The sequence below is a fragment of the Ornithodoros turicata genome, chromosome 9 (genome assembly GCF_037126465.1).
Source record: "Ornithodoros turicata isolate Travis chromosome 9, ASM3712646v1, whole genome shotgun sequence".
NCBI lineage: Eukaryota > Metazoa > Arthropoda > Arachnida > Ixodida > Argasidae > Ornithodoros > Ornithodoros turicata.
This window is the reverse complement of record NC_088209.1, coordinates 29591065-30167780: the sequence shown is the minus strand read 5'-3', so window position 1 is coordinate 30167780 and position 576716 is coordinate 29591065. Positions and strand designations below refer to the sequence as shown.

At 45.3% G+C, this 576716-nt stretch overlaps 26 protein-coding genes, 2 long non-coding RNA genes and 1 other non-coding gene across 45 annotated transcripts; 17 read left to right on the top strand and 12 right to left on the bottom strand.

The window, feature by feature from the left end:
• The first annotated feature begins 6592 nt into the window (after window positions 1-6592).
• On the top strand, window positions 6593-9184 carry LOC135367862 (uncharacterized). The gene is made up of 4 exons (XM_064600966.1): window positions 6593-7603; window positions 7669-7790; window positions 8340-8385; window positions 8627-9184. Exons 1-4 carry the CDS (start codon window positions 6824-6826, stop codon window positions 8708-8710), a joined length of 1032 nt encoding a protein of 343 aa, XP_064457036.1. The 5' UTR covers window positions 6593-6823; the 3' UTR covers window positions 8711-9184.
• Window positions 9185-9532: 348 nt separating this feature from the next.
• Window positions 9533-16048, bottom strand: LOC135368586 (26S proteasome non-ATPase regulatory subunit 5-like). The gene is made up of 7 exons (XM_064601972.1): window positions 15662-16048; window positions 15443-15587; window positions 13033-13275; window positions 12272-12524; window positions 11984-12172; window positions 11807-11916; window positions 9533-10167 (listed from the first exon to the last, which is right to left on the bottom strand). The coding sequence occupies exons 1-7, from the start codon at window positions 15841-15843 to the stop codon at window positions 9775-9777; spliced, it is 1515 nt and encodes a 504-aa protein (XP_064458042.1). The 5' UTR covers window positions 15844-16048; the 3' UTR covers window positions 9533-9774.
• Window positions 16049-16148: 100 nt separating this feature from the next.
• Window positions 16149-20135, top strand: LOC135368582 (protein inturned-like). The gene has a single exon (XM_064601965.1). It carries the CDS (start codon window positions 16256-16258, stop codon window positions 18887-18889), a length of 2634 nt encoding a protein of 877 aa, XP_064458035.1. The 5' UTR covers window positions 16149-16255; the 3' UTR covers window positions 18890-20135.
• A 491-nt stretch (window positions 20136-20626) lies between these two features.
• On the bottom strand, window positions 20627-27332 carry LOC135368584 (multivesicular body subunit 12B-like). Of its 3 annotated transcripts, none has more exons than XM_064601970.1 (10): window positions 27156-27332; window positions 26237-26358; window positions 25451-25549; window positions 25231-25321; window positions 23970-24099; window positions 23838-23900; window positions 23167-23303; window positions 22729-22790; window positions 22033-22083; window positions 20627-21105 (listed from the first exon to the last, which is right to left on the bottom strand). In XM_064601970.1, the coding sequence occupies exons 2-10, from the start codon at window positions 26333-26335 to the stop codon at window positions 21061-21063; spliced, it is 777 nt and encodes a 258-aa protein (XP_064458040.1). In that variant the 5' UTR covers window positions 26336-26358; window positions 27156-27332; the 3' UTR covers window positions 20627-21060. The 3 variants fall into 3 exon arrangements, with proteins under 3 accessions (XP_064458040.1, XP_064458039.1, XP_064458041.1); XM_064601969.1 differs by lacking the exon at window positions 27156-27332 and adding an exon at window positions 26660-26920; XM_064601971.1 differs by lacking the exon at window positions 27156-27332 and adding an exon at window positions 26459-26556.
• On the top strand, window positions 26812-27684 carry LOC135368585 (uncharacterized). The gene is made up of 2 exons (XR_010414825.1): window positions 26812-26857; window positions 27138-27684. It is a non-coding gene; the product is annotated as an uncharacterized LOC135368585 (long non-coding RNA).
• Window positions 27685-30028: 2344 nt separating this feature from the next.
• On the bottom strand, window positions 30029-136890 carry LOC135368583 (calcium/calmodulin-dependent protein kinase type II alpha chain-like). 3 transcript variants are annotated; one of them, XM_064601968.1, is made up of 18 exons: window positions 136730-136890; window positions 123128-123222; window positions 85765-85824; window positions 60187-60241; window positions 59685-59750; window positions 59463-59535; window positions 57808-57910; window positions 56408-56491; window positions 54775-54869; window positions 54587-54709; window positions 54424-54507; window positions 52999-53041; window positions 47622-47711; window positions 37033-37065; window positions 36561-36636; window positions 36105-36151; window positions 31744-31858; window positions 30029-31674 (listed from the first exon to the last, which is right to left on the bottom strand). In XM_064601968.1, exons 1-18 carry the CDS (start codon window positions 136840-136842, stop codon window positions 31542-31544), a joined length of 1488 nt encoding a protein of 495 aa, XP_064458038.1. In that variant the 5' UTR covers window positions 136843-136890; the 3' UTR covers window positions 30029-31541. The 3 variants fall into 3 exon arrangements, with proteins under 3 accessions (XP_064458038.1, XP_064458036.1, XP_064458037.1); XM_064601966.1 differs by having other exon boundaries at window positions 36057-36151; window positions 136730-136887; XM_064601967.1 differs by lacking the exon at window positions 37033-37065 and having other exon boundaries at window positions 36057-36151; window positions 136730-136886.
• Window positions 136891-143404: 6514 nt separating this feature from the next.
• On the bottom strand, window positions 143405-154176 carry LOC135368580 (COP9 signalosome complex subunit 4-like). 4 transcript variants are annotated; one of them, XM_064601963.1, is made up of 12 exons: window positions 154084-154176; window positions 153070-153192; window positions 152813-152892; window positions 152166-152317; window positions 151859-151962; window positions 151625-151778; window positions 150031-150181; window positions 147491-147575; window positions 147341-147426; window positions 145454-145569; window positions 144968-145052; window positions 143405-143579 (listed from the first exon to the last, which is right to left on the bottom strand). In XM_064601963.1, exons 2-12 carry the CDS (start codon window positions 153147-153149, stop codon window positions 143446-143448), a joined length of 1227 nt encoding a protein of 408 aa, XP_064458033.1. In that variant the 5' UTR covers window positions 153150-153192; window positions 154084-154176; the 3' UTR covers window positions 143405-143445. The 4 variants fall into 4 exon arrangements, with proteins under 4 accessions (XP_064458033.1, XP_064458032.1, XP_064458031.1 ...); XM_064601962.1 differs by lacking the exon at window positions 154084-154176 and adding an exon at window positions 153590-153853; XM_064601961.1 differs by lacking the exon at window positions 154084-154176 and adding an exon at window positions 153326-153573.
• LOC135368578 (protein lin-54 homolog) lies at window positions 153599-174585 on the top strand. The gene is given in 15 exon segments (XM_064601960.1): window positions 153599-153684; window positions 156336-156548; window positions 156551-156667; window positions 158668-159071; window positions 160000-160254; window positions 160803-160965; window positions 162310-162473; window positions 164528-164722; window positions 167309-167574; window positions 168481-168549; window positions 168645-168790; window positions 169398-169492; window positions 169589-169782; window positions 170894-171069; window positions 173280-174585. Coding segments are annotated over 15 exon segments (2496 nt in total). The 5' UTR covers window positions 153599-153665; the 3' UTR covers window positions 173300-174585.
• A 1361-nt stretch (window positions 174586-175946) lies between these two features.
• On the top strand, window positions 175947-179118 carry LOC135368574 (RNA-binding protein squid-like). Of its 4 annotated transcripts, none has more exons than XM_064601957.1 (7): window positions 175947-176182; window positions 177249-177289; window positions 177368-177495; window positions 177565-177717; window positions 177791-178052; window positions 178135-178215; window positions 178725-179118. In XM_064601957.1, exons 1-7 carry the CDS (start codon window positions 176001-176003, stop codon window positions 178811-178813), a joined length of 936 nt encoding a protein of 311 aa, XP_064458027.1. In that variant the 5' UTR covers window positions 175947-176000; the 3' UTR covers window positions 178814-179118. The 4 variants fall into 4 exon arrangements, with proteins under 4 accessions (XP_064458027.1, XP_064458025.1, XP_064458026.1 ...); XM_064601955.1 differs by having other exon boundaries at window positions 178135-178323; XM_064601956.1 differs by having other exon boundaries at window positions 177791-178067.
• On the bottom strand, window positions 179065-182672 carry LOC135368576 (E3 ubiquitin-protein ligase RNF181-like). The gene is made up of 6 exons (XM_064601958.1): window positions 182396-182672; window positions 182278-182328; window positions 182125-182207; window positions 180941-181050; window positions 180011-180085; window positions 179065-179169 (listed from the first exon to the last, which is right to left on the bottom strand). Exons 1-6 carry the CDS (start codon window positions 182473-182475, stop codon window positions 179110-179112), a joined length of 459 nt encoding a protein of 152 aa, XP_064458028.1. The 5' UTR covers window positions 182476-182672; the 3' UTR covers window positions 179065-179109.
• A 19-nt stretch (window positions 182673-182691) lies between these two features.
• LOC135368577 (biogenesis of lysosome-related organelles complex 1 subunit 2-like) lies at window positions 182692-184309 on the top strand. The gene is made up of 4 exons (XM_064601959.1): window positions 182692-182976; window positions 183037-183156; window positions 183787-183891; window positions 184077-184309. The coding sequence occupies exons 1-4, from the start codon at window positions 182880-182882 to the stop codon at window positions 184106-184108; spliced, it is 354 nt and encodes a 117-aa protein (XP_064458029.1). The 5' UTR covers window positions 182692-182879; the 3' UTR covers window positions 184109-184309.
• A 978-nt stretch (window positions 184310-185287) lies between these two features.
• Window positions 185288-279226, top strand: LOC135368573 (calcium-activated potassium channel slowpoke-like). The gene is made up of 28 exons (XM_064601953.1): window positions 185288-185837; window positions 219178-219239; window positions 219584-219601; window positions 227713-227733; window positions 232481-232577; window positions 237857-237968; window positions 239332-239483; window positions 239544-239711; window positions 244834-244925; window positions 249705-249815; window positions 251743-251848; window positions 251927-252079; window positions 252588-252743; window positions 252856-252968; window positions 253879-254037; window positions 254094-254170; window positions 261031-261102; window positions 263050-263076; window positions 264011-264161; window positions 266900-266983; window positions 269451-269619; window positions 269678-269902; window positions 270248-270431; window positions 270535-270636; window positions 271946-272076; window positions 272158-272352; window positions 273803-273970; window positions 274775-279226. Exons 1-28 carry the CDS (start codon window positions 185457-185459, stop codon window positions 274853-274855), a joined length of 3567 nt encoding a protein of 1188 aa, XP_064458023.1. The 5' UTR covers window positions 185288-185456; the 3' UTR covers window positions 274856-279226.
• A 1415-nt stretch (window positions 279227-280641) lies between these two features.
• On the top strand, window positions 280642-375112 carry LOC135368570 (probable phosphorylase b kinase regulatory subunit alpha). Of its 2 annotated transcripts, XM_064601947.1 has the most exons (35): window positions 280642-280828; window positions 290476-290536; window positions 315058-315111; window positions 358611-358796; window positions 359106-359264; window positions 359351-359567; window positions 360645-360727; window positions 360817-360897; window positions 360981-361079; window positions 361147-361188; window positions 361296-361400; window positions 361461-361514; window positions 361610-361732; window positions 361853-361948; window positions 362297-362404; window positions 362469-362547; window positions 363926-364060; window positions 364147-364256; window positions 364985-365129; window positions 365242-365314; window positions 365478-365569; window positions 365725-365916; window positions 366566-366821; window positions 367237-367318; window positions 367394-367471; window positions 367547-367623; window positions 367875-367998; window positions 369191-369320; window positions 370236-370334; window positions 370476-370519; window positions 371883-372035; window positions 372112-372165; window positions 372249-372452; window positions 372675-372812; window positions 374943-375112. In XM_064601947.1, the coding sequence occupies exons 4-35, from the start codon at window positions 358719-358721 to the stop codon at window positions 375060-375062; spliced, it is 3630 nt and encodes a 1209-aa protein (XP_064458017.1). In that variant the 5' UTR covers window positions 280642-280828; window positions 290476-290536; window positions 315058-315111; window positions 358611-358718; the 3' UTR covers window positions 375063-375112. The 2 variants fall into 2 exon arrangements, with proteins under 2 accessions (XP_064458017.1, XP_064458019.1); XM_064601949.1 differs by lacking the exon at window positions 374943-375112 and having other exon boundaries at window positions 367875-367953; window positions 372675-372876.
• Window positions 281999-329181, bottom strand: LOC135368569 (uncharacterized). The gene is made up of 17 exons (XM_064601946.1): window positions 328748-329181; window positions 300596-300829; window positions 290141-290233; window positions 289918-290052; window positions 289720-289833; window positions 289558-289640; window positions 289368-289467; window positions 289206-289263; window positions 288637-288731; window positions 288406-288558; window positions 288140-288287; window positions 287395-288031; window positions 286616-286878; window positions 286413-286532; window positions 284812-286305; window positions 284642-284709; window positions 281999-284554 (listed from the first exon to the last, which is right to left on the bottom strand). The coding sequence occupies exons 2-17, from the start codon at window positions 300740-300742 to the stop codon at window positions 283124-283126; spliced, it is 5139 nt and encodes a 1712-aa protein (XP_064458016.1). The 5' UTR covers window positions 300743-300829; window positions 328748-329181; the 3' UTR covers window positions 281999-283123.
• Window positions 374943-388423, top strand: LOC135368571 (tetraspanin-5-like). 2 transcript variants are annotated; one of them, XM_064601951.1, is made up of 10 exons: window positions 374943-375024; window positions 377162-377305; window positions 378132-378326; window positions 378405-378479; window positions 378980-379078; window positions 379792-379920; window positions 379989-380039; window positions 382185-382301; window positions 383474-383593; window positions 384997-388423. In XM_064601951.1, the coding sequence occupies exons 2-10, from the start codon at window positions 377177-377179 to the stop codon at window positions 385063-385065; spliced, it is 984 nt and encodes a 327-aa protein (XP_064458021.1). In that variant the 5' UTR covers window positions 374943-375024; window positions 377162-377176; the 3' UTR covers window positions 385066-388423. The 2 variants fall into 2 exon arrangements, with proteins under 2 accessions (XP_064458021.1, XP_064458020.1); XM_064601950.1 differs by lacking the exon at window positions 383474-383593.
• LOC135368572 (nudC domain-containing protein 2-like) lies at window positions 375868-377012 on the bottom strand. Its single transcript, XM_064601952.1, has 2 exons — window positions 376883-377012; window positions 375868-376509 (listed from the first exon to the last, which is right to left on the bottom strand). Exons 1-2 carry the CDS (start codon window positions 376995-376997, stop codon window positions 375926-375928), a joined length of 699 nt encoding a protein of 232 aa, XP_064458022.1. The 5' UTR covers window positions 376998-377012; the 3' UTR covers window positions 375868-375925.
• Window positions 388424-390872: 2449 nt separating the features above from the next.
• On the top strand, window positions 390873-392916 carry LOC135368562 (uncharacterized). The gene is made up of 8 exons (XM_064601941.1): window positions 390873-390980; window positions 391155-391315; window positions 391377-391432; window positions 391524-391630; window positions 391684-392033; window positions 392087-392463; window positions 392523-392702; window positions 392768-392916. Exons 2-8 carry the CDS (start codon window positions 391166-391168, stop codon window positions 392823-392825), a joined length of 1278 nt encoding a protein of 425 aa, XP_064458011.1. The 5' UTR covers window positions 390873-390980; window positions 391155-391165; the 3' UTR covers window positions 392826-392916.
• A 70-nt stretch (window positions 392917-392986) lies between these two features.
• LOC135368561 (carboxypeptidase E-like) lies at window positions 392987-405798 on the top strand. Of its 2 annotated transcripts, none has more exons than XM_064601939.1 (9): window positions 392987-393308; window positions 394471-394664; window positions 400919-401074; window positions 402287-402450; window positions 403459-403583; window positions 403670-403809; window positions 403882-404008; window positions 404159-404325; window positions 404821-405798. In XM_064601939.1, the coding sequence occupies exons 1-9, from the start codon at window positions 393074-393076 to the stop codon at window positions 404893-404895; spliced, it is 1383 nt and encodes a 460-aa protein (XP_064458009.1). In that variant the 5' UTR covers window positions 392987-393073; the 3' UTR covers window positions 404896-405798. The 2 variants fall into 2 exon arrangements, with proteins under 2 accessions (XP_064458009.1, XP_064458010.1); XM_064601940.1 differs by lacking the exon at window positions 392987-393308 and adding an exon at window positions 393783-393848.
• LOC135368564 (cyclin-dependent kinase 1-like) lies at window positions 404440-407938 on the bottom strand. Its single transcript, XM_064601943.1, has 7 exons — window positions 407807-407938; window positions 407493-407539; window positions 407265-407421; window positions 407074-407197; window positions 406655-406989; window positions 406423-406564; window positions 404440-406288 (listed from the first exon to the last, which is right to left on the bottom strand). Exons 2-7 carry the CDS (start codon window positions 407527-407529, stop codon window positions 406214-406216), a joined length of 870 nt encoding a protein of 289 aa, XP_064458013.1. The 5' UTR covers window positions 407530-407539; window positions 407807-407938; the 3' UTR covers window positions 404440-406213.
• Window positions 407939-408174: 236 nt separating this feature from the next.
• LOC135368565 (sentrin-specific protease 8-like) lies at window positions 408175-408871 on the bottom strand. The gene has a single exon (XM_064601944.1). The coding sequence runs from the start codon at window positions 408833-408835 to the stop codon at window positions 408188-408190; it is 648 nt and encodes a 215-aa protein (XP_064458014.1). The 5' UTR covers window positions 408836-408871; the 3' UTR covers window positions 408175-408187.
• On the top strand, window positions 408729-413620 carry LOC135368563 (palmitoyltransferase ZDHHC6-like). The gene is made up of 8 exons (XM_064601942.1): window positions 408729-409483; window positions 410025-410116; window positions 410962-411118; window positions 411187-411318; window positions 411789-411992; window positions 412372-412559; window positions 412677-412720; window positions 413383-413620. Exons 1-8 carry the CDS (start codon window positions 409172-409174, stop codon window positions 413490-413492), a joined length of 1239 nt encoding a protein of 412 aa, XP_064458012.1. The 5' UTR covers window positions 408729-409171; the 3' UTR covers window positions 413493-413620.
• A 133-nt stretch (window positions 413621-413753) lies between these two features.
• Window positions 413754-414969, bottom strand: LOC135368566 (uncharacterized). Its single transcript, XM_064601945.1, has 2 exons — window positions 414694-414969; window positions 413754-414297 (listed from the first exon to the last, which is right to left on the bottom strand). The coding sequence occupies exons 1-2, from the start codon at window positions 414834-414836 to the stop codon at window positions 413964-413966; spliced, it is 477 nt and encodes a 158-aa protein (XP_064458015.1). The 5' UTR covers window positions 414837-414969; the 3' UTR covers window positions 413754-413963.
• A 24-nt stretch (window positions 414970-414993) lies between these two features.
• Window positions 414994-524399, top strand: LOC135368568 (uncharacterized). 2 transcript variants are annotated; one of them, XR_010414822.1, is made up of 5 exons: window positions 414994-415055; window positions 488416-488553; window positions 519826-519919; window positions 522071-522230; window positions 523965-524399. It is a non-coding gene; the product is annotated as an uncharacterized LOC135368568 (long non-coding RNA). The 2 variants fall into 2 exon arrangements; XR_010414821.1 differs by lacking the exon at window positions 523965-524399 and having other exon boundaries at window positions 522071-522571.
• Trnat-ggu (transfer RNA threonine (anticodon GGU)) lies at window positions 416089-416161 on the top strand. The gene has a single exon. It is a non-coding gene; the product is annotated as a tRNA-Thr (tRNA).
• On the bottom strand, window positions 416808-530767 carry LOC135368559 (uncharacterized). Its single transcript, XM_064601938.1, has 5 exons — window positions 530283-530767; window positions 439639-439883; window positions 435344-435680; window positions 434493-434707; window positions 416808-420789 (listed from the first exon to the last, which is right to left on the bottom strand). The coding sequence occupies exons 1-5, from the start codon at window positions 530614-530616 to the stop codon at window positions 419377-419379; spliced, it is 2544 nt and encodes an 847-aa protein (XP_064458008.1). The 5' UTR covers window positions 530617-530767; the 3' UTR covers window positions 416808-419376.
• A 1168-nt stretch (window positions 530768-531935) lies between these two features.
• Window positions 531936-536710, bottom strand: LOC135368556 (nucleolin-like). Of its 2 annotated transcripts, none has more exons than XM_064601933.1 (9): window positions 536503-536710; window positions 535905-535953; window positions 535726-535809; window positions 534798-535022; window positions 534700-534732; window positions 534298-534409; window positions 533424-533657; window positions 533103-533203; window positions 531936-532197 (listed from the first exon to the last, which is right to left on the bottom strand). In XM_064601933.1, the coding sequence occupies exons 1-9, from the start codon at window positions 536560-536562 to the stop codon at window positions 532115-532117; spliced, it is 981 nt and encodes a 326-aa protein (XP_064458003.1). In that variant the 5' UTR covers window positions 536563-536710; the 3' UTR covers window positions 531936-532114. The 2 variants fall into 2 exon arrangements, with proteins under 2 accessions (XP_064458003.1, XP_064458004.1); XM_064601934.1 differs by having other exon boundaries at window positions 534298-534406.
• Window positions 536711-536727: 17 nt separating this feature from the next.
• Window positions 536728-539806, top strand: LOC135368557 (hydroxyacyl-coenzyme A dehydrogenase, mitochondrial-like). The gene is made up of 8 exons (XM_064601935.1): window positions 536728-536957; window positions 537057-537185; window positions 537337-537494; window positions 538013-538139; window positions 538656-538745; window positions 538898-538970; window positions 539052-539168; window positions 539562-539806. The coding sequence occupies exons 1-8, from the start codon at window positions 536844-536846 to the stop codon at window positions 539681-539683; spliced, it is 930 nt and encodes a 309-aa protein (XP_064458005.1). The 5' UTR covers window positions 536728-536843; the 3' UTR covers window positions 539684-539806.
• Window positions 539807-540228: 422 nt separating this feature from the next.
• LOC135368558 (casein kinase II subunit beta) lies at window positions 540229-545800 on the top strand. 2 transcript variants are annotated; one of them, XM_064601936.1, is made up of 7 exons: window positions 540229-540328; window positions 540780-540868; window positions 540943-541045; window positions 541803-541918; window positions 541995-542070; window positions 543040-543229; window positions 544537-545800. In XM_064601936.1, exons 1-7 carry the CDS (start codon window positions 540268-540270, stop codon window positions 544643-544645), a joined length of 744 nt encoding a protein of 247 aa, XP_064458006.1. In that variant the 5' UTR covers window positions 540229-540267; the 3' UTR covers window positions 544646-545800. The 2 variants fall into 2 exon arrangements, with proteins under 2 accessions (XP_064458006.1, XP_064458007.1); XM_064601937.1 differs by lacking the exon at window positions 540229-540328 and adding an exon at window positions 540335-540422.
• Window positions 545801-549815: 4015 nt separating this feature from the next.
• On the top strand, window positions 549816-574068 carry LOC135368555 (uncharacterized). Its single transcript, XM_064601932.1, has 2 exons — window positions 549816-550097; window positions 571075-574068. Exons 1-2 carry the CDS (start codon window positions 550038-550040, stop codon window positions 571939-571941), a joined length of 927 nt encoding a protein of 308 aa, XP_064458002.1. The 5' UTR covers window positions 549816-550037; the 3' UTR covers window positions 571942-574068.
• The last annotated feature ends 2648 nt before the right edge of the window (window positions 574069-576716 follow it).

Below are 576716 nucleotides of genomic sequence, written 5' to 3'. Positions count from 1 at the left end.
TTGTGATGAAAGTACAAATGTACAATAATGCATTACATTTTTAGACAATGTACAACGTAAGCAGACGATCAAAGACTCTTTCTCTTTCTCTCTCTCTTTCGTGCGGGCATTTTTACTCTGAACTTCTGTTTTTGTATAGAATATGTCGTCGAACGTGAGCAGCACTGCTGCTACAGTGATGGAACTACAGTAATGCATTGCGCTGTACATCGTCTCACTGCACGTTTTAGAAGCCTCGATTATTACAAAGGCTGATTTGAACTCTTGCATGGAAGGCTCTGACGTTTTGCTCCTCTGCGTTCCTTGTGTATTGGCATCGTAGCGGAAGACTTGTCACACGACTGGTTCCTTTCACCTTTAGTGCATAAAGTTAGTGGTTATGTTGCATACCGCGTTGCGTTACTGGTTTTACGTAAAGAAGTTGAATAACAAAATTTACAGTTTGTTGCTTTAGAGAAAGACAAATGTGGGATGTACGAGGGGTGTCAAACCGGGACTTTTCATTTTTCGCAAAAGTAAAATGAACTTACAGGCGAGAAATTAGTTTTATTTTTCAACGTAATCTCCAGCTGCACTAATGCACTTGTCCCAGCGTTTCACGAGGGCTTGGATGCCAGCAGCGTAGAAATCCTTACCGGCGCGTAGCAGCCATGATCGGACCACATTCTTGACCTCGTCGTCGCAGCTGAAGTGGCGGCCCCCAAGGAACGCCTTCAGTGGCCCGAAGAGATGGAAATCGCTGGGGGCAAGGTCTGAACTGTAAGGGGGATGTGGCAGCAACTCCCAGCCAAGTTCCTGTAAGGTGCGTGTCGTGAGATGCGCGGTATGCGGGCGTGCATTGTCCTGTAGTAAGAGGACTCCTTTGGTGATGAGGCCCGGCCGCTTTTGCTTCAGCGCCTTATGCACATCCCAGAGAACCTGGCAGTAATATGCACTATTGATGATGGTACCACTGGGCAGAAAATCAACATGAACAACGCCAGCCTTGTCCCAGAAAACCGTGGCCATGACCTTACCCGCAGACGGGGTGTTTCGGAACTTCTTGGGAGCTGGCGAGCCCGGATGCTTCCACTGTTTTGATGCGCGTTTAGACTCAGGAGTGAAATGGTGCACCCACGTTTCATCGACGTGATGATCCGATCAAGGAACGGCTGTCCTTCAGTGTCGAAACGGTACCTTAGGTCTTGGGAGATTTCCAGTCTTCTCTGCCGGTCAAACACGGAGAGCTGCCTCGGGATCCAACGGGCACTAACTTTCCGAAACTGGAGGTGCTCATGAATGTTCGTGTTCAACGTTCCCACAGAAAGGTCCGTCTTTCGAGCCAGTTCGAGACATGTTATCCGTCGGTCCTTGAAGATCAGGCGCTCCACAAGTTGGATGTTCTCAGGAACTCTGACACTGGGCTCTGAGCCGCCCCGGCCGGGATCGTCCTGCACTGATGTACGGCCGTCTCGGAACCGTTTGCACCACTCAAACGCTTTGCTGCGGCTAAGTGTATCGTGGCCATACTGAGCCTGAAGTCTTCTGTGAATTTCAGATGACTTTACGCCTTCATTCACGAGAAACTTCATGACAATTCGCTGTTAGATGTGCGCGCTCACCTCGTTGTCGGCCATCTTGTCCAGCACGTGTCTTGTTTTACACAAACTTTGGACCACCAAACGAACGCGGAGGCCTGTCGAGTGTGAAAATGACGAAAAAGAAGTAGCGCGAACCATTTGTACACTCAGGAGACAAAGTCTCGGTTTGACATGAACACCCCTCGTATTTATATTTTTTCTGTAATGGTAAAGTATCTAAATTACATATGTATGTGTTTCCTGCAAAGTAATGGGAAGTGTATTGCCATTACGAAACGCATGAAGCTTACTTTTTCTGTTTCTTCCTTGTTACGGCAGCGCAGGTTGCGTTCAAAGATTCGTGCTAAAATTAAGGGACGACACAGAAACGTGCTCCTTAGAGCATGCCATGGATTAAATGTCACGTGCCCACAAAATCGTTACCATGTTGCCGTCCTTAATTTGTATCCTTCAGTAGCCTTCTATGAGAATTGCTAAGAAGCTTACGGCGTCGAAGGAATTGGAATTTCGACAACGACGCACGAGGATTAGTGATAGATAAAGAGGAGCCCCCATTCCCACTAGTGCAATTTGTGACATTTAAGCAAATGCAAACAGCTACAAGGCTTGTGGAGATCATACATGCATTTGCCTTTACATAAGCCGTTCCATCCTGTAAACAAATCGATAAAATCAAAGGGCCTCATATCGTCGCAACTAAGCTAAGAAGTCCCCTCGCCCACTCGATAATACAAGATCTCTCCAGCGTAACTGAAGGCAGGGGCGGATCCATACCCTCACTTTGGGGGGGGGGGGGGGGGGGTTCTTTGTCGAAGCGCATAACTGTGGGAGGGGAGAAGGGGAAAACCAATCAATGTATAACCTATTGTTTTAAGGAGGGCGAGAGACACATTCGGGATAAAATGCACGAATATGCGATGCTTAGGGACGCTTTGCAGTGCTGACGAGTAAAATCTAGGGGACAGAAGCTGTAACTGCTCCGTATATTTACTGTGATATACTGTGATGGTATGCCTCTCCGTGTCTTTGACCCGCCACAGACCAATAGGCCCGCTGTATTGTGGCGGTACCATTCAAGGATAGGCATGGGCGTTCTCAGGATTTCTTCCAGGGGCAAGGGGCGAAGTGTGCAACCCCCTCACCTCTTTTCTTGGAGACGGACGCTGTGGACTGTGATGGTGTTCAGAGCCTCTTATTATTTGGCATCTGAAAAACGTCATGACGACCTATGAATAAAGAGTGCACAATTTTCACATGCGACCTTGAAGATCCAGGAGGGGCACGCCTCCCCTGCCCCTGGCCTCCCTCTCGGTACACCCGTGAGGCCATGTATGCTTTTCACGGTAGCATTCGGTTCTGACATCTTTTACATGGACTAGTATGGACCACAGCGCACGTCCACACACCGAATATCTGTCTTTCGGACTGACCCGCACGTTCACCGGACTTCAATCCGATCGAGCATGCCTGGGAAGCTCTCAGAAGATGTGTCAGTCACATGCAAGGAGCTATCAGGAGCTGCGCAGAGCTCTAATGCAGGAGCGAGATCGATTACCCCAAAGGCTGCTAAGCAATCAAGCTTCCTGCATGCAAGCACGTTGGGACGCATCCGTGTAGGTTCAATATGCCTCTGGCTTTTTTTTCCCCTTTATTTCTGTTTTTTTTTTTGGGGGGGGGGGAGGGGGGGTCGATGCTTCCACTCTTATGTTTTGTCTTGTCAGTGGAAACCACGGAACGTATTTACAGAGCTTGGTGAGGCCAGATCAGGGTTGGCAGACCAAAATCCTGAAGAGTCGCCAACGAACCCTCAGAAGGTAGCCAAAAATAGTCAATTTCCCTGGTATGTAGTCAATTCTGTAACCAGTGGTGTGCAGACATCATATAATATGGAATGAGCTGAGATTCTCTAAGGTCCTACCACCACGAACGCAAAGCTGCCATTGGGACCAGAGCATGTGCGCTACACTTTGACGAATTAGTAGTAAAGTCTTTGGGTCGAGTTGTTGAGGTACACGACCCGGAAAGAATGACATGACCGGGCTTCTGGACATGTCGATAAGTCGCAAGCGAAACGTGACAGAGTGAAAGGTCATGATAACCAAAGAAAACCAAAGTGAAAGGTTATGACAATTCGCATGAGCGCCGGCACCACAAGGATGGATGCAGCCACCAGAGAACTCTTCACCAGCGGCATGACCGAGTGGGTTACGGTGTCCTGCTCGTTGGTGGTAGCCAAGGACGTGCTGAAGACTGGGAGGTGGTAGGTTCGAATCCTATCACCGGCTGTGCTGTCTGAGGTTTTCCCGGGGTTTTCCGAAGGCTTTCCAGACGAATGTCGGCACAGTTCCCCCTGAAGTCGGCCCAGGACGCATACTGACCCCCTGTCCCCCACTCCTTCCAGGTGTGCTCTCTCCATCTGTCCACGTCTGTACGCCGCTCAAAGCCACAGTTGCTTCGCGGCGCTAGCACGGAATAAAAAAAAGAGAGAGAGAACTATTACTATTTAACGAGTACTGAAACCCTAGTACACAAACAAAACAGCGAGAAGTACATCGTACCGACTGAAAGAAGGCCTGTTATAGTGGAAAAGCGGTATGGACGCAGTGTACGTATACCTCGGCAGTATGTTCTGCCGCGGCATAAACTATCCCGATTTAGGTGCACAAGAGTGTAAAATGTAACGCGAAGAAATGTCCACAAAAGTAGCCAGAAAATAGCCAAGTCGCCATTGCCCAAATTTTGGGCGTCACGACAGTCAGAAAGTAGCGAAATCTGGCATCCCTGGGCCAGATGTTTGGAACATGCTGGAAGCGCGCAAGCCACCTAGTTGCCACTTGCGCAAACCACAAGTTTCCAAGTAAGGCAGCGCCGAATCCAGATGGGAGGGAGTTTCGGGGGGTCACCCGCCCCCCTCGAAGTCTTACCTTTGGTAGTGCATTTGAGAGAGGGAAAACGAGAGGGAAATCCTCCTCTTTCTCACAACTGGTATGAGTCCTCTTCCTCCATATAAAGTTCGCCCGGGAGCTTTTCGCAAATTCATCTCACTTCTTTTTCTTTTTTCATGTCTTGCTCTCTATGTCTTTTCCCGTATACCGTACACAGAAACAGCAATATGATCCTTTCGGCCGCTGTTCATCAGTTATCGAATTTGTTTGTTTTTGTTCGTTAACGAGGCCTAGTCATAAATTTATGACTCGACATATTAACCTTGATAAGATGTTGAACAAAAGGTGGGGACTAATGCATTCCAATGTAACTTTTACAGTTTGCAATGCATTAAAGGATTACAGTGGGCCATCCAAAAAGTTTTCAGATTAAGACGTCTGATGAAAGTGTGTGTGTTATTTTACTTAATAGCGCGAAAGGTTTTGATGTGTGCAATTTGTTTCTCAGAAAAAAAAAAAAAACTCACAGAAGCATGGCTCCGCGCGTTCACCTTTAACTCGCCACTCCGGGAGGAGAACCCGCCACGAGGAGGAGAAGTATGATGCCACGTCACCGATGACGTTACAGGGGCAACTCGTTCTGGTTCGCTGGTCCGTGGGGGTCAGCGCCCTGCTCCTTTGTTGCCAAACCAGTTTTGCCAGTTCCCCCGGAGAATTGGGGATAGAAAGAGCGGCCGAATCATGACCGAGCCAGGAGCACTGCTTTTTCAGAACCCCGAACAGCCGAGCAGCAGACGACAGCGGAGTAGCAGACAACACATCTCTGGACCAATCAGCAAGCGTGTCCTCTGTAGTGTCAGCACGAGGTCCCAGGCAGATCACAAGCTGGTACTGCACTCCACCGCCGTTGCGCACGGTCGCTTTTTGCGGCGTACTTTAAATACAATTTCTGCAATAATTATGACTCTATGGGGTGAATTGATTCTTTTGGGGCATCTTACTGGCCTGCTTAGCAGTTTTATACAAAGAAAACGGGGTGTTAAAAATGACTTCTGTTGGGTAACAATTAAGAATTTGGGATGGGAATAGGTAATGACTGATGGTAATGCATTACATTTGGCTGAGTAATGCGTTATGGCATTACACATTACTTGGATTGAATGTTCTGGCACAGTCTACAGTTAAAAATTGTGCGGTGTCGAGTCGAGGCATGGAAAACCCCTGAACAGGAGCAGGAGGAGAATTACAAGCGCGGGGAGTTCTCCGGTAGGCCAACACGTGACCAGATGGTGTCATCACCCTTTTCCTCCTGCAGTCCTCTAACGCTTTTCGGTCAAAAAATTATGAAAGAAAAGAAGAAAAAAAGCCTCCAGTGGTGGTGGTGGTGATGGTGAAAGGGCTTGCCGTTGTCGGCCTCACGTATGTGGGCAACGTCACGACTGACGCCCTGGGGAAATGTGCGTCCTGGGCCGACTTCTAGGGGAACTGTGCCGACATATGTCTGAAAGCGTTCTGGTTCGCTGGTCCGTGGGGGTCAGCGCCCTGCTCCTTTGTTGCCAAACCAGTTTTGCCAGTTCCCCCGGAGAATTGGGGATAGAAAGAGCGGCCGAATCATGACCGAGCCAGGAGCACTGCTTTTTCAGAACCCCGAACAGCCGAGCAGCAGACGACAGCGATGGACAGGAAGCGAAGCCTCCAAGTGGCCAGTAACAAGTGTGTACCGAGCACCAACTACATGTCATCTCTGCGCTGCAATAAACTTTACATACTAGTATCTGCACAAATTCACTTGCACCGGTTTGATGAATATTCGGGAATACATATAATCCAGGGCTTTATTAGAGGCTTCTGGGAGAACGTAATGCAAGAGCAACGACATACTTGATGTAAGTATAGTATGACATTATAGTAATGCCTGTAATGCACTACTAACAAAAAAAAAGTGTTAAGTAACGCAATGCATTACTTCTGAAAAAGTAATGAGTGTTGATAATGCATTGCAACATAAAAGTAATTTCCCAACCTCTCTGCTGAACAGGCTCGATTGCGCATTCCAAAATCCGAAAATAGTCACTTCGCGGGAGATACGAGCAACAAAGGGCTCCAGTGGTTGCCAGGCTTGCCAGGTTGCCAGAATGTCGGGTTGCCATAACAACAGCACCCACGATCGTTTGTTTGGATTTCGTCCTCGGAGCAGCTAGCATCCTCCACGAAATGCGACAAAACACCAACATCTTGTGGTAAGGTACGATTCTGAGCGTGTCAGTGAAGGGTTTAGGACCGTAGCAAGGCAATTACTGCAGTAGATTGTGCAGTACTCGGAACCTTGCTGATGGAAACCTAAATAATGCATACCACATGGCCGCCAGTGCATCTGACGACGAAATATCATCGAGTGAAAGTGATCTGCTGCCTGCAGAGATTCCCGTAATTCGTGTGGATACGGCTGACATCGATATTGGAGAAATCAACAGCACACTCACAGAAGTTCACCAACAATATCACAAGTTGCTCCAGAAGTACTCCCGAGCTCTAAACATAATAGATGACCTCAAGTGTCAACTCGCAATTGATGGTTGCGCCAAGGTAGAACAACGAGATACAGATCCGTTTCACAAACTGTACGAGGAAAATCGAAGTCAAATTGCCGACTCCCATTCGTGGCAATGGAGTGCGTCACAGATCAGCGCAGCTTCCATTGCAGAACCAAGTCCGCTGCACGTTTGTTCACATGATTCCGTCAAACATTCCACGTCGATTACGCCGTTATCGGAGGATATTGAACATTCCAGAAAATATATACCCCACGATGAAAATGATGCAGGGTTGCAGTTATTTACGGAGTTATTCTCGTCACGTGAATCGAATATATGTGCCAGCTCATCAACATCAAATAGCAGCTTGTACGACGTAACGTCGTCTGCTCATACACTGTCTTGTTGCCAAACGCAAGTGGAAAGACCTCTGAAAGGTCACAACATGTCATATTATCAAAGCGTCGATGAGCCGAGTCAAGGCAACTTCACAAAGTCGAAACTTGTCGAACAACCAGAAAAGGGGTTCCTACAAGGACAGCAAGGTTGTCACCAAATTGCTGTCGTATACCCTGCACAGCGAAATATTAAGCTCTGCACCATGGTTAGTGAAATGAATTTTTCTGCTTGGCTTGTGAAAAATTAACCACAATTTTTTATTCATCATAGGAATTCTGCGGACGTCACTCCTGCTGTTGCTGCCCTCATACTTCACATTCCCAAATAGATGCTATCAATCGAAACAAATCACCAGTTGCTGCAGAAATTGGTGTCGATGAAGTTGCTAGAAGGTACCTGTTATGAATTATTGTCAAGTGTATGAACATTTTGCGTTGTACTACAAGGAATTCTTGCTTAGCTGACAGACAGTGAGAGTTTCGGAACAGAAATGTGGTCACAGAAAAAGTGTTGCACTGTCTCACTTGGCATGGCATACTAAGGTACATGCTGTGATGTTGGAAACTAACGGCTCTCCATTTCCTGCAAACATTCCGGAGATTATGTACGATATCAGCATCAAATTTCTGATAAGGTAAAAAGAAAAAACAAGGACCAAAAAAGCTTTCCTTTCCAACTTTGATATGCCCCATACAGTGGTTTATCCAGCCCCCCAAAGTTTGGCAACACCCCCAAATTTTTTTCCTGTGTACTATTGTTACAATGTAACTGCACCCCCAAAGTTTTTGCACCACCCCATGAGCTTGCGGTTCTAGATAAGCTACTGACCCCGTGCCCTACTGCTTGTGCGTCACCGTTGCCTGGTCAGGGATGTTTTATGTGGTAGCGATTGTTGCTGGAGTAATTTAGTCGAAGATTCTTACATAGTACCTCTTTTGTAGCCCGCAGGTGACAAAGAAGTCAAGTAGCCATGTGACTGCTTCGAAGGTGAGCACTCTATAATGCACGATTCTTACTGCATTTCCTTGTAAATCTCCTTGCAAATCACTTTTATGTTCCATCATCTCCAGAAGAACCTGGGGATGCTTCAAAGAGAAATCTGATAATTACCTTACGAGAGCAACAATCGCACATATCTAGGAGCTCAAATATTGTTGAAGCACACAAATACTGTGTGTGCATCTTGCACGTTTTGTGGGAATTATAGTACGTCTGCTATCTTTTACAGTTACTCCAAGCCCTACAGGAAGCGGTGAAGCGAGGAGCAGAACTTCGGAAGAGCTCGAATGATCTCTTGCACTGCTTCGAGTGATATCTGTAATTATGTTTTAATTTTTAAAGTTCAAATATCAACAATATTTTGGTAACTCAGCTCACTGGAAGACGACGAACAAGTTTTACAAGGCAGATACTTCTACTGTTGGATGTTAACTATTTATAATAGTTGTGTTTGCATTCTGTTACATGCTGGGCCAGCAGTTACCTTTTTTTTCACCAGCAGGCAGGGCGTGCGGCGAGAGCAGACTTTGCTGCCCACTTGAGCAATTTTTGCCCACCCCCTCTGGTGCTCCCTAGTGGAGACAAACTGCCTCCACGACAAGCTGTTCTTTTTCACATGCAGTACACTGTGCCAAAGATAAACGTAGCTGTGATGGCTATGAGGTGTATTTACTCAAGCGTGCACATATTTTAGATTTATATTTTTGTTATCTTATAAGCATATGTAAGTTCACCATCTTCTGTTGAACACCATGTCTAAATAAAACGCCTGAAACTTTGCTTCTCATTCCGGGACGTGCAGTTTTATCACGACCCCAGACGCAATTTTCACATACATAAGGCCAATGTTTAGCACAGCCTTCCTTTACTTGCTTCCTTAATTGCTAAAATGAAAATGACCTCCTAGGGGCCTTGCTATAAGGCAAGGTGTGAAAACTAAGGGTAGGCAATACAAATATACTGTCCCTTGTCTTACAGATGGAGCAGTGGCTAAAACTTAATGATATTCGAAGTATACAAGAACTCGTATGTCCACTCCTGTCCTAGTAAAACATTCACATACTTCACAAAAACGTATCTAACAGATTTAGTGACACACGCAGTGCCATGCAAGAAGTAATGCTCAAGCTCAAGACACAGAAGAGTCGATATCTTTACTTATACATTCATTTACATCCGTTACATTTACATAGAGAAACTTCAAGGCATTAACATGCAGTATGTAAAAACCCTGGTGTCCAGTTACGTAGCGTAATGTGCCGCTCGCAATGTGTGCCCGACTGAACATTGAAATCGTGCCATTGTTAAAATCAGAAGTGAAGCACACACACAGTTGTTCACGACCAACGTAGCTTCAGAATGCGAGTTACACCGCTTTCATGTTGCTCCTTCAAACGCGACAGCTGTTACTGCTTCAGAATGAAACGGCCCCTCCCTGTAGTACGACATGAGACGCTCCAAATCTTCCGCAGCAATTCTGCGCGAAGGCATGCGGGACTGCACAAAGGCAGCAACAACCGTGAACTTTGCTTCTTTGCCTTCTTTGTCTGGCTCAGTGGAACGGTCCAGCAGGTACTCAAGGAAGCCCGGCTGGGCCAAGAGTACATCCTGTCCCCATGCCTGGAGTGCCAATTCGCGCAGTACAGCGAGGGCCCCGCATCGCAAATCTGGAAACGGCTGCTTGCAGATCTGAAGCAGAAGTTTCGTAGATCCATCTCCCAATGCTCCGTACCATGCCTCAGTGAGGGCTAGCATGTCTTCTGATGGCTCCTAAGATTCAGAAGATTATGCTTGAAAACACCGATTTTCCAATTACAAAGTACAAATGCTTGGTACGATACAAATACAGTAAAACCCCAGATATAACGAAAACACTGTACAGCTAAATTCGTGGTACAGCTAAATAATTTGCATTCCCTTCCACCAGTAGCGTAGCCAGAAACGGGGGGTTTGGGGGATTCAAACGCCCTCCGAAACCGTGCCTTTGGTAGTGCTTTTGGGAAAGGGAAACCAGGGTGAAATCGTCCTCCCCCATGTAAGGTTTCCATAAAACATCTCCCGAAATATTTTTCTGGCTATGCTGCCGCCCGCTGCAACTGCCTGCCGTATTTTCGTCGGGCTCCATACAGCAAAATATTTGGTACAACGAAAGAAATCGTGTTCCTCATCAGTTTCGTTATAATGAGGATCGACTGTACTTCAATCTTTTCTCCCAAATAAAGCCTCCACATCGCACTAACTTTTGCCAGCCAAGTGCATACTGAAGTTAAATGAAGCATATTGTTTGTATTCATGCACACATGCAAAATAACAACTTTATTTTGTGATTATAATTGGGGGAGTTTCATCACATGAGGACAATACTCTTCCTCATTGGTGGCTAAGGTCTGGCTATCATTAGGGCTTTTAGGCACCACAGGTAAGTGACAGCATGGCTGCAACATGCAAACACAAAGTGCCTAAGACTGAAAGTTGCACTCTCTCATTAATCATTATTTCATTAATTAGTTATTAACTCATTAATTAATTATTAATTCATTAATAACTTATTGCATTAATTAATTAATTATTCATTAACTGCAAACACAAACAAAGTGCCAAAAAACATGAAAGACTGAAAGATAATGATAATTCGTGGCTTTACTTGCACTTTACTTTTACTTTTGGCTTGCTTTGGCTTTTTGTACTTTGGCTTTTAGCTTACTTTTGCTTTACTTTTGGCCTGACTTTACTTTGAAACAACTCTTATTATGAGTGACGCCACTGTGGTCGGTCTGTAGACTAATTTTGCCAAAATCTCTGCACACAACATGAACAGGCATGAAATGAACACGAACGGACACGAAAATGAGCGAAAACACACACGGGAAAATGAAGGAACTCTGCAAACGGCAGTCCACTCATTCACAGTTCCTGTGAGTACCACGGGGTGGCAGCACTAGTGGCGGCACCCATTCCTTGAATCGAGTTTTTGTGTAGAGTGTCTTGTGTTGTAGGGATAAGCCAGGTAGAACCCGTTTTTACCCCTAGATCTGCATCACTGTCATCAGGTAGGATAAGACTCGAAAATCCCCAAAAATGAACTTGTCAAAGTGCAGAGTCAGCCAGCAATAGATACAGTGGAGAACACACCCAACACATACCCATATATAACATAACCATAACATGCATGATTTTTGCCTCCCCCATTTTGAAAAACATAAAGCCCGAAAACACGAGGGATTAATAATATAGCTTCATTACTTCAATGCAGCATTGGCTGTTACACTATAATTCTTTTGGAATTGACACGATGCGCGTCTTGCTTCAACATTGGTGGGAACTAGTTTATCTAGCACAAAGTTGGGACACAGCCAGATAATAATTTGTAGAGCTCTGCACAGATATGACTTGCCTGCTGTATGCTTACCTCCACATGGAGAACATTGGCAAGGGCACCAAGAGAGCGTACTCTGATCTCATTTTTGGTTCCATTGATGTTTTCCCTAAGCTTTTTCATGTACATCTTCATCTTGTTATCTGAAAAACACGGACGTATTGAGTTATAAAATATAAAGGAGGCTACGCCTGCTGTTAAATCACTCACCAAATTGCTTCAAGGAGCACTTTCCCTGTGTAGAAGCACTGATGACACCAACTGTTTCAATACTAACCAGCTGGCAGGACAGGTCACTTTCTTGAACACAGTCTAATATAAAATCCAGTACTTGGGGGTAACGTGACACGAGCCTCTGCGGGCTGCTCAGGCCAATGTTACCAAAGAATTTGAGCAATCCTGCAAGAGCGCATATTTGTTGAGTTTTTCACATCCTACAACATCCTTATTCACACACCTAAGGGAAGGATAAGCCGAAAGGAACCAAGTTTCACAAACCTGGGGCAAGGAAACTGGCCAGGGGGTCTGCACTGAGAGCCATGATGTTGTCCCTTAGTTTGTTTACCATTCCCACCTTCTCAAGGTAGTCCAGACCATGTGGTGTAGCTGCAAGGTCAGTGAGCAACTCCAATGCATTCAGTTTCACAAGGATGTCGTTGCCGTTCATTTCGTCGAGAAGGCACTTGAGACATCCGCTTTCAACGACGCGTTCCATGTTTTCCCGAGAAGCTTTAGCCACGTCCACCAGAACCTGCAACCAAAAAAATTTCGAGGAAATATTTGTTGTACTACTAAATCTCATGTTTCCGGACCCTACCAAATTTTTGTCATTACAACGCGTCTCACACTGTATTCTCCCAGAATATTGTTTCCATACATTGATTGATTGATAATGCTGACCATCTGTTGATGGTCTAACTAAGCCATATGTGATGCAGAAGTATCAAAATTAATTTCTAGTGTTGAGAAGTATGACATCGTAGGTTGCCCAATCAACCAACGCGTCTGGCAACATTGCTCCTCTAAGTTCGGCATTCATCTCATCACTGCACCTGTTGGCAGAGTTCCACTGTGGCGCAGAAAGCAGAGACACATGCACTGTTCTTGTAAGCGTTATCATGTTCACTGATGGCATTTATAGCTTGTTTACTGAGTCTTTGAGCAAGGTTGATTTATAATACGAAATAATATGAATATTATATTTTTCTGTCTCTAGTGGCACTTTGAGGAACTACACAACATTGTAACTAGGTACTTACATCGTGAACACGGAACCTGTATATGTCTCCTCGATCCATCACCTCACCCATGACTTTCGTCAGTGGTGGATGTAACAATGCGCTTAGAGCTTCCTTTTCACGAGTAACTTCTTTAAGGATGGCTGCACTTTGCTTGGAAGTCCACGTGTCCTCATCACCGAGAAGCTGCACCACGGACTCCAACAAGTGGCGGTCCGTTGCAACATCGCACAAAGTTGAATTGTCTTTGCAGCACCGGATCAGCTGTAGGAGAGTGTAGCTGCAGCACGTGCCCAACATGACTAGGGGAGCTGTTTCATCAGGATGTAAACACTATTTGCTCGTACCAGCCGTTCTCAACTTTTGTTATATATTATAGTTCGCTATATATTTTATTATATATTATGTTTATTATTTATATATAATATGTGTTATATATTATATTTCATAGAACAGTGATGTGATTGGCCCAAGCCATTTTGAAGCACCTTCTGGAGCAAGAAAAAATCGGCTTTGGAGCAACAAAATGGTGCTTTGGAGCAGATATGCTACTTTATCATGTGCAGTCATATATGCCTTATTTTTAATATACTTTCGAAAGAGTGACATAGGTGTGGTCACCGAAGTCGAAGACGGACTCCTTGTAACGATTGTCATGAGCTGCAATCTGCTGAAGTAGCTTACGTCTAATGACTAAGTTTAGATCAGGATTTTCAGCAACAGTCACAAACAGCGACAGAGCAGTGTGAAAATTCGAACATTTCAAGTGGGGGGCGAGAGGGGCAGCCGCCCAGGGGACCAAATGCCAGGCCCTGGCAGGTTGTTTGTACAGTATAAAGCAGGAATTAAGAAAATTTTAATTTACGATCACGGCAGTGCGAATTAGCGTTTTCTTTTCTTTGTTTACAGAGCTTCTGACGGCAGTGAGAGAGAGAGAGAGGAGGGGCACTTCAGATTTACCCTGCCTCGGGTGCAAACTCGCCTTGCGACAGCTCTGATTATGTATGATCTTAACACTATGACATCTTTTTAGTTACTTCCATGCTCAATTTGTCCACTATGCTTTCACATAGTGCTAGAATCGCATAGGCTGAACATGTGTAATATTTATTTCAGGTTTCCAGTACCCCAACACCAACTACGTTATCACGTTAGTGACGTCGTGTGACACCTGCGACAAGTTACGGCAACACAGCATGGATACATGGCAAGGTTTAAAAACGGAAAGAAAGAGTGATAGTGATTGCACCTCCGTCTTCCATCCTGTCATATTTCGGCGAAACGTAATCGACGACCTAGGGGCTCAGGTAGTCTATATCTATCGCTTTATGTTGCCTGGCAGCAACAGGCAGGCGACAAGCTCATAAGCACTTTCACCCTTCAAACAATGCATGTCAGGAAAGGGTTTCCTAACAGCAGGATGCAAGCTTAGCGCATGCAAAGCAGAAGCAAAACCCTACGAATAGGAGATGCGGCTACTGTCCCGTGATGACTTGCACGCCCGCTGACTATATAGACACACGCTGAACGACCACAGGGGCTCAGCTGGAGGCTTGACTTCGCTTTTAACGGCACAAGCGGATGTTTGGTGCAGGCTTGGCACAGATTCCTGATATTTTGCGACAATGTAGCAGGATGTAACAGGGTTGGCCCCTTGGCACAGCAATCACATCACTGATAGAATGGCATGTAGAAATGCCTAAGATGGTCCTTTGCCACTGACGCCAGTTGAGAGCCACTGGCCACATGTAACAGTGACAAAGGCAATGCGAATGCCCCCGGGTGCTATGGGTGAAACTTCAAGTGTTGGAGGGGATCCCCCTAAATTGAGGCTTGCACGCTACGTTTTTCAAGGAATTAATACAACTGAAAGAGGAACTGGCTTGTTCATTACTGACCACATGTTGCACACCATAAAAACATACACAAAATGTCCGTTCAATACAAAATTTTTAGTTAGTTGGGTTTGATGTATGACCATGAGCAGCACCACAGCATACCTCAGCAAAACTCACTCACGCTCACTCATGCTGAATGTGGCGAATGAGGTGAGCATGAGTGTGCAAACGGAGAGCTGAGCAGCTAATGAGTGAACATGAGTGAGTAAATGAGGAACTGAGCAGGCGATGAATGAGCATGAGTGAGTAAATGAGGAACCGAGCAGCAGATGAATGAGCTTGAGTGAGCAAGTGAGGAGTCGAGCAGATGATGAGTAAGTAAAGTGAGCAAACGGGGAGATGAGTGAGCAAACGGGGAGATGAGTGAGCGTCACTCAGAAGTATCGTCTTCTGCACCACAGTGATCGGTTCGTGGACTGAAAAACGCAAATGTGATGTACAAGCAATTTGTATGACGACATAGTAGTGCCACTCTGGTGGACGTTATGCTGAGTCATAAATCCATTTTTCTTTTATAGAAGTTCCACACTTACTTGACGGAGCAGCACACCCTTCAAAGCTGTAGAGTTACACTTTAAAGTCCTGGTAATTTGTATCTTCATAGCTGACATCAACACTTTAGAAGGAAACGAATCCAAGAGCTTGCCAAAGATTTCAATTAGGTCTTCATGTTCCACCCTTTGATAAAAGGCATGGTTCACTTAGATTTTTCACAACAGAGCACTCACGATGATATCAGCAGATTAACTCACCCGTGATGCGTTTGCAGAAAGTTGAACAGCGGGGCAAGGTCAGTATTTCTAACATTAACGTATATTGCTTCTGGCCTTGCCGTAGCTAATATCGTTTTTAGTTCTGTGATATTTGAAGGCGACGAGTTCTCAGAAAGCGCAGCAAGCAAATTCGTGAGAAGCGTCTTCATATCCACCGCCATGTTACTCGCCGATCAACTCAACAAAACCTGACACGAACGCAACGCAAGTGAAGGGTGTTTACAAATATGAAAACCATTCCGTGCTGCATGGAATCACTTGGAATGGAATACTAAACCATATGTATCCTTATGTTCAGACTGCAATTGTCTCTGCGCGTGACTAGTCGGGGACATGACCAATAACGTGACATGACCCCCCCATGACCCCACACGGCTAGCGGCTAGCGCCTCTAGAAATGGATGCAAACACATTGTCTGAGTTGGCAACTCTGTGCGCTAATTGTCATCATCATCATCAAAAGAAAACAAGTTTTGTTGTTGTACTTCCGATGTAAATGGCCTTGAAGAAAGTTACACAAAACTGTGGTAAAACTCCACAAGACGTCGACCGCTGTCCATTCCGCTGTTCGTGATGCAGACATCTCATGCCAATGGCGCTTTCACCAGAGACTTATGCGATTGCGGATCCAATAGTGGGACGTCCGACGACAGCAGCGAAAAGTTATACGAACCGGACTGGGTCGAAAAAATCTCTCCAAAAGGAGATTTGTTCTACGTCGAACCAAGTTATCAGCACCCCATAAATGTCCACTCTACAGCCACAGGCTTTGAGTGCAATGCGTCGCAGGCAAGCAGCACAACAACGAAGAGCTCCAAGTCCGACGCAAAGCAAACACTTAAAAGTCTCATGGGGAAGAAGAAGCATCGAAATAGTTTGGAACCGACGATAACTGATATGCCAAAGTCTGACAAGAAAAATGGCACGTCGCTTCACGACCTTTTGAGGAGAGCCGAATGCCAAGAAGTCTACCTCAACGTTGACCCGAAGCGTCATAATTACGGTAGGCGAGCTACACTATGCGAAGCACTCTTCGGTATCATACCAGGACGTCTACCATCACAACTTGCAGCGGCCGAGATGCTCAACGAAGGAGCTCCCATCATGGTTCAAGGCCTTTTGCCCGACGGAGAAGCGATGAAGTCGGGGATGGTCAAAATAGGGGACGTTATGAAAAGCATCGACGATTTTGACATCAACGAGGACAACATAACGTTTGTCCTGCGGAATATCACAAAGCCTCAAAGAGTTAAAGTGTCACTCTTACGGCTCGCAGAAAATGCACTTTCTGACTCTGTTAAGTTTCCCGTTCAGCTAAGCACACAGCAGCAGAGCTCCCTCATGAAACAACTAATGGGTGACAGAACCACGCTGGAGGAGACGAAACAGTGTCTTCGGAAGTATCCCCACATCTTCTTGTACCAAGAATTGCATAGTGACTCTTTCAAGCAGCAGGAGCCGAATTCTGAAGACGAGCGAGTTTACCAGTATCCAGAGTATGACAGCACTCTTGCTAAGCTTAGAGGGATGTTCGTCACACTGAGTAGCGTTATTGGAGATACGACTGCAACAAAGCCACGTTCCAGTGCACTGGCCATAGAAGACACCCTCGTTCACGTTTCATATTTTCACGACGCAAACAGCATTGCTATACTCGCCCTGCCAGCTACCTGTGCCTCCGCTGAGCAGATGCAAGAACACATCGACGAAATTGTCACTGTGATTAGACTTCAGTATGGCTCACTGTCTCGCGCATTTCGAGACCAGGAAACGTGCGAAAACGTAGACCGCCTCTTCGACCTTTTCTTTAGCGCAACACTGACGGACTGTGAAGCGCCACGGAAAGAGGTGTTTGCACATTCCCTACCGTGCGCAGCGTGGCTCCCTCTCCCAACAAACATACAAGCACGGACAGATTCCGTACTCAGTGAGCTTGAGTCCGCAAACTTTGGTGACATGAGTGAAGCTTTTTACGAGTCCCAAAGACTATTCACATTCGTTGGATCCTGCTTGTTCTACAGGGGCCACCTCCTTGCGAGCCACCTTCCAAAGCAGCACTTTCTGAACGTCTTCCTCTTTTGCCGCCATTACCAGCTTCTTCGGCTGACGAGTACGGAGTGTGTTGGCCAACTGGTCGTGTGGAGAGAGGTGTTCCTTCCCGAGCCAGAAAACTCGGAAATGCGACACTTCTTACTCGTGACGGGTCTGAAGCACGGCCTCCTCTGTGCACTCCTCGAAGTGGGAGGTTGTTCCGCCGTTCCAGAAGCACACCCGGGCCCCGACTTGTTCTACGTGGACCAGGCTCAAAACACGTTACTTCAGCTGGAACTGAACGGAGTTCTGTCCGCGGCGGACACATGCATCGAAAAGCACGCACTGACCCTCGGACCACCTGCAGGGAAGGCTTCCGTTGGTAAAAGGGAAAAGACGGAGAAGTCTTTTAGCTCGACTAATCTTTCTACGATGGGTGCACCCTCGCCGAAGAGACGTACCAAAAATGTCGACAGGGAGACGTGTCAATTGCTGCGCTACTCAAGCGCGCACCTCGATACGTTGGACAACGATTTCTCCTTTGCAAGGAGCCACAGTAGTTGTGACAATTTTGGCAACGGATCGTGTAACCAACATTGTTCCGCCTCTACGGGCTCTGATTGCGAGTCGCGCACTAGCGGGAGCGACCTGAGGTTTGGGCGAGTAGCCTCCTGCAGCTACGACCTCAGCAGCCTTCGTCAGAGCCTCGAAGACTATCAGAACCCGTCGACCTCACCTACACTGCCCATTGTGCCAACGAGAGAGAACTTGATCTTTCATTACCTCCACGTCGACTTGGCGGAAGGAATTTTTGTAGCTCCTGCAGAAAGCACGTCGTCTTTAGACGCTGAAATACTTAACAATTTCAACCGAAGCTGCCTATCAATTCGCAAGGTGTTAAGGGGGCCGTCAAAGACAGGAACCAATGAAGAAACTCAGGGAAATTTTGTAGCGGACAAAAATTTCTCTTCCGTGAAAGAATATGGAGTTCTGTTCACATGTGGTCAGGAATTGGGTGCTAGAGGGAAAGGGAAGCAGCCGACATCTTATTGGGTTATTGGACGGCTCTTCCCAGACAAACATCAGCCAAGAGAAGTGTACGTGTGCATTCACGAAAACGCATCACCCAGTGCCCTCGAGACAGCCTTCAAGCTTTCATTCGGTCGCCAGCTTTGAAGTTGGTTAGTGAGCCTGTAACCGTAAAGTGCTTTAAGAAAGGCAGCTAGTACTCCATATTACTATTTTCCTCCAAACACGCACATACAAATCTTTACTAGTGCCCCCAAATTGTCTTAGACCTTACGTGCAAGTCTTAGATTTATGGACGGACGGACAGATCAAAGTTGTAGCAAACATACGCCATGTTTCTGTATTGTGAGAGAACACTTAAAACTAGAGCTGTGCGAATAGCAAAATTTCCATTGTGAATCGAATCCAAATAATTTCTTCAGGAGGCAAATCAAATTCGAATAATCAGAAAAGACCCAATTTGAATAATTTGGAATACCTCATGGCGAAATATTTTGTGGTGTTGTGCTCATTCGATGATCTGCTGCTCCAATATATGGTGAGAGAAGGGTCCCTCCATGTTGTGTATGGTAGACTGCATTAGTGGGATGAACTGCGTTGAGAGTTAGTCAGCATGATCCATGCAGCCTGCTTTGTGTGCATCTCCTCATTTCTATGTTTACATCGTGAATTTCCTGTACTCTTTTTTTTTAGGAACTGCACATATTTCCATCTGTTACTGAACATAACTCTGAAAGGTGGGACTACATTTACTGCAACATGCAGTGCCCAGAGTACAGTGTTGACCATGAGGTCACAGAAGCTGTAGACGTTAGTGACAGAATACTGTAAGCAGTGTAAAGCAGGCTTCACCTAACAATCGAGTGTAACGATGTGAAGCCGGCTTGCAGAATGCAGCCAAAAACAATGGCGGTAATGTGAAGTGGGCTTCACCTAACTCTTCTCTTCAGTACTATTCGAAAAATATTCGAAAATTTTGAATACTGAAAATGGGTTGCAAAGAGCATTCGAATAGCATCAGATATTCGAAATTTTGAATATTTGCACAGCTCTACTTAAAACTGGATCTTGAAACTATTTTGCAGTACATGTGAGCACCGTCGGAGATATAAGCACGTCTGAAGCACCCGTGATAGTCTCAAGCACAGAGGGAAGTATGCCTGCTAACTTTCTGGCTCTACACAAACATGCTGAGCATGTCCGCAGCCAATAGCACCATGTACATGATATTTTTAGGTGTCTCCTTCTCAGGTAGCTTGCTCATTTTTAAATACACTTGATTCCCATTTTGTGTTTGTGCACAATTTTCTACTTTCAGCTCATTTATTTATAGCACATCTTCATCCTCTTTCAGAGCAATCCGAATCAGAACAATAAATTATCAAGTACTTCAGATTCCAAGCTTGCATTCATGCTTTAGTTGAGTCTGTCAGGGCCACAATATAGCAAGCTGCATGTTGCCAACACTCTGTCACCAGTATACAACTGGCATGCCTAAAACAGTGATCAGCTCAACAGAGAACCGGACAGGCTCTTGCTTTCCATTGTACTGGTCATAGCCAGAAAAATATTTCACGAGGGTTTCTATGGGAACATTACATGGGAAGAGGAGGATTTCATCCTCGTTTCCCTTTCCCAAATGCACTACCCCCCCCCCCCCAAACCCCCCTCTGGCCACGCCACTGTACTGGTCACTGTTTCAAGTATGCCTAAACTTGGACTGTTGTCAACAAGCATGGATTGCTTGAGGGGAGCTGTTTTTTGCAGCTTGTTATTTTGTGGTCCCAAAGATCAGTCCACAAATGCACAACCAGCTGAACGTGTACCATGTAAAGACACATTGCAATATTTCTGTCATCATTTACAAGTGAATGCACAATGATGTGATAGTATAGTACAAGATGTGACTTTATTGTTTTGTTAATTTATTGGATATGCTGAAGAACTAAATCTTAATATACAGAATGTGGCACAAATTGTTGTAAAAGCAACAGTCCCATAAAAACTGTAATATATGCAATAAATAATGTTCCTAAATATGAGCATAAAATAAAGAGACGTCGAGGCTAGCCTCATCCCAGTCGTGTCACTGGTACATCTAATACTCTGGACAGACACGGAGAGCAAAAAATTGACGTGGCACCTCCTTCTGTTTCTCCTATGTGGAAAAAATCGTTAAGGGCACTAAAGATGAGATAGCACTAGCATGCTCTATCTTGTGCGGGACACCTTTGGGAGTTCCAGGAGTTTCTAGTATGTACACACTGTAAGATGGCAGTCTTTAAAAAGAGCGAGGAGAAAATAACTGCTCCCTCCATTCAGTTCTGTTGAGCTTGGCGTTCCACTTGGAAGTTGTAGTTGTACTGAAATGCAGTAGAAGTGAGAAAAAATTATTCGTATTAAAAAATCTCTCATCGTGAGAAGAAGAAAAATTTGTCACAAAAATTATATTACTGTGCACAAAGCTACAAAAATCATGGCTCTCGTGATTGGGTGCCGTTTCTCTGTGTTTGCTGATGTAAAAACTGCAGTGATTAGCTTTGGGCATCGTTCTTGGAATACACCTTGTGTATAATGTAAAACCCTGAGACTAGGGAACACAAAGGGACAGACACATCATGAGGTCTGTCCCTTCGTGTTCCCTAGTATCAGGGTTTTACATTATGCATCAACTTCACCAGCTTGTTTGCTTCTTAGCCATCTTTTCATTGACACCTTGTGTGTTTGCAAATGTGCTGCTGGCCATCGCTAACAAAGTGGTTCTTGCGACTGATTAAAGGACGTCAGTTCATGAAACGGCACCAATAGTGGGGATTGAACCTGCACCATTCTGACTCCCAGTCAGAGTGTGTTCTTTGCACGAAATGTGCAACTAGGCACTGCAAATCTTAAGTGCTGCGCTTGTCGTCTGTTTCATTTTCCTCAACTTCTACTACGATAGAGAAACTGGTGCCAAGACTGACTCGTCCAACAAGGTGCTCAGAGGCTCCAGACAAAGAAGATACCACACTGAGGAAAAAGCACCATCTCATTTACGCCAGAAAAATATGCTTATTAGATTGCTTTACGAAGTTGGGGAACAGGCAGTCTGCTGCAAAATACAGTGTAAGCAAAGTCACACCGACCCTAGGATGCTGTTCATTGTGATGTGCGACCATGATAAGATTGTGACCTTGCCGCGAAAAGTGGCAAGCTTAGACCACTTTGTGTCACAACCATCGCTCGTATGGTCAGAAAACTGTGCATCCCGAAAGTGACGTACAGAAAACAAGGGAGGCATGTTCTCATACCTCATCGTAAAGCTCGCTGGATGTTTTCACCTTGATATTTGGCAATGTAAACTGGAAGAAAAAGAAACGTTGTAGAGCCCTTGTGTCGATCAGAACACTTACACGTGAGAATGCTCTCCTAACCATGGAAAAACTGAAACTGACTCAAAGTTGATATCTCGATATGGCATAGCAAAAAGTATGAAGACTCAAGCTATAAATCACCAGGTTCTTGCTAGTGACAAAGAACAAAGATAATAAGAATAAATAAAAATATGTAAAGCAAAAAGAATATCTAATGTTCATCGTTGTAACAGATCAAACGGTAATCAAATGTTATCAGCATTCCCATTGTTTCCTTTACATTCCGTATTCCCATTCTTTGCGTAAAATGCCTTATGACAAGCAGAACCATCATCAATCTGCTTGTCTGACAGATATCCCTAACGGCGTACCTCTGCACCTCTGAAAGAGTAGTGCGGTGGCTAGCTGGACTAGGTAAATGTCACCCTCACCTCATCAGTGTCAGGTAAGGGTGTATTACGGCTGAGAGACTCTTTATGAATGGGTTTGCCCAGCTATGAAATACGGTAACTAACTTGGTATCCTTACCATCACACCGCTGACAAGCTACAGCAAAAATTGCATGCATCAAGGTTTTACCCATAGCAACACCAAATCTTTGTGAAACTTGCACAGAGACCATGCTGTTCTCACCTCTGAGAGTCTGAACATCGTTCGGTACCTTGGGTTGATTTCGAAAGGAACGTCATCAATAGCTGCAAAATAAACAATACACTGCATTCACGTCAGGTACTTGGGAGATGTTTGTATAGATTAATCACTTGCTTCCAACTGTTCGTGTTGCATTCCTTCTTGTTCACCTCTTGTTCGTGCTCCTTGCATTTTTGTTCTTTTGTATTCTAAATTTTTTATTCCAAGTCCTTAATGAGTAATGTGTCAAGGTCCTATTTCAACCACGAAAGCATGACTATAATTTGACAAATGTGGGGGACCTATATATTTAGTACACAAGTATCACGTTCTTTTTTTTCTAACGGTCTTTGTAACTGGAACGGTCGAACCCCTCAGCGTTTTTTTCATAGAGAAAACTTCATACGTGTGTCGGCCCTAACTGGTGTTGAAGGTTCATACCTGAACTGTGCGTGTGTCTGCTGTTCTCTGTAGGTGCAATTCCCTTAACACCGCCCCCTGTCTTCTGGACATTATTGTCCACACGGGAAGGAAGAGGGTAAGGCAAAGGGGGGAGTGGTGGCTGATGATGGCTGTTGCTATAAAGAAAAGGCATAGTCAAAGTCAGTCATTATTAGTGTCTCAGTAGCTCGGCATGGACTTATCTTTGCTCATGCACATACCCAAGATAGTTGTTGGCACAGATTACACAATATGTTCAAGTCACTGCTTGAACTCATGCTATACAATCGGACACAACCATACAAGATAGGATGGCATAGATGCCGGCAAGCTGTTCGATGAGGTCCATGAAGACGACAGCCTGAGCTTAGGCAACAAACACAGAAAGCAGACAACAAGAGCGACAGCTAAAACCAGCAAAACGAATCATTTGGCTGGTTTGAGCTCTCATCCGTGTCGTTTTTCCTTTCTTTTTTTCTGTGTTTGCTACCCAAGGTTCCGATCATTTTCATTAGTAAAATGTTCCCTAGTAGTGCACTATCCTCACTTTTGTCGGTCCTGAGTGCTCTCAGTGCACAAGTGCAGCCCATCTTTACAATGTGACGTTGCTCGTAATGAGTTAACGAGCGTTTTATGTTTAGTGTTATAAGTAACCAGAAATTGTGCCTTACCGCCTTCCGTTCAGAGGAGCTACTGGGGTGAGCTTATAACCTATGTGCAAGCTGTTGACTTCCCTGCAAACACACACGTATAGAAGAAGTCAGCCAGGTGTAACGGCCAATGAGATGTCCTCAAAGGCTCACCCTGCAAGCACAAAGCCATCTGGAGGCTTTCGTGATTTACTCAATACTATGATGTCGGACACTGCTTCACTTGCATGGTCTCTTGGGATAGTCTTAAAGCACAGGAACTTTTTCTTCATTGCTCGTTGGTCTAAAACAGAGGTTGGTCAAAGGTCGGTCTAAAACAATATTAGGCACTGCTCGTGTAATCTATTTCCTGCACGAGGAATTTTGTCACCGACTGTCAAAACTTTCCTGGGCCACCACCTTCTTCTCTTAACATAAAGTGGTGCCCGCAATGAATAAACATTTTTCACTTCACGCTGCAGCTCCTGGCGATGTTTCCAGGAGACAAAGTAATAGTTAGGGCCATATGTTTTCGGGTTTTATGTTTTTGGAAATCGGAGGGTAAAAATCGGCTTTATTTCAGGAGCCGTAAAAAAAGGGTAAAATTGGGCGATATCGGCTGAAAAAGTACATTTTCAGGTGGAAAATACAAAAAGAGCATCTTTCGCATTTTTGATGAACACAAGATGTGGAATATGCGTGTTGAATGTGCAATGCATAGCATTCTGCTACAGTGCTTGTATCGCTTGCTGAATTGGCACTTTGCCAAGTGAGCTTTTGGAGTTTTTGTTTTGTTTTACCGTAAGTGGCAATGATGCAAATCGGGGGTAAAAACGGGTTTTACTTTAAAACACAGGGCTTTAAGTATAGTTATCTGACTGTAGGAGATGCATGACATGGTGATATACTATTTGTCAGCTTGTCTTCCCGGCAGAGTGTACAACCTTACATTAGGGGAATAATTTCAAGCGAAGCACGACTTGTGTCAGCACACTTCTCACACAGGTTTGTTTCAAGGCAACCTTGAAATGACAACAGCACTGAACAACATGTGCAGAATCGGTTCAACTGTGTGATCTGCAAGTCTCATCAGAACCATGAATGCTAAGATAATGACTAAAACAAATGCTAACGATAAACATTAGAGTACGGAAGATGTTGCGGCAACGAAAGCTCAAAATTTAGGAATCATCAATATTTGTTGAGCATGTGAAGCTGATACATTTATGAGGGTATTTAGATGGAAAACGTTGTACTGAGAGACAATTTTTTCAGTCAACACAACAGAGTAGCAGCATGCAAAGCTGCAGTTAGTTACGATGCACTGAGTTGCGCACACTGTCAAAGAAACCCACTTGGTGCAACTTCAACTGCACACAACCATTATAAAAAAGTTGCAGAACAGAAAGGAGACAAGAACCTGCAGTGTACCTACCACTATCCCTTGTAACATTCATAACAACATAACCTTCAGGTGGAGCTTCCTTGTCTGCAATAATGACAAGTGACTGCACAAGTTCTGAATTCTGAAAGGCAAAAACAAGCCACTCTGTGATCTTCTACCATTGCATTGATACACACTAGACTGGACACTGTACCGGTGCATAACAGAAACAAAAATGAAGAAGACTGCAAGGTCAAATCTGGTTACATACCGCACTCTTTGAATAGCAAATGTATCTTGTGATTCGTCGTCCAAAGAAACCATCTTTCCACAAGTCTGCATCAGTGTCTTGATCAAAAGTTTTGTCAACCTGCATAGAGTACAGAGATCATTATACAAACACTGCTGACTGGACAGGCACGAGAAAGTGATCATATGTGGATGTATGCCTATAGTCGAGTTCAACTTAAGGAGGAAAAGAAATCTAGTCCGTCAACTACGTGTGCCGTTGGAGACAAGGAGAAGTAATAGCGCACCAAAAGAAATACTGCAGTGCCACCATGCGCCATCAGTAGGGGAGCACACTTTCTGCCTTCTTACATTATCTGGCGCAAGGAGGGAGCGTGACATCACTGTGTCCAGCCATCCTATCCGCGCGTAATATATTGAGAGCTGACGGACTAGATTTCTTTTCCTTACTAAGCTCAACATGACTACAGGTGCAGATGTGTAATCCAGTGGTCAGAACCGCACATTCATATTTGGACTATGTGCTTCAATTCTCCACGTGCTGGTGCAGAAGTGTGAAGCACAAAGAAACAACCATACATTTTTCTGGACTAGTCATATCCGCAGCCCTTAGACAGTATACTTATGTTTTTCGCGTGCCTGCCAATTCCGGCACATAGAAGTCAGTGCCACAACAACAATTGCAACATTTGTGCAAGACTCTTGTTGGGGTCGTCACTTCAGCACAAAGACACAACATTTGGAGACTTGGTCACTTAACAGCATTAAGGACTGAGTGACAAGAGTTTAGAAAGCAGAAATGCGGTACCACATGATATCCTTGTGGTCGGCTTTGCGGGTCTTCGACAATGCACACATCTGTGATGGGCGAATCGTCAGGTAATGCCTTCAACAGGTCCTGCATCATTTTATGACCCTGGTGGCATCCGGCTAGAAGAGGTAAATTGTGCAATGAGTACGACAACGGGAGGGCCAATTGCCATCTCTATGTGCGTCACACTACACAGATGCACACAAATAAATGCTACACCTGACTATGTGCAGTAAGGTTGAATTGCACAGACAAGGGAGGACGTTTGCTTGTCACTGTGCTACAGTCATTCCTCCCGCAAACACAGACAGCTAAGGACGTTTCTTGAAGTCTACATAAACATTGCACTAAAACAAAGTTCCCTAAGTAGCACGCTGCGATGTTGTTGCGTCGATAATGGTAAAGACGACTTCAACATACCTTTAGTTAGTTACTCAAACTCGAGAAGACGTACAGACACATAATTTCTCACATTTCAAACAAAAACGCACAAATAATGTCGGGTTCAAGCAATTCAACTGTTCAACAAGCTCTTGCCTTAATGTTAACTTCCACTACCGCTTTCATAGAGGGCAGCAGCGACATGCGAAAAATAACAGCTGGTGAGGGGTGAGAGAGGTGAGAGACGATTCAAGTTGTTTTGCTCAAAGAAAATTAAATGGTAAACACTGGCGGACTTCTGATATCACTTCCCTGGCACAGCCACTCCTCACATTAGTTTGACGTTCGGCTCAAGTGTCTTATCTTAGATCTCGGTGGTATTTTACGTGTATGCACGTAAAAAAAAGAAGAAAAAAAACACGTATTTGGATCTATATCTCCAAACTTGACACTATCACGACTCTTGTCAGATTTTTACTCTAATTTACAGTTTTTACACGTGCCACATTCACTTCAGGTTCAATGTCAAGTTCACCGTCAAGTTGGTCAACTCAAGTGGTCAAGTCATCACCAAGTGGGCCTCGCGTGAACGCGTATACGTTCGTTCAACCAACCTTCTGTAGCTACGGACGTTTATCGTGTGTAAATGAGCCAGGCAGGACATCAACCGGGCTCTGGTACCGGAAAGGGAGGTGGCAGTGGAGGATCCATCCGAGAAGCCGGCGGAGGCCTCGGGAGAATGGGAGCCGCAAAAGAGGAACAACATTTCAGGAACGTTCAACAGCAACAGCTCGACGCCATCAGGAAAGGCCAAGAGGAAGCAAAGACGAAAGATACACAAAAATCTGGGACATAGTGCGAATAGCTCCAAAGGAAGTTTATTCGTTAGCCGGTTGCACAGCATGAACATGTGGAACGTTCCGCAGAGATTCACGGCGAGAATGTAACCTTATGTGGTCACCTCGAAATATCGCGCATCATTGAGATGTTTAACAAGTGATTGAGACTTAGTGACTGAAGTAGTTTAATAAACGTGGTGCGTGATATACGTACCCCAAAGAGTTCTTCACAGAGGTCATGAACAGCACATTACGTCCAGGGTCGTCCATGGCCAAACGCAGATCCATCTCAAGCCCATTAATGCACTAGAGCTGAACAGTGCACCTGTAACAGCTTCTCTTCTCACACATGCACTTCTTAATGGCATGACAGGCACACAATGGCAGGGGGGGGGGGGGGGGGTTAGTATGCATCCTGGGCTGACTTCAGGGGGAACTGTGCTAACATTTGTCTGGGAAGTCTTCAGAAAACCCAGGAAAAACCTCAGTCAGCACAGCCAGAGGTAGGATTCAAACCCACCACCTCCTAGTCTTCAGCACGACCTTGGCTACCACCAACGCGTGGACGCCTTAATCCGCTCGGCTGTGCCGTTGGTAAGAAACATTTAATTATAAAAGATGGAAGGTCGGTGCAAGGACAACATCTGTTCCTTTTGGTATGCCAATGAACAAAGAGTGCTGCTTTTTCTCACTTGCACTAAAGGGGCAATGGGAAAAATTTCTGGCACAGTGACAAAAATGACCTTTAAGTTTGCCATGTTTTTTGGGTCTATATCTTTCCGCTATGGCCAAATCCATTTTTTTAAAAGACTGCAATGGCATCAGCACACCAAACGGAACTGAAAAAAAAATCAGAATCCATTGTTTATGGAATTCTATTATAGAGTTAGCATGGACGCCATGTATACAGACATGCAAGTAAGAATTATCTATAATCCAATCCAACAGGGTAAAATCAAATCAAACAAACAAGTCATGCCAGGTTTATAAATGTGTATGTAAACTTCCTCGTGTGTCTCTTAATTACTTGACAAATGAAAGTGCTGAAAGTTGTCTGAACATTTGAAGAACCAAGTTTATTCGTAAAAGGATGCAGATTGACGAGAAAAAGGTGAGACATGTATTGTGGTAAATACCTAAGAAGAAATTGCGCAGCAGGAGCCAGGAAGTAATGCTCATTATCGTGTAGCTGATACACAGCAAAATTCGTAATTTATATGAAAATACAAACTGATAAATGCACATAGTTTGCTGGTGGCATTCATGGCAGCAACACAAAGGTTACCCCTTTTTGTCTAGCTAGAAAAACCTCCCGAACATTTAGCTTAACAGAAATGAGAACATATCCACTATCATTCGTACGCCCAAACTCGATGTAATTGTGAAACATGCCTGTGCATCAGTGACATCCAGACGTGAGTCATGCGAGTCATCAGTGAGTCACGGACATCCAGAAATATGCTGCACATCATTACGGTACGGCTTCAGTATCCAGTTGCACAGTTTTACCATGCACTACTTTTTTTTCAATGAGGCAGAAAGTCACAACCAATTTCCTTGCATGAAAAAGGGGGCTCGTTTAGTGTAGACTACTAATTGCTAAAGGGTCAACAGTGCTCATGCCTTGTATGTAACAGGCTTGCCAGCATTGCTAACTGGTTTCCTCTAATCTAGCAATACCAGTCAAAATGTTTTGAAGTAATTGGCATACCATAGATTATGAAAGCTACATGTTTTCAACAAACGATGTGCCTGGCAAAGCGAGCTATCTGCAAGTGGTATAAAATTGATGTAACACAATGCGATTATCTTGTAATTCATCTTTTTGTTGGCTGCGATCTGTATCAACCAGTTTGGGAAACAAGAGCAAAGGGCTGTATATCCAGTAGTAAAATTCTCACACCATGTGGAACGATATTAGGAAATCACTTGCACTTCAACACATTTCATTGCTTAGTGGTATAGGAAGAGGTACTGACCTAGAAACTTGCAGTGCAGCATGAAAATTTTGCATACATAGTACCACGGACCACCTCAGACTTTTTTTTTTTTTTTCTATGGGAACTGCGAGGTCGCAACAAGCATTTATTTGTAACAGAATGGCAGCTAAATGTTGGAGTCATTTAATATGCATGGCCTTTTGTTTAGGTGCACATAACTGCACCTGCATCTGTAAAAGAGCTACGAAGCAGAGGAAAATGCCAGCCCTCAAACTGTGGTACAAAAATCCTCTGGTAAGAAATGGATGCCGCCATATCGAGACAGACAAGAATGCGCAGATTGCATTACACACTAACAGTTTCAACAAGTTTTAGAAGATTCAGTGTTGAAGTGAGCAGATGTACTATACAGCAGTACAAATGGTTGCTCCATTTTGGTGCATCATTGAAACAAATAAAGAAGAAAAAAAAGAGAAATAAGTAAACAAACTGCGACACTGTCTGCAGCGTAGCCACAAGCTCTCAGTCTTCTAAGCCTCAGTCATTCATAAAGCTGGGGGTGTGAGTGTCCCGAGAACAAACGCAAAAGACTGGACAAAGAAACATACCAAATGACACCGTTGCAAAAGTAAAGTAGTAATAAACTGTACTTTAATTTATAAATAATCAAACATATATTGTCTCAGCTGCATGATCGTTGCATTCTGTCATTCAAAGTACACTTTTAACAAATGTTAAAACTCTCACATCACTATCAACAAATGTGAAACAAAAAACAAAAAAAAAGGAAAGAACAAGCCAATACAAAGAAAAGTTGAAATGTACAGAGGGTGTAAGAACAGGGATTGTGTGGGCATGACATCATGATATCCCATTGGGCATGCCAGCGAAGCTTTTTGCAAAAAGGTGGGCAGCAGCACCAGAGCAAAAGGTCTTCAAACTGAAGCAAAACAAATATCACAGTACAAAACACACACAGATTCGTTAACATTTACAAGTCACTACACTGCACTTTGTGGAACACATATGCCATGTAGCTTTTTTTCTCTCCTCGAAAGTAAATGGCACTCTGACCGGTGGTCGTCCCCGCACACTCGCGCTGCTAACATCCAGACGTAGTTACAGGTCGCGACCTTCCGTTCCTGGGACGTACCAGCAGCCTGTTGCTGTTTCAGCAGTGTTTACTCCAAGAATTTGAACACTTCCCTCGTTAGCGCCCGTCGGTCGCACTGAACCTCAGCGACACTGAGGGCCCGCAACGGCTGGGCTGCGTTCCTTAGCGGGTTGCCTCTCATTACAGCACCAGCACCCCCACCTGGTGTCTCAAAAAGCATCTATGTCTATAACGACAACAGTTGACGAGGCTTCATCCTTTCAACATGCAACACGGTGTGACTATGTGGAGATGAAGGCTAAAAAGTCCTCCCTCAGAAGAAGAGTACAACAACCCTTTCCCGTATCCTTTTCGCGCTAGACCCCTGCACGTGTGGAACGACGCGCTATGTTGAAAAAGTTTGTGACATATTTCTTAGAATAGGCATGGTACACAACGAGACTGAGTGTGAAAGCCACCAAAGAAGAGATAGCAATTGCACGTGATGCAATAATAGTGCACACAGAGGTCAGGGGGGGCATAACGTGTGTAGTGCTCAGGAAAAAGGCCTTTGGGGTTAGCGATCAACTGTACATTTCTCTTTAAAAGTAGCATCACAAGTATCCTATACACTAGCTCAGTTTATGGCTCAATTTAGGTTCACAAAGCAAAGGCCACAAAGTCCCTTTTTCTGGTAATAATGTGAAAAGTAGAATGTACACATTACTTAGAAGTACTGCAGGATGGAGGACACAAGTAATACACGTTAAAAGTCATTTCGTACAGATCCAGTTGGCCAACAGATGTAAAAACATTGTTTGGGCAAGCTGTAGCGCCCTACCCTAAGAGTGAACGCGTGCCGGAGCGTTTCTTTCCTCCATCCATAGGAGGGCTGCTTGTGCAGAAGAAAAAAAAAAAAAAAAAAACAAGGAAAAATAACACGGAGCATTCGTGGCAGGTGTGAAGAACATAAAACTGGTGGTGAGTATGCAGATCACATAAAGCATAGATATATAGAGAGAAGAGTGGATGCTAGAGCAAGGGCAACATTATTTGATGGCGGGGTCGGGATGCCCTCCGGAGCTGTTTGCCGAGCGGTGGAAGTGAACGTTTTGCCACTTTGTGTCCTTGCGGTACCACACACGTGTCTCTTCTGTTTGGCGAGTACGAGGAGTGCCGGACCTGTAACCAGACCGCGACCGTAAGGCACAGGGTGGCAGGGCCACAGGCTACGGTCAGGGGGGGGCTCACCTATCAATGTACTGCATGAGACGAATGTACGCAATGCAGGCTGCGTCGTCTCCTAATAGGTGCACAGTCGGATTCATTATCGTTGTGTTTTGTGATTTGTAGCTCTTGCCAGCTCCTGTTGGGACGAGAATAACGAAAAAGTTTTACACACGCATTTGTACCAGTGCAAAAGGGGGATTTGCGTCACTTGAACCACTCTTCGGAGACTGGTCGTATCGGTCATCAGTCATAACTGGGGTCCCAACGTTCCAGAGTTTTTTTTTTTTTGTTTGGCAAAGTTTGTGAACGTTTTCGTTGTAGTTTACGTGTTCACCCATTCGAGTCCTTCCAGAGATGTTAACGTGCTCGAAGCGCTTAACTATACCTAGAGCTCGAAGTTTCAGGGTTTAACGCGTTTCTTTCCAGAATTTGCACCCCGAATGGAAGGTTGCCTCTTTAGGGTGAAACCAGATTTTTAACGGCAAATTGCACTCACTGAAACGCGTGTAGGATTGCACACTAGCTTGTTTGGCAGCAAACACAATTACGTCAACGTTTGTACCAAACCAGTACAGTTCTTTTGAGTAGTAGAGCCAGATTTCTCCCCGAATTTAGCATACTGAAAGTTTTTCTACCCGAATTCGCAATGAACTTAGAACGCATGTTGATTTCCCCAATTTTTACCCCCCGAATTGGGAAAAAAATATTTCCCGAAACTTCGGGCTTTAACAATACCTTATTGGATATTTAAGAAATGCACATAGCAAAAAAAAAAAAAAAGTATAATGGACCCTCCATACAGTGTTTCCTATCAAGGCAGCGTAAGGAGTAAAAGGCACAAGCTACCACCCGAATTCGTGCAAGTATGCAGCATTCAAGTACACATTTACGCAAAGTGGATTTGTGCATGGTAACCCTGCATTATATGACCACTAGGGACAGCCAGAACGCTCAGCATCAATATCGGCCTAGTCCAATGCCAGCATTCTTTGGGATGGCATTGAGTGTTTCTAGCAAATTATCAGAATTGTCCGAAATGTAGGAACCCACTTATAACGAACACCAGGTATGGAATGGTAACACCTCTAGTAGTGCAAAAGCTAAAACAATAAATATGGGGGTTCAACGAGGGGGGGGGGGGGGGGGGGGGACTGTTCTTGAGCACATTTGTTACTAGAGGCTGGCTGAAAAAAGTATGGGGTGCTGCATTACTTTGGCATACAGCTGATTTTCTTAATTACCTGCTGATAAAAAAAATCTAGATCTGCTTAATGCATCACATCAGTTGCATTTCTGTGATAGCATGTACCATATTCTTCTCCATTTCTTGGCACACTATACCAACTCAAGGTCTTCGGTTTTTCCTGTGCTGGAAGTTTGTTTCAGATGGCAGCACCATAAAATTCAATTAACTAGTCATTGAGAAAACACGTAGGTACTGATAGGTGCAATTTCTACTTAGTATTTCCAATTACTAGTCACTTGGTTCAGCTTCCTCCACAGAATGTTTGAGAAACCTCAGTATGTTGTACTATATTGCCAGTGATGACTATCAGAAACCGAGGCTTGTTATACTAAGGCCCAGTTTCACCAACCCCAATTAACATGTGGACAGAAATCAGCGGTTCGTCAACTTCAATTTAACCCTTAACCCTGCTTAACCAAGGGTAGTTACTGTCACTGAAACATTCATCATGTCACTAACTAACGTCGCTAAAAAAAACTGATCTCTGTTCAAATTGACCTTGGTTCAAAGTTAACCAGTGTTGGTGAAACCAGGCCTAAGGGTACTAATCTTTACCGGAACAGTGTGCTGGGGGTAAAAGGTACTCAGAAGAGTGGGAGGCGCATTAGCTTTAGTGTCGGACTGCACCTTAGTTTATGTAATTAGATATGGTTTCACTGACAAGAATAGCAACCCTTGCAAGCTCTAGGACCATGCAGTGCTGTGCTGTGCACCGAAAGGCTTTGACATATTAGCCCCATCTTAGTTCATTTTTGCCCAAATCTCGTCTTTGCATTTTCATCTTTCAGTCATGACAGTACCTAAGTACCCCTCTCTCGCACCACATTTCAAATTATGCATCGCTCACAGCACACTCTCAAAACTTCTAGGGTAAGAGGAATAACATTTTTCGGCTCTCTTGTCTCGCATATTTCTATGGCATGCCAAGTAATGCAGGAGAATATGATATAGGATATGCAACACATCAGCAGAAAAACAGTACCCCACAAGCTTTACCATACAATGCACACATGTATATAACATGCTGTAAATCACCAATAGACATTTATGTAATATTCTCAATGTTATGCTTTTGCAGCTGTAGCATAAGCTCTTGCTTACTTTCAAAGAGAGGCAGTTAACAAGTAATATATGCAGCTCCAACAAAGAAATTTACGCACAACCACTCCAGCTCATGGTACCGACACAATCACCAAAGCTTAATATAAAATGATGTTCATTGTTCCGCATAGCAGGTTCACGTAAGGTGTTAGTGATGCTGCATGATTTTGCAAACATTCTTGCACAAACATGCAAGAAGTGATAATGTGTTGCAACAAAAGACTGACTCACAACACAAAGAGCATTTGTGATGTTGATGGTCCTTGAGGTTTGCACACACGTGTATGAAGACATAATGTTAGACCTATACACTACAGTTGAACAAATCCTACGAAAGTTGTTGCCTGGAAAGTGTGCGGGCAAAGCTATGTCATACAAGAATCCGTAATAAATCTTTTTTTCTTGTTTAAGTCATGAACCCATGCTAGTCAGACACAGATGCCCCTGTCCAAATAATTATATGTAGGAGGAAATTACAACTATTCTTGCGTTTGCTGACCAAGAGCGAGGGAGGCTCCGCCTCCTGGATGCCAGCCAATAGGAGGACGCGGAGTGCAGGCACTTCCCAAGCCTCTGCTCTCCCCTAAGAGATGGTGCAGCGTTACCGTTGTTTCCAGAGCCATTTATAGGGAGAGTTTGGCCATTCTCTGATCTTTTGCCGCCTCGTGGCTGGAGCCTATTTTGACATCAGAGTCGTCGTTGCGCCGCCCAAAAGACTGAATCCAAGCAGAATCCGCTTATCAGCCATCTGATGCGCGCCATATTGATGCTGTCGGTCAGCTTTGTTGTCGCAATGAATGCAATCTACAGGAATAACCGGCTTATGACCCACCGCCGCCTCTGATAAGGAGGGTTTTGTTGCCAAACTGAAAGAGTTCAAGGAAGAAGGGCTTTCGAAGGACAATGTACGCACATGTCTTCCCTCCTTGCATCGTAAACAACGATCAGCATCAATATGGCGTCGGCGACCGGCTGACAACGGGACAACAATAGAGCACGGCGAGGGAGGTGGCTTAGCCGTGATGTCGCATGACGCGCTTCAAGTTAGGCTCCTCCTAATGGCCAAACTCTCCCTATAAACGGCTCTGGTTGTTTCGAGTGTCGCAAGGCTTCTGCCATGGCGCACCGATCTAACCAACTGCTTCGCCACCCGTTAACTAGCAGCTGCCGCTGTTTTGCCTGCCGCAAGGCTCCGCGCGACTCCCGCTTGGCCTCGTTCCCATGTTGACGGATGGCGAAGATGTTGGTTAGATTGGTGCGCCATGGCAGAAGCCTTGCGACACTCGAAACAACGGTAACGCTGCGCCATCTCTTAGGCGAGAGCAGAGGCTTGGGAAGTGCCTGCCCTTCGCGTCCTCCTATTGGCCGGCATGCAGGAGGCGGAGCCTCCCTCGCTCTTGGTCAGCAAACGCAAGGATAGTCGAAATGACTAATCGAAAATGCACCTTGAAAGAATGGCATTTTTTGCAGCCAAGTTTGATCATAGTATCAAATTAACCATGAAGGGTAAAGGTAACTGTAGCACTGCATTTTCTTGTTTCACATAGTTAGCATGTTATCCATGGATGTGCAGCTCGTTTACGCACTTTCTCAAAATATCCACAATCCATTGCACACTGACCTTGCTGATTACAATTAAATGCTCTAGAACAACACAGATGCTGCAGCAAAAAGAATCAAGGATAATTGATGGAGGTAAATCACTGTCAACCAAAGAACACTCCACATTAAATACCAGTATGGCTCACGTTCCTTTTGTTTTCCCGCGAATCTCTGCACCTAGGGAAAGAGCCCTTTACATTATTTTGTATTTGATGCCTTCATAATTATCTAATCAATTGACTGTATAATGTTACAACCCTGGCCCATAAACACAAATGGTGCAAACTGGCTTTAATCCTGTGGAGGTGTCTGAGTGAGGAGGGAGTAGTGGCATGCAGGGTACTCCCAGCAAGCTAAATGCAAGATCAACAGAAGCATGCGGTACCATTGTCGAAATAAAACTTGTGGAACTCCATCCCTTCCACTAAGTTACCTAGAGCTTCAGGCTCAAATGCAGTCAGATGGGGATCACACAGCTTTCTGGAAAACAGAACGTGCACACAACTTGAGTTGCAAAGTATAGCCCTAATGATATACTAGCTTACAAAACCACTGGCAGCTGTTTTGTTAATTGCACAAATTCGTGATAAAACCCATTCAGGATAACCTGTTTCGAGCATCACATTGTCTATGAATCAATACTTTTAAAAGCTTGATGTTTATAAAGCCCGCACACTAATATGACACAATGATAATTTGATACACTCGATAAAAACAGCGCAAATTATGCAATTATTCTGACAATGGGGAACTTTCCTCACGTCGGTAGCACTCTACAAAATTGATGCGATTGTAATGTTCCCTGGCCTGTAATTCAGAAGGCATCTCCGAAAGACGCAAAAGCGAAGTTTACTTTCGTGTTTGGAAAACAATGATCCCTGAAACTCACGTGTAGGTATCGTAGTCTCCTCCATTGATGGACTCTATAAGTTGCTCAGTCAGCTTCACAATTTCTTGTTTACGAGCTGAAATAAGAGTCAAAAGAACATGCTCGAGTGCCAAATGTATCAGTCATAGGGAGTGCTACGTGGCTCTAAAACTATGCAGAAAGTTGCAGAATTCATATCCACATAGGGATTTTATTTACAGCTCTGACAGCCAAGTAATATTCTTCACCATGTTAGGGCAGGGGAGAATTAGTACAAGTTGGCTGAAGTGGAAACTGAAGCATTTCATGCATGGGGCACTTATCCTATCTAGTTTATTGCTACTTGCATTACTTAAAGGTTAATACTACTTGCTGTACTATAAAGCATTTGTATTAATTAGTAGGAAGAATGTGTGAAAGCATTTCTGTTTGCTCTTTGCAAGGGGGAGGGGGGGGGGGGCATGTGAGCAAGAAGAACATGAACAGTACTCACGATCGTGGATAGACCCATTATTGTTCCTTACAGCTGATAACACAGAGGAAAAAAGGTGCCTTTAAGAATATACAAGAAACCAAGTGTTCCGCTTGTATTGTTTGAGCAGTATTTTATGTATCATGGGTATCATGTGTTTGCCCCACCTGTGTCACTTGTGAGATTATTCCTGCAGTTCACACACACAATTAATTATTGAACATGCATTGACCTCTTTTGAAATATGTGTTGTAGTTTATAAGACTCGGATAATATTTTCGGTTGACACGGGGGTGAATGTGACATGTCCCCATGCAAAGTTTGGCCTGTTTTGCTGCCTGCCTCACTACTGCAATGCGAGTTACGGATGTCAAAAATTATAAGTTGTAGACTGTCATTAATTCAAACTCCAGGTGCCCGCAGGGTTTTGTTTAAATTATCAGACATCCGAATTAGCGGAAATTCATCTAAAGACGTGCTGCAAGACAAAATTATGGTTTGTTATGCGAGCAGCTGCACATGCAAAGCACATTTTTTAACCTTTCTTCACCAAAGATTGGTTATGAGTAGGGACACACACAAAACATCAGTAAAAAGGCCTGTTACAAAGTTTATTGAAATGTAGAGCTATTTATGAAAAGCTTATTATTATTATTATTAATTGATCCATCAAGGGGCCTTTAGGCTTATCAAGGCTTATCTGTGGATGACCGCTCAGTCAAAACATAAATCCACAGAGCAAACTTTTCAATGCTAGCCAAAGCAAGCACACTTATAAGGCTCCTTTAGCAGGCGAATACGTCTGAAAGTGAGCAACGAGTTGAAAGGCGGGTGCCTCGAGAGATGGAGTCTGTTTTCTGCCAGTAGGACTGTTTACGAGGGAACAAAATGTATGGCTTAGGCGAAAGCGCCGTTTGAAATTGGCCGCCTTTTCAATACTCTGAAAGCCCAAGATAGAGCTTGAATTAACGAGAGTCTACTGTAGGCGTTTTCCTTCTCTTGGTGAGACTTTGAAGGTGAAAACAAAGCCCTGTGCACCGCACTGTGCAGTAAGGTCCACCCCTAGCAGCACATGCAGAAAAATGCTGTCGAAGCCCGAAATGACCCCGGTTTCTGTACAAGCTATTGGGAATAACAATGCACATGGATACAAATTCGCATGGAAAAGACACAAAGTGGAGGCTAGCTGGAGAACCACGACAGAAACACCAAATACCCCTGAGACAGTGGAACGTACAGGGATGATGCAGCAACTTCTCGAACACACCGAAGATTCATTCCACACCTTGACTTCTTTTAAACCAAGAATTTGGTAGTGCATTTGGGAGGGGGGAAACGATGGTGGAATCTTCCTCCCCCACGCAAAGTCCCCGTAGAACCCCTCTCGAAATATTTTTCTGTCGACGGCACTACTTTTTCTGTTATGGATTGCGTGCTAGTTAGCAAATAGCTTTTACGTGACCATGATAGTAAGGTTTAAAGGTCTTACTAAAGCTTATATACATGTAAATAAATGCTGAATTTCAAAACATATAACGTGCATTTGCGATCTGTTCGATAACCTTCCAAGTTCTTAAATGGGCACGAATTTTAGTTGACTAGTGAGCAGGCGGCACCAATATCATGGGGTTTAATGTCATTACAAAACTGACTTGCGGCACGACATCAGTGGATAATGCCATTCAAGACCCGAATGGCATTAGACGATAATGTCATTTGTTCTACCCGTGTGGCACAGGTACAAAACCTTGAGTCTTCAGAATCTTACGGAACGCATGCCATTGCAATCCATGTGTCTCGCACCGTATTCTCCCGAAACTGTCTCCCATTCTGTCTCTATGTAAAGTGGAAGTATCATAAAACAAATTTCTAGCTTTGAGAAGTACGTCATAGGGAGGCACAATCTGCAATGTGTCTGGCAACATAACTCCCAGGAGGGCAATAACAGTTAGCAGTCTCTCAGTCTGGCTAGGGCACGTAGTGCACTACAAAGTCCACCCGATACGAAGGGGATAGCCTCCAGGATCATTATCGTCATCATCATCCGTTTCCTCACCACAGCTGCTAGCAGACCTTGAATGCTGAATGGAAAGTAGGGATGCTTCCGCTGACGGTAGGGGAGAGACATCAACTCCTCGTGACATCACCTACTCTAAATCTACCAAGTTCTGCGGTTTCTATCAAAAATTCGGGGAAGCGCGTAATGTTCACCGGAGGCATTTATATTTTGCCTACTGAATCTTTGAGCTAGGCTGTTCATCAATTTGTTTTTTTGTCCATACTGGCTGTGTACGAAGAAACTCACCGAAGGTCAGCATAACAGTTGTTGCAATCCCCAAGGCGTTTGTGAAGCAATGAGTTTGTAACGGGAGGATCCTGTGCTGCGGTATTGCTCCGTTAACCTGGAGGCATTGTGTAAGCATTCCCTCGGTATCCACTCCTCCCTCGCTGTTAGAATTTCTTGCATTGTCCCTGTGTGTTCCTCTTGTCTCAGGGTGGGGTGATGGGGTGGGGTGGGGTGTTCTCAGACATTGGTTTCTCCCTGGCTGCCTTGTTACACACACGTTCCGTCCTAACATTTTGAGGCTCAGTTCAGTGCAATATGGCATGCTGTGGCAGTATCTCTCCAGTAGAACGTGCGTAAGCCACTGGCATTATGCAAAGGAAGATGTAATGCTACATCTTGCAGTAAGTATACATTTATTTGTGAAAGGGTGCCTGTGACCAGAGCAGAGTGGAGATAGGGATGACAGCATGCGCACACGCGAGATCTGGGACTGCATCCGCGACCCCGCTAGTTGAATAGATAGAGAGTGTATCCACACATTTACAGTCGTACTTCTAGGAAACAATCTGCGAAACTAAAATGTTATTCACATTACTTCCCTATTCCCTAGTCTTGGGGTTTCAGTAATATGAATTCTGATCAACAAACTTTTTTTACTTTTCAGTATACAAACTTTCATCTACAACTGGCAACTTCAACGCCATTGTGGATTCACCGTGTGCTGCCATTTACATCTCCCCCTAGGGAAAGTTTGCAGAGGCAATAGTATTTATTATTTACTCGCAGATGAAATGTAGAAATTCGTGCAGACCGCAGACGCACGCAGTTTTATCCTCACTTGATCTGCGTGGGGTTCGAAACATTCCTATCCGCAAACCAGGATGCCATGCGGACATCTGCGCGGATCCACGATTAAACCGCACCCGTACACGGCTCTACCTAAGACCCCCCTCTCATCCAAGGAGGAGTTTTTCCTGATGCCGAGCAGTAAAGGAAGAGCACCAAGTTCTTCGAATGTGTTAGTAACAACATCAGCAATGTTTGCGAGCCTCAGACTCTCCACCGGACAAAAGCTGCGAAAGCATAATAAAGTGCAGATGTCATGCAGTTAGTAAGAAGCACTTCAGCATTGTACCAAGCTGCTGCCCACTGCAACCGGCGATCTCACCTGTAATATTTGGAAAGGTGGTGGTTGTCATAGTGCACGTTGGAGATGCTACGGCAATTTCTAAGTTTGCAAGGTCTTGTGTGTTTTTTGGAATCCCTTGCTATTGACCACAGTTGTCTTAACTTTCCGAGAAAGAGCAAAGAAAACAAACCTTACGCTAAAGTGCAAGGAACATTGAGCAAGGTGGCCCGATGTCTTTGACAATGACTGACTATAATGCTCAAGAACCTTTTGTCAGAATCTTTGTACGGTTCCTTTATGGGTAAATCATAGAATGCAGCTGGATCATTTATGCCAGGTGATCAAGAAGTCATGCTCCCCACAGGTCAGCAACATCGACCTTGAACTATTAAAATTTTTGTTACAATTACACAAAATTGCAATGACAGATGTTATCGTTTCTTAAAGTATCTCTTTTTGCTCAATCAATTTCATAAATATGGTCTGTATTCAGGTGGGGTAAATTAGAAACATTGTCCTGTTCCAGCTAGAGATGCAAAATTTTGAACTGTTAAAAAGCAACTTTTCATGTTTCTTCCAGAAAGATTGGGGGAAAAAACACACAGCGTTCACTCTTGTACGACTTGAAGATTTATGAGAGTACAAGCGTTTACCATATAAATAGAGAGTAATAGCTTTTATTTGGTCCAAATCGAAAAGGCAAATGTTTGTTTATACCTAGCTCTCATTTGTGTAATTGCCATAACTTTATTTTTTATACCTTAAATTGGATATTTTGCAGCAATATTTCCAGGAAAAACATCGAGGAAAAAATCAAATCAGTTTTCTCGACGATTTTTCAATTTTCTTTTTTTCAAAACCTCATATTCCCAGCTCCATGACATGTAATTAGTTCATAAAGGCTCAGACTTGAAAGGTACAGTTGACTTCATTACTGCTCATGCAAATGGAACACGTCTGCACATACTGAATGTTTGGGAAATAATTTGACATTAGTGTGTTGCGTCCTTCTGCCAGTCACAAAATTCAGTTATTTCGCATTAACACCAATGCTGAGCAAATGTTGAGCAGCACAGTAGGACATTTGGTGAGCTATAGCTTCTTTTTCCCTACTTCTCAACCTTAGTGAACCATGTACCTTGAGTAACGCTGCTGCAGAGGTTTGGGAGAGCTCTAACAATTTTTACACACTAACCCTTGAGGGCAGAGCAGCATCTCTGGACCACATGGCATTGTATGGCCCTGCCAATTTAATTCAGCAGATGTTACATTCTGAGCTAAAGATTTATCAATAGCTAGAAATTTACTGTGTCGTTTGATAAAATAATGACCCAGTAAGAGACACTGGCCACCTTGGCTAAAACATATTCACCAGACAAATGGCTTCAATGACAGTGCAACACAAAAAGCAGCATTATGAATACTAGGATTGCCAACTGTCAGTCTAAAAACTTAGCGCCCAAAGCCATGAAACGTTTTCACATCTCCATTATATAGGTAAGATTTACAAAAATGCTGTACTTGTGTACTTAACTGCAGATTTCGTGAAAATGCTTGTGGCCACTTGATACCAGCGATTTATTAATTTATTTTATTTTATTACAATTATTATAAATAAATATATTTTATAAATTATTAAATTATGTTTTATTTTGTACCTCGGTCACACAGGGAGTCTTAAAGGGACGGTCACATTCGGAAGCCCATCTACGAAATCAATACCACAATGGTCAGCGTCTGTCGACAATCTACTTCGCCAACTTTTCGTTTGAAAAGTGCTTAGATATGAAATGAACTTTAAAGCCCAAATGCCCCATAACTCTGAGATCCCCATAGGGCCGCAGCACTCCTTTTCTCAAGGTCGTGCCCTCATTGGTTCTCCGGGAGTGACGTTTTCTCATTTTTCCAGAGAGGGACTTCCGGCATACTCCCAACATCCGGCGTCAAATGACAGTAAAACGATGCCACTACTTTGCGTGGGATTTTTTGATACCGTGGTCAGTGGGCCACGAAGAATAAAATGGCACCACAGTTTTGAAATCAATTGGAACAGATGAGACGGCCCCTCTTAACGATCGTCAACACCAATGGCAACTGAACATTCGTGTAGAGCTTCTCAGCGTGTTTTGCTGGGTGGCGCGAGGCACGTGTTCAACGGTTCAATCTCTATCGGTTTCAGTTATCATTCAGACTCCTCACATGACAGGGGGTAAATTATCCTGCTATGATACCCCTGTCACAACCCTAGCTCCATTAATTTTTATGGTCAACTGCTGTTTGTTCATTGTAACTAGAGCTGACAGGAACTGTTCTATTAGTCAATGCCCCTAACGTCTTCAAACAATGCTCTTGGCCTAGCTGTAGCAGCCCTAGTTTTGTAGTTTTCCATCCAGAGACACTAATAGACATAAATAGGACTGCTTTAGCGCAATAACGCTTCATTGATGACACGCGTTAGTCAGAATGGCATTATGTAAGCAGGTGCTGACTACTGACGTGCTCAAGAGAAGCAACAAAAGTGTACCATACACATGGCACAGATCCAGCAAGTAGACAACACACCTCAGTACAATTAGGTCCAAGTGGGTCTTTGCTCTCCCACAACATTTGCTTTTGCACAAAGGCTTAAAATACATACATTGTGCCCACACTACAGGTTAAAGAATTGCCGAGCATCAGACTGAATGCTTTCTTGATCTGTGGAGTGCGAACTAATTACTTTGTGTGCACGCTTCTCTGACAGGTGGCAATCCTATTATATCCTAGATGTGTTTAGCACACTGAAGGCACAGAGCATGCCACACAACACTACTTTACTTAGCAGAACTGAAGTAGTCACCAAAATCGTTTTCATGCAACAATTATCCATGCCTATCCAGCATATCCAATCATATCCAATCTTATCCAATCATATCCATGCCTACAAGAAGCAGCAGAATCATGACGCATGATTCCGGCAACCTTTTTAGAAAACTCAGCCAGAGGATAAAAAGCAGGCACACCTGCTTCTTTTGCTGTTACTTAAGGTTTGGAAACATTGTGTGTGGAGACATTATGTGTCGTGTTTGCCCAACTGGTATAGATACGTATCAGGCTCATTTTCTAGTTAATGCCGTCTACACGTATTATTGTTATCTTTGGCATGCACCGAGGCTCTTTTGTCTAAGCCATCTTGTATGGAATAACTGTTTCATGGATACTCGTGAAATACCTATTAGTATTACTAACAGTATGCTGAAGGTAGAAAAGAGACTGAAAAAGAATTTGCAACTGACATATATGCAGCAAGTCATCTGCAGAAACAGAAACATCCCTCGTATTTTAACAGATATTAAACTTCGGTGCTGGTCCTTTCTGCAGTGGCTAAATGTTGTGAACAATGTGCTTAGCATTCCATAGCATTTGCGTGTGTGTATATGTGTGTGTGCTCTAATTATTCCCATTGCAACAGCACAGACATCAATGCAAAATCGCAGTTCCTCGCAAACAGACGTCCACACTATCAAAATGCATTTGACTGCAAAGAGGCAGCGTGTATTGCTGCTGCGGTCCTACCTTGGTCCACCCTGAATAACTGTTTTACTTCGTTCAGGTGCCGCATGGACGTTGTCTACAGAGGAGGAGGGGGGCAAAAAAAGAAAGGACAGTAGGAGAGAGAAAGTGAGAAGAAAACAGAGCAAGAAAAAGTATTGTTTTCAAGAAGCAGTACCACCATGTAGAGAGTAAATAGCATTGCTTCAGTGCGAAAAATGAATCAAAACTGCGGTGCAGGCATAACAGTGTTGCAAAGAAGTTTTTCCGTGTCTTTCCTCGTAACAAAGTGATCAGTTGCACAATAATTGAAGTGTGGCTGTAAAGTAATTGTGCTGAAAAAGTGTTTAGGTTCCTCAAAGGGTGTACCTCACTGGATTCTGTTTGTTCTGATGCATAATCCTATCGCTACATGCAATAAGCATACCTTCGGGTCTGAAAGTAACTATTCCCTAGGCAGGAGGTGAAAACTTAGTAGTCACCCGATTAGCACGTGTACAATGTCTTCTTATTTATCTGTTCACGCATTCACTACTCTTATCGCTGCCAATGTTTGTTGCCAAAAGCTAGTTCAAAATGCCCACCAACCACCAGCCCTCCCATAGTGTAGCATTTTCCACAGGACACACCATGGAAAAAATGCATTGCTAATCAAAATCAATGCTATTCTGATTGAGTTATGTACGTTTTAACCTGTATTACAACAAAAGTGTCCCTAAAATGCTACTTATTTCCTAATGTAAGCAATGTACAGTTTTCAAGTGTTCAGAACAAACTTGCAACAGTGCAACACCATGTAGATTCCATGTCATTTCATGCACGAGAAGGCCTGTAATCATTAAAAAAAAAAACATTGCAGATTGCAGTTTTTCCATCCCCCAAGCGTGCACAAAATCTGTGACATCTTAACCACTTCATTTCTTGCACTGAGCAGCAACCTTTACACAAGTTTCACTTACAGCAGCAGTCAATACCCATGCAAAACAGAAGTGAAGAGCAAGAAAGACAAGTATCACAAACAGTTCACTGCAATGCACTGCACAAACCACCTCACAACAAAAAATAGAGAAGCATATGGCACGATGTACACAGCACGACAGAACAGTATAATGACCTCATAACTCCTGTGTGTGCCAGAGGTAGAATGACAGATGACATTGTTAGCAGTGACAATTAACTCATCTTGATGACTGAGTGAGAGTGCAAGCTTCTCGATGCCGAGTGATGTTCGAGTGAGCTTTTCTTTTCGTTTACTTTTTAATCGATCTTTGAGAATACAGGGTGCCCCACCGAAAAAGGACCAGGGGCTAAAGAAAAAATTGAGTGCTGGACACAAATGGAACCAACTGTACGTGTTTGGCAGTTGTGTGGTCTATCCAAAAATATTTCTTTCATCGCCCCTCGTTAATTAATTAGCGATAATTAATTTTCTAACTTTTTAATTATAAAAGCTACGAAGTTGTTCCAATGAGAACATCTGATCTCTTCCGTTGCCTGATACCAAAGCCGTTTTCAGAACAAAAATCCATTCGATAGATCGTTAGCAAAAAATTCGTGACGGAACACCATTTTTTTCTTATTTTGTTCATTGCACATCTCTAGAGACGCGGATTTCCTTCACCCCCAAAACGAGACGATGAAAGAGCACACTATTGCCTCTTGCGTCCTCGAAAAAGATTAAAAGAAAACAGAAGATGCAACCCAAGATAAGGGCAGTTGCGGTAGAGTCACCCAATACATTTGTGTTTGTTTTGTTTCCGCAAGTTTAAAACTCATCTCCGACGCATGAGGCGGCACTGTGCTCTTTCACTCTCTCACACTGGGGGGTGAAAGACGCGTCTTCGAAGATGCACAATGAGCAATAAAGAAAAAAATGGTGTTCCTTCACGATTTTTTTTGCGGACGATCTATCGAACGGACTTTTGTTCTGAAAACCGCTTTGGTATCAGGCGACTGAAGAGATCAGATGTTATCATAGGAACAACTTTGCAGCTTTTATAATTAAAAAGTCAGAAAATTAATTACCGCTAATTAATTAACAAGGGGCAATGAAAAAAATAGTTTTGGATAGACCACACAACTGCCAAACACGTACAGTTGGTTCCATTTGTGTCCAGCACTCCGTTTTTCCTTTAGACCCTGGTCCTTTTTCGGTGAGGCACCCTGTATAACGCCCACACTGAGGCATTCCGTGAGACAACCTTCTTCTGGAAGATTCACGTATTGATGAAGAATATGCAGGTATTTTGTTGGGATATGAATTCTGCATCTTATGCACAAGAAAAATTGAAAAAAATAAAAATTGCTGACAGTCTGCAGCTGATAAAAGTGAGCCCAACCTTGGCCTTACACCTGGAAATCCTCTAGGAGTAAAATTATCCGTAGTAAAAGGGGTGGTCTCAAAGAACTGTAGATAATTAATTGGAGAAAGAAAAAAAAATGACTTAGGCAGGTGGTGTTCACCTTCAAACTGTTTGCAAAGAGTTACTGGCCCTCATTTTACTCAGAAGATGAACTGAAAAATGTGTGCACAGTCCAATAGAAATTGTTTGCATTGCAGGACACTGTGCAAAATGCAAAAGAGAAATATTTTGACTAATGTTTTCTGAATGATAAACTGCAAAGCAAAGGTGATGGCACTGATATATGAAGCATCAGTACAACCAATGTTAACACCAGTAATAACACCAATGTTATCAACAATGGAAGCAATTTGGAAGTGCTTCATTTGCTTACTATGTACCACGTATATGTGGCACACCGTATGAGGTACGTAAGGTAATAGAAATGAAATGAAATGGAGGTGAACAGATCTCCCATGACAGCCAGTGATCACGAAATGAACGTGTAGTCACATACTATAGAGCCATTATGATAATCGGTTTCAAGACTTCTTGCCCTGATCTCCACTAAGCATAACTGAGCATTCTGCTTCTCTGTCTTTCTACTATGAAGTGTGCCTCAAGCTCCCCATGGAAGGCACTACAGAGGGCAAGCATTTTTCAACCTTTTAAATTAAACATTCAAACATTTTTCAACCAAATTTAAAAAAAAGAAACTTGCCTACTGTGCATACCAAAGTATGACCTCAATAGTCATGAAAGAGATATAACCTATGCAAGTTTCAGAAATGAAAATGTGCATTCCCCAATAGTTCCCCATGTACGTGTAACACTATAGCATGTAATGTATATGTGCAATAGCTATGTTCAGCCTTAGACAACTCACTTGACAACATTACTTTGCAAAACCTGTAGGAATTCTTAAAGTCAAGGTAATCTAGCTATTTCTCTGAAATATTTTGTGTAAGGAAGACGAGTTTTAATAGTAAATGCACGAAATGTTATGTTTGGGATTCCAGAAAGGCTCATATGAAGCCATGACTCAGATACAGTGAAATAAGGTTAAAATCCAGGCGGGTTCGTGATCCCTTCTAAAAAGGATAAAACACTCAGCGCAGGGGGAAAACGAACACAACACAAAAACAAGACAAAACAAGCACTGTTTAAGTGCTCGTTTAGTTGAATTTTTGTCTTGTGTTCGTTTTTCCCCCGGCACTGAGCATTTTATCGTTTTTAGAGCTCACATACGTTCTGTGAAACTGAGTACTACTTCGAATTTTTAACGAGACCATGAAGCATGCAGAATTCTGTCAACATGTACCTTTGACATCATCGTCTTCTATGGTAGTGCTGCTGTCAGTGGACTCCTTGACTTGGGAACCATCTCCTTTCTTTGTCATAATGCTCCGACCTGGAGTGTAGAAACACCACATGGCATAGGCATGTTGTGTACTGGATTCTCTACTCACATGATCAAAATTAAGAACTTATTTGTTTCAGCAGTAACATTATTACATGGCAGCCAATTCACCCTTAAATGTAGAGCTTGCATTCACAACACTAAGAACTGAACCCAGATCCAAAACATGGTAGACTCCTTTGGTATTCCATCACCATTCAAATGTGAGTTAGTTAGCCATGCAAGTGGTCCAGATGTCCTGCCCTGGATTTATCTTAATCAGTGTGCATTATGCCCCCTCATTCAGATGAACCCTGGACCTTCCCCTGGAGACAAAAAAGTACGAAGCCCCTTCACTTTCCCTCTCCCTCCAGAAAAAATATCCCGATGTCGTCCAATGGCTCGCTAACATATTTCAGAAAGGTATGCCTTTTCTCCTTAACATAGTGTATAGTCATGTCAAAAAATGTACAACTGAAATGCCTCACACGGCACCCTAAGTGATATCACGACTAGAGCAAAGAGGTTTTATATTCTGGAATACGTTGGTCAGGGTAAACAGAAAACATTGATGGGCTGCTCAAATACAGCACATGGGAAAGAGAGCACAGCACAATAAAGCAGGACACGGAACCACTTTCCACATGGCAAGCACCACCAGCCACTAACATACTATGAAGAAGGAATTTGTACACTAATACACCTCCTTGCCAACTGGGTCCTATAAAGCAGACAAAACAAACACGGGTGTGAATGTGCACGAGGACATGTCACTAGGCATTGTGTGTAACAAGTGTGTCACCAACTTCAACACAACTAGAGGCAAACATGCTCAAAGCTTGAGCTGTTCCAGGGCTTGGCATGGTACACGTCACAAACACATTTTACCACAGACTCAGCACCAACACGTGGTATGTCATGGAGGGTAGACAGCGACAAACTATGTGGTTGTTCACCTTAATTATCCAAAACAAACTTCTCCACCCTTGATGTGTAGAGACGATGCTATTTCAGCATGTAGGCATAGAGACATTGCACAGATGTTAGAGTATATTGTGGCTCATTAATCTAGAAGTATAGCGAATACAGAAGTAATAATGATGCTAACTTACGAGTATGCTGAAGAAATAAGATTATTGAAGTTATAAGCCACATATTACATCTTGGGTGAATGCTACTCTTATTTTGATAGACGAAGCGTTAAACAGCAGCTGACACCACTGCTAGAACAACCACCACATCCTGTGAGCTCATGCACAGCGTGACCATCAAGAACAAACATGCACCTGAACACCGCCATGCACGTGCACAGAAAAGGATATGATAGAGCTAGGGCGATGAGGAATCCTAAAAGTTCAGCTTGTGTGGTGCTCTGCACAGTTTTTTATCTAACGCCACAGAAGAGAATCTACTTTGCTCAAAGGTAAGCTCTGTCAACATTAGTATCAGTACCAGATCCATTACTAGTACACAATCATGTCAATGAGTGCCAAGAATTCCAGCTAGTATTGCTATTACTCTACAGGAGCACCACTCCAGCCAATCTTTATAGTGATTTTTCAAGAAAGGAATGTTAGAGCTTCATGTTGGTTGATTTTATACCTTGTGCAACATGCTACATTACATAGGTCACATGTATGTATCACATTGGGGAAACAGGACATGCTTGCGTAGCACTTGTAGTTAATGGCACATTTATTAAGTATTAAGTGTTTTTTTTTGTTTTTTTAAATATTTTATTATGTATTAAGTGTATTAAGTGTTTTTTCTTCACGTTCTACGATATTAAGTGTAGCCATAGCAACTGTTACATAAAGGCTTTATCCGAAGCAAAACACAAGTTGCATGAACTTGAAGTACTCCTGCTTTCCAAATGGCTGTATGCATACATGCAAGGGATCTGACATTACGGATTTCAATAATAAAGATGTTCAGCATGCTTTGCATTAATGGAATCTGAAGCTAGACCCACGTGGTACATATTCGATCGCATTAAATGGTGCATGTTATGCACTGTAAAAATTTCACGCATGGGATCAGTGTTCTGTATATGGGAATGCATGTCAAGATAGCCCTGAATTCTACACAAGGTGTAAAAGCCGTGTTTTAGTTTCCTGCAAGGCTCAACACCGCCTTGCCGACACCGGCATCCAGCTGTTACATAGGGCCACAGATTCATGTGACCTTGGAGATAGGTCCGCAGTCTACAAGCTCCATATATTATGCACGCTGCTTCAACACAGGGTTTTATGCACCGCGATATGCAACATGTGGGCCAGCTTAAACTCGTGCATTCAATATGAGGGAAGGTAAGAATGATTCTGGCTGCTAAAGAAGCTCCTGGGAAGACGTTAAAGTTTGTATGGACAATTGTTGACAAGAAGAAAAAACTCTTTCAAAATGCACTACCTCTGCAGACACAGGAAACTTGGAAGCAAAACAATTCCCCTTTTATTCAACCATCCACAACATCCCTTGCGTGGTTGTTTTTAGTGAAATAAACAAATTTCCGGTGCCTGATCTAAGAGGGTGATAAAAAAGCTACGCCATCCCCATCTTTATGGAGACAAAATGAAACTTTTACCTGTGTTGGTAGGAGTAACATGGCCTGCAGGTAAAGCATGAAAAGCATAAACAAGGATACAGAAAAAGTGGTAATGACATGCGTTATGTCTCGCTGAGAGTAAGAATGTATGAAATATGGCATGCAACATCGCACGAGACATGTGAGAGAGGTGAAAACTGAACACCCTCCATGAGGTTGTGCTTCTACCCACAAGCCTAGTACCGTATTCATTTGAGATCAAGCACATAGTCAAAAATCTTGCGAATTTACAATACTACCAGAGCAGGTGCCCTTTTCCTTCTATACACAGGGACACCCTAAGAAGGGACACCCTAAAAATTTTATTTATATCATCATGGTTCACAACCACACTTCACCGTTAACTACCCAACACAGCGCCAATGTGACACACCTATGTGCACGGTAGTGACAACACGCGCATCAAGTTCGCTAAGTGAGTCAAAGTAAAATGCTGCTGCGAATAGACCTAACAGTGCTTTCTCATGCTATCGGCTGCAGAGCAGGCATGGTTGTCACAACAGATTCCTGCGTTTTTTGCCAAATAGCTACATTATTTTTTTTTATATCAGGCAGACTTCTGGTACTTCACATGACAACTGCAGTAGAGCAGCATGAAACTCTTCTAGACTCTTCACTAGATCTCTTTATTGTCCCTTTAATCGTAAGTATAATTAATTTGGGAAGCACAATGCTAACATATGGCTGCAAGCAACAGCACAGTAAAGTTCCTGCCAACGAGTAAACAAAAAGGAGAGAAAGAAACACATCGAATTTTCCACATACTGTAGCTTTCAAATATGTACACAATAGGCCTGTACAAATAGTTGTTTTAAAATCATGGTAAATATGTACATATATATAGCCAAAGGAAACATTAGGGGAGTAGTAGTGTAAACAAACCAAATACTTATGGAACGTATGCACGGACGTCAACGTACATAGAGCATGTTACATGCATACAGATCTTCATGTGAAGCAGCACTCACTTTGTTGTACTGCCTTCTCATGTGTCATTTTCAGCCTTCTGCATATAGCTTTGAAACTATTCAAATATGCTATTTCATATTCCATTTGGAATCTGAATCAAATACACAATTATTCGCTTCGGTATTCCAAAAATCTGAATGTTTGCACAGCCGTCATAATAGATATTCAAAGGCTTTTATGAGCAATACTTCTGTATTTTTTATTTTATGATTTAGAACTACAAGACTGTACTGCTGACCATGAACTATTACTTTTGGCGGTAACCCCCCCATAGGTACCATATATTTCAAAACCTTGGACAAGGAAAAGAAACCACGATTAGTGTAGCAATTAAAAATTCGCGAGACCAAGTAATATCTTTTGAGCTCACTAGCTAGGAGTTGCACATATACTAACAAATGAACAGATTTTCGTACCAAAGACTGGGGAAAACAATGACCAATAGAACATTTTGTAACTTAAGCACTGTAATTAGCGACCAAAGGTTATCTTTACTGACGCTGTCGTCCGGGGGCGGCCCTAGAGGGGGGGGTCAGGATGTCCTGATCTCCTCCTCAATTTCTGTCTTCACATTGTGTTTAATTGACCTAGATTGTGTATCTACCATACTGGCCGAGGCTGGACACCCCCCCCTCTCAGAAAAATCCTGGATCCTCCCCTGCTGTCATTGAAACACAGGCCCTTGGCCTTAGCACAACACGCAGCTTTTGTGAATGTACAAATTGCACAAGCCCACCTTTTGGAAGTATACATCATGCCACCGGTGTTACGCAACCCATTAGAAATGGAAGATTCATGCACACGCCGTACTGGGCTCCTCAGCATGTGTGGGAGTGTGTTCAAATAAATACGGTAGTTAAACGCTGCACAAACAATGGCCTCACACAGTGAATGAAGATGAAAAGCAATGAGCTCACACTCTGCAGAAAGCAGGCAAACTAGATTAAGGGAGTGTATTTACATACATAGTTTACACTTCGGGTGTACCTGTACGTGGTGTTAGCTGTGCAGAACGTTGAGACACCAATACAACGACAAATACTACATTGGTAATTTTACTCATTCACACCACAAACAGCATGCAAGGATGCAGACGTCTAAATGAAATACTTTGTGTTACATGGATATGCAGTGCATTTCCAAATTGCATTTGAAATTACATCTTGTTTTAACGCTTGAAAGAACATTGTGATCCCACATAACATGGCGAGACATTTGCTTAGAGTCAAGATGTGTTTATGGCGAAGACTAGAATATACTGATTTTCTAGCTCTACAGCAAGCAGTCTTAACTGGAATCCCAACCTTTGGTATTGACCCTTAATGGCAAAATATCTTGCGAGGTAAGCATTTCTTTTGCACGCCTATTTCCAACTTATTTTAAACCAGAGCTTGTCAGGCTGAAGCTACCTGCAGTCACACAGTGTGGGTACTCTGTAGCACTGAAAATCAAGCTTTAGAATAATATGTAGAGCAAACAGACTATGACTTACAGTGAAGGTATTGCTCCATTTATAAATAGTGATTTGCAGTATGATGCACATTTAGTTGGAGGCAAAAGCAACTGATTTCTCTGCCCTTCTAGAAGGACGTCTAGATACAGATGTGCAGACTTCAGACAGAGATAAAGAGAATGGGCAAAGGTTCAAGATAAGCCTCTGCCCTCCTCGCGTTTACGCGTTACATGTGTGTACCCTGGGCTGATGTGTGTGATAAAGTAACTTACTTGAGAAGTTACGGGTGGCCAGCATTGTTGTTAAAATGGCTCCCTTTGGAACAAAAAGGAAACAGCCAATTACTTCTGGTGTTTAAGCAGTGAGACCACACAGTCAACATTTTGCCATCTCCTTGTGAGACAGACAACATATACCCATGCTGTTCTGAGTTCAGTAACATATGCCAAACGAGAGTACAAATACAAGGTACAATGAGGACAGGGTTGGAACAAGCAGGGTGGCCACACAGCACCACAAGGCTGTAGGAATACCCCACAGCAAAACACCGCGAACATACAAATGCACACTGTAGCACATGGCCAGGGCCCTGCACCTGCCCCATGCTGCAGTGCAGAGGGCCAGCATTTTAGATCTTGCGTGATTTACTGGTTAAACACCATGCGGCTACTACAGTCAAACCTCGATATAACGAAACTTACAAAGAACACAACTACCTATGCAGAATATTTCGTTGTATCAAGCCTGATTTTATATACAGGGTGTTTTCTCTAACCTGTCCAGAAATTTTATTTAAAGTGACTGATAAAAGAGAAACTAGCGCTACTTTTCAGCGACATGACTAAGAAACAGGTGCTACTAGTGAAGCAGTACCTGTTTCTTACTCAAGCAGCTGAAAAGTACCACTTGCTTTTCTTTTATCGCTCGCTTTAAATGTAATTTTTTACCGTCCTTGGTGGCTCAGTCAGTAGCGTGTTCGCCTTCTGATCCCAAGATCGCGGGTACGAACCTGGCCGAGGACGCCAGCAACTTGGTGGCAGGGTACAAGTTGCTTAGACACACCGTCTTCCGCGAGGGACGTTAAATACGGGGTGCCGTGTGGTGAGCTTTCATCGCACGTTAAAGAACCCTCAGGTGGGCAAAAGCAATCCACAGACCAACCACTGTGGCATCGCTCATGATCTCAGTTGTCTAGCGACATAAACACACAATTATTATTAAATATAATTTCTGGACAAGTTAGAGCAAACACCCTGTATACATCTGTATATATTTTCGTTATATTGAAGTTTAACTGTATATTCAAAAGTAATTTGATTTATCATCTGGAGTTCTAAGAAGTCAGTTAAGAAGTCAGTGCTAATTTGAGTGAGTCCATTAATTTGATGTGGCAAAAAAGCGGAAATATAAGAGCTCAAAATTCTCAAAACTAGTACTATCTGTTTCTATCTGCTAGTATGTATGTATGTAGCCTTTACTACTGAACACACACTGCCAGCTAAGTTTTATACGGAATGCCGAAGCAAAAAAATGCTGTACGCTGACTGTGTCGAAAAGACCTAGAAAAATTCGCAACATTTTCTCGCTGTACTGTTTGTTCACAAACACGGATGGCAGTGAGAAAGTTTTACTCTCATGCTCAATTCTAATGAAACTATATCAGTACCTCAAGTAGGAATGAAAACTGGCCGGCTTACCTTAAGCTTACGTCTAGCATTGAACTTCTTCAAGCAGTCGACCGTCTCTTGGCGGTGGAGGGTAGAAGCCACACGTTCGCGTTGCTGAAAGAGAGCAGAACGTAACATTGCAGACGTAGTGCACGAAAGTCTGACAACATGGGCAACTGGCAATGAAACATACGCAAATCCAGGGGTGCTTGAGTGCCTCAGCAGCAGTTATCCGTTTGGCAGGGTTCACGGTTAACATGCTGTTGATGAGATTCTTCGCCTCTGGTGTGACAGTGTCCCATTCGGGAGATGGATACTACGGGGCACAGAAAAGGGGTGCGCATGACAGAAGGTAATGCCACAGTGGAAGGCAAAGCTTACGTCATAGGCTCCTGCCTTGATCTGCGCGTATAACCTATGCTGATCTTCGTCCCAAAAAGGTGGGTACCCGACGAGTAGGATATAGAGTATGACACCTGAAGAAACAAACGACAGGAAATTCAAGTGCCTCCATGGCACAAGAAAACTTGAGGCACCCAAGTTTACGCTGAATGGCGAACAGTCCTGTAAAGTAATTAATCACAAGCAACCCAATTACCATAACTAATTATACACCCAGTACTTAATTACTCCTGGATTACTTGTGATTATTACGTAGTCGTAACTGTAACTTAATTATTTTTGCAAGTAATTTGTAATGCACTTTGAGTTTCTTTTGGGATGGCTTTGCATGAGATTTGAGGTTTCCATTAATCATCTCAAAATATAGTTGTTTGGGATTCAGCTTCATTTCAGATTTTGAATCATTTTCATTGTTTTTTACTGATTCAGGAGAGACAAGATTATTGTGATTGAAACAATGTGTGTGTGTGATCAGGAGCCCATCTGAATAGTAGGCGATCCACTTTCGCATAACGCAAGTGGTTAATTAATAATTGGGTGTTTACGTCGCGAGACAACTGAGATAACGCAAGTGGTAAAGGTCTCATGGCAAACAGTAGGAGGCAAGCAATAGGCATACTTGTGTTACTTCTACAAAAAGGTTCCAAGTAAACTGGAGTACACCCAGTTGTGACCTATTGTCAACAAACAAGCAAAAGCATTTTTGCTTTTTTTCAATTTTCTCTGATTTGTAGGCTTTTCTTCACATGTTGCCAATAGACGACTTCAGAAAATCACAGAGTACTTAGCGCCACTTTGAACTGTGGGAGCTTACTAATACGAAAGAAACGGGTGGCCTCCAAGCTGTTTCAATCCCTCTCCCCTACCAGTCCGTTGTCCACGACGTGTCAAGATCAGCGAAAGCGAAACGTGAAGGATTATATCCTGCGTTCCCCCACTCAGTAAGCACCCAGGATGCAATGCGTGCGCAAGGAGCACTGGGATTTTCTGAAGTCGTCTATTGTAGTCAGCCTGTTTCTGCTTCTGTCTTTACAGCTTGTAGCATGCCTGCTACGGCCCCAAGTTACATTCACACCTCCTGAACCAGGCATGATGCACAACATGCTTGTAGGGCTCGCTTGCGCTAATGTTCACAAAATTCCTCAACGGTGTCCTCGATGACTTCAGTAGTGCTTCCGGCACACGCTATGGTCCTCAACGCTGCTCGTGCGTGAAGCACCGTCAAAGCTACTGAGGGCCCAGGTCTATTTTTGCTAAACATATGCAAAGATAGCATAGCTGCTCGTAATTAAACTTGATGTATAAAAGTTCAACATAGTTTTAATCCAAATTAAGGGCTATGGACTGCAGTATGTACTAATAACAAATCCAAAATTCTAATTCTTTGACCATCACCTCATTACATGTTTCCCCAGATAAAAGCTTGCATTGACACTCCCATCCAAAGCGAAGCACAGTTACTGTAAAAGATAACCTGTTCTAATATTTACAATAAAAAATATGTTAAATAATCTTGTTCAAAAAATATTGAGTGTAGCATCCTCAAAAAATAAAAGGAAATTCCCCTCAAGGTATACACGCAGGGTAAACCTACACTGGTGCATGCACTTACCACAAGCCCAGATATCTACAGGTTTGCCATATGGATCCTTCTTCAACACCTCCGGCGAGAGGTAACCTGGTGTGCCGGCAAATCCTAGAAAGGAAAATGAACGTAAGCACCAGACGTGCATCTTGTGAACAATGGTCAGTCACATCGCCTGTCACATTAGATAAAAAAAAAACATCTGCTGTGTGTTGTGACTCACTGTGCACATGTGCATATGCATGGCTCGCGGTCATAAATGGACAGCAGAACAATGTTAAGGAAAGCGTAACTTATCATCAGCAATCCGATACAAGTCCATGTTAAGTGCATGACTATGGTGTGATTCTTATCAGTAACTCTCAATCTACAAGAAGCTGTTGCTGCCTAAAAGTTTTGAAACGTGTGGTAAAACATTTGTCGATAAATACTGCATGCATGAGAGCATTACAACTGGAATGCTTCATTGGAAAAGAAATGACGAGAAATATTCTGTCACAAAAGGCCTTTGTCAAAAAATGTGAAAAAGTAGCTTAAAGTGCTTTTAGCCACATATTTTTTGCATGTGAGAAAAAATGTTTTGTTTAAACTCTGGTAATATATTGAATTTCTGTGTATTTTCATGTAAGCTCTGTTGTCTGGATGTAACAAGTGAGGGTCACCCGTTTGATCACTGTATTTGCAAGTGTGCTTTTACAATGCGAACAAGGCATTCACGACACAACCAACAACATAACAAAGGCCGCTGTGTGTGCTGTGCATCAGTTTGTAACATTGCGTAATCATGCAGAATTCAGAAATGGCATTCTTCTACCCCTATGCAAATGGTTTACCAATTTACAGCAACTGTGAAGTTTTCTGTTTGTGCTTTAGTGTTCTACAGCCAACTGTATGCAAAAAGGTTCTTCTACAATTATGTACAGTGAACCCTCGTTATTATGACCATAGTCGTTCCCGAAAACTTTGGTCATAATGCGGTGCTGTCATATTAACGGGGGGATTTGGAGAGGTTTCGCTGCATTGTTCCCAAGAAATATGGTCGTAAAGCGCGTATGTCAGATTATCGGGGGTCATATTAACGAGGGTTCACTGTATTGCACTATTGCACTGTGTGCACAATTTACAGCTGAAAATAGCTCTAAGGAGCTGTGCAATACATGTAAAAGCACCCACACTCCCTGCCAGCTGCAGAGGGAGATGCAGCAGCTGCATTAGTTTTTCTACGAAATATTTCATGTTGTGATCAGACTGGCTCCAATTCTTTTAGGGGGGAAATGTTAGTGTTTTGGAATGGCATTGTTTGGAAAGCTTCACAAGATCAGTCCACAGTTGTTAAGTAGCCACCCTCCAGCATGATATCGTTGTCATTTCAGTTGCTCAAAAGGTATGTTTTTGTTACCTGCTTAGCCATACTAAAACCTACTCACCATACCAGGCCTGCTGTTCTCCTTGAACTTCAATAGCCAATCCGAAATCTGCCAACTTGACAGCAGCACCTTTGGCTTTACTGGCCAACAACAGGTTTTCAGGCTATAGAAACAGTGTTGCAGTTGACACCATAGAGCACACCATAGTGGCCAAATAGTGCATAGATAAGTTTCAAGACAAAAAAAGGCAATAAACTGCAAAATACTCTGCCTCACAAATCTAAGCAGTGAAATACAAAACACATAAAAAATAATAGAGGGAAAAGGAATGTACATCAACCGTGACGGCAATCACCGCAGCGTGTGGTATCTTTCAGTATGTTCCAATATAACTACTACATGTGTACCTCCTGAAGTGCAAATATCTCAGAAGCAGGACTGTGCAAGGCAGTGATACATCGCAGGTTCTTCATCCTTCCCCTTAAAAGTTTGAGCTTGTCGGACCTAACAAAACTGGGGAGGGGAATTATCTTCTAAAATTTTGTCTGAATATGTGGTTACATTAAAATTTGCATACAAAATGCAAATAATGAGCAAGAAAATCTGCATATAGAATTTGAATATTCATCACATTTAAATCATGCCAATCACAACAGGCCAGATCACGTGATAGAACCAATTCACGCGTGATGTGATATCACAATGACAATAAAAATTGTTTTGGCTGCTCTGTAGGAACCTGTTTCTCGTTGGGGATGGCCAAGCACAGTCTTGGGAACTAACTTTGTTAGAAGCAACTAGTTACAGTAATTGTTTTACAAAACAGCGGATCTTTGGAAAGTTACAAAATGTTTACATTTTCTTGCTTGGCTCGAAGCCAAAAGGTATTTATTGTGTGCGGGACATATTCTTCAAAGGGGAGATACGTGAAAAGCGATGTGGTGTTTAGCACGGAAGAGGAGAATGCATGTGTATGGTATGCGTTGAAGTTGAGTAGGTAACTGCTCTGAGCATTTTACTAGGTGACAACAAGATGCTCCTGTGTGTGTTGCTGCAAATACTAAGCGCTGTTGGTAGCCGCCTAGAAGCTTTGTCCCCAGTGATGCAGCCTAACCACCCTAAAGATGCCAATGCTGCATGCCCCACATTGGCAGGAACTTGTTCAGGATCAGATGAGCTTAAATTTAGGGACAACATTGAGCTACAGAAACCATAGTTTCTGCAAAAAAATTACCAAATCATCAGTATATATAGGTACAGTACCACAACAAGCATGAAACATTGATTAAACCTGGCCTGACAGGTAACTGCAAAGTAGTTACTTGTAAGTTGTAACTAACTTAACTTGTCAACAAGGCAGCAACAGTCTGAGTACTTATGAGTGGTGCTCAGACCACCTCTCAAATAGCACGAAACATTAACTGAACAAAAAATGAGCATGAGTAGAGGCAGGAAATGCCAATTATGCTCACATAATTGCAGTTTATGCTCAATGCAATAAAAGAAAGACAAGACACCAAGTCTTCGACTGACATGAGAAGTCAAAGGTAATAGAATGTGGCCTCAGATGAGGTGACAAATTTCATCCTGACTTTTGCTTTATTCATTTCAAGCATTGGATGGACTTTAGTTTGGTTGGTTGTTCTTTTGTTGCACTGAGTGCAGACCTTTTTCAATCTGGGGGTCAAAGAAGGAAGGATCATGTCACAACGCACCTTAAGATCTCTGTGGACCACATTATTCTGATGGCAGTGGTTCACACTCTCCAAAATTTGCTGAATGCAGTGGCTGGCAAAAGAAAGTGAACAATGCTATCAATGAGCAATTCCCTTCCTTTCCAATGTCCCTTTAAAATGTTTCAAGTGTTTCAGCATTTTCTGTTGAGTCCCACGGGAACAGGAAAATGAGAAAAACCACAAGGAAGGAAGGAAGCGTACCTAGCATCTGCTTCACTGTAGTATTCCCTGGCTACTATGTCTTCAAATAGTTCACCTCCTGTAACCCTGCAAAGCACAATCAGAATGGCTTCATGTTGTCAACCAAAGACAAAAGTCCCAGTGTGCAGAAAATGGGTTTCTTTTGAAAGAATTAAGTGCACAGCATTTCAATTTAACAGTATGGAGAACTATTGACGACGATGAGGATGAACACCATTATCAGTGGCATACCAGAAAAATATTTTGGGAGGGGTGTTTATGGGGACCTCAGAGGATTTCATCCAAATTTCCCTCTCCCAAATGCACTACCAAGAAAGGGGGGAGGGGGGTTGAATCCCCAAAACCTGACTATGCTGTGCTATGCCACTGATCATCACCATCAATTTTCCACTCCTGTATGGTGAGCTGAAGTGAATATTTGCTGAGCGATGGTGTCAGGTGCCCATAATGCTCTTCATAAGCAATACACACTGGAGCAGGAACAGAGTTGCTGCATACTCACAAATCAAATATTAAGTAGTGGTATCCTTCCTCTTGAATGCTATCGTGAAGCCGCACTGCAAACAAGAAAAAAAAAGGTTGATTTTAATGCGTTGTTCAAATGATGAAATCTCTGCTGTGCATGTGCTACGTTTTGTCAGTCAGTTACCACACCTCCGTACACATAAATAGGCATATACGGAACACTGAATCGCGCAACCAAACTCTCCTCGCACGTGTAAAGTTACACAGTAAAGTGCTTTGCAAACCCAGCTCAAAACCACAGATAGAGCAGACATGTCGTCTGTTTCCGCCGATTGCCCGAGACGACTTCAAACAGACTTTTTGTGGCTACCACTGGCTGCGGCTTGTCTCCATAACTACGGCCGCCTTAAGTACGTCGCGATTGGCGGATTTTTAATGACTACGTCACAGCGATCACATGCAACTGCATGCAACGCCATTCAAAACAATGGTGGTGGTGGTGGTGGTGGTGGTGGTGGTGGTGGTGGAAGGGCTCGCCGTTGTCGGCCTCACATATGTGGGTCATTCAAAACAAAGTGCCAGTCCAGAGCCGTTCACAAGAGCCAGTCACGACGCACGACCGTGCTTCCGACGGCCGTAGCTATGGAAACGAACTGCCATCAGCCGCATGGGGAGCCACTATATTTCACTGTACCGAAACCGAAACCCTGTGTTTGAAATGGTCTGCGGCGACTGGCTGAAGCAGACGACATTCATGACGTGATGTATGAGTGGGGAAGGAGTGGTTGGTCGCGCGCAACGGTGACTTTGGCATTACAGGCGCATTCCCACTTGCCAGAAGGTGAAAAGGAAGAACTCCGGCTCTCGAAAACTCTTTCTTGCGGGGCTCCGATCGCTTCCGTGCCGCTAGACCCCGCACCAATCGACCGTATGCACCGCGCCCGTTCCCGAAAGCATATCCGCGGAAACAATTTCGCGATTTTTTGGGAGCACGTGGAAAAAAAAAATACTTTCACACACACAAGAAAAAGGGCTTCTACGGTCAGTTTCGACTAGAAGACCGCGTTATCGAACTGTGCAAGGACACTCAACGAGCCTCCGATACAATATTGTCACATCATCCAACATCACCATCCCGCTTGTTCCCACACCACGGGTGCAATATCGCAAAGAGAGAAGCATCTAAATACGTTGCAAGCTAAGGTCAATTTAGCAAGAGTCTCAGAGCATGCTCTAACAAATGAAACAAACTTCAGCCGGAACAATGAAACTTCCTGTCTTCCGACGTTAGAGCCCCCTGGCAGAGAGAGAGAGAGAGAGAGAGAGAGAGACAGTTCCTGGGAATCCTCGCATGCAGGAAGGAGAACGGAAATCAAGCGACAGATCCTCCCGGTCTAGATTCGATTAGCAGGCGAACCATTAATAAGAACCCTCACTCCGTGGAGCGCATAATTTTATTCAAATAACGAGAAGCAACCAAGAGGGTTCGGCTTTCAGAGTGCGTCATTTACTGCTAATTGAATACGCTGTTGCTCATTAAACGAAGATGGAATAACGCAGGCGTTCCGGCTAGCAAAAAAAAAAGGGGGGGGGGGAGAGAAGTTGAGGTAAAGAACGTTAACTGTTACGGTTAAGCTCCAGAGGTTTCCGCAAAATTCGTCGTAATTGGCGGTTCGCAATTTCTTTCTTTACGTGTGCGCCAATAGCCTATATATACTTCGTGTTAAATGGAAGCTACGTCATCCTCTTTCACTGCAATGGGTTCATCCCTTATTTCGACGGTGATACCGTAAGTTGTGGGAAGGCCGTTGAAGGAGGAGCGTTCCAGCCTCGAAACAGTTACATTCTATCGAATACTGTGAGATCAGAAGGCACAGACGTTTGCTATAGCCCAGTGTGCCTGCTGCCACGTATTGCCCTCTTCTCTTCTCAATGTTGCTCAACGTACAGCAAGCAACTTCACTTAGTAGCGAAATTCGTTCTTTTGCTGAAAAAAAAGAAAAAAGGCTGCTAACCGGACCCCCAACAGGGCTCGTTTGTCAAAGCCCCAGAGCATCCACTTTCAACGCGATTATAGCAAGCGAACTGATCTACTCAGTACACGAGCACTAATATAGCTGAGCATGCATGGTCTTCAGAGATATATCGCGATACCGATATCACCGTCCGATTATATTGAAGAATTCCCCCCGAAATATTCAACCGATAACTATGTCGTCCGTTTCTGCAAGACAAGAAGCTTATCTTTTGCGCTCACGCACAGATTCTCACTTACGTCGCATCGAGGACTGGCACGTAAGTAGGTTTCCGAGTTTTCGGTTTTAATCGAAAAACGCCGAATACAGAGGGACATTCCAGGACATGACAGAGATAAATTGCTGCACAGGGCCAGCAAGTTGTTGATGCAGAACAGAAAACCATACAGAAATACGACGGTTGTGAAAACTGTCAGTTTACTTTTTGGTTAGCCGTAAAACGCCGCCGCAGCGAACAACGCCATGTTGAACGAGCATCGTGCAGAAATCACATTGTGATTTCTATTCGCCGATAACTGTGGGGAAAACCATGCACACGCCAGGAAAAAAATCGAAAAACGCAGATTTCGTGAAAATCAATAAACATCGAAAACCATACGCCGATTCCTCCAAAAATAAAACCCGTAAACGCCGAACCCTACATAGAAGGGAGTTTTTAGTGCGTTCTACTCAAATGACGCGAGAAAGAACGCTGTCAAATTACAGTTCAATCAGTCCAGCAGTTACGCCAGCCACTTCAAATGAATAGCGGTTATATAACTTTATTTTCGATTATGCCGATGATTGAGGTTACTCATCGCCGCAGAATCTTCCGATCCACTAGAGCTCCCTGTAGCTATTGCAAAAGTATCGACATTTCTTTGTTTAGCGGGTCAATCAGCTACACAGTGCACGAAGGTGGAGCAGACTTTACAGGAGTCAACATCCAAAGGAAGACTCAGTGCTTCTGCGCACGCGCGAAATGGATGGGGAACATTGTAAAACTTTCATCAGGTTCCGACGGAGTAAATGCAGAGAAAACTGCGAGCAGGAGCCCCGCAAACACGTTTCGCCCCCATGTGACTTTTCCTTGATTGATGAGAGCATGACCAGCTTCGAGCTGATTGGATCTACGCCAAAGGGACAAGTGCTTCAGCCAATAAGCGTCCCTTGGAGATGTGCTGTTTGCGCGAGCACCAGCGGTCACCATGGCGACCGAGGTTGCTAAGACAACCAAGAAAGCCGCGCTGTCAGTAATTCGTCGTGTCCGGTGTACGGTCAGAGTACAGGTATACTCCTTTGCTGCTTTCCAGGTACAGTTTCCAAAATTTAAATGATTCCGTCTCGCTCTTATTTCGTGTACGCTGTCATCTTTTGTGCTACAGAAAGTCAATATGCAGGGTGTTGTTTTCTCTTTATCCGCAACAGATGTCTTTATATATAAAAGAGTTGATAAAAAAGATAACACATTGAAACTGCTGTGTTTATAAGACCAGCATAAATACTGTTTTCTTTCTTTTTTCAGGTGGGGTATAGGGCACGGCGGACACTCTCTAAAGAGAGTACGTACCCAACTACTGCATAACTAAGTACCTAAAATTCGTTAACGCTTTAACTACGGGCTTTCGGGCAAAAGTGAGATAGCAGAATGGAAGACAACTCGTTGAAAGTTATCCTTTTTTTTTTTTTTAAATCCTGAAAGGACGTTGAAATATCCAAATGTCCATCGCTGAATGTTGCTATGCAACTGAGCAGACAGGGATGACCGCGCTCATTCTACGTCAGAGTGCCACGTGTCTTGGAGCGGCAGAGATGATTTGAGTGTAGAGGTGCTGATCTGCTGGCCAGATCAACCGCTTTACGGCGTCCGCAATTATCCGCAGTCCCATACCCTGTGGCACGTGCAGTGTGTCGCCACACAAATAGGCTGACGCACCTTAGGTGTAAATCTGCTCCGATTACATTTTTTTTTTTTTACATTACCGCGTTACAGCCCAGGCGGGAATACGGCGACGTAGTGATGCAAAAATATCGGAATTTTCGACATCGATAAATATCAAAATCGTAAAAAATAATCGATAGAATGGATTGAGATATCGATAAATCACCTATATCTATAGCGATATTTTATCGATATATCGATGTTTGAAAAGCCGTCACCGCCATGACGTGCACAATTTAAAAAAGTTGCCCTTGTTTTATTAATGAGTTTTAGTGCATCGTACACTATGGCCTTTGCGTACGTAAGAAATAGCGTTGGTGATTCTGCGCACGCGCATTACATAGAGAGCTTCGCGCATTGCGCAGAACCACCACGTCATTCCTTACGTACGCAAAGACGATAGCGTACGTATAACAGATAGCGTTGGTGGTTATGCGCACTGCGCGAAGCTATCTGTTTGTTATGGGCGTGCGCAGAACCATCAACGCTATCCCATACGTACGCAAACGCGATAGCGTACGTTCTACTAAAACTATTATCTTCCATGCGTATTACCGCTGAAGCACGTGGTGGAACAACACCTCCTAGATAGCACCAGGCCTGCGCCACACGTGACACAGCGTCACACACGAAGGCCCGCTGTGGATGCTGCTATGACGTCAATGAAAGCGCGAACAAGAGAAAAGCTCGAAGCAGCTCACAAAGCTCACGCAAGCCGCCGTGATTTGGGCAGTGCGCAGGCCTTCTATCTAGGAGGTGTTGGGTGAAGACGGCGACGAACAACGTGCATTACGGGGACCAATGAGGATACGTCCTCAATTATCGTGTCAGAAAGCTAGGGGAACAATTAGTGCAAGAATTTATGCGAGTGCATAGGATGTCGCCTTCTACGAATCCGCACCATGCAGCTCGCCTACATCCTTCTTCGTTCCTGGAGGAGTGGATATTTGCGAATAGATCTCTACACGAGAAACGTCATCATGACTTTGGTGCACAGACGGTGGTGGACGGCAAGAAATGCAGCCCCGGACGATCCACGAACGTTTAGAAACTAACAACGTTTTTCCCTAATGTGCATCGCATCTTTACAGGAAATATCGGCATCATGCTGCAAAACCAAATTAAGAGGGAGAGAGGGAAAAAGCCGTCAAAAGTTTGGTAAACTCGTTGACACGCTCCTTTTTTCATAACCCTGTCCGCGCGCAGAAGCCGCCGAACTACTGGTATTTCTCTCAGCAAGCATATCGACATCTATATCGATGTAATATCGATATTCATATCGATCGTTTGGAGAGAGTTTTCAATCGATATTTTTATCGATACATATCGATATTTTAAAAGTATCGATAACATCGCAGGCATAAAATATCGATAAGAATATCGATATCGTTCCATCCCTATACTACAACGGCGAAAGTCATGCGCTCCTGAGACGTGCGGTGTCGAAGTCCGCTCCAGTAGCGTAGCCAGGAAAATATTTATGGGGGGAGAGGATTTACTTTTTTCCCTCTCCAAAATACATTACCAAAGGTACAATTTCGGGGGGGGGGGGTCGGCTTTTGAACCCCCGAAACCCCCCACCGCTCTGTCTACGCCACTGGTCCGTTCATTTGCATAGCGAAATTCGGCGATGGATATTTGAACGTACGTATTCGGTTCAGGACTTTAATGGCTTTCAACGAGAATTGTTCACCCAATTCTGCTATCTCACTTTTGCCTCAAAGCCCCTAATTAAAAAGTTCATGAATAAATTTCAGGTAATTAGTCGTCACATGCTCCATTCGAGAGGTTGTCCACCTCGCCGTATAACTGAACCGCAAAAATAGCATGTATGCTGCTCTCGTAACTTTTTTATAAAAGGTCTGTAAAGAACAAAAATTAAAAAAATACCACCCTGTACAACAATGCAGAGACTTTTCGACCGCTGCTGCTGTAGCGGGTTTGTCGCAGACAATTTACGTCGTTGAGGAGGGGTGCTCGGGGTGGCTAGACGGCTTTGGAAATCGAGGCGAGATTGACTTTTACGATGCTACAAGCAGGAAACAAGTTGCGCAGCTGCTCTCATCAGGCCATGCTGCGTCAGGAAGGCGAAGAAGGAAGGACAGTTTTACGACAAAATGGGAAGGGGAAAAGACGTATTGTGCAGATATATTTTGATGCGTTTAGGTGCATTTAAATCGATGCCTTTCACCTCGCGGTTACGTAAAGTATGCGACCGCCCATGAAATCGTACTTGCGAGAACGAAGACCGTTTGTAATTTCTGACGAACAGAAATAAGAGCAACAATATATTTAGAAATTGCTTTCTTTGAATTTCGACAGACAGCTATATCTGGCTATTTCGTGAACAGAAAAAAAAAAAAAAAAATTTGAGCGAATTCCTTTAAGCCAAATAAGCGCGATTAGGATAAATGACCAAAGGACAACGCACTTAAAGTCGTGTTCAACTTAAGAAGGAAAAGAAATGTAGTCCGTCAGCTCTCAAAATATTACTGCGCCACAGATAGGATGAGCACTAAAACCAGCACCTAAAGTGATAAAAAATTCTAACTGGCGACGTACCCGCCGGAGGATTGTGGGACTTTGGGCAGTTACCTTCTGGAAACTTTTGCCTCCATTTAAGAAGGCTTTGGACAACTTTTAATTGAGGAAAAATTATTTTTTTCAATTGAACTTTGAAAATTGCCAAGCGAACCTCACTATTTTTTTTAAAGAAATATTAAGTCCTCCACGGATAACCACATACTCAATAAAAACTATGCATAGTATCGCAACAGAAGTAGTCTTACGAAATTAGTAAAAATTCCGCTTCAGCCCCGTCTGCTTGATTGTCGCAAAGAAGAGCGCACGGAAGGTGCGGGGAGAGGAGGAAGGAACTGCTTCATTGAAAAGGCTCCTGCCCCGTGCACCTGAAGTTCGAACAGACTGCACTGCTTGGGTTCGATCGTCCGAGGGGTACGACACACCCGCGGAGCGGCCACTAAACAGTGAAAAGCAACTTTGGAGTGCTACACTGCTCGCTCGCTGATGCTGCTTCTTGTTGTCTGCTCATGCAGTGCACAGGCGAAGGACACGTTGGCTTAGTTTGAACCTATAGTAACGTTGGAAGAGACGACTACGGTTGTGAAGACTTCTTGTAACAGCGAATGAAATGGATAAGATGGGAATTTGTAACCGACGTCATAAAAAGTGTTTAATGTGAAGACGGCTGCATGGCGCGAAGATGTCTGCATCCAAGCACCGCATTTCCCGCGAATAACCGCCGATATCCGCGTGGAGGTTGTTCACTAATACAAAAGTATGATAACAGTTATAATAATATTACAGTTTACTGAAATCGGAGCATTGGGTAACATAGAAAGCCCGCATTTTGCTTCCGAACCCACACTTCGAAGGTCGTCCGGCCACCGCTGAACAGGAAGTACGTCACGGAAAATCTCGAGCACCCGGGCGCTTGTCGTCTGCTTCGAAAAGCGTCATGGAGTCTCTCACTCTCGGGTGCGCGAGGAGCGCTTGTGTCGCGTTAAGTGAGTGGAGTCTGAAACACTCGCGCTCAGGGGCGCCTACTGAACGCACCCATTAAAAACACGCACTGACATATATGGCTTATCCGTGTCCCGCAGCAGTTTGCGTACAAGTCGTCGTCCGCACTTTTCGCTATCGACGATAAACGACGGCGCCATCGACAAGAGTACGGCCCACCAACTTAACATCTCAAATGTGCACGTTTACAGCGCAGAAACTTGGGGAGGGAGGAACGAGGTCAATGGTGCGCTAAAAATGTCTCGCAGAACGGCGTGCCTGTATGAACAATCGATTATCCACTTTTGGAAAGGTTTTGAGTCATCGCTCGATTCCGCCCAGACGACAAACTTCCGGACGAAATTTACATAGCGAGACTAGAGTGGAGTGATTTCGCCTGGATGTCTACAGAACGACGTCCAGCAGTCACCGCCAGGGAAAGGTAATAGAAACGGTAACAGAAACGGCAACGGTATTATACCGGAAATATAGCAGGTACCAGTACCAGAAACGTATATCGCACACTTAGAATACGTGAAACAGAAACGACAATAATTTACCGTAATAATTCGCGTACTGCAGGACCCGAATTATTGCAATTCGTTGCCCTATCGTGTATGTAGGTACACACGTGGTCCATAACATGAAAAAAAAAAACTGGATATACCACCCGCATGTAGCGACGACAGCACATTCCACCCGCATACAACGATGATAGCTACACGGCTACAGCGATGACAGCACGTACCACCCCCGTATAGCGATTCAGCTGTTCTATAAAACTTGCTCATCACAGAAAATTGTAGTGGAGCTTTCTATCGAGGTACTTGCAGGGAGCGGCGCCCTTTCGAACGCTAGGAAAGCAATTTCGTCCGGTTATCAGGAACCATTCGACAAAGTCCTAGGAATTAATTAGGGGAAATCCTCTTTCACAGGAAGCCAATATGTGGGAGTTCGGGGGCTGTGAGTTTGAACGAAGCTTGCTGGAAGACTCAATCATTTGGCTGCTTTGTGAAGCTCAACTGTGATCGATACATACGAAGCCTTGCCCTTTAGCAGAATAACAGTGCGGAGATGTGTTTCCTTATGTGACAGGGAAGGCACTGGAAACATTAAAAAGTGAATAAGTTGAAATCAGGAAGCACAGAGAGAGGAAGATTTATGAGACGTATTATATGTTCTTGCTAGATATTATATAAACATCAGAAAGAATTTCCTTATCGCCGGCTCGAACATCGCTGCGTTTTCCCGCAAGAAATGTCAGGCTTTCGTCGGCACAGTGCAGCAATAGATTCGGTTCTCGATTTAATCACTTCTGTAGAAGAGGCAATGGTGCACAAGAAGACTGTGCTGGCAGCCTTCCTCGATGTCAAGTGGGCGTCAGCCACGCTTCTGCCCTCCATGGCCTTGTTGATGCCGCCCTACCTTCCAGAGCACTCTCATGGCTTACTGATTTTCTCCGTGGGCGGGAACTGTTCGTCCGCACAAGCCAGGGAGATACAGACCTTGTCACGTTGGCCCATGGGGTGCCCCATGGGAGCATTCTGAACACCATCTTATTTAACATTGTTATGGCTGGTCTTCGAGGTTGCGTCGGCAGGAAAGTGGCTATATCCATCTATGCTGATGACATCTGTCTCTGGACCAGCGCAAATCCCGTCCTGACATCCAGCGACGCCTCCAACTCGCTCTCGACGCTATCCAGCAGTACCTGTCACTGGTGGGTTGGGACATCGACGGAAAAGACAGTAATTTTCCCTTTTACGAGGCGGAAAATGCGGCCCTTTCAGCTTTCGGTTGCTGGCATACATTGAAGCACGTGTCTCACCATAGGTTCCTCGGTTTTACTGTTGATGCTGGGCTCTCTTGGCGGAAGCACATTGCAAGCTTGGAGATCAAGATCCACCGTTGGATAGCGGTGATCCGTCGCTTGACAGGCGTGAGATGGGGCAGTGACACGAGCTCTGTTGGCCTTCCACGGTGCTTTGGCTCGAGGGTCCCTCGAGTATAGTTTGCCGGTGCTAAATGGCCTCCCGACATCTTTAGACCATAGGTTGCAGTGCCTCCTGGCGCGAAGCCTTCGTGTGTGCCTTGGCGCCCCCCGAACAGCAGAGACACGAGCAGTTACTGCTGAAGCGAAGGAGACACCGTTGGACGTTCTTCGCTACGGTGGGACCTGCCGACTTTTCCTCCGCCTTCCTTTTATCCCATCATCGGCGGCACCCGCTCGTATCGCAGATCTGGAGACGCAAGCACTGCAAGGTCCGCCCGGTGATTGCTCAGCTAAAGCCTAGCGTTCCGCGTTTCGTGGTGACGACAGTGCATGGCTCCCAGTGCCCCTCCATGGTCTTGCCTTTACACTTGCCTTTTAACACCGTCTCGTCTCCACCTCGTCTTCCCTCTGCCCCAGTGCACGGCGACCTCTGCCACGTCATCCTGGCTTGTGGGCAATATCACCACGAGCGTGCACTGATGGAAGGTGCTATGCAACGTATTCACAAGCGGCCGTTCTACCACGCGAAGATCATCGGACCGTGGTCGAACGCTGCCCACCAGATGCAAGGCCTTCGGCTTCTTGCGGAGTACTTGTGACGGCTCTCTGAAAGTGCTCTCCCCATCATCATCCCCTCATCCGTTCCCAATGCGCAATAGGGCAGGGTACCGCCTCCGCGGCGGTGAACCACCCACCTCATCATCACCCAATGTATGTGTGTGTGCGTTTCTGTTATCGCCGGATTGGGCTCATAACGGTAAGCTATAGTCCGAGAGAAAAAAATGAGGGATTTCAGTCCTTTAGGGCAGTGCTTCCCAAACTAAAAGACGCGGGAGGCTGGGGAACATCAAAAAGGGAAGCAACAGTTTCCGCTGAAGTCAATTGTGGGCAGCATTGCCAGGCAAGTACAAGCCCTTGAGTATTCTCCTTCCCACGACAAGCTTATGTGGTTGAAATAACTCAGGAAAACGGTGCTGACGCCAAGACTCGAACCTGGAACCTCCCGATTTCCGGTAAAGGATGCTCCGCCCGTTACACCATGCCAGCGTGGTCCTAGGTTAGAGTCCGGACGACAGCACCCTTTTCCCTCAGTTATTTGAATTCCATTGGTTCTTGCGCGTTGGAGGCTTGTGTCGTCCATGCTTGCGTTGTTTAGATACTTATGCAAGCTCGGCTTACTGCGATGGCGTCGATTTAAACAAAGTACAGGTCGCAGCTCAACATCGAGCCGGATGAGATGTTGCTGTACAAACTCCGCCCTCGATTTTGACGAACTGTGCAAGCTCACTTTAGCCATTAGGAACAGTCACTCCCGCTGACATGCGTTTCTTATTGCTTTTTTGCGATTGTTGCTTGCCTAGCTGATTCACTTTGACTATTTTTATTAACATATAACTGTCATAAAAGTTCAGCGCCAATTTTCTTTTTATTATTTACTTATTACTTATAGTATATTATACTTTACTTATTATTTATTTTTATTGCGGTTCATGCTCTGAACTCGAAAAGCTTATAGCTTTCCGACAGGGGGGGGGAGTGTGTGCGTGTGTGTGTGTGGTGGCGGTGGTTCCACGTCTAGATGTCCTCCTCCACCTCACCCTCCACCTCATATCCTTCCTATTCGAACTAATACAGACGCATCCTCAAAGGCTTTTGAGACGAAGTACAAGCGTGCTCTAACGCCTACAGATCAAACACTTCGACCCCTCCTAGCTACGCAAGCAGAGAGTAGAGAGAAAAACAGACAAAGAAACCGTGACAGATCGAACGATGTGTCTGTGACGCAGTCTGGAACTCTTCAAGCTCGCCAGCAATGTTTTCTCTCTCTCTCTCATAGAGAGAAGAAGAGTTGCATTTTGGCTGACGGGTGACAACAGGCAGAAAGACGGAGAGCTTCTAGAGTCTACCTTCTTTCAAGATTGGAGATTTCACTCACAAGGGCAACAAAGGAGCCATGCGACGAATTTTAACTGCAATATCGACACAAGTCGATCTAGCGAGAGTCACTGAGGGTGAGAGAGAACAAACAAAAGAGAAAGGGGCTGGAAAACATATTTGCCCTGCGCCTTTTTGATTACGTCGCAAACACGTCGAAGGCAAATGTTTCCGCTTGCTGTGTATGATTCTGCACCGGGAGGCAACCGTAGTGTACATAGTATAGCGTTTTGAATGCTTCGACAAAGTATCGATGTATATGTCGGGCCAAGTTCACTTATACAGGAGCAACAACCAAAAGCGTTATACTACACAAAGGAATTAAAGGAACAAACGGCATGAAAGCCGTCAAAACGTTTCGACAAGACACACCGTGTTGCTATAGGTTTAAAGCTTCAGTGTGACAGAACAAATTCTTGTTCTTGCGCGAACTAGATTCCAAGTGTCTCAAGCAACACAGCTCAACGCACGAGTATTTAACAGTGTAAAGGTAACTAATGCATTGTTTACATCACTCACAGGAGTACGTGGTTACAGACATTACATAGGGGCTGCGAATATACAAGAGCAACTGAGAGAGCAGTATGGGGTGCGCTTGTCCCCCCTTCTCGTCGTTCCTGTTACGCGTGTACTGTTTGGCGCGCCATCATGTTGTTTTGCAACTGAGACGTCATGAGAATACGACAAAAAGCAGAGCGTGGATACTAGGGATGTGCCAACCGAATCCGCGAATCCTAGGCAGGGATTCGAGTGCTCAAAACGGCGAATCGAGTCCTTCGAATCCTCCAACCACGTTTGTTGGTTTCTTTTTCAAATTGACTCCTCCGGAGTCCGCTGAAAGAGTTCAGGCAGGAACTGCTACAATACAAGTTTAAAAGTAACATTGTTTTGATTTTGATTGTTGCTTAGTTTTATGGAAATAATTCAGACTCGAAAGTTTATGTATTTCTTGTAGTCGATGAACAACATGTTAAATAAATTAAGCTTATGAAGAACTCTATGGGTATATTTTCTCCTGAAACATTGATCTATTATTTAATTTGTTTTTCATTAAACAAAGGTATCATATTCTGCTTCACACCTTTCAGTACAAGTTTTTTTTTTCTAGACTTTTTAAACTCTTTCTAAAGAACGGATTCGAAAGGTTCGAGATTCGTAAGATTCGTGGATTGGCAGAACCTTCATTGGATTCGGATTCAGAAAATTCTGAATTCGTCCCATCCCTAGTGGATACATAATAAAGCGACAAACAATAATGAAACAAACGTAACAAGAACGCAATGCAAATAGCGCAGATACGTACATAGGGATGGATATTATAGAGGTCTACAAAAAATTTTGAGCATTGAGGCATTTTTCCTTTAGAAGAGACCACATTACAGGAGACCCGCATTCTTCGAACGGTGTTACATTATCCGGATCCGTCTGCACCGAAATCCGCTGAGCAGACGAGCCGCAGCAGAATTCGTCAAGACGTTGCAATGATTGCGGTACGAGCCCCCACACGGATGAGTTTTTCTATTCATATTTACTAGTTCTCGTGCTTTGGCCGATATACGTTCGATACAAACTAGATTTGGCGACATCCTGCAGTACCAGGAAAGTTCAACATCTTGTTAACGGAGCAGAGAGAGAGGGGGGGGGGGGGGGAGGGGAAAGAAAGGAATGTGATGCCAAGAAACCTTCGCGAAAGTTCTGCAACACTTCTTCAGCTTTCACGCATCGTTAAACGGCACACTACAAGTGGATGCGAGAGTTCGTTAAAATTGTGCACATTATAGCTCGTTCTAGAGTTTCAGCGATATGAAAGCTTACGCTGCGATGATTCTTAATTTAATCTTGCCGTTGTTAAGCGAATCGATTTTGTTGACGCCCGAAGAGCGCAAGAAGCATCGCTGTTTCAGTATATGTTTAGCTGTGATCCCGACGAGGGTTTGGTTGACCTTTCCCGTTTTTTTTTTTTTTTTCCTTTCGTCTAATAAATATATCCCCCCCCCCCCCCCCTACGAGGAGGAATGTAGCAGCTTTTATATAATGTGGACGTGCCGACTGAAGTCATCCAGTTTCATGTTGAGCTTGAGAGTGCCAGGAACGGCCTCGTGCAGGAGAGAACCCCATCGCCCTTCGTTATGGCCTGGTGAGTGACGGTACAGCAGGAACGCAGAATCGTGGATGTCCTAAGAATACGCGTGCAAACACAACTCGTGGTCCACGGATGACGCAAAGGTTGACAATTTAAGAACCTTCCTCACCGGTGCTGCCAGCAAAAGAAAAAAAAAGTGGCATGACTTGCGCCTACTTCACCACAGCCAAGCGTCGTGGGAGTCATGGAAACAAAGCCATAGGATGTCAACTTCCTCGGTAGCGCTAAAATACTCGAACGAACACATACACAGGCGCTACTTTGCTACTTTCAACAAGTATTTTACTGCATGCCGTTTCTACTATGCCGTCGCTAGCCTGGACGAAGAAGGAACAGTTTTTTTTTTTTTCTACATTTAAGTACCGGAGTTCGCGTCAGTAAATGTTGAAAATATAGCGCCTGTGTATGTGTTCGTCCGCGTATTTTAGCGCTACAAATGAAGTTGATATGTACCAACATGCATGGTATGTCACCTATCCTCCGTTGCGGACCGGTGCCTGCGACACTGCTGAACACATCAGCTTGAAGCAGCAACGCAAGACCACTGCTGAAATACTTAAGTACAGGATGGCCATGAGGAAACAGTTGACCGCTGCCACAGATCTCGCTATATGAGATCTCATTCTCGTACGAAAGCATCTGCCTGGTACACGGGTCTTACCCCAATGTCCCCATACACCGTCGTATCCAAACGCCATCAAAGCAAGGCATATACTAAAGACTGTCGGATATCTGGCACCGAACAATAGCATGCACATCGCCTCTACAAGAAATATCTCAAAATATTGTGGAGCTCACACAGGAGGGATGAACTTAGGAACCCGGACGGTTTTTTTTTAAATTCACGCACCGCGAAGCAGCTGTGGCTATGAGGGGCGTACAGATGTGGACAGAGGGAGAGAGGACAGCAGGAAGGAGTGGGAGACGGGGGTGCGTTAGTATGCGTCCTGGGCCGACTTCAGGGGGAACTGTGCCGACATTCGTCTGGAAAGTCGAAGTAAAACCCGAGACAGCACAGCCGGTGGTAGGATTCGAACCCGCCCCCCCCCCTCCCAGTCTTCAGCACGACCTTGGACACCCCCAGACAATGCGGGGACGAGCCTCATTCTGTTCCTAACGAGGCAATTGTACACTCCTGTGTTCTTACATATCTTTACGAAGTGCGGTTCGTTGTTTGCATTGTTTCGATGACGGGACTTCCAGGACGTATACCAATGGAACAATAAAACTAGATAAACAAACAAGGTTCCGACAAGGCGCATTTAAGACGATACGCGAGCAAAGGTGTGTCTCCAATTAAGGGTAACTTACATAAAGATGGCGCAGTCTGTCGTACGCGTACTTTTACACACACACAACCACGCTTTCCTTGAAAGAGCCACGTCTCAGCAGCATTCCAGGAGAGCGCGGCAGTTTTCACGTGGAAGTCTTCTGTTTACGTCCTCAGTACTTTTAGCACTTTCAATACGCAAGCAGTTGGTGCCCTTATAGTTCACAAGTGGTTCACACGGTATACGTGATACTCGCAGTATAGGAAATGCCCAGAAGGAAACAATGCGCAACAATGCGTGTCTGTGACAACGTTGGCTTCAGACAGCGGCCTCGGGGCACTTTTGGGGCTTCTGTCGCAAGAAGCCGAAGAAAGGCTCGCTTTGTCAAAGGTGCATAGAGGAGTTAGCTACAGGCAACCCTACACGGTCCCCTTTCAATTCAACCAGCAGAGTAAGTGCAGAACGACGCTTGTGCGACGTCCTCACGTGGACATTCAACATAATGAGATGCTCAAACGACACCGTGGGGACGACTTCCACACGCGGTTAGTATTACACCGACAAGGCCCGGAGACGAGGCTAGACTAGAAGCGCTGTTGGGACTTGCTCTAAAATGCGGGAGGCCGCAAGAGTGTCACGTAGCCGGGATGGAGGAACACTGGTGCAGCAGGGCTTCCTCCTTCCATTGAGATAAAAATGAAACCTGGGGGGCGCGTTCTAGCGGATCTATCCAACGAGCGGGGTGTACTATGTCGCTGGTACTCCGGTGCCTCTATGGCACCTTCTCCGGCGCTCAGAGTTTCGTGCCCCTGGAGCAGCTATTAAACCGCACTTGGACGCTTGGACACGCTCGCCTGTGCTGCCGTTACTCTGTTTTTCTACTCTCTGCTCTGCTGCCGCCCCGCGTCCTGCTTTTCTCTTTCTTCGCTTTCGTGATGAGGAGGTAAGAGGTCACGTGACGGAGCACGATACCCCTTTTTCGTGCACCCTCCAAAAGCTGGGGCGTGAAGAACGCGCTCGCGTACGAAACTCTGAGTACACTCGCGCTCCGGAGCAGACGCGCCCTATACTAAACGGCCTTTCACAGCCACGAGTGCGATACGCGCCCCGGCGAAGTTTCCAATGCTCCTCATTGGATTTCCGGCCTCCTCTATCTCCATATGTCACGGAGCCAGAGTAGCACTTACGCGGGCCGACGTGGAGCGTGAGAGTTCATCAAGAGCATCGCGCTCCGGAATAAGGGGTGGCACCGTTTAGTCAAAAAAGGAGCGCGCCCCTTCGCTCTCTAGCCGCTACTTAACGCGTCCAAGGGTTGTAACTTGTAACATGGGTTGTAACTCCTCTGGCATATAGCGACAAGGAACAAAGGACGGAGACAGGACAAGTCGCACGTTCAACCTTTACTGTGCAATTGCAGAGAAGTAAATACACAAATAGAATAGACACACACACCTAAGGTGAACCCTCGCGGCGAACACGAAACATTTTCCGTAACAACGAAAAGGTTTCCAGAAAAAATGGTGTTCCTTCACGATTTTTTTGCGGACGATCTATCGAACGGATTTTTGTTCTGAAATCGGCAGCGGTGTCAGGTGACCGAAAGGACCAGATGTTCTCATTGGGACAACCTCCTAGCTTTTATAATTAAAAAGTTAATTGTTGCAAGTTAATTAGGACATTGCCTCAGGAGTTTGCTGGTGCCCCCCTCCAAAGTAGTGCCCTTCAGCATCATAAGATATATTGCAATTGATTTCATATCTGAAAGGTGATATACAGGGTGTCCCAGAAAACGTGTCTATGAATTATAATAACTACACCACCTAAAGTCATGCGGTCGACAGCGTTTGTTCTTACTGGGTTTTTACCACCTCCTCATGTGAATGTCGTGTAACGCAAGTTTAATTATGTAGATTTTTGCGAGCTTAAGTCGGAAATTTGCCAGGTAAAGGTCACTTTTTTACCCCACCAATGTGAAGAGCGTGCCTAATTTACACAAATTAATGATAATTGACAGGGATATTCAGGAGCTATCCCATCGCAAAAAAATAGCCGAATATCACGCTCTACGGAGCTCCCACAGGATAGCGACGATGAATTTTTCGGCGCAATCTTTGTCAGTCCGACGAAAGGAGGTTGGAAACCCAGCCCACCCCGGCATCGCAGAAAGAGGTAACACAGGCATGGCTTATCGCGTCCGACTTTCGCTGAGATAATGCTTTCCCTCTCCCAATTTTAGGAACTGCTACTTTTTCTACCATCACTCTGCGGGCTGGTTTTGGAACCTTCTTTCGTCGGACTGAGCGATTGCGCTCAAAAAGTCATCGCGCGCTATGGTCCGGTGCTCCGAAAAGCATGATGTTCGGTTATTTTTTTCGATGGGATAGCTCATGAATATCACTGTCAATTATCATGAATTTGAGTGAATTCGGCACGCTCTTCATATTGGTGGAGTAAAAAAGTGACCTTCACTTGGCAAATTTCCGAGTTCAGTTCGCAAATATTTACATAATTAACCTTAAGATACATGACATTCACATCAGGAGGTGGCAAAATCCTAATATGAACAAATGCCGTTAACCGCATGATTCTAGGTGGCGCAGTTTTTTTTTTATAATTATTCAATGACACGGTTTCTGGGACACGCTGTATATACATATACGTTCGAAGTGTCTTCCATGTTCCTTTAACGCATGCTTTCTTAGATTACCTAGCAAAGGTCGACGGAGGGTATTGCCTTCAGTGTCGTAATCTCGTTTGCGAGCTCATCGTCGGCAAGGGACTGCTAATCTGTCCGCTTTCCATACATGTGTCATGATACTGCCCACCACCGGACTCACGGTTGCTCTCTATCGGCTCCGGATAACGACATCATGCGAATTGCGGTGAGCATCCACATCCACGTTTCCTTTTTCCTTTCGCCCAGAGCAAGCAATATAATACTTTGTATGCGATGACAAACTATTTAATAATAAAAAAATGCCTTTAGTCTTGTTTTTTTATGGCTATTTCTAGCACCTTGCGCGCACTTTTACTAAAAAAACCTGTCATACGCTCAGCATAATTCAGTTCGCAGATGGTCCTACACACCGGATTGATGCCTATAGGTTACCATATTTATGCATAGCAGTCGCCTTCGAACTGATACTGTCGATTAATGTTTTATCTAGCCCTCAACATTCGACTGGACATTCGAACGATATTCATTCACTACACATATCCGGTTGGTATCCGAACACTTTTACAATTACTTTTACAGTTCAAAGCTAGCGTACACTGCAATGTAAGCATGGTCCACTCGTCTGCGACCACATCCCAGCGTCACTTTACACATCTCGCCCACAAGCGACATTACCTATTCCGTGTATTCCCACTTGCTACTTCCCCACGGAGTATTCTGGTGGAAGAAAAAAAAGCAAGAAACTGTTCGCCGTCTTATTATGAGCCTTCGCACTGCTCCGGAATATCGGAAGCCGCGCACAGCACACACAGCAGACGACAACATCGCCCCTGTCGTCTGCTACGGAATCTATGGGGAGTCTTGCACAGCGCCATTTCGGGCCCATGCGGCCACGGATCCAAACGGTAAGGATTTTCATCAGCGGGTTCTGCGTGGTGTTTCAAGCGGTATTCGTCAAGGAGAGCTATACAAAACCTGTAGGAAATCCACAGAAAAAGCGGTGCGTCTTGCCAAGTGCGAACAACTCGGGACCGTGTATTCGAAAGTGCCACGTCGTCTGCTGAACTACCGCGCGTTGCATATTCTGGGGCGCTGACGGTGCTGCTCACTCGCGCCACCTGACCCACAGAAAGAGGTCTATGGTTAAAAGAGCACGAACCGCAGAAAGCAATGACGTTGAGCGCGTCTTCCGCTCGAGTGTACTTGACAATGTCGCCCGTGTTAATGCACGGATTCAGTCGACAAATCTCTAGAGTCAGTCCTCATTCCACCATTAACCGCGTACTCACACCGACCCGGACGGCTCATTAGTTATCGCCCTCCCATCCGCCCATCAAAGAAAGCAGTAATGAAACCGCACTTTCTTCATATATCACATCACAATGCAGACAGGGAGGAAGCGGCCGACCCGAGAGGGGGGGAAATAGCCATTCCAGGGCCATCATCAGGGCTATCATTAGTGGCCCACTGCATGTGTCTTCTCTCTGAGAACATGTCGTGCTCATCGCTATGCGTCACGGGTTCCGAATGTTCATCTGCCGTTAGGGAACAGTTGGCGTGTTCACGAAGTTTGAACACACGCGAACGAGATCGTTCTACTCCGACGTTATAAGGAAGGCTATAAGGAAGGCTATAAGAAACGAGGAACACCTAAAAAAAAAGTAATTCTCCTTACGTAACCGGCAATCAACGAAGGATGTCGTTTCCTAAACCTCTCGTATCCAGGCCTTTCTCGCAAGCAGCGTAGTATCTCTAATAGCAGAGCTACGCTATGCACGGCAACGTTTTAGACAGATGCTTTCAATTCGACAGACCAAAAAAAACTTATATCATAAAGATACTCTCTATACTACGGGTTCGTGACTGGTCGAGGACACCAGCAATTTGGTCGCACGGCACAAGTTGCACATACACGCGGCCTTTGGGAGGGACGTTTGTTACGAGATGGTTGTGTGTACGCTGAAAGAACAGTGAAATCCCCCTTCAAATTTTCCGTTCTTTTCTCTCTTTTTTTCTTTTTTTTTTCTCTCGGCTGCGGCGTGTTGTGCAGTAAAGGACCGACGAGGTAAGCTGACTTGTAGAGCGCGAGAGAGGCATCTGGTCTGCACACACTCTAGGACTCTCCACTCCTTTAAAGTGGGACTTCCGCAACAAAATAACCACAAACGTTGCGATATATCCGTAACCTTTGAGATGTCAGGAACATGTGTAGAAAATATCTCGTTCCGAACCTGCGCAGATTTTATTCAAACGAATTTATTACGAAGTGAGCGCTTCGCCTCTGTGAAGCGAGAGGGCACTGAAAGCAACACACTGCTGACATCATCCGGCAAGGGAGAACGCAGTTTTCAAAGCAGACGGCAATGCTGGGTGACGTCACGGTATCCTCCACTGGACGAAGCGCCGTAGTATGGAGCTCTGTATTCTGCTCTACGCATTTCGGTTTCCTACCGTCATCATTTACGAATTAATTACTCGCGCAATACGAATGCGAATGTTGTATTCGGTATCGAGGTGGTGGTTCGTGTTCGATATGATGCACAGCTGTTTTTTTTGTTTTTGTTTTTTTTAATCCTTACGAAGTCTCCCTTTAAAGCGCACGTAAGAGAATGAGGGAAGTCAGCGTCACTTCTGGGCAACCCGCCTTATCGGTCTTCACACTCGGACACCACCGAATTAACCACCGAAAACGCCGTCGTCCCTCCCGCTGTTCGGTTAGCGGTCACCGACACACACCAAGTTTGAGTTTGATTTGGCCTTTTCTGGCGCAAAGATATCACCGACACACGCCAAAGGTTCACATATCGCCACGCGGATGCGCGCTTCGGAACATGTGTTTACGTCTCTGGGGGCCTTGGAAAGTGCGGACTGGAATCTGCGAACTCGATTAGTGTGATTATGGCGCTTACGGCTGTCACGGCGGCTAAGTACCGAACTACTCATCTTCATCGACCCGGGCCAAGCCAGGCCTCCGTCGGGGCTGCAGAGATATTTCTGCAACGCCACACTGAGTTAAGACAGAAGATGGCTCGGATCAGCGGTCAGTGATCCGGTGATCTTCGTGCGAACAGCTACCGCGGGCCTGGCCAAGACGTTCATTACGTATAACAAGATATGCCGACAGTGTAGTAGTACCGTGTGGCTATTCTCGTGCAACAGAGAAAGTAGTAACGACCACGGCCATCTCTATCTCTAGAGATGATCGTGGTAACGACTGAGACAGTAACAACTTGTTCTTAGCACGCTCTTTTCTTTTCTTTTTTTTATAGTGCCTCCCCACTCTTATACATCTAGCACATATAGTGTAGGGTTTAAAGCTGTCATCACATTTCGAAGTGTAGAAAATGCTAAACACTTGGTATGACTGAGCTCCGCACAACGACAGGCGAATATAAGCAGAACTAACGACAATTATAATCTTATATTTGAAATATAGTGAAAGAAAATGAATATACAAATGTACTACGAAAAATATTTTAGTACGCGCGTGTGAAAGGACAGAAATCGCGAAACATCCTTCTCTACGTCCAGTCGCCAACGCAGTGAAGTTAGAATGGTGCAGCTTCACGGCGTGGCACAGTTGTCATGCAGGCAAAGCACGATTTACAGGGCAGCCCGCATAAGAAACCTTAAGCGCCTTCTCTTCCAATTCCATTCTTACGGTCACGGCGTCTGAATACCGCGAGATAACTTTGCCGCACTTTACTGCTTGTTTTAAGCCCTGCGTAAATCGGCACAGGCAGATAGATGCACAACAAAACTCCCGGAATATTCCGCTGTATATACAATGTAAAAAACCTTTCAGGTGATACCTTCTGTACTACAGCGATCGAGTTCTAAGCGTTTGGCAGGGGGTGAAAGAGGACGCGCCTTGATAAATCCGTTACCGTCTACACGGGGTAAAGTGAATTAAGGAAGCGTCGCTAGAAAATTTCTTCCGGCGAATCGCTAAGCCTGCAAAGTAGTCGGTAGCAAATCAATCAGGTCCACGCAGACCCTGCCTAGCAATCTCCGGTTGCGCAGCAAATAAGTATGTGTGTAAAAAATAAGACGACCACGATGAAATTAAACTTGGCGACGTCGTGGCGTCAAGTTTCGTTGCGAAAATGTCTTTTACTTCGGTCTGCGCTTCTCGCAGTAAGTTATTCAGATTACGGACCGCGGTTATTGGGGGGGAGGGAGCAACGAAATGGCGCGGGGTCAGCGGGGATGACAAGTGAATATTAACAATTGATGTACACTCTAGCTATACCTTTAATAAAGGTTTTCCCAACATGGCTTCAATCTTCATTATTTTCCCAATAGGGATTTGTTGGCTTTTGGTTTAACTTTAGGCTGCGATGTTGAATCGGTTCGAAATTTTCCACGATTAAACTTATTAATTAGAGTTCCACGCGGACACAGGAATTTTCCACCTGCACCGAGTAATTGGGGAGTACGGCGCGCCAGCATAGGTAAACTTTTATAGGTTGCTACCCTGCAGTTCTCTTTCTTCACGAAAGTGAGAAAAGAACGACAGGAAAGTGAGATACGGCGCTTTGCCTGTACTGTATGAATGTCTACATTAGGTGAATCTTTTTTCTTTTTTTTCTTTTTTTTTTTTTTTTGCACATACGTTACGTATTCAAGTGAATCAATTCTTTCGCCGGGAACACTCTAGAGTGTGTCGAAGAACAAATTAAAAACAGAAATGCATAACGGCAAATACGCAATGGCAAGACAGTGTTTCACCAATACAGCTTAGGGAGCCTTTAAATAAAATTAAAAAAAAAAACAGAAAAGAAAGAAAAAGGAAAAACATGACGTTCACACAATGACAACTCACGGCCATAGAAATACGGAAGTCGATTATAGCTTCGGAAACAAATTCCGTTGTCCTTGTTCTTTTCCATCTAGTCTAGCCCATCCGAGAACGTTCTCGACAGGCTGACTAAACCGTGACTTCAGGTAGTTTCTGAAAATGCATGGACTAGACCGACTAAATACAGCCTGGCCGCGTTACGGTGCAATACCAACTGCACGCGCACATCACAATACACGAAAAACGGTACAAGACTACCCATCTACAGACCACAATGCCGGCTAAATCAATTTTTAGACTCCTAACAAGTGTCGTCCGTTCTAAACGAGCACGACAGACGACGGCGCCTCGCCCCTTGTTACTATGTAGGCAATAATGGCCGCCAGCTTCCCATAAGCGGATTCTCTGGAGACCAGAGCCGGTCACGTCGTTCCATGCACGGCTGCTGTCTACGGCGGTTGAAACACACTCACCCCACTGAATAAGTAATAGAGCTCGCAATCGACGGCTTTGGTGGGGAAATAGAACGATGGGAGAACCACGATAGGGCAAAGAAACGACGCCGAAAGGACAAGACCTCAGATGCATCTCTCTCTCTGAGAGAGACCGCACGATAACCGCTACGATAATGTGGTAACATCTTTCGTCAAAAATAGGAGATACAGGCAGAATTCTGTGATGCTGTAATCTTTACATTGCCTCGCGTAGACCGACCGTTTTCTACGTTCTATTTTTGACGAAGGATGGCACCACATGTATCGTAGCGGTTTCTTTCTCCGGTTCCCAAAGGTAGCCTGGCTCCGACCGGTTCCCTGCCGCTCCACCACGTAGCGACCGACCGACCGACCGTATGCAGGGCGCCGGTTCCTGAGCAAGCAGCACGACCAATATTGGGCTGGGTATTTGCGATACCGGTCCAACATCGGTTCAGCATTGAACTTGCATTGCCAATATTCAGCCCATATTGGGCCAAAGTACTGATCCGCTTGGGTGGAAACTCCCTATTTATGAGCGAAAGAAACCGCAATATACTGCTTTCCCACCCACTCCTCAAGAAACCCGGCAATGAGAAGATTGGTATCCTCAGACGATCTCCCGCGATGACTGGACAAGTCGTTTAACTGAGAGGACCAATAAGAGTGAGCGACGCAACGGGCGACTCGTTCCTTTTGTGTTGGTATCAAGGTAACATTTGAAAGTTTCACTCCGCGATTAGATATTTTTCCACCTGTGCCCCCTTTAAGAAATTACAAGCGACAGTTTCGGCTTACGGATCATAGCGTATGCAGAGCACAGAGCCAAAACTGCCATTTTGGTTCAATCTCCTCCGAACAATGCCGAAAAAGAAAATCTGTCCTATTAACATTTCCAATGGCCCATGTCACCTGTTTGTGTTAGCCCACGCCTGTGTGCTTCGTAATCACGCGTGTGTGGAACAGAACTGTTTTTCTTTTTTTCACATACGCGTCGTATCTTAGGGGCCCTCCAGCGCACCACACTCCGTGCGCACCAAAACAAATCCACGTGGGTAGCACGAAGAACGAAAACCGCTTCGGGGTGGGACCGACGAGCTCGCGCCGTTGGTTGCGGTCTCCCCACTTCTGTTGTCCCCATACTGTGCCATCTAGTGAAGAATGAGATAACCCTCTGACGCCTCAAGGTCATGCGCATAGGCCGTCAGGGTGTCGGAGCGAACCGAAAACCGGAACCGAAAACCGAAAAAAAAACGCTATTTTGGTGCGAACCGGAACGGAATCGAAACCGTATACGTTTTTTTCGCTCTGGAGGGAAACCGAAAAATATATTTAACGGTTTTCGGTCCAAAATAAAACTTCGCCGGTTTGGACTACGGATAGGCGAATGAAACAGACGTCGTGTGCTCTGAAGTCATGTCATGGGTACCATACGAGGGTTACGGTTACGGTGGAATGTATGTCGGTATACTATGACCCTTAGGCTCCCTTTGTAATGGTTTATCGTTCGCGCACGCACACAGGCTTAGAGGTACATGTGACTCTCTAGCAATGTGCCGTACTGTTCGTTCTAATTTGATCCCCGCAAACTCTCCTCAACTAAACAGCGACCCAAGGGGGCTGCATAACGGCTTCTTTATATGTAATGTCGTGCAACGCGTCCCTTGTTTGAGAGCAGCTAAGTTGAATACATTTACGTATACGCGAGGGCAAGCCCGTGCGAAGTGGCAACTCTTTTGTGGACAGGACACAAAGAAAATAAAACGGAGCCGTCGAGCGCGTTTGTGAGTGAAGGTGTTCCTCGATTTGCGTCGTACTCGTGCGGTGGTGCTTGCTGGCTAGAGAGTAGCAACAGACATTCGGATGGGACGCGATCGCTCCAACCCAGCAAGAAAGTACTTTACGTATGACATCACGACAAGTCCGTTTGTAGCATGTGCTTCAAGAAAGGAGAAAGCCTATTTGAACAGACAGTAACCTACAGGAACCATGAGCTACCAATTTCACAGCTGTCTATTAATATGAAATACCATGTATACGGGATAAACGGGTTTACATTTTGTAACATTGATTTTTTTGTGGGGATAAATATTCCCAGCAGAAGCGGAACCGGTTAAAAACCGGTATGAACCGTTATTTTTTTGCTCCGGAGCAGAACCGGTACCAGATCCTTTATGATGTAACCGGAACGAAAAACGTTTCGGTTCGACACCCTGTAGGCCGTTGTGAAAAAGGTCCGTTGGTTAAGTCAGTGGACCCGCATGCCGCGAAAACGGCTGCGTTCCGCAAATATCCAGAGACGATGTCGGACACGTTAGGAAAGTTGAGCGATTGTTCAGAGATTGGAACCGGCGACAAATCCAGTTCACCCGCCGTTAGTGAACCGATCCGGCTCACTGGTGAGATCTGCATTCGTGCATTCTTTCAATGGGACAGCAGCCAGACACGAGCATAACCGTAAGGAGTTAATGGTCCTAAATGCCGGAATTCTCAGTTTCATTTTCTTTAACAACCTCATCCTTTTCATTTATTCATCCTCTCATATTAACCTCTGAAGTGGGGTAGCGACCTGTGGCTACCACGCGGGGAAACATCCCATGTCATCATCACTTCATCATTTATTGTTGTTGTTCTTTATCCAGAAAAAATAATGAATCAGAAAAGTACATCTACCTCTTGTAGCTAGCGGAAACGACGTTATACAGAGACCGGCAAGAGAAATTTCCGTCACTCTTTCCTGCCCTACAGTCTACAAACACGTTTTGCCAACATGTGTATAAAGAGTAGTCTTACATCTAAGCCCATTCAATGTCAGTCTTCAACGAGAAAGAACCCTCACTCACCGATATTCGGATGGTTCAACTTCCGGCAGATCCGGGCTTCACGTTCTAGCTTTTGGAAATCTGAAACAGAAAACAATTAGGTCAGTGAAATGTGTCGTAATCGCCATACGAATGTGCAAGACACGCAGAATTTATATCTACACATGCTATCCATCAACAAACCCTTCAGTGGAGTTTTTAAGACTCTGAAATGTCCACCACAAATTTGTGACGCAACACCGCAAGCACATTGTTTCCTCAGACACACGCTACCATAATAATAGGGTAGGACACGTAGAATCCCTACACTATCTCCCGCGATGACCCTACACTAAGGATAATCAAGTACGAGACTAACACCCGACAGGTATTTAAACCTTACGTTCCGACACAAAATCTTCACACAAAAATGAAAAACGACGTGTGCCCCAATACAACTAGTAACTACAAATATAACGAATAAAGTACGAGCTTGTCGCCCTGTGAAACAGTACAGGCTTCGGTGGTACAACGGGAAAACTCGAAACTATTACTTCGAATGCACCATCATCAGCTCAGAATTTTTTTTTTTTTTTTTCAACATCTAGGGGTCAACAAGGGGTGAAAAGAACCAGTAGTGACACTGAAGAAAGCCGGACAATCCCAGAAGTCGAGGTAACGCGCGGGGTCAGAGTGCAACCGAGAAATTATGTTTGACGAGGTGGACAGGAGACCAAAGGACGAACCGAAAACCACTGAGCGTGCCGACTCGCGATTCAGAAAATAAATTATCTTCTGTACCGAGTGCCCAACACTGACATAAATGAGAAAACGTCCCAATTAAACGAATGATTCACAACCCCGTAACCCCTGAATATAATGATGATGACCAATGTGCATTTATTTCCGCGATGAACAAGCATCCACAAGAGAAAAAAAAAGCCACACACATACAACTTGTTACTTCCCCCCCCCCCCCAACGCCTTCGATTAACGCCTCGCGTGCTGCTTCAACATATTGAAGGCACGAAAGCCCTAGGGAAACACTATACATCATTCCCATTACAACACCCCGGTATGCTCCCGCAGACATAGCGATTTCTCTGGCTTGCAATTCACTTAGAGTTGGAAAGCTCGCACGGAACTTCCCAATGAATTATCCATTGACAAAATATTTTAATATTCCATCCAGCGCAGCACGGCGCGAAGGTGCAATTCGAGAAAGCTTCGGCTACATGGCATACGATATGGATGAACATTAACTACAGCAGGCCTCTTTTCACTGCCGCAGTTACAGCGACCATAAAGAATAGTATATCCGATGGCGTCCTCTGGTCACCATGGAGGATAACATTTTTTCCGCGCTATTGAAGCAGAACACGTTTGGGTCGTGCACTACCCAAGCGAGACAGTATCAACTGTGTGGCTTGTGAATAATGCCGAGTCCTTGGGTGGCTTTTAAAATATTTCATAAAGGCTTCGGAATAGAAGGCGCATGTTTTACGTATTGCGCGTCAGACGTTGTGGCATCGAATACTGATGGCGTGATATCTGTGTTGGACTGAAGAACGATGACAGAAGAGGAACCCGGCACTCTCAAACACGGTAGCGACAGAAGACGTGCACTTCTTGAAGCCAGCTTTACAGGAGCTACGTGAAGTGAAGCCACGTTCTTTGGGCCTTTGATCTTAATTTTTTTTTTTTTTTTTGTTTAGCGATAGCTATGTGGGACCATCCACCGTGTTCGTCTGTCCGTAGCTTTATTGAACCACGTGACAGTGACCACCAACGATGCAACAACAAGCCACCGCATTTAAATATGATGTGACTAGCCTTACCAGCAGCCAAGCACAATGATTTTTTTATCTTTCTTACGTTTCGCTTTCACCACGTGCCCATTACGAGCTTCAAGAAAAACGCTACGCAGGCATTGCCTAATTCATCTATATTTACAGAGGTCTCGAACGGGTTTATAATTTGAAGCTGACCTTCTCCGTGTTCATTTCCGTCTGGAATTGGGTCTGGTAACGCTTTCGCAAGAAAACGCCCGCGGCAACTGAACAAAGGACATGGGATAAATTGAATTTTGTACAGTACTATATTGAAGCTTCAGTTACACATGACATGGAATAAGATATTAAATTGTAACTTTCATTTCTGCAAACAATTGGTGCGTTAACAAGTACAGCATTCACAGACGCGTTACCTTAACAATGGGGGCTCCGGATTATCCCGTTCCCGAACAGCAATCTCACGCTTCCGAAGTTATATTTTTTGACGGGAGAGGTATCCGTTATTCCGTTCTGCACTTCAATTATACCGGAATACGAGCATGTAGTTTTCGTATGCATCGAGCTCTGTTAGCGGTGTTGTGGTTTTGTACCAGTGTTACCGTGTCTACGCAATCTCTTCACAAATCGGTTTATCGTCGCATCGAGAACCGGTTGCTGGCGTTCAGCCCATCTTGCATTCTCTGTATACGACTTTGTACATGTCGAGGGGACATCCTACTTCGCACCGGATTATGTCGGTAAAATGTAACATGCGGTTATGTGCATCAATGTGAAGTTTTACAAGAGGCGGTACAATTGACGCTTATTGATTTATTTATTTATTTATTATTATTAAATTTATTTAGTTAGTTGAGACCAGCTCCCGTGGCACAGTGGTTAGGATGATCGCTTTCCACGTCGAGACTCTGAGATGACACGGGTTCGAATCCTGTCACCGGCTGTGCTGTGTGAGGTTTTTCCTGGGTTTTCCGAAGACTTTCCAGACAAATGTCGGCACAGTTCCCGCTGAAGACGGCCCAAAACGCATACTAACCCACTCCTTCCTGCTGTCCCCTCTCCATCTGTCCATGTCTGTACGCCGCTCATAGCCACAGTTGCTTCGCGGCGCTAACACGAAAATAAAAATTGTAGGAGCCTTCATCTCCATATTTTTCTGTCCTAACTCCAACGCCAAAACTGGAACCACGAATACTGAGACTGATCCGGCTCTCATAACGGCAGGCCCCTCCGCAGAGTGAAGAGGTCCCGGGAGAAATCACGTGCTTTCGAGAACCAATAATAATGTCCGATGATCTGGCTACCCTGACATCTGAGATTGACCCGGAAGTTTGTTCGAGGGTTCGTATACGCTCGCCAAGTACGACGCGCAGGAAAAGAACATGCAGTATAATATAATAAGAATAAGATAATAATAAGAATAATAATAATAAGAAGAAGAAGAAGTGCAGTATAATACTCGTATTTCGTAATAACTGACAGTAACTTACTTGCAAGCAATCACCAACTGACCAATTAAACGGTTAATTAAACTAATTAATAACCCCTCAGAGAGCAGCTTTCATGTTGAATACAAGTCGGCGAAGATGCGACTGCATAGTTTACGAGACAGACACGAATTTCTAAAGTAACTAGCTACACAGCAAGTATAGTACTTGGTTACTTTAGAATTTCCTGTTAATTACAGTTGCCGGTTAATTGGTCAGCGAGCGAGTACTAGTTACTAAGTTACTTCCCAAGACTGCAATAAACGACATTCATCAAAGTCCCAACCCAACAGGGTGTCCCAACACCTTTAAACCAATGGCTTAGGGACGGAGGTCGTTGGAAGATGGAAAGGTCGTTATAGTATGCAAGCCGCCAAAAGGTGTGTGTATATCATGCGGACTAGATTAGGAAGCACATCCTTGCAGCTTCGGACGCGTCGAGCGGAAAAAAAAAAAACGGTACCACTGCGTTTTCTCCTCTTACTCGAGACAATGCAAAAGACTCCCAGTCCACGCGTCTAACTGCACCGACCTAGCGATTAAAAGGGCACTAAATTGCAAAAACAACTTGCTCTCAAATGAAAGCCCGTGCACAAATAGTATAATGAAGGAGAAATAGTTCTCACAGCGCTACCGTTTAGAAGAAAAACGCAGAGCCGTCTTTGGCGGCAGCGAATGGGATCCCCAGGAGGCAAAGATTGGTGGCATCCAATGAGACAGCAGGAGAAGCGCGCGCGTACATATCGTGGCCGTGTGTGTTCGGAACGGGTCCGATTGTAGTGTTCCGTATCTGGGTTGCATGATGCGCACTGCTGCATTTTTCAATCCCGATTCACTGAATTGTAGCCCACAACAGTTCTCGCGAATGTTCCACTGACAACATTTATCTTCACATCCTTCGGACAGCAGCAGCGCCAGTCCGCTTCGCAGCGTGTACTATGTATTTCACCGGGACTGCTCCATGGCGTGGCACGCGCGTGCACGCGCAGCGTGGACTAAAATCACCGATGCACGAGCTGAAACGACGTTCACTGCGAAGCAAGAAAGAGCCCGGTATAATTGCATTTTAGCGCCCCATTAACGAGTAACTTTCTTTTCTGTAAGAGTCAAGACACCTTAATCTCGTGGAGACAAGTACGCAATTTAATCCCAGCGTTACCCACGTGTTGGGAAACGCGGAAACGACAGTTATTTCCCTGGGGATGGCAAGACAAACAGGAGCGGAAGGAAATTCCAATCGACGTGCACGTTCACGTGCTCAGTCAGTAAAAAAAAAAAAAAAGAAGAGGTAGGAAGGTTCGTAATAGACCTTTCGTCGTACACAGACCCCCAGACTTTTTGCCCCATCGCCAGGTGGTAATGATATTTCGCTTAGAGCCGCTTCCCGCGACATAAGATAAGTTTAACTGGGTTATGATATATTGGAGCTAGGTGGCTACCCCATAAGAGCGCCTGCAGCTCCAGTTCTTGCGCGTTAGAATATGATAATTGGGAGGCATGGAATTTAGAAGCGGTTGAAAAGTTTATGATACATGTAGTTAGAGCGTACTTTTAGTACTTTTCGTCGATAGGAAGAGCGCTCAGGCGGAAGGCCTGTAGCTTTAAAAAGGAGCGGACGTCTCGGGGATGGAAGAGGCGGGGTTGTCTGCCGGAATGTTCGCCCACTTCTCAGGCAGGTCGAAATGAAAAGGAAATGAACGGGTTATGTGGGGGCATCTTGGGAGTTTGTTATTTCTTCGGGTGGCGGTGGACATAATCAACGGGAGGAAGCTTTTCACAATGTCCAGGTGCGTTGAAGTTAAACTGCAGACAATAACGCGGTTTTAAGCATTAATACAGGTTAGCGGTATCCTCCCCAGGCATGTACGCTGTATACACTGCATGGTTAATGCATGAGCCGCCCACAAAACTGAAAAGAGAAAATGCAAAACATTCTCCTGAAATGCGGCGTGTGCGAATGTTACAGTCCTGCCTGCAAAAACGTTCCTGCAATATTGAACTGCAGGGAAATTAAACGAATACGAAGAAACGGTTCCACGCTTACACAGGAAATCGGGGGCTGACACCAAGCACCACACGGGACATGGAAGCCCTTCCTCGAAAAAGATTCCAGATCCCTCGAAAAATCCCCTCTAACAGGAAGTCAACAACGTACCTCCTGAAGCCCCTCGTATTTTTCATTCCGGGACGCGCAGCCAACACCAATAGCCATCTTTTCCAATTTCCAATATACTTTACAGTTTTGAAGTCTGCGTTGGATATAGTACGTAAACAGGGCAGCAGTGCACTATAGCAGGCGCCAACGCCTGTTAGGGCGCTCCTGCTTCCGCACGCATGCAAGTGAATAAAAAGTGCAGCGCTATTGCACGTGTTACGGGCGACAGTCAATTGCAACAGGATTGCACAGAATGATACCTCGTTATCACTCCTGACTTGTGGAAAGCGAAGGGGTCTTGCTTTTTTGTGAAAATTAACATAGTTGCATAAGTGTCACAAAAAGGTGTACGCCTCCCGTTTTCAACAAATCAGGGGACAGAACGATGTCATTCGGCATAGTGTCAGGGACTTGTTATGCAGTAAAGTTTTTTCTTTTTTTAAAAAATAAAGTTATGGGCAGAGGGTCCGATAATAATGGTAATACTAATAAGTCTCGGTCGTATCAAGCACACGGCGTAAACTAAGCCCCGATGTGTGAACGCGGCATGCGCAAGACACGATTCTCAATTTCCAAAATATCGCATATTTGTTAGATCAGGTTGAGGTTAAAGGAGCACGAAAAGCCCTTCGAACATGTTTATTTATTTTATTTTTTTACCGCGTGACATGAGCACATTAAACGCGTGTCCTCGTGGAGCTTTTCTAGCGCCAGGAATTCGCCAGCTAGCACTTTTTTTTTTCGCCCGGCTTCGATGGAGCCGGGCAGCGGGTTGCCTAACTATAACCGGTGTCGTCACATCCGCAACGCGAGGGCTCGCATTGGCCCGCATGTCGAACTTAACATGAGTTAGCAGACGACGGAACCGGAACACGAGCGACCGCGGTGCCCCTAGCGCGATCCAAGCGTATAAAACCGCTAGCTTTCCGGCACCCACGTTCGGGTGACAACTGTCACCACTGTCACAGTGCCAGTGTCACTGGCGCGGGCGCCAGGCTAGCAATTTCCGAGTGCTATAGGCCGCAGCAGCGGCGATCTCTCTCAGCTCCTCCTGGCGTGTTGTGACGTCACATCATGCGACTACTTTTAATGGGCGCCGAGAATCGTCTGTTACTGTGCACGAGCAAGGCGACCGGTCCACTGCTCTGCGCCCGACGAGAGATGGGCGTCGCCAAAGGAAAAAGGAAGGCGCGCGCGCACATTGGGCGGATGAGATGACGCCACAAACTGGCAACCGAGGGCAGGAACTTTTCTGACCTGCGAGATTGAAAGCTCGCTTGCGCGCCAGGAGTGCGCTCAGCACTCCTACATTCTATGCGGATATGTGTCCTTGAGATTGTATAATCCTAATTCTACACGCTAAGACAAAAAAAAAAAGAGTAATTTTAGTCCGTTTGGGGGACTAAATGCAACTTCACGAAGAGCACATATTTACGTAGATTGTTGCATTCAGGAGATCATTTGCGAAGCTCGGTGACTATTTGCAGTTCTCGGGAGTAAATTTTGGGGTTAAGGGACTAAAATGGGGAGTAAATTGCAATCTAGGGGACTAGAAGCTGCAATTACTCCCTGTTTTACTCCTTTTTTTTTCCTTAGAGTATACCCCCCGTGACTTGTTTTTTCTTTCTTTTTTTTTTGCCTTTTCCATGTTCCTTTTATTGAAGTTGAGTAACTGAGTTGATCTACTGTAACACTTGCTTTGCGGACACGACCGCATGTAACAACAAAAAGACAGGGCAGTTGTGTCCGAGACCGATCGATTTTCGTGGTCGTACGCGCGGAGAGCGCGAGAGAGACGTTCGCCCGTCAGGCGATCGATGCCCGGAGGAGAGTTTCCCCGAAACACGCCGCCGCCAGGTTCAGTACGCCGTTGTTGTTTTCCTCGCTTTCGTCTTTACACCTTCTCGCTAATGGCGTCAGGGCCCAAGTGGGTCGACAAATTGCTGCTTCACCTGCTCGTGGACGCAACGAAACACAAAGCGGGCTATTTTTAGAACGCGGTTTCATTAACGTTCCGCCCGTGGATTAATCAAAACTCGCCCGCAGTTTGAAGTTAGTAGTTTTACGTCGGAAATTGCTTGGTGGGCAAAAAAAAAAAAAAAAACAATAAAGGTAAAGTTTCCCTTGAAGCGAGAGAGAGTGCAGTGAAGTGAAGGCGACCCAGAACATGCGTTCGCTAGAGGCAGACGCAAGGTTGCATCTATTTTTTTTTAATTCCCAGTCTATTCTTCAAATTTCACTGAAATAAACATCTTATTATACTGTATTACGTGTTCTCTCTCGCGCGATTCGAAGTGTAACGTTGGTGCGAACCGCCAGTCCAATGGACAAGGAAACACGTAAACCGTTACATTGGAAAAGTAGTTAACGAAAATACACTTAGTAACTTTGTTGACGAACACGGCTAAATATCTACTGTTCATCTTTAACAAAGGTTTTCTCATTTCGAAGCATTGCAGCAACACAAAACAAATCACACGCACACAAAAAAAGGATAACTGAAGACGAATACTACGCAATAAGGTTACTGCCAAATTGGGACAGTGTATACCTCAAAACCACCACAGCAGGACACCCTCAGTACCTCGCGTATCTGTATTCTCCACAGCGAGAACCCTTTAAAAAAAAAAAAGGTGAGGTGGCATACTCAAAACCTCGGTGTCGCGAGAGCAATCCGCACCTTATCCGGCCTGATATGGCCGACATACATTGTTTTACGAGGCCGTATTGTGCAACGATGCAGCCCGTCGTATGTGGTCGGTCAGTTATGCCAGGGTGAAAGCTTCCTAGATCCAGTTTTACTGCCTAAATCCATCGATTGTAAAGCCATCTTACTCGGTCGTAAAATGATATTAAGAGCCGCTACACGGCGTCCGGTCGTCGAATAATGCGTAATACACGTAATGCCTCTAGCGGATTTTGTGTAGCACACAATGTTCGAACTCGAGCGAGATCTATGTGTCTCTCACATTGCAACAGTGGCCGTAACGCAAAGCCGGCAGCTCCCTCGGTGGTTTTAAACGTACGTGCCTCTATATTGTCCTCGCTAGTAAGTAGTAACGGCCCGTCGAAAAGTGGCAAACGCCTTACCCGCAATTTTGACTTGAAAGCGCAACAGCAAGATCGCTTTTGGAACACTCGGCATGAGCTTGCCTCCGTCGTATAAAACTAACTGAGGAATTGTCTAGAAAGGAAATATCTGGTGTGATTCTGTGGGGGGGCGATGACTATTTTGCTCACTCAAGTCCCGGGAGCGATCACCGCGGTGAGTTTATCAGACTCGCCGTCTTCATGGCTCAGGTATCGGCACCGCCAGCATGCTCAGGTATCGGTGCGAGCTACTTTCAACAGTGTTCACGTGAGCGATAGTCCCATGGAATATACTAGTGAAAAAAAGGAAAAGAAAAAAAAAACTCACGGGTAGAGGTTCCACCGCGTGTTGTGTTGAGCATACGCAGACTATCGGAAGTGGCGTACTGCGAACTTAGCAGACGACACCGGCTTCGTCTTTTCCTATCGTCTGCTACGAAATGTCCTGTGGCTGCGCCGCGGCTATATTCCCCACGGCTAGCGCAACACCACCCTGAGACAAAGCCTGATCGCTTCAGCGACGTGACGTAACAATTAAAAGTCCGCCAATCACGACCGTGCTTTCAACGGCCGTAGCATCAAACCTTACGTGTACCATCACGGCACCATTATTATTCTTTTTTATTTTATCACTGTCATCGCAACAGTGAGACATTACTGCGAATTTCTCCCCTCAGTGAAGAAAAGTAATGATTACGCAACATAGTTTGTACAATGGCTCCGCCCTCAAAAGCTTTTTCGTCCGCGGGGCTCCACCATGACCGACGTGATCCAACAAATAAAAATTGGTCTAGTCCACAAAACGTGAGAAAGAAAGCACGTACTTTCTGTTACGCTTAACGTAACAGCCCATACCGCCTTCGACGGTTCAGGAAACCTGCGTTTCGCTCCTTTCATTAACGCACCTGCAGCCAATAAAGTAGACTATGTTCAGAGCACAATACGGAAGTTCACGCGCAGATGGCTCGCTCGTTTCCTCGTAAGAGCCTCAACATGAAAACAGCTGCAACAGCTGAAATACGACAGAGGGATGGTATATGTAATGTTCGACGATGATCACGCGCAACAATGAGTCAGACAGCGATAAAGAATTCGGTCCTTCACCCAATAACTGCGATCAATATCATGCGCGCAGCCAAACATCCCAAACCCCATACTATGAACGTGAATCCGTATTTAATTGCCACGTCCTGTAGAAAACCAGAGAAAACCTAGAGAAAACCACGACCTACTAGATTATAACGGCCAAGTCATAATCGGCAATCCCTATGAGGAGCCCGTCCGCACGATCCGCTAGGGGCGCTACTCATCAGCCCGCGAGATCTACATCATGATTGGACAACAGAAATTTGAATTTTGAACGTGCAGAAGCGGACGTACGACTACCGTAGCAGACGACAGCAACAGCTCATATGAAAACGTGTAGAATGATGATGATAATCAACTTTAAAAGGAAGCATCTCTCGTGGGACATCCACCGCTTGTACAAAAATACGCTAAGGTAAGCTGAAGTACAAAGTATTGTAGAACCTGAAGCAATAAACGGGACGATGAGTAGCGCCACCGCTGGCGTCCAATGCGGGGATGGGAAGGGGTGCCTATCACATGGTCGCTACAATCTAGTAGGTCGTGGAGAAAACATACGTGACAATAAGCCATTTATCTCCCTGTGGGGCACTGCCTTTCTGGATATTTTACCCTGATTGGATAGCCCCCGATATATTGCTGGCAGTCACTGGAACTGTCTTGGGGGAAGCCTCCACTTCTTCACTCTACGCAAATAAAAGGAGCAAACTGGGGTGCAATTACAACTTCTACTCACTTAGATCGCAACTGCTCTCCATTTTAGACCCCTGACTCCCCCCCCCCCTTAAATTTACTCTTCAGAGCTGGAAGTAATCCCTGAACTCCTAACAGAGTTATTTTGGACGTACAGTGCGAGACAAGAGCTGTGACTATGTAGATAGGGCGTCGACATGTGACTATATGTGGACACACACTGTGGACAGATGACAGCGCGCGAATCGAGTCAGCGGCATTGCAGCACGTGCAGCAGCGGCAGCTACGGCGGCAATCAGTGTGTCAGTAGCTGTGGAACAGCGATGTATAATCAAGTTCCTTGTGAAAGAGAACGTAAAACCCGCTGAGGTTTTGCAAAGACTACAGGCACAGCGTGTGGGACAAACGATGTCAGGGGGAAGAGTGTATGAAAGGTACAGACAGTTTGGCGAAGGTCGAGATATGGTGCCGACACACATTCTTCCGACTGCAGTCACGCCAGTGAACATCGCAGGCGTTGAGCAAGCCCATCTTGGAGAACCGTCGAGTAACAGTTCGGGTCATTGCAACCCAGTGTACAATCATTAACGAGCACTTGCTGTTCCGCAAAGACTGCAAGATGGGTTCCCCCCCGACAACTCACCTGTGACGAGAAAGGAGCGCGCATGGCAGTCTCTGAGCAGCTGCTGGACCGGTTTCGATCCGAGGGGGGACGAATTTTTGCGATCAATCATCAAATGTGTTGGAATGTGCCCTGCTGGGAAGTTCATGGGAATTGTCTTCTGGGACATGCGGGGTATCATCCATGTAGACTTCTTGGAGCAAGGTGTCACGATTAATGCCCAGTGCTACTCCATGTTGATAAAGGGTGCCGTGCCAAACAAAATTCGCAAGAAAAGGCCTAGGACGTTGTCCGAAAGGGGCATCCTTCTTCGTGACAATGCCCGGCCTCACACTGCGAACTTAACGGCATAGCAACCATGGCCGAAACGCGCTGGCAGGTAGTTTTGGCCTATGTCCCTTACGGCCCAGATTTAGTCCCAAGCGGTTACCACTTGTTTGGGCCCCTTATAGAGCACTTTGGAGGAAAGACGCTCCACACAGATGAAGCCCTCCAGAAAGATGTCCTGCAGCGGCTACGACAGCAGCCCACTTCTCTCGGCGCCAAAGGCATCAAAGAGTTGCCACAGCGACGGCAGCGGTGTCCAGATGCCCACGGTGAATACTTCGAAAAAAAAGAAAGAAAGAAACTGAGGCAGTTTGGTGCTTCCCGATTTTCTTTTGTATTTAAAGAAACAAAAGTAACGGTCAACCTCGAACTACCCTTGAACTACGCAGAAAGAGAAAATGAGCGGTTCGGCACGGCCCGCTTTCGAGCGCGTAAACCCACTGAAAGAAGACTAAACGAACGTGTGAGGTTCGTATACGCTATGAAAGTAGGTCAGCCTTTCTGCGCAGTCCCTCAGCTTTTCACTTCACCCTCGTGCCCGTAGAACGATCTCATTGGATCGCTCTCAAATAAACGTACCACAACAACTGCACGTGAGGCCACGTCACCAGCTCGCGTGGCTCAGTGGTTAGCGTGCTGGCCATGTCACGTCGAGACTGGGAGGTACCCTGTGCCGGCTCTGCTGTCTGGGGTTTTTCCTGGATTTTCCTCTGACGCTTTCAGACGTATGTCGGCACAGCTCCCCTTAGACGTCGGCCCAGGACGCACATTCCCCCAGGGCGTCAGTCGTAACGTTGCCCACCTATGTGAGGTCGACAACGGCGAGCGCTTTCACCAGCACCACCATCCACGTTGCTTCATCTTTTTCACCGTCGTGTTGGCCCGTCAGCGAATACCCGCTTACTGCTGCTTACTGAGTGGACAGCCGCTTTGGCACGTGCTTTGTCCAACCTTTTCTTTCTCTCATGCGCAGAGACGTACTGTCGCAGCATATTCCATTCTCCGTTTTGTCTCCGTACAGAAAATATGCTGAAAAATGCAGAGCTCGAAAAGGAGCCCAACATTCGCAAAAACGATCCGAATCTTTTCGGAAAGTGCAGTACCCTCATAAACCCCAAAAGGACCCACGTCGAAATGTCGACGCGCAAACAGGTGATTGGACGCGAACTTTTTCACGCAGACAAAGGCCCTCCAAGATTAATATTTCAAAATACTCTAACGACAACGCGTCAAAGTGTCAGGCATACTCTCGCCACTTTGCCCGTTGTCAGGTGCAGTCAGCTCCCCGGGCACGTCGTCTAGGGGCTTCTCGCGCAAACAAGCCCCGTCTTTCCTAACCGGATGAAACCTTAATGATTACCGGATCTCTCCGCCATTAAGTTCGCTTGAAGAGCAGCTAAGTTCACTGACAGCAGCTGCAGGCAGCCAGCCATCCTTCCATCCTGTGCAGCAGACGAAAGTTCGTTCTCCTCATCGTCGAGTTTCACGCGCATTCTTTGACTGGTAAAGCGCGTTAAATGGGGGCGCTATACGCAAGAAGGAAGATGAAGGCAGTAATAGTAGCTGTCTTCGACTGGGCTGCACTTTCTGAACTGGTGTGAGTAGTGCAACTATTGCCGTTCAATTCGGCGAAGGTTCAGCCTTTCGGTTCGGTTTCGCCGAACTTTCTCATTCGATTCAAAAAAGTGCCGCAGGAGTGCAGCACGAGTGCAGGAAAATGTCGCACCTCCTCATACCTCCGTGCAGCGTTCCGTGCAACTCTGTAGCAGACGACAACATGGAGGATGCGTAAAATAAAGCACTGAAAATATTTTTTTCAATTTCAGTATTCCTATTCTAAGTTTTTAAAGTCTTTTGATGAACTTCCCAGTTTTCGCTTTTCCGCGTTAATTTCTTATCCGGTTTCTGAGTGTACTTGTGTGTCGTCTGCCTGTTTTGTCACCAACGCAGACGGTTCTCCATCGTGGAATTCGCTGAAGTTGATGGAATGTTAAAATCTGTTTGGCCTGTGCTAGACGACGACGGAAATCATTTTCCAAAACGGTGCCTGCGACGTGCCCATAATACAGCAGCACTCCTGTTCCTGTCCAACCGCAACTCGCGCAATACCTTACACGCCGCGAATCAGTCGACGTTGTCTTCGTCTCCCTCCTCCTCACTACTGGAGTCGGCGAATCCAAAAACGCTGGGCAAAAAGTCACTGTCGAAATATTGTCGAAATTAACCGAACGGTGCGCAGCAGACGACGGATTACACGGAGCCAACTCTCCTATTTCATTCATTCAGCTTTGAAGCAACCTGCACTGGGGTTGCACAGACGCACTTCCGTTCCGTCGCCTTACACTCGCGCCCTGCACTTAATAATACTTTTTTTTTACAAAAGAGTGTATTGGCATCAAATGGAAGGCCGGCCACAGGGGCCGGCTTCCCGTAGCAACTCAGACAGACTCGAACAACATTCTGAACACCAACTCTCGCCCAGCGACTAAGGCTGTTTAGAGATTGCTATACGTGTCCGTTTCGCCATGCAACAGCCCATGACACTGGAAAGCCGCAAGTGGGAGAACAACACGAGGATGTGGACACCTCATAGGCCGCGTTTACATGAATACGACACCAGCGTATCGTATCCAGTTGTCGAATCGAATCCACCCGTGTAAACGGGTCAATTCGCTAGGAGAGCGTATGGTATTCGATTCGCTAAACAGAGGTGGATCGAGATACTGGATGCGCATTCGGATTGTGCACGTAAACAGACGATGCGCATTGAGGGAGTAAGAGAGGATTATGGGAAGCGGCGGTCGGCTGCGAGCTAGTTACGTCGTCTGCTACTCCTAGTTGGGATCAGAAAATGATGTTAGGGAGTTCCCAGCCACGCTCCGTTTTGGATACGTAGGCTAGTCTACACTGACAGAAGCAGCAGGGCTTGCAGCCGTAGAGCAGATTTCATTCTGAAGTACGCTTGAAAATGGGGCGTACATGCTACGTTTTCGACGTTTTAATGTTCGGTGCGAAGGTAGCGGGACACCGGAAACGGCAGTAGTTGCGGAAGTGCGCCTCTGACTTTCCGATATGACACGGCGTGGCGCCACCTCCTGTCTGGGCTCAATGCGCATCCATGTAAACGGTGTCGTATAGTCTTCTCGCCGGTTTGGACTTGATTCGATACGCTTGTGTCGTATTCATGTAAACGAGGCTATAGGTTAACATAGAATTGCCACCTGTAACATGCAAGGGCTCATGGGAACTTAGAGCGCCTTACACCATTACGAGACGGCCAGAGGCGGAGGTAGAAGAAGAACAACAACATTCCCGGCCTGCGCAGCAGCAGCGCCAGCCGGGGTAACCCATAACCGAAGCTGACGATGGAGCAGTGTCCCTCAAGGCTTTGCGCCGTGGCGCGCGCATCTTAATAAAATCGTCTATTGAGAATAGATTTAAGATGAAGGTCCCCCTTCAAATCCGCGTACGATGCTTACGTCAGGGAGGGGGATCATCCTATGAGCACCTCCTCATCGCTTTAGTGTGAGGCCAGTATTATTTTTGTAACGCGACGTGGTCAAGCATTGCGACTTGTCCCATCCTCCAGGTAGGAAAACAAGATGAAGGTGACGACCATGTATTCCCTCCTTCCGATGTCAAGTCGGGACAACTAATTGTCCTAACTGTCCTTCCTTCGTCCTGATCTGTGCTGCTTCGTTATGAATGACGTGTCACGCTATCACGTATCGCGTCACACAGATGGAAATGTGTTCACTACTGACTGTACTTATTTACAAAAAATACCGTTTGATGTCTTTCTTTTGTTTTTGTTTTTTCGGTCGCGAGAAAAGCAAGGCACTTCACGGGTCACTCACAGAATCTGAACTCACGTGCCTCAAAAACAAAACAAACAAAAAAAGAAAGATCGGGAGCCAATAAGAAAGAAAAACAACTGCCGCAATCTCGTCGACTTCCGAGCCTCTACGGACCCAAACTCCCGCATACCAAGTGGAACCGAACTCGCTTCATGACAAGTCTGCTCTCAAAAGAAGCACACCACCGGAAAAACGACACACCACACAAACCCTTTCATATGTGTATAAGGAACGAACGGGAAAACGCAGCCGGCGGCGAAAAGAAGCGACTGTCGGCAGCATTTGAGTTTGCCTCGCAGCAGTTAACGTAGCTCCATTCCGTACGTGCCCCGCTCACCAAATCGCCTCAATGTTCGCGAAGGAAAACATTCATTGCATCGCTGTGTATGATTCTTATTTGTTTCCTTTATCTGCGCTTGCTTCCTAGGCTGTGTACACAGAAACAATGAGAAAGTAGATATACAAGGATTCATTTTGCGAGAAAATGGCATCATTTTTCTGAGCGGATTCCGCTCTGAAGGAAGCAGCACATCACCAAGGGAGAAAGGCTGGGGCAATGAGCGCATTTAAAGGTGTATGGAAGGACTTGAACGGCGGGGGAATCGTCTGTAGGAGTAGAGATTATAGGACGACAGGTCCTGGGATACATATTTGCACAAAAAGTAGAAGTGAAGCATGCAATCCTGGCAGACGATTCTCGACAGCCAATGAAAGTGCTCCATGACCTGACGTCACAGTGCTCCAGAAGGAGCCGTGGAATGAGATGGGAGAGAAAGAAGGAAGAAATATAAGCTCAGGAAGTTCGATCAATTCGCATCGGAAAGCCAAGTGCACAGACAATATCAACGAGAGAGCTTCCCAGCACGGCACGTGAGCGTTGCGGCGAAGCTCGCCCTACACGCCATCCCGACCGTGGAAGCACTACACGTCACAACGACCGGGAACCACGCATACAGTCAAAGCAGATGGCACGCATTCAGTCTCATTGTTCCGCACAAACTCATAATGACACTACTCGCTGGCAAGGTCGTCACATCTCATTACGAACAGTCTTACTCCATTGTGCCTGTGGAGACCGAGAGGAACCAAATTGGAGAAAATGCAGATAACGAGCAGTGTAGGATAAGAAGGGAGAAAGCTGGCCCATATATTGCGCAGAACCCGTAACGATAAAAGCAGTCTCCACGCGCGTGCGTGCATGCTGTGAGACTCGTGTTGGCGCACGAGCATTCAAAGGGTGGATCAGCTACCGATCGATGCCGGTCCTCTCTTCTGTTTTCTATCAGTTTCCTCGCCAGGTAGAGATACAACAGAGGGCATCGGGGTAAATGGGGGAAAACGTCGAAATGGAATACGCTCCGTGTGGAGCGATAACGTTATAGAGCTCGAGAAGGCTGTGTCATCACAGGCACAGAAAGTTTTTGGCACCATAGGACTTCCATCCTTATTGTGAAGGGGCTCATTATTTAGTTCCCCACATCACCACCACCAATGAGGTAGAGTATCGCCTCTGGCGATGAAACTCCCATTTATCAGCTCACAATAAAGTTGTTGTTGTTCCATAGTATAGGTTTGTGAGGGTCCAATGGAATGTTTCGACGGTGTGTTAAAATACGTAACAGATATGGGATCCATTACCTTACCATGCAACCATATCTGAGACCATAAATCCATTGGGCGTCGTAAAATGTGGACAGGTACAATCTCGTACGTGTATGTTTTGCTCGGAATAATTTATAACGCGTAATAATGCATTTTGCATCCGTGGCTGAGTCATTAATGTTGAGTTGCATTACGCGAGATTTTACGAGTCGCGTCACGCGAAGTCACACACTCCGGTAGCTGTCAGTTATCAAAGGCCGCCATTCAGCAGCGGAACGCATATAACGAGGGCTGACGATACCGCGTATAGCGATATCTATCTGCATTCAAGAACAAGGCGCCGTGAACTCTACAACCACTCACAAAACATGAGGACAGAAACAAACAGAAAGGGAGCGGAAATAAAAGTTCAGGCGAATGATGAGGATCGAAGAGAAAAATCTCGAGTAAAGTTAATCTCTCCCGGTGTAGCGCAAATAAGCAACGACCAACAATCGACCTCCAGGAGAGACATCTTTCGCACATAGAACAGGTTCCCACTTCTCCTCTGTTTTTCTTGTACTTTACGGATGCTCCCTCTTTCTTAATACTTCCTTCCTCTCTCCTCCGTGCAGTAAGAAAAAATAAGGAGAGCGAGCCATCGACTTGAAGACAGGGAGTGACGCACTCACCCAGACAGTTCCCTTTTTACGCCCGTGTCAAATCTATTCAGGAAGCTCGAATGGGAAGACTTTGTGACAGTTATTCGAAGGGAAAAAGGGAGCCGTCAATCGAGCAAAAAAGCGAAAGATGGTTGTCGTCTCTTCGTCACATGGGCACCTGCATACTTGTGTCATTGTAGTTCGCAAATACGAGTGCAGCAAAAAGGAGTAGATTCGGGGGTGATGAAGGAACGATAACGCCTCAGCAGTCACCGTCAATTGGCACCGAATTTGAAGAGTCCGTGTAAGCCGATGTAAGGCTTCAAACGTAATCAAGTCCTTTCTATCAGGCCGAAAGAAAAAAAAAAAAAAAGAACCACATTTACTTTCATTTCGAATAAGTTCCGCAGATCGTGCTGGAAGGTGACGTTCAAACGTGTTCTTGACGCGATTCTTTTTACCGGATTGACTGCTTGTTTTTAAGACACAGCAGGAACACCGAGGACGTCTTCGTTATGAAAGAATGTCAAGGGATGCCACGTTTGGATTTGTTAAAAAAATGCTGCGTTTCGTATTATAGATGTAGCGCGCTCAAAAACCTCGTTTTCCTCTCTCTTTAATTCCGTGCTAGCGCCGCGAAGCAACTGGGGCTAATAGCGGCGTATACAGACGTGGACAGGTGGAGAGAACAGCAGGAAGGAAAGGGGGACAGAGGGTTAATATGCGTCCTGGTCCGACTTCAGGGAGAACTGTGACGACATTCGTCTCGAAAGTCTGCCGGAAAATCCAGGGAAAACCTCAGACAGCACAGCCGGTGCGGGGATTCGAACCCGACGGGCACCTCCCCCTCTATGCCACGGGAGCTCGTAAAAAAAAACCCGCACCGAAAACATAAAAGCCGTCGGTAAACATTATGCGCTTGCACGAATTTTCCGAAACGATCCTCGAAACTTCACAGTTTCCGATTCTCCGAGAGTGTAGGCGACGACCTCTGGCGTCCGTTTCCTAGAAAACGGGACGTGCGCCTTCCCGTCTCCGCTATCCGCCCCACGTTGGAAGATTGGTGAGGTGACTGAAAAGGACCTTCCTCAACACCACCTTGGAGTAACGTTGCCAGACGCAAGGTAGACTGAGCCCCGTATGACGTCATGCTTCTCAAAACTCGAAATTAACCTTACGATACTTCTGCGTCACATGGAGACAATATTTTTTTTTTTTTTTTTGATAATACACAGGGTGAGACACGTGGATTCTAATCGGCATAAATTCGTAGGGGTCTGATTGATTCACTGCATAATGGCGCAACAACGCAGGTCATGCTATACGAAGACAAACGGTAGGATTCTGAAGGCATGTGTCTACAATAAATAAATTCATTAATGAAGACTAAACGGCGTGGCTTCTACCCTTAATCGAAACCTTCACTTGGAAGTACTACATAATTTCACCCATTGCCAAACAACCGGAACGAGATAAAAAAAAAAGAGTAAAAAATCAATGCCGAACCAGCGCAAAATCCCCCCTGGCAGAGTGTACGGCAATTAAAAAAATTAACTGCTCTTCCCTAAAGTACAACCAAACTACCTTCAAAAATATAAAATAGAGAAAGCAAGTGATGCAAGACGCGTTAAAAAGATAAAATATTTGACGGAGAAGGCGACGAGATCACGTTTGCACGGCTTGCTAATATTTGTTCTCGCTCGTCGAGAAACTTGAACTGGTCGCGTCGATTTCACACTTGATTACGTTACAGGCCTCGAGGAACAAGTTTACACTGGGTTCTTAATGTCAGTTTATGTTCGTAGCTGGCGTTTACAAAGCACATTTACGCTGCCATACGTTTACGTCTGAACCGAGCAACCTAGAGCCGCCAGCCGTTTGAAAAGAAAAGTAGTTATTGTCAGGGCACCTCCCAGCCTAGGCGGTTAATCTAACCGCAGGAAATCGTTGTGTTGCCATTGGAAAGACGTATCGCTGTAATTTATCTGCGCGCGTATGTAGTATGGCGGTACACTTGCAAAATAACTTTAATACCCAGTATACATTGTTTCAGAATCACAGCTCAATTATGTAAATTTGGACTTGTAATTGTAGTACACTCTTTAAAAAAAAGGGGTGCACAGTAACTCCTTTTTGGGGAGTACACCCTTGCCTTGCCTTGGATACTAAGTTACTCCCAAAGTACACTCTTACAAAAGGGTGTACACAGTTTTTCAAGAGTGTACTTTGGCAGTAACTTGGTATCGTAAAAATACATTCAAAAGCCAGTAGTTAGCATATCTAGCTTAAATAATTTGGGAATTAAGCAACTTGTACTCATTGTCACAGCCGTTTCGAGGGGGGGGGGGGGGGGGCAGTCGCCCTTGGACGCCTTTCCTAAGGGGGGGGGGGGGCGCCGGACGGCAAATCTCGACAGCACGTAATTGTCAGCCGCACACACACACAAAAAGGGTTCAGTGTTGCTCCTATAAACTACTGAAAGGAGGGAGAGAGAGAGAGAGAGAGAGAGGAAGAAAGGACGGTGTTATAAAAAAGCGGCACATGCATTCTCATCGTACCACACTTGAGTTGTGCGACCAACTATTGCACTTCACACGGATAAAATTATCTGTTTTGGAGTTCCTTGTTACCGGTTGCTGCGTTCTTTCTTTTCGCACGTAAAGCGCCACTGCAACGCACGAAACACAGGCGACGGTAGTCTGTCAACTGCCCCTTCGTCACCTCGTCACCCCTGTCTTCACCTCGGAAGAGCATTTTGTCTGAAGTAGAAAGGCGTGGGAGGGCTTCAGGTTTATCGTGCCCCAGGCGGACCTTGACATAGCGACGGCTCTACTCATTCCTGGGGTTTCTTCTGAGATACTTCCAGTTTTCTCTCTCTCTCTCTCTCTCTCTCTTCGGGAGACAGTAATTTACGGTACGTGGAGCCCAGTGACATGTAGAGTACGTTTATTTTATTTTTTTGATAGCCAATCGGAACTTGCTTTCTGGATGTCCCTATTCCTCCGCATAATCGCTCAAACCTGGAAATATCACCTTGGACTTCCGTCCAAGCTCTCTGCACGCGGGTAATCTCCTATAGGAGGAGATACGTTCCGTGCAGAGCAGAGTCGCGAAACTTACCCGGTCCTCAATCATGGGAGGTGATCCAGTTATATGAGTGGACTCCTGTCGTTGCACTTTCTCCCCGCTATATAATGCTCGAACGACACATGCAATCCGGCAAGACGTGACGGGTGTGGTAAGCGAGAAAAAAATTCATTTCGTGGCATTCTGGGTAGGTGTTCCATCAAGGGTATTAGTCTTGAGCGCGGCTATATTCGGATCGATAGGGGAAAAAAAAAAAAGGAAGGGCGGAGTACATGCCCTTTCTAAAGGGGAAGCTAAACGAAGCTCAGTCGGTAACGTGTTGGCTTGCTGGGCTCAAGATCGCGGGTTCAAACCTGTATTTCCCAACGATCATTGACTGAACAGCGATATGCCCGCAGCAAATGTTAAATGAATAGTTACATAACGGAACCGAATACGAAGCAAATAGCCATGAACCGGACAGAATACACATGCTGCATATGTACTGCACACGTGATATGTGCATATACGTATCTTCGTACTATGAAGCAGCACTCACCCTATTGCATACCTTCTCTCGTTTTGGACTGATGCGTGTGCAGCTTGGGAACTATTCAGTTTGAAAACGACATGTTCCTTCCAAGTCACCTTCCGTCAAATTAAACTTTGGTTGCTAGTACAGTGCATCGTCGTCCTCGTGTCCTTGTACCGTCCTTTGTCTTCACTATCACCCGCTGCACTGGGGTTTTAACTGATTTTAGTATGACATACCAACGTACCAGAGTTTTAATTTCATTTAATGTTCCTTCGACTCTAAACTCGAATACTGAAATCTGATGGGATTGAAATGGTGGTAGGATTCGAACCCACCACCTCCCACCCTTCAGCACGACCATGGCTACCACCAACGAGCAGGACGCCTTCACCAACGCCACCTAGATAGAAAGCCTGCTCTCACTCGTCGACGTGACGTAACAACTACGAGCCAGCCAATCAGGATCGTGCTTTCAATGGCCGTAGCCAATCACGAACGTGCTTTCAGCAGTCGTAGCCATGCAGACGAACCGCCGTCGTCTGCGAGTAGTGACTGAACGTCCCCGCGTACTAAATGGGAAAAACTTTAAAAGAAAGTGTGAAACAGTCCCATATCTCTGTTAAAAAAGCGTGTTGCACATTTTGTCTAGGTGGTTTGGTTCAAGGCTAGGTGCAATCGTGTCTTAAACATCTGTCTTAAATAACAACGATCATTTCCTATCTCTTGCCGATTTCAGGCTGAAACAAAGTTGCTGTCATACTAGGAGAGATGGGAATACCCAGGAGCCCGAACAGCTTATGGCGAACAGAGCTTGTCCCGTCAACTCCCACGAGTGTTAAACACATTTGGCTTCTTCAAACGTCAAGGTGCCATCAAACAAACAGTTAAAATCATTGTTTTGGTAACAGCGCGGGGGTATGCGTATTGTTGTGTGTTATTTTGTTTTGTCATTGTTTTGTTGTTAATGTTGCTATTTAATATCGAAAGAGAGAGATTTTATTGGTCCGTCAGTGTTTACAAGATATTTGGTAGGACCGCTAAGCGAACCTGTATTGCCAACCGGCAAATCTGAAGTAATGCTAAATGTGCATACAAACTAAATACATAGATGAGCATAACAAAAGTAACAACATTGTAAGTACAGTCCTACATTATACATGAAAAAACACTGTAGTTATTCGCATCTTACTTGAGCGTATTTCTAAAAATATGAAGGATAGTCGCTTTTTTTAACCTCAGATGCAAGTTCATTCCAATTTCTGCCTGCGAAACATCGAAATGAATGTAAACCATAATTAGTACGTGGATGAGGAAGTTGAATACAATAATCGTTATTCCTTAACGTATACGGGCCTGTGCAATAAATAATCGAGATTAATGAAGATTTAACCATGTTATGAAGAAGTTTATAGAAAAAACTTCTTTAATATTAAGAAATTGAAAGGCGAAGGTAATGGAGTCAAATGGTGAAAGCCCCATTATATTTCTCAAAGCTTTTTTTCTGAAGCAGATACAGCGGCATAAGATTTGATTTGCATGTAATGCCATGTGCTTCGATACAATGAGATGTGGCTATGGATGAGAGCGAAATAAACATTTAATGATACACTGATAGGAACTAAATACTTTCGGCGGGACAGCGCAAACAACCCTTGTGAAATTGCTTTGCTGTGTGCCATTCAATTCATTGTCGCTGCACTGTAGGGGTCCGGGGCCTCCGCCAAGCTACATTGGTAGCTTTTTGCTCCGGCTCCACCACATCGTGGAAACAATAAATGTGTTTGCGAGTTCTTGAACTTGCAGAACGAGGAACCGCAGCAGTAGCAGACGAATTCTGACGTAGAGAAGGAGGGAGAGGAGGCTATAAGCAGGCCTTCTGTGGCGTTGCCTTAACCCGCCAGGTCATGCCGCTGGTAAAGTTAAGTTGACAGTAGCGCTCGTTGTGTGCGCGTCGCCTTCCTATTGGCGGCGAGACCCTCACTAGGGGCGCCACTGCGCCGTCTCTTGGTGGGGATCCCCGTTTCGGTTTCGTTTCTGTTACTTACAGTCAAAACTGTCATATTGGAATAAAAATGCGATTTACTTGGAACACATATGTCGTTTTCTTCATGAATCACCAGGAAATACCGATGCTGGACAGCCCCTAACACGTGCAATGCCTTTATACGCAATGCAATGTGAGAATACTGGCCCGGGGACATCCCCACGACAAGGTTCGTTCAGTGAACACCAGGGGGAGACCCCAAACTTCTCGGCGCCAATGGTCTCGTTTTTTCGCGCTACATCTTTTGCGATAAGTTCACTCCCGCGTTTCCTTTCCCAAGTGCACTACTAAACGTATGAGTTCGTGCGCTTCGAACGCCCAACCCTGCACCTGTCGAGCATCCAATGAAAGCACAAATGCATTCAGTGAAGCAGGTGCCTTCGTGTGTACCACCTCTCACTTCATGCGTGTCGCACGCAGCCACAACACCAGCGAACATTTTCAGGCGACACACGTATATATATATATATATATATATATATATATATATATATATATATATATATATATATATATATATAGGCCACACATTTTCGATGATCCTGCTTATTTGAAGCAGTGTTTTTGCTGCCGTGCTAAAGAAATGATGAAGGGCCACCTCCATACATTATTCAACCTCACTCGTCTTTTCGTCGTCTATAGTCGACTATACCCAAGAACGGTAGACGGATGAGCACACGCGCATAAAGCAGGGTGTGTCATTATATATTTCGCCGGGAAAAAGCGGAGACCTCTATTTATACAAAGACCGGCAGCTAACTTCGTCGAGATCTCGACTAGGATAATATATTATACCGGCGGCTTCAAAGAGAGAGAGAGAGAGAAAAAAAAAAGAGTTGGATGGAAAAACAAACCTCTTTGGGCTTACCGCTGCACGCATTCTACTCGAGACGGCAAAAAGAATAGGCATAAATCCCTTCGCAAACAAAGGAACCTTTCGCCAGCTCATCTCGCTTTTGCAGCGCCCCTTCAAGAAATTATTTGGTCTGTCTGTGTTTTACCCGTGCCGTTTGAAAAAAAAAAAAAAAGTGAAAACACAAGGAGCAGCATTCAATTACACAGCGCATAAGAGCCCAATTAGTGCCGCGATCCTTGGGAGATATTTTTAACGGATGTTTCGGCGATAGTATGAGAAGGGAATAATGGGATATTGTTAACGCGAATGTCGTGTTCCTTGACGAAATAAATCCCCACGGAGCGGATTGTCGGCGGCATGCCATTTGGAACTCTCGTGCACAGGCTTACGTACCGACAGAAGAAAGTTGTCGGGGTGCGCAGGAGTGCGAAGGAGTACGACACAGAAGTAAATAGAAGCCTATGTCTTACGTCGTATATGTTATTTGCAGGTTCCGATTAATATGCCACACGCGCCTCTGCGAACTATTGGGGCGTTTTCTTCTTTCTTAATCCTTTACAGATTTTTTTTAATAAGAAAGCTGTGACAGGAGCATAGATGTCGTTTTAATGGGCAGTTGGGTTATAGTGTTATACAGCAAGGCGGACATCCACATGATGATCATGATGGTGGTGGTGGTGGTGGTGGTGATGAAAGGGCTCGCCGTTGTCGGCCTCACAGAGGTGGGCAACGTCACGACTGACGCCCAGGGGGAATGTGCATCCTGGGCCGACTTCTAAGGAAACTGTGCCGACATATGTCTGAAAGCATCTGAGGAAAACCCAGGAAAAACCCCCAGACAGCACAGCCGGCACCGGGATTCGAACCTGGGTACTTCCCAGTCTCGAAGAAAGTACGTGCCTACAACATGACTAATAGCTTGTCCTGTTGCTTCTTGTTGGTCGTTGTCTTCCCCCAATCTTCAATTAAGGAATGTCATCATCCCCATAATTACCTAAGATTCATTAATTAACTCCTTAATTAGGAGATTTCGAGCAAAAGCGAGACAGCAGAATGGGAGACAATCCTCGTTGAAAGCGTTTTAAAAAACCCTGAAACGCGCACGTGCACTGAAATATCCGTAGTTGAATTTTGAATTATGCAAATGAGCCGAAACCGAAACTGCGACGACCAGGAGCGCAGGGAGCACAGCGCTTATTCCCCGTCAGAGGGCCACGTGATTTGGAGCGATTGAGATAATTGGAGTAGGTGCTCATCTCTCGCTTTTGCCCGAAATTCCATAATGAAAGAGTTAATAGAGAGTTTTAGTACATCGTACGCTATCGCCTTTGCTTACGTAAGGGATAGCGTACATGGTTCCGTGCACGCCCATAAGAGAAAGAGCTTCGCGCAGTGCGCAGAACCACCAACGCTCTCGCCTCTGCGTACGATGTATTAAAACTCTCTAATGAACGTTAGGTGATTAGTCACCTTGCCGTTTCCGTCGCAAAAAAAAAAAAATCGCTCCATAGAGGTTGGCCTTTATCTTACAGATAGAAAGCAGCGCGTTGTAATTAACGGAGCTAAGTCATGGTCACTTTTACATCAGGTGTTCCACCAGGGTCTGTTTTATGCCCGCTGTTGTTCTTTATATACTGTAAACGTATTTTTATTCGCGATGTATTAATTTTCGCGAATTTCGCGGCCGCGAAAAATTGTGCTCGCGAATACGGCTTGATGTTTATCCCGCTAAAGGAAACAGCCCAGGAGTCGCGAAAGTAAATACTCGCGAATAATTTCGCAAATGACAATTGGAGATTTGCGAAAATTAATACATCACTTCAATCATCAATAAAAATACTTTTACAGTAAGCGATCTTGTAAATGTTGTCGATTCGCAGATGATTGTGTACTTTACAGGGAACATAATTTGATGTAAATATACTTCAAAACGGTCTGAAACGTTGTATAAAGTGTGGGTCATGCCTTGGCAACATTCGCGAGCGTACTATATGGTTTTCTCTCTGAACAAGTACATTGAAACCGTGGGCAATTATAAATACTCAGGTGATACAATTAGTAAAAACGCCACGTGGGATAAGCATATCAATAACACTAAATAAATAAATCAAGCGATCACAACCCTAGGAGCCCTGAGCAGGAACTTCAAAGGCGCTCCCCATAGGTATCGAAGGCATTGTACCAGTCAATTGTACGTCCAGTTCTATACAAAGTATTCGAGCGCGATTTGGAACCCCTCGGAGTTCGATCTTAAGCAAAGCTAGAAAAAAAAACAGCACCAGGTTGCCAGATTTGTAGTAAATAATTAATCCCCGTACGTCCGCTCTGTGTATATTTAAAATTCATGCTGGGATGGGCCTCATTAGAATACTTATATCGGAGAACCCGGGCGAGTATAAAATTTCTATTTGAAGCCTTTTTGCGAGTCGGTATTCCTCGAATCAAGTACCTATTTTTATTTCTAAGCGGCTCGACCACCAGATGCAAAATTGAAATTTTATCGTTTTCGTTCAACTTCAAAGAAAGTAATGAACGAACGGACAGCGTCGTCCGTTGATTAATCAGTTTTAGTATATCGTATACGCTGTCGCCTTTGTGTACGTATAAGGGATAGCGAGGTGGTTCTGCGCAATGCGCACAGCTCTATGTCTTGCGCGTGCGTAGAACCACCAACGCTACTCCATACGTACGCAGAGGCGATAGCGTACACAACAGATAGCGTTGGCGGTTCTGCGCACTGCGCGAAGCTCTCTTTCAGTTATGGGCGTGCGCAGAGCCATCAACGCTATCCCTTACGTGCGCAGAGGCGATAGCACACGATGTACTAGAAATCTCTATTATTAGCGAGTTTTAGTGCATCGTACGCTATTGTCCTTTGCGTACGTAGGGGATAGCGTTGGTGGTTCTGCGTACGCGCAAACCATAAAGAGCTTCGCGCAGTGCGCAGAACCACCACGCTATCGCCTTTGCGCACGTAAAGGATAGCGTGGTGACTATGCGCACTGCCTCTATGTACTGCGCGTGCGCAGAACCACCAACGCTATCCCTCGCGTACGCAAATGCGATAGCATACGGTGCACTAAAACTTACTATTAGTGAGTTTTAGTATACCGAAGATAAGATTGTCGTGTCTATCGGAACCAATCGTAGTCGCGCGTGACTCAGAATCTTATCCACTGATTGGATCCGGTTGATACGGTTTGACGCAAGCCACGTTATCAACGGTCTGCTAAAACACTAATCTCTCCGTCGCCCGCTTTACCTGTTACCGTAAACAAGTGATATGTTCACCCTTCGCAACGTCGCTTATCATGCAACCCGCACTAAGGCGATTACTTCCTTAATATTTATTGTCCACTCACAACCAGATTGCGATCCGCCTAGCCTCTTGCTAACTGACGCAGAGCTAATCCAGCCAACATTCACGCGGCCTATTAACTGGGTCTGCATTGCTACTTTGGAGGCAGTACGGACTGACGACGCAATAACGTCTGCCCCTCTGTGAGCAGAGTACGTGACTATAGAGCAAGGACCCTGCACGTGACTCGTGACAACTGAGCTACGTTTAGGTATAGGAGCATTAGAATTAATTTACACGATTAATTAAGTACTACACTGATTAGGAAAAGCAGGCGACCTGCATTTTTTTTTTCTTCTCATGACTGCCTTCAATCCACACGTGACTGACGATTCGGGGGTTCGGACCACGACATAGGCACCCATTCCCAGCACCCCATTTGGAAGCTAGCGGTGGCGCTACTCATCGGCCCGGTTATTGCTTCCTCAATTTCTGCAATACTTTGTACACTTCAGCTTACCTTAGTATTTTTGTACAAGCGGTGGATGTTCCACGGGAGATGTTTCTTTCTAAAGTTGATTATCATCATCATTCTACGCGTTTTCATGGAAGCTGTTGCTGTCGTCAGCTATACGGTAGTCGTACGTCCGCTTCTGCGCGTTCAAAATTCAAATTTCCGTTGTCCAATCATGATGTAGATCTCGCGGGCCGATGAGTAGCGCCCCTAGCGGATCGTGCGGACGGGCTCCTCATAAGGGTTGCCGATTATGACATGGTCTTGTAATCTAGGTCGTGGTTCGGACAGTTGCACAAATTTCGCCATGGCTCCCTACTGGGATGATGTCATGACGGTGGCTGGCATGATGCGGGTTAATGCACAGCACGCGGGTGCAGGACAGCCCGGGTAAATAATCGTATAGCCGGGTTGACACCCGCAGTCCCGTTACCTGCATTCTATACAGGAACAAAAGAAAGTCGTCTTTTGGCGGGATGGGCGCATTGTCACAATATAGTCTATTAGACTATTTGCTGCGCTGGAAAGTCTATCTCAGGATGACGGCACTATAGGGGATAGTAGTTGTAATTACTCCCTTTTTTCTTCGGCCTCCCAGTTAAAGTAACGTGACTATGAAAGTAACGTAACTAGGAGATAGTCGAAATGATACGTCGCACTGATTTGAACCTTCGATCTATACAGAGTTCGATACAGAGTTAAATCTATACGTAGGGCGGTATACAAGTTTGCCACGAAACCGCCGGGGTTGTCACATGATCATCTGGAGCATTTCCTTTCAGCAGAACCGGCTCATTTACTTAGTTTATATTTGTTTAATTGTTACGGGGCTGAGAAGAGATTAGCTGAGACCGGACTCTCACCGTCCGTACCAAATGGGGCTTATCCCCATTTACCACTGCGCAGACACGTGCACGCGGTGCGCGGGAACAACGACGTCGCATGATTATGTAACTGCCAATAAAGAAGGGGCTTGTTGACGGCGTGCTCAAAACGAGTACATTTGTCGGGCGCCACACACGACGTGAGTTTCATATTTTCGTACCAGGTGTCTGTTTATAAGTATCCAACAATACTGCTGACCGCGCATCCAGATTAAATTCCATCGAATCGCTACGTGTAATATGGGTGCGTCGTGTTGTCGTACGATTCGACAAAAATGACCCTCCATACGAACGTTGAGGCTGCTGTCATAAACGTTTCCTGATAATGTACAGAGTCCAGACTTGTACGTAACGCGTTACAAGTAATTGCGTTACTTGTAATCAATTACTTTGAGTAACTTTTCGAGTAATCAATTACATTTTTGAACAAGTAATTTTTCAAGCAATTCGATTACAATTTTGAGTAAATAATTACTTTTGAAGTAGAAGTCTCACTCAAAATAATGATCTGCTGTGACAAATTGCCTGTGTCTTTGTTGGGCTATTCTACTGTAGTAAGTCCGCGTGAGTCTTTCGCGCTATTTCAGCTGTCCCAATCACTTGGGAGCTGGGGTTTTTCTTTTTTTCGAAGCACACAGGGGCGGAAATTTTTGCGTGAATTGGAAGTAACGGCAGACTAACGCGTTACTTTTGTACTCGGTACTCAATTACATTTTGAGTCGAGTAATTTGTAACGGTAATCAATTACTTTTGTTAGAAGAGTAACAGTAACGATAATCAGTTACTTTTTCTGAGTAACGGGCAACAGTCTGGCTACAGACCTACTGCATCGTCTGCGAACAATTATGATGTAATTGTCATCAAACTCAAGGCAAAGCGCTCGGTCGCTCGCTCACTCGAATAAATGCCTCCTCGCCCTCTTCCTTTAGTTACCTGCACGAATCAGTGCGAAAGAAATAAAATTGTTATAATAATATAGTCCTTAATGAACTGGCATGTGGTTTCAAAACACGACGTTACAGTGCAGTAGCAGTATTACGTGTGACATTCGATAGTTACATTTCTTCCTTCGTTGCGGGTCTTGGAACGGATGTTACGTACGTTCTAGATGAGGCAAGAAAGAAGACTGCTTTCCATACAAACGACACTAGATATCCACGTCACTTGACCTCGAGAGCTCTCAGGACAGTTTGCGAGCAGGCCAACGGACCTCAAGGTCGCCAGCTCGGTCCAGGAAAAGGTGGCAATGCGTGTCGCCAAGCGCGCCTCGCTCCTTCGTATAATCGACATTAATTTACACACGTTCCTCATACTGTGCATTCACACGACCGGTATCCCTACGGAATATTCAATTAGATGATGATGATTAGGATTTTAATGGCGCAAAGGCAACTTTCAATTAGAGAGAGAGGGAGAGAGTACTCTGATCCGCATCACCCGGATCACGCATAAAAAGGGGGTGCTGGTGAAAGAACTCGCCCTTGTCGGTCTCACAGAAGTGGGCGACGTCACGACTGACGCCCTGGGGGAATGTGCGTCCTGGGCCGACTTCTAAGGGAACTGTGCCGACATATGTCTCAAAGCGTTTGGAGAAAACAGAGGAAAAACCGCGACAGCGCAGCCGGCACCGGGATTCGAACCCATGTACCTCCCAGTCTAAAGCCCCTGGTACGTATAAAAAGGTAACTAACTCCTTAGCACACCGGCAGCACCAATAGATGCGCCATGTTCTGCGAACCACACCATATCGGTTCGATGTGCGCCCGTGCGCAAGATATAGACGCAAAAGAAGCGCCTCCCGCAAATAAGAGGACCGCACGGGAAGTGCGCGCGTTCGCTAATTGAAAATTCCAGAAGCCGGAAAATTAATCACGAAGCAACTCGAAACGAAGAAAGGAAATCATTTACGACACATATATGCACTGTACTGTTTGCACACGCGGAGTAATCTCGCCTTGGTTTCAAGGCGCACAAGGACGCGAGGTAATTTTCGGTACGTCGACGCAGTTTCCAAACCAGCGCGTCAGGGGCCTGTTCGCACCTGTTTTCGAACGCGAAAACGCGCATTGCATCCCTCTCGCGAAGTCGAATTTGTTTTTGTTGATGCCGATGACGGTAGGTTACGGTTTTGTGCTGTTTTTGACTTGTTTGTTCGCGCCGACGCCGCCGGTGGTGGTGGAAAAATGGCCATGACGGAGCCGCCGGTCAAAGTTCCATCGGCGCACACGTCTAGTTTAAAGGTACTGTCAGCAGACCTGCAATCTCAGAAAGCTTGTCTATTCTATAGCTCGTGCCCTCAATACTCACGTCACAATTTTCGTCCCAACTGCGCGGATTTTTTATTTTTTAAAATTAAAATTGGAAAGTACGGGCAACAATGTGTCGAAATCGCCACGTGCGCATTATTCGTGAAGGACGGCGGCAAAACTACATCGCATGCGCGTAACGCTGGGTTTAAAACAAAAAGTCGGCTACGTAGTCATGATGAGCAGCAAGTCAGTCGGGCACATAGATAAGTTCACACCGCCGCAGCCACAAACACAGACAAAAGGCACACACAAAACAGGACAGGGCACATAGATCACTGTTGCTCGCCAAATAGGATATTATTACCTACCAGATGTCGCCCCGAGCAGTTTTACCGCAATTTTACTAGCAAATTTAAAACACAGCGTTCTTTGTCACATACAAGCAACATGCTGCGCAGGAAACAAAACCTGACTTGTCTGCAAAAAAAAGAAAAACTCCAATAACGGTAGCAGCATTGCCTTGTAAGCCGGAATATACAGGGTGTGTCTCGGAAAGCGTGTCATCTAATTATAATATTTAAAAAAAAACTACGCCAACCTCGAATCATGCAGTCAACAGCATTTGTTCTTACCAGGTTTTTGCCACCTCCTGATGTGTGTGTTTAATTATGTAAATTTTTGCGAACTTAACTATGAAATTTGCCAAGTAAAGGGCACTTTTACCCTACCAATGTTAGGAGTGTGCCGAATTTACTCAAATTAATTATAATTGACAGGAATATTCAGGAGGCATCCCATCGGTAAAAAAAATAGCCGAACGTCATGTTTTTCGGAGAACCCGATCATAACGCGCGACGACTTTTTGAGCGCAATCTCTGTCAGTCCGATGAAATGAGGTTGCAAACCCAGCCCACAGAGTGATAGTAGAAAATGTGACAGTTCCTGAAATTGGGAGAGGGAATACATGATCCCAGCGGAAGCCAAATGCGATAAGCCATACATGTGTTATCTCTTTCTACGTTGCAGGTGTGGGGTGGGTTCCCAACCTCCTTTCGTCGGACTGACAACGACTGCGCTGAAAAATTCGTCGTGCGCTATCCTCTGGGAGCTCCGTAGAGCATAATGTTCGGCTATTTTTCCGACTGGATATCTCCTCAATATCCCTGTCAATTATCATGAATTTGAGTGAATTCGGCATGCTCTTCACACCAGGGGGGGGGGGGGGAAAGTGACCTTTACTTGGCAAATTTCAGAGTTCAGTTTGCAAAAATTTACATAATTACACTTACGTTACATGACATTCACATCAGGAGGTGGCAAAAACCTAGTAAGAACAAATGCCGCCGACCGCATGATTCTAGGTGGTCAGTTTTTTTATTATAATTCAATGACGTTTTCTGGGACACCTTGTACGTACACTGCAAGAAAAAATAAAAGGAGTAAACTGAGGAACAATTACACCTTCTCGTGCCTTAGCTTGCAATTGCTCCCCACTTTAATCCTCTAACCCTGAAAATTTACTCGGCAGCGCACAGCGAATAGTGCCTAAACTTCGTATAAGCTTCCGTGTATTTAGTTGGTTGTGGCAATGGATCTATAGACCTCAGAAGGACTAAAAGTACTCCTTTTTCCCTTAGGGTACAGGTGGAACCGGAATTTAGGTCAACTCTAATCTAGTAATTGTAAAAACCGTAAGAAAAGTTTTCACACACACAAATTCGCCTCGATAATATATATGCGATCGAAAAAGCAGCAAACGAGCACAGCCGGAGCCACAAGCACATTGGACAAGAAAGAAAAAGAAAGGAAAGGTTGGTAGTGTCCGCTACCCACTGATGCCAGATTCGTATTTCGGTCCTTTCTCGAAAAAGGGAGAAAAGTTGGTCCCGTAATCTGGTTTATAGCTGACGCTTTCAGGCGAAAGGAAAGAATTAACTCACTGGCTTTTGTAACCTGGCAGAGAGCGTTCAAAAGGGATAGCTTGGCTGTAGTATATTACGTTACCCACATCCCGCTGAGAAAGCTATCTGAACTTCTCTTTTCCAATTAACGGCAGGCCGCATGAGATATCACGAAACGTTCTATTGCTGCCTCGCTATACGTATACCCGTAGCACGGTCTACGCTGCCAGTTCGGCACCATTCGTAGAATCATCCCGACACCAAGGCCATATGAATTCGCTGCAACTTTGTGCTCCGGGCGGTATCGACGGAATAAACCGCATAAGAAGCGGACATTCTTGGCCTCGAACTTTGTTCCGCGTCAAAGCAGCACAAATATACTGGCGAAATACAACGAGTCGCGCTTTGGCATAAAGGAAAGGTATTCGCTTTGGTGAAGGGTGACACTTTTGATTCAAACTTCGCAGCACTGCACCAGCAACATGCAGCATGTAAGTAAAAATACATGCAACAACAGCTACGTGCATGAGGATGGGATGAGGTGCATACACGTAAAACAGCTCCATGCCCAGGGAACCAGTGCGAAAAGAACAAGAGAGTGTACCGACACGAACTATACATCCCCACGGAATATTCTAGTGGAAGAAAAAGTAGGAAACTTCACGGGGCGGAGGTTTTGTCCTGTCTTATGTTGAGCATTCGCAGAGGGTCAGAATATCGGGAGTGGCGTACTGCGTACAATGCAGACGACAGCGTCAGCCCTGTCGTCTGCTACGGAATATCTTGTGGCTGAGCTGCAGGATATTCCCCGTGGTTGGAAGAAAGCACAGGCATGACGTTGGGCGCTCGTGCACACATGGCAGCAGAAACGTTTTGCGCATCCTCTGTCGGAGTGTTCTCGGCAGGAACACACGAAGGTGCGAAGACACGGAGCTACATGGTGTGCGTTTTCGTCCATTGTTTTATTCGCACCATTCTTTTTTTCTTTCAACATTTTCCATCGCCAACTAACTCAACGGTTACTCCATAAGCAAAGGTGTAGCCGAAAGTAACTATATGCGCATTCTGGGGGCGACTCATCACAATCTCTTTACGAAAATACAAAAAAAATCGCGTACGAACGTTACAAACAGAAAGCGGAAAATGCCGCGCGCACGCTCTTTCACTTTTCTTCGCGTACCCACAGCGGCGCGGCGTTGACCCTTGCGCTTTGGACTGCCGTTTTCCCATCTGTCGCCCCCACCTGATGTATAGATGAGAGAGGAGGCCGTGGGCCCAAGAATATTGATCGCCAAGAGTTGTTCTTGGCGTCACCGCCCCCACTCGTTTCCGACGATTCCTGCCGGCAACTATTCTCGGCGGGCGAGCAGTGCACGAAATCTCTTCACTCCCTTCGGTGCTGACGAAATAAATGCGTACCCTAGGTACCGCGAGTTCAAAAATGTGTGTACGATGGAGCGAGAGTGCGACTTCAGCTCATTATGAAACTGGGTTTTTACGTTTTTACCTATCGCTGTCTCTCTCACTGCTTATGCTAAGAGGTTACGTACCACTTCCTCGATTTTTCTCCTAGACTAACCAGGCAGTGATTACATTAATTAATGTATATTAGGTGCTATGAACGAATTATCATCATACTTCGTTCTCCACGAGTGAACGTCTGATTATACTCCCGTATAAATATTCCCAACAGCGTTTTCTTCTAAGGAAGTTCGAACTTCACCTCTTGTATTCGGTCTGTTGTCATCCCACACCCTACAGGGAGTGGAGCAAACAGGAAAAAGTTTGGGTTTGTTGTAACATTTGGGGGCGCTCAACTTCGTTGAACTTCTGGAGAACCTTTCCAGCGAATAGCAACGTTCGCCCGAGGCTATAGTATATCATTACCATTCGGTGCATTTTTAACTAACAACTACTAAATATATTACTGAGACTGCGTGGACAGCAAGAGTATTTCTAATAACCCCTTGAAATTCAGTGAGAAAATAAATTACGGTAGGAGGAAACAGCCCACCGGTCTGCTGTAACGACATGAAGACAGGAAGGGATAAGAAAGGAATTATTGAAGAAAAATAAACTCGATGCAGGAATTGAATGAGTACAGGGGGCCGCCCAAAACGGTTTCAGTTTAGGACGTCCGATGAAAGTACGTGCGTCAGTTTGCCGGATAGCACAAAAGGTTTTGATGTATGCAATTTTTCCCCCGGAAAAAACTCAGCCGCGCGCGTTCACTGTGGACTCACCCCGCGGGGTGTAACGAGGAGGAGAAGGGCGACGCTCACGTGACCGATGACGGCATAATGCCAGCGCGTTCCCGTTCACTGCTCAGTCGAGGTCAGCGCATTGTCTTTTTCTTTTTGTCTTGAGGGCGTTCTCCTTTTGTAGTCTGTAAACCTGTAAACTTTTGGGGGGGGGCGGAATTCGGGATTGAAAGGGTGACCGTGCGCATGGAGCATTTCATTGTCCCGCAGGAGTTTCACAGGGGGCAATGCTTCTTCAGAGCCCCGAGCAGCTGACTAGCAGACGACAGCTATGTAGCAGACGACATTTCTCTGAACCAGTCAGCGAGCGCTGACAGTGTGACGTCAGCGCAAGGTCAGAGGATGGTACTGCCCTCCACCACAGTCGTGCACGGTCGCTTTTTGCCGCGCACTTTAAATTCCATCTCCGCGATAATTACGACTCTGTGGGGCGGATTACTCCTCATGGAGCATTATACTGGCCTGCTCAACAGTTTTACAGAAAGGAAACTGGGTGTTGAAAATCAAAATGGACGAATCAAAATGTAAAATGTAAGCATGGTGCGCTCATTGGTGAACATGTACGTATGCTGACTTCACATAATGGCGAAAGCAATATAAATGACAAAAAAGGATGACATGGTACTTGTACCCCCGATATCAATATTTCAAGCCTTCACCATCCAAAGCTTCACTCAATGCGCGGCAGGAGACCGTACGAAATGATACTCCTTTCTATAAGCTACGCGTTGAAACGCGCTAGGGATAAGGCTTTATCGCACTCCGTGACGTCGCTTACCGCCACTCGAGCCGACCTCGTCCAGGAGAAGCAACGACCATTTGTCTGACGCGAATCATTTTTCAAAACGAGGAAACCGTCGTTAGAGATGCTGCCACGGAACGAGAGCTGTTTATACTTCTTTTCTCACTCTTTTTTTATTCATCGCTAAACCGTTCTCAACACACTCCAGTACGCGTATTTGTATAGCTCCACAATGAAGACGCTGACGACACGCACGCGCGCGGGCTTTCCCGTGACTGTCTATACCACGTGATGGATGCACGTCGTTGATTGACAGATCACTTCATTATGGAACTCCTCTGTTTTTCCCCTCCACGTGGCTGCTCTACGCGTATCTTCAAGTCGTTTTGCGTGCGGAGTACAGCTGTGGAAACAGCACGATGAAGGTTTTCCGTTTACAAACATACTTCACCAGGGCTGCTCCGGGTAGTAATTTAAAAATGGCCGCGAATGCTGTAACCGCGCGAGTCCTTAATTTTCGCGAATGCAAAAATTCGCGAATTTTATGGGCGCGCGAAAATGTCGAGCAAAATTTTACACCTCGAAATATATTCTCGAACAGCAAACTTTGCCTCGACAGTTAGTTGTACAGGTTACTGGTAAGCGTTTCGACAGCCTTTAGAGCACAAGCATGTGCAATATCGCTTTCATCAAAACGTGTCACGCCCAATCTCGGACTTATCACGAAGTGAGCCACGAATTCAAGCGTCCAGAATTCGCGAAATCGCCTCGAATGTGCGACCGACTCGCGAAACGCCGACGCCGCGAAATTGAAGGGAATAGTTCTAAACGGCGTACATGCACACGGATACGACCTTCAATTGAAGCAGTCGCAATCAACAAAATACTCTCAGTAAGTAGCTAGCAATTAGAGTTCAAAGGGACAGTCTGGAATTGTCCACTGATTTTGACATTAGAGTTACATTCGGCTGTAAGTTACGTTGTAAGACGACGTTTCACCTGGCACAGTCGTTTTCGAGATATATGAGAAAAACGAACACCGTGTGCGCATCCGGCGGACGTCTCGGTGGTGTGCGACCGAGATACACCTGTGTGTGTTTTGAGATATGAGATATGGTCGGTAATCAGAGTAGATTTACACGTAACGTGTGTCAGCCTGTAGTGTGGCGACATGCTTCGAGATATGCTTGAAACATAATCAGCACGTTTAGTTGTGGAACAGCTTGATTCCTTTGCAGAACAACCGAAACCGTAGACGTCGCGATAGCTAAAGTGCTGGCTATAAAATTCAATTGTAAATGCGCGGCTGCGAATTTAATTGAAATATAGTGCACTGTGACTCTGCGCATTATAAGAAAGCACAAGACAGCCTCTGTTTAGCTTTGAAATTCGGACCGCACTGACGCTTTAAATTCGCGCGAGTCTATAAAGGATGACGATAGCATTTGAATGAATTTTTCAGCGTAGCTCGTCTCGTTCAGCCTGTAACACAACCGACTTCAAAATGCAACAAAAAAATTATAAATTTACGCTTACAGGGAGCAACGAAGTATCCCACCACCAACCCTTCGCTCATTTGCCTTCGTTGTCGCTTTATTGGTATACATGTGCAGCAGGGACAAATGGCCTTGTCTCTTGATTGCCACACTGAGACGAAGTAAAAACAAAGCCCCGAAGCTAGAAGAAAGAATTCAAATAGACTTACCCCTAGATGAAAGCTTCTTGGTATTGATGATCTTGGCTGCGAATTCTAATCCAGTCGACTTCTGCACACATCGTCGCACAATTGAAAAGGCACCCCTGGTGTGAGAAAGACATCACCTTTAGGAGCAGTACACAGAATTACAAAAGCAAAAACAGCACCAGAGTACACACCACACAAGCGCTGTCTAGCAACAGCAGGTTTAATGAACACACATCCTTAAATATGTGCGTGTGTGTGTGTGACTCACAGAGTCACACCAAACCGGAAGCTAGGATACGGCACGTGTCTACCCAGAAATTCCTTATCACTTAGGTGGATTGACGCCTGACTCATACAAGTATCTCTTTGCTTTCCCGTATGATAAGCTTTTATTATTTATCTTGTCATGCTGTCTATTAGCTCTGCCCAATATCACAGTGGAATGAAGCAAGGGGGCTGCACCCGCACTGGGTGGCCCCAAGAGATGCCCGGTGTTCCCGAAGTCCAGTATAACACACTGTCTAGTCTGTCCACTTTATACCTTACTACAAGTCATATAGGGATGCTATAAAGCACATTGCTCTTGCACTCAACGAACTTGTCTTTGTGGATAACTGCGCACGTGTTTTTTGGGGTTTCGTTTCTTGTTCACCAGCGTACAAAGAGTTGAGTTTCTGTGGCGCTGAAAACACTACAGGCACCTTATATCTAGACGTCACTGTTTTGATGTTCTGAGGCGTTCGGTGCATATCAGGCACCGACGGCAGGCCTGCCCTCCTCTCTCGCTTTTGTTGTTATCATAATTCAAAACTGATTTCCGTTACCGAGCTACAATCAAAATTATACCGGGCTCTTGCTTCGGCGCTAAGCATATTTCTATAACCTCGATTTCAGAGAGCTCTAACTTCAAAAAGGCCTGATATGATCACCTTCACTCGCAATAATCATTCACGTCGTTGTTAATTAATGTCACGGTCATACTTTTGTTACATCTATATATATATTAACATGCTGATAATACCAAATCACTTATACAGGTTGTTTGTAGGCTTGTATAATTTTTCACTTACAACTGCACTGTTAATGAATATTTATGTCATAGCCTACTTTACACTGTAACCTAATGCCCCTCCCCTCTTCAATGCTCTAAGGGGTAAATAAATAAATAAAATCTGAGGGTAAATAAATAAATAAAAGCAGTGAACGTCGTCTCAGCTCGTGCATCGGTGTTTTTAGTCCATGCTGCGCGTGCACGCGCGTGCTACGCCATGGAGCAGTCCCGGTGAAAAATATGGGTTGCGAAGGGGACTGGCGTCGCTGTCCGGAGAACGTGAAGATAAATGCTGTCAGTGGAACATTTGCGAGAACTGTTGTGGGCTACAAATCAGTGAATCGGTATTGAGAAATGCAGCGGTGCGCATCATACCACGCATATACGGAACACTACGATGGGGCCCATTCCAAGTCCACACGACCACGATAGTTATGCGCGCTTCTCCTGCTGTCCCATTGGATGCCGCCAAAGACGGCTCTGTTTTCATTGCGAGTTTCTTCTAAACGGTAGCGCTGTGTGAACTTATTTTGCTTGCATTAGACTAATTGAAACACGGACTTAGAGCAAGTTGTTTTTGCATTTTAGTGCCCTTTTAATCGCGTTATCCGCCACGCTCGTGATGAAACTTTCTGGATGTCTCGCGTTTGATCACAGTTTGATCCTGCCCAGAAACTGTCGTACAGCGTCCAATATCACACTTGCTCTGTACATTGCTTTATATCCTGGGAACCGTAACGGAAAGGCATATACCACGTTGCTCAGTTACAGAACGTTCCCAAACGGAAACGGCTGGTAGCGAATACGGGTGGTAGCTGATAAAGTAAGCTGTCTAGTGAAACATCAGGAACAACACGATGTCATGGTACATCGCTTACTACAGTTCTATTTGAACGTGGTCAGAATTTAAAAAATTCACACATAAGCATATTCTCTCTAATAGAACAAACACGTACATATCCGTTTAGAACCGTGTCTTCGTGGAATATTCCTTTCTGCCGTACGTACGGGTTGTGGTACTGCGTCCGTTATGTACAGGATGCCGAAGTTCTTAAATGACCTGGCCTCCAAGAATGTTAACGTTTCTTGTCTCGCAATTAGGCACATAAAGAAGCTCTTTTCGGTGTGATGGTTATGTTTGTTTTTGGTGCATAAATGTATTGCACAATTGTTTTCTATGTAGTTTACTTTTTTTTTTGTGTGTGTGTGTGTGTGTGTGTGTATTGGTTATTGCAGTAATTAGGTTACAGGACCTTGTCGAGCCTCTGGCTTTTTTGCCCTGCTTTTACACCATGGATGGTTACGCCTGTGGATGCGAAGGTGGCATGGTTATGCCCATCTTGAGTTGGACTCGGAATTTAAGGACGCTTTACTGGATGCAGACATCATCTTTCGCCTCAGGCGCTGGCCGTTATCCACCAAGGGAGATTGGCCATGACTAAGCTATTAGTTACTAGCTATGATTGATGAGGAGGATGAATTTGTGTCAACAGAGAGGCAATACAATGTGGGAGAGAGAGCAATGGAATAATAAAGAAAAGGAAAAGTATAGGGACGAGGGCGATACATGGACTACGCTATAGCTAGAAGCGGTACGTGAGAGCGATGGACAAATGATGTGATGCAAGATGCCACGGACCGACTCCACCTTCCGGTGTGAACTGCCCCAAAAGAGAGTAGCGCAGACGCACTTCTACCACGACCTACTAGACTAACGACCGTGTCATAATCGGCAACCCCTATGAGGAGCCCGTCAGCACGATCCGCTAGGGGCGCTACTCATCGGCCCGCGAGATCGGCATCATGATTGGACAATCGAAATTTGAATTCTGAACGCGCAGAAGCGGACGTACGACTACCGTAGCAGACGACAGCAACAGCTCTTATGAAAACGCCTAGAATGATGATGATAATCAACTTTAGAAAGAAGCAACTCCCGTGGGACATGCACCGCTTGTACAAAAATACTAAGGTAAGCTGAATTATACAAAGTATTGCAGAAATTGAGGAAGCAATAACCGGGCCGATTAGTAGCGCCACCGCTAGCTTCCAAATGCGGCGCTGGGAAGGGTTGCCTATGACATGGTCGTCATAATCTAGTAGGTCGTGGTCTCTACATATTTTTTCGCGACTCCTTAGCAGCCCTTGTGCAAAGGGGGGTGACAGAGCTGTCCACTGACAGCGTCATAACAGCCGCTCCATTACCGGAAATAGTAACGGAAATAAAACTGAAAGTGTGGTATCAGAAACGGAGAACGAAAATAGAGCAATAACGAAACTGGAAACGGCAGCGAAAATTCCCGCATTACCGTTTCCTGCTCATAACATCCTGACCTTGCGAAGCGGGAAGGGGAGGGGACTACAAAAAGAGAAGAAAAAAATATATTGGCGGGGCAATTACACCTCTGCAATTGCAAAATGTGTTTTTTTTTTTATATTTTGTTCCGTCGCTGGTACGTGACAGCGTATGTAGTACTTAAAAAAGTCGCCTTAATCGCCACTCTAGGTTTTAAACTCTAGGTTTTAAACACTCTAGGTTTAAACGCCGTTGCTAGGGATATACGTATATATGAAGAAAAATATGGAGGCGGTGGGGGCACAAAAGTGGATACGTCTACTCTATGAGTGTCACAATCATTTTCTTCTTGCTTCCATCTTGATTGTTTTCTCATAGGGATTTGGAGGTTTTTTGGTTGTAACTTTGGACTGCGATGTTGAATCGGTTTGAAATTTACCATGATGAAACGTCCCAATTAGACTTCCGCACGGACACAGGAATTTTCCGCCTGCATGGTAATTGGCGAGTACACGGCGTGCCGGCATGGGCAAACGTTGGTAGACTTTTGTGGCACCATGCAGCGCGTGCTCCGCATGGGGCAGGACTAGGACTGCGGATAATTTCGACCACCTGGGATTCTTTACAGAAACATTTAATACGAGACATACAAACGTGCGAAATAAATGTACACGAAACAAATAAAATGCAAAATGAACAGTACAAAGCTCGAGCCGCCTGAATGCATGAAGAAACCCAAGCAGCAGAACATCCCAATAGAGTCCCAATATTGCTCCAATACTGGATCAATATGCGGCCGGTACTGCCAATATCGGACCAATATTCGGCCGTATTGCCAATACTGGTCCAATATTGGGCCAAGATGTTGTGCTGCTTGGGAAACAAAGGATGTCGAACACCGTATAGTTAATCGATATCGCGTTCAAATAAAACCGTACCTACTCGGACGCACCCCAGCGACCCCGTCGTATTCCGCAGACTTCGACGGACGACAAGCACCCGCGTTACTGTGCATGCCACGAAAGCGCGCTACGCACCAGATCTGCTTTACTTTTTCGCAATGTTTCACATCACGCGGTAGCGGTCCAACAAGCGACGGCGCGGAGAAACAGCTGCCGGGCAATGGGGCACCACTACACTGATGTATCCTATAAACAGCGCAAAGGACATCTCTTCCGCCCTACAGAGGTTACATGTGCGGTGGACAACGAGAGCGCTTTGCGTGAGTGGATCAAAACGAGCAACCGTAATCAGTACGTGTGTAAGAAGTTTCTGAATTCCGTGTTAGCACCGCGAAGCAACTGTGGCGTACTGTGCGTGGGCAACTGTGACGTATGAGAGGCGTTCAGAAGTGGACAGATGGAGAGAGGACAGCTGGAAGAAGTGGGGGACAGGGTGGGGTTTGGGTTAGTCTGAGTGCAGGGCCGACTTCAGGGGGATTCGAACCCGCCTCACCTCCCAGTCTCGGCGTGGAAAGAGGTCATCCTAACCGCTATGGTTAGAAGTAAAGCTAGTCGAGGAAGTAAAAACGTACCTTTTAAAACCCGTAATTATAGGCCTGGCCGTAACTTCCGCGCTGCATCCTGCTTTGCCGATAGAAGTATAACGTTTTCGAATCCGCACGGTATTAAGTGCATTGATGTGCCTCGAACTGCATTTTATTGGACAATTGAGGTGACGATCTTCCTAAGTACTTTGCAAGCTGAAAACCGAAAACTTTTTCGTAATGTAGATTTTTTTTTTCTTTCAAATATAATGACCGCGCGGATATACTCTATATCCGTGCGGATTCGAATGCGGGTCTAGCATGGACGGGTACAATGCGGATGCGGATACTGTAAATGTTGTCCCACGCTCACCTCCAATCGTAATAACGGCTTCGTCAGGCGTCATCCCCAAAGATTGATGTTTCCGGTTTGCGGTGTTTAATTTTTCAAAAATTCGGTGTGACAAAAATCGGAGGTTATTTCGCCCATCATGAATCGGCAATTTGCGGTGGTAATATTTTAAACGTAAAGACACTCGGGGAAAAATTGACGAAAGTGGCACTTCCTATGTGCACACAGTATAAGCGGAATATTTGTATTTACGTTTTGTCGTTACACAAAAGCTAAAACCTGAGCTTGGAATAATTTGCCAGGTGTGTGTTATCGGATTCAAGCGCTACCGCAACAACGTCAAGTAGCACTCGACATGCTTTTGCACCGGCCACCGTTCTGCATGAGCCGTCCGAAAGCTAGAAACAGAGAAGTCCCCTGTATAGGAGTTACGTGAAAGAACTGATGTTCTGTGGCTGGAACAACATAGAAGGGACAGATACATAGCTCAATTGGTAGAGCCCTGGACCGTTCACCACCTGGACCAATCCAGAAGATGTGGGTTCAAGTCCTACAGCTGGCTAGCCTTTTCACTGACTTTCATCTTTCATCGTTAATTTCTTAGGCAAATTGAGGCCTTGTATGTATTTGCCCCTTCTATGTTGTTCCAGCCTCAGAACATCAGTTCTTTCATGTTCATCAGTTGCCGCCTGCGTCGACCCCGTCGTATGAATGTGTGTATGAGTGAGCAAAAATGTAAGAGTGAAAGGAGGATGAGTGAGAGAGAGTGGCTGGTTTGTCCCTTCAGATGACGCACCCTGGAAGTCGCTGAGAAGGCGTGTTAGCTTAGCTCAATCGGTAGAGCCCTGGACCGGCAATCCAGAAGATGTGAGTTACGTTTATCAACAGGTACTTTGATACAACAGATAATTTCGGGTGCACGTTCTGGTGACTATCGCTGTACAGCTATCTTCACCGACCGCTTAACAAATTTACCGGCGTACGTTTATCGTCGCTTTTCGGTACGTACCGAAAACCTTTATACTGAACTGCTATTAAAGACTCCTCACACGACACAACTGCATGCAGGGTAGGTGCACATAATTATACGTGCGGTATGCTTAAACCGTGAGAGCCAATCTATCTTACGGTGAGTAGCCTCGCGATCGACAATGTCACAGGCCGATTTATTGCGGAAACGTGGTTATGCAGACTGGCAGAACGGAAGGCTGTCGCGTCAACAAAGCCGTGCATAAAAATAAAAAGTCGAGAGTCCTCGAAAATTTACGCAATCCTGGTCCCACGCCAGCGGCAGCGTTACATAAGCTAAAGTTGCGCAGTCTTTAGTTTCGGAGTGGACGGAAACCTTGCAAGAAAATTTTACTTTGCATCGTCCTGCAAACCTGTTTTGATTACTGCACTTTTCATTTCACACCCAGTAACTGGGAGGACATCGAAGGATATAAAAGGACTACAACTATAGGGTGTCTACCAAGCTACAGCCTTTTCCCGGGTTTTCACCGCCTATTTCAAGCGAATTCCGTGACCAAAATAAGAGGGAACTTGGTGTCTACGCGTACGTTTTGATGCAGATCACTCATAAAACAGATCATCTGTTGAATAATTGAATCAAACCGATCAATTATGGAATGAAAACAAACAAAATACGAATACATGTTTCTGTTTACTGTTTAAGAGAAGCAATTTAATGCTGCAGTCGAGAGAGACATGGTACCGTGCCTCATTTATGACCGGTATTTGTCATTCTTCTTTTTTTCTTTTTTAAGGTCACTTATTAGTTAGACTGCCCTACTTTTCTGACTCTGAGCTCGTCGTACTGGCCTGCCGCGTGGTCGCTGAACCGCACTGGTCGGCCCTCACGATTCACTGAGTCTACTTTGTTTGCGATTTTCCCTGACTTCAGCAGCTTTTTGACAACTTCCCCGACGAATCCCCGACCTTTCCAGTAGCATCGAAATTTCCCAACAATTCCTGGTTTTCCAGCTTGGCGGACACCCTGTACAACATATATCCAATTGTCACGGAAAGTGAGAAAGAAATTGGCAAAGTGAATCCTGCAGGTGGTCATCTTCCAGGGTGTGAGGGCATGCAGGACTCTGAGCTCAGATCATCGAGAGCATGCGGGCACGTAGATTGCTCCCGTCGCCAGCTGATATCTGTCCGTCCCATTTGTAATGATCGGGATGATTGGAAAATCAAACTCTAGCAAGCAGCACTTGGACTGTATAGGCCTAGGGAGTGACCTTTTCGGGTTAAATGCCTTTCTCAGATTCGGGGCGTAAAAATCGGGCGCTATTTTTAAATCTGTAATTCGGGGAGAAATCGGGCGATAATTCTGCCTTCGGGTGTTATCGGGTGTTTTCGTTTCTCCTCTTTTCTATTATTTCCTTTCCTAATCTCTCTTTTTTGTTCTTTCGTTGTTTTTTCGTGAGATCATGACCTTCCAGCGGTAATCCGCGAAGGCATAGACAGTGTTGAGTGACACACACTGTTGACACACATGGGTGTATTGCTGACACACGTGGCGACCTTTGTTCGTCTTCAGTAGAAACGTCACTAGAGGATTTCATAGTGACTGGAATTCGGGGAGAAATCGGGTTTAAGCCGAATTGGTCTGAGGTCAGTTCGGGGGGGAATAACCGGGCGGAATCGGGTTGAACCCGAAAAAGTCGCTCTCTATGTCTAGCCCTCCCATAGCGACCCTTCCGAAGTTGGACGATTGTTCGCATGACGGTATGACACGATGGTATGAGGTGTGGTGGTGGTGGCGTGGTATTTCCGAGCGATCTGCCTGCCTAACGGAATGTTCCTCTGGGGTGGGGGATTGTGCATCCTGGGCCGACTTCACAGAAAACTTTGCCGACATTTGTCCTAAAGCCTCTGAGAAAAACACCCAGACCGCACAGCCGGCAACCGGATTCGAACCCGTGTCACATCCAAGACTCAGCGTGGAATGCCATCACCGCATAGCCACTAAGCCAAGGGAACTGCCTTAAATAATTAAAGGTATGAGGGCGTGACAGCAAGAGCGGTCTCCCCTTGGGAGAGTTGTCAGGTATGTAATACAGAGCTGCAGTCTGTGTATACATAGGGGTCCACCTCTATATAGGTTGTTCTACTTGACAATACACTACCGCGTGCCATTTATTTTTCTGTTTTCGGATTCGTGACTGACGCTAGAATGCTCCCAGCTCGATATGCAGTAATGAGATGCCGACTCATCCATGCATGAAAGCCGCGCGTGCTGCGGATGGTCTGCGGTTAAATCACCCCATCAGAGGTATCGTAGTACCCCTGCATTCGGTCGCAGGTATGCTCTGCACGTCCACCAGCCTACTGGGAACTAGAGTCACTAGATAAGCTACGCTTCAGAGTATCGACACTGAGTTCCGAGAGCGAGCATGCGCCATCTTGTTTCCGCGCCACGCTACCCACGCGAACGCGCACTTTAGCGCACGGTGCCATCTATTGTGCGTGGGTGAACTGTTCCTTTTGTTTACCAGAAGCTCATCAAGGTTGACGGCCATGAGCTCATCTTGACGTCCTCGGACGCTCTGGTTGACAATGCATGGATTATCGCGCAACAATCATACACTCTTCTCTATCCCACACGAAGCATTGTTAGCCGTCTTTGATCCTCAACTTGGGATGGTACCCGTGTGGTGCGGAAACAAGATGGCGCTCCTGTTCTCCCTTGGACCTCGGTGTCGATACTCTGAAGCGAAGCTTATTTAGTGACTCTACTGGGAACTTCGGAGACGCGTCAAGCGCTTCTGAGGCGCGTATACCTACACGTAACTTCTTTCAGAATTGTGAACCCGCCAAGAATTTAAGCCCATATCCAAGCAAGGTTTCATTACTTAATATGGGTTTGAGATCATTTCACTTTCAGCGTTTTTGACGCACAACCGAGAACTAAATGCGAGACCGCGCGCGACTCAGCGGCTGAATTTTATAGTTCACCATAGCTGAATTCTGAATTAATATTCCATTCTACTCGCAACATTTTCGTTACGGAACTTGCACCAGGCGAAGCATCTTTCGGAAAAAAAAAAAAGCGCTGATGTCAAATATGGCTAGAACAAAGTGGGTTCTCGCAGCTAAAATATCATTAACCCTGACAGTATATGGCTGGTGGATAGACCCCATAACGACAAAAGCCTGCACATATGGTCGATAACAACGCAGTCTCCGTGCTGTCAATTTATTTACTGTAATTCGAAGCAATGCAAGCAAGGCTTCTTTTTTGTGACGTGGGTCTCATGAAGCACAAGAGGACCTCCTGGACATGCTCAACACCACCTAGATAGAGAAAGCCTGCTCGCTCGTCGACGTGACGTAACAACCAAGAGTCAGCCAATCAGGATCGTGTTTTCAACGGCCGTAGCCAATCACGGACGTGCTTTCAGCGGTCGCCATAGAGACGAATCACCGTCGTCTGCGAGTAGTGATTGAACTTTCTCGCGTACTAAATGGGAAAAACTTTAAAATAAAGCGCAAAACGGTCCCATATCTTTCTCAAAAGAAAACGTGTTGCACTTTTTGTCTACAGATTCAAGTCTACAGTTTTTTTTTTCCTTTTTTTTTCCTTTTTGTTAGGTGCAATCATTTGCGAGTTCTTGAATTTGCAGAACGGCGAATCCCAGCAGTAGCAGACGAATTCTGACTTTATATGTCCACGTAGCGAAGGAGGGAGAGAAGGCAATAAGCAGGCCTTCTGTATCTAGCTGGCGTTGACATGCCCCTGGCAGCTAGGACTTATTAGTCAATCATGTGTTTGTTACGTGCACAAAAGACTTGCAGGAAGGCTGTGTGTCGGCTGACCATACCTTCAACTAAGGACCTTTCCGTGAATGTAGTCGATTGATCACCTTCCCCTCATCAAAACCTTGAGGTCAAGGGCTGAGGTGGCTCTGACCTGGGAGGGCGGCGTGACATACGCTACGCATTATATAACTTGAAGCAGCCATGCTTGGCACGCCCAGTACAGTCCTTATCTTATTATCGGGCGCAGGCTCCAGGTACCCAGGGCTCAAGGACACATGCGACTTCCGTGGGGGCTTTCGGACCACGCAGATCGTGGCTTAAAGGGGTTGAGACAGTTTCATAGATGTGGTTCATTACATCATGGATGCATTGTACTGCACCCCAGAGTACAGCGAGGAAACAAGAATTATTATTCTACGTGTCGTACTTAGCGAGATACAAGCCCTGAAACAAACTCCCGAGCGGAGCAAACTCCGCGCAGACGTCACAGAGCTCAGAGTTCCGTCCATTCCCATTGGTAGCTGCAAGCACGTGACTTCTCGTGCGCTGCCTCACTGGCGGCGGCGAGAACAGTGACGTCAGATCCGCCCGAGTTCCGGTATTCGCGGTGCCCATTTTTTCCGCTTCTATTACCATCCTCGCTGTGAAACTTTCAATGCACGTTCACATTTGTGCAAAGAACCGTCTTTTAAGACTCTCTAGGATAACCTGGGGTGACCTGTTGCAACCCCTTTATCCGTCAATGGGTGTAAACTGACGGCAATGCCGATCAGTGCCACTCTTCACTGTGTATATAGTCCTCACTATTATCTAATATCTCTAATATTATCTAATCTAATCTATCTAATCGAATTATCTAATATCTCTGCGCTAACTATATCGCTATGTTGATACGCAACAGACAAACCGGAAAAATGTCAATCGCTCGCAGTCCATCATCTACGCTGTAGTGGAAGCCAAGTTTACACGCCGTGCAATGTGCGCTGTGTCACACGCCTCACAGTATATCAAATATAGTAGCTCTGTTTGCAGTCTGAAATGCATGAACCTCATAAATGGCACGCTGCTTGACTGATCGACAGGGTATCAGCTGTCCATCCCAGCGAGCCCGACAGCCAGGTTGCGCTCATTGTCGACAACAAAGAACGATGCTTGCGAGTGCAAACATCCTCTCGCTCGATCATCCGCCCTTCCCTCACATAGTGAGCACTGATGCGCGTAATACGAGCATACTATCGGTCAGATGGACAAACAATCACCAGCGAGCATTGTTTCGTCGGCCATCTTGTATTCGCCAAGAGTGAAGAGTGCAGTGCTTCGATCGTGCACTTCTCACGTTCGATGCACCTATATGTTGTTGGCCTGCTGAGCGGCTGTTCCGCGCAACTTATTGTTTCGCCGTCATCCGCACCACGGCAATCTAAAAAGTAGATGTGTGTGTGTGTGTGTGTGTGGGGGGGGGGTGATGAGACTATTTCGAAGGCAGGTACAACTAGTGGTTTACCCAGAATCGCAAGCAGGTGGTTACAAAAGGTGGTTACCAGTGATTTATCCAGACACCCCCCCCCCCCCCCCTCTACGCACCCAAAATCTGGAGCATATTGCCTCCTAAAATCTCGCGTGATTGCGCAATATTTTGTCAAAAACATTTAAATACACCCCCTTGTGGAGCCCAATAAACACCCTTTCAAGGACGAAATTCTGGGTAAACCACTGGTGGTTACAAAAAACGGAGGGGCATTACTACAACAATTCTATATCGTTGCCAACCTGTCTATTGCTGAGTGCTAACCAGTGATGGTTCTTTGACGAGCGCCGAAATGTTGCCATCAAAATGGTGTTTTGAGTATATTCTAGAGATGGGCCAACCGAATCCGCGAATCCTAGGCAGGGATCCGAGATTCGGGAATCCGAATCCCAGGATCCCCAGTGCCTTTAGTGCGAATCCCAGTGCCCTTAATCGAATCTTTCGAATCCACCAACCACGTTTGTTTGTTTTTTTAAACTTGGCGCCTCCGGAGTCCACCGAAAGCCTCATTGGTCGGTGGGTGTTTTCTTGTTTACATTGCTCTGGACTGAAATAGTTAAGGCAGGAAATCTTACCTTACAAGTTTAAAAGCAACATGGTTTTGCTTTTTGATTGTTTCTTAGTTTCACGGAAAGAATTCAGACTCGAGAGTTTATGTATTTCCTGTAGTCGAGTACATTTAGGAAGAAGTATACAGGTGTGTTTGCTCCTGAAAGTGAAATATTATCTAATTTGTTTCTCAGGAAACAAAGATGTGAAATTCTGCTTCGAATACACTTTACAATAGAAGTGTTGTTTTCCCTGTTCTTTTTTAACTCTTTTTTCTTTTTTTAAGAAATGATTCGAAAAATTCGATATTCGTAAGATTCGTGGATTCGCAAAACCTTGCTTGGATCCGGATTCGAAAAATTCTGGATTCGTCCCATCTCTAGTATATTCCATCTCCTAGTGATACCATCTTTACTCTGGACAATATGGACAATATGTTATCCGTCCGTTATCAGGCTTGGAGACGGTGTTTTCAAGAGTCTTGCTGTTGTCGCATTATAGGACGAGCAGTTAGTTTTTTTTTTAAATCAACAGAGATGGCAAAATGATGGTTACACGCCCCTGGTGGTATCTGGAATTCAATAATCATCTGACAATATTCTCACGTTGGTAACGTTGCACAGTATTTAACCCAAGCACTAAGCGCAACGAGTTCTAACGAAATAATTTGACGTCGTGGAACTGTTGCAGCGCAATGCAAAACCCAGGCAGTTGTAAACATTTCTACAATTAATGGTTACTATTCTCAAGCCAATTTCTGGCCAATAGCCTTCACAAAGCAAACTGCATATACTTCACGCTGGATTTGTTGCTAAGGCTCACTGTACTGAGCACCGAATAACGTGCAAGAAAAACGTTGGTTAATTAGCAAATGCGAAAGCTGAAAATCAATTTGAGTGGCGCCTGCTTGTGTACAGGAAACGTAGACGTCGTTGCCACCAACTCAATTTTTTCTTCTGATATTAAACCAAAGTGGCGAAATAAACAATGCAAATGCTCCCTCCCACACCGATAAGCAACATCTGAACACGAAGAGACGGCTGCAGGAAACAACGAGTACCTTATCTAGTTTTCAGTGTGGTGCGTGAAGACAAAAACAAACAAACAAAAAAGAAAATGAAAGGGCAAGACAGCACACGCCTCCCCAGTAAAGACCTCACTGTCTACAATGCATGCAGTCTTTTTATAACGAGAAGTCACCCTCTTCCTTCGGTGCCGCCGAGAATTCGGCACTCGAGCGCGAGGAGAGACGAAAAAAAGAAAAAGAAAAGCGCAGCGCCCACAACAGACGAACTCAAAAAGGTACACCACGTGATTAGACTGCAAAGACACGGCAAAGCCCGTCCCTACTATGCACTGTTGCGATAATTAGATACAAAATTATGGTCCGGTATATCTGTATTTCGCCGCAGAGCAACCAGCAACATCTGCAAGGGCGAAGGAATTATCCCCGGCAGTATCCGATGCGCGCTCCCGCCGCGTAAGAAATTCCCTCAAAATGCAGGACGCCGCTCTCGAACCCGTCAGCAACGATTGTATCTCGAGGGTTTCGTTACAAATATTTTAAAGCGTAAAAACAATTGAGTTTACTTACTTTCCTAGTTCTTCCTTTAGCTCGTAATTGTCACTAAATCTTGTTGTGGGTGTCGGGGCAGCCATATTGATTAAACTGGATGAGGGGAGATGAAGGGTCTCGCGGAATCTCATCCTCGGCGAGAGTGTCCCGATTACCGTTTCTTGGCGTGGCGTATTGCGCGCGCAGCTCTGCAAAGTTGCCCGCTGCGGCGCTCAGGTACAAGGTGATGTTTTCTTTGGGTTTTCCGACAAGTGACGTAACACACCGGCAGACGATCAAAGCGGCGCCGCTTGGGGATCAGCGAAACACACTGCTCAACCGGCTCGCTAGTTCAGTTCGCTCAGTTCTGGTTTCGGTTTCGGCACGGTGTACGTTTTGCGGCAGCCGGGAGTCATCTTTACACTATAGACTTCAATGCGTGCACAGTTACGACTAATGGTTCGCAGTTTTGCATCGGGAAACATCTGTGATCATGAGCAACGGCCCTGTGGCCGGTCCGCGAATTAAGTATTACCGCGAGAGCGTACTTCAAACGTGTAGTGCAATAGCTGAAATTTTATTTTATTTTATTTTCAACCGTCTCTCATTTTACTATCTGTGTTGTATTTATTCATTTACTAATTCCTTTATTTTTGTTTTGTTCGAATTAAAAATTCACGAGTTACTGCCACAAGAAAATCTGGCATGTGGATATCTCTTAGAGAGTCGTAGCAAGTATAGCAATCCACGGAAGAATGTTTTAGTGCCATGTGAATGTTGGCTTTGGAAATAGGTTTTTGTGAACGCAGTCGATGATTTTTTCTTTTTTTTACTACAGAACTGTTTAGCAAATGACAGTACGAAGAATAGCCCTGAAAGACCGTACGCGCCTGCTGATTACATACGCCAAGCAAAAACTGCCGCAAGACATAACATGACCGTAGTAACTAAAACGAAACCGTGTAATGAACAAACCGGAGTTCGACCATCAGTTCGACATCTCCATCTGGCGAAAACCCCATTATGCATCATAAGCGTTCCTTACAGTGTTGTCCCCCTAAAAAAGGTTCGCAGTCTGAATTTCATGCTGTGTGTGTGTGTGTGTGTGTGTGTGTATCACACGCTGTAGACATTTTGCGTTACTACCGAATTGTTAGCAATCCGGTCACTTCGTGCTCCAGTTTCCGTAAAGGTTACTTCACCGCGCAAACTACCACCATGCCGGGGAAGCGCCTTTACGGGGCACTGCGGATCCATTCACCATCGCTTTTATTTGATTATCTGTTTGTTTTCATTAAAAATTTATCACACTGGTGACAAATAGAGGAGATAATAAAAGCCGAAGGAAATCTCATCAGAGATTTAAGGGTCCGTTAACGTCGGGATTATTTATCTGTCCATCGGAACAAAAAGAAACGGAATGAAAGAAAAGCTCGAGAGCATAGCTCGAAAGTAAAGGTCCTCTGTAGTGGCGGACCTATTCTGGGCTGAAAACAAAAAATACACAAGTTGGCATTTCGGTCAATCCAATTACACGGGGACGTTACGCGATGCCAACAAAAGGACAGAGAGACAAAAAGAGAGGGAGAGAGCCCGAAAAAGGGAGAAAATAATAAAGAGAGAGTCTTTTGCAGCCAAGTCATTAAAGTGTCCAATCTATGATTTCGCAACCTTTTTGGGACTCATTGATGCTCTTGAATGCCACGATAATACTTGCTTTGAAAGGAAAGGATGGGCGACAGGAAGAGTGATAGTGGTACTGAACGGGTGAGCGTCGAATTTTCGGCGTCGAACTGCATCATCGCCGTATCGAAATAACTGGCTCAGGCTAAAACTTTAATATGAAGTCACAAAGATCAAACAACCTATCAAATCATGGCACTAAATCCTCATTTATAGTTTGTTCGCTTAACTGACGTATATGTATTGACTTCCATTATCAAAATTTTTACGTATCAGAGCCGTTCTTTTTTCACCAACCCGCTTTGTGGTTTTCCTTTGTTGGTTATCGGCCTCGGTGGTTGATATCTGCTGATACTGATCCATGTTTCAGTTTTGCACCAAGCAGGATAGTCTTCTGTTGCGCGTGGCACGATACAAGTTGCTTACGCACGCCATATGCTGAGCTGTGATTTCAGAGCTCATTAAACGTCGGCAAAACTCAGGCGGCAAAAAGTCGGCAAAACTACCGAATTTACTCGCATAATTAACGCAACCTTCAACCCGAATCTTTGTACCCTTTCCCCGCCTATTTCACACACATGCTTCAACACTAAGGCCGGCTCGCGTGGTACACAGGGGCCGTCCAGCGGCAGCGTAGGCAGAGCGTTAAGTTTCCTCGCGTAATCGACGCACCCCTCACCACTGTAGACCGACCTTCTTGGTGCCGTTCATGAACTTAAAGTTCTCATGTGATGCGGACTCCGAATCATTGCTAATAAGTTTTCCAGCTGCAGCAGGGCCGTGGGAATCTCAATATTGTCCAATGCACTCTTGTTAGTGCTCTACTCATTCCCTGAAGACACACTAAAACACATTTTTCATGGTTATGTTACCGTGCTAGTTCTACCTGCAATGAGCTGTTTTCATTTTTGAAGTTGATGTCGCAGGAGAAATTCGTCTTTTGAAATCAATTGATTAAACAAGCTGACGGAGTGTGCTAGCTTATAGCTTGAACTACGGTAAGGAGACATGGTAGTTGGTAACGGCCCATGGCGGACAAAGCAGACAAATAAACACAGACAACAAAACACATCTTGCTTTGATTCTGCTGCACCGAGGTAATGGTGGTACTCAGTGATTTATCCAGACCCCCGTAACTTTTTTTACTTGTGCACCCTCTACAGGGTGGGTCCTTGCTATTTCACCTGTAACGACATGTCCGTAATGATACGTTAAGCTGTTATGACGTAACTGTAATAATGATCGCACCCCCCATTTTTTGCAACCCCTCCCGAACTTGGGATTCTGGATAAACCGCTGCTGGTAGCTGCTGTGTTCCATTCTCTGTTTATATGGTTCCTTTGTTCACCACGCAGCATAGTTTGCTGTACTGCTTTCTTATACCCCTGTCCCACTGTCAATCTTCAATGATAATTGAAGCCAGCTGTGTCCATTGAACCAGAGTCATTTATATAGGGAGAGTTTGACCATTCTCTGATCTTTTGCCGTCTCATGGGTGGAGCCTGATTTGATGCCTGTTGATGTTGCGCCGCCCAAAAAGCCTGAATCCAAGCGGAATCCGCTAATCAGCCATCCGGTGCGCGCCGTTTTGATGCTGTCCCCCAGCTGATCGAGAGGTTTGTGGTCGCGCTGAATGTAATGTACAGAAATAACCGGCTTATGACCCACCCGCCTGTAATAAGGGGAGCTTTGTTGCCAAACTGAGAGAGTTCGAGGACGAAGGGCTTTTGAAGGGCGAAATACGCACGTGTCTCACCTCCCCAGCAAACCACTAATATCCCATGGATGTCCAGAATAGGTCGCGAACGTCTCGAATGTCGCAATGTTGTCCGCACGTCCAGTGGACATCCATGACATGATCCCAAATACGTCGGAGACGTTCCAAAATTTCAACATCCTATGAACATCCCTGGGACATCCCGGACTGTTTTAATCATGAATAAGAATTGTTTATTTTGCATCACGTACGGTGAATTTCTTCCTTGATCCTATAGTGTTATGCGTGAGTACGTGCAGCAGTGGTGATAGATATTTCTGGACTTGGTCGAGAAAAGGAATGTGGCATCACACACTCTTCTGAGAATCGCCGATATATTCCTGATATTTTTTTCAGACCAACTCTCTGATCGTTTTGTACATAACATGACTGAAGTGTCGATAGTGCCATATGCGTCGATTACGTGATCGCAAAATGTGTTGGTAGGTTTATTACATACGAGTACACAAAAAATCATCAGTTTCCACCTGTTACCTAACGCTTTATTAGGCAAGGGGGCGCAAGCTACCGCTACCGCCACCACAATCCACTGCCACTCTACCGCTTTGGAGCGGGATGTACGATGTGTATATATTGGTGCTCGTTGTTGTGCTTCTCAAGAATCCATTTCCGTTTGTGCCAAACAAGAATGAATCCTGCAGCAAACAATGTAAATGTTCCTCTCCACAGTTGTGTGTAAAACAAACTAGGAATTGTGTGTGAGCTATGCAGATAAATTGTAATCCGAAACTTTAGGCCTAACGAACGTCCCCGCAATCCTGCTTCCATATTTTCAAAATCTTACGTGAAGTGTGTTATTAGTTCTGTTATAGTTACGCTTTATTGCAACAAAAGTGGACGGGAACGGGAAGTGAATCGGGAACAGGGCAATTCTCGTTCCGAGCGGACAGTGAGAAGCTGAGCGTGACAGGATTTTGAGTTTCTGCACCCGTAACTATGTTAAAAAATGTTATACGATACACTGCAAAAAATTATGTGTGTGGTACAATAAAAGATATGTTACAGCATATTCTTGTTTCATTTTGGGTGACTGTCAGCATAAACCACTATAAATATTCCAAACGACAAGAAGCATGCAAACGGGAATATCCTCTGAACGTCCGAATATCCCGTCGCGATATTTATAGGACGTTCTTGAAACGTACAAAAGCGGGTCTTTTGCTAGTCCTATGGATGTACAAAGGACTTCTACGGGCTCTCTGGGCAAATCCCTGGGATATCCGAACATCCACGCCGGGATGTTACTGGGATATCGCTGGGATATCTGTGGTTTGCTGGGGATCCTTGCATCGTAAACAATGATCCGCATCAAAATGGCGTCGGCGGCCGGGTGACGTCGTTCAGCGTCGCATGACGCGCTTCTAGTTAGGCTCCTCCCAATGGCCAAACTCTCTATAAACGGCTCTACATTGAACACGCGCGTAGCACCACCAAGCGTCTAACGTGTCCACTTATCAGAGAGCATTCTAGCAGGTTGACAGATTGCACGCTTCGTGGCGCTACGCGCATGTTTCATTTGCTTCAATGATCATTATTGAAACCGACGGCCATTGAACATGCTTGTAGAGCCACCAAGCGTGTAACGTCTCAACCTGCAGGGGAGCATTGGATGCAATGCTCGCTGTGTAGTTGACACGTTACACGCTTGGTGGCGCTACGCGCATGTTCAATGCAGAGCCGTTTATAGAGAGAGTTTGGCCATTAGGAGGAGCCTAACTTGAACTGCGTGGTGCGACGTCACGGCTGAACGACCTCCCGCGCCGCGCTCTATTGTTGTCCAGCCGTCAACCGATCGCCGACGCCACGTTGATGCAAAGCGGTGGTCACGATGCAAGAGGGAAGACACGTGCGTACCGCGTCCTTCGAGACCCCTTCGTTCTTGAATCCTTTCAATTTCGTAACCCCCATTTCACAGGCGCCTGTGGGTCATAAGCCGGCGACCCTGGTAGGTTACACTGAGCGCGACAAAAGTATATACATGCCGACCAGACGATGAACTGCATCAAGATGGCGCCTACCTGCTGGCTGATAAGCGGTTTTCGCTTGGATTCAGGCTTTTTGGGCTGCACAACGACGACTCTGACGTCAGAGCCATTTGTCCATTCTCTGATCTTTTGCCGCCCGTTGGTGGAGCCTATTTTGACGTCAGAGTCGTCGTTGCGCCGCCCAAAAAGCAGAATCCGCCTATCAGCCATCTGATGCGCGCCATATTGATGCTGTCCGTCAGCTTTGTTGTTGCAATGAATGCAATCTACAGGAATAACCGGCTTATGACCCACAGCCGCCTCTGATAAGGGGGTTTTGTTGCAAAACTGAAAGAGTTCAAGGACGAAGGGCTTTCGAAGGACGTACAATGTACGCACGTGTCTTCCCTCCATCGTAAACAACGATCAGCATCAATATGGCGTCGGCGACCGGCTGACAACGGGACAACAATAGAGCACGGCGAGGGAGGTGGCTTAGCCGTGACGTCGCATGACGCGCATCAAGTTAGGCTCCTCCTAATGGCCAAAGTCTCTCCATATACGGCTCTGGTTCAATGGCCATTAGTTCCAATAATTGCTACCGACGTCCATTGAACATGCTCGTGGAGCCACCAAGCACGTAAAGTGTCAACCTGCAGGGGAGCATTGGATGCAATGCTCTGATTAGTTGGCACATTAGACGCTTGGAGGTGTATGGTCAATGGCCATTTATTCCAAAAATAATTGAAACCGACGGCCATCGAACATGCTCGTGGAGCGACCAAACGTGTCAACCTGCAGGAGAGCATTGGATCCAATGCTCTCTGACAAGTTACACACTTGGTGGCGCATGGCCAATAATTGCAACAAATGGCCATTGAACATGCCACCATCGTAGAGCCACCAAGCTCTGAGCAGTTTATACTCTGGCTGCTGTGTTCACCATGCAGCTGTTAGCTTATTAAGACAGAAGTGCGGGCATAAGAACTAGAAGAAATTTTGATTTACTTTTTCATGGTCTGAGTTGGTGCAAGGCCTGTAGGGGGGTGGGGTTGTACCGGCTCCAGAGAGGAGAGATGTCACTGCCTTATGAAGTGACATTTGTCCTCAGTAGTTCCCAGATTGTGACTGTCTAGGCCTGATTGCTTACCCCACAGGGCATTAAAAGCACATCTGAGGTCACGAGAGAAAAAGGGTACTACTGCTTGTGACAGACAATGCCAAAAACTTACGCATCAACTTGCACATGTCTTTATGCACCTCTTCCTTTCAACCTCCTAGTTCTCTAACTCCAATAAACTCATTTATTTAGAAACACACAAAAGACAATGTCAAGTTGCCATTTGGTCTTCCAAAGCTTGAGCCATCCATTCCGGAGCACAGGCAGTTATTTTTTCTATGATGATGTTCACCTGGAAGCACAAGCTCTGGATTTGTTGATTCCATGTTGGGAGGATTTCTCGACCTAGGGAAGTGCAATGACAAAATGCTGACAACCCATAAGTGACTTCTTGAAAGCACATGTACTACTTACTTACCTCTTGCATTAAATTAATCATTTTTTAAAGGAAACTTTTTCAAGTTCTTGTATTTATACTTTGCTCACGTCAGCATGGTATGAAACACATTAATAAACAACGTTATTAATATACAGGGTGTTTTACCTAACGAATTAAAAATCTTATTTAAAAATCTACTGGTCTGAACATTATGAGGTCAACGCTATTTATCTCGGGGGAGATTTTGCCACGAGTTCTGGGCACTTCTATCAAATTTAATTGTAAGAAATTGAATTGTCCCAATTGATCTCCAAAACTTCCCGAGTCAACCTCACGTTTTTTCGACAGAAATAGAAAGTGCATGCCAGATTTACCCCATTCTATTGCAAAATACATTCACTACTACAATGTCAATAGCCAGAAAAAAAAAAAAAATTGCAAAAACTGCCCTTTCGAGGCGCGCAAATTGCAGGCCGCGCTCAACTCTCCGAAAGAAGTGATGCGAAGAGGCCATGTACCTGCCCTTTCACTTTTCCCTTTCTAAGCTTCTGCTGGTAATGGCAGCACAGTTGCAATGCAAAGTTATCTGAAATAAGAGCGAGAAGGAAATAGGAAGGAGCGGGTGACAGTTTTTCTTCCGCCTCAATCTTGCATAAACCCGACGGAGGACTCTGGTCTCCCGACAATTGACACGCTTCGAAACGACGGTTTCCGCAATCTTTTTCAGCTATTACCAAAGTGGTAGGGACTGTATGGGGTAAATCAGGCGTGTGTTTTCTGTTTCTGTAAAAAAGAACGAGCGTTGACTTGGCAAATTTCAGAGTTCAAATGGGAAAATTCAAGTTCTTACAAACTAAATTTGATAAAACTTTGAGAGGTAATGAGAAATGAGAGGTAATGGCAAAATCCCCCCCCCCCCCCCCCCCCCCCGAGATAGATATCGTTGGTCCAACATTGTTTAATATGATTTTTATCAAGTTAGGTGAAACACCCTGTAGATAATATATAAATTATGATAAACAAATATTCAGGAAAACTGAAATTGCAGGGACTACGGTGAAACATTGCTAATTTGATATCCTGGTTTCTTAACTACTTAGAAGTAACATTTAATGCAAAATCAGTACACTTCAAACTTCAAATTATGCAATTTCCACTGCACATCTGTGGCATGGATAAAGGCAAGAGCAGGGAATGTCCTGTACTTCACTTCACTTTTACTATACTAATTGACCCTTTGTTTAGGGAAAGCAGACCATGTGCAACCGTGCACTTGGGAAAACATGCTTGTTCCCTTACATGAGCATAAAGGGAACTAACAAACTAAGAATGGAGGCAAGACAGTACTACATACTTTCGAAGTGCACGATGGAATCGATCTGATCAATATAGCCGTTCATCCGTCCCTCCGTGATCATTTGTGATGCTATCTTCTCTGCCTTTAAAAGAATTATTACAGGAGGAAATGAACAGGCGAAGAGAGTAAAGACAGAGTATTACGAGCCTCATCCCAAAGTATGACATGTGAAAGTAGGTACAATAGATTCTCATGCATTGGTCATTTATTACGTCATGGCTATACATATCACATGCTCTGACATAAGTATGCACGTATATGTATCACAAGTTTATAATTGCTACATGTTTAAGTTTATAGCATATGCTTGATACATGATGTTATGCATGTGAGACTATCATGTAACTGTATAATGTAACTTTTGCTATTTTTGTGTAGTTATGTGCTAGAGAAAACGCAATCCAAACCAGGAACGACTCATGGTTTCTGTAACAACAGGCTCTGTGATGTACCGTTCAAAAAGCTGTACTGCTGTTCCATTACCTTTGCCGGTGGAATTTCCAAAAGGGCCCCGAGTCCCTCTAACGTGATATTATTGTAGAGCTTACTAGCAGAAAGTAGATTGTGTTCAACCACTGCTCTGTCCAGAATTGTGGAACCTGGCAAAACAAAACAAAAACTGGTCAAGGAAACAGTGACATCTTGTGCAGTGCTGCTTGTTGTAACACTAGTTAATTACACTTTGCAGTCATAAATTGTGGCATATAACTGTCTAATCCTCAACAGTATGAAGTTCTCAAGATGTCCGCAGGTATAGCTAGGGCCTTGTGTTTAGGAGTTAAACCCGGCAAAACCCATTTTTAACCCCTGATTTGCAAAAAAAAACAAAAAAAACGAAAACTAACTTGGCAAAGTGCCAATTCAGCCACTGGAGAGCACTACACAGTGCACATTCAGCACGGTTGTTCTTTGCCGGAGCACATAATGAGGGAGGAGAGAGAGGGAAATCCAATGTATAATCTGACTTTTTCTTTTTTTTGGGGGGGGGGGGGGTCTTTATACACACAAAACTTGTTGAAAATTTGCAAGGAAAGTGTAACAATAGGTAAGCGATTGACGAGAAGAACACAGGATTATTAGGAGGATTACGAAGAACAGGATTATTAGGAGGATTACGAAGAACAGGATTATCAGAATGATAAGAACAGCATTAAGAACAGAAATAGGAAGGACAGGATTAAGAAGAGGAATAGGAAGAACAAGAACAGGATTAAGAAGAAGACGGGATTATAAATGGCTGAACACATTCTAAGGAGCAGACCAACTCAAGCTTGATTTGGTTGGTGGTACTGACACACCTGCACCAGTTCAAGAATTCCGTTCCGTAAACTTTTGCCCAGCACTGTACATGGACTGAGTCTCACGGACATGGACCATCTGAGTCTCCCATTGTGAGGTGTATCAGCTAGGAACCCACACACTGGCAAACCATATTGATGCAGAAAAAAAAAACACAAAAAAAAAACAAACGAAAAACACTGTTTCTATGGAAGAATTTGATGTGGAAAAATAACATGAACAAATTATACTGGCATAATACGGCAAACTGTGTCATCCAAGACTGTATCAGGACTGCACTGCATTTTTATGTTGTAAATAACATTACATGCTTGGATCCGCCATTGCCCTGACGTACTACTAGACATGGTGATCTAGACATACGCAAAGCCCCCAGCACCAGGGTGGCAGTTCTGGTGGTCGCTACATCGCTATGGGACCTGGTACAGCTCGGGACAAAAGTTTAGGGAACACGGCACTGGCATATTTCTTCATCACTGCGGTCCCATTCTAGTTGTCAGGAAGAGACCGAATAAGAAACGGGTCAATGGCTATTTTATCCATCTCGCAGTACATGTGTCTGCTTCTGTTTGTTCACAGGGTGTCGCCCCAATGGAGAAATGAGACACCCTGGTGCTCCGTAAGCTTTTGTCCCAAGCTGTACTAGTTGGCACTGCAGTATTCAACGTGATTTTTCCTAAACTGCGGCAATGCTAACGATGATGAAAAGGGTTGCATGTGCACGGGAAGCAGTGTACAAACGGCACCAGCCATGATGGCGGTAATGTACGTGTCATTTCCTTTCCCCAATAATGTGAAGTAGCACTTCTAGTAGCTTCTGTCATAAGTATCCCTTAGCCCAGATTTCCTGTAGATGATTGTCATTTGTCCAGGTCTCTATGCATAGAAGTAAGTCGTGGGCCCTTCCATCACGCTTTCTGATAGGGGGTTATTATGGAGTTGCGATGTCTGTATTTGTGTTTCATGCTGGATCCATGTATCATTGCTGGGGGGCAGAAACCTCAAATACCACACATGCCAGTGAAATGACAAAGACCTTGGCAAGGAAAACTTTGCAAGAAGACAACAAACCATCAGCAGTTGTGGCTTTCTGGTGGGACTGAAGAAGTGCAGAAAAATCATCCAGCTCACTTTTTCTTATAATTCTGTCCAGATACCTGGAGAAGGGAAGTTGCATGACAAACACATTTCAGAAAGTAAGAGATTCCGATAAATACACACATCTTTTCCAGTATGTTGTAAGCAGGGAGTTGCTGGCATCTTTCATCCTTGAAAAGTGTGGCCAACATACGTGACCTCTGCTGACCTGCAAAGAGGTTGCATAAGTTGAACAGCAAGCATTTCACACAATGTGCACCTGAGTGGAACATAGAACAGAAGCCATTCTTAAACAGGGGAATGAACTTCCAGCATTGGAAAAATATCTGACATCACATCACATCTGTCTTGTCAAAGCACAAATTTATACACACAAAACTTGTTCAAAATTTGCAAGGAAAGTGTAACAGTAAAGTGATTGATGAGAAGAACACAGGATTAATAGAAGGATTAAGAAGAACAGGATTATCAGAATTATAAGAACAGGATTAAAAACAGGAACAGGAATAACAGGATTAAGGATTAAGAACGACACAGGATTATTAGAAGAATGCAGGATTGACGAGAAGAACACAGGATTAGAAAGGGCTGAACACATTCTAAGGAGCCCACCAACTCAAGCTTGATTTTGGTTGATGGTACTGACAAGCCTCCACCAGTTCAAGAATTTACACAAAAGATCTGTATGTGCGAACACAACGCTATTCCTGATGACAGAGGACAGCCGACCACGAGAATGTCATGAATGTACACAGAAAGGCAGGCTCGGAGCTTGTTGGTTGACTTTGTCAAAGAATCTTTAAGATGCGTGTGCTGTGTTCTGTGCTCCGAAGAGCACATGCGGGCACTCAAAACAGCCCAAAAGGATAATGATGGTAATCCATATTCAGCAAGTCGTCTGCCTGTTGTGGAATTTTATGATAAATCTTTGCAAGACTTAAATTGAAGATTGTCTCTTTCCCCAGGAAATTGGGGAGAAAGTGACGCACATGCTGTACAGTGCTGGACAAATGTTTACGGAACACGCTCCGGCACACCTTACAGACTTACAGACCTCCGTAAACTTTAGCCCAGCACTGTACATGGGCTCTTAGACAGCTGATGGAGTGGCCGTCTCCGCATGGCTCTGTCAAACTCTTGTTCTCTTGCATTCTATGAGAATGAAATCCATCTCAACCATGTAGCCAAACTGTTAGTGTGCCATTCAGTGTGCTTTGCAGAACATTGGGGACCCCGTTGGTTTCACATGATGGGTCACTATATGTTTCATGTGAAGGATTGTGCGACACAGTTGCGTAGTGCCAGGTTCTCACTCTCTGTGAGCAGATCGTGCAGATGGCGTCTAACTGATTGATGGTAATAGGACGGTCGATGACGGTCAATCCGAGGGTGGAGAGGGAAGAAGGTGTAAGGTGAAATTTCTTAGCACCTCAGAGCCAAGTGATCTCTCCCGGAGCTGGAATCGCCCCAGCCCCGAGCCATATCTTCCCGATATCTTCGCAGTCAGATCCAATGCCAGACATTTCCGATGAGGAAAATCCAACTGAAAACGTGTTGTAGTTCAGATGTGGCAAGTCAGCTACGTTAGTACTATTTTAGGACCTACTTCTCTAAAATTTCATGTCCACTGTAGCAAATTATCGATTAATGCCTAATAAACGTGAAACTAAGACGGCGACAAATCACTTTGATCAGCCCCAGACAGGAGTTCACTTTTGGACCAGCTCCAAAATATTAGCATCCACATTAACTCACTGTAGAGCTTATCGAAGACTAGTAAAACCACAGTAGTGTGACTTTATTTTCAGGCGAGAGACGGACAGCAAAGACATGATATATTTTTGTCTACGAGGCTCCGGTGCTTGCAGGACCCCGACTGGGCATCCTTTTACCACAGTGCTCTGTTGCAAGGGCAGAAAAGGTAGTTTAACTTCCCGAGCATTGGAGGAACAACCTTTACACTTTTCTTTAGGAGGGTTATCCATGCTCAACCTGATCCATTGCTGTTACATGGACATCTGAACTCAATGTAGGTCTGTTTCAAGTCATAGAACATCTCTGTGTTACCAATAGCAGACTGGTTTTATCTTATTTGACACTTTTTCGGCAGTGTCCGTGTAGAGCTGTCTGTGCCAACCTCACGTCCGCTGTAATTTCCTAATTGTTGTTCTCTCTGTTTTAGTAGGCGATGCTGATGTGGCACTTGCTGGTCAAACAGACTTTAACTTCACTCTCGGCTCATGTTTTGTTATACAGTTTGCAATACACACGCACAGCAGCAGCATCTATGGAAGGGCATGGTCAATAGAAAGTGTGGAGGAAAACTTCAGTGCATTTTTTCTGTCTTGCACACGAAAATATATTTCCCATCTGAGTCACCCATTGTGAGGTGTATCAGCTAGGAACCCACACACTGGCAAACCATATTGATGCAGAAAAAAAAAACAAAAAAAAAACTGTTTCTATGGAAGAATTGATGTGGAAAAATAACATGAAAAAATTATACTGGCATAATACGGCAAACTGCGTTATCCAAGACTGTATCAGGACTGCACTGCATTTTTATGCTGTAAATAACATTACATGCTTCATCCATATAACACACTTGGAGTCTCTCCTAATGTACTCATCGTTGATATATACTCAATGTAAGACATGCTGACCTGCAGAAGCAAGGATGGTGCATATGAGTGCGTTCCTCAGGGCTGTCATGCGCTCGTCTTCATGGATGATAGATTTGTAAGACAGCTCATTGTACCTCTGTGCAGCCTCTATAAATTTTCGCCTGTAGTCCAGCACTCGGGCATAGCAGACCTGCGGTAGGCGGTAGTCGGTTGAAACACTCTTTGCATCCAGTAAGAGAGAAAAATACTATGTTTGCTTTCATAATTAAGAGGCTTCTATAGATTACCTCTAACAGATTTTTACCCCCCGAAGTTAGAAAAAAAATATTTCCCGAAAACTTCAGGCTCTACATGTAACTAACTAGCTGGAAGATAACATTGCTTTGTCACTGGATATGAGTCTATGTCAATCACGTTTTCAGGTGACAGCTTTATAGTGCCAATCACTGTGTAGGTCCGTCCGTGGCTATACGTATGTAGGGCCATGTGACGCCATGTGACAGTGTTGTCACCAGCATGTGATCGCTGGAATGTGTTTTGCGGTACGCTGAAACTGCGTAACCACCAGAGTAGCAATAAGAAAAGTGTAAATGATTTCACAAAACACTTGAAAAGGCTTTCAATTGAAAGTTAACAGCACTTGAAAAGGTGACTTGCCAAACATTTACCGCCAACGACGGCCCTATAAAGCTATCACATTTAAATGTATCTGTCTGCGATGAGAAAAAGGAGAGAAAGGTGAGAGAGAGAGAGTGGAACAGGAGAATAAATGCTCTCATATTTTTGTAGCTTGGCCTACCATGGTTATTTCTACAGCATTACAACTTCTTACCTTAAACATAAAAATTAAATTTAACAAAAACATGTAACTTTAACCTTAAGTTACAATAATATATACGAGGGGTGTTCAAGTCAAACCAGGACTTTCTGTCTCCTGGGTGTACAAATGGCTCGCGCTACTTCTTTTTCGTCATTTTCACACGCGACAGGCCTCCGCGTTCACCACGTGGTGGTTCAAAGTTTGTGCAAAACAGAAGACACGTGCTGGACAAGATGGCCGACAATGAGGTGAGTGCGCACAACGAACAGCAAATTGTCATGAAGTTTCTCGTGAATGAAGGCGTAAAGTAGTCTGAAATTCACAGAAGACTTCAGGCTCAGTATGGCCACGATACACTTAGCCGCATCAAAGCGTTTGAGTGGTGCAAACTGTTTCGAGACGGCCGTAGTCATCAGTGCAGGACGATCCCGGCCGGGGCGGCTCAGAGCCCAGTGTCAGAGCTCCTGAGAACATCCAACTTGTGGCGCGCCTGATCTTCAAGGACCGACGGATAACATGTCTCGAACTGGCTCGAAAGACGAACCTTTCTGTGGGGACGTTGAACACTATCATTCATGAATACCTCCAGTTTCTTAAAGTTAGTGCCCATTGGGCCCCAAGGGCGCTCTCCGAGTTGATCATAAATCTGACCATGAGGCTGACCATAAATCACATGGTGGTTATATCAGAAACTCCTACATGCCTCGGGGGGAAGTGACTGGCTTCCACCTCCAAACAGAACTGCAAGAAATTCACACTTCTGACTTGAGCAGAAGAAAACATACAGCTACATCATGTCAGAAATTGCTGCACCTTGTAGTAAATGTGGAGCTGCTCATTCTTGGTTTCTGCCTGAAGCAGGGATGCTCGATTTATGTAGGCCTCAGCTTGTACTGGATCTTCATCTTCAAGATACAGCCTTGCTATCTTTAGGTAGGTCTCCAGCTTGTAGTCAACAGAATACTGCCTAAGACAAAAATTACAAATCTGCACCTACTGAAACAGAAATGAAGTTCTCAACTTGAAAGTGTATGGATAGCCACTTACCTCTGGCCGGTTTCTAAGGGAATGCCAACAAGTACGTTTGCAGCATCTCTCCAATTCTGATTTTTCATGTAAATGTCAGCAAGGTGCTGTCTAATGCTGGCAACCTGCACACACGACACACACTCGTTACTCCTCCTGCATTTGCACGTGCTGCTCAATAGACTTTAAAAACAGGCTACAATGTGCACCACTGGAAATTAAAACAATAAAAACTTTTTGTTCAGCCACTAGAACACACAGAGAGATCCTAGAAAATTGAAATGTAATAAAAAATTATGCAAAACAATTTTTGCCACTTGGCCCGTACCTGTTCCTCGAAAGACACAACACGGGGCTGTACTCTGTCAAGTGTGTAGTGGGAAACAGCCTTGGACACGTCGTCGGGTAAGCTAGTCAAATGTGTGCCCACATCGGTTAGGAGTTGACGGGATATTACCAGGCTCACATTCTCGTTGACAACTGTAATGATTTGTACGCACATGTCATAACGTTGTTATGATCACCTGCATGTGAACTTGACCCTGTTGCGATGTTGCATGACCATTGCAAGAATTCAGATTTTAGTGTCTGAACGAAATCCTCATTTACAAAGCTGTAAGAAAGTTCAAATGGCGTCAGGTGAACCTGACCCACAACAAATGGCCCCACTCTGACACTGTCTGACACATTCAACAGTTGTTTGCCAGAGCATGTGCTGTGGCACCACATGTGCTGCTCATAGCATGCATACATCACAAACCTTGTACAAAAGGTTTATGCATTTTCTACTTTCTCATTTTATCCAGGTACTCCAATATGAGTGTAGCGTTGTTTGTGGAGTTCCTGGTAAAATGCAGATTTTTCTTCTGTTTCAATTATCGTAATGTACAGTTTGTCCTCTTGTTACTTATGTGTAGGAAATAGGAAGCATGGCCTTTCTTCCTCGAAAGCACAATGCATTCATAAACGACTTACTTGCTTCAACAAATATCTTCAAGCCTTCGATTAAATCGTCATCTGTTGACTTCAATATGCTCTCAAGGACTGCTCGGTACCTGCAACAAATTAGGGTAAGGAGTGTGGTGTAAAGATAGAATAAAATCATGTACTACTTTTCTCGGACGAGTTGTCATCAGTTATAATCAAAGCACACAGCCGTATTTGGCAACGATTAAGTTGAATTCTCAACGTGTCTACACAATCATAGATTCTCTATGTACCATATACTTTACCTGTCCGCTTGATCCTTTGGTGAACCTCCTGCAAGTGCTAAATTTCCAAGCTGTAGCCGAAAACCAGCTGCTGCAGCCATTGCGGATAGCGAACTGTTGTGTCACAGCCTTATACCTTGATCTCTGTAAACATTACAATTTCTAACAAAATTGAGCAAATGGCTAATAAACTGGTCATCTCAAAGGAAGTCCAGAAGTTTCGTAATGATATCATCTGACAAAACAAGGCGAACACACATTCACGGGAATATGATACCTTATATGGTATGTCATGTACCAGCATACCCAAGCAGAACATAAGGCCTACAGTGTTTACACGCTTTCATTGGCTGTCGGGAGCTTTTGTTCATAAAACATTTTTAGATTTTCTGAATAAGGTAGTACACCTAAGCGCTTATTTGTATACTGCTTTACGAGTTATCAAAATTTGTTCGTGCAGTTCTCAGCGCATTTACTTTGGGAATCTCTTGGAAATCATGAAAGGCAATGCTCAGCGTTTCGAAGACCCCGCCTACCTTACCTTCGCGGAGTGGAGAGGGAGTGGCGGTGGAATTGTGGGATGGTAATGGAGGGCGCGTGATTTTGAAGCTCACAGGATGCTTTCACAAAATTCAGGTAAACACATTTGAATGAAATACATTTGGGCTGAATTTGAATCTGTAGCTCGGTCTGATAACGCTGTACCAATTTTCTTGAACATCGCAAAATATAGAGCCACTGATTAAAGTCCATGTAGATAAGTCCGGATGGTCGATCGCTTGGCGTCGTGATCGGAGTAAATATAACAAACTTCACGGACAAAAATTCGTCACGTGGGTGATATTCCAATTTATCTGGATATCTACTCGCACACGGAGAGCATACTGCATATTGTACAAAATTAACAGCGTGTGGGAAAGAACACTAGTTTTGTAGTTTCAAATTTCCCTGTCTTCGTAGGCTACAAATGGCGCGTCATTTAAGAATAACTGGGCGATTTGCGTCTTCGTGGCACTCCAAGCGGGAATTACGTACGCGGTAGCGAGGGCATGTGGTCAATGTGGTCCGCTTCGTCTGGTGCAAATCTACGGTTCGGCTATTCACGCAGAAGTTTATGACGCATTTTGACCTTGCAGCTGCAAATACGCATCCACGACCAAATATTTTCGCAATGCTGTGTACTGCGGAGTGAGGCATATTCCGAGGCAGTTCACAAACTGCAGTGTGATTAGGCCTAGATGTTTACTTGGTAGTTAAAAACATTGTAGCTTCTTTATTTTCTGTTTGCATTCGCATTCCCTGGGGCCCATTGTTACGTTGATTTGGAGTCTTTTCGTTTCATTTGAGCGGCGATGTTTTTAGCGGAGGTGCGGTGCTGCATGGAGTATGCAGCTAGCAGTGAGGCTGACAATGTTACAGTGCTTGTTTCGGACTTATTGCGAGGCACAGATGCTTTTCCCGGCTTTATCAATTACTGCAGTGTTTTGAAATCATAGCGATCGGTTGTCTGGATCGCGTTTTATTACAAGGACACGCTTAGACTGATGCAAAGCAGTTCCGTGTCACGTTTTCGCTGCCGAGACATCCACTTCGTGGCCGCGAACTAGGAAGATACATTACTAGTTCCCGAAGTTAGATAAGGTTCATCCGATCTCGATTACATGAAAGTAATGGCATCGGACCGCTACCCACTGATTTCTATGCATTGTGAGGTGTGTCGTTCGGACAGGTCTCAGGTGAGCATCGGTGACCTAGTTGATTTTGTGGTGCAATCCGGTTGCTGAGCATTTGAGTGAGTAATAGTTAGGATGTCATGTGCTGTTGTATGATGCGCAATTCAATAAGTTTCTTGCTAGCAGTGTGGTTCAGCTGGTCTTGTCAGCGATGATGGGTTGCCCGAGTGCGTGTTAGATATATGGCATCGCAGACTTCCGTGCACATTATTGTGCAACGTTGGAATATTTTACAGCCGCGAATGTATGAAGCCGTAAGCTCGCATGCCCGCACAGAGAATAGTTGGGGGTCGTGTTTGTTCATCTATGTGAAAGCTTACATGTTCCCATGGCACACGTTTCTGATTTCACTGCGCAACTTACGAAATAAATACAAAACCTTGCATGCTCGAACATTGCTTCGTACATCCGCATTTGTTAGTGAACAATGAACGAATTTGGCATCTATGTACCAGCGCAAACCATTCAGTGTTTTTAACCTTTTACATGTATGGTTGCTCATGTGACAGCATGCCATGCTAAATTAAAATGAACTGTTGCTTGCTCTTACTTGTTGTTTTTCCTTGAGATCTTGCCTGTTGGCTGGCTCTAATGTTAACCATTCTCTGTATAAATGGGCAAAAATAACAACGCCATTGGGTCCACCAATATGCTTCATCAGGCGACCTGATGAAGTGAACACTCTGCACATCACTAAAACTAGATGCTCCTAACTGCTTCAACTTTATTCTGAAATTCACTTAGTATTTAGACCTTAAGTATGCACGTGCATTCATATCATGGGTTTTCAATACACTTCTTTCCTATATCCCAAGCTACTCCAAAGGAGTGCAAAAGTACTTAACGTCTTCCAAAGCCTTATGGATTCAACTGAATGGAGTACATGTGAACGAGAAGAACATGATGGTCTTGCCTTTGCATTTCTAATTCACACATAAAAGATGAACAAGAAGGAGACAACATTGCAATCTGTGTTTACCACACCGAGACAACATAAGACCTACAGTCACATGGTACTTTTCCACTAGCAAATAGTGTAATACACACATGGGCGGATCTAGAGGGGGGTCAAGATGTCCTGGACCCCCCTCTCAGAAAAATCCTAGATCTGCCCCCGAGTACACACATTGAGGTAGGGACATACAAGAAGATAGCAAGCATCAGGCAAGACAGGGAAGCCAATTCACATGTTTTCTTTACAGGAATATTTTATGTGTTATGTGAATATTTTGTGTGCTTTAAAAATATGCAATTGTTGTCTCAGTACATAGTCTCTGATTAGTGTTCTCACAATATGAACAGAGTACAAGCAACAGTTTGAAGCGTGTGGGCGCACTGTTTTGTGACTAGGAGGCATATTCTGTCCGCCTAAACCAATCACAAACATCTTTAGAATTATGAGCAGACCCGACCTGTACAAGTTGACCTGTCACAGAGGATGCTTAACTCAAGAAGTACGGACAGGGCTGAGCATGTTGCACCGCCTGTGTACGCCGCTTTTAAGTACATGTGCAAGAAGCAAATGTAAGTTATAATGCCCCGTATTCCTTGCAGATTTACAACCATTGAACGACACTTCTACTGCCGGCCTTGACTCGTCCATTGAGGTGACAAGTTCAGAGCTGCTGGCACCGTGTAGCATCGGCGACTCGGAAGAGCTAGCGCAGGTCGTGGCTGTCACCACAGCAGCCCCTCCTGCCACCAGGGCATCTGGGAGTTCGGTACCAGCACTGTCTGATGCCCGCATTGTTCGCTTCAACAACAGGGACTGGAGAAAATCCAGGACGAACTCAATGCCCTCAAGGCTGGTGGTGCCCTGGCAAGGGCAGCCACCCCCATTGTGATAAGGGCAGAACTCACAAGCCCACAGAAAGTGGCTGCCCAGAGTAAGAAGAAATGATTTTTACCTGACAAGTCGAAGCTCCTTATCAGCGGACACTATAACATTGTAGATGTTGATGAAACAGGCTAATTATCGAGAGCTGCGCTTAACGTGAGCATAGAAGCGTTAGGGCAGGGTTTCTGAAAGCTTACAATTCAAAAGAACCCTTACATGTTTGTTGACATAGAGAGGAACATTCCCCCTATGTGTAACATAGTCATTGCACGCATTTATACCGCTAAAACGTCGCTGCACATAACACATTTTGGGTTCTTTTCATGAGGCATGCATTCATACCTAACGTGTTTTTCGGCAAAAACAGTAAAGGTGGCATATAACTTCCTGGTGCACCTTTCTCGCTGCAGTGGCATGTGCATGAAGACTGAAGTTATTATGCGTGAAGTTGTTAATTCTACAGAGGTTATGAATATTGACCACAACCTACTGGATTATAGCGACCACGTCATAGGCGCCCCTTCCCAGCGCCGCATTTGGAGGCTAGCGGTGGCGCTACTCAGCGGCCCGGTTATTGCTTCCCCAATTTCTACAATACCTTGTACTTCAGCTTACCTTAGTATTTTTGTACAAGCGGTGGATGTCCCACGAGAGATGCTTCTTTCAAAAGTTTATTATCATCATCATTCTACGCGTTCTCGTAGGAGTTGTTGCCGTCGTCTGCTACGGTAGTTGTACGTCCGCTTCTGCGCGTTCAAAATTCAAATTTTCATTGTCCAATCATGATGTAGATCTCGCAGGCCAATGTGTAGCTCTCCTAGCGGATCATGCGGACAGGCACCTCATAGGGGTTGCCGATTACGACATGGTCGTTATAATCTAGTAGGTCATAATATTGACATTGTATTCATTAGAACTGCTGATTGAACAGCTACAGATTCTGTTGCTGTAGCCACTGCGTAGTCGCTGCCACTGTCGGCAAAACTATATTTGTGAAAGAAAACTGCATATTTGCTAATCGATTATGCAGCATACCCGTCGCAAATATAATGAAATTTCGATTGAACCACCCCAGGGAAATAAATAGAGAAATTTATACTACCGTAACTTTGTTATGTATGTGTATCTGTGGTGGTGCTGTAGCTCTGTATGTTGCCGCACAATGGGCAAGAAACCCTAATCACACGCGATAATAATAGATTTCAAGTGGCTGCTTCCCACCTACAGGTCAGAATTTGATTTTAATAAAGTTGACTCGCCACCCATGCTACGCTGTTTATTTATTTATTTGTTTACCTTAAGAGCCCGAAGGGGCATTACATAAGGGGGGTACAACTGATGCATCCAAAATTGAACAACAACAATAGAACAATCTTACATAGATAACACACAGGTGTAACATAAGTGTTAATTAGATAAAGAAATCAGACAAAGCAGCCTTAAAAAGTGCTGCATCTTTAATTGTGACTACGGAAGATGGTAATGTGTTCCATTCTAAGATGGCCAATGGGATTGGTGATTTAATAAATGTAGTGGTTCGAGCCCTAGGGCAGGTAATATAACATCCATGATGAATACGCGCAAGTCGGGGAAGCAAACTCAAGTCAATTTCGAAATATGGAGAATAATAAAGATTATGTAAGACAGACAGCCGGGCTATTTTCCTCTGGATTTCTACTGTTTGGATACCATTATCTGTTTTGAGAGCGGTGACACTTGTGAATCGAGAGTAATTTGATGTTATGAACCTGACGGCTCTGCCTTGAATAGCTTGAATAGCTTTGAATAGCTGTTGCCCCCACACCTCTATTCTTCTTCATTCACTCCACTTAGATACTGCCAAATCTAGCAGATTTTGGAAAGCGAAAAGCAATAATGCCCTTTCGTGACACGCTACAAATAGATACTGGAAAACGGATGCAAGATTTTGTAGCCGCTACAGAGCTGTTGCTCGAGCGGGGGTACCGCCATCGATTTTGTTGCTTGCGACCGCATTAATGTGTCACCATGTGCCAACAAGCTAATTGACATTCACTTAATGTTTCGTAGCAGGAACCATGACACAGACGCCAGCAGTGGCTGCCAGGCAGCAAGTAGTTGTGGTGCAGAAGCCGCCCGCTGGCAACAACGTGCTGCCTTCACCCAAGAAAGTGGCAGACGTGCGCGTCATCCATCCACCCGGGGTGGTGTCAGCGGCAGCACGCAAGGTGGTGACCCCCACTACCAGCACCACAGCGGGAGGACAGGTGATCACCAAGGTGATAATCAATCCCTCTGCGGGAGGCCAGTTCGTCAGCACGACACCAGGCACAGCTGTGCAGCTTGTGGGCACCGGAGCAGGTGGCCAGCCAACTCTCCTTCTCTCTAGCCCCACTCGCCAAGGAATGGGTACTATAAAAGCTGGACAGCAAATCATCAGGGTGGCGACTCCTGCTGGTGCTTCACCCACAAAGGTGAGGCTAGTTCGAACTGCAGGCTAACCACGCATTTATTAGAGATGGGACGAATCCAGAACGTTCTGAATCCGAATCCGAATCCAGGGAAGGTTCTGAGAATCCACGTATCTTTTGAATCCTTTCTTAAAAAAACAGTTTAAAAAGCCAAGGGAAAAAAAACAATTCTATAGATAAGTGTTTTGATGCAGAATATCATATATTTGTTTAATGAAACACAAATGAAATAATAGTTCGCTTTCAGGAGAAAACATACCCATATAGTTAATCTTAAACGCAATTTATTTAACGACTTATGTTCATCGACGACAACAATGTTACTTGTAAACTTGTAATGTTGGAGCTTGGCGTGCCCCGGCTCGCCGGCCAATGAGGCTTGCTGCGGACTCCGGTGGCGCCAATTTAAAAAAACAAAACAAATGTGGTTGGTGGATTCGATTCGCCGTTTTGGGCACCGTGGTTTGGATTCCCAAATCTCTAATCCTTGCCAAGGATTCGCAGATTGAGTTGGCCCGTTGCTAGCATTTATACTGTAAACATATTTTTATTCACGATGTATTAATTTTCCCTAATTTCGCGACCGCTAAAAAAATCACGAAAAATTATACTCGTGAACACAGCTTGATGTTTATCCCGCTAACGAAAACAGCCCCAGAATCGTGAAATTAAATACTCTCGAATAACTTCGCAAATGACTGAATGCACGATTCGCGAAAATTAATACATCGCGAATAAAAATACGTTTACAGTATAAGCTGAGTCTATAGGAACAATTTTTTCGTCATCAGCCGCAGGTATCAGAATGCTTGTTGGCCATAAATGTTTTTGTGCGAGACTGTGTGAATTGCTACTGTACCGCTCGTAGGATAATTACTGGAGTACGATGCGGTTTCTGCGACTTCCTTTTTTGCCCACCTTTCCTTTGCAGAGCATGTACGTTGTGTCTCCCGTCAAGACTGGTGGAAAAGTGACAATGATCCCTGTGTCCATGGCAAAGTCTCCGCAACGGATTGCTCCTGCTCCATCAGGTGCAGTTGGCACGCTAGCTGGCTCACACAGGGTAGTATTGGTGACAGCAGCTGCGACAGCAAACACGCCAGCCAGTAGCACCACAACAAAGGCACCATCGGGTAGTGCAGTCCAAGTGCCTAAGATGAATGTCCTCCTAAAGCCAGCCACTACCGTAAGTGAATTCCCAGCATCAGGCCCAAGGGCCCAGCACTATGTGGGGGTATACAAATGGGCACTTTTGTGCCCGAATTGAGTGGGCCTTAAATACTTCAGATACGTTTATCGAAGAATGTTCAATAATAGTCCGAGATGTCAAGTAACTAGACATGTGCATGACGTGTGGCACGTTTAGTGACATACCTAATGTGTACGCGATACTCAGTAGGTCTGAGGTGTGTCACTCCCTCCTCATTGATGTTTAGGGCCCTGTGTTTTAGGGTAAAACCCGTTTCTACCACCTGATTTGCATCATTGTCGCTTTTGGTAAAACCTGAGAAACTAACTTGGCAAAGTGCAGATTCAGCCACCAATACTGGTACGAGAGGACACTATGTTCCGCATCTCATGCTCATGTAAAATGCGAGAAGCACTCCAGTATGAACCCATACACAGTTTGAACCGGGTGAAATCGTTACATTGCTGCTCCGGAGCTGATCCAAACCGAACCTGAAAAGTTTGTCACTCTGTCCTCATAACATCATGTAAAATTCTTTCTCACAGCAGGTTCTGGCAGCTGTAACACAAAGTCAGGGCGCCACTGCAGTCACAACGATGACGGGAACCTCTGCTACAGGGGCTGCCATTCAGGTGCCAGGGAGTAAATTTCACTACGTCCGTCTTGTCAGTGCGCCCACAGCCGCTCAGGGTGGCACTACAGTAGCAGGTTGGTTGGAGCTTAAGGATTCTGTAACCATTCTGTGTAGTATAGCTAAGGCCCTTCTTTTTCTGCTGTGGCAAATCCTGAATTCCGCAGCAGGGAACTATGAGTTCTGCATTTTTCCGCGGTAAAAAGCAAATTGCCCTAGTTCAGACAGAAAATGCTCTCTGTTAGCTTCTAGTGTAGAGGGGACCAAAAAAACTTAGTCCAAAACCTTTTGTGGCTCAGCATAACAAGGTACATTGTACTTTCTTCTGAGTGGGAGTGACGTTTTGTCACTGACTATCAAATTGTACTTGCTGAGCGACCTCTCTGCATGTACAGGGTTTACTGTCACACGGAGGTATTTGGCAGCTATCGACACCAGAGCCGGGTTCAGTGTTTGCATTCCACTCCAGAATCCCCCATAGAGTTGAGGGTTAGAGAGAGAGGAGTTAGAGGGTTGTTCCAGCACACAGGTGGGGCCTTATTCGGTGCGAGCAAAGTCAGTTCATCTTGCGCATAAACTGAGTTAAGCACACGGTTTCTGCAAAAAATTCTGCACAAAACGTATTCTGCGGCCGACCCACGATTCCGCGAACTTTTGCGGAATCGCAGAAAAAGAAGGGCACTAACAGGCAAAAATGGGAGAAGTCTAGCACTCGCAAGTGAATAAAATAAGTATTGAAACATTTATTTTACTGAAGAACACGCTTTCGGGCGGAGTCCGTCATTCATCAGGTGCGATACATCGAACACTTGGTAGAGATATTTATACTAATGTATATCAGAGAAAGGGGACAGCGAAGGTGGTGAGGAGGAGATACAAATTCTTATTGGAGAGGGCTGAGGGCGCGAAAACGGAAATATAAAATAAAGCGATGTACAGTCTGAGCGTTACCGGAAACCAAAACCGTTGAGAGATCTCAGGTGAGCGAACATCGTAAAGAATCTTTAATCTTATAATCTTTAGTCTTATAATCTTTAATCTTATATAAAGAATCTTTACGATGTTCGCTCACCTGAGGTCTCTCAACGGTTTTGGTCTCCGGTAACGCTACGACTGTACATCGCTTTCTTTTATATTTTCGTTTTCGCGCCCTCAGTCCTCTATAATAAGAATTTGTATCTCCTCTCTACCTTTGCTGTCCCCTTTCTCTGATGTACATCAGTATAAATATCTCTACCAAGTGCGATCCTCAGGTGCGATACATTTAGTATCGCACCTGAGGAAGGACGGACTCCGTCCGAAAGCTTGTTCTTCAGTAGAATAAATGTTTCAATCTCTTTAAATACTTCTTTTAAAAAGAAGGGCCTTAAGTATAGCGATACTGTGGAGAAGCGGCATTGTAAAAGTGCTACTATCCACAGCGGGCGGCAAGGTGTCGACACTGATACCCGTCACCACTGCGCGTGCTCTCGCACCGGCGGTGCCTTCAACATCCGTCGCATCGGTAGCAGGTACAACACAAGCATCTACTGCCACTCAAGTACGTGTTGCTGTTCCAATTGCTCCGGCTTCATCGACGCAACAGGTGGGTGTGGCACGGCACTGGCACGGTGGGCATTCCTTTGAACAGGCATTTGAAAGAAACGTTATAAGCAGATGTTGTAGAAGGATCAGAAGAAGCTTGTGTACAAAAAAAAAAAAAAAAAATTCTTTTAAACTTCTTACGGCCGAAATTCTTTTTCCGTCAGCCCAAAAAAGTGTTCTTGTATGTGGAAGTTGCGGTCAAGGTCCACTAATGCACGGGCCAAAATCTTATTGCGGAGCGAGGACGACGTCACGCAAGACGGGCTACGTCGCTGATTCGCGACAATAGGCAATGCCATGAAAATGTACAGAACATATACAGAAAATCTACACAAAATACATACAGTCAACCCTCGTTTTATGAACCCTCGATTTACGATTTCCCTCGGTTTATGAACGGCGGCACAAGGAACCAAACTTTTTCCACATATTTCTTCCTCGGTTTATGAACCTTCGATATCTGAACTGTGAACAGATTTTCAGGGAACGAACCGCAAAAACACGTGTTCTGACCTTGATTTATGAACGGGGAGGTTGACGCACGGGGACGTAGTGTGATCGCGTCAATAAAGAATGAAGGTCAAGCACCCGTGCAGTCTCCCAGAGCCTCAAGAATTACCAGAGATGACTCGCCTGTTTTATGAGTGGAAATATTTTACTTCCCGGGTGACCCGCGGCGGCCGAGTGGCTATCAGTTTCAGCCATATCTACGAGATGTAATCACCTTGCGGCTCCATGAGAAAGCGATCAGCTCTAACAGCAGGTGACAAATAGAATGTTATATATGGCATTGGAAGCCGTCGGCTAACACGAGTGCCTGCTTGGATTGGATTCACTGTAGCCGTGGAAATAGACGTATTCTAGCGCATTTCCTGTCATGTTTCAGCCCATTTCTCTTCCACACACCTTGCACCTTGATTTCTGAACGATTTTTCGAGAAACGAAGAGTGTTCATAAATCGAGGGTTGACTGTATACACCAGTTTGCGGCAAAAATGTTTTAAGTGATAGTCGAGGGCGTAATCACCCGTCATCAATTTTCGTAACAACAATGACCTTTTCATTCGACTGCAGTCAGCCTGGGTGTGGGAAGATTATGTCTTCGATCTGATGTCACACGTCGGCAATCATCCCACGTGACTCTCAGTACATTCTGCTACAAACAGGTGGCGCTACGGGTGTACACGCATCAGAGAATGTGTCGCACATTCGCAACAACCGGCCATACAAGCTAGAAATATACGGGCCTCCTGCAAATCGCAAAGAACCAGTAGGTTGCGAATTTGTGACGTTCGTCCAAAAGAGGTTCACTACAGCTGTACATTCGGCACCTCAGTGACAACCAACATTATGTGAACTTTGTTTTTTGCTCCTCTAGACTTGTCGTTCTGTGCCATTATGCGGTTACGGTTTTCCCGTTATATGGACAATGCCTAGAGCCTGAAGTTTTCGGGAAATATTTTTCCCCACATTCGGGGGGTAAAAATCGGGTAAATAAACATGTGCACTAAATTCGTGCAAATTCGGGTGAAAAACTTCCAGTACGCTAAATTCGGGGAGAAATCGGGCTCAGCTATTGAAATTAACTGTAGCGGTTTGGTACAAACGGTGATGTAACTGCATTTTTCTGCCAAACAAGTAAGTTAGTGCATTCCTACAGACATCCCAGTGAGGGCAATTTGCCGGGTAAAAATCGGGTTTCACCGTAAAGAGGCAACCTTCAATTCGGGGTGCAAATTCGGGGAAGAATCGGGTAAATCCCTAAAACTTCAGGCTCTAACAATGCCCATGGTAGGCGCAAGAGCCAACATGGCTATCTGTGGTGTCACTATAGCATCAGTTCCAGAATACGCTTTGTATGTGTACATGATTTGTACTTCATACTTGAACAACTAGGAGCTAATTTTTGACATCCCCTCTGCGAAATCGGAAAGCTTTTAGGGCTTCCGTTGTTGTGTATGTCCGTCTATCGCAGAAATGCTCTGAGTGGGCAAGATGAACGCTTATTTGTTTAGCTTTGTGCGTACAGTTTGAGGATGACGAAAACCAATTCCAGGTATCTGGCACCACAACTACGACCACAGCCGCAGCAACGCAACGTGTGATCATACCGGCATCAGGCGTAACAACAATGTCGCAAGTGCGCACAGCTACTTCTCTGAGTGCTCTAACAGCTGGTACGGTGCTTTCAACTGGAACAGGGGGTATGCAGAGTGCTTTTGTGGTTGTACCTGCCCAGTATGTGGCCCAGGTGAGACTCTTTCTTTTCACTCATTGGATTGCTCCTTAATCTTATCTGTACGCTGCTCATGGCCACAGTTGCTTTGCGGCGCTAACACGGAATAATAAACAAACAAACAAACACAATGTACCTGTACATGTGTGTATCGGGTACAAGATGCATTTTGCACCTGTAGAATGGCAGTCTTTTTATCGGGCTTCTGCATAGTTGCAGATCTGAAGTAGTGCGTACGTGTCGGTACAGTAGAATTCTGCCAATTCAGCCCTCACGTAGTTATATTGGACCGCTCAGACAAGTGGCATCTGTACAGAGTATTATAGAGATAAGAGGAATATCATTCCCGACCTCACATTCACTTGCCACCGCCACTTTTGTTTGCCAAAGTACATTCGCCGACCGATTTTTTTCAGACTTCAGGAACCACAAAATCGGTCTGAACTATCGAGCAGTCCGAATTTTTAGTGAATTGCATAAATCCACTTTATTTCAAAAGTCCTCACTGAAAACATTCAAAGTGACGTTTAAAAAATCTATGTGTGTCTGCTTTGCAGCGCGAATGTGCAACAACGTATCGCAGTGAATTTCAGCGACTGTAGTACAGTACTATCTTGTAGTCGTCAGCATAGTCACCGCAGCAAGGATTGCCGCTGTGGAAGGGGGTGCATCAACAACATCCTCGTCGCTGCCGTTGTTTTTACCTCTCTCTCTCTCTCTTTTTTTTTTTTCTAGTTGTTCATGTTGAAGTTGCTGTTGATGTTAGCATCAACAGCGACTTCAACTTCAACTCCTGCCGAAGCGTCAAAGGGCGACGTCACGTTAATCTCGATCGTCGATGAATTTGCACCTTTGCTTCTGCCGAAACATGTCTATTCAGTAACAACAACGACATCCACTTGCGGTTGAGGTCGACATTTCAGTATTTCCGATACTCAAAGATACTCATAGTCGAAGACATGAGTATTAAAAGATAAGCGAAGCGTCTAAAGCGGAGCTTTCGGTTCCAGTCGTGCCTGCGCTTCTATGCACGCATCATGTCGGGAATGGCTTTTGTGTCGTAACGCAGTACAAAACATCAGGCACGAGAGCACTGTGCTGTATCTCTGGTGCTCGCGAGATGGTAAGTTCCAGAAACCGTGCAGGTTTGAAGTGAGATGGGTACGAATGATCAAGAACGCCTTCAGAGGAACAGTCAGAATTTTTCGACACGGAAAAGCATTGGTTCCATGGGACGTTTGACAGTGTCAACAGTTGTATTTGAAAAACTGGAAAGTCCCAAATTTTGGGAGCAGGAATTATTGGTCAGTAACTGTAGTTCCTTGCCACTGTCTGCATTTAAAATGCACATACCGAACATCATTCCATGCTCAAGCTATGTTTGAACCAGAGCATCAGACCGAATTTTTTTCCGGTTCGGTTCAGGTTCGGGTCCAGACGGTCCGAACTGGTTGAACATACTCGAAACCGGTTTGGAACCGGTTCATTGCACCGGTGTATATGCCCTAAAATAAACGGTAGGAAAGTTCCGAAAGCTTTATTTCTCTTTGGATATCCTAGCATAACAGTAAAGAGTGTCAGCAATTTTACATTAGTACAGACCCTGTTGTATCCCCAAATGGCCTTCAACGAGATCACCTTTTTACTTTACAAACAGTTCAGGTATGAGCTTCCCTATCCTTCCAACGTGCTGACCGCTAAGCTGTGACAAGAACGCTTGTCCACAGGAGAACGAAACTATAGAGTGACGTTGTCTCCATCGATGCGGCCGTCCAGCTATGCATTTCTGCTTGTAGTATTGGAGACTAGGGTTGCAAAAAAATGTCGCATGAACCGGTCACTTTTGAAACAGTTTGGGGCACTTCAGGTAGGACAGATTTAAAACAGTCAGTCTCGAACTCTCAATGCTTTGAAACCGGTTTTGAACCGGTAACCAAAATTTTCTCAATCGGTTTGGTTCCAGTTCAGTTCCGAGATGGCGGCGGCCTTTTCGGTTCGGTTTCAGTTTGGTTCTGGTAAAAAATAATGGTTCTTTCCGGTTTTCGGTTTCGGTTGATGCTCTGGTTTGAACGCCCTTTTGGCAACATCCTCGTATGAAGGGGGCTGCTGCTGCCAAGACGTGAGCGCTTCAGGCTGTACAACCGTCTGCAGTGATGTAGTCAGTCCGTAACTTCAACCATGAGAGGCCACAATGAAATGGTTTGTCGTAACTTTGCCCTGCCATCTAAACTTCCCAATAAAGCTGCCGCACTTTTTGCTTACGCAGCCCCTGCCGCAGCTCCTACACCACTTCCTACTAATGCACAGACCCTTGCAGTCATGTGGAATGAGGGTTACACAACACTGAAAGACACACTCATAGCTCCATTGTAAAGTCAGGGGTGTCTCTGGCAACGGTACGCCATCATCGTTGTTATCTGTTACCTATACCATTCCAAATTGTTATTCTCGTCGTTTGGCTACAAGGCACATTTAGTAAAATCCCACGCACCATGTTGTGGCGCAAGCAATACACCTCATGGTCACTCAATCATCATTTGTTTGTTACCATGCATTTGAATAACAAGACTGCTATACCTTTCTTTATATTATTTTTTGTAGTTTCAAGGAGGCACTCAAGCAGCTGCAGCTGGTACGACAAGCAATATTGCAACACGTGTAGTACTGCAGCCTACGTCCAATATACTGGGGGCTACAACAGGGTCAGCAACCAGTGTTAGTACAGGAGGGACCAGCAATTTTGTGCCCATTGCTGCTGCTGTTCCCCACACTTCAACAGCGTCCATCACAGTGTCTTCTCAGCATACCGAAAGTACACAGCATCATCAGCATCACCAGACTCAGCACCGAGGGCAGCAAGTCAATGGGTAAATTGTAAATTTTGAGCCTAGGTAGATAGTTCTTTTGTTAAAAAGAAAAAAATGGGCTAAAGTGTTCCCGATCTTTCTTTTTATATTTTTTTACACAAAAAAGATTCTTGCAGAGAGTAAAACTCAATGAAGTACTTTATTCCCCTTCCGTAGCATTGTGTGTGGTTGGCGATACCGATTGGACGACGATGATGTTTCTGCAGGAATCGTTAGGAGCTAAACAAGAACATTGGATTAGCCGGGAATTAACTGGCCCTAGAAACCACTCCTCTCCCTCATCCGTCTGTTACTGCTGCACTTTGCCGTTCCGCGAATTCAAGAAGTCGCAAAGGATTGCACCTAACTTTGAACATAAATCTGTAGACAAAAAGTGCAACACGCTTTTGAGAAAGATACGGTACTGTTTTGCGCTTTATTTGATAGTTTTCCCATTTAGTATGCGGAGACGTTCAATCACATCTCGCAGACGACAGCAGTCCGTCTCCATAGCTACGACTGCTGAAAGCACATTCGTGATTGGCTACGGCCATTGCAAACACGATCTTGATTGGCTGACTCGTTAGTTGTTACGTCACGTCGACTCTGACTAGATGGTGTTGAGTATACACGCGCACACACCTGTGTACAATCTCACACGTCCAAGTAACTGGCTAGATTTGTCATATGGGGTTGTATGCCCAGATGGTAGATAAAAAGACATTAATACATAACTTTAAAGCGCTACAGGGACAAGTACGGAGAGAGATACAAAACACATAGGCGCTATATGTGTTGTGTATCTCTCTCCATCCTTGTCCCTGTAGCGTAGTAGTTATGATCTCGTTCCAACAGGCCCAGCTCTCCTCATTGCACATTAATACAGGTAACAACTGAGTGTGCTAAATGTTCTTTGTTTTGGTGCAGCACGTCAGGTGAAGACAATTCCAGACCTAGGAAACCCTGCAACTGCACCAAGTCACAGTGCCTCAAGCTGTAAGTTTCCATCTGTTGGTTGGTTTGGTTTGTTCTGTGGTACACAAGATAAGAATGAACTTATTGGTGAGGCTAACTGAACATCGATTTTGCAGATATTGCGACTGCTTTGCAAATGGAGAGTTCTGCAACAGTTGCAATTGTAGCAACTGCTTCAACAACTTGGAGCACGAGGAAGAACGGCAGAAAGCCATCTCGGCATGCTTAGACAGGAATCCAAATGCGTTTCGGCCAAAGATTGGTAACTACAATGCTAGTGCACGTTGCTTCATTGCTACAAAGTAAAGCCTGATGTTTTACGAGAACGTGATCACCTAGTGATCACCTTACAATGTCCTGATTATCGTGAAGACTGCTCCCCAGCCGTGTTATTTCGGGTGATACATGCTTCCGTGTGTATTTAATGTGATGTGCAACCAACGCTCGCTTTATGAATGGCTAACAGTCGGGGGGGGAAATTGTCAATAAATCGAGGTTTGTAATGACGAAGGGAAAGTGTCTTGTCACAGAGGAGCACTGTTTATAATGCAAAGGAATTCATAAGTTGAAGGTTCATAGATCAAGGGTACACGGTCCCAGTCACATGTATGTATTAACGTAGGGACATAGTGCTGCTAGTACAGTGGGCTCTTCATTTTCCATTGTTTTATGAGTAGAGCAGGTTCCACTCTCATTGTTATGTTGTACTTGTACCAGTGTCAATATTTTTGTACCATTTCACTTTCATTTAAGTAGCTACCTATCACCCTGGTACTAAAACCGTCATGTAAAAAAGTTATGTACCAACTTGCCCAAATCTCCGCCTTAACTAAAACCAAGTTGTTGTTGTTGTTGTTGTTTTTCCATAGGGAAAGGTAAAGAAGGTGATCATGAAAGGCGCCACACGAAAGGGTGCAACTGCAAAAAGTCTGGCTGCCTAAAAAATTACTGTGAATGTTATGAGGTATGCACACTCTTTTGCTGGAAATTACCAGCTTCAAAGAATGAGGAGATGTACGTGCACAAAGAAATGTGTTAATTTTGCTTCAATGCTTTCCAGGCTAAAATTCTGTGCACGAGTATATGCAAGTGTGTCGGCTGCAAAAATTTTGAGGATAGTTCGGAGCGCAAGACACTCATGCAGTTGGCAGATGCAGCTGAAGTGCGGGTGCAACAACAGGCAGCCGCAAGAACAAAGATCTCGGCACATGACCTTCCCATGAGGCCACCTGCCATCTCTGACACTGGGGAGAGGTGTGTAAGGTCATCCCCTCGATTTATGAACGGTTACTAAACGGTTACTGCTTTATGAACGGTGAACCTTACGGTTACTGGTGTTGATCACTTATTTCTGAAAATAGGCAGGTACCCCATTTCTCACCTGCTGTCCGTGCCGATCTCTTGCGCTGTGGTCCTCGTAACACGTTCGTTGTGACGTTTGACTTGAAATGACATCTGCTGGCATGCCACAGAGACGAAGTTCATTCTCTCTTATCTTTCGGTCTCCAGAGTAGGCACGGGGTAATATAGGTGTGCACCTTCCACACCAGTTCATGCGTCAATGACCTGGACGAGTGTACTACCCATGTTAATAAATAGAGCCTGAAGTTTTATGGTTTAAGCCGTTTCTTCCCTGAATTTGCACCCCGAATTGAAGGTTGCCTCTTTAGGGCGAAACGCGGTTGTTGCCCAGCAAATTGCCCTCACTGAAACGTCTGTAAGAATGCACAGTAGCTTGCTTGGCAGCAAACGGAATGGAGGTATTATACTTAGGGCCTGACTTTTTTGGGTTGTATTTTGCTTCAAGGATTCGGGTGTAATCAGGTTGAACTGAACCTGATTCAACCCAATTCTGGTTGAATGTGATTGAATCGGGCGTAAATCTTTGGTTTACTCTGCATAATACACATGACACACCAGTAGAGTAGTATCAATATTTAGTCCATGCATCAAAGATGTGGCAAGGTCTCTGTTTTGACAGTTTGTCTCAGTTCTCTGTTGGAATGATGACATTGGATCCCCCTGATCCAGCAGTTTTTTGGGGAATACCGGGTTACACCCTGTTCTTTTTTTTTTTTTTTTCAAATTTTAATTGGGAGGTAAATATCGGGCATAATCGGGTATAACCCTAAAAAGTCAGGCTATAATTATACATAGTGCCCTGTGTTTTAGGGTTAAACCCGGTCAAACCCTTTTTTACCCACTCACACCTTCCCAGTGTTTTTGACGTGCAGATAATTTGCAGACTATGCAACCTCTTGGAATGTCGAGTGACAAATTCTCTAATAATTCTCTAAATTCTCTAATAAGGACACATGTTCAGTTCGTTTTGAAAGTACTCATTACTTTGCTTGCTGTTCCTCAGGCTTCCATTTACATTTATCACATCCGAAGTCGTGGAAGCAACGTGTCAGTGCCTCCTAGTTCAGCTGGAAGAAGGCAGCAAAGCTGGTTTGTGTAACACAGACGTTGAACGCTCAGTCCTCGAGGAGTTTGGAAGGTGCTTGCTTACAATCATCGACTCTGCAAATAAGACGAAAGGTACGCCTTGTTCTAGCATCTAGGCTACTCTGCCACTTGCGGTGCCAGCAGCTGTGTGTGCCATTCTACTACAGAATACAATAATGTGTGCGCACTGATCAATTGCCAACGTGGGACACATTTTAAGTGTGCCACACACCAACCGAAAGCTCCACCCTTTAAAGGAGCGTGGAAGGGCACACACACACACACACACAAAAAAAAAAGAAGTATAAATTAGGACTAGAAGCCTTGCGACATATACTGTAAACATATTTTTATTCGCGATGTATTAATTTTTGCGAATCGCGTTTGGGAAATTATTCGCGAGTATTTAATTTCGCGATTCCTGGTCTATTTCCTTTTGCGGGATAAACCGTCAAGCTGTGTTCGTGAGTACAATTTTTTGCGATTTTTTAGCGGTTGCAAAATTCGTGAAAATTAATACATCGCGAATAAAAATACGTTTACAGGATTTTTGACCCTGTGCTTTTAAGGGTAAAACCTCTTTTTACCCCCCCATATGCACCATCGGCACTTATGGTAAAACCCGAAAAACCCCGAAAACTAACTTGGCAATGTGCCAATTGAGCCACCAGTACGGGCACTACTGTATGCTAAGCACAGCATATTCAGCGTGGCTGTTTCGTATCTCATTTTCATCAAAAGTGCGAGAAGCTCTTTTCTTCTCTTTCGTTTTTCTATTTTTGACCCGAAAAGCTGCATTTCCACCTGATATCGCCCGATTTTACCCCGTTTTACAGTTCCTGAAAAAAACCAGATTTTTACCCCCTATTTTCAAAAAAACGTGCCCCCAAAAATACCCCAAAACACATGGCCCTGTATGTATTTATACAAAAAGTATGACAGCAGTATACAATCCTGGTGCACAAGAGAGCTTTCAATCTCACTGGTAAGAAATGCCCTTCCCTCAGGTGCCAGTCAAGTCTGTCACTCAATGGTGAGACGCGCGCCTTCTTTTTCCTTCCCTTTCTTTTTTGGCGTTGCATTGCACACCGCCCGTCCCACGTCTCGACTGGTCGCTGTCGCTGGCAGACAATTCCCTGAGTAGCGTAGGCGAGGTCGCTGCTGCCGTGCGCACTCTTGCAAACCATTTTTTTCAGGAAATTTGCTCTTTAGAAATTTCGTGCGATGGTTCCTGAAGGTAGTATGTTCATATCATGCTGTAAAAGAATATACCGTAAAAGTTGAAATTTTCGCGAGGACTTAATTTTCGCGAATTTCACGATCGAACTTTCTTCGCGAAGTTAAGGTTCCGCGAAATATAGGTAGCAGGGACGAAAAAGTATGGGCACCGGAATTCGCGGCGATACGAGCTCCACAAAGAGAAATGTACTTACTTGACCTTTATTCTCACACTTTGTTCTTGTCAAACATTTCTATAATTGAAACACCACTTCAACATAAGTAGTTTATTCGCATAATGTATCGCTTGGCATTGCAGACGCCTGCTTTCATAAAAACAGCAGGTATGTCATTGTTACGGAACTTGAGTTCACAGTATCCCTCTATAAGCCAGCTGGCATGTAGAGGCCAGCTAATTCTCGTTGCTTTCTGTCGGCAGTGTCATGAACCCCTGATCTCCCCGACGCTTCCGTCCGCTTCCACATGAATTCGCGAAATTAACCACTTTTACACTATGTTCCAAGTGCCTTCATGCTCCTGTATATTTATTTACTAGACCATAAGGTCCCCAAAGGGCATTACAAAAGGTGGGAGTGAAACAAACCATGCCTAGCATTAATAACTGGTCATATCGCTATCAAAAAGAAATGTGGAAAGAAGACAATACTGACAGAAGTACAAAAGGCAAAAGCACTCTGATAACAGGCAGTAGCAACATATGTACATTCCATGGCATAACATATCTGAAGATTCAGTTACAAAATATGTGAGATAAAGAAGCCTTGAACTGGACAGAATCTGATAATGTTGCAACGTTGTATGGTAAAGAATTGCACTTAGGTATTGCATATAGTGGAATTCAGGAAGCTTGACGTACGCACTTTAGGACAGATGACATGACAAGAATGCTGTACACGGATTAGATGGAGTGGAGGGAGGATCGAGGTCTAAACTTACGAAAGGAATTACAGAGTAGTACAACTTCTGGAATAAGCGAAATCGAGCCGTTAACTCTTCAGTCTCTTGTTAAAAAAATTCTTGCAGTGATTGTTTTAACACTCTCCTCGCCATTCATGTCATTCCAGGTACAAGAGTCAGTGATTGACCGAGGAAAAGCCAGTTCAGCTGTGGTGTTGTGAAGTGCCAGTACTGTACAAAAAAATGTACAGCATACCTGCTTTGTAAGTTATTGCTAGTCAAGAACATAGGCGCAGGGGCCTTGGACCTCAGTGCTGTCCCATCGTATATATATACATATATATATATATATATCCCGTTTTGGATCAGTTGCAATCTGCGTGCTTCAAAACATACACTGTCATGAACTGTTGCAGTGAACGGGATTCTAAAGGAGCTTAAAGGAGTGCACCCTGTAAATACACTTGTGCACACATAAGTTGCAAAACAAGATGATCATGTGAAGAATTGTACATAGTTAGATGGAAACTGCCGACGTACCGTTAAATGGCCACTACTTGTCTTATGTCCGTTCTGTATCGTTTTCAGACAGTCTAAGTAACTAGGTACTTTCAAAAAAATGATATGGTATGTACTGCCTTGCAACAAGAGAAATGTCTGACGTTGCAATTGAGTGCAATAATTAGCAAGGTGGGCAGATCCATTTTATAAAATTGCGATAAATTGTGCTATTTACAAGTGGATATCTGACAGCACTTTCAAACATTTAAGACATCTGCAGGGACAACTCACAGTCCAACCTTTTCCCATTGTTCAAAGTTCTGCATTTATGTTAAGACATAATTTTGAGCAAAACTGCCCCGCAATGTGCCGGGAAAGGATCGGAATATCTCGAGTATTGTTGGCAGAGGACTATGAAATTCGAAATAAGTAATGGATTGTGTCAGTATAACTACCATCATATCATCATTTTCATTTTAACAGATCATCAGTGTGTTTTATTTGTGCAAATGTACCAAGCTTTTAAAGTTGTCTCAGCATGTGCAGCATAGATATTGTGCTGTACTGTGTAGTATAGAATTCCACATGCTGTAATATGTATTTAACTCTGCAGTTGTCATTTGTTTTAGCATCTTATTAAAGAATCATTTCCACGTCTAACTACTATTTCATGTTGGGTTGTTTATAGGTTAACGCATTACATAGTAGATAGCGCCCCATATAGAACTATTGTAAATCTTGAAATGAGTTATCAAATGTTCAGTAATAGTGTCATGGGGGTATTTTATATGACTAATGAGTAATGACATACAAATGAATTATAATTTTGAGTGCTAGTGGTTGTGTGTTACTAATTCCCTACGAAGTATGGAATTGTATGGTCATTTCTGAAGGATAAAAAGCCTGTAAATTCCTTTTTTTATTTATTGTCCTGTAAAATGTATGAAGAATAAAGGCCTGGTATAATATACATCACACTGTAAGAAACAGATCAACAGTCCAAGTTTGGATAAAAAGTTTTACTCTAACGTAACTGGTGAAGAGAACGCAACCTGGACGTTGCTTATTTCATGTCGTTCACATTGAAAAAACAGTTGCTTCGATTTGTTAAATTGTGTGAACCAGGTTAAAGAATAGAAAGGTGGACATGGCCCATTAGCGTGGAGCCAAGGGCAGGAGGCTTTCAGTTCAAATAGGTGTACAAAGCTCGCATACTCGTTTCGAGCTCATAGCTCATACTCATAGCTAGTGCAGCATCCATGATGTGGTGAGCTTGAGTGATGGCCGAAAAATCCACAAACACAATGGCATGGTGTGTTTTTTGCCCATCACTCAGGCTCATATACCAGCTAGCTTGCATCTGTGCCATCTCATCTAGTGCAGCACAGTCTGCTTGAGGGGGGGGGGGGAAGTCAGCATGATCTGTTGCTTTGGTATCAAAATGTAGTGATAATAGTGTGTTCAACTGATACTCTACTATTGTCTACAGAAGACTGATACTGCTGCTCTTTTGTCCAAATATGTGTGCAAGTTGCAGAAATGCTCGGTGTTTCCTCTCAAAAGATTGCGAGCATCTGTTTTAGAATCAGCATCAGTACATTCAGTTTTATCTTCGTTTATCTCAATTTTTTTCGAAGTATTGAAAATGCCCTTGAGTAAACCGCAGGAACTGTTAGGTCGAACTTAGATCGCCTACATTGCTGGTAGCCACGCTGTAAGCTACTTGTATTTCCGACATGGTCGGAAATTTACAGCTTTCGAATGCATGGAATTCGATACTTCAGTTTAACACAGTGCTAACTTTGTTCATTTGACAAGTAAGTTACTTCTGCATTTGTTCTGTTCTGCTCTATCATCTGCCGATAGATCATGACAGGCTCAGTTTGATATTTTAGGTACCATATATCATACACTGTTTCATTAGGAAAACAAGCAGACGAGATAACACTCATGGCTCTATGGGACAAAACTAGATTTTAATGCTTTGAATGTGTGGCTTTTTGCGGAGTGCAGCACACTGGACAAAAACAGTGAAGTTTAAAGCAACTATCGCATTTTGTAGTACCGCCATTTTCTTTATTCGGCGTAATGCCGGCGTCCATGCATCCGTCAAACGGTCAAACAGCTATGCATAGTTTGATGTCTTTTGATCTGTGACGGAACAAATGGTGTCACAGGTGCAGAAAAATCACTGTATAATTTTTACATTTTCTAACCAGTTATATTCATAAAATAAAAGAGTTGGGTGCGGTCGGGAGCTTTAAAATTAGCCAATCACAGAAAGGGAGTAAGTCACGTGATGCAATCTATATAAACCCACACACGAGGCGGGCTCACTTCTCTACCGGTCAAGTTGTTGATGTGTGTTGTGCTGTAGAGCTAGAGTTATGGCCGACGGAGATCAAGGTAATTACGGCGAAGGAGATTTTTCTGCCGATGGACAGTACGGTGATTATAACGAGGGCCAGTTTGCGGACGGCCAGTATCAGCAAGACGGCACCGGTGCCAGTGGTGTAAATGACGGCACCCAAAATGGCAGCGCAGAAACGAAGGGCAACGAAGACGAAAGGTAAATTCCTCGTGTCGGTTAGGTTTTGATGCAATAATACTTGCGTGATAGACACCGTTCTAATACAGAGAGGAGTTCTGTAAGCGTCTTTGATGTGGGCGTCTTTGATGTGGTATTGCAGTCAGTGACGCTCTTTGTTCCTTTGTTCATTGGCGCCATCTTGTCTTTCAATCTCAAATAATCCTACACACTCTATTGCCATCCATGAATAGGTTTGTAAGCCATCGGCAGCATTTGAAGCAGTCTGCAATATTTTGGAACTCTTTTTTAATAATCCTTTGTCTTAAGGTACCTTCTTTGACTTTGTAGCAGAGTTGCGCCATTATCGATCGCCATTCCGGAGTTAAGTTCCTGTGGATATTTTCTTCCTGTGCGTCTCTGCAATTGTGTGCTGAAACGTTTAAGTGCCTTCTCAGTTTCTCAACTGCTTCAAACTTTGTCAATAACACTAGTTTTAAACTTAATGATTCTTTGCAGATAATGATGCCGGTTTCTGGAGTTAACGACGCCACAGAATAGTCTTAACGTAAAGGTGTTAAGCCGGACCCTTGCGAGAATTAGGGGTTCGCGGACATTGCCATGTTTTCTGGCTGTTAACATTACTTTCATTTCCAACAGGTGTGTCCAGCTCGTCTCTCCAGGAACATGATGCACGTCGCTGGCACAATGGTACATTTGCTGAGTTTTGTATGAAACTAAGCAAGCTAATGTGCTACCAGAACCTGTAGTACACGTACCACGTACAAGACTTTTCTCCTTTTTCTCCCACACTAGTAGCAGATGTAACATCATTACCTTAACCACGGGCCTAAGGAAGAGTAAAGCATTACTCAGTCGCCACAGCAGCTATCACTAACTCAGCCGTCTCTTGAAGTTCTACCTGCTGTTCCAAGTGGCTTCATTTTTTGTAAAAAACTTGCATTGTAACTGTAATGTGTTCGTTGTGTGTGGTGATTTGATAATGTAAAGGTAATGTAAGTAAGTAATGTGTAGTCGTGTTCGCAGGGTTCTAGATAAGTTCTGTTGGTTCTTCCCCCTTTCATGCCCTCATTTGTGTTTCTTTTAGGAAGCTGTTTGTTGGTGGCATCAGCTGGGATACAGAAAACAGTATGTCCACCTTCATTGCACATAGTGTGTTCTGGAGCTTTACAATAATGTCTAATGTCAATGTTTTTGTCCTTCCAGAGGATCTGAGGGAATACTTTTCAAAGTTCGGCACAGTTGCCGACGTCAACATCAAGACTGACCCAACAACGGGAAAGTCAAGAGGCTTCGGCTTTGTTACATTCACATCCAAAGATGCTCTTGCTGCGGTGAGTAGCCTTGTCGCGCAGCTTGTTTTGGATCGAGATTTTAATGCGTTCCTCTGTCCTGCTCTCTAGGTCTTGAAAGAATCCCCACACTCCGTAAAGGGCAAACAAATAGACCCCAAGCCGGCGAAGGCGAGGCCTGGTATAAAAAAGATCTTTGTAGGTGGCTTGGAAGCCGAAATGCCAGAGGCTGACATCAAGGCCTACTTCGAGAAGTTTGGCCCCGTAGGTTTCGTTTTACACTTTTCGCACCGTTTCATTGCGTTCTAGTGTTTCACAGCAATCTCGTTCTGTCAAGGTCGAAAGTGTGGAACTTCCGTTCGACAAGGCAAAGAACCAGAGGCGGCAGTTTGCGTTTGTAACATTTGAACGTGAGGACTCTGTGGAAATGGTGTGCAGAGAGCCGAAGCAGAAGATCGGCAACAAGGAGTGCGACATCAAGAAGGCCACACCGAAACCAGATCCCCGCAGCATGCGAGGTGGAGGCGGCGGCTGGGGAGGATTTCCCGGAGGAGGACGCGGTGCTGGTGGTGGCCGAGGAGGACGCGGTGGACGTGGCGGTGAGAATCCTTCTGGTCTGTCTTCATGCTGCGCTTTGTTGGAGGCCATGTCTGAAGTAAGCCGTGTCCCGATTGCTTCCAGGTCAAGGCTGGGGCGGCGGTGGCTACGGTGGTGGCCAGGGCGGCTACGGTGGTTATGGCCAAGGCGGTTACGGTGGCTACGGTAACTACGATTATGGTAGTGGCTACGGCGGCGGCTATGGAGGCGGTTACGACTACTCTGGCGGGTGGAACTATGGCGGAGGCCAGGGGGGTTATGGAAGCGGATACGGTAGGTAGTGCGCTCCGACAGAAGGATGGGATATGTCGTGTTTGGAGGGTGTATGGAATATGGCTATGTTCTCCGACACAACATACTGTACATTGCTTGTTTTCTCTGTAGAACAAAAACACAAAATAAATAGATGCGCTTTATCAGTTTTATTGTAATGTGCTGAGGTATGTAGTCTTTATGTGGGTGCTTTTTCTTTTTTTAATGTGAAGAAAGGCTCTAATGAGTTGTGGTGTAGTCGATAGCTTTTCCCTGATAGCAGTTGATTGCTTTGTTTGATTGGATTTGTTTGGGTTGTGCGCATCAGCAGCTTTCGCCTCCTGGTGCGCTCTATGTTGCGGGGGTAGCTTAGTCCACCCGAGGGGGTTCCAGATCCCGTTAATCTGACTTTCTGTTTGCAGGCCAACAGAGTAACTTCGGCGGGAAGACACGCCGTGGGGGAGGAGGAAATGGCGGCGGCAGTGGAGGCTATCACCCCTACAACCGTTAATGCATGTTGCTGAAAACACGCACACAGATGTGCACACTTCGGCGTGCATTTCTACCACGTCTTCATTTGTGTAACTTTGTCACCGTCGTCAAGCCAAACCATGAGAACTACCATCCCGAGATCAAATTTGTTTTTAAAATGAGAAAAGTGGCAGTAGCATTCATTCCCTTCGTCTTCTTGTTACTCCATTGTTTTGTGTATTTTCATCAACACTCAAGTAAGCAGAGGAACGAGAAAAATTGATTGACAAGTTGTATATAGTGGAATTTTTTTACTGTGGCAGTAAAAGAGTGTAGTCATCCGAACATTGAGTTGTGCAGTTCTTGTAGGGTGGCTTCTCTCTTCTTTATTCTTTCCTGTAGAGGAGAAAAGTTCTGTTAGGAGGAGGAGGAATAGGGCTGCTGGTGCTGCACCAAAATTTGTTGTTTGGGGGGGGGGTCCTTGTATATTCTGTCTGACTGGACCACAATTGTTGGTGTTTTCTTTACTTGATGTGAGTTTTTGGCTTGACTGAGTTGTTTTCTGTTGCAAGACTGCGGGGTTTCTGTCTACCCTCCTTCGGTTGGTTTGGGAAGACTTGCTGCACCAGTGGCCCTAAGCTCCTCCTCACCGTTGTGGTAAATGGTTTAGTGTGTTCACAGTGTGCTTTTAACCGTTCAGGAGTTGCTAGAACTGCGCTACCCTTTCCGGTGGCCAGTGAGACTGCTGAAAGCCCCTCTTAGGCTAATTCAGAATGGACGAGACTGTTTAGATGGCAGTCTAGTGGGGTTTGAAGTGCCGAGGCAGCTGCTGGCTCAATTACAACTAAGGACCAACGCTGGTTAGCTTTGCACCTAGACCAAAGGTTGCTTAACTTGACAGAATTCTTTCTTTACAAACGTTAGTGACGTGATGAATGCTTCAGTGACCATAACTACCTTTAGTAAAGCAGAGCTAAGCGTTAGTCTAGTTAAGGGACCATTGATCTCTGTTCAAATGTTAATCTGCATAGGTGAACAACCATTACTTTCTGATGCTGTGCTGGGAGCTATTTACTGCAACCCTAAACGTTTCAGTTTAACCCGAAGTTCAGCACACTATGGCCTGGTGGCAGCATTTGGTTTATTCAGTTGGCTACTTTAGAACTACTTGCTGTGTTACTGGCTGCAGGGTGTGTGTTGTTGGAATCAATTGTTGACACGTTTTGTGTCTACTTGCCTTTTGTGCCTTGTATGCTTCATAGTCTGGATCATCCGTGGGCAGTTCAAATCGGCAGACTGGGCACGAGTTCATCTAAGAAGTTTAGCAAATGTGGCATTTTAGCACCATGTTATTGTCAGTTAACGGACATATGCGAATATTTGTTTTAAAACCGAAGTGAATAGATATACGACGAACCCTCGTCAATGTGACCACAGCTGTCCCCATAGATTTCGGTCATAAAGCGAATTGCCATACTGACAAGGAACGCACCCTCTAGATAGACAGCTATGCAAAAGAAAAGCATACGTAGTAGGGTGTTTTAGGAAATCGTAAACTCCCTCTGATTCAGACTCCATATCGCTGTCAGAAAATTTGATGTTACCAATGTGATGTGAGACACTCCAAAGGAATTAAGCGATTGGCTTATGTTTTCAGAACTGTCAGTGTGGAGCTTCTACGTTCTCCTTTAATTCCCTATTTTCTGAAGTCCATTACCAGTAAAGCGGATAGTTGTATGGCTGGACCAGATACATTTATCGGCAGGTATTGGACCTTTACTGGTGGCTCTCCAAGCTGTGGACTTGTGGTGATGCATGAAATGGTTTTTGGTGACTTGTCTGATGGACCGGTAAAAAGAGCCCACATTAAATGCTCATTGCGTAATTCGCACGGACTTATGTGGGCTCAAAACCAAGGTGCTATTGTAGACTGCTAAGCATGAGGGGTTAAGTGGTGCTGCGCAAAATATTCAAGGATGTCACCTATCACGGCTATTTTACGGTTAACTTTCGGTCTTTTTGGTTCGAAACATTGCGTGCAGCTTTGAGTCCTTAAAGTATGAAAACTCGGAAGGTTGTCGGTGAAATATGTGGCTGCTTCCTCCTCACAATGTTCACTGTACAGAGCTTGGTTTTGCAAGAAAATTGTAAGTGAACTTAATCTCACTCGGTTAAGCCATGGAATGATGCAGTCTTTGTGGAATGCGTGGCTGCAGGGCATCTCTGTGACAGGCTCAGATATGTCAAATTCCTTTAGGCACACAGGACATTTTCTGTCTGTAAGACACATAAGTTTGAAAGTTTGGTGTGACAGTGACTCGCCAGTGAAGTAGAAACCAGACATGCAGATAGTAGACTCAATGAAAACAGGAACAGTCATGGTGCCATGTAGGATCACACATTATGGCATTATGACGGAAATGCAGTTTGTGGTACTTCTATAGATAACTATCCTTATGCCATAGCTGTTATGGGACTGCCATGGGACAGCAATGGAGCATGATATACGGTTCAGCTGACCTCTCCGCAGGATTAAGATGTGGATTACTGGGGAAAATGCCTCACGGGCATTGTAAAATGGAAATGTCAAATTATTTAGATGTAGTTCTTGGGGCTTGTACCTCTTAAAGGGGTTTATCCTTTCAAGGATTATCTCAAGTTTTGAGCACTTGGAAATTATAGACGCTTTCTAAAGCATGTATCCATAGTTTTGGTAGTTTTATATTTGGTTTCATGTTTGACATTGCAGCCATCTCAGTTGGCTACTGCAGCGTGTATCCATGTATAATACATTCATATCACAAAATTGGTAAGTGATGAATTTTCTGCTGTTGACTTAGTGAATTCTAGAGCTGTGTTTGGAAATCAATCCTTCCTTGTGGAAGTTCAGTGGTAATATTGACATTGAATGACAAATGGCAATGATCACACATCGTTCTGCAAAGTAATGTTTTATTTATAAGGTTTGGGCATAGCCATAGATACGTTTGCTGTATAAAATGCTATCTTATCATCATCAATAAGTTATTGACCTCCTGTGTAATGGCATAGACGTATGCATAATTGGTCGTGCTGTTCCTTTTGCTGCGCAACTCCAGAAAGTGCATTTGTAGCGAAATGTGTGAAATGCATCTTCTATGTTTCCAGTGTAATCCATTATTTTCCAGCTTCTCAAAGGTTTAATAGGGGGGGAACATCATCTTCAATGTGTTCCAGCACACATGTCATCTCAGTGAGAATTAACAGAAGTGACAAAGGTGGTTCGCACAAATTGTGGAATTTATTATCCAAGAATAAATTACTTTGCAGTATACAAGGCTGCTGTTGGAAAGCTGAAAATTGGTCACCTACCATGGTCGTCATTTGGAAGAGATTTCAGTGAAGCTACAGCTTGCTTAGAGGCTGGAGGCTGATGGGCTGCATCTGGGAATAGCCTAGAATACGCAGAAACGAATATGATGCTTTGAACGTGCTGTTGCACATTGGGCAAATTAGCTGTATCACCTGTGGTACTCCATGTCAAAATGGGCTCCATATCCACCGTCTATCAGCAATCTGGAGTGTGGACAAGGTGTTATTACTATTATTATTTCATTGGGCGCGCTATTAGATCAGAGCTCACCTCGCTAAATGTAGCATATGATCAGGCTCTTGACCTGGTCTCAGAGGAGTGCAGTTATGCTCGTCGTAGTAACTTGCCATGACAGGTGGTTACACAAGACACATCCGATCGGAGTTCTTTGAGGTGAAGAACCGGGTGATCAGCACCTCAGACAGCACTTTCTGCCAGTCATCGTGTGTCACAAGCAAAACAACCAGTCACAACAGTTTCCTGGTTTTCATCATGTTTCGAACTATTGCCGTCGCTCGTCACTGCTGTGCGGCTGCGCCGCACGTTAAATTCTGCAAAGGAGTTGGGATGGCGCCACATGTCAGGAAGTCTGTTTGTAATGGAGGCTGTATTGACAGATTGAGGACGTCGTATTGACACTGTAGTGGTGTCGTAAACGATTACGGCATACCTCAGTGCCAGTTTAAGATTTCAACTGGGATACTGCACGTTCCCACGGGTCTACTTGATTTCTGACGTGCGCAGTTGAAGAAAGATGGAAGCGATTGAGACGACAGACCAAGCTACGCTCAATGATTTGGCCACTACAATGTTCGAGAAAACTGCTGATTATGTGCAAGCAGAATTGTCAGGTGTGTGGAGAGCCTGTGCTAATTGTTTAATACATGCCTGATTCTATGCTTGCTTTGTAGCTACATTGGACGACTACAGGCTGACCGAAGAAATGAATAGGGTGACCACAACTAAATACAGTGATATGAAACAGATTGCTGGCAATGTGAATAAAGCACTGAAAGAACTGAACGAAAAGTGTAAGCAGACTTATTTTGTTGCCCTTTTTCTATATATATTTTTTTATTGCGATAGTTACTGACTGCTACATCACTACTGCTGTCAAACTCGCACACTTCGCAGTGGGAAGCGTGGCACATGTTTGTTTCCAGGGTGCACGTCACACTTTTCAACCACTTATCAAGGGCCTCAGTCAAGTGCATTGGACAACGTACTTACTCTGTTTACCCTCTTTCTTTATATTTTTCTCGAGCACACTCACATACAGACACTGGAGGTGGCATCTTGTGAACATGAAGGAAAGTAACACAGTTGTATTAGCATGTGCCGTGTCTGGTCGTCAGGATAACTTCATCATTGGTTATGAAGGACAGACAAAGACCAAGGTTAGAACACAGAAAGACACCACGACTGCCATAACTTCATCCTCACCAGGAACATACATCCTGCTTGAGTGCTTGTTTTTCCACCTGGGGAGATGCTGATTCATTGCTGGCAGTTGACTGAGGAAAATCCACCGTATAGAAGTCTAAGCACAAATTGGACCATGCTTCCACACTTCCTGTTCATTCTGTTAACTTGCTGAAATTCATAGCATACAGCATTCACATTCCATGTGCCATTCACACTTGTTTTTTTTGTTTTTTCAGATAAATGTATGAAGCCTTACCTGGACCAAATCGAACAGGTTGAAGATAGCGTTGCAAAACTGGAACAAGCAGCGTACAAGCTTGATGCCTATTCAAAGAGGCTAGGTTGGTAGTTCTCTACATCGGCAGTACAGGAGGGCTGTTCATACACGTTATTTCATTACTACTGCACACATGCATATTGGCGTTTGAAATGTGCATTAACTCTATCTTGCGGACACCCATGTATTGAATTGTAAGGGTTATTGCGTTTCAAGTATTTCTCTATCGAAACTTTCATTATATTTCAGAATCAAAGTTCAAGGCACTCGAGAAGAGATGATCCATGACCATAATTATCGAGCATAGGGTTATGAACTTATGATTATTTCCGGAATTGCTGCTACCGTTTCATAACTCAAATTGATATTGTATTTGTGTGTATGGATACTTCTTCTGCATGGCTGCAAGTAAGAGGGCAAGCAAGCAAATTGTGGAAGTGTTTTAAATAAAGCTGCTTTTTGAAAGAATGCAGTGCAAAACACCTGCTGTCACATAAGAGCCTTGTTGGAATTGTCCTTTGTTTGTTCCACACTCAGTCCCACGAAGAAATGGAACATTAGCTATGAGGAGTCTTTCAAGGAGTTTTCTACTCACTGGGATCCTTTGTGGAACAGCAGTATATAACATATGGTAACCAAACAGGCTTTGATCGTTACAAGAAAATGTGTTGCGAACAACGCTCCTTTCTCATCCTCATTAATGTAAGGATTCCTGCAAATGTTAAGCTGTAAAGTTTTCGTCTCTAAGATGATCGTTGAAGCATACGGTCGCCTATTTAAAATGCCGCTTCACCTTTTAGCCTATTTGCATGGCAATGAATCCCGTGCACAGTGGCTTGCATAAGGCTTCGCATCTTTGCCTTTCTAATTGTTAATTCACTCTGTTTGTGAAATTATGCGAATGTGTTCGAGAAACATTAAGTTCCGGGCATTTATACGAAGTTCGCTGTTCGACGACCCTATATGTTAACAAAAATGGAAGAGACCTTGTTTCAGTTTCGGATTTATAACCGCATATCTCTGTTGTTTCGCTTTCACATGAAAGCTTTTCCAAACCCATGGAAGCGCCTGCCGCGTAATGCGCAAGTCTGTTACGTCGGAACCATACTTTTATTGAAAACACTAAGAAAATCACAAAGCTTACGCAACAACTAGCCGGGTCGTTTTTCTTTGTGCATCTTCTGTAAAATGCACACTCCCGACTAGCTTGGACTTTTTCAGTCTGTATCCTGCGAAGGCACGCCACATTCCATCACGCAGAAATGTGTGTTTGCCATTTGTTCATTCTGTCCGATCATAGAAACGCTCAGGTTTGTGGGCCAAAAAATGAATCGCACCAAAAATACTCCACACGTTCGCGTGCGACTTCGCGGAGCGCCATCGCGCTTGCGCGGAGGCACGCGCACGCGTGGACTGGGTGACCGCTGCGGTGGCGCTTCAATCGTCGCTGCCTCCGAGGGGCAAGCAGACGCAACTCGAGCGCCAGCGGGGCGGAACGACAAACCCCATTCAGCTCCGAACGACGACGAAAGCAAGCAGCAATTGTATCCCTACACACCAACAGCATCAGCTGTAGCAGTAGGAGACAGACACCCTATGGCTAGAGGCTCATGAGGACGCTGAGCAGCGATGGGTTCTGCCGAGGCGACGTCGCCCTCGTCCTCCACCAACTTACCAGGCGGCGAAATCGACTGTATGCAAGAGCGGAAGTGGTGGTGCTTCCTGCTCTCCAGCATCTTTACCTTCCTGGCGGGTCTCTTCATTATCCTGATATGGCGTGCCTTTGCCTTCCTGTGCTGTCGCAAGGAGAAAGCGGCGGCGTACAGCCCAGGAGCTCCCAAGCAAACACCCAGTGGTCAACAAAAGGGTCCACCTGCTCCCGGGGGCTGCAGCGATCGCGATGCCAAGCGCAAAGCCGGAGAAGGCGGGGCCGAAATCGGGTTCATGACAGAGGCCAAGGATTGGGCAGGGGAACTCATCTCGGGACAGACCACCACGGGCAGGATACTGGTGAGTGTCCTAATTTCTTTGTAGTCCAACTCACACACGGAAAGCACTAGGATTTGCGCCACTGTTGCACTCTCATACCACCTATGGAACGTCTGTGACGACCGAACGGATTACGACATTCCACGTATGACTTCGATAAATAAATTCGTCGCATGGAACGGTGGGTCCCCGTCTCCTACGTCAGCCAATATAGAACGACAGTCTCGCTGTCAGGAATACTGATAATACGCACAACTCTATGTAATGATGCACGAATTGTACGTGTTCTCCGTTGAACATGTCACTTAATTGTATCCCGCAATGTATCACAAAGCGAACCTCTAATGTTGCCGCTGCCGTTCAGAATGTTGTATTGTATTTTTCGCGAATCTCCGCCGCTAGGTATGTCTTATAAGAAACACGCATCAGTATTAGCATGGTATTAGTTACGGGCATCCCATATGCCGCGTACTCCACTCAGATAGATGAACGGATACTGTGGCTGTTCCCTTGGTAACGAACGGGAGGTAGCTTGCGCCACCTAGCCTAAATTAAACGCGTAGGTTAAGTACTCTCCATTGCTCTCCACCAAAAGTGCTCTCTACCAAGTCTCCCTTTGGTGGTAGTTTTGGTGGTGGCGTCGTTAGCACTGAGCTGTTTACCTGCCTTATGTACGCGCTAGAGACAGAACTTCACCACATAACACGTTGAAGGAGACACCATGCATTGCAGAGAGTGGTACCATTGCCATCGTTCTCTACCCTGATTCGTTGAAAACGGGAGGCGTATGCCTTTTATCTGTGACACATTTATCCACTTGTGTTAATTGTCACAAAAAGGCGTTCGCCTCCCGTTTTCAACAAATCAGGGTATTGAACGACGTCGTCCGGTACGATGATTGGCTACAACCGTGTTATGCGGCGAAGTTCTGCCCGGGTATGTCGGCGCGGTTGCCTTAGAAGTCGGCCCAGGATGCGCGTTCCCCCAGGGCGTTAGTCGTGACGTTGCCCACCTCTGTGAGGCCGACAACGGCGAGCCCTGTCACGACCACCACCACCTGCCCGAAGAGTGTACAGGCACGAGACAAACGTGAACAGGAAATAAACAAATAATTCAATTTTTATTTCTATGGTGCCTATCAATAACGACACTAAACCACATACGACAGACAAGGCTATCACAATAATGAGACGGGAAGCAATCAATAAATAAAAGATAAAAAGTCTGCTTCAACGGCAAAATATATCGTGCAGCCTTCCGTTCTGCAAAGTAATTCGAAAGAGGGACCTACGACCCTGTTACATATCCCACAGTTTCGGCAATGCAAGCTAAGAACCAGCTATCAGACCTGCGTAATGACTGCGAAGCGAGGCGCGAATCAAAATCAGCCGCGTTTGCTTGTTGACGGTGATGGTGTTGGTGCTAGTGCTAGTGTCGGCCTCACAGAGGTGGGCAACGTCACGGCTGACGCCCTGGGGTAATGTGCGTCCTGGACCGACTTCTAAGGAAACTGTGCCGACATATGTCAGAAAACGTCCGAGGAAAACCCAGGAAAAGCCCCTGACAGCACAGCCGGCACCGGGCACACTATAAGATTAAGCGCATTAGCGACACTGAGCCAAGAAGAATTAATGACAGGGACGATGTTACGCATAAGCCTTGTATGCGCTTCCCGTAGTGGCTAGCAGAGGCAGCTGGTGCCATCCATCAGAGAGCAGTATTCATTCTGCTTTTCTACACAAAGTACACGCCCAGTTGTTACTCCGTTGGCCTTCAATTCACATCTTGCGCCAACGAGCTGACTCTCCCTGTCGTTTGACACACGTGTACACATTGTTGCCCGCAACATTTTCTGCAGACTTCGCGTCCGTATGAGGCAATATGTGTGCACCGGGAGAGGTGTTCGTAGACTGCAGCTTTTCTACACTCAAAAAAAAAAAAAAAAAGGTGTGAAAAGGTGGTAACTTCTATACACCTAGGTCAACATAGCGTCTGAGAAAGGGTGTAAAAGGGTGGTAAAAGCAATTATCATATATCCAAATTGCTACAAAAAGGCGAACGTCCCCCTCGCTCACCGAATCAGAAACGGCAACCCTATCATTCGTAGGTAGCAGGTAGAACTTTGCAACCTTTTAGGCACAACGTATGCGACAAACTATTACCTCCTAAAAGGTGTAACTGTTCCATCCTTTTTTCTAAGTGTGTAGCAAGCGCAAGGTGTACTATGAGAATGCAGAAAACGCACTTTTCTTTTTTTGTAAAGGTTGACGACGGCAATGTTTGTAAAATTTCGAGAGATGAAGGAAGAGCTTTGTCTCTGAACCACATGTGCATGTAACAGGGGCAACCAACGTTCATAGACATATAGCAACTAGAGACGTCCTGTCATGCTGATGTGCGTTAACATTTGGTATGCATAAGAAGTCCTGTATGATTTGTAAGAGCTAAACTATGCATTGTTTCAATTTTTTTACTGTATTTTTATTCATTTATTTTCAATACTGTTTTAGTTCAAGTTGTTAGTCCGAAGGGACTGTTACGGGGGGGGGGGGGTGTAAACTTTAACATGCTCATTACAAAGTTGATTTTCACACTTGTAATCTTATTATTGCACAAACACGCGCCGGCTCTCAATACCCAAGCAATCAATATCAACGTAGAAGTATAACTAAATGCGTAGTTTATGTAATGGTTGTTTGAAAATTAGAAACAGACGAACAGCTTGTGAGGACAAAAAGGGATTTAGACTACTATTAGTAGGGATTTAGACTAATATTAGTCTAAATCCCCTTTTGTCCTACAAGCTGTTTGGGGAATCAGTTTCAAGAAAGCTGTCCTGCTGCGGGCTCGCCGAAACGTTCACTCCCATATAGTTAGTACTAATAAGTCTCCTTTATTATTATTATTATTATTATTATTATTATTATTATTATTATTATTATTATTATTATTATATTTTGCCAGCTTTTCGTACATTTCTAATCCTCACGTATCTATACTTCACCATCGTGCATGGTCATCTGTACCATTTACGGCTGTAAACGGTGCATAGCTGAACTGAGAAGATGAACGTAAGAACAACATGCACCGAATGATCTCTCTTATAGCTATCTTTTTCACTTGGACACCGTGACATTTTGAGAACGCACGTATATCGGGATGCAGCTAATGTTCCGGAATGTGTCATTAACTTTGGGGGAGATAAGGCCGGGGCAATTTCTGCTCCTGGCAGCTCCTTTTTTCGGATGGGTTCGTTTAGCATTTCGTTCACGTTCAGCATTTATCTTTCGTTCACATTTTAAAGCCATTACTCGCGCAGCGGGAGCGGTATCAGTAATGCTCATTGCTTTAGGCCGGTCCCTCCCTTCCGAATGCGTTTGTCCAACCACTCTGGACAGGAGGATTATGTGTTACTTGTTGTGTATCTGTTTTGTGACTATGTTATATCATGCACCTAGCTCTAAAAACAGAAATCTCAGCGGACTGTAGTTGAAAAATCGTGTAGCAGATAGATAGCTCAGAGCACACGGAATATGTTGTTGAATGATGTTTTGATGTATGTATTGATTTTAGATGTGTTTTCTAGAGCCTAACGAGATTTAGAATTCTCGTTTTATGTATCTTGATGTTGTGAATTTGTGATTTTTTGTCATCTTCTAATCGCCGTGAAAACGTTTGCTAGGGCGACACCGAAAATACAGCCTCCGTAAGCACTATATAGACATCGCCGACATGTATGCCGGCCAAGGCATATTTCACGCAAGATGAAAAATTCCTCAATTCCTAGCTTGCGTTGACATATCGCCGGATAATTGGAATGTTCTGTTCCCACATCGTATCGGGGGACATTTTCTTCTGGACGGAACGGATAAATCGTATTCCAGATTCGTAAGTCCCGTTTGTACGCGTAGAACTTCCACCGCTGAATAGACTGAAAGAATATCCGAAATTGCGCCATGGAATTTATGCCGTCTCTGCTCAAATACCTGAAATATTGAGCTTTTCAAACTATGAATAAACAAAAAGACAACATAATAAGACACGAGATCCTCCAGATCCTTAGCAGGGTAGGAGTATAGTTGTGGGAAAACGTTGAATATGTACTTGGTAAGGAGTACCCAGTACGTCAGGTACTTTTTTTTGAAGAACACTTGCAAAAATTTAAGTACTTTAGCACTGTCCTCTCACTCATAACGATGAGCCCCACAGTGATGCTAATCGAACTGTCCTTCCACGCAAAACGAGAACGCGTCCCTCCATCCCGTAACAGTTTGCTTCGAAGAAGAAAAAGCACGTCATTTCGAATTAAACCCAAAGTAAAGATGACAGTGTCATCTCTCGTGTCAATGACAGAAAGTAACTTTTAACAAGCACCGCATGGCCTCGAGCAAATATTTGCCCTTTCCAATACTACTTCCACGAGGAACAATCAAAAAATGGTCTTGCTTGTCCTGGGCCGTGTGGCGGATCCAAGGATTGGAAGGGGGGGGGGGGGGGGGGGGCTATCGCCTCCCTCGTAATTATGGCGTTTCCTCCTCTCCCCTTCCCCGGTACACGCTTTGTCAAAGAAAGCGCCCGCCCCCCAAAGTGAGGTTCTTGCTGGTGGATGTGCACTGAGCCACTGACTGAGAAAATTTCACTTTTTCGCGGAGCCTATCTTCGAAGCCCACGGCGTTGCGCACTGCAGTTGGCTTTGTGCCAAGCGAATGCAACGGGTGAATTTGACGTGGCCCTGTTTTTCCACGGGACACAAATGGAGATACTCCGATGCTTCTGTTTTCTTTCCCTTTCTTTTTTATGTCATCGCTACACAGTAAACGCACCTGCGACCTATTGTGGGCGACTCTTTTGGGGGGGTGTCACGGTTGAGCTGTAGACACGCATTAGAGGTACGATACTTAAAATGAAGATACGTATATACTTTAAACGATGACGCTTTAATACAAACCTTGCCTAACATGTATGCGCACCTATGCGTTAGAACGCGTCATATTTTTCGTGCGGAGTCACCGGGAGTGCAAGACCCCCTGTTTCAATTTTTTTTTCTACTTCATTGTTGGGGTTTGTCACGCTTAGATATTTGTGCAGCATTCAATGATGCACACATTGTAGGGCGAGCTGAGGTATTGATTACTTTTATTTTATTTTTGTGTGTGTGTGTGTGTGTGCCGTGCACTCTTAAAGTGGAGCTTTATCACATAACACGCTGAAGGTAAACCATTGCATAGAATGATACTTGCATCGCTGATTTGTGGAAAGACAAATGTCGGCACAGATCCATGTGAAGTCGGCCCAGGGCGCACGATCCCCTCCCCGTGACAGTCGTGAAGCTGTCGATTTGTGGAAAGCGCGGGGATCACGCCTTTTTGGTAACCATAAAACCTACATACCTGCATAAGAGTGCAACATGCGAGATACAAACCCTTCGAACAAACTTCCTAGAGACGAGAAACGTTGAAACGTTGCAGTGGGATGGAGTGGGGGTGATGTAGGGGGGGGGGGGAGGTGCGGTCCGCCTGCTCTGGAGTGGCGGCTCGGTGCACCGAGGGGAGGGAGTATAGGGGAGGGTGAAGGAGGGGGGATGATTATGTCAAAGGAGAGGGGGGGGGGGCTATCCCGCTTGCTCCGGGATGTGGGTAGTCCAAGAGAACGTGAAAGAACTGATGTTCTGAAGCTGGAACAACAAGAAGGGACAAATACATACGAAGAGAGAAGTACCAGTACAAGAGAACTACCGACCACCGATAATATGCGAGCATCCCTCACTAGTCTTCACTGCGATGCTCCTTGTACCACCAAACATTTCACTTTCATATAGCGTCTCGAGTTATCCTACGTCAGAGGAGCGTGGGCCATTCCTGTTGGTTCATGTAGACACGTGATTGCTCCCGGAACCTTCCGCATAAATAGACTCATAACCGACGAGTTTCGGATCCGATTTTCTTCGCCTCTGTGTAAAACTTGCAAACAAGCTTGTTTTACATTTATCCCGCGTAACGATGTGCCACAATAATATTTGACAAGCCTACGATCACTTTCAATTTGTTAAGATGATATCTAATCGATGACACAAAATCCTACCAAAAGTATAATGTATAGCCATTGATTGTCAGCATGGTTACCGGAGCACGTTTTCGTCTCTGACCTTCCGCTTCGTCAGAAAATCTCTCTGTCGGTGGCCTTTTGGGAGCTGCTGTAGGGAACGATAGCTAGACGCTGTACGCGTCGCATAATCTCTTCCTACATCGCTGACAGTTTGCGTTTCGCCATATTTGTACTGATTTCGACGGCAGATATACGACGTCGTTGTTGTCCAAACCGAAGCCATGCACCCACGTGGTCCGGCGGGGTGTGTGCTCCCGGTCGTCCACAATTGGCTGAGAGGACTGGACGTTGATGACGTAAGCCCGTTTCGAATGGATGTATCCGGCGGTCACGCCCCGCTATCTTTGCGTGGTAACTGCGCCCCCGGTGCACTGAATACGGTTAAAAGTCGATGTGTGCTATAGTGAGGGATCATGAGAACCGTTTCCTGCAGAGTACTTGGAATTCGCGAAAATCATTTCGTGGTTCCTTCAATTATTGTGATATTATCAAATGTATATCATTCAAACGCAGTGTGTCGTGCCCCTATGGAACACTACTCCTCGCTGACACACAGAAACTTTTCCCTTGACCAGTCCGACTTTCGTGCAACAGCCACGGTATCTGCCCGTCGTGAAGCTCGATCGAAGCGGCCGTAATTGATGTCCCTTTTCACGCAATCTCCCACCGGGACGGCGCAAATAGCGGAGGACACGTAAACCGTTCCGGGACACATTTGCAGACCTCGTACAATTGTGCCATCATCACGTGCCATCATTTACAAAATGGCAAATAGCAACGCCATGTAGGGACGGACAACGCAGACAGTTAACTATGCCCCACAGTGCACCGTCATTGGAGCCATTATACTTTCAATGTCATCGACGGCTTTATCGTATACTTTGAGGGTGGAGCGTGCTTGGTAAGCCTACAGGTGGTCTGCGTGAACGCCTTTTCGTTGACGACATCTCTAAAAACAGAGCTTCACCGCATAGCCCGCTCCTAGCCAACCATCATCCCGAATGACAACGTTCTCCCTCTTGATTTAATGAAAATGGGGGGGGGGGGGGGGCACGCAATTTTTGTGGCGATTATGAACTGCATAATGCAACAAAACAAAAGTGGTGTATACGCCCTTCACCGCCCCTTCTTCATATGAACTTCACCGCATAGCACGCTCCTAGCCAACCATCATCCCGAATGACAACGTTCTCGCCCCTGATTTGTTCAAAACGGGAGGCGGAGCCTATTTTGTGCCGTACATAATGAGACAAAATAGGCTCCGCCTCCCGTTTTCGACAAATCAGGGACGAGAACGTTGTCATTCGGGGTGATGGTTGGCCAGGAGCGTGCTATGTGGTGAAGTTCATTTTTAAGAGTGTACGAGTGGTTATTCGCAATCTATTGGCATCTCTTCATTTGTTTCAAATTGCACTTTTGCGTCCTACGCTTGCTTCTTTCATTTGCGTTCGCGACTACACTCTTGAAAAAATTGTGTACTTTTTCTCCTCCTCCTTTTCCTTGCCACATATATCACTCCCTTTTGGAGAGTACAATTTACTCTCAAAAAGGAGTTTCCCCACTCCTGGAGCGCGTGAGGAGAACCTTTAACGCCCTACTGGAGAGTAATTGTACACTCCAAAGGGAGTGATATACTGTATGTGGCAAGGGTGTACTCCCCGAAAAGGAGTTACTGTACTGTACACCTTTTTTTTCTCTTTTCTTAAGAGTGTAGAAACACTCATATACATAGCACAGACGTTCTTCTTGTCTTTCCCTTCCTCTTCAAACGCTGTCTTTGTTACATTCTTTTACGCTTACCTTATACACTTTAACGCCGCAACCGGAAAACGAAAAGCAGCAAGCATAAATAACGCTTGCATTTTGCAGAAAGCGAGCAAACAAGTTGTGGCCGTCGCAAACGCACGGAGATTCAAGAACGGCCGTAAATATTTTCTCCGGGGAGGCGCGTTTTCTATTACATATATACATACACGGATATATATATTATTTCATGTTTTGCAGCCCGGTGGCGGCCTGCGTAAGAAATATGCCACTCCGGCAGCGCTATGCTAGCCCGGGGCCTATAGTGTGAATAGAACTGGAGCGCATGAAAATGCGATAGCGGCGGCGCATATTTGAAGCGCCTGGGCGGAACACGGAGGGCCAGGTCTTGAATTCCGCATAAAAATGTCACGCTTCGTGAAATATATATAAGAACATACTAGGGGAGAGATAGATAAAAAAGCAGACAAAGAATGAAATGGTATTGCGGTAAAGGAGCGCGTTAAAGAAATCGGAATGTGGACATCACAGTAGAAATGGTGCGGGTTTCCTATACTTTGCAACCATTCCACGTGGCGTCGTTTGCTTTTGAACTTCGTGATGTACGCGGTGGCGGAAATGTTGGGCTACTTTGTTGGACGGTCGTGCTATATATTCGTTCTCCCGTTGTCCAATCACTTCGTGCTCTCGAGGCGCTTGGATAACCTGTACTCTAAAACTACGCTCTTAGAAATGAACTTCACCGCATAGCGCGCTCATAGGCAATCATAATCTCTAATGGTATCGTTATCTGCCCTGATTTGTTGAAAACAGGAGGCGTACGCCTTTTTTGTGACAATTATGAACAGCATAAGTGTCACAAGAAAGGCGTACGCCTCCCGTTTTCAACAAATCAGGGCAGATACCGATATCATTCGAGGTTATGGTTGGCTATATAGTCGCGTGCTATGCGGTGAAGTTCGTTTCTAAGAGTGTATCTGTTGAAACATCAGCGTTGTCAGTTCCACGGGCACCAAATTCTGTAACGTTGCTGAAGAACCGTGAAGGTGATACTGTAAAAAAAAAAAAAAAAGAAGGAAAAAGAAAGAAAGAGTAGTCTTAGTTCATATGAGGACTAAAATTTTGAAATCAAACTATTACCTTGCGGGACTAAATACACGGAAGTTTATACGAATTTTAGGGAGTATTACGTATTTGCACTGCGGGGGAGAAAATTTCAGGACCAGGGGTCTAAAATACGAAATTATTGCAAACTGGGGGGGGGGGGGGGGGGCTCGTCTCCTACACTCTAAAAACAGAACTTCACCGCAAAGCACGCTGTGCGCCAACCATTGCCAGGAATGATATAGGGTCATCGCTTCTGATTGGACTAGACAGGGGGTCGTACGCCGTTCTGTGGCAATTTTGTTATATGACAACAAAAAGGCGTATGCCCCCCTCTCTCTTCGAATCAGAAGCGACAACCCTATCATTCGTGGCAATGGTTGGCGCACAGCATGCTATGCGGTGAACTTCTGCTTTTAGAGTGTATAGATAATATGTAATCTAATCTAGGGAACTAGAAGCTGTAATTCCTCCTCAATTCACTCCTTGTGTGCTTAGAGTGCATGAAGATGCATACATATTTAGCGTGATGCGTGCCCGTGGTGGGAATATGTACCAAACCGAACACCAATCTATTAACTCACCGTCAATAGCGAACTCATCACTCCACAAAACGACCTTCTGTTATCGGCTCGTGGGTGGCCAACGCCCTGTAAAGACATCATCATCTATACCAGCACGTTTTCGTGCCACCGTCCCAGTTGGCATGTTCCGCCGGTCATTAGGCTCTATCAGTGTGTTGTCACACTTTGGCGCTATAGAGCTCACACCTATCCGCCATGATAGATGCTTCTTTTTGCCAGGCAACGCGCAGATTAAACACTGTATCGGGTGGCACGGGCGCATATACACAATCAATATGTGTGCCCAAGAGCGCTTAAAGGGGGACCAACGGAAAATGAGCGTAAAATCGATAGCATTTGCTGGCACGGCTGATATTTCAGCCAGGGTGACGTGTGCAGTTTTCCATTTGGACACGGCTCCTGGCGCTTGCGTTCTCCTGTGAGAAAGCAAGCGGTATAGATGAACATGAGAGAAGTGATGCTCTGAGGTTGGAACAACATAGAAAGGACAAGTACATACAAAGCCTCAAATTGCCTAAGAAATTAACGATTCATCGGTATAGATGGTAGAATGTACTTGGTACTTTTGATAGCGCGCACACGTATATATATACACTATACGTTTTTGGGCTAGTTGGTGCATTGCAGTACAGAAGATAGCGCTAAGGACAGACGACCAGTGAGTAGATGTAGACGGTCCCGTTACGTCTACATCTTCTCAGTGGTCGTCTGTTCTTAGCGCTATCTTCTCTATACTGTACACATAGGACGACACACATAGGACTGGGTTCCCTTAGACTGGGGCACAGTTCCCTTAGAAGTCGGCCCAGGGCGTCTGTCGTGAAGTTGCCCATATCTGTGAGGGCGACAACGACGAGCCTTTTCCCCACAACCACCACCACGATGATGATGCTATTCGATGTATAAAGCATCGAATTTTCTTGGTAGTATTCAATTTCGACCTACGAACTTCACCACATAGCACGCTGAAGGCCAACCATTGCACGCAGGATGGTATCACTATCGCTCCTGACTTGTGGATAGCGGGAGACGTACGCCTTTTTGCGACAGTTAGTTTAGTGTCACACACAAAAAAGTACAAGCATTCCGTTTTCAACATTCAACATTCGGGATACACCACGACCTACTGGATCATAGAGACAATGTCATAATCAGCAACTCCTGTGCAGTATCCCGTCCGCACGATCCGCTAGGGGTTCTTTGCATCGTCTCGCGGGATTTCATCGTGATTGGACAGTTTAAATTTGAATTTTGAACGGGTAGAAGGCAACACCACATAGATACAGAAAGCCTGCTGACTCGTCGACGTGACGTAACAACTAAGAGTCAGCCAATTAGGATCTTGTTTTCAACCGCCGTAGCCAATCACGAGCGTGCTTCCAGCGATCGTAGCCATGAAGACGAGCCATGCCGTCGGCTTCATGGGCAGCAACTGCCGTCTGCGAGTAGTAAACGTCCCCCGTACTAAATGGGAAAACAAAATAAAGCGCAACATGGTCCGACATTTTTCTCAAGCCTGATTTTCTAGAAAGCGCGTTGCACTTTTAGTGTACTAGTTCAAATTTCCGAAGTTAGCGGTAATCATTTGCGAGTTTCGCCGAACGGCGGAGAGGGAAAGGAGGCAATAAGCAGGCGTTCTGCGTCTAGGTGGCGTTGGTAGCAGACACGCAGCGTTAGCAGACGACAACAACTTCTAAATCCATTAGCGCGCATGGAATGATGATGATAATCAAATCACAGTGGTTGCTATGGGACTCATGTCTTCTTCTTCTTCTTTTTAAATGTTAAAAGAGGTCAGCCAATACATGGCTTGCTACTCTTAAAAAAAGAAAAAAGAAATGACGCGTATGGTACTGTGATGTTCCACGTAAGGTTTGTCTGCGCAGTGTGGCGACATGTTGCACGTGCCGCAGGGTATAGGACTGCGGATAATTTGCACCACCTGGGGCTCTTTTGATGTGCGCGGGAAATCTCCGACACACGGCGCTGTTTACCTCTCCCACATTGCTTCCGCCCTGACTGAAGATGGAAGGCTGACTGAAGACATGTTCCTACACTTCTTTAAAAATCTTGCAAGATGTGCGCAACCCAGCGACGTAAAATTACTTGTGTATTGTGTATGCGTGACACGGAAGCAGCACTTGGGTAAACTAGGGTGCTGACTGCTGACAGAGCCGGACGGGCTGTCCTCCCGCAGCCCTGTAACAGCCGTTCCATTACCGGAAACAGTAACGGAAACGTAACAGACACGAAAATATAGCAGTGACGAAGATGGAAACGGTAACGAAAATACATCCGTTATCCTTCCCTGCTCAATTGACCTTGGTAGTATAATAGCATGCTTTCCAAGGCAGGACCTCCCTCAGAAAAATCCTGGATCCGCCCCTGATTGCAAGTGCTTGTAAGACATCAATAGGCAGCGTCTCGCACAACTGAGCCCTGTGCGTCAACTTTTAGTAGAAATTTTCGCAGACTGTCCGTTACGGGCAGATAATAGCGCATTAACAATTTGTCGTAATACGTTATAGCTGCCTGCGCGAATCTAAATTCTCCGTATTCCTGTCTCTTGCTGTCCGCCTTGCTTCGCGGAACTGGTGCCGCCCACAAAAGCTAGCAGACGACACGACACGCTATCTGCCATGTCTGTCCGTTATGCCTGTCTGCTATGTCTTAGTTTTGACAATGCGTATTTTGACAAAAGTGGCGAAATAAAGAAAGAAAGTAAGTTTCGCGTCTGTCTACATCAAGTTACGCGTTCTAACTTGTTTTCGGAACTTCCCTAGTAGTTTTTAAGATTTTAAGATTTTTTAAGATTTCTTTGGAATTCGAAGCGGACTCCGAAGCAAATGGCAGCTTCCAGCTATAGAGACGGTCAAAATACGTGGGACTGATTCAGGCGATCAAAATTCGTTGTCGTTATTGCCACATTAACAACAACGAAATTTTGCATATCAGCATTTTGAGTAAAACTTCAAGGGGAGCTGTATCCGATAGCACAGTTTGAGATTCAGGCGATACGCTATTTGTTGATGTTGCAACTCTCTCTGCGCCTGACTTCGCGGAGCGCATCGGGTAGTTAACCTGACGAGGCGGTATATTTTTAACGATTTCGTCGTACCCTCTATTTCTTCCGTAATCGAGGTGTTGAAAACAGACGAAGCCTGCTCTCTCCATCTAAATGTGTGCAGTCACTTGCGAAACTGAACTCTTGTATTGGGATATTGCGTGACACGGGTGATATCTTTCCCTGATGTTGCGTTATCATCGCAAGCATACTTTCCGATAGCCAATAAAGACACTCTCAAAGCAGGTGGTGGTGGTGGTGATGGTGATGGTGAAAGCAGATGGTGGTGGTGGTGGTGATGTTGAAAGGGCTTGCCGTTGTCGGCCTCACGTATGTGGGCAACGTCACGACTGACGCCCTGGGGAAATGTGCAGAACTTGACCGCATAACACACTCCTAGCCAATCATCATCCTGAATGAAATCTTCTCTCCCCTGATTTGTTGAAAACGGGAGGTGTACGTCTTTTTGTGACACTTATGCAGTTCATAATTGTCACAAAAAAGGCATACGCCTCCCGTTTTCAACAAATCAAGGCAGATAACGGCAGAAAGGGAGAAAGGTGGAGGTGTTGTTGTTACCGAGCTGTTTATCAGTCTGATGCGGGAGCGGGGACTTCATAGCGAAAGGTGCCGCCATTTGCTTTAGAACGAATAACTAAGCAAAACACACCCTGGTAGTACAGTCAGTGCTAAAGTCCGAACCCGGATTCGAACCAAGGGGAGAAATACCTGCATAAGGCCCCAGTTGTCATTCAAGTACGTTCTTAAAACATAACTTCACCACAAACACGCTGAGACCATCTGTGCGCAGAATGATATCGTTGACATACACTCTTAAAAATTAACTTCACCGCGTAGCACGCTCCTAGCCAACCATCATCTCGAATGATACCGTATGATATGACATGAGATGAGGTGTTGGGATGATGACGGTCGACGTCGGTCAGGGCTCCCGTGAGCAAAAAGAAGCGCTATCTCATAGTCTTTGGGCGAGTCCAGATTCCTGGAGGATCAGAGTATATAGGTTGCGATCGCGTCATCGAAATAGCTTGTAGCGTTACTGAGACAAATACAACTGATTACATTCCCTCGCACGCATTGACAGGGCGGACAAATATTGGAAAAATTGTCGCGCATGCAAGTCCTGCAGGACGACCACAATGCCTGCAGGCCAACCACGCGTACGCAAGAACCTGTTGACATTTTCAGTTACGCACTCGTTTCAGCTCATGTCGTTATGAAATAGCGCTCGCCATAGCGGTTCACATTACACATTCATAACACAATGCCACCCCACCAGTTTGAGACCCTCAAGCTGTGCTCGCTAAAGCTGACAGTAATGCCGAGCTTGCTGTCACGCAAAATTCCGGGTCATTCGGCTGCGCACATGTGTTTCGCGTGCACACGTGTGCGCTACAGCGCATACTGACAGTGTATACGTTGCGCTGTGTGCATGCACTTGACGCAGATGCATGCGCTGAAGGAAGACAATGCCTCTGCAGTTGGAGAATGCACGTCCTTGTAACAGATGTCTCATCAAGGGCTGAATCCTGACAGCCGCTTTGTCTCGCATCGCCATCTTCGTCTACAACTCTTTCTGATTCTTCTTTCATGCGTGGATTTGTAGCGTGTGCATTCCACTGTGTGGGAACAATTACACTCTCCGCGTGCCGGCAAGGAAAGTAACAGTCGCTTCGTTTGAAAGCAGGGCAGTTGGCGTCGCGGAGGTGCGTCTATAGAGTAGTTGACCCAGCTCTGAGACAACATACGAGCTGTATACAGTCACAGAGAGATATCGCCGACGGCGGCTAATGTCGTCCGCATATTGAGAGTGGAACCATAATCTCGGATGACATCGGTCTTTCCCCCGATATGTTGAAAACGGGAGGCGTACACCTTTCTTTTGTGACACTTATGCAGTTCATAATTGTCACAAAAATGGCGTACGCCTCCCGTTTCCAGCAAATCATGGGAGGAAACGATGTCATTCGAGATTATGGTTGGCTATGAGCGTGCTATGCGGTGAAGTTCTGTTTTAAGAGTGAACACTTTGCACTTGAGTATATGCACAGTATCAGGGCGATATCGGGATGGTATCAGGATTTTACGTCTTTTAAACTGAATCAATATTCTGTCCAAATATGATTAATATGTTATACCTGCTTTTATCTTCCGTTCCCCATTCATCATCTCAAAATAAAGTTGTTGGTGTTGTTTATCTTCCGCTATACGAGTAAAGAAGATAACTATATACGGTACAAACTGCGAAACGGAGCCCAGAAACAAGAAAGTTATTTACATATAGAACCGGGAAATCCGTGTTTACGCAGAAAGATAAATGAGTTGTGTGCACAAATTATTCCACCATGCATATGTAAGACATATGGCGTATTGGTGAAGCTTATTTACTAACTTGTTCGTCTAATGCCGCAATATGTGCAGCACAGCGAAGCTTCCTCATTAAAAGTTACATTTCTTTTCAATCACAGCACGCTTCTATCTTCAAAAAGCAAGCTAGCGAGGCATAAAAACGTTGTGCTCCGAACACAATTTGCCCTGCTCCGTATGTACTTCTGGTCAATGCCACAATGCCAGCGATGCGGTCCCAGCTGAGATGCAGGAAAGGGATACCTCCTTGCATCAGCCAGTGAAATGGCATAAACAAAACGACGTGCTCCCTCTCCATACACAAAGAAAGTTCGAAGACGACGGTGGGAGAGTGTGGGGAACGCGTTCTTAGCGGCGGCGGCGGCGACGGCGGCGGCGCTGGGATTGCGCTGGGAGAGGCGGATTATGGCCGAGGCTGTTGCATCGATCGGCCCGGCGCTGGTCGGCTTCCTCAGCGTTGCGCTGACTCCATGTTGGACCACTGTCTTTGCCGCTTCTTCTTTCCACTTGCTTGTTATGCCGCCCCCGCCAAAGTTGCCGCTAGGGGTCACTAGGTCTTCGTACAAATGAGGTTCCCTGCAAAAGCGTGGTGCGCCGTGCAATAATGGAAAGAAGTGACAGTGCACCAGCTGCGTGTGTTGCGTCCTTCGCTCTGCCATGCTAACTGTTGCGTAAGAGCATGCACTCACAAGAGGAAATGGTGTCTTCGGCCCTCTACACAGTCCATTCAGTAAATGTCTTCTGCTATGGCACACACCTTTGTGGTGTAAGTCTCACGTCGTCGCACAGAAGAGTGTTTCATACAACATCCTTCTAAATTATGTGTTCTGTGAAAAGCACCATTTCAGGGGGGGGGGGGGGCATTTCATTTAAAACACCGTTGCAGCTTAGTGTTTTGCCAACGCAATTTTTAACAACGCTATTCCACCTTTGCGTTGAGTCTGCGGAATAAAAATACATGTATTTACTTGCAAAAACGTCCCTGTTGCACCGAGGAAATGCGAAAGATAAGGCGTTTCGGCATCCCTATCAGAGTTGCAAAAGTATTATTTTTACCTCGTCCGGAAAAAAAATTTACACTTCCGCGTAACTGGTGTTATTAAAATATTCATTTTTGAACCGTTCTTATAATCTTCTTGTTTGTTTGTTTGCGGTGACTGTTGGGTTTGTGGCATGGATGTCACGTGGTGTACGCACTTTGGGGATCGCGTGCAGGGACATGTTTTATTGTGTCATTATTCACCCATCAAATCATCATTTCGTATCAAATATATCACATACTGACCACTGTGTCCTGGAGGTAGTGAGCCACAGATTAGCTGGTGAAGTTCCACATTCATCGTCACTTCGTGTATGTGTTGTCGTTGTTGTTGTTAACTTGGTCGTTTTTCTTTTTCATTCTTATGATCTTTATAGTCATAAGAGGCATTGGTACACATCTAAACAACCCGTTTACGTCATATTGACGCAAGCCGTACATGAACTTTTGCCTAAACGATACAACTTGTATAGTTGTTACCAGGAATCGGAACCGTTATTTTTTCCCGGTTCGGTTCGGGTTCAGCTCCGCAGCAGCGCAAAATATCGGTTCGAATCGGTTTAAACCGGTTCGAGCCGGTTCAGGAAAGTTAATTTTAAGCAGATTGAAATGGATTAAAAGCAAGCACATCCTTACTATTCTCAAACAACACAAATGTACTTTTGTTGTTGCCGACACAGCAGTGGTTCACAGCGACCTCGCGTGTTACAGATCTACATTTCAGGTGCAACGTTACGGTACCCTCTATGTTCACTCATCGTATACGCCCTGTTACATCCTGCTCAGGGACTGGCCGTTATTTTCACAGCCCAAAATGAAAGACTCGGGGTTGCTGGACGACGAAAATCGCGTATAAGGAAGCTTAGACACCTGCAGAAAGGACGGCCTCACATCTGAATGAGCGCAATAGCTGGGGGAGGAGGTGATGGTGATGTGATAAAGAAAAAAATGGGGGGATGTGAGAGGAGGATATACCTCGCACACTTAGATTGTAGCTTTGTTTTGGATTGGATTGGATTGGATTGGAAAAAGAAAGAAAAATGTGGAGCTTTGTTTTGTTCAGCTTCGGTTTCGAATTTGTTTGGCAACGCGGCTCAGTCCGCTGTGTAAAGTAGTTCGAATCTCTCTCACAACACATATTAGGTACGTCTGATCCGTTTCGCGAGCCGGTAACCGCCTAAATTTATTTAGGTTCAGTTCCGGTTCAGTTCAACGCGAGAAAAAAATATTTTGGTTCGGTTCAATTCCGGCTCAGCGAAGAATACCGGTTTTTAGCGGTTTTCGGTTCGAGTTCGGTTTCGGTTCCGATGCCTGGTTGTAACACCCTGTATTCGATACTCCCGAATGAGCTACACTCTAAGAAAAAAAAAAGGGCGTGAAAATGTGGTAACTTCTATAGTTACCACCTAGGTCACCATAGCATCTGGTAAAGGGTGTAACAGGGTGGTAAAAGCAATTATCACATATCCAAATTGCTACGAAAATGCGTACGACCACCTTGCTCACAGAATCAGAAGCGGTAACCCTATCATTCGTGGGAGAGAGTGAGGTAGCAGGCAGAACTTTGCAACCTTTTAGGGCACAACGTATGCGACAACATATTACCTCCGAAAAGGTGTAACTACTCCACCCTTTTTTTCTAAGAGTGTAGATTACCGCTAGGGGGCGTACCATGTGCGCGCGCTCTAATTCTTCGTATTTCTAACGAAAAGGTAGGGCTCACAAAAACCACCGTTTTCGTCAAACGATACGATACTACGTATATGTGTCAAATTCCCACACGATTGTTTACCGGGCTCTATCGCGAACAAGGCTGCCCCGAAGGCAAACTCAACTCATGGGAGCTATTTACAGCCTATTGACTCGCAGGCCTGTGACACCTTCCACACCAGGAATACTCCATTGTGGGATAATGGTTCTAGCGCCGGTCTGAGACGAGCCCAGACAATGGCGAGAACCAGACAGGCCATTTACATCTGGTTTTCTTTCCTACTCTCGCGCTCCGCTTGCGGGCAGGTGGCAAATGAGTAGCGCCTTTTGGACGCGTGAGCTGAATGTTACGCAAATGTCAAGTGCATGCGGCGACAGCTGATGTGTTAGTGAAACTCCAAGTGCATAAAAGTTAACCATACACTCTTAAAAATGAACTTCACATCATAGCACGCTCCTAGCCAACCGTCACTTCGAATGACATCGTTATCTGCCCCGATTTGTTAAAAATGGGAGGCGTACGCCTTTTCTGTGACAATTATGAACAGCATAAGTGTCACAAAAAGGCGTACGCCTCCCGTTTTCAACAAATCAGGGCAGATAACGATATCATTAAAGATGATGGTTGGCTAGGAGCGTGCTATGCGGTGAAGTTCATTTCTAAGAGTACAGTCGACAACGTCGCTTTAATGGTACACTCTTAGAAATGAACTTCACCACATAGCACTCTCCTAGCCAACCATCATCCCGAATGACAACGTTCTCGCCCCTGATTTGTTGAAAACGGGAGGAGGAGCCTATTTTGTGCCGTGCATAATGGTACAAAATAGGCTCCTCCTCCCGTTTTCAGCAAATCAGGGGCGAGAACGTTGTCATTCGGGATGATGGTTGGCTAGGAGAGTGCTATATGGTGAAGTTCATTTCTAAGAGTGTACGTACACTCTTAAAAACAGAACTTCACCGCATAGCACGCTGTGAGCCAACCATTGCCACGAACGATAGGGTTGTCCTTCTGATTCGAAGGGAGAGGTGGGCGTACGCCTTTTTGTGGCAATTTGGATATATGAAAATTGCCACAAAAAGGCGTACGCCCCCGTCTCTCTTCGAATCAGAAGCGATAACCCTATCAATGGTTGGCGCACAGCGTGCTATGCGGTGAGGTTCTGTTTTTAGAGTGTAGTCCAGCAGTGCAGTAAACAGTGCAGTGCATAGACACGCTCTGGATATCATTCGCTTAGTTGGGCTCATGTTTTCACCATCAGGTCGCAAAAGAGCTAAATGACCTATTTGGTATTGCCACCGTGAAACTACGCTGTGATGCGACCATTCCGTCCTGTCGCAAAGGGCTGGGGACAAAAGGCCATTCCATCAGCACCTTCCCTTACGAGGAGGGATCATTACTGACCAAGAAGATTGAAAGTGTCGTACTGCGAAAGGCCTATTCGCTAGGGCAGGGACTTCGTATCGGGGATGGCGTTGCCGTTGCATGATCACATCATTAGTCTACTGTGTAAGGATCGTACGGAAAAGAAAAAGGAACGGAAAACATTGGTGATAGGAACACGGAAAGCTCAAGGAAGCTGTCAAATCAAAGATGAGCAACGTGATATCAGCTACTCCAAAGGAATATAAGACGATTGGTTATCGTGAGCACCTTCCCACAATGCACCTTCGGATTACACCGTCACGGTGAAAGTACCACTGCTACTGTGATCACTGATGATAAGTTCGGACCGTTACTTCTTTGACAGGAGCACCTACCCACTGTTGTGCTGCCATGCATTAATGCTGCTTTAGAGATTCGTGGGGAAGACATAAGACATAAGACAGCTGAAACGCTGGGAGAAAGAATCAATTTCGGCAGGAGGCGCTTCTGTAGTGCTTTCCGGTATAGATACGGTCCCGCTATGGTTAGCGTAGCGATTTCCTGCAGTTCGGGATAACTAGTGAAGTGGTAATAACGGTTAGTACCTCCTTACGCGGTGGCTACGATGTTCGTGGCCTCGGGATATTTGCGTACATGAAAGGATAGGATGAAAGGGAGTGTGGGTAACTATCAGGAGGATGGGAAATGTGAGAGCTTCGTTCGATGCCATCGAGAATCGCTTTAGTGTCGCTATGAGGATATCCTCCTCGGGCTGAGTTTGTCCCTTTGTTTCTCAATGAGCAGTTCTCTTCGGCTGGTGCGATGGCGAACGTGCCGAAGTATGATTCCGTGTGGATTCTATGCACCAACTATAGAAAGAGGAGAAGAAGAAATAGGAGTCATTCTAGTTTTTTTGGGGGGCTTGTCACACCTGTTAGACCCTTTTGGGAGTAAATGCGCGGAAATGTATGCGAAGCTTACGGACTATCTGCAATGTGTATACATATATACTACATATAGTCCCTATATGCTTCGCAGAAATTTCAGGGTCAGGGGACTAAAATGGGAGTGATTATTTATTTATTTATTTTATTTCACAAACTTAATTTGAGCGAGGACAAATGTAATTCACAAAATTAATTTTTATTTAATTGCAGTCTACACTCTAAAAACAGAGCTTCACCGCATAGCACGCTCCTAGCCAACCATCGTCCCGAATGACAACTTTTTCTCTCTTGATTTGATGAAAACTGGGGTCGTGCGCCATTTTTGTGTGAATCATGAACCGCATAATGCCACAAAAATTGCGTACGCCCCCCGTTTTGAGCAAATCAGGGGAAAGAACGATGTCACTCGGGATGATGGTTGGCTAGGAGCGTGCTATGTGGTGAAGGTAAGAGTGTAGGGAACTAAAAGGTGTCATTGCTCTCCGATTTGCTCTTTTTTTTAGGTTTTGAGTTTTTGATTATTCGATAAAAAAATCCTGCGTCTCGTTCAAGTTCCTTTGCGATGAATCGGATCACTTTTCGGAACCAGACGTGTTGCTTTTCCTCTTTCTTCTTTCTAGCACGTGGTTGGCATTGCTAGAAGAATCTAGCGCGGGGGTGGGAGTTCATCAAACTTGTACGGAAGATACTTGCGGAGAACTCGTCCTATCAGACGACCGAGCGCTCTGGAGTCTCCTGCCAAGAACAGCTGTGAAGCGACAAGAAAGAAAAAACGCTGGCTGCTTCAGTTCTGTGAAGAGAGGGAGCGCGAACGGTGGGCATTACTCCTGGTTCTTTCAAATAGGGGATTATCAACTAAGATAGAGCCCAAGTTACATGGCGGCTGTTCGCTTAAACGCTTTTCAAGAGCTTTTAAGGGCTGTGAAACATCCATTTTCAGTGTCAGCTTTCATGCAGCTTCAAAAAGCACAAAGGGAACTACACAGAGTCGCCAGGAAAATCCACGACAGCAGCCCTTTCGCGACTGTCTGCTGTTGTCACGCCAGACAGCGTTTTTGCCAGATCCCGCAGAGCAACTACGCTCTTAAAAATGAACTTCACCACATAGCACGCTCCTAGCCAACCATCACCCCGAATGACAACGTTCTCGCCCTAGATTTGTTGAAAACGGGAGGAGGAGCCTATTTTGTGCCATTATGCACGGCACAAAATAGGCTCCTCCTCCCGTTTTCAACAAATCAGGGGCGAGAACGTTGTCATTCGGGATGGTGGTTGGCTAGGAGCGTGCTATGTGGTGAAGTTCATTTTTAAGAGTGTACGCGTATTAAGCACGCCCAATATGTCTGGCAGGGGAACGTGTGGCGTGTTCGGTATTGAAACATTTAAGCTGTGGAGCTGGAATTGCTTGATTGGTCGGTGTGGGATCGCCATGAATGAATTCGTGGTTTCTCTTCTTTTCACCGGTTTCTCACTGTGCTCAGATTTGTAATGGTATTTGTATTTGTAATGGTATTGCAATGGTTATTCGTACGACATTCTTGAAGACTTGCAGACTTAGACTCGCACTATACGCGCCAAAGACACTCTAATAACACGTCTTCACCGTATCACAACGCTGCACTGCTCTCGCTAGATGATATATAAACTACGATATAGATAATATATTGATTAGGGCTGTGCGAATAGTAATTTTAAAACCGAAGCGAATAAGCGTATAGTTACGTACCCGAACACAATACGATGGGGGGTGGGGGGGATATGTTTACTAGAGTGAAAGAAAAAAGGAAAAAAGAAAAAAAGGAAATGTCAGCCAGGCTATTGGCGGCTTGCTATTCCGAAAAAGAAACTGAAAAATAAACAAAAAGAAAGAAAATAAACAAAAAGAGAGAAAGGAAAGGAAAAAATGAAAGAAAAACAGGCATGCAGTGCGGTGCAGTACAGGCACGAAAGAAAGTCCCAAGAATGTCCAGTCAGAGGGCAGACGCAAGGCCCGAGTCTTTCAAGAAGCGGATCAGGGGGAGGGGGGGGACTTTATTGGCAGAAAAAAGAAAGAAAAAGAAAGAGGAAAGGTCAGCCATGCAGCATGGCGGCTTGCTATTCCCTAAGCAAAAAAAAAAGGAGAAAAAGGAAAAATATAACCAAGCGGAGCAGGGCTGTGGTGACGACCCACTGAGTAAGCCAAGGGACGGGACGATGGGACCAAGGGCCATGGACAGTGTGTTGCAGCCCAGCTGTACGAAGGGAATAGTATAGTTGTGTAACATGTGGAAATACAACATATATTCGTGATACATGCATGCGGATCTTCGAGCGTTTTTGGGCTTATGGGTGCACTTTCGGGACTACTCGGATATATATTCGGTTTCGAAGAAACATCGCTTCGATTTGAAATCCGAATATAGAATTCCATTTTGGTTTCGGAATTAGCATCGGATATTCGATATTCGAAAAATCAGAACATTCGCAATAATATCCACCATAGTAAAATGAAGTCTGTTGTGCCACTAGTATATGTATACTCTTGGTAGCACTTGAAAGTTACTTAATCCGTCGCCGGCAAACTCCGCGGGATATATTGGGAGGCGCATTGATCGATGGATCGATACCCTTCAATACTAACCGATAAACAGGAGGGCCGCTCACCTGAGCAACTGCTGACTCCCTGCTGATATGAAGACAGTAACAGTAACAGATGGATTCCTCACGCCACATAGTATACGCACAACGTCTTTTTGAGACTCAAAATGAAACTCGAAAGAGCAAGCACGGGGCTACTGGGGCTACTGGGTGACAGCATTTCGTGCCGCAGGAAATCAAACAAGATAACCCACTCTAACTGGAGGAGGAGGAGGAGGAGTGTCGTTGGGAGGAACCCGAGAGGTCTGCCTGCCTGATTAGGCGGCATGTTTCTCGGGAAGGGAAAGGTGGTGGAGAGGAGGAGAGGAAAGGGTGAAGTGGAAGACCGAGCGGAATCCGCTCCGGGGGAGGATAGCTGCGTCCATGGGCCGACTTCAGGGGAACTGTGCCGGCACACGCCTATTACACATCTGAGGGAAACCCAGGAAAAACCCCAGACGGCACAGCCGGCCCGCGGATTCGAACCGCGGACCTCCCAGTCTCCAAGCGCACGCGTTACCGCTGCGCCACCGGAGCTGGTCCCCCTCTAACTGAACACACTCCAACCGTCATTCCAAACGATAGCATTCTGCCTCCTGATTCGTTGAAAATGTCGGCGTACGACTTTTTGTGACACATTTTTTTTTTGCGACACCTGCACTCCTAAAACAGAACTTCACCACATAACACGAAGGAGACCAACGATTGCGCAAATTGATACAGTTATCAATCCTGATTTGTGGAAGGCGCGGGTCATACGCTTCTTTGTGACAATTAACATGCACTCTTAAAAATGAACTTCACCACATAGCACGCTTCTATAGCCAACCATCATCCCGTGTGACATCGTTGTCTCAGCATAACGGTGTCACAAAAAGGCGTGCGCCTCCCGTTTTCAACAAACAGGGCAGATGACGATATCATTCGAGATTATGGTTGGCTAGCAGCGTGCTATGCGGTGAAGTTCATTTTTAAGAGCGTCGAAGCTTGCTATGCGATGAAGCCCTCTTTTAAGAGTGCACTTACATTGTCTCTTATAGTATTTTAGTCCTTTTCTACGTTTTTGTTTTTTGTTTTTTTTCCCCGAAACTGGTGGGCGCCAGTATAGGGCCTCGAGGACAACGATCATGAACTCCCGGAAGTCCATCCGGCTGCGGTCGCTATCGATCCGCGAGAACACTGACCTAGTACGGAGGATTGAATCTCGCCCTTCGTAGTTCTGTAAGTTTGAATTTCAAACACATCTAGCGTCATTATTTTTCTTATTTTTTAATGGCTTTTCTCCTCTCTTTATAATTCACTGGCTTGCACTGTGGCATTGAGGAGTGCTCAGTCACCCTCCCAGGTGTATATCGCTCGCTGAGTGACCCCTGGTTTGCCAATCCCGAACGATGCGCAGCTACCCAGGGCCGACGAGCCGCAAACACGGCGAAACACGTGTCCTCTGGTGCTGTCGCATCGTTCCATGAGTATCTGTTTGTCTACGTGCAGCCATAGAAGCCATCTTAATCTGTAAGTTTGAATTTCAAACACATCTAGCGTCATTATTTTTCTTATTTTTTAATGGCTTTTCTCCTCTCTTTATAATTCACTGGCTTGCACTGTGGCATTGAGGAGTGCTCAGTCACCCTCCCAGGTGTATATCGCTCGCTGAGTGACCCCTGGTTTGCCAATCCCGAACGATGCGCAGCTACCCAGGGCCGACGAGCCGCAAACACGGCGAAACACGTGTCCTCTGGTGCTGTCGCATCGTTCCATGAGTATATATATATAAATATATTATTAAATTGCTTTATCATTCCTGATTGGTGGAAAGCGCAGGGCGCACAACTTTTTGTGACAACAGACAACTTTATTGTGAGACGATGAATGGGGATTTCATCGCGTTGTGACAACAAATACGCGTAAGTGTCCCCCAAAACAGCGTAAATGCGGGTTTGCTAGGAGCCCGTTACGAGGAGAAGTTCCATCTCAAGAATGCGGTACGACCTAGTGTTTCGACAGTGTACAAACACATACACGCCCCTCTTTACGAGAATGAAACATTTTACGAGGGTCGACACCCCCCCGTCGTTGACACTCCATCCGTCACTGAAGCATTGTAAAGCAGGCGAACGACTCCAACCTCTCCTCCCTCCGAGCGACCTCTCTGGAGTCATTAATGCCCCGGAGAGAGATGAAGATTCCGCAGCGGAGGAATCCAAAATAGAAAGGATAGGAGAGCTCCCGGCGCACATCTCGCGGAATATGCGCCCTGAAGTGACGCTCAAGGAACTACCTTTCTACCGTAGCTCCGGAGTAGCAGCTCGTTCTAATCTGAGGATGGCAACCAGCCATGAGAGCTGCTTCTGTCCGAGCCTAATTCTGACATCTATGGTCCGTCCAAACCCAAGCAGCACAACATGGTGACCCAATATTGGCCATACCGGCCTAATATTGGTATTATACCGGCCGGTATTGCCAATATTAGGCCAACATGTTGTGCTGCTTGGGAACGGTTACGATTTTTCTTTTTATTATTATTTTTTTCATATCTTCCTCGTTTCTTAAACACAACTTCTGTGCTCACTTATACGTTTACGCGTCTCTAAAGACGTAACGCAACCACGTTACGACAGCGCCTTGTTGTGGAAAACGTGGGGCGTACGCTTTTTTGTGACAACTTAGCTGCGTACATGTCAGAAAAAGACGTATATGGCTCCAGCTTGTAGCAGGTCAGTGAAGAGAAGGGTGTAGATACAGAAGGCCTCCTTTGTGCCGCCTCTCACTCTTTCTTCACGTGGTGCTATAAATTCATGATGGCGTCTGTTTCAGCCGATCGTTGCAGACGATTTGAAACATAGGATTTCCGTGCTTACCAGTGCTTGTCCATGCGACCGTTGACGGCTCCTCTAGATGGCTACGGCTGCCGAAAGCACGCGGTCGTGATTGGGGCTCGTCATGACGCTGTCATGACTTCATTACTACGTCACGTCGTTTCAGCGATCAGGCCTTGGTATATTGCTAGCTGGAAGATGGCCTTGGATGGAGGAGGCCTTTTCTATATCTACACTCTAAAAACAGAACTTCACCGCATCGCACGGTCTGCGTCTATCATTGTCACAAATGATACGGTCACTTCTGATTCGAAGAGAGAGGGAGCGTACGCCTTTTTGTGCCACTTATCATATATCCAAATTGACAGAAAAAGGCTTCGAATCAGAAGCGATAACCCTGTCAATAACCCTGTGATAACTTTGTCGTGGCAATGGCTGGCGCACAGTGTGCTATGCGGTGAAATTCTCTTTTTGGTATTGCTCACTGCCGCACGATAGCATGAAAAAGTGCAAGAAGACACTGCTCCAGGCACGCGGAACGGTTGTCAGGCTGTGTGTTCTGCGAATGAGCGAAGGAAAGGCTACGCTCGTATTTGGAAGGCAGTGATACGCCTAAATAAATGACGCGAGGTTCTTGCAACACATGCTCGACGCGCTTCTCTTTCGGATAGTGCTTTGGCGACAGTCACCTTCACTCTCTGTAATGAGGCGATGGTACAGTGAACTAGAAGAGGCATAGTGCAACGAAACGGAGGGGACTGCGCCTTGGGACGGCTGTCAGAGCAAGTGGCGAAAGTTGCGGCGGCGCTGCTATCGCAAACTACAGTGCGCGGCGCATGCTTTGCAAAGCGTGTCGTCTGCGTCTCAACAATTTTTGCGAAATGAGATTTTTGTTCTCTTCTATTTTGTTTGTTCAATTAATTATAATTGTAATTGCAATAATAACTGTATTCTTACTCTGCGGTTCCTCCTTAGTAACTCTATGGCGTGTCGTCGATTGGAGCGCCGCCGCTGGCTGTCGACGCCGCGAAAGTCACGCGGAGAGCGGGGTCGTTCCACTGTGCTCTTCTAGTTCACTGTAGTGATGGTTGTTGTCGCAACGAGGTGACGTCGATTTGTTGCGACAGTCGTCGTCACGGCTCTCGTGGTCCCACGAGCGCGGTGCGGAGGGACAAAACCGAGCTCTACGAGGGCCGATCATCGCATTTTCTTCTCCCTGGCCATCCTCGTTCAGTCTCCATTAAAACAACGTCCAGAGTTCTGGCGAAACCTGGCCCATCGTCGCTTCTCTGAAGGCGAAATCGCAACACACTTTTACTCTACGAACGAATCAAAGCCACGCTAAAAAAAAAAAAAAAAAACAGCAAAGACGTGACCCTGAAACGCGCGGCAGTGACAATAGCATGACACACGTACACGCGTACGAGCCACTTAGGACGAAAGAACCACTTAAGCATGTATAGCGATGTCGTTGTTTAGCAGGCTCCTCCACGGCACTAACGTGCTGTGCGGGCAAAGCACGCTTTACAGGAGCGTGACTTGGCTGTCATTCAACTTGGACGGCGACGTAATTCCCGAGGAGGTGAGGGAGGGACGCATGAGGGAGGAACGGGAGGAGGGGGGGGATTTATACAAACATGAAAGGAGGTTCCTTCGGAGCGTCAACGCAACCAAGCTATGAAGTTGGGCTCGCTGGTACAGTTGCATATTGACATATTGACTGGAGCAAACCGAACGGACACGAGACGAAAGACGAACCGTGCTCCATTAATAACGACGGTTTATTCGTAGAAAACAAAGACGTTGGATTTAAAGGGGCGAGAACAGAGCCCGCTATGCGCGGAAACTTGGCATGAACACTCAGATATGCCGGTCAAGATTTAAGTCGAGGAACGCTATCTCCTGCGTGGTTAAAGTGATCGAGGACTGACTCGCACGATAGGCTTCGAGGAAGTCCCGTTCCGTCCTCCCGCGAGAGGCACTCCAGATGAATGGTGTTTTTTTTAAGCGGTGTGCTGCCACAGCTCTTTACGATTGCATCCTTGTTGTTAGTGGAGCCCTGTGTGTCTTTCGTCTCGTGCTGTTCGCGTCCATGTAGTAGTTTGCTCCAGTCACATGTTAAGATGCAAGCTATAAACTTTTATCTTTACCTAGAGCTCGAACGTTTAGATGTGTTGAGAAAATTACAGGTTGTACTAGGTATGGACCAGACGCAGCAATCTATCTCTGCTATCGCAACCAATGACTGCACCTTGCGGTACATCACTTTGTACATCACTTGAGGATACACGTTAATTCATATAAACAGGCGTACACCTTCGATTTTCAACAAATAAGAAGGGGAACGATCTGAGCGTGTTGTGCGGAATTGTTCCGTTTTTAGAGTGAGGGGAAAGAATGCTACACGCTGAAACGGGCCTTGATGATCGCCACTGCTTCTTGACGCCTCAAACGATTATGTCGCCCAAAGATTATTCTCGTGAGAGCTTGGTATGCGCCGCATTTCCTCGTGTAATGAAATGAGTGAAGCTATTTTGACAAACGACGCTACTACGTGTGTCGTTCCATATCTTATCAAACACGGTCGTATTACGTCGTCCTTTCAGATCCTGAGCGCGCTTGTATGCTCACTGTCCCGCTGTCGGCACTTGTCGTCTGCTACGATTGTGCGAGGCCCACACTTCCCTCCTTTTTTGTTGGCAACCATCATACGGGTAGCCTCCAAGTTTGCATGACTGCAGACTACGTAGCAGACGACAACAAAAATAACGCATCCAATTTTCAGGAACTGTTTAGCGTGGCTCCACTTGCAGTGCTCGAACTTCCAAACGGATACGGATGTATTTCTTAGACAGATCGATAGAGAAACTAAGTGGCCTCGGTTCAGTGGGTCTGAATTTAAACTATCATATTTGGCTGTCTACTCACACTCTGTATTGACAGTGGCAAACGCACGACAGGACCCCTGGTGGCCAGTGCTATTAACCACCGATTAGTTGTACAAGTGAACTGGGGTAGCTAGGGTCTGCACTCTTGCAACCATAATGTTGGAACCATAATAACCACGTGGTCTCACTCTCAGTAGACTACTCTTGGTTATTTATGGGCACCAACGCGAAAATAAAATAAATAAATACATAATGTCGATATTATGTCGATATAACTCAGGTCCGATCCAATGCAATCCAATTCATGTCGCTTCGCACATTTTCTCGTATTATTCAGGTATCGCCTGCAACATGACAATTTACCGACCATTTCTTACTTCGTGTATGGCACTAAAAAGCAAAATTATCACATTATTTACCATACTATTGAGCACGCATCAGGTTCTTACACGAAAACACAGCGTTAGATTACTCAGTGTCGAATTACAAGGCGTCTTAATTATGTACTCCCACAAATTTCCGAGAATAACCGTGGCTCACGACGAAACGAGCCTCTGTACGATTATCATTTCGGTTTTCACTGTGTCGTCTTACAATTCAACTCGGCGCCGTTATGTTAATGTGGAGCAATTGTCAAACGGAGTCGGTCGCCCGGAGAAGAGGCCGGGGTGGCGGCGGCTGGAAGCGGAGATGCCTTCTCGTGCAGCTATTTTTAGCCGTCGCATCAAACGACGGTAGGAAGCTACCAGATGCTGCTGCAGCAGCTCGCAGATGGAGATATGTCAACTGCTAGCAGCGCTCTGTCCACAGGGACCAACATCACTTCATCATCCGCCTTCCTTCTGGTAACGTCCTTCGTGACCACATGGAAAAAGAAAAGAAAAGTGAAGCGGTGGAATCACGAAGAAAGAATGAAGGAAGAATGCTCACAGGATAGAAGCAACACAACCTAGATAGAGAAAGCCTGCTTACTCGTCGACGTGACGTAACAACTAAGAGTCATCCAATCAGGACTGTGTTTTCGACGACCGTAGCCAATCACGAACGTGCTTTCAGTGGTCGCGGCCATGAAGACGAACCACCGTCGTCTGCTAGTAGTGATTGAACGTCCCCGCGTACTCAGTGGAAAAACCTTGAAAATAAGGTGCATAACGGTCCCATATCTTTCTCCAAATTGATTTTCCGGAAAGCGTGTTGAACTTTTGTCAACATATTCAGGTCTGCAGGTTCCAAGTTAGCTGCAGTCATTTGAGAGTTCTTGAATTCGCAGAACGGCGAATCGCAGTAGCAGATGAATTCTGACTTTATATGCCCACGTAGCGAAGGAGGGAGAGGAGGCAATAAGCAGGCCTTGTGTATCTAGGTGGCGTCGGTAGAAGCCACGTGATATGTTGAGCATTCCCACGATGCTAGAATATCGGGGTACCGTACTTAGCAGACGACACTAAGTAAGTGTCGTATGCTACGAAATATCTCGTGACTACACCTGTTCCACACGGTTAGCACTGCACGAAAAAAACATGGTGTCGAATGCTCGCGATTAAGTGTCAGCAGAAACCTATGACGTCTTCCGCATTGTGTATTCTGGAGAATGGCGACTCGTACGTATACGCTGTAAATGTCAACAGAGAGAACGTCGTTGTGTACATGGACAAAGGACGCCCTCGTTAGCAGTTGCTATGCCCTCGGGAATTAATGGGTTTCATTTTCTGCGTCGGTCCAGTTTCTCCCGTGCAGGGTCATTGAGAAACTGTCCTTCTGGAATTTCTTCTATCTTGTTCTGTTTATTAAGGCGTCCAAGATATTCTGCGTGTATAGTTGATGGCAACGATTAGCTCCGAAATTCCCCGTTGAACAATGAGAAGAATCCCATAATTTATCGGTGCTTTCAAACGCCTCGTACTTAAAGGAGCAGTGAATATCTCCTCCATAAACTTTTCATTATTGGCTGCTCTTTCAACTACACACCCTCCAGAAACCCATCAACTCCTTCAGAGGGACCGTAAGTAAATCAGCGCTGTTGCGTACGCCGCAAGTACCGCCGAGTCGTCTCCGTTGCAAACGACTTTTCTGTGGGAAATGAGACCTCGTGGCTGCCCGCTTCGTTGATGCTACGTCACACTGATCTTACTACGTCACGCAGGGCGATCGGTCGGGGTTTCCAAGGCCACTCCGCACTGCGCATGGCTGGTTCTTGAGTGCGTTTTCTTCTTTTTTTTTTTTTTTTGTAAATTAAATTACGCAGTGACAGGACACCTTTCGGCGAAAATATATTCCATAGTAGCTCCTGATTATCTGTAGGGTCTGTGGTTTTCGACATTTTCTTTCGAGCTAATTCGGGTAGCGTTTATCGGCACTTATATGTTTCAATAAGAGTCGCATTCTTTCGGCAGCTATATTCCGCCCGGAAAATAAATGCCCGAATGCTGGCATCAATTTCACACGAAGGTCTCGCTGACTTGACCGGGTTATGACGGTCCTCAGAAACGGTAACAAGGGTGAGTCTAAGTCGTTATTGGTGGGGTGTAGCCGGACGAGTTCAAAGAGTAAAAAATCGAACTAGAAGGCTAAGGAGTCAGTGATCGGCTATTTGAACCGTTTGGGAATTCGGAACATTCCTTGGCGATAACCGATGTCGCAACCAGGTCATCCTTCTATATACGCTCTGAAGCACAACGGCCATATTGGCCGTCCTTGGCCACCGTCGGAAGAAAATAATGAGTTTTAGTGCATCGCACGCTATCGCCTGAGCGTATACGTAAGGGATAGCGTGGTGCTTCTGCGCAATGCGCGAAGATCTCTTTATGTTCTGCGCGTGCGCAGGACCACCAACACTATCCCTTATGTACGCAAAGGCGTACGTTGCAGTAAAACTCTCTAACGCAAGGCTCGACCTACGGTCCACATGTGGGGTACTCCAACGGGGATTTCCCTTTCCCATTGATGACATCTGACATGGTACAGCATATTCGGATTTTTTCCCGAATATTCCGAATTTGAAAAAAAAAAATCATTCGGGGGTGTTTTTCGGCATTTTTCGGCAAATGTCGAAAACCACAAACCCTATTAATAACGTAGGCAACGGGAAGACATGTGGTCATGGGACTTTCTTTCTGCCAGGAACATTTGCCACATATTAGTACCATTTTTATTTGATTTCAGTTGATGGAAACTTAATTTCTTGAATCGAACTCCGGAATTTCTCTTTTCGAAAACGTCGAAAAAAAAATTTTTTTTTTGTTCACCATTTAGAACGATAGCGACAAACCTCTAATTTTTCTGTTTGCTTTATCGTACCTTTCCACCAAGTCTATGCGTGCAGTTTCGATCTCACGAAACAGGTAATGTGTGCGTTCATTTCCGAGCTCGACTGTCACGACATTCTTAGATCAAGCCGAAGATAAATTGTTTCGCACCTGGCACTGTGACACCACGTATGGATTTCGAAGACTGATGTTGTTTATTTCCCGTGCCCGCGTAATGTTATGTGGTGGGTGTAGTCGTCATGAAGTGAATGCTACAGAATTACCTTAAGTGCGCAAACAAGTTTTCGTTCGTTGTTCCACGGGGTGTCACGACCCTGCACCGAGATATCGCGGTCAATACGTTTAAGAGGCATATAAACGAACCTTTCGGAACAAGCATAGGCGTTGGAACAAACAAATAAGTTTAATGATTGGATACGTGGGCTGCATCATTGGGCATTATACCAATCGCGTTTAACTGCACTCTAAAGCAGAGAGTTTATCTATTCCATAGCCTGCACTCTTAGAAATTCACTTCACCGCATAGCACGCTCCTAGCCAACCATAATCTCGAATGATATCGTTATCGGCCCTGATTTGTTGAAAACGGGAGACGTACGCCTTTTTTGTGACACTTATGCTGTTCATAATTGTCTCAAGAAGGGCGTACGCCTCCCGTTTTCAACAAATCAGGGCAGATAACGATATATCATTCTATATTATGGTTGTCTACACTGTTAAAACAGAAATTCACCACTTAGCACGCTCCTAGCCAACTATCATTCCGAATAATATCGTTATGTGTCCTGATTTGTTCAAAACAGGGCGGAGGCGCCTATCTGGGACAAGATAATAATAATAATAATAATAATAATTAAATATTGCGTGACGACTTTTTGAGCGCAATCGCTCTCAGTCCGACGAAAGGAGGTTCCAAAACCAGCCCACAGAGTGGTAGTAGAAAAAGTAACAGTTCCTAAAATTGAGAGAGGGAAAGCATTATTCCAGCAAAAGTCGGACGCGATAAGCCATTTCCGTGTTATCTTTTTCTGCAATGCCGGGGTGGGCTGGGTTTCCAACCTCCTCTCGTCGAACTGACAAAGATTGCGCTGAAAAATTCATCGGCAAGAGCTCCGTATAGAGCATGGTGTTCGGCTATTTTTTCCCATGGGATAGCTCCTGAATATCCCTGTCAACTATCGTTAATTTGAGTAAATTATACACGCTCTCCACATTGGTGGGCCAAGAAAGTGACGCTTACGTTACACGACATTCACATCAGAAGGTGGCAAAAACCAAGTAAGAACAAATGCCGTTGACAGCATGACTCTAGGTGATGTAGATTTTTTGTTATAATTCAATGACTGGGACACCTGGATTTTCTGGGACACCCTATATACGTACAGTATTCGTACGAAAAATTCCGGTCGTAAAATTAAGAGAATACAGTATATGTACCTTCCATGTGCATCCGTATATGTGAATTTTCGAACACGCAAGAAAATTGTTGTCGTTATCACGCACAATATTGAGACTCGCCCTTGCCTGGTTGCAAGCCCATCCTGAAAGTCAAGCCATTGGCGGCAATCGGCCAAGCCAGTTGGCGGGAACAGTTCAAGCCAATTGTGTTCATGTGGTGTTCATGTATAACCAAAAGTTTAGTAGTTGCTTGTAGCATACAGGCAACTTCTCTCCTTCTTACCGATGCATTCTTTGTTCTTGCAGGTCGTACTGGTATTCCTGTTAAGCATAGCTTCTCTTATAATCTACTTCATTGACGCATCCAGGTAAGCCATGAATGCATCTTTTAGAACATTTCGTAGCAGTCACTTTCGATGAATCGTTGCATCTCCTTCTCGCACGTTGTATTTGGTCTAAATGTAATTGAAACAAGATGCGAGACGTCAGAAATGAATAATTAATTAGAAATATAGGTTATCAGGTTGCAAGCGAGTATTTACGAAATGCTCGTATTGGTGTTGAAAACAAAGTGTTTGTTTCCACTTGCCTCTGATCGCACTCGTGCGATGGCAGTTAAGAGAAGCCTGCGGTTTTACCTAACCACTTGTGACTACTGTTCATGAGTAACAACTGTGGTCCGTTACGTTTGTGCTCTTTTGTGCTGCTAAAGAACTGGAGCAAGCAAACAGTAAGTACGCTCTGTCTGAACTAGCTTGCGGTATAGAAGTCAGCAACAAAATGCTAGCTTGAAACAACCGTAGTATTGTGGTAGCATAAAGCTGTCACGTGTCCCGTTAAATGCCCTCTTTATTGTTATTATTATTTTATTTTTCTGATTGGGTTTTGAGAGTACCTGTTATCTTTTAACGTGTCTTGCATTCGAGATTAGTTTGGAACTGAATTAGCGTCATTTATAAAAGGGTTCACGGAACTGACTTCCCGGATCTTGATTTTTTTTTTCTTCTTTCTCACGCCTTGCCAGCATTTTGGGAAAAGTGACACGCGAAATAGTATTTTCTTGTCAATTCAAATGTACTTCACGACACTTCATATGATATTCTTGTACCGTATACATCTTCTATTGAAATGGAAACGCTGATATCCGTTTGCTTCTTACAGCTCTTGTTCTCAAATATGCCTAGTGCTTCATCAGGGAACTAATGTTTGTTTCTTCTTCCTACCTTTCCGCTTTTTTCTATCGTCATCTGTTCGATGCGCTGGTCCAATCAACGTTCTCCGGTTCTCTTCTCCGATTGGCCGGACACGTTCCAATAGAGGGTAGTACCGGCGCAGTACATAATGTACTTTCCATAGCACTGATATCGTTATGTGGCGTCCGGACTAAAATAAAACTAACAATTATGTCCGTCAATCTAACGTGTCTTTCCCCGTTAAGTGCTACAGAAATCGCTTGCAAACTAAAAAAATAAATGGTCCGATAATACGTTGCACTAATTTTACTAAAATCTTCCTGTGCGCGTACCTTTACTGAGTGTTATAAACATATTGTAATCCAACGTCCTCCTCTCCTTCTACGTCCTCCTCGTACTTAAAACTAATAAATTAATATAATAATAAACTAAATGATGTCCTACACATTACATCGCACAGAATATGTTGAGTTATGGAGTGCTTTGTTTTTTTCTCCTTACGCTCGCTGATTTGGTTTAACAACATGCTAACAACTTTATTTGATGATGATGATTATGGAGTTTCATCCTGATTTGACCTTTTTTAACATATGTTCCGTAATTCAATACATTCTCCGTTTCTACCGTGTTTATGTAACTACGTAGCTATAAAAAGATGCTGTAGCATAAAAAGTTGCAGGGGTGAAAAGGTTCAGTGAGGAATAGTTGTTTTGGTCTTCGCATTGGTTTCCTTTAAAACAAAATTCATTGTGTCCTTCCAAAAACATGACACGCTGTGCGCCAACCATTGCTACGAATGATACGGTTATCGCTTCTGATTCGAAGAGAGAATTGGAGGCCTACGCCTTTTTGTGTCAATTTGGATATATGATAATTGCCACACACACACACAAAAAAAAAGAAAAAAAGAAAGAAAGGTGGTGGTGGTGAAAGGGTTCGCTGTTGTCGGCCTCACAGAGGTGGGCAACGTCACGACTGACGCCCTGGGGGAATGTGCGTCCTGGGCCGACTTCTAAGGGAACTGTGCCGACATTAAGAAAAGCGTACGTCCCCTTGCCTCTTCGAATCAGAATCGTCATTCGTGGCAATGGTTGGCACACAGCGTGCTATGCAGTGAAGTTTCGTTTTTAGAGCTTCACCGCATAGCACACTCTGCGCTAACCATTGTCGCGAATGATGATAGGGTTGTCGCTTCTGATTCGAGGACAGAGGGGGCGCACGCCTTTTTGTGTCAATTTGTATATATTATAATTGACCACAAAAAGGCGTACGCCCTCCCCTCTCTTCGAATCAGCAGCGATAACCCTATCGTTCGTGGCCATGGTTGGCGCAGAGCGTGCTATGCAGTGAAGTTCCGTTTTTAGAGGGTACGGGTAACGCATAGTCCATCTTGTACCCCTACCACTAAATTGGAGTCTATAAAAGCTCATCTTGACTACGCTGTCCAATAGCCATAGAGATGTGTTTCACCCGACATTTTATCTCGGAGGAAATTTCCCCGAGGAAAACTTCCCTTTTCTCTTCGGAGGCTATGTACACTCTTAAAAATGAACTTCACCACATAGCACGCTCCTATAGCCAAACGTCATCTCGAGTGACATCATTCTTTCTCCTGATTTGCTGAAAATTGGGGGCGTGCGCCATTTTTGTGTCATTATGCAGTTCATAATTTCCCCAAAAATGGCGTACGCCCCGGTTTTTTGATCAAATCAAGAGAGAGAACGTTGTCATTCGGGATTACGGTTGTTTAGGAGCGTGCTATGCGATGAAGCACTCCAGTCATCATCAGTAATACATATGTAGTTCTCGTATACTACTTCGTTGATTATATCGATGTGAGAACAAAGGGGAAAAAAAGGAAGAAAGAGCTACTGTATTGAATCTCGAAACCTTCGTTTAACGTGCTCCTAGTCACTGTTTCATGCAGCGGCATGAAATGAAATACAGTGTAATTTCGGGTTCTTGTGGCATTCTTGCCCTTAAATAATTCCCGGGCTAAATAATTAGCGAAAGGGTGCAGCGATCGACGAGTTTTCTTTTTTACAAATATCTGTCTGATACCACCTACAAACTTAGGACCGTGTGAATGAGTGGGAGACGCTCATTATTTAAATAAAAATTCAAATGAGTCTCGTAAAAAAAACATAACTTCGAAAGCAGGGCGCCGTCGGCATTAAAATGGGTACTACCCCTTTTGGGACCTTCAGTGGACACCCCGTGGAAATCCCCGGGCTAAATAATTCGCGAACCGGTGCACCAATCGAATAACTTTCTTTTTTACAAGTATCTGTCCAATACCGCCTACAAGATGCGCACCGCGTGAATGAGCGGGAGGCGCTCATTATTTAAATAAAAATGCAAATGAGTTTCGTAAAAAAGCGTAACTTCTAAAGCAGGGCGCTGTCGGTATTAAAATGGGTACTACCCCTTTTGGGACCTTCAGTGGACACCTTTCAGAGAAAAATGTGCCACCGAAGCGTGTCATTTGTTGCAATAATTAATTGGTTTCGGTTTACATATTTTTGTCGCGGCTGGTCGCGGTGAAGCGCGAAAGGACGCTCTTTCACCCCCTTATCCACCAATTAATTATGTCCTTACATCAATGAATTACACCAATAAATTACGTCCTTTTGCGCCTCACCGCGACCAGCCAGGACAAAATATGTAAACAGAAACAAATTCATTACTACAACAAATGATCCGCTTCTGACCTTCTGACCTTCTTCTTCAAAAGGGGTAGTACACATTTTAATGCCGACAGCGCCCTGCTTTAGAAGTTACGTTTTTTTACGAAACTCATTTGAATTTTTATTTAAATAATGAGCGCCTCCCACTCATTCACACGGTGCGCAGCTTGTAGGTGGTATCGGAGAGGTACTTGTAACAAAGAAACTTCGCCGGTTGGTGCACCTGTTCGCGAATTATTTAGCACGCGGATTTAACTGAGACACTCGGTATAGATAAGCGTAAATAATGTAATTCTTACACGTCGCAAAACTTGGTAAAACGAAAGTCAACAACCGACCATATTTATATTTCGCACATCACCGCCCGCGTTCCACACACCTTTTGTTCTCAGTACATTGTTCCAATTAAATTACCCGTTTCTCTCCTCTCTGCAGGCGAATCGATGGAATCAACTGGTAATCTATGTACATGTTGATGGGTCTTCTGGCCCAGCTTTTGTTTCTAAATCGGACGGTTCGGCCGGGGCGTGGTTCGCTCGTCCAGTTGCGATGATTGATAGCAGCAATACTTATTCTATTTGCCCTCCAACTACCGTGAAGTTTAATACGGAGCAGCCACGATACAAATTTGCAGTAGTAGCCGCGCTGTCGCCTGTCTAGATGTCGTTTGGCGCGTTTTGTTCTCCATCAAAATGATAGGTGGATTTCGTTTGTACTTTCTGTCCTTGAACTGTAGTAAAACACTAGCGTTTCCTTCGGAGGTTGGATTCGATTAGAAGGAAAATGAGAAATACGGTGCGGCGATATTAGCCCCGAAGGTGAAAGGGAAGGAAAAAAAGTAAACGAAAACCAGATTGAACAGCAAATCTTCCAAGGACAAAGAACGTTTCGGACAAAGAAATCCGTTCTAGATGCCAAATGATACATAATTCAGTTCAAATTCTAACAAAGAGAAAGAGAGAGAGAGGAAGATACAGTTTGATAGCGATTAAATCAGACTTATATCCCATTCCTTGTGTACATGCAGGCTGAATAGTATACTAAGATTGGAACAATACGAAGAATATTTCCTTCGCACTCGCACCTCGTGCGAGTCACCGCGCCACAAATATACAAAACGTGTGTATCACACGTCCGTCACTCGAAATACTTCTCTTAAATAAGCACTAATTTTCCGCGACGCATTTTTTTTTTTGTAGCAGTCTCCTCCTTAATCCGCCTATGAAGCGCACCTCATGTACAAACTAACCCTTTGTTTCTCTCTTTCTCTCTATCTCCCTTTCTATCTGTCTGTATATAAAGTTAACTCCCTATGGAATATCGAACCGAGGTGGTTCCAGCAGCCATTTAACGTTGGTCATCTGGCCGCCATAACCTGCAGCTGCGTTCTATCTTGAGCTGTCGCCTCCATTCGCGCGCATACAGAAATGCACGGCTGGAAGTTGAACTGTACCAGTTAGGCTCTATCGTTGCGCGTGAAAGAGAACTTTGCAAATGGAAGGCTGGCTTTCTTTATTTCCGACGAGTCGTGCCTTTGGAAAATAAGAGCATCAACGGGGCGACAGCAGAACGACTAAAGCCGTCGCGTCATAACGATGTTTCCGTTCGTTGCAGAAATAGCGGGAGGAACTACGCTTTTGTAGCTTAGGGAGAAACAGCGAATCCTAGACGACTCGTGATAATTGTTCCACGGGGACAGATGCATATGGAAAGCCCAAAGGAAACACATATACCGCCACTTAATATTCTATTTTGTATCATTTTATGTCGTACGGGAAACTGAGTCTAACGATCCTCGCATAAAGGGACGTGAGAGCTTGTGTAAAACTAGATAAGCTCTTTTTACTCACATTTAAGGCCTTCGTCGTTTCGCGAACGATGTTTTTGATATCAGTTTTGAGTTGTATCTTATATGTTTAAAGACGTGGACAGAAAAAATTCCCTTTCTTGTCGCACGTGAGACGTGCTTATTTCTGCACTCTTAAAAAAAGGGTGTACTTTAACTCCTTTTTTGCCACATATATAACACCTTTTTGCAGAGTACAATTACTCTCAAAAAGGGAGTCTCCTCACTCCCTCAAGGGAGTAGCATAACACCTTTCTCCCTACTGGAGAGTAATATTACTCTCCGGCAGGGAGAAGGTGTTATGCTACTTCCTTGAGGGAGTGAGGAGACTCCCTTTTTGAGAGTAATTGTACTCTCCAAAAGGGTGTTATATATGTGGCAAGGAAAGGAGTTAAAGTACACCCTTTTTTTTAAGAGTGTGGCATTGATAACTTTGGTAATCAAGTTTATACGCATTAAAAGGAGCGCCATGGTGCAAAAAAAAAAAATGTAAATTTGGCAGCGTGAATTGAACAATAAATTAACAGTACAGTAACACTATTGCGTTTCGATTTTACGCTCCGAATCATACACTTATCCGTGGCTAGAGGTGCGAGTGCATACCTAACGAAACAGATAACAGATCAATGTGGCGGACACAGCGCGTACGAAGCCACGCGCAATTTATAAACGCGTTTACTGGACCACGAAGCGAAATGTATAAACTTTACGACTGTCGCAACGAAATAACACGGCCTCTTCACGGACCTCTGCGCGTTAATTTCGAGATATCCCGCACTGAGTGTATACGTACCTACAGCCACCGGGGCTTGTAGTCCAAGTAAAATATGACATTCGTCTTCCAAGCGTACAGGCGGGCTGCACATGCAAGAGGAGAGTGGATCGAAATTCGTGCCACGTTCCGTTTCGCCTCTGAGCAGAAGCCACGTCGAGCACGTGCTTCCTGCTGATAGGACCGTGAAGGTGAATGCGTGGACATGCTGCCATACGGACTCCGTGGTGCTTTCATGTATAGGCCTGAAAGGGCACAAAGGTGCAGACATTCTTCTACACGCGGAGTGAAAGATGCCGCTGAATCCGTTGCGTGCACTCTTAAAACGGAGCTTCGCCGCATGAGTGCTTCCCTACACTCTTAAAACAGAAGTCCACACTCTTAAAAATGAACTTCACCGCATAGCACGCAACTAGCCAACCATCACCTTGAATGATATCGTTATCTGCCCTGATTTGCTGAAAACGGGAGGCGTACGCCTTGTCTGTGACAATTATGAACAGCATAAGTGTCACAGAAAAGGCGTACGCCTCCCGTTTTCAGCAAATCAGGGCAGATAACGATATCATTCAAGGTGATGGTTGGCTAGTTGCGTGTTATGCGGTGAAGCTCATTTTTAAGAGTGCACAACATAGCACGCTGTGCGCCAACCATTGCCACGAATGATAAGCGTTAGCGCTTCTGATTCGAAGAGAGGTGGGCCTTTTTGTGTCAATTATCATATATCCAAATTGCCACAAAAAAAGGCGTACGCACCCCCCCCCCCCTTATCTTCGAATGAGAGGCGATTACCCTAATCATTCGTGGCAATGGTTGGCGCACAGCGTGCTATGCGGTGAAGTTCTGTTTTTGGAAGACAACCATCATCCGGAATGAAACCGTTCTCTTCCCCGATTCGTTCAAAACGGGAGGCGTACGCCTTTTTGTGACACTTATGCAGTCACGTTAATTGTCACAAAAGGGCGTACGCCCCGCGCTTTTCACGAAACCGAGAGCGATTAATGTCTCATTCGGTGCAGTGGTTCGCCTTGAGCATGCTTTGGCGCGAAAGACCCGGAGATTTACGCTCTCTCGCTCTCCTTCTCGAGAAGGCCGACAATACGGAGCGGGCTCCCATTGGGCTCCTCAAACGATTTGTCCAATCATCGCGGGGGATCGTTTGAGGAGACCGATCCGGGGCCTCGAGGAGAGGGAAAGCGTGTGTTGGGGTTCCTTTCGCTCATCAATTAGGAATGACGCAACGGATGCCTTCCGTTCCTTTAATGTTGGTGTCAAAGGAACGTGCATCTTTCATTCCGCGAGGAGATATTTTTAGACTTGACCCCTTGAATGTAAGGGATTACCTATATGGCGTTCAACTTCAAACGAGCCTTTCTCATGCTTTGGATTGTTTTGTTGCTTCTGGACGTTTCAGTGGCTGCTGATCGTTACAAGACCTGTCGCTGTGAGAAATACCTAAGTACCTAAGGGGGACGATTTGTGTGAAGAAGGGATGTAATTCAATTTATTTCACCGACGAGATGTGCGTGGTGGCAGGGGCACAGCTTGAAGGCGGTCAGACGCCCATCGACGTTCCTTATGCATACGCATTTTATATTTGTTTGATAAAACGGATGACATTATATCAGCTTATATGTCCATCGAGTTTTTTTTTTCTCTGAATGTAACTCGTGCTAAATAAACAGATCCTCTTTCTGCGGATGTTGTTTACAAAAGTGCTTATAAAAAAAGTGTCAAATTGTGTTTATACAACTGCTATATATTTTTCAGCTTTAAAGAGTGATGTATTTTCGATTCCGGTGGAGGGTATTAGTAAAGGCGTCCTCGCGCTTAATCGTAGCATACGTGAGCACGTGGCAGAACAGATGGCAGCGCCCCAAGCGGTGACGCTGGGTGCGAGACATTGGGCGCAGGGACCCAGCGACGCAGCGTGAGGACGCCTTTGCATGCTTTGCTTTTTAAATGTCAAATAAACCTTAAAGGTAGATGTGTGACGACCACTGACGACTGAGTCAACAGGGATATAGGCACGAAGCACCAGCGACGCAAACGCTGTGATACCCCGTGTTATCTGCCGGGGGTGCATATAATTTAATAAGAATACGTAATCATTTCATTTTTTTTTTCTGCCACCAAATTAAAACAGGCTCATGTCTTCATAGCATATAGCATTGTACAAACTTTTCTTCGTTGTCGGTTGCACGTAATGAAAACTAGCGATTTTGTCCAGAATCATGCTGTGTGCCTCACAACTGAAGTACAAGTGAACGACGCTGTTTTTTGTTAATGTATCTACAGAATATATTGTCCTTTTTTTTTCATGGATTCTTTCCGAACATTCAGTAGCGACAAAGGAAAATTTCAGTAAGTATGATCGTAGTGTGTGATTCTGTGTTCGATGTAAAAAAAAAAAGGCAGGCTTGCGGAAATGTCTCCAATGGCTTACATATAGCGTAGAAGTGTAGCTTAGCGCGACGTAGCGTTACGCGTTGCGTCGAAGTTAACGCTCATTGTGGTGGTGGGGCGGTAGAGGAGCTGTATACTCTTGCTGTTGTGATAACGCTGCTGTGTGCAGCGGTGCATATTTAGAACATTGGGTGTCATAGATAGGTGTTGTAGTCGTAGCTGTGCGGTTGAAACCTGGAACAAAATGAACCTATAGATATGTATTATTATTATTTTTGTGTAATGTCGTTGTACTCGATGTTTTTCTAATTCATACTTCTGGTCATGCTTTTTGAAAATCTGAGCCATCTTTTTTGGAGCACGACTTTGGAATTTGAGTCGGGTTTCCAGGAAGATCTGGGCATTCGCTTCAGTCATCAGCAAACGATTTGTATGCAGATTCTGGCACAGCGATTGGAGAAATATTCGCTCATTCATACAGACGCATGACTCTCTGAAGAAAACAGTTTCATTCCTACTACGTTCTTATCATGACAATGTGATATTTGCAAAACAGAAGAGGCAATTATATCGCGCGAAACTCTGTGTGTTATATGGTTCCTATAGGTCACGATAGTAAAATAGAATGTAATACATGTTCATTCGAAAAGGAAATAGAAGAAAAAAAACGTGATATTATCTTAACATATAATTGACAGATTGAGTGATTAAGATATTGATTTCTTAACCAATGCCTTTTCTGTTTTAACGCTCCACAGTGATGCTCAGTAAGTAAGAGTTGAACTTCGCGATGGCACGCCTGTCACATTTATTGCGTACAGTTTTGTTGCGACAGTTTTACTTATTTTGTGTCAAAGGCGTACTACACCATTTAGTTGTCCCTTAGGGCAGGATGCACCTGATCGAGATCCGGAAAGAACACTATGTGTGATTAGCTGTACTTCCACTGTGTGCATGATCCATGTCACTCTGTGCTCATCGATGCTATGCTCTCCCACGTCACATGCACATTTCGTGGAACGGACAGACCTATTTTGAGAGCATCACAGGTTAAAAGTCCTTAGGAAGTTTAACGTGTTCCTAATAACACACTTCTTATACGAAGGCGTGCTGAAAAGTGCTCGGCCCGACCCACTTCCAGATACTCGAACGCGATCTCGCCGTCTTAGACACAAAGAGCGAGAAGAACATACGTTGTATAGGTTTCTGACGCGAAGCGTTCGTTTTTCCTCTGGCTATCAACAGAACCATGTCTACTATACAAGCGTGAAATTTTCGGAGGTTGAACTTCGGGCTGCGATGAAGTTCGTGTTGACAAAGAAGAAAACTCCAAGTGAAATCTATTTGTGCAGTATATGCAAGCATTACTCAACCGTGAAGTAGTGTGCCAGCTTTCAGCGTGGGGATTTGGACACCGAAGACGCCGGAAGAGCAGGGAAACCTCCAACGATGTCAACATCCGAAATTGTTGATTGTGTACATGGCCTCATTTTGGCAGATCGGCGAATCTCGTCATAAACGATTGCGGATACCTCAGGCATGTCCAGAAAACGCATTTGGTCCGTAATTCATGAAGAGTTGGGTATACCGAAGCTATCAGCGAAGTGAGTGCCGAAATGTTTGGATGCCGATGAGAAACAACGTCCAATGGATGCTTCCAAGTTGATTTTGGCAGCATTTTGTGCGTTCTAGTGACACTTTTTTTCGAGCAACTTGTTGCGGTTGATGAAACATGGTTGCATCACTATGATACTGAGGCAAAACCGCAGTCCATGGAACGGCAGCACTGAGGTTCTTCGAGGCTGATGCAGTTCAAGACTAAAGGATGAGCTGGAAAGGTCATGGCCACTGTGAAGCTGTTTTAATGACTGATTATCTTCATTGGGGTGAAACAGTTGATGCAGCATACTGCTGTAGCTTGCTCTACCGGTAGGTTTGAAAGAAAAACGATGCGGGAAGCTGCGGAAAGGCGTCCTCCTTTTGCAGGAGAATGCACTGACCCACAACAACAACAACAATAAATGAAGAAGTGACGATGACATGGGATGGGATGACAAAGCATGCAAGACAATGCAGGTTCTGGAGAACTTGCGATTTCAATGCATTGCACATCCGCCGTACTCGCCGGATCTTGCCCCATCGAACTATTTTTACAGCGACAGGTGTATATGCGGTGTTAGGCATCGGATAGCGTGCGTGCGGAATGTGTCCCAGATATCTCGGCGCGGTGTGTCACGGGTGAAGCGCGCTGCGAAGATGGCGTGATGCGACGTTGGAAATCACATGAGGTGTGGTGATGCAGGTGGCGGGAGTGGAAAGCACAAGACGCCAAAGCCTTTCGCCACGATGGCTCCGCCGAGTAAGGTTCTTAGTGAAGGTTCTTGTCTTGTGCACTTGCAGTACGAACTCGTTTAGAAAATATTGTATAAAGATTCCTAAACATCTGAACAGGGTTCGAGTTGCAATGCATTTGTAAGGGAAAATTTCGAAATATTGATGCACTACATGTTAAGAAATTTGAAATACACAGAAAGAATCGTGTTAAAGTCTGCCCACAATGCGCAGCAACAGATCTATCGCTGTATTTCAGCTGCGAGTACCACAGGCTGCACAGCTACTCGGAATATTTTGTTTCCAAGCCTGAAAAAAAAAAAAGTTTGAAAAGAAAGATTCTACTCGGAGGTGATAGGAGCAGTTGAAGTATATTTCGAAGAGCAGGCATCGGCTTTCTTTTTCTCAAGGGTCACATAAGCTTCAGGAACGATGTCGAATTCTAATATACGCTTATGACTCTCTCTTCCTTGTCGGGCCGAGAATTTTTCAGCACCCACTCGTATTGTTAACGAGTGTCCTTGGACATTATGTCGTATACACTCTAAAAACAGAACTTGACCTCATAACGCGCTGAGTGGGAACCAACCATCGTCACGAATGACATCGTTCTTTCCCTGATTCGTTGAAAACGGGAGGCAAAGGAAAAGGCGTACGCGTTTTCGACAAATCAGTGGAGAGGACGATGCCATTCGGGACTATGGTTGGTCCTCACTCAGCGTGCTATGGGTTGAAGTTTTGTTAGTCACTCTAAAAGCAGAACTTCGCCGCATAACGCGCTCACGACCAGCCACACCGCCGATTGATACCGTTATTGTCTCTGGTTTGACGGGAGAATGGGCGGGCGTACGCCCCTTTTGTGCCACTTAACCCTTATCCAAATTGCCACAAAAAGGCGTTCGTCTCCCATTTCCAACGAATCAGGAAAGCGGTTGGCGTACGTCATTTTGTGACGCTTATGCAGCTATGTTAATTGTCACAACAAGGCGTACTCCCTGCGCTTTCCACAAAATCAGGAGCGATATCGGTATCATTGTGTGCAATGGTTGGACATCAGCGTGTTATGCCGTGAGGTCCCATACGAAACTGAAGTTACGTTTAGTTGTGCTAGTATGTTATATAATATTTAGCGAAAGCTGTATCACATTCAGTGCTTCGACGCAAGCGTGTTGCTCTTAAACGAGCACTAATGTGCAAAAAGTTTCTGCTCGTGGAATCAAAGATGCCGTTACTTTGACAGTAATACAAAAGGAACGGGATTCACGCGTTGCTTCTCCCCTTCCTCTCCTTCTCAAGAAGGTCCACAGGGCGGAGCGGCCTCTCATTGGTCTCTCCTCAAACGATTTTGCCCAATCACACCGCCGCAGATCGTTTGAAGTGACCAATGACAGGCCGCTCCGCATTGCCGCGCTTCTTGATGAGGGGAGGGAGAGGGTTAATCTCGTTACTTTTGTATGGCTCTTAAGGTAACGCCATCTGCGGGCAGAAATTTTTCCGCTTTTAGTGCCCCTTTAATGTTTCGCTCTTTTTCTTTTTTTTACCTTTTTAAGCCTGACCGTCGGCGGGTAGTTCAACGTTTTTCTGAAAGAAAAGATCATACACATCGTAGCAAATGTGCAAAATTCTGCATTGATCAGGTACAAGGTAATGCGTTAAATCGGCCTTCGAAATGCGTATATCACGTCGTCTTCACCCACATGTTATGCCAATAGTCCACACGGAACGTATCTTTAGGCTCTTGTTCTATCCTCAGTTGAGGTTGAAAATACTACACGTACATTTAGAGAACGCCTTATACTGGGTCTGGCGTGTTGGCGTCGTCTTATGTTTATCGACGTCAAGCATGCAACATGGAGCCACGCCGTGACGTATCCCGAGCTGTTGCATGTCGTCCTGCACGTTGATGTCGTAGTCACTTTACTTAGTGTGTTGTAATGACATTGCATGAAATGTAGTACTCATTTATAAGTATTGTAGACATTATGTTAGTAGAGTAGAAATTACTTCGAGTTTCAGAGGTGAGATGATAGACCCATTTTTCGTTTCTAATCAGTTTTTACCATACAGCAAAATCGTGTTATAGAATTAGAATAAAAATAAGAAATAGAAATACAGAAATGTTATAATTTCAGTGTTCTTCAGCTGTTTACTAACTTGAGACGTTTCTCTCTTTTTATTGCCACATTATTGTTACCTAGTGCGTTTCATAGAAAGAGTAATTGTTTATAATAATATTCCACTATTGTAATTGATTGTAATTGTAATTGATACAGTGGTGCGTTACTTACTGAAATCGAGGATTAGCTTGAGGCAAATGGGGACTGTCGTTTGTTATGCGTTCTCGTTGTAATATCGTTTCTGGTGCATTTTACAGAGATGGCGTGGAGAAGTGCCAGACATGGTCATCAAACACAACGCAACAAATAGATCTAGCTCTCAATATATTCTTCATGGTTTATTTTTTCATACGTGTAAGTACGACCACTTTTTCTTGTTTGCTTACATTTGCGGTAGAAAACGACGGACCGATGGATGTGGAAAAAAAAAGAAGTGCTATTTGTGTCCTTTTTGGGGAATATAGATGCATTACTACGCATTATTAGTCCCTGTCGGTACTAAGTAAGTGTCACAGAGGTGGGGACTGCATGCCACGCTTTGACATAATAGTGCCCCGATCAATGTTTGGATATGCCTTAGAATCTTATGACACGCACAGGACACAATCTGTCAAGAAAGAGCAACTAACTATTTCTTACACAGAGAATTGCTTAATTATATTGCTTCCTTCCGTCAAATTCTCGCCCGTATTTACGCATAGACTGTTGCATTCAGGGGACTATTTATGAAGTTTAAAAGGCCATTAGCAACTCCCTCCCCACATGCATTCCTTATATGGCGCATATATGAAGCGTTTTCACTGTAACCAGAGGTGAGATTTTAATGCGAGTGGTCTTACTGGAAAGGGGACGTTAAGATCCGTAACATGTGGGGCTCGACATGTTGAAATTGTTGTCAGTTATTTCATGATCAAAGTTTGAAGGGTATCCACAAGAAGCCTATAGGACAGATTCTAAAATTTCGGGCCCCACACGCCCCAGGTCTTGCCGTCCTCTTTCCAACCATACCCCAGGTATTAAAATTTGACCGTTGATCACTGAGGAAAAGCATCAAATTGCGAGCCATAGAAAATGCATGTGGGAGAGGGAGCTGGCATGCCCTCTTAAGGACTATTTGCTGTGCCAGGGAGCAAAATTTACGGTCAGTGTACCAACATGGGGAGTAACTGCATTCTAAATGGTATTAGAAGCTGTATAACTACATTCAATTTACTTTTTCTTTTTCTTTTAGCGTGCACATTGTGATGGGGGAGAGAGGAAATGTCTTAGCGACGCCCTTGAGGATTATATAATAGTTGAGCTATGGTGTAGAAAAAATACAATATCTATGACGTGACGTTTAGCGCGTGAACCAGCGAAGCAGTGTAATGACATGCCATTTTAGATATACACTCTTAAAAATGAGTTTCACCACATAGCACGCTCCTAGCCAACCATCATCCCCAATGACAACGTTCTCGCCCCTGATTTGTTGAAAACAGGAGGTGGAGCCTATTTTGTAGCATTATGCACGTGCATAATGCTACAAAATAGGCTCCACCTCCTGTTTCCAACAAATCAGGGGCGAGAACGTTGTCATTCGGGATGATGGTTGGCTAGGAGCGTGCTACATGGTGAAACTCATTTTTAAGAGTGTATTCTCAATTTTTATGTGTTTATCTTATGTAACATTGTCTCCCACGTTTGCTTTCCATTCGTAGTGCGATAGCGAGGAGGCCTAGACCTCCGTGACCTCTCTTCGTTTTTGCGTTTATGTCTCGCGAGCACATACTGCGCGCCACGTCAGGCCGAAATTCTTGGAAATGCTTCACTTCCACCACGCTTACTCGATAATTTATCTCGACCCCAGCGGGAGAGAGCAAAAAAGAAAAGTGATTGGGCCGACCTCGCATTCGAAGGAGAGCTAATCGTTAGCGCGCTTGCGCAGCAACCGCTTAATCTCGTATAAGCGATACATTAGCATAGATTTCCACCAGAGGGACTGTCTTCCATACCCTCAGACTGTGGGAAGAAGAAGAAATATATGAGAAAACAGAAAAGAAACAGTAAAGCTTCACGGGCAGCCGCGCTCTGCTTGGTCCGAAGCTCGGCACTCGATACTCGTAGGTGGCGCGGCGAAAAGCTCGCTTCGATCGTTTCATCGATCTCTGCTTTTCGGCGAAGGACCGACCGACTGAACTGCGGAGCGAAAACTGCGCTGTCTCTTTTTATATCGGATATCTGGGAACCCACGGCGAGGGAATCTTCGGGGCCATTTCGCGCTGACACAGCGCAAAAGTCCGCAGCTTCTTCGAGACACACGTATTATTGTAGGAGAACTTTACCGCATAGCACGCTCCTAGCCGATCGCCATCCCGAGTGACATCGTTCTCGCCGCTCATACGTTGAGAGCGGGAGGCGTACACCTTTTTGTGACACTTGAGAAGTTGGTAGTTGTCACAAAAAGGCGCACGCTGCGCGCTTTCCACACAAATCAAAAGGGATAAATGTGTCATCCTGTGCAATGGTTCGAATTTAGCGTGTGACGTGGTGAAGTCTTGCGGCACTCTAAAAACGGAGGGGGGGGGGGGGGTCGAGGTAGCTTGCCGTTGTTGGCCGCACTCAAGTGGGCATCGTCACGACTATAGCCAAAAAAAGGAAAAGAAAGGGGGAGAAAGGAACTAAAACGGAACTTCACCACATATCACGCTCTTAGCCAATCACCTTCTTCCCCCAGATTGGTTAAAAACTGGGGGGTGGGGGGGTGCGCCCTTATGGAACACTTATGCAGTTCCAAAAAAAGCGTACACCCCGCGCTTTCCACAAATCGGGAGTGCTAAACGAGCATTCTTTAGTAACACTCTTAAAAATGAACTTCACCACATAGCACGCTCTTAGTCAATCACCTTCTGCCCACAGATTGGTTAAAAACGGGGGGTGGGGGGCTTACGCCCTTTTGGAACACTTATGCCGTTCAAAAAAAAAAACAAAAAAAAACGTACATCCCGCGTTTTCTACAATTCGGGAGTGCTAAAGGACCATTCTGTGCAACACTCTTAAAAATGAACTTCACCGCATAGCACGCTCCTAGCCAACCACCATCTCGAATGATATCGTTATCAGCAGCCCTGATTTGTTGAAAACGGGAGTTGTATATGCCTTTTTTGCGACACTTATGGCAGACAACGATATCATTTGAGATGATGGTTGGCTAGGAACGTGCTATCCGGTGAAGTTGATTTCTAGGAGTGAATGGCTGGCCCTCACCGTGCTATGCGGTGAAGTTCTGTTTTTAGAGTGTGGCAAGCAAAACTTCTTCTCGTCCGACAAGCGTCACACACTAAGAAAATGCATACTTTTGGTCCTGTTTGGGGACTATAGATGCATTGCCAAATGGGTTGTGGCGGTACCCCTGAATAGTCCCCCAGTTAGTTCACAGAAGTAGCAATAGCAGTAGAATACACAGAAGTGGCAATACTCAGTTTCATGCCAAGTTTTATTACTGTTTGCATTGCAGGGTCGGGGATCAAAAAAGGGGAGTAACTGCGATTTAAGGAGCTAACTGTAATCGCTTCCTGGGCTAATCGTTTTCTTCTTAGAGTGCAGATATACAGGGTGTCCCAGAAAACGTGTCATTGAATTATAATTAAAAAACTACACCACCTTGTGTCATGCGGTCAATGGCATTTGTTCTTACTGGGTTTTTGCCACCTCCTGATGTGAATGTCGTGTAACGTAAGTTTAATTATGTAAATTTTTGCGAGCTTAAGTCGGAAATTTGCCTAGTAAAGGTCACTTTTTTACCCCACCAATGTGAAGAGCGTGTCTAATTTACTCAAATTAATTATAATTGACAGGGATATTCAGGAGCTATCCCATCGGAAAAAATAACCGAGCTCTACGGAGCTCCCACAGAATAGCGCACGATGAATTTTTCAGCGCAATCTTTGTCAGTCCGACGAAAGGAGGTTGGACACCCAGCCCACCCCGGCATCGCAGAAAGAGATAACACAGGCACGGCTTATCACGTCCGATTTTCGCTGGGATAATGCTTTCCCTCTCTCATTAGGAACTGTTACTTTTTCTACTATCACTATGTGGGCTGGCTTTGGAACCTCTTTCGTCGGACTGAGAGCGATTGCGCTCAAAAAGTCACTGCGCATTATGGTCCGGTGCTCCGAAAAGCATGATATTCGGCTACTTTTTCCGATGGGATAGCTCGTGAATATCACTGTCAATTATCATGAATTTGAGTGAATTCAGCATGCTCTTCATATTTGTGAGGTAAAAAAAAGTGACATTTACTTGGCAAATTTCAAAGTTTAGTTCGCAAATATTTACATAATTAAACTTGGGGTACGTGACATTCACATCAGGAGGTGGCAAAAACTTAATAAGAACAAATGGCGCTGAGCGCATGATTCTAGCTGGCGTAGTTTTTTTATTATAATTCAGTGGCACGTTTCCTGGGGCACCCTATAGATCGAAGTAACAACGCTTGCGTGCATTTGCGCAGTGCAGCTGTTTGCCTATACGCACGCACTTCTGTCTGCAGTTGTGCCGCTACAACGACTGACTCACTCTGCGGTTCCTGTCCGATTGATTTGTTCTGGATCATCTCGGTCTTACAATGGGACACGAATTAGCCATCCGCGTGACACGTTGAACGCATTCCAGCGCCGATTCATTTGTCACTCAAGTGCCGTTCATACCGGCTTGTTGCTGCAAGAGAACACACGTCTTTCTGTTCATGCATCTGTGTACTGAACGCCACTGTTGAACTCTCGAAGTGCACACGTTTCATTTCAGCTACAAGTTGAAAGCAATTACAGCGTGCAATACGGACGACTAATGCAACATTTCAAAAACCTCTTTAGCTGGATATTCGCTAAAGTGTAAAACAGTGATCCAAAAAAAGCATTTTCGCAGATGCAACGCCACGCCGTCTACGGTGAAATGATGATGTTGATGTTGACGAAAAAAAAAAGATAATAGGGAGAGAAACGGCGAAATAATTAGCTGATATATTATTGCACGCATGATATAATTTTGAGCAATAGCTTTACACAAAACCCTGGTTGAGACGGATTTCAGTAAGCGCAACCTGTACTTGCAATTCGTTTCTAGTAATAATGTATTCTAATTCTAGTAATTCTAGTAATAATAAATTCTAGTAATTCTAATAATTCTAGTAAAGCAAAATAATTAGCTGATATATTATTGCACGCATTATATAATTTTGAGCAGTAGCTTTACACAAAACCATGGTTGAGACGGATTTCAGTAAGTGCAGCCTATGCTTGCAATTAGTTTCTAGTAATTGATTAGTTGTAAATAGAAGTAATGTAGCTGATTTTGAGGCATATATTCAGTTGTGGCTTTCATACTAAGAGAAAAACTCTCGAACACGACAACCGTCGTATCAAGTGGGATGCGTACAGAGAAAAAAGGAGTCCCATATATCGATCTCTATATATGACGTCGTCGTAATCTCACAAGTAGCAAAATCGTCCATCCATGTCAGGTCTGCCAGTTACGGCTTTATTGCTTTATGCGAGAAAAAGCAAAAAAGTAAAACGGGAACACCGTCCAGCCCTGCTGGCGATTGGGTATCTGTTTCTGAAGAGCCATCTGTTTTCTTTCTTTCTTTGCAGTTCATAGCAGCTAGTGACAAATTGTGGTTCATGTTGGAGCTGTATTCATTTGTTGACTACTTCACCATTCCGCCGTCCTTTGTTTCAATCTACTTGGACCGCACATGGATTGGTAAGTATATTGATTGATTGTTTTGTCGATAGGTAGCGCATCATAAGCAAGGAAGGCGAACAAGTGGAAGAAATTTCAAATACAGTTGCAAATTTGCGTGCCCATCCATTTTCACAACTTCTGGAGACCGGTCCTCAGTGCTTTTCGTGTTTATTATCTATTCGAATCTAGTGGTCAACTCGCCACACTATAAAAGTATTGGAGTAGCCACTTCTGACTCCTGTAATCTATTCTGGTGAGCGATATCCAACCTTTTGGAAATTGTCTGTTTGTTTGTTTGTAAGGAAAAAAAAGAGGAGAAATTGAGCTCGTCTCCCGACTTGTTTTGCTACTCCTAACGTAAACAGTGATAGCTGCGATTTGATTTGAGTGTTACAAAAAAGGAAGAAAGTAAGGCACAGTAAAAACAAATATAAACAAATAAAAGCACGGTAAAAACAAATAAATAAATAAAAAATAAAAATAGGTAAAAGTAAAGAAACAAGCACGTTACATCCGCCGAACTTTCTATTAACACTGCATTATCTTCCGCACTCTTAAAACAGATAAGATAAAGAAAGTAAAGGTAATAAAGGATAAAGCAGAACTTCACCACATAACAAGCTGAGGGCCAACCATTGGACAGAATGATACCTTATCACTCCTGATTTGTGGGACGCGCGGCCGAGGCGTGCGCCTTTTTGTAACACTTGTCATAACTGCGTAAGTGTCACGAAACTGAGTATGTTTTCCGTCTCCAACAAATCAACAATGATAAGGGTATCATTATGTGTAACGGTTTACCTTCAGCGTGCTGTGTGGTGAAGTTATGTTCACTGTGTACAAGCCGCCTTAGAGGAGCAAGCACACTCTAAAAACAGAGCTTCACCGCACAGCACGCTCCTAGCCAACCATCAGCACGAATGACAACGTTCTCTCCCTTGATTTGCCGAGAACGCGGGGCGTACGCCATTTTTGTGGCGATTACAAACTGCATAATGCCACAAAAGTGACGTACGCCCCCCCCTCCCCCTCCCCGTTTTTCAGCAAATCAGGGGACAGAATGATGTCATTCGGGATGATGGTTGGCTAGGAGCGTGAAGTTCATTTTTAAGGAGGCGGGTCGTGCCCAACGACACATCTATCGCTTTGCACTCCCCGACGTACTCACGCACCCTCTACCCATCTCCACCCTTCATCCTCCATCCGTCTTTTTTTTTTTTCTCTCTCTTTTTGGCTATAGTCGTGACGACGCCCACTTCTGTGTGGCCAACAACAACGAGCCCACCCTGCCATAACCCCCTCCCCCCACTTTTTTTAAAGAGTGTATGTGGTAATATGTTTGGCTGACATGAAACGATACCGTCTTGACTGTCGCTTTCAGGACTTCGCTTCCTCCGAGCACTACGCATGATGTCTGTGCCAGATATTCTGCAGTACCTGAACGTGCTCAAAACCAGCAGCTCCATTCGTCTGGCACAGCTAGTCTCCATTGTGATTAGCGTGTGGCTTACCGCTGCCGGAATTATCCATCTGGTGAGCAGCTGTCCATGTGTGCGTCCACAGTGTGTTCAACGGCCTCGTTTGTCCCCGCAGTTGGAAAATTCAGGCGACCCCTTGGACTTTGCAAACGCACGCAAGCTTACGTACTGGGAGTGCGTGTACTATTTGATAGTTACAATGTCCACTGTGGGTTATGGTGACGTATACTGTCAGACAACACTGGGACAAGTCTTCATAGTACTCTTCATACTTGTCGGCTTGGTAAGTCATTCAGCAGTATATCTAGCCTGTAGTGCGTTGTAGTAGCTAGTGGTACAAAGTACGTGCAGTGTGTCTGGTCAAGAAACTGAGGCGTACGTAGCGCGCTTTTTCGGGAATCAGTAGTCAGGAAGATATCGTTCTCTGCAATAGTTGACCCTCACCGTGTTATGTGGTGAAGTACCATTTTAAGCGTGTGGCATCACTGTATTCTTGTCTTGAAGTTTCACAGCGGATGAATGGTTATACCTGCACGCAACTCCATAACTGGAAGGTACCTTATCGCTATTTCCTGGATGAACTGGAGTATATAGGAGCGGGCTCGCGCATAGACAAATAATCACTCTTAAAAATGAACTTCACCACATAGCACGCTCCTAGCCAACCGAATGATATCGTTATCTGCCCTGGTTTGTTGAAAACGGGAATGGTACGCCTTTTTGTGACACTTATGTATTCATAATTGTCACAGAAATGGCGTACGCCTTCCGTTTCCAGCAGATAACTATATCATTCGCTGAGAATGGTTAGCTGGGAGCGTGCTATGCGGTGAAGTTTCATTTCTAAGAGTGATATGGCATGCCGCCCATACAAGGATGTAAAGACCAACAGAAATTTCCACTTTCTGCAAAGCCGTATTTGTATTTATGTTTTTCACTTGAAATTAAAAAGATGCCTACACTCTTAAGAATGAACTTCACTACACAGCACGCTCCTAACCAACCATCATCCGGGGTGACATCGTTCTTTGCCGTGATTGGATGAAAACGGGGGGCGTACGCCATTTTGTGGCATTGCGAAGTTGCCACAAGAATGGCTACGTTTTCATCTCCCGTTTTCATCAAATCAGGGGAGAGAACGTTGTCATTCGGGATGATTGTTGGCTAGGAGCGTGCAATGCAGTGAAGCTCTGTTTTTATAAAAACAGAACTTCACCGCATAGCACGCTGTGCGCCAACCATTGCCACTAATGATAGGGTTATATGCTTGTGATCGGAAGACAAAGGGGGGAGTACGCCTTTTTGTGGCTATTTTCATGTATCTAAATTGCCACAAAAAGGCGTACGCCCCCCCTCTCTCTTCGAATCAGAAGCTGTAACCCTATCATTCGTGGCAATGGTTGGCGCACAGCGTGCTATGCGGTGAAGTTCTGTTTTTAGAGTGTAGAGTGTAGGAAACGTGGATTGTGCAGTATTAACCTTGCACAGACGAGGAACAGTAAAAGCGGAATAGATTTCAGTAATAACCAATCAATCTTCCTTGTATGGTGCGACTCGTCTTACCCTTTGTTTCCTGACCAGACGGAGTATTGAAACGTCAGTTGTTCAGTAATATGTTTGCCACTGTACTGTTCAAGGTCTTCTAGCAGAACGAGAAGAAAAAGGAACTGGTGTGCATTGAAGCATCACTAGATTTTGCGCGGAGCTTCGTGATATTCTCCCCTTTTTGTCCATTCAAAAGCACACATGATTAATGAACGTTGCTTGAGTCCTAACGCGAAGAGCCTGCCGACAATTTGCGTTGCTATGCCGGCTCCTATACTTTGAATGGGTACATTGAAAATTTAGTGATGCTTCGAAGCTAAGATCATAAAAAATTCTACAGATTTCAAGGATGCAGTGAAAAGACACGTGTCCTTGTTCGCGCTGGGCATTTGCGTTTCCTGTTGGCTGTACGCCCAGGGTTATGACGGTCGTTATTGTAGAATGTACTGTTCGTCACATTGAGCAAAAATATCATTTTTTTTGTTTTTTTTTTGTTTGCTTTCGCGGTATTTTTAATTCATCTAAATTATTCAACCCATTTGTGCCCTATACCATTTCCAAATTTGCCCACTCCTTCCACAGTGACATTCTTATCCTGTTGTAATCATATCTGCAGTTGCATTTAAACTTGTACTTGTTACTTCCTGGTGTGATCGTGACACCGTAGTTTCTTTTTTTTAATGCATTAAAATGCCGCGGACAGAAGTTCTGTCCGCGGCGACTAAACTAGATATGCTCAGGCGTCCATACTTGGCTTGCGTGCATGTAGGTCATGTCCTTTATTTCTCCACCGATGGGCGGTAATATAAGGGTGTTAGTTAATGTTAGTTAAAGGTGCCTAGTTAAAGTTGCCTCAAAACAAGTAAAATCATGCGAACGTTTCGTTTAGGAAGAGATTGGGCTTTGCGGAAGAACTGAATTTATTGCTTCATTAGTCCATTAATTTGCCAAACTGTGAAAATAAATACGAGACAATATAGTTTAAAACTTAAACACAGCGAGGCTTCCGAATTAATTGTGGAGTTTACAAATGTTGTTTTCAGCGATAAAAGCGACTCAGTGAGACAAACAAATATTTTTATCTTATTTTATTTTTTCTTTCATATTTTTCTTTTCTAACTCTAATCTAATCTAATCTAACTATTTTTTTATTTGTAGACCCGTTTGTAATGTACGAATGCAGTATACTATATGAAATACGTGCGATTGCTTATAACGAACCCAGTTAAGAAATTAAACTCGAAAGTTTGAAAATTGATATTCTTTCCTACCAGTTCCACCGAAGAAGTATTCGGAAAATGAAATTTGGCGGAAATAATCTTCTGTCTAGACAGAGATATTGGACTATATTTGGTCGGAACTAATTAGTGGTGCCCCTCTAAGAAGTAACATATACTGGCAAGAATCTGACATCATTAGTGCCCGTTTTTGTCGGTTTTGCAAGTACTTTAGTTCTTTGTTTTAATTATGAAGTTTCGTCTCGCTAGTTAAATTTTAAAGGAGAAAAACTAAAAACGCAATGTAGGGCCACATTTTACATGAAAGTTTGCGTGTCTTTGAACACGATGGAGTTTGGAACGTCGTAATGTATTTTTTTCATATATGAGCTTTATATGTTATGTTTTTTTTTCTTCTGTATGTCTTGATTCGCACACGTGAATTGTAAAAACGAGAGCATGAAACGGCAAAGTTCTTATTGGAAACTTCACACATATGCTTAAGATGACGAACTTCACTAAATAACGTTTTCTCAAAGTCGGGCATTTATTGTGTCAGTTATACGAGGAAACCAGTGTCTTGAAACATTTAGTTTTCGTGTTTTTTTTTTTACTTTTTATTCAGTTAAAAGCCCGTCAAACAGAGAAAACCTGCGAAATCCATATTACGCAACTCATATTCTCAATTAACCTCTTTAAGTTGCCTAGCTGTTTCCTCTATAGCATGACGGTAGCAACTTCACCATGTGTTAGCTGGAGCGTGTTCAAAAGAACTTGCAATTCAACATTGTTGCAACTTGCTCACGTTATCGTTACGTACTCCATATTGCAACTTGACTGTGTTTAATTTTACTTTCATGTTTTTAGCTAAGAAGATTTTGCTAGAAGCTGGGTTGCGAGATATGTATTTCAGTATCCAGAATTCGCGTAATTCACTCCTCGCGAATTTGTGCCCCGTGTTCGATTCGCGAATGATGAAAGCCTAGAAATTAAGGGATTTTGCAGTATCTGTAATATCTCTATATACGAGGACATTAGGTATACGGCGCGGGAACCTCCAGCCTTGTTTGCTTTCCTCGAGTTACATTACATATGAGTGGTTCGATAAAACGACTTCGTACACACCGAAGTTACGAAAACCTAATATAATTAAAGCGAAAGATCCATCTACACTCTTAGAGAAAAAGGGTGGAGCAGTGACACCTTTTGAGGAGGTAATATTGTCGTGTATGTTGTGCCTAAAAGGTTGCAAAGTTCTACACTCTTAAAAATGAACTTCACCGCATAGCACGCTCCTAGCCAACCATCATCTCGAATGATATCGTTATCTGCCCGGATTTGTTGAAAACGGGAGGCGTACGCCTTTTTTGTGACACTTATGCTGTTCATAATTGTCACAAAAATGGCGAACGCCTCCCGTTTTCAACAAATAAGGGCATATAACGATATCATTCGAGATGATGGTTGGCTAGGAGCGTGCTATGCGGTGAAGTTCATTTTTAAGAGTGTAGCACACGTTGCCCGCCAACCATTGCCACGAATGATAGGGTTATCGCTTCTGATTCGGTGAGCGAGAGGGGGCGTACGCCTTTTTGTAGCAATTTGGATATATGATAATTTCTTCTACCACCCTTTATCAGACGCTATGCTGACCTATAGGTGGTAACTATAGAAGTTACCACCTTTTCACACCCTTTTTTCTTAGAGTGTATCCGGCGAAAGTATAGTTTGACGGTCGAGAGCCACCGATATGTCGAACAGAGACTTGTCATCTGTTCGAGATATCGACTTCTTCCACACTCTAAAAACTGGGCTCCACCGCATAGCACGCTCTGCGCCAACCATTGCCACGAATGATAGGGTTATCGCTTGTGATTAGAGGAGAGAGGGAGGCGTACGCATTTTTGTGTCAACTATCATGTTTCCAAATTGACACAAAAAGGCGTACGCCCCCCCCCCCCCTCTCTTCGAATCAGAAGTGATAACCCTATCACTCGTGGCAATGGTTGGCGCAGAGCGTGCTATGCGGTGAAGTTCAGTTTTTAGAGTGCATAATGAGGTTTCACTCTTAGACATGAACTTCACCGCATAGCACGCTCCTAGCCAACCATCATCTCGAATGATATCGTTATCTGCTCTGATTTGTTGAAAACGGTAGGCGTACGCCTTTTTTGTGACAATTATGAACCGCATAAGTCACAAAAAAGGCGTACGCCTCCAGTTTTCAACAAATCAGGGAAGATAACGATATCATTCGAGATTATGGTTGACTAGGAGCGTGCTATGCGGTGAAGTTCATTTTTAAGAGTGTTCCAACAGTGACGCAGTGGCGGCTTAACGGATCACCAGTTGTTGCCCGGATCACCGTGCCTTAGGAACAGGAATTCGGTCTAAGGAACATGCGTCGTATCAAATGAACTGGTTTTCGGAGCGCGGCAAAGCAAAGCAGTGTCTGAATAAATCTCTGTTATTCAAGGGCTCGCAAACACAACATTTACTGTTTCTGTTCAAAGAACTGTTTAAAATCAGGTAGCGCGGGTTGGATCGATACTTACCCTACTCTTACGTTCTTATAGCCATACCAGGCCAAAGCCAGAAGAAGGTTTTCCTTTTTCAGCTGTGTATTCTTTTTCGCCCCTGTAGGCGGTGTTCGCCAGTTGCATTCCAGAGATTCTAGAATTGATAGGAACTAGACCGAAATATGGCGGAGAATACAGGCGGGAGCATGGGAAAAGGTACAGTGGGTGTGATGGAAGCGTCTGTTATGCGTCCTGGGTATTTGTGCCTTCTCTCTGCATGACGTCTTGCACGGCTTGATCGCTCAGCCGTTCACCCCGTTGCCTCAGCTCGGAGATTTCTTCGCACAGCACAGCACTCATCATTTATGGACCTCATCTATTAGAGGCGATGACTTCGTGACCCCTCCCCCCTCTCCTCCTCCCCCCTTGAAAATGGAAATGCAGGAAGTGCGCTATTGTTTCGCTAGAAAAACGTAATCCTGCTGCAGTGCATGTTCTGGTCCAACCGTGAAATCGAACGCAACGCTGTATTAGACAGCACACACGCAAAACCTATAAAGTAGAACAAAATAATGAGACTGTGGGAAGCGAGACGTTGATTTATTTATCGAAAAAAGAAAAATATGGAGGTGTTCCTCGTATAGGAAGCCTTGAAGATTGATTGTTCTTTCGGTAAAGCCCTTGTTCGGCTTGTATACTCATTGTTCACCCACTCACAACTGGCAATCCACAACCTCAAGGACTAAAGCTGTCCTGACTTCCTGTCCTCCGTACGCGTATTAAAGGCTCACGAAGGATCACGTCACCAGGATTGTACTGCTGGTTGAGTGATAGTGTCCTTCTCAAACCAATTTACACTGGAAATTTCAAGAGCTCTGTAGGCTACAATCATAATCACTATTATAGTTTCGCCCACTTAACGACCCGGTTTTGTCCCGAAGCGAGATTCTTCAAATACCCGCATATAACAATCTCGTGCAGTGTGATATTTTGGCCAGATCTTGTTATGCGGCTGAGTTACGATTTTACGGCGTGGTACAGGTACAGCACATGCTGAAGAGGTGTCGCTATGTACAACAAGGAGCTTTCTATGTGCTATATTTATCTGCTTGCTTGTACAGCTTGCTGGAATTCCTGCTTATCGCACCGTTGCCAAGGTGGTTGATACACTAGAGCTGAACCAATTAGCGTGAACCAGTACATCGCGGTTTAAGTTCTTCGCAGTGCTTGGCAATAAGCGTTCAATGGGTGAGCGGTGCTGCTAGAAAGCTTCGAGGTGAGGCAGACCGTCAGGCTCCGCAATGTTGGTGGTACCGCCTTGTTGTGTACTTAGAGAAAGCGGAGCTTGTCATATTCCAGTGAGGCATGCAGCAACCCATATGTCACACTGTGATGGTAGCACCAGGCTGCCCTATGTCTCTCCCCTTTTCTCCTTCACTATACTTGTGGGCTCAGCACCACTGACCGGTACATGGGACAGACTCCATCTAGCGGTCAGTGCAGGCATTGTTAGCGACTCTTTGAAAACTCTGGGCGCAGGACAGGAATGGTGCTCAGTGCCACAGCAGTATGCTTGTCCAGTTCTTAGAGCGGCTATGGTTCATCTGTATCTCTTTTCTCTCTCTCTTTTCTTCTCTCTTTCCCTATGACTGTGCGTTGCGTTAGGCCGTGTTCGCTAGCTGTATACCGGAGATCATAGACCTAATTGGTTCAAGGCCAAAGTACGGTGGGACATTCAAGTCAGAAAGAGGACGAAGGTAACGTGGACTTTGTGGCACTGGTAGATCTGTAGTTTCCCTCTCTTAACAACGTTTGTAGTTCTTTTATTTACATCCTCAACCTTCCCTCTTTCTACATACTCGAACCATATCCTGCATGAATTTGAGAAAGCACCCACTTAGACCTTTGTTTCTTATCATGGAATAACTCTTAACAAGAGATATGCAGCAGCGCGTCCGCGACCCACTAATACGCATGTAGTCAACCGTAAATTTGAAGCACCCGCATAGAGGCAGTCTACGAATGTGTACCGAGAAATTGTAGTCTAGCTAGTGGTCTGCACGGTCTGTTGCTCTCAGGATTCCTATGAGCCAGGAGTCCTCTAAATGAGAAAAGAATCCACGAAATTCCGATGCACTTCCGGATGGAAATCTTGAATTTGGGACATTGGTTTTCCTTAAAAACAAATTTGGCGTAACTAACGCGGCTTTGGTCAATCTGATTGGAAATTCTTGCGAGACCGTTGAGCTCCCCAGAATAAGGTCGTATGAGAAACCACTCCTCAAGAAAAGAAAAAAAGGAGAGGAGACTGGTGGAAAGAGGATCAAGAGCTTACTCCCAACGAAACGTCACAAACATTCAATTCCGTTACTTGAATCGTACCTGCCTGTCTCCATTTGGAACGGAATTTTTGTTTGTAGTAGACGAGAACATGTATTGTAACGTAGGAAAAGAAGAGGACGACGAAAAGCACGGGACATTGGGAAAAAAACAATAAAGTTACGCCTAGTTTCCGAACCAGGAAGTCGGTTTCGGAGACTGGAACGTTACAATGTATAAAGCAGCGAAGCAAGGTATCAACCGGAAGGGTATCTTATATTTTAACCATCAGCCCTTCTTGCCCTATTTGGGTAACGAACAGGGTACAGCGCAACTCGCATTCCAACTCGATGCCCTACAAGGTCAATAGACAGTACTTCTGTTTTCCTCCAGGGTTCCCCACCACAAAACCCGATAGTCACTGCCTGCTGCATGGTTTTTGTGCGTTCTGTGTTTTGTTTGGTAGTGAACTGTTCTGTTATCTGGTACCTACCGTGCATGATGCTACGCTGATCACGAGCTATCAGTGTACAACCTGTTGCAATCAATTTGTCCATGGTGTGACAAGATAGTTTCCTTGGTGTTGGTGAAAACCTGGAGTGTCGCTTGGCTTTGAGTGTTTGCTCGTGTATATATCATGTGATTTTATGATGTGCTGAGTGTGTGGTGGCGAGTGGTTGCTTTGATATACTGTGCTAGCACTTTGACATGCTGGTTTATAAGAGGCAAAATGATACGTTCCTTTTCTAAATTAAGCATCGTACAATACCTATAATCTAAAATGACAAATTAAAATGATTTTGATTAAACATGAGTACGTTTCGGTAGTGACTAACAGAACAATGGAAATGTCTGCGTACAAGTATCACGAAAGAATGATAATGTACCATTGTGGTAGCTTACAAGTGGTCGTTTCACCTGCGAAATACTGTTGATTTCTCTTTCATGGCATTTTGATCAGGAAAGTATTAATGTATAATGGCCGCTGTCGAGCATGTCTCAGTCAGATAGTTTTCGTGCGACGACTCGTCCAGTGCTGCATATACAAGGCACCCGTTGTGCAAGCATTTCGATCACTACACGCATCACTAAATTCATGGCGTTTATTCTTTGAAATGCTAGCAATAATATTTATAAAGCTACAGCTGTTCTAGCCAGGCTGTTTGTGGAGCACAACTTCGTTAAACCCGTATATGCAATAGGCTCGAAAGTGTTCCTTCGCTCTATCCCTGAGGTGCGGCTAAAGAACGTAATTCAATGTTTTCTGTCCGCCTTCTTTCTTTTTTCTTCTTCTTCTTCTTCTTCTTCTTCGAAGTAACAAATCCCGTTTCATGTCTACGTTGTTTTCTTTCATTTCATTCCCTGCACTCAATGCCACACAGCAGCGCGCGAAATTCGTCTAAATTAAATGAATGAATTAAATTAAATTAAATGAATGAGTCTGCATACAATTTCATTCGCTGTTATGCTGGAATGATGATGAAATATTTATGCGGTGCGTTTTCTTCGGCGTAACATGTCCTGGTCAATTTATGCAAAAATAATTGCCCTATTTTGTTTTCGAAACACTCGCCGTCAGACAGCATATAGATTTATATATAGATTATGAGATCCGGCACAATGGCAATGATGCAATAACGTATGAAAATGAACCCAGTCTGTAGTCATCACTGTCTCTTATAAGCTAGCACACACGTGTTCTCTGGCATTCTTCCTATTCAACGTGCTGTTGAAAGTGACAGAATTGCGTTATAACCTGTGACCGGCGCTGCCATTTGGCAGGGATTTACTGACAGGTCAACACCGTGATACTGCCATGTTAACAACATTCCTATGTGGTTCACCTTATCTGCCTTGATATAAACGCACAACCAAATTCGAAGAAGTGCGTTTGCGAGACAGGTCGCGCGCGTACACTCTTAAAAATGAACTTCGCCGCATAGCACGCTCCTAGCCAACCATAATCTCGAATGATATCGTTATCTGCCCTGATTTGTTGAAAACGGTAGGCGTACGCCTTTTTTGTGACAATTATGAACAGCATAAGTGTCACAAAAAAGGCGTACGCCTCCCGTTTTCAACAAACCAGGGCAGATAACGATATCATTCGAGATTATGGTTGGCTAGGAGCGTGCTATGCGGCGAAGTTCATTTTTAAGAGTGTAGATTCTTCGAAGTGTTTTCGCAACACAATGTAAATACCCAGTTTTTTTGTTTTTTTTTCACATTTCGGGTGCAAATGTATTATAGCACACACCTTTGTAAGTTTCACACCATATGGGATGGTCTTTTGTAAAACACCCTTGTTAATGGTGTGTGCTACAAAAAAACATGATTTCACAGGGCATATCCTACGGAAAATACCATTTCAATATTTCAGGGAGGTCATTTTCGGTTTAAAAACACTGTTTCAGATGGGCGTTTTGCAAACACCTTTTCTAACACTGTCATTACGCTTCTCAGTTGAGCCTGCAGAATAAAAAAAAGTGTTTATTAAAAAATAACACTCCTTTTTTTACTAAATGGCTTTTAAAAAATCACCGTGCAAGTCACTGCCAAATGGCATCGCTGCCTGTGAAATATGTAGGTAGATACCATTGATACTGACGCGTCCGAAATCGGGCGTTTGCACGAATGGTACACTCGCAACAATCACGTTTCTCTTGTTCCCTCTAGACACATCGTCGTGTGTGGTCACATCACATACGAGTCCGTGTCTCACTTTCTCAAAGATTTCCTCCATGAGGATAGAGAAGACGTAGATGTAGAAGTAGTTTTTTTACACAGGTAAGCAGCTTTACTTCACGTGTGGCAGAGTATGTCTTTGGTAGGACAGTCTCGACTCTTTCTTTAATTCGTCCCGACGTCCATATATGCCACTCGTGTTTGGCCAGCAACGGCAACGGCAAGCCATTTCGGCACCCCCCCCCCCCCTTCCGTGTTCAACGAACGCAGAAGACTTAAAGTTCCACAACGGAATAAAAAAAATCAGTTTACTTTGTTTCGTATTACAAATAAACCACGCTTAATGATTCAGTACGAAAAAAAAGAAGAAGACGAATTTTCGGAAGAACCCGACTTCATAGTTTCGGATTCTCCAGGAGTAGGTGACGTCAACGCGAGCTCTAACGTCTGTCTCCGGAGCATAGCAACACTACCTAGAGACAAAGTCTAGTCGCTTGAGCGACGTGTCGTAACAATTAAGAGTCTGCCAATCAGGACCGTGCTTTCAGTGGCCGTATAGCGATGTAGACGAGCCGTCGTCAGCCGCATGAGCAGCCACTAGTAGCCACTGAAAGCCTGAGTTCGAAAATTGTCTTCGGCGATTGGCTGACTTTATCCGTGTATTCACACGAGCAACGTTTCCCAGAATGCTACAGCGGAGGATGCGAAAAACGTCATAGATTTCTGCTGTCACGTGAGCGCGAGCGCTCAACACCCTCCTCTCTTCACGTACGCTGCTAACCATACGGATTATCCTGCGACACAGCTACAAGGTATTCCGTAGCAGACGACAGGAAAAGACGCTGACGCTGACATCCGCTAAGCATCGTCTGCGCAGTACGCCACTCGCGATACTCCTGCACCGTACGAATTTTCAACATAACACGGGGCGGAACTTCGCCTCCATGAGCTGTGTTCTCGCTTTTTCTTGCACTAGAATCTACCGTGAGAACGTGAGAATTTTGCAGGCACGAGGTTTAGTCCGCAGTTGCTCTAGTGTTTCCTGCGTTTTTCTGCGTTAATCTGCCACAGCAACTTCTACGTTATACTTGAGAGAGATGCCGCCCGCCTCGATTTTGCTTGTTCATGTGAATGTGCGTGTGTCTGGGAAATCACGTAAGAGAAAATGTGTAGGGTAAATGTGTCCTTGCGTATCCGAGCGAGGATTAGTGAGGAGGCATCTAGCATGGTGTGATGGTAGCATCTCAGATCGGAAATCGCGCACTCTAAGAGAGAGAGAAAGAGTAATATTAGCCCTTTTTGGGACTTAGATGCATTGCCATAGCCATTAGTCCCTTTGGGGACTATAGTCGTGTTCAACTTAAGAAGGAAAAGAAATCTAGTCCGTCAACTACATACGCCGTTGGAGATAAGGAGACGCAATAGCGCGCGAGGAGAAATACTGCAGCACCACTATGCGCCATCAGTAGGGGAGCGCACTTTCTGCCGCAGCGTAGTGTCATGCGTCCAGTCTTAACAGCCAATACGCAAGCAGAGTGAGTATGATGGATTACGTTATATGGCACAGGGAAAGAGCGTGACCTCTCTGCGTCCAGCCATCCTATCTGTGGCGCAGTAATATTTTCAGAGCTGACGGGCTAGATTTCTTCTCCTTCTTAAGTTGAACACGACTATAAGTGTTTTGAGGTTTACGCGAAGTTTAGGAACTATTTGCAATGCTGGGAAATAAATTTCGGGGTTGGAGAGTGAGGAGCGATCTCGACATAGAGGATTACAAGCTGTAATTGTTCCCCAATCTACTCCTCTTTTTAGAGTGTAGGTGGTATGAATTTGACCACCCACATATGGGGCCTTTTTATGAACTATTGTTCTTTATTCATTCATATATGTGCACTATTTGCAGCGCAATCTGTTACGAAACAGTGTAAAGATACGTGTTTCTTGTTCGATTGAAAGGAGCAAAACAGTGTGTCTTAAAACAGATACTGGACGAATGTACCCTATATAACGTGGCTTATGAATCTTACAGAAAGCCTCCTGACCTCGAGCTAGAAGGTTTAATAAAAAGACACTTTACTACAGTGGAGTTCTTTCAAGGCAGTGTGATGAATCCCATTGACTTACAAAGGGTCAAGGTACGAAAAGCCGTGTTTTCCTTTTTGAGACGATAATAAATTAGTGTGTGTGTGACTGTGTGGAATGCTCCGAAACAGGTCCACGAGGCAGATGCATGTTTGGTGCTGGCAAACAAGTACTGTCAGGACCCGGATGCTGAAGACGCTGCCAACATCATGAGAGTCATCTCCATCAAGAATTACTCTGATGATATACGAGTTATTATTCAGTTGATGCAGTATCACAACAAGGTAATCTCAAGATCGCTTAGTTGACGAGATGATCATCCGCGCGCATGCTTATGCTTACGAATGTCTTAAAAGTGATATTTGTGGCACTCGGCATAAGGTGTGTCCTGCGGACTTATCTACTGGCCAAAATGTGGTAGTCAAAAATGGCTAATAGATTCCCATGCTGTCACCGTTGGACCCGCTTGAGGAGGGAATTGAAATCCTAATTAGCTGCTCCATTAAAATTAGAACGTAAATGACTTCCTCGTTAATGCAAACATTGACATGGTTTCAACTGGGGGTTCGTAAAGCCTGCGTACCACCAACAATTTCGTATCGTATCGTATCGTATCGTATCGTATCGTACCGAATCGCGTTGGAGAAAGGTGGTCTGCCTGCCGTGTTTTCTTTTCTTTTTTTTTGGGGGGGGGGGGGGCGGCGGCGAACGCCCCCGGATCCGCCACCGGTCAGTGGTGATGAGAGTTGCAGAAGTACACATAACTACTTTTTCTTTTCTTTCACATTTTAGGCTTACTTGTTGAACATCCCCAGTTGGAACTGGAAAAGAGGGGATGACGTCATTTGTGTTTCCGAGTTGAAACTCGGCTTCATCGCTCAAAGTTGTTTGGCTCCAGGCTTCTCAACGATGATGGCAAACCTCTTCGCCATGAGATCGTACAAAACGGTGGGTGCCGTATCTGGAACTGCAGCGTACATACCGACCAACTGCACACAGATATTTTATCGTTCATTCGGTCGCCTTGCCAAGACGTTTAATCCCTGCTTTCTCTGTCCAGTCCCCTGACATGCCTGCTTGGCAGAACGATTACCTCTGTGGAACTGGAATGGAGATGTACACCGAAAGCTTGTCAGCTTCTTTCACTAGCATGACGTTCCCACAAGCTGCTGAGTAAGTGGTACCACGTGCACGCGATTGCTTCATTGATTGATTGAAAAAAGAAAATTACGGAGACAGGCTACTCCAGCACAAGTAAATACAAGAGAAAGTAGAAGAACAATGCGAAAGCACTACGCAAAGAGCGAAACAAATGCAACCCAAGATGTCGAGAAGCGGGCGGGGGACGTAATGGTAAGATTGGCTCGCTGTTGCTGGCCGCACAGAAGTGGGCGTCATCACGACTATAGTGAGAAAGAAAAAAAAAAGAAAAAAAAAAGACGGATGGGGGGGGGGGGGGGGAGGATGAATGGTGGAGATGCGTAGAGGGTGCGTGAGTTGGTCGGGGAGAGCAAATTGCAAGATGTCGAAGAGACGTAGCAAAAGCATACAGGGGTCAACTCATGAGTGAGTTCAGTTAATGAGACAATAGTTCAAAAGTCCACAGACCAAATAGAGCAAGGACCCTCAATGCACACTGCGAAATATACCTTGCCTTTAGGACAGTAACCGAGACACACAGATGCTTCAAAGGGAGTAGAGGGAAGGTATACAACATGATTTCAAAGATTGACAACCGTGTGCATGGCAAGTCCGCCTGGGGCACAATAAACCTGCCAGATACGGGATACATGGTGGTGGTGGTGGTGAGGTCTAGAAGTTCAGATGCATACAAGTGGACGTGATGAACAGTAACTGTTTTGAGTCTGAAGCAGGGCTTTATCTAAGCTGGACCAAGCAAAAGGGAAAGAAAAGACTTCCTTCCGAAATATCCGCTAAAGTGGACTCGTCATGTTTTCAATACTACACCGTGCTTCTGGGAATAGCCTGAGATATCAGTTGCTCTTCCTTCTCTACTTTGCCTTTTTAGCGTTGTTTTCTTTTCTAATCCTCCTAACTCTTTTCTTCTTTTTTTTCTTTTCAGGCTGTGTTTTGTAAAATTAAAACTCCTCCTCCTTGCGATCGAAGTAGCAGTCGACGATAGTTCAGATTCCAAGATTGCAATCAACCCGAAGAAAAAGATAAAAATTACGCTAAACACTCAGGGTTTCTTTATTGCTCAATCGGCAGATGAGGTGAAAAGGTTAGTCGCAACATTTCATGGCACCAAGTGCTGGACCGAAACATTTCTCGGCGCAGGGCATGGTTTTATTGCAAGAATTGCCACGAAGATATCAAGGATGAGAAGCTGATTAAAAAATGCAAGTGCAAGAACCGTAAGTGTTTATAAGAGACTATATCAGTACGGGTATACCTGCTGAATCTCGCTATTGTATTTTCTGTGTCGCCATTCATTTATATCATTTCATGTCCCCTTGGGGGCATGACCTTAAATGATGCATAATCTACCGTGTTTTGTCAGCATGTCATTCGACGAAGTTGGGTACAGAAGCCGCAGAATAAATTCCGGGAATAGTTGCGCGAAGGAGTTGTGCCAAAATAACACATTCGCGAAATCGAAACCTGAAACTTCGAACCTCAGAACCAGTATCTCACCACCTTTTGACATTTTTTTTATCCAGTTGTAACGGGTATCCAGTATGTCTAAGGGGTCTTCCTGGAAAGCCGTTTTGGGAATGTATTATTTCTTCACACCTTACGAGAACTCACACAGAGTTCTTTCTGTCTGTCGATGTCTGGCGCCTTCGTTCCATTTAACGTGCCATCTATCAGTAATAAATGAATGCAGAAGTATGTTGCTACAACAAAATACCTGAAACTGTGATGCTTTGTAACAAAAACAACATTGAAATGGCGCGCAGCACTGTACCGGTTGAGTGATATTTGTAGCAACCTCATGACACGTGCTTTGTGCACTATGTGCTTTTGTACAGTGTTTCATATTGCGTATGTTCCATGCAAGAGGCTGCTTTCAGGAAAGAACTCGTGACATCATATGATGTAGGACAGGATAGTGTCCGAGCGTGCTTTTACAGAAAGGGAAAGGGCTATCTTCCGCTTCTCCTTGTCTGCGATGACGTTCACGGAAACACGTGTGCAGTTGCATACATTGTCGTTGTTTACTTCTGACGGTTTCTCTCATTTATGCAACAGCTTCCAGTGGGAGGCTACGCTTGCTGATAGTCTAGATACTTGATGCGTCGAGGTAAGTAATCGAAACGCGCCAATTGGACAGCGTTGCGCACGGTGCTCCCCGTTGCCCAATAGACGCGTTCCGATTATCTTCCTCGACGTATCAAGTTATCTCCACACTGAACGAACTTAGCCTCCCTGGACTGCTGCGCCCAGCTTGCGGCGTTATGTAAAACAACAATATTTACAATCCTAGCATTCTCTTTTACGTATCCCTTTCACTTACACTCTTAAAAATGAACTTCACCGCATAGCACGCTCGTAGCCAACCATCATCTCGAATGATATCGTTATCTGCCCTGATTTGCTGAAAACGGGGGGCGTACGCCATTTTTGTGACAATTATGAACAGCATAAGTGTCACAAAAAAGGCGTACGCCTACTGGTTTGAGCAAATCAGGGCACAAAGCGATATCATTCGAGTTGATGGTTGGCTAGGAGCGTGCTATGCGGTGAAGTTCATTTTTAAGAGTGTAGATAAGGTCCCGATAACGTTTACAATTGTTTTAGCTTCAACCTAACTGGAAGAAACAATGAGGTGGCCCCCATATCTTTCTTTTCTTTCTTTTTTTTTTTTTCGGGGTGTTCTGCAACAAATCAAATTAACTCCTGCGAAGGAACCACAAGCACAAGTGACCTGCAGCGCCTGACGTCAGCAATCCCCCCCTGGCAGGGTGTTCACGTGACTCGTGACATAGACCGGTAGAAGAGAGACGCGGGCATGCTGCTAAGATCACGCTAGGAGGTCGGGCCGTCCGTTCGAAGCTGCTTTCCTCGGTGTTTATTTTTTTATTTGATGGTGTACAGTGACATGCATGACAGAACAAATTGCCAAGCTTGGCCATCGTAAGACCGCCTCCAATGCCGCGAATGTCGCAAGAAAATAAATCAAAATTGGCCACGATCGTCCTTTTCTGTCGCGCCGCTTCAGGTCCGCGTTAATCTTCAATTCTGTTTACACCGCTGCTGCGCAATTTATGCCTCCAGACTGAGCTCAACGGAAGCAGTTTTCATTCCTAAGTCATGTGATGTCACGATCTCTTTGTGTATTATTGCTCTCACTTACTGCTTAGCGCTTCTTGCACACGCTGCAGTGTCACCTATTCAAGCAACTCTATTACAGAAAAAGGACTAGAGACATAACATGCAATCTGTTATTTCAGTAGCTCTTGTTTCCAGTCTCTCCGCCACACAGATTCATCACGTTAGCAGTACAGCTACATTTGATTAGATAACTGCACGAACACGGATATGTCACCCATAACATCTATGCATGGAGGACATACTAGGTAGCAGTCCTGAAAAAATAACAAAAAACGAGACAAATTATGCACAGTTTTAGAATATTCGTCTGCGAAACGCAGTCCCGGTCTCGCTTTGAGTTCTTGAGCAAGACATGCTTGTGTAATGTGTAAAAGGTACCGTGTGCAACTTTGTAAACTATATGGGAAGAACCAGGCCCGTAAAAATAATCGAGGTTATATATAGAATCATGAGACTTTTGTGTCATATTCCTTATACCAAAGCCCGCCAATGAAAAAAAAAAAAGTATTGTTCTGATCATGTTCATGCTACAAATCACAACACCTAACTCGTCCTTGTCATGAAAATATTTTATTCGTAGGGCTCCGTGTTTTCGGGTTTTATGTTTTTGTTTTTTTTTTTGAAAATCAGGGGTAAACATCGGGTGCTATTTCAGAGGCCGTACACTCGGGCAATATCCGATGGAAAAGCAGATTTTCGGGTGTAAAAAAAAAAAAAAAGAAAAAGAAAAAAGAGTGCTTCTCGCGTTTTACATGAACGTGGGATGCGGGACATATCGTCCTCTATTGGTGGCCGAATTTGCACTTTGCCAGGTTAGTTTTCGGGTCTTCTCGGGCTTTACCCTAAGTGACGACTGCTGCAGATGGGGGGTAAAAGCGGGTTTTACCGAGTTTTACCCTAAAACACAGAGCCCTATTTATACTTCTGCATTTTTTTTTTCTCTCGCTCCTTATAAACCAGCAAGCTTCTTGTAAGTACGTAGTGAACATAAGGTAATTAGGAAATTAATTAGCATAGCTAATTAAGGCGATCAGCAGACCTACTGTAAGGATACTTTTGTTTACGGTATAATGAACTTGACAACAAAAGTTTTTTTCCCCCTCGGACTTGATTGCCTTTGCCGCACTGGCTAAGCTCACAAAAAAGAAAAAGAAACTCACTCGGAAATCGGAATACGTCAGAAACAATACAAAACAAGTGTATTCATCCCATTCACCTGTCAGTTACTATCGGAGACCATTTCGTTTTTGACACCACCCCCATCCTTTTGAAGGCATGTTAGAAAATTGCTACAACACGATTGCCTGTCAACTTGTGCGAAATTTACCCAAGTCTTGACTTCCTTTTCTGCAGTCAAGATTGCATATACATCATGAAAGTTTGCACTTGTTTCTATTAACATTTTTTTCTGTCATTTTTCTTTTTCTTTTTGAGGATGTTTTGCACAGAAGAACTAACCGTATATCCCATCTCTCTTCTTCCCCTATTTTTTGCGTTTTTTCTTTATCCGTGTTGCTGCCGGAGTCGGTCTGTTTAAGAAAGGTGTGAGGGCAGTGCAAGCTGTTAGTCGAGCAAGTAGGTTTTTCTTCTTGATGTCTTCATCGATGTCTGTATATTCGTGTAGATATATGTGTGAAACGGGGTCAATAAGTGTTAAAGTAGGCCACCTGACTGCACTAGAAATACCAAAGAAGAGAGAGAGAAAAAAATAATACTAAGTCGGACTCGGCCACAACAGTGATTATCCCACGTTCTATAGCTGTGAATTTTGTGGCGCGTTTCAGTGTTCTTTAAATGTGACACAAACATCCTCAAGGGTAGATATAATGTGGCAATGCACTGAAACTGCACTTATGCCGAGTATGCCCGTATACCGGCATGGCGAAGGCGAAGCGCACATAATATAGTACTTGCGTATTACGGCAAGAGACAAGACGACTATAGCTGCACTCTTAAAACGGAGCTTCACCGCATAACACTATTCTAGCCAATCATCATCCCAAATGACATCGTTCAATTCCTCTGATCTGCTGAAGACGGGAGGCGTATACAACTTTTTGTGACACGTGTGCGGTCACGGTAATTGTCACAAAGAGACGCGTGCCGCCCAGCGCGTTGCACAAATCTGGAACATTTCGTTTTTTTTTAATTCCCTGTTAGCGGCGCGAAGCAACTGTGGCTATGAGCAGTGTACAGATGCGGACAGATGGAGGGAGGACAGCAGGAAGGAGTGGGGGTCAGGGGGGGGGGGTAGTATGCGTCCTGCACTCTTAAAAATGAACTTCACCGCATAGCACGCTCCTAGCCAACGATAATCTCAAATGATATCGTTATCGGCCCCGATTTGTTGAAAACGGGAGGCATACGCCTTTTTTGTGACACTTTTGAACAGCATAAGTGTCACAAAAGAGGGCGTACGCCTCCTGTTTTTAACAAATCAGGGCAGGTAACGATATCATTCGAGATGATGGTTGGTTAGGAGCGTGCTATGCGGTGAAGTTCATTTTTAAGAGTGTGGGTCGACTTCAGGGGGAACCGTGCCGGTCATTCGTCTCGAGAGTCCTCGGAAGAACCAGGGAAAACCTCAGCCAGCACAGCCGGTGGTAGGATTCGAACACACCACCTCCCAGTCTTCAGCACGACCTTAGATACCACGCCTTAACCCGCTCGGCCATTTCGTTACATGATTACCCTTCAGGCGTGCTATGTGGTGAAGTTCTGTTTGAAGATTGCGTAGAGCAGCAAGTCTGAAACTCAACGCGAAAGACAGCGGAATTTTCATCGCTCTTTACAAGTGTTACAGAGGAGCCTAAGGTAATGTGACGAATCGACTTGGAACAAAACCTTTACTGCTATTAACGTTACACCACCAGCACACTTCATTTGAAAGCTTTACGTGAACGTAGACCGTGTGCAGTCAGGCAGACGTGACTGTTGCCACATGTAGTGTGCATTGTGACTGTGCATCACCACAGCATGTTCTGAACACTGGCAGATTCGCATGATAGCCACTGAGTGTTCCCTGCGTCATGTATAGACAGATGTGCACGCTGTTTGTCTGCATGCTGCTCACTGCTCCCAATGTGTATGCAAGTTTCTCTAACACGACACACAAATGAAAATTAGAAAGAAAAAAACTTTCTTATACCCCTGTCGCACGGGCTCGTGTTCAATGATTATTGAAAGCAATGGCCATCGAACATACGCTAGCGCCACCAAGCGTTCAGTGTGTCAACTTGTCGGGAGCATTGGATCCAGCGCTCTTTGAGAAGTTGACACGTTGCAAGCTAGATGGCGCTGCGCTCGTATTCAGTGGCCATTGCTTTCAATTATCATTGAACACTGTGTGACAGGGGCATTATAGTATTAGCAGCGACGGTGAAGCACAGGTACATTTTAGCTCGTGAATACATTTTTCTTTTTCTTTTAAGAACAAACATGCATTTAGGCAAATTTTAACTTTTCTTTTCTTTTCAAACACTATGGCAAAGACCACTTTATATAAGTTGTCCAGGTATGCGCGTGCATTAACTATTACTTAAAATTTGACAGTCTGGAGCATCCCTATCTCCTGACACGTGCAAGAGAATCCTTCACTCATAATAACATTTCAGCTGGTTTTTCTAAGCGTTCGCCGCAGGTATACTGCAGTCAAGAAGGAAGTCGTTGCTATATATGTGAACGCACGTGGGCTGGTAAGAATGCTCCGGACAACAGAGCGACCGAATGTGGCGCTATATAACGTGTTGCCACTTTGAACCCTCTCGAAAAATTCGATTATGCATGGTACGTGTGTCGTAATAAAAGAAATTGACCAAATGAAAAAAAAATAAAAAAAATATGGATCCAGTTCTATTCATGTTTGTATATACCCTTGCTGTGAGAAAATACTCCAAAAGCCGTGAGAATACATATTGTAAAAACCGCGTTTACTCCGGCTTGACGCAATAACCACCACCACCACCACAGTTTCACCACTTATACAGGCGGCGTACTCAGTACACAATAGACAGTTTTATACCCCTATCACACGGCCAGTCTTCATTGATCATTGAAACCAATCGACATTGAAAATGCGTGTAGCGCCACCTTGCGTGTAACGTGTCAACCTGTCGGGGAACATTGAATCCAATACTCTTCGGGAAGTTGATACGTCACATGCTTGGTGTCACTACACGCATTTTCAATGGTCATTGGTTTCAATGATCATTGAAGACTGCCCGTGTGACAGGGGTATTAGTGCATCGTACCGTACGTAATCGCCTTCGCGTAGGATGCACTAAAACTCACTAATGAGCCGAAGCTGAAAATCAACCTACTTATCTACCAAGGCGTTCCGGGGTATCCGGGGTACCAAGGGTATCCGGCTGTGGGCCACGCTGTCTGCCCGCAAAAAGAACCGTGGCCCTCTGCCAGATATCTGCTGGATATCTGCAACGCCGTGGTAGATAAGTAGGTTGATTTTCACCTGCGGCTCATTTGTGTACTGAGGATGCCGCCTGTATTGGTGGGAAACGTCTACGTTTTATTGTTAAAAGTTATTGCTTTAAGCCGGAGTAAACGCAGTTCTTACAGTACCCCTGCTGTCTCTGCCACGAGGTTTTTTAGCTCGGTTGCATTTTAAAGGTTTTCTTATCCCTCGCCGAGCATGGTTAAATGCAATCATAGTGTAAGAAGAAGAAAAGTGAGAAGAAAGGATTTTGGTGATGAAGACGCCGTTGCAAATTAAAACCGTCGAAGCTCTATACGTTTATAGAAGAAGCGTTAACCAATTGTGTTAACTGAAGCGCAAAAGGCAGAGGCAGCATACACGTGTGTGGCATGGGTCTCCTTTCATATTCGTCGGGTGTGGTGGGTGTTGGTACTGCATGCTGTCGTCCAGTGTGGCCTTCGAGTGGCGGTAAACCGCTGTGGTTACTCTTCTTGTGGTGCTTTGCAGATGAAGGGCTGCATAACGCCAATGTCCCCACTTTTACTCCACCCGAAATCCCCAAGAGGGTCAAGATACGAGGTAGTTGTGTCCTTGACTAACATACTCTCTCTAGTGCATGCCTTCTTCACGTGTATTTCATTTGTACAGTGCATAGACATACTGAGTGGCTGAGGCTTGTGTTAGTGTTATTAATGCTTCTGCTTTGTAGATTTAGGTGCTTTAGAGCCCTTCGCTCCCTTCGTGTCTGTTATTTGTTTAGTTATGTGCGTTTTTCGGCTTCGTTGTCCACATTCATTGCGCGCGCCACGCAGGCGTAGGGATTTTCCTATTCGAAATTGCGGGGCTAGCGCCGATTCGATAAACTATAGTGTAATAATTGCACCTTAGTTACATTTTCGGTAACTGAGGCAGCTGCTGGTTTTCTTCTTTGCAGCTTGACAAGAGCTGTAGTATCGTTAGGTTCTTCGGAATAATCATGCAGTTATTGGTGATAATCGTGCCACCTCAGGATAGGTTAAAGCACTTATCTGCTCATAACTACTTGTTCGGAGAAACCACGTGCTTCTTGCTGTGGACAACTTGGCCCTTGTCTGCTGCCCCAGAGAACACACAAAATCATTTGAAATATCATTCAGCAGTTTGCGTTCCAGTATAACGAATATTCCAGTACAACGAATTCCAGCAGAACGAATAGACCTCTATACCCGAGAAACGTCATCCTGACGTTGGTAGACAGACTGAAACCGAAACAAATCGGAAAGGGAGGGCTGGGTTCCACGAATGGGCACTTGTTCGCTGCCTTGTATTGAAAGAAAAATAGGATCGAAGGTCGCGTCCCATTCAGGGACCATCGTAATCCCCTCAATACCGTGGCTTTCGTGCGCGACGTTGTTCGCCCCTAGCTTCGAGCGTAGTTCAAGTCTACCAAATTGGTGGCGCTGTCGAACACTATGACGTCATTTGTTTACAAACAGGGAGAGGTCTATTCCAATATAACGAATTAATGCGAGTTTCAGTGGCAAGCAGTGAACTACAACCTCCCAGTGCAGACTGCAGACATCTAGTGGAATTGTTTTAATTAAGAACGAGGGAAGAGAAAAACCAGTACACACCATTTGTCGGGGTCACGAAGTGTTTAACTACGCCAGAAGGACATCTCCATTATTTCTGGGCGACCGCACACGCGTCATGCTGAGCGCTATACACCGAAATTCAATAATTTACTTCCCTAGGTACACACACACAAAGAAACGAGAAAAGAGCGTAGTAAATATTGCGCGGACAATCATTTAGTTTTTGTCGTTTCGTGTCCCCCAATCCTTCTATCGCCTGATGTGATGCAAAAAATTCCTATCAGCTGCTACCTTCATGTTTACCAGCAGGATCCTGAAATACACCGGAATTATTTAGAAGCACCAAAAACAATTAATACGAGAGCAGAAATCCTCGTTATTATTGATGTGGCATTTCCCAGCTCCTCCATGGTTTTGTCTGGAAAGCCTCATTCTTGTACTTGTCCCTCTCCCTCCACACGAGTTCGTTCTCTCAGCACATACATTAAAAGACCTAGTGTACCACGCCAATAAAAACTCTGGAATCCCTTCCCCCCCCCCCCTCCAGCTTTGTGTACCATTACTGATAAGCAACGAACAGGCCGAAGAATATTCGGGACCATAAAACGAAAAATTTAAGCAACAAAATTTGTGTAATCGGTTAGGACTTCTTTCTGTGTGCCAGTCAAATAAAATAGTTTTTGTACTCGAATTGCTGGTCCCCAACCACCGCTGCTCCCCAAATTTCCCCCACTGGTGGAGATGGTCCCCCACGCCGGGGATTACTTTTTGTACTCCTGACCGATTACATCAACAATTACGACATTTTTAAATTTTTTTACGAAACATTTTCTTGGACCACTCGACATAACGACGTTCCGTTTTTTTTTTTTTTTTTTCGCAAGTTGTCGTTGTACATTTCTGTTGCTGTTGCGAACATGGTTGTATTTAGATTAGCGTTTTCGTTCTTCAGTTGCAGAAGAAAGCTTTACTTACGTGGGTACGTTAACATTTTCTCTCTTTAAGTTGTATCGCCTGTTTTGTTTTTTACCAATGAAGTAGAACAGGCCACTCAGGTGTCATGTTGATCGTACTCGTAACGGCAACGCTATGAAACAAAGATTTTCACTGAGAGTAATATGATTGCGTGCTACACCAACGCCCTCTAGACTAAAGAATGCCTGCTAGAATGCTCCTCTCCCTCCTTCGTTACGTAGGCATGTAGATTTACACGTCGTCCATTGAACCAATAGTAACAAGCGATTTCAAACATAGAAATCCTGTGGCTACAGCGTTAAAATAGGACTTCACCACATAGCACGCATGTAGCCAAATATCATTGCGATATATATCGTTCTCCCTCCTAATTTGTCGAAAAGTGGGCGGCTACGCCTTTTTTGGACGTTTTACATTTTGCATTAATCGTTCAAAAACAGCGTAAAACCTCCTGTTTTCAGCCAGTCCGAAGATAGAACAATACCGTTCTAGATGACGATTGGCTCAGGGCGGTGTTATGTGGCAAAATTCTCTTTTAACTGTGAGCGGTTTTCCATGCGGCTCATGGTGGCTAGTCTCCGTGGTACGGCCGCTGAAAGCATGGCTGTGATTGGCAGGACACCTAGTGACGTAACGTCGCTCAGCCGAGCAGGTCTTGTTTATTCTAGCTGGTGTTGGCTGTACTGTAGCAAAAGTAACTTTTAATATTGTGTTGTACGGCTGCTGTTGACCTTAAAAATAGAAGCGCATATGTAACATGTATATTTAAGCGCGTTTGCTGAAGCAATCATGTAATCAATGTAGTTTAATCAATGTAATGTAATGCGATCAATCATGTAATCGTTTGTGTTTATGAATATGTGTCGTGATAGGCGTTCCCCGACGAAATGATAAAAATCTACATGGTTGACCTTTCTTTTCCGCTCTGTCCGTTCTAGCGAGTCAGCCACAGATTGGCAACAACAACGAGCAGAATCGTGTGAGCTCGGCACCAAAACCAAAGCCGAGTACTAAGAAGCACGACCAAAGCAACTCTCTTGCATCCCCTGCGGACCGAAACGGTCGATCCGCTCCCCCAGCCTATGCTAGGTAAGTCTACGTAACTCTCTCATAGCGTACATGTCGCTAAATTTACACAAAGTGTACAAGAAAAATCAATATCAGCTGATGATGGTGATGTGATAAAGAAGAAGAAGAAAAAAAAAACGGGGATGTGAGCTCAATATGGGCTATTAATACATTTATGTTTTCTCCGTTCTTCTGTAAGCAGCCATTGAAATCTCATTTGTGACCCACGCTGTCTGTTTCATCTAACTTGATACGTTGTTTTAATAAACGGGCACATGTACGTAATGCAGACTGTTGTAATGGAGACGTGAAGTCGCGGATAAATGAAACATAGATAACGACATTTCTGTGCGCCATTGTTCCTATCGCATAAGCAACTAAAGCAGGCACCCACGTCAAGCAACAATGGAATTCGCTGCGAGATCGACCTATAGGGGGCGACAGTGTCACCTTTCTAGTGTGGATAACACTGGACACCGGCCGATGTTCGGAGTTGATGGTTCTTTTCCGTAATTCTTGTGTATATTCACCGAAAGGTCACTTGTGCCGCGATGGTACGATACTGTTCGGTTACCAAATGCTTCACCTATACTGCACTGAACGCGGAATAAACGTGCAAAAGCAGACGACGCGATCCACACTATCCACAGCTATCCACACTACGGTAGTTCATCGTCTCTCCGCAGCGCGCCGACACAGTTCGATGTCGGAGCGAATATGTTGTAAGCAACATGGAGTCAGTCAGGGACACATCCCGCCTGACGTCAATACTGCAAGGCCTACGTGGTGCCGTTATCATGTAAATAGTAGTGTGTTATTGGTACATAGTGGGTCCCCTAGTGCCTACACATTCTAAACGCAGAACTTCGCCGCATAGCACGCTCTGCACCAACCATTGCCACGAACGATAGGGTTGTCGCTTTTGATAGCACGCTGTACCTGTGCTGTGTGTTCCATCCTCGGCCGAGATCAAACCCACGATCTTCAGTGCAGCAAGCCAGCACGCTACCGACTGAGCTGCCGAGGACACACTGGCCACTGGCCACGAGGACATGTCCACCCTCTGTCCCGAAACAAGAATGCTTTCTTCACATATTGTCTTGTTAATTAGTCGAATATCGTCTTTCCATGGATCCAGGAGAACGAGAGCGAGCCGCATGTGCCTTGAATTGTCGCCACGGGTCTTAATACAATTAGGGAAACAAACAGGGAAATTAGACACCATGTATTAGGGAATAGGTAGATCATGGCGGTCCTCGCCTTAAGTCCAGCCCAGTCAGGATGTGCAGAACGCTGTCAAGGCGGTGTGGCAGAACATCCATTCGATACTCCTCATACATCGCCTGGTATAAATACGACGCCCAGCATCAGATCTGTGTTCCCATTATGGCTAGAGGCGAAGTAGAGCGCGTGAGCCGATGAGAGTAGAGAGTCGCACAAGCATCTCAAAGCATGACTCTGCGTGAATTTGGTGGCCTGGCTTATTAAAACTCATTATCAAGTTAGGCATAACACATGTTGGCATATAGACATAACACCAGTCTGATGTGAGCATGATACTTTGTCTCTCTTTCTCCTCTTTTTTCCCCTTACAAACAAACAAACTTTGTCTCTCGGTATGTGTCATCATTAACGTCGCGGTGTCGCAGTAAGTGTGTAAGATTGTTTCATTCATTCGTAGGATGCCTCCTGCCTTCTACGCATGTATAATTGGTGTACGCTTTGATCACAAGCAAAGAGGAGCTGCATAAGTATTGTGCAAAACATGTCAATTTGACAAAATTAACTTGGTTCACTCTTCCCACGAACACTTCACGTCCATTCCAAGGCCACGAAAGGAATCACAGGTGTTCGTGCTGGGCACAAAAAAGATTGAGAGATTACAGAAACAGCTGACGTTCCAATGAGTGATTGTTGTTTCTGTGTAGAATGCTTTGCTGTGAATGTTCTCTTACTCTCGTACAATGGATTTCCTTGAATTTCATTGGAGATCGTGATCACGTCTAGTGCTCGGACTGGCAATGCAAGTTTCCAAGAAAAATTGCAGCAAGCATAATCGAACGTTGAATTGAATAAGGTTTTGAATTTCGCGCAGTCTGGCATCTGTAGTACCGGCAATACACGTTGGTAGTTACATTATTTCGACTTTAATCACTTTTGTCACGCGTATATTCCGCACCAGTGTTCGCGTCATATAGGATTCAGTTTATTAAACCTGGTTGTTGTGATTTCCAACGTCCAGTGTTCGTTATAGGTTATATCTTATCTTATATCTTCTAGGTAGGTGTTTGTAGTGCTAAAACTTGTTAATGCGACCAGACCTGTACACTAACACGAATGTTAATTGGTGCAGTAGTTCCGACAGATAAGCTCCATAGAATCAGTCACATACACACACGCAAATGACATAAACGAAAGCAACAAAGCGAAGACGACTGCCGTAGTGATGTACCTTTTTGCGTAGTTGTTCTCTGGCAGTTCTCAACCGGTTTTGGCTACGAATCGACCTTAGATATATGTAATGAGTACAGCAGCATATAGAATATTCATACAAAGCACAATGAGACTAGCACAAAGCACTTGGATGCCTCTTTTTCATTGAAAGCTGTGACATATCTCTCACGGCCTTTCTGTGTGCGCACTTTGTACCCCTTGTCACGTGTGTGTGTGTGTGTGACCTTTCCCCGTGTGCACATTGGTTGACGTCACCGCTGGACAAGGACACACCTGTATGTTTGTATGTTGCCCTTTCTTTGCAGTCCTGACACCCCACACGCCACTCGGACGGCTGCGCCCGACATGTTTGCAGGCTTACACCTTGCCTATGAGGTCAAAAAGCTCATGTATGCTGCCCACTTTCTTTTCTCTACACTCATTTCGTTTTTTCGCTTCTCTCTCTCTCTCTGTCTCTTTCATTATGAGCAACTTGTTTCATATCGAGAACGTTGCACCACTTGTTAGGTTGCGGAAAAGCTTCGACGAAGCTCTCTAGATTAGAGTCACTAAATAAGCTTCGCTTCAGAGTATCGACACTGAGGTCCAAGTGAGAGCAGGAGCGCCATCTTGTTTCCGCACCACACCGGTATCATCCCCATTTGAGGATCAAAGACGGCTAATATAATGCGCCCTGTGGGATAGAGAAACGTGTGTGATTGTTGCGCGGTAATCCATGTATTCTCAACTAGAGCGTCTCGAGGGTGTCAAGGTGAGCTCAAGGCCGTCAACTGCTGCTTGCAAACGAAAGGAACATTTCACCCGCGCACGATAGATGGCATCGTGCGCTAAAGTGCGCATGCGCGTGGGTAGCGTGGCGCGGAAACAAGATGGCGCATGCTCGCTCTTGGAACTCAGTGTCGATACTCTGAAGCATAGCTTATTTAGTGACTCGAGTATAGATATATGACAAGATCTGTGATATTTCGACGACGCAGTACTAGAAATATGATCAGCGTATCTTTTGTAGGCTACTAAAGCAGGAAATGTGCAGGTTTTACTTTAGTTCTTGTTTCACAAAACACGGTTTTTAAACTGCGTTCCAAACCGCAGCGAACGTTTTAACAAATTATCAGGTGCGGTCGGGAGTTCGAGCTACAGTCGTTCTTTTCATGGTTTCCATAGTCATACAGACAGGTCGCAGTTTCCTACAGACAGCTAATCTGAATTAAGGCGCACATTCTAATTTGAACATGACGTGACATGCTCGCACTATGCCCGTGTTGCGTGTTTTGTGTACGGTGCACTCTAGACAAAGCACACGTAAAAATCAAACGAGTAGCTCATCAGAATGCTGATGTTAACGTGGAGGAAAGAACCAAGAGATGAGCAGTGATAATATACCTGTTATCTTGTACCTGAAGCAACATTCGGATACCTGGTGTCTACCTTCATAGGTATGACGGGAAAAGGTACTTCCTCAAAGGATGACAATGACAACAGATCTGGCACTGACTGTATGGCACATGTAAAAAACGGCTGATTAGTACCAAAGTGCGTTTATGCTTTGTTAATCGCACTGTTCAACCCACAGCTAAATGCATGACACCTCCTATGCATGCCTTGCTGCAAAAATGGCATGGTATCGAAGAGCGCAAGCTCTCAACTGCCGAAGACACTTTCTGCCTCTTGCTTCTTTCCACCGCAGATCACACGTAAACATACAGTAAGGTACTGTTAGAACGCATTAGATATAATGTAAAACAGGCAGTACAAAACGCACGATGAAGATTTTAATTTCTAGTAACCAGAGATAGGGCTTAAAATTCGTAGTAGCGCAGACACAGATAGCGCGATACCGAAGCTTGACACTACATCTTTCGATATACGACTATCGATATAATTCGATATACTCGATATAACAGTCGCTCTTGAGCGACTGTTAACGTACCCGCACGAAAAGAGAAAGAGCGTCACTACATTTATAGCTTGTATAGTATCTCGAATCTTAGACTATCTATCACTGTCCCCTTCGTCTTTTTGCGTCCTTTCCCTATTCACTTATCTCTACTCTTTCCTGTCTGTTTCCGGCGCAGCGTCCATCAGAGCGGAGCTAACTCGCATCGTTTTAGAGCTAGGCAACGTCGCGTTGTTATTTTCATTTTGTCCACGAGTTATGAAATAAAAATATCGTTAACGTGTCAGAAAGCGCGAAATTAAATTTTGTGGTGACCGATATCGCCTCGCTGTACTGTTTGCTACACACTGGTGTAAACGTGAGCACGGTGCAGGACGAACCCCTGTCGGCGGTGTCGCGCAAAATGGAGGTGCGTATACAAATATCGACTACGAGGGGAAAGCGGGCATCGCCGACGTTACCTAGGTGTAATGCCTTCTCTCACTCCTTCGCCACGTGTACACATAAAGTCAGGATGTCGTCTGTTTCAGCCAGTCGCCGCAGACGATTTCAAACATGGGCTTTCCGTGGCTACGAGTGGCTGCCCATGCGGCTGGTGCATGGCGGCTCGTTTCCATGTCTACGGCCGCCGAAAGCACGGTCGTGATTGGCGGACCCTCAATGGCTACGTCACGTTGTTTGAGCGACCAGTTTTTGTTTATCTAGGTGGCGTTGGCATTGCAGGCAGGTGACGCCCAAGTATAGCTCCTTCACGCACGACACGGCCGATAGGGGATCGTTGCGCCATGCGCAGGAAGTAACCGGCAAGTGTGCCGCAAGCAGTACAACAGACAAACCGAGAACACCCATATAGGGTCATTCTGTTGCATTTTATAGAAGACGTATAGAACGTACCTTTGTGATTTCTTGGTGATAACATCTCGAGTGAGGTATTACAATGGTGCGAGTACCTTGTACAGGCCCACCAGTAGAGGAGCCAACGGGACCGGGAACTCCCAAAACGAGAAGCCCTTTCCTGTGGGCCTCTCCGACGATCAGGCAAAAGACTTTGAAAAGACCGAGATGAAATACGACTCCACGGGGATGTTCCATTGGTGCTCGGCGCGTCCCATAGAAGACTGCATACTAGTAAGTCGTGGTCCTCCCACCTGTTTCTGTGCGTACTGAATGTCTTGCGTGTTTCCAGGACCGAAACCAAGCCGCAATGACAGTGCTTAACGGCCATGTCGTTGTGTGCCTCTTTGCTGATCCCGACTCTCCACTAATAGGGTTGCGTAACTTAGTAATGCCACTTCGTGCCAGCAATTTCCACTACCACGAACTGAAGCATGTTGTCATCGTCGGCAATGTGGACTACCTTAGGAGGGAATGGAAGATGCTTCAGAACCTTCCGAAAATTTCTGTACTGAATGTAAGGTCACACCTATGCAAACTTACTTGAACGTACGATGTGGGGACGCTCCACACTGCTGTGGTGTCCAAGGAAGAAGTGTTGTGTTCTGTATCACGGAGCCTGCAAAGACACATGAACGTCTCGGTAGAGCAGAAAAATGCCACTAGACAGTTTCTGTGACCTTTGAAACAGCGGTTCCCAAGACCTCCCTGTGTCCTTCCTATCCTTTTACTGCGTTGCGACCTTGCTTATGCGATTCAAAGCTGTCCTTGCCTGCTCTCGGTAGATCAGAAAAGGAGTCTCAAATGCGCGAAATGTGACATCTGATTAGTTGGCTGATGTCTTTTAACGTGCTCTGTCCAGGGCTCTCCACTGAGTCGTGCAGACCTTCGAGCGGTCAACATCAATCTATGTGATATGTGCGTCATCCTGTCTGCCAAAATACCCAGCAGTGATGACCCAACACTAGCCGACAAGGAAGCCATTCTTGCCTCACTAAACATCAAAGCGATGACCTTTGATGATACCATAGGTGTCCTTACTCATAGTAAGTGTCCCCGGCTTCCATACACTCTTATAGTTGGCGTCATCTTTTGAACGATGATACTTGGATCCTCTAATGTCTACAACGTCTGGGGACCTGTTTACAGATCCCAATGGTGCTGAGGGATTCTCCCCACTGGGTAGTCCCATTGTGATGCAACGACGGGGGTCCGTGTACGGTGCCAACGTGCCTCTCATCACGGAACTCGGTACGAATAGCCCGTGCACAAACGCCGATTTAAAGTGCCACTGTGGACTAGAAAAAACTGAAACTGAAGGGAGGGTTACAGCGTCAGCTGTGTGCGAATCAATCTTTGATGCTTGTTATAATGCAATGGCGATCACAGGAGATCTCGGGATGCGATCACACACCTAGGAACTGAAGAGGAGATGGTCTTCCTCCACACGAGTCCTGACCGGCGGTGATGGAATGTCCCAGGAATGTCCCCAGGACGATGCCGGTAGAACTGAATGGCTGGCACGTCGTCGTTGTCTGTGGCAGCAGCAGATAGGCCGCCACAGACGACGACGTTATCTTTTCGCATGAGGGGTCACGTGACGCCCGTGCGTTTTCTGCGGACGACCACGAGATCCCGGGTGGGCCTGCCCGAATAACAGCTGACGCTGTAAAAATTATGTTTATTTTGTTTCGTATTACAAGTCAACCTCGCTCAAAGGGTCAGCACGCAAAATATAAGTGTCGTCTGTGAAGATTACGCACTTCCATGAATTTTCCAAAGAACCCACAGAACTTCATAGTTTCGGATTCTCCAAGACTAGATGACGTCATCGGGAACCCTGGCGTCTGTCTCCAGCGCACGTCTCTGTCCCGCGTCCCACGTTGAAAGACTGCCAGCAGCTCGGATCGGATGGATGGATCGACTTTGAAATGGAGCAATGTTGCCAGACTCGTGCACGACTGCGTCATACGTCTCAAAATTATAAATTAATTTTATTTTATTAGTTCGGCGTCACACTGAGAAACATTGCTGTGGGAGGATACAGCGTGAGACACATGGATTGCAGTGGTATAAATCCGGCATATTTGGTCATAATTGGACATAATGGGCTCCTAAATTGGCTCAAAACAAGGGCAAAATTGATCAGGCCTAGATCAGGCATAGATCAGGTAGGATTCTGAAGATACGAGGTTTAGTCTGCAGTGCACACACACTCTGGCGATTTACCAGAGTACGGCCAGGTACAGCTCGCGTTAATGTTAACAATAACACTGGGGAAAAAAATTATGTCTCATTTCCGAGCGTGATAACAGCCACCCTGGGTGTACTGAGGGAATGTTAAGTGAACAAAATCCTTGCGTTAAACTAGCATAATAATTTTTTTCAATTAAGATTTCCTCATGGCCCAAGGGTCGCTGTAATCGCGCTCGGGAACGAGACCACATTTGTTCCATTGTTATTAATAACTTTGACGGGAGTTGTACAAGAGTGTAGAGTTGTGAACACTGCCTTATGGGAAAGGAAAGGGTCTTAGTGTTTCTTTTTTTCTTTCTTGCAGTAAATGACACAAATGTGCAGTTTCTGGATCAGGATGATGATGACGATCCGGACACGGAGCTGTACCTGACGCAGCCTTTTGCCTGTGGTACTGCCTTTGCTGTCAGTGTACTGGACTCGCTAATGAGCACAGTAAGTGCCGTGGCGGATAGCGCAACAGTGAATGCATTGGGTCGGCGGCTCGTGTTTATACGCCCGCTTGATGCTTTCCAGACGTACTTCAATGCCAACGCACTGACGTTGATCCGATCTTTAATTACGGGTGGCGCAACCCCTGAGCTGGAGCTCATCCTGGCAGAAGGTGCTGGACTTCGAGGTGGATATAGCACACCGGAGTCCCTAGCCAACAGAGACCGGTGCCGGGTGGGACAGATCTCTCTATACGACGGACCACTGGCTCAGTTTGGGGTACGCTCGCTGTTATGACAACTATACTTGAAAAGGCTCTCCACTCGCCGCAATCACTCCTCCCTGTTATGTGAACTGCATCGGTTCGCGTAGTAGTTCTGCTTACTGCGGGAATCGTCGGTAATAGAACTCTCCCTGTGTGTAAACAAATGACGTCATAGTGTTCGACAGCGCCACCAATTTGGTAGAGTTGAACTACCCTCAAAGCTAGGCGCGAACAGGGTCGCGCCCGAAAGGCATGGTCTTGAAAGGCACGGTCTCGAAAGGCACGGTCACCCTCGGTCCTACTTTTCTTTTAATAGGAGGCAGCGAACAAATGCCCGTTCGTTGAACCCAGCCCTCCCCTTCCGATGTGTTTCGATTTCAGTTATTCTACCAACGTCATGATGACGTATCCCGGGTAGAGGTCTATACGCTATGACAGTATGCCTCTGCGCATTAGAGGAGATCAAGAGAAGAGAGGACACGTGACCGGAAACGTAAGAAGGCAACTCGTGGCACACGTGGTCGTTGTTTGGGTATATGACTTTTCGTTGCCTTTCGTCGGCGGTGCTGACAACCATGCGGGAGTGCACGTGCTCCATTTCAAACTTGCTTTCACTTTATTTGAAGCCCAACCAATGAGGGTACAGCCTTCAAAAACAGGGAGAGGTGGGAGCTAGAGTGATGCGCAGTTCCTTAACGTACTTGCATCGCGCACATAAGTGGCGTCTATACCATAATAAGTTCAACCTAAGAGCGGCAGGAAATATAGTCCCTCAACTATAACAGGGTAACTCCGCAGGAGAAATTATAATGCAGCGCCACCAGGTGCCGCCCATAGGGCTTCTATGGTTGCTGTACTGTGTGTGGCTAAATAGTTTCGGTGTCGTGTCGGCGAACTTCATTCGCGACAGAGTGATGCAGCTATTGCAGCCAACAGGAAGAAGCGTGAGGCGGGGCTTAAACGTGCCGTTCTTAAGTTGGACACTGCTATATCGTTCCGCATTTGTTTGTGCACACGCAGATCGACGAATATTCCTGTTTTAGCAGCGAGCTTCATGTCAGTCACGTTGTACTGCACTGTCACAGCTCCAGCTACTTTTATTCATTATTTTCTTTGTTTATTCTTTTCTCTTTGTTCAGATCCCAGGCAGAGTAAGTACATGTAGCAATTTTCAGGGCATCTCTTTCGTTAAAGTAGGTATTCCATTGCAGTCTAGTTCTATAGTGATGGTGGTGGTGGATACTAGAAACGGTAATGGCTACACGAGAGTACTATACCTATACAGTACCTATACAGTGCGAGATGTACTGGTATTGCAATGGTGCGTGGAGGGGTTATGGACCCGTAGATTAGGCATTGGTGTAGGTTCGGTATGAGGATCCGAGGCTGTGTCATTTAGCGATACCCACATAGGCGAAAATGATGCTACGAAAGCGACGTTCTGACAAGTTTCTTGCTTTGCAGGAGGGAGGAAAATACGGCGACTTGTTCGTCGCCGCCCTGCGCAGCTATGGCATGCTGTGCGTCGGGTTGTACAGGTTTCGTGACACCAGTTCCTCGGGCGCAGCCTCTTCCAAACGCTACGTCATCACTAACCCTCCGGCCGACTTCACGTTACTCCCGACCGACATGGTGAGCCACCCACTGGTGAACCTCGTAATACATGAGGCAGTTCTAAGAATGGAGATGGGTTGGCAGTTGACACTTATCAGTACCTTCTATGTCTAGCTGCAGTCTAGGCAAGAAAATACCAAAACGCACAGACTAGATATTGTCCAAACACGCCTGCGAGCAAACCTCCCGACTACACGATGCCCCCGCCCCCTTTATATATGTACATATTTTGTATTTATGAGTGGCTTTCTCACAGTACTTTGGTGATGAGCAGGCAAAGCACGCTTTACAGGGCGTGAGTGCTCCTGTGCATTTATTCTTTTCTTTCGCACATTATAGCTGCGTTATGAAATGATCATGAATACATATTAAGAGTAACCTTCCCTTCCCATGTAGCGCTTTTCCATAGCCTTTTTATCGTCGACTTTGGACCTCTTTTGCTCCACTAATTATCCTGCATTTTTAGAATTGCTCGCTCAGAAGGTTTAGGTTTCTGCGCATTGAAACAATTTTCCTTAGTCTGGCTTCGACTGCCTCAACAGGCTCACGTGATCTCAGAGTTGGCCCGCTTTAACCTAATCAAACCTGCAATAGCTGTACGGACCTTCCTCTTTCTCAAAGTGGTATTGTTTCAGCCTGCCCTTACGCATGCTGATCCAGTCTAAGTGTCGTTCTGTTTCAGTCTTGCCACTCATGCAGATTTTCGTTGACTTCAACCTCCTATTCACTTTACCCCACTTCGGTACATAGTTGATACATAGTAATTCGGTGCATGATTCCCTACATAAAGAGTGTTGAAAGGGACCGTTTGTGTCTTTGCAGGTGTTTGTCCTCCTGCAGTTCGACCCAGGCCTGGAATACAAACCCAACCGGGGAGAAGAGCCTAAAGACGACAACTCTTGACTGCTGCTGTGTAGCACTTTGACTGACGGGCCTTATTCTTTCATCTAAGCCATCACACTTGTTCCGCTTGAGTCCCCACTTTTGTATGCAATCTTAGACACACCCACTGTTACATACATGTAGGTCAAACGGCACTACCACAAAACAGCTAAAAATTCTGCAAGAACATATCCAAAGAATGGGAGAGAGGGGCCGTGCATATCCAGCAGGTATTTTGTATGAGCACCATTGGGAGAAAAAAGTACCAAAATATGGGTTGTTTCTTCGCCCAGTATTTCTTTTTACACAGATCGACTCTATTTACTCGTGTATAGGAAGAGCTTTTTTATACATTTACGACGTAACTTAAAAGCTCTGAACAACGAAAATCTCTAACAGCGCAAGCGAGAACCTTCTGAGACAACTTGCTGCAAACAGAAATTTCTTATGACGTCGTCTTTGTCATTTCAGTTCCAGAATTCCAGAGTCAAGCCTCTGTTTTTGCTTTACAGAGGTGGACCTCGTCTTACTGCAAACGCAAACTCCAATTACTTAATCCTTCAAGCCCCCTCCCATACCCATACAGGATTTGTTGGTAGATGACATAGCATTCAACAACAGTGATCGACATTCAATTTTACTTAGCAACTGTTCAAACAGACAAGCACGCTTCAAAGTATTCATGCAGACGCGTGATAGACCGTCGTAGCATTTCTCAAGCTGGGAGCTGAAACAATGCATGCCTTTGCATGCATTATCGAAAAATAAGGGTCGTCCGTTGAGGTCGCTACACGAAAATATCTTGCAAACCTTTTCTAAACATGCAAAGTTGAACAGCTATCTGAGGAAATCTTACCACGAACAACAAGTTCCCCCGATTTCTGCTGTTCCAAATATCCTCAACCTGTTACCTCCATGTCTGCTCTTTTGCTCTTTTTCTCGACACCTTGCAATACAACAAGAGAAAAAGTTTTTTCTTTCTCTTATTTCGTACACATAACATACGTCTGGTTGCAGCTTAGTGCTGCGTTCTTTGTATGATAAAGGCTTCAATATTTTATGTACAATTCAAAGACGTCAGTAATAACGTTGTTATCGCTGGGAGCGGCAAAGGTTGTACAGTAACGTTGTAAAATGAGCAAGAGACCAGAGTTTACGCCGAGTTATGCAGATATATATATGTATAGGTACGTGTGATACATGTATATATATCGAGGGACATGTTTTGGATGTGTACAGGTGTAGCAGATGTTGTTGTAATAAGCTGGCGACGTTGCACAGACACACATGTGACACACATGTTGTGACACACATGTTCTTCACCGAGCCTTATACGCTTTCTGCATTCACAAAGGTCACATAATGTGTGCAGCAGGTATATTGTTGCACATGCAGAGTTGTGCAGCAGTTTTCAGAATGAAAAACACAAATGCGCCTTTCAAGTACTGTGGCTGGACGTCTGAATGTTCACTGCGCATTATAATCTCATATTTTGTACGTTGTTAGCTTGGTCTCATTATCACAAATATTTTACTGGTCTGTTTCTCGCTAAGTGTGGCAGACTTGGAATGATGACACACAACACTAGACAATCCATACACGTTGTGATTCCACGTTGAAGAGGACGTGTTACTTATTCATAATTGTCAACCGTGCGCTGTTTGTGTAGCGAAGGAAGTTCGCGACTCATACACTGAGCATTTTCTAGGGACGTATACATGAAAAAATACCCCGACAGTGTAAAATTTAGCATTATTTTCTCTTTTGCGACATCTATTAGCTGCTCATTGACTTGTTGACACTCAGGTGACTTAGAAGTCGTGTCTCGATTGCTAGTATTGTTTATGTGTGAACTTGCCCAAAGACATAGCTCTATAGCTCACACTTTGTTGAAATAGGTTGTAATAGTATGTTGCAGAGTAACTTACGGCATTCTGATTTGCTAACAGCTCTAGTTCATTGCTACCTGCTGTTGCATGTCATTTTGCAGTGGTCCTTCACGAGGTATTCCTTCTGAAAACAGCTATTAGGTGCATAGCTCCGAGAAACAGGAGCAACAAATCCCTTAGCAGTACAGAATCGGTGTGCATGCACTAATACTAAATGCACTAAGTGCAAGACTAATACAGACAACGTATTGAACAACAGAGATATCTGTAGAGATGCTGTTATTGAACTAGAGAAACTACTATAGCATTTAGGTTTTTGTTTTCTGATTTTGAGGGTCACGGCTGGTTTATTTTTACATAACTCTATTTATTTTGTAACGTTTATCATGTGACAGCAAACAAGTTATGTGACGTATGTGTTTGTATGCCATGTTATTCAAAATAGAAAGGTTTACATGTATGTTATGTGTTTCTAGGATGTACTTCACTTTACTTACAAAGGTTAGATGATATTACCTTTCTAGCCAAGACCAAGTCATTCATACGACCGTGCTGAGTAATGCATTTCCTTTAGATGCACAGGTGGTATATCTTGGCAAATTGCTTTCTAATATTTATCCGAAGGAAGAAGGGACTTTGTGTGCTAGTATTACGAGTAATTTACTTAATACAAAACATGGGGATCAGTTAATTACAGCTGCACGACCGAATATCTACTTCAGCATTGTATTTATTTTCCTGCATTTTTTGCATGATGCCTACCTCAAAAGATTGGCATGTGTTGCATAATGGGATTTACATTTGACCGTAACAATGACGAAACTATTGCCGAGGCGAACAAACAGGTAACGTGTCAGTGCTGATGCTGTCGTGTGCACAGCATATCACACTGTATGCAACATGAAATTTACATACATGCAATAAAAAGGGCGAGCACACTCCGATTCAAAAGCAGCAGCAGGTAGCATATTGGCATTGATCTGGAAATGTGCAGTTTCACATCAATAATCATTTTGATGCCTTGCTCCCACACCTTTTCCTACTACCCTCCTTTTGTTACGATGCCCAAATCCTGTACGAATTCATTCCCATCGTGTATAACATTCATTCCACGAGTGTAATAAACATCTGCATTTAACTGTTTACTCCTTCCTACTTATGTTCATTAGATCATATATAAAGAATATCTCCCAAACTAACAAGCTGATAGTCCCACTCAGAGTCGGAGCAACCTCCAGGTCGTTTCCCGCTATCCTAACGAAAGTTTTTTTTTTCTTGCCTCGTTTGTGTATGTCGTCTGTTTGTGCATCTGAAACCAACCACTGTGAACTTTCCCCTGGACGCCATTGTACTGGATTGTACGGCATTTATTTATTTATGTGAGTGGCAAACGATAGTGTGAAATAATAACTTTGGCGAAGCGCGGAGTAAGTCTTCACCTGGCAAGGAGACACAGCATCTTCATATTTCTTCCACGCTAACTACAATCCAGTACACTGGCCATCAATAAATGTTTCACTGCAGTTGGTGGGAAGACGTTTCGTTTACTGTTGCTTTGCTTTCAGTGTAGCAGACGCCACCACATTCTGCGCACATCGAAAGCAAATCAACATTAATTTTAACTGACATACTATATAACCATTCTAGAGAGGTCATTTGGATGCAGCGCCTATGCCTTTCTCAAAGAGATTGTTCATGAATGAGCTTTATGGGGAAGGGGCGCAATAATTATTTCACAGCATGTGACATAAGGGTGAGGAAGAGCTCATCCTATGTTTGAACCTGCTCTCTCTCTTGTACTTTCTTAGTCACATAATGCTAGAATGGCTTATTCACGACACAAGTCTGAGCTTTTCCTAAATTTTTCGTGATATACACTCGATTGCAAAAAATGGAATAACAATATCTAGACGCTAATCTGTCCGTTGTCAACATTTTTACCCTTAACCATTGCCACAATACGTTCACAGTGGTTTCAGAGCTTCCATGCACAAACTTCAAACTCACGCATGATTGTCATTGCCATGTTGAGTTGATACTGTTTGTCCACAGTGTGCACTGTCCTGTAACTTGTCTCATATCACACACGCACACACATTAAGCAAAGCGTGATTCTATTCTCTGACCCAGCAAATGAGAATAGAGTCAGCGCACTGCCATGTTTAGCACCTTGGATGTCGCCGGATCTCCCGTCCGAGGTGCTGAACACGCATCAATCCAGTACGACGTTTCTGTGCCAGGTGGAGCATAACGCGCACGCTTCACATGTTTGCCACTTACACCATCACTTCTATCGCTTTGTTTGTAAAACACCAGCAACCTTTCTTCTCACACACACTCTCTCTCTCTCTTTGGCTGTTTTTCTTAGTTTCAAAGTTGTGCTCTCCGTATTACTGTCCCATGTGTGTGTACTTCTTGACATGCATTCTTTCTGTTCCTTCTGATGTAAAACTGTTTCTCGAGTCTGTTCTTAAGTTTTCATCAATAAATGTGAGGTTGGTCATTTATTTGCATGTGGTTTTTACGGTTTGTGTGTGCTCTCTTGATTTCTCAATGTTCACTGTCCCTGTGCTCTGGTGCTGCAGAACATGTACTCTTGGTTGAGAACACCCCCTACATTTGAAAGGTCCTTGCAACCCAAAGGTAACTAAAGTCGAATTTTTAAAATTAGCATTGAACTTCGATTAGTTGGTAAATGTGTAGAATACTAATGCTGAGAAAGAGCATTGCTGACCCGATGTACGGGCCACCTCCTATGGATATACGTAAATGTACAATGTACGGGGTTTTCTCAAGTGACGTATAGGACGTTTGATGTCTCGGTGTCTATTCTTCACAGTTTACAGCCACCCATAGTGGTAGCGTATTGTTCCGCTGTTAGCAGCATGTGTAGTCCCTATATGGATGAGTATGAAAAGTGAGATGGATCGTTGAGACTGAAGATGTAGCCTGCTCTTGGATATGCCTATGTGTTCGATGTTTCATCTGCGTGTAGCTCGATATGGCTGAGTAGGTAACCGGGTAGGATGTGCTAAGCTGCAGCCTTCCGTAGAGCCTGTATGCTTTTCTCCCCCTCTCTTTCGTGGGTTTTGCACCATTACCTGTTTTCCACGGAAAACAGTCACGATCGCGATTGAGTTTATAGCGTTTTTCTAACATGGAGGATGACGTGTGACCCAGGGATTTCCCCAGCACCCCATAACCCCCACCTCCACCCCAAAAGCTATTACAACTTCCAGGGATTGCCCGTCCCCACGCCCCTTTCATTGCCCCCCAAATCTTGCAACGCCCCCCTAAAATGCATGCCGGAAAAGCAATAAAAAAAAACCCTGAAACGCGGAAGCCAGGGTGTCACACACCCCTGCGGGACTCCAACAGCCCCGTTATGAAAATCCTGGGAAAATCCCTGACAACACCCACAAAATACCTGACAAATTAGCCGAAACAGCCCGAAAAGCCAGCTGATACGGGTCTCGTACACCTCTACGGAATTCCAACACGCCCCCCCCCCCCCCTCTCGCGGGGGGGTGAAAATCCTGCGCGCGCATCCCTGGTATGGAGTTTGTATTTAAACGCGTCTGTAAAGTCCACATCTTTGCACCATTTTAAAGTGCCACAGGAGAAGCACAATTTACAGGCCGCACCCCTCTTGCGGGTGTGTGCTGAACCTGAACCTGTGCTACTCGTTCAGTGTTGTTGAAGAATGTTTGCAACGCAAAAAGGGTCTTCTTGCGCACTGAAAGCAGGGAGTGAAGATTTTCCATGCGAAAATTATTTGCATAATATTTAACTTCCACGAGTCAGTTATTCGGACGTGATTCACCGTTTTCACCATGCAAAATCGCCGCAAAGGTTGTGCGTTGTGCTCTTGAGAGCCGCGTTATCTGGACCAATCAGCGCGCTCCATGAGTGAGAATGCCGGGAAGGGACAGCGGACAGCGGAGCGGCGCGTACAGCAAATATGGCAGACTAGTAACTTGCTCACGAAAGTGTAATTTGAGCTGGAAGAAAGTACAGAATATTGTATGGCAACAGAAAAAAGTAGTACATAAGCGCACATATGAAGTCCGCCACACAGCAGCAAGTGTCTGAAACATGGCGACGTGTACGTAAGTTTGTTGAACGCATTAACTCACGTGCAGTTATCGCGCGCCATTTTGCACGGGCAACTTTGCACTTTGCAAGCTCGGTGAACGTAACACATGCTCCCTCACTGTTGTCGGGATGCATCAGCATGCCTGTGTTATAAGCACCTACAGATAAGGAAACGAAACGAAAAAATTAATCTAAGCGGTAGGCCAGAGCAGTGTGGACGAAAAGCGCCGTGGAACATGAAGACCGAAAGTCGTAGAAGCTGCGAATATGAACTCCGAGCTTTCGCGACTTTCAATAGTGTGGCCGCCATGGCCTACTGGATCCGTTGGTGGTTCCTCTAAAGGTCCTGCGAATGGTGGCGAATCCCACCACTGGCTGTGCTGCCTACGAGTTTCCCTTGGTTTACGGGAGACATTCCACACAGCTGAAGTCGACCCAGGTCGCATACTAACTCCCCTGTCCCTCAGTGTTTCCTGCTACCTGTCACATTCATCCACGTCTGTACGCCGAGGTGCCGAATTCATGTATATTCCCCCCTTACTGTAAACACAGGGCCGGCGAGAGGAACTTATGGGCCCCTGGGACGGGTCATGCCCGGGTCCCCTCCTCACGTCTCGATAACATAGTCTAAGTGTTTCGTCCTTATAGGATTACGACGGGCCTGGGGTCGTGCGGGCCCCTGAAGAGGACCGGGCCCTGGGACTTGAGTTGTAGTGTCACTGGGCCTTTGAGCGGCATGTCAACACTGGGGGGTCCGGATGTCCAGACTCCACCTCAATTTCCGTTGTCACTAAGGGCTTCAGTTGATCCTGTACGGTGTATGAACATCTCGATTTATGAACATAATGTTTCTGTAAAAATCAATCATCAATCGACATTTGGAGTGAGGAAGGGGAAGTGTCTTGTCCCAGGGGGCACCATTCGTAAAGCGAGGAAATTCGTAAATCGATTTAAGCGGACATTTCTTATAGCTATTAGCGAAAGCTGTAGCATGCTTCAGAATGAGGAAAAGCTATATTTGCAAGTATTCTCTGCATAGTGAACGTTAATGAGTGATAATGGGGCATTCATAGGCATGGAGTGTCTGCAACTATAGGGCATAAGGCCGTTGCCTTGCTCACCACAACACGTGCACCAGCCCTCTACACAATCTATAATTTCTATCAGACAGAAATTTGCATGAAAAGGCATAAACAGTGCTTTTAATGACAGTCCTGTTATGTACAAGTATACAATTTAGAAATGAACTTTGGCACAATGGCGGCAATATGAGTGTACCTTTAGATGCAGCGAATTGTTCAGGTATGCGAGTTTCGTATCTTTAACAACAGCCTAAAAATTCAATGTACTTGTTGCAGGTCCTGTAACAGTTCATTCAAATGCTGGTCAAAAGGTAATATGTAGTGCGGAGAAAATGGCAAATCTAACCGGTTCATGGCTTCCATTAACATGTTGATTACTCTAAACTCAACAACCTCGAACAATGTACTGTCAAAAGGCAAAAACAAAATCATGGTTTTGCAGAAGGCACTGGAATGCTTTTTGTAAAATGTTCTGCAAATTCATTTATATGCCCATGGCTGTGTTTAATTACACCTTATATTTTTGTAATAACATTGTACTTTACAGATGAGATCAGGCATTCCTTTTGAGGTATTTTATAATACTGATGCTAAGTAGCATGACAGCAGCTTCAGCAATGTAACAAAGTAAAATATTATGAACTTTTTATACTATGAAGTTGTCAAGGTGACAACTTGACAACTCCCCATTCCCTTTTGTCAGCACCCCAAGAGTGAAGTTCCCTTGATCGGAGGGCTAGATTGCCTGCTGTTGGTACTGGAATATTATCTCGCGTTGAATCTGTGATGTGAGGAATTTGTACATGTCTTCGCAACCAGGAGGAAACAGTGTTGTTAAAAGTATTCACATGGAGGAAATGAAACATTGCAAAATGCAAATGCTGCCTCGAGATGATCTTTATGCTCTACAGCGATGTTTGTTCTTTTTGCATGTAGTGACACGTGTCACAATTAGAAATGCATGTATGTAAACCTCAAATCAATACTGCAATCACTTGTACAAAAATGTATAGAAATTCATTCTAAAAATGCGAGAATGGACACATACAATGGTCTGTGATGGTGATGTAATGAAACATGCAGCATGGTCGGTGGTAACGCTAAAATACAACAGAGCTATAAAACAGTTCACCTGTACATTTATCAGTTCACCGCTCAAAACTGCTTTGAAGCAAATTTGAGGTATATCACAGACAAAAGGGAAACAATATATTCAGAGAAGTTCATGTCCTTTTCTGAAACCTCGACATGTAAAACGCACAGTCCGAACAATACACAGTGGGTGGGCTGACAGACTTTTTGTGGCACAAATTGCACGGAACTTGCGAGTTTGCGTCCTGTTCGACAGACACCTCTTCTTGGCTTACGGCGTCACATGCACCTGCTGCTGTCCGTAAAAGTGGTGACACTTCAGATTGGCTTACAGTGTCTCGCGGTTCCTTTCTTGCAGCATGTTGCCTATAAACCCTCTCGAGCAGAGGGTTAGGGATGTAGACACTCTCCTCCTCCTCGGCACATGCCACGAGGACGACCTCGTCCGAAAAAGTCACGCTCTTCTTGGACAGAGGTTTCCGTTTCTTGGCTTGCTCACTACCACCTTGTTGCGCACACAGCGTGTCCCCCGTTTTACCCTGCATGCAGTCTGGCGATGCTGTCCTTTGTTGCACCTTCATCATCTCTAACCTCTGTAGCGCTGTTTCGTAGTCCGGAGGTCTTGTAGGTCTCTTTGATGGCTCCGAATTTGCTGGCGACACGGGACGAAGCGATGTGTCACTTCCACCCTGCTGGTGTTGGAAGTGGGGCATCCCCTGCATAGTTGGCTGAGCAGTCTGTGGTGGCATTCTGACGGCCACAAAGGGCCTTGCGTCTGGCATGTCCTGGGTCTTGACACATTGGAATGCTTTTCCATACTGTGAAGGCAGAGGGTACCTGTTACCCGTGCGTGCATTGTAAACACCACCGGTACATGCCACTGAAGGTGTGGCTGGGGCACTAGTTGATGTCTGTACAGGCATGGTGTAAGTCAGGGACTGTTGCGCGTGTTCTGAATTCGGTGGGGAGTGGTACTGCTGAGTTGGGCTCTGTTCGTGGTTGCTTGGAATGGTGTTAAGCTGCTGTTGGGATGCTGCATGGTTTGCATATGGCTGAGGGTATATATTGCTGGCCTGTTGCACATACTGCGTACCCGGTGACATATGCATGGTTGTGTCTGTTGTGGTTTGGGGACACGATTTTGAAGCCTGCTGTTGACGTACAAGATGGTTTGTACTTGGGGCAGAAGCAGTCTGTTGTGGTGGAGACACAGGAGCCTGGTAAGCGCTTGAGGTATAGCATTTCACGTTGTAGGGCAGAGAGGTCACCACGGTCGTCGATGGAGGAATGTCCTTGTTTTCGGCTCCACATGGTTGTGTGGGGATGCCCAGAGGCTGATGTGCTGTTATGGGTGCCCTTCCTGTCTTGAATCCTGCATCCTCCGATGGTTCCACAGTCGGTGGTTTCAGGATCTTCTCAAACCTTGATGCCAGGTCTCGGACAGACCGTGGCTTGACCGCATCATCCTGGTCAGAATCTCCTTTGCTTTCGCATGGCTTACTTGTTGGATCATTAAGAACATCCTTCTGTTTATATGGGCTGGTTTTTTCATGCTGTGAGACCTGGAAATAGCAAAAAAAATACCACATCAGCACGATGAGCTGTTGCTCTCTAAGTGAATCTTTAAGTCATGGCATGAAAAGTCTTACATTTTCATGTTGTCTTTGCTGCGATGTGGACTGAAGTGGGACTCCTGGCTTGTTTCCATTGGGGAGCACTGCAAGTAAATACCCATATAGAAGAACTGTGCAGTACAAGCAACTTGTCTGTAGGCCAACAACTTTTCTCTACATCTTACAAACAACGGAGCCGTATTTACCTTGTTCAGGCTGCTCTCCTCGCTGTAGCTGGTGCCCACTGTACAGCTTCTCACCTGCCTTTGTGAGCATTGATATCTGCTTCGACTGAAGTTCTTGCAGCCAATTCCTTTCGAGCGAATTTGGAGCAAATTCGGTACGAGACGCTTCCCCGTTCCTCTGCGTGTCCGAGTGGCTGGCCGTAGCATTACTGGAGGCTTCACCAGATCGTGCATTCATGATTTGTTTCCTCTTGGCTTGTATTTCTTTGAGCAAACAGCTTTCTTCCGCTACTGTTTGCTCGACATCGCTACTTATGTCGGGGGTGGGAGCAAGCAGTGGACTAGCGGGAGGGGGAAGGTTCTCGCTCGACGGCACCTCGTAGTTCTCCAGATCGCTGCAGTTCGTGTCACTGTCATTCGCTGGGTAGTAAGAATTCGCCCGGTACGAAGCGTTCGTGTAATGGCTGTACGTCGCGCCATCGTTCCTTTTTACTGGACTGCAACTTCTCGCTGCATGGGTCTTCACGGGACTGGGACTTCTTGCCACTTCTATGTGCGGAGGATCCACTTTGGTCAGAAGCGGGCGGTGGCAGAGCCCCCGAGCGACGAAGGCGCGGTGCGGTTGGTGAAAGCCGCGACATTTTATGGTGGCGGACTGTTCCTCCTTCCCCTCGTCTCCACTCTCGTTGCGTGCCTTGCGTTCTAAACTCGTCTTGTTGGTGTCCTTGCCAGACTTGAAGATTGCCGTGTCGTCGAAGGACCGGGAGCCCGCTTGCAGCGCGTCCTGGTTCTCTCTGAGGTCGGGCAAACTCCGGTTCTTTCTGCGCATGAAGCCACCCATCAGTTTCCTCCTGATCTTGTGCTGCTTCTTTGTGGCCGCAGACGCGGCTGCGTTGTTCCCGTCGGAGTCGTGGTTCTTCATTCCGGCGGGGTTGGAAAGCGTGCGATGCAGGGGGGGTTTCTTCGTCTGCTCCCACTCGCTGCAGTAGTCGCTCAGCTCTGGCTCCTTCGTGAACATGGAGTTGAGGTTTTTATTGTGGCTCCAGTTTTCCTTAGGCTTGCACCTCGTCGTAGTCGAAGAGTCGCCATCTTTTTTGTTGTTCTGTCGCTGTTTTGTCAAAAAGTATTTGTAAATTTCCGTGTCCTCTTTGATCCTGAGGGACTGTGATTCTAGGACGTTTGCTTTCTTCTTTGAGCCCTTTTTAGGCAGCGTCGCGTAGATCTCTATGTTGTTGACTGGTTTGTCGGAGGGAGCGTCCCCTAATACTTGGCTCCCATCTCGGCTTCCTTGACGACTGTGGCTGTGCTGGCTGTGAGTACTATCTCTGCTTCCTTGCCTGCTGTGGTGCACTTCGTGGCTTGCCTCCTTGTGCCAGCGACGGTCTTCCGTTTCGACCTCTTTCAAGCTTCGACTCAGTTTGTTGGAGCGCATGACGCAGAGGCTGTGCTTCATTTTTGCTGCATTCAGTGCTTGGGCATTGCTGTACGGGGCATCCATTGCAGCTCTTGCTTTAACTATTGGAAGAATAAAAACTTCAGTCAACAATTCAACTCAACACACTCTCAACGTATTGGTGTGGTAGTCGCACTTTTCTGCAACACCAGATGAGAAGCCACTTTACCTGCTGCTGCATCGCAGAAAAATACTGCCATGTTCAGGTCCCCGGCTTGCTCTTTTTCGCAAGACTTTTTCAGCAAAATGTCCACTTGCATGCAAAGTTTGTCGCAGTCTTCAAAATGCCCTGCAGTGGAAAAGTTACACGCATGCGTGAAATAATCCACTTGGCAGATCAAGGTACCCGCAGGGTACAGGGACGCCACTCACCTCTACTCGCTGTGCTGGCAAACACTTCGTCCTGCAGAGAGTCAAGATCTGGATGCCCTGTCTTGGCCTGCCCAACTGGCGCTTCCGGTATCTGCTTCAGGCGAGTGTCCAATTTTCCTGGTGAACCGGGGAGCCCTACAGATGGGTAGCTGTCTGTGCTCGACAAGGAGTAGGAGTCGTAGCCTTGATCTGCTAGCACGCCAACGTTCATGTACTCGTGCTTGGAGAAATTGTTGACCACTCTGGCTGTACCACCCAGGAGCCTGAAGTGAAGAATTAACTTAATGTTATGCTCAGCCTGAGGGGAGGACAATTGCAGCTAGTGCATACCGTAAAAGTAGTAATTTTCACGGAGACCTAGTTTTTCGCGAATTTTGCGATTGTCATTTTTCCACGAAGTTAAAGTGCTGCAAAATATTCTTAATGACGAATGAGTATATATTATAGAAAAACTAAGTCGCAACAGAAGGGTTTCACCTTGCCGAATCGACCCACTGAGTGCACTTTATCGTTGTGGTCTTTTAATACACATTTAGCACATTTTTGCAACATTTACACTGGTGGACATCAATTCCACACTCATTCTGACGTCCTTTCGTTGTTCCACCTTTGTTCTCAACTCGACAATGTAAGTTTGATCATCAACGTCAAGTTCAGCAATGAAGGGTGCAAACGCATAGAACATGCATCGTGGAATAGAATTCCTACAAAATATTCCCTAAACATCCTGCCCAGTAAATTGCCCACTTTTGCAGTAATTCATTTACTTCTGCACTTACCGTTTGTTGCCAGCAGTGTAATAGTAGGACCCATCTAGCGAAGTGCTGCTTGAAGAACTGGCACTGTTCCTGTCACCGCTCCAGTTTCCAGAGTCCCGTCTTCGCAGCGCTCCTTCCCCACCTTCGAGGGCCTTCTCTCGCATGTGCAGCGAGTTTTCAAACGACTCGAGGCTGCTGCTGCTGTTGCGGCTCCCAGGCACCACAACGCCACCAGTGCCGCCGTTCAGAGTACGCTGTCGTTGAAGACGCTGCATGTTCAGGATGCTTTCAACGGCTTGCCTGCTGATGTAGGTGCTGTCAAGTTCGCTGTCTGCCATGCCGTCATCTCGCTTGTTGATGCAATCGCTTGGGCTCTCCGACATGATCGACGTATCGGAGTACGTTCGTAGCCTGTGCTTCAAGTGGTTGTTGGAGGGAACATGGGAGTGTGGTGTGATGTTCTTCCGAGCAGATCCATTTGAAGTGTTGTAGGTGGGGCCGGAGCTCTGTGTCCAGTTAGTATGGGACCACTGCGGTCTGTCACGAGTGCCATTGGCGTGAGAGTGCTGTGCGGAGAAGTCCGACGGCGAGCAGGCAGGATGTTGCTGGCTGTACTTGTGCCTTTCAGACATCATTTCTTGCAGTTCTATTTGCTTCCCTGAAAACGTTACAAATCGTAATGCGTGAAAAAGAGCGTGCTGCTTTTTTATGCACAACGACGCGTAATACGGAACTCCTTTCGTCTGTGGTGTGCTGGGGTACCTACTTTTATAGTCCGACATGCAGTTTATCACTGTGCTTGGGGCATTAGCAGTCTGTACGGGAGTTCCACTGGGATTGGCGTAGAGCAGCAGCAAAGGCTGGAAATGCCCTCTGCGGCACTTGTCCACTACTTGCTGCCAATGAGGACCAATCTGGGACGGATAAAGTGCAGCGTGTTAGACGCAAGAAATTGTTGCTTCGTTCACTCAGATCGGTTGTTGCCTTCAAGTTGAAGGATGTTCCGACGTGACTTTTTCGAACTTGTCTTACCTCTCGCACTGTGGCATCATCGAAGTAGATCCAGACCCCGAGCTTGGTGTGGAAAAAGAATGTGGAGTAATGTTTTCCATAGTACGTAACAATGCCGACAAGATGGTGCGTCACCGACGCTGCCCATCTGCTGTCCACAACAGAGTGGAACATCTGCGTGAAGGAAAGGTTATCAGAGCTTGAACACATTGGCCTGGGTGTGACGGAACTGCAGTGCAATGCTGTCCATACCTCCTGCATGTTTATGGATGTTCCAATGGTGTCCAGTACGTCTGTGATGTGATCAACCGTAGGTCGTTCAGAATCCCACACAAGACCGAGGCTCACTGGAAAAATGGGCGACGGTTACTGACTATTTGCTTATGGAGTCCTTTCGTGTGGTATTAACTACCACCCTCACATAGGCATTGTGCTCGTTAATGCTTATTAACGAGTTATGTTATGTGACTATTGGAATATGGTGTAAAGATTATGAATCTTCTATTCTTTAAACAACTATGTGACTTAGCTTTTCAAAACATTGTTCCACATAGCTAAATTAGGTTAAGTAATGCTGAACTCAGTTTCAAATGTCATAGGGAACTAGAAATTATATTCCCAAATATAATTTTTGTGGAGTATATATTAAACGCCAACATCTATGCTACGCACGATGTATGTAGCCGGTCAAGAGAAAAAGTACAGATTTCTGAATTGTCGGAGACGCTTTACACAGAAGTACAGCTTCAGTACTATGTTACTTGACATATTTTTTTACAGAAACTTGAATTTCCCCTCCCTATCCATGTTCTGTAACATACCTATATCTGGCCGGTTCATTAGTGTGCGGCAGATCTGTATCTTTGCACCGCAGGAGCTCTGAAATCGTGAGGAAAATTCATGAATTAGGAGAATACAATGTTGGCAACAGTTTCACAAAATACTGTAGCCTGCCACCTAGGAGAACGTGAGGCGCTACGTACCGGACAGTCCCTTATGTCTCCCATGCCTCCAGCACGCCACAGAAGTTCACCAAATGAGACCATACTCTGCTCCTTGCTTTGAATTAATGAAGCTTGGGAACTGCAAATGAAAAAAAAAAGATTACATTGATATTCCATGTTTGATTTACTCCAATTTCCACAACAACAACGTTGAACAAGTGAGCCTTACCACAGGGCTGACGCTGAAACATAATGAACCATCTGGGTGAAGGGCAAAGGTTCCGAGGATGCCCCACAGACATGGCAGACGGTCTATTGAACGAACGATAACATGAGTCATCTCACATCGTAGAAGGCTTTTTGTAGCTGGAAATAATTTTGCTGCTCCTACCTGCTCAACAAGTGTCATTGCAAATTTCTGATGAGGAATGCAGTGACCGACACTGCACATGTCTTCAGCTTCCTGGCTTGCAATGTGGAAGTGGATACGCAACAGAATGTTTTCCTGCAGTGTGGGGCATTACATTAGGTTCTTCCCTACTAAGTTGCATGGATGGCGGTTGAGAGGCTGAGCACGGTGGATACTTACAAAGCACTCCGCTGCATCATCCATGAAGCCGAGCTGAAAGCGGCGTTGATCGAAGAAAGTTTCTGCTAAGGCTCTTCGTAACGCATCTGGTGGCAGTGCAGATTCTTTGCTGTACTGGAACTGCGCAAAAAGTTCCTACAAAAAACACAAAGAGTAGTGTTAGAAGCATATCCTAATGGCATTGTTGCATCATGGCAAGAGAGCAGCAGAATTTGCTTCTTACCTTTAACGCACAAAAGATACAAGACTCCGCCATGCAGACATGCCCACTGAGGTCCCGAAAACTTCTTCTGAAGATGTCCAAATGCCACAGTACCTGTGAAAGAGGAAAACATGCTGACTGAATAATGCATTCACAACGTAATTTTAATCGTGATTTCATTCACCCGATGTGTTTGTTCAAGCATGCAAGCCTTGTGGCACAGCATGTACTTCCATTATGTTATTATTTCATTGTGGTTGTGCGTATGAATAGCAATATCGGTGCAACGTCAATATCATTTTGTAGCAAACCCTTACTTGACTCGTCTTTTGATCTAATATGAATATATTTTGCAGGACAGTTTGTGAGAAATCCACATGGAGCAGAGGGGAGGACAATCATGTTTCTAAATCGAAGGTATGATTCTCGATTGAGCAGTGTACTTTAACTTGAAGCAGTAGCAGTAATTGCCACATACGATCTATATTTCTTTTTCGTTTTTGTGCGCGTATGTGTCTGCGACTGTTGCTGTCCAAAATGCTGTGCACTACACATGGCATTGCTTGTCATATGAGAACTCTCAAGTCATTTTTGTAATTGTGTGTTTCTTGTATATTTGCTGCCCGATATATTCAGTAGTCTTTCCAACACTCCACATAATGCACGTGGAGCTGTATTTCTTTTATCAAAAGACTTAAAGCAAAATTTCCACTGGACAATCAGGATCTTTGAGTCACACCACGTTCGCTACACCCTCCCTACATCCCTATCCTCTGCGTCGATTTCTCGACGCACTGTTGACAGGAGTCTGTGGGGGAGAGATTCTGTCTTTTATGTTGCCACAATTTTTTTACATAAGAATTAGCCCATTGATTTCGGCAAAAGTGTGTCATCATATTGCGGAGACTTAGACACGCCCCAATTGTTCTTGTCATTAATGCGCATATGTTGCTATGGTTGAACCCTTATCCCTTTGCTCGCTGCAACGCCGGCCAACCACCAACGACGCGCCCGTGCTTTATTATAATCGTTATCGTCATCAGTGCACGCTGGATGAGAGGGAGAGAGACCGCCTAGGCATGGGATTCGCCGGAAACTGTGTTTACGTAATGGACAGTTCTGAGCAAACGACCTTCCGGTGCGTCGTCAATCGCCGCATGACCACCCAGAACAAACTTGCACCGTAATCGCTTTCCCTTCGTCGGAAGGGCCGGACCACCGGCGTCGGACGAACGTCTCTGCACGTTTTGCTTGATGTCTCAATCGAGGCATCTGGACACACCGCGATCGAGGGTGGAGTTCCGAGCATGATCTCTGACTAATGTTCAGAAAATATCGCCGCCAATGTTTCTATGGTTTTGTATGCGTCGTCGCAAAGACAGGTGGAAAGGAGGAGGAGTTTCTCTGAGCCTCCGGCGCTTCTGCTCCTTCTGCGTGTACCTTGACCGCCCCCTTTGGCTCGAGGGCTCCAGGTAGCAATTACCAATGGCCTTCTTCGGCAGCGTCTACGGGGCGGGTTTGCCTTTTTTTTCTTTCTTTCAGTTGCTTATAGTGTTCTTTCTTGCTCACGGCATTGGCAGGAAAATGGCGCGGAACTCAGGTCGAAGACTCGACGTTAGGGGGCACGCTCGTCCTGAGCACCGCACGCTTCTTTCCCTAGTGAGCTCCGCGTGCCAAAGAGACAAGATATAGCGATCTTGTGAAGGTGAAGTAAAGCAACTGCTTATGTGGGCGGGAGCCTCAGTATATTTCGAATGGCGACTTTTTTTTTCTTTTTTTACTGCTCCCAGTCTTTGTTCGACATGTCGGCGGTTCCCGACCTTGACCATCTTTGCGGCAACAGGCTGCATGTGCAAACTTTGGAACCAGCTGGGACGGGAACTGTACGTATGTTCCTCTATGACGTCTGTGCGCATTACACCTTGTTCTCTATTGTCTCGTGCAGCCTTGACGGGCATGGTGTACGTGCACTTAATTGCTGTTGATACCACACGATTCCGTCCATATTGACAGGGTGCAGCGGGCCCCCTTGCACCCTGTTGTCATGTGGCCTATACGATTTCTAACGATGGCGCTGACACCAATCATCACCGCTCATTTCCGTACACGTTTATATCACAACTATCTTCGTGCTGCCAATATAGACCGAATGTGCGACTGACGAGAAATAATTCCCCGTTTTTTTTTTGTTTTTTTTTTCGCGCCGTACGACCTGTGTCCACCATATTTTTTTTTTTTTTCGCCTTTGCCCTCCTAAATGCAGGCCGCACGCCAAAGCAGACCATACAATAAAAGCATCGACTCCTCCCGTCTTTGGAAGCCGTCGCCGACAGTCTTTGAATTCCCCTCCCGTGTCTCTTTTCCAGAGCGGGGAGCAAGGAGCATCGTCCACAGACCACGACGGCTTGGTTTCTTCGGAGCAACTTGTGATACGGTCCCTCCTTGTGGTAGCGTTGCGGGTCACTTCATTCCCCTCTATGCCGTCTTCCAAGACCTGCCTCCTGCTGGCCCCTACCTTGCTCTTCTTTCAGAGAGACCACGGGGAAGGAGGGACCAGCAAGACGGCAGAGTGGCGTCTCGAGGGGGACCTGTTTCTTCATCCTCTCCCGTTTCTTCTGTGGCCTTTTTTTTTCTTTAGCTCCATGCATGGTAGCCTCGTCAACGGGAATGATGTTCGGCTTTCGGAGTCGTGGTTCGACGTTTTCCAGATGGGTTCTTGCGAATAGCAGAAAGGAAGCTGTCTTGCACGAGCCAAGCCTTTGGTCGAGTACCGAACATAGAATTAAAGGCGCAATAATTTTGGAAAAAGAAGAACTTGCACTTGCACTGCTCAGAAAGCTAATTGCGATACTCATAGTAAATAATAATAAAATATAATACTAATAAAATGCTCATAGTTGTCGCGAGACATACGGCCACGAATTCTCAATTTAGTATTTGCGAATAGAAAATAAATATGAGACGAGCGCACGTTTCTATTCGAGAGCCCTTGACGAACAGGTAAAGTTCTAGAGAAGATCGCGAGTTACTAATCGACCAGTAACAACAGAATATTGTACTACATCAGGTCACTGCGAGAGACTTGACGACCCAATCAGTCTTACGTAACCCCGAAGTATACAGTGCGTGTAGTCCAAGCGACACCGTGTACCATTGCAAGCAAACAGCAGTTGGAAAAACGTTTATAATCACTAACAGCCATTTATCGTATCAGCTAGTAGATCTGCATAAGTATGACTTGCTGAAGACGCGCAGAAGGTCCTCGCGGAATGCGATAAGTAATGGGTTGCTTGCACGGCGGTGACACTGCCCGACCTGCCTTGAGGCAATCCTACCCAGCGGGCTGGGTGGGGCGGTTAAAGGTCGAACGCGGACCGACACAAGGCTCTACCCCTTCCTACTTTCTGGAAGCAAACTACCTTGCATGGGACATATTATGTATGAAGAGTGCCGTCGAAGATGTCCTCAGATTTGTAATAGAGATTTACCGTGAGATAATACTGTGTAGCGTAGATAAGGGTACCACTTAAACGCACGTCGCGTTGCTTGTAATTTCGAGCGCATCGTGCAGCGGCGACGAAAGGAATTGAAGATAAAAGGCACAGGCTAGAATGCGGAAACCGGAAGCTGTACCTGAGTCCTAGTTTGAATGTAGTCTAAAACTTCGACCGATAAATGTAATACAATTATCGGGGATAGTCTATTGCCGTCCCTTCTCGTTATCAGTAGCCAGTTTTAGTATATCGGGATAACTCTACGAAAACGATACGATAAAGGAAGTTATCAAATCCGAGCTTGGCAATGTGATGTCACTCGCTCCAAAGAAAGAGGACGATTGGCTTATCATGTTTTCGGAACTGTTATCGCGACACCTTGCAATGTACTAAAAATCCCTAGTTTCTGTGTTTCCAGTACCCCCGAGCAGCAAAATGTACCGAAAGTCGAGTGCAATAGGGGTGGAAGGGTAGGTGGAAGGCCTTGAACAGACTGATGAAACTAAAGAACATTGATAAGATACATACCGTCCACCCCTATCGCACTCGACTTTCAGTACATTGTGCTGCTTGGGCCATATTCGCGGGTTTTTGGTGTGCCGGAAGGTGTTTACGATAACGGCGTGATAAGCCAATAAACTAAAAACCCCTGTTGATGACCGTCCTTACGGGCTGAGACGAAGCTTCGCTTCCCGCCACTGAACGCTGTTCTATTAACACCATTACACGGCGGAACCCTCCCGTAATTAGTACAACTTGTTAAAGATGACTAGTGTCAAGTAATACGCCTTCGTTACGCATGAAGGAGAGGTATACGAAAAAGAAGGCAAAATATAAAAAGAAGCTGAATAAAGAAACGAGGGTTGTTCCCGTTTCGGAACAGCTGCGCAGACGACGACGACGAACACAAGTCTTCCCTCTCCGTGAGAAAGTCTCGAGGCCGGGATCTTTACGGGCGTCCCTTTAAATTTTGTTAAAGGTTTACTTTATTTCGTTTTCTTTTAAGCTGATCTCTCGTTTCCGGCAATGGGAGTTTGCAGGAGAGGCCGAGTTGGACGCACTGAGGGACGCGTTTCACAGCTGCGCGACGGAGTCTAGCCCAGCTTTGATTCATTCTCTTTGCGTTAAAACGACTATATATCTATAGTTGTCGGTAACATTTCCCTGAGGTTGGGGGAGATACGCGCAAAGGGAAGACATAAACGGACGAGACGATCTAGCTGCGCCGGTAATTTGAGCACGAATGATGTCTGTCACCACGCGATTAGTGATATGCTTGGATTTTCTTGTCTATTCTTTTGGTTCTTCGCGTTTCTGTTTTCTTGATATCACCTATGCGTTCATCTCGTGAGCTGTACAGCACTCGATGTATGTGTAAAACACGCTCTATAGCTGTAAAATACAAGCTGTATGAGATCAGCTGCGCGCTCATCTCACACGCGCACACTCGAGTCTCATTTATTAATTGATTATTTACTTGACTGACACGGATTCCTCGTATTGTTTCTCGTTATTTTACGAGAGATGGAATTTGGAATCACAGCTTCTAGTCTTCTAGATTGCAGTTATTCTCCATGTTAGTCCGCTGACGCTGAATTTTCCTTCCCGAACACTGAGAATCGTCCCTGGACTTCGCAAAAACTTCCACGCATTTAGTTCCGAAAGGGACTGGTGATTTTGGCATCTAATTCGCATCTAATCCACAGTACAACTAAAATTACTAATTTTTTTGTCTCCTCAAAGCAGCACCACATCTTGACCCAATATTGGACCAATATTGGCAATACCGGTTCAATATTGGGCCGACATTGCCAATATTGGTCCAAGATGTTGTGCTGCTTGAGTCCTTAGAGCATACTTATGGGATCCGCAAAAAGCGTCAGCACGCGGCACTTATCGAGGAATACCTGTACGGAGAATGTACACGCGCAATCCCCGTCTTTTCAGTCGGGACACCAAGTTCGACAAACTTCGATTGCTTACCTATAAGACACTTCCGTCGAACACTTTTCCAACCGCGCTCCACGACATAAGTGATAGCCGCTGCCTCCGGTGTACCGGGCTGCCTCTCCCTGATTTACGCGTGCTCACGCAACCGACTCTGTTCGTTTATTTGGCCCTGTACGCGAACATATGCGGGGTCGATCTGTTTGGCCGAAACAAAGGCAACGGAGGCGTCTCTCCAAGGCTCAGCGTAGGCTTTTTTCGATTCCGTGGGCCTTGTAATGAACGGTCAGTGTTCACCGTCGCCCGACCGTGTGTGCGCGCATGGTACGACTCTGTAACAGCGCGGCGTAACGTAATCAGTCTGGTCCGTGGGTTCAAGGCTGTCACAATGCGATCGTGTGGTCAACATTAGGAGGCTTCGTGCACGTGGGACCCCAGCACGCGTTATTAGTGGATGATCAATTATGGAAGCGGACGCATGGTCTGCCCCGACGACGTCCTCGCCTACACGTGAAGGAGGTGTGATCTTTTCGTAGATTTGTGCGCGCAAAAGTTACGGCTATGGCTTTAAAACGTGTGTCTACTTCAACTTTTGTTTTCTTTTCCATCTGCGTAACATCGAAGGTTTCCATACTTTAAAAAACGCAGAAAGATGATCTTTCTCTTATTTTTATTTATTTATTTATTAGTAGTAGTATTATTTATTGTCCGTCTTTCTGAGGGGGAATCGCCTGCTTGTCACGCTAGGAGGCGCTCACCTTCGTGAAAACTCAGGGCCTCATAAATGGCTCACAAATGGCAAAACTCATAAATGGCTCTGTGAAAACTGCACGAAGAGCAGCGGACATGTAGACGGCTCTTTCTTCGTGTCCTCAAATCATTTTTGCTCCTTTATTACAGTACGCCGACTTTTCAGTTCCATAACTAGTGGTGTTCGACAGATTTTATGGCGATAAGCGCACTACCGACCTGTGCAACCGTTTCTTTTTTAAAATATCACATTAGGATCAGCCTGAATGATACAAGGACACTGAAGCTTTCTGCGTTTATTTGGTACAAGCTTCCTCGTGTTGGACCACGCTTTGTCAGGTCCACCACGACGAAGCTTGTGCCAAATAAATGTAGAAAGCTTCGGTGTTCTTATATTTAGAGTGCTTTTGCCATTGCAGATCTGATTCTCCTTTCGCACCATCTACTCCGGACAAAAAAACAAAAACAAAGTACGATTAACTTTGTTGCGTATTATAAATAAACTTAGCTCAAACCCTAAATACGAAAAATATAAATATCATCAGTGAGCATTACGCATTTGCACTGATTGATTGATTGAGAAATATATATATAAATATCGCCGGGTCAGGCTACTCCAGAACTCGTGAATGGAAAATTAAAGAGAAAAACCAACCTCAAGATAGCCAAGAAGCATTAAAAAAAAGAAGAGAAAAGAAGAAGAACCGGCAAAGTTTCATAGAGTAGGTTTCTCCACAGGCAAATGGCGTCATAACGCATCCGTCTCCTAGCAACAGCCCAGTCACCTTCCGCGTCGTATATATAATATATTCCATCTCCACGTTGGAGGAGGGCCAGCAACTTCGTGAGGAACAATGTTGCGAGTCGGGAGGCAGATTGCGCGCGTGTTTTGCTCATGCTAAAAAAAAAAAAAAGAAGTAGAAAGAAAAATACGTTGTTACTCCGGCGTGACAAAGAGAAACCATATTTTGCGATAATACAATGTGGACGCTTGCAATGGCACGAATATGGTGGGGTTCTAAGGACGCGAGGTCTCAGTTCCCAATCAGTAGCCAACTGATCACCCTCCGGTGCCTCCAAAAATCCACGTGAAAACATCAACGTAAACAACACAGGCTAAAAGCTGACCAGCATCGCTTCATGACGCGAAGTCCATCCGCTAACAAGGCACATATCCCCTACGTACGACCATTAATTGCGGTGTCACCGCCAGCCCGTAAATGGAGCCACAGAAAAAGCTCGCCTGGAGGCGCGTTTGAAGCTCAGAGTCGTCCGCCCGTGCTTGCCATCGAAAAAAATCTTTCAACATTCTTATCTCGCTTAATTTTTCTAATCACCGCGAAAATAAGTTTTGCCAACGCCTTAGGAGAAACGTAGAAATATAAAACTCTTTTGGCGGCAACAGGTTATATCCCGTCGGCTCCAAGTTATGACGTAGCAGGGTCAGCGAGCCCTCATTTGAATGCTGCCCTCTGATTCGTGGAGACTACGGAGCTTTGGCGCGCATTTAAAACTGGCTTCGAGATTGCTTTCGCCCGCTTCGTCGGGCGTAGCCTTTCGAGTTACTTTTTATGTGTGGCTGTTTCGTTCGCGGCCACCACCCGCTTTAGTTGCTCCAGAAAATCGTGCGGCTTTGTTGGTTTTCGGCTCCGCTGCAATTCACTTTCTTCATACTTCTGGCGATTGGCGTACAGCTATAAAGCTGCTTTTTCTTGCTGCTCGAGGTTTGACGAAGTGGTAGGCAAAGCAGCAACCCCCCCCCCTCCCCCCAATCTCCTCATACTTCATACAACGAGATTATAAAAGCCCTCCAGTTCTTGTGTTCTCTAATTAACATTGGTAATGATAATTCGTGACTCGGCCCGTGCATTAATTTGGCCTACCGGGGGTCGCATCTGGGAAACCCATCTATGTTCGGCATCGGCCGACAATCTCCGCGGCAAATTTTTTAGTCCGAAAAGTCTTTATATACTAAATGAACCAATATTAAAGATCAGCGCTGCTTCCGAGGCCGCAGAAGCTCCTGCGCCGTGACGTCGCCGTTTTTCCGAATTCCGGCACACTCTCAACATCCGGCGTGTGCTCTTGTCATGTATTCCGTCGGATAACAGTCAAACTACGCCCAATGACAATAAATGTGACACTCAAGGAAGGGCGTTCTCCAGATCTTCAATACGCAATGTCATTCGAAGCGCGAAGTCTTATAGGTCTTCAACATGGATTCGTCACAGATGCTGGAGTCGAGAGAAACGCACACGTCCTAGCCTTTTGTCCGCGAACAACGCCCACATTTCAACAAAGGGCTTCAGCTGAGCTGTTCAGAGACTCGCTTCGATGGCGGTTCATCGTTCCCTCATCACGTGAAATCGGCGATCACGTATAAATCGTATCTCGAATCACGCCAGTGACGGCACGGCTGGTGCCGCTGTCACGATTCAAAAAGCCTAGCCAGGGACACCCTTCAGGGACGGATCTTTCTCGCAGGAGAGATAGCGGGAAGGAAGAGAGAGTTCTAAGAATGGCTGCCCACTCTTAACTCCGATGAAGCATGCGAAGTGGAGATTAAAAAAAAGAAGAAAATAAATGCGGTATTGGGGCTTTGTACGCAGCTTTATCCGGTTGCTCTTTGATGCGAATAGTGATCTGAGGGATCGTGCATCTTTTTTATTGTTTTGCTGGAAACCGAGTGTACCGGGTATAGTTTCAATTAAACGTTTAATCTCTCTTTTGGAGAGGCCGGTAAGATTGTCGTCCGTATCCCGTTATCTCAACATGTTGCGAGACGTGCCAGGTGCTGAATCGCACAGATCAGGGAGCACAGTAGTAGCACAGGTCAGCGGGTACTGTATAACTAGGAATGCTAGACATCTAACGCTCCACCTCCGTGGAGATATTCAACGTATGAAATCCAGAATGGAACAAGTAGCTAGCTCGTCCAGATATTATTTACTATCTCGAACAGCGTGAGTGATATTCCACGTCAGATAGCCTGTAATGGCGACATTCCAGGCAATTATTTCGTTCTCAATTAACATAGCTGTCCTGGTCTGGGTGAAGAGCTTCTTCCTGCAACGTATAATGTACATAGTAGGCCCGCCATTGCCAGACGTAGGCCCGGGGCAAGACAGGATTTTTTTCTGTTTTTTTCGAGGTCCCTGCGAACCGATGTCTCGGAGTATACTGCCCCCAAGTGAAGACTTCAGGCAGTACCGGTTTCGAGCTGCCGAGGTGTCCGTATATCGCTAGTCTGGCGGGAGTGAAGCAGCTCGGTTTTCGAACGGTGTTTAAGGTTTTTTTCGTTTTTTTTTTCGGTGGTAATATACCGATACAGTTAAAGATGGAAGTTGTAGATTGACACGGTTGAAGACAGTCCGTTGAAAGACAGCGGAAGATCTTTAAAAAAAAAGCCTGAACGCCTCATATGTTTTTTTTTTTTTTTTTTTTTTTAGTCAAGAACCAGTCAGTCTATTAACCAATACAGTGAAAGAAGAATTCAGAACTTTTTTTTTTTCGACCGCATCTTGACGGAGTTTACAATGACCATGGTGTTGTGTCCTGCCTAATCGTTCGTATACCCGCGCCTTCTATCAAGCAAAAGGAAAGGACGTGAAACGTCTCTCTTAAAAAATGAGAAAGCTGTTCTTGGGTGCTAGTCAAATTGTCAAGTTCAAGTCAGTAGTTGAGTTCCTGTGATGTCTTTGAAAGTACCACTACGGGATAACAAAATGAGATGTTAATTGTTTCTTGTTCCTTTTTCTTTTTTTCCTGATCACAAATCAACCTCGTTCAAAGATTCAGTACCAAACATAATAATAACTAAATATTTTCGGAGATTACAGTGTGAGACACGTGGTTTATAAATCCGGCAGGACTCGAAGACACGATGCTATGTCCGGTGACTGTGGACTAAATCTACGGACTAAAGTTACGGGCCATACTATGTATAGTCGTGTTCATCTTAAGAAAGAAAAGAAATTAGTCCGTCAGCTCTCAAAATATTACTGCGCCGCAGATAGGATGGCTGGGCCTAGAGACGTCACTCTCCCTCCTCCGCCAGATAATATAATCCATCACACTCGCCCTGCCTCTGTGTTAGCTCTGGCCTCTGATTGGCCGCATGACACTACGCGAGCCCTCCCCCATGGTGGCGCTGTAGTATTTCTCCTGGCGCGCTATTGTGTCTCCTTATCTCCAATGGCGTATGTAGATGGCGGACTACATTTCTTTTCCTTCTTATGTTGAACACGAAAACCGAGAGCACGCGTTGTTCTCAGTCTTTGCTTACCTGCACAGCGCTGTTGAGGAAGCAGTTGTTCTGTCCCGGCATGTTGAGAAGTCCCTTGGTGCGCGTGATGGACATGGTACAGCGCGGTGTCATCATGTGTGCCATGTTGAGGGACGACGGATCCTTTACTACAGGACCAGGCGACATTGCGGCAGCTTGGCAGCGCCTAGGCCACGGATGCTGCCGGTGAAGAATCCGGGGCTATCGCTGTCCTCCTCTTCGTGCCTGGCAGTCCTGGACCAAATAGTACATGCGTTGATGAGGGACAATGATTGCCGTAAAATTGAGTAATGCAAATTAATTAACTTTCGAGAATGCTCAGGCTCCTTTCTTATTCAAATCGTCATCGAGAAGCATTGATGAACTTGAACTAGTACACGCTTTCGTGGTGAGAACTCAAGTGAGTCAAGGAGCAGGAACATGTGAAAGGGCAATCTAGTCCGTCTCATTAGATATCCATATATTGAGCCTTCGTTTCTGATTTGGCGTCAGTGAATAGACGCGTGCGAAAGACCGCAAAGATAAAAGAAAAGTCTAAAGACTAGGGGCGCAAAAATAGGACAGTACTTTGGGGGGGTAAGACTCCTGTCATAGCAGACATTTAACTTCGCAACTCCTTCCGTCTATGGTACGCAATCGAATAGCGTACCGCTTGTGCCTTCTGTTCTTTTTTTTTTCTTTCTGCGACGTCGCTCTGTGGATCGCAAAAACAATGGTACAATGTCAGTGGAAATGCCAGACTGACATTTGGCCAGCATTCTCGTGCCTGACTGCATGCGAAAAGCGAAGGGAAGAATGACAAGGGTTCCGTGACGTAACGCTGTGCACCATTCCGCTCCGTTGCGCCATCCGAAACGAACGATGTTGGGGCTGGCGGCGTCGATTTTGGCGTTAACGCGTACCACGTGATTTCCCGTGTTTCCGCTGTCATAATAAGCAATACTTATTGCCGTACTGCGCTGTCAGAATGATTCACGCTTGTTGATGCTATTGCGGCGGGCCTTTGATGCGTGGCAATGTACAGCAAACGGAAAAAGATCGTCATGTGTCAGGGGCAATTCGTAGCATAAACCATGGTGGCTTTGGTGACAGTCGTGCAGCTCAACTCCTGGTTTATTCTACTCATAAACCTTTTGCGTGGTTTCGGCGATATATTCAATTGCAGAAGGAGGCCATTAGGTGCACGTAAGTTTGTGGGGCATATAGAATTCATACGTGTGGGTCTGCCATAGTACATAGTAGTCCGTGCCGTGTACCTCTTACGCCGTGTTATTGGAAAGCAAGTTGAGGACACACTTTCTAAACAAATTACTGAAGAGCATATTGTCCATGACCCTCCCTCTGTCGTCCTTTTTAAAAAGGAGAACGGTAGCTAGCGCCACGCTCCACCTTGCTGTACGTGTCGTGATTATGCAGAAACCCTCGACGATTACTCACAAAAAGGAATCTCCGCTTGTGCAAGGCCATTGTTTCATCGTGTCGTTCACGCCTTGTTAAGCGTTATTTTTACACCAAAAGCCCCGTAGGGCACGTGACCTTCGTTGAAAGCATTGGCCACCGTCCCAACAGATATTGCCCGTGCGTAGCCGCTGCGAAAACAAACATCTTCGATCGTTCTCAACAGTGTTTACCGTCTGGAACTTGCCTCCTGGTGAGGAAACTCTCTATGCAAACAAAATGGCGAAAGTCGCGTCGCAGCTATACAGGACTGTGTGGATATCGTCACCAGTTTCTGTTGGGGGGGTTGTTTGACCCTTCAAGCGCTCTTGACACGCTCGTGCCACGAGACATCACGGGTGAGCCTCCGAGACAGGTCTTCACAGACACTTCCTGGCAATGTGAACGTCGCTCGCGTGGCTGGCTACGGGTTATATGCGGGGGGCTCTGTGTGCAGCGAATTTGCCGAGACGTCTTCGAGTGTGACGGCAACGCGGTCGCAGCCAAAAAAAGAGTATGGAGCAGTGAGACAGGAGATACACCTGAGCGGTCATGACAACGGACGGAGAACACTGGTGACTCAGAGACCGGCATTGTGCTCGGCCGGCTATAGAAGTAGAAGTTGTGCCGCTCGGCTTCTTCCTTGACCATACTAACGGAACTGAGTGCCTGTTCCTTCTGATCTTGTCCGAAACGCCTGGGGATTTTTTTTTTTTTTTGCGACGGGGGCGGGGAGGGGGGGGGACACGTTTTTGAGTAAACTGCTGGTCGGCCGACCGACATGGCTGCCAATCAATTAATCAGTGTGGGATAGCAACAGTAATATTTGTTTTCCCTCTATACCTCTTTCCCAAACCTTCTATTATGCATCGACAAGTACGCTTTCGGAGAAACATAGCTGCACGTGCCGCAGGGTAGAACTGCGGACGTGCGGCGGTGATCTCCGAAACCTGGTGCTCCCCCACATTGCTTCCTCCTCGGCCGGAATCGAACCCGCGATCTTGAGCTCAGCAAGGCAACACATTCCCGACTGAACTATCGAGACAGAGTTATTTTTTCCCAGGTTTCTTTTAATTTCTGCTGATAGTCGCAGCAGAAAGGGGGGAAAATGGATGATGGGAATTATTCACGGGATGGCTCCAGGGTTGCTGCGCGATTCGTTCCACCTGTGACGTCACGGGGACTGAAGCTGCCAGAGATGAGGGAGAGAATAATTTTGGATTTTCTCTCACTCTTTGTACAGTGCGATTTCAAAGTGTACCTTTTCGCAACGCGCAAAATTATTTTCTGAATGCTTCTTACGTCCAACATCAGAACAACCTAACACAGTATGAAATATTTCCACGGTTGCGTACCACTGCAGGGCTCTTCGTGTCAAAAGAATGTATCTGGACTCGTAAGAATGTACATGGAATGGACGAAGTCTCCTCGCGTTATTTGTGGAGAGCGCATTGCCTCTAACCCCGTTCCCGTTCCTGTTCGGATTGTTCGCGGTCAGTCACGCTTCTCGGAGGAGTTTCTGTTTCGCCGTCAGAGTGACCTCAATCGAATTCTTTGTCGACCAGCTGAGGTCTGTCATCTGGAGATCGATTTGCCGAGGTGATTTAAGTTCGGCTCTTCCGGACTAACAGGTTTCTCTTGGAATATCTTAAAATATCGTGAGTATGACATCTAATGTATACATCGGTAATATGCCTGTAACAGAAGAAGCAGGTGGAATATCTACCCCTGTTACATGACACTGCGGTGGTCGTTCGAGTTTACCATGTACAGAAATCGCTTAAAGATCTGCAATCCCTATTTATTTCAAAATATTGGGCTGTTAATATTATTGTTTGCTCAAGGCTGAATGGGCGCTGCACAGTGCAGAAATGGACATGACTTCAATTGTTACGTTTTTTTTTTAAAGAGAATATTACATTTGCCTAAACGTACGTCTTTCCACATATCACAAACAAACAACGCCTTCACACATAACGAAACCCTTGCCGGAACAACACGCCGTGCGAATACAGGCACCAGAAGAATGCTAAGCAGAAGACAAGAAGATAAAACAAGATGGTAGAAGAAAAAGATATATCGGCTGCGTTGTGTGCGTCTAGTGCAAAGTCTGCTAAACCACACACAGCGTTATCACTTGTCCTGATTTACAGCGCCACATAATAATGCAATAGGCCGATTTTCTTTGTGGAGAAGAGGTGGTTTTCTTGGCCAAGGATCCACACATTGTGTTGGGCTTTCTTTGTCTTCTTGGCTCTCAATGCCATTGTGGCGGAGACAGTCATCAACCTAGTTTCGTATAGGACGTAGGGTTGCCACCAGGCCGGTATTATACCGGCACGGTCGGTTATTTGCCGGTAGGAAGGTGATACTGGCAGCCTTTTGCCGGTATTTGTGGTTCAAGACCTTTCATAAGGGCTTTTATGGGATTTTCTCTTCAACATTCCACTACAGCTTGAATAAATCTGGAACACAGACCCAGCTCCGCAGTCACCAGTCGTTTTCTTAGTTATTCATTCTTAATATTATCCATTGTTATTACTATTATCATTGTTATTTCTAGCATCAATGACACAGCACCACACAGGAACATATGTTTCCTCATATTATCTTGAGCGAGCACGATCTCTCTCTCTCACTATGCGTGTGCTCGTCTCACCCCTCATCCACTTTCCCACGAGCCTTTCCTCCTTTCCCTCTATTCCATCTCCACTCCCTCAGCCGGTATTTTTTACTACGAAAGGTGGCAACCCTAATAGGACGTTATATGTGGGATTAGCGAAAAAAAAAAAGTTGTTCTTGCATACTGGTATGGTTTTGGAAACTTCCAGGGTAGATGCTATACTTTCTGCGGAGTTTTGATTGTTTGGCTTGAAATTTCTGGGAGGGAACCCAGTTATTATTATTTTTCGCTTGTGAGCGCCACATCAATAGTGGATAAATAAGGGAGGTCCAAAACGGTGGAATTGTTTTCTGTTTATTTAGTCTTTTTGCGGAAGTCTTGTACAGTGTAGTTTTACCGGGAGTGCCTTTCCAGTATTCTGTATATCCAGTACTGAAACCCAGAGAAACAGACTTCGATAGAGCAACAGTTTAGGGAAAAGGAAATTACAGTAAGTTAATTAACGAAGAGAGGTCACTGAAAAGGTTAGCCAGCTGCAGGACTCGAACCCACATCTTCTGGATTACCGGAAGATGGAAGATTACCTTCTGAAAGATGTGGGTTCCAGTGCTGCAGCTGGCTAACCTTTTCAGTGACTTCCTACTCTCTTCGTTCAGTGATCTTAGGCAGTTGAGGCTTTGTGTCTTCGGTGTACCAGCCTCAGAACACCAATTCCATCGAATTGAGTTAATTAATTGTGTGTAATTATATATGCGCATGATATGTCAACGCTAGTCCCGGTCTCACGTCCTTCATAACCAACTCTAGTTGCTATTTAAAAATATTTCCTTTGAGTTACGTCTGGTGATACTTTTTTTTTTTTTTTTTTTTCAGTCAAATCGCCGTCTCGTATAATATACTGAGACTACACTGAGCGTGAAACCCTTCTGCACGTAGTTAGCCTATTTAGCGGCGGTTCTGTCTGTGCCCTATCTAAAGATCCACAGCGCTAACGCTAACCTCTTTCGCTGCGAACGGCAAATTAGGAGCTCACGACTGTTTCCCAGCTTTTGACCTCATTTTGCGCTAACAAAGCGAATGGCGTCTTTGTTGCACAGAACAGGCATATAATGTATGGCCAGCACTATACTCCCCGAACGCCCTCTGTCTACGAACTAGACTGGGCAGTCTTGCCTTGAGTTTGCCCACTTCTGTTTGCGACACCTTTTTATGTGGTGCCAGTGTTAGAATACATACGGATTCGGGGAGTTCCATACTCTAAGGAACAACAACAGCAAAAAAAAAAAAAAAAAAAAGGTGTAGTCCCTTTCGTGTCGAAATATAGGGAAGCTCATGCGAAATTTAAGGACTATATGCAGTATTGAGGAGTAAATTCCCCATTCCTAATTATTTCCCCATTCTTCATCATCAATTTACCTGTTGTTGTTGTTGGGGAGTAAATTTTTAGGATAAATGGACTAAAATGGGAAAGTAGTAGCATCGTAGGAGACTGAAAGATATAATTGCTCCCCAATTTAATATTTTTTCCTCACCCTTGTTCAAAACAAAAAATTAATATTTTTTATACACAATTCCACTGTTGTACTACTCATCCGTTTGTGCTATTTTAGTTTCTGCTATTGTAGTACTAACGTTTGTGTTATTCTGGTAGCTGTAGTATTCAATGTTTTATAACCATGGTTATCCTTGTGTGTGTGTGTGCTCACGTGAATCTGTATAACATTATTCTGTGATATCACGGAAGACCCTTCAAAAGGGATTATATTCCTCTGGGCCCTCTGTCTCATATGTATATTGACGTTCATTATCTTCGTCTCAAAATAAACTTCAACTTCCCTTACGAGTGCACTCTTATGGGGAAATAATATACGAACTACGAAACTAAGAGCTACTGCGTAACCTATTCGAAGCTGAAAGCACGAAACGAAAGCGGTATACCTGTCTACGAAGTCTTCATATTATACTGTCGTTAAATGACGGCGGTTCATTTTTTCTATCGACCCACATAATGGGGATTGAAAGCGGTCCAAATTCAAAGCCGTATTTTACTCCGTGCGCGATTAATGGTGCGGCTGGCGCTGCATAAATACACGGGCGTGGTTAGTTACACTATGTGCCGAAGAACCTGAGCAGATATCGAGGAGGTCATGGCGATCCAAAGTGGAACGCTGGTGAAAGCTGCCACAGCGGTGGCCGTTTCAAGCGCCTGGTGCAAGCAGTGTGACCTTATGGGTGCGAGCGGTGGCACGAACGTAGTACTTCCTGGTGGCCACGTACTCATTAATTTAGAATAATTTTTTCGGATATAATCATCCTCGGACTGCCGGCACGCGACGGTGCTATATGGCGCTGTGTAATCGTATAGCTACAGGACGTGTAATTGGCAGGTTGGCGTGCCGAGCATTTGACGGGCGCGTAACTGTTCGCCGGTACGCGTCGCTGCTGCATGTAACGTTAATAGCCAAGACTCGGCTGGTGCTACGCTGCTGCTCGTTTGCTTGTTCTGCAAAGAAGTTCAAAGGTGTGCAGAGAATGGTTATCCATGCTTCCGCATAAAGTGTGCTCTAGTGCAGTATCCAATCATTCGATTATGTTATTTCGTGGTGGTTCGCGCGTGCGTAGGTATGCCCCCCCCCCCCCCCCCCACCGTCTGCTATGTACGCTGTACACATTCCAGCACCGAGTGAATACTCAACGTAACACTTTTCTTGCCCCCTCCCACCCCTCCCAGAATATTTCGTGCCGCATGCCACACCAACAACGGGAAGTGAACCGCATTCGCATACCGCCGACACCGTCTGTTCTGTCTCATTTTCGTCAGACGTTTTTAGACGAATGTCGGCACAGTTCCACGTGAAGTCGCCCCAAGTCACACGAACGCGTGGCGAGCAGATCTCTCGGTAAACACAATACATGACGGTCTCTGCATACCTTAGCTGAGAGGCGAAAGGATTACAATATGTGGGAGCTATCGGGGATGGGTGGCAACCCTGAACTAAGAAACGCTGGCATTGACACGGAAGCCACGCACGTGTGTGTGTCTAAGCGCTTCCTTCGTGTCTCACGTTGGCGTTCGTTTGACGCCGAAGCACGCGAGGAATTTCAGCTTATGCATGACGTCGCGCTATTGAGAGAAATTCAATCTTATCTACAGCTATAGCCGCATCTCTAGCAACTGTGAAGAAACATTTTGTGGCGTAAGCGGCATTTATGAATTTAAAAAAATAAAAATAAAATGCAGTCTGATTCATACTATAGGCCAACTTCAAACCGCGAACGTGGTATAACCGTACAAACTATTCTATAAGGAATAAAAGTGAAGTCTGGTCGTGCCGCCAAAAGACAAACCGCGTTGCACGCTCAACGTGATCATAGGGTAAGACCACAGCAGGACATAGATGAGACACAATGTACAAAGCAAAACACAAAGGTAGGCGTTATCCTTTTTCATAATCTTTAGTCGCTTTAAAACGCAGACCAAAACTAACGAATAAATAACTCATGGCTCGCTGTCCTTCGGACGCCAACCGTGACAGGCCGCGCGACTACTTTGTTCAATGTGGATAAATCGAGTTTTGCATGATGCGACCTCGAGTTTGACCTCGTCATGGAGGTTAAGCCCTGAACCGACGGAACGCTCAGCTTTTAAGGCCGGCGCTTATTTTTCTTATTTGTGCTCACGCGTCAGGCCACTCGCCTAAATCATAAAAAAAAAGGCGACTGGTATTGTTCTGCAAAGAAGAGAGAACCCAAGTCACGCTCATGATAGACACCGTGGGCGTGGTTGCAGACTGAGGCCCGTCTATATGACACTTTGGGCTTCTTATTTTCATTTTCAAAAGTGTGTTAGTTGACATCTCTCATGCATATTGAGTCACGGGGGAGCTTACACAGTGCCCAGCGATTAATTCTCACCTTAACAAGAGTTATCCACCTCTTCAACTCGTCGGAATTTTTTTTTTTTTTACCGATCCGACGACAAATTTTAATCCCACCACGGGCTATGCTGTTCTGAGGTTTTCCCTGGGCTTTTCGAAGACTTTCCAGACGAATGTCGGCACAGTTCCCCCTGAAATCGGCCCAGGACGCTTACTAAGCCCCCTGTCACTCACTCCTCCTTGCTGTCCTCTCTCCATCTGTACACACCTGTACGCCGTTCATAGCCACAGTTGCCTTGCGGCGCTCACACGGAACAAAAACATTTTGTATTGTTCCTTTATAGGGCCCTGTCCACAACGTTCCTTCTTACGTAATAAGGATAGTCCTTGCTACAGTGCTTGTATGATAAATGCGCACAAAAAAACAACAAAGGCTTTTTTTTTTCTTCCTAAAACACTTTTGCAAAGACACTAAGGCCACCTTTCATGCAGCCTTATCTAGCTTATTGAGCATACTTCCTCGTAGAAACTGTTGTTTCTTGTAACTTGTCCTTATCACGTCGGAACCGCATGCGAACATTTTGTATGCAAGGCGAAAAGGCCGTTCTAGCGCAAACAAATAAGGCGACTACTGATGCCGTGATTGTTTCGCCATTCTTTCTGACATAATTCATCCGTATCTTCGAAAGCGACAGCAGGTCGAAAAACGCTGGGGTTTGCTTTGAGAATAATTAACGTCCTGAGAGCTATACGGTGGAAGTAACGTCGGCCTGAGAGGAACGCTTTTCGATTAACCTCTTTACGTCGGTGTCAAAAGGTACGTGGTACCTGAAACAAGTACACAAAGAAAAATTTACGACAAAGAGATACTCGGATGCCAGGACGAAAGAAAGGGCAGTAAAGAAACCCTAATAATGAAAGAAATGGGTCTTTCCGTCTAAACGTGCCACGGCGGTTTTGTTTACTCAGATATTCATTGTAAGTCGAGGATCCCTTCCAAGGGCATTACGCAACAGAGTAGGTCAATCCCAGATTGAAATAACGTATAGTCGGGTCGCAAAAGCCAAACGGCTGCAACTCTTCAGTACCACTCAAGTGCGCTGGCATTTTCGACAACTGCCATTATGTTTCAATCTATCATGTTCTTAGGTACCTTGAGGCTTGTGTCGTATTTGTCAGCCCGTGTGTTCCAGCCTCGGAACAGCTACATTTCATTTCAGTTTGTTTTCAACATTTTCAGTTTTCAACTACGTCACATCGTAACGTGCTCGTAAGCCCCTCCCACCGGTGGTCACTTTTCGTGCTAGCGGCATCGAAAGATGACAAACTGCGCTACTTTCCAATGCGACAACCATAGTTTTCGTAAAAGAAAATGTGAGAACGACAATGACAGAAGTGTCTTCGGGACAAAAGAAGGGTACGGACGCGACCGGATTTCAAAAACACCATTCAAGGCTTCGTTTTCGAGCAAATGCTATAGTCAGTGACAACATAAGTCATACACTTGGCCCCGCCCCCACAGAAGAATCGCTCCGCGCGCGCGAATGTAGTGCGGTGCAGCAAACTGGGGACTGGGGGAGAGGAGCCAACACTACATCGCGAAGCGGAGGCGTCTTGCAAAGGCTGATAGCCAATCACAGGAGCCTTCCACAGATGAGTGGGCGGTCCCGATTGTAGGACTTAAGTTGTCACTGACTATAGATAATCTCGGCAGCTGCGCCGGAAAAGTGATCACGACCATGGCGGCCAAACGCGTTTGTTTGACCTCATGTGAAAACACCCTATTACTCGTTACTCATTAGCCCTTTGGTACTTGGTATTTTGAGTGACGAAATTCCCACAGATGTTGGAATTGTGGACTATGCTTTACGACGACGTGTCAACGAAACACTTCAAGCCTCACAGTTAAGCCTCAACATCGTTGTTTACAGGCCTTACACAACGGCATGTTAGCCGTCGACGAGAGAATGCACCCGGCCCTCTTTATGGCTGACGCACAAAGCCACCGTTGAATATATTTCATAGCGGCCGTTCACAATCCTCAGAAACCTCTCTCAGGCTGGCGGGTAATGAAGCACGGTACATGTACATATATTCAGGCCGTTACACTCAATCTATAGCGGTGTCCCCATCACAGACTGCAAGAAAAGAAGCCGTGTTATATGCACTCGGATGGATGCCATATGCCGTCGTCGGAGGATGCTGTCTTTCCCTGGAACGAAGCTAGGATCCCTTTTATAGCTGTTGTTTTTTTGCGGCTTCAACGTGCTGGCATTTTCTAGCATATTTTATGAGCACTACTGTGCTTTCATTTTGCTAGATGAGTGTGTTGCATCGCGGCAATGAGCTTGCAGAATATTGTCAACCTCCGTTTGATATGTCACTTTGAAAACAACGTGACTGTATTTGCTAACGATAAGATGTGGGATAGCTATGGTAACGGCTGTTTGTAAATATAGTTCGCGAAAAAGTAATCGAAGCGGTCGGTAAAGAATCTGCAACATTACTCAACTGTGCATCGCTAAAATGTTTGACTCGACATTCCGTTGGGTGTTAACTTAGTATCGCTCATACTTTTGCTGGCAGCTGCGGTGTCACGCATTAAAAAAATTATCTTGGCAATTTTAGCATTAAAATGATTAAAACAAATTCGTGGCGCTGTGTGGTGTTTCCAGCGACGGCCACATTTAAAAATGTGAGTTTGAAATAACTGATGGAAAAGTAAGAGACATGGAAGAAAGAAGACGACACACGCACGATCTCGAAGCACGATTCCTCAGACACTAGAATAGAATAGAAGTAGAACGAAACAAACAAACAAACAAACAAAAAACAGACAGACGCTGTCTGACATATGTTGGCACAGTTCTCTTAGAAGTCGGCCCAGGACGCACATTCCCTCTAGAGTGTTAGTCGTGTCGTTGCCCACCTCTGTGAGGCCGACAAAGGCGGGCTCTTTCACCTGCATCACCACCACCACTACGATCTCGAACACAGCTATGTCAAAATGTACCAGCTCACCCTTGCCCTGTTTTGCGATTTACTTTGAAATGAATTCTTAAGATTTTTTTTTTTTCTTACGTGATTTAGAACGCTTTAAACATCATACATTATCCCAAACCTGTCCTGAGCAAGCACAAATATATACGTAGTCGTAGTGGAACATCCCGACTAAAGTGAGCTGACCTCCAGTCCTACATTTGACAACGGCTATCGTGGAAATCCAGGATCAGTTTAAAACAAAATGTCCATTCGTGGATATTCCTGGTTCCGGATAATCTTGCCGGTGCGCGCATACACATTCCTGGGCGGATTGCCCAACGTCCACCCAACGATTTCTCGGGACTTTCCCCTGGCGGCCCATGCAGCTCTGAATACCGACATACTTATCCTCCTTGCCATCATCCTGACTTTGTTCCCGGAACCAGGAGAACAAAACGAAGGTATAGGCAATGCGGGTCACGAACTCTGCTCCATCACCTTCCTCCATTCCACGACTCTACGTTCATTATCCGGCCCGCCTGCATAACGAAAGTGACGTATGTGCCTCGCCCTGGTATTACGAATCCGGTTGAGCATGGGTTATTTCGTTATACTGGTGCTGCATTCGTATAAAAAAAATATTTCGAAGATTGACTTGATACTCGCATTACGAATTTAGTTGACAGTCGGTTATTTCGTTATACTTATTAGAGGAATATTTATTAGTAGCACGTAGGGGGAAGAGCAGCGTGCAAGTACGTATCCGGAGATAGAGATTCACAATAATAAAAAAAGTTATATGTTTTTGTTTTATGTTTGTATCAACCCTCTCTCTCTACCCTACAACATGTCCTGTATATTCTGGATGTTTGTAGCTTGATGTTAGACCTGAAGAAGTGAAAGTCTCGTTTCATTAAAATTTAGATGCCCTCAACCGTCTTCTTTCTGTTGCGAATATTTATTAGCACTACAAAACAAACCAGACCAAATGGGGCTACTTTCTCTTTCATTATACTTTCGCTGTAGCCGTGCATCAAAAAGTATTTGGGGGCTGAAGCCCAGTTATTACGAATTTTGCTGGTGGTCGGCTACTTCATTATACCTTCGCTGTATCCGTGTGTGGAAATTCTAGTTTGGGAACTCAGTTCCTGCACGTTTAGAGACTGCGTTATTTATTAATTTGTTCATTGGTACTGTCTGTCTTCAAGGGCTATTACGAAACAGGGAACGAGAAACAGATATACAACATAGCATCACAGAATTAATTACTGAGACACCGCGACGACGGGAACATAAGACAATATGACGAATGATAATCTGCGTAGTGTTGGTGTTATCCGTCGTGTGATGCTAGGTGGGGTGACACTCTATGGGACCTTGTCATTGGGGGTAATAAACGTGGCATTATATGTGACGAACCCTGAGTGGAGTTGAACGAGGAGACGTAATCGCACTGCTTGCCATGGGCGCCGTTCTTCATAGATATACCGATGGGTGAACGAGCTGGTTAATGCGAAATGAAAAGAAAGGGATATAACTGCCCACACCTTTTCATGTCATCGGATCTCGGCTATTCCATTGTTACGTGCGGCGGGGAGCTACTCGTCGTCGCGGTTAACGAAGGTGAAACGAAGCCTCCGTCGGTAATCTATCTCGCACTGGCGAAACGATTCCTAGACACGGCAAGTTCACTCACGTACAGTGAGACGAAATTATATAACGGGCATTACACTAGTTGTTATTAGCTGAACAGCTCTAATTAACCTCGCGACGAAGAAGGGTTCTATCGCGTGCGAACTGCATATCGCCGCAAGAGTCGATTGGCAAGAGGCGGATGCTTGCGTAATGAGCCTGACCCCCCAAATTCTTTTCGTAGTGACCCCCGCGTGCTGGAGTAATGGGTTCGATCGTACAGGTTTTCTTGTGGTAGCCCTGAGCTGTCGGAGGAGGGTCGTTAGTGAGACGCTCAGATTGCTTCTCTCTCTCTCTCTCTCCCCCCATGTGTGTGTGGTTCTGGCTCCGTGCTACATTAATTTGGTTGACACTCGAGGAATTTCGCATAACGTTTTGGCGTTAAGTTACTGTAAGTAATTGTTAATTGATTCTTAATTAGATTAATAGAATAAATCAAACTGCTTCAATTACAGATCACCAAAGCAAATTCTACTCCCAATACCTCGCGGACCTCTCCAAAGGAGAGAGCCCCCTAATTTTTTGCACCTCTCTGCGTGTACATATCAATCAAGAGCCTTTTTGTTTATTACGCAGGCTCAACTGAAAGGCGTAATAACAGTGTAAAGGTGTTTTTGCAAAACGCTCATCCGAAGCAATGTTTTAAATTGAATAAATCCTTCTGAAATGACGTTCTCTGTAGAACATGCCCTTTGAACTGGTGCTTTTTGTCAGAACGCACAAATTAGAAGGGCGTTTTACATAAAACACTCTTCTGTATGGTGTGAAACTTACGCAACACAAATGCTTGTGCAATAGAACAGGACATGTACACCCGAAAGGTGTAAAAAAAAATACTGTGTAAGGGGAGAGAGAACCACCTCTTCGCTTAAAAAAGCAAGAAAGGAAAACACTTCCAGGCGTTAGCAATGTGTTCCTAGCTGCCGTATGGCGTTTTGCGTTCGTGTACATTCCCCAAACACGTCATGCATAGGCTTTATATTGAGCATACTCTGCGAGAGTGCGATACATTATTTTGCTTGCACAGCTGAACCACTATCCGTTCGGTGCCGTACTGGCTCCATTGGTAGCATTGGTAGGAGGTAGAGGCAGTGTGAACCATACGATTTGAAGTATTCGATAGTTTCGAGATAGGTTCTCGATTGAACGAGCCTTCAGCACCACACTTAACCACATGCGTGCGCACTTGAGATATAATAATGTAGTTTGCTTAGTGTAGGCTGCTGAGGTACCCAGTTCCATTCACGAGTCCATTTTTCGCTTCTTCATGTAATAATATAGCGTAGAGCAGATTCTAAGAAGAAAAAAATGAGTAAATTGAAGACCAATTGCAGCTTCTTGTCCCCTATATCACAGTTACTTCCCTTTTGGGGGCCCCTGATCCTGAAGTTTACTCCTCCAGAACTGCAATTGCTAGACCCTAAACTTCACATAAACTTCTGCGCATTTAGGCCCAAAAACGACTAATGATTGTGGTAATGCACATAGTCCCCCAAAGGACAAAAATTACTCTTTTTTTTCTCTCTCTCTCTCTCCTTCGAATGTACAGCAGGGTTTACAGGGGACAGAACGAAAATAAAGCAGCTCCACCATGTATCCCTCACCACCGTTACTATTGTGAATGAAATAAAACGACAGTTGAATGTGGTCCTCCAGCGAAATGCCGAACTTGGACGTCAACTAAGGAAAAAGGCTTGTGTTCAAAAGCGTTCCCCCACTGTGAAGAGAATAAAAATTCCTGCGCGATGCTTTCTGGGTCACTTTGCTTGTCTACCTATACCAGCACCCATTCTGTTGTTTTCCGCGTTCCAAACGTAATTCTCGTCTATTTTTTTCTCCTGTTCTCTTAGGGTCGTATATTGTGCTGCTTCCGCATCCCAAACTCATCGCGGGTAAAGCACAATGTAAGCTCACGTCTTTCAATTACTGCTTTCTACAGACAAGGAAATTGCGTGGTATTGTTCTTTCTTGTGAGAATTACCGCTATAATAATAGCACGTTGTATTAACTAACTAGATTAGTTCGTTGATGCACGATAGATGTAAGTGGTGTTATCACGATTTTATTACCATTCGTTCTTGCTTCTGACAGTCCTTTTATAGCGCCGGGCTGCTTAAAATGTAGCATGCTCCGAACATTTCATTTCCTTTGTGTTCTTGCCGTTATTAAGGTTACACAGTGGTCATCACGGTGATCTGACTCAACTCAAAATAATTCCATAAAATCACACACTTTTTTTTTTCTCAGAGAAGCCGGATTTATGCAGTTTCCATCTTACCTACAACGCCGATTTTAAGCGACACTTTTGCACCTATGGGCGGCACTCAACGCAGAGAAGCAGATTTATAGATGGAACATATTTATCAATGTGTGGAAGAATATAGTCATTGACTGATACTTCACCCGAATACTCGTGATACTGGTCCAACGGACTGTGAAGAACACTTGTGCATTCGGTACCGAGTTGTTTGCGAGTATGCTTCCGATTTATCCGGTAACACCCGCTAAATCGTTTCTCCTTGCCCGAAATACCTGGAAATCTCGCCCTCGGGACTTGATGGAATGAATGTTATCCAGGAAGGTTCAACTGTAAAACGCTGAACGTATGTAAAATGAACTATCGTCGCTTCCCCGTGATGAGCTGTATTTTCCCGTTCTGTGACAACTCTTATGTGCAATAACGGCGAGAGTAGAAGTTCCTGCGTCACTTTTTTTTTTTCTCGTACTGAAAGGTACAGCTTACGACATACTTGTCTGGAAGTCTGGTCTTGGTATATATCCTGCTTGAAATCTACAGGTGTTCAAAGAATGTTCCTTCCGACTAATAGACACGTACGGCATGCTACCCCGTACGTGTTTATTAGTCGAAGCAAACGATCTTGCAACTCCTGGACACTTCTTAGGCCGGATAAACCGCAAGCTGTCGATTCCAGACAAGTATGTCGCAAGCTGTACATGGCGTACGTATAGCACGCATGCTTATCTAGCACTGATAAGAATGACTGTGTGTCGACAGTCGGCGCCTTTCATAATCGTTTACAGCGCTTGATCGTCGAAGCTCTTACAACTCTCGTCTCGTCTCTAACCGTGTGACATGATGTCAACCCTGCGGTACATTCGGGTACTGCACCAACCAGACAATCCCGTATTCATTTTTGGTGGTGCTTATGGAACGGCCGTTTATTTACGCTACAAACGCAGCCCAGACACCTATCAGACACAACTACTAACGGCAAAATCTAGGATTGCTTCTTTGAAAGAGAGGACGCTGGCGAGACTGAGCTCCTCGGTGCATTAATGTCTACTCCTCTATCCAAATATCTCCAAGAGAACTTTAAGTTAAGTGAACCATTTCTGGAGCGACTCTATGATTGCGCTGATCTGGATAAAGGGAGATACAGCACGCTGGATATGTGTGGGATCATTGTCTAGCAAACAACACATGAACGTTAGCATCACAAAAATCACTGACGTAAACTCTACGACGAAAACCGTTCGGTGATCTGCGCCGCGGAGAGAGCAACGCCCTTCCTCCCTCTACATATATTTTTTTCCTCGATCATTCGGAACACCTCAAGCATATTTTCCCTTATAGGAACAGTCAAAAGAAGAAGAAGAAAAAAAAAGAGAGAGATCGACATATAAAAATGTATTTCCACGAGGTGTCGTATACTAGACAGGACGAGCAGCTCAACAAGTTTGCGAGCTAAGTAACCACTGTGTCGGAACCATCACGTGTTGAATGAATGAACGGTATAGTGCGTGGATGGGAGGAAAGAGGAAAGCGGGGAAAGGTAGGTGATGGGGTCCAACGTGTAGCGGAAGTCGTATAGAGTTCGATCACCGGAAGTTAGTACAAGGTTCGTCAGGTTGGTCCTGATTTAAAGGTAGGAAGTGGAGCGTTTGTCTGTTTGCGCCAGGACCTTTCGCCGTTTAAAGCCCGGACATCCGGTCACCTATTTCCGCTCACGGAAGGAGGGAGGGTAGGTGCATTGAGCCGCGTAGGAAAGTTTCGACATATCTGTTCCATTGGGTTCGTGATGGCTTATTTTGCGTAATAATGTAACAATAACTTATTATTTGTGGCAAGATAAACGATGCATACGCGGTATTTGAATATATGAATCTATTGAATTTGTAGCTTTCGATATAAGTATAACCAGCGCAGGAGGCTTCGGAACCGAATGCACAGGGTCACCCAAGATAAAACACAGGGTTCGTAATGACGATTAAACGAATAAAAATATTGTCCGGAATGGATAAAAAAATATGCGCTAGAGGGCGCTGTAAATTTTCGAGCAGTTGATCCAGTTATGTGTCGGTAAATCGTACAGGAGTTTACGAGGACGAGGAATGTGTAGGATCAAACGATTTTTAATTTTTTTTATAATTTCCCGAAACAAATATGGAAAAGCTGCTTCATCGACATCATTGATAAAAGGTTTTGCGCCTGCCGTGTGCAGCGATTTTTCTTTACACAGTGGGAGGACTACGGTACTTTGTATTCTGGATAGCCTTGCAGTACGCACGAAACATTCAAAGGATTTTGCGTCCCATGCCGTGAAATCTGTGCCAGCTTTTACGTTAGATTAATTGCTACCGCAAGTCGGAAAGTAATTACGGAGCGCTGCTAAGTGTGTCACTTTCACTCACGAACTACGGGTATCCAAAGAATATCGTTGTCGAAACCACACGGTTTGGGATCCCATTCTGATACCCTTGCACTTATTATCCACCTCAAACAAGTTCTGCGCATGAAGGACAGCCAATCTACTGAGAGTGGCGCAACATCACTGCGTGTAGCCGGTTTCAAGGATTCTTCCACTGCCTGGCAACACTTCCAGCAACAAACATGACGTCAAGGGCTGCTTCTACTCTGCGCCAATGTTATAGGGAGCATAGTTATCGCGCAGCAACGTATAACAGAGGACAGCTTTCCATCAATCGTGTTTGAGGACGCCCGGATGGTGATGAGAGAAAATTTCTTGGCGCGTTGCTCTCTCGCCTTGAGTGGCAGTGTCGGCGCATGAAGGTTACAATCGTTATAGAGATTATTTGCCCGCCTAGATGGTTTGAGTGGCAGCAGTGAGTCCAGAGAGGAGATTTCGCCCAAATGATGTATGCGAGGGCTAAGCTGTTGCTCGATCCTCGTTGGCGTCGGTGAAAAGGTTTGTGTTTTCTTAAAGTAGAGTCCTGCCGGGGTCGTAATTGTTTAACACTCATCCGACCCGCAAGACGCGTTCTATTATAAAATGAAACCAGCTCTTTTTTTTTTTTCGAAGTCTCATTCGCACCTGACCCGCCGCCCGCGGTGAGAAGAAAAGCTACAGCGAACACAGGGAGAGGCTGGAACTCCATCGCGAATACACGGGAGACAGGACAAGTGTGGACAAACGTTAGGAGAAGTGAACTATTCGATCAAGTGGATCCCACCTGCATCCTGTGCGGAAAGGCAGTAGAAACCCTTCGCCATGTCCTACTAGAATGCGACAAACTGACAACATCTGAGGCACCAGAAACAGGCGAAGAAGTTAAAGGCAACGGCGTCACCAAACTGATTTGGAGCAATCAAACCGAAACCGGAAACAACCTCGACACTACACCGGCTAAGGCAAGCCCAGTGTCGCCTAGTCAAATGGGAACAGCTAAAACGTGGAAACGGACAGGGAGACTGAGCAGACTACGTGATTTTTTTTTTCTAGTTTGTCTCTTTCGCTTTTTTTTTTTCACCTGTGGCTCCACCTGGAAGTCTGCCCTGCATCGAAAGGGACATTAGGTGCGCTCTGCTCAACTCTACAAGCACGAGCCGTGAGTACTCCTCAGGGCTGACCCTAATGAACGAAACGAGGATGCAACTTGGGCGATTCACCAGAGCTTTTGTCTGGAAAATGTCTTACCCGCGTCCAACCCGCTTCCCACGCAACAAATCGGGACTCGCACCCGCTGGAATGGGCGGGTTATCCGCGGGTCATGCAGGACACTACTCATAAGCATGAAATATCCTGACATCCAGACTCGTCTGCACGTTGATATTATCTGCGATAAAACAAAACACGCGCAGGGGTTGTCAGAACGTTGAGCACTGCGCATCATCTCCAGAGTTTATTCGACGAAAACGAGAAGCGACATTGTTCGCAAAAGGACACTGTGTACATGGCATACACGTATGTATGTACGTATCGCAGTGGAGAGACCTGTTCTGGAGATGCGCTTGTCGCGCGTTTCATCGTCCTTGTAATGCTGTATGACAAGCTGAAGATGCTCCGGCATCCCGCCGCGTTTCATCACGGAGACAAACTGGTTTTCGACGATGGATTACACCCTATGCGCTCTCGTACAGTGCCAGTTATCAGGAAATAAGCATGAAAAAAAAATCACGCATACTTACAGGAAGGCGTACGCCGGACGAACCAGGCAGCTTGGGAGAAACTTCTCTTTTTATGTCCATGTACCCACAGTCATTGCGACCAATGGGTACAACTTACTTATCCCCGGTTTCTGGCGAAATGGCTGCGTTCAAGGTTGTGCCAAGTGCTGACGCTGTACCTTGAGTTAATCTGGTTATACATTTCTCTAGTCATCCGTGAAAGCACGGGGCATAGCCACAAGATGACCGACGGGGACGTCTTAGTGAGTAACGTGTCCTTGAGGAGTGCGAGCGTACGCAAGAAGATGACAGAAAGGAGGCTCAAAACCAGCAACGATAAGTTTATATCGCAACAAGTATGAGGATGTTATGCAGAGCAGGAGTGGGCGAAACAAAGGGCTCGCTATTACACTGTGGGCTCGAGAAGGGTTATCTTCAACACTCGGGAAGCCCCCCAGCTTTTGAGAACATGAGGGAACAGTCATGGCAAGATGTCTCTTTGGCCATGTCTCGCAATACGTTCACTACACGTGAGAAAAGGAATGTCTCCGGAATCAGTTTCTGGCTGATACCGTGCTTAACACGTACTCCAATGGGACTCCTGGAGCGAGAAAGAGAAGTGCTTATCTCAAAACAGTCCTGCTGAGGCTTAGGACTGAACACATACCAGGAGTCAAGACACCTCTACTGGTTGAGGCTTAGCAATACATGACCATGAACTTGTCAAATATTTCTCGAAACTTCCTAAGACACGACGTGTCCGTCAGAAGCCCTTCCTTGTTGAAGACAATAGAATTCAAGACCATCTACGGCTGCCGGCACCGCGTCCTTTTACAAGAAGGGAATGATTTCTTTTCAACAACGTTCCTCTTCTCACGCATAACTGCTTGTCTTCCACTTGAAGCGTCCACTGAAACTCTGCCGAACCTCGAAGCCCAGTAGAGGAGCGAAGCAAAAGAGCTACATTTCCGGTGACCATTTGCCCATAATTGGGCCCAAAGAGCGTGGCTCTGGAAGACAAAAGAGCCGTCGACCCCTGACCCAGACCTCCAGTTGGCGCCCCTTTCTCTCTGCACACCATTGTCTTCAAAGCGACGTCCGCGTAAAAGGCGAATGGACTTTAGGCGTCGTCCTTTCTTCTGCAACTGAACTGCACCAGTGAAAGTACATACTGTGTGGACAAGATCGAGCACCGATGAGAACAGAGAGCAACTCTGTTAATATCAAGAGCGGATCGAGGATTTTTCTGAGGAGGGATCCAGAAGAACACTATACGAACTGTATAGTGTCTTCTGGAGGCTGCTCTTTTTCACGTGTTCGTTGAAAGCACTAGGCCTGTTGTCAGGTAGGCGCCTCGTCTTTCAGTCTACCAGCCATTCTGAATAGGGTCACGTGACGTCGCTCATAGGTAGCGCTGCTGCCACTAGCGGATTTGCCACCGTCATGTAGGTCCTGACCGTCCCGTCTTTCACCCTCATCGTACGCATCGTTCATTTGGTGTTCCTAAGCTTCGGTATTGTGTGAATATCGTCCCAGTAATTTCCATGTTTGCAATGTTAATAGTCTCCAAAAGCCGAGCAAAAGACTGAGACTTCGCTGGACCTACATCATGGCGTGTGGTCTCGCCTTTTTCGACTCTAGCGTCCTCTGGAGGGATTACGTCACTGAATCAACTCTATACGACTGTACTTCCTGTCTACATACTTCCTGAATACATAATTGAGGTTCGGACTGCCACAACCACGGCGCCGAGAAAGGAGAATGTCCTGACATTCATTGGCAAACGTCGCCTTTCGATGAGACAGAACACGAAGGATGTCACTTCTGCGCGACCTGTCAGTTTTGTAGGGCACCGCGAAATGACGTGCCTAACCTCCGTGCTTTGTAATATCTCTCAGAAAAGGTGTGGTACCCCTTCCGGCCCCCATGCTCCCATGGCAACCCTATACGACGTTCATGTCTCTGGGGAGAAGCCGAGTAATAAACACGGGTTTCTATAATTGGCAATAGTATCAGGCGGTCTCTGCCACGCTTATGTGTGGAGAATACACGTCCACGGTGGGGCTGGCTGTTCTGCGTGATGAGAATTCAGGCGAACCGAGGCAGTCGTCGTCCTCCTGCGCATGCAGAATGTAATTGCGGCACTTCCTGCGTTGTGCGAAATTCTTCGTGTTGATTTGCATATGAGGGCGTTTTTAGTAGGTCGCTTCTTACAATTCCTTGCACGCAGAAGTTGAATATTCTCGTGTGTGCGATTCCGCGCGACTTCCAGAAGATGGCATAGCATTCTGTTCCGTTTTCCCTGTCGTGCTCATCAAGAAAGCAAAGCGTCGTGTTCTTTTGTATCTCAAATATTTTTCGGTGTTTACCATCTGTGTTGCTTGATCATACCACATTTTGCGGACGATGATGTTCGCGGATTTCTGATCTGTGTCTACCGTGCACGAAGATCCCCGTTTGTTGGCGCTTTTGAAGCTCGTCTGCTCTACCTGCCTGGCTTCACATTTCGTCGTCTGCTTTGAATGACCCAGTTTGCTAGGATTGACAGCCGGGAGAAACCGAAAATTACCCGCGTCGCGGAATAGCAGTCGACTATTCGAAGCTGATCTGAAGTCCGCCAAGGTAGTATCTCCACCATGTAATGAACGGCTCTGCTCGGCTCGGCTGGAAGTAATGGCGGGAAAGGTAGATGGCGATGGGGCTCCTTGTGTAAGATGACGGGTATTTGGGGGCGGCGCCTCTCTTGACGCTGAAGGGCTGCGTGATATACGATAGAGCGTAGGATTTTTTTTAAAGGATGATGTCGATTGATCGGCGGAATTTTCTAGTTTTATAAAATTATGTACGAAAATGTCTTATTTCTCTGAGAGAAAAGAAAGTAAATTGTGGAGTAATTACAGCGTGTACAGTAATTGCCGTTTAGATTACAGTTACTCCCTAATTGAGTCACCTGACCCTGAAATTTACTCCCCCTGCACTCCAAATGATCTCTAAACGTCAATGGTTGTGGCAGTGCACTTTCTCTCTTTATTATCATTTCCTGCGTGCACATTCACGCGCATGGAGTACGGTTTGTACCTTGTCACTCGCTGCTTCCGCTTCTCCACATAATACCTATACCCCCACCAAAAAAAGAAAAAGAAAATACTTGTTGGCAACCATGTGTCGCATGCAGTCTCTCAAAGGCTGCCCCATTGTGGCTACCGTTTGGGAACGCCCCACTGCAAGATGTCCCTCCAAAGACAGTGAGCTGCTACTGTCCAGCAGCTTATCATCGTACTCTTATTCCTGATGTCACAGAATGAATAGGTAGGTTTCGGTGAGCGCGATCTTATCACCTTATTCCTTGCTTTGCCGCCTGGAATCTCTGCGAACAAACACCCGAATTAATGTCTGCAGCATGTCTAGATGTCCACATATATCATACTTGTGTGATCAGAAACCCGCCACGTCACATATCGATGGAGTTTATTTGCTGCCAATAATCGCTACGTGGTCTCACAATGGTTCAGTGACTCCCACTGTTGCGAAATATTCTTTGAGCCGGACTAGTGGGATGGGCATCGTCGTCCTATCTGTTTCTCTTGAACGAATCGCTTCAAAATTGAATGTTGAACGCGACCGCCGAGATAAGAGTTGAGATTGTGCAAAGCCCATTGGATACATTGCGACGACGAAGCTGATCATTCGCTGCACTTGGGGTGACTCGACCCCTGTGAGCTGGCCCCCCTCTCTCCTATGGAGCTTTTGAAATGGCTCACGAAACCTGTTATTCGAGAATCTTGGCGCGATAACTCTGTTCCGATATTCGTTGGGATCGGGAGATTTCGTGTTGGGAATATCTCGGAGTATATTGCGGAACATTCGGAGAATATTTCAGCGTGTCGTCGTTGTACCAACAAGGGAAACCGTAGCTAATGAGCGCGGAGGTCGACAGGTGATAGCTCGGTAGTCAGAATTAAATAAATTAATTAAATTAATAAATAAAATTCGGGAAAAGTCAACTTCTATAGGTTCAGTCCGCCCACAAATCTACAGGCATCTGCGATTGGTTTAGACGGGTGTATCACGTCTCCGAGTCACAACGTAGTGCGCTCGCATGCTTCACACTGTTACTTATGCAGTGATCATGCTGCGAATACACTCGTTCAGAGACAACATACTTACGCACACTTGCATGCTTTTAAAGTAAACGCGCGAAATATTCGCGGTAACGAAATCGACGTGAATCGACTTTTCCGCCAGTGCGACCCGAAGGGCCGTGGCTCGTGCGCACTACGTTACACGCTGGCGGAGGTATACTTCTGTGGCTGTAGCTCTTATGTTGTCGCTTAGTGCAGTATGGCTATGGCGGAAAGAAAAGCTGGCGCTGGCACTTATTGGCTTTTTTCATGAATTACTCGTTGACTCAGTTGAACAGTTACGATCTCCACAGGAGATATGGTTGTGCGCCAATCCACGAGCTTCTTTTCGCTAGCGTTTGCAACGACTATACACATAATCGAGTAGCGATGTGGCACAGCCCCCCCCCCCCCCCCCTCTGTCTCTAATGAGAGAATCGCACAGCTATAAGGTTCGATGAGCTCACCGCCGTTCGAAGCTTCCTATTGTTTCGACACGCAAAGAACGACGTGCCGAGCATATAGCCTCTGTCAGGAATGGCCTCGACCAAGTTTCTGGTGCACGGTGCATAGGTTGGCCTCCCTTGAGCATGCAAACGCGCATCCCCTGTCACTAATGCCATGACAGAGGGAACCTTGTGCTTTTGTGTGTACAAGGACAACAAACGCTGTCGCTCTAAGCCTCATTAGCCAACTTCACGACCGTATCGAACTAAACGCGGACTTAATAGCAACATATGTATAATGCTCCTAGTCGACAAGTACAAGTCTACATGAGCTTTACGGGACATTACGTACCTGTCGATACAACGCCATACGAAGGAACCGTCTAAGACTATGCCTGCTACACGACGCATATGTCTCAGTGAAACATCATTTAGCGCAATTGAGATTCTCGCCCCCCCCCCCTTTCTCTGAGAGGAAGGTGGTGGTCTTAGACGCCAAGGAATTTCGTAGGGAGAGGGGGGGGGCATGTAGCTTCAATGCGCAATGTATGCAACGGCTACGAAGATAGCAACAGATGTGAACTATGCAAGAACTGTTGACATAAAAGAAGGGGAGAATCTGGGGTCGTTGAAAAGGCCTTGTGACCGCGCCCTGGTTCTCTTCCATTGTACGTCTTTCAAAGAAGCATATGCACAGCATCCTGTAAGGAGTACAGTCTTTTTTATGTTGCCCGATTCTTCGGGTGTTGATAGATATGGCATCACAGCAGCTCTACGGCCCAGTTGGTTCTCGAACGCATTGGTAATATTAGCTTGTAGAACAGACGATGATATGAAAAAGAAAAAAGAAGCTCACCGGACAAAAATCTCACCGCTTTACTTCCCTCTTGTTTTGCAACTGCTTTATTACATTCTTGGGCACTAATAAGAATCATTAGGACAGGTCAATCAAAGTCTCATTCTTTGAGTTGGCTGAGGAAGAAAATGGGCTTTTGACACCTGTGGAGACTGACATTTCACACGATTTTGAGGATTTTTATGACCATGAAAATAAATGTTCCATTTTAAAAAGAGGTGGGCGGTGCGGTGAGCTTATGTCCGGGAGAAGAAACAATGCCTGGGCAACAAATAGACAAGGAGGCGCCTTACATAATGATAATATCACAGCCCCGCAAGCTCGGACTGGCATGATCATGCACTCTGTAGCCAGCCTGAAGTTGTCCACTTTAGCTGTAACATTACAGTTTCTACAAGACCGCTCCGAGTATCTTCCACACGACGTTATAGACTGGAAGCCATCCGTGACAGACGGAAAAGCGCAGTTGCTCGAATATGCTCGTCAGAACGCACGAGTCACACTGTCAAACGCGGAAGACTCGAACGTCATCAACGATACACTGTCCTTCCTCTTGGTCTCGTGGGGCCGGCTGGCTTTCAATGGTTGCACGCCTCAATGGCTTCAAGACGATGAACCGAGTGCGCACGAAAAAGGCGCTCGCAGCACGGTGGGTGAGTGACCCGTTATAAAAAAGAAGGGTTCCCCAGCAGTCAATGGTTGGCATCATGGAGCAGCGAAAAAAAGAAGGAAAAAAAAAAAAAACACGCGAAGGAACACATCTTCTCCACCAGCCCCGGTGGATATGTTGGTACGGTTTTCGCCTGCTGAACTCGTGGCCTCGAACCCAGGCGAGGACGCCAGCAACTTGGTGGAACGTCTTCCGCGAGGCACGTTAAGGAACCCTCCGGTGGGCAAAATTAATCCACAGACCGACGATGGTTGCGTCGCTCATGATCATAGTTGTCTCGCGGTGTAAAGCCATGAATTATCGCGTTTTCTCCTGGAGGCTGCACTCGATTATATGCTTCTGTACCGCTTGGTCGATACGTGAAAGAACTTACGTCGTAATGACCTAGTATGCAAACTATCACTGTCGGCAAAGAACCCAGACAGGAGGGCCCGAGGCACGACCGGTCTGGTACGCCGTTTTCCTGGTACATGACGTGCTCGTAGTAGAACATCGCCGGTAGGAAACAACAGTGCCGAAGAATGAAGTCTGTGCGATCCTCACACAAAATGAATCGATTGAACGTTGTGATTTGTCGACATATTTCGCGACGTGCACAGGGAACGGGACACTTATACAGAAACACGCTCACGTGATAATCCACCTCAAGACGTCGGGAATTCGCATGGTACCATTGCAGAATCTTGGGCAAATTTCCTCCCTGTTGCACACGTGCAGAGAGCTCAAAAGGATGTTCTTGGAAGAATAACTGAGCCAGCCAGCACCCTCCCAAGCTTCCACCTGTAGAGTGGGACAGAGGACCACCTCAAAAGGAGCCCTCTTGTTATCTCCCGCATTCAAGGAAGGAGGCTAGAACACACAGGACGCTTCTTGCCTGCAGGGTGACACTCAGAAAGCTTTTACCAAAATTGGTCATTTCAGGAGAAAAGCCGGTAACACTCGGAAAAGCCGGAAAACAGCCTGGGGCCTTAGCATAATGGAGAAGCGGATCCGAAAGGAAATAGGGGAAGCACAAGAACGTTTTTGTTTGGGATAACTGCTGAGATGTAGTGGGGAAGGCGCAATTTGTGGCATGAACCGGGAATGGGCCCCTTACAGCTCTTGACCATGGGCAGGGCTTGGACTCTACTTCACGAGCCCGTGTTAGGACTCCCTTTGCTATACATCGAATACAAAAATGGATGTGCAAGTCTGTGCACCTCGCCGCTTAGGAAAGGCTTCTTTCCAAGGACGACATAAACCAGTACAACTGATGACGAGACTCTCTTTGATGCGGGCCAGGCCTGGGTCATTGCTATAGGGTGCGGGCAGGGGCGAAAAGTCTATTGTACAACATCATGACGCCTAGCTGTCGGGCATCATTGTCTTTGCAGCTCTGTCTACGCAACTCACCTGCACATCTGCACGGCTCACATTTCACTGCGGACGATACCAGACACCTGAATGTGTCGTATCAGATGACGTCAATGTGTGCTCGCTCCTCGGTTACAGGTATCGGAACGGTGCGCAGAACATCGGGTGACGCTGTTGTGTCTTCGCTGTAGGAATGGCTGACGCACGCGGGCATCAAGTGACCCGTGCCTCTGCCTCTAGGACGAGTTCTTCTCGTGAAGAGTCGAGCGAAAAGCAAAGCGATTGTTTGCCTTTTACACGGCTCAGTGACTGTGCGCAGTGACTTTGTTTTGGTAAGCCGTCGTGGATTTTGAGTGACGACGACACCATAGGAGGACAGGATGCAGGCAGAACGTTTTGAAATAGTTGGCTGTGGGACGCCGGATACACGCGAACAGGAAATTCGGCGGTTCATTGAGTACGTGTGGATAACGCCCATTTGCATTGAGGTTTACGATCGACAAAAAGGCGTGGAGAGTGGGAAAGGGAGTGAAAATTGCGTTGTGTTGTCAATGCAGAAATGTATTGACGAATATGACAGCAAGAGGTAGTATTCCACTGGTTTGCGTCGTAACCCTGGAAGTCCGCTTCACCTTCAGTCAGATGCCGGCACCGGAGCGTGCGCGGGAATGCATGCATGTTATGGCGAAATCTGATCTTGACAGAATGTAAAAATGTCAATCGGGGATTTTTACAGCACTTTCCTCGCCCCCCTTCCAAGTACCTAAGAGCACACCTCCGAAATACCTGGCAAGATGGCCAAAATACCTGCCAAAGGGTTCAGAAAAACCAGAGAAGCCAGCAGGTACAGGTGTTACGTCCCGCTTGAGACGAAAAGCCCGCGCAAATCCCATATATTAATGCCACTATGGAGCAGCTCATAACTTACACAGCGTATATAGGACATGTCCGTGTAATAGATTGTGTTAAAATCGCGACAGAAACACTGGCATAGCTGAGCTTCGCGTACTTCGGAGAAAACAGGTAGCTTGAAGTGCCTTGCGTAGTCGGAGTTATCTTTGCGACTCAGCTGCGGGACACTCAAAGGGGGCAAAAAAATTGCAGTTATGAACACGCCATCGTTGGAGTGGCTCTGTAACGGTCTCGCACAAACCGTGAGTCAGATAGAGCGACCGCAGATGCACGGAATAATAAGCGGCACCTGCGAACGCACCACGACGCATCGGTTGCCTAGTTACGCGTTCGCGGAAACCATTTCGTGACTACGGCTCACTGTCCTACGAATACACCAGCCAGGTAAACGTGAGTGGGTCCTATAACCTGGGATATTCCCAGCAACGGCCTATTAGCACGTCTGATATGAAGTTGCACGGCGATAGGCAGGTGAGAATGATGTGAAAATCTTTGCTCATAGCACTTTTGTATGAATCAAAAACTGGAAATTCATTCTCGCTCAATCGTGCTGGATATCGCTAACATGAAAGCTCAATTGACATAAAAGTGCGTGACTAATGGTGGAGTTCTGACCAACAGTTCACCTCCCCAAGGATGGATAAACCGAGCATTAATGCCAGTGTGCAGTGTCATTAAGTGGCAGTTTATTTACTATTAGCTTTCCAACAAACGGTCTAACGTCACCATTTTTGTTTATTTTCATTCTGATCTAAGCTGAAGCATTCACGATATCGGGCCACGAATTCGTCGAGCTCAGTAGTTGCCGAACTCACCTGTACTGGCTGATCCGACGGCGCGTTCCTCTCTTGAAGAGGATCTAGTGATATATCCAAAGTGAAATCGCATGTTCGGAAAATTGTCGAGATCAGCAGATCACCACGTGACACAGAACGACGATGTAGCGAAGCACTTGGGTAACACCACGGCGGAGGACTTCGCCTGTAGCTTTCCGGTCGGGACAGGTAGCATCCACGGCCGAGAGAGGAGAAAAATCCTTCGTTTTGCCACGACTACACCGTTCGAGAGTGTCACAGCTGCGGACGGGCCATCAGTACTACGTTGTCACGGCGCGTCACGCATCCACACGCGGTACACTACAATTATCGGAAGTTTTCGGACACTATAGCTTTACGGTACCATGTCCACACAAATCGAGTCCACGGAACTGTGCCCCCTTATCGCGGTCGGACCTGAGCGGAGAGCGCGCTTTTTCCCTCTCTCCATCGTACGAGTGCGTACGTTGTCACGTGACCGTTGACGTCAAAATGGCGGGAGAAATGGAAAACTCCCGTGGCGCTACCTGGCAGGACGCTTTCGTACTACGGGGCACTGCGCCGCTCACTCGCTCGTTGCAGACGACGCCGCGCCAGTTCTTTCTGTTGCGTTCGTTTTATTTTTGTTTTCAGTCTCTTTCTTGCGTTGTTGTTTTGCGTATGTATGTGCCGGGGAAAGAGAAGTGGTTCTAGGGCTTAGGCAACAGCTTAGATAGAAAACCAGTTTTCTTTTTTCATCTCTCGGGCGTTTGACCTCGGAAAAAAAAAAAATTATTATGCGCGTGTTTTGAGGAGAGGATGGTGGTCTGCCAATGGGTGAAAGAGTGAAGCACAGTTGATGGACGAAGATTGGCAGAATGACGGCTGCGAAAGGCGTGTGTGTGTGTGTGCAATGTTTTATCACTGCCTTATTGATTGCGGTCTTTCGTTTGGGGCTTGTTGAGCGAAGCGCACGACTGACCATCTCGGCATGACGCTGCGATAGAGGCAGACCCTAGCGGCTGCTTAAAAATCGCAGTTCCACCGATCCGGTGAAGGTAGATTGAAGCAGAAACCTCAGGTCGGGAACATAATCGGAAGTTTCTGTTTTGAGGCTCGAACATAAACAGACGAACACAACACAAGCCTGAGTACAGTTATTTCCCCCCGTGACCCGTTATTATGACCCGTTCATCTATGCCCTTAGTGCCTCGTCCTGTGTCGTATGTACGTGTGGTTTGGTTTGGCTTATTTATTTCACACTTCCAGGTGTGCGGTGGAAATTAGGGCAAACAACCGGAGGCTTGACAAGGCCCGACATTTTGAATTACTGCTATTTTTACCAATGCACAAAACGCAGTCGTGCAATATAGAGAAAACAAAAACAGGTGGCGTCGTCACCGTGGAACATTGAAGTCTCGCCGAGACGCACTGTTGTGCCGACCCAAGATCGTGTCGCTCCCTACGCCAGGCCGACGAGCTCCAAGTAGAGCGAAACAGCTGTCCTTGGCTGGGAGTGCACGATCAAATTGTAAACATATGCTCAACGTGCAGCTACAGAGCTTCGGCTTTTTTTTTACTTTATATATATATATATATATATATATTGTTGAATATATTGTTATATGTATTCTGTTGAAGGCAGCGCTGACTGCCGAAACGTCGACCCCTAACTGTAAATCTATTCCTAGCGCCCCCTTAATTATTAATGTAATAAAAGTAGCAAGTGTTTTTAACCCTTATACGGCTCCCAAGTCTCTTCATTACTTGTAGTCTATATATATATATATATATATATATATATATATATATATATATATTACGTCCCTTCAATGCAAAAATATTTTTCGAACATTATAATACCAGGATCATGCGCATCCAATTCTCCGTTCTCGGGTTATACCATTAAATAACGAGGTATGTGGCACGCGACTTGCATGCCATATATCTATAGTGCTCTTCAACGCTACACAAAGGGCCCTTGATTGGCTGTGCATAGCCATTCTAAAGCTCCCATAAACACTTGCTCACATGTCCATGCCACGATTTTCCGCTGTACCAACAATCTTGGAAATCCCCACTCTGCTGCTCCAACACACTGCGGGAGTGCACGAAAGTATCTGCATGGGGTGGCAGATGTTGTTCACTTTTTCAGACATCAGCACCAGAAACAGGTGGTACTCGGCTCCTCGTGGCGTCAAACCATCATCCCGAATGACAACGTTCTCTCCCTTGATTTGGTGAAAATGCATTGGGGGCGTACGTCTTTTTTGTACCAATTATGCCGTACATAATGGTAGAAAATAGGCTCCGCCTCCCGTTTACAATAAATCAGGGGCGAGAACGTTGTCATTTGGGATGATGGTTGGCTAGGAGCGTGCTATGTGGTGAAGCTCATTTTTAAGAGTGTACGTACTGATTTAGATTGAGCTTGTAGAGGGGATGGTGTCCCCTATAGTCGACGATTTCGTGTCAGACGGCTCATTCGAAGTGGAGGTTCACTGCACTGTGATGTGTTGAAGACGCATAGAATGTGTGTCTCAATCTTCTGTACGATTTGCCAGTCCCACATTGTCGCCGCTCACCTCTGTGTTAAAAAAAAAAAAAGTGACTACAAAAGGAGCGATGTTAATCTTTCGTTCTTTTCGTCTTTTACTTCTTTGGAGGCCATTCCATGGGTAGTGACTGTGGGTCGTGGTCCAGGAACCCATCGTCCTGGCGTTGCAGCTAAAAAAAAAAAAAGAATGGCAGATGGCACGACGAAGAATAAGGAAATGATGGAACTTACAATGTTGATGCCACTGAATATGGCCTATAATGATGAACAATGCTGACACTGCGGCTCATAAACCTCAAGTGAGAAAGGTTCATAACGTGAGAGGGTGTAGAGAACTGAGAAATCGTGAAACCAAGACAAGCATGAAACAAGCATCACTGCATTTGATACTTGTGGATACACTATATGCCTGACGCGTTTTCTTCTTCTTTTCTTGTTTCCTGTTTGTTTTCCCGTATTTTTCACGTTGCTTGTTCCTTACCAACGAAAAAAAAAAGGGGGGGGGGGGCTTATGTTATTCTCCTCTTCACTTTTTTGACGTAGGATTTGTCTTTCTCTTTCCCATTGTTTTTGTGACTGACACTCAAGAAATTTCATGTTACGTTTTGGCGTTACGGTTTGGAATAAGGTGTAAATAATTTAGACGAATGTAATCAACTCAATTCTGTGTAACAGATTAGTTTAAATAATATAATCAACTTAGTTATTTGAGCTAACGGTCACGAAAGTACAGATTCTACGTCCAGAACGTCGCGGAACTTTGCAGTGAGTTCAATTTATAGTTATTTTCTGGTGGTCCCGCATTTTTTACGTTGTTTATTCTTCATTTCACTTCTTCATTTATTCATTTATTTCACTTCATTTATTATTCTTTCATTCGGGCAAAGAGCAACGGGATCAGGTTGTCGTGATTGATTTCCAACCCCTCGTGGCGCTGCTGGCAGACACCTTTAACCGTTGAAAGCACTGACGAATGCGACAGGCACTTCCGTTTGCGGTTTCTGGGAGCAGACTGCTACACTGTGCTTATACGGAAGGTGCAGGTGGTTTCTGGGCGCGGGCATCGCAACGAGAGGGAAGAAGTTGCCTGCCGTTCGGAGGTGAGTCATCGTTACATCGACCCAGTGCTGGGCCTCTCAATGTGTCCGCCGAACCCACACGAGACACAGGCCCACGCGCGAAATCGACCACATTGAACCTATACGGCATCAATGACCTCTCGATAAACCTTCGCAGAGAAAGGGCGGTTGCTTTCACATATAGGGGAGAGGACGGCATCGTATACACTTTTGTGCGGATAACTTTACCACATAATACACAAAAGCGGAACGTTAAGTATCTGATCAATATCGTAGAAATGTCACGTTACTGTATCCACCATATTTTTCGGGAACGAAAAAATGGTTCCAATATATTTGAAATGTGTTGCGGGACAAGCATTGTCATAAGAGGTTTCAGCTTGGTTTTATTCCCGCTTCCACTAGTTTCAAGAGCGTAAAAAAAAAAAGAAAAAAAAGGAGTAGAGCAAGGTACCATGAGTAGGGCTCCAGTTGTACGCACACGTTGACGAGTACAACAGCTGCGCAGGGCTTGACAAGGAATGACTGACCTTGGTTAATATTCTCATAGATCGCGTCTCACCTGTTCCTTGGTTAATTGTCACGAATTTTTCTATTGTCCAGGCGACAAACCTATTGGGGGAATATGTGATCTGTTTTGCTGCTTTTTCTTCTCTTTATGTGTGTGTGCGTTCTTCGAAACAGAATTTTGACGACCTGTTGCATCTACATCTAGGTTTTCTACGTGCACGTGCAGGAGGACCTTCAATGATAACATGTTTCTTCCCTACAACGTCCATGGTAGGAGTTTTTTGTTTGTATCTTTTAAAGCATCCACCTCGCAGAGACTCTGTCTCTGTTTTCTCTTCCTCTGCACTAGCAGTTTCCAAACGTCTGGGCTGAGCCACCTGCCAATGATTACGGCAGCGACAATGCAAAGTCCTTTAGTCCTCAGGCGAACGCATAAAACGTCCTGGAAAGCGAGACATGAGAAAGAACTCCGTTCACACGCGCCAGACTCATTTTGAGACACTAATGCACAGATGGGAGTCTTCACTTCATCGTAGAGTTTTCTTTTCTCCACGCTGTTTGCGCTCGGATGACGAAGAAGACGCCACTTTCTCCTGTCCACCACCATCACTACCATCATCATCTTTTTGTGACCTTCAAAGCTTCGGCCTTTTGTCTTGAGTGCTCGTAGCCGCTGATCCGACTCGACCTCTCCATTTTTAGCTGCACGCGAAGCGTCGTCCAGCGAGGAAAGGTCCACGAGTAAAAGCAGCGAGTGTGACCCATATAAAAATATGAAAAATGAAGCGGTTTCTGAGGTGGATGATTGGGGACTTTTACCTATTCAGTAGCGCGTGCAGGTCTCTGTGAACGTAGGTACACACATAAGGCAATTTTGTCTTGCCTGTCGAGGAGATGAGGTCACTTGCCGGAGGACGTAGTTCACTCGCAGTCTTGCAAACACTATAGGGGTCTTTACCAGCGGCATGGCTGAGTGTTGGTGGCAGCCAAGGTCGTGCTGAAGACTGGGAGGTGGTGGGCTCGAATCCTACCACCAGCTGTGCTGTCTGAGCTTTCCCTGCGTTTCTCGAAGACTTTCCAGACGAACGTCGACACTGTTCCCCATGAAGTCGACCCAGGACGCATACTAACCCCCCCCCCCCCCCGCCCTGTCTTCCACTCCTTCCTGCTGTCCTATCTCTCCATCTGTTCATATATGTACGCCGCTCGTAGCCACAGTTGCTTCGCGGCGCTAACACGAAAGAAGAAACAGTGAGTCTTTCGTTACTGAATGCGGAGAGCAGCGTGCACTCTTAAAGATGAACTTCACCGCATAGCACGCTCCTATAGCCAACCATAATCACGAATGATATCGTTATCTGCCTTGATATTGTTATCTTCCCTGATTTCGTTATCTGCCGATTTGTTGAAAACGGGAGGTGTACGCCCTTTTTGTGACACTTACGCTGTTTGTAATTGTCACAAAAAAAAAAGGCGTACGCGTCCCGTTTTCAACAAATAAGGGCAAACAACGATATCATTCGAGATTATGGTTGGCAATGAGCGTGCGGTGAGGTGAAGTTCATTTTCAAGAGCGTGCCCGTGCCGCTTGAACGGAAACAAACAGAAACCACAGAATAATATGCGCATTAATTGTGGTCTCTGCAAAACTTTTAAAATCACGGAATGAGGAGCAACACTCACAGTCGTGCTCAGGGATCAAGTTCCCAGACTCATTATAAAAAAAGAGTGTTGGGGTGGGGGAGGGGGATCCCGTTAAAAAAAGATATGGCGGCAAGCAACATAATTGCAAACGCCATTCTCTCTCACTCACTACTGTTACGGACGGACACTACACGGCTGTCGAAGTTGGTGAGGCCTATAACGCTACGGCTAGAAAAGAGTGAGTGAGAATAGCTGCGAGCAACTTTCGTATTTCAAGTTGCTTTTCGCGAAGTGGTTTCTGTTCATCTTGCGTTTAGAAGAAGCGGGAGACGATGTTCAATGATTTCTACTGTTCACCTCTTTCATACGACAGACTGCTGTCGAAGTATCCGACAGATCAGTGGCAACTTATCCACATCGCATATACGCATATTATTTTGTATCAATTTGTACACCTTTGGCCGCATAGCAAAAGGCATAGTTCACCTCATTCATGTGCGACAGAGCGGTGTCGAATTATCCGATCTGTTTTCGGAATGGTTGGCATTCGCGTTCCTGAGAGTGCGGACAACATATGAGAGGAGATCAGCCTCACGCCCAGGTCGGTTTACGTTGTGCAACTTTGGCCGCACGGCAAAAGGCATAGCTCACTTGAAAGCTTTCATTAGAAGTCCGGGCATTTTCTCCACACAGGCTACGGATACAGACTTAATGTGTACATGCCAAACACAGTACGTGCACGCTTCTTGATGGCTGAACGCTGAAAAGTGATGGATCGTTTAGGCCTGCCTAGCTGTAACTCGATGCTCAGAAGAACGAAAACTCGACTTTTCCAAGGTCGTTTTGGGAGAGAAGAAAAAAAAATGGACTGCTCTGATTCATGGACGGATGATGAAGTATGGACACAGTCCGGGTGGAATCTATAATCAGTCTGTGTTTTGAAAACGGTTAGCTGGTTGACGCCTTTTCGGGATGCAGTTTTTCCATGCCACGTGGTCGCGGTTGATTATGTGATATCAGATGTGGATAGTATAGGAGTATCTTTATCGCACTCCTGTGCCACTCCTGAATGTTGAGAGTAAGGCCCTTGCACTGCTGAAGCACTGTCATTTTGGCCGAAAAAAAAAATGAGAGAGAAATTAAAGTGGGAGCACTTGCAAGACTGAGGTACTTGCGGTGACGGCCTCTGCTCCGTGCTAGGAAAGCATGTTTTAGATGTTAGGGAGCTCTGATTACTACCACGACGTAGAAGGCACAAATAATATTTGTCGGATACATGAACTGGAGCCACATCCAAATGAAACTTCATGCAGAACCGCATCGAGCAGTTTGTGATCTGGAGTCCACTCAGACCGACTACTCCACTCGACAGATTGCTCCGCTGATTACTCGGGATCACCTGCGAAAGCGAACTCCTCCAGAATAAAATGGCATTCTTCGCTTACACAATTTACTTTGCTACGATTATGTCCTGTCAGCTACGGCCGCGCCGGTAACATCTCATTACGGCCAATAATCCGCGCCAGTTGATTACGCAAGTTAACTCCAATATCTCAGCGACCGTGACGATGACATTAGCTCGATCTGTGACAGCGAGCTCATATATGAACTGAAAAATCGTGACAACATAAAATTTGGGACAAAAAAAAAAAACTTCAATAAGGGTGACGGCGGATATTTTACTAAGCGGATCACAATTTCAGTATGTATACGATTCCTTCACCTCAATAGGTTGTAGATTACTCCGCTGCGTTCTCAAGAACGAGTCATAAAGCACATTATATATAGGCGTGTTGTCATAATGACGAACACAACTCAGCAAGAGGGGCCATTGTGAATAACATGCGGGCTTGCGGACGTTGATTACGCCCGACGTCTCGTATACGTGGAAGCTTTTCATCCAGTCATTATAAAGGCGACGACTCTCACTACGAGCATTAAGGCGAATGAGGCGCCCTCGATGAACCGTGGAATGTCGCGGTGAGCGAAAGTAAATGTTCGTTGTGATCGTGATTCGACATCATGATCGTGTTATATTATATTTCTTCGCGAGTGGCCGGATCGCATTCCTCGAATTATTGCGCTAATGTCTTTGTTCTTTAAGGAGCGCAAGCAATACGCTCTCGCGGCAGTTACGAGTGGTCACGAGGGTGACCTTTTCAGACCCTTATGCACAGCCGATCGAGAAGGCAACCTTGGCACTTGGAGTGGATTGGACTTCTGGCTGAATCCGGAATCTGCCTGAACGCTGTTGCAAGGGTCCTCCGTGGTAGCGTGGTATGGACCCGAAGGGATAACCAGCAAGCCGAAACAGGGTTAAAACAAAACAGATAACTGTTTAATTTGAGAATATACATGTGTGAACGGCCAGAGGTAAGGAAGACCCCGTTTTCTCCGATGTCCCCCTCTTTTGTTGACATCGGACCCGAGCCCAGCATTCTGACGACCTCCGTCTTGGACGCGCGTGAGACCAATTGGTTGTTTCAACACCACGGGAAGGCTCAGTTTCAGGAACTCGCCTTCGCAACTTGACACCGAGGTCCTGGCATGGCAGCGGGGACGAACAAAATGGAGGCTGAAACTCCCACGCAGCTGCCCCACGTAACAACGCGTACAACAACACCCACGATGACTTCGACTGCGTGGGTGTGCACCAGGAATCTTCGCAGGACTGAGGACAGGTAGCAGTGTGTTGCCTGGTGGGAAGGAAAACATATCCATATCGGTTCCGTTCTCTGGACCCTCTAACTGTCCTGTTTCATTGTAGTTCTACAAACCGAAAAATGAACTTCACCGCATAGCACGCTGCTAGCCAACCATAATCTCTAATGATATCGTTATCTGCCCTGATTTGCTGAAAACGGGAGACGTATGCCTTTTTTGTGACAATTATGGACAGCATGTCTCCCGTTTTCAGCAAATCAGGACAGATAACGATATCATTAGAGATTATGGTTGGCTAGCAGCGTGCTATGCGGTGAAGTTCATTTCAAAGAGTGTGCCTGAACGCGTACAACAATACAGGTGACTTCGACTGTGGGTGTGTACCAGGAATCTGCGCATGACTGAGGACAGGTAGCAGTGTATTTGCCTGGTATGAAGGCAAACGTCCATATCGGTTCCGTTCTCTGGGCACTCTCGCTGTCCTGTTTCATTCTAGTTCTACCGTCAGATCACTTTTCTCTCTCTATAGTCGGCGCACGGCAGTACTAGAGAAGTGGATATTCCGCCGTTGAAGAAAGGAGGTTATATACTTACTCTGCCTTTTGATTGTTCATCCAGATTGCTAGCTCCGCGAAATCCGGTTGCTCTACACGCCGGGCTTACCATCTGGTGACCGATACCGACGATGCATCGTGATTTCACTTCGTGCACGCAGCCTTTTTTTGTTATCCCACTTGAATCTCTGGATGTCACTTGGCCACCTGCTTCCGTATGTTGTCTTTTGTCTGTCGCACCCAGTTTCGCTGATAGAGAATTACGAAGTGCACACTTTTTGGTTTTTGAACAGCATTTTGGTTTCGTACGTGCTGACGACGAAGATTAAAACACGATTGATTGATTGATTGATTTTATATATATATATATATATATATAAAAGGGAAGATATTGAATTCGTCACCTGACGAATTCTGCTACTCCCACAAAGATCCCCTAAATGAAAGAAAAATGAAAAGATGAAAAGGTAAAAATAGAAAAACATCACCCCTCCCAGTCACCGAACTGTATGGGTACATGTAGCTACATCCCCTAGATGTGTAATGAATTGCCAGAAACTAACAGGAACTGGTCACTCGACGACACATGCCTAGAATGCGGTCCTAAAATACAGATTCCATATCACTGCTCACTATGAAGTTGACAAGCGCTGATAACGCCTCTTTAAACCACGAATAAACTAACGTTTGCATATCTGCAAAGGGGAGATCTTTCGTGTCGGTCACAAACATACCTGGGTAGTAATGTCATTACTGTAATGAAATTACAGTAATGACATTACTTTTTCTGGTAATTTGTAATGTAATGCATTACTTTTGACATTATGTAATTTGTAATGTAATTTAATTGCAATTGGGCAGTAATTTTAATGGCATTACTCATTACTTTTTACAAAAGAATCGAGTCTGTGTTCTGTGTCGGTACTTGGCAGAAAGAGAGTTGGCAACCGGACAGTTAATAGAATTCCAACGCCCACAATGAATTTCCACATCATCAACATCGTTACGATTAAGCTCGCAGTAATGACTTTGTAATGTCATTGTTTTTCGTAGTAATTGTAATGTAATTTAATTAAATTCTAGCTGGAGTAATGAGTAACGTGATTTAATTACATTTTAGAAGTAATTTACCCAGGTATGGTCACGAGACCTTCGCCTTCGCGTCTTTTGACAGCCTGGACGCGAGTGTGCACCGGCGAGCGAGAACTAGGTTGTCAAGAAAAAGCTTATATTTTTTGACCGATAAGTACCGAGAGTACTGCACGATATGCCTCACTTAATTCGGCGCTTCTCGTGATGCTCCACCCAAGGGCGTTGCATCAGAAGCTCGACTACCTGCTTGCAACGTTACGCGCCGAATGCCCACCGCGTGAAATTTATGCGAAAACGTGGAATCTGTGAACGTGATGTTGTGTATTCGAGAGCACCTTCTCCCGCGACCTTTCTCAACCTCAGGAAGAGGTAGTGTTGCCGTGAATTCGTAATATGTATTTAATTTATTTCCTCTTCACGGGCTCTGCACAGTTCCTCCTTAGATTATGGTGCTTCGAGACAAGTCTTGGTGCATGTATATGGGATATGAAGTCCATGCCAAGGGTCACGCGATTTGCGAGCGTCCAGATTTGAGGACGAAGCTCGTTGCATTCTGTTTTTCATAATACGCGTGGTCCAAGGCTCTGAGAATATGCTCGAAGGAGAGGTGATTTTTGTTCGTCTTGAATAAAGATGATCTTATATAGATTTTGGAAGATTCAGATCCCATCGTCATATGCAGTTGTTAGATCTTTTAGGGCTTTTAACTGTGCAGAGTGGATCCTGCGGTATCTTGGTTTTGAATTCGTGTGTGCCCTATGGTGGGGGGAGGAGATTCCCAATGTCTTGGGGCGTCCCTGATTTCTTGTCATGTATTTCTGTCTCACGTATTTCAAAACTCTTCAACACGTATTTGTAGTTAGTGAAGGCGATCTCACGCTGGGATTTGTAGTTACTTATTTTTGTATTGGATTTGTAGTTAGTTATTTGCCTCATCTATACTGCATTTATTGTTTCCCCCAGACTGCGTATACAGTGCCTGAGGATATATTGTGTGTGTGGGGGGGGGGGATATGTTTAATGCAAAGTAACAAAAACGGGAAGGGAAAGGTATATTATGTGGTCAGGGTATGAAAGCGTACATAACAGTACCTGAGATAACGGACAACCTTTGTCGTTCCACAGCACATGCTTCACCTGAAGGCACCTTGTGATTAGAATTTTACCACAAAACTATGCGACGTTTAGATGGGTCAGACGCTTACAGTCCGTCTGCGTTTGAGTGGCCCAAGAACGTGTTGCTGTATTATACATAACCTTAGTGTTTTGTTGTTCTATGCTTACTGTAGAGAATGTCACATACTGTAGTTGAGTGTTTTTAAGAGGACAGCGGACAGTGTAACCTTTCCCTTGTATACTCTGCAAGATCCCGCGGCGCCACAAGCTTTAGCATCTCGCCTTGTCAGGCGCGCCACTGAAAAATGCTCGTCCGTGGGCGCCTAAGAGCACGTAATGGACGGGCGCTTATCTTGAAGCGGCGGACAGGCACATAAGCTTGGTGCCACACCTCGCTTGGCTTGGCTGGACGCGTGGATGGACGGATACCCTGCGCATGGTCAGGCTGGTTTCTGTCTCTACGGTCTCTGCTGTTTTCTTTCCTATTCGTGTGTATCCTCAACTATTTCTTGATCTGAAGTATGCTGACGCGGTCATCCGCCAGCGACACAGCGGTGTTATGATACTTATACATACAGATGGGAAAAAATAGCCGAAGCTCTTGGGCTGCACGTAGTGCATGTGTTTGTAAGTGCTCAAACGTCGCCATACCAGCACTGGACAGCTGTTTCGGCCTTTGTGGGCCTCTTCAGCAGTCGCCTGCTTGCGCACTGCTGAGGCCTAAATAGGCCGAAACAGCTGTCCAGTGCTGGTATGGCGACGTTTGAGCACTTACAAACATGTATGTATAGAGGCACACTCTTAATAACGAAACGTCACCGCATACCACGCTCCTATGGCCAACCATCATCCCGAATGATATCGTTATCTGCCCTGGGGGCTTAATCGCTTCATCGTCGTTACGGTCGTTACAAGCTAACGAGTGGCGGGAAATTCAAAAAGGCGGGCGGGAAATTTAAAAAGGTAGGCACGTGATAAAACACGTGCACGGCGCTCTTTGCGCGATACGTGGAGGCCGTGCTACACGTCACGCGCAATGTGTCACGTGCCCACCTTTTTGAATTTCCCGCCACTCGTTAGCTTGTAACGACGATGAAGCAACTAAGCCCCCTGATTTGTTCAAAACGGGAGGCATACGCCTTTCTTGTGTCACTTATGCTGTTCATAATTGTCACAAAAAAGGCGTATCCTCGCACCATTGCCGCAAAATGCCGTTTCCTCGCACCATTCTGGTTTCCGGATAGAAATATAACGTTTCCAAATCAGCGCGGATATCCGCATTTTGGCCGCAAGCTAGAATCGGTGTGTCTCTCGGCGTCCCGCAGGGGGAGCCACAATTGAGAGCACGAAGTGAATCTTACTGTCGCAGTGTGCCATCCGTAGCATATAGCTGCGCCTTTTAACTGACTATTAGAGGACAACTGTGGCAACCGCGTATGCGCAATGCAAAGCCCGCCGATGAGGGTATACGTATATCAACTAGCGCGGATACGGTCAATCTTATCCCCGCTCACCGGGCCGGTGAGAGGGGGGGGGGCAGCCGAGGATGGAGCCCCCGGGCCTCTTCAAGGCCCCGCTGGATCCAAGACCCGAAGGCTGGTAGCACCAGGAGACGTGAGGAGAGCGCCCGGGCAGGACTCATGCGGAGTCATCCACGGGGCCCGTAACTTCTCTCGTCGGCCTTGTTTATACACATGCATAGACCTCGTACAGCGCATGGGCCACACCGCTGCAAGCATGGTGATGCATAAATCAAACGAGGGGCACTTGAATTGCCCGCCGTGACAATTGAAAGTAGCCGTTCAGTGCAGGGTGCCAATGAATAGGGTATAGCTGAACACTTTCCTCATCATTATGAAGGAATGTGTGCTCGTAGTCTCTCATCGACCATGAGAACGGTGTCAGGGAAGCTTATCATAGATGCCGTCGTCTTCTCTCTTCTTCAGAGCAATGAGGCATTCGGAACAGGAAAGTGTTATAGTAGAGTGGTGATCGTTTCTCGAGGTCGCTTCAGGTGGAGAGGAAGTAGCGGAATTCTCGTAAGGCAGATGAGTTCACAGTTTCAATATCCATCCGCAACGATAAAAGCAATGTGGAAGCCGCCGATGATCTAGGACTAACACTGTACACACTCCGCATTCTGATTCCAATTAAGTCTCCAATTGCAACGGCATCAACAACTTTGTTTTGGTGACGATGGTGATGGCGATTGGGATGTTCCGTAGCCACGGGCGATGCTCTACCCCATTGCACACGACAGTTTGATGAATATATGCGTATATTGATGATATTGATTGATATGTGATGAGCCTCACAGTGAAGACTGAAGTCATACATTGGCCAGAGAGGCTATAGTAGCGCATTTAGGGCAGGGCGTTGCTAATCTGGATTTAACCATGGACCAAGTATTTTTTTTTTTTTTCCATAGTGAGAGTCGAGCTGATCTATGGACACGCAATGGTGATAGCGTACGATGCACTAAAACTCACTGATGACACGAAACCATATGCTACTGTATTGAGCACGTGCTGCTTACTGATCAAGACGCGACGCAAAAAAAAAAAAAGAGAGAGAGAGAGAGAGAGAAAGAAAGAAGACCATAGATGGCAATTATCTTCGCAACGCATCAAGAAGGTTTACCCGCGACACCACCTAACGCACACATATCGAGAAAAGAGCAGGCTTGAAGTCCCTCGCACTGCCTTTCCACCTGTACCGGCACCTGACAGCTGCTATGCCCATGCACCGGTGAACCACTAGCACCACTGGTCTCGTACGAAGCGAGGGAAAAGAACCTCGTGGATCTTGCAGCTGCTCTCTGATGAGGACGCGTGCTCACCTGGCGTGAAGAGCCCCTTCTCCCCCATTTCCAACTGTGACCATGCTCCTAGACGCGAGACACGTAATGCCTATTGTGGGAAGTTCTTTCGATTAGCGGTGACCGTGCACCGTTGCGCAACATGGCTGACTCATCTTTCGTCTGTGGCGTCCATCCACTGTCTGAATGGGAACTTCTGTATTTGAGAGTCTCGTTGTCATGGTACCCATCTGGCGGAGAGAGCACCAACCGTGTTTCTCTGCTGTTTCCTGGTCGTGACTCCTTTGGTATCGTGGTTATATTGGTCGTGACTTCTTTAGGGCGCTCTCGTATAGAGTTTATCGCGTCGCTTTTGTATTCAATAGGTTCTGCTCACACCAATATGGAATCGTAATGGGAGGGGATCACGGATGTGCCAAACGTGAAAGCGGGAATGAAGATGAAGGAGATTTTTTTTTTTTAATGGATTAGGATTTCTGTGATGTTTCCTAAATCGGTTTGGAAAACGGCGATTTCAGGCAGTACCTTTTCTCTCTTTCTCTCTCTCTCTCCTCTTTTTTACTCACTGTGAACCCGGTGGAACGATATCCTTGCGCCAGAAAACTCCAAACCCGGTGGAAACAGGCGAATTACAAAAAAGAAAAAAAATGATAATAATAAAAAAATAACGCGTGCCGAAATCGGAGCTGAATGATAATGGACCCCCCCCCCCCCCCCCGGATTTTTTTTAACAAGGCCTTGTGCTTTGTTGCATGATCTTTTGCATAATAATAATAATAAATAATAACTTTTGCATAATTCTTACTCCCTCCACAAGTTAAGCTATATAGTTCTGCAACTAATTTGGTGTCACTTTTACAGTGTATAGGAGGTTCCAGCTGTATTTACAGATGCGGCTCGTCCACCAAAGATGGCTCCCCAACTTACATGTCTCTCCTTTTGACACGATAACCTCCTGAGCCCCTGAATAACGTCCTGAACATGTGTCGAACTATATGGAACTCTATGCATTACTGTATTTACAATCGGACAGATTGAAGAGAGCACAGTGCAGTCACGAACGTATTGACCTAGAAAAGTTTACACTGGCGCGCTTTCTTTCTGCCCATCAGTGTTGTACCTTTAACAACCGTCGCACATCACGTCCTAACTGCGTTTCACACACACGCACACAGTTAAGAGCTTACATCATTCAATACTCGCACACAGAGAGAGAACATATGCGCAAGCACCGATCCGCAACCAACCATTCAGTCCCTTCTTTGTCACTCCACGGCCGTGTAAGAAATATTCCTCCCAACAGTTCTCCGAGTGCCATTAGATGATTCGCGCGGTCGAACAGTGGACAAAAGGGTCGGCGCGCGTCCCTTTTGTCTCAGATGGAGCACTAAGGGAGTTAATTATCGGTCGTGGTCATTATAAGCTGACGCTTGTTGTGTAAGTGTCGCTTCATTGTCTGCTTCCGGTGTCGGCCGCTCATTTGCATGTTCGCGTAGACAGATTACGGAGACAATGCTGAGACAAACTGTGTTGGCGGTGGACGCGGCAGGCTTTTACAATTTGCCATAGTGGTTGTTGGCGTTTCTCTTATTGAATTGTAGAGAAACACAACAAAAGTAGAACGAACTGTAAGAAATCAAATGTTTTTTCTTTCGTCTAACTGGAAAGAACAACAATTGTAGATAGAGCTGAAGACTGAGAGGTGGTGCACTGTTAAAACAGAATTTCACCAAATAGCACGCCCCTGCCAACCATCATTCCGAATACTATCATTCTGTGTCCTGATTTGTGCAAAACAGGGGGGAGGCGCCTATCTTGGACAAGATAATGTGTCCCAGATAAGCAGAGCCGGTGATGGGGGGGGGGGGGGCGAGTAAGGCGGCCGCCTAAGGCCCCGCGCACGAAGCCCTCAACCAGGGATTACTTTTTTTTAAATATCAAGTATGCACTTAATGGTGTGAAACAGGCCCCGCGATGTGCCTTTGCCTCAGGTCCCGCACGCCCCCTAGCACCGGCCCTGCAGATAGGCGCCTCCTCCCATTTTCAACAAATCAATACACAGAATGATGGTTGGCTGGGAGCGTGCTATGTGGTGAGGTTCCGTTTTAACAGTGTGGGTTCGAATCCTATACACTTAAAAATGAACTTCACCGCATAGCATCTTTAATGATATCTGTGCTGATTTGTTGAAAACGGGAGGCGTACGCCTTTCTGTGACAGTTATGATTACATTTCTGCAGAAGTGTCACAAAAAGGCGTACGCCTCCCGTTTTCAACAAATCAGGGCATATAACGATACCATTCAAGATTATAGTTGACTATCAGCGTGCTATGCGATGAAGTTCATTGCTGAGGGTGTACCACTGGCTGTGCAGTCTAATGGTTTCCCCGGGTTTTCCGGCAGTTTTTCCAGACGAATATCGGCACAGTTCCCCCTGAAGTCGGCCCAGGATGCACGCCAACCCCACTGTCTCCCGCTCCTTAGTGCTGTCTTCTCTCCGTCTGTCCATGTCTGCACTCCAGTAACAGCCACAGTTGCTTCGTGGCTCTAACGGAATAAAATGAACTATAAATCGTGTGTGATTTGCTCGGCCTGCTCTTTTTGAACCTTTCTAATACCAGATAGAATATGGAATTCTTTCTGTATTCGGATGGAAGCGATGTCTCTCCCGAGCTGAATATACTCGCATAGTTTCGAAGCTCCACTCGTAATCACAGGATATAAAACGAAGGGAGTGCTGCTTCACACGCAGATCCGTATATGCATATGTCACGTACGGTGCTGAACGAAAGTTTACGCACTCTAAGAAGAAAAAAAAGGGTACTTTTACTCCTTCGGGGGAGTAAATGCATTGCCACAAAAAATAGTCCATTTAGCAGTGATGGCCACTAACTACTTCTACAGTAGTTTAACTATAACTACTAACTACTTTGTGATTGAGTAGTTTAACTAGTAGTTCAACTGCTTTTCGGGGGAGTAGTTAAAACTACTTTTTTAACTACTGCAATGTAGTTTAACTACTTAACGTTGTCCACCAACACCAATCCCTTGTATTGTTCTTGGACACCTAAATATGAATCACAAGCAATAATAAATTTTGGCTCAAGCCATTGCTACGATCGTCAAATACAAAGCTTGCGGCGGGATTCTTTTTGTGCCTACGCGATAAACTAAGTTGCAGAATTATTTCACAGCAAATTAGACAAGCATTACGAGTGAAGATTTAGTACACATGCATGACACAATTGCTCTGCACCTTCGTTCTCATCAAACAAGTAGCTCAAGGTAAAAGTCGGAAGCACAAACGTGCCGTAAAGCTTGTGGCAAACTCGGAAGTAGTTGGCGCCTTCAGCAACCTAACTACTGTAGTTAACTACTTAAAATAGTAGTTTAACTAGTAGTTGCCACTACATTTCTGCAAGTAGTTGATAACTACTTTTTAACTACAATCAGGTAGTTTAACTAGTAGTTTAACTACATGTAGTTAACTACTGGCCATCACTGCCATTTAGGGAGTAAATGAATGTCACAGAGTGGAGACTATATTTCAGGCTCTGTTCTAAGAGTTCCAGGAACAAAATTCGTGTGCATGCATGAAAATACTTCGAATCAGTCAACAGTGATATATCGAGTGATATAAAATCTTACGACATCCATAGGGCACGATTTGTGAAGAAAGAAGCGCTAACTGTTTCTCACTATGTGGGGGGTGGAAAATTGCTAAGTTGGCTGAGTAATACAGCCTTATGCCATCAAATTGACCAAGAGCACATATTTACATAGACTGTTGCATTCGGAAGACCATTTGTGAAGTTCAGCGACAATTTGCAGTCCTGGGGAGTAAATGTCAGCGTTGGGGGAGCAAAATGGGGAGTAATTGCAATCTAGGGGACTATGGTAGATAGACAGGTAGATAGATAGAGAGATAATAGATAATAGATAGATAATTTTATTTCACATTCAAGGTGTTGGAAATCAGGGCAAAAAAAAAAAAAAAACATGTGGCTTGACTAGAAGCTGCAATTACTCCCCCATTTTACTCCTTTTTTTCTTAGAGTGCGGAACACGCTCCAGCGGCGTTCCTTCCTCAGAGTGTTACGCTAGCTGCGAATGAGACCCTACACGGACTTTGACATGTGCTTAGGCAACCCAGTCACCTGTTTGCAAGTCCGTACGGCACCATTCGCCGCTGGCGAGTCACTCTGAGGAAGGAATGCCGCTGGAGCGTGTTCCGTAAACTTTTGTCCAGCACTGTACATGTGCTGCGTGTATCAGTGTGTGTGCGGTATGCGTTTTTGGTTCAGTCATGTGACCGTTCGCTCTGGTTACTCGTACGTGACGTCGTCGTTTCGTATTCGAGATCACGATCGACCTCTTCATTTGTTTATGAGTCTGACTTTCGAGGTCTCTGATTTCACTGGGATTGCTGTTCTATGGCATTTATATATATATAGTTTTTTTGTCGTTGTCATTGTACATTTTCCCAGGATACGTATTAACAACCCGACATGTTTCTTTTCTCCTCTAATCCAATCTGATCTAATCTAATCATGGTGCATAATAAACAGTTTCAAAGTCTTCTATGAGAAGTCGCGGTTGCGCTTGAGTACTATAGTAACGAAATACAGGCGGACTCCAGTGCTACAGAAGGGGCGGAGTGTTGTTACTCATGTGGAACTCCTGCTATATGGCAATGGGGGCTGAGCCGAACACTGGATACTTGTCAGTCGTTCCCAGGCTCGTTTAGTGATGACGCCTCCGCTTGGATGGGCTTGGCTGGCGAAGTTCCGTTCTCGATGCACATGATAGGACACGTCACGTATTCGGTACGGTTCAATATGTGGGCTCGCCAGGCGCTGTCTTGTGCCGTCCGACCAGTGTCCGTCACAGCTAGGGTTGCCACAAGGCCGGTATTATACCGGCGCGGCCGGTTATTTGCTTCCTCTGCCGGTTGCCGGTAGGAAGGTGATACCGGCAGCCTTTTGCCGGTATTTGTGGCTCAAGACCTTTCATAAGGGCTTTAACGGGGTTTTTCCTTCAACGTTCCACTACAGCTTGAATAAATCTGGAGCACAGACCACACTCCGCAGTCACCTGTCGTTTTCTTAGTTATTCATTATTATTATTATCATTGTTATTCATTACGTCTTGTGTTCGGAGGGTACAAGAGCAGTGGTTGTGCAAAGCTGTTGGTGGTTGTGTCGAGCCAGCTAGAACGTTCCTCACCCACTTTCCCTTTCCCACGAGCCTTTCCTCCTTTCCCTCTATTCCACCTCCTCTCCCTCAGCCGGTATTTTTCACTTCGAAAGGTGGCAACCCTAGTCACAGCATATATCCGCATCCAATTGAACCTCTCTATGCAATAAGGGGATAAGTCGACTTATCCCCTTTTAAGTATTTTTGTTGAAATGACATCTACATACCAGAAAATACAAAGAAAATTTTGTACCGTATTGTAGTTACTTGAACCGCTAGAGGAGGCTAAGAAACTGGAAATGCATGTGTGTCAATGGGACGGACAGTCAGATCAGACCCCTTTTCTACAGACGCATGCAAATGGTGTAGCTTAAACTTTGCTACGATGCTGAAATTAACTTCGACTCCCACTCGAAACACACGTTCTTCCTATACATCACGTGACCGTGTCAGCAACTCTACCGAGCGTTGTAATCGAAAAACAACGTAAGCACTAAACTAATAAGTCATATTATGGTGGTCATCTATTTGACATTATATTTTCAAGATTGTGCTCGTTTAGCATCACGATAAGCCCGAGCCAGGCTGCTCCACTACACACAGGTTACTTCACCCTACCCTGACATCACCATTGTTATGGTGAACTATACCATTGTTCAGCCATCAAAGTCCGACTGGTGAAGACTTTTCTTTTCTGCAAGAAAACCCTGTGCATGCGGCGTTACATTGAAAAAGGTGATATGTCATCCTCCTGGACTTCGTTCAATTTCTGCTAAGTCACACACCCAAAAACGATGCTAACAGGACATGCATGTAGAGTAGACACATGCATATATGTTACACATTTTGCATTTGTATTATTGGAGGAAACCCAGCTGCAATTACTCTACCAAATATTCACTTGAAGTTCTCTCGGTTTGGGATTTTTCGACTTTTATCCCCTTATTGCGTACAGAGGTTCGATTACGTACGTTACTTAATTCGGAAATTCAATTACATCCATTAAATATCAAAACAGCTGTCATATGGCATTAAGAAAAAGCGGGCTAGCGTGCAACGATTTCCTTGTTTGTTTTGTTTTGTTTTGTTTTTAGCATATTTTTAATGCCTCCATTTCAGCTGATCCGCTTACTTCTGTTATGATTCCTTACATATATAGGCACTAACGCGCGCGTGCCAGGCTTATCATTTTTCACGCGAGGGCGTATTGGCATGCGTGCCATGTTCACTGACCTGCGCAATGCGATCGTGAAAAGGGTTAATGAAGTCCCCTGTACATCTTTGCATCCTATAATGGCAACTGGTCAAGTGTCAGGTGTGGTCTCTGCCGCGCGCCATTTCGTTGCGGCACACCCTATGGCGCCCCCCTGAGTTATTTGACGGAGGGCTGTGCCCTTGTTGGACGACCAAGGTAGAACCATGGTCTGAGGCGTGCAGTGAGTAGCAAGTGGCAGAAGAGGCGGGTAAAGACAGTCTTTGGTTGGACCAGGTATGTCCAGTGGGCGGAAATACCAGGCCCCGCCAAGAACGGAAGCACTCGGCTGAAGGTTCATTAAAACGTGCTCGTAGGGCTGTACACAACAATTTATAATTGCGGGTGCTTGTGCGTTTGGACATAAAGGCATTCTGTTAGTTTCCTGCTGTTCGTGGCTCTTTATTGCTTGAAGTTGAGCTAGTCATGGGACGTCAGCCTGTCCAAGCGAAGGAACATATTCGAGAGATCATTTGAAGAGAGAAGTTGCGTTGTTATGGAGAGGTAGCTTTGGAGCTTTGTACACGTTCTGCATGTGTGCATATACAAAAACAATGGCGTCGCGGTAACTGGCACAACGTTGACAAGGAAGTTCTTCTCTGTCTTTCACTTGGTCACAGGGCTCGGTTAACGGGTGTCATTCCGTTTGCGTGATGATTTAATCTTGTTAATTTCTCGTCTTTCAGTAAGTTATTTTAAGTAGTTGCGTTCATTGCGTAAAAAGCAGTAGTTGCCGTAAGCTTTTAAATGGTTAATGGGGCTTTATTGTCCCAAGTTATGCGAAATAAATGTAAATGGCAGCTATTTGCGTCGACGTACACCTGTATTCCAAACTTCACAGCAAATAGAGTAATCGAGACGCGACAAAAATCAGCATCGCGAAACTCATCCTCCTCTGACGTCACTGCAGACGTCTCCGCCAGTGAGGCAGCGCGGGAGAGGTCACTTGCTTACGACTACCAGTGGGCATGACCGTTGCTCCTGCACCTCTGACGTCGAGGCTTGACGCGTAAGTGCATTCGAGGGGTTTATATACCTCAAGTACGGCACGGCAAAAAAAAAAAATAATAATAATAATGCAGTACATGAATAATGCAAAGTGTCAGGAGCCCTTTAAGTCTGAGCACAAAGACACAATTTCGTTTCGTCCTTGTGATCGTGAACAGACGCATTATGTACGTACATCACTGTCAGACAACGGTCCTTGAGCGGCCCTGCAAAAAGAATGTTCTTGATGCATACCTGACAGCCTGTTGTTTTGTCTGGGATCCATCCGAGCACTTTGAACGGATCTGTCTGGTCATTCTTATCAAACTTCTCCTCTATCTACTGCGTGGCCCACGCCATTAGTGCACTCCAATGAGGCCCACGTCGACATTTCTCTTGACTTCGACGAATCTTTCTCGAAGAAGACTCTACTTTCCTTTTCTTTTTTCTTCTTCTTTTGGTTGATATTGCAGCCCGAATCGAAGTCTGGTCCTCCAGAAGACGCTTTATCCTGGAGACGCGCGTTCCATCATCGTTCTTTGGGGCTGAGAGTTTTCTTATCATGGTCAATGTTACGCAAACGTGCATGGCGCACATGGCTGCCATCTTGGCCATAGAATGCAGCTGCATTAAAATTGCGAAACGCGTATCGGACTGGTGCGCGAATTACCGTGTGGAAATGACGTCGTCGTGGGTGAGATACACCGACGCGCCAATGTACTAAAAGCTATTTGAGGTTTCACTTTTTTGCTTTCCTGAAAACTTTTGTAGAGTCGCTTCTACACAAAGATATATCCTTTCAATTTTACTAAGTTGATCGCTGAGGCCTAATTACGACAGTCAGCAGTTGATACGGTCCTGATAATAGTCTTTGCGTTTGCATGAGGTATATTTCATGCTGGTGCTTAGAGGCCGTCATCTTTCCTTTTGTGCTTTGTTTTTGCCCCGACTTCGGCGTGGAAGTTCATTTTCCAACATGACGTTGCGTTGACGCACGAAAGCGCCCTTTACACGGTCGCAGTGTATGCACATGTTGCGTTGAAGCGGATGCACGGATACTTGCGCGTTTCTTTTATCCATTACATATTTCTTATAAAACGTCTATGAGAGCAGCGTAGATGTCGTTTCTGCAGTTATATGGCCAGGCGGACATCCTCACGAAGAAAGTACATCACCGCAAGATGACTACCTACCTAACATTCATTAATTCACTTTTTAATTGGGGAACATTCGAGGAAAAGCGAGATAGCACAGTGGGATAAGACAATCCTCGTTGAAAGCCATTTCATGTGTAGGGGATTAAACAAAACAGAAATGAAGATGTAGACGCCAGAAGGAAAAGTGAGAAGCGCCAGCCAGCGCCAGGCGAGAGAGAAAGAGACTGTAACCGTATACTCAGAATCCAAAGGGTATTGTCAAGTGTATTGAGAGTGAGAGAGTGAGAGTACTGAGTGCGTCAGTTCATCGGTGTGACGAGCGGCGTTGTTCGGAATGATTCCTTTGTGTACCAAAAATGTATTGTGTATTGATGTGTAACACCGTTGGGAAGAAATAAACTACAGGATTACCCAACACATGTTTAAAAAAACCTTAAACGCGTGCGTGCTTTGTAATATCCATCGCCGAATTTTGATATGTAAGTGAACCGAAACCGCGGAAAACTTTTGGTTGCAGTCAGTGCGTGTGTTGTCTCGGGTTCGTCCTTTGTCTTCCCTTGCACTGGGGTTTTAACGACTTTAATTAATGAATTTTAGGTAATAAGTCCCCTTATAGTACCGCCTGGCCGTAAACTCCGTAAAGGACGAAAAAAAAAGCACCCTGTATATGATGGTAATAAGCATAAGCAGGTTTCTCGTCCACTGAATCGTTAACTGCTGATAGGCTGATATAATTGGAGCCTTCCGACGATGACGATGCAGCGGATAACGCAACTGATGATTAATGTTGGATCCAGTTACTTTAGTGAACATTTCGTCCTCGCGAAATTTATTACTGCAGAGTAATCGGATGACCATCGGAAAACGATGAGCGATGATGATACAATTCATGTATAAGGGCAACTGCTAGTGATTTATCCCTACTCCCCCTGCCCCTCCAAAAAAAAGAATCTGCAGGAGGCCCCCCTAACATTTTGTGAGATTGCGCAATATTTCGTCAAAAGCATGTAAAGACACCCCCTTGCGGAGCCGAACCCCCCCCCCCCCCAGGACGAAATTCTGGGTAAACCACTGGCAACTGCTCTTCCCTCCTCTGCATATTTACGTCCCATAATGTACCTTGGTGCACCTGGTCCTGCGCAGTACAGGCAAAATCTTAAAGCTCTTGAAGACGGCCATGTTTCCGCCACAACGCCGACATTATTTTAAACCTCTTCTGTACTTGTCAGTGTAATTTGTACTTCAATTAATCACCTTTCTTTACTCTTCCTATCGCTCCTTTTGTGCGCCACAAGGTGATGACTCGCAGCGAAGTGCTGCGGACCATACTGTTCAGCAATTCTTGGGGAGCCGATCCCGTTGAGGTTGTGCCACTTGGCGTCCGAGAGCGACAAAACGAGTGAAGCCATGTTTTGTGCGCGTAGGTGATGTGTACATTTGACGCATACAAGAATTCAACAGAACGTCTGCTTTCTTTTCCCTCGAACGCAGAAGATTTGGCAGGACAAGTCCTGGTGCTCTGATATACCGCTTTCGGACATTCGTTCTGAGCCCGGCTCGTAGATATTGCTCTGCCACGTAAGCACATCGAAAACACGATAATAAATGCCGTCACCCGAGTGACGATGCACACAGCAGGTCATGGTCGCTGTCCACATAGATATTGCGTTTCGAACTATACAATCAAAACAACTCGCTATGATGCCCTCAAAATTCCTCCCGGGGGCAAACCTCCTCTCCGGCATAGCTCGAGGTCCCTACAAACCAACTCCTGATCACGTCCACTGACAAATCAATTCGGGTGCCGCCATTATCCTCTTTATTTATCGCCGACTCTCGGCAAAGTGCGTCGTGTTATTATCCCCGGAGCTGGCTCTGCAAATCTCAAGCTCTCGGAGCCACGCGTGCCCTTCGGGCGAAGCGTCGTGTTTCCCTTTTTCTTTGTTGCCTTCTTGCTGCGTTGATGTGCTTGAGCGACGGGGGGCAAAAGACCTCTCTCATTTGCCCTACGTTTTCTCGAGGAGGAGAGGGCGAGGTTGTTGTTGCTTTGGCAACCTGTCCATGGAAGACCTTGAAAAGACTCGGTGGCGGAGAGGGAGGGGACGACGCGTCTTGGGCCACCTGTGACGGACGCGTGCGTGGTGGTGGTGGAACGTGCAGCAAAGCGGGCAAAATAAGGAAAAGAAAATCCGGGGCATCCGTTCGGCGTCTCCGAAATTCTCTCTCTCTTGTGCGTCCAGATGGCCATGGTAGATGGTGGTTCGTGCAGGTCTTGGTTGCGGTGTCGGGTGCGTTTGGTGTCTTGCTTCTTGGACCTACATAAGTGGAGCAAAAAATAAATGGCCTGCAAGGGACTTGGGGCCAGCTGTGCGCTGTGCCATGTATCAGGTTGCAGTGCATGGCAAGATGTTTTCCAGATGCTTTCCGGAGAGAGTGGCCGTTAATGAACAGAGGGCTCCTCTCAGTGCAGTTCCCCGGGAGACCAAATTACGTTCCGCGCCCTTTGAAAACATTGCAATCTCTTTGCAAAATATTGGGGACGGTGCCGTGTGTCTGTCCCGTCTGAATCGATCACGCTCTGGCTTCGTTCTTCATGGTGTTCATGGGGGCACTATAGCTCTGTGCTCAGACGCACCTTGTTTCTGTTTACCAGGGGCGGATCCAGACCATCGGTTTGGGGGGACGGTGACGGTATCTTTGTCACAGCGCTTAGTGAGGGAGGTGAGTGGGAAATTAAATGTATAAAGGGATGCTTTGGGGGGGGGCATCGCCCCCCCCCCCTTGGATCCGCCACTGTAGTCTACAGGTTCCGCTAATATTTTCCAGCCCTTGTTGCGCTACACGATACCACTCAAACTAAAGAATTGTCTTGGGCTTTCGAGTCTTTGTCCCCATCTTTCATCTTTACCATTCTCAGAACCGGACTCCAGCACATCATGAGCTCGTAAGTACACAGCGACGTCTCACTGAACACATCTACGCGCGCACGTTCACAAGCTGTACCATTTACGGCATCATCTATACCCACTCATCTTTTCTCGGAGAATGACGTGCAATGCTGAGCCTCGCCAAGCGGAACCACCAAATGACCGCCTCCGTTTTGTACCTGTCGTCGACCGTAGCGCAGCGGACTGTCATAATGGCCCAAGCTGTCGTACGTAACGAGCATGGCGCCGCGTCCTCGCATTCACTGCAGGAAATTTCGGGAGAAAGCATCTCTAGTCGTTTATGTCATTGTTCAGCCGTCTGTCCAAATAGAACTACCCAAATAGTCTTCCCAAGAGAAGACGTGGCGGGACACAACAGTCCTGGAGACAGAACAAAAGGAAACGTTTATGTGCACTTTCTCCTCGTCTGCTTTGCCTGCCGTGAGCTTCAATGCGGATTTGTGCTTCTTATGTCGCTTATGCTAAGTTTAACCAGTGACTGACACTTAAAAAGGGGCGTGTCGCCATTTGGGTTCGATGCCAATGCCTTTTTTATCCGCGGGAAATTTGTTTGCATAACAAAGTGTTTCGATGAAGGGCGTTACAGTGAGTTGTGTTTGAGTGAAGGCCTTCGCTGGTTTATGTCTTCATAATGGGAACACGTCTATCGGCTAACTACTGGGAACCAGAGTTCAAGGTTGCCGTATTGATAATCATTCTCTTTTAATTGTACCTTCGCAGTGCTAGCAGGAGCTATTAAACCCGGTAGCTTGATAGGGCTATAAGTCCATGGCGCATAGTACGCTCTGATCCAACCATTGCCACGAATGATAGGGTTATCGCTTCTGATTCGAAGAGAGAGCGGGGATGTGACAGTTGACACAAGAAGGCGCACGCCCCCCCCCCCTCTCTCTCATCGAGTCAGATAACCATATATCATTCGTGGGAATAGCTGGCGCACTGCGTGCTACACTCTAAGCTGACGTAACCTAACCAACTTCTAATACCACCAGTGTGACCACCATGCTAAGCCTCACAGTCTCCAAAGACCTGGTTTTTATTCACGACAATGACTTCAACTGACGTCAAAATCACGCAATGCCGCGAGGTTTGTCAGTAATATGTATTATTCAACACTATCATTCCGCCATTCTTCATATTAAAGCTTTATATAATTTAGAAATATGAGATTTTAAACGGTGGATTCTTAACGGTGGGGAATATCGTGACGTCCCCTCACGGGGATCACGCTCCTAGCCAACCATCATCCCGAATGACAACGTTCTCTCCCTGGATTTGATGAAAACGGGGGCGTACGCCATTTTTGTGGCAATTATGGACTGCATACTGCCACAAAAATGGCGCACGCCCCTAGTTTTCAGCAAATCAGGACAAAGAACGATGTCTCTCAGGATGTTGGTTTGAAAGTGTGAAACTTGGGTATGTCACTTCAAGTTGGGAGTTCGACAGAGATTGAACGACGACAACTTTATTTCGAGATGGATGAATGGGGAGTTTCATCGCCACGGGCGATGCTCTGCCCTTTCTACGTTCCATTTTCTTCGTTGAATTGTGGGTTGATTGTATTCCTGTAGACTTCGCTGCTAGTCATAATCCCGAATGCCATCCTTCTCTCCGCCAATCTGCTGAAAGCCTGAGGCGTACGCCTTTTTGTGACACTTAGCAGTTATGATATCAAATGCTAATTGTTACAAAAAGGGATACCGTTATCATTCCTGATTAGTTGAAAGCGCGGGACGTGTGCCTTAACATTTTGTGGCAATTAACATAACACGTAGCCTACACTCTTAAAAATGAACTTCACCACATAGCACTCTCCTAGCCAACCATCAGTCATGGGCAGTATCGAAGATACATGTATCTTCGATACTATCTTTCGATGCATATTGTGTGTCAGTATTAGGTATCGCGCGCCAAAAATGAGATTATCGGAGTACCGGTATCGAAAATACATTTTTAGTGTATCTTGTACTGTAACAATACTCGATACTAAAAAAAGACGCAGCTGTTGAGGCTGTTGTGAGACTTAGGGTTGGCGGCGCTCGCTCAGGCGGTAGTACAAGGCAGGCCACAACGGCGTAGGCATGTCGTCCGTGAATTCGCTCGAAGCGTACGTCCGCGCGCGCGCTCCATTGTCAAGGTAGCCGGGAGAAGAGGCCCTGGGCCGTGCTCTGGGACGCGCTCGCGGGCGCGCGCGGCTTCAAGTTGGTTCCAGAAAAATTTATTCCGTCTCTTTCTACACCGGGCGCGCCGAAAACGCTCGGCGTCATCCATAGCGGCCTTACAGAGGACCAACCTCACGGCTTCTGGAACTGCGCTGCCCGATGTCCCCCTGCTAAGTGGGCAAGAGCACGTCCACTAACTTCAAGTGTGAATTCCACGTCTGTTATGCCGAAAGAATAGCCGCCGGCTTAGCTTGAGCACTGTAATCCGTTGTACAGCTCACAATTCACAACAGCCAACTAAGAAAATCAAGTATCAGCTATGGCTGACGAACTCCGGTGTGCCATCTTGGATGGAAAATATTTTACTGTCACGTCGTCTGATGGAGACCTAATCATATTTACCAGCTTTACTATATTAGGATTTCAGTGATGTAAACTTCGTTAATCATAACACCATCTTTATTATATTCGGGATTTCAGTGATGTATCGATGATACAGTATCGAGAATCTGTATCGAAAATCAATTTTGGTTCTGTATCTTGGATCTGTATCAAAGATACCTTTTTGAAGTATCGTGCCCAGCCCTGAACTGCATAATGCCACAGAAATGGCGTTGTCCCCCCGTTCTCATCAAATCAAGGGAGATAACTTTGTCATTCGGGATTATTGTTGGCTAGGAGCGTGCTTTGCGGTGAAGCTCTGGTTTTAGAGTGTACAGGAACATTTCGGCAGTCAGTGCTTCAACAGGACTGCATTGCCCAATTTGTGTTCTCCTGCAATTTCTTTCTCCTCTTTTTTTTTTTTTAAGTTTCAATTGTACTCTCATGATCAACAGCACTGTTTAAGCCTTTGTACAGCTCCCGTCAACATTAATAATAACACTGAAAAAAATTCTAATTTCCGAGCGCGACAGCAGCCACCCTGGGGACACTGGGGGAATGTTAAGTGAACAAAATCCTTGCATTAAACTAACACAATAATTTTTTTCAATTACGATTTTCTTATGGCCTCAAGTGTTGCTATGTAACCGCGCTCGGAAACGGGACCATATTTTTTCCAGTGTTATTATTAAGGTTGACGAGAGCTGTACGTATAAACAACACATGTTTACTGCAAGTTCCATCTGTTAATTACAGAGCAGTGCATGATTTTTAGAATGACTGGACGACGTCAAGGATCGTACCCCGGACTTTTGACTTCGACTACACCAAAATCTTGATTTTTGGTTAGTCATTATTTGGTCGCCCTGTATAAACAAGTATAGCATCGAGAATGGCAGACGAAAAATGTTGCTGTGTCTGAGACCGTGTTGTGTCGTAACCTTTTTCGCTCCCGTATCTCGGGCGTTTTACTCAGTGAAATAAACATTTGCGCAGAAGATATTTCTATTTATAAACCTCCATCGGGGGAATGTCGGTGTCATTTGCACAATGGAAGTGGTGCTAGGCACACAGCCAATGTTTCCTTTCCTTTTGTTTTTCTGGAGGCGCCTACGAAACGGCAAGATACGAACTAGCATCCCCGAACTACTAATGCAAAACTTTACATGCTTACCACTGCTGCTCTGTGCTAGTAATATGAAAGTCATGCATGAGAAATGAGCAATATTTCTTCAGTAGCACATTTTATATTTATGTGCATTTCCATCTGTATTTTCGTTCGTGTTTGTCGTGTAAAGTTTACTTTCGCTTTCATTCCTTGTTTCTCATTATATCGGTTTTGCACACTCCGTTTGGATGCAATTTTGACACTACCACTGGTGTTCACTGAGCAGGCTAGCGTTGCAAATATGCATAAATTCTCTTCCAGTGGGCAACTAGAACAGAGCCTGAAGCAGAGTTTATTTGATATCGGAAAAAAAGTTCACACCAATGTCGTTTGTTGTGAGATAGAGGCCACTTCGACCTATCGGCCCTACCCCAGAGTGTCCCTCGCCCCTACCTCTCGCCTCTCGGTACTGCGGACTGCGCTCAAAACGCGAACGTATCGCCATCTGGAACCTGCTTGCGAAACTTTTGGCAGAAGGCTGCTTGCTTCCTTTAGTTGCGCCCGCAGTGTCTGGTGTCTGCTGCGTCCTTCATTGAAAGTGGATAGGATAGTGTACGTACTGCGTGATGTTGTGAATGCTACGCTTTCTGTGCAGGGGTTCATGTGCAGTGGCAACAGTGCGTGTTGGTACGTCCTGTTTACTCCACCTCATGGAAGCATGAACGAAGTGTATGGACTGTGATCGTCTGCACTACAATTCATCATGAGGAGCCGGAGAAACTCGGGCGTGCGGCTCGATTACTACCAACGTTTGGTCTGCAAGACAATATTAGAGCACCAGGTAAAGCAGATGAGCTCATTCACTGGTTTCACTGAGGCACTTTCGTTTTTGGCGTTTACCAGTTGCGGTACAAAACAGCGTTTAAGTACAGTTGCAGCGCAAACACAGGACCAAAAGAAAAACGAAGGAAAAAAAAAAGTACAGTTGCGTGTAGCTCTCGTTACTCCCCTCAGCACAATGCACGTACGAAAAATTTGCGTCAGTGATGCTATTTTTCAATCAAATGTCAGCGATGAATTGCAATTTTTCTTTTAAAAATAATTATTCGAATGAAACACACCTATGATTTTCTGATACACGCGCGTTTAGGATCCTGTCACGGGTCTTATTCCATCACACAAACAAGAGGATCATGCATGGGTCCGCGACAATGTCTACTCCATCCTGGCAGTCTGGGCGTTATCCATGGCTTACAAAAAGAACGCAGATCTTGATGAAGATAGGGCTAAGACTTATGAGCTGGAACAGGTATGTATATGCTCACCGGCAAAGTCTGCACAATAAGTCAGAGGTTGCATGTTTATAATGTTCCCCCTCGACACTGTATATTACAGGCATGTGTGAAAATGATGCGTGGACTCCTTATGGCCATGATGCGTCAGAAGGAGAAGGTAGAGAAATTCAAGCTAAGCCAGAGCCCTGCCGATTCCCTCCATGCCAAGTACAGCTCTCAGACTGCAGCTACGGTAGTTGGGGACAAACAGTGGGGTCATCTGCAGTTAGATGCCACTTCTCTCTACCTCCTCATACTTGCTCAAATGACAGCGTCAGGTGAGAAAATGAATGAATGTTTTTAATTTGAGATTTCAACCTCCAAGATAGTCTTTGACAGGTACAGCTTTGGACAAACGCTTACGGAACACCGGGGTGTCGCATTTCTCCATTGCAGTGACACCCTAGCAGCAAACAGGAGCGGTCACACATACTGGATGAGGTGTAGGATAGCCAGTCACCCGTTTCTGATTCAATCTCTTGCTGATAGCTAGCAGGGGGCCGTTCCGACGAAGAAATACACCAGTGCCACGTTCCGTAAACTTTTGTCCAAAGCTGTACGTTGCTCCCAAACCTGAGCATTAGTACAGATGGTTTCACCTGTCAAGACCCTGAGGCCTTGGGCTCTATACAGAACTCTCCCTCACATAAGACGCATGAGGAACGTTTGCCTTGAGCATGTCCCGCAATATACTGGCAACTTGCCACTGGTCAAAACGTCGTAACTGGTTTCTTATAGATCTGTCAAGGTGATGATAAATGCTTCCAGGAAAATTATGAACGCGCATTGTTTAAATGCATTTGATTCATTACTTCTTAAGCAGGACATTTACCATAAAACATAAGTCATTTTTACACATGTGTTTACCGTTTACACACTACGTGATGATTATTTGCCAACACTGAACACAATTGTGCAGTTTTTAAAAAATTACGCAAAAGTTTTCATCGTAAGCAGGACAAAGCTCAATACGCCTTAAATTACAGCGTAGATGACGCCATTATCACCTGTGCTTCGAAAATTTGTTTGCTTTCTGTGTCTTGATTTATGTTCCATTAAACCTACTAATTCTTGTTGTCATGTTGAGTGTCATTAAACACATGACAGCTATAAGGGTCCCCTTGCCAGGGGCAGGGTTATGACTGCACAGCATTGTCAACCGTCTCTGGATTATAAAACTGTATTTAGAGTCAACGAGTAAATTTCTATCAAAATGGATGGTCATTGCACGCTTTTATCATAAATCACAAAAAATATTATCTGTAACAGGATTTTGCATTTGTTTTATAATAGAATAGAATATGTAATTGTAGACTGGAAGACCCTATTTCGCATTAATTTAGTGTGTCTTTCAGGTATCCAAATCATATTCAACACGGATGAAGTTGTGTTTGTTCAAAACTTAGTGTTTTATATTGAAGCCACCTACTGCATACCAGTAAGTTTATTTTGCCTTCCATACTCCCTCTTCCATACTCACACCTCATGTGAATACATAATCAACTGTCAATGATATCACACTCCAAGGACTATGGAATTTGGGAACGAGGAGATAAGACAAACCATGGCCTACCAGAACTTAATTCTAGTTCCATTGGAATGGCCAAGGTAATTTGAGCACAGCTCATCTCTTACCCCTAGGTCCATTTTGTTTCCATTTTGTAACACCTTCTGTTGTTTCTGTTTCTCAGGCAGCTCTTCAAGCATTGGATGACTTGGACCTATTCGGTGGCAAGGGTGGCCCCTTTTCAGTAATTCACGTCATGGCTGACGAAGCCCAGAAATGCAATGTACGCTGTTCGTATAGCTTCACTTGCAATCCCCTCATGGCTCCCCTATGGCTCTAAATACTTTCAGGCAGTACTACAGTCAATGTTGCCTAGGGAGTCAAATTCAAAGGTTTGTGATCCTCGGCACTTTTGGCACATATTTTTACTGCCTGACACTATCAAAACTTTGTCAGGCAGTCTGTATAACGATTTTTCCACTCGTACTTGTAACTTCAGGAGCTGGATGCTGCCCTGCTGTCGATAATAGGATATCCTGCGTTTGCTGTTGCTGAACCTGAGCTAATCAAGCTGACTCGTGATAGTATTTTGGATAAATTAAGGGTGAGCATTCTGACTCTTATCTTCTGCTATATGTCATCAAATAATCAATTTCTATTTTAGGGCAACTACGGTTGCAAGAGGTTCCTGCGAGATGGGCATAAGACTGCAAAGGAGGTTTGAAATGATATTCTGTTTGAATTAATCATATATATGATGCACTAGGAGAGGTATTCCGTGACCAATTTGTGGCATTCCTTTTATTCCTCTAGGACCCTAGTCGTCTGTACTATGAGTCGTGGGAGCTCCATTTGTTTGAAAACATAGAGTGCGAATGGCCATTGTTTTTGTGCTACCTAGTCATAGATGCCTGCTTCAGAGGTGAACGGTTGGAGGTATGCTGGAAAATAGACATATCTGTAAATGTGGTTATGCTAGTACATTTCTCTATTACTACTTTGATAAGCCCAGTGGCATAGCAGCTCAAACAACATTATTTCTACTGAAAATCACAGGTTGAAGAATACTCAGAAGCCTTGGATCAGCTTCTTGTGCGAACTGAGGATGGCTTAAAACTAGTACCTGAGATGTATGCTGTTCCTCATGACAAAGTAAGATTCTTTGCTCGCCTTCAGATGAACTATACCTGTGTTCAAATTAAGAACAGTAGGAAATGCAACCGTAGCAGAGTTACACCACCGGAACAGTTATGCTGCAGTGCCAACAGTACTGCCTATAGGGCTCCTATAGACTTAACCACGCCTTCCTTAGGTTGTACACTACTATAGCAAATATTCTAAATTTACCTGAACAATTAAAGCTTGCAGACTTATTGTGCACTTTGCCAGGGAATCATAAATGAATTACTGTGTGTTTTGTTTTGTTCTGTTCGCTGAGATGCATATTTTTGTGGTCAAACTTGATGTCAAACTACATGTGGTACATGTTTCAATTATCAGGTTGAACTGGAATACAAGCATCCACACAGCCAGGCACGTGTTCATGTTGGGATGACGCCATTCATGTGGGCTCAGTCTTTGTTTATCATTGGGCGATTGCTTCAAGAGGTAAATGACAGTGTAAATGTAGTATTTTTTAAGTTACCTCGTGATATTTACAACCCAAAATTAGGGTTTCATTGTTCCTGGAGAATTGGATCCCTTGAACCGGCGGTTGGCTTCCGAAAAAAAGCCAGATATTGTTGTACAAGGTAAATACCATTTCCTCTTTTATTCTGTGCACTGTTTTAAAGGGACGGCCGCATCTGGAAACCGATTCATGAAGCTGATATCACCATGTTTGGCATCGACCGACAATCTACTTTGCTAATTTTTTAGTCCAAAAAGTGATTTTCGATACCGTGGTCAGTGGAACATCAGGAATAAAATGGCAGTATAGTTTCGAAATTGACTGGAACGGATGCGACTGCCCCTTTAATGATGAGGCATGCACTGCTTGTGCGAAGGTAAAATTCGCAGCAACGCAAGCATTGCAATGACTGCAGTGGTTTAGCACTTCGTGTCTTGCAAAGTCAGCTGGGGGAGTGTATGCTGCTTTCGTGTGCATGGTGCAGCAACAAAATGCACTGAGACTACTTCATTGCAGAATGCATGGATGAGCCTAACGCCACAGCTAGAGGTATTTCTATGGACAACACCAGTTAGAACCACAACCTACTACAGGTTTTCCCGGCGATTTTAATTTAAGCGGCATCGAAATTAATCTACGTGCCATGCAAACTTTATGGGGCATGGATTAATTTAGCTGGCACTTGGATTAAAATCGCCGGGAAAACCTGTAGATTATAACGACCATGTCATAATCAGCAACCCGTACGAGGAGCCCGTCCGCACGATCCGCTAGGGGCGCTAGTCATCGGCACGTGAGATCTGAACCATGATTGGACGATGGAAATTTTAAATTCTGAACGCGCAGAAGCGTATGTACGACTACCGTAGCAGACGACAGCAATAATAGCTCCTATGAAAATGCGTAGAATGATGATGATAATCAACCTCAGAATGAAACATCTGTGGAATATCCACCGCTTGTACAGAAATACTAAGGTAAGCTGAAGTACAAAGTATTGTACAAGTTGAGGAAGCAATAACTGGGACGATGAGTAATAATCTAGTAGGTCATGGTGGGAACACATGAGCCACAATTCTGTTCAGATGCTCTGCTAGTGGCATACCTATGGGAGAAGTGTTGCCTGTCTTGTGTTGTCTCTAGAGGGTGCTTCTGTGTTTGTCTATAACCTTATATCCTCGTCTGCTACCTCTTCATTACTGAGACAGGTTTTACAGGAACAAGTTTGTATGGTTATTAGGTGTGTAAGTCAGAATTGAGATGTCTGCTTCAGAGGCTGTTGAGAATCATGTTAGATGCGTCACAGAACCAATCGATCACTTTGTTTAAACTTAAAAATCGTTCAGCTAAAGATTTGAAACATCAAAATGTAAGGAGCACGTGCATCTTATTTTCGCTATCTCTGTATACTTTTTAATGTTGGAGGAAGTGTTGAAACAGCTGTGATGTTTGTCTTTAAATGTTCTACACTTCTGTACATAAGCAATTTGACATTGCAGTGGTGGTGCTAGCTGAAGATTGTGTGATTCAGGAACGGCTGATGCATCATGAAATCTTTGTGCAAACCATTCATGAAGTGCCAGACTTCGAGGTTCTTCCTGCACGCGTCCTAGGGCGCATTTACACGTACCTAGGTCAGTTGATTTGCAATCTATGTGTACAGCACGCACCCCATATACTCGAGCTACGTATGTTAACATCGTTGTCACTGTATTATCAGGAAGGAATGCCAAACTAGGCCTGAACGGACGCCAGTCGAGAGACGTGGGAATTCTTAGTACAAGTAAAATGTACTTATTCAAGGATTCCCTCCTGGTGTTCACTCCTCAGGTAAGGGAGTACATAATCTGTCTCACAAATAGTGTTGAAGACAGGTATGGAGACGATGTGACCTCGTAAAATCGAATTATCACCCAGGCAACAGAGTTTCCAGTGATGGCCACTAACTGCTCCTACAGTAGTTTAACTATAACTACTTTGCGATAGAGTAGTTTAACTAGTAGTTCAACTACTTTTCGGGGGAGGTAGTTAAAACTACTTCTTTAACTACTGCAATGTGTTTTAACGACATCTATAACTACTTAACGTTGTCCATCAACACCAATCCCATTCTATAGTGTTCTTGGACACCTAAATATGAATCGCAAGCAGTGATATAAAAGTGAAGATTTAGTACACATGCACGGCACAATTGCTCTGCACCTCTGTTCTCATCAAACAAGTAGCTCAAGGTAAAAATCGGAAGCATAGTCGTGCTGTAAAGCTTGCGGCGAAATCGGAAGTAGTTGGCGCATGCAGTAACGTAACTACTGTAGTTGACTACTCGAAATAGCAGTTAACTAGTAGTTGCCACTACATTTCTGCAGGTAGTTGGTAACTACCTTTTAACTACAATCAGGTAGTTTAACTACATGTAGTTAACTACTGGCCATCACTGAGAGTTTCTCCTCAGTTGTTTCGCTGCACTTGCCATCTTATTGTCTTGGAGATAATGCCCTGGTTAATTACACAAAACGTTTTCTCTCTTTCCTTTTTCTTTCTTTTTTGTTCCCCTACAGTTTGTGGACCAGCACCGTTTCTACCTCGCTTCAGACACTGACTTATTGATGGACACATTCAAGACGGAAGTGGCTTACCTAAAAACGGCATGGCACATGCTTGGGAGGCCCACTGTTGTCTTGCCTCTATCTCAGGACTTGCTTCGTACGCTTTTCAATGTTGTCCTTCGTGAAATTTTTGCAATGGCCCGTAGCACTACTGCATTTACTAAAGTACTAGTAAAGTATTTAGTAAGTTACTTTGGTGTGTGTTTCAGAGGATGGAAAGATCCCGTCAGAAGTGGTGGCCACAATCAAAAAGCTCAAGAGCGGCTACACCACAGGAACAAGGTAGAGCAGACAGAGACAATGACGAATATTGAATCTTAATTTGTCGTCTTTATTATTGCTCTTATCTCCCCATTCATCATCACAAAATAAAGTTGTTGTTATTGTTATTATCATTGCTTACATTCTCCACTGCATTCTCAATATAAACTTTTGTACATGTCAGAGTGATACTGGGTACGCTGGAAGATTTTGTTAGTACATCCTGCATTACAAGCCTCAGCTTTGTTGGGAACCAAGAATCTGGACATCCTGAACGTGAGATCCATATTCCTTGGCTGCATGTGAATGCTTAAACACAATGAAAATTACTTTCCCTAAAATGCTACTATGAAAGAGTTTGCTCATTCAAACATTTTTGTTTTTGCTGCATTAACTACTTCCTGTAAGTGTTGCATTCTGCCTTGCAATAGGTGTACCTGGTGAGCTGAGGGAATACTTGAACAGAGAATTCAGCAAGAAGGAGCTCAGAAGGGAGTCCATATTCATGAGAAGGCAGTCAGTTGTAGGAAGGAGGCCCTCTGTTGGTTGCCGTGGCAAACTGGGCATAGCGGGTCTTGTGAGAAGGTCACGATCCATCTACGTCGACACGTTCCTCGCTGGCGGTAAGTACTGTGACAATACTAACGTACGAGGATAGAGCATTTATAGTCGGCGTGTATATTTGTATTGCAAAGACTGTGCAGCAAGAATGCTGTTGTTGCAACCAAAAGAGCAACCAAGACTCTCATATAAACGCAGGTGTAAATTGAGAGGAGGGAAGGGAGGAGCTCACATGATATGTGGCTGTTTTAAGGACGATATGCTAGTTCCTCGTCTCTAATGCATGTGGTTGTGTAATAGCATGCTGTAAAATTCCACAAAAATTTAGCTGTGGTAAGCTTTAAAGGGGCACTAAAATGCAAAAACAACTTGCTCTCAAATGAAAGTCCATGTTTCAGTTAGTATAATGCAGGCAAAATTAGTTCGCACAGTGCTACCATTTAGAAGAAAAACGCAATGATAACAGAGTCGTCTTTGGCGGCAACGAATGGGATCCCGAAAATAAGTACGAAATTAACATAGCGTGTAACGTAATTTGAAGTGAACTTTCTTTTTTTTGCATTTTAGTGCCCCCTTTACAAACAAAAAAGGGTACAGTGTCAATGTTTGGAGCAATAAACGCATTGCAACAAGTGGTGCAGCAGGGTGTACGTACAGGTATGTGTACGCCTACTGTCCACAGTGGTAATTGCTGGTGTCCTTGCTTTTCAGATCACCCATCTACCCCCACTGACCTTCTGCACTCATCAGGGTCTCACCCGGGCGAGCTGGAAAGCCCCTCACCTGCGTATGACTCCGATGAGGAGGAAGTAGTCTGTGGCCTTATGGGAGACGGCGCTGCAATAGGCCCAGGGCTCTCAGACCTGCAGCTTGAGAATGTCTCCGAGACAGAGCTCCTCACGTTACTGAACGAAAGCGATTCCCTAGAAGAACACGGGGATATTTTGCACTGCCTGGTACTTAACAAGTAAGTATGGCTCTTTCCGCGTGGGTGCTTCTGATCCCATTGTATTAGTAGCGCATAAGTTTTAGGGTTTAACCCGAATTTGCACCCTGAATTGAAGGTTGCCTCTTTAGGGTGAAACCCTATTTTTACCCGGCAAATTACCCTCACTAAGATGTCTGTAGGAATGCACACGAACTTGTTTGGCAGCAGATACAGTTACATCACCATTCGTACCAAACCAGTACAGTTAGTTTGAGTAACTGAGCCCGATTTCTCCCCGAATTTAGCCTACTGGAAGTTTTTTTAACCTGAATTTGCATGAATTTAGAGCACATGTTCCTCTACCCGGTTTTTAACCCCCGAATTTAGAAACAAATATTTCCCGAAAACTTCAGGCTCTGTGTATTAGGTGCGATGTTTGCTCAATTCTTTCTAGGGGATTGAAATGGGACACTGAGCTTGGAGATGGCAACCGTGTAATCACTGTCAGACATTTGTTAAAGGACCTTTATGAAAAGGTACAGTATTGTTCTATTGCAGAAGGGTTTGGAACGAGAAAGGGCATTTATGTTTACGAGCAATCTTTTCTTTAGGCATGTAAAGAGAAGAAATGGAGTCTTGTAAGACATGCCGCGGGCCTTCTGGGAAAGAAAGTGGAAGATCTCGCAAAGGTGTCTCTTCCTTTCTTTTACGGTTATGTGGGGTCAGAGATGGACGAGGGGATGAGATACGCGTTCTTGTTTTAGGCTGTCACAGATCTCCTGGTCAGACAAAAGCAAGTCACGATCGGAATGCCACCTCTGAATGAGTACACCATTACGCGGTGCGTTACTTCCGCATTTCGTCCTCTTACTTGTGCTGTACACTGTTCTATTGTTTTTATATGTATATATACTTGTCTGTATAGCCTACCTTACATGTTGTTTTGTAGGTTATCTAATATGCATGTGTGTTTGTGTTCTAATTACTCTCATTTAAAAATCGGGTCAGCTTCTGTGCTGCTTATGTCCGTTCTGCTCTTGCTCCTTCGGCGACGTACAAGGCTTATGTTGTGAGCAAATCAATTCCTTTCAGACCCCAACCATCGAAACAGCTGCGCATAATAATTTACAATGTCCACGGTGGTGATAAGAGCGCCGCCATGCTGACTCAAGTAAGGCTACCCCCTGTGGTGCAAAAGCTTCTTGCATGTCTCACGGTAACCGTTCCTTGTACTCCCTCTGCCGCGTGCATGTGGTTGTGCTCCTCTTCTGCCAACGTTCCACTGTGGTAAAGTGAAACTTTCCATTTGATGTGCTTTTGTACTTATGACTAGAGGTCCGCGCGGGTGTGTAATTCCCGACCCGCACCGCACCCGCATGAGTTTTAGTGTAGCTACCCGCACCTCTGGTCTTGCGGGTATATCCGCATGCCCGTACTACAGGGTCGTGTAGACAAGCAAAAAAAAGATATAATTGTTGAAAGAACAGTCATCAAATTATCATAATGCGCACTGGTCACGTTTTCTACCTGCAAGTTTCAGATTAGTGTGGGGATCCGCGGGTACACACGCACCCGCTTGGACCTCTACTTGTGACGCCATAGCCATATTAAACCTCAGACCAGCAGTGTCTCTTTTTGCCAACATATAGACAAACTATAAGACATGTTGAAAACAGAAAGGTTGTACATAAATTTGTCAATGTCACACCTACATTTTCCCATGTGTGGCTTGATTCTTACATTGGACATGGGTTAGAATTAGCTGACCTGAAGTTTTTATCTTGGCACTTATGCTGCCACACTTCAGTTTAAATTTTTCCTTTAATGTTTAATGCTGGTCTTAACTGAAATAAGTTGATTTATTATTAGTTACCTACCACTAAGAACATATAGGCACTGAAAAAAAGTCAATTCAATGTCTCAACTTGTCCTGTGTTTGAAATGTCCATATTTGCGTGTCATTATACCACATATGCATGCACTGTGTTGAACGGCACAGTCAGTGATAGTAGTGCATGATTGAACTGTGAGGGAACAAATGTGTCATAAGGGAAAATAAACATAAACAATGTTGAGACAATGCATGAGTGGACAGCTGTCATTAAACGAAAGCATACTGCATCTAGAGATTTGTAATTATCACTCATAATACGCCTGCTTTATCTCAATGCACTTGCAGCTTCTATGAGCTTACCTGTAATGTTTTATTTCTTTGTACTGTTTTCCGCAACATGCTTTCATCTTCTGATGTACAGTCGTAATGCCTCAGAGCAGCAAATGAAATTTTAACTCGACTAGTATCCATGCAACACATTTTGCACTGTATTCTAATGCACAGCAGCTGAATTGGCCCTTCAGTTAATCAGAAATTGACATGGTCAAATAACTTTAGTTTGGTTTATTTGCAGGAGCTTTTGGTGTACCTATCAATGTTCATACGTACAGAACCAGACCTCTTTCATGAAATGCTGCGACTTCGTGTTGGACTCATCATTCAGGTCATGGTTTCGGAACTTGGCCGTTCTCTCAAGTGTACAGGTACGTAACCACAGAACAGTGTGATCTGGGACTTGTCTCGTGAATACAACAATTGCACATACATACAAGGGTGTGCTGAAAAGTTCTTGGCACGACCCACTTTCAGATGTACTAATGCAGTCTCGTCATCGTAGACACAAAGAGCGAGATGAAGAACTGGTAGGTTTTCAACGCGAAGCGTTCATTTTTGCTCAGGCTGTGAACAGAAACATCTCTACTACAAGCGCTAAATTTTCAAAGGTTGAACTTTGGGCTGTCATGAATAGTGTTGGAAATCCCGGACCATTTTTGCAGTCCCGGGATCTTCCCCAGCAAATCCTGGGGTCTAAGGGCAGGATTCTCATGGAAAAAAATGCTGAATATGTCAAATAGTTATGAAGATATGTGGCGTCAAACTGCGTAGGAAGCGCGATGGTCGAAATGCTCACATCTAAATGATAGTTTATTAAAAAATATCCACCACTTATTATCAACTACTTTCAGCGCCAATGTGCCTTCTAGGGTCAATGCTTTGATATATATTTGAAAGAAAAAATTAAAGCGGTCGACCGGACCACCCTGCAGATCCGGCATGAAATCACCCAGCAGTGAACTTTGTTCACCTGCCCACACCAGCAATTTTTCTTGTTTGTGCTGTTGTTCATGTGCGCGTCCCTATACGAGCAGTTGGACGTCTCCGGTAACCATAAAAAGAAATTCCTATCAGAAAGAAACCCATCACCTGAAATTGTTGGTTGTGTTTATGACCTCATTTTGGCAGATTGGCGAATCTCTTCTAAAGCTGTGACAAAGGTTTTTGACTCTACGATGCTACGATTGTTCCTCGTCGGTCCGAGAACTTTTCAGCAACCCCTCATATATTCTGCTTGCTTCCTGCCCCCCGTCTGGTTTCTTATTGCATCTCTTCCTTTTCAGCTGATGAATCATCAGAGTACCTCCTTAGCATGAGTCCTTTTGAGATGAAGACCCTTTTACACCACATACTTAGTGGAAAGGAATTCATGATGTGTAATGGTATGCACTTTAGTGGTTTTACTTAAATCTTTCAAAACAAAATCAGAGGTGTCCCTAGAAAAATATAGAGGAAATGGGGTAAGAAATTGTGTTTTGCAGCGAAAATTTGCAGCGACTCATTTGTATGTTCCGCAATTGCAGATGCCGCTGGTGTTGTTGCCATTCAGGGAAGCAAGATTAACAAGGTACGCCAGTGCAATAGTGGCCCGTGCCCCTTTAGTGCTTTGAGTGTTGCACACATCATGTGTAGGCTTGTGTGAATACACAAATGTTTGAAGTATTTGCATTTACAATAACCATTTAAATACATCTTTAATATTAAATCTCTAACATAACGTATAATGAATAAATGAGTCTACACTAAAATCACGTCATCCCTAAGGCCCCTGGTTTTCTGCTGTGGCAAATTCAAAATTCCGCGGCACCAACTTCTAAATTAGGCGATTTTTCGTGGTAAGGAGTCAGTGGCTGCCTGAAATGGGAAATATTTTATTTTCAAAAAAAAAAATTATAAACTTAGATTCGAAGCACTGTTGTGGCTCACCATTACATTATATCTTGCGTTCTCCTCTGACAGCGAATACTGTCTGTCACGTACAATCATTTTATACATGCTGAAAGATCTTTCAGCATCTACAGAGTTTATAGGAATTGACAAATACTCGACCGCAATAGACACTAAATTCGGAGCAAGCATTTTCCTCGAAATTCCGTGCAAAACACCATGAAATTTCGAGCAAAATAAGGGATTCCGCAAAATTCCACGCCAAACTAAGGATTCCGCAGTGAATTCTGAATTCCGCAAAATTACGGAAAACTAGGGGCCTTAGTGATCGCGCAGTTATTTTATTTACAATAATACAGACTGTCATTAGAGCTTCAAAATTGCGGATGTCAAAATTTTGGGCACAACAGCTGACTGTCCTCAATAGAGTCTGCTGTATCCATGCAAGCCATTACAGGCGGCACAAAATAAGGTCTGATCTGTGTCATGAGAAAAGTACAACGCAGTTAATATCTCTGTTTTCTTTCTGTAAAAATTTAAGTGTCACGTGGATGTACCGGTAAGAACGTGTCATGCATCACTTTCATCAGCGCTTTTATGTGAAATTAACGTCCAGTGCACCCCATACAGAAAAATATGTTAAGATACGTTGAAATATAACTAACTACAGTAAGGAACTGGGATAGGACCGCACACTTTCGTGATAGTTTGGTAATTAGATTAGAAGCATGAGCAAGAAGTGTGGACGTGTATGGAAACAGAGCTCTACTGCCATTGAGACAGACATCTAACATTCATAGAAGTCGACGGCGACACAGTTTTCCAAAAACGTATTTCCTTTATTTCTTGCTACTTCCACTACGCGATTGCTTCCGTTATGTCGTCGTTTCCCCGTCTTCGCCCTATCCTACGTGTGGAAGTTTTACCGTTTATGAATTGTAAGGAAGAATGTAACGTTTGTTCTCTATGGTTCCTGGTTGGCGACTGTATACACTTCACTCAAACAATAATCTTTATACGCAAATCTCGTTTCTGCACTATAGCATGAAACAGGAAACGAGTTTGTCAAGTCAACAAAGCGGCAAGACGAAGTCTTTGATCGCCAGGGGCAGTGGATGCGCAGGAGACGCCTTGACGGTGCTTTAAATCGGGTTCCCAGGGGGTTCTACCCGAAGGCGTGGTGTCTGCTGCATCGTGTGAGTACAGCCTGCAGTGTCTGTCTGCAGTGACTAAGCACAGGCGCAAGTTAACACCACCACTTTTTCTCGTTAGTGCACGGGGCTGTCGATAGAGGGCAAAATGTTGTCTCAGCAGCTGACTCGTGAGGTAAGATTGCAGTCTCTACTAATTTGTTCCGGGGAATTTTAGTTTAAAACGGGAACATCAGCACGCTTCTGCTCCGCTTTCAGATGACTTCTGGAGAGCTAAAGTTTGCACTCGAGTTCGAACACGTTCTCAACAGCATCCCTCAACCGGAGTACCGTCAGCTGATGGTGGAGGCCATAATGGTGCTGACACTGATAGCTGAGCATGATGTTGTCCCCTTCATAAACAAAGTGCTGAGTGTGGACACCTTGGTGCAGCATGCCCATCACATATTCCTACAGGATCAGGTAACAAACATGAACATGAAAGCTATTGGATGATTGAAATACGCAGTGAACAAAGCGAACCAGGGAACGCGAAGTCAACCCAAGCAACACCACATGTTGGCCCAATATTGGCAATACCAGCCCAATATTGGTCCAATCTCGGACCAATATTGGGTCGACATGTTGTGCTGCTTGGGAAACACATGGTTTGACTAATAACCACACAATCCATTTCTCTTGCAGACAAACTGTAATGGTGATGCAACCCTTTGCTGTGCGTCTGAGGGCGTTGCCAAAGTAAGCTGCAACAAGGTTGCCAACATCTGCCAGCATTTTTATGACAGTGCTCCAAGCGGATGCTACGGCACCATGACTTACCTTGTGAGAGCTGTGTCTCAGATATTGGATATACCAAATACAAATTTTGATTGTGCCATAAATTAATATGGAAACCACAATATTGAGGGTTTAGAGGGGAGAAAAAAAACTCTGTTGTCCAATCTGGGTGCAGCTGTATTACTAGTCTGGTGCCAGAGAGATATTCATGTGTTAAGTCATTATTACACTCTGAGATTGATCTCATCAAGTTAGTAGTAGCAGATTTGTGATCTGAAAGCTCTATGCTACATGAGTAGCAAGCCCTGCCTTAACTTTCATTTTGCCATGTAATTTTGGAAACATACTTTGTATTTAAATCACCATGAAGCCACACCCTGTACTTAAAAGGGACTGTAAAGTGAAATATAACCACCATATTTTAAGATACCGTAATTCAGAACTTTGCTTTGTGATGACACATACAAATCACCTCTCAGTTCTTCACACTTTTCATATACTAATTATGTTTTGAACATTTTTAGAAACTTAACAGTGGTGACCTTCTACATTTGCCGAGGAAAACGGTGGGATCCCGCTCGTGATTGGCGATCAGGTATCACGCAATATCAAAGTTACTACGTGACGCATTAGAGATAGGTTACTAATTATTATCAGACCTGCTTTGAAGAATAATAGCAACCCTTGATAAGTTCGGTGTAAACAGTTGTAAGCTGTATCTGCGAGATGTGCGCCATCTGTTGGCCTTTCTCTCTCTCCGCCTCTGTGTCATTACCCATGGTCCCAGCATGAGTAGAGTGACCAGACGATGAAAGCTGTGCAAGGTGCTTGATATCGCTCCTGCGTGCAAAACCTCGCATCCAGGCGATTTCTACAGATGTCTCGTTTACGATGTTTTAGGATGCACTAACTGTGCACCTTCGACAACGAAGTGCACATTGCAGCTGTCCATGACCTGCCAGATGGCTTGCCTAATCGCTCACATTCTCAATAGATGGCATGCAAGTCGCAGAGTCTTGGAGTCCGCAAACTTTGCTTGGCACAGTAATGTTTGAAATTAGATTACTGGAAAATTGCTCAATGCACAGCAGAGCTGTTACATATCTGAAGCGTCCAAAGTTGCAACCTTTCCGAAAAGCACAGTTTCTATAGGTCTACCATTCACTTTACAGTCCCTTTAAAGCAACAGATCTTTGGTACATGCTATGAACTTCATTGAGGTGGTGGGAAATCCTCTCATCCCATGGTGGTGACATGTACCATACCTAAGTGTATCAATGTACATGCGGAGCACAATTTTATGTGAGCACCTCTGCTCACCGTGGTACATTGCGCATCCGACCATATTGATACACATCAGTCCATAGCTGTGCACCAATTCAAATAGTCAGTTTTCTTATAGTGTAATACTGTCTTGCAACATAAAACATCGCTCTTTGTCATTAGAATGCCAGGAAAAAGAAAAAAAGAACAGCTACAAGAGCTCTGAAGGGGAACTGCCTTCATATAGTCCTTAGTTGGTAATAAACCAACACCTTTCACTAAGCTCACAAGCAATGTCTTTCTAGCTCCACCTATGCACTGTTTTGGCAGATCTCTATGCTGTCATGTGTGGTACTGTTCTGTACAAAACTTGAGACTTGGTCAGGGTGTGCCAAGGTCTATTAAGTGTCTGGTTTCTCTGTTGTGAACTTCGTCTGAGCGGCTTCTTTTGAGGATCTCTAAAGAAAATTGTAAAGTAGTCAGCCGCACGAAGAATCACAGAAAATGTTTCTTGTCCAAGTGATTCATAATGTGTTTTCCTTAGAAGCATTAAGACTGTCTGTTCTTCATCTGAGATCTGGTAAATTCCTCGATAATTCTTCTCTTTCAAATGTAGCCCTTGTGTCCTGAAGCCTTTCCTTACAAAAGGCATAGGAGCAGTGCATGTGATCGTATCAAAACTTCACTAATTGCCATCGCTCCAGCTGTGTGCACTGTGTGTTATGCTCTACATGCAACTTTGATTACACTGTATCTAACGACACATAGATTTTTTTACCCACTGTGAGTAATATATATATATTGCAAGAAGAGCATATTTATGGAAGCAAGGACAAAATGATGAAGTCAATTGTGCCACAAGTCATTTCTTCAGAAAACTATGATCTGAACGGTGTCGTTTGTACTTTGCAGATGTTGTGTGTTGCCTTCTGGTCTTTGGTACCCCAACACCCCTTCCTCTGTGCTTCTATGTACAGTATTCTGAGTAGTCAAGGTAAAAAAATATATCATATATGTACTAGACTCATTTGAACGCATCAGCTGTTGAGTGACGTAGTGGAAAGTAAAAGGCACTATGTGTACACTGCTCTGACCATACTTTGTCACCAGCGGGGTAGCCAGAAAAATGTTTCGGGAGGGATTTTGTGGGGACTTGAAATGAGGGAGGAAGATTTCCTAAGTATTTCCCTCTCCCAAATGCAGTACCAAAGGTATGATTTTTTTTCTTTTTTTTTTGGGGGGGGGGGGTTTGTCCCCCACCACTACCTTGGTTATGGTGGCTTGAATCTTACAGTATGGCTATCGTGGTTTATGTAGCTTGCTTTTGCTGGCAATAATACACACGGCAGATCAGTTGCCACATTTAGAAAAAATTGTGTTGTGTATAAAAATATCATGCAAAACTATCTGGAGTGAATTAAAACTATGGTGGCAATAACAGTTATAATAGAAAGTCGGTCTTGGTCCTTTGTCGACTTTCGTAAAAAGTGTATGCTTGGTCTATTTGCATTGAATGCTGCACAAGATGTGTAGTGAATAGAGGTATCAAACTCAAATTTAAGTTTGAGAGTAAGTAAGAAACTTAAGAGGTTTTCAAGAGGTAGCAGCAAACTCACTCTAAACAGCACTGTCATGCATATGTGCTGATCACTCTGTTCATCACGAAAAATGCAAAATCTAGCCATGAAAGATTTCTTACTCCACTAAGCGAAAACATTCCTTGCACTATTGTGGATACAGGCTAGTGTTTTCTAGGCAACTAATGCATGGATATATTGAACAGATATCTTGTTCATCAATACTAATGCCAGTGCCCATTACTAATGAAAGTGAAATATTAGTTTCTAAAACATTTATTGACCACCTCATCGTATAAATACAAATTACGCTGTGTTTTAGGAGATAACATCAGAATTTCCATCCTGCTCAGACTTTTCTCTTGCTTGTTGAAATTTGTCGAGCATCGTTAGTTGTTCAGCTTCTACAGCTGATTGGACTCCTGGTATGTTGTCATAAGCTTTATCCAGCTTTGCACCACTGAAATCAAACCCTGGATTTTCCAGTTGGAATTTTTCCAAGTCTAGTTTCTTCATCATTTCGTGCATCACCACTGGCTCTGGAGCATAAACCCGTCCTTCGAGAAGGGATTCCCAGACCTTCTCGGAACTGGCCGGTTCAGACTTTACAAGGAGTAACGTGACACGTTCTTGCTCTTCAATAGTCCATGTGCACTCGTCGGCTACAACTGTTCTGCACAGATTGCCCTCAAATATTGTGTTCCCGTGTACCACGCACTTTATGTGCTTTGGCTTTATGGCAATGGAGACTTGTTTGCCTCGAGTCCCCTTGGGAACTTTGACTTCAACGAAAACTTCTCCAACCGTTTGCCACCAGCCTCCCCATGGAGTCGGGCAGACAACAGCACCACTCTTTTCTTCAAAATGTGACAAAGGCATGGCCTTTTTTCTGCTCGTCACATCTAAGAGAAAGAAGGAAAGAGCTGTCACGTGAAGTGTGCCGGGTAACTTTAGACTCTAGCATGGAAGGATGAGAGTTTGACACAGCTTGCAAGGGTGCAAATGTGTGAGCACGTAGATCATCCAGATAATGAACAGTATAATGCGAAAACTCTTCCGTATTAGCTGCCAATGAGCAATGGGGTCACGAAATTTGCGATGAACGACACTTATTGTGATCAGTGAGACTTTCACAGAAGCATGCTATACTTAAAACATGTTCAGAAGTCGCTAGAACCAGCGCTCGTAATCGTTCTCGTGCAAGTGGATGCGCGGGTCATGCAGAAATGCACAGTTAGTATCAGCAAGCACGTAATAATAATCTTACTCACATACCTGCACGTGAAACAAACCGAAACTCCGAGATCTGACAGCGTCGTCGAATGAGGGCCAGCTGATACAGCCGTTTAACTAGTTTAACTAAATGTCTGGTTTCGTATCGTGCCTGCATTTGTAAAAAGATTTGGGAAAGGAAATGACCTGTTTTAAAGCAAAATTATTAATTAATTACAGACAACATTAATATCAGTTGACTCGCAAACACTATATTTTTTTTTCTTTTGTTTTCCTCATTCTTCTCCGAAACTGCTTGCCAAACTAACTGGCTGGCGTCAGTGATGTCACAGCGAAATGGCTCCGTACGGGGACGAAGTTGAACGCTACGGAAACAGGATGCCTGTCCGAAAACATAGAAGGGACAAAAGTGAAATCAGCTGTTGCCTGAAGTATCTCATATTTGGATTCAATGTCATCTTCTGGGTGCGTATGCTCAGGTTTGTTTTGTAAACAGAAAAGGGGCATTGGCATTCCGGTTGTCGACCTATGTGTCATCACAGAATTATCAGAATCCTGCGTTCTTTTGTCGCGCCCTGCATGCAGGATATTTACCGCTATAACCAATTTATTCTGTTTTCCTGATTGTCATGGAGGTGTAAAGTGGAAATATTAGGATATCACGGTTGTCATTGTGGTGCAGGCCTACTGGGAGTTGTTCAAGATGACGATTGCCCAGAAGATATCAATGATTCATGTGCCCCTTGGAAAACATTGGCGATTCAGCGTACCTGTAAATAGGCGCAACACAAATTTTACGTGCAAAATTAGTGGTAAACGTAAATAAGAATGTTAATATTCGTTTCACAAAGCTATCATCTTGCTATTAGTGCTGTCATGCTGTTGCATGTAGTTGCAACGTTTTATTAACTGCTTCAAGAGGTTGTTTCATTGATCTCCATTTGAAAAGCACTTGACACGAAGAAGCGAATTCACAGTGCTGAAATAATGATGAATAGTAGGGCGTGACCATAATTCCGTGTGTACCTGATGTTTTAGCTTCGTTCAAATCGGAAGTACACTTCCGGATATTGAGCATAATTGGATGGTTCAGTGCATCAGGTGGGGCACCTTTTGGAGCGTTTCTTTTATAGCAGTTTTTCAGCTGTTCGTTCTTCTTTTTTCGTTTATCGCGCTGAACTTATAATCGTTCAATACTAAAAGGAAACATCGGGGCACACCTGTATCAAGTACAGTTTTAAGCACTAGATTTTGAAGTTGACGTGCAGTTTTGTCTCTTCTTTTCGCATAGCTGATGGGCTTGAGCATAATGGTCGTTGGAGTCTGGGCATGGACTGAAAAGGACATATTCAATAACCTAAGTAGGCTCACAAATATAGCTTTAGACCCAGCCTTTGTGCTCATCGTCATTGGAGGGATCACATTCATCATCGGATTCACTGGATGCGTTGGGGCCCTGAGAGAAAATACCTGCTTGCTGGCCGCTGTAAGCACCTTGTGTTCTCAAATTTAATAACGACAATTTATAATTTTTCCCTCTCATGTGATGTCATGTGAATTCCAGTATGCCATATTTTTGGGAATTTTACTGCTCCTGGAAATGACTGCAGGCATTTTGGGATTCATCTTCAAGGACTGGGTAAGCAATGCAGTGGCGTCTTGCTAACTGGAACACATTTAAACGGAACAACTGTTATGAAGTTGTTTGGTTATGGAATTCGGGCTATGCAAAAATATTTCCATTAATTGGATGCAGAATTTTGGCATCTCAACGTAAATGGAACAGGAAACTGAACTGACTTGAACGGTTCAAAGTTCCTATTGGTTCGTTCAGTTATGGACAGCATGATACAGAAAAACAGATCCCAATTTAGAGGCGAGCACTAAGCTTTATGACAATCTGGAAGTGACCCTGTCATTGTAAATTGTGTTTGCTACAGTGTTTGTGCATCTCTGGAAATGATCAGTGACAGCATTTAACATTCTGCACCAGATCTTGTCAGTAGCTGGAACAAATTATCCCCCTCCCTTCAGGTTCTGTTCAAAGAGATTTCACTTACCGTAAGGATTGCCAGTCATTAATAGCACTGTTTACTTACGATTCATTTACTTATACTTCAATATACAAACAATTTTCAGATCAAGTCTCAGGCGACCAATGGCTTCCAAGCCTTCATTGTCTTCTACAGGGACGACCCCGACAGACAAAACCTTATCGACTGGATACAAGAGCAGTGGGTAGGGAACATTCTTCATTTTGTTATAGCATTCGCTGTGTTTGCTGTGATTGCAGTGCTTGAGAATTTAAGATGCGTGAAGTATACAATGGATTTTGGTATTGCACTCTCATCCAACTCTCTTTTTGGACCAAGCTGTTTCAATACCATTATCTCTCCCATAATCATCTCCCACACACTCACCATAGTTTTGGCGCTGTATGGCCTTTGTTGCCTTTGTGCCATTAAACGCATAATCTCTCTCTCCCTCTGTTTCAATCCACGGAATGCTCTACGCGCACACAACAAATAGTGTGTGAAATCGTGCTTGAACCATAAACACAAAATTATGCCGTGGCAGATTTGAGTGCTGAGTATTGCTTCATTTTGAGTGCAGTGTAAGATGTGCTGGCTTTTTTTTTTTTTTTTAGTCTTGGAATTCAGCATAGGGAAGTGAAGAAAACAGCCAGAGTCCAGTGAAGCCTTCTTAAATATTCACAATTTTTTATGTAGTAGTAGCCTACATTTCTTCAGGTACAAGACATTTGTATAAGTGATAATTCGCCCAAACGTCTTGTACCTGAAAAAATTTAGACACGAAAGCTTGCGAATATTAAAGAAGGCTTCACTGTTGGATGGAGTATTGCCTGTGGGGATGAACCACTCCAACCGTAATGTTGTTGTTGTTGTTGATGGCAGACCACTTGTCCAGTGATAATTCTCTCTTTGGTCCAGCTCGGATGCTGTGGAATAGAAGGGCCCAAGGACTGGGACATGAACATCTACTTCAATTGCTCAAGTGTGGAGGTTGGAAGTCGTGAGGCTTGCGGTGTGCCTTTCTCCTGCTGCAAGCGCCAACCAAACGTGAGCTGAAACCATGTTCGGGTGTCAAGCGACAGAGAGCTTTGGTATGTCATAAAATTACTTTTCAGGAACTCATCAAGAACAAGCAGTGTGGCTACGATGTAAGAAGATCGGATTATGTAAGTGTTGCTAAATGACTGCTCCTCACCTGTGGCCTGCTTCGCTGCATTTCAGTTAAATAATGATCTAGTTTGTGGAAATTCTGAATTGTGGACCCCTTTCCTAATCTTTCCGCTGCTTAGTAGATAAATTCAAACCTGGAAGAACTATAATTCAGTCCAGCCGTCAGAAGTATCCTCCATGTTTTTTGTCATTTCAATACCCAGTGGCTCATCTGCAAACTCTTTCTGAAACAAACAAACAGTGCTAAGAAGATGCTAATGCTAATAAACACATGCGTGTAAGCAATTAGAAAAGGGGTCCATTCTATATCATGTCGTGCCATGTTTCACATTTGACTGTAGATGCCTTTCGAATAATGTTATTCGAAGTTGTTTTGTGTGAGAGTTATGTATCAGAACATCACAGCAGCCTACAAACCAATAGGGCATGATGTCATCCCATTGTCAGGAGACGACACTTGCACAGCAAGCAAACTTTGTTCTAAGAGCCTATTGTGCTAAAGCTAAATTGCAGGAATACCCCCCTCATAACTTGACAAAGATATACTATTTGTGTCACGTGCCATATGTTTAGGGTCTGACTTTTTCGGATTAAATGTCATTACCAGATTCGGGAGGAAAAAATGCGGTGCTATTTTTTAACCTTTCTGGGTGAAATAGGGTGTCATCGGGTTAGTTCAAGTGCATGTGCTGGTAAAATACATATACGCCGCGAGTGCCATGTGTTGTAACATCATACATGCCTTGCATGCTTCATTCTTGCCCTCAAATAGGTAATATTTATGGCAGATATGCATAGAAATTGCTACTGTATAGTGCTCGTGATACTGGGAACTACCTGATACGTGATCTGAATTCAGACAGGAATGGGGGGGGGGGGGGGTTAACCCGAGCTGGGCCTAAACCAATTCGGGAGGGGATAATCAGGAGGAATTGGGTTTAGCCGGAAAATGTTAGACCCTACGTATATTGCATATGCAAAGTGCAGTGAAACCCGCGTATAATGATATTGACAGTAATCGCGAATTCCATCGTTATACGGGGTACATCGTTAAACAAGGGCTGACCTAAATAGCGTGTCCCCGAAAAGTCGCGTGCCACCCTGCGTGTAGCAAACGAAAAAGAAACAGATGCTTAAAAAAAACTTGAAGCTGTGTGACATTGCACTGGCTTGGGAAAACAACGACCAGAACTCGTGGAGGGAACCAGGGAACATATCAGGACAACTTCTGGCAACACTACACGTCACCATTCCGCAAGTCTGCTTCACCTAATGCCTAGGAGAAGCTCGCTTTAGAACCCTGTCGCGCGACTCGCGGGTGGAAAGCACGTGCTAGGCCTTTTGAATCATCTCGCGAATTTGAGCAGCATTGGCCAAATACGGAGACACAAAAACGTTATCACCTACCTCTTACATTGACAGTATTGGAAAATGAAATGTTGCTGTTTATTTTCTTGCCTCAATTTTTATTTTGGTTCAATTCTTTTGATGTGAATTTCGGATGATACAAATTTTTTCCGCTACCCTGTGAGATTTGTATAATCGAGATTCTACTGTATCTTATCGCGGCGAAAATTGCGGCGAGGTTATGCGCACGGGACAGCGTCCAACATCGTATTACGAGTACTCTGAACCATGGTTTCCATCGCTGTACGCAGGTCGTTTCCCCATAGAAACAATGTATATTTTGACGGTAAAATCATGATGAACCATCGTTTTACAAGGGATATCGTTATACGCGATATCGCTATCCGCGGGTTTTACTATAGTAGATTGTATCGCAACTTCCTCGACAAATTAGGTGCACCATCCTGTAGGCATTAAAGGGCAAGGAGAAATTTTTGCACTTGAATGGAGCATAGGAGATTTGGCGCAAAAAGTTTCAATTCATCATATATTATAGGCATTTTTATTTTCTTTTATTTTCGCTGTCATCCTCGTTTCATTTGGTTTTAATGCGTAATCTTTGTGACACGTGGCTGTCCATGCATTATGAAAATTTTAAGATTCCAGGTCTTGAAGGTAAGTATTAAAATCTTTATCTCTCTCAAATTTGTTTACGGTAATACGTTTGTCATGTTACGTTACTGTCTCTCGTATTGACTAACTCTACCGCTGGTTGTTCCCGGGGCGGAATGCAGCAACGTGACAAGTCTCACGTCATCTATGAGAAGGGTTGCCTGCGTGCGGGGGAGGAGTGGATTGAGGCTAATCTCGTTCCGGTGGCGGGTGTAGCAGTAGGACTTGCAGTGCTTCAGGTACTACCATCCTTCCCTTTCTCTGGTTAACACTTCCGTCAAGGCACTGCTACGTTCTCGGTAATCGGTCGTGTGCATAGTGTATTGGTTATTGAAGTCGGAGATGCTGTCTGGCCCATCATCACAAGAGCCACAGCACTGCTTCACAAAGCATTGCTTTCTGTGCATCCTACAAACTATGCCAGATTGTGGTAATGCAATATTGTGTGAATAACTATCGTGCTAGTTGAATAACTACCATACTGTGTGTTATAGATAATTCTAAGGTTGGCATTTGGCCAGTACTTTTATGACACATAACTAGGGACCTGTGTTTTCGGGTTTTATGTTTTTTTTCACATTGGGGGGGGGGGGGGGTACAATTCTGGTTTTATTTCAGGATTTGTAAAACGGTAACATCGGATGATATCAGGTGGAAAATAAAAAAATGAGAGCTTCTCGCATTTCGCAGCTTCTGAATGTCCAACGAGTGTTCTTCGGTGCCCGTATTGGTGGCTGAATTGGCAGTTTGCGAAGTCAGTTTCGGGTTTTTTCGGGTTTTACCCTAAAATACAGGGCCTAACCATGTACGCATAACCATGTGAGTTATGATAATGTCATTTGGGCACCATACTAAAGGAAACAGAGCGTAGGCACACAGAAAAACAACACAACATGGGCTGTGTTGTGTTCTTTTCCCGCATGTCTACACTCTGGCTTTTCAGTATGAGGTTTCTCTGCCCCAGCTAGCCAGCATTTATGCAGTTTGTATCATTTATTTATTTATTTTAAAGATACTGCCAGCCAACCTTTGAGGGCCAAGGCAGGTGGCATGGCAGGTAATGCACACACACATGGACAGCAATATAGCATCACGTAGTCACTACAGTCAGTAAAAACCTTGAGCTGGTGAGCAAGCAGATAATGTTGGAATGTTAGTCATGCTACGAGGCAGCTTAAGGTAAGCTTTGTTTTTGTCTCGCCAAGTGGATATGGTATAACTAATGCTACTCACGTGGTGTAAGGGTGAGATGTTCTTTGACAAAAGGACTCCATCTAAATGGTAACACCTGCAAGAGCATGCAGCATCTGGCTTTGGAATTTTCTGTCCAAAATAATAACACAAAGGAGAATTTGAATGAGAGGCGTGAATTGGGGTAAGGCATTGGAATCGATGCTCTGTATTATTTTAGGGCAAATTGAGGAGGTCAGAGATTGTATACGAGCAGGGCTGCCTACATGTCGGAGAGGAATGGATAGCAACCAACTTGGTGCCCCTCTCAGGGTCACTCTTGGTTGTTGCCTTTGCTCAGGTTGGTTTTCATTCTGACTACCTTGTTTAAAGTGTCACCATGGACTAAACCGAGAATCTTGAGAATCGTACCAAGTCTATGCCATTTCTATCCACGTGCGTCGTGCAGTACTCCTCCAAAGTATTTTCTCCGTGATGCGGAAGTATCGTAGAATTAATTCCTAGTTTGAGAAGCGTGGCATCATGGGGTGCAGGTGCTGGAAGCGTTGCTCGTTGAAGGTAGATTTCTGTCTCCCTCGCCAGAGCTGCTGGCCATCTTCTAATATCAGAAAGCTAGGAAGATGCGTGCACTGTTGCCAGGAGGCGGACACCAGTGCTCACGTTGACCTGCTCTTGGAGAATGCGAAATCACGAACTTTTGCAGGTTCTTTTAGAAAATCCGTGGAAGTGTGTAATGTTCACTGAGGGAATTCATAGGTTGCCTACTGTGTCTTTGATTGACGTTGATTTATATCGGTGTCGTAACTCAACATGAAGGTGCCTATGGGAACAGTGCTGTGCTGCTCGAGAGCCACTGACATCCGTAAGTGTAAGGTTGCTTAGAACCTGAGGAGGAAACATTGAGTGATGGCAGGGGCATTGAAAGACTTGTACTATTGTGCTTGTCCTTCTATGTGTGCTAGCCTCATCCACTACAACGTTACATGACGAAACATGCACATGCGAATCTTGCGCATTCTGGCTAAGGCCCCCAGCTTTCTGCAGTGGAAAATTAACATTTCCGCAAAGTAGGATTTACGAATTCGCAGGATGCTGCGGACAAGAGAAAACAATCAAAAAAGTGCTGCAGCATTCTCCTAAGATCGCTTACCGACTTGTCCCGCACGCTTCTCCAGCCTTTTGCAAGTTTTCAGTGCGCAAGGAAATTTCTGTGCAGTGGTTCCTGTCGTTAAATTTTCTTTCATCACGGCACGTTCAGCTGTGTAAGTCCTGGCACTATCAGTCGTGTGAGGCATTGCAGTAGCGGGATGATCTGGTTTAACCCGTGAAAATGTAGATCAATTGAAATCCTTAGATAATTGTGTAATATGTATTTCAAAATTCCATGAAAAACACAGTTCTGAGAAGAACAGCTCGTCCTTAGAGACATGGCAAATTCTGTGAAATTTTGTAGAGTTGCGGAGAGCTAGGGGCTCTAACTCTGCTGTGGTATGAGATTTCGTCCACATGGAGCACCAGGAAGACTATTGTCCCGCCTTTGTCAGCAACGTAAAATACAAGAAGTTGAAAGATACGTTACAAAAAATCAAACTTCACGAAGCCATGAGTCCCTCGAAACTACCAGAAAGAGAAGTATAAAAAACGTGCCAACCTAGCTGCAAGTAGCAGTGCCCGAATATCGCTCCACCTGACCAGTCGGCTAATCTTATTTTTCTTTTTTCCCGCCCACTTTTCTCTCGACAGATCTTAGGAATATGTTTCGCTCAAAATTTACGGGCAGACATATTTGCACAGAAGGCACGGTGGCACTGACATCCGCTTCAAGCCTGGGCGAAATTTGCGAGCACGAGGTTCCAGACACCAGAGTGGCGCCACTGATGCCGCCTCCAAATCGCACGCAAGACAGACGTGCCCAGGTTGCTCTCATAACCCTTTTCTGAGACTTCGCACCTTCGTGACCACGAAGGCCCCAAAAGGTACTTGACGCGAAGGCCACCGAAGCAAGCGCAAGAGGCATGCACCTTGTACATAACGTGTTTGCATTGTATGTGTTTTCAACTAGTGATGTTCGACAACTGGCAACTGGTTTGCCATTTCATGAAAGCACTGTACTTGTCATAACCTCGCACTCGTGGTTTCATCGAGAGTATATACAAACTAGATTTTATTTTACATTTTCGCTGTTTTATTGCATTTTGCGAGAGCGACTTACCGTGCAGTATAGAGCTTTATGTTGCTTAATATTTCGGAATACCACCACCACGTCCTGCCTGATTGACCTAGAAACAGATATGAAATTTTACTTGCGAGTACTGTAGAATTACAGCTGCGAAAATTTCATTCAGGACAGTAGAACAATTTTCGAGAAATTTGGCGACACACACCATAGTAGCAGAAGCAAAACGTAGGAGGAGGACACGGAGCATGTGCCTCACCCAAAACAACAGAAAACGTCACACACGTCACTCTAAACATGTCCGTGTGCACCAGTCCTCAGTACAGGACCTTCCCGTCGCGTGGACTTTACGTGGGCATTTGTTAGAAAATAATGTTACGCACTATATTGGGTTCTCTCTTCTTACCAGATAGTGTTGTTCTATGTACATCTCCAATGCCTTGTACGAAACTTTAGTTTATACACATTTTAATCCTTGCCCATCACATGGAGTATGAGCAAATAAACACGTTCCGTCATGTGTAATAGTGATGATAAATAGGAGAATGAGAATGTTATGTTCCTAACATGACTATGCTAGCTGCTCCTTTAGTGTCTGTAGTGTATAAAAGTGTTTGCTCTCTTTGCACACTACTGTTACGTAACTTCACACTGTACATTGTGACACTGCCAGGAATGGTGACACACTGTCTGTGTCAGTGTGTTCCCTTTGATCTGTGCATTGCACATTTCTGGAACGCTATCTACCAAGGGGTCAAATATTCAATGTGCAAAGAACAAAATGTTGAAGGCGTATACAAGTGTAGTGCAACTTTGTGTCGTGTTCACCCCAATCATGTGTGTGAGTAAAGTGAGTATTCCAACACCAAAGTATCGTAGTACGCTCAACAGTAGATTGACACAGGCCATGTGTCCCCTGTTACATACAAAATGTTGGTACATGCAGCTGCTACCAAACTGGAACCCTTTTGTACGTGTTTAAGATGACGTTTCAGCTTCTTGAAGAGCATAGGTAGGGCCCTGTATTTTTGGATTCTGTTTTTGAAAATAGGGGGAGGGTAAAAATCGGGTGATATTGGTGGGAAAGCAGGTTTTTGGGCTCAAACATAGAAAAGAAAAGCACTTCTTGCACTTTAGATGGATATAAGACACAAAACAGCCATGCTGAATGTGCAGTGCTTAATTTCGGCAGTGCCCGTAATTGTTAGTTTTTGGGTTTACCCTAAGTGACGATGGTGCAAATCCTGGGGTAAAAACGGGTTTTACCCTAAAACACGGGGCCCTAAGCATAGTGTGTGTGTGTGTGTGTGTGTGTGTGTAGTTTATACAGTGCTGTCATTTCATGAGGCTCATCCTAGGAGGGTGTGAAATGTTAACACTCGTTTGAACCATAATTTTGAAACTCCCAAAATACAGCAGCTGCGTTGCTTCAAACGGGCTGCTGCGTTACTCCATTTGCTCAGCGCTGTCTTTGAATACTTTTGGAACAACTGCTTCTTTTACAAATGTACATAAATAAATACATCGTACGTGTGACCCCCATTTCGCTTATGTGGACAAATAACTATTTTTATCTACTATGTCTGTGTAGCACTGTTCTGACGTTTATGAACATGTACTCGTAGAAAACTGTTGTATGCAGAGCATTTTAACTCTGTTCTTGCATCTGCAACTGCTGTCTCTAACATGCTCTGCTTCTTTCAAGATCTGTGGTCAATATTAACGGCGGATCCCTTCCCTTTTCCATGCTGCCTTCACAGTGTAAAAAGAAAAAAAAAGTATCTGTTTCCTGTGCTGTGCCAAATGTTTTGCACCCTGTGTCACTTGTGCTATAACACACCCTGCAATAGTTTTTCAAAAAACCTATGACTAAATTAGAGACTTGGATATGGTATAAAATCTGCACAAGTGGTAGTTAGTGAACTTTTCTTTTTCCTACTTTCTCTGGAAGATGATTGCCAGAACACTGTTCGCAAACACACAATATTTTCTGATAACTTCTCCAGTATTTTGTGTCTTCCAGAGCACTGCTGTAGTTAAAATGTTGTGCACATGTTGTTATTAGCTTGCGTAACATATTGCTGTTCCTTTGTAATGTGCAGACGCTTCAGTATCATATATTTATTTCTGTAGTTCCTGCAATTCTAGATCACCTCTTAATGCTTATTATAACTGAGCCAATGTGCATGGTGTCACATCTGAGTCAGACTGAGCAGATAGAAATATAGATAAGCATTGCGGTAACCAAACTTTGTGTTTCATACGTGTGGTCAATTCTAGATGGTTTGGTGAAGTTCATGAAGTGTGTTGTGCCTTGGGGGTATACGTCTAATTCAATACAATCGGGCTGTTCCACATGCCACTATCTTGTAATGTTTCAAAAAAATGTTCTTGTTCACACAGCTTAAAGAGAACAAAATAACTGAACAATTTTGGAAGTTCAGTTTCACGATTAGCACCTGCACTACTAAAAACTAAACATTTACTTTAAAAAAAATGACAACTCTCTGTTGGAAATGAGACGAGAGCTTGTTTTGTGCATATGTTGCATCTTCACTGATTCATCGATCCTAGCATAATAATAAATAATAATAATAACCTTATAACTGTTCTGTATCAATTTTTTGTTTGTAGATATGCGTAAGCAATAGTTATGGTAAATAAGTGGAATGTAAAAAAGATTCTCAATGTAAATGTAACGCTCTAAAAGCTGCCATTTACAAAATTTATAACGCCTCCCTAGTACAAAAGAAAAGCAGGCTTGGCACATTGACGGTTGCATGTAGTCTGAACCGTTTGATTTACTCCCTTTCAAGTGTGACACCCTGTCAACACTACTTTGTTCATTCCCTATTGAAAAATCCCATATTAAATCATATGGGTCTCGTATCAATTAAAACTGGACCCATGTGCATATAGGCAAAACAAAATTGCAGTGCTAGTCGTGTACAGCCATTATCTGTACTAAGTGTGTGAATAAAATTTCCAGAGTTATTGAAAGGTTACCTCATTTATACAGACAATTGATTTTATGCATGCATATACTTTCGTACCAATATCTTATGAGGCCTATCTAGTCCGCGGAGATGAATTTACTCCAGGACCCGAGTTACGACGGTCCCTTGACTGTGGTACCACGCAGTACACTCGGTAGCTACCTGTGCACGCGTGAGTGGAGGTGGAAAAACACCATGTGAGCATCCATATTGGTAAGGTGCGGCTGTTATTTAAGTGCTTCGCGGTCATTAATGCCACATTATTTGGGTGTTTAAGTATAATTCGGTATTTGTTAACGGTACTTGTTCCCGCTATTCAGGACCCAAACGGTGAGGTCGTGGTCTTCGTAAAAGGTGCTGCGTGCATCTGTCATCGGGGCAGTACAGCATTCAGGAGAGGGACTGCCTTCCTGGTGTGACATCTCCCTCATGTATAGCAAACACTTCGTTATAGCGAACTCTCTCTCTCTTTTTAATTTTTGTATTAGTTATCGCTTTATTAGAAATGTTCCCGACCGAAATGCATGCATGGAACCCGACTATTCAAGTGTAAACGCTACGACAGTACGTCGCTGCGCTTCGCATGCAGGAAAAAAATGGTTGGTGTAAGCACGTGACAAAGGTCTGTCCACCCCAGAAAGCAGCAATAAGGGGGCATTCGCAGACGGGCCACAACGCTGGTGGAAAAGGTGAAGCAACGTGGTGAAAGGCTTGCTGTTGTCGGCCTCACAGAGGTGGCCAACGTCACGTCATGTGCGTCCTGGGCCGACTTCTAAGGGAACTGTGCCGACATATGTCCGAAAGAGTCTGAGGGAAACCCAGGAAAAACCCCAGGCAGCACGGTTGGCACCGGTCTTCGAACCGGGGTACCTCCCAGTCTCGACGTGACATGGCCAGCATGCTAACCACTGAGCCACGCGAGCTGGTGATCAAGCAACGTGAACCCCACGTGTAGTTGTGGTACCTTATTTGAGAGCGATCCAATGAGACCGTCCTACCTGCACGAGGGGAAAGGGAAAAGCGGAGGGGCTGCGCGAAAGGCTGGCCAACTGTCATAGCGTATATAGGCTATGCAAGTATAGGTAAGCCTTTCACGCAGCCCCTCAGCTTTTCCCTTTCCCCTCGTGCATGTAGAACGGTATCATTGGATCGCTCTCAAATAAGGTACCACAACAAACACAGTCAGACATACGTCGGCACAGTTAGAAGTTTGTGCAGAACGCACATTTCCCAGAACGTTAGTCGTGACGTTGCCCACCTCTGTGAGGCTCACAACGGCGAGCTCTTCTTCTTCTACCAATGAGATAATGGCCATGAACCACATGAAGGGAGATTGGCGAGCTCTTTCAGTAGTACGACCACCAACTACACGTGATGTCCATGTTGCTTCATCTTTTTTCACCATAGTGTGGCCCGTCTCCGAATGTCCCCTTATTGCTGCTTTCCGAGTGGACAGAACGCTTTGTCACGTGCTTTCTCCAAACTTTTCTGTCTCTCAGACACAGAGACGTACTGTCGTAGCATATTGCGAAAGGCGAGCCTGAGGCAAACCTAGCTTGTGTCGTTTCATTTTTCAAAATTTTTTTCACATAAATTTAAAAGCTGCGAAAGTGCTCGCAGGTTTGTTTGTTGCTTGAATATTTTATTGAGGCTACCGCAGTGTTTCCGGTGCTGCTGTCACTGTTTTTGTGGCACTTCCGCTTTTATAGAATTGCTGGTTATATCGAATTTCACGATCCCGTTATAACAAGGCTTCACTGTGTCTAGAAATCAACGGCTGTTACTCCCGTAATGTCACCAGCTTCAGAGGCGTCGTAATGTCTACATTGCGTTGAAACAAGATACTATAATCGGCTTGGAAAAACTCTAAACAAATTGTGTTTTATTTGTTCCGGACACTGGGGGGGGGGGGGGGATATTTAAAGTTTGGCCAATCAGTCCAAGTCATCTCTTTCGTCAACGCCGTCGCAGTATTAACAGGACAAAGTTTTAAACATCGATTATCAATACAAGAATCAGTGCTGTGTTCGTATTGTCCTTTTTGTGTTGCCCGGCACTGGGGTTTTTAAAGTTTTACCAAATATGTTTGACCAAGTCCTCTTCTTATTCAACGTAACATGTATACCATCGTTATGTTGTGGAACGTTTCGCACGTCCCACTTCATGCAGCAAGCAGTACCAGAAAAGGAACAATGACGCAGCGAAAAACGCCAAATAAAACTGGGAACTTGGAGTTCTTAGACAAAACTGATCCCGCTTCGTGTTGTTAGCACTATTCCTGAGACCACTGTCCGAATAGACGGGTATGTATTACACCACTGCTACATCCTATCGTACGGGTCTCGGAACGTCCGTGTACTTAATAGCGAGACTCCGCGACGAAACATCTGAAACCTTGTACAAATTTTTCCATTCCCTACCACGCAGGTGACAAAGACGACGCGAGAAAAATGTGCTCGTGGCGCGTGGTGCGACGTTCCGTCCGAGCTTCTCTATCGGCGACAGAACAGTAGCAGCAGGGCTTCATCGAGATCGGACGTCCCAATCCCTAATTGGTGAGCTTTTGATTTCTTTTGCAGTTTTCGACGCCTTATCCCTGTACAAGCAAGGGATTACAGAGTTACCGAGGGATTACACACGGAATTTCAATCCATAGCGTCCACTCCGATCATAATGGTTTCCACGTAGATGGATGGAAAGTTGATCCCATTACCTTTCCGGTTGCGTAGGCAACCCAAAAATGGCCACCTGGAGCATTTCTGAGTGGAGCCACGACTCCGAAGAGGTGGAGGTGCAGACCGAACCGGAGTTCCTGGACAACGTAAATTCTGCCGTGATGTGCGACCTTTCCGTGCAAGTTAAATTAGCCCGCTCAAATTACACTGGATCTGTAAGTGTGCATTCCTTGTCGCGCTGTAGAACGTTTAACCTTCGTCGTTTACTTTTTTCAGTCGCGGCTGGCCCCGTTCATGGAGATGACGCCTGTGAAGTCTCCGATGACGATGGAGTGAGTCGCAGTCGTAACCAGCGATTGTTGCCTGTTTCACTGGGATTTAGGGCTTTTATCTGGGGTTCTCTAATGCAACCTTTATACACAGGGAGGAATTGTATGGATCGGGACGTCCGGAGAACCTTTCCTCCAGCCCATTTATGAGAAGTTCCGACGTAGATCTCCCAAAACAGACCATTGTCGCGGATCCGCTTGGTAATCTGTTGTGTAACACTTAGTCAACCGCTTAGTACATCCATTCACTCTAGACCTGAGCGTATCAGAGAACGAGTTTGAACACGAAGAAGCCAACAGCCAGCCCCTGGAGACCATTCCCGAGGACCCCGAAATGGAAGATCGTTTGGGTATGGAGCAGGACCTTGAACAGCCCGAGGAATCCAGTAGCCACATGGAAGATGAACCGGTGCCCCTGCCTCCTGCAGAAGATGCGCAACTGGACGAGCTCGACGACGTGCTCTCTATGGAGCAGGTTGCCGACGTGGAAGCGCCATCTCCGCTCATGGAACCAGAAGTAGAAGTCTCCAATCAAGAAGCGGTTGAGAGCGCATTACCGATGGAAGGCTTCGACTTTGAGAAGGACGCAGCGAAAGACTTATCGGTAAGCCTTCCCGATGTTAACTTGATGTTTCCTAACGGTTCGTCTGCTACAAGGACAAGCGCACATCGACTGAAGGCCTGGCCAACGAAGAAGTGAAACACACTCCGCCCGTACCCGAGATGCGCACTTCGGTGTCCTCTATGATCCCTCCAGTGGTTCGGCGTTCTGGCGCGCGGAAGAAGACAACCGCTACGAGCGAGTTCGTTGCACCGCTGGTGCAGGCTAGAGCTCCCTGGGCGGCGGACCTGCCACGACGAAATAGGGCAGCTCTGTTCTTGGAGAGACAGCACATGGCTGAGGGCGGGTATGAGGTTCACGCTGCTCATGTGGCAGTTCCTCACCCTCAAGACCTCATGAGTCTCGAAGGGGTCGCTAAGGGCGGCGACGAATATAAAAAGGAAGAGTTCGGAGAGCTTTTCTCGAAGCACACGTAAGTCAAGCATGGAGACCACTTCCCCTTCCCCCCTTAATTTGGTGGCATTTTTTCAGTCAATCGGATATCTTGGATGAAGTTACAACCCCTCTGGTGACTAAGGCAAGCCGTGTACCCTGCGTGAACAGCGTGGAGGACGCGGACGAAGACGTGGTATTCGACTTCGACCATCTTCCCATCCGACAGCGTATGGATATCTGGAAGAAACGGGAGCACAAAGCTATTCGCCAGGGACTGTACGTATTAATCTCTCTAAGATAACCGAACTCTTTCTCTTTCTAACAAAAAATCTCTCCCGCAGAATCTTGATCCCGAAGCTTTCCAAACAAGGTCGTTTCCCGATCTCTGCCCGGATATGAACTCTACTGGCGCCGTTCTCTGCCTCTCCCAAATTGTTATAAATTAATCTTCGGTCCTGCTGCTCTTAATAAACACGTGTTTATCTTTGCACTCCATCCCGTGGACTTACGAGAGCGATCGGCGAAACTGACGTCATGGTCACCCCTAGCAACCGGCGCGGAGAACCTCGAAGGCTTAGTTCCGCCTATAGTGACTGTAGTTCCGCCGTAGCTCAGCATCGCGGCGGAGCACTTCGAACCTTGCGACCATGTATATTACATTGCTTGTAGTCTGCTTGCTTCGAAACGTTGTCGCAACCACCATAAGTGACACCGGATTCCAGTTCAAGCACCACGACAACGCAGAAGTAGTTACCCTTCTCAAGCAGATCCATGACAGATGCCCAGATGTTACTAATGTATACGAATTAGGGCACCGTAGTGTTCTCGGTTTGCCCCTTGCTGTGATAGAAGTGACGGACAGCCCTGGAATACACGAGTTGCGTAAGTGTTTTTCATTGCCCTACCACGAGACTGTTGCTCGCGTGTTTCCGCCTGCTAACATGTGTGCCATGTGGGGAAGTATTCTTCGCGGTGGCCGGTCGATAATGGGTGCCCGCGGGTGTTGTCAACATATTGCGTTATGTTTCTTAGGAATCAATGATGCGGGCAGGACGCCACTACAACGTAGTGACTCTAGACTGCAAATTTTGGGGTTCAGTCATTTGGGGAAATAAACTCTGTACACGTCTGCTCATGAACTGTATGGAACCAATTTACATCCCAGCGTTCGGCAGCTAATTGGCATGAGTCAATGGACGTACACCTCTGAACATTTACCATAAATAAACTCTGGGCGGTTGGGACTTCAGACCGGCACTGGGTTTTGACTCATCGGTACGTGAACGTGTACATGCAAATATGGGCAGTGAAACGCCGGCATACTTGAAGAGAAACTATGCTGGTGGCTATACGGGTTTAGAATTACGGCGAGTCATTTGACATATATCCAGATAATGAATTGTCACACGACAATGAGGCAAGGTATGGGATTACTTGACGTCGTCTTATCTGCTTGCGTTTTTCGTTCTCTTCTATAGGAGGCACTGAGTGTGATTTTAAATTGCGTGTGGAGTCACCGTAAAAAAGAGATAAAGTTGCATAATTGTCATTTACGCGCACGCACACATGAAAAAAAGAAAAGGGCGGAAGCAAAGTAGCCTGGAGTCGATGGTCACCCTGCACATGCAGGGCGATAATCGATTCTTGTATTTAGGATGGAAAGAATGAATAAGTAAATTAAATTAATAATTAGTTAAGTAAATTCCGTTTTGGGTCATCCAGGGATTTAAACACGATTTTCATTCGAGAGGGGAGGGGGGGGGTGCAATTCCGTTGGGAAATGTAACAGCAGTCTCACTTGGTTACTGCCGTGCATATTCGCGTAAAATATATTCATACCAGGAACAAAAATACATATAATAAAAAAAAAACATTTGGGAATATTGGAGGGATGTGTTGGGTGCTGAGAAAATCCCTGGGCTCACTCTCTATTCGATGTTGCGTGCTCCCCCAGAATTACAATATTAATTTCTTTATTATTATTATTCTGTACGCGCGCTGTAGTTTTATTCTACTGGCGTTTTTCTTCCGTATGTTTGTACAGTGGAACCTGAGGTGAAGTACATCGCCAACATGCACGGCAACGAAGTGCTAGGCCGAGAAATGATGCTCGCCCTGGCCTGGTACCTCTGCGACCAGTACAGGGAAAAGAACCCGGAGATAATGAAGTTACTCAACAACACCAGAATACACATCATGCCATCCATGAACCCCGACGGCTGGGACATCGCCACCAGGGTATACCTATAGCTCTATTCCACGACTTACTAGATTATAACGACCGTGTCATAATCGGCAACCCCTACGAGAATCTTGTCCGCAGGATCCGCTAGGGGCGCTACTCATCGGTCCGCGGGATCTACATCATGATTGGACAATGATAATTTTAATTTTGAACGTGCAGAAGCGGACGTACAACTACCATAGCAGACGGCACCAACAGCTCCTATGAAAACGTGTAGAATGATGATGATAACAAACTTTAGAAAGAAGAATCTCTCGTGGGACATTCACCGCTTGTACAAAAATAGTAAGGTAAGTTGAAGTACAAAGTATTACAGAAATTGAGGAAGCAATAACCGGGCCGATGAGTAGCGCCACCGCTAGCTTCCAAATGCAGCAGTGGGAAGGGGTGCCTATGACGTGGTCGTTATAATCTAGTAGGTCGTGCTCTATTCACACCGACAATTTGTGCGCGAACAAATATGCTGGCTCCGAAAAAGGACATAATAAAAATAAAAGGACCCCTGACTGCGTAGGAGACATAATATATAGATTGAAACTACTTTATCAGATACATATAAGGGTGATAGTGGCCTAGGCAGGGAAGAATTTCTTAATCCACCTGAGTACATGTCAGCTCGAATGGGCCATTCAAGAAAGTTTAGACCTTATCGGTGCACCTCAGACATTTTTAAACAATCTTTCTTCGCGCAGCTAGGTTAGCCTAACTCTCTCTTTTCTCGAGGCTTAAGGCTATGTATGATTAGTGTTGAGAGTGGTCACCCTATTCTTTGTTATCTATATTTGTTTTCGTCATCGATGTCCTTTGCTGTCTGATCCAGCACCTACTCCCCTGCTATATAATGCCAGCAGGGAAGGATAACGGACGTATTTTCGTTACCGTTTCCATTTTCGTTACTGCTATATTTACCCAAACGGAACAAAAGCTTCCCGTGGTGCTCCTGGGGATATCCTTTCCCGGCAATTCGGATCTCCCTGGGAGACAGACATTTTTCCGACAGACGTCCCCCACATCTCCGAGTGGCCATGGTTTGGACTTCCCACAAATATCCGTCGTTTGTCCTCACGCAGGAAGTTACACAGAGATGCCGGGACGTTGCACGGACTTACTTGCGTACCGGTGCTCAGGGCCCAGTATTTTCTCATTATTATTGATACTGTTTATTGAGCTGCTGCGTAAGTGGAGAGACTCCTACTAGGCGTTTTTTTTCTGCCATTTTGTTTCAGCTTCGGTCACTGCATCTTTCTTTCTCAGTTGGTCCGCTTTGTTTCTATCTAGTATTTCTGTTACGGACATTGAGCGTGAAGTTTTAACAAGCAAAAAAAGGTCTTAGAACCACGAACTTAGAAAGGCAGTGGCATACCTTTCCAAAGCGAAAACAGATACTATATATTGCTTGTCTCGCGAGCTTCCATCAATTCTAGAGTCCCATTTGCCTGCGAGTCAAACTAAAGGGTGAGGTATTTAATTTTAATGGGATTGCGTATACCGATAACACTAACGATAACGTCTGTGTTTCTTACTGCTTTTGATTTGAGGCATTTAGCTGGTTCAGCGAAAGTCGAACTCACGACGCGACACACCTTGCCATGTTTCTCTCTCATCTCCTCTGATAATGCTCCCTGCAACATCCCATCAGGGACCCTATTTGGAAAATTCTTCGAACGCCCGCTACGGTACATCCTGCGGATGTACAATTAAGGACGTCCATTTATGTAGCTCCCAGAGATGTCCATCTGATATCCATTTCAGGACATCGACGTTGGGATCTATTTCGAACGTCCGCAGGAGATAGTGTTCTGTCTGGGTTCGTTTCCTTTATCCGTTTCTGATCGTTCCCGTTACAATTCCGTTACTGCTTCCGGTAATGGAACGGCTGTTACAGAGCTGCGGGAGGACAGCCCGTCCAGCTCTGTGAGCACCCTGTTTTGCCCAAGTGCTACTTTGGTGTCACGCGTACACACAGCACAAGTAATTTTACGTCGCTGGGTTGCGCACATCTTGCAAGGCTTTTAAGAGGGGATACGAGTGAGGCGGCATCTCCGATTCACGATTTTTTCGCTCCTAGATGGCGCCACACGAACATACGGGTCTCAGCCTGGAGGAAGCTGTAACTGTTACCCTTAGTACAAATAACTCACTCCTCCGCAGGATTGTGTAGTCCCAAAAACACGTGTGACCTCCTTTACTATTGAGATGCAGGGATCTCACGTCATGTTTGGGTTGCCAAGGTCAACTCAGCTACAAAGAAAGAAGGAGGTCCCGACGAAAGCCAATTCTTCCCTTTTGTCCCTTTGTGGACTGCATCTGGTGACTTCTTGATGTTATGCTGCTCTTAGCTTGTCTGACTTTCTGGACGCAGCGCGGAGTCCAAATGTTATATTTCGTTGGCCCTCGCTTATATATTCACCTGCTGATTTTTCTTTGGCGCCGAGTTCTCACACTAGAACATTTTGCGGACGCATTTTGTATTTAACTGACTATTCTGATTTAGTGTATTTACCTTGCGTCTGTGTGCAAGTGAATCTAAATTTATTTGTCGCTACAAACATTAACCGAATAAAGTCCTCCGAAACCTAGACAAGATAAGCCGTGCAGCAGACCTTTGCATTTTGTCTTCTTTATTATCTTTTGTCGGACAGCGTGGATGTGCAGAGATCCAAGACTGCAGATGCATACTCTAAATGAGGGGAACTAATGTTTTGATTGTCGATGGGTAGAAATCCAGCGAACCGGTAGAGATGTAGGAAGGGAGTTGCCTCAGGACAGAAGCCGCCGATATTTCGAACAGAGACTGTTGAAGAAGAACAGTCTCAGAAGAACAGTCTCTGTTCGAAATATCGGCGGCTTCTGTCCTGAGGCAACTCCCTTCTTAATGTTTTGATTGATTGATTTGTACGAGAAAAAAATGGAGATGTTAGTCCCGAGCCACTCGGAACTAGTGCTTTATATGCTGTTAATTTAATATGTTTTATTGTACCATGGCGAAGTTTCCTTCTTATAGTTTCCACAGACGAGCGGCTTTCGCACACATATGGATATCCCATTTCAGAACTTTCCCTTTAAATTTGCCGCCAGCAATGAGAAGGGTGCCCAGAAGAAGCACAGACTGTCGGCTGCTCCCAACGTCAGGCCATATTCTTCAATATGTGTAATTCGTCCCAGTAATTCCCAGTCTCGGCGTGAAGGCGATCATCCTAACCGCTACTCCACGCGAGCTCGTACAGAAAAATGTACGTCCGGCTTTTAATTCCCTCAAACCTGAAAGGATAGCTGTGTCATCGGGCCTAAAATCTACAGTCGCAAAATCCCAGCGTTCTGATTGCACACGAGTCAGTGTGACGTCATGCAGGATATACTTTTTAGTACAAGAAGAAAGAAACAAAATAAGAATATCCCAGCCAAGTGTGCACGTTGTATCAACAAACGTGACAATTGATTGCAGTGTATTCTCTACGCGAAATCATAAGTGAAAGTGGCCCAAGCTTTCAAAGTAAAAACACTTAATAAGTGGTTAGATATTTTCGTATTTATTTTGAATCCGAGGACTTCAAGGCCGGCAATATCGCAACCGGGGATTTCGCAAAAATTCCACGCGTACCAAAAGTGCATGTTTCTCAGGGGACATTTTTTCCGGGGACATTTTTTCCAGGGGACAGTTCTTCCGGGAACATTTTTTCTGGGGACATTTCTTCCGGGGACATTTTTTCCGGTTCCCGAGCCCGAGAACTCGGAAGACTGAACTATCGAAAGCCAGAGGCCACCAAGAAAGGAAAAATATATATTCGAAAAGTTACATCTGCTACATCAGGTAGATCCACAACGCTGTTCTCAGGACAGGTATTGGGAATTAATGTGCTAAATGCTTTTTATGCATTTAAAATAACTTTGTATGACCTCGTCCAGCGCACGCCACTTTTTGGCAGCATCCCTCGTGTACTGGGGTTGATCTTACAGCTGTGCATACAGAAAGAGCTTCTTTTGAAAAAGTTCAGTTAAAAAGTGAATTTCTACGTGGAGTCTTTTTCAACGTTTTATACATAAATTATTTATTTCGCAGACATCCTCTTGGAATTCCTTATTTTTCGGCCTTTCCATAATCCAGTCTTTGACTGTTTAATATTACCTCATTAAAAAAAGAAAAAAAAACTGTCTTCCAATTTCAACACATCGGGAGAGCGAATGATAACACCACTCGGTCTCACTGTGCCTCACCTCCCCTAACCCTACCGTTCTTTTTACGTGCATGCGATGCGAGACGAATATTGTGTGGCTGTGTAGCAAAGCTTTCCTGGTCTATGCCGCCTATTCTCCCTATTCTCACTCAAGGCCTTCCCATTATTTTGCGACGACCTACTCAACGTGGATCTCTTCAGACAGGTTTCACGACCTCAATTTCGCGCTTCCGCTGCCGGGGAAACCCCTTCTGGGATAGGGTGCCAGAACAGTGACTGCATTCCGCGGAACGATATGAAGTTCTCTTCTGACCAGCAATGTGGCGCTACTGTACGATGGCAAGACGGGGCAGTTCACGGAGCCGTACATACCTTAAGTTTTTTCAATATTGTGAACAACTGGAGGCATGGACAGACATGACATGGACACGTAAATATTCAAGAAAGAATTCCGCGTAAATGCTACTGATTACATTTCACATATGTGCTACAGTAAACGAGCTACGAACTTCCAAAAGCGAGAGACTGAACTTGTAAATTTTTTGCAGCTTTCGTAAGGTTTTTAAAAACTTCTGCAAAAAAAAATGCAAATGTCTCCAATGCGAATTTTTTGAAATTCTAAAATCTATCGAACAAGGCCATTTTGGTCCAAATCGGTTCTGTATTAGCTGCAAAAGATCGCATTGTTTCGCCCATAGAGAATACATGGGGCCGCCGGAGGTCGTATCCCCTCGTAGGGACGACCTCGGAGGTCGTATCCCCCGTAAGTGTAGGAACATGTCTTCAGTCACTCTGAGTCCAGCAACGCTAGAAGGGCGTAACCTTCATCCAATGTTGCATTCATAGGCGGACGCTCTCAGTAGTAAACAATACTGCCGTAGCCACGGTGAAATGAAGAAAGTACAAAAAAATCTTATGCTGTCATCCTCGTGCTATCGTGGAGTAGAGTGCGTGGAGTCTATGTTGTGTTAGTCTCATGTCTTGATGTCAGGTAGGTAGGTAATGCCACAAGTAGGTAAGCGAGTGATGCACCCTCGATATCCAATATTGCGCTTTGTTTCCATGTTGTCGTGTAGTATTTAGAGCATTACAGGGAATGGAGTCATCAAAATACAAAAATAAAATGAAAAGTCACTGAAATGTCATCGCACAACAATAATAGCCATTACCCGAATTCAATACCGGAAGACAATTTTCGTTTCCGTTTCTGTGTCCGGTATTGGAGGAAAGTGGTATGCGTTTCCGTTATCGTTACCATCTCCGATTTCGATGATATACCGTTTCTGTTTCCGTTACCAGTACCCTTCCCTGAATGCCAGTAGGATGCTGCGGGGTATCGGAAATAAATAAATAAATAAATAAATCGTGTAAATGATACCAATGTGGGGGTATCAGAAGTTTCAAAACCAGAAAACAACATGCACCACTATCTACGACAAATGAAAATGATCATCATTATTATAATGCAACAGTTGTGTTAATACAGCTATAGGGCTGTGCGTATGGTTATTTCATAACCGAAGCGAATACGAATGAAATAGCTATGTCAAACTGTAGTCTAAGTGCAGTACGTGTAGAGGAGAAAACGAATAGCCACCGGATAGGTGACTCAGAAGTGTTGAAGCTTCACTGTGCGAAGTCCGCTGCAAAAACTGCCGCAGATGGATACGTATATGTGTATGAAACAGCGCTCACTTTCTCTTCGCGCCTTCCACTGTGGCTCTTTCGAGCTTAGAAGTGCAGATCCAGAGCTATTCGAATATATTCGGTTTGAAGGAAACATCCGATTCGATCGAATTTTGAATTTCATGTTCGATTCGGAACTCCAATCGAATGCAAAGTTATTCAAAAATCCATGTTTGCAAGTACTTGAAGTGTAGTATCTGACAACATAAAGAATGAGTGAAGAAAGTATATTAATTGTGAAGCGTCTGAACGTATGAAAGTATTTTCTATTTTGCTCGAGGTTGCTACAAAATTTGGGAAGAAACCACCCTTTGCCCCCAGAATGCGAAAGAAAGAATGAACATAATTGTCATTCGCAGGTAAATTGAGATAACTCTGTTTTCCAGGCCGCCGACAACAATTGGATGGCAGGAAGAGGAAATGCGAAGGACGTCGACCTTAACAGGGATTTCCCCAACTTAGAAAGACTATTTCGGAACAATTTAAGCACTATGAAACCTGTCAGAGTGGATCATCTGTTCGACGGCAGACTGGAGCACCAAGTGAGTTCCAGTATAGCATTTGGATATGTACTTTCACGATTTTTTTATTTGGATGTGTACCTTCATGATTTTTTTTTTATTTGGATATGTGCTTTAACGATTTTTTATTTTATTTGGATATGAAGTTTTACGACTGTTTGCAGCTGCTCGGTGAGTGGCTGTGTAGTTCCACTTCAGTATAGCCTATCGCCGATGCTGGCTAGTGGCTCCCGTCGGCTGCTTAGAGTGATTATGCACCACGCTTCCCCTCCTCCCGAAGAGGGAGAAAATAAAGAAAGATCCTTCCAGAATAAAATTTTCAAATTCCGCAAAAAAATTAAAAAGAGCGAGAGACGGTATCTAGAGTTTCAGGGTAGTTTACAGAGTCGTGTGTCGTCCCTCTGTGTGCCCAGACTCAGGCTTTTACATTATGGAGTTTACCGTGACAACGTTACAGTCGAGCATGTAGTCGAGTCTATATAGGTATCCTGTTCCTGTGTAGTTTATGCACCGTTCACAGTTCAGTTCACCGTTCAGCTCGCATTTTTTCAGTTGAAAGTACCTCGCAGCATAGGCGGAGAGTTTTCAATCTGCCGGAGGGGACCGTGCCAGAACGTCCCCCCCCCCCCCCCCCTTCATACACAGAGGTCGGGCAGGGTGTCGGGAATTCCGTGTTGTGACGTTGTGAGGCAAATTTTTACAGGATTTTCATGATCATAGCATAGCACGAAAGATGCGAGTATTGCGAATTCCAAAAGCCGGGAATCATAATGCAAGATGGAAAAAACTAACACCGACTTAACATAACAAAATAACAAATTTAATCAGACGTTTCGTCTCCCACGGGAGACGAAACGTCTGATTAAATTGGTCATTTTGTTATGTTAAGTCGGTGTTAGTTTTTTCCATCTTGCATGCGATTGTTAGGATATCCCTTGTAACTTTCATCTTGAGTGTGAGCTGGCTAGAGTTCCCGGAGGGGGCCTGGCCCTCCCTGGGAAAGTTCCGGGGGGGCTCAGTGGTTCTTCTCCATGGCCAAGACCACTGAAAGCATGTTCGTGATTGGCTAGAGCCGTTGAAAACACGATTCTGTATGGCTGACTCTTAATTGTTACGTCACGTCGACGAGCACGCAGACTTTCTGTACTTAGGTTGTGTTGGACAAGCCCATCGCACCAACGGTGATCTGCCATACGCATAAATCCTAATTAGTCTCGTTATTTCATGCATTAGATCCAACCGGAAACACGAGCTATCATCGAATGGACGTTAAGTAACCCCTTCGTTCTGTCCGCAAACTTCCACGGGGGTGCTCTGGTTGCCAATTATCCCTTCGACGATACCTTGGATGGCTCGCAAAAGAAATACACCGCATCACCTGACGATGACACTTTCAAGTAAGCGCCTCTCTTTTTAAGTCAAGCGCTGTTGCAGTTAGGGCAGCTGTTCCTTCTTACGCGTATTAGCCGCGGCTTATGCACGATTTTGTCTCACAGGCGATCTGCAGCTTATCCACCAGTGCGACTTACCCGATGACTATTTGTTATTGTATTTTCCCGTGTCTCTGCAACAGCACTGTCCTGCCGATGCACGAACAGTGCATAACAGGGACGGGTCCACATTCGAGTAGATTGATCTTCCTGCTACATTCCCCCAAGCAGCTTTAACGAAAGTGGTGACAGTGATTCACGTCTTCTGGATAGGGTTGCCACCTTTCGTAGTGAAAAATACCGGCTGAGGGAGAAGAGGTGGAATAGAGGGAAAGGAGGAAATGTTCGCGGGAAAGTGGGTGAAGGGTGGAAAGTATACAGAGAGAAAGAAAGAAAGAACGAACGTACTCGCTCAAGACAACAATGATAATAATAATAATGAATAACTAAGAAAACGACTGGTGACTACGGAGTTGGGTGTGCTCCAGATTTATTCAAGCTGTAGTGGAATGTTGAAAGGAAAACCCCTTAAAAGCCCCTATGAAAGGTGTTGAGCCACAAATACCGGCAAAAGGCTGCCGGTATCACCTTCCTACCGGCAACCGGCAGAGCGAGCATAACCGGCCGTGCCGGTATAATACCGGCCTGGTGGCAACCCTACTTCTGGAAGACCACTGACCCATCAATCCATGAAAAACGCCCAACAAGGGCACAATCCGATCTGGGTAGAACTCTATAGAGCTGACCTCCTTTTGTTGTACACTTTGCCGACCCCGGAGTATGGACCACGGGGTTTATGGCCTTCTCTATGGCTTCCTTTGTCGCACAAATCAGTCGTCTCGTATTGCCCTGCGGCTTATCTGCCAGAAAATTTTCAAAACGTTCCTAAAAACGCGTCCCCCGGCTTATACGCATGAAATTACGGTACGTACGTCTTCTACCAAGACATCCATATATTCTCTTCTTCTTTATCAGGCACATTGCCTACACTTATGCCTCACAGCATCCAAGAATGCAACAAGGAGAAGCCTGCGGTGGTGATGATTTCAAGAAGGATGGGGGCATCACAAATGGTGCAGCGTGGTATGCTGTATCAGGAGGTAACGTAATTTAGAAAATAGTACTGAAACTTGGTCGTAATGCAATTCCACAATACACATTGCTGCTTTCATGCTTCTCACAACAGGCATGCAAGATTTCAACTACCTCGGTTCTAATGACTTTGAGATTACCGTTGAACTTGGTTGCCAGAAATATCCCCCAGCATCTGTACTGCCAACAGAGTGGGAAGATAACAAGAATGCCTTGCTGAATTACCTTTGGCAGGTACAGTTTTCTGTCGTGATAAAAACATAGGTCCAATATGCGTAACGATCTGTTCATTTCCACATATAACAGGCTCATATTGGTGTCAAAGGCATCGTGACAGATGCTGTGACAGGAAAACCTGTGGGACGAGCACAAGTTCAAGTATTCAACATCACTAATGGCGACATTCAACGCATCAACCATGATGTCACCACAAGTATGTCACATTTGTCTATTGCTCCGCCACTGGCGTAAATCGCGTGGAAGGAAAGAAACTTTGTGTCAACTTTGTGAAGCTAAATTTGAGATGAGATTGTGAGCTAGTCAAACAAAAGAGGATGATGAGGACTCCCTCATCTTTCAACAGGTGAAAACGGTGAATATTGGAGACTCTTGGTACCCGGGAAATACACGATACAAGTAGAAAAGGAAGGATACGAGCCTGAGAGGAGGACTGTGACTGTAATAAACCAGCCACACCAACCTGCACAGAGGCTAGACTTTTACCTCAAGCCCTCAGTAGCAGCCGCTATGGTGAGCAAAACACCACATAGGACAACCCATCTTGTAACCTTTAGTTCATAACAAAGCGGGACTTATGTGGGCATTCAAAAAAAAAAAAAAGTGTCACTGAGACTTTTCCACAGCAATGATTGCCCAGCCTTTTTATTTCCACCAATTTGCTGAAACTATTAAACTTGCATGTGGAAATCAACATGAATTTTTATACAATTATTTGCTGTTGTGGCAGGGGCCTGATTAACAGAAGTTTGGAAGCACCTTCTGCGCACTTCCAAAACAGACAATTAATTTGCATGCACATTTTCTTTATTTTGGTGACAAAACATGCACCCACCACTTCAAACGCATGTACATCACAATGTCCCCAGATCTACAAACAGAAATTTTTTCACAAGAATGTTACTGCCCCCACATTACCATTTCACAGACACTATAGTGTGGAGTGGAAGGCCTTGCACGTTCTTGGGAACTGCAGTTAATGCAAACTATGTGAAATTTATTTTTCAGAGGATGCTACTGGAGAGAGAAGCCTTTGGCAAACGAATTCCAAATGTTGTTGAATACTTAAGGAAGGGCGCCTGAAAGCACATCAATGAACAAGGACTTTAAAGGAGTCGCCATGCTGCTGAAAATCTAAATTGTCCCCAACACCTCAACGAGAGCCTGCCTGGAAAAGTCAAGTTGTTTCTATTTGCCACAGGACATGCCTATCCCACAATGACACACTACTACTGAGAAGTTGAGTATTGGTATCTATTATCGAATAGCAGGTGCATTTACTGTATTACAATGATATAGCACAAGTTTCTCGCGACTGCTGCAACATATCCGCGCGTCACAGCACCCCACCCGTTGTGCATTACTCTGTTATAACCCCATTCTAGTCGTGAAGTTTCCCCACGGGTCTTGTAACTGGGTGTTGTGTAGCTCTAGAAGGGCAGATGTATCCGCAGGAATGTGTACACATCACAGCATGTAGAGGAGGGCGGTGATATGAGCGCGTCCAGCATGCACGGTGCAAACAGTCAACAAAAGAGCATGGCCATCACATGGTTTACATTATAGGGAGTGCCATGAGGAATGGTACACCAGCATACCCATGTTTGCGACTTTTCTTCCTCGCCATATCTGGCCCTCAGTGAGAGGATGGAAGAGCACCAGAGCATTGTGTGCATGTGGCATGCTGTGGCAGTTAGGAACGAGCTGAACTTTGTATTATCAGGACAGATCAGCACTCGATACCCAGTCAATAATGCAGCCAATGCATCTGCTACTCTAAACATTACAGCAACGCTGCCTCCCTGCAGCACTCCGGGCCCACTTGTTCACTATACCACATTCTCAGCATCGCACAGGTAATCTTAGAGAAGAGTGCTGCTGGGGATTATTATACAGTGAAAGGGACAACTACTTTCTGGCAGAGTACAGTAGTATATAATGTTGCGTGAAATTCTCACAAAAAATAAAGACCTTTGTTGATATGCAGCAGTTGCACAGTCAATATGAAGCACAAAAATATTGTCATGTGGTGCACGTACACGTAAGTTTCCAACAACATATAAAATGCTATACATCCCTTACCTGGTCCCACATTGTAATACCACACAGTTCGATGCTAATGTTCTGCAAAACTAAACATTCAGGTTGCGAAGTAATAGAATACTGTTGCTTTCCAGAATGACGAAATACTGACACTACCATCTCCGTATCACTGTACAAATCAATGCTTAATGATAGAGAAATCCCTGTTATGCAGAAACAAACAATATATATATATTTATGTATGTGTATAAGACATGACCTACCCACATTTAATGTGCCCTTCCTGGCATATGTAGCACACTAAGAATGGAAGGCAATAGAATGCACAGGAACCCCTATATTGAAGTAAAACGTAAAATCACGTAGCGAAGTAGGGGTGCTCAAGCGTGTCCCTCGCAGATATCCTTGTCGCAGGGTCGTAGATGAGCATTTTCTGCAAGGTAGCCGAAATGAAAACCGTCACACACGCATATTACAAGGATTTTCCAAGCTCGCCCCTCAACCGGGAAGAAGTGTACATCCTTGCATAATCTCTATCACTGTTAAGGTAAGAGTCTACTTTCCTACCTTCAGCAGGTCAATGGCGTCAGAGTCCATATTGCTGATCATGCTTCCAAGGATGTTGTCCTTCCAGCTGGGAAATGTGGGCTTGTAGTCTGGAAGCTTTGCTACGCCGGGCCAGGATTCTTCCGTTGGTGTGCCCAATGTTCTGGAGGAACACGAACAACATGCTACTACATGTGCTACATACTTCAATATGTCTCTCAGCAGTACCGTCTGGCACACCATGCACACAAACCTGAAGATGCGGAACAGCTGATCGATCTCAGAGTCACCGTGGAAGAGGGGCTTCTTGTTGGACATCTCCACAAAGATGCATCCGATACTCCATATGTCAATGGGAGTTGAGTAGCGAGGTGAACCTAGCAGCACTTCAGGTGCTCTGTACCACAGGGTCACCACCTCATGAGTGTACACTCGAATGGGGATGCCGAAAGCCCTGGCGAGGCCGAAGTCTGCCACCTTGATGTTACCCTTCTGATCGATAAGCAAGTTCTGGGGCTTGAGGTCTCTGTGCAGAACGCGACGTTGGTGACAAAATAGGATTGCTTCCAGGATTTGCTTCATGTAGCTCTGCAAGAAATATGCAACGTATTTCGCTTATGCACTATAGAGTGGTCTTCCTTGAGGACGAATACTTTTTTACAAGTTATATACCTTCACCAGCGTCTTGTCCATCTGCTGATCCTTGGGAATGGTGTCCATGTACTTCTTAAGGTCCATCGAGAGGAATTCGAAGACCAAGAACAGTCTGTTCTCTTGCATAAGCACGTCCTGTAAGCTACATTACACACGCTACAAGATGCTAAAACACAACGCAAGAGATATCTGACATGCGCGGTATTTACCAGACAATGTTGGGGTGCCTTAGTTCACGTAAGAGAGAAATCTCACGGATCGCAGTAGATGGGACGCCTTCGTCTTCACTTTCAAGACGAATCTTCTTCAAGGCCACTATCTGACCATTTCTCTTATCCTTGCCTTTGTAAACAACGCCGTATGTGCCTGGAAACGCAATTTGTCGGCTACATCTTTAGCATTTTGGGCTCGTTTAAGTGTTCCTGTAGGAACCATACCTTCTCCTATCTTCTCTACCTTGGTGTAGTCTTCCATGGCTGCAACCCTTAAAAATTTGAAATAACCCGCTTAGAAAAAAATGCTGCTTCCTCTGAGATAATATTCGGAAGTCGTATGTTACTTTGGGGGGACGCGTAAGTCCATATATAAGGGTGAACATGTTTCGTAACACCCGCATGGTCATTGTCTCACAACAGTTCGCCTTCGCGTTCCATCTTCGCCACTTCGCGTTCAAGATAAACCCAAAAGATACCAATGCAGGTGCTATGTCTCGGGTGCATACAGCTATAAAAGATACGTTTGAAACTCTTACCGGCTTAATGTGCCTGAAACTAATGAAAAGTACCGCTGTTAAGCCACAACTGTTACAACTGCCACTTTTTAAACGGAGCGCCGCGCTAGCGCCACCCTTCTCCTGTGAACAGAATTCTGAATTCTGACGGCCAATCGCGCGTGGCGGCGACTGTGGCGACGCCGCGACGCGTGGGAGCGGGTGCCCAGACGGGCATTCAAATTTAGCGATTTCTCCCACAAAATATGCTTTATACAAGAATAACCGGTGTTATATTGTATAATCTAACCTGTCCTTTGTAAGCTTATGTAACACAGCACACCACTGCGCTGCGACCGGCTTTCAAAGCGCGTAATCAATCATTTTGCCACCTTGTAATCTTTACAAACAAAACACAAATCTTTATTTACTTTTCTGGGCCAATTCTAGCACAAGCCGCTTTAAGATGTGTCGATTTTGTTCCATGTCGTTCTTCAAGGCGAGACGATGAGTATTGTCCTGGCAGTCTTCCATGTATTTTTGGCACACTCTGTCCAAATTGTAGATCACGTGAACACCGCAATCGTAGGAATTCTTCTGCTGTGGGCATTGTACTTCGACCAAATCAATTACTTCTGCGTTTAACACCGGCAACAACGCCTTTGCAACGCGCTGTGCGTGCTCTAAATTCGTTCCTTTACTTGAATCGTAATGTGCGAATTTGCCATCTTTTCTCGAGTAAACGAGCAAACTCCAGTGACAACCCCCTGGCGAATCTAAACAGGCACAATCATTGACGGGCAACAGAACAACGTCCTTCTTTTGAAGCTCTAGCGACTTGAGCTCTTCAGCGAGATCGCTTCCTGAACTTGATTTGACGAAATGGACCACATCAGGAGTTACGAAAGCAACAGAGGGTGAATGCTGCTGGTAGAGTTCGTGTTCCATGAACTGCATCCAAAATGTTATGATAGCATCGTTGAGCCAGTAGGGTCCGTCAAGTAGTTCAACATCCGATTCTCGAAGAAGAACGTCGTGGTAACTGAGAATCTTCTCACCAAACGACGCCATTGACAGCTTGTTTGTATACTACTGAAACGTGGCGCCCTCCTTCAAAAGTGTCGCGCGAAAGAAAATTTACAGAATCATCGCAACCGCGATCGTAACCATGGGCAGTCAGCGTTGGGCCGGTATCGAACTCTCGAACCTTTTTGCAGTTGCTGTGTAATTCAGTGCTTGTAGAAGGTGGTTCACTCGAAATTCAGCAGCATGGGCTTCTACTCAAGTTGAATACAGCGTGCTTCAACAAGTGTTGCGGCAACAGCACCTTGTATGTTACGTTTTGTACTGGGGAACCGTGCTCTTGGTTAGACTGCTCCGTCAAGTCGGAAATACTTTTGCGCCAATATGCAACCGACAGGTAAACCAGGAGCAGACGGCGGCCAGACTATGGAAGTGCAGCGACAAGAAGGCATATTGGACACTATGGTTGTTGTCTGTAACCGTTTGTATCACTGGGGGCCCCTGACCGCACTTTTCATAGTTTTTTTCATTTTTCTGACGTCTCTGCACGTGACTTCGATGTGGTGGTCGCCGTATAAATACACCGGAGGAGCGATCAACTACGTTGTCTTCCTCACCTGGGTCTTCTTGCTGGTACTGAACTTCATGAAGGCATTGGGAGTTGGACCGGGTTTCGTTCCTCGCCATTGGAGACCCGTACGTTCACCTTAAGTTCGTAGCACGAATGCTAGGCATGCAAATTATCAATGTATATAACACAAATTTTGTGAGCTCTCTGACTTGCAAACTGAAGACGTGACTCAGAGATGTCTGTAGTCGTTTCCTCGTAGATGGCAGTATTTCATTAATCGTTTTGGTAACTTGACTGCCAACCACTGCAATGCCCGGGACCGTTTGTACAGCCCTCGCACATTTCAAACTAGTCTGAAACTTGAGGGGAAGTTTGTTGGATAAACCGAGCAGATTTGCAGAAAAAAAGTGGTACACAGTCGTAGATGACCAAGCTTGTCCCATATGCAAGTGAAGCACATGAACCAATGAATGAAGAGCATGAGCGGTTTCCCTATGCCTAGGGAGGTTATTTGCTTTGTGAGGAAGCCGCAGCTCTTTTTTTTTTTAAATTTTTCAAATATGATCGTGATCCTATATGTGATGAGGGACATTGTTGAGAGCAGCGTAATGCCTCAGTTTGTTAAGGATATTCCTATCTGATTACCCACTATTTTCTTTTTAACAGGCAACTGCGGAGGAGGAGCAGTTTCTGCAGTATTGCGCTCTCTGCGATGGTTTCAAGGCTCCACGATCTCATCATTGTCGCAAATGCGGAAGGTACAAAATATACAGGATACGCCTAACTAAACAAAGTATAATATTGCTACAAAACAGAACAACAACAACAAAAAAGAAAAACAGTCATGTGTTGAAGCTTTGGCAAGGATGAACGTGTATGCACAAACCGAAAAGAAACGTGATAACTTTGGGGTCGACAGAAAGTAGTGAAAAAGGGCAGAACGAACATTTCAAGCAACCCTAAACTGTAGGCAATTGAACTTTCATTGCAGGCCCTGCATGGTTATTAACTTTAAGAATGAGGTTTTTGCAATCGTACTGTGTTGCATAGAGAGCTGATGCATTGAGGCAAGGAAGAAGCAACCACTCTCCTTATCATACTGTCGAGAATGACGTACCTGTCCTGAATTCCACTCCATGGCATGTGTGTGTCACATGTGCAGACACGTATGCTGCACGTGTATGCTGCACATCTGAGCCATACACAGAGTGCATGACGATGAAAAGAAGTCGAATGAAGCGACCCCCTTGTGTCACATGTCCCTTGTCCCCAATATGTGCGCGTCCCTTTTTGTTCCTTGTCTCGGAGGTTTTGCTACCATGGATACTTATCACCAGTTCGTTTTGCTACCTAACTGTCCTTTCGGCGTCACAAGTACATTGAGTGTTGGTACTTGCGCAGCACAATTTCAAGATAGCATGCACTGCAAGAAATGCAGAAGGGGTGCAAAAATAAGCAGTTGCTTAGAAACCTACCTTTAGCGACTTGACGTGCCACTGACACAGGTTTCGATACTTGGCAAGCTCTTTAATTCCTGTTTGGCTAGTGATCTGTGTCATTCTGTTATCTGGTCGTCCTCATCGAGACAAACACTGTCTTGCAGGTGCGTATTTAAGATGGATCACCACTGTCCGTGGATCAACACCTGCTGTGGCCATAGGAACCAAGCCAGTTTTACATTGTTTTTGTTCTTCTGTGTGTGTGGGAGTATCCATGCAGCTGTCTTACTGACAATGGGGCTGTACAAGGCATACCACAAGGTACATACCGAGTGTGGCTTATCTGTCTTCCGCTGTACCGATGCTCTGTTGTCGCAATTATTTTGCAGAAGTACTACATCCAGAAGAAGCAGATGGACGACCTTGTCCATTTAAGATTCTTTCCTCTCTTGGCCACTGTACTTAGCCTCGGCCTTTCCATTGGGGTTATCGTTGCCCTCACTGGACTGCTCTACATTCAGGTGAATAGAACAAGGAATCCCCTGGAACGTAGCCTTAAAATAGAAGAGTAAAACCGCATTTAATGCCTCTCAACAGCAGAGCGTTTTGTCAGTGAGGTGCAGATGACAAATTCAGGAATGGACAGATTCTGTCATCATAATTATACTTTGTGTTATTTTGTCAGCAAGACTGATAGGACAATGGTTGACCTATGTCTGGCAGTGATACAGCACTATCGTCTTGCACTTAGTGACCAATGGAGCCTGTGCAGGTGTTCGACGACTTGTGTGTACTTCAGCCATGACAGCACATGTGCTGCAATAGACATGCCGAAAGCTGTGGAAAAGGAAAACTAAAGCTGGAGCCAGTTATAGTAATATAACCAGAGGATGCAATAACAGAACTTCAGATGTGTGGCATGTCACAGAAATCGCACATTGAAGCACCTTCTGCGAAGACAAAAATTAACTTTCTTCTTTTTTTTTTTCAGATTAAGATAATCATCAGAAATGAAACCACAATTGAGAACTGGATAGTGACCAAAGCGCACATGCGAGAAAGGGAGCTTGGAGATGAGTTTGTCTACCCATATGATATTGGGGTAGCGGAAAACATCAAGCAAGTGTTTTTAAAGAAGCTTGGTGATGGTATCAACTGGCCCATTGTAGCTGGTACCAACCAGTACACGCTCACAGTAAGCTGCTTTTCTCATTACAATGTCCATGCATGTTTTTTTTTTCGGCTAGCATATTTCTAACGAATCCAGTGATCTCCCCAGAAATCTACCGCTCGGTGTGTGTGTGTGTGTGTGTGGGGGGGGGGTTCTGAAACACTGCGCTGTTGCAGCATTATTAGCTGTAGTAGCAGGTAGCTGGCCAGGCCCATAACACTGAAGCGCACCCGACAGCGCAGGAGTTCGATTTGAGACAGTGTACCATCAACTTTTACGTAATGAGCGCAACCAGAGGAGAGAGAATGCAGCTAAGATAGTATGCTGGTATCAGCTTGAGATACAGCAAAGCCATGTTGCTCAGAGAAACACTTTTATGACTGGTATTATCCGACATTTTCAGGTGGAGCAGATCATGCAAAAAGCGGACAAACGTCTGCGCACACGTTTGTACAGTGTAATTAATCCCTACAATGGTTCCTGCTTCCCACTCACGCAAGGCTGTTGTGTGTGCTTGTCGGCTCCACTTAGTGACGAGCCACGTGTGAAAATTAGCCCTGGAGACCAGGTCCTTGTCAGCAGATGGAAAACGTGAGCCTAGTTGAACACTCTCCCGACTTATGGGGTTTGATTGTCGTATGGTATGAGAAAATGAGCGTACTAAACTTGCAATGAGTTAGGAGTGAGTAAAAGCATCGTTGGTTGCAGGCACTGGCTATACGGAGAAGTGGAAGCAAGATATGGGAAGAAAAGTGAGTACCTTTATCATTCCACTATTATTATTATTATTTTATTTTTTTTCCATTTTCCTGATAAGCCATAACCAGTGTATGTACGGCCTGACTTTTTTGGGCTAGATTTTTCAGCAACATCGGAGGGGGGCGTAACTATCAGGTTATATTTTGCTTCAATAATTCGGGTGGTAATCTGGTTGAACTGAACCTGACTCAAGTCAATTCTCGTTCAATCAGGTTTAAATTTTTCAGTTTACTCGGCCATAATACGCGACACACCGGTAGACGGAGAGTATCAATATTTAGTCCATGCATCTAAGAGGCAGCAGGGTTTCTGTTTTGACAGGTTGTACGAGTTTCAGCAGTTTTCGGGAAATTATCGGGTTAAATCCTGTTTCTGCTGGATCGGGGAGGGGGGTGGTAAATATCGGGCATAATTGGGTATAACCCTAAAAAGTCAGGCCCCATGTGTACACATGATACAAACCTCACATTGCTCTGTGCATTGGTACCGCTCTTCCCCGCTTAGAAACATTCCTATTTTTCTTGAATACTTGTTTGTTTGTAAGGGAAAAAAAAAAGTATTCAAGTATTGCATACTTCTGCTTTGAAACATGCCCACCTTCATCAGTGCTGTTCAGAGTATCCTGCAGTGGATCACAAACGTGCTGCTTTTGCAGAGAAACGCAAGGGATGGTTCCCGCGGAAATGTGTCGTAGAAGTCAGCACAGGAGCTTTCAGCAAAGGTTTCACGGACGACACCAACGACAGCTCAAAGAAATACCGATGAGGCAACTTTCTGGGAAACTGCCTGCACTTTACACAGTGTGGTTTCACAGCATTCCAGCACCTCTCAGAGACTGGCTCTGTACACAACATTCTCACATCGGTGTAAATATAACTTAATGGAGGACTGTTTCTGCTGCGTCTTCAGTTATTTTCTCCTGTGATACGGCTTTTTCGATTTTAGCTATGGATATCTCATCCACCACAGCCACAGTAGATTTTATTACCTTCTCAAGTGATGTGTAGCACAACTGACTGCACAGCATTTCAAATGTGCACACAATATTTATTTACATTAAACTTGTCCATTTTGAACATCATGCTGTTAACAATGTGTGTGTGTGTAGAAATTTCAGTGTGCACTATTCCTTATGGGAATGCATACTAAATGCAATGTCTAGAAGAAGAAGAAAAAAAAAAAAAGCTAGGTGAGGGCAACAAGCCTGTCTCCACAGGCTGTTTCGTAAGAAAGTCCTTATTGATGTGCCGCTCCCTGCTGAGAGCTGCCTTTGCCCACTTCCTTGTCAACGTAGTCCAGGTACTCGTGGCCAATTGTTAGGAAGCAGAGGGACGTAGATGCGGCAAAGATGGTCCTCACCAGGTTGGACTGAGGCAGCAGAGACTTTGTAACTGCCCACAGGAGAACAGATCCAAAGTTGAAAAGCACCGCATTATACGCGCTATACATGACACGATGGTAGAATGGTGCTGCCTTGAGGTGTCGTCTGAAGTAGATGTAAAGGCCGGTGCCCACGTGAGAATTAAACAGGAGGCAGTTTGCAATCATCACACTGTGATCTGGGTAGAGCCTGCAAACAATGAGGAAGTGTCTTAAAACTTAGGATATCTGAATAGATGCAAGGACGACTAGGTTGGTGCATAAGTGCTCTATCTCGAATCGCCACAGAAGAATGGCAAAATAGTTTGACGAAAGGCTCTATTACGTCTTCAACCTGCCTTTTTATTGACGTCCACTATGTGAACTAGTCCAGCAAGAAGATTTCAGCGGCTACATTTCCAATGCTCCAAGACAGGATGAAACGTCCTAATCGCTACCACACCTTCGCGATGCTGAACAGTAGATGTCAGAAGGTCATTTCGTGAGATGTGAGATATGCACTCAGCAAAGTGCCTCAACATGGCGTGGGGTGTGTTTTCTGGTTAGATGTGAATTGGAAGCAATTTTGAAGACAACAGTTACGTACCTCGATAACAGCTCAGGTATGAACACAGTCACCGAAAATGTGCAGTAGCTCACAGCACCGGCGATTGGCAGGTATACTTTGTACAGATTTTCAGAAGTTAACGGCGGTATACGGGATATCCAGTATCTGAAGACGTCCGACATTGTAGAGCCCACAGCCGGTACGCCGGTACAGCGAGAAACAAAAATAGCACTTCCTCCAACAACACAACAACAAACAGAACGTGCTAGAGCTAGAGCAGGCTAGAGGTGACCAAAAAATACGAAAAAAATTCACTGTCTTATGCTGCCCTCTGGTGCAGAGGAGTGTGCGTCGTCTGGAAGTGAAAACTGTGAGAACATCGCTTCGCTGTCAATCAAGTGGTAAGCTCTCTAACTGTGTTTCTCACAAACATGGAACGACAACGTCCACTAGAATAACGTACCGACTTCAATACTCATTTTGTGCGGGAAATTTAAACGTCAACGTACGCATGCTGTGTTTAGGAGTCAGGTGAACAGACGCGTGCCGAGACGCGTCCCGTTTTCAGAACTACCTGAAACTAGTTTCCAGTGTATTGCAACCAACTGCAACATATATGTAATCACATTGTGATTGTTACGAGTCATTCCCTTGCAAAATATCCAATGTCCGTCAACGTGAGACCGTGATTCGCAAGCACGGAGGCGTGTTGCAAAAAATGGAGGGAGGTGATGTCATTTTTTCAGTTCCGTTGTGGCAGCATAATGTAACACTACCAACATGTGTCTAAACCTCAATACAATGGCCCGCTTTGGCAAGTGCACAGGAAAGAAAGGGAGGAGGGGGATATGTTTAATGGTGAAAAGAAAGAAAAGAAAAACAAAGCGAAAGGGAGAATGGTGGTCTGGATAAATCACTGGTGTGGGCCAGAGGTATCTATGATGGAAAGGAGCTGCAGCTTAAAAATTTCGAAACCTATGATTTTCGAACACAGTCTCTTCCATGGCTTCATGCAAACTCTATCAATGAATTACATCTTTCAGGTGTCATGTCATTCGGCACTGTGTGTAGAAATTTCTATTACAAGTGTCTACTATGCACAGATATTTTCTAATGTGCCATCCCTGCAAACTCCGGCAGTGGCAAATGTTGCAGCATGAGAGAACTGATGTTCTGAGGCTGGAACAACATAGAAGGGACAATCACATACAATGCCTCAAGTTGCCTAAGAAATTAACGATGAAAGATGAAAGTCACTCAAAAGATTTGTCAGCTGTGGGACTTGTGTCGTAGGACTTGCCGCTTGCGTCGATCCCTGTCGTATGTATGTGTGTATGAGTGTGCAAAAGTGTAAGAGTGAAAGGAGGATGAGTGAGAGAGAGTGACTGGTTTGTCCCTTCAGATGACGCACCCTGGAAGTCGCTGAGAAGGCGTGTAAGCTTAGCTCAGTTGGTAGAGCCCTGGACCGGTAATCCAGAAGATGTGGGTTCGAGTCCTACAGCTGACTAACCTTTTCAGTGACTTTCATCTTTCATGCTGTATATATATTCAGCTTGAAAGAGACACTCAAATATAAGAATTTATATTCTATACCAAATTCAAATTCAAATGTAATACACAATTATTTGCTTTGCTATTTAAAAGATCCGAATATTTGCACAGCTCTATTAATCATGAACCAATGCCTTGAATGCTTGGCTTTCATGTTTTCGGCAGTTTTATACGTTCATATCAGGATTTCACTGAAACACACCATCATGGACATTCAGAAACATATCCGTGTTAAAGGCTTCTATAGCTGTGTAGCCAGAAAAATATTTTGGGAGGTGTTCTATGGGGACTTAACATGGGAGAGGAGGATTTCCCCTCGTTTCCCTCTCCCAAATGCACTACCAAAGGTACCATTTGGGGGGGTTGAACTCCCAGAGCCCACCCTCCCCCCTAGGCTATGCCAGTGGGTGCTGTGCTCAACAGTTGAGAAGATGAGAACACTTGCCTGACTTGCCTGCAGCATCATAACCAGGGACTGTATACAAAACTTACCATGAAAAGCTTGTGTATACACTATTGTCCTAAACTATTGTTTCACCGCAAAAGCTGATATCTGACGTCATGAAACCACACATGAAAAGGTCAAAGAAACAGCAAATAACTCTGTGACATTCATTAATTTTATTTACAAAATCTCTACTCAAAAACATTTCTCACACAGCTCATGTTATATAAAAGTAAAGACTGCATACAAAAATAGTACATTGCATACTGCATTCGTTTCATGCAGCCAGAACAGTACGTATTGGTTACTTCATCTCTCACCTGTTCTCAAAGTCAGTGAGAAACTTTTTTTGCTGCGTAAAAAGAAGGAACACGAAATATGTCAAATAACACTGGGCTGGTGCCAACACACATAGAAATGTTATATATTTCAGCAGTGGTTTTGAAGGCTTGCTGCACTGGCCTGTATAAATCTGGTCTTCAAAACTCCCCATCACAGATACTACATGCTCCGTGAAAAAGTCATATAAGTCATATAACGTTTATGTACATCAAGGCTAAACCTATACATCATTCATCTCTGGCAAGAAGTTGTAATTTATATAATTGTGTGTTTGCAGACAAAAATATGTTGTATAGAAATACATCCATCTGGATCATAATGTCATAAAGTCATAGTGATATGACAGGTCGAAATGGTAGATATTAATAACGGAAAACATGCCTCGTATACTCGACATGTCAGCCACCATGTCGGGTGGATACAGGAGGCTGTAATGCCGAGAGAAGAGCTCTTTTCTATACGTGCCTGTCGTATAGAGTATATATGGAATATAGCTTGTAAGTAGGGGCAACAAACTGTCACTCAGTTTGGCACAACACAAACTGCTTACATGGAACTTCAGCTCTCTTTCACTTTCATTTGGCACGCCGTCTGTCATCCCCTGCGGGAAGTCAAGTGTGGAATGGAGATTGTGGACCCAACTACCCTTCCTTTAGGTCTACCTTTCGTTAGTAGACAATTTCAGGAAATCCCAGCGCTCCTTGCACCCCTCTTGCATCCTGGGCGCTGACTGTCATGGGGGAAGTGAGAACGGTCTGTCACGTTTCATTTTTGCTGACCATGACATGTAGTGGGCAGTGGGTCGAGAGAGGGGAAATCGAAACAGTTTGGAGACATCCTCCTCCTTTCCGATATCGTGTGTTCCCACCGTTCAAAGCGGCGCTAAGAACTCTGGGACCATCTGAAGTCGTCTACTGCTGTTGCCACATTCAGTAAACTCGATATTCGACGGAATTGCTTTCACGAAACTGTCAAGCAAAACGAGTTGCACTATGTAGAGGGGCAGCAAATGCACTCTGAACAGCTATTGAACCAGAAAGTGAAGAGCTCCTTATGAAATGAAGGGAAGCGGTCAGATATAGGAGGGCACCTGTATACAGTCATACAACACTGTCATATACAGTGACATCAAAGCGGCTCATGGTAGATTCTTCTGAAATGGATGACCCTGTTTCGTGTCTTATTTTCTGTGGTAATAGATGATTCTTAAGTGTTTGTTAAGTATGACGTAAAAGTTTCTCTTTCTATGTTAGTGGGGTTCCCCAACACTTCCTTTATTTTTTCACGGCCTGGCAGTATGGCGAAGGGTGGGAGTAAGAATTTGCGTGTTGCAGGTTCAAGAGGGGTCAACCTCGCACTGTTGCACAGATGCCTTTAAACGAAACTGCAAGTCACATTTTGAAATATGCCATTTAAGAGCATCGTTAGCATAGTTTTCAGTTGCTAAACTTTTTCTGTTAGCTTGTACACAGTTCTTCAGAAAGACTGTTTGAATGATCTAAAGTGTTCAAGTGAACATTAGCAAACTGAACATTTCTCATAGAATAATTACTTTCAGAGCATTTCGAAGGCGCATCACAAAATTAACGCTATTATACGAAATTCTCTCGTACACGCTCTCAAGCATGATTGTCCAATATCAAAAAGAGTTGTATCAGGTTCCCGCTATCCGAGAATGTCTGTGAACCGATATTGTTTAAAGTATGTCAATACAGCCGGTACATACTAGGCTGCTAAGTCTCTGTCTACCGTAGTCATGTGAGCATACAGTAAGTGCACGTGGCTGATAAGTATCGTTAGTGAATGCCTTCTCACTGTTATATCAGTGTGGGAGCACTGGCGTGCGAGAAGGCAGACTTCATGAATTAACTAGGATTGCATAGCGTTGGATGCTCTGAGGTAGAACAGCCAATGACCCAATGCTCCTAGCTGGTTAAAGCATGCCTCCACTTTGCGTGTTGTCATGGTCCAACAACACCAGCAAAGTGCTAACATCATCAAGCCACACATCAGAGACAAAAGTGACTCTAAGCAACGTACTTTATGTTGAGTTTAGAACGCACACTCATCTTATGCTCACTTTTAGCGATACGCCTTTGCCATTCACATGAATGTTTTTTTTTTTTTAATGTGTCGAGCTGGTTTTGGGGTAACTCTTACTCGAAATAGAGTTCGGAAAACTGCAGATATCTATTGGCAGTGCTAAGCAGGCTTGGGATTCCCTCATGAAGCTTGCGCACTCAACTTTGTCCGTGGTCCGACGTCTGCGACAGCTGGTGGCGTTAGGGGTTGCCACATGAACCAGGACATTCTGAAGCTGCACATCAACTTTGCATACAGTCACTCAAGGAAGATACAATGAGAACATGCACGTACTGCAACACTCAAACAGGCACTGGCTGTGGTGACGTGGAGATAAAGCCGCTGTCATCAGCGCTTCCTTTGTTGCTCGAATCGGCGAAGAATGCTGCCTTTGCTTCCGCCAGCTTGGTTCGGGAAGGCAAGTACAGAGAACTGTCGCTTCCACGGGTGCTCTTGCACTGTTTAGTTGGCTTGATGACAACAGGCTTGCTAATCACAACAGGATTTTGGCCAGACTCCTGCGTTGTCTCCGTCTTGGCTCCACCGCGTGACAAGAAGGTTGAAATATTCGTCACCGTTCTCGTATTGCCAAGTTGTTGGACGACTTCCATGTTGACGTCCACTGTACTCTTTAAGTTTCCAAGTTTGCCTCCGGTGGATTCGACTGTCGATTGCACAGACTGTTCTTCAACAATCCTTTTTGCTGGCCCCACTGTGCGTTCGGGGGCTATCTTCCTTTGAGACTCTATCTTTTCTTCGAGGATCAAGTTGGTTGCTAGCCTTTTAGCAGCGTCAGAAGCGTCAGCATCGCTCACTTTAGCATTGGTCTGTTTGATTGAAATCGTCGTTGTGTTAGATGTTGGTTGTGACGTCTGCAAGTTATTGAGGGCGTGTTCCAATGGTTTTGCCTTATCGAGCGCCCCAACCGAGCTGAGGTTCTGGATGTTCTTGAGCGTGACTGTGTCGCTGGTCGTGAACGTCGTTCGCCTTGTACTGGGAGCTGGTGCCACTTTAGTGATGACCATAGGAGCACACTGCAAGTTCTTGATACTGGCGAAGGAACGTGGCCTTTCGCCCACCTTCTGCATACTTTTGAGGTCTTCAGCACTGACGTGAGGTGGCCTGTTGTAGTCTGGATAGTTTTTCGCCGGGAATGTCGTTTCCCTCCTAAAGCTTTCACTCTTGAGCTGCGAGGGGAAGACCCTGGTTGTTTTTGCGTTGCCAACGTCGAACGGCCCCGCTATGCTGCTTCTCCGTGGGTCGGGTAAAGACATTCTCTGCCTGTTGTGGAAGTCCTCGTAGTTATTCTTTCCGGGTTCAAGTGCGTTGTTGGTGAAGTTTGTGAGTTTGTATCGATCATCCTGCCGTGGACCGCCGTTATTTAGCCGCTCAGGGGGTCGGAAAGGCACGGGCGGCAGGGCCCGTTGGTGCCGGTAGCTTCTTCGTTGAAGTGGCGGGGTGCGGACTTCAGAAGTGGATGGTAAGCGACGGGTAGGGGCTGGTGGTGGCAGCGTGTGACGGTTGCCACCATTCTTGCGGGCGGCTGGCGAAGCACTCCGGTGTCTATATGGGAAGGTCGAGACTGGTTCTTCGCACTTGCGAGGGATGCGAAAGGAGCTCCTGGAGCTGCGAGAGCGGCGGTCGAGACTGGCGTCCGGCGTCTCGCTGTTGCTGGAAGTGTGGTCACGTACACGGGTGGTGCTGGACGACCTCGGCTGGAATCAAAAAAGAAAGTAAGGCAGGAATTAAACACGCTGTTTGGAGAGTTTGTTCGTCTACGATACAAATATACAAGATGGACGGCGTAAAATGTTCAAGTGGATGTTCACTTTCAGTGGCATGCTCATGCTCACGACTCTCGATGCATGTTCCACTGGAGTGGCGCGACTGGTGGGGGCTGGGGTTCAGGATTCAAGCCCCATGAACTTGTACCTTTAGTAGTGCATTTGGGTTTGGGAAAAGGAAAACAAGGGTCAAATCCCCCTCTGTGTGTAAGGCCCCCTTGGAACACCACCCCAAACATTTTTCTGGGTACGCTACTGTTCCACTGGCTTAGATTGTCGATATTAATTGGATCATGGTCATCATCACATTAGTCCGCTGGGATTAGTCCACCGAAATGAAACCATTTCGTTTCGATGCTCTGTAGATAATGTTCTTAGATGATTTTGGAAAGACCACCTAGGGCACCTACGCGCTTTGGGCAGAACAAGTGCAGGGTGTAACAAAAACTGTTTTCACCCTCACGACATGCACCCCATATATATACATGCGACTAATACTGTTTTTCGCTATGTCCTATTCTCAATCCCATCCAGGAGGATATAATACGGAGTTCAGCGACCGTAAGGCCGTCCCACCGAATTTGATAAAGGGGACAACGAAGCCAGTATCCCCCGTTTAGCATTTGAAGCAAATTAAGGCCGACAATGATCATCAATTAATGGTGCCGTCAAGCAACAGGTGTGGGCGTCCGCGGATCCTGTTCCCACTCCATGGGAAGCCGCTAATTGCCCATTGAGGTGCAGCCTATTAGAACAGGTTCAACGGGCATCAGTATGCATGTCCAGGCTGTGGACCAGGTAACTGTAAATCTTCCTAAAGTCCCCCCCCCCCCTTTATTCGCCTCTCATCGGCTACTGTTACTGCGACCCATGCATTGCAGCCAAGTGCATACCTCGAAGTACAGGCATGACTCGTAGCCGAACATACCGGATACACGTACAAGTGAGCGTATAAATTACTCTCGTACGGGACACGTTTAGATCGAGAGCGGCAGAGCAGGAATAAACTTGACAGTGTATCGACACAGATCAAGATAGAAGATACGAAAGTATAGGTATCCATCTCCATCGCTTCCTTTCGGTTCGTCCATCATCTGCTTTTCCACTGTGCGTCGTTCACGCAATGAACGAATAGTGCCGATGGAGTTAGATCATGGGCGGATCTAGAAGGGGGGGGGGGGAGGTCAGGATGTCCTGACTCCCTCCTCAATTTCTAGAGTTACATAGTGTTTAATTAAACCTAGATCGCGTATCTAGCATGCTGTCCATGGCTGGGCCCCCTCCTCAGAAAAATCCTGGATCCGCCCCTGAGTTAGATACATGAGGATTGAAGGGGTGTAGGAAAGGGTGCAGACAATGTAGATGGAGAGTAGAAGGGGGAGGTAGGGAGAAGGCAGAAGACATGTAGGAGGTGAAGGTGGAGGGAACGTAGAAGTACACCGGGGTGGTGAAGAGAGTAGGTAGAAAAAAAAGGGGGAAAAAAAACAACCGACAACGTGCAAGATGTCCTGATGGCTCACTCACTCAGTCTAAGACTCACGTGTCATAATGAACAAGTATATTTTCTATAGCAAAATTCGTCGGTACGGCGCGTCTTTACTATGCCCACCTCCATCTAGTTTCTCTATGGTCTATCGAAAGATTGCAGCTGCACTCCGGAGCGAAATGTAACGGAACTTAGAACTCGTACGTATAACTCGTACGAAATGAAAGAAGAATGAAAAATTAGTGAAGCATGAAAGGAGAGCACGCTCAGCGGCGTAGGTTGCTTCTGTTCTAGGAAGACAACTGAATGTGGAAGGCAGCACAATTTTTTTTGCGGAAATCATGCCTTGAAAGTGAATGGGATATGCTTTGTGCCAACGTAACGTACGTGCGTGTTGATTCTTTTTAATTTTTTTCTTTCTGTTTGCTGAAGTGCGTGGAAATCAGTACGACTTGTAGGAAGGTAACAAACCGGAAGTGTACAGTTCCCTGAGGATTGTATGTATATAGTTCGCGAGTTTACGCGCAGTGCAGGGGGAAAAGCTTTCGACGTCTTCTGAGTATATTTGGTCATTCCAAACGAACAGGGGAACGATTCGATCATTTCCTATTTGAGATTTAAAAAAATAAATAAAAATGAAGGCGTATGCTGTTGTTCTGTATAAACGCGCATATTACGCACAATATTTCGTTCGAAATAATAACAGTTTCGCACACTAATCCGTAGCCACGTCCGGAGCACAAAGCGGACTCCCTCCACAGTGTTGGTGTTTATCGGGCTTACGCGGTTTGTGAAAACTGGGGATGGGCCAACCGAATCCTCGAATCCAAAACGGCGAATCGAATCTTTCGAATCCACCAACCACGTTTGTTTCGTGTTAAAACCGGCGCCTCCGGAGTCTATCGAAATTCTGATTGGCCGGCGGGTGTTTTCGTGTTTGTTTGTTTACACTGCTCTGGACTGAAAGAGTTCAAGCAGGAACCCGGCGAGCAGTTTTCACCATCACCGCCCAAGCAAGAAATCTCATTACAGGTCTAAAGTAACATGGTTTTGCTTTTGATTGTTCCTTAGTTTCACGGAAAGAGTTCAGACTCGAAGAGTTTTGTATTTCCTGTAGTCGATGAACAACATGTTAAATAAATTACATTTAAGAAGAAGTATACGCGTGTGTTCGCTCCTGAACGTGAACTATTATTTATTTCGCATTAAACAATATCAAATTCTGCTCCAACTTTACACTTTACAGTAGAAGTTTTTTTCCCCTGTTTTTTTTTTCTTTTTTTTTCAGCCTTATTTTAAAGAAAGGATTCGTAAGATTCGTAGATTCCCAGAACCTACCTTGGATTCGGATAATTCTGGATTCATCCCATCTCTAGTGAGAACTGAAGAATTTTTTCTTGGATTGTTCAATACGAAGCTCATATCATCGGGTGATACCAGAATTATGCCGTCTGCATCACGGCGGGCACAACGCAATATACTGGCTAAGGATATGTCTCCTCCTCGTCGTGGTTCAGAGTGCGGTCAGAACTTTCTCTACTTCGTGTGCACGAGTTTTACTATTTCGTCGAAAGCGTCCCGTCCGTTCGTCCGTTACACGGCTACCACCGCAGCCCCACGCACCCTCCCACAACACGTGATATACTCGCGCCTCCGTTCCTACCACACTCTCCTGTAAACCAGAAAGCGCCCCCAAGAGACCACGTGACAGTCGCTCCCCAGTTGATTTCTATCCCATACGTTGTCGATGGATACAAGATCCATAACTAACTACATATATATATGTTTGTAGTATATGGCTACTACTCTCCGAATTTCGGGCTGAATGAGTGTCCTGCATCACCTGCTAATAGAAAGGCAACAAATGTCCTACATATTATCGCGAGACAATGTGGTGCATTGCAAGATCGTGCCTTGTCCGTGCGCGGTACAAAAGATGTACCTTTGCAATGTCTGTACTGCTTTGTCGTCGGAAACCGCCGACGAACTGTGACGAAAACGGAGTTACAAACGATGCATAACGTCGTCAGATGCCTGAACTGTTCTATCGCTCTGCGCTGACATGTTGCGCACTTTCTTTTTCCAGGGGGACAACACTCTATATATCCTTTCCACTTAGTGGTATAACATTAGTGGTAACCTAGTGGTATAACATTGGAGGAGAAAAAGGCCGTAAACAGAAACGAGCCACACCCAGGAGGGCAACGTCTAGGGTTGAAAGATATCCGGATATTTTTAAAAAGATCCTCTCCAGTGGGCTTTTTTAGATAAAACCCGGATATTTTTTTGATATTTTTGGAGAGTATATACGAGCGACTTGTAATAGTTAAGTAGTAATGTAATTGTATAAGTTATGATAAAAGTTTCAAAATTAAAAGCTGATGTTACGCGTACCTGGGCTTTTGCAAACAGCCTTACACTACAAGAAAATAAACCGGGAGTTTTCCGTGTGACATTGAATTCAGATTGTCTTTCACATCACATCTGGAGAAAATCTAAAAAAAAAAAAAAAAGGATCCGTATAAAAATGTGAGGATAAAAACCAAACAACCCTGGCAACGTCACGATTATCGCAGGGGGGGGGGTGCGTCCTGGGCCGACTTCACAGCGAACTGTGCCGATATTTGTCTTAAGGCGTCCGTGGAAAACCCAGGGAAGACACCCAGATAGCACAGGCGGCGTCCATATTCGAGCCCGGGTCACCTATGATCCTAACTCCCATAGACTGGCGCATAGGAAATCATCTGTTTATTTAATTACGTTAAGGCCCCCCGCTGGGGGTTTCACTTAGTTTGGGGGACACTTAGCTTATAACACAGTATTCTATGCTTGGACAGTACAAGCGCTAAAACAATTTTTAGTTGCATTTGTTTAGCTTTTTTAAACATTTAATTGTAAAGTAACTAAGTTAATTTGATGTGGTAACTGTAGCTATAATATTAAAAAAAAAAGACTGAGTCACAATAATACTATTGCTGTCCTGTACCCCTACGGTACCATACCATACCATACCGTAAGGTGACACGGGAGTCCGCTGCGTTATTTCGACCCCGCTCCTCTTCCTGTAAATCAGTCACTATTTTTTGCGGGCTAACTGTAACCGTAACGTAGTCCCCTTTTTAATAGTAACCTGCCCGTGACTGTGATTGACCACCAATAACTGGGAAACGCCAAAGTAATTGCAGCGCAGTATACTCGAGTGAAGGGTGAACTGCGAAGCGATTGAGAACTGTCTATCAGGTACTAAACCGATCTAAGGGTCAAAATACGCAATACAATCGACTGTCTCGTTCCAGACGCAGTGCATAGCTATACTTGATCAGTACGGGCTCTACGTAACTCTAGGATACTTCGTAGCAACAGGATACTTCGTAACGAACATAACAAAATTACTATACCTTTGAGTATTACCACGTCGATCTCTCTGCGTGCAGATTCGCCCACGCACAGTCCTCCAACCCAATTCTCTTCAGGTGACCATAAGCGGAGATCATCCCTTTGCCAGATAAACGCCCCGTACATTACGATTCTGATGTGACTCCTAGATACCCCCACTAACAACGGGGAAAGAAAGATAAAATCCTCCTGTGGTCGTCGCCAGCCCCACTTATTATAAAACCATTTTGAAATAGGGTCGGAAATCGTAAAATCACGATCTAACCGTCGAATCACGCAGTCATTTTGATAAAAAGGTCATTGCGCCCTTATACGTAACCGCATTCATGAGACACAGTTTCATGCCTGAAGCTTAGGATGATGGTACGCGGCTTGGCCTCGCGGAGGTATTATACTTATCGTTGGACCCCCCTTGGTCATTCGAAGTAATTTAAAGTGGCTCGGACAGGGCTTCCATTGTGTCTTGGGGTAATTCGGTTTAACGTGGAGTAATTTGGTGTGTACTTTTTTTAGGCTGCGAAAGGCAAATTTATGGATCTGGTCCCGGAACGGTGCAGCCGTGTTCCGTGCAGAAGAGGCTAGAAAACAATACAGCCTGCCACTGTTATGCTGTACACTGTTATGCTGCTGCGGTAGTCGATAACCGTCTCCTGTACCGTAGATATTTTAAAGACACAAGCCTGTCTCTGCGTTGGTGACGCGTTGTTATGGGTGTGTGGAGGCTAATCTCGACAGTTATCAACAAGAAAAAGAGGAAGTTGTTCATTTCAATACAAGGGAATATTTGTATTGTAGCGACGCCTTGGGTCTTGTTGATCCTTATGGTCGCATAGGACGAAGTGGGTCGTTGAGAATGAAGTGAATTTTGATAATTAGATGCTGCGTAACTACCAAGGTCAGAAGGGGGCGAGTACTCCAACATGTATGTTATGTTCTTGTTATGAACTTGTGACAATGTGCGGGCAATCTCTTCACTGTTGCTGAGAGCACTTGGATGGTTAGCGTTAGAGGCGACGAAGACCAACTGACTGAGGCTCCTTAAGACCTTATGCCAAAGAGTCACGTATCAAAGTCCCGTTTCCCGAACGAGGCCAACTAGGTTCCGAGCTTTGACCGTTTCAGCGGTGGTGCAGAAACGTTCTGCCGGAGATCGTCGTGTGCGCGGCAGCACATTAAGACGTGTATTCGGTCATTTCGTTTTTTTTTTTTTTTCTGGTGTCCACGGAGGAGAACACTATTTCGTGACGCGAGGGACACACCAGTTCGCACTTTCCTTTTCAGAAATTTGTGGCACTTAAACAACTCAGATTATACTTATACACATGAATAAGGACGTACTTTTAAAATGACATATATGTCCCATATCCTTATGCTGGAGAAGTGCTTCAACCAACTCACGCAAACGCGTCGACGCAGGCTACATCTACAACCTGCGTCGCGTGCATCTCCTGCACTTAGACGCAGACATATATAAATAAAAGACGCGACCTCCCTGGCAGCATATGCACACAACGCATGCACGAGGGCAATATGTGTCTCCGGGTGCTTTATTTTTCGACCGTTTCTCACCGAGACCGGTTTTTCTTGCAAGTAGCCGGACGCGATATGTGCCCTTCCTAGTTACTTAATGAAGCGCTTCCCACAGCTAAAAAGGTAAACGGCTCCCACTCAATGGCTGCATCCGTGTTTTCATCCAACAAACAACGGTCGGCAAGGCCGTTACAACAAAGGTCCTTCGCAGTGCGAGGCGACGACGAGCTGCTTCCCATGAGCTTGCACGATAACAAGATCACAATACGTATTGTGTGTACAAGTCGTTACGCATCGGCATCGAAGGCGGTTTCGATTTGTTTATTTATTTTAACTTTCGTGATGCATTACGTACAGCGGTATCCCTTTGTTGAGCGGCTTTGTTAGATTGATTGGATGAAATCGGCTACCACGCGTGATTAGCCCGGGCTTTATACTAAGTTGTGGCTTATGCAGGTTGGTGACACGATTTCGTATACACTTGACATTCGGGGATGCGTTATTTTTTGTGTTCTTTCAGATGGTTCATTTGTAGGGTCCTGTGTTTTCGAGTTTTGTGTTTCTTTCAAAATTGGGGTAAAAATCGGGTGTTATTTCAGGGGCCGTGAAATCCGGCAATGCCAGGTGGAAAAGCAAATTTTCAAGTCGAAATACAAAAGAAAAAAAAAGAGGAGTGCTTCTGGCTTTTACATGAACAATGCATGGACATGGTATGTGGAACGCATAGCGTCCTCCATATAGTGCCGGTATTGGCGGCTGAATTTGCAATTTGTCGGTGTTTTTCGGGTTTTACCCTAAATCACATTCCTATACGGTTCAACCAATTCTAGAGTCGTGCAGAATGCGATCTATATGGCGTGTATACCTTTCGAAATTACGTTGTAATTTTTTTATCTGGTCGTCAAAAACGGTATAACGCCGATAATCCGAACGGCGAACATAGCTGCATAAACCCGTTGTGAAATCCGCGAAAATTACTGACACGACCGCAATCAGTCTTTGTGAAAGCGTGTACTCCTTGACTTAGAAGGAGGCTCCGCCCTGCTGGTAAGGACAGCTTCCGCATCCTGATTGATAACACAATACGTTTATATCAACCACTTAAAACCATAAAACCATTACAAACGGCACCAGGAATAGAGAGGTCGATACATATGCACATCGCCCCCGTTATAAACTCCGCGCCATTAATTCGTGGACGTTCCCATTCTGGTGAATCATAAATTATACACTGCTCCGAGCTTCCGAAGTGGTTCCATTGCTCTCGCTGGACTATAAGAGTGAAGGATAGGAACGTCTATTTCTAAATCGAGGAAGTGGACGCCGCATACACATGCTGTTTTCACACAGACACCTAACGCGCGATCCTAATTGCGGTTCTCTCAATTAGGCTCACATTTTTGGAGGCGTTACGTACCATATCGCGCCTTTTCATCTGATAAGGCATATTGAACAATACGGTGCCTTGGCTGCGTTCATAAAACGGCCCGCGAAAGTGTATTACTTTCGTGGTCGTCTTTCAAATCGTGTATAGGGTGGTGCATTGTTGCTATTTTAACTTGGCGGAGAGTATTCTTTTGTATAGTTTCTCAGCGGTTGAATGTGGGACGATTGCATCTATTGTCCGTGTGTATATAGCGGTAATTATACGGGGTTACTTACGTATAGAGCGTGAAATATAAGAGAGCCGTTGTTGTCGTGATGTTGTACTTGGGCTTGATTGCATTTCCTCTGTTTTATATGCGTGTGAGCTTGGAGCAGGTTAACCGGAAACAGACCGAAGGGCAGTGGTAGTTTAGTAGCAATTATAGTCTCATAAAAACGAGGTCATTATGGCTGTATCGTCACTAAACAACTTGTCTTGCCTTCGGAGCTACTTATCTGATCTGGTCATGTTGATGACTTATACGCAGATAACACGCAAGACTGAGAAATGCTGTCGTCCTCCTGTACGCTTTAGTCAAGGGCCCTCACTACGTGCTTCGACATGTACTCTGACTGCACGTGTACTTCAATTACCCGTACTTTCCGGTGTATAACGCGCACCCCTAAAAACGGGCCGAATTTGAAAAATGTTCGATGTATAACGCGCACTGCAATGGTGCTACAAGCTTCTCTCTGCCGCCAGTATAGACAACAAACCGAAGCGGTGTATCATATATGCATATGCCATATTTGAAACACATCTAGTCAAATCCGTTCAACTCCGATGCAACAGCGTCGCTGTCATAGTATACTTCAGTCTCCTCTCTGCTTTCCGTTTCGCGTCCCTTCTCAATCACGCCACTCTTCTGAAATGAATTCAAGATTATTGACTGCTGAATACCATCCTTAAGCAGCATCATTAACCTTTTATGAACTCCAGCACCTTTTCGCCGGTTTTGTCAACTGACCCTAAGAGATATGGGAGAAAGCCACAGCACACTCTGGAAGAGGCTAGAATTTGTACGTTGCCGACTTGAAAAGGAGCTTTGCAGGAAAATATTTCCGTGTACAACGCGCACCGTTATAGATAACGCGCAGGACCACTTCAGAACGCTCTTTTTACTGTATAACGCGCGCGTTATAGATCGGAAAATACGGTATACAGCTGTGTTAGGCACTGCAGAATAAATATCAGACTGGAACAAAGCGCCGAAGAAAGATATTTTTTGGTGTCCAGCTGGTGTCCCGCAACATCAGGGACTTCAGCAATAGACGTCTGAAAGCTACGGGCTGCAGAATACGATTACAAAAAAAGGGGTGCGCGTCGAATCAGGAATACGAGAGATGTTCTTATGCTGATCACGATAGCGTCATTTTCACCACGGTCATTTTGGAATGCTAATAACCGGAGAGCTTGACCCGTATATCCATTTTACTCACGCGCGACCATTGTAAAAGAACCTCACCCGTTCACCTTCACGTATAAGCATAACTTCCCTTACTTAAGGTTGGTGCCCCTCGTATCTATGCAAGCTGAATTTTCATGCATACGACATAGTCCTGCCAGCTAGCTAAAAACTAGTATCGCGCAGTGGCCTGGTTTGCGGTCATCGCTGTTGACTGATTGTTTATAAAGTTACAGCTATTCCTATACGACTTTCGCGGATGCGTATATAGAGTTCATTTGTGGTGAAAGCACCATACGTGAGGAACAGACACACAAGAACAGCTGAGGAGGTGTTTCGGAGGCATCTGCTGTACGCCCTGATTCCAGTCATCGTGCTAGATTTAGATGAGCCCTCGTTACTTTTATGATACGATACATGTAACCTCGTGGCTCGTACTGACAATGCAAGCCATCCTCGATTGCGTCGCGTATAACTCGCAAGAGGTCACTGGCGCAACTACGCAGAGCTGTCCTTATCTTATGTCGTTTTTGATTAGCGAGTAAAATGCAAATGAGGATTAACCGTCACCCGCTTTCCGCGCATACATTTTCTTAAAAACAATACACGAAACGAACGTATACGCTGCTGTTGTTCCCGCTATATCTTTCACTGACAAACTTGACACTTCTTTGATCGGCGCTGTTCTAATTACGGCGCAACTGTTCTCGCATGAAAACTTAATGAGAACAGAACGTCAATATGCATAGATATCGGTCCTATATCCGTACACTCCGGCATTGCCGCCAGGAGTCCCTAACAATGGTAAGAAAGAAAGGCGTTCGTTCCCATATACGGCACGACGATAATGACAACTGTTCGTTACGCAGAAGTGACGCAGCTGTCAGTTGTAACTGAAAGAATCGCTGCGGCCGCAGATATTGGTTAAGACCAAGCAGTCCCCGAATGACGCAAAAGGAGACAGTGAGCGATCGGCTACCAGAGAAAACAGTGGCTAAGGCCTATGTCTCCACTGGTTCCGTGTACTCTAACGTTTGTTTGTTTTTTCGTGCGCAGAGCGGCTTACGTTGGTGCTTCCTATAATTTGCCGATTGTACTGGTTGAGAACATATTTTTTTAAATAAATAAGTTGTAATTTGCACTGTTCGGGAAACACCCGACTTTGATGAGAACTATTTCCACCTCCATCTTATCTGCGGGTGGCGCCCCCTTCCCCGCTTCGAATCGCCAATATTTAGTGCTTCAACTACTGGGTTTTCCACTGTACGACACCTCCGCATTTAAACCAACCGTTTACATTCGAGAACCAGGGATGCTAGAAATAATCATTTAGACAGTGTGCACCGTACACATTACCTCAATCTTAACATGCAACCACAGCGGTTAGAACTCGGTGTGCACGTCCGATACCTTCCGATAAGTCCGATAAGTTCCTGTAAGGATTCAAATCGCAAGAAGCAAAAATCAGCACGCTGCGTTTGATCCTTGACAAATCAAAGGCAGAGCATCTCAACTGCCACATAGCAAGACTGTTGCAAAGAAGTGGGCGCCATGGAGTCGTACATAGGAGGAAGAAGGCGAGAGAAAATAAAACATCCTAGATGGTTCCCAAGAAAGACCTCTGGAGCTACAGGCCAGGGAACAGTGACAAAGCAAGTGGGTGACCTCCGCTTTTGAAGAGGCACCTTCTCCATTACACCCCACAATTTCCAAGCACGAAGTACCTCCGCAACATCTGATCTAAATCACGCAGATACTGACAAGCCTTTCCTTTCTCGGCTTCCAGAGCACGTGGTCATGCATATACAATCTCTACGACACAATTGCTATGCTATATATGCGCGGGGGTTACACAGCGACGAAGAACTTCGTTCTCGTCCCCTTTCGAAAGCACACCCTTTTGAGTCGCCACAAATTCGAAGCGATAACCTCGCCTACCGCAAAGGTCGCACGAACGCAATGCAGATCAGCACGACTTCCTTTCCCATAACACCCGTGGTAACCCTTTATCGGACCTCCGTTCCAACACTCTGTCTTGCAGCTGTGGGAATGGGGTCTCCGAAAAGGGCGTTATACCTATCCTCCCGTGGATAGCTTTTACCGATTACGAAGCGACTCCAACTGGTCCGACCCTCCTACGCCAGTTCGACGACGCTAAGTACGGGGGTCTCCGAATGGTCTCTATAGGTCTGCTGTCAGTGCCAGATTGCATCGAGGGATGCGAACCGGTCTTCTTTCCGCTAGATTGATGATTGCTGGGGTGGCCATATGTATATGGCCACCAGAATAGAGCGATACTTTTATATATAGATACATATGGAAAGGTGTACTGCTTTATTCGGAAGCGGGCCGGAGGGCTTGTCGGCGAGGTTTCCGATGGAAACAGTCACGCAGATTCGGCGACATTCCAACGTAAAAAAAGCCATGACCGCGACCTGCCTTTTGCTTTCCACGGTACATACGTACGCATTACATATACTCAGGAAGCAAACGTTTCGTTCTTCGAAGACGCTTCCATCATCATTCATTCCTGTATGTCCAATAAATTGAACGTGAACGTAGAGGCGTTGTCAGATAAAGGAAAAAGACGTGTCGTCTGCATCGCGACATGGACTTGCATTCCAAGTTTTGACAAGAAACGGTGTAATAAATGTAAACAAACGGCACCGCGAATACCGAAACTCGTCTGACGGTGATGTCACGCCGTGCAGACCCGCCAGTGACGGGCTGCGAGAGAGATCACGTGCTTACGATAATCAATAGGAATGCCCGAAACTGTCGTTCCTCTGAGCGCGACGCGAAAGTATGTTGAAGGATTTCTAGCTCGCCAAGTATGACACGTAGAAAAGTAATTCGTTTTCCCACAGCACTCTGCCGTGCAGTATAATGCGTGCATAGTGCAACCAACGACATCAATCAAGGCGTCATAACCTTTTCAACGACTCTCTGCACGCCAATCGAACCATGATGCGCATCCTCAGTATGTTAAATAAAGGTCATTCACATCCCTCTCTCGTTTTCACAGCCATTTCTGGAATGCAGTGTTGCTAGACCAGACACTATATCTAAACGCTACGCAAACTGCTGACCCCAACGTACATTATCGCGCAAGGAGAGTTCATTTCGCAAGAATACACATCACAGACTGCATACGCCGCGCTTCTAATCACGCGTGTAAATGCAACGCCTTTCTTTTTTTGGGTCAAACAAATTTCACGGCAAACCGAATTAAAAGTGACCCATATAGTCCGAACCTAATGACTATTTATGCTGAGGACCCGCTGCTGAGAACGGGCACCTTTTTCATTACGGGCCACAGTGTCAACGAGATAAGGCCGCTGACACGACCTCTGCACAATTTACTTTTAGATGATTATTCCAGTTACTAATTGTGTGAGCGCACAGATAACGGAGCTGTGCATGTGCGCACGCTTTTCTCAACTGGAGTCATTGTCGTAGGAATATGGAGGAAAAGCACACGCATAACTCACTGTAAACAATAGATCCGAAAATGAATGGATTTAGGAGGTCGTGATTACGAGTCACACGGTGTTATAAGTTACGGCGCCCATGGTGCTTATTGTTGGTTTGGTGTGCTTCTATGGCGTGACGTCATCTAGCAGCACCAATGAAGTGTTCTCGTGGTGTCGGGGTTGCCATTAGAGTCAAATAATAAAAAAAAAGACATAACACCAAGAAGATCCCGTACGTTGAAGAAAGTCCGGACACGGACCAAGCCTTCACAAGTTGTCTTAAATACGACCGCTCGATGTTGTGTGTGTCTGTGTTCGTCCTGGTTTTAGCGCTTTTGCGTTATGGAACTTAAATACGACGCTCAAAGTCTCCGCGCCAAATAGTTAAATAGCTGTGACGTCACTGTTAATAGCTGTCACTGTCAACGTTTTTCTTGTCCTGCTAAACGGTCAAGCCACTAATTCTAGTCGAGACTTCCTGCTTACGTTTTATCATGTCGCAAAAAAATTCATCAGTCTCCTTCATTTCTGTCGTATTTTGTGACGTGCGTCAAGACGAAGTATACCTCAATGCCCCCGCTCCCCCCATCTTACGTCACTGTAAAACCGAGGTACCGGATTTGACAATACCGTTCACTCTTCTTGTTTATCCCAACAAGCTACTAGGGCTAGCTTTATGAAATTTTGCGTGTGGTATCTACATATAACTGACATTGGAACACAACCCTCATCTCGAAATCAGTATTTCAACGGCTATAGTTGCGTGGACGGATATTGCTTTTTTTCGCACATCTCGACCTAGTTTAGCAGAAGGCAAATCCAATCCAATCCAATCCAATCCAATGCGTGCCAAATCGGCGTACGTCAAGTGACCTTCTGGAGCGACAGAAGTAACGTCAAAAGAGGCCATTTTCTTACCTTTATGACGCTGTACGTGATGTTGTCGGGATGCACCGTCTGCGTGGCTCTCGAGTGAAAGTGAACATAATCGGGATCGTTCCATTCCGACGGAGGAAACTGCGCAGAGAACGTTGACAGTTGCTTCTTGGTTGTAGTCCGTCCTGCAGAGTGCGACCGCTTCTGGGAACGGCTTCGGCGGAACCAACGGCTGAACATGGAGCCACTCTTGTCTCCTGTAAAGTACGTCCACCTTTTTTTCTGCATCCTAGCTACTTTTGAAGGACTTAGCGTAGGGAACACTGAACGCAAGACGGAGAAGACACACGCACAGGACCTCTGTGCCAAGTGTTCGCTGCGCCAAGTACTTCAAGAGCAATGAACACCGCCCAGCAGTCCCGTTTCTAAACCCTAGGAACTATTGTAGAACTGGTCCTGTCCCCCGGTTTAGAAAAGGAGAAAAAAAAAACTCTTGTGTCTGATTCTTACTAAGGTACCTGCATAGCAAACAGATCTTAGTTTCTTTTCTGACTACAAAACATCCGGGGATCACCGTTGCGATCATTGCTATCAAAGAATCCGTGCATAAGGGAAGGTACCTAAGGTACATCTTGACCAGCACTTTGAAAAAGCTCTTTTCTCGCCTCTCACTTTCTCTCCCTCTCTCTCGTTATTTCTTCCCATGCAAGCGTTCTACATCGTAGATATCTTGTCACACCGTATATACACCTACTCCTTTCATTCCCATCATAGATGCTCCAGGCGTTACCAGAATGACGTCATCCTTGTTGCGAAACAATGGCTCCTGGAAAGCTTGTTCCCATAGCCTTTCGCCATCAGGCTTGAGCGCAAACAACACGAGATTCACTTACGTTTAGCGTTACACTCCACAGTGGTAGCCCTCGACGTCGTCGCCAAACAGTCCTGCACGGTCGACCTGGACAGCCTCACGGAACAACTCCTGCTAAGCCTAGATTCTCCCGTGTCGTCCACTAGTCGGCCCCTGGAACGCAGCAGTCGCATGGAGGCGCTCCGTTCGAGCGTGCTGACGTACGCGCCAGAGTCGACGTCTGTCGTGTGCGATCCTCGGATCGAGACCAACGGCGTGCCGTGCAACTTGGTGATGGCCTCCTCGTTCGTGAGCAACATCGGACGCTCGGTGGGTCCAGGAGAGGGCGACGTTTGCAGGAACGTGTCTGGGGCCGCCACCTGCCGCAGCGAAACAAGGGTGGAACGGTCAGCACAAGGTCACTGCTTCACCTGTTCCGTTCCAAAGGGTGCACGACTGTCCTAACAAGGTGAAACTAAACGAGGGACACAACCGCATTATGCGAACCAACTTCCAGGAAGTGATCGGAAATCGATTTTCTTTGAAATATTTCGATATTTAGATGGCATTTTAAACTGAGAAGGGGAAGGGGCTGTGACGTGGGGGGAAGGATGGCCAGACGTGACTGAAGGCTAAGAAGAATGAAGCACGATCGAACACGATCGCACGATCTGTAGGCACGCCCGGCAGATGCAGCAACCCCTCTGTGCTTGTGACTGTGGTGGTCAGAGGATTGCCATGAAGGGATATACAGGAAGCTCGTAAGAGAAAGGGGTGGACTGATCTGGAGATTCAACAGCTGAGCACCTGGAACGAGAGAGAGCCAAGTCCAGCTGGGTAGTATGGGTTATGTCTGCTCGTGCTCGCACCGTGACCTGATTGAAGCCCTCGCTTCTTTATACTGTAACCTTGCATTGTGTGGCGGGATTGAAGAACCTTCTTATACATCCTTCACAGTGTGCATTCTCGTATGATTGGAGATCGCTGAATGGTATGAGCGCTTGTTTGCTGTAGTTTAGCTTTAATCCTGTACATGTGTTTCTTGTCTAGATTCAACCAGATAAGATCTCGCAATATCCGTGCTAACCTAAGAACAGCACGAAATATGTAGTCGCCAACCCTAAGAGAGATACTCCACCGCAGTATACCGTTACGCCATCAGGTGTCGCCTGTAGGACTGCTGTAGTTTCGATATTCAGGAGTTTCGGTATCAGCACACTACGTGTCGCGAAGTATGCGAAGTACGTGATGCGACTTGCTATTGCAGCCAATAGGAACTAGCGTAGGGCGGGACTTAAACGTACCTGAAATATGGCGGTCGTCGAAAAGCCAGACAGCGCGGCGAGCTGACTCGATGACTGCCATATTTCATGTTCCCAGACAACTTGAGGCTTGAGTTGTGTTTGTCCCTTTGTATGTACCAGTCTCAGAACAATTGCCTTCCATCATTAAACCTACCTTTCTTGAGTTGAGCACGATTATATAGTTGTCACAGCGAAAACGCCTGAAAAGAAGTCCGCTTTCCCGCTCCCCAGGGTAAGGGCACAGTAAAGTACCCCTGCAGGAGGCGAACTGATAGTGCTTATACACACTGTTGTCAATTCACACCATGACTGCTCCCCGACCTTCCACGGCATAACCACACATAAATATGCCCCCTTCGGCTTCTTCTGACAGGACAACTTTACACGTTGAGCTTATACAGACACAAACCAACGCCACCTAGATACAAAAGGCCTGCTTATTGCCTCCTCTCCCTCCTTTGCTACGTGGACATATATAGTCAGAATTCGTCTGTTATTGCGTGTCGCCGTTCTGCGAATTAACGAACTCGCAAATGGTTGCATCTAACTTGGAACCTGTAGACATGAACGTGTAGACAAAAAGCGCAACACGGTTTCCAAAAAATCAGTCTTGAGAAAGATATGGGACCGTTTTACGCTTATTTTCCATTTAGTATGCGGGGACATTCAGTCACTGCTTGCAGACGACGGCGGTTCATCTCCATGGCTACGACCGCTGAAAGCTCGTTCGTGATTGGCTACTGCCGTGGAAAAAACGATCCTTATTGGCTGACTCTTAGTTGTTACGTCACATCGATGAGTGAGCAGGCTTTCTCTATCTAGGTGGTGTTGCACAAACCCGTCATTGTTGTAACTGCACCCAAGCGGGTGCTTTTCGCGAAGCCGCCATCTTATCGTGGTCACACGTCATACGCAACGTCATTTTGCGGTCACGTGACTTTGTTTGCACGTCGTTTTAGCGCTTGCCGACATATTCCCGTTAGCATAAAGTCAAGAGATGAACGTATTTTGCCAGCGTAAAGTATACGGTGCTTTCCGCGGCATGATATCCTATTTCTCCTTAGGACCGTGGTTTAAGTACATCACACCGGCTCAGCAGTGTGTCTTAACGCGGGGTCAACAGTACAAGCCCTCATATACAAAACTGCGCGTGTTACTGCGAGGTTATCGGATAAAAATAACTACCGCGATCGAAAATCGTCCAAAACTGCGCACAGAAAGAGCAAACGCTTTGTTTACAAACGGTTTGGCGCCGATCACGGGCGCGGCCATCTTTAAGGTCACGTTTGCGGTGACGTTCGCTATGACGTGTGACCATGACCGGTCCAGAATGTCCGGTCCAGGCACGCTTTCATCTGGGGAGCAATACATTGGATGCCACCACGTGTCATACAGGGTGTTTCACCTGTAATGTTAAAAAAACGAAAAAGAAAAAGGATCAACAAATCTATTTGTCTGAACACTATGGGGTCAACGCTCTTTATCGCGGGGGGAGATTTTGCCATGACTTCGGAGCACTTTTATGAAATTTAATTTTCTCAAATGAACTCTGAAATTTGCCGAGTCAACCTCACGCATTTCTGGCGTAAACAGAAAGCGCATGCCGGATTTACCCGATTCTATCGCAAAATACATTCACTACTATACAATGGCGACGAGAACTGAGCTCGTCCTCGAAAAGTTTTCTGCATTTTTTTTCTTCCTTTTTTTTTTTTTTTTTTGCTATTACCAAAGCAGTAGGGATGTATGAAAAAAAGAAAGAGGAAAAAAAGTGAGGTTGGCTGGGGCAAATTTCGGATATCAATTGGGAAAGTTAATTTCTCGCGGATTACACATTTGATAAAAGTGCTCAGAAGACATGGCAAAATCTCACCAGAGATAAATATTGCTGAGCAAATTAGAATGGTGCAAGCGAGCTGGTGTACTGTAGAAAGAGGTAACATTGAGTCTTGTGTTGTCCTTTTCGTATTGTGTGTTCCTCAAACTCAAGGAAATGTTTCATAAATATTGCGTTGACTCCATAGTGTTCCGACAAATAGAGACACCCTGTATATGCCTCGGAAACAGCCACATTTCAGTGACACTACTAATGCGGTATAGCAGTAGACCATAAGATATTCACCTTCCTGTATAGCAGCTATATACAACACCATTCCACAGACATACCACAGAGCGTTACATCAAGGGAAAGTGAGGCGGACATGCCAAAGGGAAACACTGATCATAATAACATGGCGATTGTCTTTCCTAAATTGCAAAGCAACCCGAAAATAGTATAGGACATGTGGGCCTATAGGAATAATGGCAGCGAAAAGAGCGATAGAGTGAGCGATAATTGCGTAGGAACCGAAATAAATTGCACATCTGCGAAGGTATGACTTCAGCTGTTCCGGGTACGTAATCATGTGACGTTCCTCGTCCATAATATAGCATGTAGGTCTCTCTCTCTCTGTCACGAACAAGGTCTTCGAGCAAGAGGCTTGCGTGGCGTTGGGAACGCGATGTTGTTTCTGTACGTAGCGATTTTGTAATTACAGTTGTACACCATTGTTTAATAGATGCACTCTTACAGTCCTTATCGATGCGGACAGATGCAAGGCGTGTGTATAAGAAGCTGCTGAATGAAACCGGTCAAAGTGCCTGCAGAAGATCCGTATAGAATATCTAAACGCACGATAGTTTTACGATGTGTATCGGGGGCACTTCTTGTACGATTTTCCACTGAAAGACAGACTGACTGATTTGAGACGTAAAGCTCTGGATTGTTACTGTATTATAAATTGTAATAAATGTCCTGAAAAATGAATAAAAAATGAAATAAGCGTCATTGCCCCGCGGGGGCATCAACTGCCAAACAGATGACATAATCTGACTAAAGCGAGATACGCTTAGCGTCGTATCATTTGTTACAGCTTATACAGGAGCAGTACAGCCGAGACTATGGTCCGTACTACATACAGTGTCGCTGACAGTCTCTACCATTTTGTCCCTCTAGAACAGAAGCAATTTCTTGTACGGGTCATGCCTCTTGTACCTGATAGCCAACCCCCGTGTGGTAGAGCCTCCTTTCGCGTATTAGGGCCCCCAGTGCCCTGTAGACGACGTCGGACCCCGGTCTCTCCATGCCTGGAAACGCTGACTTGAGTTGGACGGATATGGTATCCAGCGTCGCTGTGTCCCCACGCGATGTTACATCGAAGACTGCTTTACAGAGGGCTTCCGCTAAAGGCGCGAACTGCGTCTGCAAGACCTGCACCATCTCGACCGACGTTACGTCACCTGTAATAAGAAAAGGAGGGGAATAATTGAGAGGTGCACTCTGTAATGCTCCACGCAAACTGCCATGAAACAAGAGCTTAAGAAACCGCTTTTGATGACAAGCATACTGCTTTGCGATTCTTTTTTTTTTTTTTTTTTTTGATGCGGCGTCTCCCTATCGAAATTGCTTGGTCCCTGGCCCAATCCAGCCCAGCAACGCTCTGCGCTCAAAGCTCTTTTGACATTTCTGGACACCATCGGACTTGGATCGTTATTGTGAAGGGGCTCGTTATTTTATTCCCCACATTCCCACCAGCAATGGAGTAGGGTATCGCCTCTGGCGATGAACCTCCCCACTCTCCAAAGTCAAAATAAAGTTGTTGTTGTTGTTGTTGCGATGGTTCAGCTGCGGTCGCCGATGCGATGTGAAGGACAAATATTATCCAATACTCTTGCGTTTCCGCTATACACCGAAGATATGGTCTCCGCGCTCAAGTACCTCTTGGAACCAGCAATGACCCGAGTACGCGCCGTCCATTGCGTTTCATGTTTATATATCCTTCCCAAGGCCCAAGGAAGCCCATTGCCTTCGTGTATTCGAAACTCAAACAAAACTTTCTCCCAAGCCCCACTATTGCGAACTGCAACGTACATGTATGAAGCACAAGGAGTACGTCTATAAAGTCAATATAGGAAGAGTGCCACCCACGTCATATCCTTCAGCCGAATAATAAACTTCATTGAAATGTCACGAATTGATTTCCTTTTCCACACGGTAGGGCGTATAGTGCTCTGCACATAGATGTACCCACGCCTTTGCCACTTCCGGTTGCAAGGATGTTGAAGGTTCGTCCTCGTCGCCGGCGTCGTTATCGTCACGCTATGCAAATGTAGGCGGTGGGGGACGACACCGAAGAAAAAACCAGTTACGAAAGAGTTCGTAATGCGGCGAAAGGAGCGGCGTTTTGCGATCGGCCCCAATCTCTTTGCCGATCCTGTCGGACATCGGCACCATTGCCCAGGGCACACTTAGTGACTCTAGGGCATACCTGCAGGGAAAATACGACGTGCGGGATTCCCTTCTTCCAGGTGTGGCACAGCAGAGCAGAGTGCGCGTAGTAAATGTCTTCGCCGCGCTGCCGAGGTGACGGAATTTAACAGAACAGTTCAGACTTTCAGTTTGCCGACGTTAAAAGTACTGGAAAAGGATAGGTCGTCAAGGTCTGAACGTGGCAAGATGATGATCAGTGAAAAATGGCCGTCGGATACTCTATGTACAAGTTTATAGGGACGTTCGGCCAGGGGCGGGGGAGGGGGCGGTTGGGCGATTGCCCCCCCAAAAACGTCAGTTTGTACATGGGATTTCCCTCTCTCCTCTCCCCCACTACGCGCTCCGACAGAGACCCCCCCAAACCGAGGGTCTGAATCTGCCCCTGCGTTCGGCTAGGGTTCCGCACGGCGACAGTGGCGCCGGCTTTCTTCCCTGGTGGCGGGCGGAGGAAAGGTTTTTCAGCACATCCTCCACGTGTAGAAGACGATGTTGGCGATTTCACACGTCATCACGTGAATTATATGTCGTGTTGGACCTACCTTAGTGATTGTCTAGAAAGCCTGATGAAATAACTGCATCGAGCTGCGAAATAACTGCTGGAAATAAGTTATTCCTGCCACCACAGGTGGCACTGATGGTGGTGAGTGAGAACGCCTCCTGGGTACCGGAACGAGCCAAGCGTAGATAACGTCACGATACCGGAATGGATGTCCCATGGATGTCAGAACGCGGATAACATTCTCATTCTATCTCGGCTATGTACCACCCATAAGAGAAAATTCTAAAGTAAAGCGCATCAGGGTGGTTAGCAAACAACTATACAATATCGAAGGAAACATTTCAGATTACAATGGACAGCGTCACAATTTGGTTTGCCTTGACTGAAGGACAGCCACACAACGAACATTGACAGAAGCATCGCAACAACGCGAATGTTCAAAAAGGCATCGTCCTACATCCAAAGAATCCTCTGCAAGGCTATAGCTATTCAGATCACGGATGCGAACACACCTGAAGCGAGGGCACTACATCGGCTACGAGGCAAAGAGTTCGCAAACATTTGCGTGAAATGGCGAGAACGCAACAATGAAAATGCGGCATACCAGGCACTACAATGGAGATCTACCCAGAGCAAGAGCGAGATCGTGCACAAGGTAAAAGTGAATGAAATAAAAGAAGGAAGTCTACAGGCAAAGGATATTCGAAGCATCGTTCAATTCAGTTCAGTTGACAGTCTTCTGCTGGAAGCAAAAGCCCGCCAGGTGATACTTCGAACAGATACGCTTCACCGGACCGGTCTTTTTCTGTTTTTTTAAAAGACTCCCGTATCATCACCCGTTACTAGCACGTATGTAAATTAAATCACATCAGCACCGGGATGTACCTCACATCCCAAGTCGTGTACATATGTATTTTGTTTGTGTGTGTGTGTGTGTGTTTTCTGTTCTGTATGTCTATTATTTTATTCATGCGTAATTGAAACGCTTTCAAGAAATCAAGGAGCAGACCCCTGATGGGTGTCACCCAGCTCCAATGTTTGTAAATAAACAGATATTTTCTCTCTCTCTCTCTCTCTGTTTGTCAAAGCGACTAGCGCGTATCTTACCCACCTTTCGATCGCTACACCTGCTACGACTGTGGGATGAATAATGTGCTGTGTATGTGTAAAATCTCGACCGTTTTTCGCGTGCTAAACGCATTATGGCGGAGCACCCGGGCATATCAACGTTAACGCCTTGCAGGCTAAAAATAGTAAAAACGCAGCATATACGTGCTGATCGCGGAACCACACCAATCGCCGAAAAAATGAGAACACTCGAACGGAAGATGTACAAAAAAAGAACAGAACTTTCAGTTCCTCTAACGACGTGTGAGATATTTGCATCTCGCGTACGCTATTTTAGATGCGCGGGTCGAAACGTGCACACAGACAACACAGGTTTGCCATCACCAGACTAGGCCGTTATGATGGATCACTTCAATTAACAGCCGGCAAAACAGAGTCTCCTTATCAGATCAAAGCCGCACTATGGACCCCCCAACACAAAGAAATAATTCTTCACCGGGAGCCGCTACGTAGCAACGTTAAGCAAATTTGAACACCTTCAAAATTATGACTGTGAATGAGGCTGTGGTACGGCCTGTACAGCAGCGGCTCCAGGAAAAACATTCCTCATCCGTAATCCGCAACGGGCACGTCTTCTAGCTGGCTCGCGGCGTATTTTTGATGAATCCCCCTGTCTTGTAAAAGCGTTAATACTCTTTCTTTCTTTCCTAGTTTGATTATATCATTATCCGACGGCGCCGAGGCGGTACTATATGTCCTTGGCTTTCGGAACATCGACGCCGTAAAGGACGACTGCTATATGAGTGGAAAGTAAATTATTCGTTGCGTAATCCAAGAGATGACTTCGAGGGAGGACGACAGCTATAGCTTAACTCAAGTCGTGAAATGAACTCATCTTTGTTTTGTAAGGGTACCTAAGTTAGTAGTTCTCTGTAATTTCTCTCTCCGTTCAATTAAAGAGCATCACAGAACGCACAGAGTGATATTGTCTAGCAGCACAGATACGAACTCTCTAACGAAAAGAAGAAAAAGGAGGGATTTCAGCCCTTTTTGAGACTACATGCACCGCCACACAACTACGTGCGTATGACTATGCAATAAATGCTATTAGGGACTATCTGCGGTGGTGGGGACTAACTGGAATCAGAGGGGGACTAACGGCCGTAATTGCTTCCCAGTTCACACATTTTTATCAGAGCGCACGCTTTACCACAGAGGTGTGAAAACCAGTTTGAAAAGAGGTATATCTTCTTTTCCAAAGATTTCCTTACGTAGGGCCGCCTAGCAGCATACAACCAGCCTTATCCGTATAATTATTTCCATTGTGCGCACCCATACAATTAAAGGCGGACACAATAGGGGTGTCTCTTATGCACACAAGAATTACGAGATCTGCGTTGAAATGAGTAAAAAAAAAGTGTGTCAGCGCTCAACAAGGTGTACGTGTCTTGCATTGAGAGCACGGCAACAATGGTGCGCCGAAACTGAAGCGTCAGCTGGGCAGAGCGTACGCCGACCTATCCGGTCATCCCGGGCAGCACGCAGAAGTACGGCACACGATGACCTTAAAATATGGCGAGGTACGCAAGGTCAACATCAATGGCTTTCTACTAATGTCAGCAGCAGCAGCATCCTGTTCAGAAACGATCCATCACGGGTTGCTCATTCCTCAGATCTTGCTATATATGACTGTGTTGGCATGGCGTGAACGCTTTGACAGCTCCGAATCGATCAGATATGCGCGTATATACGTTAAGGAAACTGGGCTATAGTGAAGGCCTGTTTCGCCGACTCAATATAAAAACAGCGATTTTTTTCTTTTTCTTTTCTTTTTTTTTTTTTTACGTAAGGTGCGGGTTGGTAGCAACTCCACGCGTTTTCAACTCTTTGACTTCACGTTTTGTTTCTTCTTCTTTCCTCGGAGCTTTTAGGTGTACTGCAGTATACAGGACCGATATGGCGGGGGTAATATTTCCAGCAGGCCCGAGATGGTAGTTTATAGCGCGTAAATTTTATCAGAGCTCCACGTGGTTTTCAATACCCGCAACTCGATTGATCAATGCGCCACGAGGCATGCGGCGGCTTCAGGACCTCACATGGTCCTTTGAAATTATATGAGCTGAAAAGCTAACAGTGCCTCCAACACCCCTATATTTTCTGCAATATTTATATTATATATATATATATTTACTATTACTATTACTACTACTATTACTACAATATATATTTACTGCAATATTTTCTTCCACAAGAAAACAAAAACAAAACAGGCCATTTAGAGTGGTTATCCATCGTAAAATAGTTGACATACCCCACGGCCATAATAACGTATTTATTGTTGTTGTTGTCCCACTATAGCTAGTGTCCTCACCTAAATATAGTACTTAGCATGTGGGCTAAATATCTCCACGCAATTATGCACTTTCCTATTTTGTCGGGAAAGAGGTGTTCTGATTATCTGTTTATTTCGAGCTTTGATACTTATTGTGTGCAGCGATTTCCTCGATTTTTGGGTCTTTCCTTCGGCCCGTTGATATTACTTGCGCATAATGTATTTCCAACTCCGAGCGGTATAAGTGGATTGTGACTAAATGTGGAATCCGGGTTGTCGTGTCTAGCTTCTCGATTATTTTTCCTCGTTCCTCCTCTCCCAACGTCTGATGATATCTGATCGCATGATGCAGATATTTGGCTGTGATAACGCGCGGCAAGCTTCTTGTCTAAGTCAGTAAACTTCGCCGTTGTTCATCTCACACGCGTTTTATTTTTTATTTACAAAAAAAAAAACGTTTTGTGTCACGTCAGCGCTACCAGGACAAGATACTTTATAGTTTCAAGGAAATACGAAAGGAAAACAGCATTACAGGATATTACATAGCTGAACGCTGTCACTTCCACTGGTCCTGTCCAGATATTGGTCCTCTACACTCTGAAAAATGAGCTTCACCGCATAGCATGCTCCTAGCCAGCCATCATCTCGAATGATATCGTTATCTGCTCGGATTTGGTGAAAACGGGAGGCGTACGCCTTTTTTGTGACAATTATGAACAGCATAAGTGTCACAAAAAAGGCGTACGCCTCCCGTTTTCAACAAATCAGGACGGACAATAATATCATTCGTGATGATGGTTGGCTAGGAGCGTGTTATGCGGTGTATAATCTCGAATGATATAGTTATCTGCCCAGATCTGTTGAAAACTGGAGGCGTGCGCCTTTTTTGTGACACTTATGCTGTTCATAATTGTCACGAAAAGGCGTACGCTTCCCGTTTTCAATAAATCAGGGCAGATGACGATATCATTCGAGATTATGGGTTGGCGGGGAGCGTGCTATGCGGTGAAGTTCGTTTTTAAGAGTGCAGCTTCGTAGCCGAGAAACTCTGTTTCGACGTTTATTTTGTTGTTCTATATATATATATACAAAAGAGAAATAGCTGAAGTGTATATATGTAATTTCGAAGGACAACACGCTGTTCTGTTCTTCCACCGTCAGTAAATATAGCTTCATGTGTTGATTTGCATGCGATGTTGGATGCAGCGCTTGGACCTTTTGCCGATACGATTTGTCGAAAATGTTGTGCCAAAGACCAGCATTGCGTGGCAGGGATTCTTCCACCCCCCACCCCCCCAAATATTTCGCGACACCTCGCCAAATATTTCTTATGTAAATGAACTGTGATTACACATGACAGTAGCAAGGTAAAGGTGGCCATCATGCATGTAGCACTATACTGAATCCCAACATCCCATCTTCAGCACTGCGCGCAAATCCGAGGTGTATCGCGCAGATACTCTAGGCCAGCGAGGTAATCCAAAAGAGGTGCAGCAGAAGTCACGCCGGAGCTCTAGCTAGGATTCATGTTTTCTTTTACCCGTGTAATCTATTATTTCACCGTTATGCGCGTATTCTTCTGACATGCTGCGCAGAGCCGAAAATTCCCTTTCAAAAATACGGTCGCGTATTAAACATGACCCATTTATAAAGGCCCACACCCATATCGTCTGTACGTCTCTATTTCTACAATGCATCTAATCCATTTTGGCCTCGTTATAAGTTCGTTATGGGAGAGGAGTTTCTTATATAGAACCAGCAGTCACGACTGTGCCCATTAATTACGATCATCGGACTCTCACCTTGATGCTAATGCATGTGCAAGGTCGCATATAGCGAATGTTGTATCGGTACAAGTACTATGTGTGGGGAGATCAAAAGGCAAGCAACGTGCGTAATTGCGCTTTCCCTGACTGGACATTGAAGCCCTAACCGTTCCCGGTATAAGAATATTCAGCGAGGTTATGCGCATACAAACGTTTGCGTGAAGTAAAAGTGCCTGTATGCAGTATCATGTCGAATGCCTCAGCTGAGGACAACTGGCAAAAGTGGCATTGCATGGTTAAACAAGGATATAGGAGACCACTAACGAAAATATGTATACCTACTTTACATTTTTTTAACCTTGAGAATTTTTATAAAAAAAAAACAATGAAAGCAGCATACGGATGTCGTTTTTTTTTTTTTTTTTTTTCGCAGTTGAGCTCTACGGCCAGGCTGACATCCTCTCGAAGAAAGTGTGCAGCTACAAGATGACTATAATTACCTAAAATTCGTTCATTAACTTTTTAATTAGGGGATTTCGTGCAAAAGCGAGATGGCAGATTGAGAGACCATCCTAGTTGCGAGCCGTTTCACGTTTTAACAAATCTTGAAACACCCACGTGCGTTAAAATATCCATCCCTGAATTTTGATATGCAGTTGAGCCGAAACCGCGGCGACCGGGAACGCAGAGAGTACAGCGTTCATTTCACGTCAGAGGACCACGTGATATGGAGCGATGGAGATGATTGGAGAATAGGTGCCGCTCAGCTGGCAAGATAAACCGCTTTCCTGCCTAGATCAGCCTCCGTCGGCGAGGGTGATGCGCTCCTCAGGCGCAAGCGTTTTCGGCTCATTTGCATATCAAAATTCGGGAATGGATTTTTCATAGCACGTGCGTGTTTCAGGATTTTCTTTAAACGTGGAAAGGCGTTCAACGAGGATAGTCTCTCAATCTGCTATCTCGCTTTTGCCCGAAATTTCCTAATTAAAGAGCTAACTAATGAATTTTGGGTAATTGGTCATCTGTGTGTTACATATACTGTCTTCCAGAGGATGCCCGCTAGGCCGTAGAACTCAACTGCAAAAAAAAAACGACATCATATGCTGCTCTCATAGTTTTTTTTAATAAAAATTCTGTCGCTCTGAGGAAGAAAAAAGAATGGTTTTAGTCCATTCGGGGTACCAGATGCAGTGCTACCATTAGTCCCTTTCTCGATGCACCGAACTTTGTGAAGCTTAGGAACTATTTGGAGTGCTGAAGAGTAGTATATAAATTTCAGGGCCAGGGGACTAAAACAGGAGTGACTGTAATTTTATGCGACTATAGGAGCTGTAATTGCTCCGCAGCTTAGAAATTCGATGTATATGCTGCACAGTCGTCGGCATAAGAAACAAATGTTTGTACCATATAGTAAGTACGTGTTTTATCCGTTGCAGAACACACGCTCGCTTCCTTAGCTAAACTGGCCAATCTTCTCAGCATAATGACCGTTTTCTTAGGGCGTTCTCTTTCGGCGAGACGGCGCTGAGAAACTGTGCAGGGCAAGGCTTTTTTCGCATCTGTAACAATGCACGGATGGCCATCCATATTTCCTCGGCTTGTGGGGAATCCCGAATGATTTTTGAAGCAGGAAAGATATATCCATTAACACATAATGAGCCTCCGCATTCTTCGGATTCTTTTGTGTAAGACATGCGAGCCCGTTCGGAGAGCGCACAAATCGCGGATGTAAATGCAGCAAAAAAAAAAAAAAAAAAATTCGCTGGATTTTTTGGGCATTTTGCAAAAAGTAATCTTCCAATCCTGATCCTCCTTCTCCATTCTTTTTCTATCTCCACAACTGTTACGGATGGACCTACGGGTGTACCTCGAAATAAAGCGATCGAAATCCCCGTTGCAAAATAAACTTCTGTAAGTAAATGTTAATCTGACTATAAAATGCACCGTCGCGCGCGGGAAACTGCCAACAGCTAATTTAGACTAACCTGGACGTTGAAATGCAAACGCCGAATTGGACTAACCTAATCATAAACTACCCAACATGCTGTTCCGTCGTGTTCGCCCTGCTAAGCCTAGCTGCCGCTAAAATGTGGCCTTCGTTCGCCAGAAGGACGTGGACAGGCATCGAAGACCCGTGAATTTGAGTCGACAAATAGTGACGTCGTGTTTTTAAGCACGGTACATCATCTTAGGAAGCAATCGAGCATTCTACTTGATTTTCCTTATTTTTGAGAACGTGAATTTCGCAACCTGGAATATCGAGGTCCTCCCCGGACTTACACTGCTATCGACGTTGTTGGGCGTTCCAAGCTCTCGCTTTAAAACACAGTGAATACAGTTGGCAATACAACACAGTGAAACCTTTCTCCTGCAACTGAACTGTTTACTCCAACGTATCAACTGAAGATGAAACATAGTGAAGTTGAATCCGCGCAAATGAATCTGCAGCCAAGCAAGTCTTGCTAGTTGAAGCTGCGTCCTGATTAGTAAACATCGTACTCGTTTTTCCTCTTGACGATCTTTTAATAACAAACTTATAGTACAGAGAGCTTGAACTCGCGCAGTGCAGCCCACAGTACGCACGCCACGTATACATTACACAGTGCGTCGTCGACTTGTTTGCTATTCCCTCGCATGTAATTCATTAGGAATGACGCCTCTCCCCCTTCAACATGAGAAGCACCGTACCGTGAGGTCCGCGATCACGCACGTGACCTTCAGCGCCGGAAAGAGAAACTTAATGGCAGCTGGGCTTAACTCCACGTGACCCGACCTCTGTTCCTCCGTATGCGGGCCTTGACTGTTGTTTTCTACTGCGTTGCCGCTATCGAATGTATACGCGTTCTTAATGCAAATAGCGCATACATATATAAGCTGGTAGTTTCACTGCGGTTTGACCTTGGACTGAGTTGAGTGGTTTTGATGGGAAGGCCAACTCCGTGGTTTCTCTGGCCCACATTGGAAAGGTGTGGGAGGCGAGAGGGAGCGTGACGTTGAGATTGAAGACGAATAAGTCTTGTGGAACTTATTCAGCTAACAATGCGGTACAGTGTTGCAGGTTGGAGAAGGTTGTATTCAGATCAACGAGGAGCCTATGCAGTGCACTAGCAGAAGTTAGCGTATGACGGTTGATGGACGTCAACAGGTTTCAGGGGCGGATCCAGACCCTCTGTTTGGGGGGGGGGGGGGGTTTCTTCGTCGGGGCGCGTAGTGGAGGAGGGGGAGAGGAAAATTCAATGTATAAACTGACGTTTGGGGGGCGATTGCCCCCCACCCCCACCCCTTGGATCCGCCACTGACAGGTTTACACAAGAGTATAGCGTTGAAGAAACAGTTCGCTCCCCAAGCATCAATTCGGATATATATTTGTTAACGCATCCCCTAGTTTACCGAATCCATGCTTCACTTCTCCGCGACACGAGCTCTATAAGTTATTATAGACATTATAAATCAGTGGAATCCACACGGTTTGAAATCCGCGCGCAGAAAGACGTGCAACGTCAGAGTGAGGAAACGTGGGCGTTCCATTTGCGCCTCACTTCGTTCTCTCCTGCTGCAGGGATTACGCGGGGAGGAGCTTTGAGAGAGGAAGCCGGAACGTCACGAAAACGTCACGCGGTCCAATGAGATTCCCCGGTTGCTCCACCACACAGGTACGGCGTCGCTGCCGGCTGTCACGAAAACATACGAATAACTCTGGCCGGACACATCTATTTCAACGATGTCAGGGAGATAACTTTCCCTTTAAACCTTTAAACCTGGGACAGCGAAAGTGCACTCTCTACTTTATCATGCCACGCGCGCGGCGTCAGTGCATTTCCCGCAAAACGTTTACTCGAATTATACACTTTCATTTGTGAATGGAAGCTGGTCGCCCTCAACATGCAGTCAGCGGGAACCATATCCTCAAAAATTACCTGGTTTCCACTTGGTCACTCAACTGTGCCTAATACCGTACAGCAGTACATGCGCTTGCCTTAGCTCAGTGACGTTATCTTTCATAACGGAACCGTGCGTTAAAAGCTGACCTGATTCGCACGTGCGGTGGATAAATCACCGTCTGGCATGCAGCTGTGTAAAGGAGTAGTGACCTATGTATAAACGCTTTCTCACGCCATGAAAAGCACTCTCGGCATCATTTATATTCCCGCTTGCGTTCCCGCTGGCATGCCGGAAGTTGAAAGCATTATTTGTTATCTATAAAGTGCGAATTTATCCGTTTCCGGTTTGTAACACCTCGTGAAGGAACCGTGCTAATTTATTTTCTTCCACCACAGGTCTCGTGTTTTGAATGACATCTTAACGTGCACGTGCTACTTCTTGTTGCGTGAGGATTCCAACAAAGCGTGGTACAAACAACAACAACAACAATAACAAATAAGTGATGACGATGTTGTGGGATGTTTCGCAGCGGATGTTCTGAGGCGGCACCTTATCCCATTGCTTGAGGGGGAGAAGATGGTGAATGATGATGAATGTTCCGGGCTTACGCAGGAGCCCTGTTGCTGCTGAAAAGGCGATGGGGGCTCGAAGAGCTCGTAGCTGATGCGCTGGGTTTGCCGGAGGCCCAAGCAGTTGAGGAAGGGCAAGTGAAGGTGTTCCAGTGGCTTCAAGTTGGTGCTGGAGGACGCGTTGCTCAGTGGAATACTGCTGACAGTCGATGAGAATGTGCTGGGCGGTACTTGGAGTATTACAGCAAGGGCATAGCATTGTGTTACTATAACTAAGCTTGTGACGGAAGTATGGGGTGGATGCGACGTTTACAAAGTTGCGTGGGTGGTACAAAGTTGCTGATGCAGGTTGGGAAAACGCGAGTCGTGCAGTGCAGGGAAATCTGAGAGCCGTGATAATGTCTACTTTTACGTATTTATATAAACTATACTATACTATAACTACTAATTAAACTATAATACTATAATACTTAATTATACTATACTATACTATATATAAACTATATAAACTAATTAAAATTGAGGAAAGTATCTGACGGCCTGACTCACAGAGTGAGCTTTACCGACAGTTGTTGCTATGTAGGAGGCTATATGAGGCAACGACTTTTGCCGTGAACACCGTGACGTCAGCGCTCCATGTCGCGCGCTTCCCCGCATCGCTCCTGACCTCACGGTGAAACATACTCCCAGGGCACACCCTTCAGAACTATAGACGTAAACGTATCTGCCAGCACATTTGTTTCAAATATTTTTGTTATTGTGTTTTCAGAGAACCTATATACTTTACAAAACCAAAACAGAAGAACGAAGGAATAAAAAAAGAGACCCTGAGAACAGAAACAAGACGCTTTGAAAGTCCTGAAAATCGAGTAAAAATGTTAATACCGGGTTTTCAATCAGGCTGAGTAAGGTAAAAAAAAAAAAAAGATAAAGAAGACTCAGGTTTGCAGCGGCTGTGCGAATTAACAAGTAAGATAGCGCTACGATCCGCATACCACGTCTATTTTGAGGACTCTCGCTTTCCATAACACCAAGCTATACATACCAGCAAAAACATCGGTGTTCGCTATAGAGTATGCAAACCGATCATTTCCTCCCTGTGGCACTTTCCGCTTAACGCTGACATCCGCCGTTTACCTCACGTGACCGCCTAGTTGAACTCGATGAATTAAACGCGACCATAAAAAGCGGAAGTGTCAATGGGCATATCGAGATATCACCCGAGACGAATTCTAATATCGAAGGAAGACGGAAGCGCCGTGAGAAATCAAGCGAGGAAAGCGGACACATCACATATGTGACCCTTCCTGTATCAGCGCCATTCGTGCGGACTTCCCCTACCGGCCAATGTCGCTTATGCATGTGGACGGCGGGAACCTAAATGAGTAACAGTGATGTGGTTTAAGGAAAATGACGTGACGATCGCGTCCGCAGATCACGCGTAGAATTTGTCTAGATCGGTGGGGCGAGCGAACTGCGAAGGTGTGGCGCGCAAGTCCGAGATAAATTTATCCTTTACTCTGTTTTTGCCTGGCTGGGTTTTCATGAGGATTACTGCTCACGCTTTCCAACAGACGATTTTACAAAGATGCGCGCGCCACCAAGCGCGCGGCGCAAAGCACTATGGGAACTTTGAGCGACACTGTGCTCCGTCGTCTGCTTCGGTTATGGTTTACCCCGGCCAACGCTGCTGCTGGGCACACCGGGAATGTTGTTGTTGCTCTTCTAGTTCCCATGAGCCCTTGCGTGCCATAGTTGGCGCTTGTCCCATCCTACAGTTGGCAATGCGAGGTCTATTGAGGTCTATGCCGGTCTATGCAGTAGTTGTCTTCCAGTACGCTCCGCCTGTAGTGATCTTAAGGTTGCGGGTTCGAACCAGGCCGAGGACACCAGCATGTATGCTCAAACGTGTCTTCTTCCGCGAGGGACGTTAAACACGGTGTGTCGTGTGCTTCAGTTTGTAAACAAGTGGGTGCACCTGCGCATGCAGCAGACGTCGCTGGTGGGCAAAAGGGAGTAGGAAACCGCATAGTGTGTATGGCGTGTTTGCCGTTTCTGTACCGCGTAGCACATGCAACAGCTACACCACCTTGCGGAACGCCTTTAACAACGACCGAAAACACACTGCGACTGGATGATCGCGCAATTTTTGCCCACCAAACAAGACAGCAGCGCCGCCGCATAGCTATGACGTCACGCACTGAAGTGAGTCTATAAAGAACCGGTCGCTGGTGCGTCGCTCATGATTTTAGTCGTCTCTAGCCATAAGGCCGCGAATCCCAGATTATCTTTTACTATATACGTCTGAAACCTGTTCAGGGAGTAAAATGGTACGACGATATCGGTATAAAAAAAAGTGCCGTGCACGTGCAGCATTGCCACAAAAAAACAAACACTTTGCTCTTTGTGCTTTTTGTTGTGGATATTCTACCTGTTAAGTCAATTTCATATGCGGCAAAGAAGCTTGTCTGTCGTTTCACATCAACGATGATAATGTCGCCGATTCTCCGGTGCATGCTTTACAGTTCTTCATACATATTCCTCCGCGCGCCGGCGCTCACGAAAAATAAAGCGACAAATAAAGTCCCATAGGGCATAGGCCCAATAAGGGCTCGCGTGCGCGCACATTTTGTGGGCCGTCTCAAGAAAGGCATTATAGAACGAGCAATGGGGACGCACAAACATAAAGAGATCAATAGTGTGGACATGCCCGCGATTATTCCCATGCATATCATGCGTCTCACAACGAGATTTCAGAGAGAGAGAGAGAAATAAACGAGGATGTCAGTTGTTGGTTGGCTGCAGAATTATGGCGCACGCGCGTCGTCTGATTGGTAAACGAGATGAAATATGATACCTACCGTGTGTCCTCAAAGTTCTTTCAGAACGCACACTCGGAGCAGCGCCGCCTCTCGGTAAGCCCTAGAGTACTGTAGTGAGTTTTGCTACGTTTTACGTGGCAATTTCTCTCCGGTCCAATGTACGTGTCACGTCTGAACGCCTCGTGGCTTTTCAATGAAGCGTGTAGGAAAGCGAGGATATTTTGATTCGACGGATGGGTGGATTTAAATGCGCTCTACCGTACCGCCTTAATCGAACGAGCACTCGTTCTCCATGTTACCGCTGCTCGCGGGCGAGGAGGTTGCAGCGCGTGGTATACTTAATTGGGAGTTAGGAGCACACTCCTGTCATCTCTGCAGCGTTTTCTTATAATGCGAATGCATATACAGCACCATTATTATTTAATTGAACTGCATTGAATCGTTGCAAGCGCAGGAAAAAACGCACTTTGTATCTCTGGCTCTCCATCTCTTCGATATTTCTTCTTTCAATTTAATGTTGGCGCCAACATATGCAATAAAAAATAATAATAAATCCAGCATTCGAGAAGTTACCCTTGTTATGTTCATTGACTAATATTATTTTATTTTTGTTTATTTATTTTTTTCTGCTAACAGTACTCCTTCGAGCTACTTAGTTAAATATAATTATTAACTATTCGATCGCGAGTGATGAAGTAAAAATTAAAAAAAAGTGACGATCCCGTGCCAACTCAGATCATGGACAAGTGTGACACTTGCACGGTATGGACATAAGCACGATTAGAAAAAAAAAAAAAAGGGAAACACAAAAACAATGATGACTATGTGGTAGAAGAAGCAAATGTAAAGGAAACACGACATCTCTTACGTTCAGTTCCGAATGCTTCTGCTCCACTTGTTATTTCAATTTCAGCCCATCCATAAATTCTTTTTCTTCGCATTCCGTCCATTCCATTCACAATAAATGCTCACAGCACGTTCATGTCAAGTAGCGTCCAGTGACTCTCTACTTGACATTCATGGCACACACCGACAGCAAGGACCTTTTTCGAATGTGAAACTTCCTGCGGTCCACCCATCTCCTATCTTGTACACGTCCGATACAACCAACGACGTACCAGTTTGCTGAACACCGCGTCCTGATTACGGCGGACAAGCCGAAAGCAGCAGAGAGACAAGAACCATTTCTCAATGCTGTTCCGTGATACCTGTATAGAGCTTCCGCCAGATTTGCCATTTACGCTTGCGCAATACGCTTGAAATATGAGGCAGTGAGTTTTTGTGTACCAAGACCTATCTTAGGACATGTATCAGCTATGTGTAAAAGGTGGCGATACCGGTTGGTAATGATTTGTCAGAATCGATGGGGAACCAGACGTTAATGCATTATTGCGAAACTTACGCTGAGATTGGATTTGTACAGCCTGCCTATTTTATATCTTCTTTGCAGGCGGAAGAACGTCCTGTGCAATGGCTTGTTACAGGCTAGTTGTTTGAGGGTTCATGAATACGTCATCGCCATACATCATAGTAGAGCAGCAGGTCGAATTCAGGCTCCTGTCAGTCTCAAATTGGTGGCAGTGGCAGCGCTAAGGCCGGAACAACAGACAACGGTACTACGTTACTTCATAAAGGAACCGGAATACTGATTCGTACAAGTGCAAGTGTTTAGTTGGGCGTTCAATAACATATAATAATAATAATAATAACTTTATTTGCCTAACTTTATACAAAGCCTTGTATCTCCCGTTGTATTTGTCACCAAGGTTCCTCAAAAAAAAGAAAAAGAAACGTCAAGCTTGGAGCTGTAAAACCGTGATTTTTTTTTGATTTTTTTTATTACGTGTTAGTGCCGCGAAGCAATTGTGTCTATGAGCGGCGTAGAAACGTGAACAGATAAAGGGAGGACAGCAGGAAAGAATGAAGCACAGAGGGGGGTTAGCATGCGTGCTGGGCCAACTTCAATGGGAACTATGCCGACATTCGTCTGCAACGTCTGTCGGAAAACCCAGGGAAAACGTCCGGTTCAGGGAAGACAGCACAGCCGGTGGTAGGGTTCGAACCCACCACCTCCAGGTCTTCAGCACGACCAACCGTGAAACGAATAAACTCGCATCAGCTGTAGTCTGCATGTGTCGCAATGCTAAAGCTAAGATCGAGGCATGCATACGTGTTACACTAGGGATATTTGAATATTAAAAAAAAAAAAGGAAAGAAAAGAAAGGCAGCACGTAGAATAAGCTAAACTCTGTCGTCTCCACAGAAGATAGACCGCCGACAGATATCCATGGAAACGATGCAAACACACAACGCCATGCGTGCAAGACATGTCAGCCCACACACGCACCTTCTCCACAGCCTCCACTCTCAGTGTGTCAAAAAGCAAAATATATATATATATTGCTGACATGTCTTGCACGGAGGTATATATATATAAATCAATAATAATATAATATAAATAAATTATATATATATATATATAGAGAGAGAGAGAGAGAAATGAGCGAATGCTCCATAGCTGCACATGAGGTATCTGTTTACAAACCAAGCGTGCCACAAACCATATAAAACACGAAACAACAGCAGAGACTGCAAGGAATATCAATAATTTCAAAATAAAATCATCTCAGAATCGCAGTACTCGACTGCGCGTACATGACCTATCTTTTTGGCCTGTGGGCGTTTATAAATATTGATGACCAAATCGGCGCGTTTCGCATTCGCGTTACGTATTTTACTGGAGCCCTAACGGTCTGGCAACCGACGAGGTGGGACCTTGACTGGAATTACTAGTCTCGTAGCCGAGCAAGTCAGTGATTTCCCGAATTCGTTGACCGGTGGCCGCGTTTCGAGGGGCTGGACAAGATAGCCAAAAATTACAAGGTACACGCACACGAGGCGCCAGCTTTCGTGGAGAAGCGTCGAATGAAATTTATGGCTTTCAATGGCGCGCTCTTTGTTGAGGAACTCAATGACGCCACTGTCATTCCGGCGAGAGTCTATGCTACGATCGGGTACGTAATATATAGGGCTGTGCGAATAGTAATTTTAAAACTTGAGCGAAAACGAAGCAAACGTTATGTAACCGAAGTAAATATTAGGAGAATAGTTATGTAACCGAACCAAACACACACATAGATATGCAGCATATGCTTAATTTTTGTATGAAGCAGCACTCACTTGTTCTATACCCTTCCTTCTGGATACGAATGTAGGTTCGCAACTGTACGAGTAGACAACGCAGCAAATATATATGTAGTATTATATAGTATATTAGTAAATATTCGAGTCACAATATTTGAAAGAAGAGGAGGTAGAGGAGGACTCTACGCATTCTTCCTTGAAACGAACACCAAGTGTGGACGTCTTGCTTGAGGGTCCGTCGTTACACGGTAACGCTCGCAACGTTACAACTTGGCGCCCGAACTATATACCTGCTCTTCATCCACCGCTTTCACCCGTACGTCGTCACCAGCTCAGTACTAAGATGGCGGAACATTCTATCGGGGACTTCGCTGAGATGAACGAAGCGGCAAAGATTTCGGCATTCCGTTCTGTAGTAAGTGAGGTGGACATTCTGAAAAAAACAAGTTAGCGGTTTGCAAGCGCAGCTCATACCTCCTGGGGAACCGATGGGACAGGAGTGTATTTACACAGAGTCTAGTATATCTAGTTTTTGAGAGAATCCGAATATTGGTATTGCACTGCGTTCTATAAACAATACAAACTCGTGCAATAATGACACTACACAGTAATATTTTCACACCCTCAGCGTGTAAAAAGGAAGGTTTTATAAATAAACATGTTTTCTTATTCCGCAGGCTCAACTGAAAAGCGTAATAACAGTACTGATTACGATGTTTGCAAAACACCTTTGTCAGACATTTACATGTGAAATATGTAAGAAATTTTCACTGTGTACATGTTCATATTTTTTTTTAACATTTGCCTCGGACCACAAATCGCATACCTTACTATATATATAATAATAAGAAGAATAACTTTATTTTTGGTTAAGTACCCAAAAACAACCACTATAGGGTTATATATATATATATATACAAAGGAAAAATAGCCGTAGCTCATGTTTCTGCACGTGGAGCATCTGTTTATATGTTGACCGTACACTCCCAGCCGAGGACGGCCGTTTCGTCCTGCTTGGGTGTCTTCAGCCCGGCGCAGAGAAGTGACACGATCTTGGGTCGGCACGACAGTGTGCCTCAGCGCTCAGCGAGACATCAGTGTTCCACGATGACGGCGCCACCCGTGGAGGCCTCAGTGCAAGCCGCCATACAGCAACTACATATACAAAGGAAAAATAGCCGAAGCTCTGTGGCTGCACGTGGAGCATATGTTTATAAGTTGTCCACAGGTGGCGCAGACACCGTGGAACGCTTATGTCTCGCTGAAACACACTGTCGTGCCGACCCAAGATCGACGTGTCACTTGCCTGCGCCTGGCTGAAGAGTCCCAAGGAGGACGAAACGGCCGTCCTCGGCTGGGAGTGCACGATCAACTTATAAACACACACACACATATATATATACTTTGCCAATCCACGGCCATAAAACCATACTTTCTATCGTCGCGGGCCTGTCTTTTCCTTTCCCTATGCGGTTGCGTAAATCCTTGCCGGTTATGAGTTCCCGACGCGGCTCAATCTCGGCCCGTCTCTCCGTAAAGGGGCCAAGGAATGGCACCGTGCTCAAGGTTGCCGCCAGTGCCTTCATCAGTATTCCGTCATCAGTATTCCGAGCTCTGGTGGTCGACGTTGCTATATATTCTCATCGAGTACGGAGAATGTGCATGTGCATCAACGTGGAGAGAAAACGGGAGAGAGGGACCGCGAGAACTGGACGATGAGATCACGCATTGAAACAGAGTGGCAGGGCTGGTTATTCAGGCGGCGCAGAATGTGTCGCTAGGTTATTTTCGCCGGTGACAGTGGCACGCTGATTTACTGGTCTTCTTTTTAAATGTTGATTTGATTCGTCCAGTGCTGAGGAGTCACACCTCAGGGCGTGCATCTTGAAGAGTTGGCCAGCAGTAGCGAAGCGGATATGAAACCAAGACACTAGCACTATGTGACGCGATTAACCAAAGTACACGTATGCTTTATAATTACACTCCATGGCGCTCTGTAAAAGGGCTGACTACCGCGAATTTAGAGAATTCGAATGAAACGGAGAAGTCAACATCGCATATACTTTTATTGTGTTCTCAAAGAATACAACGGAGGAATAAAAAAAGAAAAGAACTAGGCGACATAGGAATCATTACGAATGGCACGGGTGCAACATGAAGTGATCAGCGCAAAATGATACCGCTTTCTGTTTTTGCTGAAATTTTAAGGAGAGACAGAGCGACAACATACGCTCGTTTTCAACAATTACGCGGTGCTCCTTCGAATACGAAACGCGTCGCTTTCATAACCCGACATGGTTGAAGCAAACAAGGACAAATTCCGCGGTCGTCTGCTTTCTTCGTCTTGCACGTCTGCATGCTTTAGTCGGTTTTCAGCAGCGCCTCCGCTGCAGACAAAACAAGTATAACTCTAGCCAAAAAGAGGTAGCCGATCACGGAAAGAGTTAAGGGGGCACGATTTTGCCTAAGCGTTTGAGTGATGGCCATTCCAGATCGTATAGAGGAAAATAGCCGCAGCATAAATATCGTATTAGTTGATCTTCGACAGCGATAGAAAAAAAGAACGTACCTACGTTCCAAACAAGCATCGAACGGCATGCTGAAAGTGCTGGCAGAGCAGAATAGCATTAGAGCGGTGAGACATGTCGAATGCAAACGCATGCTCTTCTATATTCATTTTTGCAAGTATATTTGGAGCTCGCCCTGGTGGAAGTCTCAGACATGAGGCGTGCAAGGGATGCATGCGTATAGCATGCTTTCGTGACCGAGGTATATCGTGGACGAACGTTTTAATGCGCTCCATAAACGGCAGGAAAGGAAGGAAAAAAAAAAAAAAAAGAGCAGGTTGTGCTGCGTGGGAAGGGAATCGATCATCCAGATTCCAATTATGTTGTTATAATAATAATACACCTTTCAATGGTTGCCGCTACCGTCAAAGACGATGCGCGTCCATTGGTGTGGCTAGAAGACCGCTAAGGGTCTGAATGAATGAGTGACTAACAAAAAGCTGTAGGTTTCGGCAGTGTTGCCAACATTTCTACGGATGTCTCCTTACTTTTCTTCTTTCTCTCTCTCTTTTCTAAGAAAATCTTCACGCCTTCGCCTTTTTAGAATTTCTATTTCAGTTGCTACGGCGAAGCGTGCAGCAACCTATACATCTCCAAGTTTCTTTCCTCAATTCAAATCATTTTCTTTCAGAAACTTTTGTAGAATTTTACAAACAATACATAACAAAACAATCCCTGCGGCTCTCATCCAAAGTGCGACAAAGACCGCGTTCAGCCTCCTCACGAAATAATGCGTCTATCGGATCTTTTAGAACTCGCACTGGCTGTAAAATTTAGGCATGTGCAGTAGAGACCCCCCAAATTTGCTCTTTCGTCTCTTTTCCATTCTCAAGATTTTTATTGCGCTTTTCACTGTGAAAGACGACATGAAATGGCATCCGAATATTGCGAACGTGGAACGAAAGGTTGCTAATTTACGGCCGTCAATACCAGTCTGGTCACCACCTGTCTTATTACACTATATGGTGCTCCGCGGAAGTGACAAACAGCGCATGAATCCGTCGGTCTACCAGGTGCACTGCTCGTAAAATACGGACTTCCATTCTGAAAACGTCCCAATAAGTCGTAAAGCACGGGGCAAATAGACGAGGCACGCAGGGCCATACATCATACGGGACTATTATTTTCTCATTTCCTTTTACTTTTTCAGCGGTATTGATGGGAGTGGAGTCGAGGAAAACAGCGGGAGAACAACTGACGATAAAAAGGAAAGTCAAACTAAGATGACGTGCGAACGGATTGGCAATTGACACTGCGGAGTGATGTTTTTTTTCCTCACATTTTCCTATTATATTTGTTACCTATGTGTGTCTCTCCTATGCCCTGTACTGTCTGTTACTCGACATCCTATGCCGACTCCATTGCCATAGAAAGGATTCTCTGTTTGTTAGCCCAGTTTTTACTGCACTCAGGGAGATCGTTCGTAACAACATTGCTGCCCTTATCGTTGATAATTATGCTGATACTTCATGTAGCTGATATAAAAGCCTGTAGTATTATATATTAGCTGATACTTTCACTTTCTAAACTCAAAATAGTACAACCTCTTGGGTACACGGGCTGCAAAAATAGTGGCATTATACCACTTATTTCAGAATTCTACCTCATAACTCCTATATAGCTTACTGAGCCGTATACCGTATTTGCTCGCATAGTTGACGCACTTATTAGTCATTATTTTGCTTTCGATCTTAACTGCCGCACATTTCATTTTCGCTCGAGGTATGGGAGTAATATATGACCGCTTCAAACGACAAACAATGCCCGAAGGAATCCTACAGCTGGCTAACCTTTTCAGTGACTTTCATCTTTCAATGCACGAAGGGTTATCCTTATACACTCTCCCAGTTTCTCTCAACACTTCGCAACTTCCTAAGCGTTTAGCCACAACATACAGCGAAGCTCACACAGCGAACATCACGCTCCGCAAGCCACGACAATATGTACCTTTCCAACACAGCGGCTCCGCACTGCGTGACGCCACCAACCGTGGTGGGCGAATGTCGAAAAAAGAAAAGAAAGAAAAGAGAACGAAAAAAGGATAGAGCTTTGAAAGAAGTGGCAGTTTATACAAAAAGCATTTTGCACTTATCAAAGCGTAGCTTTGAGTGGAGCGCGGGTCACACACTGTGAATATTCGCAATCAGTTACGCTTGCTGCTGTTCGTCAGCCAGAAGTAGTATTTTAGTGTATCCCTCTTTCTTTGTTGCCGTATATCCTGCGCTTACAGTTCAGCTTAAACTATTGTTGCGAAGTTCACGGACGAAAGGCACGTTGGTCTTTCTCTTTTTTTTCCCTTCGGGTGACCGATCGGTATTATAGTGCGAGCTTGTTCTGGTCACGTGATTCTGATTCCTTGTGCATTGCGGTGTACAATTACATTCCCTTCGCGTTACACAGCTCGTGAAGCCGATAAATGTGCACAGTTAAGTGGCTCTGCACGTACGAAGCTCTAGACACATTTTTTTATGTTGTCTACGTCGCGTTATTCTTAATAACTGAATGGGTTCTGCATTGTTGGCGAGAGGCGTTCTCGTTGTCCCGTCGTATTTCGCACTAGCCGAGAGATGCTAGAGTCACTCGAAACTAATTGCGGCGTCACACGTTACACTTTTCGTAGTGTAGTAACTTACTTTTAAGTTGTGTATACCTGTAAGAGTGGTTCAGTAAACGTCTAAAACTAACTTGGCTGCCTAGCTATTACGACACACTGATTAGTTGTAACGTTGTAGTGGATGAGAAAGATGCCGCCCGCCTCGAGTGTGTTGGTCTGTGTAAATGTGGGAGTGACTGGCAACAATGTAAGTGAGAATGGGTTGAGGTTGAGTGCGTGTTCCCTAGTGTGGCTTTGTACGTTGAAGAGTTGGTAGCATTTCTGACAGGCAATCGGAAGGTGTGGGTTCGAATCCCACTGCTGGGGCCTTTTCTTCAACCGCCATCATTCGATTACACTGATTATAGTGTTTTTGATTGCACCACGTAATACTGTCACGCACAGATCCCTCCCCGTTGGCAAGACATGGCCACTCAGTGTACGTTTCAACGGATTTGAATGGATTATTGGATTGGAAAATATGAATAGGAATTCAACGACCGCTTCCCTTCTCTGGGTCACTGTCAAGAGACAGGGGTCAACGTGTGCTCAATGCGCAATTTTAACCACGAGCGTACTGGGGAGGTCTTATTCAAAGTCATTCGAAGGTTTGCGTCGAAGAGCCACTCGAAAACCTTCGAGTCACGTGACGCAGGTGAGAAATATTTAATTCTGTTCAGAAGGGCTAGATGGGTTTTGCAGTCCCAGTCTTTGCAACAGCTCCACTAAGGCTTTGGAACATGTTTCGTAGCCATACTCTGACGTGCTACAGAGGAATAACAGTGCTACGCTCCTTTATTGAAACGGCTGCCACGTGACTACCTGAGAAGAAATGTCCACGACAGCCACCGATAGGAAGTACTGAAGAGATTGCTCCGTATTGGGGACGCCCCGGAAGTCGTTGAGAATCATCGCTCGAAAATGCCTTCTCTCCCTCAACTTATACTACAGGGTAGCTGCCTATAAAGGTTTACCCATGCCGGTGCGCCGTACTCACCGATTACTAAATGCAGGCGGAAAATTCCTGTGTCCGCGTGGAACCCTAATTTGTACGTTTCGTCGTGATAAATTTCGAACCGAGTCAACATCGCAATCCAAAGTTACAACCAAAAACCTCCAGATCCCTATGAAAGATGGAAGCCATGTTGGGTAAACTTTTATAGGTAGCTACCCTGTACTACACTCTAAAAGCAGAGCTTCACTGCATAGCGCTCTCCTAGCCAACCATCATCCCGAATGACAAACGTTCTCTCCCTTATTGATTTGCTGAGAACGGGGGGCGTACGCCATTTTTGTGGCAATTATGAACGGCATAATGTCCCAAAAATGGCGTACGCCCCCCCCCCCCCGTTTTCAGCAAATCGGGGGGAAGGAACGATGTCACTCGCGATAATGGTTCGCTTGGAGCGTGCTACGGTGCTATGTGGTGAAGTTCATTTTTAAGAGCGTGTGGTTAGCACGCGGCAAGCTGATGTTACGTCCACCTCAACGGCATGGTATATTTATGGAGATCAGCAATTTTTTGTGGGGATAGAAAATTTCGCGGGTGCTGAGGAAATCCGAGGCGAGTGGGCCCGCTCTGCCCGCCAAGACGACGAAAAGCTCGTAAATTCAGCGAGAGGTAGAAAAACAGAAATGCTTTCAGGAAGTGTTAAAAGACGAAAATTATCAGTGACTTGGCTGTAGACACCTGTGTGCCATTCAGTGTCAACGTGGGACATCGCGTTGTACGCAACCCTTGATGGCAATCATTGCGCGCCCAAGTTGCGCAAAGAATCGTAATCCCTCCATGTACTTACAGGGAGACAGAGATACAATGGGAGATAATTCAACGCTTCACTAAGGTTAGGAATGTATTGCACACAAGAAAGGCATGTTGCGATCTCGATAGCCTTTCGGATCTCCCTGATCGAAGGCACCCAAGTGTGTTTACGTTTCGCACAGCCTTAGTTATACGTGGTACCATATAAGAGCAGGTATACGATAAGTAAACACAACGAAGTGCCCGTACACGTACATGTTCTGATTTTTGTGCACACACGAAGCCACAAGTGACACTCACGTGCGTTGACACACTTACAGGAAGGACGACGTTGCTGTCTTCCTGACCTTGATGCGGCTTTGTGTGCACAAGAGGCCGCTGCTGCCAACATGCGTGGGTGGGAGATACTTAATTCCGTGCGCGTCCACACTCGTATTTCGCCCGGTTTTCCTCTAAACGTAGCGCTACGTATTTTGTCTTGAGATAAAGCGTTACAACTCTGCAACTGCCGGGTGGAAGGTACGCTCTACAGATACGTATACGGCAACTCTGCCGTCTATTTGTACGAGGTGTGTTCAGGTCAAGCCGGGACTTTCTGTCTCCTCAGTGTACAAATGGCTCGCGTTACTTCTTTTTCGTCATTTCACACACGCGACACGCCTCCGCGTTCACCACGTGGTGGTTCAAAGTTTGTGCAAAGCAGAAGACACGTGCTGGACAAGAATGCCGGCAACGAGGTGAGCGCGCACATCGAACAGCGAATTGTCATGAAGTTTCTCGTGAATGAAGACGTAAAGTCATCTGAAATTCACAGACGACTTCAGGCTCAGTATGGCCACGATACACGTAGCCGCAGCAAAGCGTTTGAGTGGTGCATCATTTCACTCCTGAGTCTAAACGCGCATCAAAACAGTCGAAGCATCCGGGCTCCCAAGAAGTTCTGAAGCACCCCGTCTGCGGGTGAGGTCATGGCCACGGTTTTCTGGGACAAGGCTGGCGTTGTTCATGTTGATTTTCTGCCCAGTGGTACCACCATCAATAGTGCATATTACTGGCAGGTTCTCAGGGATGTGCATAAGGCGCTGAAGCAAAAGCGGCCGAGCCTCATCACCAAAGGAGTCCTCCTCCTACAGGACAATGCACGCCCGCATACCGCGCATCTCACGACACGCACCTTACAGGAACTTGGCTGGGAGTTGCTGCCACATTCCCCTTACAGTCCAGACCTCGCGCCCAGCGATTTCCATCTCTTCGGGCCACTGAAGGCGTTCCTTGGGGGCCGCCACTTCAGCTGCGACGACGAAGTCAAGAATGCGGTCCGATCATGGCTGCTACGCGCCGGTAAGGATTTCTGCGCTGCTGGCATGCCCTCGTGAAACGCTGGGATAAGTGCATTAGTGCAACTGGAGATTACGTTGAAGAATAAAACTAATTTCTAGCCTGTAAGTTCATCTTACTTTTGCGAAAAATGAAAAGTCCCGGTTTGACTTGAACGCCTCTCGTAAAACTGTTCAGAGGTGCCTTCTAGGTTACATATTTCTTGGCAGAGTTAGAGGAAGACCTTCTGGGACTGGGAACAGATGGAAACAGATGCAGCTGAAACGTAGCTGTAGCTGGACGTTTGACTGCACACCAACATTGAAGACTGGGGGGGGGGGGGGGGTCGAATTCTACCACCGGCTGCGCTGCCTGAGGTTTTCCCTGGGTTTTCCGAAGACGTCCCAGACGCCCCCCACTCCTTCCTGCTGTCCTCTCTCCATCTGTACACATCTGTACGCCGCTCATAGCCGCAGTTGCATCGTGGCGCTGACACGGAACAAAAAAAAAAAGGCTATATGGGGGTCCGCCATGGGCGATGGGAAAGAGAGACTGACGCTGAGTGCAGAGGCGCAGTCTGACTGTCACGTATAGGCTAGGAGAGAGTGTTGGAGTGAGGCGACAGCGGTGTTACGGACGGACGGAACCGCAGCGGGGCAAATCCAACCCTTCCAGAGAGAAGGACACGTGTTTCAAGCTGGAAACAGGTTGTGGCTTAGAAATGGGGCACGACACTATCGCACGCTATTATATCACTTTTACGAATGCATGGAAGGCGGCGTTGCAAAAAACAAAACAAAACAAAAAACTAAAACACTGTAATAAGGTTCATGCGTAAACATTCCGCACCAATCACAACACAAAGCCAGAAAGACGGCCGACGGTGCCGCGTTTCGGGCGAATTTCAGCGCCGAATACGGGACCTGCCCTTCCCGACTACAATTCGCGGTGGCGTACCGTGAAGCACCGTGATGTCATGTGGGTAAGACATCCCTAAAATTGATAGCTTGCAACTGCACCAGGACTGAAGACACCGCGGAGGCGATATATCTGGGTTAATATGACGTATACACTCTGCATTTCTAGCTCACAGATAGAAACAGCACTGTCTGACAAGTAGACTATTATCCCAACGAAGGATCGAAGCATGTATACGTTGACGTATACTGCACTGACTCGATGTGCCGAATAGGAGCAACAGCATTATTGCCAGACACGCGCACAGGGTCCAGTGACCTTCTTCTATCCGAAATCAACGCAGAAGAGCAATGAAGCCAGACAAACGTGCGGTCACGAAATTTCCTGCCAGCGGAGGAAACGTCTGCCACGGAGGGGGTTTTTATTACGTATGTCTGTCTGTAGGAAGGTATACAAGAACTGGTTGGCGAGGGAGGGGCACCAATTTACGAGACCCGGAGGTCAAATAACAAGCTGTCAAGGGTAGACCCCGTAACCGGCCTTGAAATCTCGACCCCGAAAAAAAGTGGTGCTGCTGTTCTTGCTCCACGTCCTCCCTCCTCACTATACGAGAGCTGCGTGCCTACTTTTCGGAGTTTGCCTTGCACACACGCGAGGAAAAACTGTTACGTGAAAGCGGACTTCCGTCTCCAGGATGGGCAAAGGGGTGGAAGACACTATGGGAATTGCGCGTGATGCATGGGATGGTAAGGCAAAATCGCCTTCGTCTGCATCCCTGGGACGTGTCGTTAATTGTCGGTGCCTTGCTTCCCGGATAAGTGCGATTCGTGTGCTACTGAAAAATATCGTGTTGCGCCCCCTTGTCGTAGGTCAGAAGTTTCGCGACCCAAATTGGCTACCTTCGTAACAACGTGGTTCATAGGATCGTGAATAAGTATTTGACGAATCAGGAGAAAAGGTTTGTGGGACATCAACTAAAGAATTTACTACGATTAACGAGTGACAATTTTGTGTATTCTGTATCCCGGCGAGCAACGCAAAATAGTCAGTTTTCTACGTGTCTTTCAGCATTTTATGCCTATTTTATATGTGTCTCCCACTTTACTGTAAAACTTGCCATATGTACCTTGAGGCGAAGTGTCGCAACTCGTTTAATCACGATGCAAACTCAGTTCCCCAGTCAAGTTCTACACCCTTAAAAATGAACTTCACCGCATAGCACGCTCTTAGCCAACAATAAACTCGAATGATATCGCTATGTGCCCTGATTTGTTCAAAACGGTAGGCGTACGCCTTTTTTGTGACACTTATGCTGTTCATAATTGTCACAAAAATGGCGTGCGCCTCCCGTTTTCAGCAAATCAGGACAGATAACGATATCATTCGAGATGATGGTTGGCTAGCAGCGTGCTATGCGGTGAAGTTCATTTCTAAGAGTGTAGGGTTTGTATAGATGCCAATTTTCCCATTAATAACTCAAATTATACGAACATCAGCAAATAATCAGTATCCTTGGTGACATAATATGCTGTCATCAGGCAGAAACGACGTGTTCTGGTTTCTGTCGCTTCGCCAACGAACGTTAGCCCATTTCGTATCCTATCGAAGACCGGTCTGGAAGAATATCACTGAGTGTCCCTGGAGCGAATAACGCTCGCTTCCACAGCGCGGTTAATAAATTGCCCGCCACATCATTGTCAATGTACTGTCACTCCGGGAGAAAGAAAGAAAAAGTTTACAGCCGTCGTAGTGTGTCTGTACGGCGGGCCGAACGCTGTTCCTGATTCCTGTACAAAGCTTTGTCTTTCTTCATCGTAATTGATGATGCTATCAAAACTCGATTGTTGCATAACAATTCGATATCCCTGCCAAACGCAATGGTACTGTACGACAGGGTTATACGGCCCCAACCACACTAAGCGTTTTTCGAACAGAGACAGACTAATGCGGTTACCGCATACGACGGTTTCTCGACGGGAAACCGGCCAACTGTCGCACCGGCGGGACAACTCGACGGAGAAACGGCGGGACGAACCGCATGCACAGATTTCCACTGCGGCGGACGGTGGCGCCCTGGCGGGCGTTTCATTAGTCTGTGTTAAATACTGACTTCAAATTAACTGATAAATATATTGCTACGCATAGAAAAGTTGTAATGGCACACAGAAGAAGTTATTGCGGTCAAAGCATACTCGCAAAGCAAGCGCTACAAAAGTGCCCTCAGACAGCAGCTGGCGGGCGACAGCATGCTTCCCAGGTTGGTCATACGGGCATCCGAAATGCCCGCCACATCCACGCGGTCCTATTGGCTGCCATAGAGCGGCCACTTCCGCCTTTCGCCGAATATTTCTGTCCACCGCTGTCGTCGGGAAATCGGTGACGTTCGCATTGTTCCCGTCGGCTCAGCGGAAAACCGGTGACGGTGGCCGGTTTTCCGTCGAAAAATCGTCGTATGCCGTTGCAGCTTGTGAAGGCGACTTCGTGCGCGTCACTTCGGCCCTTCGCCGCCGAGATCTTCGGTGATCTTCGGTGATTCGGCCAAAGAGATGCTCCATTCTTTTGTTCCATGCTGCTGTGACGCGCCGCCCGCCGAAATGCCGCAGTATGCCGTTCAGAAAATGCCTCACGCGGTCGACATCAGTGCATACCAAGCGGTGAGGCGGACGTGCTTAGCATTTGAATTCTAAAATCCTTGGACGTTCGAAAAAGAAGTGCGATAGAAAAAAGTAATACAAGAACGACCGGGCTACCAGAATTTCGAGATGTGGAACAATCCGGTTGTCATCTCTGCCAGAAAAGAAGGTGCACACGCCACGTTAGTGTTCCTCTAAGGTCTTTACACTGGAACAGTTTAATGCCAGGTTACCCACGCATGAAGTGATCTAACGAAAAGAAGCGTGCAGAGTTTAATCGTTTTCACCTTCAGTTATAATTCGTTATTAACGATATAAAAAACCAGACTTGCCTCGTGTGCCCCACATATTGCAACAAGCTGCTAATCGGGCCTCATTTCTTAAATGGTCTCCTTTTTGTCCGAGAACAATGAAACTTACTCGAATGTGGCTCCTAGAAACAGACGTAATCACCTTGGGCACACTAATCATCCCGAGACACCACCGATGATCTTTCCCTCTCCTTCCTATATAGGAATTTATTTATAGTTTCTTCCCCTCTTATCAGCCCTACCGTCTCTGTCGCGTGTAAGCAACACATGATTGTTCTCAGGCAATCACCGTTCGAGTTCATCATTTGTCATTCCCGGTTCCTTCCTAGACACACAACTCCACGCAAGCCGTTGTAGAACGGTGCCGAGGGTGCAGCTGGGCTGTGGTGAGTGGTTCTGTTTGCCTTGGAACAACCCGTTTGGTGATCAACAACTTTCAGGTTCAGCAATAAGTGTAGTACCTCTGCCAACTTCGTCGCCAGTGTTCGTCTTTTCCCGTAGACAAAATCGCAGTCCGAACAAAGGGAGATTTTTTTAAACGTGTACTTCATGGAGAAGTAGACTGTGTAGACTTGCTAACGTCGGTGATTTGTGTGTGTGTGTGTGTTTGCGTAGAAAGGTAAATAAGTTTATTTTATGTGGATCTATCGGTTTCCAGCTCACCAATGACATGCCTACAGAATATGTACAACACTTATGCGGATCAGTACGATATGTTCTGAAATAATAATTTTATAAGGACGATCGACGTTTAATAGTTGAAGGCTTTACAGTTCTTTGTGGGTTTTATTCTAAAGTAACTTGATGACTGAATGTTATATTACGTGGCTGTGTTACCTGTACCTGTGCACCACCGTTTAAGGCATGATCTGTTGGCGGGCACGCATCAAAATAAAGTATACAGATTCCTCAGCAGACGGCTACGAACCTGTGTTTCCATTGCGTTTCAAGCTGCATCCATCCTCTTGCCAACTTTCTCGGGGATGTCTGTACTTGACGCCAGCGACGCTCACTGCCGAGCAGGCCACTTACGAGTCGTATTTCCCTCCCATTTCAACATATAGGAACACATATAATGGCATGGACAAGCAGCTGAATTTAGGCTGGGAGAAGACAGTTCTTCACTGTAGGAATTGTTATAAAGGAATCTGCGTTTCGGAAACGACTTCGTGGGCAGTTCTGTTAAAGAAAGCACCGCACTTATAACTATAAGGCACCCTCCATGGACTTGAACTTCCTGTTCGTTGTTTTTATTGAGGTGTCATTCTGAACATGAACACAAGTAAGTACAACAAAATTCAACAAGCAATGCAGATACAAATGAAGACTCGCGCACTTCAGCCTCTGTTGAATCACAGTGCATCCATGCAAGTAAACCACCGCGGCACCGACTATGGTTTCTCATTTGAAGCAACTATCGACAATGTCCGCGGACCCTGAGCATAACGCCTCGTGTATGTACTTCATTCCGAACGTCTCCAGTTATATCATTCGCTGACCTGGAAATTTCACTGATCCAAACTGGAAATCTCAATTTCATCTGTCACCAGCAACGCCACAACGTTTCAAACTATATTTCGACAAGTTCTTGTTGCTGATAAAAAGGAACCAGCATCGCGCCTGGCTATATATGCACACCGTGCTCACACCTCAAAGAGGAAATACATACGCCGAAGAACACGGGATGTTGCGGTGTTTAAAACTAAATTAGATCGTGACCCAAAAAGAAAGTTTGGAACCCATTCCCAGCGACAGCATCAGAGCCATTTCGTTGATGTTCCTATTGTCGCGGCTAAATCGCTCCGAGCGGACGGGCGATTCATAATGTTGAACAGCCGCACAACACTCTCTATATACCGTCAACCTTTAGCCCTTCAGCGTAGAAAAATAGTCTAATAATGATGAGCAAAAGTTGGTGCGAAGACCGGTTACTAAGCACAACGACTGTAGCGAGATAAGAACTTCGTCTCAACGGAGCTTGGCCGCACTCTTCAGACGAAATGACAGCTTGTGGACTGATACAGATTTTGAATCTCAAAATAGAAGCGATGCTTACAGCGAGCTGTATGCAGCGCGTACAGAAACGGAGCTGACTGTAATTGTTGCCTCGAACGACAAGCCGTCGGTGATGATCATTACATTGTAGGGTCCCTCGAAGCAGGAGAGGCAAACTTAAAAAAAGTGGGCCGTGGTTATTTTTTAAGATGCCTTTGTCGTAGGTACTGCGTTGAGAAAAGGTGCAAACTGTTGATTCAAAGTGACCGGTCGCCTCCCTTGAATGTGATCTTTGAACTATCCGAATCCGACGTGTTGTGTGTAAGAGTTAGGTAAATAGCGAAAACGTGTTTGACGTTCGGCCTCTCGCTTGAGTGTTTTGGTCTTTGTATAATGTAAAAGAATACGATGTGTACTGGCGAGCTTAAACCTTTCAGCATAGAGCAAGTGGTGACCTGTAAAAACAACTTTCACCGTAAAACGGGCAAAGGTCATTCGTGAAAGAAGCATGTCACGGAGAAATTCTAAATGGATGTTCCGAAGCTCTGGCTTGCTGGACAGTGAGCGGTGCTGCAAGTACATTTGTGTGACTCGAAGACAACAGTCGGTATAAAACTTGAACGAAGCAAAACGCGGTGTCTTTCGTGTAGCCCGTAAACTTTGTCGGACATATGGAAAGCCCTTTGTTTTTTGTTTTTGATTTTTTGTGCTGTAGTGCGAGTTCACAAAAGCCTAGTCCATAGTGAGAAGTCTCGAAATGATTTCTTTTGTGTCCTTTTTCTCTTTCCGCAAACAAAATGCGTACGCTCTTCTTATAAATAACAGAATAACCGTGTATTCACACGAATGACATCCTCATGGAAGATTCTGGCGGAAGAAAAAGCCAAAAACTTCTCACGGAGCCGAAATTCGCCCCGTGTTATGTTGAACATTCACACGGTGCCGGAATATCTAGAGTGGCGTACTATGCGCTTATAGCAGACGACACTTAGCAGATGACACCGCCAGCGTCTTTTCCTGTCGTCTGCTACGGAATATCTTGTGGCTGTGTGTCGCGCGATATTCCCCATGGTTAGCAGTGCACGTAAAGACACGTTGTGACAGGAAGAAGCTATGACGTTTTTCGCATCTTCCGCTAGAGTGTTGCTCGTGTGGAACAGCATGCGGTCAGAGGAACAAGAAGAAGAAGAAAAAATAACTAATTACGAGAAGTATGTGGAAAAAGTGAAGTCGTCTAGCGTTCCTTACGTCCAATTAAACTTCAAAAACACACGTTATACCGTTGAAAGAATTTTTCGTTTTCATACTGTCAACTTTTGAACTGTCTCGTTTCACAACCTGACACACTTCCGTCTCCCGTTCACCATCCTGATCCTGTGGCTATCATTCCGTTCCCCGCGGAACTCACTTTGCGAGAAAGATTGATATGGGCATGAGCCTTCAAAAACCCTTCTGCTCGGCCCGCGCTGCGGGAATTTCGCTCATTACAGCATATATGATAAGCACCAACAAGGGCGTGAGGCCATCGCATGCGTCCCACTCAAGGCTCCCCGTCCTGTCAATGTCTGAATTGTGTAACAACCTCTTGCGGTTACCACGCGTAGGTCGAATTATTTCCGCCGATTCCCGCGCTGCACAGCCGCACGCATGACAAGTCGTTTTTCGGGCTCCGTTACTGTCAAAACTATAGAGGGAGAAAGTCTCGAGAGACAGAGTTCGAGGGACATTGCTCGGAGCGCCGCATGTTTCTTACGATATAGGATCGAACTGGAATGGCTTGGATGAGTTGAGAGCGCAAATATAATAGCAGGAAATTCGCGAATTTCGCGTCGCAGTCGTCTGTATAGACTAATTTTGGGAGTACCGCGAAATCCCCAATCTCGTAATCCCCATTCTCAAAAGAATGAAAATCAAGGAGAATGCTCGACTGCTTCGTAAGATGATACGCCGTGTTTTAAAAACACGACATCACTATTTAACCACTCAATTTCACGCGTTTTCGATGTCTGTCCAAGTCGTATTGGCGAACAAAAGCCACATTTTAGCAGCCGTTAGGTTTAGCAGGGCAGAGACAACGGAGTGCAGCATGTTGGTTAGTTTATTATTTGGTTAGTCCAAGTTCGGTGTTTGCATTGTTATGTCCAGGTTTGTCTCAGTTCGCCGTTGCCAGTTTCCCGCGCGCGACTGTGCATTTTATAGTCACGATAACATTTATTTATAGTAGTGTATTTTGCAACGGGGATTTCGATCACTTTATTTCGAGGTACACCCCTAATTTTTCGGCCCCGAAGAAGGGGGAGGGATATCTTCATTAGACGAAAAGGAAAAAAACAAAAAACGGGGAAAGGTCAGCCAAACGAGACGTCGGCTTGCTATTCCAGAAATAAATAAATAAATAAAAAGAACAGAAAAAGAATGTATGTAAGAAGAAGAGACTGAATGTACGCTGAAAGCCCAGCACACACACTCCGTCTAGAGGAGAATGACGTAAGTCGCTGTAAGACACTGCTCTGTCGTCTGCTTCGGTTACGGTTTGGCATAGTTATGGTTTATAGTTATATAGTTATAAACCATAGTTATGGTTTACCCCGGCTGATGCTGCTGCCGCGCACACCGGGAATGTTGTTGCTGTTCTTCTACCACCGCCTCTGACCGTGTCGTAATGCCTCAAGGCGCTCTAAGTTCCCATGAGCCCTTGCGCGCCACAGGCATCGTATTTTACTTCGCGTCCTTATAAACTCTGCGGCTCGTTAATCACGCACGGTACACATCGAGCACCAATACCTATTCAACGCCTACTCAGCAACTGTTTCTTGCACAACGATAACGACACCTTTCCAAAGAGGGTCAATTACGATCAAAGCGCATCGATATCAAATTTTTCGCTCTGACACGTATCGAAAAGGCGTAAACTTGCTCGCTGGCTACAGGCGGACTTGCTTTCGGCAACACCGCTTAAATACTTTCCTGGAGCATTCATTTTAAACCGAACCCGTTTTTCGTTACTTTTTATATTTATATCTACGTCTCTGTAATACCCGACCATTTCAAGGGCCGCGAGAATACGATCCTCACTTTCCGACGAATGGCCGAAGGGCTGCGTTCGCAGCCAACCAAAAGGAAACCGCCGTCGGTTTTTTTCAGCGTTTATCATCTGTGATATCTGGTTGAACTCGTCCACCGCGTCTTTGGTTGTCGATGAGGCGAAAAATGGTCTCGCGTTGTTCGGACTCTTCCTGCTTCTGGTGCGCAGAGACTTGAAGGACGAGATAGCAAATGTTATGGTTCGATTGTATCTTCGATTGATGAGTTTGGTTTACACTATATAAAAGGTGGTGCGAACGAGGAAGAAAGGGCATGGTGCAGTGGCTGTAGCTTAGGTTCTATGCGGTATATACTTATTTGGATTTTGTAATATTAATATACCATTTGTGTGACCCGCGAAGTGTGTCTGACAATGACGTGCCAATATCATGGGTTCGAAGCGAACATGTGGTCAAATCGTTCTTCAGACACGGCATATAATTCGAATTTGGGGGAGGAGGGATTTCTCGCGGAGTGAGCCTTTTTAGGTTCGTGAAACTGTAAATTCCGAAGGACTTGGCCACAGTGGCAACATAGCTACGGTGTAGTTTTCAGGCCGCACAAATGCCTGAATTGCTCGATTGCTGTTCTCTTGCTGTGCACCTCACGACATGGGAGCTACGGTGTAGTTTTGTAGGGAGCTGTGGGAGTAGTGTAGGGAGCTGTGGGAGTAGTGTAGGGAGCTGTAGTGTAGTGTAGGGGAGCTACGGTGTTTTCAAGACGCACAAATGCCTGAATTGCTCGATTGCTTTTCTCTAGCTGTGTCCCTCGCGACAGACAATCCAAATTGTGTAATAAGCGGAAACGGCGCCTCGTGAAGCGCACGAAACCACGATTGCAAGTTCCACGAGATATCACCTTTAGGAAGCTATAAAGCCCGTGACGTAACACAATTAAACCGTAAGCGACGCCAGAGCTTACAATACCAGACGGACAATGTATCTCTCTGAGGATGGATTTAAGGTTCGAAACCACCTCGAAAATGGTAGCACGTGCGCGATGCCGCCAGAATAATACGCTAATACTTACATTATTCAGTTGTCCGGATTCAGCTACTTGCTTAGAGCCCAAATCTCTCCCAGCCAATGGAACCTTCTCGCTTCGTTTTGGCCTATTCATTGGCCTTGTCTTCACTCTGCATTCTAGGACCAGCCTCGCTCTCTTTCCAAGAGAGCGACAGAATGCTTCTCCGATATTGAGTTTTGTTTCTACTTTCCTGTTCATTATAACGTGTTTTGAACAACAACAACAACTCAAAAAGTATGCGACTCTCTATCAGAGCATCGGGCTACATATGGCTCTCTCCAAAAGAACCAAAAACCAAATTGACCAAAAAGAGAGATATATTGTCGGAATTCTCTCAGCTGCACGGGTCTGCATAAGACTTCATTCGTGGCCGGAGGGGGGGGGGGGGGGGGGGGGGCACCACGTTATTTCTTTCCATCATCCGTCTCGTCGATACGAAGGCGTCCGGGAAAGCGTTTTGTCCGTGGAGAACATCTCGACAACGTCACGCACTCGTTTAGTTTCCGAGGTTATAATGAGTAGTTTTACACGCAGAGGTGAGTCAGCATTTATCTGTGGCGACGCGCTACGCGTTCTGCATTTCGATTAGCTCGTTCTTCGTTGTACGGAAAGAGGGATCGGTTTGCAACGATGTACGCTAAAACAGGTTTTGTGTATTTAGCGTATCGTATTTACCTTTAGCGACTTTTTGCTTTTATTGAGTTCGAGTTATGTAGGGTAGTGCACTTACTCCAAGAGGCGAAGAAACCATGTTCACGTTATACTATGTTTTAAAAAAAATCTTGAGAGCATTATACAGTTGAGTTCGCCGACCTTGGGTTTTTTTTTATATCGAAACACGTATTAGTCACGGATAGGCTTCAAAAGGATAGGTTGTTATCACAGCGGCGTGTACTATAATGATTCGTGAGGAAATCGCAGCACATCGAAGAAATTCGTTCCGCAACGATCCTCGAAGGACATCGCTAAGCCCTTGGGACTATATGCATGCGCGGTGCAAACAATTCACTATACTTCCCCGATACGACTTCTTCTTTTTCTTTTCAATGATAATGGCTGGAAAACACACGGTAACGCACTGCCAAATTTAGATATCCCGTGGTGTGTTTAGTTTGATCTTCCTCTCGGAGTGTTTGTTTACTATTTCGTTTATTTATTTTTTTCCTTCAGCTAATGTTCCTCCACTCATATACTCGTAAATGACCGCAGCAAGTAGGGTTATTACGAAGCCGCGCGTATTTAATGCTCATATAGCGTAAACATTAGGCTCGTTAGCCTCAAAACTTAATAAGACAGAGGCGAGAGAAAAACGAAATGAGAGGGAGGGCAAATCTGGCTGAGGCCACCCGAATCGTTTGCGCGCAGGTCGACTTGCCGAAAACACTCGCAACAAATGTGGCTTCCGTATCACGTTTTTATGAATACGCGTCTCATATATTTTGAAGTGGGGCAGGCAACAAAAATATCTCTAAAACCTCCGCAGAGGACGGCAGAGACGAATGGGGTAGAATGTTCACCACACATCCCCAAGTGAGTTTTTTTTTTTTCTTTCCCGTAGCGGTTATAAATGACTTAGACAAGCAATAAACCGTCCTTATGGTTACCTCCGTAAAACGAGAAGCATGGTCGACGTCGCGTTTCGAACGTGAAAGAACGATATTCAAACCGTCTTACCTACGAGCGGAGGGTGCGTAAGGCCTAAGGAAGGAAAAGCCACAAGATGATGTCTGGTCACACTTACCTGCAAAAAAGAGACAGCAATTAGCATGTTAGCCATAGACACTACACGTGATACAATACGTGTACAAAGACCAAGACATAGTGTGTACAAAGATTGGTTGGTTGGTTAAAAAAAAACAAAAAAAATGTAACATGCATCTACTATGTGCAGAAGGAATATGCGGAAAGTACACATAAAATTGAATTTCATTTCATTGCGCGCATGGGACAAACCACTGTGGATAGTGCATATACTGCGACTTGCTGAAAGGTGTATAATCCTCTGGTCTTCTTTGCCTTCAAGAATCTACATTTTTTCCTGCTACAATCGCTAAAACAGTGCTAAAAACAACAAGGACGACACAGGACGGACGCACTGCACTTTCAACAAATGTTTTAATCGTCAACAAATTTAATTTAACAAATGTCTAAAATGTTAAATGCGCACGTCCTGTGTCGTCCTTATTGTTTCTAGCACTGCTTTAGCGATTGTATTATGTGTTACCAACAGACCCAAATCGGTACCTTATCCAATTACATTTTTCCTTTTTTAAACCAAACAATCAACCGTAAAACAAACGTAGCACATCGTTTCGTCATTTCGTACTCATCGAGCCTCACTTTAGATCTAGTGACGTCGCGAACTTTGTGGCTCACGCGGTTCGCCGAAATTTCGAATTTTTGGACAGATACGCGATAACCTAACAAATTGTAACAAACCCAACAAACATTGTTCCTTGCTGATTTTTGTTATGAGCATCGTTATGTACAATTCCAGATGACATCTTCCTCACAGTATTTACGGTAGTAGCTACGGTATTTAAATAACCGTATTTATATTTTGTATTTAAATAGTCATATTGAAAAGTATTTGTCAAGAGTATTTAAATACCCCTTCAAAAACTCATTTTGTATTAATATTTAAATAAAAAGTGTATTTATGGCCTTCCCTGGCGAAAATTAATACATCGCGAATAAAAATACGCTCACACAGTACTCGCACGCTCGAAACAATCCTGCAGAGTGGGGTCACACACTTCTCCCTATACAACCCTTTCCTCCATCCTCGGTTCATGATTAAACGATCGCTCTCGCGAGTCAAAACGAAAAACCAGAACCACTCTCCAGCAGGTTTCGCTCCGTGATTTATGCGAATACCTGACGGTGTTTTTAGAGAGCGTCTAACCTAATTGTGCCGCCACGATTGTATTGTGCATTGGGATTACGAGGCCGGTGGGATGCAGAAAAAATAAGAAATAAAAAAATCGACGTGTATTTTTTTTTTTCCTCCGTCTTACGTAACCCCCTAGCATGACGTGGAGAAGCTGTCTGAAGTGAAACTGACGAGGCCAATCACAATGGAGTTGCTCCTTTTGGATGCGTTTCTCGCTGTCGTGATCGTGAAGGGGTCGTTAGACGGAATTATTGTCGCGAGCCGGTTTCGTCGGTTTTTGTGGTGACTTCGTGTTGTTGTTGTTGTATAGGGCTAGACGAAAAAGAAAAAAAAAGTGGGGGAGGATGAATACGGCTGCGTTAATAGTATTACAGTCAAATAAAGGGGTGCGGTTGAGAAGGATCGCCCCGAGAACGTTTGTTTTGCATTTTGCGCGTTCCAATTGATCGCGTTCTAGCTTTTTGGAAGCGTCACCAATGTGTGGCTTCAGTATCACGTATCTCTGTCTCCTTCTGTTTTAAAGCGATAGTAGGGCCCACCAACGTCGACAGCCGTGTAGGTCCGTCCGTAACCGCTGTGGAAAGAGCATTTATACGCGTTTGGCAGAATGCCCGCAGATGCAGATCTTTTTGTTCTTTCTTCCTCCTCCTCCTCATAATTTTCACCACAGTTTTTTTCGCACTATAGCCTATAGTTGCTTGTGCGCCATAAAACCTCAATCATCATCATCATCATTTCGTCCTCCTTCACTTGTCCCGTGCTAGAGGAAACGGCGGAGGAGACATGTAAAGTGAACATAGGCAGAGACGTTGGTCATCGCAATTATGTGGACCTGCTGCTTCGCATTCATTTGCTGAAACGGTCATCTCCATACAATTATGTTGTGAAATTCCTGTCTGTGTGTTACGACATCGTGTTGTATCGATACTACCGTGATACTACCAATAAAAGCGTTAAAATACCCCAGTGCTTGGTAGCACACATTTAAAACAAGGACAAAATGAAGGACACAACAGATGCACTGAGGCACGAAAAACGAAAAATTAGATGAGTACGTGTAAGGAATTCGGCAGATTGGTATACATACTAAAAGCGTAAAAATACACCAGTGTGGGTAAATACATTTAAAACAAGGACAAACTTCATTTTGTCCTTGTTTTAAATTACCCAGCACTGGGGTATTTTAACGCTTTTAGTATGTACTAACCTGCCCAATTCCTTAAGCTTACTAGCAATAAGCATAGCGTAGTTAAGTGCTTCCCTTCGTGAGAATGCTTATGTAGCATTTTTTTGAAAACCACGTTAAGGTAGACGTTACTCCGGACAGGTCACATAGGGGGCGGGTCAAGAGCAGTACCCAGTTTTTGTGTGTGCGCTATAGGTCGTCGACGTCATTCTTTCGTATGCGTCATTTCTTTCGCTTTTCCCAATTAAACCCTTTCGACTTCACACGTAGCTCAAAACTAGATCGCGATTCATCGCGAGCACCGTTGACACACCTTTTGGCTCTTCTGGGCACCAAAATTTTGCGTTTCTGTGCCCTACAAACAATGCGCCATCGGCTAGACGAAGCAACGAGCTAAAGAGAAACTTGAAAAGCCAGCAGCCAACGATAAAATAACCGTTGCTGCGAAGCGCCGCCCTGGGACGAACTGCTGGGATATTCCAGTCTTACTGGAACTCGGCTGAACGCTTGCCGCAGTGCAAACCATAGTGCACTCCTTAATCTTGCACTACTGTTGCTCCAGTTCTGAAGCACGTCTGCGAGCACGCGGCGAAGCTCGCATCTCTCATTACTATTGTGTCTCTGGTTCATATTGTTGAAGTAAATAAGAGGCCTGTCTGTTGTGGTTCGACTGCTTCTCTGCATCGACCCAAGTGACAGCTGTGGAAGATACACTCGAACGGAAAGAATGACCTGACTATGTGTACCTACAGACAAAAGGAACGCCCTGCAAGCACCGGGATCAGCAATTGTCACTGAAGAGCAGTCTTCGTATCTGTATATAAGGATATACAGTATAACGCCAAGGCGTGGCGGGTTGTCAGCGTGGGGGTACAATTGAAATCTGCGGTAATATCTGCAGTGGCTTACCTCAGCGAGAAAAATAAAAATAAAAAATGGGGGGGGGGAAGGAAAGAACCAACGTGGAGCTTGGAGTCAGATAGTATATCACACAGGCGCCGAACTGGTACTGAACTGTTTTCTTTCTTTCTTTCTTCTTCTTTTATTCTTTTTCAGGCATCAGGGTGACTTTAGCGAAAGGACTCCTGGCTGCTACCAAGCAAAGAATGGGCCTGCCTCTATTTGAATTCAGTTTCCATGTACAATTTTTATATTCACCACCTATACTGCACTGGCACCAAACTACCCCAGTAAGCGTAAACCTCCCTGAGGCACCATCCCTTCCGTATACTGGTCGTTCCACGAAGACCAACGCCCTCTTACGTCCATCCAGCTCCTAATTGTGCCAGCGATCCTGACTCACTAACAGTTACCAGGTAACACCTACATATGTAACGGGAAGGATGTAGCAATATCTAACGAACCTAATGAAAACGAACCAATCGGTGGCACATCCCCGGTGGTCTCCGCGTACCCCTTTCGAACCCAAATAGGACGCACACCGCCGATGTAGGCCACCACCTTCGAGCAATTAACGGACGCTTCGCGAAGGTGATCATGGGACACCCGCTGGAGGCTGAAGCGAAAACCTCCGTTTTACCCTCCAAGGCGAAGGGACACGCCGTGCGAAAAAGTAACGTGAAATCACGTGTCACTTCAGTTCGCGTGACTTGGCCTCACTTTTCTTCGATGACGAAGGTTGTCCTGTGAGTGTGGCTGGTTCGTTCTTCTGCGCAATATATGTCGTGCTGCCCAGCACGACAAGGTTGTTCGACACTTGCTTGGAAGCTGACGTGCTTACAGCATTATTTGCTTTGGTGGTTGGCTGTAAGGTTTCGTTGTGGAACGCTCTGCATGTCGACGTAAAAAAAAAAAAAAAAAGTTTGTGTACCGAAAGTGGAAAGCTGTATGTGGCCAGGACAAATAACTATACACTATACAGCCTATAGGCGCAATAACAAGCTGAAGGTCAACCATTGCACAGAATGATACCTTTATCGCTGGACGTACGTCTCTCTGTGATAATTAACATAAGTGCATGAGTGTCACGGAATGGCGTACAACTCCTGTTTTAACATATCGGGAGAGAGAACAATATTGTTCGGGATGATGGTTGCCTATATATGCACTATTAGAAATGAACTTCGCCGCATAGCAGGCTCTTAATTGTTGAGCACGCTCCTAGCCAAACATCATCTCGAATGACATCGTTTTCAACAATACAGGACAGATAACGATATCATTCGAGATGATGGTTGGGTAGAAGCGTGCTATGTGGTGAAGTTCATGTTTAACTGTGACATCTGTTATCTCACTCCGCACGGGTGGTGATATGACATCATATTAAACATGCAGCAGTTGATCGTTGATGACCGACTTCGAACTGCGAAGGTCACGTGAACGCCGTATACGTTTGTGTCGACACAACGAGATGGTGGTATATATTTGCGATTTGCATATCAAAGCAAGAGAAGCCACGTGAGTGACTTAGCACAAGCGATATGCAACAGACGTGCGTATTATTTGCGTTTCATTTGACGTTCTTTTGGTTTCCTCCTGTATCGTATCTGTGTCGCCTGAAAGGCTTAGTCTCGAGCGTTAACAATGATACTTGCATTGATACCGATAAGCACGGTATAATGAAGAACGGCCCAACGAATATCATTAGGTGGAGCTCCACTTTGATCAATACCTGCTACGGATTGCTTGTACACCAATCAGCAGTTTCATTGCTTATCTTGTGCAGATGGCCGCCCTCTGTTATGTCTAGTAGGTATCCTGTTCTTTGTCTTTGTGCAGGGTAGGCTACGTCAGACATTCTCCGCATGCTACTAAAGTCTGTTTAGGGGTGCTGGTGCTTCTGAAAGGGCTCGCCGTTGTCGGCCTCACAGGGGTAGGCAACGTCACGACTAACGCCCTGGGGAATGTGCGTCATGGGCTGACTTCTAAGGGAAATGTGCCGACATATGTCTGAAAGCGTATGAGGAAAACCCCCAGACAGCACAGCGGGCACCGGGATTCGAACCCGGGTACCTCCCAGTCTCGACGTGATATGGCCAGGAGGCTAACGACTGAGCCACGCGAGCTAGAGCGAGTGGTGTTATTTTTAAGCACTTATTATTAATGCACTGACTTTTTAGAGATCCACAGATGTTCGTCCATGTGCCTCTTCTTCCTATAGCTCGCGGCACAACGTGAGCCAAGCGAAAGTAGAGAACTTGATGCCACACATAACAACATCCATAACACTCGAGCCCTTGCAGCCTTGCCGACTTTGGCCAAGCACGGCGCATCTAACTTACATCTTCTCCTGCTTAGTGTGACGCTCCCCATAATGTTGGTGAATGCTGTATACAGTTTCAGTGACTTGTCTAACCTTCTTTATTTATTGGACCAAAATAGTAGTATGCTGGGGTACGTAGTTGGTGCATATTAACCATAGCCACCAGCGCTCCAAGAAACACGGGCTGAAAGACAAGCGATCTATCCTATCTCTCTTGTCTTTCAGTCCGTGATTTTTGGAGCGCTGACGGCTATACTTTTATTGGACCAACTTTGGTGGACCGTACCGGTCCTCGTACTTGTAGAGGAGATGGTGTACCCCTGTACGTAAATCCTGATCGAGAATGCTCGAATGTCCCTCAGCGCCGGAGTTTCTCAAGCCGTGGCAACGACTCCGTCGACAGAAGTGAATGTGCGGGCGCGTAGACGCCGTCGTCTACAGTCTGTCGCATACGCATATTGATCCCATAGTTGCACGTTCAGGCCTCCACAGAGGACAAGGCATCTTGGTGGCATAGTACAAGTTGGTTAGGCACGTAGTTTTCCGCACAACAACAACGATAATAGATGATGACTATGAGATACACAACAAGAACAACAACAACAGCAACAATGATGACGATGAGATACCGCCGTGCCGAGGTTTCAGAACTTGCTCCATGGAAGAACTTCTAATTATAAGGAGAGCTTCTTGGAGGAACTATAAGGTTCCCCTGGGCGACAACCGTCGCTCAAAGTTGTCTCGAGATGTAGAGCAAACCATCATCGCCATTATCATGCAGTGTGACAACAGATTTCCTGTCAGACTGCGCATCTCCGAAGCTTGACGGAAGCTTCTGACACCATTGGAGCTTTTTCGGAGGAAATCCTCGCTATAGCGGTCCCGCAATAATTGATATTTGTCGGTGATGAACTAATTAGAGTGACACATAAAAATATGTCGACGACACCGAATTATGCCGAGTCTTCGCCGCAATTACATCAACGCGCTCAGTGGAACCTGTCGACAATGCACAGCAGCGCCACACAAACAAGCCGCCGAAGAAATTGCCGTGTCACACAACGAAAGAGTCATCGCATTTTCCGCGTACGAACCGTTGATTGGAGGGTTGATGTTCTGAGGCCAATACTTCCCACGTGTCTTGTGGACAAGACGAAGAGACGCGAATATCCGCCGGTGACTCCGCAGCGCCCCCAGGGCAGTTATTACGCGTCGTCGCTCTTTTTTAATTATCCCTGGGACAAGCGAACGCCAATTACTGCATGGTCGCGCTTTTTAGATCAAGTTCGTGCATGGCTTCTGGCTAAACTGTACCGTTCAACGAGGCGGTGAGAAGAAGCTCTTGGAGGAAGTCTACATGGCAAATAAATATACGTCGAATGAGATACTGCTTCTGTTGTTACGCGGCTGCGTCGCGTGACTATAAGGACTGGGGGCGTTCTCACAGTTCGCCAAGCTCATTTTTGTCGCCAGGGTTCCATGTTGTACGTTTATGGAAGCCAGTCGATTGACATAGACTACATGCAGCAGAAGAACCGAGAGGCACGGGCGCAGAAAGACATACACAAGCGCTCAACGAGGACTTGTGTGTGCCTCTGTCTTTCGTTGTCCGTACGTCACCTCTTGTACCATGCTTCACTGCCAGCTTGCCTGCACTTTTATCTCTCTTTTCACAATCGGTACGCATGTCTCGAATAGACGGGAACACCACCCTGGTGTTCCTGTGGAGTCTTCTCAGTTACTGAATGGATCTACGTTTCCTTCCTTCATTGCTCTTGTGTTCAGCTGACGTGGACATCACGGGCTATACTGTCTGACCGCCAGTCTTGTTGTTGGAAGGCTAGAATCCAGGACTTCATGTCTGCGTTAGGCGTCAGGTGCAACAGCAGCTTTACCGTACATTGAAGGTGGACTATACCTCGACACCATAGCCGTTCCCCAGTTTTCACCTACGACAGACGCACCCATACCTTACAGGGTTGCTGGCCTTGCTGTTGCACCAGACGAACATATGTCTATGGTTGAAGCAAAAGTATCAGACCTCAGGTCAGGTCAGAAGCCCAGTGTGAGAACAGTATCTGTTCGAAATATGGACGCTTCTCGACCTGAGTCTTCAGCACAGCTAGAAGACTCAGAGCTACAAAGGACTTGGAGTTTCATCCTGTCCCAGCACAAGAACAGTCCCTGTTCGAAATACGGGCTCCGGACAGCCGCTTTTACGCTACTGTATGTCTACTTCTATCGTAAAATTAAACGATGTAAAACGTTAACCGAGGAACTATCATAGCTCCAGGTAGCGTGTCGGACCAGCTCCCCCATAGCAAGTGCCCCCATTAAATCACTTATTCCCCTCTACATACCCATACAACTAAACAAAAACAAGATGTCTCATGCGTCAGACGCAGTTCTAAGCAGCACATAGGCATGCTCTGGTTTCCGACCCTCTCTCCATCCAAATTTAGTTCCACCCACCCATTCTGCCGCAGCGCATACCAAACCATTGTCCGTGGACATTCACCGATCTCAGGACTGTATTGGCCCTTGAAACAATGGGGACCAGGATTCAGTATATTCAGTGGTGGTCGTCCACCCCCTTGTATGTGATACCGCTAGATGACCCTGCCCCTCTTAAGAAGTAATTACCCTTCCAAAAGAACTATCTGGGAGGGGGGCTGTAAGAAAGAACGCGGTCGTCCGTCCGGCTGATCGTGCTGATAAAAATCGGCCATTTTGATCTTCGTCCTCGCGCTGCTGTCCGAGTTCATCGAGAAGGACGTTTCAATGGAACTGTTTCTCACGATAGAAAATAGAAGTGTTTAGCCCTTGTCCGTGAGGTCGGAAAGGCAGAAGCTGCGGTATCAATCTGTATCGCTATAATGGCCGGTATTTTGGTGCCAGCTATATTTAGAAGACACAGGGTCTAAACGGCGTTCGCTAATGGCAGTTTTAACTGCTGATTTCTCGATAGAGACGTTTGTTAAAGGTTATATGCGATACGCTTCGAAAGGTTCGAGTTATAGCCGCAAAATTAAAATGGGAGTTGCGCTGATTATGCAAGTAAGGAAGGAGCCGGTGATCCTGGCACTACAAATCAGTTTCAGGCGTGCCACATACGGTCGTACCTGCAGTCTTAACCTTATAAAGGATATGGGAACTGTTTATCGATGTACTTTTTCGCGATATTTCTCACGTTCTTATGGTGCGTGTACACGTAAGCGTCGCGTATACGTCCTGCAAGTATGATTGAATGAATTTGAAAACTTAAGATATGCTCTGTAGCGAGCTGTGGAAATGGTGACTAGGCTAGACCGTCCTATAAGGTTAATGTCGATTGTAATAAGATGCTCCTGAGATTGGAATATGTTATGGCATATTCTATTTTATACTGTATAATAGAGTAAAGCGCTGACCATGCAGAAGAAGTCTGCCTTGTGTTGATTTTGCAAGCGGTGAACCAAGCGATACAATAGGCTGCAAGTAACTGTCACCTGAGCGACCTTCCATTTGGCACTCACATGCAATAAAAACAATGAAAGCTTGCACAAATTACAATGTACGACTTGAAACAAGACCATGCGCAGTCAGAGACCACACGCACTGAACGACGGAAGCGTGTGCCTGCAGCGAGCAGTGCCTGCTCTCTTTGCTCCGGAGGCTGTCTGCACGTAGGGATCCCAATTAAAGGGCCACTCTTTTGTCGGGCATTGTTCGCGCATACGACAAAGACAGGATTGCGGAAGAGTAATGTTGTTTGAAGCGAGACTCCTTGACCAGTGGCAGATGACAAGAGATTTCGAGAGAGGCGACCTCAAAAGGTCACACGCATGCAAAGTTCGTGCCAGTAAGCTTCTGGTGGAGTTCTTCCAGTTTCGTACCATTTCGGCGTTTGCGTCCCGCGGTGCCGTACCGGTTGATATCGATGCTGAAGATAGTCTTACGTAATTGTATAGTATGTGTGGGTGGTGCGTTTCTGTGTAATACATCCGCCTGTCTTCTGAAAATGCGCCCTGGAATATTGCATATTTCAAATGATATAATCTCGAACTTCATAGCGAAATAAGTATGTCGTTATCCTTTTTGGACATGACTTGCTGCTTGTTAAAAGCCTCGAGTGAACAAGATTGACAAACTCAACCAACTCAGGGAAAAGAGGTGCCGACGGCAGGAATTGAACCTGGGTCTTCTGATCTCCCGTCCCTAACTGTGGTCTGCCTCGGCCAATAGACCTCTCCCTGTTTGTAAACAAATGACGTCATAGTGTTCGACAGCGCCACCAATTTGGTAGACTTAAACTGCGCTCGAAGCTAGGGGCGAAGAAGGTCGCACCCGAAAGTCACGGTCTTGAGGGGTTACGATGGTCCCTGAGAGGGACGTGACCTTCGGTCCTACTTTTCTTTCGATAGACCTCTACCCGAGAAACGTCATCATGACGTTGGTAGACAGACTGAAAGCGAAACAAATCGGAAGGGGAGGGCTGGGTTCCACAAGTGGACACTTGTTCGCTGCCTCCTATAGACCTTTCCCTGTTTGTAAACAAATGACGTCATAGTGTTCAACAGCGCCACCAATTTGGTAGGCTTGAACTACGCTCGAAGCTAGAGGCGAACAAGGTCGCGTCCGAAAGCCACGGTCTTGAGGGTATTACGATGATCCCTGGAAGGGACACGACCTTCGGTCCTACTTTTCTTTCAATAGGAGGCAGCGAACAAGTGCCGATTTGTGGAACCCAGCCCTCTTCGTCTGGCTTGTTTCGGTTTCGGTCTGTCAACCAACGTCATGATGACGTTTCTCGGGTAGAGGTTTAGTAGCGTTCCTTTCAGAGACCATCGTAATCCGCTCAAGACCGTGGCTTTCGGGCGCGACCTTGTTCGCCTCTAGCTTCGAGCGTAGTTCAACTCTACCAAATTGGTGGCGTTGTCGAACGCTACGACGTCATTTGTTTGCAAACAGGGAGAGGTCTATAGGAGGCAGCGAACAAGTGCCCGGGAAGTGAATTCGTGGAACCCAGCCCTCCCCTTCCGATTTGTCTCGGTTTCAGTCTGTCAACCAACGTCATGATGACGTTTCTCTGGAAGAGGTCCATTCTCATTGTTTGCGAAGATTGACAAGCTTATGGGTGATCCAGAGCTTCACTCTCCTGTAGAGCTCTTCGGAAAGGAAATATATGTCTCGTATTTCGGGATGCATATTAAATGCTCATTTCGGGCATTCAATCCTGGGCTTAAAACACGTTGCCAAAATATTGCTAAAATTTTGTTTTTGTTTTGTATCTGCTGCCCATACAACAAATATTATACGAGAAAAGGCCGGTGTGACTTCTCCAACATCCCACTTACACTGTCAGAGCTGAAGCACGTGTTTCAGGGTGTAACTTTAGCTGAGCATGGTAGCAGTATCATAATCTCACATGTACTACTGGGAGATTCGCGCGTGCTTGTAAGCAGCGGCAGTTAATGTGGTGGATGCGTATTTCTGAAACTAGACGCAGATGTAGAAAAAAAAAAGTCATTTTGGAGGTTCGATTCATTGCCTCAGCCATTAGTCCCTTTCGAGACTAAATGCAGGGAAGCTTATGCGAAGATTATGGACTATTTGAAGTGCTGGGGACTAGATCGTAGTGCAAGAGGAACTACTCGGGAGCAACTGCAATCTGAAGGACTATAGAAACTGAAATTGCTTTCCGATTTATCCCCATTTTCTGAATATACAGGAGCATCACAGGTTTTCCTACCTGTTCGGGTGTTGAACGAATGAAGACGAATAGGCTAAGTACGTAAATGATGTTATTCGTGTGTGTGCGGTACACGGCTATGTTACTTTCACGGCTCACAAAGGAAACAGAGAAAGGTCATGAGGGAGCCCATAAATATGCTATGCATCGTCTGCCATGTCATGTCTTTCTTCTTTTACAGACATCATCTTCTATGCGAAGAGAACGTGAGTGAAATGGAGAAGAGGAACCACCGTAATCGTATGCTGCGAGATCTGAAACGTTTGCAAAACGAAGTCCCAGCGGCACACGGGTCAAAGACAATCGACCAAGAGGGAAGGTATAACCCTTTCGCTCCGGCTCTGTAGACAATGTAGACGTTCTCATAAGAGGCAAAAGAGTTCGTCTGGTCAAGGAACTGGGCCGGTTATAGATGCCACGCGGGAATACAATGAGAAAGCTGTGCATCGTCACGATTACAGGCATCTTTAAATACGTGGCGTTGAACTTCAACTCAGAGTCACTGGCGTTCCCCTGTAGCAGGACTTTGGTATTCTGGAACAGGAGAGTCGATGGGAGGAGGAAAGATGCCTTGGGAGGTGATCATGCAACGGCAGTGTTGTGCCCGCTACTCAATTTAGGTAGCGAAATACCGCTACCCTATTTAAAAGTAGCGCGATACTAGCGGCGCTACAAATTTTCGAATGTAGCGCGGTACCGCTACCGCTACCAAAAAAAAAAAAAAAAATGTCGCGCAATTACCCTTCCGCTGCTTTTTCGCCGATAGCCTATGAATATGTGCCATATATACGTCAGCCAGATTCAGGGCTGAGCGACGGCCGCGGCTCGACTTCTTTGAGTCGGGCTTACATGATCTGAGAGCTTATTTTTTTAATTTTTTTAATTATTATTTTATTATTTTTTTATTTATTATTATTACTTTAATTTATTTTATTTTATCCCTCAAAAGTAGCGGTTCCACTACTCAAAATTGTAGCGGAAATTACTTTCCCGCTACAAATGACAAATGTAGCGGAGTTACACCTCCGCTACTGAAAAAAAAGTAGCGATTACAGTAGTGCCGCTACAAGTAGCGCCGCTACGGGCAGCACACGACATCGGGCCGATATCGGCAGCAAGTTGGGCGTGTCGGCCCAACATATCCCCGACACTGCCAACTTGTGACCGATGTACGACATAAGTTGGCAATGTCGGCTCGATGTTGATGGAAAAACGCGACATCTAGCCGACATTGCCAACTTGCGACCGATATCACGCTGAAGTTGGCGATGTCGGCTTGGTGTTGACCGAAACAAGTGACATGTAGCCGACAATGCCAACTTCCGACCGATATCACTTTGAAGTTGGCAATGTCGGCTCGATGTTGATGGGAAAACGCGACATCTAGCCGACACTGCCAACTTGCGACCGATATCACGCTGAAGTTGGCAATGTCGGCTCGGTGTTGACCGAAACAAGTGACATGTAGCCGACAATGCCAACTTGCGACCGATATCACTTTGAAGTTGGCAATGTCGGCTTGATGTTGACCGACACCAGCGAGAAGACGCTGACAATGCCAACTTGCGATTGACATCCCATAGAGATTGACAATGTCGCCTTGATTATCATAGAAACCAAAGACATGACGCCGACATTGCCAACTTGCGACCAACATCCCATTGACGTTGGCAATGTCGGCTCAATGTTGACCGAAGCCAACGACATGACGCTGACACTGGCTTTCCATAGACTGACTTGTGTCCCGCGCCAAAAGCAAGTAGCAAACACATTCGTTACGTTGATGTCGAGTTAATATTCGAAGCAATTCCTCACTTGAGCCTTGTATGTATGCTTGAGCGAATTAAACTGAGACACGTCACCTCCACTATTTTGATTCCGAGACTAACAGGGCTCTCGAATTTGCGGAAGCTCGTAAGACATGAAATATATAGTATCTGTTTTCGCTTCGAAAGGAATGCCGGTACCTTTTGAAAGCTTCTTATACTTCGTGGTCCTAGGAGCTTTGAAACTTTTTTCGTCTTGCTTTTTGTAACGCGGTGCTCATTGCCCGTCATGGGAAATACGAGGAATAAAAGAAACCATCAGAAAATGAAACGAGTAAGAAATAATGGCAGAAATAAAATGTTGTTTCCTAGCAAATAACAGTCTAACTTTGTTTTTGTAGTTACGATTGCCCACACACGAATATAAATACAAAATTATGTTCGCGCAACATCGGTCACAAATCGGTAGCATGTCGGTAGCATGTCGAAATGACATCGGCAGCATGTCCAAATGATATCGTGCCAATATCCTGACCCGACATCGGCCCAACTCTGGGCGGTGTTGCAAAGTGTACGTTGGGCCGATATCGGGGGTGTCGGCAGGAGCATATCGGGCCGATGTCGGCCCGATATCGGGGTGCTGCTTTGCAACGGTTACATCTTTTTTGTGACAACTTCGTTTACACGTCGGGATCGTTTTCGGTAAGCTGCGCAACACAGAAGTGGGCAGCATGCTGCGTGCCACGGGCATCTTCGAAGAGGACCGAGGATGTTTTGAGGACGTTTGCGAATTCCAGCTCTAACTAGATTTAACATATACTTCTACCGTACACTTCGCGTGCGACCACGTTCCGCCACGCGGCGAGCTATCCACACCTGATAGCTAACCTCTTCCTTAGCCTCTAGTGCACTACAGGCTACGGAAGAGGTACGCGAGGTTAGAGGCATGCCTGTCACGAAGCGGGACAGGGGACCGGAGCAGGCACCGGACGGTACTTCCACCGGATTTGCGAAGCACCGTAGAGCACCTAATCTCATGTGCTACTTGCATGCAAGACGCGTGAGAATCAGGTTTTTGCAGACATGTATAATCTTGATGACCTTGCAAGGTAACTAGTGGAAAGTGGCCACTACGATTCAAAACAGTTATCTCCTTGGCTTTCTGTCGTTTCTTTTTTGTTTTTCTTTTGCACCATCTGAAGGGACGTACAAACTAGATCCACGCGCGTAAACCAGTTCGTGGGTTTTCGAGCATGCACGTCGTGGCAAGCGAACAAAAAAATAAATAAATAAATAAATAAAAAGACGAAGCGCGGAAAAGTCGATAGAGCTAATTTTGCCGACGAAGGCATCCATTTCAGTGGGAAACGATCGGCGAAACAAAATCGACTCGCTTCTGGTTTGATCTGTTTCGCTTTGTTTCTCTACCCCGCAGGCATCGCTCCGTCCACCTGCAGATGTTTCCTGCGCAGTTAAGGCGTGCCTTCGAGTCAAACGCACTCCTTCTCTGCCTTGCATATTAAGTGGGGTCCGTTGACATAGGTTACTGCCTTGTCTTTTCGGGAGACACTAAAGTGGAACAAGTATCAGGGCCAGTCATTTCCAGGATGGCACAGAGATATAGAAGCAGGGGCACGAGAGTCCCAAGTGACTGTGTGGATGGCCAAAGGACATTGGCTGTTTACAGCGGTGCACCATTGTTTTTGTTTGGCTATCGGTAAAATGAACTGTAGAAGTATAGGCATGGAGGCCGTATTATTCTGGATGTGACGAAGACTTGCGGATATTACTTGTATAGGCTTAGGATTGTGGGCCGCACCTCATGTGGCGAATTTCCCTATTCATCATCATTTATTTGTCCGTTGTTGTTGTTGTTGTTGTTAGGATTGTGGACCGCGCCGTGTCGCCTTGTGGGACGCTCACGGTTGGAGGCCTCTCGACATGTTCTCTGAACCCTTTTAACTCTTTCCCTGGTAGTAGCGGGTTGAACCACCATTTGCCTATTGAGTGATAGTCTGTAATTCAAGATCGGTTGGCATCACGTGCTCTGTGTGCTACTTGAAGCGCCGAGCGACAGTTCACATTGTAACGCCTGTGCAGCGGCATTGTTTTGACACAAGCTTCGGCAATGCGCTGAAGAGCAGGGAGAGGCGGGGGAGGGGATAGTTCACCTTGTAATTCAACAAGATTTTAAAAGAAATCGGTACGTTTGCTTTCGCTGTACGCATCTATTCAGGGTGGGCTTCCAGCTACACCGCAAAACCTGATTTTCCCCCTCTTTGAATATGCTTCGGAATGATAAAATAGCGAGTTTTTGGAGAACGCAGAAGTTTGACGATAACGTTTCCGAAACGTTCCTTCCTCTAGAACGAATTCCTCTAGAGTGACTGACGTCACGTTGCGGATACCTCATTGACTGACAGCGATACGGAGTCGGAATTGGAGTGCATTTACGACTCTCTAAAACTCCCAAATAACGTTTCCATTCCTTCTTTTCCCTTATCCGGGACACATCGTACGCCTCCCCTCCAGTATCCCCGCTCTTCAATTATAAACATGCACTAGACGCGCCTTCGCAATTTAACAGATTTTTGTGCCGCATATAGATATGACAGAAAATGATATATGTTGAGCTTCACGAGCGGAAACGCTTTGCACGCCACACCCTAAACGTTTCCACCCTTTTTTGCGACACCCGTCTGCGTCCCAAACACGTCTATACGCGGGGTAGTCAACGTTCAGGCGCGCATTCATTGAAGCTCTTCCGCGTGCACACCAAATATAGTCGTAGGCGGGAAAGGAAACGGACAGGGAGAACGTCGCATCAATATTCAGCCCCTTCTTCTACTGTCACTAGCAATCAAGTGACAGGCGCTTGTGTGGACGCGTCCCGGCTGTACTATTTGTACGGACGTGACTCAAAGCTGATTCACCAGGAAGAGTTGCCGAATATGCCAAAAGTGAGGAGAACACTGACTCGTCTGTCTGGGGTTCACGTGAAAGAATGGACGGGGTTGTCGCCGTGAAGTTAGTTCGTGAACTGTAATGAAAGGAACCCCTCTGTGAATGGACGTATAAGATCAGTATACCGTATATCCTCGTTAAGTACTGTAAATACTCAGACAGCGTACTGGTACACATTGGCAAGGAACCGATCCTGCTCTCTATCGGATAGATAACGTTACAATCTAAATTCGTGTTTAGCAAACCTAAACTGTGTAAATGCAATATCCGCTAAGTATCCAATATAGATGTCCAGCATGTGGAGTTTCTGGCCGCTGACTAAGTCGCAGAGGCCAATTCGGCCTTGGCAAATCTTCTCCCGAGGGCAGTGTCATGAACGACGTCGCCTCCGTTGAATGACCTGCAGATGCACGGGCCAGGACGGCAAAAAAGACCGACCTGTTGCGGCTGTCGCCTTGCACGCAGGAGGTATATAGTATATAATCGTTGGCGCTAATCCTCCTCCCCCACCTCTAGAGCAGCGTTTGTCAACAGGCGTCACGGAACGTAGAGTCACGCACAACGTACCGCGTTGAACGGCTGTCAACACAGTCCGTTGCTTTGTGTTATCTGAATGCTCTGTGGCTTTTTCACGAATTCTCCGCTATTACACCTTCGCCGTTGCAGTCGAACGCTAAAGCAGAGCGGTTGCTCCTTTGGGACGTCACATGTCTATACTATACATAGGGAGTGACATTTTCGGGTTAAACCCGATTCTGCCCGGTTATTCCCCCCCGAACTGACCTCCGACCAATTCGGGTTAAATCCGATTTTCCCCCGAATTCCGGTCACTATGAAATCCTCAAGTGACGTTTCCACTGAAGACGAACAAAGGTCGCCACATGCAACACATGTAAGAATGGGTCACTTTCGTTCCCAGCAATACACCCATGTGTGTCAACACTGTCTATGTCTTCGGGGACTACCGCTGGAAGGTCACGATCTCGCAAAAAAAGAAAAAAAAGAGAGACATTAGGAAAGGACTTAATAGGCAAGAAGAGAAACAAAAACACCCGAAAGCACAATTATCGATCGATTTCTCCCCGCATTACAGATTTAAAAATAGCGCCCGATTTTTACCTCCCGAATCTGAGAAAGGCATTTAACCCGAAAAAGTCACTCCCTAACTATACAGTGTATTTCCAAGATACGGCAGACATAAAGTTGCCCTTCCCAACGGAAAAGAGCACAGTACGTCCACAGTTCCCACCAGTGTAAGGCACGGAAGCAAAATACTTCCCTTGGTCACTTTCCACATACGTTTCTCTGCAAGACGAGGCTATACCCTGCTTCGAGTCATGGGAAGAGGAGTTCAGAAAGCGCTTGGTCCGCTTCAAATATATATGCGCATATATTTGAATATATGTATATATACATACATTGCTAAGGAACAAAGCGGAATAGGAAGCAAGGGTGGTCTTGCTTTTTTCATATCTACCAAATTTTCATTTTTTTTTTTCCAAATTTCGTTTTAGTTTCTCCTTACAGTTCATATCATCATTCCCTCTTTTCTTACTTCTTGATACACATTTTATGTGTACGGTTTTACATGTCCAATGAATGAACGGATTACGCAATATTTTCAGATTACCATTTCATATACAGGAATGCACTTGCTCGACGTGCAATTTTCTCGTTTGATGTCAAGCTATATGGACGACTAGTACCGTAAGTGAACGTCGTGCCATAAGTCATCCCTGAGTCGAACGGGTTTGACGAGGTTCTGCACTTATCAGGCGAACGGGTTGTTTCTGCGTGTGTGCGAAACAGCAATTGGAAGAGAAACGATGTCTCGCTGGGGAATTAGAAAAGCGCCATGTCGTGCATGTGGCATTAGGAACGAGCACGTCCAATCCAGCACATCACTATCACCATCGCTCCAGGAAATGGCAAGAACTCGTCAGAACTGTCGGTATTGTGGGATACAATGCAATAGGAACTGTCACGGTAGGAAGATATGCGTTGGAGGGCTGGACAACAGAGGTATAGAAAGAATATCGGTCAAACTGCATAGGAAGCATCCATATAGATACAAAAAATTTAGCTACAGCAGGTTCAGGGCTAGGGATGGGCCACCCGAATCTGCGAATCCTATAGGCAGGGATTCGAGATTCGGGAATCCGAATTCCTGTGCTCAAAACGGCGAATCGAATATTTCGAATACACCAACCACGGTTTGTTTCCTTTTCAAATTGGCGCCTCCAGAGTTCACCGGAAGCCTGATTGGCCGACGCGTGTTTCCGTGTTTTTCCCTGGACTGAAAGAGTTCAGGCAGGAACTGTTATATTACGAGTTTAAAAGTAACATGGGTTTGACTGTTTTTTTTTTTTTTTTTTAGTTTTATAGAAAGAATCCCGACTCGAGAGTTTTGTATTCCCTTAGTTGATGAACAACGTGTTAAATAAGTTACATTTAATAAGTATATGGGCATGTTTTCCCCTGAAAGTGATCTATTATTTCATTTATTTTTCATTAAACGAAGATACCAAACTCTGCTTCAAAACACTTTTCAGTTGAAGTGGTTTTTCCACTGGATTTTTAAACTCTTTTTCCTTGGATTCGGATCCGGATTCGGAAAATTCTGGATTCGTCCGATCTCTAGCCAAGACTAAATAATTCAGAAGGCATGTCTTTGTACGAGCGCAACAAATAACTATGGGATCATATATAAACAATAAGCAAGCAGTTATTGACAGAGTTCCTTGCACTATAGGTTAATATCGCGACCTCATTCCATCATCATAAACTTATTCCTATAAGCTGAACAGGACAGAGGTGCAATAAGTTTGATTACGCGCCGAACAGCGAGTATATAACGTCTACCCGTGTTTCGTTCGTGAAATTCAATCAAGGAGTTGATAAGCGCAGGGTAGAGAGAGCCAATGTTGGTATCTCTTCGCGTAACAGCAGCGGCCTTTACAGGGAACATTATCCGCCATGCGTTATTGAACCTTCATTCGTCCGATTACTCCATACCGAGCCCGCGATACAAGCGAACGCAAGTAACGATCTTGTCTTGGCCACTTCGGACGTCTCTACGTCCGCAGAATATAAAGGTGCTCATAAGAGGAAAATGACGCGAATTCGGAGTGTGTCTCCATATACATTGGTTATGTGCCTTGGAGGTATAGCGCTTGCGGTATGCGAGTTAATCATAAGTGCGTTTGGATTGGATTGCATTGGATATGAAAAAAAAAAAAAAGAAATAGAGAGGTTAGTCCCGACCCAGCGCTTTTCTTATGCAGTCTTTCGTGCGTTTCATATTAAGTCTGTATAAAGTGCTTCGTCCTTTTCGTTTGGCATCAGAGGCACGAAACGGGCAGGCCCGGCGAGAGGGTGGGGCAGCCGGGGATGGCGCCCGGGGGCCCTTCAGGGGCACGCGGGACCCAAGGCCCATCGTAAAAGAAGAAATATTTGGACTGTGTTATCGAGACGTGAGGAGGGGGGCGGGGCATGACCCATCCCTGTGGCCCGTAATTGCTCTCGCCGGCCCTGTAAACGGGACACGAATCCTGCATTGAAATTTACATCCAGTCAGGATCAATACCACAAAAAGTGTACGCGCTCGTGAGATATGTGTGGTCCGTTTATGCTTAGAAACACCTTTTATTTGAACGCTCAGTATATTATGTGAGCTTCACAGGGGAGCCTTTTAATGGTTGAACCAATACATAGCGAACCATTGCACTGTAGGGTATAATGCAATAACCTTGTCTAAAGAACACAAGAACGTAAGCATAAGTAACGTAAGTAAGGTAAATAAAGTACATAAGTAAAGTACATAAACTAAGTAAGATACGTAACAGGATAGGTAAGTACAGGTACGAGTCTCGTATACCTCATGATTTACAGTACTGTGTATGTGCGGTCTGAATAATTCGCGAATTTGTGTGTATGGGCACATTTGGGGAATATTTCGCGGGACCTTATATAATTTCGCGGTCCGTTGATCCCGCACATACGGAGTTCTTAGGGGTGTCACTTACTTCGCGGGACCATTAATTTCGCGGGGAAATAGCACTCGCGAAAATGACCACTTATACGGTACCGATCCTCAAACACTCTGCTAAAGCTTCTACTGCGCTTGTTCTTTCATTTAAAAAGCGCTCGACAAACGGGGACAGTATAAGTATAGCGTGCACAAGGGTCACATAATGATTGCGACGACCTTTCGTAAGAGCGCCATCATTGGTACCCTAGTGCACCGCGGTGAACGCGGCATATGGTGCGATGGGACACTTTCGCTTCTTCGCGCGATAAGGACGGGGAAAGTTGTCAAAGCCCGGATAATCCAAACACGCACGCGGAACATTTTTTTTCCTCATAAATCGGGTCGTCCACACGACACGGGCGACGAAAGTCACCATATGTCTCACGAAGGTCGACAGCGTTCTCCAATACCACGTTGTGTGTGCGTGACTATTATTCGGCACACTCTTGCTGCGCGAATCGTTAGTTTAAGACATGGAAGGGAGTAGTTAATTTCTTTCTTTTTCACTCATTAGTGTGCGGTAGCTTGATGTGTCCACTAAATCGCCACGATGCCGGGAACAACACAGAGACAGGTTGCACCCTCAACCATTTACTGAACGTTTACGAACACAGAATGACTGAAGACAATGCAGGATTTGCTAGCTGGTCTTCTTATAGTCCTTTCCGAACACCAACTGGATCCGTTACTTCTACATCTTGATGTGCCCACATATTGCCTTCTGAGACCGTTTATTTTATTTAAAATAGTTACTGTGGTATCTTTTTCTCTTTCAACGAGATTTGGAGTCGCAGTTATCACAGAATAGTTTACCGATAAACCCTGTTCGGTTCTTTCTCACTAGTTAGCCGTTACTATGCATACTGATTGAGAGGAGGCTTTGTACAGTGCATAAACAGAAAGTCTCTACGATATATATTGAAGAAAAAGCTTCAGGTCGGGAGGCGCCGGTACTTCGGAGCAGGGTCTGTTCCTGTACCGGGCCCTTCTAACCGCCTAGTATAGAACTGTCTGTTCCATCACGTGCTTTATAAAAACAGGTCGTGCCCTATTCACTGGTAGCTGGATCTTACACTTTCCGGGGGTGTTTACTAGGTACGGCATAATTCATACCGTACCTAGTATAAGGAAAATGTTGTGTCTTCAACACTTTTGTAAATGGCTCTTCTTGTAAATGGTCTTCAGGGGACTGACTACCGTAGCAAATGAAAAGACAGCGAAACAGAGAGGGAGGAAAGAGAGAACACGCTATTTTTCTAGGCGACGAACGCACTGTTTCACATGAGAGAAATGATGTTCTGAGCCTGGAACAACATAGGGGGGACAAATACAAACAAAGCCTCGTACTGTTTCACACTGATCGCCATTTATGTTGTACCACGCTTTCAATCCTTCACACAAGGAGCAGGGCCACCAACAAGGCCTGTTCAAGGCTCCAAATATGTCGACGCTCCCACGGTGGCAGGTCATAGCCTGACATACGCGAAGAAAAATATGAAGCTCATCGGACCTGGCTGTCTCCATGAACTTGCAACGCCTACCTTGATTGAGAAATTCGCTTATCCGTGGACACACACTATGAAGCTACATACACGCACAGCGGCTTGACCCGCGAACGAAAACTTGAGCAAGTCTCATATAACCGGATCCACGGGATGCCTGAACGGCTTTAGCTGAGTTTATGTAGATGATCTGGTTGATATAGCCGCTCAATTAAAAGTGCCAGCGTTCGAGTTCCTTGGAGCGTGTTACCGTGCTCTGTCACTAGTCGGCTTTCGTTGGATCGCAGCTTTACGAGCGGTCACCTGGTCTTCAGGCAAAAAGGTCGCAAGGTATGGGGCGCGGTGCGTGCCTTCAAATCGTGCTTCGGTGAACCAAATGTTTTCGTACAGCAAATGGTGCGTATAAATAGGAGCGTGAAGATATTTTTTCACGTCGTTGTCACGAATCTTTTTGTGCTTAAATGTTGTTGGTCTTGTTTGTTTGTGCTCTATGAAAAAAAGTTTCCTGTTTGTGACCGAAATAAGGCGGCCGCTCTTATTTACCCTCACATTTAAGGGAAAGAGAGATAGCGCGTATCTGGCGAAACGAGAAAAAATGGCTCCCAAATCTGCGGGATGTTTTCTCTTTTTTTTTTTTTTTTTTCGGGGGCCATATTGTCGATCTATATTAACTCGATGCTTCTTTTATTCTTTTTATTTTATTTTTCCTGAAAAGGGGCACTGGAGTAGCGTATCAAAAAAGAACAGTGACAAGATGTCACTGCACCGAATTTTGTATGTTGTATGTTTTGTATGTTGTCATAGTAAAACAGTTCATTCCTTGAAATTAACGAGGAAAACGCCCGTGCGGGGTGCTATAGTAAAGCCATTGCTTTATTTTATGAAATTCTGTCGATATACACTCCAAGAAAAAAAAAAGTAGAATTTTCTACCCATCGCGGTAGAGCTGTAATGCAACCACATTTCTACTGGAACCAATTTTACCTTGTGAGTATAACTACAGAGTAGTAACTGTCGTTCTACCAGCTTGGGTAGGAAACTCAAGCATTTTCTTCTTCTTCTTTTTTTTTTTTTTTTTCTTGGAGCAAGCGTGAGAGAGAGGAGCAAGCGAAAAAGGACCGCTTAGTATTCCCGCGGAGAAGGCGCACGTGGATTGGCTCGGAATGGTAGAAGTACTGTCGTTCTGCCTACTGCCGTACTGTCGGCTAGCCATGTCACGTCGAGACTGGGAGGTACCCGGGTTCAAATCCCGGTGCCGGCTGTGCTGTCTGGGGTTTTTCCTGGGTTTTCCTCAGACGCTTTCAGACATATGTCGGCACAGTTCCCCTAGAAGTCGGCCCAGGACGCACATTTCCCCAGGGCGTCAGTCGTGACGTTGCCCACATACGTGAGGCCGACAACGGCAAGCCCTTTCAACATCACCACCACCACCACCACCAACTTGGGTAGAAAATATTACCTTTTTTCCTTAGAGTGATAGTTAAGCGCGGACACCTTGCACATATTTCCCTATACGTCTCTCGAATGAGTACACAGAACGAGTGAGCGTGCAGGGCTCCCGTATATATATGTAGTTGCTTATAGAGTGCTTACAACAACCGCCTGTCTCATTCTTCCGAAATTTATAGCCGTCGTACGTCGCTCATGTGCCAGTGAAACCTAAACTCACCATCATTCTGCTGAAAGTTAATTTAGAAACATACAGGCATAATGTACGAAGCCGACTGCGTGACGTACACGTTAATTTCCGCCCTTTCACGCTTGACTTGAGAACGACGAGCTCGGCACGCGTATATACGGGTGGAATCACTTTGAGGCGGATCACTCTGTGCCGAGTCAAGCAAGCTTCCGCGACTCGCGCGTGTGCCCTTGCTAGGAAGAAAAATTCTTCACGGCACATTCTAAAACGGGGCGACTATCGTGAATAATAATAATAAAAAGACAAACTAGGCTGTGTGCAGTTGCAAAGAAGAGCGTGGTGAAATTGAAAACAATGGGCAAGAGAACACCCAGTCTGGGGCGCATGCTGGGTTACAGTTATGAGGTATTCGTATACCCTTGCCACCACCTATGCTCACTCTCTCTCTTTCTCTCGAGAATGGGAAACGATAAGACAAATCCAGTATGCCAAATTACCAATACAATCGAACGAAGTAGTTCTCCTATGTATATAAGGCGCACGTTATCAGTGAGAAAAGTGTCGTGAAGAGGCACTGCGCGTTATAACATCGAAGCACGACTGTGGTGCGCGTTATCTATTAGTGTGCGTTATGCACCGAACTTTTTCAATTTTCGCTAATTTTAGGGGGCGCGCGCTATACATCAGTGCGCGTTATACGCCGGAAAATGCGGTAACCCTGAAGCCTAACAGCCTGCCAAGCACCTACTCCGAGACAATATAAGAGTTACAGTCACAGAGGTATATCTCCGCAGCAGAGAATGTAGTCCGCACGTTGAGATTTGAGAGTGGGGGCATACGAGAAGTGGCGGACGCCATGCTATATAATATATATGCTCTCTCTCTCTCTCTCTCTCTATATATATATATATATATATATAGGTACCAACAAAATATGAGGCAGACAACGAAGATGTAGGAAGTAGAAAAAGGGGGAGTTATTTATTTACTAGTGGAAAGTTAAGGGGGAAGTCAACGTTGCGGCGGAAGCTCCGCCTTCGTCAGGAACGTCGTGACGAAGGCGGAGCTTCCGCCGCAACGTTGACTTCCCCCTTAACTTTCCACTAGTAAATAAATAACTCCCCCTTTTTCTATTTCCTACATCTTCGTTGTCTGCCTCATATTTTGTTAGTACCTATTTAATTTCGCGGTCGCCCGAACCCCTTTCTTCCAGTATATATATATATATAAAATATAGTAATAATACGCATAATATAAGAGCCTAATATATATGCGCCATGTGTTCCAAGTAGGTCGTCTCTGACGGGTGCTTTCGCGACATAAGCAGCGCCGCAGTTTGCCACTTTGAAGCATGCAGGAGCACTATACGTTGTGACTCGGAGACGCCATGCGCTCGCCCAAGCCAATCACGGACGTCTTTAAAAATTTTTGGGCGGGGTTAACCTGTAAGAATTAACTTGTCACGAAGCATAAATGCATAAATGAAAGGTTCTCATAACACTCGATACGGATTGTTGTGTTGTGTACCGTTGTGTTTACGCATAGAACCACAAGATGTTGAAAAGGCATATGGGGCAGAACATTCCGGCTTCCTTTAAAGAAGGCCGAGTGCAAACATCGCAGAAGACGACAAAGACCCGTCGTTCTTCGTGATGCCTTCATTCAGAGGAAACAGCTGCGAGGGAAAGACACGCGTGTGTTTTCACCTTTGCAGCAGATCACGCGTGGCTCTCGCAGACAACGCGAGAAAGTCTTAATTGCATGCCCGACTTATGATTTCCGGGTCAGCGACTTATCGTCGACCTGCCCCCTATTAGTGAAAGAGGAAGCTGCGTATAGGGTGTATTGTGCTGGGGATCTTTATCACTTGACTATAAGCTTGTCACCGCATAAATAATGGACGCATGATTTTGCACGATAGGATCACCGTGACTCTGAATATATAAATCGGCAAACATTTTGCTTCTTTTGTTACATTTAGCAGAAGGCGGCCAAAGACACACCCTATAGTGCGTTAAAGTTGCTGATTACTGCATACGAGGAGGTTATGCTTGCGAGGCTGGGGTATACAGTGAACCCTCGTTATTATGACCATGGTCGTTCCCGAAAATTTTGGTCATAATGCGGAATTGTCATATTAACGGGGGCATTTGCAGAGATTTCACTGCATTGTTCCCCAGGAGTATGGTCGTAAAGCGCGTATGTCAGATTATCGGGGGTCGTATTAACGAGGGTTCACTGTATGTGTAAGTCTATATACTCCCAATTATAATGGTAGGAGGTTATAGGTACACAGGGGGTTGTGGCGCCCCGCTCATTGGTGGTTGCCAAGGTCGTGCTGGAGACTGAAAGGTGGTGGGTTCGAATCCTTCCACCGGCTGTGCTGTCTCAGGTTTTCCCGAAGATTTTCCAGATGAATGTCGTCACAGTTCCCCTTAAGTCAGCCCAGGACGCATACTGACCCCCCTCCCCGTCCCCCCCACTCCTTCCTGCTGTCCTCTCTCCATCTGTCCACATCTGTACGATGCTCATAGCTACAGTTGCTTCGTGGCGCTAACACGGAATAAAAAAAAGTGAGGTTAGATGGGAGAGAAAAACATGAAGGTTATTTCGCGTTATGTTCATCGTGATTTTGATGAGCGTCAAAAATGTGAACGCGTTCTCATCAAGCATTTCATGGAGGTGTGTTCAAAATCGTTGATTATACTGGCCGATATACTGAGAGACCAATATACTGTCAATATATTGGCCAAAGCGCACTAGGCGTTAATGGCGGTATCCAGATGATATTAACAATACGTTCACATGAGGATGCCAACACACCATTAAAAACACAAACGTAGTTTATAACTCAGACGTAGTCATAAACACATACATAACGTGCTGAAAAAGAGCTTCGGCTTCTCCTTTTCTTATGCTGTTTTCGTGATGACCCAATTTCTGCGAATTTCGCTATCGTCATATTTCCTCGAATTTAAACGGTCCCGCGAAATATACTTATTAACGATGACGGGAAAATCATAGAAAAATTGTAATTTCAACCAATGAGTTTCACTAAGTCAAACTGACCCACTGAGTGCAATTTACCACACTACATTTATATGAGAACATTTACACTGCTGGGTATCGATTCCTCATTCGAACATCATTTCGTCATTGCGCCTTCGTTTTTAAATCGACAATGCATGCTTGATCGTCGATCTCGGCGTTCGCCAAGGAAGTGTTTGACACTAAGTGGGTACATATCGCAGAACAATTCCCAATATCTTGGAGAGACCTCATACTTCCAGCACTCTAACCCAGATGAGCTGCATGCACCAGCTTAGAACATACAACGTGACACGCAGAACATTCCCTGAATGTCCTTAAGTTTAGACAGTACAATTAAACACTTTTACAGTAAGCTAATATTTCATAGTTAATTGCAATGGTAGATCCTGAAAGCAGCATTCATTTCAGTATTCATCATGCTGGAGAGCTCCAGGGGCATGGTTGAGTAACGCACACATCTTCTCTCAGCCCTTCCCTCGGTCTGTGCAATGCCACTCAGATCTATATAAGTGGCCACTGCACCCTTGTTACTTCACCGTTGCCCTGTGCAGCCACGCAACCACTTTTTCATTCCAACTCTGGACGTATCAGCCTGTCAGCGCACAATAGCCTGAAATAATAATCTATACAGTATCGTACGCGCGTGATACAACTCGTACGAATGAAATCATGCAATCTTCCACTCAACCTTGAAAATACATTAAACCGCCGGTTTCGTTTTCCTTAGAACAATGCTCCGTGATCTACCAGCGATCTCCTCCTCGTTTCCAGTGGCCCAATTTTCAGCATGTACAAACGACGCGTGGATCGACAACGAAACCGAAACTCGCCCGACCGTCCGCTGATTCGCAGCTGAGATAGGCGGCAAAACAATAACGGCCAGGAAGGAGGGCGGATTCTACGCGAGACTGACCGTGCGAGATAGTACGTTTCATTTACATGCAAATTAATCACGGCATTTCTCTTTCAATATCGTAATCTAAGAGCACGATGTTCACGTTTTCTGCCAAAGGAAGTTGGGTGTTGCATAACAGTCGTGTAAGGTTCGTTCCATTGTGTGATACGCGCCCGGCGTAAAAGTGAGAGGTTCATAAAGTGGGCTTTTCCTCGGGGTTCGGGTCAATGCGGCGAAGCCGAAGGGGTCGTTCGAGCAAGGACGTTCGGAGGAGTCCGAGTGGTTCCTCGTTGCGCTCTAAAGCGAAAATAAGGACGGGAAAACCCTGCAGACAACCCTTTAGCTACTCTTGCAGAGGACGTCACAGATGCATGTTACTTTGCTGATATTTCCTGTAGGTATGAACTAATCTGGGAACTATTGGAAAAACGAAGTCATTGAAGGAAGTAACCCGGATTCTCCTCTCATTTTTGTTCTATTTATTTGTGACGAACGTATTCCGTGCAATTCACAACGTAAAGGGATCGAATTAACATAAACCTGCACACATTATGCCCTGTAAGGGCCCTTGGGGTATATAAATAAATAAAGTGACACAGCAAAGCGAAATAAATACTAAATCGAATTATCTTTGGTGTAGGGGAAGACAGTTCTAATAAAGTACAACTTTGGTTGAAGCAAAACAATGAGTTGTATCAGGATATACTCCCCGCTTTTCCTTTTCTTTTATGAAATAGGATGCGTGAAAAATAATGGTCACACGGTCATCAGCACTTTCAATGTCAAGCAATGTGGACAGTTCATTCATAATGTGGCCACGCGACGCATGTGTGCAGCTTTGAGGGAATCTATTTTTAAAGCCAATGCCGCGAAATCAGCTGTAAAATCTCTGTGCACAAAAGAGAAAGAGAAATAGAAGAGCTGCTGACAGTAACAACTATCATTTCTTGCTCAATATATGAACATCTGTTGGAGTTGAGTTGGGATATCTGCTTGGGGGGGGGGGGGGGGGGGTATATGTAACGTTAAAAATACCCGGAGAGGTTAGTCGCAGTTATGAGGGTCTACTACTACGCATTCATTTGATATCTGGATGTATATAGGCTGCTCTTGACGAAGGACGCCACTGCAGCAAATTCACTTTCGTAAACATACTTTCTTACTCTTTTTATCTTACTACCGTAGTATGAAATTATAAAAGCGAATAATTTTAATTGCGCGTAATGGAGTAGATATAGGATATGTCGCAGATCAGTAGCCCTCCTTTGTATGGAGAAAAACCCCACCCCTGATTAATATCAGCTGTTCCCACAATAGAAAATAATAACAGTCAGAGCAGACAGTGGGAAGGCCCGCCGTCATTTATGATAGCCGGGCAGCTCAAAGGCCACGCGATACACGACTCCCGGTCGGCATCCGCCACCTTGCGCTGACTTGCACCTGTATCAGTCGTGCCCATCGTGCACGACTTATCGATAAGGGGAACTTGTTCTACCTGGCAAGGGAATGCTGTTCACCTGTCATCATTAATTCCTTCACATTTCCTGCCCCCTCTGAGCGCCAGACTGAATAGCACTCGGATGAGTCATCTCCGCAAATGGACGCGATACTGGGGGCTAGAGTGACGCAACGGGGAGGTGCAGACTCCAAGAAGAAGAAGAAGAAGGAGTACTTTAAGTCCTTATCGTATCATATCACCTGATCACACAGAAGTTTAAAAGGATTGACCACGGTATCGAAAATCCCACGCGAAAGAGTGGCGTAGTTTGACTGTTATTCGACGGAACGGAATACATGACAAGAGCAGACGGCGGATGTTGAGAGTATGCCGGAATTACCTCTCGGGAAAAACGAGAAAACGTCACCCCCTAAGAACCAATCAGGGTGCGACCTTGAGAAAAGGAAGGCCGCGCGCGGCTGTCTGGACGGCACCTTCCTCCTTTGAGCTCCGCCCTCTCACTCCTCCGCTTAGGGAGTGACGTCACGCCGCCAGAGCCCCTGCAGCTGAGGATTGTCTATGGATTGTAGGCCGATACCGAACAAAGTGGTATCGGTTCCATAAGTTTTTCCATAACCTTTTTTGGATGCGACGGTCCCTTTAAGGAGTTCTTGCAGCGCTGGGTAGCAAATTTCGGGGTCGGGCAGCACCACCTAGAGTAAGCAATGCCTGATCGCTTAAGCGGCGTGACGTAGTCATTAAGAGTTCGCCAATCAGGACCGTGCTTCGCCGACCGTAGCTATGGAGACCAGCCGCATGTGCAGCTACTTGTAGCCATAGAAAGTCTCTGTTTGAAGTCGTCTGCGGCGACTGGCTGAAGCGAGGGAACTGTGGGAAGTCGGCCCAGGACGCACGATCGATAGTCGTGACGTTACGCGCCTAAGTGTGGCCGACTACGGCAAGCATTCCCATCACCAGCACCTCTACGTAGCGAGGAAGGAAGAGAAGGCATTCAGCAGACTTTCTTTATGTATAGGTATAGCGTTGAGTCAGGGGATTAGCTAGAATGGGGAGTAATTGCAATAGGGAACTAGAATCTGTAACTGCTCTCCAATTTGCTGATTTTTTTCTTTGAGTGTGCTCTTCTATTGCACCACAGGTATAATCGGCAGACTGAACTTTGTCTTACGCTTCCAAAATATTTTCGTGTAGAATGATAACACATTTTTATTAGAACTACATCACCACCAACTGTCTCAACATATCTGAACTAAGAAGCACAATGCCCAATTGATGCGTTATTTCGCAATGCCACAAGCACCATGAAGCAACATTGACGTTGATGTTGGATGAAAAAATAACAAACACCTGTCTGAACTCTGAAGCAATATTGAAATTGGGCACTGCTGAGAAAGGATCTTAAACGTTATTGTGGTGTGAAAGCATAGATCATTCCTTCTCCCTCTGCAAGATGATCACGCGTTTATTAAAACGCTTGATGGTTATATGAACCCGGTAAAGCTAATAAAATTAAGAAAATGATAGTGTGATATGCAGCATCAATCCTGGACTTCTGATTTTGCTCATATTACTAACCTTCCTCACACCCAGATTAAAAAATAAAGAGATATAGAAAGGGACTTTTCTACGATAACAGCAGTGGGTATCCCTTCCTGGTATAGGTAACCGGCCCTTTCTTGTGAAGAAAGTTTTCGCCTGCTATCGAATAAGCTGCGAGATTAGCTGCAGGAATATCTGCACGTCACGACAGAACGTGGAGCGTCCGTATTTCCCTCCGTAGTAACTTCACAGCTACTTCGTATCTCCTAAAGTAGCTTCGACCGATAGATGAAGTACGCATACCGTCGTACCTTCGTTAACCTTTGACATGGCGCTCGAAACAAGAACGGGGGCAAGGAACTGCAATATAAATATGCATGTATATACACTATACGTGGGAACGCAAGAGGCTGCTCGTTCAAATCTATTACCACTGTAGAAGGAGGATGCTCTACATTTTACAATTCCTTCATCCCTTGAAAAGCTTCATCAATCTTGTCGACTCTTCCCAGCTGCCGATGTTAGCAAAAGTGGCCACCCGGCTCGTTCAGTGCATATGTTTACGTGGCCCGCCGCGAGAGAGAGATTACGCGTGGAACGCCCCCTAATAAGCGTCCTGGAACTAAAGGGCAGCCACTCACTTTTTCTTACATGCACCGTTGCTGACTGTTTGTTCTGCAACACGTACGTATAAATAGCCCACCGACGCACAAGAACAGATTTTGTTCTGCTCCGCTGAACCCGCTCTACACACTTTCACTCTACTGAAAAAAAAAAAAAAAAACAAGAAGAAAAACATGTGACCTAAAATAGATCAGCGAGTGACTTGTTAGCATCCTATTCCGCCAATTTACTGGAAAATAAAATTATTGAAAATACAAACATCATTCCCGACATATGCGATTTGTGTGAGATAATACTTGCGGCCCATTTTCCCGTTCACAAAAACAACTTTGCTTCCACTTCTTGTTTGCCTCTCAGCAGGGCGTGTGTGCCAAAGCTGATCAATTGACTTATCGTTTGCAGATATGGCGTGTCACAATTTCGCTGTGCCGTTTGAATGCGTAGAAACCTTTCGTACTTGGCCCCGCTGATCGAGATAAATAGAACTGCGCACTTAGTGACCAGCGCGATATAACGAATGGAGATCCGTGCTCAAAACCCCGCGATTGAGGAACAGAGATAAGATAACGCATTTGTTTTGTTCTCTGTGTTCCTCCACCTCAGTGTTTCGAGTGTGGATGTCCAGCCCCACCGCCAGCTCGCCCGCACCCCCATCGTCCTATCGGAGACCCGGCCGTGCTTTATTTTGTGCCTGCCGCTCTTCGAAATTAGAATACTAAAGAAAGAGAGAAATCATTCAAAAACTACTCTCTCAGAAATGAGGGGTAGGGGGGGGGGGGGTAATGGCAGAATCGGCTCGCCGTTGTTGGCCACACAGAAGTGGGCGTCGTCACGACTATAGCAAAAAAAAAAAAAAAAAAGAAGACTGATGCAGGATAGAAGATGAAGGGCGGAGATACGCAGAGGGTCCATGAGTTCGTCGGGGAGAGCAAAGTGTTAGATGGGTCGTTGAGCTAGACCTGCCTTCTGCATCGCATATATAGCACGCTCCTAGCTAACCATCGTCTCGAATGATATCGTTATCTGCCCTGATTTTGTTGAAAACATGAGGCGTACGCCTTTTTTTGTGACAGTTATGTACAGCATAAGTGTCACAAAAACGGCGTACGCCTCCCGTTTTTCAACAAACCAGGGCAGAGAAGGATATCATTCGAGATGACGGTTGGCTAGGAGCGTGCTATGCGGTGAAGTTCATTTCTAAGAGTGTAGCACAAAGACAAACGCTGTCACACGCCTTTCGCATGATGCTGAGAGTCTAAAATTCGAAACTTCAGTTAAATGCCACTCCTGTCGACAAAGTTAAATGCATTCAACGGGTGGTCCGAAACAATTGCCCTTCGTCAGACTGACGTCACACAACTTGATCATCCATAATATATTGCGCTCGGCTCTTCCGTGAAAGTCTACAACCGCATTATAAGTACACTTCCCACTTTCACTCAGCATCACATTACGCGGAACGACCTGATAGGCAGCTGCCCACCAACTGCTGTAAGAAAGTATATAGTCTTTGAGTGTCCGTGCACCCATCAAGAGCTTTGTGGCTCGACGGCTTTTCCAAACACTGCTCTTTTAATTCACGCACTGTCTTCGACTGGGAGCGAAAATGACGGCCGGACACATTCCTGGCTAGGTTGACTACCTCCGCCACCTGCATAGTAATTAGATAATGATGCTGCGGCGGCCACTTTCACGCATTTGTTCCGGATGACTCTCAGTTTTCTTTGCGGTGGTGCGCGCACGCAGGCGGATGACCGATGTGCATGTTCCCTCCGTGGCTGCGATGTTAGCACCTGCGTGTGCAGCAATGCGAGACTTCCTATTATAAGAGATGAAAAGTCGGACGGGCACGAAATGATATAAGTACAAAATAAACGAGACGCGGACAACAGAAGTAGGAGTAGTAAGTAAAGCAATAGGATTTATTATGAATTATACTAGTTGATTAAAAAGCGCTAAGGGAAATTTACACTCAGTCTACGTTGCGGTGGAGGCTCCGCCTTCGTCAGGACAAAAGTATTAAGTACTTAATAGTAGTAAGTGCTTAATATTTTTGTCCTGACGAAGGCGGAGCCTCTGCCGCAACGTAGACTGAGTGTAAATTTCCCTTAGCGCTTTTTTAATTAACTAGTTTAATTCATAATAAATCCTTCTTTTACTTACTACTCCTACTTCTGTTGTCCACGTCTCGTATATTTTGTATATATAGGTATATAAGATGAACGTTCTTACGAATTGTGGTTAATCTTGAGAGGAACATAACATGCGCACGAAAAAAATATATAATTTTGTGTAGCCTGCGCTCTTGGAAAAATGTTTTTGCTTTGCTCATACGCCGGAGTATTTTGACGAGTGTATCCTGACTGTGTCATTGTTATCAAGCTGTGAGGTTATTAAAACGTTTCCTCAACCCGCTGTTACAGACGGCGTATACTGTTATAAGCAGCGGCCTCCACGATCCAGTTGTGCAGCTGGCCATGATGCATGAACGCCATCTGGCGGTTTCTGCCAAGCCCTGTGTCTCCATTCTTTGGTGTAGCAGATATGTAGTCTCACCTGCCACCTTAATGAGCTCACATTCGCTTAAAGCTGGGTTATGCAGACAGGTGTTTCGGTGTGTCAGGGAAAGACGAAGTGATACCTGGCGACGAAGTTTCTGTAAAGAGGAGGACAAGTGACGACACACTATGTCCACAAATGCCCCGTCATGTTGTTTGCGGTTGGTACAGCAGCAGTAAATGGGCGTTATCAACCATAAATATCCGACACCCTCTCCGGAGAAAGTATCAGAAGTAGCAGACGGTGAATGCACCTGTGCGGTAGCAGGAACAAGTGCGTGAGTACCTTTACCCTTTAGAACTCCCGACGCTAACCATTTGGTCTTTCCCATTCAGGTTCTCTGTGCGGAACAATAACATGGAAGCACCTGTACTTCGTGCGTCCAGCACTGAAGGCTTCTGTTCATTTCACGTCCTTTGTTGTCGCAGTTGTGCCGGAGGTTTGCGGCGCTTCGACACAGACAGGAAGAAAAGAAAATCTCGCGTCGATTGTCTCGTTGCTACCACCTGTACGACTTCGACAGGAGAGAACAAGTTCTTCACCGTTTTTGTACACATTTGCCAGCACTTTCTCTCCTGCTTATTCATCGTACTTTTTTTTTTCCTTACAATCCTTACAAATCCTAGCAATGGCTGTAAGGATTCACGGCCCCATGACGTAAATGCGGCATTAATTTGCGTCCAAAAGTATGACACGTATTCCGAAAAGGTGATGCACTCGGTGAAAACTTTGGATGACAATCTCTTCCGAAACATCTGCAGAAAAGTTTTAGCAATCTCTCGTATTTTAGTTTACCGAGTTACATCAATGAGCTTTTCATTAATCGATATACGTCAAGTATAGCTCCTATAGCATCAGTTCCGGTCCTCACCAACCATCAGCTCACCAACGCTCTGCCCTCAGAGCTCCTTTGACGTTTTTGGACACCATAATACTTCGATCCTTATTGTGAAGGGGCTCATTATTTCATTCCCCACATCACCACCAGCAATGGAGTGAAGTATCGCCCCTGGTGATGAAACTCCCCATTTATCAACTCAAAATAAAATTGTTGTTGTAACAGATCCACGTGTCTGGGTTACTACAGTCAAACTCCTTTATAGCGAACACCTTTTTAACGAAAATACCCCTACAGCAAATTTTTTTGCGGTCCCGCTGGAGCCCTATAGGTCCAATAATGGACATCCTTTTTAACGAAAATACCTTTACTGCGAATTTTTTTTGCTGTCCCCTGAGTTTTGTTGTAAAGGAGTTTGACTGTATTTGACAAGCTGCTTCTTGCAGTTTTTTTGCACTGGGCCTCCCACATTGTACTTGCTACAATGTGAAATAAAGTTGCAATTCAATAAACCGAAATTTCCTGTTTCTCAAGCGATGACTACTCCAAAAGGGGAGTGATATGTGCGGCAAGGAAAGGAGTTAAAGTACATCTTTTTTTAAGAGTGTAGATCAAGAGATGGAGAGAGAGATTAGATTTCTCAATCGCTACATTTTCGGACCAATGTCGCCGTGATATCATACTGGACTCCAGAACGTGCAAAAAAATCTGCATTCACACACGCCAGCTGACACGGGACTACTTGCGACCGGGCAGCACTTGATAGAGCATCATTTTATATACGATCGTTAGAATGTGTTCTCTTCAATCGCTCCTCGTTCATTTCGTGCTCTGAAGTTATACATAATCTTTACGACTCGCTGATTTCGAGCCATTATAGCATAGCCTTCACTCGCGATATAACTATACGCGTCCTGCGCGCCATGTCAATGACACAATTAAGCGCCACTGACAGCCTCCTCCCAAACCTTCAAATCACGGGACTATCTGCAAGATCCTCGAACTCGGTCGCCTCCCATGTCAGTGGTGATCTCAAGCGCATCCTCTCAGCGGGGTGCACCTTCAGCGTGCTGTCACCTGTTTCTCGGGCCAAATAAAGGGGGCTCTGCTGTTCTTTTGTTGTGGACGACTGGCTGTGATTCTCTTTGGCGGCTCTTACATAACTCTACCTACATATATGCGCCGTAGAGTTCCCACGATGCGGGACTGGGTGTCAAGGCCGGTCGTCCGCTGCTCGCCAGAATGCCAAAAACGGCTGGTTGACTGGACCATAGGGAGGCAGGGCGTTCCTTGCGGGGGGCCTTTTCATTCACGTCGAGGCGACAGGTTACTATATTTATTATATTTGTTGAATAATAAATTGTTGTTTATATATATACTCCGTGTTAGCGCCGCGAAGCAACGGCGGTGATTATGACGTCTGCGTGATTGGTATTGATTGAGAGTGGCCATCCTAGAACAGAATGACGTAGTTGCAGGCTAGCTGGTGGATCAAACTCCCCACCATATAAGCAAGTGCACGTAAACAAAACACAACACGAGGGCTCAAATGTTGTTGTTTTCAAATGCTGTTGTGTTTTGTTTACGTGTCTTCGTCCATCGCTCAGTCTTGCCTATGTCATGGAGTCATCCTAGGAGATGAGTTATGATGTGATGTGATGTGATGGGCAACGTGTAAAGCCCACCATGCTGTGACGATGAATGGATTGATTGATAGAGAAGTGTCGACCTGTGCACCATTCGGTTGTATGAATGTTGACTTGAGTACGCATCGAACGCCTTGCTGAAGTCTGAACGACAAGGCACGCTTTCTTTCTGTTGTACACGCAACAAATATTGAGCTCCCGCCAATGAATGCCAATGTCCCTCTCAAAAGAACGTTCCCAGTTCCTAACATTGCGGTTACTAGATCGGCGTTGATGCGCTCGAGTGAGCACGAAATTGAGTGCGGGCACTACCACACTCAGCCGAACGGCTCGGGTCACAGGCGTTGCTCTTACAAGCTTTCGAGGAGAAATAATTCTTCTGGCCGGTACACGCTTCTGACCGAAAACAACCTCTCGCTACCTTGTCTGTATTGACAGACGCCTAGTTTACAGACCAAGGGAGCAGTGCTCATTGAGGCAAGGAAACGGCAGATCAATGCATTCGTGACATCGTGTTGTGTAATAACCTACTTTGGCTTTCTTTGCTCTACGCAATAAAATACTCTTTTGTTTCGCAATATTCGATATTTTGATTCGTATTCGTAGTTCTAAGGACACCGCTCTCACGCACAAGTCGTCTTGCAAGAATCAACCAACACTTTTACAGAACTTCACTACTTTGACTTGAACTTGATGTGGAGTTCCTGATATCGCACTATAGTCAAGCCGAAATCTCCACTTTATTTTCCCTTCAACTCAATCAATCAATTAGAACTTCACCGATAACACTCTCAGAACACAACTTCACCGCATAGCACGTTGTGCGCCAACCATTGCCACGAATGATAGGGTTGTCTCTCCTGATTTGAAGAGAGAGAGGAGGCGTACGCTTTTTTATAGCAATTATGATGCATCCAAACTGCTACAAAAAAGGCGTACGCCCCCCTCGCTCTTCGAATCAGAAACGGTAACCCAATACCATTCGTGGTGATGGTTGCCGGAACCAATGTGCTATGCGGTGAAGGACAACTGTTGTATACAGAGTGATACCTTTATCACACTTGATTTGTGGACAGGGCGGGGCGTACGCCTTTTTATGACGGCTAACATGACTGCATGGGCGTCACAAAAAGGCGTATATGCGCCACCAGGTTTGAAGAAATCGGGAGAGAGAACGATATGTCATTCAGGATTATGGATGGCAAGCTAAAAGGCGTACGGCTCCCGTTTTCAACAAATCAGTGGGCATAATCGCTTCATCATCATTACGGTCGTTACAAGCTAACGAGTTGCGGGAAATTCAAAAAGGTGGGCACGTGACACGTTGCGCGTGACGTGTACCACGGCCTTCACGTATCGCGCGAAGAGCGCCGTGCACGTGTTTTATCACGTGCCCACCTTTTTAAATTTCCCGCCCGCCTTTTTGAATTTCCCGCCACTCGTTAGCTTGCAACGACCGTAACGACGATGAAGCGATTAAGCCCCCGGGGCAGATAACGATATCACTCCAGATGATGGTTGGCTAGGAGCGTGCTATGCGGTGAAGTTCATTTCTAAGAGTGTATGCGGTGAAGTTCTGTTTTAAGCACGTGCAGGTGCACCTGCACTCTTAAAAATGAACTTCACCGCATAGCACGCTCCTAGCCAACCATAATCTCGAATGATATCGTTATCTGCCCTGATTTGTTGAAAACGGGAGGCGTACGCCTTTTTTGTGACACTTATGCTGTTCATAATTGTCACAAAAAAGGCGTACGCCTACCGTTTTCAACAAATCAGGGAAGATAACGATATCATTCGAGATTATGGTTGGCTAGGAGCGTGCTATGCGGTGAAGTTCATTTTTAAGAGTGTGCTCCACGATGACTCCCATGCAGCCTCCAAATAGTAGGCGTGAAACGTCAGCATGAAAACATTGTGATATCCGTCAGGAAGCGCATAGTCGCGACGCCGCGTCCGCCCTGTAATCATTGCAAATAAAGACAAACTCGTTAAGTATATTTTATGCCATTCTTCCGTGCCTATATACGTGCTGTGTTTACGTATAGAACCTAGAATCAAAGGATCCGGTCGACGGGTCGCTGCCTTGGGCAAAGCTTCTACCGGTTTTTCTCGGACACGGTGACTATCACCTGCCGAAAGTGTCAGTGTCTACTTCGTTCGGGTTGTTATACATGGCGGCTCTGTACTACTGGGTGTTCGTGCAAGGAAAAAAAGGTATGCTCATCTGTCGGCGTTTTCTGTGAGGATACAACGCACGAATACAGCGAGAGAAAATTGTTAGAAAATTCCACTATTACGGACTAAAAGATATTTGCTTTATTTCGTAGCTCTTAAAACAGAGGTTTGCCGCATAGCACGCTCCTTTCTAGCAAACGGATATCGAATGACATCCTTTTCCGCCCTGATTTGTTGAAAACTGCACTCTTAAAAATGAACTTCACCGCATATCACGCTCCTAGTCAACCATGATCTCGAATGATGTTGTTAGTATCTGCCCTGATTTGTTGAAAACGGGAGGCGCACGACTTTTTTTGTGACAATTGTGAACGGCATAAGTGTCACAGAAAAGGCGTACGCCTCCCGTTTTCAACAAATCAGGGCAGATAAAGATATCATTCGAGATGATGGTTGTCTACACTCTTAGAAATGAGCTTCACTGCATAGCACGCTCCTAGCCAACCATCACTCCGAATGACAACGTTCTCGCCTCTGATTTATTGAAAACGGGAGGAGGAGTCTATTTTGTGTTCATTATGCACGGCACAAAATAGGCTCCTCCTCCCGTTTTCAACAAATCTGGGGAGAGAACATAGTCATTCGGGGTGATGGTTGACTAGGAGAGTGCTATGTGGTGAAGTTCATTTTTAAGAGTGTAGGAGCGTGATATGTGGTGAAGTTCATTTCTAAGAGTGTAGAAGCGTACGCCTTTTTGTGTGTGTGAAACTTATGCAGTACATAATTGTCACAAAAAAGGCGTACGCCTCCCACTTTCAACAGATCATTGGAGAGAAGAATGTTCAATTCGGGATGATGGTTGGCTAAGAGCACCCTATGCGGTGAAGGTGTGCAGAACGCTTATCACTGTTGATTTGAGGAAACCGCGGGGTGTACACGCACGCCTTTTTGTGACAACTAACATAACTGCATAAGTGCACTCAGTGCGCAAAATATCAATGCCGTCAGCGAACACAAAGCGCTCGCACGAATTTACTGAAGAAAAGTCGCACAAGGGATGAGTAGCTGAAACACCCCATCACCTATTGTCGTTGTTGCGGTTGCTTAGGCGTTCGTCTCTGAGGAACGGCGCTCTCCGCGGTCCGCCCTTCGTTGGAAGACTGCCGGCAGCTGAGGTGAGGAGACGGAAATCGACCTTCGAGGTACAATTTTGCCGGTTGCGTGGCAGACTGTGCAGCCTATGACGTTATACTTTTCCAAATTAGAAATTAATTTCGCATAACGTAGAGAAACAATATTTCAGGGTGGGAGTATGGCTATTGAAAAAAGAAAGAGCGGAAAGGTTAGGTTATTTTGGAGGATTACATGTATGGGTCACGTGGATTGCAACGCCATAGATTCGGCAAGGTTCTGAAGACGCGTCGAAGTGTCCATTTCGTTTTCCAAAGGGTAGGAACCCAGTTGATTTCAGCCTTCTCTCTCTCTTCTGCTTTTGTGCCAAAACGTGTGCCATCCATTACACGATGGACAACCTTCCCCGGCAGTGAGGCCTCGCCCCCTGCAAGGCTGCATTCCTGCAATGTACACCCGGAGGTGCTATGTCTGGAATGTACCCAGAAAGCGCATGGCAGATATATGTGACGACAGCGGCTAAGAATGTGTGGACTCTGGACACAGCATCCAGCTACCATATATGGCGCATGGAACAGGGAATGGGAGAGAACGGAGCGTACATATGTGTGGTTGGGATGAAAGGAGGGGGCTCCTGCTGGAAAAGAGAGAGAAAGAAGAGAGAGAGAAGTTCACTGCATAGCACGGTCTGCGCCAACCGTTGTCACGAATGAATGATAGGGTTATCGCTTCTAATTCGAAGAGGGGGGGCTAAAACCTTTTTGTGTCAATTTGGAATGGATATATGATAATTGCCACAAAAAGGCGTACCCCCTCCCTCTCTCTACGAATGCACGTCTGGACATGACTGTGGTGCAAACCATTGTGTGAAAGTATGACTCCCTGGCCGTCTACGAATGCACGTGAAAAGGTACGAAAGACGACAAAGCTGTGTATGAAAGCTACGGTGCATTCATTAAGGTTTGTCGGCAAAGATTTCCCGAAATCACACCTACGTCATAAAAATCGGAGGGGGAAAAATAAGACGAAACCGACGGACAAAAGAGGGAATAAATTCTGCAGGGAATATATTCCATATGCAGTATAAGTGGAGGAAAAGAGAGGAGAGTATAATGATTTTTCGCAAAAAGGAACAGGAGAACGATCAAAAATGGATTTACATTTTGTTGTGTCCTATGTATTTGTGTGCTTCCAAATGAGTGTGCTTCAGCACATTAATCTCATCCTTACTAACCCTTAAAGCATTTTACATGCATCTTTACGTGTGCCTTTACGCAGTCACAAAAAAACGTTCGATGGTCCGTCTTCGGCGTGTTATGTCTCTGTAGGGTATTACTTCTTTCAGGTTACATGCCTTTGCTTACACGCGATTGAAATTCGGGGTGAGTCGGGTTTAACCCGAATTGGCCCTCTACTGATTCGGGAGGGGGGAATCGGGTTTAAGCCGAAAACTTCAGACCCCTTATGTGATACAGTTCTATCAGAAAAGCGCATGGTCATACATATTTCCGAACGGTTATAATTATATATGGAGTGACTTTTTCGGGTTAAACCCGATTCCGCCCGGTTATTCCTTCTCCCGAACTGAACTCCGACCAATTCGGGTTAAACACGATTTCTCCCCGGATGCTAGTCAGTATGAAATCCTCAAGTGACGTTTCCACTGAAGGCGAACAAAGTTATAGCCACGTGTGTGACACATGTAAGAAAGGGTCACTTACGTACCTAGCAATACACCCATGTGTGTCGGCACTGTCTATGCCTTCGGGGATTAGCGCTGGTAGGTTACACCCCACCCCACCCCACAAAAAAAAAAAAAAAAACATTAGGGAAGGACGTAATACACAGGAGGAGAAACAGAAACACCCGACAACACCAGAATGCACAATTATGGCCCGATTTCTCCCCGAATTGCATATTTAGAAATTGCGCCCGATTTTTACCTCCGAATCTAGGCGAAAAAGTCACTTCCCAGTTTATCAACAAGAACAGAAACAAAAATCAACATCTCATCCCGTTCTACGAATGCCGTACACGTTTCGAAGCCTCAGCAACAGTCATACTGTACAGGGCGTTGCGCGCCGAGTTCACTAATGCGTCTTTATGCGCGCAATTTTTTTCGCTGCAAGCACAGGTGAAAGCCGAACCCATCACCTTCACTCACGGCGCAGTGCAGGACCACTCCTTTTAGGCTCGTACGGAGAGCTCTTTCATTTCGATTCTACAGGTAGCGAACCATGTGGGCGAATGAATGATGCGTGCATAGCTTCGTTGCGTATGCAAAGTCATTACGCGCGAGACGCGAACCGACACCCCGCGGCTGACGACGCCTTCGAAGTCGTCTAGCCAAAGATCAAAAAAAAAAAAAAAAAAGAAGAGACGACATTGTACGTCTCGTTTCTTCTGGGTCTAATTAAGCACGCAGCGGGAATATACTTTATCGTCATTCTCGGAAAGTGTTCATACGTTACATGCGGAGTGATCTACAGTGCAGAAGCAATTTTCTTTTAAGTGAAAGCTGCGTGACGCCCACTTTCTTTTTTGTATACGTGCAATTGTTTATGTTGCGAATGGGGTATGTTGAGCGCATGTTTTGAGTTCAGTGAATGGCAGCGCTTTTGCTCCGGTGCGTGGGGAACTTTGTGCATGGCAACGTTTTCCGCAAAATCATATTGTAGGAACTACACTCTTAAAAATGAACTTCGCCGCATAGCACGCTCCTAGCCAACCATAATCTTTAATGATATCGTTTATCCGCGTACGCCTTTTTCGTGACACTTGTGTTCATAATTGTCACAGAAAAGACGTACGCCTCCCGTTGTCAACAAATCAGGGCAGATAACGATGTCGGATGTCATTAAAGATGACGGTCGGCTAGGAGCGTGCTATGCGGTGAAGTTCATTTCTAAGAGTGTGTATCATTCGTGGCAATGGTTGGCACACAGAGTGCTATGCGGTGAAGTCCTGTTTTTAAAGTGCATCATTGTCACTAATTTGCCCTCCTCTGTGCTAAATATGAGAGACAAATGAAAAATCTGGAAACAACAACTACTTCATTTTGGTGGTGATGATGATTGGTGTGTTTCATCGTCAAAATCTGAAAAAAAAAAAAATAAATAAATATATATATATATATATATATATATATATATATGCAGGATGGACAAAATCGTCCGAAACTCATGAAAATCATCGGTGCCTCGCCTCCGCATATCCGAATTCGGAGACAGCGAAATCCATTCTCCGCAACTATACCGGAGGATTAGAAACATCTATTCTCTGACATGGGCTTCATCAGCAAAGAGTCAGCTATGCAGTAGCAAGGAATAACGGAGAGCTTCAGTAGTTATCGCACCTACTGGAACCTGGGCAGCGTGCGTGACTCGGGATCTTATCCGTTGATTGGATGTAGTCGGATACGGTAATTCCAAGGACACGTTATATCAACGGTTTAGGACTCTGTACTGAGTAGTTTATGCTTGTCCTTTCAGAGCCTCGTGACAACATAGCAAGGTTAACCGCTCTATACATTAATTGTTCCATGCATGTAATTGTCTACAAAACCTTTAATCGGGACCTTTGCCGAGGACATATACCGAAACAATGATATTGCTATACCTTCCGATTCGCAAGAGGGTTTGCGCCGCCGTGCGAAAGTTCGCACCTGATATGCATGTGCATCTACCAAATAGTTTATTCGACGCACTTCGACGGTTCAGAAATTCACCGTGCAGTATTCTCAATCTCTTATGTTTTGTTCCCGTTCCTAGGAAACTCGCCATAACAATCGCTGAGTCCGGAGAAAAAAAAAAAAAAAAGCAAAATTCGAAAGTGAGCACCAGGAAGGAAATGTTCTATAAGCGGGTAAGTCGCTTCAACTTTCAAGTCAGTCCTCAACGGTGTCGTTCTACCCAGTTGATGACGTATTCTTTCCCGTATAACGGACGTGGGCCAAGGTACTCTAAAACTACCTCCAATACCGGAAGCGACCGCAGCACCGCATCAGTTACTTTCTATGTACATTCATTATTTATAATCACCACTTTGGTGTCGTCCGTCCCTCCGCCATCTCCTCTGTAGCACTTCTTTCCTGTATTTCTTCTTCTATTTCTTGTTTTCTTCTTTCTTTTTTTTTTTTCGCCCGCGACGACAACCAGGTACTTTCCTGGCACGCAGGAAAACTGCCGCCGTCGCAGCACCTATAATGACAGCGGTGGTCGACGACGACGACGACGATCATGCAGGCGCTCTTGTCTAGCGCTTTTGCAGTAATGCTATGCCCGCCGTAGTAATGCTCTTTACTTCCATGAATCACATTTTCTTTCCTCGTGTTGCCCTTTCCGTCTTCTTCTCTTTCTTCTTTTTGTCGCGCAAGCAGATACGAACGTAGCGATGTCAGCCGTGAACTTGAAGAAACCATTTGTACCGGAGCGACGGCTCTCTCGTTCACAACTGGCGTATATTTCTCTGCTGCAGCTGTGCGTACACACTTGTCGAGACTGGCTGCATTTGCGGTGAATTATTTATGGTGTGTGTGTCGTGCAAGTCACAGGTCACCTTTCTTCCGAGCTGCGTGCGCGGGAAATTTACAGCAGCGCCACATACGTTTCTAATTGTTGCGCGAAGTATATACCTTCTCCGAGTGCAGCCACGTATTTGATGCCTTCCTGTTCCTATAAAAAAATCACACGTGTAGTAAACAGTGGAACTTCAGTTCAAAACGCTCCCTCACTTTACAATACATTTTTTCATACTTCTCGCCCTCATAATTCAACTTACGTTTCAGTTCAGATTTTTAGTTTTAGTATGTAAGACGAAGTATAGACCCGCTGTTGTTTCTCACCATTATTGATGTTCGAAGCAATCTTACAATCTAAAAACAGAGCTTCACCGCATAGCACGCTCCTATAGACAACCATCGTCCCGAATACAACGTTCTCTCCTTTGATTTGAGGCCTGCTATGTGGTGAAGTTCATTTTTAAGCGTGTACGCTTTCCAATGCTGCAACAAACATGTGAACAACAACAGCAGACACCAACAAACATGTGTTTCATCACCTTCAGCGTGGTCCTCTCACGAACATAAACATATAAGACACGCCATAGCTATTTAAGCTAACTTAATACCATACTCCGCATGTATAGAACACACTATACTAACGCACACGTATCGTTCCCGATGATCTCTACGGGCATCGTTATTTTTAACAATATTCGAGATTTCACAGAAACGATACGTATAGGAGATCAGTGTTGAATACCGTAAGAAGTGATCTCCGTATTATTTTTAGTCCAATCTCAATCCAATGCTGAATATACAAAATAGTTCAACAGCAAAAATTGATGTGAGTAATGCATACGCACAAATGCAGTCTTAAAAATGGACGTTACCACGTATAGCCAGCTCCGCTGACTCCGCTGACTTTCCCCTGATTCGCTGAAAACGCGAGGCGTACGCCTTTTTTTGTACCCATTATGAGTGACTTTTTCGGGTTAAGCCCCCCCCCCACCGAACTGAACTCCGACCAATTCGGGTTAAACCCGATTTCTCCCCGGATTCCAGTCACTGTGAAATCCTAAAGTGACGTTGCCGCACTGAGGACGAACTAAGGTCACAACGTGTAACACATGTAAGAGTGGGTCACTTACGTTCCCGGCAATACACCCATGTGTGTCGGATCTGTCTATGCCTTCGGGGGTTAGCGCTGGTTGGTCAACCCCCTCCCCCCACCCAAAAGAAAAAAGAATAGGATAACACCGAATGCACAATTATCGCCCGATTTTTACCCGCCGAATCAGAGAAAGGCATTTACCCCGAAAAAGTCACTTCCTATGCATAAGTGGTACGAAAAAAGGCGTAAGTCTCCCGTTTTCAACAAATCAGGGGCGAGAACGATGTCATTCAGGATTGTGGTTGGCTAGGAGCGTGCTATGTGGTGAAGTTAATAGTATGCTTAGTAACATGTCGCCACACTAGGCAGACAAATATCACGCATATGATTATTGTTATTACAGTGCCGCCACGAGCGTGCCCATAGGGCACTTCAAGTGTGCAACAGCAACCTGTATTGCGCTACGTCTACGATTACCAATGCAGAAGTATCATGCTTCAGTGGATCTGTACAGAGATGAAGACTCCGATGGAGCGCGCGCATCGCATCACGCATCTCACGAAGTCAGCCCTACATCAATATGGCGCTCGTATTTGATCAGGAAACCAGCACGAGTAATTGGTCGGTAATAATACAGTAGCAACACCGGTTCATCTACTGCGGGCCTGCATACACGTGTGTATCGAACCCGTAATCACGGAACATTGAGAAATCGTGAGGACATATTCACCTCTAGGCCTAATTTTGACACCTTACGGGTTTCGATTTCGGGATAGCCAAGACCAGTAAAAAAAAAAAAAGAAATGAGGTTGCGTGTTCGATAATCAACGTGCGAGTTATGGGGTGGAAAGCGAGGAATAAACGCCGTATTTATGGTCGAGCGTGAAAGAAGTGATTTGTGTGAGACCTATATATACACGTTTGAAAATGGGTTCAGCGTTATCCAACTGCTCGGAGAATCGATCACTCTGTAAAAGGTCAGGCTTCAAATGGCTCAACCAGCATGCTGTCCTGTATATGCCTGAATTTCCTCGGAGGAAGTTTGAGAAGTTATTTATTTCGCCATCATTCGGAAGCCTAATAAGGGACCGTGAAGGTCAATACGTGCACTCTAAAAAAGAGAGCTTCACCGCATAGCACGCTCCTAGCCAACCACAATCCCGAATGACATCGTCGTGTCCCTTAATTTGTTGAAAACGGCAGGCATACACTCTTAAAAACGAACTTCACCGCAGAGCACGCTCCTAGCCAACCACCATCTCGAATGATATCGTTATCTGCCCTGATTCGTTGAAAACGGGAGGCGTACGCCTTTTTTGTGACACTTATGCTGTTCATAATTGTCACAGAAAATGCGTACGCCTCCCGTTTTCAACGAATCAGGGCAGATAACGATATCATTCGTGGGAATGGTTGGCGAAGAGCGTGCTATGCGGTGAATTTCATTTTTAAGAGTGTACGCCTCTGTTGTGACAATTGTTCACTGCATAAGTGTCACTAAAAAGGCGTGCATCTCCCGTTTTCAACAAATCAGGGCAGATAACGATATCATTCGAGATGATGGTTGGCTAGGAGCGTGCTCTGCGGTGAAGTTCATTTTTAAGAGTGTAGGAGGTGCTGTGCGGTGAAATTCTGAAGTTCCGAGTGTAGAACTTAGATGCGATGTATTTCTTACGCAAAACAGCGTGTCACAGTTAAGAAGAAGATGAAGCAAGGAATCCCCCACCGGCTTCGGGCTACACTCTTAAAAATGAACTTCACCGCATAGCACGCTCCTAGCCAACCATTATCTCGAATGATATCGTTATCTGTCCTGATTTGTTGAAAACGGGAGGCGTACGCCTTTTTTGTGACACTTATGCTGTTCATAATTGTCACAGAAAAGGCGTACGCCTCCCGATTTCAACAAATCAGGGCAGATAACGATATCATTCGAGATAATGGTTGGCTAGGAGCGTGCTATGCGGTGAAGTTCATTTTTAAGAGTGTACTCGTCAGTTTCAGAGAGAGTATCCCCCGCGTGGAATGTCTGTCCAAACTAATCACTCTCGTCCACGCTCCGCTTCTACTATATAGCACTGCTCGAAATATCTCCCTCCATTGTTCCTACACCCTCCGGATCGCCCACATAGCGCTTCATATAGAGAGTGATGCTAGGGGTGAACAGTTCCTTTTGTGTGTGCACGATATAGTCACCCATGTAACATTGCACGAGCAAACGACGCTATATAAATGGGCCAGCCGCTACCGTGTATGCGTCTTCCTCGCTTTCCAACTGCCGTTTTGTTCCAGCGCAGACATTATGTACGAAAAGGAAAGTACGCACTGTCCATTGTGTGGACCACTGAGTACAGATTGGGATGGCGGCCAAATGATCGGAGGAATTCTTTCACACGGGAAGCAACGGGGAGCTGTCTCCTTCTGTGACGTCTACCAGACATGAGAGGTCACGTCATCTGCGTATATATATCGTTTTTGTGTAGCAGTGCCGTTGATTTTCTTTTCTTGTTTTTTTTTTTTTTTTGTAGTTGTATCGGGCAACTGTAACCATGAACGGTACACAGCTGTCGTGGGTGTACTCTCTGAAGGGAAAGAAGGAGTTAAGTTTAGTCCTGGTGGCTATAGATACATTGCCACAACCATTAGGAACTATTCCTTCACCCCATAGCGCGCTCCTACCCAATTATGAATGACAATTATGAACAGCATAAGTGTCACCAAAAAGGTGTACGCCTCCCGTTTTCAACAAATCAGGGCAGATAACGATATCATTCCAGATGATGAGCGTATAGCGTAGCTTGGCGATGAGCGTAGCTAGGAGCGTGCTATGCGGTGAAGTTCATTTCTAAGAGTGTAGGAAGTAAATTTTAGGGCAAGGTAACTAAAATGGGGAGTAACTGCGATCTAGGGGCCAACTTGCTCCTTTTTCTTGTCGAGTGCATATAGGATACTTAGAAAAGTAAAATTGTAACTAAGATATAGTTGCTTTGTAACTTACCTGTTATTTTTTTAGACACGACGTCAGATTAAATGCGACTTTCAAGATACTTATTTTAGTTGTTGTACTCTTCACCTGCATTTACATCATGTGCTAGTTGTTATTCGAAGTTGCTGCCAATAACCTTGCGCAACTTCAGCCCCATGCACCGCGCTTCCCAGGCTTCAGCGGAAGAACCTTCTCACTATCAACGTCATAAATGGAATTTATTATTCATTCAATTTATAAATTGTTTATTGTTCATAAATTTATTTATTTAATGGAACATGTAAATGGAATGCGCCCCACGAAACAGTGTTTTCTGCAGAATATGCCCTTTGAAAATTGTGCATTCTGCAAACACACCATTTAAAAACGCTGTTTTGTAAAACACGTACTGTGTGAAACATGCACCACGGAGAAGTATGCCATGGACAAGACATTTTTCCCGAAAACTGTGGGGAAAAAAAAGAAGAAAAAGAACAGAAAAGCTCTGTGTGTGCTCTCTGTATCACTGAGCATGTATAAACTACCCCAAATCGCTGCTATCCTCACGTTTCACCCCTCTGTCTTCTCCCGTGCAGCAGACCTCTCCGTGTTACCATGTTCTTCCTCACAACGCGTATACCAAGTCAAAGAGGGGCGCCGACGCCTCAATAGGCGACGCTTAACAACACTCCAACAAGTTCAAGTTCCGAGTAGCAACACGCATTCCTCCACGAAGGCTGAAGAAGACGGACAGGTAATTTGGGGGGTGCGCCACCCCCCGTCAGCAGAAGAAAGTATGCGAGGAGGCCCTCCCCTCGTCCGAAATCACGCTCACGGGGGCGATGCTGAGGAGGCACCCATACCTGGTCCCATTGCCACTCGCACTCTACTTCTGTTCTTTGGCGCAGCTAGCTTTCCTCTATACTCTGCGCGGCGAAACAAGACTCCGCAGTCTACGTGCGGAACGTTTGAGCGCTTTTGTCAGACAGGAAAAGTTGTGTAGCGGTACAACATACTTGAACGCACTGCACCTGCGGCACCTACTAACCCATATGATGACATTAGTTGTGGAGCGTTCGAACAACAGCAACAGCAACAAATAAGTAATGATGATGTATTGGGACATTTCGAACCGCTGAGGCAGCACCCTATCCCATTGCTTGAGGGGGTGAAGATGGTGAATGATGATGATGGTTCAGAGTTCACGCAGGAGCCCCGTTGCTGCTAAGAGGGTGATTAGGGCTTGAAGAGCTCGTAGCTGATGCGCACGATTGACCGAAAACTCAAGCCCCTCCCCCCCCCCCAAAAAAAAAAATAAATAATAAAAAAAAACGTGGTGTAGTAACCGTACTCCAATGCCAGTGATATGTAGTATTTGCAACACCATGCAAAACTATCAGTCGTAAGCTATAGGTCGTGTACTCGAAAAGAACACTCTTCGTTCACTTTTCGGAACGTTATCCCACCCCGAGACTGTGGGAGGAGACGCGGGTTCGCATCCCCGCACGGGCTGTGCTGTCTGAGGTTTTCCCCGGGTTTTCCGGTAGATTTTTCAGACGAATACAGGCACAGTTCCCCATGAAGTCTGCCCATGCAGGACGCGCACTAACTACCCCCCCTCCCTCCAACTGTCCACGTCTGAACTCCGCTCATATAGCCACAGCTGCTCCGCGGCGCGAACACAAGCTAGGACAAGGTGGACAACGTCACGACTAACGCCTTGGGGGAATGTGCGTCCTGGGCCGACTTCTAATGGAACTGTGCCGACATATGTCTGAAAGTGTCTGAGGAAAACCCAGGAAAGACTAAAGAGAGGACTTCACGCCATAACACGTTCGGAACCAATGATATGATAATGATATCGTTCTCTCCCATGATTTGTTGAAAGCGGGAGGCGTGTACTTTTTTTTTTTTTTTACATTGGATTATTTTTATTACATACTTCATTTTATCTCTCTCGAACAGCTGGCTGTTTCACGCGTCGCCCGTTGGATTGCCATCAGAATTTAAAAATGAGCGAGAAAATAAAGATTCTAAATAATTCGCGGCTGACCAGCTATACTGCTGGATGGAAATGAACAGCGACAGATGCATACTGTTTGCTGTGGCCGTACCATGTATTTTCACTTGCGATGTCCAGGCATTATACTTTCCCAGAGTGTTATCGTGATCGATACTGGCTTCTATGCAGAGCGGAGATACCTTGTGATCCGCGATTGCATCACACACCTCGGCGCGGCAGATGTTAAATTGTAAAAGAGAAAGAGGAACGATGTCCTTGCTTCCGAAAGCCACCTGGAGGTTGAAAACCATTTCATTCTTACTGCCGACAAGCCTTATACGGTTGTCCATACGTTACGCATTTGACAAGAAAACATCGGTAACCTTCCCGGGGAGACCTTTGAGGATGAGGTGTGGGTTTTTTCTCAAATGAGCCGATTCTTCATCATCCTACGAACGTGCTTCGCTTCCGACTACTGTAGGAAGCCAAGGTTGGATTCCGGCGGCCTTTGTTTGACAGACCTGTTATACATATCTCTGTATAACTCGGGCTTAAGATGTTACGCAAAGGTTACGGGACATGTTTTCCCGCTGCCTTTCCGCGTGGGTGCCACGTGAGATGTTGAACACTATAGCTCGTCGTCTGCTTTCAAATGTCGTCTGCGTTCGTATAATGAAGGATATGCGGCTTGCGTGTCTGTCCTTTCGAGTCTTCCTTTAGTTTCACTCTCGCGTCTTCAGTACTAAACATGGTTCTGTTTCTATAACACTAGTGAGTTGTAGTACATCGTACGCTATCGCCTCTGCGTACGTAAGGAACAGTGTTGGGAGTTCCGCGCATGCGCAAGACACAAGCAGCGCTTTGCTTTTGCTTTCTATTCGCTAGCATTCTGAGTGTCTCGAACTGCAATTACATCCCTAGGTCATGCTGAAGACTGGGAGGTGCTGGGTTCGAATCCTACCACCGACTGTGCTGTCTGAGGTTTTCCCTGGGTTTTCCGCCAGATTTTCCAGACGAATGTCGGCACAGTTCCCCCTGAAGTCGGCCCAGGACGCATACTACTCTCCTGTCCCCCACTCCTACCCGGTGTTCTCTCTCCGTCTGTCCACATTTGTATACGCCTCTTATAGCCACAGTTGCTTCGCGGCGCTAACACGGAGTTCTAAAAAAATTCATACCCTTCACTCCTCGCATTATTTGCGACGAATGTTTTACCCTATAGAAATACATGTCCTCCATTGCTGCAAAGCGAGTAATGCTCAGTGAACCCAAAAATGAACTAATACACAGCACGCTCCTAGCCAACCATCATCCCGTGCGACAACGTTCTTTCCCGTGATTTGCTGGAAACGGGAAAGGGGGTGGGGGAGGGGCGTACGCCAATTTTGTGGCATTATGCAGTACATACTTGCCACAGAAAAAATGGCGTACATTCCCCGTTTACAACATATCGGGGGAGAGAACGTTGTCATTCGGGAAGAAAGGATTACAGAAGAAATTATTGGATGGGTATTATAAGCACAGATTCCGTCGCCCGCAGCTTCTCACATCCAACTCAACTAACAGGGCCGCTCTTGTTTAAAAAAAGCTTCCCACTCCACATGTGAATTGTCTCGCTTATTGCGCGAAATAACGTCCGACGTATTATTACTCTTCTAAAATATACCGCGCTAGCCACCTTCGAAATTAGGGCTGGCAATCGCACGTGAAACAGCCTCCACCCAATCTTGCGGTGTCAATACAAAAATGACTGGCGGGGGTCGTTCGACTCCTCGAGTATAATGACCAATAATAACCGCGGGTCCCCTTTGTTGCCAGGAGAAACCGTATCAAGAAGGCTATTTTGAGACGTCGCTCAAAGCTTCTGACAGACCCACAACTTTTCCTTTCAATCCTACGCGGCCACTGATTCCTCAGTTCTCAAATATAGCCGTCATCAGAGCCAAGGACGACAATGATTTGCACGCTCTCCCCAGAAAAACGCGAGGGAGTTCACGGAGGAAGAGTTAATCGGCAGCCACCACGTGTAGCGCTCACAAGCTTAAATATGATTTCAGTGTGCAAGTGTGCTTCGAGGAAGTCACTTGAAAATTGACGGCTCGTTTAAGGAACTCGGAGCATCCTGTATCTTGTCTGTTTTGTCAGCTACATCTCCGCGCAGGGGGGAAGGACCCATTGCAGAGAGTGATAACCTTTGCGGACAGCTCGGAGCGTACGCCTCCTTTTTTTCAACAAATCAGAAGAGAGAACGATATCAATCGGAATGATGGCTGGCTACACTCTTAGAAATGAACTTCACCGCATAGCACGCTCCTAGCCAACCATATCTCGAATGATATCCTTATCTGCCCTGATTTGTTGAAAACGCGAGGCGTACGCCTTTTTTGTGACACTTATGCTGTACATAACTGTCACAAAAAAAAGGCGTACGCCTCATGTTTTCAACAAATCAGGGCAGATAACGATATCATTCGAGATGGTGGTTGGCTAGGAGCGTGCTACGCGGTGAAGCTTTGTTTTTAGAGTGTAGTACGTGCGGATACACGGAGGAGCCTTCCACCGTTCTTTAGCCCTATTACAATATGGACATAATGTTTACATCGATCTAGTCTTGTACGATCGATTGTTATTACCCCCTTTTTTTATCTTAATTATCGAGACGCGAAGAACCGACGCAATGGTGTTCTTAGGTTGAAAGCGACCATAATCACTGCTGTGCATTCACTTGTTGCATAGCGGCTCAAAATAATAAGGATAACAATTGTCACTCTGATCCGTGAAAGCGCACTGGGGTAAGCATTAAAAAATATCTTTTAAAAACCCTGAACGGCAGTATGGTAAATGGGAACTGACGATGTACGAACATTAGTACTGTTGTATGTCCAAAGCATCGATAAATAGCGACGTTTGGTTGTTTCTTTCAGTGTGCCGAGCAACAGCGAAACTGACCCGCGTGCTTAAGGGTAAAAAATGTATGCTGTCGTATCATTGGACGTATCTATAAATTATCTCTGATTCTCAAAGACAAATTACAAAAGGAAGTTAAGGCTGGTACTCAAACAGACAAGCACAGACACGAACCGACGCCGAAGAATATTTTAAATATTACAAAATTATGAAACCGTTCAAGTTTTGCACAAGTCATAACAAAAGAAGGTTATACTACACACACCTCCCGTGCTTAGGATTCTCACAAAGCCACTGTGCGGGTTTTTAACCGTCCGCTTACAGGGCACCCTCTTCAAGCGCTTTGGTAGCCCAGCACCTATGTGAACGCGACAGATTTACCACATGCTGTGATTGTGTGCAACATAGGCCACATTACGTTGAAAATGATGAGGCTTGAGGCTTTGTATGTATTTGTCCCTCCTATGTTGTTCCAGCCTCAGAACATCAGTTCTTTCATGTTCAATTGTGCCACATTACGTGTTCCCGACAATTTCCACGACACTGGACGCGAGGCAAATTGGGTTGTTATATCCCACTTTGTTGAATATCTGCTTTTCTTAATAAACATATCCCCCCCCCCCCCTGCTAGGGTCGAAACCATCTGCGCCGAGTAAAACAGGGCCACGTGCTTCAGTGTGCACGACAATACAAGTTATAGATACGTGCTACACAACACCGCACTCAACATGGCAAACTTACCGAGTCGTTGAATCTCGTAGCCGATGGGAGGTCGTAACACCCTGCGAGACCACGCAGACCGCACTACTTCCAAACTATACGCAGTGCCAGACACAAATATGGTCGATGGAATCACGTAACCGCGGTATTCCAAACAGGTGACACTCTGCACAAGACACTGGTTCCAGAAACACTGCGCGTTTTCGTGCACAAATCCTTGAAACAGCGAACGACCGGGGCACTCCTGATGGTCTTCATCGTTGGAGTCGCGGTCAACGCGCCTGCAGACGACAACCAAGCAGTTGTTCAGTAGCAGACACCGCCGTTTATCCTCTGTGGACGGTCGTGGAGGCATCCCGTTACATGGTTTCTAGCAGGTGGTCACCACGTGAATTACATCCAACGTTCGCTGGCCGGTCGTCCGCGTGCATTCGAAAACAACCTTCTACCTGCAGAGATAACGTGCCGTTTCCCGCGTGCTTCGGGAGTCGTCGAAGACGCGGACGCTACCGCGGCACCAAGCGAGAGCGACGCGATGCTGGCGACGCAGTGCGGTCAGGTAGAGAACCTTGCTCCAAACGGAAAACGGAGAACAAACAAAAACTATCTGAGGCGCGAAATACGACGTGTTTTCACGGCTAATTTACGCCAGTGGTGTCTTTCTGCTTCACGCGATGCTCATTTGTCTACCAGTACTAAGCTCTACACGGAAGGATTTCTTCCGAAAAAAAGAAAAACATATTTAGTAACCATTGAAAAGTCTTGCCCAGCTGCGTTCTGAGCTAGCAGCAGTGGCAGATCCAGGGGGGAGGGGCGATCGCCCCTCTCAAAACGTTATAGCAAACATTGGGACTCCCCTTCGCCCTTCCCCATAACGCACTTCTGTTTGATGAAAATGACAATATTGGCAAGGGAGGCTTCGAGAAAGAACCCCCCCCCCCCCCGCAAGTGTTTGGTAACACCCTCTTTCTGGTGCAACTTGGGGAATAGGTGGGGCTGTTATATTGGCTCCCCCCCCCCCCTTGTTTGTGGACAAACCATTGGGGCTGAGGTCGCAAAAGCAAACACTACACTGGATAAGGCTAACTTTTTTTTTATTATTCGTGTTAGCGCCGCGAAGCAACTGTGGCTCTGAGCAGCGTGCAAACGTGGACAGATGGAGAGAGGACAGAAAGGATTGGAAACAGGGCGGGGGTTAGTAGGCGTCCAGTCTCGGCGTGGAAAGCGATCATCCTAACCACTATGCCACAGGAGCTGGAGGAGCCTTGGCCAACTAGAGGTGTTGTAGGCTGTATTGGTTGGGGTGCACTAAGACAATTGGAACCAAGAGCCACAGGAAACAGGTCTTTACTCCCGAATCTTGAGATTCCGAATCCCCCCCGTCAGTATTCAGTCTATCTTCACAGTACATAATGAAACACTTTATTTCACTGGACTGTCCCAAAAGAAGTCCCATGTGACATCATGGCACAAACAGTTCATTGATAATGGTTGCACAGCGCACGGGAGAGGCCTCTCATACTCATATTTATGTCGCAGAGAAACTCAAAATTCAGGGGAACAAAGTTCACCAGGTTAGAGAAAGCAGTATGGCATCTTATGTAATGTAAAACAATGCAAGTGCACACCGACATGAAATACTGTGGCTATCAAAAGGCACCAAGACACTTCAAGAAACACAGCTAAGGCACTCTTTATTGAGCATTCTTGCAAAAATAAAATATAACTTAACCAGTTCATTTGTTTTAAGGTACATGTTGCTTAACAATGTATTTTTTAATTAACAGCTAGCATCACCCTGATGTTACCGACTTGTCAATATTGCACACCGCGTCCGCAAAACATTGTCGTGGTTAGTCCTGTCTTGTTTCCTGTCTTGGGAACCTTCTGCGAAAACCTGTACGCTGTGGGCCTCTGCGGATCCACCTTGGCCGTGCTGCAATATTTTGGCAAAATTTAAGCGTCTCAGTGCAACCGCTCGAAGAGTTTCTACGGCATCACAGATTTCTCATAAATCTGTGACGTAGTTTATGGACAAGCACAGTAAAAGTCAACAGCACAGGCTGCAACACCATAACAGGGTTGAGAACAAGGCCCCGTAGTGTGTGTGGTATACTCGGAACACACAACACTCAACGATCAGTCGTTAATCATGTGACAGAATATGCATTGTCTCAACCCAAGACGCCAAGGGCTACGAAGTAAGGTAACAAACGAGGGCTGAACAGTTTACCACACGCTGTGCTGGCAGCCAATGACATTTGCTACGTCACCCTAGATATTCACTTCAGGCTCAACAAAAGAATCGTTTAGGAATCGCTCAGACTGTAGAAGTCTGTCCCTGTAAGTTAGGCAACCGTTTCCCCAGCGTCCTTCTGAGTGTGCAATGGACAAATTGAATAGCTCCACTCCCGCTGTGCATTATGTACACGTCAGGCAGTGTTTTGGGGTAAAACCCGTTTTAACCCAGATTTGCATCATCACTTACGGTAAAACCCAAAAATGAGCCTTGCAGAGTGCCAGCCCAATTCAGTCACCAATACGGGCACTGGAGTACACTAAGCATTGGACATTCGGCACAGCTGTTCTGGATCTTATATCGATCTAAAATGTGACAAGCGCTTTTTAAAATTTTCCGCTCGAAAATCTACTTTTCCACCCATTATCACCCGATTTTACCCTGTTTCACGGCATCCGAAATAAAACCTGATTTTTATCCCCGATCTTCAAAAAACAAACAAACATAACACCCCAAAACACAGGGCCCTACGTATCCTTATCCTGTACTTTTGAATGTGCTTCCCCACTGCCTACCTCCAGAAATACCTAAAGACCACTTACCAGTTGCAAAGCTAAACTTGAAATTGCAGTTTTCTTCACCAATAGCTCCTTGGATAGCTGCAAGTGCAGTGTCGTGGTCCTTGAATCGCAGACGGACTTTCCTGTATCAAAGCAATACGCGCTATACTGAAGGCAATGAATGACAGGTGGAAAAAGTGAAAGGAAACTGCACGCTACACACTATTACTCAATTTGGCTACTGCACGATCACTAAAGGAGGACATCGTTGTCAACATATTAAGGCATGGCAAAACTGTCAAAGTACCCTTGGTGTCAACAGAGCTAGATCCGTCATCTTTTAAATACTTGCACTGCACTCACGAAGTTTGACGTTCGATCAGCTGTGCATCGGGGAACAGAGACCCAAGCGTGTCCATGCGGATGTCTTCGGGTGTACCTCGCACGTACAAGTCCCTGTCTGACTTTGTCACCTGGCGCTCCCGTGGCCGGAGGTGCTCAACGAAGATTTCCTCACCCTGCATCTCTTTACCCTTCAGGGTTTCCAGCTGCTCGTTGGCGACTTGCTCACTGGCAAAGTTCACTATGGCACTCCTCCTAAGGCCAAAGTGGGTACATGCGTAAAACGGAACTCAGAAAGACACAAAGCAGTGTCATCATCAGAGCTGCCAAGTGGAGTAGCGACTGTCCATTGCAAACCACATAGAAAGGTTCACTATATCCGCGAGTAAGAAACATCCCACGAAGATCGTGATTTTGCAAAACCGAGGATGACATATAGGATTGACAGACGAAACGGTAACCTACCACGGCTCAGACTCACTTCTGTATCATGCATTACTTGTTTGCTTATCTGTGTTGTATAACATCTCCATCTTTTATCGTTTTCCACACTGGTACATGTTTTCGTGACGTGTTCACCATGATGTGTTTAAATGTGAATGTTTTAATGTGATTAAAAGCCATCGACAGCTTTAAAGAGCAGAAGAAAAATACCTAACTACAGACGCACAAGGATGCCTGACATTGTGCAACCACTGTCGCACACCCTGCTGTCTTCGGTATCGGCCTATGATCTACTTGGCTAATTATTTCGTTCGAAAAGCGCTTAGATGTTAAATCTTAAATATCGGCGCTGCTTCCATAGCTGCGGAGGCTCCAGCCGCGTGACTAGAGTGGGTTTCAAATTTACACCGCAGGGAAAGCACTAAGAATCGCTGACAGCACTATATTATACCTGGTTATGAACCGAACGCTGACAATGGCCTCGGAAAGTTCCTGAATGTCCTGCTTGGTCACGTTCAGGGTCAAGTTACCGATGAACAGCGAACACTTCTGCACATCATCTACTGAAGAAAAAAAAAAAAAAAAAAAAAGAAAAACAGGAAAAGAAAAAGAAAACAAGCAATGCCAGAATGAGAACATGCATCTCAAGGTAAACAAAAGTACAAGCAAGCAAACAAATATGGTAAACCAGGCTCACCGTGCATGCAACGACATACAAAGAGTAATGTAGCTTTTTTTACATCTTACTTCAGTACTTTGAATGACACAGCCCGTGCAACGTGCAGTACAACAACTTCATCACACTTGCCTTGTTTCTTTTACAGCCAACATTCGTGTTAGTAAGGTTTCTTACCCCAGTTGTAACGGTGTGCCGCTGGGATATCTTCTGTAAAAACAACAGAGAGAGTGTGAAGCTGATAGCTGCAAGTATCCACGAGCTCACAAACATACCGTCCATGTCGGGCCTGGCTTGAGTTTCAGAGTTTTCTCTGGGGGGCCGTTGTCGCTGAGGCTTAGCAACAACGTGTGAACTGTCCTCAGTCCCTTCTGCCTCGCTTTGGCTTTCCCGCTCCCTTCGGAATCTGCGTCGCTTTGGTTTGCCCCGTGGTGGGCCACGAGCATTGGATCGACCATTTTGCTTGGTGAATTTCTCCTCTTTCACTTTGACCTCAGCACCTGTCAGCATGGGAAAAGAAAGTCTCAATGAAAACTTAGAAAGGTAATAATTTCCGGGGAAACGGCGACCTCATTAAACCAACGTTGAGTTCGTTCACTTAACTAACTTCTTCACCCCCAACAAAGCACCTCAAAGATACAGGTTGTTCACCTCAGTTGTGAAAGCCTAGATTGATTTTTCCCATCCATGCATGCTGTGGACCTATAGTACCTATGAAGCCCTCAACATGTTATCCCTGAGCCTTTAGATACCATGCCAACAATGAGGAGAGTGGTCGGAAAATGTCCAGTTTCTGCTCGAAATATCGGGAGCTCTTATCGCGAGGTTCTTCCCTTAACATTAACAAAAATTTGTTACAATGTCATGCGTGATGCAGCAGTGATCAGCCTGTGGAGGGCTCTGCAACATGCACTGAATCCTCAGCAGATGGCACCCCGTACTAAACATCTTTTGTGGAGGATGACATGCCAAAGTGGGACGTCATGCCGTGCCACCAATTTGGTGGTGGTGGTAATTGGGTTTGAACCCGCAACCTTGGGATCAGTGAACGGACATGTTACGAGCTGACCCACCAAAGCTGGTGATTAAGAAGACGGGAAAAAAAACATGATTTGCCGCCAAGAGAACTGAGAACTACCAGTTTCCACTAATAATGTCCCACTCTCTCGGCAGGAATATTGTGTGCATATTTCAAGGCCTCACCCTCGCTTCTGTCACCTCCACCACCTTCTGGTTTCACTTCCGCTGGGTGCTCACACTTTTCAGGACTTGCCTTCTGGTCTTCACCTACGAGGCAATATAGCAAACTCGTAACGAGACGCGTTCAAGTTGGGTCACTTCGCACTTTCGCCTTCCGAACGCTGGACTTTGCGCGTACTTACCTGCCTCGGGGGCATCTCCCTTTTCCTTTCCACCCTTGGGCGATGTCGTCTGCAAAGCAGGAAGCTAGCATTACATTCACCACACCACCGAGAGGAAGATGGACGAACTTGCGTTCATCGCTGAAACGCTACCCCCGACATTTCGAGTAATGCATTCCTTGCAAAACCCCTTCCCTAAACGCCCACGCCCACTTCACAAGCTTTCTTTCGATATTTTTTTGTAGTGGCTTCTTTCCCCTCACAGAAACGTGACATGCGGCCATTCCATTTTAGCGTTCCGTTGCAGATTCTTGGACACGCTATCGAAGCACTTCATTTGAGATTCGCGAATGAAAGGCGCTACATAAGCACCCCAAGAGGCGTTCAAGGCCTGGGCCAATAAGGGCTCTACTCTTCCAATAATACTGCCACGTTTCTAGCTTCCAAAACCAAAATGGAAGGGACGCAAGCAACACGTACACGAACCGTCACAGAAATACAGGAAGTGTCGGGGTACGCTTGCGTAACACTTTACGCTTTCTTTTTAGGTTTCAATTTGAGTCGCAACGCAACACGAGGAGCACTCAGCACGCAAAAGTATCGGCACTCGAATCTTTACCTCTGAGTCCTTCGCGCTGGATTCTGGCTGTTTAGTGTCAGTATCTTTCTCCGGACTCATGTCGTTTCCTTATAAGTCGTCTTTGATATGATATAGATGGAGTAACAAAAGTACAATAAACTTTTCTCTCGAAAAAATACAGCGCATACGCTATCACACTTCCAAGTTTATGAGCGCTCACAGTGCATCCTGGGAAGAGCACGTGCTCGCCGCTCTCTCACTCACATTTTTCCTTCCTCTCGCCTCTCCAGTTGTGCGCCGCTGTGCACAGCAACAAGTAAAGCTTGCTGTGGTCCCATTTGAGCCAAAAAAGCCTCCTTTAAAAGTTATCACACATAGAGATGTTCTCAACAAACACATGTATTAGGACAATTTCCATGTCTTCACCACTTCGCACTGCAATTAAGCATGTGGTTGTCGTGGGTGGCGGTTCCATGGGTGCCGGTATCGCTCAGGTCAGGACTTTTTTTTGCCAGTTTACGGCTGCTGACCACTATGCCTAGAAAAGAAGGATGTTCTCTGAGCGTTGCCAACTTGTGCTCTAACCCCTACAGGTTGCTGCACAAACTGGTCACAAAGTGACCCTCGTGGACCTCAACAGCGAAGTTCTCGAGAAGTCGAAAGATAGGGTCAAAGAAAGCTTGAAGAGGGTAGCCAAGAAGAAATTTGCAGATGACAAAAAGGTGCAAAACCCCCTGCCATTTCTTTATGCTTCCAGGAACCATTTTCCGTCGTTATTTTTTATGTGCTTTAACTCTAAACTGTGTATCATACTGTCTATGCAAATATGTCATGTATGTGCCTTTCACACATTGCTTCTTACTTGCATTGCAGGCTGGGGAAGACTTTGTTGAAAAATCTCTCACTAGCATCTCATTAAGCACCTCTCCGGAAGATGCAGTAAAAGATGTCGACCTCGTTGTGGAAGCAATTGTGGAAAACCTACCAGTTAAGCAGAAATTATTTGCTTCACTAGACAAAGCCGCAAGCCCGTAAGTATGGCATTATCAGATTCAACATGATGCAAGACTTCCTAACTGTTTGTATCGGATGAAAGCTGTACTTGCTAAAGCTAAGATTGCGATAATATCATTATATTACATAGCACCGTTTTGAAATATGTTAAAAGTACTGCGATACCTAACTGTTAAACTACATGCCTTGCTGGCGATCCTGTTCAGTTCAGATGAGTGACGCTGCTTCATTTTAATGTGTCAGTTGTTTTCCTGATCTATACTTTGCTTCACATTTGTGCGCTGCTTAGGGAAACTCCTGTTTATCTCTTTGAAATACTGTTTTCAGAACACTGAATTCAGGTGCCAGACCATAATGTGGTATGCTACCCCTCAGTAGTTTTACACAACCATTTTTTTTAGAGGGTAGAATTCTCGTTAAACAGATATTACCAGTGGACGCGAGTTACTGCGGTCTATGCAAGTTCTAGCAGCGACAGCACTTAACATTTTTAAGCTCTACTGAAATGAAACAACATTGCACTGCCTTTCCCCAGATCTACCATTTTTGCAAGCAACACCTCATCCCTGCCCATATCTGAAATTGCGAGCAGCACAACACGGAAGGATCGTTTTGGTGGCCTGCATTTTTTTAATCCTGTCCCTGTAATGAAACTGCTAGAGGTAATGGCATAGAAGTTATCTGTACTGTTCGGAAACACATGCACTAAGAGAGCTGTACTAGTTCAACACCACCTAGATACAGAAAGGCTGCTTACTCGTCGACGTGACATAACAACCAATAGTCAGCCAATCAGGATCGTGTTTTTAGCGGAGGTAGCCAATCACGAACAAGCTCTCAGCAGTTGTAGCCATGGAGACGAACCTAAATGGGAAAACTTTAAGATAAAGCTCAAAATGGTCCTGTATCTTTCTCACGACTGATTTTCTAGAAAGTGTGTCGCACGTTTTGTCTACAGATTCATGTCTAGAGGTTCCAAGTTAGCTGCAATCGTTTCCGAGTTCTTGAATTCGCAGAACGGTGAATCGCAATAGCAGACGAATTCTGACTATATATGTCCACGTAGCGAAGGAGTGAGAGGAGGCAATAAGCAGGCCTTCTGTATTAGGTGGCGTTGGCTAGTTACCATCTGACCGTAGATACCTGCTGACGAAAACCGAAAATACCAAATTCTGCAGATTGTGCGAATTCCAGAAACGAGCGAAGATACCTTCAAGAGTATGCAAGAATGGGGTGCAGCAATGGGGAAAACCACTGTAGTGTGCAAGGTAAGCTTGCATGGAAAACCCTGTACGTTGCTATTTCTTCTTGAATTCCCTTTTGTTTCAAAATTACAAAAACTTACCTTTTCTGCGGTGCCGATTTCACGTGCGTATGTGACGACGGCGTATGAGACACTAAAGCGACTTGTCTCGTTAAGGACACGCCAGGGTTCATAGTGAATCGACTGCTGGTGCCCACGATGATGGAAGCGATTCGGATGCTGGAACGAGGTCAGTCTTGCTGCTGTTGAGTTGAAGCCATTCGTACCAAAAGCGCGTTCCAGGCGGACAATTTGTCGATTTTACCTCCAGGTGACGCTACTGCAAGGGATATCGACACTGGGATGAAACTAGGAGCTGGCCATCCGATGGGACCATTTGAGTTGTCTGATTATGTTGGCCTCGATGTGACAAAGTTTATTATTGATGGTTGGTATAATTGATACGTATATCTTTCCATACCTGTTTTCCTAGAAGACGTTACAAAAGTTTTGCCCTGCCTAGTAGGCTCTTCTTGAGTACTTTGCTACTTCCCATTTAGTGTGGGACAATGTACAATTTGAATGTATGTCATCATTTTGTTAGAGGTGCTTGTGTAGCCAGCTTGCTCTCAAATTAACATAAATGTGTACATCATTTTCCTCTTTGTTATGATTCATATCAACATTTGAAGTATGACTGCTCTTCTCTGTAATCTGTATGCTCTATTTTTAAGGGGCCATAGGTCTGTTTGCAGACAGTTTGGTAATATGTGTGTGTGTTAAATAATTTATTGCTGAAGAAGATGCATCAGTGAATGGAGCTCCTTTTGTTTTGTTCTAGGCTGGCACCAGCGCTTTCCGGATAACCCACTCTTCAAACCATCACCACTTCTAGACAAGCTTATTAGTGAAGGAAAACTTGGGGTAAAGTCCGGAGAAGGATTCTACAAGTACAACAAATAATAGCTCTTTCGTATTCAAAATAGACTTTTACATGGGTATATACACATATGTATATGTATGTATCGTACAGTCGGGAATGGCAGGCTGTTTACATTGATAATAAATCCTATTTTTGTAGTGTCACAGTTGTCTTGTGTCAGGGTAGTGTGGATGTAAGTGAGTGCAGTAAGCACGTTTCCGCAACTGAAACACGTCAAAAGAGGCTGTCTTCAATGCTGAATGAGCAGGATTTCTGGTGGAATACCACCATGAACTCCATTTTCTTATTTCAATATCCACCAAACCGACCAACAACTCCTTGAAACGCTCGCGTCATATGAAAATATATGTGTGTGCGCTGATGCAAAATAACAAATTAGAACGTTATATTCTAGAGTACTAGGGGGAAGTGGAGTTCTGGAAGGAAGGTGAAAAAAATTTAAAAAGTGGAACTAGGCTAGTAGCCAAGCCAATTTCGGATTCGAAGTCATGGCGTTCGCGGTGGCGCTGCTTACCGGTTTAAATTAAATTTATCAAACGTAGCTTCCAGCTTCATAAAACAAAATATTTGTACAGGAACTACACGTAAAAATATTTGCTCTGCTATGAGTCTAGGCGTCAACATGTTGGATGCGGAATTCGCCTACCTGAGGGAGAATGCAATTCGTAAGTCAAGCCTTTACAATTTCGTGGGCCATACAAGCGTTGTTCAGCCCGTTTCCCAGCAATTTTCTTTGATATTAGTTTATATTTAAAGCCGGTAAGTTAATCCTTTTGTGACAGTATGATAATTATGCACCATGCTTTACAACCTTCCTTGTGACGGAAAGCCAAAATGCGTACAATGCCAAGTAAACTGTCGGTCAAGTTCATGTATACGTACCTTCATGGCTGAAGTGGGTGAAGTAGAGCACAATGTTGCATCGTATAAATGTGAAGCAATAAATAAGTTCTAAATCAGGCTGTGGTTCTTAGTATCCAATGTAATGTTTTCTTAAAGCAGTTACTCGCACACTGCTCGAGAAGGCAACACTGCTTTTGTGCAGCGTGAAGGATGGTGTGCTGACATAATTTGTGGAATACCCCACACGTTAAAACAGTTCCTCAACGGTTACAGGTAAACTGTCAGAAACAATGAGTTCTTCTGAGGAAGTATCATGGATATCATGGTTTTGTGGCCTTCGAGGGAATGAATTCTTTTGTGAGGTGAGGTGATTCTCCGCTGCGTTGCTGTAGAATGTGCTTCAGGAGCTAATTGTGGCCACTCTGCTTCTTTGTAGGTTGACGAAGATTACATACAGGACAAATTCAACTTAACTGGTTTAAGCGAGCAGGTGCCCCACTATAGACAGGCTTTGGACATGATATTGGATTTGGAACCAGGTGAATACTTTTACCCTCATTTGACCGACCGAGAGGTGCAACGTTTTGACGTGCATTATGTTGATAAATATGAGCTCGCCGGGGCTGTACATGTTTTGCATACCATCACGAAGTTGTGCAGGGCCGATGTTCGTGTTAACAAACATTTTAAATAATGAGTGTTACATGACTAAGTATTCTTTGTTTCGTTATCTAACACAACACACAATTTTGGCTACTGTGGAAATCTGCTGTTTGCCTCAAAACGTACTGGGGCTTTACCCATTGCTGTAGAGTAGCATGTTTTTGTGAGCTGTGCTTCTGTGTGAAGCATAGGAACACAACAGTACTTTGAGTCCTGCGGTACAGCTTGTGTACCACAATAGTGCAAACACTGAAATACAACTGTTTTGATATGTGCTCTACGCCCCTGATGCTTGTGCTTGCTGATGGTTAAAAAAAAATTGCTTGTGGATGTGGGTTGCATCCTCATAATCATAGTTCCAAATCAAATCATCATCACCTTTCCAAAAGGTGACATGTCATTGCTGTCATTGGTAAATTATGAAACATGCTTCCTGCCCGTTCTCATACTGCACTTGACATGCTGTATACGTGCACAACACTCAGCAGCAGCCAATTTGAAGGTTTTGTGTTGATAGTGTGTTGCAGAATAACTATGTAATGGTGGTATGCAGTATGGGGATGGGTGCACAGGAAAGAAATGTCTGAAAGTAAAACGAGGAAGGTATTACAATTTTCCATCCTCTCTATGTAGATGACGAGCTCGACGACAACCCCAATCAGAGTGACCTGATTGAGCAGGCTGCCGAGATGCTGTATGGCTTGATCCACGCACGCTATATTCTCACCAACCGGGGAATTGCACTCATGGTAGTAACCTGTGCCAGCACCTTTATTTATTTTAACCGAGTCGCATTGCAAATGCATTGTCCCTTTTTATACACAGATTGAAAAGTATCAGAACGGAGACTTTGGCTACTGCCCACGTGTTTACTGCGAGAACCAGCAAGTGCTCCCCATAGGTAAGTTATCACATCAACGAGCCACATGAGATGCAATACTTAAAGCGTGCTTTAGGTATCTGACTTGCAGAATGACAAGTAATCAAGGGGTATCTAATGTCTTTAACATATTATTTTAAATATAATACACACTTTTAAATATAAAGACACTCATAATTGCCATTCGTAGATGCTATATGCAGTTGCCAACAGGCTTTTTTGGGCACACTCGATTATTCAGACAATGTCATGAGACTGTCACACACCCCATAAAGTTAATGTATAACAGTGCCTAAAATTTTGGGTGCTGTACGTACCATTGCTCAATTTTTCGAGACTTGACCCCAGCTAGTGACCACTGCAAACTGTCTCCAGCATTTTGGATATGACCTGTACCCTCGACACATCATGAACCATATCTGCAATCGTCATGCACTGCGGAACTGCTGGTTTCGAGGTTATAGATATGCTGCACATTCCAGTTCTGTTTGCCTGCTGAGGACACAGCCGACATTCACCTTCCTGACGCAATGCCTAGCAATCTCGACCCACAGTAACCAAGTGATTTTGGTGTGAGGTGATTCAGCCTTTAAAAGTCTGCGCGAAATGGCACCAGTTTCTTTTTTGCTGTCTCCTTCGATGAAGGACCCCCAAGAGCTGTAATGTGCAGTGGACGACATGCGACAGTCACCTACCGAGAGTGATGTTGCTTCAATCAATCAATCAAGAATATTTTATTAATGCTATGAAAATACAACATCAAATGTGGGACTGTCAGGACAAGCCTGTGATTGAGTCCATCTTACTTCAAGTGAAGTAGCAGATACAGGGAACTTTCATGCATCCTACTATGAACTATATAACTCTGTTAATCTGAAGTGGCATTGTTGGAATGTCAGCACTGCTGCTCACAAATCAGACTCCTCCGTGTCTCTTAACAGACACGTAACTCTTCTCTCATTTATCCTCTTTGTCTCCACCACCGTCTAGGTCTTTCGGACGTACCTGGTGAAGCGATGGTGAAGTCCTACTGTCCCAAGTGCATGGACGTGTACAACCCAAAGTCGTCTAGGTATCACCACACAGATGGAGCTTACTTTGGCACGGGGTTTCCACACATGCTATTCATGGTGCATCCTGAATACCGGCCGAAGAGGCCAGTCAACCAGTTTGTGGCCAGGTAGGGCTGTCTCTAACACTGTTGGGCCCTGTGAACTCGGTGTAGAAAGTTGGGTTGGTTGTAATACGCTGTGCAAGTGCGTCTCTGCGCATGAGAGGAGGCAGTGAGAGGGAAGAGGGAGGGCACCACCGTAGCCAGTGGGGCTTTCCGAGTGGAGTAACCGGGAGAGGAGATATGTGCAGAACGCTCGGTTACTTGCAGAGCGTATTCCTGGAGACGAACGTTGCGGCCTGTGCGGGTGCTCGGAGATTCATGTATTATGACATCTGGGAATAATCATGACTGCGTATGATTAAAGAACGCACAATTCTCACAGGTGACCTTGGAGCTCCAGGGTGGCACGCCCCCTCCCTTGCCCGAAATTTCAGCGATTTCACAATATTTCGCAGAACTGCCCATGTCTCGTGAAACTAACCACTTGCAGAGTTTCAGGATCGTCAGTCTCAACGGAATATTTGGTGTACTAATACAAAATTATGGCCGTTCCTTTGCTTGGTATCGGAGGTGGGGAGTAACGCATTACAAAGTAGTGCGTGACCGGTGACATTGCTTGTATTGATTTGCAGAATGCCCTTATGAGACTCAACAAAAAATGTGGTACATATTATAAGGATTCCCGGGGAAGTAATGCAAAAGTAATGGCATTACTTATCAGGAGAAAAGGCGTTAGTAATGCATTACCTACTACCACAACGGTAACGAATAACATAATGCGTTACCTTTTGAAAAAGTAGTGAGTAACGTTAGTGCACTACAAAATAAAAGTAACTTCCCCACCTCTGCTTGGTATCACCATTCTGTAAGTTGGCTTCACCTCACACTTCCTGGAGTGTCAACTTGCATTAAATTAGACAAGCCTAAGTTTGTTTGTTATTTTAGGTTGAGTTTTTCTATAGCTTTTGCAGATGGAATACTCATAAATGTGCCATTGTGTGCCACCAGAAGTCCGTCAGTTCAATAGACAATGAGTTTTATGTGTGTAAATCTCACTTTGGTTTATCTGCAGATACTCTGTATATATCTCTTGTGATAAACTGAGATGCTTGGTTCATTTGTGCGATTCCGGGAGAATGCCGAAACTTCACGTTTGATTGTTTTCTCTTGCTGGCGGAATCTCGCGGATTTCTAAATCCCACTTAGCGGAAAATTTAATTTGCCACTGCAGAGAGCTAGGGGCTTTAATCAGGACTGTGTGGATTCCTTTACATTGTAGTACTTTTGCGTTTTATTGCACAGTTCTACTTGGACCTCATTTTGCAATGTGTCAACAAAAAAAATTGAGTAGGCTCACTGTTTCTGCTTTGCAGGCTGTATGGCTTCAAGATTCACCCTATGGCATATCAGCTACAGCAGCAGGCAGCGAGCAACTTCAAGGCGCCCATACGAGGCATGAGCTACAACAATGGGAAACGCTGAACTGTTTCTTTTAGTGTTGCTTCCGTCTCCACAGTTTCTTCTCCATCTGCCCCTCCCCATTCTTCAAAGCATGTGCCGTTAACGAAACCCTCACCCATTGAAGACGTTAATGATCCAACACAGTGAATAAGTACTTTTTTTTTAGTTCTTGTGGGAAGGTAATCTCCCGATCCTGCTTTATTATCCTCTTAGATCTGTTGATTTCTCAAGGTGACTGAAGTACTTTTTTTTTTTTTTCTGGCTGTGTGGTTTAGACATTCTGTTTTCCTCCTTTTTACTGAAAGCTCCCATAATGACATTTTAACTGTTCTTTGACACTGGGTGTTTCCTTTGGAGAATTTTGTTATGCACACATCTCAGGAGAGTTCTACGCAAATGCATTGTGGTTGACAGTGTGTGTTACTCCAATTAAATGGCACAAGAGAGTACATGTGAATAAGATGACACAAGGCATGTGAATAAGACGACGAATAGGCCCTGGGATGTGTGTCAAGCTTGTTATGTGTGTAGTGGACATTGACAGCCCTAAGCAGTGTATTCTGTGTAGATGGTAACTTTTTGTAGATTTTATGTAAAGTGCGTGATACTGGCTATCCAACGTTGTTCCCAATGAGTTGCCAGAACACAGTGTACTAACGATATTTTGTGCAAAGTGTATTTGCTCAAGTGTAACCACTGCAAGCTGCGCGATTATCAGTTCATTTGTCAACCGGACCATATCATTAACTTTCCTCCCATTTGCGTTATTGTTGCCCAACGAAATGCCTCTTCGAAATGATGTGGACAAATCAATAATGCACACCCCCTGCACTGACCTGCCTGGTTATTTGGGCAGTTTCCATTCCTTCTGTTCATCATTGTAACGTTGCTTCGGAAACAGTAGGGCCAGAGAGCACAAATTGTTGAAAATGTTTCTGTTAACGATAACGTGGTTTGGACTGTAACCTCCGCACCTTGTGCAGTTCTAGTGTCTGGGCACAAAAGCGCAGAAGTTCTGCGACTCCTTGATACGAAAAATGTAAATTATTTGTGTACTTCAGTACCCGACGAAATTTGCGCTTGTGTGCCCCTCTTCGGACTGATACAAGGGAGGGGCGGTCAGCCATTGTTGTGTAAATGGTTTGGCTAATAAACCAAACGGGGAAGAAATCTGAAGGTTGAATGAGCCACACAACGTGTTTTACCCTCGAGGTAGCAGCGAACCGAAGATCGTTGTAGGTGACAGTCTCGGTATAGGGGCCCAGCAGCATATCGCTCACATCAGTCGCCCGGCATTTCATGTGAATAAGGCTAACTAACTTTGTTCATACGTACATGATTGTATAGTAAAAAGGTGCACCACATTCTTGTTTAAAGTAGCGCGGAAGTCATTTTTAACACCCTGTTTTTGCTGTATGAAACTACTAAGCAGGCCGCGAAGATGCGCCATAAGAATTAATTCACCCCAGAGAGTCATAATTATCGCAGAAATTGATTTTAAAGTACGCGGCAAAAAGAGACCGTGCGCAACGACGGTGGAGAGCAGTACCGGCCTCTGATCTGCCTGGGACCTCGCGCTGACGCTACAGGGGCCACGCTCGCTGATTGGTCCAGAGAAATGTCTGCTACTGAGCTGTCGTCTGCTACTCTGCTGTTCATGGTTCTGAAGAAGCATTGCTCATGATTCGGCCGCTCCTTCTATCCCCAATGCTCCGGGGGAACTGGCAAAACTGGTTTACGGCGGCAAAGGGACAAGGCGCTGACCCCCACTGGCCGGCGAACCAGAACGATTTCTCGTTATATTTTCGACCACCCGCAGTTCTCTTGACGTGCGCCGCAGATCTCGGACACGGTGCTGGAAGCAATGTTTATACCTCTCCCGCGTTGCTACCGTCCACGGCCGGGATTGAACCGGTGATCTTCAGTCGTGCGCTCAATGTATTTGTCCATACGTTTGCAAGAAAACAATGTGCATCACCGTTGCAAACGAAACAGTCTATTTTTAGAGATGAGTGCGGGAAAGAAAAATGACCTCACCCGCGCCGCAGATGCGAAAAATGACCTCACCCCCAGCGTGGGTGCACCCGCATTCCGCCCGCAGTGTCACCGAATTTCTACTGAACCGGAAAAGAGAATTGTACCATCCATGATGACTTAGCTGTGAGCGTGTCATGCGGTTAAGTTTTCTGTTTAGAGTCTGCGTGGGAAAACGACGGTAACAGCGAGTCCAACCTGACCGCAATATTGTGAGATGATCAGCTCGCTTGTTGCCGGATGGAGTTGAGTTGAAAGAAACGAGGAGGAATTTCCACGAGCGCGTGCTGTTTTAGTCTATGTTCGAAGGTGCTCCGACGAAAGGTCAAATGACCATGGGATGTGCGAAAATGTTCACTTTTGCAGACTTATCCTTACAAGTTATTACTACTACTAGTATTTTGCACTACTATCTTTTTTTTCTCAATGACAGGTGGGGATAATGCCGAAACTAATGAGTAAGTTAGGGTGGCAAAAGGTTACTTTACCCGCACTACCCGCGGACGTATTGCAAGTACACCCACAATGTACCCGCAGCACACTGAATTTTTACCCGCAAATCGCGAAACTGCACGGGTATATGAGGGTAACCGCGGGTGTACCCGCTCCACTCGACTTGCTTTTCTAGTGCTCTACAATCGTTTGGAGCAGCATTGCGGATTTTTATCGTCATGGAATCGCTGGTAAATGGTTTGCGATGAATGGTATCTTTACTACGCATCTTTGCTCATATGCAACCCTTGATCGGTAGGGCACCTTTTGCTATACCATAGTTTTTGCCGTTCGGCCACTTCAGAACTCTGTGCGGGAGTAGCCAGTAGGGCTTTTGACTCACATGCATGTCATGTGGCGGCGTGAGAAACGGTTTTCGTCCCGGTGCTTTGCTCACGAGCGCACTTTTAGCGAAGTGGTTCTCGAGGGGTAGTGTCGAACACTCCTTTACGCTTGTGTATGTAATTGCGTAGAGATCGTGATGACTGGAATGATGGTCCTCCTCCTCCTCAGACTGCTGATGTTGATTTCACTGCACTCGCGTAATGGCTTTAATCTGAAGATATCAACAAACGCAAAAAAAAAAAAAAAAAAAGTCCTGTAAAGCGTGTTTCGCCTGCAGTACTTCTGAGCACTGCGGGAAAGTATATCAACGCTGTTTATTGAAGTGGAATACTATATGCAAGAAATTCAACAGTGAGGCCCTTTTTAATATACACAAGCTTTAATGTAGTACACTACATTTCTTCAGGAGCTAAACGTTTGTACAAGTTGCACAAATATATCACAAATACGTATTTGTGTGACTTGTACGTACCAACGTTTTGCACCTGAAGAAATGTAGTCTGCTACATTAAAGTTTGTGTACACATTAAAGTAGGCTTCACTGTTGACTTTCCGGCATATCATTAACTGTTCTGGACGCCGGCTGTATGCTTCACTTCCCTAAAGTGAAAAACACTAAAATAAGTAAAGAGCCTCAGTATGAGAGCCGCCTACATAGTTCGACGGCAACATCAATGTAGTTTCTCTCGGAAGCGGATATAATTTGTTAAATTTAAGCAACTATACAACGTTTGAGCTTCGCGATACTTTGTTCAGGGAAGATGAAAAAGGGCTTCGGGCTATGGAGAGTACAAACACATTTTGTCGTAGTGAGTGGCGTCTGTGGAAGTTCTCAGAACTTTTTACGAAGCTTGGTAAGAACGTAAAGCTCTCCGAGACACGGTGAACCTGAACGACTGAAGTTTGTTAAAAAAAAACATTTTGTCATTACCATTTTTAAATCATTATATTCGGCGATCCTGGACGGGACCCAAAACCGCTATTGTTCAACTACACTGCAGGAGATACTAGCGTGACCTGATTTTGGCACGTCGTACCTTCATGTCGATTCGGCAACGATCCTAGATCACCGCAAGTCGGAAAGCGTCTTACGGGTTCAATTCTGGTTCGTCTAAGGCTTACAACCGATTGAAATGCCTGTTTTGGACGTCCTGGACAAAACGCGTTATGAGGCGTACTTTCACGCACTGCCGCAAAGCGCTGCTGGTGAAGCACGCTTTACAGACTTTCTTTTTCTTTTTTTCTCTTCTTTTCTTTTTTGCGAATTGCATGACTCTCTTCCCCAAACACACACACGCACCCTTCCAATTGGTCGCCAAAATTTCCTTTTTTTTTCTCTTTCTTTCTTTCTTTTTTTTCTTTGTGGTGGCCCTGTGCGACGAATGTCGTCCTCTCTCTTCGGTATTCCAACACCCGTCCTCAAATGCAACTCTTGCACTAGTCCCTTTGCGAAGTGTAATAGTATCACCCCCTGTGGCCCCATAACGGGATGAGTGTTAAAGGAAGATGTGACGCAAGAAATTCAACGCAACTTCGCCAAGTAGCTGTAAAAGGAATGGCCTCCGGGCTTGCAAAATACAAATAGTCGGGGTCCGAGCTTCACCTGGTGCATATATTGTCGTGCTGTTAGTTTAGGAACCCTTTATTGTCTGCTGTTTACCATGGGAGAATGCACGGGATGCGAATTCTCGAAGACAGTGCAGTGTTTCGTTAGGGAGGAAGGAAAAGGCACTACGAATGTGAAAACAATGAAGCTTTTTATGTTGATTCTGCCCACAGAATTAACTTCGCCGCACAGCACGCGCTGTGCCAACCATTGCCACGTGAAGTTCTGTTTTTAGAGTGTATATAGTCTACAAGTAGACGTGGTAGCACGGAGGGAATAAAAGGTTCTCAGAGATCAAACAGCACTCAAAAAGTAGACTCGAATGTAGACACTGAAACTTTACATTTATTAAATGTACCTGAAGAAGCATGGTCCACCACGCTTCTTCAGGTTGCCACCACGCGAGAGCGTATATAGTACCTTTAATGTAGTAATGTAGTATAATAGTAATAATAATAATAGTAGTAGTAGCTTCTTTTCATGTAGTCTCCACAAGGGTTGAGAAAGGGAGAAAGGAAAGTTGGAAACCAGGACAAATCCTCTGTGCTACCCATGCGTAAAATAAAACACGAAAGTGAGTTTGTCTTCAGAATGTGACACCAGCTGGTGGATACAGCCACCGTTCGCTCCAAGCCATTGCTTGCAGTTCGCCTCCGCACTGGAAGGTGGCGCAAAAGAAGCGTTAGCAAGATCACGAGAGCGAAGTACGGTGCGAGGTGAAGAGAACAGAGGGAGAGGCGGGCCACTGCACTCTCGGGTCCGGGGGTCCGTTTTGCAAGACAAGCCAGTAGCAGTCGCCGCTTTTGCGTGATGGTCGTTTGCTAGGATTTCCACAGCGGTTTTCTTCAGTTTCTGTACGTTGTGCTTCATCGAGGCGTGGAGTACCTCAAGCCCTTGCCCATTGTCGGAATAGTGTGCTTGCTACAGCCAGCTGATATGTCATCTGGAGAATCTTCGTGGACCGGCGACGAAGAGTGCAATCGCCCTGCGTGGGAGGTAATATTCTTCTGCCACGGTGCAGTGTTTCATTGGCGATGTGAAACTATACATTTGAACACGTATTTTAAAAGTTTCAGTCTAATTAACAGTCGTCCGTGCCAAGCACGGAGAAAGACGATTTCTGTTGGTAAATTTATCCGGACATTTTAGGATGGCATTGGGAGTTGCAAAATTAGTAGGTGGCTCGGCAAATGTGTGTGGCGCGTGAAAAAGCTTCATTTCTTGTTCTTCTGTCACCTTGTTTATCTATGTGCTATCGCGTTCCATTTAACAGATATCGGCGCAGGTGACATATAACACTTATCGATGCAGCACTCGTATATTTTCGGTCCTGCGGGTGGGCGAATAGAACAGCCTCGAATATCGCATGTGCGCTAATATAGTTTCGATAGATTGCGCTTAAGACGAACGTCCCACACCTGTGATCTGTATATGATGATCTATATATGGTGATCTGTATATGCACCGAAAGTATTTTCAACCATACCTCCAAACCTTTCTCTATCTATGTACATGCGGTGATCAGGTGAGGTGGGTGTCGCATTTCTTCTACGGATTCCAACATATCACCAAATCAAAATCTCTGCATGCGACTGTCACCGTTGCAAGCGAGACACGCGTGCTCCTCAAATGTCACGCGCCAGCTGTGGGATTCGCATGCTTGGGCACGTTTACGCCCGTCGACGCGGCACACGATAAATTGAATTGAATTGAATTGAAGTGAAAGAAAAAAGAACACTGTGAAGTAAAAAGAACTCAGATGAATAGTGCACTATACCTTTCCGCGAAGGGCCGAAAGCCTTTCGCACCAATCGCAACAAGTAAAATATGTGAATCAAATTCATTGACGACTGATTTTTGTGTTCTGCATATAGCTTCATTAAAAAACCGGGGCCAAAATGGAGACTACAAAAGTGACATTCAAATCAAATATATACATCAAAAGAAAAGCCAGACTCTTAGAAAAAAGGGTGGAGTATAGTTACACCTTTTAGGAGGTAATAGTTGTCGCATATGTTGTGCCTAAAAGGTTGCAAAGTTCTACCTGCTACCTCACTCTCTGCCAAGAATGATATCGCTTCTGATTCGGTGAGCGAGGGGGGCGCACGCCTTTTTGTAGCAATTCGGATATATGATAATATTGCTTTTACCACCCTTTTACACCCTTTATCAGACGCTATGTTGACCTAGGTGGTAACTATAGAGGTTACCACCTTTTCACACCTTTTTTTCTTAGGGTGCATATACGATGAACGTCTCTGATGAAAGCTGTTCGGCTGATTCATACAAATTGTGCTACAAGAAACATTTTGCAACCATTAGACAGGTGGCACGACACGTTTGGGTTTAATTCAATCAGCTGGTGTGACGTCTAAGGTCAGTATCGGCGAGGGGGGCGTCGTACAAAATTACAGGGGACCGTGCTGTCGAGAGTCTGCTGGGACTGCAAACAGCGTGCTTTATTTTCTCGTTCGCTGAGAGCCTTGGGCCGTTGAATGTTGACTAAGTGACGGCCACATAATTTGGCTTTGCGGAGCGAAATCGGTTCGTACCATTGTACAGCTCCATTGTTGCTTTGGACAATTCACTCCGATTTTGTTCAACTCCCGCGAATTATGACGCAAGCGCGGGATTGTTGGCTATTGTCTGCGGTCAAGATGCTGAATAATCAGTGTCCTTTTTGTCAGCTATATAGAGTGCCGGTTTTGCTGTAATATTTTTAGTCCCACGTATTTTGCAGGTTCTCTGCGTACTTACATTCTATATACAGGGTGTTTGCTCTAACGTGTCCAGAAATTTTATTTAAAGCGAGCGTTAAAAGGGAAACGAGCGCTACGTTTCAGCTACTTGACTAAGAAACAGGTGCTACTAATGAAGCAGTACCTGTTTCTTACTCAAGTAGCAGAAAATTACCACTTGCTTTTCTTTTATTGCTCGCTTTAAATATAATTTCTGGACACGTTAGAGCAAACACCCTGCATGTGGCGATTTCTTCGTTATTTTTTATTATTTTTTTTTGTGTGTTTCTGGCTCCTTGCAAAAATGACGACTCCTATATTTCTGGCTTTTTTAGGGCACTTCATGCACAATTGATTGATCAGTTGGCCAAGTCGTCTTGTTTTTCATCTGTGGGTGGCCATTACACGATTTGTAAGGCTGCGCAGCAAAAAAAAAAAAAAAATCACATCATTCGGGTGAATATCTTGCCCTATATTAGGCACATACCTTTGTTGTGTAAATTTCACGCCATGTAGAAGGACGTTTTCTGAAACGCCCTTCTAATTGGTAAATACGACAAACGCACCATTTATAAGGAGGATGTATTCCACTTAATACACTGCTTCAGATGGGTGTTTCTGCAAACACCTTTTTCGATATTGTTATTACGACTTCCAGTTGAGCCCGCAGAATAAAGAAGGGGTGTTTACTTACAAAAGCACCTCTCAAGGCGCTGCCTACTGCGGACATATACATAGATACCATTCTCAGCTCTCTATTTGTTAGAGTAAGTCATATTCACACCTCAGGGGTAGTTGTGCAGACTCCCATCACTAAAATCTACAGGAAAAGCGCAAAGTACAACCTGTGGAAAACACACGGTACTGCCACGACAACGCGGGACGAGCGCGTTCGCCTGCCGTATGTTCTCTTCTGTTACGTGTACCAGCATAACTAACGCGCTCTGCACATGCTCTCTCAGCTGGAAAAATTCCTTCCACTCGTGACTAACTTCGTAAGGAATTTGCACACTTGACCACCTTTCCTTCGTTATCTCTCTTTGTTATATTCTCAGGAGAAAGAGACACGGAGATATTGCGGATGGCTCTATTGTGATTAGAGATAATTTTCAAAATGACCATGTTCTTACCTGTCTATTGCCTTCCTTTGGAGGGTACATTTCTAATATAATAATTTATTATATAATTTAATTATAATATATTAATATATTATAATATATTATAATTTATAATATAATATTTTTAAGGTATAATATAAATATGTTATTTGTTTGATATCGTATCGTAAATCAAGTCTCGTTCAAAGATTGGATACGCAAAATATAAATGTCGTCGGCGAGCATTTTTTATTTTTTTTAAAGTTCTGTGTTAGTGCCGCGAAGCAACTGTGGCTATGAGCGGCATACAGACGTGGTCAGATGGAGAGAGGACAGCAGCAAGGGGTGGGTGCTAGGGGGTTAGTATGCGTCCGGGGCGGACTTCCGGGGGAACTGTGCCGACATTGGTCTGGAAAAGCTGCCGGAAAATCCAGGGAAAATCTCGGACAAGCACAGCCGGAGCGGGGATTCGAAATTGCGTCACCTTTTTTTTTTTTCGAAAGAACCCGCAAAACCTCAGTCTCGAATTCTCCAAGAATAGGTGACGTCATAGTCAAGCGTAGGTGACGTCATCGTGGGCACTGATATCTGTGTCTACAACAGCGCGCCACTCCGCCCTCCACGCCACGTTGCAACTATATAGTACACTGTAGTTGGAACCGACACCACTTGGAGACAAAGCCTGATCGCTCGAGCGACGTGACGTAACAAGTAAGAGTCCGCCAATCAGGACGTTGCTTTCAGCGGCCGTAGCTATATGGAAAGGAGCCACAGAAAGCGTGTGTTTCAAAATCGAGTGCGCCGATCGGCTGACATCTTTGCTGGCTGGCTGCTGCTATTGGTCCCGGTGTCGGTTGTGCTCTCTGGGTTTTCCTTAGACGCTTTCAGACATATGTCGGCACAGGTCCATTAGAAGTCGGCCCAGGACGCACATTCCCCAGTGCGTCAGTCGTGACGTCGTCCACCACCCCTGTGAGGCCGACAACGGCGAGCCCTTTCACCGTCACCACCACCGCTATTGGTGGACGTCACAGTGGTCGGGTCTGTGGATTAATGTTGCCTACCTGGGCGTTCTTTAACGTGCGCCGAAATCCCGACACGCGGCACACCACATTTAACGTCCCTCGCGGAAGACGGCGTGTCTCAGCAACCTCGTACCCTTCCACCAAGTTGCCACCGTCCTCGGCCGGGTTTGAACCCGCGATCTTGGGATCAGCAGGCGCACACGCTACCGACCGAGGCACCGCGAGGGCGGCTTTCAACTATCCAAGGCACGCTGTAAAAATGCACGTATGCGATGTTGTTGCATGCACATCTGTTGTGCATCGGGGCGTGCATGTGTACAAGTGCATACAAGTTCTGATAAGAGGAGAGAGGGTCATAAATCTGCACGAGCAGGGGCGTCCTCATGCTTGTGTAGGGATGACGTAATACAGATGTGGCGGCCGTTGCCTTCCTCATATCTGCTGCCGCCCTGAGAGATGTTCATACATCGCAAAGTGCTGTCAGGAATGGCGTCTTCTCTCTCTCTCTCTCTCTCTCTGCTTTTCTTATAATTACTATGATTTTTTTTTTTTGCGACTCGACGACGAACGTGAAGCTCCAAGGTAGTGAGCAATTAATAGAGCCATAGGTCAGAATTCGCACAGAGTAATTCATATCGCGAAAATCAGACGCAGAAGATGCGACATAATCTTACGCGCAGGTCCACCAGCATATAGTTGGCAATGATGATGATGACAGACAGAATTTAAAAAATGGGGAGGTGAGTCGCGATTTTTCTAGAAATTCATTCAACATCACATCATCCTGGATTTCACTCGCAGCGCATCATGTCAACGTCGTAATCGATCATTCGACAGTCATCATAACCAACAACAAACATTGGACATCAACTTCAAAAAACACATCACTCAACTTTAGCTTCACATTGCAAGCCATCATGCGACATCTCATCGTGCCTCATGATATGATGGTGAACAATGTCAAGGATGAATATTATGAGTGAATTTGCACCACGAGAGGGCTCTTGTGCCATAAAGCACCAAAACACCACCACCACGAGAGGGACCAAGTAATTTTTGAAAATATATACGATCGCAAAACGACAAAAAACAAAACAAAAAAAAACACTCGCTCAAGGTTGTAGAACCACACATATTATTTACACACGCATGACTTCATTCGCGCAAACCAAACATTCTTTCGTTGGAGAGTCCGTCCACGACGCCGACTTGGAGCCCATCCCCTTTGACAGCCTTTCCTCCTTGCTCTCATATAAAGTATTGCGTTGTTTGAAATACGACCGGCTTTTCTCGGAAGCATGAGAACAAGACGCGGCAGGCATTTGCATCGCTTCTAGTGCAGCTGTAAAAGGCTCCGACGACTACCTGTGTGTTCTTGGCGTTGGCGAGAAGTTCCAGGGTTGGAAGGAAGAGGTTAAAAATTAGGGAAACCGTGTTCAATCTCTTGTCTTTGAAGTGCGCACCTTTTCGGCTTTCCATGGGACAGTATGATAGCACTGAAAAGAACCACTACATTGTGGTGGGAAGAAAATGCATAGGATATTTTTTCACACTTTTCTTGTACTCGTTTGGCGCATTATGACCTTCGATGTTGTTGCGCCATTAAACATCAAACATCTTGTATAAGTGTCTTGTCCTATGGTACACTCTTTTATATCATGTAAGTTTGTCGCCATACAGAAGGGTGTTTTGTAAAACACCTGTCGAAATGATGTATTAAAAAAAACAACACCATTTCAAAGGGCACATTCCACAGAATTTTCTTCCATTTTCATTTTAGAATTTGATTTTTTTTTTTTCTGCGATTGCCTCCACGATAATCTTCATTGGAATCGATGGAAAACATACGCACATCACAGCCGGTGCTGGTATTTCCACCCAGGTTACCACGCAGGCGCGAAACTGGCTCAATTGACTTTTGAGTGGACGATCACAGCGTATAAATTTTACGAGCATGATCAGGGAGAAGAAAAGAGCACGCAGCCCTTGAAAAAGACAGGTATAGGCAGACAACAGCATCATTTTCGTGACGTAATCTTTCTAGCTCACTGAACACAACGTCATGGACTGTCTGACCGTCACAGCTCAATGTTCACCTACGGGGTATTCCCTTGTTAAAGTGCCCCTCTAGTAACACCCGCGCTGTGAGAGTATGGGAGATTCATAAGCTTTGCGCCTGGGGGGAAAAGAAGGAAAGGCAAACAGGCGTTACCGCAATGTCAAAAGTCACCTGCCGTTTCTGAGGTGGTTGTTTTTAAAGCAGTTGGGAGGCGGCTGTTTTATGAAAGTAAAGTGACACCTGCTTTCACGCGAGACGCGCACCTGCGAAACACCCCGCAATCTGTGCGGCCTTCCACAGAACGGTGAGGAAACAATAGCGGTGACGACGAGCTTCATGTAGCGTAAAATATGTATAAGCAGAGAGCCTGCAATGATGCGAATCGAAAGAAAAAGTTATTTCGGAACGTGCCGCAATCGCTCAAGATGCGAAATAATTTAAATTAATTTTCAAAGAACAGTTATCGTCAACATATATCTTCATTGTGGCACTTTCTTTTTTTTTTTTTTTTTTTCTGATGAAGTTTCATTTTCTGTGGATTTTTGTGGATATATATGAATAGGTATGTAGTTCCAAATCGAAACACGGAAACTCATAACCAGCGCGGTGAAAGCGTTGTTGACAGAAACCTGACCTTTTTTTTTGCTTTGTGGAAATTCCCGCACAGCATGCTTGTATGAGCAGAGCATTAAAATGCAAGAGACAGAGGCACAAAACACAAGTAGACAGTATACTAGACTCAAACCAGCAATGAAGCTTTCATTTCAGCGTTGTTCTCCTGGCTTAATATTCAAGTGATTATTATTAGTTATTACTCAAATTAAGTATCTTATTTATTAAGTTTATCGGATAATTTATACTGCATAATATCAACAAATTATTCTTATTTTCCTTTTTAATATGAACTAATTGTTATCTATTTCTGAAAAGTACATGAAAACACAGGAACACATCCAGGAGTGTTGTAAGGTACGGGCAAGGACAAGAAAACCAAAACCGTCACTGCTCTCGTGCAGCAGGACACCCTCGTGATAGACCATGGAACGCGGTATCAGGTATTCCCGAGAGAAGAAAGCAGAGAAGTGATTCTCCTGCTCAGAGACCTTAACGGAGGTGTGCAAGATGTAAACAAACGCTTTTCTCAGCGGTGATCCGTCGTTCATTGCGCTCCAAACACTCAACCCGACACCGAACATTATCTTCTAACAGATATTCGTAACAGCTATACCATTTGCATGACTGCCTGTTCTTCAAAAGTCTGCGAATGCTCGACGGACTTTGTGTGACTCTTGGTATCTGAGTGTTTGCACTCCAAGTGTCTATGTACATTCATGTGTTCAGAGTTGTTTACGTGGTATGGAGTAGCCAGCTTTTACGTTGGCGGTGCCAATTGTTTTCCTTTTTTCTTTCACACACTTCGCAGGAACCAGCTTCAAAATAAGCGTGGATGTACGCAGGGGGGGTCTCTAATTACCTGAATGGCACACAGTAAGGAAACGAGCGCGGGAGGCTGTTACACACAGCTGGTCTAAGTGGTCTTAAAAGTGCAGCGAAAAGATAGGTATTTCTGGTACCATTTGCTTACATTGTCGGGACGACGACGCAGTACGGGCGGATACGTTAAAGACCTCCGCAAAGCAAACTGTGCGCGCACGAAAGGACAGATTCGTGGAAGTATTTTGTGAGGTACGGGAGTGAGTAGGATATATCCGCGGGTACCTGTCGCTTGTGGCTCCTTTGTGTTGTGGCTTCTTCTATGGCTCGCTCGGACCATTAGCGACAGAACTCCCTGAGCCGCTTGGCATTGTTATTTTCTCTCTCGTATTTTCCTGCCAGACGTTTGCGTGGTGGTCTTCTATAGCTGCGGTGTTACTTTGCAAACCCCGCAATATTTTCGTGGAACCGTACACCTATAGTATTATTCAAAGAGAAAAGGAGATGGGCTTTCGATCACGGTTCAGTCAATAGCAGTGACAATTTGCGCTTCTGCAGGGTTTAAGGTGAGCCACGCTAATGATAAGACCACCCAAGCAGGGTTTGTTAGTTTAATTGTACTTTTCTTTTAGCTCGTTCGTTTTCTTGGACCTTTTAAGAGTTTTCTAGGGTCCTTAGTGTTCCGCTCCTTACTCATTCTTGAAATCTGATAGCGATCAGGACTTTGCTGGACATTGCCTTGGAGGGTCGTCAAAGACTGTCTGCGTTCGCACACCGCGAGTACTGGAAAACAAAACGCGAGACGACTATTTATGAGGAAAAGGCTGATGCTGTGAGGAAGAATGCATCTTAAGTTATGTGTGATGCGCTGACATCTACGTGCTTTAGAAATGAGTCAAGCCCCAATAGAATCCGGGAGAGCAGTCGCGCTGTCTTCAAAAGCTGAGCGCACATGCTTTGACGGCTTCTGGACTATTCTGGTTCAGCTCGAATAAATAAGAAACGGAGAAAGTAGTTCGTTGATCGGGTTCTATTACGGCTTTCATCCAACGAGATATCGACGCTGATGTCGACAGTAATGGGAGAGGTGATGTCAAACAGATGTGCATTTGAGATTTGAGGCTTTGTGTGCTCTTTTTCGAAACTGCACGTTGTTGGTCAGCGGCTCCGCTGTCGTTAGGCTACATGCGAGGTCACATGACATCTGCTATATATCTTATATCGTATCACATCATATCTTATCATATATATCTATCTCCGCCAGCTAAGAATGTAGTCCGTACACTGAGAGTGGGGAGTACGAGACGGCGGCGTACTCCAGACTGAAGTGGAAGCGGTTTCACATGCAAATGTGCTCTGAGTACATCGTCCGCAACGAATGTTTTCGCAAAATGGGGGGGGGGGGATATATTTATTAGAACAAAGGAAAAAAAAGGGAGAAAAGGTCAGCCAAACGTGACGTTGGCTTGTTATTCCGAAAAAAAAAGAAACATAAATTAAAGAAGAATAAAATATCAAAATGCAATATGATCAATATATGCAAGCAACAGTTTGAAGCATGCAGGCGCACTATGTTGTGACACGGAGCTGTCATGCGCCCGCCTAAGCCAATCATACACGTCCTTAGATTCGTGGGCGGAGTTGACCTGTAGGGGTTAGCATAAAAGGTGGCTAAAACATGACGGAAGGACAGCAAGTCTGTGCAAGATGCAAAAGTATAGATGCAAGAGAACGAGCAAATTTGGCGAGACGAAGCTGTATAGATTTCTAAACTGAAATGTCGCAAAAAGTAACTAAACTAAACAAGTAACTAAACAAGTAAGTAAACTAAAAGTGTTTGCTGAAGGTTTAGTCCTTGTGGTGCCCATTCTCGGACATCCATATAGGAAAGGTTAGATGTGGATATTTCGCGTCAGTGGTGTATCCGACACCCAGCCCCTACACCCCCACACCCAATGTTTGGCGACACCCCCCCTATCTTTTTTTAGCTGTGCGCCCCCTACAGGATGGGGTGTTTGGAATTCTGGATGCACCACTGTCTCGCACTGTCACTGCGGACAAGACCTGACAGAGTGCTGTCAAACAGGTACTTGTTTCTTGAAGTGACATTGAACAAGTATTATACAGGCATATAAGGTTTCCTGTATGCGTGCAGGTGTAATTCATAGGTTGGCGGAAGCTAATCTTTCATCCATTGTTGTTTGCTCGTAGCTGTGAAACCCTTCTCTGATAAGTGTTATTGTTCAGCCGAACCATGGCTTCCATGATGGCGATTGATTTCCTCTGTCAGCATTACTCGACTGCATTTGTTTACAATGGGAGAGAGTCAGCGCCAGTGATTATCCATACCACCCCTTCACCCCCCCCCCCCAAAATCTGGCAGATACCCCCTAAAATTTTGTGAGTTTACGCAACAATTTCGTTGAAGAGCATAAAAGTACATGGGAGTATCCTGGATATTGTGACGTCACCCCCCTCATGCGCAGCCTGACACACCCCCAAGGACGAAAGTCTGGATAGACCACTGGCCAGCGCATGCGTAGAAGCATTCCCTGCAAGATGCACAACGCTTGGCGAGACTCGTCATATGCATGTCTTTCTGATCTTCAAGACTGACCAATAGACCTTTTTAGAAAAGCAAGCGCCACCTGTGGCACGCAAGGGCTCATGGGAACTTTGAGCGCCCTGATGCATTACGAGATGGCCAGAGACGGAGGTAGAAGAAGAACAACAACATTCCCGGTCAGCGCAGCAGCAGCGTCAGTGGGAGTAAACCATAACCGACGCAGACGACAGAGCAGTGTCCCTCAAAGTTCCCATGCTGCTTTGCGCCGCGCGCTTGGTGGCGCGCGCATCTTTTTAAAATCGTCTATTAGTTTCATCTGAATATAGTTATCGCGCGATCGACGATGTTCTAGGGCTGTGCCATCGTTATACCCCGACCAATAAATATACCATGCGTTAAAAGAGACGTGGAACAACAGCAGACGCAAACAGTTTTTATCCGGTGTCATATAGAAGTGTCACGACACATAGCAAATGGCGGGAGGAAATTTCTCCTTACAGCGAGTCCTTTTGTCGTGCTAATATGGAGTTCTATAGGGGAGTGGAAGCATTCTACGAACAACGATACGATAATGAGGCTGTCAAATCAAAGATCGTCAACATTGATGTCAGTCATTTCAAAGGAATACCGCGATTGGCCTATATCATGCTCCCGGAGCACACCTCAGATCTCTTTTTAGGCAAGATTGTATCTCTACAGATTTTTATCTGCAGCAGCCTCTTGGTGTCGCTGGAAAAAATCGTCCCGTTGATATTTTGAGCGTATATGTGATCGGAACGATATTATTCATTGCGGATAAGATGATGTCAAGATTATGTAGCACTGGGAATTTTCTGACGTCACTGCTTCTTTGTGTCCATTCCGGTCGAGCTTTGGCCCATGGCAAGCTATCATGGCAGAAGATACAGATAGAGAGAGAGAGAGAGAGCAGACATTGATAAAAAAATCCAACTATATCTCACTTTCAGTCCTTCCTTGGCTTACGCAAAGCTTTTCTCTCCAGCCGTGTTGGCGCCTTCTCGGTAGTCACGTACAATACAAAGCTCTTCGCGGCTCTCTGCCATTTCCCTGTACACAATGGAGTGAAACTGACGTCTGTGTTTTCCCTTGCAGCATTCAATACCCTTCGCTTTGTGTATTCCTTTCGCGATGGTCGCGCGCTCGAGATATTACCTGTGCATCCACGTGCACTGACAGTTGAGAGTACGTTGCTCCTTGCTTTTTCTCACCCTCTTCCTCTGCAAATGCGGACCAAAGTTAAAATGAAGAAAAGGATAGTGTCTGATATATAAACCTCTCATCTGTTCACCAATGTAGACTTCTTTTCATTTTCTTTTATTATACTCACTGGCCGGACCCGGATGTGAATCACATCAGGAATGCTGGTCATGATAACGTGGGTCTGCATGCGTTGGATTCGCTGTGGCCGTTGTGTAATCGTGGCTTCCAGAAGGCCAGGAGAGGGGACGTTCTCCAAAATAGAGGGTAAAAAAGATGGAAAATAAATAGAACTGGAAAAATTGAAACTGTTAAGATGGACATAAGCAGAACTGAAGAACATGTCTGTTGAAGTGTCCGCTAGACATTTTCTGGGTGCAGCGAACGATAAGTAATGCCATGAAATCGTGTATCGTTGTGGTAACGCTCATGCGCAGAGATAGGAAGACGTCGGGGGGGGGGGGGGGTCGCGCTGAGGTCGTCTATATTCTGAACCACTGCTCTACCCCATTGCTCGTGGTGACTGATGTCAACGGTGCCGCAGCACTGTGTTGTTGCACCACGTAGAACCTCTCTTGCATCACGACACAGATCATACTCCATGATCATATGCTCAATACCTGCAAACACAGCACAGTTGGACATCGAAGCCTGTGGTCTTAAAAAGCTCCATCGCTGCAGACGACATCCAGACAGTCTGATCACACATTCGTTCAAACGTGATCCTTTCAGGGTCCTTTCATATATCCCGTAGTCTCAGTGTTATCAAGCACGATAAAGTTTATAGTGTCGTTCCTTTTCATGAAAGAAAAATTGCCGTGACTGTCCCACTGCCGTCGAACGGGAAGCGAGTACACATAGTGACCGCGGGTGCTGGTAGAAGCCTCTTCCGCACGATTAGCGACCCCTCCGTTTCGGGTGACCCAGGACGGAAGGCCCCGGGCAGAGGCGAACGAGTTTCCCTTGTGACCAGTCCCATCCTGATACGGCCCACCACGTGTACCCATCGACAAGGTCGGTTGTTGTTGCTCGTATCGACTGTATGATGTGCCTTCTTATAGTGCTGCATCGTTCGCAAGACCTGTATTCGTGCAATACCCTGTTCAGTTGTATGCGTTGTCAGTTGTACCCGTTGTATGCGCGGCATATACAGAGGCTTCTTGTAGCGAAAAGTCCTTCGACGAACGTATCAATTTTCGTAACTTTGTGTCTTGTGTCTTATCTGGAAGACTCCTCATTTGGCCTCACAGTCCGAATTTCTTTTTTTTTTTTTTTTTTGCAAGGTTTGCTCTTCCAGAACTCCGGCCTGTCTTCGCGTCGCGCTCATCATTAATTCATCCTCTCATATTAACCTCTGTGAAGTGGGGTACCGTCCTGTCGCTACCACAGGAAAAAATCCCATGTCATCATCACTTCTCCATCATTTATTGTTGTTGTTGCTTTTCCAGCAGCCTTGTTTTCTCTATGTTTCGTAGTCAGTGTATTTTCCCAGTCTGTAAGTGTTGGAGTAGCCAGACCCGATGAAGTCGAGACTAACATCTCGATATTTTTATTTTTTCCTTTTAACTCTGATTTGTGTCTTGTTGTGTGATCCTATAGCTCCCCAATCTCCGAGGCGCTTGAAAGAAGAAAGATAATACACGCGCAAATGAGGCTTTTCATGACGAAGTTGAACAGCTCAAAGCGCATAGTTGCCTCAGGTTTCCGGCATCGTATGCTATCCTTCGTTTGTGCATTGGGGCAGCGCCCAGCCTGCTGGCCGGCATCAGCCCCATCTCATCATCATTTCTTTATGTGTGTGTGGTTTCTTTTTTCTTCTTTCAAATGGCGAAATTTGTGTACAGTGAGTCCCGAAACGGTCACAACTGGCACGTCAGTTGTCAGTGTCTCTTCAGAAGAACCCCCAGACAGTTTTGATATCCTACCAAAATTTTTTCCCCCTGAACTACCCAAATGTCGTGCCTTATCCATCTGCGTAGGAGCTTCCATGTAGCAAAATTGAGGGGCACGTGCATAGAAAGAAACTCATTCCCTTTGAATAAGCCCCTAACCCATTTAAAGTGAAATAAAACGATAAAGAAAACCGAACAGGCGTCCCACTCCCACAAACAGCCTTTAAAATTCGACACGGTGTTGAATTACCAATGTAAAACGCGAAAGACCTTCCCGTAAGTCCCACTCGTATGTACCGCGTAGAGAGAATGTGGGCTTCTAACGGGAAGGCACGCTTGCGCCGTTCGTCAACAAGGGTCGTCAAAACATTGATCGAACGCGATGATAACCAGCGTTGTCGAGTGCTGGAATTTCCATAGCGCAGCGTGTAACCCACGCACACATACACGGAGCTGCATCCGCCTGCTGACAACCCGATGCGAGGGACAAAGTGGACAGAAGCGGGTCAAGGGGGACATAGAGAGAGGGCCCGAGGTACCGGAAGCGCCTACTGACCTCCTCTTGCTCCTCCTGGTGGTCAGAACGGGTGAATGATGATGGTCGGACGCTGTTATGATCTTCGTTGTTGCTTTTGTCTTAGATCTTGTCTGCATATTGGCATCCAGTCCCATGGACGGACTCGTGGTAACGTGACGCGTAATGATTGTAAACTGGAAAGTTGGTAATATGTGTCAGTATAGATAGATAAGGAAATGTACACCAAAATGTGGTGGCGCTGTGATTTATGGAGCCGTTTGCGTGCTGATTGATGCCGTGCTGCTCGTGGGAGGGGGGGACCATGCGTCGTGGGCCGACTTCATAGGGAACATAGAAGGCATTTGTCCTGCAGCGTGTGATGAAAACCAGAGAGGACACTCAGACTGCACAGGCAATGCGGGGATTCATACCCCGATCTCTGCGCGCGAAAGCGTTTATCCTAAGCTTCCAGAGATGTCCCTGTTTCTGCCTGGTTTAAGATACATACAAACGCAGCTGCATCAGTAACTTTTCCATCGTTTTTCGTTTTTTTTAGCTGGTAAGTTATTAAGGTTTGAACCTGTAAATAAGACAAGTGGATTGAAGCGGGGTAGTTGGTTGATGTACATGCTAATTAAAGTAAAAACTGCAGCAAGAGGACGCGGACAAGCCTGTTAAGGCAGTAAACGACAGACCATGTCTCGCTCTCCTGTACTCGCTAGATGCGAGTCTGAAGGTCTGTCTGTCGTTTACTGTCTGAACCCTCTTGTCCGCGTCGTCTTGCTGCAGTTTTTACTTTAGTATGTACAAACAAGACATTTGCGAGGCATACTTTCCTAATATGTCATATATGGGAGCGCACCATAGGAGGACCACCGAAGTTCCATACGCGAAACAGGGGAATAGTATTGGCAACTCCCTTGCCTGCTTCTTCTCCAAAGTTCTGCGGCTCGTCTAATGCAGCCCATTAATGAGTGAAGCTAGTTCTACCGTCTGTGCTCTACCTTTAATACGTCACGTAGAAGTAGAACGACTTCTCCGTACATCCCTGTGGTTCAATGTTACGGACAATGACATATGAGGAGACTCATTATCGGACACTAGTATGGGTGCACAGTTTCCAGTATTGCAGAGAGAACCCGCAAAATTAAAACTGAGTAAACCGCAAGATATTACTGCGACGAAGATAAATCTGCGTAACATCGTAAGGCGCAGCTTGATGTTCGATATCTTTGCGCCAGAACACTCCAGACTCCTAAATGAGAGCGGCCACGTGCTCTTTTCCTTCATTTTTCTTGTTTTATTGTCATCTTTTCTTTCTTTTTTCGGAGGGAGAGAATTATTTTCTCTACCGCACGATTTGTGAGCGCATTGCATCTCTGACGGCTTCCAGGAAGCACGGTGGGAAGGATTGTTGGCGACGCGGACACAATAAGTCTCCCATATAAGATCCCACGTAATGAGCTCGTGGGCACATTACGTAGCGCTGTCATTAAAAAACGATAAAGCTTCGTATACCCGGACAGGTTTCTCCGCCAGTGCGTCATGCAATTGGGCACAATGAACGCGGTGACATTTTGTAGGCGCGGTACTCTTGCACGTGCTTCAAACGACCAGCTGGGTACTCTAGTTCTTTCAAAGTGGGTGTAGGCAGCTAGCCATTCGGATAATTCGAAGTTACGAATACGCATACGGATAATTCGAAGTTACGTGTCGTGCTTTTTTTCTTTCTTTTTTTCTTGCACACTTGAACTCCTTATTGTACGTGCATGGCCGTATGGTGCTCCGCCAAGGACTCATAATGAATTCAGGGCGCCATCTGTGCTGATTAGCAGCCAGGAAGGCGCCACTAACAAATTGCGAAGTATATGCGCTGGAGCGTGAGACACCGGATGCTTTGCAACTTCTCCAAACAGCACAAACGACTTTTCACAGCAGTGAGAATGTCAGCTCCGTGGGAGAATCTGTATGTGGACCAAGACAGCGGGGTTCCAGGGGAAAGTGAACGTAATAAGGTTCCTGCCCAAGGACAACTTAGATAACCGCGACGGATGTTCGCTCCATAAGAAAACTACAATGGAGAGGTTCTCAATTGCGTTTAATGACCTGCTGACTGACAAACAGTGTTCCGAGATGGCCTCTCTGCACAGGGCCTTCTGGTACATTCGAAATCGCCACCTTTTGGGTCATTTACATGGCGCTTCCTGCGCGACGAAACATCAACGTGTTACGCCCTCAACGTCATGCCAGGTACAAATGATAACTTGCGGCCCCAAAGCGCCAAGCAACAAAATATTGAAGAATGCAGCTGTGGCGTGAATAAGCTTTGTCATAAGCTGGGACGACGTGCAGAGCGGCCTGACGCGGTCAAGTTGCCCCGATCAAGTTGACACCTGCAGGTAGCTTAGACCTCAACACGCTGGAGAATGATAGGCCAGATATTGAGTGACCATTTAGGACATTTCGCTTGGCGTGGTAGACACAACAGGTTATTAACACCCAGCAAGGTGAGATTCTTAAATCTCTGACAGTGTTGGATTTTTTTTTTTTTTTGGGGGGGGGGGAAGTCGTCCAGAAAACGTCAGTTTATACATTGGATTTTCCTCTCTCCCCTCCCCCGCTGCGCGCTCCGACAAAGGAATCGCCCCCCCCCCCCCCAAACCGAGGGTCTCGATCAGCCCCTGTCACTGACACAGTGATGTTCTCGATGTCCGGCGCTTGTATGTCTAGTGGAGACGCATCCGGTGACCATCTCACGATGGTCCCTCCCTCGACGCTGTCACGGTTACAGCACGGACGCTGCAGCGACGCGGTATTTCGAAGTTACAGTCATGTACATTCACACAGCCAGACCCCATATGGGTCCATGGAACTCATGACACTGATTCACTCAAAGTTCTTCCACGTGGATCCGAAGTGATCATCAAGGCCATGGCTACCTCTGAAGCATGAGGGGACGGCTTTAAACCTAAGGACACCTGGTCAGATAATACAGATAAGATAATTACAGCAATTCTTAATGGTTCCTTTCTTAAAGGAACACATACTGGAACCTCCCTCTCTCTGATCTCACTGATTCCGTGTTAACTCCGCAACTGTAGCTATGAGCAGCGTAGAGATCTCGTGGGCAGATGGAGAGAAGACAGCAGGAAGGAGTATGGAACAGGGGGAGTTAGTATGAGTCCTGGGCCGACTTCAGGGAGAACTGTGCCGACATTCGTCTGGAAAGTCTTCGGGAAAACCTCAGACAGCACAGCCGGTGGTAGGATTCGAACCCACCACCTCCAAGTCTACAGCACGACCTTGACTATCACCAACGAGCTGATAATACAGGAACCACTTTTGTTTCCTCCGATGTATCACGTTTTTGTCGCGGTCATTTTTCTCAAGAGCGATCATTATTCATATCACGGACGCAAAATCCTCCCCCTACATTAAACCGTTACATCATGAATGCAATATATCTATACTTAGCACATTCGTTCCACCACCGTGTAAGCAGTCTTCCTTCCGCATAGCAACGCCTGCTGCCTGTGTACGGGCAAAACCCGCGAAAAGTCATTGCGTGAGCGGAACATCATATAAGCATTTCCCCATTAAAGCACAACGGGAAACGTGGCGTCACCGTGCAAAATTTATTGCATTTCTTCGGCCTCCCCCTGCGGTACGGACTTTTAATTATATATACACAGCACGGCAAGGTGGAAATGGCAATCAGTGACCTGGAAACCTGACCGAATGGCTCAGTCACTGGCAAAGATTCCTCCCAATCGGCCTTGGAGCCTATTCTGCGGCGGCCTTGAACTTTCATGCCGAACACATCAGGTGATTTTTGGGCTATGTTCACTGCACGAAACCGTTGCTTCCGGAAAGAGGCCGCAATCAATCGACAGGGGCGGTTTGCGCTGCCTAGTGAGGGGAAAAAATAACTTAAATTTATTCGTGGCCTAGTGAACAGCTCTTCCTTTGTGCAGAAAAGAACGTGCTTCTTCTTCTTTTCTTTTCTTTCTTTCTTTTTTTTTTCTTCTGGCAATCATCGGCTTGGGTGGACTAGCTGGTAATCAGTCCGCATACTGTTCCCATGGTCGCTGGCGCGGACTCTGCCGACGACGCCAGCACTTTGGGCTCCCGTGGCGTGTTAGGATGATCGTCTTCCACGCCGATACAGGGGGGCGACACGGGTTCGAATCCCGGCACCGGCTGTGCTGTCTGAGGTTTTCCCCGAGTTTTCCGAAGACTTTCCAGACGATTGTCGGCACTGTTCCCCCTGAAGTCGGCCCAGGACGCATACTAACCCCCTCCCCCCACTCCCCCACTCCTTCCTGCCGTCCTCTCCATCCGTTCACATCTGTACGCCGCTCATAGCCACAGTTGCGTCGCGGCGCGTACACGAAATTAAAAAAAAAGAAAACACATGCTTATAGTATATGAAGCTGGGAACTGACAACAACGCACCCCCTGTACGGAATATAATATTCCACAACAACACAATATTTGCCACGAATCATCCGTAATTTTTTTTTTTCCTTTTCTTTTTCGCGCACAGCTGATCTGCAGCCTTTGAACCGACACGATCTCTTCTGAGATTGGGTTACTTCGTCAGCTGTCGGCGCTTGCCAAATCACTACAGCGTCATTTGAATCGAGGAACGGAATTTAAACGAGGAAATTGAACGTTTGAACCTGGCTATCCGAAAGGGAACCCGGAAAAAACGCATGGTCCCCGGAAGGGGAGGACATCGTAAAGAAAGACAAATATTTCACCGAAATGTGTGTTCGAGGAAAAACTTCCACTACTGGAGAGAGGTTAACCAAACACAGAGGGTCAGACACAGCAGCTATGCCTCAAAACGCCCTGTCTCAACAGTCCAAGAACGCTAGTTGATTATAACTCTGGTGAGCAGGAAAGGGTACCCAGAGAAGGCCTGCTGAACTCTGCATACACCGGTCCAGCTCTTGGAGGCCACTGTGTTCATTTTAGGTCATACCATTACTTCGGTGAAGTCCTAGAAGGGGGTAATGTTGTTGTTGTTGTTGTTGTTGTTGTTACCAAGCTGCATGCGCGCCAATATGGCAGCATGTCGTACAGAGTAAAAGCAACTGGATGCAATATCCAGATACTTTAGCTCGGAGGGGACAGCGCGTCGTATGTGACTTCATTCATACTGTCTTTATACATGTTCCAGCCTCAGAACAGTTACTTTTTGCCGTACATTTGCCTTGGAGCGCCGGGGAGGAAGTCCGAATGCCTAAAAGCTTCACTTACGTACAACAACTAACGGCCATCTCTCCGAAGTTGCTCGACACATTAGTGGGAGTGTAAGTTACCGCTGCCAAACCACTACAGGTCGTGAGCTAGTACTCGCGTGTGCGACACGCACGTTTTATGAAACGGCTAAAAAAAGTGCTAACGAGAACGAGATAGCTGCGGAGGTGGTGCAATCGCTTGCCATGGTTGACCTCAAGGCGAACAAGCGTGCAGCGCGGGCGCAACAAGAAGCCACACGAGGATGGCCAATCTGATGCCACTTCAGCGTCTGATAAGGGATGAGAGCTTGTGTCCATTGCAGCACGTGCTACGTTCTAAAACTTGGGGGCCCTGCCACGCACAGACAATGCTGTTGGTTTAGGCCACGCTGACCCAGTGCATCATGATAGCCATCGGTACATTGTTCTAGCGTGACCATTGCTCAACAACATCGCCGTACAACCTGTTCCTGAGCCAAGCTGGAATACCGTCTGTGGACACTCTGTAACCAATGTTACCCACAAAGATTAAACCGATGACCTGGGTATTCCAGTGCGGTCTATATAGTTCCTGTTGTAAAGAATTATTCTGAAATCGGGATATTGATGTGCTTCGAGACCAGAAGGTAGTGGATGTTAAAAATTGTGAGTTTTCTTGAATGTGTATTCTTTAGTGTCAAGGGTTGCTGTTCTGGATTGGATAGGATTGTGAAGAAAGATAGGGAGAAATTACAGGTTGCTGTCCTACATCGGACAATATGAATGTAAACTTCCTGTAATGTTTTAACGCCAAATATAGTGCCTCATTATTTCCCGTTTCATTTTCCTGGAGGCCACTATTGTTATGCTGCACTCCACAACACGTACTGTATGTGACTATGTGACTTCTCCTGCTTAATTGCTTCACCTTATAAACGGAAAGTTTGCATTCATAAGGAAGCTGTCCTACTTCGGTCGTTATGAATGTAAACTTTCTGCAAGGGCTATGAAAGGAATGTTTAACTATATACTATAGCAAAGCATGATTTCAATAAAGGCACTACCAAGGGATATTCCCAGGATCTTCGTCCCGGGGGGAGGGGGTGATATTCATATTTCCTGCTTTTTATAGCAGGCCTTTTTTTTGTTTCAAGATTTTGGGGGCACTAGTGATGTGTGTGGGTGCTGGGAAAACCACTGGGTGCTCCTATACTTTCACGGAGTATTTATCATGATATAGCTGCCACAGCTCGAGCACTTTTCCTTTTCTTTTCTTTTTTTTATGGTGGTTGGTTGAAACGTTTCTGTAGAGCGCTTCGTCCGGAGCAAAATAGCTATTATCTAATTGCGTCGGAAGTTAATATGACAGGTTGCTCCCTCATACCAGACGTCTTGTCGCACCAATAGTGGCCCGGAATCCGACTTGCAAGATGAAGAACATAAAAATCCACATAGGAAGGTCCAGTATAGCTACCAGGGTCCACAGCCTCCAACCTTTCTGAGCATCGCTCGCTTCCCCTCGCGTGAAAGGTCATACATATTATAATGAATTAATAAAATTGTGTATTAACACTGTGGCGCGTCACAAAGGGCATGACGTGCATTCTATCTCAACGGGTATCAAGACCCACTCAATCCATATCGCATCCCTTTTGTTTCTGCTTCTTTTGTGAGTATGCGCAACTCGTCAAGTTCACCATCCAGTTTCTGAAGTTATGCATTCTAAGCAGAACGAAGTGCTTAGTACCCGTCACCATGGGCCATGGTAGCGTGATTTACGTGCAGCGGTATGAACTTGACGTCGCGCGTGGCTGCGCAGCCCCTCTGCATTGAATAAGAAAGCAATGACCTCTAGATCTAGAGAGACGCGCTTGTTGGAACAACACCGTGTATGTACGTAGTAGTGTTTCCGCTGCATTTCTTTGCGATATCTGAATGTTGTGACAAAGGCTAGTAGATCAGCCCGTCGCCTGGTGGAGAACCCTGCGATTCAGTGAAGGTGGGCAGTGGCGGGGCTAAATGGAAGAACAAGGGTGTTCAACGGGCTTTACCGTCCTTTTGTTCACTTTCTTACGCAGGACTATATATACTCCATTTCTGTGAATGCGTGTACTTTACCCGACATCCTCCCCGGGATGTGTCCTGACCTGTGGTGTGACTGGGATCAGACGTACTAAATCGTGTTCATTTTTGTCTTTCTAGCTGGAAGCAGAAATCCTGCGTTTGACGACACGTCTGATGATGCGGGAACGAGACCTGAAACTAGCCAAGCAGCAAATCAAGCAAGAAAGCACCCGGAGCTCACAAAGTGCTGCGTCATGGCGGTCAAAAGTGAAGCAGAAAGACGAGCAACTCAAGGCACTCCTGCATGAAAAAGACGAAGAAATGAAAGTCATCGTGTCTCAACTCCTGCTTCTGGAAGGACAGCTACGGAAAGAACAGCAACGCATCGAAAAGATTCTCGAAGAGAAGGACGCCATCATCAGGTTTCAGAGACACGAGCTCGTCAAGCTCAAGAAAGACAGGATGCGATCGCAACGCCATCTAGACAGGGTAACGAGAGAAGAGTCAATCGACAGTTTAAGTAGCCTTCCGGTCGACAGTAAACTGCCAGTTGCGACTGTCACAGCCGAGACACAGACACAACCCGAAGACCTGGCGGAAACTTCTCCAAAATCGCTAACAGCCTTGCAGCAACTTCGCAGCGATTTGATACGCAGTAGGGCAGTGCAAGACCTGACGAATCTGCCCAGCAATCACGCTAAAAAAGACAGACAAAAGTCGACGCTTCAAATAACCAGATCAGAAGGGGACGACCAGAAGGCGAGGAAGCTGGAACGAGACGAGTGTATGGACGAGTTTCTTGAGGAGAAAGACCTGTTGAGGATTGAAGAGTTGGCCGTGCTGCACGAAACCCAGCATAAAAGAAGAGGACTGTACATCCAAAGATCATTTGGCAAGATCAGGGACATTCGTGGCGGAAGAATGAACGTGTCCAAGGCACATAAAGGCTTAGTCGGTGTAGCGGACACGCTCTCAAGTTATACGAGGCACGATGAGTATTTGTAAAAATGGAGAGACTCGTTGAAATGTGCAGTAACCGTAATATTTATGAAAGAATGCGGTATTTTGCAGAAAGAAACGTACGCAACCGTTGTGTCTGTATACCACGAAGTGCCATGTCGATCGCCATCGTTGTGCTGATGAAAAATCTCCGTCCGTGTGGCGTACGAAGTGTATTGTAATTAGTGCCCTCATCCTTTTTCATACGGGGTATTATGTATGCTGCAGGGAGAATCATTAGTCGCTAACATATTCGATCAACATTCTGAACCAGGAAAGCTGTGAAGCGGCTTCTCATCTGACAGGACGAAACATTTGGTGGTGGTCACTTTCGACCAGATGTGAGAGGAATGTGGAACGATGTAGAACAATGTAGAACAATGCAAAGATATGAGCGTTATAATTGGAGTCCGCACAAGTGCCTTCTATTTTTGTGGCGTGAAGGAAGCAACGCTTTTGAAGCAGTGGCTGGTATACGTCTCGATTATTCGTAGCCCGAAGCCAAGTGAAGATATATATTCGCCCTTTCAAGCATAAGCATTGAATTTCCTCCCAAAAATGAGCCACTGTATACTCATGAACAGGCTACAGCAGTAATTTGTTACGCGTGCGTAAAGCGTTTAGTATAGTTGCGTTCCTGCCATGATCCGTCTAAAGCGAAAAGAGTATCATGCATAAATGTCTAGCAAGGATTGTCCGTTGCTCGCGGGCATCACCCATTTTCTGTGGAAAATGTTTGCTGGTCTAGTCAGTGCTGATTACTCGATACCTATCTTCTTCCAGCACGCTTTGTTCGCATTTGCACCGATGCGTTTGCATTTGAAGCGAGCTTGTTGACAAGGGGACAGGAGTGCAGCCCCTTCGTGGCATACAACTATGCAGAATCCGCAGGATCCCACGAAGTATGCCCATCGGGCCGTTTTCAGGTGCTCCTGGTACCTTCCTGCTATAAGCCATACGTGCGTCACAGGGGTGTGTCACGTGATGTGTGTTATGTGATGAGCAGCTAAAAGGGTGGTTTAAACTGAATCATCTGTATAAGGGTTGTGAGGTATTAGTGGGACCAGCTGTCCTGGTGCGACTTTCTCTTACATTTAACAACGTATATAGCTGTACTGGCAGACCTGTATGAGAAGGCAAGTGTCAAAAATAGAACTAAACTGAACCGAAGTGATTACGCTGCAAGCAGTCTGGCAGGAGTCAGAGCCAGGAACACTGGCTATGGCAATGCTCTGACTGTTGGAAGTTACGTTCAGGAAGTGCGCGGTGTTATGGTATGGTAGCCTTTCGGCATACTGTCTACAGAACGAGAAGCAACAGGGCCAACACCTCACAGACGATTATAGGAATTGGCTAGGAAGTGTTGGCAGTGCACTCCTGTGGTGATAAGAGCTGAGACTAGGAGCTGGTGTACGGATGAATAGGCCAACATTACCTTTAGCTTGAGGACGGACGAGAAGTAGACAGGCGAGGCACGGGGGGGGGGGGGGGGACCAATAATATCTTCATTTGACATCGCAAGGGGGTTACGTTGGGGAGATTTTATTGCAGAGAGAGGGCGTGAAGTGTGACAGAGGGTTGGCTGGTGCAGCCTCGGGCTTGGTTATGACTGCGTTCGCATTTTCTCTGAAGTTGCGGCAGTAACCAACGCCCAAGACTGCATCAGTCAAGTCAACTCTCTGCCACACTCCTGCCTCTCTCTGTAATTTCCTTTCCTCAACATGACCCCTTGGTGCCACATAAAGCGATCGTTGATGGCACTGAGTCTCGTCTGTTTACTTCTTGTTGTGGTCCGTTCTCAAGCTCAAGGTAGTTGGCCACATACTGGTTATAGTGTTCCGCGGTCCTGTGTGGCATCTGCTGCGCCTGTGGGCTATGCTGCCATTTCCACTTTCTGGCATATCGAAGGCAAATCTAGCTAACTCTGCTTGGCTGCTTGTGACATGTCTATGTTTACATGCCTTCCTAGGTTTCATTGCCACTTAACGAGCTGCATATACACACAAGAAAAGTCTTCAGGGTACCTAACAAGAAAGAGAAGTAATGGCCTTCGAGGAAAATCGTATTTTATTGTGTTCTTAATGAGAAATAAAGATACTAGAATCAAAGAAATAAATAAAAGTTTTCGGCATTCTTCATTGTTTATTTTACGTCAACTGCGAATGTCCCGCAGAGACGTAAGAGTAAACCGGGATGAGATAGGTGATGAAGGCATTCTGGCGCGCGGTGCAACTTACACGGAACTGTGTCGGTATTTTGCGCTTGCAGACCCCCCCCCCCCCCAAAAAAAAAAAAAAAAACTGTAAAAGCAGGCAACATGGGCTGGGATTTGGAAGAGTACGTATCACCTACAGGTCCCCGCGCAGGATGCGGTCATCCTAACCCCGTGGCGTCTCTGAAGAATTGGAAAATGTCCACGTCCCACAGGAAGAATAGCACCGCGTGCGTGGATAGGAGCCGTATGTTTCTTTTCTCCATGTCTTTTCATTATTTCAATGCCTTCTTATAGTCTCTTCTGAAATGTATAGTCAGGCGCCGGACCTTTTATACAACCATCGTCCAATACACATTCTGTCTTTCAAGCTGTGACACGGAAGGAATGGCACAACTTCAGAGCTCTATACAGCAGTATTTAAAAATGGTTCGTAATTTACCCTGCCTTTCCACCACTCGGCGCTGTTCGGTCCCTGGATCACGAAGCGACATCCTGGACAACCCAACCACGACTGGATTGAGTGAGAGTCCACATCTTCGGTTCTATGTAGGTCAAAACCATCCCAGAAGGCCAGCTGTATAGCGGTTTGGAGACATCAGGCTGAACATGCATCTCTCGGGATCGAGGTGTGGCACTCGTCGAAAAAGCCAGACGGCCGTCGGGAATCGAACTCGCTCGAGCTCTTGATTACCGGCCAAGTGCGCTAAGCGATTAGTCACACCGGCAGCGCTTGACCGGTAATCAAGAGGTGCAGGTTCGATTCTCGCCGATGTCTGCCTTTTTCGACGACTCACATATTTCGGTCTTTCATGCTCCTATGCGCCTTGAGGAAAATGTTTTGCCTCCCAGCCTTAGAATATGGGGGAGGGGAGGGGTATACGTTTATTGGAAGAAAAAGAAGAAGAAAAGGGGAAGAAGTCGGGTGCAAGTCGACTCGGAATAGTTACATTCCATCTGTCAGCACGCTTGGTAATAAGTATAGGGTTTCCCGTGTTTGACATTTGCCGAAAAACACAAGCCGAATATATTGCTGGAAATTCGCCACGTTCGGAAAAACTCCCAATTACACTCTTGCATATAGTGCTACATGCCTAAAATGCCGTTATCCCGTTGCATTTGTTTTCCTCCATTTTCGTTTTTCCATCACCTCGCTTCCAGGTGGAAAGCGGCGAATACCGCATTGCGGAGCTGCAAGCCTTTTGTTCAGGGAAAACCCTTCCCTTGCAGCACTTTTATTCCTGGGTCTAGGGGGTTCAAGTACACGTAGAACCCTCCAACAAAGGTAAGGAAATTATTTGGGTTCTCAATGTCTTCCTATACTAAGCTGCCCTGCTTTCATGAGTCATTATAGCTGCCGGTTTTTCGGCATCTATGCTGCGAAAATGTGTTAAAATGACGAAACTATTCGAATCTGACAAAAAATAAATAAATACCGAAAACACCCGCCGAAACCCCGCGGGAATAAATACCGAAAATGCAATGTAACAAACATCACACGAACAGAAACCTGCGGCACAGTTCGACACTCTGTCGCCTTTTCTCCAGTAGCGTAGTCAGAAAAATATTTTGGGAGGGGTTCTATGTGTGGGCGTACCCAGAATTTTCTCCAAGAGGAAGGGGGGCGGGGGGGGGGGGGGGGCAAGGCGTGCAACCCCATCACCTCTTTTTCTGGAGACGGACACTGCTGACTGTGCTCATGTTAAGCGATTCCTATTATCATGACACATGAGACAAATCATGACCTATGAATAAAGAGTGCACAATTTTCACAAGTGACCTTGAATCTCCGGGGGGGGGGGGCACGCCCCCACCTTGTTCCCCTCTGGTTACGACCAAGACTCTATGGGAACTTTTCGTGGGGGGGATTTCATCCCTGTTTTCCCTCTTCCACATGCACTATCAGAAGTAGGAGTTCAAGGATTTTTGAACCCCAGGAACCCCGCTCCACCCCTTTCCTACCTGGGATATCCCCAAAAATCGACCCCCGGGGGAGGGGGGCATTTGTATGGGAAGATGTTTAGTGTATGTATTGGTAGCCGAGCTGTGTTGAGAAATAAATTTCAGGGGGAAGAAAATTTGGAAACAGAAAAAAAAAAAAAAAAAATGAAACGTGCTGGACGTGTGCAAAAGACAATGAACAAACTCCCCGTCAATCCGTTTCGTTCGAAATCGACGTATTTTCTGAGTGTTCAGTTTTTTCCTGTGGACAACGACAGCGCGGCCGAGCGCCGGAGGAGGAGCATATTACGGGAGGGGGCGGTCGGCTCGCGTGACGTTTCGTGACGTTCTTTCAGGACTGTCGAGAGACCGGGGATAGCAGGGGGCGGGACTCAATCCCGGAATACTGCGGAAAATGGACCGCCCTCTTGACGTCGCATTTTTCACCCCCGCCCGTGTCCTGCTCCGCGGGAAAGTTTATTTGCGTGGATCTCGTTCGTTTCAGATGCCTCCAATAAACAGTACCGCTCGAGCTGCGGGAAACTAATTCGCGGACCTGATAAAGTTCGAAATACGCTACCGTTTGCAAGAGAAATTAACGAATCGATGCTTGGAGAGCGAACTATCC

Excerpts from the sequence above, each read along its gene's own strand:
- LOC135368561 (XM_064601939.1), top strand. The coding sequence starts at position 393,074 with ATGTATATTACATTGCTTGTAGTCTGCTTGCTTCGAAACGTTGTCGCA. Across the intron at positions 401,075-402,286 it reads ACGGCAGACTGGAGCACCAA|ATCCAACCGGAAACACGAGC; the intron begins GTGAGTTCCAGT and ends TTCATGCATTAG. Across the intron at positions 404,009-404,158 it reads CAACCATGATGTCACCACAA|GTGAAAACGGTGAATATTGG; the intron begins GTATGTCACATT and ends ATCTTTCAACAG.
- LOC135368563 (XM_064601942.1), top strand. The coding sequence starts at position 409,172 with ATGCAACCGACAGGTAAACCAGGAGCAGACGGCGGCCAGACTATGGAA. Across the intron at positions 409,484-410,024 it reads TTCCTCGCCATTGGAGACCC|GCAACTGCGGAGGAGGAGCA; the intron begins GTACGTTCACCT and ends TCTTTTTAACAG. Across the intron at positions 412,560-412,676 it reads CTTGTCAGCAGATGGAAAAC|GCACTGGCTATACGGAGAAG; the intron begins GTGAGCCTAGTT and ends CGTTGGTTGCAG.
- LOC135367862 (XM_064600966.1), top strand. The coding sequence starts at position 6,824 with ATGGCCGCCAGTGCATCTGACGACGAAATATCATCGAGTGAAAGTGAT. Across the intron at positions 7,604-7,668 it reads ATATTAAGCTCTGCACCATG|GAATTCTGCGGACGTCACTC; the intron begins GTTAGTGAAATG and ends TATTCATCATAG. Across the intron at positions 7,791-8,339 it reads GTCGATGAAGTTGCTAGAAG|CCCGCAGGTGACAAAGAAGT; the intron begins GTACCTGTTATG and ends CCTCTTTTGTAG.
- LOC135368577 (XM_064601959.1), top strand. The coding sequence starts at position 182,880 with ATGGAAGCGATTGAGACGACAGACCAAGCTACGCTCAATGATTTGGCC. Across the intron at positions 183,157-183,786 it reads GAAAGAACTGAACGAAAAGT|ATAAATGTATGAAGCCTTAC; the intron begins GTAAGCAGACTT and ends TTGTTTTTTCAG. Across the intron at positions 183,892-184,076 it reads TGCCTATTCAAAGAGGCTAG|AATCAAAGTTCAAGGCACTC; the intron begins GTTGGTAGTTCT and ends ATTATATTTCAG.
- LOC135368573 (XM_064601953.1), top strand. The coding sequence starts at position 185,457 with ATGGGTTCTGCCGAGGCGACGTCGCCCTCGTCCTCCACCAACTTACCA. Across the intron at positions 232,578-237,856 it reads TGGTTTATTTTTTCATACGT|TTCATAGCAGCTAGTGACAA; the intron begins GTAAGTACGACC and ends CTTTCTTTGCAG. Across the intron at positions 237,969-239,331 it reads CTTGGACCGCACATGGATTG|GACTTCGCTTCCTCCGAGCA; the intron begins GTAAGTATATTG and ends TGTCGCTTTCAG.
- LOC135368558 (XM_064601936.1), top strand. The coding sequence starts at position 540,268 with ATGAGTCTAGGCGTCAACATGTTGGATGCGGAATTCGCCTACCTGAGG. Across the intron at positions 540,329-540,779 it reads CCTGAGGGAGAATGCAATTC|GTAAACTGTCAGAAACAATG; the intron begins GTAAGTCAAGCC and ends CAACGGTTACAG. Across the intron at positions 543,230-544,536 it reads GTCAACCAGTTTGTGGCCAG|GCTGTATGGCTTCAAGATTC; the intron begins GTAGGGCTGTCT and ends TCTGCTTTGCAG.
- LOC135368565 (XM_064601944.1), bottom strand. The coding sequence starts at position 408,835 with ATGGCGTCGTTTGGTGAGAAGATTCTCAGTTACCACGACGTTCTTCTT.
- LOC135368586 (XM_064601972.1), bottom strand. The coding sequence starts at position 15,843 with ATGGCGGTGGATATGAAGACGCTTCTCACGAATTTGCTTGCTGCGCTT. Across the intron at positions 15,588-15,661 it reads TTTCTGCAAACGCATCACGG|GGTGGAACATGAAGACCTAA; the intron begins GTGAGTTAATCT and ends CTTTTATCAAAG. Across the intron at positions 12,173-12,271 it reads GGCCAGTTTCCTTGCCCCAG|GATTGCTCAAATTCTTTGGT; the intron begins GTTTGTGAAACT and ends GCGCTCTTGCAG.
- LOC135368557 (XM_064601935.1), top strand. The coding sequence starts at position 536,844 with ATGTTCTCAACAAACACATGTATTAGGACAATTTCCATGTCTTCACCA. Across the intron at positions 537,186-537,336 it reads AATTTGCAGATGACAAAAAG|GCTGGGGAAGACTTTGTTGA; the intron begins GTGCAAAACCCC and ends CTTGCATTGCAG. Across the intron at positions 538,971-539,051 it reads GATTCGGATGCTGGAACGAG|GTGACGCTACTGCAAGGGAT; the intron begins GTCAGTCTTGCT and ends TTTTACCTCCAG.
- LOC135368571 (XM_064601951.1), top strand. The coding sequence starts at position 377,177 with ATGGCTCCGTACGGGGACGAAGTTGAACGCTACGGAAACAGGATGCCT. Across the intron at positions 382,302-383,473 it reads TAGGACTTGCAGTGCTTCAG|GGCAAATTGAGGAGGTCAGA; the intron begins GTACTACCATCC and ends GTATTATTTTAG. Across the intron at positions 383,594-384,996 it reads TGGTTGTTGCCTTTGCTCAG|ATCTTAGGAATATGTTTCGC; the intron begins GTTGGTTTTCAT and ends TTCTCTCGACAG.
- LOC135368583 (XM_064601966.1), bottom strand. The coding sequence starts at position 136,842 with ATGAGATTCCGCGAGACCCTTCATCTCCCCTCATCCAGTTTAATCAAT. Across the intron at positions 54,710-54,774 it reads TCAAGGCAGGAGCCTATGAC|TATCCATCTCCCGAATGGGA; the intron begins GTAAGCTTTGCC and ends TGTGCCCCGTAG. Across the intron at positions 36,637-37,032 it reads TAATGGGTCTATCCACGATC|CTCGTAAACAAGAAATTGTG; the intron begins GTGAGTACTGTT and ends CTCTTATTTCAG.
- LOC135368582 (XM_064601965.1), top strand. The coding sequence starts at position 16,256 with ATGCAGACATCTCATGCCAATGGCGCTTTCACCAGAGACTTATGCGAT.
- LOC135368555 (XM_064601932.1), top strand. The coding sequence starts at position 550,038 with ATGTCATCTGGAGAATCTTCGTGGACCGGCGACGAAGAGTGCAATCGC. Across the intron at positions 550,098-571,074 it reads GCAATCGCCCTGCGTGGGAG|CTGGAAGCAGAAATCCTGCG; the intron begins GTAATATTCTTC and ends TTGTCTTTCTAG.
- LOC135368559 (XM_064601938.1), bottom strand. The coding sequence starts at position 530,616 with ATGCCTCCACGACCGTCCACAGAGGATAAACGGCGGTGTCTGCTACTG. Across the intron at positions 439,884-530,282 it reads CTACGAGATTCAACGACTCG|GTGACGTAACGTCGGTCGAG; the intron begins GTAAGTTTGCCA and ends TTCTTATTACAG. Across the intron at positions 435,681-439,638 it reads ACACGGGGGTTGGCTATCAG|GTGGCGGCCCCAGACACGTT; the intron begins GTACAAGAGGCA and ends TCGCTGCGGCAG.
- LOC135368562 (XM_064601941.1), top strand. The coding sequence starts at position 391,166 with ATGGCCACCTGGAGCATTTCTGAGTGGAGCCACGACTCCGAAGAGGTG. Across the intron at positions 391,316-391,376 it reads GCTCAAATTACACTGGATCT|TCGCGGCTGGCCCCGTTCAT; the intron begins GTAAGTGTGCAT and ends TACTTTTTTCAG. Across the intron at positions 391,631-391,683 it reads CATTGTCGCGGATCCGCTTG|ACCTGAGCGTATCAGAGAAC; the intron begins GTAATCTGTTGT and ends CATTCACTCTAG.
- LOC135368570 (XM_064601947.1), top strand. The coding sequence starts at position 358,719 with ATGAGGAGCCGGAGAAACTCGGGCGTGCGGCTCGATTACTACCAACGT. Across the intron at positions 361,515-361,609 it reads GGCATAAGACTGCAAAGGAG|GACCCTAGTCGTCTGTACTA; the intron begins GTTTGAAATGAT and ends TTATTCCTCTAG. Across the intron at positions 361,949-362,296 it reads ATGCTGTTCCTCATGACAAA|GTTGAACTGGAATACAAGCA; the intron begins GTAAGATTCTTT and ends TTCAATTATCAG.
- LOC135368574 (XM_064601954.1), top strand. The coding sequence starts at position 176,001 with ATGGCCGACGGAGATCAAGGTAATTACGGCGAAGGAGATTTTTCTGCC. Across the intron at positions 177,496-177,564 it reads CCAAAGATGCTCTTGCTGCG|GTCTTGAAAGAATCCCCACA; the intron begins GTGAGTAGCCTT and ends CCTGCTCTCTAG. Across the intron at positions 177,718-177,790 it reads ACTTCGAGAAGTTTGGCCCC|GTCGAAAGTGTGGAACTTCC; the intron begins GTAGGTTTCGTT and ends CGTTCTGTCAAG.
- LOC135368576 (XM_064601958.1), bottom strand. The coding sequence starts at position 182,475 with ATGGCAAGTTACTACGACGAGCATAACTGCACTCCTCTGAGACCAGGT. Across the intron at positions 182,329-182,395 it reads CATATGCTACATTTAGCGAG|ATTGCTGATAGACGGTGGAT; the intron begins GTGAGCTCTGAT and ends TCCACACTCCAG. Across the intron at positions 180,086-180,940 it reads TCATTCCATGGCTTAACCGA|ATGAACTCGTGCCCAGTCTG; the intron begins GTGAGATTAAGT and ends TAAACTTCTTAG.
- LOC135368556 (XM_064601933.1), bottom strand. The coding sequence starts at position 536,562 with ATGAGTCCGGAGAAAGATACTGACACTAAACAGCCAGAATCCAGCGCG. Across the intron at positions 535,954-536,502 it reads CCAGCGCGAAGGACTCAGAG|ACGACATCGCCCAAGGGTGG; the intron begins GTAAAGATTCGA and ends CCTGCTTTGCAG. Across the intron at positions 532,198-533,102 it reads CAAGTTTAGCTTTGCAACTG|CACGGCCAAGGTGGATCCGC; the intron begins GTAAGTGGTCTT and ends AAAATATTGCAG.
- LOC135368584 (XM_064601970.1), bottom strand. The coding sequence starts at position 26,335 with ATGATGCAGGACCTGTTGAAGGCATTACCTGACGATTCGCCCATCACA. Across the intron at positions 25,550-26,236 it reads GACCACAAGGATATCATGTG|GTTGACAAAACTTTTGATCA; the intron begins GTACCGCATTTC and ends TACTCTATGCAG. Across the intron at positions 23,304-23,837 it reads GCTCCTCTGAACGGAAGGCG|CAACAGCCATCATCAGCCAC; the intron begins GTAAGGCACAAT and ends TTTTCTTTATAG.
- LOC135368580 (XM_064601963.1), bottom strand. The coding sequence starts at position 153,149 with ATGGCTGCAGCAGCTGGTTTTCGGCTACAGCTTGGAAATTTAGCACTT. Across the intron at positions 147,427-147,490 it reads TACAACATACTGGAAAAGAT|GTATCTGGACAGAATTATAA; the intron begins GTGTGTATTTAT and ends TCCCTTCTCCAG. Across the intron at positions 145,053-145,453 it reads TGGAAATTCCACCGGCAAAG|GCAGAGAAGATAGCATCACA; the intron begins GTAATGGAACAG and ends ATTCTTTTAAAG.
- LOC135368566 (XM_064601945.1), bottom strand. The coding sequence starts at position 414,836 with ATGTCGGACGTCTTCAGATACTGGATATCCCGTATACCGCCGTTAACT. Across the intron at positions 414,298-414,693 it reads ATACCTGAGCTGTTATCGAG|GCTCTACCCAGATCACAGTG; the intron begins GTACGTAACTGT and ends CATTGTTTGCAG.
- LOC135368569 (XM_064601946.1), bottom strand. The coding sequence starts at position 300,742 with ATGTCGCCTGGTCCTGTAGTAAAGGATCCGTCGTCCCTCAACATGGCA. Across the intron at positions 290,234-300,595 it reads TCCTCAACAGCGCTGTGCAG|GTACTGTGGCATTTGGACAT; the intron begins GTAAGCAAAGAC and ends CCTCTTTCACAG. Across the intron at positions 289,834-289,917 it reads ATGATGCAGCGGAGTGCTTT|GAAAACATTCTGTTGCGTAT; the intron begins GTAAGTATCCAC and ends CCCACACTGCAG.
- LOC135368572 (XM_064601952.1), bottom strand. The coding sequence starts at position 376,997 with ATGCAGGCACGATACGAAACCAGACATTTAGTTAAACTAGTTAAACGG. Across the intron at positions 376,510-376,882 it reads TCGGTTTGTTTCACGTGCAG|ATGTGACGAGCAGAAAAAAG; the intron begins GTATGTGAGTAA and ends TCTTTCTCTTAG.
- LOC135368564 (XM_064601943.1), bottom strand. The coding sequence starts at position 407,529 with ATGGAAGACTACACCAAGGTAGAGAAGATAGGAGAAG. Across the intron at positions 407,422-407,492 it reads GGTAGAGAAGATAGGAGAAG|GCACATACGGCGTTGTTTAC; the intron begins GTATGGTTCCTA and ends TTGCGTTTCCAG. Across the intron at positions 406,990-407,073 it reads TGGACAAGACGCTGGTGAAG|AGCTACATGAAGCAAATCCT; the intron begins GTATATAACTTG and ends TATTTCTTGCAG.